Source organism: Myotis nattereri (assembly GCF_964212035.1).
Source record: "Myotis nattereri genome assembly, chromosome: 14".
In the NCBI taxonomy this organism is placed as follows: domain Eukaryota; kingdom Metazoa; phylum Chordata; class Mammalia; order Chiroptera; family Vespertilionidae; genus Myotis; species Myotis nattereri.
Genome location: NC_138089.1, coordinates 11,672,976 through 12,098,529, shown reverse-complemented (window position 1 = coordinate 12,098,529; position 425,554 = coordinate 11,672,976). Strand labels below are relative to the sequence as shown.

General features: G+C 47.8%; 1 protein-coding gene across 2 annotated transcripts; it reads right to left on the bottom strand.

Annotated features, from left to right (window-relative positions):
* Positions 1-48,593: 48,593 nt before the first annotated feature.
* PRICKLE2 (prickle planar cell polarity protein 2) lies at positions 48,594-364,800 on the bottom strand (the record flags this gene model as incomplete). Of its 2 annotated transcripts, none has more annotated exons than XM_081105628.1 (9): positions 48,594-49,468; positions 83,059-83,931; positions 88,825-89,011; positions 92,507-92,710; positions 95,827-95,964; positions 99,535-99,648; positions 136,974-137,157; positions 363,968-364,053; positions 364,642-364,800. In XM_081105628.1, 9 exons carry the CDS (start codon positions 364,798-364,800, stop codon positions 48,594-48,596), a joined length of 2,820 nt encoding a protein of 939 aa, XP_080961754.1. The 2 variants fall into 2 exon arrangements, with proteins under 2 accessions (XP_080961754.1, XP_080961755.1); XM_081105629.1 differs by having other exon boundaries at positions 364,759-364,800.
* Between the last annotated feature and the right edge of the window lie 60,754 nt (positions 364,801-425,554).

Genomic DNA, 425,554 nt, shown 5'->3' with positions numbered 1-425,554 from the left:
TCAGACATTGTCTTATGCACAGAGGGGGGCTCCTAGGCGAATCTAATTAAGCGTTTTCCTGGCTGCAAATATTTCACGTTCTATTTTTAAGATTAAAGAATGTTTCCCAAAATGTTCCTTTCAGAGGATTGGCTTCAGATAATTTTATCCCCAACACACCATCTTGTGGCACAGGCTAAATCGCATCATAGAAATTACTCCAACCTGAAGCTCGGCCACGTCAATAATATTGATTGATGAAGGCAGGAAGCCAGCGGCTGAGTCCAGGCTGCAGACCAGACCGCTGTCCTTTAACCTCGTCATCTCTGTGGCTAATGCACCTTCCCCTGACAGTTTCTCCCCCAAATAATAGATGTCAGAGAAAATGAAAACCGATCGTGTGTGCTCCCGCCGAATGAAGCCAGACGCAGCTGCGCTGGGGCCTGGTCCTCCCCTGGAATGCGCTGTCCCTGGGACCCGGCGGGTGTGCTCGGTCACCGTCGGTCACTGCGGGGCTGGCCGTGACAAGCAGGTCTAGCTGGGCTCTGTGCCGCCCATGGCTTCGGCCGGCAGCGTGGCCCGGAGCAAAGCAGACCTGCAGACTGCGGGATGCCGGGTTCCGGAAAGTGAACGCTGGAGTCAAAGAAAGACAGTTCCTGTGCTGTGAACCGGGCCGCCCGTGGGCCTGCGGCTACCTCATCAACCACCGGTCCCTCCAGACCTCAGGTCTCCTGCCTCTGCATCACCAAGAACCTACTCCTCACCCCTTAAAAGGGAGCAGAACAAGCCAGAGGTGCTACCTACCTATACATCTTCTTCCCAGTGACAAAAGCAAACAAGCAAATAGTAAAGGGAGGTTATAGTGTAAACTATTCTTTTCTTCCTCTGGAAAAAGAGAAAAGAAGAAGTTCAACCAATTCAGGGTGGAAGTCAGTTTATACACTCAGAGGGCGGTGGGATGGGGTGGGTCAGGGTGGGGGTGAGGGGTGAGGAGTGAGGGGTGGAGGTGAGGGGTGAGGGGTGGGGATAGGGTGGGGTAGAGGTGAGGGGTGGGAGAGGAGGTGAGGGGTGAGGGGTGGGGATAGGGTGGGGTAGAGGTGAGGGGTGGGAGAGGAGGTGAGGGGTGAGGGGTGGGGGTGGAGGTAAGTGGTGAGGGGTGGGTGGGTGGAGTGGAGGTGAGGGGTGGGGGTGGGAGAGGAGGTGAGGGGTGAGGGGTAAGGGTGGAGGTGAGGAGTGAGGGGTGGGGGTGGAGGTAAGTGGTGAGGGGTGGGGGTGGGAGAGGAGGTGAGGGGTGAGGGGTCAGGTGGAGGTGAGGAGTGAGGCTTGGGGGTGGAGGTAAGTGGTGAGGGGTCAGGGTGGAGGTAAGTGGTGAGGGGTGGGCGGGTGGAGTGGAGGTGAGGGGTTGGGGCTCAGGGCTGAGGTGGGGCTGGAGGTGGGGTGGGAAGCACCCAGAACTAGCAGGGGAAGAGCAGAATGGGCCACAGAGCCAGATACAACGAAGGGGAAATAGTAAAAGAGCCTGACATTCCTCAGGAATTCTTCCCTTGCTGAGTGGAGCCGATTTCCTGTAATTATCCAGTCCCGGGCTGGCCTGGATGTGAGTAGGGCTTCTCTTTAGACAAAGGAGACAGGGAGAAGGGCGTTGGGCTGTGGTGGGTCCTGCCTGGACAGTGAGATAATTTCACCGAATCTCACCTAGCCCCTCCCGGAAGCCCCTGGACAGCTCCCTGGGAGGCCAGGTGGAGGTGTCCTCAGAGGTAATCGCTGCAGATTCCTGTGGGTAAGACACGTTTCAGGACCCACCAGGCCCGCAGGAGAGAGCTCGCTGTGGGATGCTGAATGCCGGCTCTCCCCTGGGCACACGGCCGGGCAGTCTCAGCTTCCTTCTCTCTTCCGACTCCCTCTGCTTATCCGCGAGAAGGAGGGGGGCGCCATGGAGAAGTCCGAATGGAGAAAACCCTTTTTTTCAGGTATAATGGAAGCAGGGTCAGAACATAGGAAAGAAACCAAAGTGGGCCAAAGAGTAGGAGCTCCACCCAAACCCAGGACCCGCACGGCCCCGTCAGGATGAGGGTGGATGGAAAGGATAGTCGCCATGAAAACTAAAGACAGTGCCTCGTGGAGACAAGGGCGTGGCTGCTGGAACACTCGGGCCTGACGGCCTGTCATTGATGATTTGGCATCTTGAAGTCATGGCCAAACTAACAGCCAAAGTTGCTCACGTCGTACCGTCCCTGGGTTTTCCAAGCGCAGAGCTCACGTCGTAACCGCCCATACACCCAGCACCTGCTTCACCTCCTGCCCCACGAGGGGCACCCCACCCAGCTCCCCCACTTCCGTGATCAAGGCATCGCCCAGGCTCTCCCCTCGCTCCTGCTGCCTCCGGCCGGTCCCAGTGCTTCCCCGTGGGGCCTGCACGCGAGTGTCCTCTCCTCCTGGGGACAGTGAGTAACAAACTGTCGAGGGCAGCGTCTCCATGTCTTCCACGTGCCAGAGCCTCACCGAACGATCCGGGTCATTTTAAAGCAGCTACAAAGCACAGTGTGTGCCTCGTGGGTGGTGCGGGCCCCACAGTGGCGGTGAGACGCCTGTGCTCCGAGCCTGTTGGATTCTGAAGCCGACATCACAGCCCAGCTACCAACAGCCCAGCTACCAACAGCTGTCAACAGCCAATACTTGCAGAGAAGGAGCGCTTTACAGGATTGCTCTCACGCTCCTCCCAGCGCTACAGTGGGGTGGGTGCCACATCACCTCCGGCACACAGGAGGGAAGGGACTCGGAGGGTAAGGGGCGCCAGAGGGCTCGTGTGGACCACGGAGCTGGAAGCAGTCAGCCCAGGGGGTTTCTAACGCTGCGTTTATGTTACACGTATTCTTTCCTCACACCCTCGTGCTGCGCTTTTAACTCTGTCATTGTGACCTGCACAGGCTCATGAGCATCAGCAAAGGTGTAGTGAGGGCCAAAGGCCTGCGTCACAATATCCTGGGCACCCAGGGTACCCGACTGAAAGAAAGAGGAGCCCTAATCTTAAGGAATATAATGAAAAGATAACAGCTCAAGGTAGCTTCCACTAAGAACCCGTTGATAGACATCAGGCCCTCTCAAAGGTAAGAGGGGGGAAATCACAGGCTTTGGGACAGCTGTTAAAGTGTGTGTGTGTGTGTGTGTGTGTGTGTGTGTGTGTGTGTGTGTGACTAACCTGCACCTTCAAGGAAAGAGAAGGCTAGAAGCGGGGAGCTGAGGTGAGGTTATGGGGAGAAGGTGAGGGAGGGCAGGGAAAGGCAATCTAAGGAGATCGTATGGACTGTTCACAGTATGGCCTTAGTGCCTTTTGGTTTTTTTATTGGAGTGAGGGGTGAGGTTGAAATTGATGAGGTTGACATGAGGGTCTTAAGGAACCTGGTGCATTGTGGAACCTGTAAGTAGCCGAAGAGGGAATTACACCAAGAAAGACGGTGGGTGGGAGGGAGCAGGAGGGAGGTGGGAGGTTCAGAGAGGGTTCGCTGTGGTGACAGAGGCTGAAGGAAGACACGGGCAATACGGAAAGGCTGGAGCGACACAGCCCTTGGTTGGGGAGGGATCTCCGAGTCCAGGGTCCAAGAACGGACAGAGAAGGGTCTGTAGCGAGGATTGTTGGTGTTAGAGGAAAGGCGTGGGAACGCTAGGGAAGCTCTTGCCCTCTTTCCCTACTCCGAGTAAAGGCCTTTGAAAGCGGCATCTAGTGAGTTTTGACTTGGATTACTAACACTATGTGCTCACACAATTATTTGTCAGTAAAGTGTTTGCTTTAAGCAATTTTATTTTAATTTTTATGTTTTATTAGATGAATAAAAGTTTACTGAAGAAAATAGAACGTATAGGTATTAAAAAGGAACATTCTAAATGACATGTGATCCTACCATTGGAGACAATGACCATAATTCTTTTGCTATCACCTAAATTTCCAGGCATTATATATGTTTAGACACACACATGTTCAGACACACACTTACACAAGTGTGTATATAATACACATATGTAGTAAGTGTATTCATACACGTGTGTACTTATAGAAATTATACTAGAGGCTTGGTGCATGAAAATTCATGCACTGTAGGTAGGGGAGGGGGGGTCCCTTAACCCGGCCTGTCCCCTCTCAGAGTCTGGGAGCCCTCAGAGATGGGAGGTGACCTGGTGATCAGGGAAGGCGACACCCCATCACACCTCTGCTGCTGCCACTGCGGACAGTGCAAGCCTTGGCTGGCCCTGGTTACCTGAGCCTTGGGCGGCCCTGGGCAGCCGGGCAGCTGACATTCGAGGCTTGCCTGCGCCTTGGGCCAGCCCTGTGTGGCTGGGGGGCTGAGGTTGGGCCCGGTCTCACCACGCTCCTGCCACACCCTCCCTCCCAGTGGGGCTGAAAGGACTGGGGGACTCTGGCAGGGCTGAGGGGACTGGGCACAGCCAGCTTGTGACTATGGATGCCGCCATCTTTGTGATGGCATGATGGTCAATTGGCATATTCCCTCTTTATTAGATAGGATATATGTGTTCTTATATGTATACTATACTTAAATTGTATATAATTCATTCACCAGCATACCATTACTGTATTTCTATGCCAGTAATTCTCTATATAAAACAATGTTTTTGATTTAACAGTCATATGAATGTACCATGATTTGTTTGGATATTCTACTTGCTTTCTGTTTTTAAGTATGCGCAATGAGTCAATAAACATTTGGGGACATATTTCTGAGTACATGTCTAACTATTCAGGTAATTTCCCAAATAGATGAAAAGTTACCTCTCAGACTCATTTTCCTTTTTTGTTTTCAATACCTCCTCTTCCTCGCTACACATCTTGGAGCATAATTTTCTCTTCGGCCAATTTTCTTCAAAATAGTCTCACTTGAAAAATGACAATACAGATCTCCAGGTAGAAGAATTCCAATGGACTCCTGTAGCCACCCTGCCTGCAGGGAGGGTACCACAATGCCCATTCCTTAACGGGGGCTGTGTACTGTGACCTCCCTCCAAAGGACGCAGTGTGAGATGGCCAACAGAGGAACTTGACCGTGAAGGAGCCTGATGAACTACCTCCCCCTGGTGATCAAGGTCATTAATCATGTTGACAGTGTGTTCCCTTGATAGGATGTGATGAGAATGCACTTTACCTCTGTGGTCTTCCTCCCATTAACCCATAACTCCAGTCTCATTACAAGAAGAACATCAGACGAGTTGCAATAATGGGCCATCCTATGAAACACCTGGAAATCACTCTTCTAAACTGTCCTAAGCATCAAGGAGAGTCTGAGAAACTGCCACAGCCAAGAGGAACCTAAGGAGATATGACAACTGAGGGTACTGTGGGCTCCTGGGCTATTAAGTAAAATAAGGGCCATCTGATAAAGTATAGACGCTAGTTAATAATATTGTATCAACACCGGTTCATTGACTGTAATAGATGGCCCATACTTAGATGCTAATAATAGCGAGACTTGGCACTGGTATATGGGAACCGTCTGTGCTGTCTGCTCCATTTATCTGTAAATCTAAAGCTGTTATCAAGTCTAACAGTGAGGATGCAAGCACCTTATGCATGGCTGGAGACCCGGCTATTTCCTCAGAGCTGTCTGAGGACCCAAATATGGGAGTGGGGTGGGACTTCAGGCCACGGAAGACCTCCTCTGGCTCCCCTGTGTGTGGGTGGGAGGAAGGGTGGCCCACAGCTCGCTGGGGGCAGGTGCCCTAGAGAGACAGCTCAGGGAAGGGGAGCCACCATTATCATTTCTTTCTTCCTCCGCTTCAGCCATTACCCTTCTCTGAGTCTAGGTTTCTTTAAGGTTAGAGGTATGTGTTTACAAAGTTATCTCCCGATATTTCAGTTACCCCCTGGCACCAAACATGGTCACTACAACATTACTCACTATATCCCCTAAGCCAGTGGCTGGCAAACTCATTAGTCAACAGAGCCAAATATCAACAGTACAACGATTGAAATTTCTTTTGAGAGCCAAATTTTTTAAACTTAAACTATATAGGTAGGTACATTGTTATTAACTTAATTAGGGTGCTCCTAAGCTGGCCTTTGCTAAAAACGTCCTCAATCTGATTGAGGTACGTTCGCTGAGGTCGACCCCTCCCAACTCTCCCATCCACACTTGTCTTGTACACTTGTTTTGTCTATCTCCTTTCGTTCATCCTCCCTATATGTCCAAACCATCTCAACATACCTTTCTCAGTCCTCGACACTACATCTTCTTTCACTCCACAACATTCCCTAAAATTAACTGAATAAACTTTACTTAAAGTTTTAAGTCAACTTCGCATTGTACATGCGTGCCCTCACGTGGTATTTTGTGGAAGAGCCACACTCAAGGGGCCAAAGAGCCGCATGTGGTTCTCGAGCCGCGGTTTGCCGACCACTGCCCTAAGCTGTGCTTTACACCTCCATGCCTATTTTGAAACTACCAATGTGCACTTCTCAATCCCTTCACCTCTTTCACCCAGTCCCCCGACCTCCTCCCCTCTGGTATTCATCAGTCTGTTCTCTGTATCTATGATCCTGTTTCTATTGTGTTCGTTCATTTAGTTTGGTCTTGAAATTCTAAATGTAGGTGAAATCATATGGCATTTGTCTTTCTCTGTCTGGCTTATTTCACTTAGCATAATACCATCTAGATCCACCCATGCTGCTGAAAATGGTAATATTTTATTCTTTATTACGTCCGAGTAAACTTCTACTGTAGGTATGGACACACAATGAGGTAAAGACAGTCTATTCAATCAATGGTGTTGGGAAAATGGATAGATATGTGCAAAAAAAAAAAATGAAACTGGACCATCTTCTTACACCATAGACAAGAATAAATTTAAAATGGATTAAAGACTTAAATGTAAGACTAGAAGCCATAAAACTCCTAGAAGAAAACATAGGCAGTAAAATCTATGACATTTATCTTAACAATGTTTTTTCTGACGTATCTCCTCCGGCAAGTGAAACAAACAAACAAACAAACAACAACGACAACAACAACAAAATGGGACTACATCAAACTAAAGAAATTTTGCTCAGCAAAGGAAACCACCAATAAAATGAAAAGACAGCCTACTGAATGGGAAACATTTGCCAAGATACATCCCATAAGGGGTTAATATTCAAAATTTATCAAGAACTCAGACAACTCACCACCAAAAAACAATTAAAAAGTGGGCAGAAGACCTGAATAAACACTTCTCCAAAGAGAACATACAGATGGCGAATAGACATATGAAAAGATGCTCAACATCACTAGTCATCAGAGAATGCAAATTCAAACCACAATGAAGTATCACCTCACACCTGTCAGAATGGCTGTCATCAATCAGTCAACAAACAACATGTGTTGGAGAGGATGTGGAGAAAAGGGAACCCTTATGCACTGTTTGTGGGAATGCAGATTAGTGCAGCCACTGTGGAAAACAGTACGGAGGCTCCTCAAAATATTAAAAATGGAACTGCCTTATGACCCAGCGATTCCACTTCTGGGTGTATATCTGGAAAACCCAAAATGCTAATTTAAAAGAATGCATGTAAAAAATATATAAATAAAAGAATGCATGTACTCCTATGTTCGTTGCAGGAGCAAGCTATGGAAGCAACCCAAGTGCCCATCAGTAGATGAGTGGATAAAGAAGAATTTTTATAAGCGTGAAATGCCACACCAGGACCACCATGAATGCCCCAAAGCCACCACAACTGCAACAGCTTTCTCTGCATTGATTCACTTGCCCTCTCACGGGAAGGACTGTCCCCCTGAAGGTTAACTGTCAGGGCACACCTGGGACCCAGAGGCTGTGCAGTGAAAGGCCACCAGTATTCATGCTTTCCAGGGACAGCAGACAACAGCAACAACGCTCTTCCCATTACTAATTGGTAATGGCACATTGTAACGCACACCAATAACCTAAAGGTTTCTTGTTTGCTGGTGACTCCATTTTTTTAAAACATGGCTTCTTTGGACTACTTATAAAAATAGCTAAGAAGTGCTGAGCACTTACCATGTGTCTGTTGTAAGCACTAAATATTTATTAACTAATTTATTCATCACACAACACTATGAGGTAATTGTTTTTATTGTTCCCATTTTACAGATGAGGAAGCCGAGAAGCAGACAGGTTAAGTAATTTACACACAGGAGAGAGAATTCACATCATGACAGTTTGATTCCTGAATGCATACCCTTAACCTGTACACCATATAACACACATGTATCCTTACAGACATATATGTGTACATATGCATATATACATATAAGTGTACATGCACATATGTCTGTGTTCACACTGACATTCAAAAATGAATACACTGTTAAATTTTTCATAATAACAAGTTCTATTTCAACGGGAGCTCAAAACAGGAAATCATTGATGATTTATTTATTTATTTCCTCACTCCAGAGGATATACTTATTGATTTTAGAGAGAAGGGGAAGGGGATGGGGGAGAGAGGGAGAGAGAGAAAGAGAGAAAAAGAGAGAGAGAGAGCGCAATGTGAGAGACATTGATCAGTTGCCTCCAGCACATGCCCCGATTGTGCAAAAGGTTGTGGGGAATCAAACCCACAACCTTTTCGGTGTATGGGACAACTCGCCAACCAATGGAGCCATACTGGCCAGGGAGAAGTCATTGACTTTTTAAAGGTTCTGAACAATATTTGGAGATGACACTGTGTACAGATGGCGCAGTAAAAGAAATGGTTTGAGACTTAAAAATGAATGCTTAAGCAAAACGCCATTTCATCTCAGTGTTGGCAAACAGAAGCCGTTGAAGATCACGTGAATGGCATTGCAAGAAAGAAGCGCCCCCCCCCCCGCCCCCCCTGGGACAACTTTTGCCAATGGTACAATATTCAAGTGCGACCGGAAAATTTGACGTCCCCTGGGAGGTGGAGGGGAGTGGGTTTCTCTAATGAGTGCTGTTTCCAATTCTCTGAGGAAAGTAATAAAGGCCAGATCGATTTTCTTCTGGAAAGACCAAGCAGGCATTCCTTAAGCCTCGCCCACAGCAGCTGACCTCTGACGCGGCATTTCGAGTCTGTAGGTCACAGACATGTCATTTTCATGATGCCTATAGAACCCCAGAAAAGAATGCTGCTGGACTTTTGAAACTGTTTTAAAAAACATTTTTAAAATTATGTATAATTTCAAATCACTTTAAAGCATAGCAGAATTTTTGAAGTTACTTCTTATGTCCTCAAAGTGGGGAAAGGCCGTGTTCACAGCGGCCAAAAGAACCTTGCGGGGAGATATTTTCAGCAGGAGGACAGGATGGGCGCTGGAGTGCTGTGGTCCTGGGGAAGGCCGACTGAACAGCAGATGGAGAAAGATGAGAAGCGTCGGAGAGGAGCAGAGCCCGTGAGGTGATCCAGGCACCCTGTGCTGTGGGGTCCTCAGCGGCTCAAAGTCTCCCTGCGGGTGTGCATTGCAGAACCGATGGTTTCCCCATGTGATAGCAGCGCTGCTTCTGTTCCTGTTACCATGGTGACACCAAGACGACTAAAAGGGAGCTCTCTAAAGTACTTGTGTCTGTGTCTGTGTATTCTTCCGAGTGTGTCTATTGGGGTGACACCCACCCACAAACCCACACGTATGCATGCACGCACACACAAGCCAAATCCAATCACTGATGCTTTGTTGGGTAGGAACTTGATTCCAGTATTGAGTCGCTTTGAATTTTACATCTTATAAGTGGGTTATCAGTTGAAGGTAGGAAGACTGTTACACAGACATTTTTACTGCAACTATGGGCCTCCCTGTGGCAAAGGTTTCCCTTCTCAAATCCTATGGTGAAATCCAGGGTGGAGAGAGGTGCCCAGGGAAATGGAAACAGGAGGGCTGTCTTGAGGTTGTATTCTTTCTTTCTTTCTTGTATTCTTTTTCCTTCCGTTCCTCCTCCCTCCCTCTCTCCCTCTCTCCCTCCCTCCCTCCCTCCCTCCTTTCCTTCCTCCCTTCCTTCCTTCCTTCCTTCCTTCCTTCCTTCCTTCCTTCCTTCCTCCCTCTTTCTTGGTAAAATCCAATGGAACCTGGGCAAGTCAAGGGCAGCCTTGATTGTGTAGAGGGTGAAAAGGAGACATTATAAAGAGTTAAATTCACCCCCTCTTATTTTCTACTTTGGTTAATGGAATCATGTTGTTGTCCAAGTTACCCCTACCTTTCCCCTCCTTCCATCCCCAGCATCACCTGCCACCTGATGCTCAGGTAAGCCTGTGATTTTGCCTTCTGCCTTTATCTTTCCCTCAACATTCAGCCAGTCTCTAGATGCAGTTTCTTCTCATAGCCTCTAAATCACACGTTTCTCTTTACACCCTCACATGAGTGTTAGTTCAAGCCCTCTTTATCTTTACCAGGACTTCTGCAGTAGCCTGTAATCCAGCTGTTCCCTAAGCGAGCACCCACATTGCCGCCAAAAAGATTTTTCTAAAACATACAGTTCATCACTACTTACTCAACACCCTTGGCAGAGCATTCAAGGTCCTTCACAGTCACATTCCCAGGCACTTCTCCACCAAAAACCAGCCCCAGCTGAGGCCAGCGTGCCCCTCAAGACTTAACCAAAATGCAGGTTGAGGTCCTATCCTGGGTTCTGAGGAAGGTTTACCATTTTCCTCAAGATTTTTCCTAATTTCTAGGTTTCCTATTCATTTGGCCTAGACTCATAAAATTTGATGTGAGATTACTGTGCTGTATTGAGAGCTTTTTATATGGGAGGTACTATCTTCTACACATATTATTTCATTTAACACAGAGCCCAGAGAGGTTGCAATAGCTATTTATTCTATTTTATGGGTCAGGAAACTGAGGCTTAGGGAGGAACGTGCCCAGAGATACCCAGACAGTAAGTGGAGAGTGAGTGGGCAGTCAGGTCTATCTGACGGTACCAGGACTCTATGCCACCAAATTCCTCTTTTGCCATTTTTTTTTTACCTGTCATTCATTCATTCATTCATTCATTCATTCATTCGTCTATGAGTAAGTGCCCCTCTGTGTACCAGGTACTATAAATGGGGCTGATATTGGGGAGAATAGGAAATGATCTCTGATCCTAAAAGGGAACAGAAGCATTTAGTAGGTCATTATAGCCTCTCCAGAGCAAAGGTAGGCCCAGAGGCAAAGAGCTCCGAGCTACCCCGGCCCAGCTCGGGAGCCTAAAGCTCCTCATTGCTCTTTACCTGGTATCCAGGATCCCCCATAACTTGCCATTTTCTCTCCACCTTCTCTTCCAACACAGCGGCCTCTGTCCTCCACCCTGGATGGGCCGGTTTTCTCTGCAAATATTGGTTAAGTCAGTGGTTCTCAACCTTGGCTGCACATTAGAATCACCTGGGAATCTTTTTAAAATCCTGATTTCTGGGCCTCATCTTCCAGAAATTCTGTTTCTTTGTGGCTCCACCCCATAACATAGAAACAGAATTTCCGGAGGATGAGGCCCAGAAATCAGGATTTTAAAAAGATTCCCAGGTGATTCTAATGTGCAGCCAAGGTTGAGAACCACTGGGTTAAGTCATGGGCTCTGTTCATCGCATTTGGTTAAGTCTCAGGGGCACGCTGACCTCAGCTGGTCTGCTGAGTTTAATGGGAGAAGCGCCATGTCAAGTCCCATCTCCTCAAAGCCGCCTTCCCAGGCGGCCCCTGATGATAATAATCTCTTCTGCTCAAGTATTTATGTAACAGGTTGTTCTAATCACTTTGGCCCCCTGTTGTTGTGTCTTCGACCCCCAATCCATTGCTTCATTATTAGGCCTCTTGTCCTCCCTGTAGTGGGAAGGTGGCTCGGCACAGCACGTAGCAGTACAGGCTGTCCCGCTGAACAAGACACATTTGAACCCTGAGCCCCCTGTTTGTTACCTGTGTCTTGGGATATTTTGAAACTTCACCAGGTCTGTTTCTTCATCTGTAAAGTGATGTTAGTAACATGGTCTACCTCATGGAGTTGCCATGTGATTGAATCACGTAACACTTTAGATAGAAAAAGCCACACACACACACACACACACACACACACACACAGGTGCCATGTTATTAGATGATATTCACTAGGTATGTGTTTTAGATGAAGTTACGAAACATTAAGTCTGGCAACATCCCAGTCTGGAGAGAGGAAACTCTGAACATTCAAATAAAGGAAAATATGTGACCAAGAGCAACACTCCATGCTTAGAATTGATAATCATTTGATGAGATGAGCTATGCACATACTACAGATGCCAGCTGGGTCACCTTGTTGGAACTAGACCTGCTTCTCATGAACTTTGAGAAATCCAATGCCGTCCCCAAGATTTCTCTGAAGTCTGCTGAATTCATCCTCTCCTGTCTCAGTTCCCACACCTTGTCAGTTCTTTCTCCTTAATTTTTGTTAAATGAATCTCTCACACCACTAGAGCGCTTTACTGAAAGTCTACAGAAGGTTCATATAGGGACTTCTATCGCAGAAGTTCCAACTGCTAAGTCTAACGCTAGGAGGTCCTGTTCTGAGAGGACCCATGGTCCTTCCCTCCCGGTCACCTGGTCTTTCACTTCTCACCCCCACATCCACTGTCACATGGAATCCTTTCTAATGAACTGTTGTTTAGCCAAGTGCTGCCTTTACTCCTGCAACATTTAAACTCTTAGGGCCTTATCTTCTTGCTTGGAAACTCATCAAGGTATTTTTCCAAACGAGACAGTAATCTTTCTAAGAGGAATTCTGGTGCCAGCTACTAATCCAGATTTTAAACCCACCACATCTAAGCTATTAAAGTTACCCATCCCAATCAGACTGGCATCTCTGCCACTAAGTCTGTCATCTGGGACACAACTAGGCCACTTTTGACATCCCTATACAATGGGGAGACAATCAAGACGATTGCTTCTGCCTGCAAAACCATATGTGATAATTACATGGCTGAAAGATGTGAAGATAACTAATTCCGTCCCAAAGCAGTTCGGGAACATAGCCTACCTCAGGTACGTGAACATGAAGGTGCACAAATCTTCACAATAAGCCAGAACACAAGCCCAAGATTCAAATCTGTCATCTATGTGCTCAAGAGGAATGTATTATTATCAACTCTCAAGGGGAAAGGTGAAGAACTAACTGCTAAGTTATCAATTCCAGTATCTTAGCCATTTGATCAACACACATTTATGATGTCACAGTTTCTTAGGAAGAGGGACTGGCTGCGAGGGTGGCTCTGGCTCAGACTCTCTCCTGAGGACACAGCAAGGGCTGGGTCAGGGTTACAGTCACCTGACCCTTGACTGGGGCTGGAGCATCTGCTCCCAAGACAGCCCACTGTGTGGCTATGGGCAGTAGGTCTCAGTTGCTTGCAGGTTCCTGGTAGAAGTTTCTCACCACACAGGCTTGTCCACAGGATGGCTTGAGTGTCCTCACCACATGGCTGTGGGCTTCCCTGAGACTGAGTGATGAGAGAGAGACAGACAGAGAGAGAGACAGATGCAGGCTGTCACTTGTGCCATTTTTTAAATAGTTAGATCTAAGTTACTAAGTGCAACTCACACTCAAGCAAACAGGAATTACTAGTAAGCTGACTTTTCAAAGCGAATGGCAGAGAGAGTGGGCATTCTGAAAACCACTGTGAGAACTAGTCTCATAGAACCACCTATGGGTGACCTTCAGGTAGAAACTGAAACAAATATTGCAAAATTTAGGGAGGACTCATTTTCTCCGCCTCACTCTCACGGGTCCTTAGGGAACCCTGTCCCGGATCTACAGGGAAAACTGGACAGAGATGGATAGAGGGCAGGCGAGAGGAAGACTGAATGTGGGGCACACCGATTTTAGCATTCTGCGCCGTCCAGAGTCATGTCAGCAGCAGAGTGAGATTAATTGGGGAATTGAATTTCCTATTTTCTTGTTCTACTGCTTTCCCTCCCAAATCCTTCTCCTTAGCCACAGAGGTTATCAGACGACACGCAGGGTTTCTTCCTTCATTATTCTTAGCGCTAAGGACCCATTAAGCGGCATAGATGCTTCCAGGGATCAAACAATCAATCATTTCTTTCTCTGAAACTGGGCCAGAGTGATCACACCTTTCGCTCTGCTTTATAAAGGCTACGGCTGGGGAGCCAGCACACACACACACGATAAAAATACTTTCCAATTGATTCACAGCTATTATTAGAGCTGGTATTTACTTAAATGGGCTGTGTCACCATATTGCATTTACTGTATTGTGTAAAGAAGGAATATTTAGCACCATAAACAGATTTCTCTTTCTGATGCTGCTAAGCTGTGCCGATTTACATCTGCAGCGTGCAGTCACTGCTTCCTCCTCCTGGAAAAAATACTTCTTCTTTTTTAATAGTTTCAACAATAAAGATAAATTTTCAAAAATCTAAAGCAAAGAATTCTGGTTTTAAACCAAGCCCTAAATCCGGAACCTTTTTTATGTTAAAAAAAAAGAAAAAAGATCTGGCATATAGATAAATTCAAAGGTTTGCCAAAGATCTTTACTGGAGTGTTTAACATAACAAGGTCGCAAATTAGATGCACGGGCCTGAGCCATCAGCGAGGACCGCTGTGCAGGTCAGTCATCATTTCCCTGGTGAGCAGACAGGTGACGGCGGAATTAGGAAGGTGATGCTGACCTTCCCGTGTGAACTCCGTCATCAGGTTTCCTCTCTCACTGCCAACGACCACAGGTAAGACCATGTGAAAACAGGGTTAGACAGTGATGCTGAATCAGAGTCATGCTGTTGTCCCAGGTGCCGCATCTCGCCTATGGTAATAGACTGACCCCATCCAAACAGCTCCAGATGGGAGCGCAGTCAAAGAAAAAAAGAAGGAAACCCCACACAGGGGGAGCACTAAAGGACCCCTCTGATGATTATGGCCCTGAGACCAGCATCCAGAGAGGAAGTGGGGTGACTGTGGTTACCAGGGTAATTGGGGTGCTTCAGGGAAGGGCGACATCTGAAGATGGGTACAGGCTTCAAATGGCACCGAGCAGGATCTCGGGCCCCGAGCGGAGGCTCATGACTATTTTGTGACTGACGTTAAGCTTAATCCCTTTGAGAGAAATGAGGGCACTTTGGAACTAGATCCAGAAAGATAGATACCTTATTCTGCAAGTATGAGTTAGATATCTTGAAGAAATCTCAATTATTCCAGGAACTAGGGAATGTGGCATTACTAACAATAATAATAACATTTTGGAATTTAATAGAATTCACCCTTGCCCCTCCACACTCCTTATCAAAGGTTAAGCCTTTAAAAATGTGGTTTTTTTGGGTTTTTATTTTTATACTAGAGGCCCAGCGCACAAAATCGTGTGCAGGTAGGGTCCCTAGGCCTAGTTTGTGATCATGGCTGTCTTCCGCCCACTCAACAGTCTCCAGTCCGCCCCCAGCCACCACCCACCCAGTTCCCCATGGTTCCCTGTTTGCCATGCTGTGAACGGAGCCTGTGGGGCGGAGGGGTGCGGGGGGGGGGGGGGACGGGACCGAGAGGTGGTCAGTGCACCTCATAGTGACTGGTCGAGCGGTAGTTCCGGTCCTTATGGTCGCTGGCTTTTTATTATATAGGATTATAAATCCAACAGGGCCCTTAGGGAGAATGTGAAAAATATATAAAAATATAAAGAAAAAAATCAGTCATCCTGCTTTTACCTAGAAACAGACATGATAAACATTTAGGCTTATTTCTCCCCAGTAAGTTTTTTTTTCTTCATATTTTTTATTGATTTCAGAGAGGCAGGGAGAGGGAGAGAGAGATAGAAACATCAATGATGAGAGAGAATCATTGATCGTCTGACTCCAGCACGCCCCCCACTGGGGACTGAGCCTGCAACCCAGGCATGTGCCCTTGATTGGAATCGAACTTGGGACCCTTCAGTCCGCAGGCTGATGCTCTATCCACCGAGCCAAACCCGCTAGGGCTCCCCAGTAAGTTTTGAAGCGCATTGTCACACAGCTAGGATAGATAATACTGCAAGTAGACCCTGGCATGCTGCTTTTTGGAATTTAAAAAATAACATTTTATTTTGACTAAAAAGTGACTGCGCACTCATTGTAGAAAATCTGGGAAAAACTAGGGAAGTATAAAGCACGAAATATGAGCATCAGGAGTAAACCAGCCACTCACGTGGGCACTGGTCATATTTTGGTGACCTGCCCTTCCAGGACTTTGCTTCTGGTCTTTACCAAGTCCATAGACTCGTGTGAGAGCATCAGCCATTCCTTAAGGGTTCAATGACCATTTAAGCAAGATTGGAGTTGGAGACTCCTGGAAAGTCAGGTCCTTTCATCAAAATTACATGGATTTCTTTTTCCAGTTGATGTTTTATTGTGACCTTGGCGTGGAGGGGAGCACAGTGTTGCCTGGGAACGAGACGCTTCTGGAATCGCGGCCTCTGGGCTCCTGCAGGCAGGAGGCTGGCGTTCCTGCCGTAGAGAAGGGCTGAGCCGAGGACAGGGCAGACGAGATGTGTGAATGGACATCTAGGGGCTAAGAGGCAGCGTGGGATGCTGTGGAGCTGCGATCATCAACCCCCCTCAAAACGCCTCAGCTACCAAAAATTCTCCTGAGCGCATAAACTTCATATCGCACAATAACAACCAAAATCACAGCCGATGGCCCCTATTTTCCTCCGGGGAGTCCCTCCTTTTCTCTACGCTGGGATCACAGAGAATCTTGCCAAGAAGAGGTAAGCTCAAAGGTCTCACAAAAGCAGGAAAAACCCAAATGATTATTATTCTGGATCTCACATTTCACTGAATTTAAGCATAAACGCGGTGGTGCCATGTGCCTGTGCTCACCGGCATGTCGGTCAGTTTGTGGACATGCCGAGTGGTACAGAGACCTCCTCCTGAGCTCTGGGTTTATCATCCAGACCAGGGCTCATGCCGCCTGCTCTGCATAGGCATGGGGCTCAGGTTGCTGACGACGGGCAGGGCCTGGCACACACAGGGGTCACTGCTGGTGCCTCCCTTGCTTGAAATTCACCGGCTGCCTCTCACCAGAGCGGGTCTGATGGGTGGGGCACTGGCCAGGGGCGGCAGGGCCAAGGTGCTGCCCTGGACTCATGTTCTCAGGGAGGGTGACTGCCTCCCTTTTGCTTATGCAGGTCTGCAGACAGAGCAAAAGAGATTTCAGGTAGAGAAGATGTTTTAATTATTTATCTTTAGTAAAAGAAAATTTGATTCACATTGATGTGTCATTAGAAAGTCAGACAATATGGAAGAATATGAAATAAATAGTGAAGGGATCCCTACTCTGCATCTCCACAAAAGTAACCACTGCTACCAGTTGTGTGAACATGCTTCCAGAACTTTCTGTTCACCTCCTAATACATAAACACACGCGCTTGTGTTTTCACAATATCTGCACAGGATGGTGGCAAACAGCAGTTCTCCACATTCTATCGGAGCAACTGTGAGCAAACAAAATACATTTCCCTTTTGTAAGACTCAGTAACGTCATCTATAAAACGGGCAAAAGAATACCACCCCATGGCATTATTATGAAGAGCCAATGAGTTCATATACATCAAAGCCCTTCACAAACTATAAAGCAAAACGTGACGCTGCCTCTCACACCTGGAGGGGTGGGCTCAGCCATGGCCAAGGCCGACACCAGAACTGCACATTTGAAAGTTTACCTGCCCTGCCAGTGTGAAATGCCGCAGCTCTGGGCAATTCCCCGGTGAAACGTCATGCCAGTGCGTTTTATACCAAAGCCGGCTGCCCTAGTGTCCCATGTCAGGCAGTTCTGCACGGATGGAGCTCCAGGAACCCTCATTCTCCCGTTTTGAAGGGGAGCCCATGTTCACAGAGGCAGAAGCCATGGCTGCAGAGGGCTCTTCTCTCCTTATCAAGAGGAAATGGCAGAGGGTGCTTTCCTGTCTGCCTCGTGAAGATAAAACAGAACTGAGTGAGCTGGCCGTGGGTCTGGATTCCTTCATAAATGGTTAATGCCACTGACAGGAGGGGAGATAAGAGTCTGAAGGAGTCACCTGAGGTCAGGTTAATAAGGCTCCTTTCTGCTCCCTCTCTCTCTCAGAACTGGGGCATCTCACTCTTATTAAGACAAGGCTAGTGTGTCCTCTTGACAAGGTAGATTGGCCTGCACCCTCTGAGTGGCCGGCAGCCCGGCTCCAGTTCACTGGCCCACTTGCGCATGGCAGTCATGAAAAAGACCAGACACAAAATCAAGGCCTTTGCATTTCAGGAGGGAGAAAGGAAGCCGCCTACTTAAGTTCACTCTTCCCTGCAGCTGAGACGGAAGCGCTGTGAGACAGTGGATCAGCGCCCACCCTCCAGGACCTTAGCTGCAGGCCAAGTGGACTTCGAGTTGAGCAGAGGAACTGGTCACCAGACAGCCCGCTGGGTGTGAGGTCAGTTCTCCCTGCAGTTCACTAAGGAGCTTTTCAACTTCTTTGTTTGTACCCTGGATCATCAATCTTATGAAACAACTCATTGGCTTTTAACCAAACAAAACACTGCAGATGAGGAAGGGATAGTCATCCAAGCGAATACCCTAATGGAAGCCCCACGCTTGCAGGCTAATGAGTCTCTTCTACTTCTTACCAGATACTGACACCTGGGAAGCACTTCGAAAAATACATTGGGGCTTTCCCTTAGGAGAATGTTTCCAGGAGTCAAATTCTCAGCCCTTCTCAGCTTTTCAGGAACAAAGATCCAGGCCCCGGGAGCGAGGACCTTCTCTGGCTCCCTGTGGGCCTGGCTCTATTCCATGTTCTATTTTTTTAGACCCGGCAAGTTTTCCTTCACTGGGAAAGGACGCTGCTATCACCAGCTGCCATGCCTGCCTCACTCTCAGGCGCGGCCGGCCTGTGGGGCAGCGCTCGCAAACCATTGTTCAGGTGTCCTCAGCACGCAGAAGACAAACCATCCCATCAGAGGAACAACAATTGCCACTTAGAGGGAAGAAATGCGTGCTGCCAATTTCGGTCCCCATTGTCCCCAGCACGTCTGTAAAACTCTCTGCCCTAAATAATCTGTGATGCGGAGTCTAAAGTCAAAACCCCCACATGCAATGACTAACAGGCAGATGCGACACGGCTAACAATGAAAGCGAACACAGAAATAAAACAGCCCGTGCCAAGCCCATGTCAATCCTGAGAGACTGTTCCTCACACCTCATCGTCAGAGCCGAGGCCGGGTATTTAGGGAATGGAAAGAGGGCGTTCTTTAACCAACAACTGCAGTCAGGCGGGAGGCAGTGTGGTGGGCGTGGGGAAAGGAGTTTGGAGTCAGACTTGGGTACCATTTTTTCTTCAGAAGGAGCTGGGTCTCGGCGGTCTTCTAATGAGTTTCCCAGCCTCGTTTCCACATTCCGTGGATGGGGACATCCACGACAGCTCCACAGCCTCCTTGTCGGGAGCTGATGGACACGAAGTCACCACAGAGTGCTGTGTGAGTGCCCGCGTTTCTGAAAGGGAAGGTTTCCTTGGAAAGCACAGAGGTGGGACTGTGGCCTGTGGGAGCGGGGACTGCTCTGCACCTTCAGTCGCACCTCCCACAGCGCCTCCTCCCTGTGCCAGGAGGTCCCCACTGTCAGACCTTCCCAGTGGGTGCAGGAGAGATGCTGGGGTGGGCCGCTCAGCTGGGGCGCTCACCAAGGCCCTGGGATTTCCCTCTTGTTCAGACGAGAGCCCTCCTTCACTGTTTCAGGGGGAAGGCAGATGTGTCCACACTGGAAACAATGATTAGCGGAGTTGGCAGCAGTCTAGGTTACGGGCGGTTGGCGTGTTGATGAGGGAGGGCCATGCGACTGGCTTTGGATTCCCTGGGGCATGAATCAGGGCCTGGAGCGGAAAATAGTACCCTGACATGGTGTGGGCCCAGCTCGGCTGTGAACTCCGCTCAATTCCTTTTGGGCTTCAGACGGAGGCAGAGGAGAAGGAAGAAAGAAAAGGGAAAACCACAGAGGAAATGAGAGGAAAAGAAGGGGAGATCCCCGCAACGAGCAGCACATGCCCGTCCTGACTTGGCAAAGCAAGGGAGTGTCATAGCGCTGCTTCCCGCAACTTACATGCCCCATGCTCAGGCTCTCCGAGCCCCCATGGCCACGGCCGCAGGATGTGGGGTGGTAAGTGCATGGCCACGTGTGCCTCTGTCTGTCTTCCCCTCCAGGAGCCAAGGCCATTCCTGAGGGGGAAGCCAGAGGGACGGGAGGTCCGGGTCTGGGTTGCGAAGAAAAGCTTAAATTTAAGGATTTCCCCCAGTCACCTGACATCAGATCCCACTTCCCTCGGCTGTGATACTGGGGCTGAGCTTTGAGCACCGGGTTAGGTGTGGGGTGAAAAGGAAGATTCTAAGATTCGGGACTCAGCCAGGGCCCAGGCACCTGGGGGGGTGGGGGGTGGGGTGCACCCCTGCCCACTCACCTGAGGTCCTCGGGGGTGATCTGTGCAAACGCTCCCTGCTTTTCTGCATTTGATAACGCGCTCTCCTGGGAGTGTGTCATCCACACCTGTGGTTCCCAAACCTGCTGAGTCCAACAAGCACCTGGGGCCTTCATGTATCCTGTCTCCTCCGCCTTAACGGAGTCAGAGTCACTGGGACTTGGACCCAAGATCCTATTCGTTTTTCTTAATTATTTTAACATTAAAGTATCAGACATGTAAGCAAAAGAGTAGCCTTAAGTCCCAATCCAAGAACATATGATTTTTTTCTTCAGTTTTGCATGTTTACTTGTACCCTGTGCCTATGTGGTTATTTAGTGTTTTCTTATTTTTAGTAATATCAGATAGGATTTGGTGTTCACAACTTTCATCGACATTATCTGGTGAGTATTTTTCTATTTCACTCTAGTTTCTTTGTATTTTACCTCCCTGCTCACCTTCCGGATAGCCACTGTTAAAACTTATGTTTTCTTCCACACACATCTCTGTGCTTACATATAACATGCTAATACACACATGCTATTGCTTCCTTTACAACACGTATCTCCATAGATTGCTTTTGTCACTTAATGCATCATGGAATTCCCTCCAGATTTCTAGGTTAGACATAACTCATAGGTGCACAATATTCTGTGACAGGATGTGGGACTATCCAGTCAGCGTTATCCAGACAAACAAAACCAATAGGATGGATAGATAGAATGATTGATTGATTTAAAAATTAGCTTATGCGATAGTAGAGGCTTGGTAAATCTAAAATCTGCAGAGTAGCTGGCAGGCTGGAGACCCCGGGGAGAGTTGCAGTCTGAATTCAAAGGATGTCTGTTGGGCACAATTCCTCTTGCTATGGACATCCAGTTTTTGCTTTATTAATGCCTTCAACTGATTAGACGAGGCCCACCCACATTATGGAGGGTAATTTGTTTAATCAAAGTCCGCCTATTTAAATGTAAACCTCATTCAAAAAACACGCTTACAGCAACATCCAGAAGAATGTTTGACCAAATATCTGGGCACTGTGGCCTAGCCAAATTGATACATAGAATTAACCATCATACATCCCAATTCATTCATTTCCCAATTCGCTTCTTTATTCATAGACTTTCAATTCTCCCCCTATATTCTTCTTGTCTTTATAATGCTCATGTATCAAAATCCTTTTTATTTTCACAGAATAGAATCCCAGAAAAAAAAGATCATTGGGTCCAACAGTGAGCTTATTTGTAATTTTTAACAGGTGCCGTCGAATCACCTCCAAAAGGAGTTCTTATTGTTTGAAGCGACCTGTTAGGGTAATTGTGGCCCAACCAGGCCAGTTCTAATCAGTGAGAATTCAAACATTAAGCCCTTTCCTCTGATGACAATGTGGAAAGTTTGTAAGAAACTTTCTCCAGGGCTGAGAACGTAAAGCCTTTCTCCTTCAGGTGTGATGATGACTGAGGTCAGGGTCTCTAAGAACTGACATTGACAGCCTCCCATTGCCACGGGCCTGGAAGGCAGTGCTGTGGGAAGAGGGCAAGAAGGCGCATAGTCCCAGGTCGAGGAGGGAGGAGACGGTTTAATGTGGCCTCACTGGGCCCTTCGTGCCTGCTGGGTAATATTTTTTTTATTAATATATTTTATTGGGTTTTTTTTACATAGAGGAAGGGAGAGGGATAGAGAGTTAGAAACATCGATGAGAGAGAAACATGGATCAGCTGCCTCCTGCACACCCCCTACTGGGTATGTGCCCGCAACCAAGGTACATGTCCTTGACCGGAATTGAACCTGGGACCCTTGAGTCCGCAGGCCGACGCTCTATCCACTGAGCCAAACCAGTTAGGGCTGGGTAATATTTTGAGATGTTAATCTATGCTTTGCTTTTTCTCTCTCCTCTGTTCTATTCTTCCCCTCCCCTTTATTCAAGCAGGAGGTTAAGGGAAGTATGAGCCAGAGAAGAAAGTAGAAGTGGCCTGGAAGATGTCTTGTCCCATGAAGAAGGTAGGAGAGTTCTGCAGCGCTAGGAGGAAAAGGGGGCTTGCAAGAAGAGACCAGCTGGCTGAAGAAGCAGAGGGCAGCGGCTAGAGACCGAGGTATCCACCCAAGCGAGGGGCAGACGAGGGGAGGGCATGGCGGTTCCTGGAGCCACGGCGATCTCATTTAACACCCGGAAGAGGAGAGAGGAGCTTAGGAACAGGCTGAGCGTCTGGCTTAGGCAGATGGGAACTCTGGCTGTCTCCCCAAATATTCCCCACTCCAGGTATAGCACCCCTTACCCAACCTTGGCTCAGCCCAAGACCCCAGAACAATGGTACAGCCCTGGGTCAAAACCCCAATAATATCCGTTTTCAATAGTCTCAGCCGCAGGATGGGAGGCTTGGAGTAGAAAGTATGTTAATTTAAGGCAGGTTTCTGAACCTTGGCGCTCCTGATCTTCTGCGCTGGGTAACTGTTTGCTGTGGGTCTGTCCGGTGCATGTCGGGTGTTGAGCAGCATCCCTGGCCTCTACTCACTAGATATCAGCGGCACCCTCTCTGCTCCCAGTTTTGAGCACCAAAATGTCTGTAGACACCGCCAAATGTGCCTTGGGGAGCAACATCTCACTTGACTAAGATCATTGATGTAAGGGAAAGAAAAGAAAGGTTGTATCTCTTGAGTTTATGAACAGAGATTCTTGGGAACTATCTACAATGACATCGATTCTATTAGTTTCTTTCTTCTCCCAGGTTTGCCTCCCTGACAATGTTTGCTGAGTCTAATTACTGTATTAAACATTGGCTTTCATTCTCTAACTGACTGTCCACTAGTGGATGACATCCAGAGCTAGATGGACATGCGTCTTAATTATACCTGTGGCTGCTGATGGGTCAGTGAGGCATCCTGGTTCTCTGAGCCCTCCCGACCTTTCCCAAGCTGGGCCTGTCAGCTCCGAGGCTGAGCCAGACGAAAGCCGGTCCTGGAAACCCTGGCAGCCCTCAGGGCCTCTTAGTTCCACCGCCGTAGGCCTGACATAGGCTTTGCATTACGAAGCAGCGAGGGCTAGAGCGGATGTCCAAGGTCTTTCCCAGGCAAGCAAATGAACGTGTTCTTTTCTCCGCCTCCTCTCTTCTTGCTGAAAAGGTGATTCTTGGAGATAATCCACTTATCCATGGATGTGAGCATAATTCGAATGCAACAGTCATGCCAGATGGCCAGCTGATGCTGGGAGTCCTGAGCGGACCCCGAGCCAAACATCTCACTCCCTGGAGGAGCAGAGCGGAGGCTGTGTACTAGTAGAGGTGGGGAAGGCCAAGCTTTTCATTTCTAGAAAGGAAGGGAAGACAGGGAGGCCGCATGAATGGCCACTGCCCTCGCCAAATATGGATGGTGTGGCATGGGTGAAGGGTTGAGAAAACTTTCTGAGTGTCAGCTGGTGTGGGCAGACCCTGGGTCAGGATGCCTTTTCCTGAAGGTGAGACTGCCTGGGTGGGTCTGCCTCCTGTCTGACACAGCCAGCACTGCCATTGGGGGTGACCTCTCAAGCTGTGTCCCACCTCACAGACCCCTACACCTGTGTGTGGGCTCACGGGGGAGGGGGTGAGACAGGGAGCAGTAACATGGAGCCATGGCGGTTGGTAACCTCAATGAGCACGTTAGAAATGCTGACTAAACTTACATACTGCGTGCATCAGAGTTCAATGGAAGAAGAGGCTATGATAGAGAAGGAAAGTAAAGAAAAGGGAGAGTGGAAGCAAAGGAAAAATGGGTGGGAGGATCTTTGGAGAGTGACACACATGGGCAATGAAATAAAAGACAAATTAAAGGCCATTGAGATTGAGACAGTGCATTTAGATTTAACAAAATGAAAAGGAAGACAAGTAGGTTTCAGGATGAGGAATTATGCTCATTTCATTACATCAATTTTTAAAATACTTATTTCTTTTTGATTGCTAATATACTACCGAAATACATCAAAGTTTCTTCCTTTCTTCCTTTCTTTCTTTCTTTCTTTCTTTCTTTCTTTCTTTCTTTCTTTCTCTCTCTCTCTCTCTCTCTCTCTCTCTCTCTCTCTCTCTCTCTCTCTTTCTTTCTTTCCTTCTTTCTTTTGCACACACTAGGCCCTGGGGAGAAATTTCACCCGGGCTTTGGTGTTAGAAGTCACGGTTCTGTTACTTAGTGTGACTCTCGACAAATAAGATTTCCTCACTGAACCAGTTTCCTGATGTTTAAAGTAAATATACACAATGCCTGACCCCTGAAGTGTTATGAAAGTCAAATGGAAAAAGAAAGTACAAACTTGTAATCTATATACAAAATGGTAATTATACTCATTTACAACAAAAAACACAGTGCCCTCCCATTCCTTCTTCACCCAGCTTCCAAGTGAAAGTCTGAATCATACCTGCTGAAGGGGCTCTCCTGTCTAAAGCGCTCCAGGGCTCCCCATGGTTTTCCAGCAAATGTTTAGCCCTCGTGGCTTAGCCCACACAGCCTCCCCAGCCTGGGTTCTGCGCACCCCGCTGGCCTCATCCCCACCAGGCCACGCCTGAAGTCAGCAGGGCAGTGACCCTAATTTACCCACAGTGCATTCTCCTAATGCAAGGGAGTCTCAGTACAGGGCGCCTGGGTCCATGGCTGCAAACTCGGGTGCCCCCGGGGCCAGGCAGGGAACATCAGCAGAGAGCGAGCCAAGCGAAGGGGCCAGTGGGCAGTTACTGCTTGGACGCAGCTTACTATCCCCCCGGCAGCAACAGGGCCCCGATCTTGTTAAATCTTCAGGAGAATCCCCTCCAATCCAGATTTTCATATGAACTCTCCTAATTTTTTAAAGCTCAAAGTGTTGTCCAAATAGCATATATCACAGGACTAGACTTCACTGTGAGCTACCATTTTCAACCCCTGGCCTTATTCTTCATGTATATTGAAATGAGAACAAAAACTAGACATATAAACACAATAAGAAATGCTGTTAATCACTGTTCTGATATTTCTTTACTTGACCAAATCATTCTGGCCTTTCAAAATGCTACATCACACCTCCAATGGGAAGCCCTCCTAGACTTACCCTTCACTTCCCACTCCCCAGGACTCATCCCTCTGACACCCCCTGGGTCTAAGTCTGATGACTGTGAGACCCTACATGGTTGCTGAAGCTCCCGCCATCACGTCAGTACTGCAGATAGCAGGATGGGGGGAGGTGGGGCAGTGCAAAACGGCCTGCTCTCAGGTGAGTCGGCCCCTCTCTGAGGGCTTCAGCAGTCTTAGCCCCAAAGTTCACTTATTTTTCTTATATCTCATTGTCCGATTCCAGCTGAAGGGGTGAGGTGCAGGGGTGGGGACCCTTTTTTCTGCCAGGGGCCATTTGGATATTTATAACATCATTTGCCGGCCATACAAAATTATCAACTTAAAAATTAGCCCGCTGTGTTTGGTCAAACATGTAATTAACTCACCCCTAGTGCCTGGGCAGGGCCAGAACTAATGATTCTCGGGCCTTATTGGCTCTCGGGCCGGACGTTCCCCACCCCTGGGTTAGGGAGATGTAATAGTATCTCCAGCTAGGACACAATCAGGGCTCTGTAGTAGAAGGAATGATGGTTATGAAGCACACAATTAGCATTCTCTTTCATACCTACTGGCTTGTTTTCCTGCTTCTACTATCATCCCTACAATTTATTCTCCAAACAACCAGTTTTTAAATTGGATTATACCATCTTCCCCAATGTAAGCAATTCTAACGGCTTCCATCGTCCTGAGGACAAGGCCAGTGCTTTCCTACGGCCTGAAATGCCTGTGTGACTGGGCACCCCACCCCTTCTCTCCCCAAGTCTCCCCTCTACCCTCTCGCTCTCACTCTCCCTCCCCGGAGGCCACTGTGACTTTAGTCTCCTGGATGTGCCAGGCTCTTTCCCACCGTGCGCAGCTGCCCCTGCCTTGAGAGCTCTGCCCCACTGGTGCCTTCTCGCAGCAGCTGACATGTCCCATCCTCAAGAGGCCGTGCTCGCCGCGTCGCTCAGAGCACCTCTCCGTCCCCGTTGCTCTTGGGCCTACATTCTCACTCATGAGCTCCCCATAGGTGAGGACACCATTTTCTAAAAATAAAAATTGTTAATCCTCACCCAAGGACATGTTTTTATTGATTTTAGAGAGAAGGGAAGGGCGAGGGGTTGAGAGAAACATCAATCAGTTGCCTCCCATGTGCATCCCGACTGGGGATAAACCCGCAACTTGGCTATGTGACCTGTGACCCTTCGGTGCACGGACGACGCTCCAACCAACTGAGCACGGCCAGGGTGAGGACACTTTCATTGTTGTTCTTGCCATCTATTTTATCCCACCAATGACTGCACCAGTCCTTTCCCATAGGATAATGCAAACCAGAAACATATTCTGCCGAAACCGGTTTGGCTCAGTGGATAGAGCGTCGGCCTGCGGACTGAAAGGTCCCAGGTTCGATTCCGGTCAAGGGCATGTACCTGGGTTGCGGGCACATCTCCAGTGGGAGTGTGCAGGAGGCAGCTGATCGATGTTTCTCTCTCATCGATGTTTCTAACTCTCTATCTCTCTCCCTTCCTCTCTGTAAAAAATCAATAAAATATATTTAAAAAAAAAAAGAAAAAGAAACATATTCTAAAGGTAATTCAAGCAGTAAGAGGGACACTGGAAAACGGAAAAGCATAATGACTGAGCTCACCAGCAGAGCTGGGACACCAGTCTCCATCATGAGGCTCTGTCTGCAGTGAGGACCAGGGGCGTGTGGCCGGCTCCCTGTGCATGTGCCCCAGGGCCCCGTAGCGGCCCTCAGTAAATACTCATTTGCCTGAATCACTAACATAAGTCAGTGCATTCATTTGCCCTCCTGGATTTAAACAAGTAAGAGGTATGTGGGACTCATCCAAACACTTACAAGCCACCCTCCCCCCCACACCCATCACAAAAAGTTATGAATCTAGAAAGGTATCAAATCCTGCCCCACTAGTCATTTATCAATGCCGAAAAGCCCCCCGTTCTCTTTCCATCTCACATAGAAGAGCCTTTCTCAGCCTCCCCAGGTCAGCTATTCTGTGCTGAGTGATGGATGGGCAGTGGCTGCTCCCACATACCCAGTTCAGTTAAACCTATTCATCAAACATCAGTCATTAAGCATTCGCAGGGAGAGGATGCTGATGAGTTTACACGTTGGGAAACCAGCTCTATTTGCTTCAACCTAAAACAACACAGAAAGTAAACACAACTCGAGGAAACCATTTTCCTTGAAACCTCTGCCTCAAAAATGAAAACAAAATGAAACACGAACCAGGACGGGATTCTCTAGGTGTGCCCTGCGCCTTTCCCCGGGGATGGGAGGGTAGGTGAGTGGGGAACATGTGCACCGAGGGGCGGGGCCCATCACTGATGCTTTTCCTTCCCTGCAGGTGTGTGCCGGTTCCGCACTGGCTCTCACTCGCGCCAGGAAAGGGGAGAGAGGAATGTTAAGACTCTCTCACTGGCTGGAGTGCTGACATCTGTTTTCTGCTCCAATTAAAGCGAGACCCTGGGAGTTTAGGGTGACGCTCTGCCCGGATGAACTTTGGCAAAGTGCTGGAGGGGTGGCCCAGCTGCCTGGGCCCAGCGCAGACGTCAACGCGGGGACGGTCCAGGTGAATGCAAGTTTGCGTCTCTCCTTCTCTACGGAGACCTCAGGAGAGAGCGCCGCACAGCCAGATGCGACCAGATTCTGCCCAGATGCTCCATCAACGTGTGTCAGCAGTTGAAAAGGCTGCTTCTAATTGGGACAAAATTACTTTTTCCAACGTGTAGGTAAAATGCACAAGTGAAAATGTAACTCCGTGGCTGTTTAAAAGTACTCTGTATGCTTTATTTTCCTCAAGTGCAGAGAAAGTTCAGGCTGAGCAAATGTGTGCTTGCAGTAAGCCTCTAAGAGAGGAAAGAGTGGCAGACACAGGAACTGGGCACCGTCCAGCTCCCTTTGCTTACAAATGACATTGCTCGGTGGTTTAGGATCCCATCACCCGATTTGAAGACTGTCTAGGTCAGGGGTCCTCAAACTTTTTAAACAGGGGGCCAGTTCACTGTCCCTCAGACTTTTGGAAGGCTGGACTATAGTTTTTAAAAAAACTATGAACAAATTCCTATGCACACTGCACATATCTTATTTTGAAGTAAAAAAACAAAATGGGAACAAATACAATATTTGTATTTGCATGTGGCCCACGGGCCGTAGTTTGAGGACCCTTGGTCTAGGTTTTAGTAAATCCTTTCTTTCTTGCTGAGTGACGAGCTCCTAATGTTAACAAGCGTAACTTATTTCCTACTGAAGACACCGAAATGTTTTCTTGTGTTTAGTGTAAAACTTCTGTTTTCAACCAATGCTTCAACCTCCTTCGTTACGTGCCTGCCTCATGTCCTGGGCCGTGGACAGAGGGGAGACGGCAGTGAGCTGTGTGTGTGACATCAGTGACAGCTGTGAGCTTAAGGACCTCCTGGTGGAGCAGCAGAGACAGCCCAGTAAACAGGAAATTGCAGCACTCGTGGAAACACAGTGATAGAGGAAGATTAAGATGCCATGGGAGCACGAGGGCTCACCAGATTCGGCCTGGAGCCAGGGCTGGTCCGAGAAGGCTTCCAGGAGGAAGAGATGCGGGAGCTCTGGAGGAGACGGGGTGCAGGAACCAGGTGAGGTCAAGTGCCCCGCAGGCCGAGGCAGCGTGCCTGCCGTAACCATGTCAGCCGCTATACAGGGCGCACATTTCAGTTAGGAGGTAAATAACTAAAACTGTGCAAAAGCAGAAAGGGCTTCCCCAGGAAGTAGCAAGTTCCAAATTATTAGAAGAATGGATTACATTTGGGGGAATTATACAAACGGATTTCTCCACTGGGTGAGAGGATGTGTGGGTCTATGGCAGCCGTGGGAAACTACAGCCCGCGGGCTGGATCTGGCCCGTTTGAAATGAATAAAACTAAAAAAAAAAAAAAAAAAAAAAAAAGACCGTACCCTTGTATGTAATGATGTTTACTTTGAATTTATATTAGTTCACACAAACACTCCATCCATGCTTTTGTTCCGGCCCTCCGGTCCAGTTTAAGAACCCACTGTGGCCCTCGAGTCAAAAAGTTTGCCCACCCCTGGTCTATGGCCTGGTCCCAGAGCCAACCCAAGTCGCTGGGCAGAGCTCGGGAGGGCGCTTAGAGCTCCCTAGTGAGTCATTAGGCAAATCAAAACCACTGTAAGATACCACTTCTCACCCGTCAGGGTTAGGGAGTCATCAGGATAGCTACTATGGAGAAAAAAGAAAAAAAAGAAAACCAGCAAGCGTTGTCAAGGATGTGGAAGGACGGATCCCTTCTTACTTTGGGGGAGGAAAAAATGTAGCAGCTGCTGTGGAAACCCTGCTGCTTTCTCAGCACCCAAAAGAACTGAAACCAGGGACTCAGACAGACAGTTTAGTTCCCAGCATTGTTCACAAGAGCCAAAAGGCAGAAACAACCCAAATCTCCACCAACAGACGAATGAATAAGCAAAATGCGGTAGGTTATTCAGCCTGAAAAGGAATGTAATTCTGATACATGCTGCCACGTGCAGACATTATGTCAAGTGAAATAAACCAGGCACAAAAGGACAAATACCGTAGGATTCCACTTAGATGTGATACCTAGACTAGGCAGCAGGAAGCAGGCTCGAGCAGCGGTCACCAACCGGTGCTCTGCGGACCACTGGTGGTCACTGAGGTCCGAAAGGTTGGCGACCGCTGGTCTAGAGGTCACGGGGGCGAGGGCGGGGGAATGGGAGTTATTGCTTACTGGGTACAGAGATTCTATTTGGGGTAGAGAAAAAGGTTTGGAAATAGATGGTGGTGATGGTTGTACAGTAATGTGAATGTATTTAATGTCACTGGGTTATATACTTAAAAGTACTAGTTAAAATGGTTAAGTTTATGTTATGTGTATTTTACCACATTTTTTTTTTTTTAAAAAAAAGCTCCCCAGCTGACTCTGAAGAAGTTGGTCCATAGAGCAGTTTGGGAGGACACTGAGCTCAGATCTCGGAGTTTCAGAGGCTAAAACAGTCAGAGTCTGCATATCATTAAGTAAAAATAAACGGAGGGGTCCCCCAGGCCTGGCTGGCATCTGTCTGATCCAGTGGTTGGCAAACTCATTAGTCAACAGAGCCAAATACCAACAGTACAACGATTGAAATTTCTTTTGAGAGACAATTTTTTTAAACTTAAACTATATAGGTAGGTACATTGTTATTAACTTAATTAGGGTACTCCTAAGGCTTAGGAAGAGCCACACTCAAGGGGCCAAAGAGCCGCATGTGGCTCGTGAGCCGCAGTTTGCCGACCATGGGTCTGAGCCAGGAGAGGGCCTCCCTCCGATGAAAAGAGCAGCGAAGCCCAAGGTCTTTCTCCAGGGCAGGGCAGGCCGGAGCATTGTAGCTTTTCTTGTCCATGAATCACTTACGGGGAATTTCATTTGTCAGTGTCACAGCGACCTCATAGGAACCAACAACCCCTCACATTCCCTTTGGCGGGCACCCCACATTTCCTATGCACGTGTGTACTTTGAATCTTTGAACCTCATTTCCAAAAGGTGGGAAAGGAGGAAGGGGGTGCGGGTGAGCGTCTTAGCCTGGGCTCCCTAAAGAGCAGAATCTGGAATGAAGGCTCGAGTACCAGTAGGTTTTTTGGGAACTGGTCCCACGGCGCAGGAGTGAGGGATGGGGGGCTACACAGGAAGGAGCTAAAGTCTATTTTGGGAATCATTCTTCAGTTGGGACACCTCTGTGGGCAATAAATAATCCTGTAGGACATTGTGAGCAGCCGTATAAATGAGAAGTCACAACTGCCCACGTAGAAATTGAAAAGGGGAAATATTTCTCCACCAGCTCAGCTCCTTACTGTCGGGAAGGCCCTGAGGAGCATTAACGGCTTGCATTACACACAGGGGCTGAGTGTGCGAGGACTCCGAGAGGACCCAGGCCGGAAGCAAGCGGCAAGTGGCCCAGGGCCAAGGCCAAGAGGGAAGCAGTGCCAGGCCGTGTCTCCGGGAGCTCTCTGCCTGGGTGACCGCATGGAGCGCAGCAGGCGCAGTGCGCGCTGGGCTGAGGAGGAAGAGGTGTGTGTACAAGGGCAGTCCGGGGCAATACATGATCCTGCGGTTCTGACGAAGTGTGTGGCTGCCATATGGGTCCACGGTCTTCCTGGGACCCCCGAAGAGCTCCCCAAGAAACACTAGCTCAATCCACAGACTCGTCTATACGCGAAGAAAAATGGCAGGGTTGACTGGGGGAAGCGTCAATCCCACTCATAAGTGAATAGTATTTGTTTGTTTGAGTTATAACTTTGACCCCCTGTAAACCACAACAAATAAAATAATACACTTTATTCTTTCCATCAACCATGTATCCCAAGTGGGATGTTTTCCCCAGAATTTCCACTAGTTTCTAAATTTAGGGGCACCGCTTTGCCCCGGGGTAGCCACAGAACCCCTTTAGCCCAGGGTTCTCAAAATGTGATCCCGAACTAGGAGCATCAGTGTCGCCTGGAAACTTGTCAGAAATTCAAATTCTTGAGTCCCACCCCGGACTTCCTGGATCAGAAACCCTGGGGTTGGGCCCAGCAACCTGTCTTAACGAGCAGGTGATTCAGATTCACAGCCAAGGTTAGGAACTGCTGGCTTAGAGTGAACCAGTCACATGCTTTCAACCAGGTTCTTAGAATCTCCCATTAGAGCAGTGGTTCTCAACCTTGGCTGCACATTAGAATCACCTGGGAATCTTGTTAAAATCCTGATTTCTGGGCCTCATCCTCCAGAAATTCTGTTTCTTTGTTACTAATGTTGTGGCCTCACCCCATAACAAAGAAACAGAATTTCTGGAGGATGAGGCCCAGAAATCAGGATTTGAAAAGATTCCCAGGTGATTCTAATGTGCAGCCAAGGTTGAGAACCACTGCATTAGTGAAAAGGGCATAAAATCAAGACTCAGTCTTCATTTTATCCCAGCAAACACTGCTTATACCTGCGTTAGTTTCCTGTGGCTGCTGTAACAAATTACCACAAACCATGTGGAAAATTACCACAAACCGCGTGGCTTACAGCAACAGAGATTTCCTCTCTCACCGTTCTGGTAGCCAGATGTCCAAAATCCAGGAGCCAGGAGGGTGACACTCCCTTTGAGGGCGCTAAAGAAGAACACTTACCTCTTTCTGCTTCCGGTGGCTCCTGACTCCAGTCTCTGCCTCGCCCTCTCATGGCCTTCCCCTCTGTCTGCCCGTGTGCGTCTCTCTCCATCCTCTTATAACAACACCAGTCATTGGCTTTTCAGCGCCTGCTCCCAATCTCGTATGATCTCACCGGGAGATCTTTCAATTAATCACACCTGTGAAGACCCTCTATCAAGGTCGCATTTGCAGACTTGGACATATTTTTTAAGGGTCAAAATTCAACCCATGGCGATGTCCAACATACTAGAATCCAATATATTCATAAAACTCAACAGAGTTTTACAAGGAAGCAAACCTGAGATCCATAACCATTTGAACACTTTGTTCTTCTCCATGGACAATAATCCAACAGAATTATATATAACTGGGTGCTGATTCCCCAGTTAGGTGTACAGATGTTATCACCCACACTGATGCTCCAAGTACCTCCGGACGCCTTATCCCTGACTGCTCAAATGAGCCCATCTCGTTCCTTCACCCCCGATGTCCAAGAACTAGTCACACCCCAATGCCTGGCTGCTCCCGGGTGATATTTGTGCCCTGGAGCTGAAGGATGAATCACCGTTGTAAACACTCACTCCCCTGGCCACCTGCCATGTGTCCCAAACAAGAGCTTGATGGGTGCTGACCTGTGTCGCAGGCTCACTCCTCCTGCTGGCTCCAATGCCCTGCTCTCCATCTGCACAGCAGAGGGAGAAGTATGGTCTCTCCTGCACCGTGTCACCCCAGGCATGGTCCTCCCAGTGTATGCACAAGCCCAAACCTGTCCCAGGTTCTCCTACTGAACCAGGCTCTCATCTCTGTTTAGTTTAGGGTCACCTTATTGCGTAACTTCAGGGAACACATGCTATCCCTGAGAGTGGTGCCCTCATGGGCCATGCACACTACAGCCCGACACAGCCAGAGGCTGCATCCACTCTTAGGATCTCTTCAGGCCTCGGAATCTCTCAGCCCCACTGACCTCCATCCTGAGGGTGAAGGAAGTCCTCTCTTTAAAGTGACTTATGCCCAAGTCCATTGGCAATTGGGCCAATGACTCCTTGGGGCGGTGCCACCCCATCCCACTTCAGGGATGTGGCCTAAGCCCGTGGCTCAGGACGACAACTCCCCAAAGCTCTGACACTACAAAGTAAACATGAATTCAACCCTGTCCATACTCTCCTTGTTACAAGTACAATTGTGAAAAGACATTGGCAGGCATTAGACATTGCAGTGTCGGGAACAAAAATAGTTTTTAAGAAATAAAAGTAAATTCTCTCATGTACTTGTCAAGCGTCAATCAAAAGGTGCCTCCTGGAAATGGTATAAGTCTGGGCTGGCCTAGCACTGGCCAAATTGGATCTCCCTGGGGCTCTCAAACGGGACGCTGCTCAAATGACCTGAAGGCTTGATTGCGTGGTCCTCGTCCTTTGCTAGGGCGCCCTGTTGGAAGAGAGTGGGAGGAAACTGGGAGAATGGATGGAGGCTTGTCCTGTCTGCAGTTCAACCACCTCCGAAGAGACCTCCTCTTCTCCTTCCTCATCTCCTATACTTTCCCCAGTAGAGCTGGCTCCCAAGTGTGGAAGCTGGGTGATGATTTCACCTGAAAATACAGGGGTCGATAGGCCTGAGAACAGGAGGAGAATTAACCAGAGTCAATCGAGCTGCCCATTTCATTGCTTTCCTTGGCTCAGCCAACTTGGTCTTCACTTTTTAGTAAAGAAAGACTTTTCTTTGCCTCTCATATGTTGTATCTTTTTTCTATCTGGGCCATAGAGAAAGCAACAAACGTGTCCTAGGACTCACAGCTGGCAAGGGGCAGAGCCAAGATATTAAATGTGAGCCATCCAGATCTATGCATAGTTCCCATTTAAGGGATCCCTTGTCCGCAGAAAGCCACAGCGACTGAAGGAAGCATTCAAATACCAATAAGACACTCTATCTTCTGGTTGGTTCCAGATTAATCTGCTTATTGCCATCTTCAATGGCTTCACCACCCTGCCTCTTTTCACCAAACTTTCTAGCTTTTCTTCCCAATTTTCTTCCCTTCTTATGTCTACTGTTGAGGGCAAACTGGACAGTTCAGGATCTCAACTTCCCTTGCTTGCCCTAATGCAACAATCTCTCTGCCCGTAGGCCTCAATTTCCTTCCCACTCCAAAATCAGCCTGCATATTGTTACTGGAGTAAGCTTTCTGTAAAACCAGTGCAATCACTTCATGCCCCTACTTAAGAGCCTTAGAGGCTCCTCCCTGCCCAGAAAACGAAGCTCAGACTCTTTTTCATGGCACCCAAGGCCTTTTGCTGCCCACCCAGCTACCTCCCCAGACTTGTCCTCTGGCACCCAGGATCCTGGCCACGTTAAGGTGGTAATATTCCCCGAATACATCACACTGTTTCATGTTGCTGAGCTCTGCCTTTGTGGCTTCCTCTGCCTTTCCATCTGCATGTGTGGATTCCTACATATCCTTCAAAATCAATCTCAAATACTTCCTTTGGGAAGCTTTTGTCTATTCCTCTTCTTAGACCGCTGACCTTGAATTCCTCAGGGTCAGAAGCTATAGCCTTTTAAGTGTACCCAGCAGAAAGGCTGAACATAAGAGGCTCTTAATGAGATCGTAGGAAAGAATGTCTTTTTGAGCACTTACTGTGGGTCAGGCCCTCTGCTAGGCCCTAGAAATATAAACATTTAACAACAGACACTCTTAGGATGCTCTTTGGGGCTGAATGGGGAATGCTCTCTCTCATAACTCAGCGCCCTTACTCTGAAATTCACTTGCAATACCTAACATTTATAGCAGTGGTAACTAATTCATACATGTTCTAGTCACATGTGTCTCATTTTAGCAATGAGCTTGTTTCTAAGGAATAGTAGATAAGTTGTGTTTTTATAAAACTTTCATACAACAAGCCCTTAAATAAAAAATATCTTCGGTGGACTTATTACAATCCACCAAATCTGCATTGGCAGATATATACAATTCTGAAAAAAAAAAAAAAAAAAAAGATCCTTATACATGCACATACATGGGGGCATGTTAACATTTTCCATTGTACAGTGGGAAGACCCTGGGTCAAATTATGGTCCCAGGATCCCCTGCTGCTAAATGGAGAACCTTTATCATGCGCATGTTATCTTTGGCTATGTTATGTTAACCATAGTCCTTTGTGATGGAAAATGAGGGATAGAAGGAGAGAACCTCTATTTACAGCCCTATTTCTCCTGGCATAATCTCGGAAAAGGGAATGAGAGGAGAAAAATCAAGTATCCAATAGAAATAATAAAATAGAATAGTAAGGCCTTGGCTGCTGGGCTCAGTCGGTTATTGTCCTGTGCACCAAAAGGACCCTGGTTCGATTCCCAGTCAGGGCACCTGCTGGATCCCCTATAGGGGATGTGTGGGAAGCAGCTGATCGATGTTTCTCTCTCAGTCACTGTTTCTCTCTCCCTCTCCTTTCTTCTCTCTCTAAAATCAATTTAAAAAACATTAAAAAGAATTGGTAAGCATGCAAAAAATATAGATGATTCCCTTAATTTCACTCCATTGAATATGGCCCATACAAAAATTAACAATCACCTGAGAAGATTAAAGAACATACCTAGCCCAATATATGTAGAGATGAACTTTTCCTTTGATGCTGTCATCATTTTTGACAAAGACCCAGTCAGAGGATGCAGAGAGATACATCGATCCAGATTTCTGACTTGTCGAGCATTAGTGATGGGAACTGGAGGAGGCTGTGTCCCTCTCCTTTCCCTTCCCTGTAGGTCCAAGTCGACTCACATTCTTAGCTGAAATCTGGCTCTGCAGGTTCTGTAGGGGAGGCACAGTCTTGTCTTGGTGAAGGCAGCACAAAGGCTCCCTCTCCAGTGCTCTGCCGACATTTTGAATGGGGTCCCATTCGTTCTTATACCTGTGGTTTACCTGGGGGCCCAGCTAACACAAGGAGACTCTTGGGTCAATGGCGCCTGTTCAAGGCAGGAGGAAGCAGAGGCACCTCTGGGGGAGCAAAGACTTGGACACCTCCCATGCTCTGCTCTTAGGGCTTCTCTTCCTTCCCAGTCTTCTTCTGTAGCTTGTTCCTCCCAGGGCACTTCTTGCCCACTTGGAGGATTTTACTTTTGGCTGTCAGCACACGCGGTTGAAACCTTATTTGTGCCCCGGCTGGAATGATCTGCTCATTGAGCCCAGCTCCTGGCCTCAGTCTTTTTAAAAAAAGATTTATTTACAGGACTGTAGGGATGGCATTACTTTGCAAGACAAAGAGCTGGGAAGAGGAGGAGGAGCGTGACCTTGACTTCAGAGTTTTTTCAGGAGACAGGGTGACAGACAAATATCTCCTGAGTGAGGGTGGGTCTACTCAAAACAGGCTTCGGGCGGGGGGTGGGGGGTTGGGGGAGTGGGGGGGCACAAAGGCAGGGCTGGATGCTGGAGAACCTCCCCATCCCAGCTGCTGAGGGTGCTCAGCCGTGTATTTACTCCTGTTTGGGGACCCTGTGTGGGGTGGGGTCGGGGAGGAAGGCACTGGCAGGAGAGCCATCAGTCAGCACCTGTGTTGCTGCCCTCCTGAGCTCGGTTCCCGCTCTTTGTGGTGTCCAGCTGCTGGGAGCTGGTCCATCCTTGCTGTTTCAAGGGACCTGGCATATATGACATACTGTTCTTAATATGTTTGCTCACCTTCTTGGCACTATGTGTTTTAACCAAGGTCACCTCTCTGAGAAAGGTTGTTTCTCCAGGTAGGGATTTTCCCCTGAAGTTAGGGAGGGAATAAAACCTCTTAACTAAGTGCCAGGCGGGTAATTAATCACTTTAACTACGAACAATCATGCTTAAGCTACATAATCTTTACTCCCTGGAATGGAGATAAGAAACACCCTAACCTTTGGAATAGAGATTGATAGGATTGAATCAACTGGTATAAATACAGATGTAACAAGACAACAGGACACAGAACCTAGACACAGAACCTAGACACGAAGCCTACACAGAACCTAGAGACAGAAGAACTTCGCTGGAGAGAACATGGCAAAAGATCCTGGACAGAAACTGGCCACAGAACCTAGAGACAGAACCTAGCGAAAGAACATGGCAAAAGATCCTGTACAGAAACTGGCCACAGAACCTAGAGACAGAACCTGGCTACAGAACCTGGATAGAACATGGCAAGAGAACCTGACTAGAACCTGGTGACTGAACCTGGCTGGAGAACCTAGCGAGGGAACATGGCTACAGAACCTGGCTGGAGAATCTGGAGAACCTGGCTGGAGAACCTAGCAAGAGAACATGGACACAGAACCTGGCTGGAGATCCTAACCAGAACTTTGCTGGAGATCCTGACCAGAACTTGGCTAGAGATCCTGGCTAGGCTGCTGATCAACTTAACGCTGTCTCCGTGTCATTCCTTCTTCGCTGACTCCGTCCACACCTTTGGGGACCCCTGGACCTGCTGGGGTTGGACCCCAGCATCCAGCAACACCCTGAGGACCAGAGGGACGAAGCAAACGCTTTCCTTCAGCCCTTGGGCCAGCTCAGTGTACACTTCAGGTAGGCTTGTTGGGAGCATTTCTCTGGAGATGCAGTGGCCCTTTGAAAACACTCATAGTTCAGAGCCCATGGCTGGGTGGGGCCATCCACTCAGTTCAGATAAGAAATAGGAAGGCGGGACTCAAAGCAGCGGCCAGGAACGTACATGCATCTATGCATAACCCGCAGACGCAGACAATAGCGTGGTGAAGGTCTGGGAGGGCAGGTACAGGGTGAAGGGGGTCAATGGGAAAACACACACAAACAGACAAAGGGGACATCTTTAATACTTTCAACAATAAAGACAAATTTTTAAAAAAGTGACTGGTGAAACAAGGCAGGCTGATTAGTGATCAGTGGTTTGTGGAGTTAACATGTTGGGGCTGATGGGACCTTCTGCCATGCCTCAGATAACTAGAAACCTGAAGTCTGCACCGAATGGGCCCACGGGCTGAAGAAAAACATTTGCTTCTTCCCTCTGGTCCTCAGGGATCTCATCTGCTTCCATACGATGACTCAGCGTCTTACCCGCTGTGTCCAGGTCACCACCGCATGGGATGCGAGACTGTAAGCAAAGGCCTAGGGGCTGTTTACTGACTTGGCCTGGAAGCCACACTTTACTTCCCCTTGGTTCTGTGGTCAGTTCTAGTCACATGACCCTACCCACCTGTAAGGGGGCTGGGAAGTGGGAGGGAAGACATGGATATTTAGTGAGCATCAAATATCTCAGCCACATCCATTCTTTACACAAAACTCCCCGAGTCATTATCCCGCAGAGCTGAGAAACAGTTTCCACACAGTTGACAGATGAGACATAGAGGGTAGATTTTGCAGATGATGGGCTCTTTTTCTGGGCATGATTTTGAAATGAAAAGAATATAGTTAGTCCCCCTCTCTGTAGGTCAGAGGATTTCATTATGGACTTTGGGGCATGTCCATAATTCTTCCATCTCTTTTACAGCCCAGGAAAACGTCACCTCATACTGCAGGTGACAAGGTCTGCTTTTCCACTCTGGTAAAAACAGATGAAAGAAAACTCTAGATTGTAGAATAAGTAAGTTGGTTTTAACTCTCTAAAAATTTAATCTCTAGAATTCCCTGCTTTGTGAATGTATGCCTTTGTCCATGGGGATCCTGTTATAATAAATATAATTAATTGTGTCTAAAATGTTAGAAAACCATTTGCTTTCTCTAGATTTACTTTTCATTACTGGATAGCAAGCATCAAATTTTGTGTGTGTGTTTCTTCTACCATTGGAGCTTTTATTAAGTGTCGTACCATCTTATTTATTTCTAATTCAGCCGTAGGTTTCTATTGCCGGCTAAGTGTGCTCTGATTTTGTCCTGGCTTGCTCAGGCACATGCTCCAATAAACAACAGCAGTAAAATTAGCACTACACCCAGGAAAGAAGCATATTGAAATATGATAATTTATTCCACTTGCTAATAAAAAAAAAGTTTATTCCTGGGTATCATTTTCCAGATCAGCATTGCTTTTATTATTTCTAATCCTTTACTTCCTAGTGATGATTCATTCACTCTATCATAAATCATCTGATTATAATTCAGTGGCATGAACTCTTCACTTTGTTTTTGCATTTATAGGTAATAGTACTTGAAATGTTGGCAGCTTCATTATGGAGTCCAAGGGCATGATTACTTAAAATTGGAAAACACGATGCTTAGCTGGAGCTTCTGATAGAGCACCAATTTGGAGGACACGCAGTAATGCAAACTTGATCACAGGCACAGCCACTAATCGGGAGCTGGGAGGGAAATTCTGCCTGCAGCCACTCATCGTCCAGAGGAAAGAGCTTCCTGTTAGAAGGAAGGCTGCGTGTGCAGGGTGTGAAAGGCTAAGCCCACCCTCTCCCGTCACCCTTTCAATGCCCTGCACCAGGAGTTTTAGGACTCTCCCTGTTGACATTCCTTTAAGGTATTTTTGAACAGTGCTGAAAGACAGCCAGGATCCCGGCCCCCGTGGAGCACAGGCTGTAACGGGGAACAGGAGGAGACTCAGTTACAGGATGGTGACAGGGGGATGCAGAATCCCATGGAGCCCAAGGCAGAGGCACCTATTTCCCACTTGCTGAGAGCAGGCTTTTCCTACTGGAGGAAGCACGCAAAGCTGAGAGCTGAAGAATGAGAAACAGGCAGGTGGAACAGAGTAGACAGGAGGGTGAGTGTGTGAAGTGCATGGAACAGCAAGTACAAAGGTCTAGAGCAGTGGTCCTCAACCTTGGCTGCATTAGAATCATCTGGGAATCTTGTTAAAATCCTGATTTCTGGGCCTCATCCTCTGGAAATTCTGTTTCTTTGTTACTAATGTTGTGGGCCCACCCCATAACATAGAAACAGAATTTCTGGAGGATGAGGCCCAGAAATCAGGATTTTAAAAAGATTCCCAGGTGATTCTAATGTGCAGCCAAGGTTAAGAACCACTGGTCTAGATGCAAGGGCGAGACATGGACATGGTGAATGAACAGAAAAATCAATGTGGGTGGGTTCCATGCCATTCATTGTCATATGCCCGTCATGCAGTGGTTTCCTTTGATGTGGCTTGCACATTTCTGTCTGGATATGTCTGAGAAAAAGTTAGCAGAAGATAGATAGAAGGCACCGGACCTGAGGCCTGGTCCACCACGAAGGTCAGGGACCTTGACCAGGAGAACAGCCACGACGACTCTCCCAGAGGCATCCTCTTACCTGGAAGGAGGCTGCCAGGTGACGGAATTCACACAGGCTACAAAGTCAGAGGAAAGGCTTGGATGGCACCTGCAGCTTGGGAGACAAATTCATCCAGTGTTAGAAACAGCACAGTACAGTCCTGGCATTGGGTGAAGCGGATGTGAAAACTGAACCCCACAGACTAACTGATTTGATTTGCATAATAAAGAGCAGGTGACGGGGAAGGGAAAGTGGGGCAGAATTAGGTCTGTGCACTTGGTGTGTTTGGGGTGGAAGCTGAGAGTAGGAGAGAGTTTGAGGGAAAGCTGGCATCACGTGCAGAATAGTGGGACGGGCAGCAACGTTTGCTGTGTGTTAAAAATTCATCTTCCCCACCTTGGCCAGTGTGGCTCGGTTGGAGTATCGTCTAGACCAGGGGTGGGCAAACTTTTTGACTCTAGGGCCACAATGGGTTCTTAAACTGGACCGGAGGGCCGGAACAAAAGCATGGATGGAGTGTTTGTGTGAACTAATATAAATTCAAAGTAAACATCATTACATAAAAGGGTACGGTCTGTTTTTATTTTTTAGTTTTATTCATTTCAAACGGGCCGTATCCGGCCCGCGGGCCATAGTTTGCCCACGCCTGGTCTAGACACTGAAAGGTTGCAGGTTCAATCCCCAATTAGGGCACACGCCCAGGTTGCAGGTTCGATCCCTGGTCAGGGTGCATATTGGAGACAACCAATCAATGTTTCTCTCACATTGATGTTTCTCTCTACTTCTCCCTTCCCCTCTTTCTAAAAAAAAAAAAAAATTAATCTCCTCCTTTAGCATTTCCTTGGAGACAGTACAGATTTGAAATACTTAGTACATACAGATTTATAGCATTTTTGGTTCCCTAATGGTGTTTCTTTGAATATACTACTTGACTCAGACGAGGCCAATTGGAGTCATAGGTTTTGGGGGGTAGTGGAAACTTTCCTTTGAGATGCTAGCTCTAGGTAGAATGTAAACAACTCTATTTTTAAAAAAATTATCTTTATTTTTGAAAGTATTACAAATGTTCCTTTTATCCTCCCATTGACCCCCTCACGCTGCTCCTGACTCACCCCCCCCCCCCCCCCGCACACACAGGCCTTTACCACTGTTGTCTGTGTCCATGGGTTATGCATATATGCATGTAAGTTTTTTGGTTGATCTCTTCCCACCCCCTGCTTCCCTCTGAGATTCAGTCTGCTCCATGCTTCCATGCCTCTGGATCTATTCTGGTTGTCAGTTTATTGTGTTCATTAGATTCCACATATGAGTGAGATCATGTGATACTTGTCTTTCTCTGACTGGCTTATTTCACTTAGCGTAATACTCTCCAGGTCCCTCCATGCTGTCTCAAAGGTTAAGAGATCCTTCTTTTTTACAGTTGCATAGTATTCCACTATGTAAATGTGTGTTTTTTAATCCACTTATCTACTGATGGGCACTTGGGCTGTTTGCTCATCTTAGCTATTGCAAATAATGCTACTAGGGTTGCATATAAACTTTCTGATTGGTGTTTCAAGTTTCTTAGAATATATTCCTAGAAGTGGGATCACTGGGTCAAATGGTAGTTCCATTTTTTAATTTTTTGAGGAAACTCCATACTGTTTTCCATAATGGCTGCATCAGTCTGCATTCCCACCAGCAGTGCATGAGGGCTCCCTTTTCTCCACATCTTCACCAGCACATGTAGTCTGTTGATTTATTGATGGTAGCCATTCTGGCAGGTGTGAGGTGCTACCTCATTGATGTTTCTAGCTCTCTCTCCCTCTCCATTCCTCTCTCTGAAATCAATAAAAACATATTTAAAAATTAAGACAACATAAAATTTTATCATTTTAATGTACAGGTCAATAGTGTTAAGTACATTCACATTGTTGTGCACTCAATTTTCATAATTTTTATCTTGAAAAAAAATTCTATACCCATTACACAATTCCCCATTCGGCTCTCCCCCCACCCCTGGACAACCACCATTCAACCTCTCCTATGAATTTGGCTATTCTAGGTGCCTCATATAAACGAAATTATACAGTATTTGTCTCTTTGTGACTGGCTTAATTCATGTATCTTCAGGTCCTCAAGGTTCATCCATTGTATGTATATATCACATTTTATTTATCTATCCATCCACTGATGGCTATTAAGTTTGCTTCCATCTTTTTAGCTAATTGTGAATAACGCTGATATGAACATGGGTGTACAAATATCTTTTTGAGGCTGTGCTTTCAATTATTTGAATATATATCCAGAGGTAGAATTGCTGGATCATATGGTAATTCTATTTAAAGATGTTGAGGAACGCCGTGTTTTCTATAGAGGCTGTGCCACTTTATATTCCCACCCAAAGTGTGCGAGGGTTCCCATTTTGTTCACATCCTCGCCCACACTTGTTATTTTCTAGCTGTTGTCTCTTTAACTAGTCATCATCGTAACTGGTGTGATATATGGAGACACTTTGGTTCTCACAACTCAGGGGGAGGGGGGCTACTGGCATCTGCGGGTGGAGGTCAGAGACGTTATTAAACATCCCACAAAGCACAGGACAGTCCTCTGCCACAGAGAACTGGCCCCAAAGTCGAAAAGGCTGAAGAGGACACATTCTGATGTACACAGTCAGGCTCATCTTTCATAGTGAATCTCACCCGGACACGTGCAGTTTATCCCTTTTCTGTTGAGATGCTCAAAGGCAAAGTATTTCAAAAATCTGGAAAGCGAGGGAGAAATGGCAACATTTCTTTTATTCAAATTTTATTGGAAGTTTACAAATGTATTACAGACATCAGTAAAACAGCATATCCATTGTACAGGATCTCAAGCAAAGTGTTCACCACAGTCTCTGGCAGAGCCTGCACCTAAGGCCTTCCTAACAACAGTGCGACGCTCACGCACAGCACACGGGCCTGCCTCGCCTCCTCAGGCCCCCGGGGCTTCGTCTATACTTGGAATTAAAGCAGGAGATGGGCAAAGCGATCCTGTGCGGGAAAGAATGTTTTAGGAGAGGGAAGATGCCCAAGTCCTAATTTGCTAAGGAAAATGGAGGACTTGTAGGCCACAGAGTGTGAAGTCAGGGTCCATAAACGGAACCAAAATGCTTTATGGGAAAATATGGAAATCATCAGAAACAGACCCTACTGGTGGGTAACTCTGTCCGAAAAATGTATTAAAGCTCGGTCAGTGACCTACTGAACATCAATGGCCAAATACCCAATAGGGTGAAGGGATGTCTCAGAAAACTCTCAGGATAGGCAATTTTTTTTCCCTTTCTTATGGGTTCATCATATCAGAATCACAGAAATGTTTTCCCGACACTATGGGAGCTTCTCCCTCCTTTGTATTCCCCTGGAGGAAAGCTAGTTTTGTCAGCAGGAAGTCAGCCTATAAAACAGTATAGCTCCCAACAGTGAGTCATGTTTTATGAGTCTTGTGTTGACTGGGCTACTCTTATGAGAAAATGGAAAAAGAATCAAATCCTTTCTTGATCCTGACCATGGTGACTGCTTCCAAGTGGTCGGACAATCAAGTGTTCATATCTGCCAGGTCCCAGAGGGACCAACCACTGGGGACAAGGCAAAACTCCCTTCATTTCCACTTCTCTAGTGCTTAGAGAGGTATATATACCTCCAAAGGGGGCATGGGACTGCCTTCCAAATCGGCAGACGCGGCCTGGCTGAGCTACACCTGGAATGCTACGCTTCTGTAAGGCGCCCGGCTGCATGTGGGTGGGAAGACCTGCTGTCCAGAGCCCACGTCAAAGCCCTGAAGGTGCTAAACAGTTGCTAACAGCAACTCTTCTGGCATGAAATATTCAGATAGCTGGTTCCATCTCCTACTTCCCTTTTTATAGATTCTCCTTCTTAGGTGTTAGCATCTGGTTTCTGTTAGAAACACACAAAGAGCACTTCTCCTTGGAATTTAAATATTTGTGTTATCTCTTGTTAGAAGGTGGGTTAGATGAAGACAAGGATGAACTCTTATCTGACCTCTGCAGGAGGACCAAAGGGGGCTGACTATAATGCTTGTCCAAGAACACGAGAAGGGAAAAGAAAGCCAAAGAGATTTGTCTTCATTTCGCCTAAAGAAGTCAGCTCCTGTTAGCATCCACAATCTGAGGGCATGGGAATTGGACTCTCACAATTATTTATGAATGATGTCTCCTAAGTGGCTGTTTTTGCCTAATGATAAAGAAGCCCAGAGTAGAAAGACAGGAGTCAGTTCATAAATAAGTTTTGTTATCAGACAAATAAGATCAATTCTGACCAACTGGTTCTGGCTGTCTGGAGTGTCATGGATTTTTGAGGCTGTATCCATGTTCTCTAGAAAGTACACAGTGCACATTGGTTATAGCTGCCCAGGTGGCAGAGTATATGCTATGTATATGCCATCACTGCCCCACCTGAACTCCACCATGGCTAGTGGGACCCCAGAAGCAGGAAGCTGCTGCAGGAGAAGGAAGAGGAATCTTGATGCAGGGCAAGAGCTTCCTTCCTACCAAAAGGAGGATGAGAAAGAGCAGCCTCAGGTCCCACAGTCGATGTACAAAACTGCTTGGCCACTGAGCTGACTGCGGTGGAAAGGGAGGACTGGAGAAGACAAGATGAATACGGAGAGAAGCTGTGGAACTGACGGCACTGGGGATTCTCCATTTGTGAACATGTGCCAAACCAAGAAGCACAGTTCTGGTTTCCCTCAGCTCACCACCTCCACCCTTGGTGGAGATCCCAGAACTATATGCCAGAAGGAGGGGTACCTGAATGCCACGCTCAATGCCACCAGCCTGCTAAGAAGCCTGTCCACAGTATCACGGGTGGTGCATCGGCAGGGCCATCCAGGACACTGTCAGTGACTTCCACTTGGGAGGGAGCCAGTTCTGATGCTGCCGAATTGACCAGCAAGCAGGACATGACATGAACTGTATGTACCCTAATGCTGCCGTGTTAACGTAAAGACAAGAAGAGGACTAATATGGGGAGAGGTAGGAAAACAAACAAACAAAACCCTAAGGCATGAGAGCAGACGGGAAACTTGGAAAAGATTACTTTGATAGAAACAGTCTATTCAAGATGAAATGATCTAAAGAGGTGAGCGTAGGCCTCACTCACAGGGAAACTTGACCAAGAGATAGGAGTTATGATGGAGGAATCAGCTAAGAACCCTAAGCTCTTGCCTCAGAAAAGAATGCACTGAATTTTGGGGAGTGGGATTCTGGGATGTTGCATGTAAGTTGTCACCAACAGGTGGAACTCCCAGGACGACGACACCCTGCTCTCTCTGGGCCTTCAACATCATGGCGGGGATGTAGCCATCCTCCTCGGCATTCGCTGTAAGGCGCCCGCTGCATGTGCGTGGGAAGACCTCTGCCAGCTGGAACCGATGGAGGGGACCTCGCCTGCCGACAGTCTGACCCTGAGGCTTCTATCTATTACACATCAAGCTCTGAGCAGTTCTGCTGCCGGGTGCTCTCTGGGCAACTAGATGGCCAATTGCTCATTCCTTCAATTCCTCTGGTCACTAGTTATGTGTCAGTTTCTTCTTTCTGCTGACGGGGTAAAGCCTCATCTGGGAAATGCAAGAGGTGCTCTGAGGAGGACGGAGGTAGAAGGCAACATTTTCCAGGAGAATTTCCTTCCCTGGGTCCCGGGCCACAGAGGACAGACTTCGTGTCCAGCTTTCTGCTAGGTTAAGTCATCTCCTTTATCCCTTTTCCCAAAACGCCGTTTTATTCTCATCAATCAAGGAACTCGAAAATCCCAATTGGACTTGCCCAATTTCTACCAGAAACCTGCCACTTTAGTCATGTGATGTTGCACATTATTTCTTAAAATCAGTTTGCCAAGCAGTTTACAGACTTACTATACAAACGTAATAGAGTAATTCTCCGAGGCTCGGATACTGAAGGAAGCATTTAGATATGAAGATAGCATGCGGAAAACAGCCACAACCAACACTTGTATTGCTTTTTAAAAAAATCAGTGACAATGACGAATGTCATATTAATACCTGAAAAGCAAATTATTTTAATACATCCTGAATGGAGCGCCATTTCGACATCCCGTACAGCCTTCCTCTCCCCAGGCCCATGTGGCATGGGGTCTGAAAGCCGCGTTTCACATCCTCTCCATGAAAAATACTAGAAAATATTAACTACTGTATTGAAAAGAGACCACGCTCACCTCACCATGGCAGAGAGCCACTGAGATAAACCGTGTAGCACATGGACAGAACGTCTCACTAAAGTGGGTCCTGCGACGGGTTAGTTCAACCGCCACAATCCATTAAGGGGAGGAGGAGAATGGGGGGAAAAGCAAGCGCTTCATGTTTAACTGAAGCAAGGTAGGGAGTTTTATTGTACTATAAACAATACAACCGTGAAATGTCTTCTTGAAGCAAATTCACTTCTGAGCCCATTTTCAGTCTGACCAAGGGTCCCCTAAGTTCACAATGGAGATCCTCCTTTCAACAACATCTGCTTTTCAAGGCCTTTACACTGACGCCTCCTGAGCAGCTCAACCTTCCTGGGTGACCCAGAGACTCTGGATAGGGAGGGCGTTAAACGGAATTGCTTCCTCAAGCACTGGGGGCTCGTCAAGCTGGCCGTCACCGCTCCTCTACTTCATTTCCAGAAGTTCTTCTTCGCCTTGGCCTTCCTTCCTATTCTCAGTCAGTTCTACCACCCTGGCCCCGCTTTCTGTTTTCAAATCACCTCATTCCTTCTCCCCGCATGACGTACAACCTAGGACACACCGCCTCTCCCAGAGCCCCGTCGGAACCCGTCTGCCCCTACGTTCTAAGGCCCAAGTTCATTTGCACCGAGGACAACCGGTTGTCAGGCTAAGGCAGCTGTTCCATCTGCCTTGGCAAAGGAAAGCGGGTAATACAGTCCAGGAAACATGAGCACCGGAAAATAACGCCACGTTCAAAACAACATCATGCTGACGTCACACAACGGCACCACTCACAGTCACTGTGCCTTCCCCAAGAAAGAGATCAATCGTGAGCAGCTTCAAGCTTCCCGGCAGGGACGGCGCTTCTCGCGGAACTTGACTGACACGGATTGGTTTCTCTGATGGGCAAAGGTTATGTTTGCTATTAAATAAACGACTACCACTTCGTAGAGAATACATCCTACTGAGGGTGGGAGTGGACTTAAGGACGGCTCCTGAAGATGGACTAGAGCGTAAAATGCTTTGGATAGAATCATTGTTAGTTTTTCGCCACAAAAAGCCAAATTGAATAAACGCCTTTGAAAAAAGTCTCACTGACATGTAACAAATTTGTATAGAAAAAAGAAAAAGGGGGTGGTCCTGGCCACTGGGAATACTACACAAAGACGATGCGGATGGCATGCGGGTTGCGCTGAGTCCTACCATATAGAAATTCCTTTGATATTACAAAATACAAAAATATTTTATCAGAACTCTCATTTACATTGCATTTACAATGGACATGTAAATAACTTAGTCTTGGGTCCTGGCTAATAAACAAATTACTTACTGGAAAAGGGGTCCTAAAAGGAAGAGAACCAGAGAGGATACAAGCGAGCAAGGAAGCAATTTGCCATCTGATGAGTGGCAACTGCACACACCGAGGTGCCCAACCCCGGCCGCCACGCCATCTAGAGCGTTTCCAAAGTGAAATGTGCAAATCATAGTCAACATGCCGAGAACTGGGGCTACCAGCCGAGCCAACCTGTAACCTCGCCTTCCTCCACCCAGAGCACGCCCCATCTCCCCCCCCAGGAACCACCCCCAAAAGCGCTTTCAAAGAAAAAACAGTGCAAGTTTCTGAATTTACATTCTCAGCTCCCATCTTCCCCGACCCCCTGACCCCGACCGGGTTAAGAAATGATACAGTTCTTGCTCTTCTGTCTTTTCCTGCTGTGCAGCTGCCCGCGGCCGCCCAGCGTGGACGACTTGGGGAGGCCGTAGGAGCTGTACTTGTGCAGAAGCTCGTCGCTCGTGACATAGCGCAGGCGGGCGGGCTGGGGGATGGGCTCCCCCAGGAAGTAGCCCTCATTGTCAGACTCGGAGGAGGAGGAGCAGGTGGAGCACCAGTCGTACTCGGCGAAGTAGGGTCCCCAGCGCTCCCCAAAGGCGTTCTGCAAGGCCAGGTCCGACACCGTCCGGGGGCACTGGCCGTACAGGTCCCGGCGGGAGCCCGGGCCCAGGCTCTCCTGGAAGCTGCGCTGGCGCAGGAACTGGTCGTAGTCCTCGCGGGCCCGGAGCGGCGGCCGCTCCTTCAGGCGGGACACGGCCTCGCGCTCGCTGGCCAGGTGCAGGGCGTTGTCGGAGCGCGAGCGGCGCGACCGCCGCGACCGGTGCGGGCGGAAGTGGCGGGGGTCGTCGCGGGACGCGCTCCGCCTCCGCGTGCGCTCGCTCATGGGCTGGATCCGCGCGCCGTCCGGCCCCGGCAGCTGGCTGCCCGCCACGCCGGGCTCGAAGTCGAAGCTCTGATGCATCCGGCCGCGGGCGGGCCGGTCCCGGTAGCCGAGCGGGGCGCCGAGCTGGTGCAGGCCGCCCTCCATGTCCTGGTACTGCTGCGCCGACAGCAGGCTGCGCACCGACTCGGCGCTGCGGAACTGCACGGACGAGTTGAGCGTGCCCATGGTGCTCAGCTTCTCCGACACGTTCATGCCCGAGTCCTTGCTGAGGTCGGGCATGGAGAACCGCGACAGGTGCTCCTGGCGCTTGGCGCCGCCGTCCGCGGAGAGGCCTGCGGGGAGAGGACAGGGCCCTGGAGGTTAATACGGGCGGGAGAGGGGGCCACGGTGGCTGGGCGGGGGGGGGGGGGGGGGGCATCTGAGTGCTCATCACCCAGGGTCGCTGCGTGTGGCCGTGCAGAGGACACCTCTGTGCCGGGAAAGGGTGCAGGACTCTCTCCACCCGCCGAGGGCAAGGCCCGCCTAGGGGCCCCGGCTGAGGTGCATCCGCAGACACGCTTCACCCGTTGATTTCCTGCAGAGGCTCATCGAAGCTACCAGGAGCCCCTTGGGCATCTGGTGTGCGCTGCTGCTCCGTTTAGAATTTCACTCTCCATAGCGCTCCCAGGGCCTCTGTGAGTCCCGTGGTCAGACAGCCACCGAAGGCGGGTATTTTGGCCCAGGAACCCTTGGAGGCGGGCCATGCCCACGCACTTCCTGGCAGAAACCGAGCCTGGACTCTAGTCCCATGAGGCTGGGCCAGCTCAGTCCCCTGCCAGCTTCCAGCAGTTCCCTCATCTGCCTGATGTCCCTCTCATGTCTTGAAAATGAATGAATGCCTCCCTGGGTGTAGACAGAGGGACATGCACTTCCCCAGGCTGTTTGGTAAATGAGTGATCCAGGTTCTAAAGGGGCCCCCCTCAGCCTGAAGATGTGAGTGGGACTTGGGGACAGTTCTTCCCCCGGGAGGCCCTTTTAAAACAAAGCAGTGACCCTCAAGCTCTCTAACAGCAGGGGCTCCTAGCAGTGGACCTGCATCCCCTAAGTGCTGTCGCTGGTATTACTGACATAAAAACCGTTTTGAAGGTCACGGGAGATTCCTGACTCAGTCACTTCCATTCTGCCCATCATAAAGCAGCAATCTAAAGAGAAACTTAAGAATGGACCAGGTGGCAAAATCCCATCATATCTCACTCATTATCTATCTATCTATCTATCTATCTATCTATCTATCTATGTATCTATCTATTGACTTCAGAGAGAGAGAGAGATAGAAACATCAATGCTTACAGGAAATCATTGATTGGCTGCCTCCTGCACGCTCCCTACTGGGGATCAAGCCCACAACCTGGGCATGTGCCCTGACCAGGAATCGAACCGTGACCTCCTGGTTCATAGGTTGATGCTAAACCATTGAGCCACGCTGGCTGGGCTCATTATCTATCTACTGAAAGGATCAGCTCAGCAATTATGCCTTTTCTGGTCACAGACAACATGTCTTTGGATTGCTAAGGCCCATTATGACCCTATCATGATTACTCCTCCTCATCTACTGGGGCCAACAACTTGTTTCTGCTCCCTGATAAATGAATATTATGAGCACTTTGAAAAACTGCTTATCAGTATCTACTAAAGCTACACACACACACACACACACACACACACACACAGATTGTGAAAAGGCTGCTTTGAATGTGTCCTTTTTTATGGACTTACTCATTTCTGTTGGGTATATGAGATTCTATGACTTTCCATCACCACTTCTGATTACGTACCCAACAGAAATCCATTCATGGGTCCAAAAAAAGCACAAAGGTATTCAGAGAAGCTTTCTTTAGAAGAGCCCAGAACAAGAAACTACTCAATCTTTCATTAGCAGGAAAAGGATAAATAAATTGTGGTACTTTCTAGCCTTCCCACTAAAAGGGGCTAGAACTCTGGAGAAATGGCCAATTCTAGGGCAGGAGAAGGGAAGGGAAGAGATGAGTCTGGAACATCATGTTATGCCAAACAGTAAGGAAGTGTTAGAGATAAAAAGGGATGGGAGTTTGTCAGAAGGACACAGGGCCAACTAAAAGGGTTCCCACTAGCCAAAGCTGAGCAACTTGAGCATTATAACATTTAAAACAGTAATGACTTATAAACCACTGAACAAACAGGAACGCATGAGTCCATACTGACAACAGATAAAAGCATCAATGAAGGAAAGGGGGAAGGAGTGGGCTCTTGTATACAGAACGCTCCGAGGGAGTGCAGACAGGAGTGCTGGGTTTGTAACCATTCCCTGTAAAGATTGGTTCATGCAACAGAAAGTATGCTACGTTTCGGGGGTGAATTTGATGGGGGTGGCAGATTATTTCCGTGTTAGTAAGTGTCTCCCCGCCCCCGCCCCCCATATTGCTTATTACCTGTAAGGGGAACTTTAGTAACTATGCAGTGGAGATCAAACTTAATATCACTGACGAGGTGCAACTGGACTTCATGTGCCTCTGAATAGGATGTTCTAAGAGGCACACACTATGACTTACGCAGTGTTCCAGTCAGGAATACATATCCTGGATGAATTCAGAAGTACGATTAGACAAACATCCAAAGGAGGAATGTTCTAATAAGAAGAAAATAGATTGTATTCTTTACAAAATTCAGTATCAGAAAGACTAAGAAAGGTTTTCTAGGCCAAAGGATACTAAGGAACCATGGCAGACACTGCCTGAGCCTGGACTGGAAACTGTTCTGCAGCAAAGATATATGCTATAAAGGATGACTGCTGATCAACTGACAAAAACTGGGACATGGGCAATGATGTGTATTGTGGTACACTAATTGTGGTTAGTGGATAGTTATGATAGTGTTGGAGACGATCCCTATTCTTGGGAAATACACGTGGAAGTCACAGTGGCAAATGGCCAAGGTGAATGCAACTTGCTCTCAAACAGTCCAAAAATAAATTGCGTGTGGGCAAGAGAGAGAAAATGATGTTTAAAATGGGGCAAAATATTAACAATAGGTGACTCTAGGTAAAGAACACACTGTGTCTATTATTTGTTCAATTTCTGCAACTTTTCACTAAGTTCAAAATTATCTATGTATATATATAAAAGCCAAGCAACCTGAACAACCAGAATGACCCGTCACTCTGACGCACACTGCGGCCAGCCAACCGGCCCTATTGGGAGCAGGGACAGCTGTCCAACCTCCCACAGCCCCTTCCCCCGGCTGGCCCAGTCCCGATTGGGGCAGGTGGTCGGACCCTACCTGTGCACAAATTCGTGCTTTGGGCCTCTAGTTTACAAATAAAACGTTTCTTTAAAATTGTGGTATATTTATGTGACACAGTGTTTTTCAATTCCAGGGGAAATTACGGGGCTTGGGAGGTGCTACTTGCCCCTAGTGGGTAGACGCTAGAGAAATGCTGCTAAATACACTGCACAGGGCAGTCCCCACGAGAAAGAATTATCCAGCTCACAATGTCAATAATGCCACAGCTGAGAAACCATGACACGAGGGGATACTACACATCAATAGAATGAATGACTACACCCACCAATATTGATGAATCCCACAGGAATTGAGACAAAAAAAAAAAAAGAGGACACAGTGTATGATTCCATTTATATGAAGTTCAAGAACAGGCTAAGGCTATCTATGGTGACAGAGGTCAGAATAGTGGGCGGGGGAAATAAGGGGAATCCTAAGGGCACTGAAAATGTTCTGTATCTAGATCTGGATGGTGGTTATAAAAGGACAGGCATATGTAAAATTTTTTGAGGTGTAATTTCAACACTTGTTCGCTTTACCTTATGTAAGTTATACTTAAAGCAATGCTCTCACTAAAGAGCCACATTTAAATGTCGGATATGTCTGTTAAGAAAGTATTATGGCCCAGCCAGTGTGGCTCAGAGGTTGAGTGTCAGCCCAGGAACCAGGAGGTCACGGTTCCATTCCTGGTTAGAGCACATGCCCGGGTTGCAGGCTCAATCACACAGTAGGGGACAAGCAGGAGGCAGCTGATCCAAGTTTCTCTCTCATCACTGGTGTTTCTGTCTCTCTGTCTGAAATCAATAACATATTAAAACAAGAAAGTATTCTGACAAACACACCGTTCAGCCATCCATCTATTTTTTATTTCATTACTGGGGTAACTGTCAGGCAAGGGGAGTTGAGTCTGCCAGCTCCTGCTTCCCCAGATGCTTAGCTCTGACGTACACATCACCATCGCTCCCAGAACCTTCCCCATCTGAAGGCGGAGAGAAGAGGTAGAAACCTGAGATGATAATGAGTTCTGTGAGTGGATCAACTTCAGTAAGGAGGGAAAATCTTCAAAGATCGCATATAGGAGCAAAAGCTCTACAGGCAGGCGCACTGATCTTTGCGAAGCTGTCTACTCACGCCCTGGAGTGGAATTAGGCTCAGCATTAACAATCTAGCAAATACTACACATTCCCAGACATGCTGTTCTCCTGAACCCGTCTTCTATACACTCTGAAGTCAAGCACTTGTGAGAACGTCCTGCGGCTGCAGAGATTCAGGTCCCACTGAGGAGTTAACGGTGGAGACAGGCAGCGTCAGTTCCCCTGGAGGGTGCTGCCCTCCCCTCTATGGGCCTGTGTCCTGGGACTTGAGGATGCCCTTAGCCCACCAGCTCTGGAAGAACAGGGGGGGGGGCCGTGTGCAAGGCCAGGGCCCACTCAGTGTTACCTACACCTAAGCTCTTCCCCCAGCGGTTGTGTGGTGGGATTGGAAATGCTACCTGCTCTGTCTGTTCTCATTTATAAACTCAGAACTTTTTCCAGGGGCTTCTTGCACACAGGGAATGAATAAAATGGCCGATAGACGAGCAATAATTGTGTACTTGCTTCTCAACAGGGTGGCTCTGTGGCAAAACCCAGAGTCCTTATGCGGAACGCAAGGCCCTCTGTCTCCCCACAACCACTGGCTAAACGGTGCTCCTCGCTCCCCCTGTTCAGCCTCACTTACACTCTCCCTCCTCCTCCAGCGCACCTACAAGCCCATTCCAGCCCCTTTGGAAAACTCTCCCTTTTGCAAAGCTGACTTCCTCTAATGAAGGGCCTCAGGTAAATGTTACCTCTTCCATGGTGCCTGCCGAGCTCGCTCTTTCTAAAGTAGTGAGGTTGTTCCCCACCACCCAGTCTCGCTGCAGTACCTGACCTTCGGAAGGCCCCCGTCCTGACTTATTTTCCTCAGTGTGTGTGTATGTCTGTAGCTGAATGAATGCCCGCGGGAAAGGGGTCTTTTTCTCGTGCTCACTGCACTCTCCTGGCAGCAGCACTGACTGGCACCCCACTGGTGCTCAGGAAATATTTGTGGAGTTGAGATCCATGACTCCTCACACTACCCACCGCCAGGAAGAAGCCACCACCCCCTGACCTGGAGTGGACCAGACCTAAAGAGCCACGGATTGTGATTCAGATGGTGGGACGCCAACCGAGAGGAACAAAAACACCACCGCCACACCTGTCAATCTCACTGTCGCCAGCGGTTCATCGCACGGCCCACCATCTGGGGCTTCTCCAATTTTAAAGCTGAAGAACACGTGATTTATAATTAGCTCCTCCATCTACAAAGAATGTTTTGTCTCAGTAATCAAAGCTCTGGAGCTCTGTTTAAGTGAGCAGGTGCCACAGCCCCAAGATGGAACTGTAGTATCACAGTTTACCCCTCACTTTGATAAACACCCCCTTCCTCTCTCACTCTGAGCACAAGTGGAGAGAGAGCCACTTCCTGGCTGGGTCACTCAGGCAGCTTTTGAACCTCTTGAGATGCATCTGCAAAATGGGCACAACAGCAGCATTGGAGATTGAAAACGGTCGTGGTTATTAGATGAGGAGATGTGTACCTTTCCTTTTTGAGACCCATCACAGCTGTAATGTATTTGTACAGTTTTTATTTCCTTTCTGTCTACATGGCTAGGCCATAAGCTGCAAGGGAGCAGGGGCTGGCTCCTGCTTGCTAGCCCCCATTCCTGGATTCAATATGCAGGGAGGAAGTGTGCAGGGCCTAAAAGTCCTCGGTAAAAGACAGCATGTCCCAAAAATCTTACACCAAATACTTGATGAATGCACGATGACAGGGATGAATGAATCTGAGAAACACGACCCACACAGGCCCCCACACATGGCAATGTTCACCACGGATGAACCACTGTTAAAATAATTTGTGCCTCCAAACTGCAGTCGGGGATTATTCCTCCACCCAGATGAAACTCAACTCTTTATTCCATTTGTCAAAACGCTGCAAATCAATAGAGTGCAACCGAATGGGGCTCCCAAATGCCACTCTGTGGTCCTGTAATGAATGCACATTTCTTTCCCTGCTGCCTGAGCCACGATGGGTGTGTGCGAGCATGTACTAGTATGTGTGCAGGAGCACAGGGTTGGAGGGGACGTGGAGACCGCGAACCCAGTTCTCCAGAGAGCTCTGGCTGCAGCCCACAGTCTGGCCGCCTTATCGGGGTCCCCGCAGAAGATCCCCCGGCAGCATGAGCACAGATGCCAGGCCGCTCTCCTCTCAAGTGGAACTCTGTCCTATTAGTAGACAAAGAGGCTTTTTTTTCTCTCCAAATAATGCCAGGCTTTGTGCGAGGTGCTAGATGGAGACTGTGGAGGGAAGGCCTAGATTTGATTCATCCTTGTCCCAGGGGTCAGTGTGACCAAAAGCTACACAAATGTCCAGACACCCGTAGAGGCCACAGGCCTCGGCCAACAAGGAGAGGTCAGTATTGCACTCAGCCTGTGACCCTGTGGTTAAACTGTCAGCAGCCAGGGCGCTGTAGCAACAGCAGATTGCGGCCCAACAGTGTCCCCGCCCTGCACACAGGTCTCACAGAAGCCAGGACAGCAAGGAAAATCCAGGCTTTCAAAGGATGCTGTGGTCTGAGGGAAGGGAAAGGCAATCTGTGCCGTGTCCCTTCCCCCCATTTGTTCTAAGAGCAGAAGCCAGGAGCTCAAGGCTAGAGAGAAGAACACATGGACTTAAAGGTACACCTTTCTGTTTCTTATTTATTTATTCCACTTCCACTCCTCCAAAAACATTAAGAACAAAAAACAACTGGCATAGGAAGCCAGAGCTGATTTTCTGCCAACTTAAAAGACGCACTCACATTTCTGTGCCGTAAGAGAAATGGTACCTGCTCACCTCTGTCCTCTAGACATTAACCACTCACACCGAGGATTCTACTCCTTTCAGTAAGGGCTCCCTATGGGACTTTGTTTTTTGGGGACTGAAGCAGAGAGTGGATAAACAGGAACTGTTCGGAATAGGGTATTGTGAAATATGGCTCACGGGTCAAGTCCAGCTCCTTAATTGTTTTTGTAAATAAAGTTTTATTGGGACACAACTAAACTATATCCATTCATTTGCACACTGCCTGTGGCTGCCTCCCTGACACAGCGCAGAAGTGAGTAGCTGTGACCGAGATGGTCTGAGCTGCAAAGTGTCAGATATTTGCCATCTGGTCCCTTCTAGGAACAGCCAACCTCTGGTTTACAACAGGAATGTCTGTGAAGCGTGGGCATCCCCAGAGCCGTGACCTCCGCGCTGCGGGAGTGTCCCAGGCCAACCCAAACATGCCTTTGAGGGACTAGCTTTCTTAAGTGTGTGGGGGCACTTTGATCTTTCCAATTAAGTCAATTGATACGATCTGCACCCTGAATTCCAAATTGGCAACAGCTGGAGAGCAGCTGTCATCTGGGCAGTGGAGTTTAACCACCACATGTTGTTTGGTGACAGGGCATGGAATCGTTCAAACCGAGTATGACAGGGAAGGCTGGGGGTGGGGGTGGAAAGAGAAGGAGGGAGAAGGAAAGGAAGGGGGCGACTGTGACCACACGCTAACCCCTTGCTACTCAAAGCGCGGCCCGTGGACCAGCACAGTGACATCTTGCAGGATCCGAATCTGGGTCTGCACCACCCTGGGGGCGCAGTGCCCTTGGGGCTGGAGGAACCTGTGCTGATCACAGAGCTTCGAGGAAAATGTCCTTCGAGACTAAGGGTGCTTCTGCTCCGGGAGACCACAGCCTCATACCCTCAGACACTAACTCAGGTCTCTCAGCCTCAGCACCACTGGCATCGGGACAGGATAATTCTCTGTGGGGCTGCCCTCGGCTGTGTAGGATGCTTGGCATCCCTGGCCTCACCCACTTGTCATAGCAACACGCTCTGTAGTTGTGATAACTCAGCTGTCCCGGGGCATTGCCAAATGTCCTTGGGGGGCAAGAGCCACCAATGAGCATATCGACGCTGGGGCCGCTGCTGAGCCAGGCTGAGGGCTGTGCCCCACCCCATCCCGCAAACACCACCTGGCCTAATCCGGTCAGGGCGTGGCGCGCCTCCCTAGGGAAGGATGAGCGTGCTGTTGGGGGGGCTGTGTCTCCAAAATCGGGGGTTTTCTCCTCAACTCCCCTATAAACCCACCCACAGCCTGCTCTCCCCTTGGTGAGCTTGGAGAGCTCCCTGGTGGAGGCCTGCGCAGCCTGACTTCCCTGCCACAGCAAAGCTTTAAGTCTCTAGCCCTGGATGCATCTTCCCTACTTCCCTGCTCTAGTGTCCAGCCTGTCCAGGGTCCCGTGTGACCATGTGGTCGTACACGTAGTCACACATCTGCCCTCTGCTCCTGCGGTCCCAGCAAGAGCGCTGGCAGCAGCTTCCTTCAGTCAGTGGCCCCTGGGTGGGCTGGGAGGGCTGGGGAGTGTGGGTACTTCTGCTTGAGCCCCACCCCCAGGCTCCGCCCACCTCCCCCCCACACCCCCTTACCCTGCCCCACCCACCCCCTGCAGGAGACAGGCCTAAACTGAAGATCAGAATCTTGGAAAGGAGCTGGTTCCTAGGGCCACGGCTGATTCTGGGTTCCCCACCCTAAGGCGTTGTGTTCTAGCTGCACTCGGTCTAGGGACTCGCCTTTAAACCAGGACTAAAATCACTTCTCTACTGACCCCGTACAATCTCTCCAGGACGAACCTGGTCGAGGCCAAAACTTGGATCTATCTGGCGGTCTCCCACCTTCTATCACGGAATTGCTCATTCCATCAACTTCCTGGTACATGGTGACCCCAACAAAGACGCAGCGTGAAAGGGAGTGAAGGGACAAACCAGGACGCGAGGCTTGTAGAAACAGATGGGTCAATTTCAGCAACTGCTCCCTCTGAGGGCCTGTGGCTCTGGTGCCACACAGCCCACTGCTCACTGAAAGGATGCACAAACACTCGGGCCGCTGAAGCCTGTCCGCCCGGCTGTCCTGGGCGCACACCCACCCCACGCTGCTTTCCCGAGTCCACCAGCCGAGTCCACACAGCCGCCCGCGTCTTCACTCAGGAAACTTTGCTAAAAGGCTCCCCAGGGACGCAGAGGGGCAGACAGGCCCTGACACTGACTTGGCTTCTTCAAAGAGTTTGACGCAGCCCTGCCACGGCCAGGCTCTGCGGCCTCGGGGAACACCCCACAGGACGCAGCACTGCGCAGGGAAGACGTGGCCAGGTCAGCACAGACACACAGCGGTCGGGACAGTAGTCACGAGGTGGGGGAAACGCAGGGCTTGGAGAGAGTGTGAGACTGGCTCTCCCCTGGCACAGAGCTGGCAAAGAACCGCATTGCTGATCATCAGGGTGAGGCCTAGAGGATGCAGAGGGGCCCAGAGAAAGAGAAAGTTCCTGTGCTCTGAGAGTGAGCAGAGAGACGCAGGGAGGAGGGCCGGGAAGGGAGTGGGAGCCAGAGGGAAGTTGTCTAGGCTGAGTGGGTCTGAGAGTGTCCCTCAGGTGCTGGCGGGCAGGATGAATGAAGCAGCTGGGACAGCGCAGAGGTGAGGCTGTGCAGCTCACCCTCCAGCCCGGCCTGACAGCTGTGCCTCAGCACCCTCATCTGTAAAGCGGAGATGGTAGAACCTGCTCATTAGGTGCCGGTGACTGAGCATCCCTTGGGTGAACGCACAGAGTTCAGATGGTGCCCGCGCAGTGAGGTCAGGCGCCATGTCAGTGTCCTTCACCATATGCGTCACCTTTGAACACTTTTCTGTGTGGCGTCATATATGTTGCTAGGCATTCTGTGCAACTTTTAGAGGGGTGAGAGAGAGCGGGAAGGACTGCAAGGTCGCACAGCAGCTCTGTCAGCGCTCTGCTGCTCCTTCAGTGCTGTGAGCAGGAGGGAAAGGAGGTGGCAGGAGTGCTGGCAGTCAGGGACCAGAGGGCAGGGCAAAGGCCTCGGGGTGGGCCCGGCCTCTGCGTTTCTAACAGCTCCCAGGAGATGCTGATGTTGCTGCCCACAGACCACAAGGGAATGGGGTGCTTTCCTTTAGCTCCCAGATCTGGAGAGAACACCTGGCATCGCTTGTTCCTCATGACGGCATCCAGGAAGTTGTGATCACAGAGACCATCCAGGGGGCTGTATCTGAGCTGGCACCAGCCCCAGACCTCAGCCCAGGAGCCAGCAAACCTTAGAAAGAGAGAAGTAGGTGTGGCCCTGTCCATCCTGTTCTCTCCTTCTTGTCTCATCACCAGAACTGCCACCAACCGATCCCCTGCTTCTGACAAGGGACCAGCAAAGCCGGGACTTGGGTTCTTGGAAAGCTCAGGCATTGACCTGGCCATGGAAACTTGCTCCCAGCTCTGGCTCCTGCCCCAGCCGGCTGTGCCCTTCACCCGCCTTCCTGAGGCAGCGCGGGCTCGGCCAGGTGCACGGTCCGCACAGATGGAGGAGCAGCTGCTAGGCTGGGAGGAGCTGAGCATCCAGCATCCTCCAAAGGCGATCGCTTTCTCCTCCCACCCTGCACCCTATAGGAACCAGCCTGGGAGGTAAGGAAAGTCTCCAAATTTCCCCTCTGAGTCATGAGAAAATAATTCTGCAGGCCAGTAAGTTTGGCAGCTGCTGAAGGACATTCCAAAACCTTCCACTGCTTCGACACAGCAGGAATTTCCAGGAAGAGAACATGCGCTGTTTCCCATGTTTTGACAATAGAAGCCCATCCCCAACCAGATCCACCCTGACTCAAAAGGACACATTTTGGGGAATTGAATACTGGCTGAACATTGATTCCTATTAGAATCTGAACATATCTGCTTACCACATCTGACCTTGTCACTGTGCCAGGGCCACACCCAGTGAGGCTGGGGCCTTACACAAAAGGGGATAATCAATGAAACTGACCCTGACTTTTATTTACAAATTCGACATTTTGTTAAACATAGATGTTGGCATGAATTTTGCTTCTTAAAACACTGCATTGAAATATTGCTTATCTTGGCTAATGGGTTTTTCTTTCAATTATGTACCCACGGCGGTGGCCTGACCCTGGTCTTGGCCCCACCAGACAGGGCCCTCACCTGCCGGAAGCCAATGCCAGCATGTCATAATTGCAAGAGTTTCACCAAAAGGTTGATGGAACTTGGGGACTCAACAAGGGCTGAGTCACATATGTTATTACCTGTTGGGAATGGCTAAAGGCATTTCCCCAAACTTGAAAAGGGATGATTGCTTGCTGCCAGACAGCTCAGGGCATCTTAATCTACATGTTACTGCCTCCTACTGGCCAAACACCTGAACAGCCATAGGCTAATTGTCCCCATTCTGACAATGGATTCTGTATACGAAACCTGACCCTTTGAAGTGTTTACCTCTGCTCGCCTCAGGACAATTTGTGTTAATAAAAACCATGGGGTCCTGAGACGAGGAGATCTTAGTTTCTTTAACTAGGCTCCTCTGACCCCCAACTGCCTTTCAAAATTATATTTTGTCTTTGGACCCTCTCCTTAAGTTACACACAGCCCCTTTTCCAGATTGCTGAACACTTTTTAATGCTGGAACAAGAATCCTGGCATTAATGGCGTCACGAACAAGGGACTTCCTGAACCCTTGCAGATGCCGAGAAACACTCACCATTACTCACCTTTCACCTTAGTCCAATCTTTAATTTTCATTTGTGAAATTCCACGGATTGTATATTTCCTATAAACTGTGTTTACCATAGTAGTGGGAAAAGTACAGACAGCCCCTGACTTAAGATTCTGCGACTTTACAATGGTGCAAAAGCTATTTGCACTCAGTAGAAACCATACTCCAAACTCTGAGTTTAGCTCTTCCCCGGCCTGGTGGTATGCGGTGGGATGTTCTCATGATGCTGGGCAGCAGCTGCGGGCCCAACTCCCACTCCCGCACGTGATCCTGAGAGGAAACAACCGCACGCTACAGTGAGCTACTAAATGCATTTGGGTTTAACGATATTTTCTTTTTCTTTTTTTTTTTTAAAAAATATATTTTACTGATTTTTTACAGAGAGGAAAGGAGAGGGATAGAGAGTTAGAAACATCGATGAGAGAAAAACATCGATCAGCTGCCTCCAGCATACCCCCTACTGGGGATGTGCCCGCAACTAAGGTACATGCCCTCAAACAGAATCAAACCTGGGACCCTTCAGTCCGCAGGCCGACGCTCTATCCACTGAGCCAAACCGGTTAGGGCGATATTTTCAACTTATTATAGGTTTACTGGGATGTAACCCCATTGTAAGTCAAGGAGCATCTGTAATTGGCCTGGATAGCAAGAGACCTAGAGTCTCCACTCTCCTGCAAAAATCCCGAATAAATCTACTCTGCTCTGAGCCTCAGCTCCTCTCCCCTCCTGATTCTCCACCAAGCCTCTCCCAGCTTCTCCCAGCTGAGAGTCTACATTTTTTGGGGGGGTGGGGGGGGATAGAGGGTGGTCTCCCAAATTTTCTTTATTGAGACATACTCGACATATACCATTATATTAGTTTCAGGTTTATAAGACAAAGAGTTGCTATTTGCATATGTTGGAAAATGATCACCACAGCACGCCTACTCAGCATCCATCACCACACATGGTTGCAATATTTGTTCTCGTGATGCAAACTTCTAAGACCTATCTTCTTAGCCATGTTCAAATATACAATTCAGTGCCATTAACTATAGCCGCCAACTGTACCTGACATCCCCAGGATTTATTTATTTTATAGCTGCAAGTTTATACCTTTCTCACGTCCACTCACTTGTGTGAGAGTCTGTGACTTTGATTCTATGACCCAAGACAGACATCTCCCACTATCCGGTCAGTGTGGGATATTCACAGGCACCAGAGCAGAGCCAATCCGAGGCAATGGTGCCGGGGAGAGAGAGGAGAGGTACAGGGTGCTGCCAGAGTGGTCAGAAATGAAAACACTTGGGGGGTCCTCAGTCAGGGGACATTTAGGGGTACCGTTTGTTGATAGGAAGAAAAAGAGAGAAACCTAAACTCAAGATTTGTCTACTTGGTCATCTTTCATTCGTCCTGACCTGCTACTCTGTCGTTGCCCCAGGAAGTCATACCAGAACGGCCAAGGCTCAGTGTAGAATAGAGCTCAGGGCTTTTTCATTTCTTTTAATCTGTTTTTGTTGACTGATTTTTAGGGCGAGAAGAAGGGGGAGGGAGAGAGACACATCAATCAGCTGCCTCCTGCTTGCCCCCTAGCGGGGACTGAGCCTGCAACCTGGGCAAGTGCCCTGACCAGGAATGGAACCTGACACCCAACCACTGAGCCACACCGGCCAGGGCTTGTTTAAATGCAGGTTCCTGGTTCCTGTCCTAGACTCACTGCATCAGAACTTCTGGGAACGGGGCTCAAGAATTCGCACTTAAATTCTTCATTTGGTTTTGGTGCCTATAAAAATGAAAACCCACTGCTCTGAAGTCACGTGAAAGCGGATAAGGAAACAGGTCCCCAGCACCGGCTCCCTCACTCGCAGGCGACCTTGGAATTCGGAGTCTGAAAGCCGTGTGTTACGTCACCGTCTCACCAGCGCCAAGCCAGGTGCGAGGGCTCTGTGACCCGCCAAGCCCCGAGCCTCTGTCCCACGCAGGGTTTCCAGGACAGTTTGCTACCTTTCCCGCCAGACCTTGGCTGGTGAAGACTGATGACTTAATTCCCAGGCCCGTCACGCAGTGTGGTCCCTGTGCCAGGCCAGCCAGGGAGCATGGCAGCCGCGCTCCCCTGGAAACCGTCCAGATGGCTGGCACCTGAGGAACCCGCCAGGCTGCTGGAGCCTGGCAGAGAGACAGGCATTTGACTTGGTGTGGTTCCAGCTCGGAGGCCATCAGGGCTGTTCTCTGCTCTCTGAGCACTTCAAACCCTACGATATCAGCCGGTGGCTGTCCACACCGGGTAGGCTGTGCAGTCCCGGCCCGCAGCAGGACTTGCCCCTACCAAGTGCCCAGCTCAGAGCCCCCGTCTTCCGATGGAAGTACACAAATGTACAACCTGCAGGAGGCCATTGGGGAGCACCTATAGACACCTGCCATGTGCATATCCCGTCCCAGAAATCCCACCTCTAGGGATTTATGCTACAGAAAACCTCGAACAAGCACATAAACTCACATCAAAAGGTGCTCAACGAAACACAGGTTTCAACAGTGCAAACTCTGGGAAAAATCCAGTGTCCAGCAAGAGGCTGACGAAGCACCGTGCAGCGTCCGATGGACAGGAGGGATGTGCGCCAGCAGCGGGAGAAGGACAGGTGTGCTCTCAGCAAAAAAGGCAACTGCGAAACGGCAGGGTCACTGTTTGTAATTATAGACCTGTCCGTGTTTTAATTTTTTTATTTGCTCAGAGACAAACACCAAAGAAACAGTCACCTCACAGGGGATGGAAGGAAATTATGGGGCAATCTCAATTTGTACAGAAGGTTTTATAATTTGGCAATTTTTAAAAACGGTTTTGTAACTTTAGAGCTTTTTAATTTTTTAAGAACTATTTTTTGTTTGTAATTCCAGAAGACGATGGGACAAGTTGGGAGATTCCCCCTTTCCACCTTGGTCTACCACCCAGGAGAACTAAACATAAGACACTTTCTCTCGGGCTGAAACGGAGCCGGGGACAGGATATTAAGCACAAAGTCTATCATGTCGGGGACATTGGGAGGCGTGGCAAAGAACACCCACCCTCCCCTAATCTTGTACTAAGTTATTCTGAGCTGTTTCGTGGCTGAAATACCTGGAGCTCACAGGGGGGTCTGAGCACCCAGGGCAGCGGTCGCAGAGCTCAAGCCGTGCTCCCCAAGCTCCGAGCCCACACGGGCCCTGCTGCTGTCAGCTGGTGAGCTTGGGGGCCACGCGGACATTTCCCGTGGCCCCACTCCTGGCTGCCCGACCTGTGGGAGGCACTGTGCTGTCAGCAGCCACGTGGTCTTGGGCAAATCTCTTGATCTAAGATTCTGTTTTCTCATCTGTAAAAAGGAGTCTCATTCACTCAACAAATGTTTTATGAATGCCGACCCTGGGTCAGATTACCAAATACCTACTATGTGTCCAGCAGCACCAGCGGCTGGGGCAACGAGGGAGGGAGGGAAAAGGAAACAAAATAAGTACTAAATGTCCTGTGCCGCAGGGTGCTAAGTGCTACAGAGGAAGATGAGGCAGGGAAGAGGGAGGAAGGCTGTCAGGAGCAAGAACAGACCCACCCTACACCATGAGCTCAGGCACACACTGCCCTAGCCTAGCCCCAGGCACGCAAGTCACCTCATCAAAGCCTACTTCACCTCATCACTGTCCACCCTGTGCCCCCGCCGCCCCCCCCGCCCGCCCCAGACGCCACCACTGCGCCAAGTCCTGTCCTCTCTGAGCCTTCCCCATTGGTATTTCCCAAGAGGCACCCTTTTGAATATTTACCAGGGGCAGGGCAAGGTGCTGGCAGTTGCACATATCCGACTTCATCGGAGTCTCCTGAACCCCCTAAGAGTAGGTATAGTAATTCTCATTTTTCAAAGGAGGAATCTCAGGTTCAGAGAGGATGCCGGGGGACAGAGGATCCCCCAGACCACAGAGGGAGCCTTCAAATCCTGGTTAACCTGACAGACAGAAGGCAGAGGCCCTCTGCCTCCCAGGCCAGAAAGCAGGCTCCTGCCTGCCCAGCTGGGAGCAGGCCCTGTCCTTCCCCAGCACCTGGCCGCTGGGCCTGGGGCACCACCCCTGCCTGGCGAGCCACGCCTGGCCCGGTGCCGAAGACGCCGGCCACGCACCCTGGCATCCGGACCCGCTTTCTCTCTTGGTCCCGTGTGGTGATTTGGGTTTCCCATCCCACAGACTCGGGGAGAGGGCAGCGGGTGCCACCAGGGAACGGGGACGCGGGGAGCAGGTGAACCGAGCAGTTGACGTCATGACTCCCCCACACGTTATATGATTTTAAAAGTTCTTCTTCTTTCCTTTCACTGCAGCCTGCAGCGTGTCAGGCTGCTCCTGTGGAAGGAGCCTCCAGCTGCGGAGGAGGGAGGAGGGTGGAGGGCGCTGGCGGTGGGAGAGGAAGAGAGGGGAGAGGAGGAAGGAAGGGCTGGCATGGTCTGAGCGCCACCTGCCTCTCCACGTCCGTCCGGGGCCACTGAGGCCTGGCCTGGGACCGCACAGAAATGGGATTCACCACGAAAAGAGACCCGAGACCGACTCCACCTCTGCTGCTGAAGGGACGCAGTGATTGTGACAAAGTCACACCCAGGGATGGTCAAAGTGGGGCGTGGAGCGCTATGTGTCCCTGCTGGTGGGAGAGCTGTGGAGTGAGGGTGGGCACGGCGCTTTACCAAGCACTTCACCGTCCTGGTACCACAGTGACTACTGTGTTCACAGTACGAACAAAACAGGTAGCTCAGCACCCAGGCCTTCGGCAGAGATTCGCCACCTCGGCACTACTGACTGGGCGCAGGCATTCCGCTGTGGGGGTGGGCTCTGCCCTGTAGGATGCTCAGCAACACCCCTGCCCTCTCCCCCGAGATGCCAGGAGATCCCATACGCTCTTGTGACAACTCAAAATGTTCCAAGACATTGCCACATGCCCCGTGTGTGTGAGGATGAGTGTGTGTGAGTGTAAAACCACCCTGGCTGAGAACCATGGTGTTATGGTTAAAAGAACAGGACTCAAGCATTGAGACCCTGGGTCAAGCCACCTGCCCAGGTGTGATCCTGTGTTCTAAGTCTTGCATTCCTTATCTGGGAAACGGAGGTGATACGACACGTGTTCTGCAGGATTATTATAAAGATTAACTAAGAAGCATCTATGTCGTAGTTAACACAGTGTCCCACGTAGAACACTTCGAAGCTGTTAGCTCTCTTTATGATGTACATCAGGGGTCCTCAAACTACGGCCCACGGGCCACATGCAAATACAAATACTGTATTTGTTCCCGTTTTGTTTTTTTATTTCAAAATAAGATATGTGCAGTGTGCATAGGAATTTGTTCATAGTTTTTTTTTAAACCATAGTCTAGCCCTCCAACGGTCTGAGGGACAGTGAACTGGCCCCCTGTTTAAAAAGTTTGAGGACCCCTGACGTAGATCGTCGCTGCCTTGAGGATGCACAGAGGATAGTCTCTGGACAAAAACCTGGGAGCATAAGCCATCACAAACTGGCCAGGGAGGGGTGTGAGTCTCATGTTCGATTTAAAATAAAAGGCATGTCTTATTTAAAAAAAACACAAAAACCTTGAGAAACACTGAATCACTGCTGTTGAAAGGTGAGTTGCAGAGGTTCTTGGTTTATTAGGAGGAGGAAAAGCCATGAGGAGGAGGAGGAGAGGCCAGACTGCCTGTCTCAGCAGGGCGCCCGAGTCTTGCGATGGCAGCTGCCGGGCTGTGTGGGCTGAGGCTGGCTGTTGCCCTGGCTGCTGTGGGTGCCATCTGGGCAGGGCAGCTGGGACAAGGGAAGCAAACAATGTAAATGGGCAAAAGATGGGTTTTCAAGGTGCTTGTGGCAGTTGGCAGGCCCTGCCCATCTTGGCTTCATCTGCTGATGTCTCTCTGGAGGACCCTTCCCATCAGAGAAAGACCTGAGCTTTGTGTAAACTCCCTTTTCTCTGCCAAGATTAAGGGCTGATGATACCAAGAGCCCCTCCTCCTTCAAGAGCTTCTATTTTAGCCCTAGCCACTTTGGCTCAGTAGATAGAGCGTTGGCCTGCAGACTAAAGGGTCCCAGGTTCGATTCCAGCCAAGGGCACATGCCCAGGTTTCGGGCTCGATCCCCCCCAGTAGGGGGATATATATATATATTAAAAGAGCTTCTATTTTATGGAGGGGAATGCAGGGTAGTAGTTCCAGGTGCAGCTGGGCACACCCCACTCAGCCACTCATCAGCTACATGACCTCACACTCTTTGACCCTTAGTTCCTTCACCTACAAGGTGTGGGTAACAGCTGTCATTGTTGGTTACTACAGCTCACTTGACTTTCCACTTCAGTCTTAACTATACCAGGATCGATCCTTGAGGGTCCTGAGAATAGTCCACATCTCTGTTGATGATGAAAGCAACAAACATTTCTGAATGTTTTCTGTGATCTCGCCATTATATTAAGTGTTTTCTCATTAACCCTATAAAAGAGTGGTTATAGGTGAGAACATTCAGGCTCAGAGAGTTTAGGCATTTTGCTCAAGGTCACGGAGCTGGTAACAGACAGAGCGAGAGTTGAACAGGGGTCTATCTGACCCTGAGACTATCACCTTAATGGCAATTTCCAGGTGCTTCGGGCAGGATCAGGCAGAGCAATGACATGACTAAGAGCATTTGTGTGCTTGGAAATGAGCGCCCTTTCCCTGAGGGTGTGTGCTGCTTTGCAGTCAGGAAGGACAGACCAAACTGGGGCACTGGCACCCCCCATAAATTTTCCTGGAAGTTAGAAACATACGTGCCTGAGGAAGAATCTGGGCTTGCCTTCAATGTTGTCCGCTCTGTAGAATTACTGGGGGGCCTTAAAACATCCCCTTTCCCAGGCCAAACCCCAGGGCAGTTAAATTGGAATCTTGGGCTGGGGCCCAGGCTTCAGAATTTCTTTATGCTCCCGGGCAATTCCAAGTGTGACCACGACTAAGAACCAGTGTCTGAATATTCCAGCGTCTACCTTACATCTTCCCCATGGGTGCCCAAACAAACTCTCTCTTAAAAGAGATGGAGAAGGCCTGGCGACCATTTTCGTTAGACTAAGTGTGAAGTATTCACTCTCAGCCTTCTGAGTGTGAGGGTGGAATTCCCAGGAGACACCGGCTCCCTTATCCAGAGCCAAGCGGGTGGCCGCCAAGGGCCTCAAACATGTGACGGCTCCTGAGATTTGTGAGGGCCAGTCTTGGTCAGCAGTCGCTGAATTTGTCCTCACTGTGAACTCACTGGGTCTCATCTCCTGCCTCAAACACTGGGATGAGCTCCTAGCAGGACCAAGTGACATGACAAGCCCCGCCCCCCAACAATGGAAATCTTCCTGAACGCCCAGACCTCAGCCTCCGGATTCTGAGCTGAGGTGGGAGGACCCAGATCGTTGAAGGCCAGGCAAGAGCCTTGCAATTACAGCAATGCCCTCCTGGGACAATGACAGCTGCTCAATCTTTCTTCTAAGGACCGATGAACACAACCCGAGCCCAGGAGTCTGCTTGCCATGGCTACCCCTGGCTGGCTTGTGCAATGAAAAGAGAGGGGATTTGTGAATCATACTTCTGTTTAGCCATGTTTTCAAGGCTTACTCTTTACTTAAGGGAAGGCTTTTAATCAGATTCATATATTAGTTGTCTGGCTAAGCCAGGATAGCGGGGTAATATTCAAATGTACCACGTATATGAAATCCAGGAGATGACCAAGCCAGAAGTCAGCACTGAAGGGAAAAGTACGGTACAGCAAGAGAACGACCAACAGAAAGAGTTCACAGATTTAAAAAAAAAATCAAACATTTTGTCTTAAATGGCATGTTCTTCCCTCGCACTACCCAACACACGTGATATTTTTGCTTCATTGTGGATTAGCTTCCTAAACCCACTCTGCCATTCTTCTGACTTTTTCTGCTTTCAGTTAACACAGTGAAAAAGGGGACCAGGACAGCGCTCTCAGAGGGACTCCAGGAGGCTGAATTTGAGCCAGCAAACAAATGTGACAGCTTCCCAGCTCTAAATAAAGCTTTCTTCCCCCTTGACAACCACACTCCCATAACACTGGCCTGAGTGCAGTTCCTGCAACCACTGCCTCAGGGCCTTTGTATATGCTACTCCTACAGCCCATCATCTCCTTCCTTCTCCTCCTCCCCTCCTTTGCAAGGTTCAGTCCTTCTCAGCTGAAATATCACTTCAGAGAGCTTCCTTGACCATCCTTTTCATGTGCTTAACTCTCAGTGTTCTCTATTCCCCACCCTGCTCATTTCTTTCATAGCATTTATCACAATCCATCCTTACGTGTGTTAATAACCCATCTTCACCCTGTTCTCCTCTGAAAGCTGTGTCCATGGCTGGCTTTCTTACCCGCTGGCTTCTAGTTGGGTCTGCCTCCTTGGAGGAGAACAGAGGGCAGCAAGAGAGCTCCTCCGGGGTCTTACTACCCTGGCGCCCTCCGCAGCAGGCTGCAGGTTGGCTGTAGTTCTCCAGCTAAGGCCCCAGTCCCACCCAGTGGCCCTCCTCACTGATTACTCTTTGCATGTGCCATCTGCTTCCTGCTGGGGCCCTGACCCACACGGGGCCTGGGTCTGATTTATTCACCAATGCATACTTGGCAAGCAGCCGAGTGCCTGGCACATGGTAGACACTCAATAAATATTTGCGGAATAAATGAATATAAAACAACTCAGAATCAAGATTTTTCTCTTCCCCATTCTTTTTGTTTCCAAAAAAATTCCTATCCAACTCTTGTATGAAACACAAACAGGGTGCTGGGACTGTGGGCGGGTGTGGGAGGCACCCCAGCACAGCTCCCTTTTAAAGAGCAGCATATTAGAGAGCCATCTGGGGGGACAGCATAAGGGCGATGTGGCACCTTATGCAGTTTCTGCAATGGAGGCCCACTGTGTCAGGGGCCGCGCTGACAGTGAATGATATTTACATCTCAATGTTCCCAGGAGGATTTGGGGTTCAGCTGCTGGATGACAATGGGGGTGGAGGGTCAAGGAGGGGATGTCACTTCTGTGAACCCATAGAGTGTGTAAAATTTTCCTTTTGCAGTAATTCTGGGCTCAGAGGAAAGCCGGCATAAAAAATGTCCTCGGATCTGATGTGTCCATTGCCAGGTAAGGGTGTGTCTCAGATGCCCCTACCACCAGGTGTCCCACAATAAACAGCTGGAGGGCACAAGTGGCAGAGGAAGCCTGTGCTTCTGGGGCAGCCTAATCCTGAGCAGAACAAGAGCCACAAAGGACAAGGCCCAGGTGTCAGGAAGCCCCACATCTGCTGCTCATCCTTGGCTCAATCAAGGACGACTGGCTAGTGTAGCACCAAGCAGCGCTCCATGACAGCGGTTCTCAACCTAGGCTGCAGGTTAGAATCCCCTGGGAATCTTTTTAAAATCCTGATTTTTGGGCCTCATCCTCCAGAAATTCTGTTTCTTTGTTGTGGGGTGAGGCCACAACATTAGTAACAAAGAAACAGAATTTCTGGAGGATGAGGCCCAGAAATCACGATTTTAAGAAGATTCCCAGGGGATTCTAATGTGCAGCCAAGGTTGAGAACCACTGCTCTAGGAGCACCTGAGACCAGGTGGAATTCCTCTCCCTGCAGGGGCCCAGCTAGAAAGAGCTGGGCAGATGGGCGTGGCTGGCTCCCTCCTGGGGCTGATAAAGATCTCCATGGACAATTTCCATCTACCCCCCATTGTCCTCCAGCTCAGGGCCCAGGCTCCATGGGCCTTTTTCTCATCTACAGACTCAGGGAACAAATTAACTCCTCTAAACTGTGGCAAATGGGAATTATCTGAGAAGTTAATTCATACGGGGTGGGGTGGGGTGGGGGCAGGGAGAGAGGGAGTCAGGGAAGGAAAGGCAAGGCGGAGACCAGCAGCTTTCTCACTGGCAAGGCCCGGCTCCATTAGTGCTGACAGGTGCTGCGTGGGTATAACTAGGCCACAGATTCTGGCAGCCTCGCGGAGCTCAGACAAGGCTGGAAACCGAGACTCAGGGAGGAAGGGCTCATCTTTCTGTGGCCAGCGTGCCTGGAGCGTCCAGGCAGAGTTCCCAGAGGTGGGTGTGGACACTGACCCCTACAGAACCATCCACCTCAAGCCCGGTCACTGGCTCTGGCCTCCCCGTCCATCCCCTTCGGTTATAATGACCCTGAGTTCCAGTCAATCTTCCTTCTTTCTGGTAAGTGAGCAATGAATGGGCTGAGGCAGAATTAAAAGGAAGGCGGCAGGGGGCTGGCACTTTGGATATCTAATAATCAAAGTGATAGTAACACTCAGACACTGAGTTTGCCAAGTGCCAGGTGTGCCAGTAAGTGCTTGTGCACACTGCTCCACAGCAGCTGCCCGTGCAGGCGTTATATGGACTCTCAGAAGCCGAGGGCCTGAGAGCCTTAGGCGCTTGCTAGAGAGGTGGTGGCATTTCAGCTAGACGGTCTGACCCTTAAACACCAAACCCCTGTGTGCTGCAGCCGAGGTCAGAGCTGGACACAGAAAGTGTCCTTTCCGCTGCAGAGGGGCTCCCGCAATGCCCAGCCAGGCAGGCCCTCACCTGGCACCAGGCCCTCCTCCGCTGTGGCTCTGAGTGGCTTCAGTGGGCACTGTGGACCGCCAGCTCTCAGCCCTGTTCTCAACCTGGGCACTGAGGGCTTATGGGGCCGAGCAGTTCTTTGCTGGGAGGGAAGGTGCTGTCAGTCATTGTAGGATGTTGAGCAGCACCCTTGATCTCTATCCACCAGAAGTCAGTAGCACTCCAAGCGGTGACAACCAAAAATGTCTTTTAAACATTGCCAACTGTTGCATCAGTGGCAGAATCCGCAGCCCTCCCACCCCGCTGAGAACCAGTGAGCCAGACCACCCTCACACTGGGCAGTTTGTGAAGGAGTGAGCACCTCAGGTGAAGGGAGATGCACATGGATCTTTCTCCCTAAGACCCAGCATCCAAATATAAAGAAAGAAATAGCAAAGGTGGGTTATTCTAGACCAGTGATGGCGAACCTATGACACGCGTGTCAGAGATGACACGCGAACTCATTTTTTTGGTTGATTTTTCTTTGTTAAATGGCATTTAAATATATAAAATAAATATCAAAAATATAAGTCTTTGTTTTACTATGGTTGCAAATATCAAAAAATTTCTATATGTGACACGGCACCAGAGTTAAGTTAGGGTTTTTCAAAATGCTGACACGCCAAGCTCAAAAGGTTCGCCATCACTGTTCTAGACTGTTCTTCTTCTCTTCTCCGTCCTCCCCCTTCCAGCTCTGAGCTCTATCTCCTCCCAAAGACACAAGTAAACCTGAAATGGACTTCTGTGCCTTTGAAAAGCAGCACTTCTGATTTGAAAGGCAGCCATTGAAGTCGACGCCTGCTGGTACAAGATGCCCTGGCAGGATCCAGAGTGCTCGCTGCTGGGCAGGACAGAATCACGGCCAGGGACTCCCACCACACGCACAACGTCAGAACCGGAAGGAAGTCCCCACAGGAATCCTTGGACTGACGACACCCTCAGGGGGGCAGATGCATCTGGGAAGGACGATCGACTCCAAGAAGCAAGAATCCCTTAGACTGCGCGCAGCTGAGTCGAAGATTTGTTCCCAGAAAAGGCCCAGGGAACACATGCACAGAAGGACAGCTTCTCCTCCTCCGTGCAAGGAGCAAAATGAGCTTATTTTTGCCCTCATTTCTTGACAAGAAAAAAATAAGAGGGAAAAGAGAAGACAGGAGCTGGATAATCTGCAAAATGGAGCACCAAGCCCCTGGGTAGGAGTTTAGAAAGGCTGTTTTCTGGAACAGCGAGGAAGGATGGGGGATGTATGCCTGCTTCAGCTAAGTGGATGGGGAATTCAGCATATTTTTAAGCTGTTATAAGTTCTTATAGCAATGAAAACACTAGGCTTTTTCTGAGTGATTCTGTGTGTCAGACAAAGACTTTATCTTCTAGATGGTGTCCCGCCTGTTTGCACAGCCTGATGTGTGACAGCTGCCTCCCAGAAACATGTCAAGGTCTGTTTTGATTTGGGAAGGGCAGGCTGGAGGAGACGCCTGGCAGAACAGGGCTAGAACAAACACACACACACACACACACACACACACACACACACACACACAGCTACCTGTGCGCTCAAGGCGATGACAGTAAAAAATAGAGGAGGGCTGGTGAAAATTTATTTTAGGTTAAACAAGCAACACACCAGCCAACCTCCAATTCTTAGGAAACTTGGTTTCATGCCTTTTGAGTTTCACGTTGATGTAGGATGGAAATGTGCCTCCTCGAAGATTAAAGTGTTTTACTATCCACGTTTTCTAATGCATTCAGTGACAACACCAAAACCACTTAGCAAGTATTACCCTTTTTCATATTTAATCCACACTGTGTAATTACGGAATACACCATCCCTATGTTTCAGATAATGTGCTCTTCACTCATGAAGGTGCTACTGACTGAAGCAAGAGCCATGTGATGCCAGAGACGTCTCCAGAACAGCACGATCTAACTTTCCTTTTGTCTAAACAGGAGTGTGGACCCAGGGCAAGGAGAAAGGAAAGTTCTAACCACAGATGAGGTGGTGAGTATGGTTGATCACTCAGGTAAGGTGAGGAGCCCAGCTTTCTCTAGCTCAGTGGTCCTCAAACTTAGTGGGCCTACACGTTCTCTGGGGGCCCTTGTTAGAAATGCTAATTCCCAGGTCTGAGCCTTGAGTCTGTTTGTGAATCTGGGGTGGGGACCCAAGAATCTGCATTGTTGACGAACATCCCAGATGAATACAATGTATGTGGCCCGTGGATTCCTCTGATTGATGGAGGGATGGTTGACTATTCACGTAGGGAAAAGCACTCCGAAAAGCTGGCTCCAGGTGGCTCGTACCAGTGCCCTGGGAGACAGTTCAGGTGTGGGCTGAAGGGCAGTAAGACAGGGGGTGATGGTTGGCACAGAGCTGCTGACAGGCCTCGGGGCCACCAGGACGCGTGGAGGAGATGCTTTTCCAAGTGGCTGAGATGAGATGGTCAAGGACCCGATAGCCTCTAAGCCAAAATATTTAGAAGGTTTGATTATGTTTGCGAGGAAAGGGAGGGTAAAAAAATGACATTTTGTTGATGGAAGTAAAAGAAAATCACCATTTAAACACAAATAAATTTGGAAACTGCCTGCATGTCCAATTAAAGAGTTGTGGTGGTATCCATTCAACTGAGCATTACTGTAGCCATTAAAGTGACGATTACAAAAGCTATGAAAACAGGCTGATGGTAGAATGTAAGTGGAGAAATTCTAGACATGAAATATTCAGTATGTTCACAACTCAGGGGGAAAAAAAAAGAAAAGAAAAATAACTCACCAGGATATAGGGGGAAAACATGAAAATTCACCAAAATATTAACACTAGTCAAGTGGTGAGATCTTGGATATGTTTTCCCCATTCCTATCTGTTCTCTCAATTTTTCTCTTCTACATTGTCTTAACTACAAATATATTTTTAAAAACCACAAGAACCTGAGTTTCAAAGCCATTTTCAAGTGCTCAAGGGCTCCCTCATTTCCTTTTGTGAGATTCCCAAATTCAAAGGTTCTAAGAGAAACGTGTCCACATTCTTTAGTAACCTGCTCTCTCAGATCTCGCACTAGTCTGTCTAAACATCTCATCTCCCCCACCCTCCACCTGGCTCCGTTTCTCCAGTGCTGCCTTTTCAGTAATAAAATGAATACAATCAGCAATCTTTTCTCTCCTGTCAGCAACCATGGTTACTTACTCTGGGCACAGATGACTGCTCACGCCCAAGGAGGTTATAAATAAGCCTCCTGAACGGTTATTAAAAACCAGGACACTGGGAAAATGTCTCCGGACCCAGAAAATGCCAGCGAGACCGTGACGTGCGGCAGGAGTGCCCCAGCCACTTGGGGGTGGGCTCTGTCCCGTCTGCCCTCTGCTGCCCTCTCACACCTGCTGTCTCTGCTTCCCCACAGACAGGGAATGAACCTAAGAGAAATGAGAGACGAACAGCTTCTCCCATGACTCTCACGCTGCTGGGCCATCTAACCCCTGTGAGCCTGGTTCAGGGCCATGAAGTGTCCACCAGGGCATGGCTTCCTTGAGGAGCACAGAGGAAGTCACCCCACGGGGCCCGTCAGAAGGTTTCCCTGAATCACATCCTCAGCACTGAGTGGACAGGGTTGGGATCCATCCCACCTGCCCCTCCAAAACACCTCCTTGCTGGTCTGAAATCCCCCCATTAAAGTCACCACAGGAACATGCCCCAAAGACCCAAAAACCATGGGTACCATACATATTGGACATTTGATGTCAAATTCAAATGGTGGTGTTGGGGGGGGCGTGTTGCTGGAGAAAGGAACAGGCCAGGGAGTTAGCCACAAATGGGGGGACACCTACAGTTCAGCAGGAGATGTGTGGTTTTTACGCTCTTCCTTTGAAGATATTATCTCGGTTTCCTTTTGAGAAGTGCCCCCCATTCCCCACCTCTTCACCCCATTGCCATTCTCATTCCCTGCAATCTCTTTGGCCTTGAGCCCATTGCCTGGCTCCCAGGATGGGCATGTGACTCAGGCCTGGCCAAACAGAGCAACCGTCCTCCCTGGCCACAGGAGTTAGCTGAACAATTGTTAGGTGACCCAAGTCAGGCAAATGGACTTCATTCTGGGACTTTCGTGACACTTAAGAAAGCGCAGTCCCCACACCCCTTGACCTAAGCTCCTTAGCCAGGAGCTGCTGAGCCACCTCTGCTGCCCCGGGAAGAGCCTGCCTGAGAACGGAGCCAGCGGCCAGGCGGGGAAGCAAGGGCAGGGGAGAGAGAAGCAGAGGCTGGTGCCGTCAGTCCTGCTGACACCTGCACCCAGCTGGGCCTGGAACCAAAACCCTGTGAACTTTGCAGTCACTTGACTTAGAAGAGATCTCATTTGTTTACACAAGTTGGAGTTGGGATTCTGACACTTGCAGCTAAGAGTTCTGTAATTCCCGTGAACAGACAATCCCCAGGCATTTGCCAAGGAGTTCCCAGGCTGGCCCGGGAGCCACCGGACGGGGCTCAAGGTGAACGGGAGGCTCTCAAGTCTGTGCAACCAGCCTGGGCACATATCCTCCCCCGGGGAGGGTGTGAACAAGGGGGGCTGAGGGTGGCCGCGCAAGTGGCAAGTCCCGGGTGCCTGCTGCCCAGGAGGTTCAACCAACAGTTTAAAGAAAGAAACTGGGTTAGAGGATGGGTATCCAAATTATGCAGGGGAATAGGAGAAATGTTCTGCATTACAAGGAGGAAAACCATGTCAGGCCTTCTTGGTGCACCGAGCCTTTGCAGATCCCCACACTGCTGTTTTCTCGTTCTTTTCGATTGCCAGCAACGCCGAAAACTCCCGCACTGCCCCTGAGCAATCAGTGCATCTCCGTGTTGCACAACCAAGTTTTCTTGTCAAGGTGTGTAGGTGATGCGTGTTAAAGGCGTGGACGTGCCCCAACAATGCAACACGGTTCCAAGGCGGCCACAGGCCCTTTCAGACTTCTGTTTCTGCTGCGTCCCTGCACATGTTGCTCAAGGACACATGCACTTCCAGCGGGTGCTGGTCTGGGTCACAAATCACAGAGAAGCCCTGGCTGGTGTTGCTCAGTGGTTAGAGCGTTGGGCGGCACACCGAAGGGTATTGGGTTTGATTCCCGATCAAGGGTACATACCTGGGTTACAGGTTTGATCTCTGGCCCCAGTTGAGATATGTGTGGGAGGCAACTAACCAATGTGTTTCTCTCACATCAATGTTCCTCTCTCACTCTCTCTCTTGCTCTCCCCTTTCCACTCTCCCTCCCTTCCACTCTCTTTAAAAAAATCAATGGAAAAATAAAATATCCTTAAGTGAGAATTAACAACAACAACAAAATTAAATCACAGAATAGGCAAATTTATCCATTTCTGTTTTCAAATTCATCTTCTTTTTGCTCCCAGAAGTCTTCCCCCACGGGCACTGGGAACCTCTGCCAATTTCCTCTCCTAAGTCACCCTCATCCTCTTATTTCAGTCTCCACCCCGTTTTTTCACCTTGGCCGCTGCCATCGTCACCTCTTTCCTGGCTGCACAGTCTTGGACTGCCTCCTAATGGGCCTCCCTGCATCAGCTTTGGCCTCTTCTGATCAATGAATTCCTCACAGGGAAGACAAACCATCTTTAAAACATGCAAATCTGACCATGTTACTTCCCCTCCCCATTTGTCCCGAAATTTCCAGGGCTTTCCATTGTTCTTAGTGGAAAGGCTCAAACCCTTAAAATAAATATTCGGAATACTTCTCCACCATCTAACCTTTCCTTCTCTTAGTTCTTTATACTCACTACCACAGGGCCTTTGCATATGCTGCTCTTGCTACCTGGAGTGCTCCTCCCCTTATCCCTTAAGCATCTCTTTTTTAGGATGTCATCTCTGAACTCCTGACTCGGCCATATCCCTCTTTGTATATGCCTTCCTAGCCCCACATTTTCCACAGATGGAATTTCATATCACACAATTAGATTGTTACTATCTATTAAACTTCACTACACTGTGAGGTACAGGAGGGCAAGGCCCATGTCTACTTTGGCTCAGCAGTGCACCCATAGCACCTTGCACAGGGCATGGCATGGACCAATAGTAATAACAGCTAATATTCCCTGAACACTTGGAGGGTATTAGGCACTGTCCTAAATTCTTTATGCAGATTAACTCATTTAATTTCCACAAAAACCTTCAAAGCACTGTTGTCATTCCACTTCAAAGATTAGGACGCTGAGGCACAGAATAGATAAGCTAGCTGCCCAAGGTTACATAGGTATTAATCTGCAAAATCCAATTTCCAACTCATTCATTCTGCTGTAGCTCACAGGGCAGGCACTCAAGGCACATTTGCTGGCTGGCTGGCTGGCTGGCTGGCTGGCTGAATGAATGAGCAGAAACCATCTTTCTCTTTCCTCACTCCTATCCATACCTGCATTCCCTTCTCACAGGTGCCGGCTCTCCCTGACCCCACCACTCCTCACAGAATCGGCTGATCCCCAAAGGATAGCCACATTCCCGGCCTCTTCATTCCCGGGCCCTTCTCCAGGGACCAGCTGTCCTGTGGTGTGGCCTCTGCCTGCAGCAACCGCTCCCAATTCCAAGTCTACCGTACGCCTGGCCCCTGTGACATGAACCATGCCCCTGCCCTGCACCACTGCCTTAGTCTCCTCTGCCCTGCTGCCCCTGCGTGGGGCCAGACCTGCACGTGTCTCCTCTGTCTCTCTGGCCTCTGACCGGGCACACCGTCCGGAACTGCCACCTTTGCTTCCTGTCATTCAGCTCTCACTGGACACTTGTGCTCTCGAGTTTCCTTCTAGCCCTGCCAGAGCCACACAGACACTTCAGCAAACTGCTGCCACAGGAAAAGGAGTCCTGTCGCTTTCGATTGAGCCACGGTATAATTATCCTGAGTGGGCTCACGACCCTTCACGTGCGGATGCACGCCACAGAGGTGAAGAGCAAGGGTTTTGCAGACCTATCTAATAGATAGTAACAATCACCCAGGCTCAGGTCCTGGTCATCAGAGGTGACTGAGGGGAGGTGACAACTCTTTGAACTGTAGTGTACTCATCTGTAAAATGGGTGTAATAATCAGCCGTATCTCACAGGGCTGTTGGGAGGGTTATGTTACCGATGAAGTCATTAGCATGTCCGGTCACAGGCAGTGGTCTGTAGTGATTATCATCAGTTACTGTCACCGTTATCACTCACTGCTGCCATGGGGTCGTGGCTGAGGGCACAGGCTCTGGAGCTAGAGCACCCATGTTTGAGTCCTCCTCCTCCACGTACACCTGTGGCCTGTGTCTCACCTATTTCACCTGTAAAATGGGCCCCTAACAACTCTACCTACCTCACAGGGAGGTGGTGAGTTAGTCCACATACTGTAAGGTGCTTAGAACTATACCGAGAGCACAGTGAACACCCAGTCATATTAGCTGTCATGGATGTTATTACTGTTTCAAATACCGTGATCATGCAGGCTGCAGGCTACTTTGGAGTTGCATTCAGGGAATGGCTTCTGCGAGGCTCCCCCTGGCGCTGTGTAAGGGGTGACCGTGCCCGCTGACTCACTCCCTGTGAACGTAGGGATACACTGTGTTTTCCAAGGAGGGATGCACACTCCCAGTTCTGGCCAAACTGGGAGGTGCCACAGCCCACATCTGAGGCTGGCGCGCCACTGGGCCGATGTGTTTTTCCAGATCTGTTCTAAGGAAAAACGGTGCCCACAGAAAGATCATGCTTCATGCCAGATTAAACATTATAGACGTATTCAATAAGGTAAGTTGCTGACCATGGGGGAAAATCCATTATCCTGAAATCTAGCTTTCATCAAAGGATCAAGGTGTTGCCACTAAGCCCTTTGTGACACGTACGTGTTACTCACAGGCTGAGATTCTAGGGTTTAAAGATGCTCCGGCAGTTCAGACACTGCCTTCTCAAAAGACTGCCGAGTTTTCTGGCAAAACCCAAAAACAACAGTGCGAGCTGGCAACAAAGATGGACTCCCCACTAGTCCGCACCGCGGCCCTGGTGGCTGCTACGTACAGTGTAGGGTCTGCTCCAGTGACATGCGGTGAAGCAGTGTTTCGAATACGAGTGGCAATCTTTCTTCTAGGCTATGTCTGACAGATCCACGGAAACACGGGAGCGCAGAATGGGTTTCTCTCATCCCCTGTCTCCACGCTCCTCCCACGCTGGTTAGGAAGAGAGCCCACCGGAGCATCTGCACACCTGGACATACGTGCGGATGTGCACGGCTGGTGGACAAGGGAGCTGCGGCCGCTAAAACAGGTCTAGAGGCCAAATTATGCACTGGCATGTTTGAGACGAGAGAGAAACAACAGAAATAAAAAGGTACCAGGTAACCATTTAAAGGGTCAGATGTGTCAAGAACTATGTTAGCGATTTTAAATGCATTATCATTTAATTCTGACAAAAACCCCCGAGAGGAAGTATGATTATTCACTAACTGTCTTGGCCGAGGAGACGGAACCTAACAGACTTGCAGTGACTCACTCCAGGTCACAGAGCTCACACTGATGAAGCTGGATCTGGACCCCGAAGTGACTCTGTAACTGGTGCTCCAAACCCTTAATGAACCAGGACTCTGAAAAGCCAGCGCTCCTGTGAGCATGTCCACCCTCCCTCCTTCGCTGCTCACCTCCCTCGCCTGTGCTGTCCAACAGGATACCTGCTAGCTACAGGTGGCTATCGAAATTTAAACTGATTAAAAAGAAATGAGATTTGAAATTTAGTTCATTGCTATTGAGCAGTTAAAATATGGCCAGTGCAGCTGATGGCCTGAAATTATAATTTCATTTAATTTTCGTTAATTCAAATTTCAGTGGTCACATGTAGCTAGTGGTTACCATGCTGGGCAGCGCTGCTCTGAGGACTTTTTCTCGGCTGCATCAGACATGGCTCACGCTGCTTTCCAACGCTCAGAGACAGAGGGGCACGAGTTTCTATGCCCAAGGAGCCATAGAAAACCCCGGGTCTAAAGTCCCTGCCTCTTTCTTAAGATCAGAGACTATATGTTCTTCAAATGTACCTGCGTGGCCTTTCCAACGTTCCCCAACTCCCAGATCTGAGTGCCCCGTAAGTTCCAGGGTGAGGACAAGAAAATAAGAACAGACAAAACCCAGGAACAAGTGTTCTCAGCAGGGAACTGGTTAAATCGCAGGCTCCGGGGTCCCACCTCTGCAGGCTCTGCTGTGTGTGTGTGGGGGGGGGGGGGGCTGGGGGCCTGGAGTCCATGTTTGAATCAAGCAGCTAATGATTGGGATGCAGGTGGTGTCGCTTTGAGGCGCTGCTTTGGAGGCTGCCGCCTTACTTATCTCCTGGCCTCTTACACAATTATAGCACATCAATCTTCGGAGAACAGCCCAAGCCGGGCTGGAAGCCAGGCAGTCATCGCTCCGCACTAATTGCTCACTTCTACGACATTAGCAAGGTGCTTAGTCACCAAGGCCCGCGTTTTTCCATCTGAAACACGGGGGTGAGGATGTGTGCTATTTGTCCTCTAGGACAAGTGAGAACACAGGTGTGGAAGCATTCGAGGGGGACAGCAGCTAAAAACACACGCGTAGACATCCCGCAACTCAGAGACCCGTTCTGCCTGTTAGCAGAGAGTTTACCTAGATTTCACATTTTTTAAAAATGCAATTTTTTTTAAAGCTATCTCCACAAGAAGAGAACACTTGTTCTCTTGGTTTTTCTTTTTCTTTTGTTAATCCTCACCCAAGGATATGTTCTTATTGATTTTAGAGAGAGAGGAAGGGGAAGGGGGGGGGGAGAGAGAGAGAGAGAGAGAGAGAGAGAGAGGAGAGAGAGAGAGAGAGAGAGAGAGAGAGAGAGAGAGAGAAACATCTATGTGAGAGAGAAACATGGATTGGCTGCCTCCTGCACTCACCCTGAACTGGGATCGAACCCACAACCTAGGTATGTGCCCTGACTGGGAATCGAACCCACACCCCCTGGTGCACGGGATGATGCTCCAACTGACTGGGTCACCCAGCCAGGGCAAGTGCACAGCTTTACCTTGTCTGAGCAAGTGGGAGATTTGACAGCATGGGTTCATGTTAGGTTGCAGCCTGGTGGTTAGGAGTCACATGGGGTCATGTGCACAGGTTCAAGCCCTCCCCACCTTTGAAAAGCCGGGTCAAGTCCCTGAGCCTCTCTTTGCCTCAGTTTCTTCAACTCTCAAATGAGAATTTAATAGTCTTCCTCCCTCACTGGGTTGTGATAATTAACCGAGTGAATATTTATAAAGTGCTTAGAACAATGTTTGGCACATGGCAAGAGCTGTGTCACTAGCTGAGTGAATAAATAACTGCATGTGGCAACACGCAGCGGGAGCTCACCTGAGCGTTTACCGGTCTCCACCCAGAGTCCCTGGGCTGTGGGATCCGCTATACCCGGTAGATGTGGTGTCCCTCCTCTGGGCCAGGCCACCAGGAGCAGATACGCTCAGTGTATCTCAGAGCGGTACTTCTCAAGCGACGCGTGGTGACGGACCAGCTTATTCTGAATCCGCTGTGGACTGATGGGTGCCTTCCTGAACAGGACTGATGCACAGCAATGCCACATGCAACTCCCGCAACGCACCACGGGTTCTGCTACACCCTCGCTGGTGGGCAGCTGGGCCCATAATGAGCACAACAAACATGCACTTGGGTGTTGTCAGATTGCTCTTCGAGTCCCTAAACAGTGTCCTTTCAGTCCTTATCTCGCTGGGCACTGCGGCCAGCCTGGGCCTCAGGCCCTCGGAGTAGCGCCAGCCTAGGGAGCATCTCCACGTTGCCACACGCACACGAACCAGCCACTGGGGCTGGAGAGGGTGGGCATCGGGTTCCCCCTCTCTCTGTCCTCTCCACGTCTGCCCTTGGCAGCTCTGTCCATGCCTCTTTTGTTGTTGTCTGCACACTAAAACCAGCTCCCTAATGAGAGTCTGGGCAGCACAGCCTCCAGCTCACAGCTGTCCCTCCTCCTGGATGTCGCCTTTGACCAACAGGAGCTGCCTTGCCCCATGCCACAACCACAGCCTCGCGTCCCAGTCGCTTGCCAGGAGCCCAAACCCAATGACTGACTGACATGGTGGTGCCAACATCAGCCCCTTTTCTGCAAGAGGGAACCAACTGGGCGGCACCATCCCCAGCGCCCCGTGAGTCGGGCTGAAGCTGGCTCCTGTCCCCACAGCACCCTTCACTTGGCTCCTCCCCCTCCCTGTCCTGTGTCCCCCTCGCCCCCTCCTTGGAAGCACCCTCCGCACGTCACAGGCACCCGGATGTCTGCCTCAGCTCTGCTTCTCGGGAATCCAGTCACAGAAGCCATCTGAGACTTGGGTGCATCTTCCCCAGTGACCTGCTGGCGGGGGCGCACAGTGGGACAGCATGCACACCCTGAGGACCGGCATCAGGTCACCCCGAGGCCATCCAGGCCGTGTGCCTGCCGGGGAACAGAACCTACCTGTGGTGTTAGACAGGGCCAGCGACTCCATGGAGCCCCGAGGGGTCTGCTCCGTGGGCGTCATGTCCTCGGTGTATTTCAGGGAACTGAGTGGACGGCGGGTCCGGCACTGCTGAGCGGACATGCCCCCTTCCTCCTCCTCCTCCTCCTCGTATTTGGGGACCTGGATGCTGCCTCGGGCCTCGCCGAAGCTCTGGCTGGACATGTCGCTGTAGCTCTCCTGGGACCGCAGCCTTCCCGGGTAGTAGTCCTCTCGGCACTCCTGGATGAAGCTGCCGCCATGCCCCTTCAGGGCCAGGGACGAGCTCCTCTTGGGGTTGCTGAAGTGCGGGGCCCACATGTCGGGCGCGGCGCCCGCCCCCTGCGCCCCGGGGCTGTAGGAAGTTCTGATGTTGCACTGGCTGAGCAGCTGCAGGGGGCTCTGTGGCTGGCCCTGCTCCAGCTTGTTCCCATAATGGAAGGGCTCGTCCCGGCTCCTCCAGATGGGGTCCCGGTTGAGGCTGGGCGTCTGGCTGGCCAGGCTGAGCAGGTCCATCTGCAGCGACAGGGGGTCCACGTCGGCGGACAGCCGGTTGGAGCTCACCTGCAGCTGGCCGTGAGGGCTCAGCACGGGCTCCTCCGTCTTGCCCTTGTTCTTGCCGATTTTGGCGCTGCGCCGGGACTCCTTGGCCCTGGCATTCTGGAAGGCTGAATCGGACGAGTCCGAGCCATTGGGGTCCTCCCCGGCGCTGCAGGCCCGGGAGCAGAATATCTGGCCCTGCTTGGGGAGGAAGGGCCGCCCGAGGAGGGACTTCTTGCAGTGAGCGCAGCAGAAGCAGGTCTCGGTGGCGTGCCAGTGCTGGCCGTCGTAGGTCATCTGGCCCTGGTCGATCCCTGAGGAGAGAAGACACGGGAGAGGCTGACGAGCGGCTCAGACTGCTCGCTGCACTGTGAGGCGTACACATGCTGGTGTGGCCGGGGCTCCACCTGTGGCAGGATCCATGTGACTACACCCGTGGTCAGGCCCCTCGTAAATGGTACTCATGTCCTACCACCCGCGCCTCCTTCTAGTTCCAGGCGGCTCCTTGTAACTCATTTGCTCTGAGTAGAGAAACTAGGTCAGAATGGCCTGCCATGAATCCTGCCCGGGGCACACTTCTCCAGACAAACAGCATCATGATGCCAACGGAGGACAAATGCTTTGCATAGAGGTAAACTCATACAACCCCTCCAGGGCATGAGGAGGTGCCTCACATCATTTCCATTTTTTTTCAGATGAGAAAACAGGCACAGGAGGCTAGAGAACCAGCCGAATGTGAAACAGCTGGGGTCACAGATGGGATCTACCCAGGAAATCTGGCCCTTCCCACGACATGGGTACCGCCTCCTTCACTCTGCTTAGGGGTCTGCGCAAAGGTCAGCTCCTTGGGGAAGTCGTCCTGTCCACCCCACTGACACCTCTCCGTCACCGCCACCCACACCTGCTGCATTTCTCTTTATAGAATCATCCGCCTGCCATCGGGCTGCACACGCGCACCTGTTCCCTAGTTCTCCCTCCACAGCAGCGACGCTCTGGGACCATTATCCCGTTCCTCTGTTTCCCCCAGGAGCGTGGCCGGGGCGCCGAAGGGCTCTCCATACGCTGAACTGGTGGGCGAACTGAATCCCTCCGCCAGTGTATGCCACTCGGAAGGGTACCCACTTTGTCCTGGTCCCGGGCGGCGCTGGTACACACAGTCTCCTCACAACTGTGTGAGACCCGCCCACAGCCCCGCTGCCCTTGCTCTCAGCGCTCTGCCTTCTTCCTGTTATAGGACTTAGTCTCCCCATGGGGCCCCATCTCCCTGCCACCCTGGGGCCGCCCAAAGCTACACCTGGACCCAGTACTGGCCAGGAAAAGAACGTGTCTCCCAGCCCAGTGGCTGGCTCAGGGTGGGTAGGTGACTTGCACCCGGCCAAGAGGAGTCCTGGGGCTGGAGTATGACACTGGCTGCAGAATGAAAGCCAGAGCTGCGGGGGGCCCATCCTGTGGGGACAGCCTGCTGAGAACACAGCCCCACAATCGCTGTGGAAGGAAGGGGACCTCTGGGGTCTGACATGAAGGTCTTTTTGAAAGGCAGTACTGACATGATCCTTCCCCTTTGGTGGTTAAGAATCCTAAGCCTTTGCAGGAATAACTTTCAGAGCCTTGTCCAGAGAGGCGGCGAACAAAACCGAGAGACAAGAGAAGGCCAACACTGGGCAGCTCTCCTGCCCTGTTGGTGCACCCTCACTTCCCGGCCCCGGGCCCAGGAGAGTGAGGCGTAAGGCACAGGCTTCTCTGCTGGGCTCCTCCCCAAGACAAGGGTCTTGGTTTCTTTAGGAGTCAGCCCTAGGAACCCAGAGGGGACTGTTAGAGGGACAGGAGCCGCCACCAGGGCCACCCCAAGGGGAGTGGGACACTGGACAACTGGCTTCCACTCAGCACCGCGTTCCCCACAGGGGTGAGAACTGGCTGAGGCAGGACGCCGGGGTGGGCAGCACCCTGGCAGGTGAGCGAGACCCTGCCATTCCAGTGGCTGTGAAGATGCCGAGCTCCATCAGCTTGGGTTCAAATCCGATTCTGCCGCTGTCCGGCTGTGTGACCCTAGCCAGTCGTCGGCAAACTGCGGCTCGCGAGCCACATGCGGCTCTTTGGCCCCTTCAGTGTGGCTCTTCCACAAAATACCGACTTTTGCGCATGGGCCACGAAATTTCAATCGCACTGTAGGTGCGCCCACACATGGTATTTTGTGGAAGAGCCACACTCAAGGGGTCAAAGAGCCTCATGTGGCTCTCGAGCTGTGGTTTGCCGACCATGGCCCTAAGCAATGGCTCCATCTCTCTGTGCCTCCGTCTCTCCCTAAGGGAACAGGGGTGATTGTAGCACCTCCTTCATGGTTATTGTGGGGATTGACGGAGTTAATATGCAGAGAATGCTTAGACCCCTGCCTGTAACTATTCTCGTCTTGTATTTTTTTAGGTCTTAATGCCTGTCTCCCTCTTGGCTCTGATGGCCGCTGCCTGGACGCAGGCCAAGGGCGAACTCAGGCTGACTTGGTCTCTCCACCTCTCTCTCTCCTCTCCTCCAGGGACCCGAGCTGCCCTCCGGGCTGCCCTGGGTCCTCACTGTGGGCTCCTGCTCAGCACAGATCCCCGCAGCTGCAGCCTCCCCTCCGGTCACAGGCCTGTCCTCCACCCGCTTCTCCGTGCTTCTCTGTGCTTCTGTGAGGAAACATGCTCAGATAGGCAGCAGGGGCCTCCTTCTGGGGGTGCGGGCCTCGCAGAAGGCTGGGTCTCTGTGCGGAGGGGCCGGGAGGCGTGCTACAAAGTGGCCCAGCCGGCAGCCGAATGTGGTCCCTGATAACCATCAGCGACAGTCACATGGTGCCCTGAACTGCCCCTGAACTCTGAACATCTGGAAAGGGCTCTGCCGGTCCAGGGAAGTAAGCGCTCTTTTCTCTCCCCTCTAAGCCCTTTAAGTACTTCTCTGAGGGCGATGTGTCTACTGCTGCCACAGCCGCCGTCTGTTTATAGGACTGTTTGCTGTGCGCAGGCAAAAGTACCGTTGCCCTAGCAACGGCGGCCTGATGCAGGTCTGCTCTGAGCAGCTATATAAATACGGAATATTTGCAGAATGTGGTCAGAGTAAAGCACCAGGGACTGTGGTATGCATGATACACAGAGCATACCTTCACCGCCGCAGGAAATTACGTTTTACAGAAAAGTGGGCCTAGAACAAAAAAAACCAGGGGCAGCGTTTTAACGCAGCAGAGACAGTTCTGCAGGCCGCGGAGCTCTTTTCTGGTAAAACACGCACGCCTTTGTATGGATTTAGGAGGAAAGAAGAGGGAACACCAATCACCGTTCTTGAATAGCTAGAAGTGAAGAGAGAAGGCGGGGCCTTCTGAGGGGCGGCGGCTGTGGGCGCGGTCAGGTTTTCTCTCTTCGTGCCACTGAGCGCAATCCACTGAGCGCAATCCGCAGTGGCAGTGTCTGGAGCGGCTCTGACACCCCCCAGGAAAGGGACAGAAGACGCAGAAACACTGATGAGAAGGGGCATTGCTGCTGTGAGCACGCTTTCTGTACACTCAGCCCCTCTCACCTGAGCAAGCACCTACTTACAGACTCAGACTCACAGCGAGAATGTGGGGCAGGTAGGTGCTCTGTCTCCCCTGACAGCGTCCCACCCTCGCCCTTCCTCACGGGCCCAGACACTTGTCCAAACCAGGGTCTCCATTCCCTAACGCTTACCGTTTAAGGAAGCTTATCTCTGACTGCTCTGACCTCGTGAGAGTGAAAGCTGTGGGATTCTTGGTTGGCACCAGGCCCTGGAGAGTGAGGTGTTTAGGGCTGGGGAAGGAACCTGGGCGTCCCTCAGGCCCCAGGAGGGAATGCTGCTGGGCAGAGGTTAGCACAGCGGTGCTCAGCCCTGGGCCCGGAGAGGCCGCCAGCCCGGGAAGGCCTCCCAGCAGCAGGCCGTTTGGGACGGACACCCGACAACAAAGGACTGAGCACACGTAGGTGCCTTGTCCACAAAGCTGTGATTTCTGTCCACGCACGAAACCCTCCAAATGACTAGCTGATTTTATATTTGAATGCATCACTTCTGATGAACCAGGGAAGCATGTCAAACTCACGGCCCACGGGCAGCATGCCTCGTTTATTTGGCCCGTGTTAGCCTTTGAGTTTGACATGCTTGAACGGGGGAGACAAAGCCACTTCTCCCTGTCCCTGATGAAATCTCTGACTTCCTCCCCATCGACGCACCGCAGGTGAGACGCTGGCAGCGTCTGAGCACGTTGCCTGGAATGGCACAAACCACAGGAAGACCAGCTGCTGGCCTCACAGACCTTCATCCCCGGCCAGCTTTTCTTTCTTTTTAAAGGGCAGCTCTTTCTCAAGGTGCCAGAACAGGCAAGTTGAAGGAAGAAGCCACAGATGACCGGAATGGCGTTGGAGGGCGAACAAATTGGTTAGTATGTGCAGAGGGAAAATGACTTTCCCCATCTCAGAACTGCCACTTATTTGGGGAGTTTATAGCTTATGGGCTATTTGAGGTTTTCTTGCTTTGTATTTGGCTGGGTCAGCCTTTTTTTTTTTTTTTTTTCAGACATGCTTGCCAGAAGCCATTTGGTTTTCTTGACTATCCTACCAAGAAAGCTGCTTTGGTTCCTCCCTCTATGAACACTCGAGTTTTCCAGGGAGGCAGTGGAAGACATCTGTTTATATTTTCCTTCTGAGCCCCTCCCCTTCCCTTGGCAGCGGGGCTGTACATCACATGTCCCACCCAGGGGTGGGGCTATGACTCAGGCAGACCAATAGGAACCTCTTATTCTCTTGTTTCCAGAGCAGAACACATGACCAGACCAGGACCTATGGGGCTCCTATATAGAGAACCTGACTTGGGTACTGGAAGAGCACAGCCCCACTCCTCTACAGGATACAATTGCTAAGATGCACATAATTGGAGGGTCATCGTGGCCACCATGAGAAGGCAGCTTGCTCCCGAAGGATGCCAACAGAAGGCAAGCCAAGGAGAGACACAGAGGGAGAAAAAGAGTTTGTTTAAACCCTTGATCCATCTCTACCTGATGTCAGCATGCTCCTTGGCCTTTCTAGTAATGTACGCCGAGAGAGTCCCTTTATTCACTTACGCTAGTATGAGCTGGGTTTCTACCATTTGCACCCAAAGGGATTCTAATGACACCAGACACAGAGAAGGTCCAGTCCCAGGAGGACCGGGCTGAGCCCCGTGTGTTGCCTCACCTATGTGCTGGGCACAGGTGTCGCAGTATTCCGCATACAAGGACTCGAAGCAGTGGCAACAGTAGGGCCTTCCCTCCTTCATGATGTAGCGCTGGCCGCCCAGCACCGTCTCGCACTCGAAGCAGCAAAAGTGTTTCATGTGCCAGTGCCGCCCCTCGGCTTCGGTGCATTCGTCGGCGAAGATGATCTGGAGATGGGGAAGCCGGATGGTTAGGACCCGGCCAGGAGAATGCACGTTACATGAGGACAGGGAGGGGCCCAGACTAGAAGGGTGGGAAAGCTGTCCCCCCCGACAAGTTGTTAAACAGAAGTGGGTCAGAATATGCTCATTCTATACCTAATCAGCTCCCACATTTGGATTTGCCTGAAGTACAATTAAACACGGTTTTCAGTCTGGCCTTGTAATTAGTTTAACCACATTTTAATAAGAGAAAGAATGTTCTAAATATGAAGAATATAGAGCAGGACCCAAAACTGACAGCTCATGGGCATTTTGAACATACGTATCTGTTTTACCTGACCTACACTTTTAAAAAGTGGGAAATGCCATATAAACACCTGGAATCCTGGTTTATCTTTTGAGTATATCATATGTGGCAACACGCAGTGTATGTCCCCGTGTAGCCGAGTAGCTGGGGTGGGAAGAGGCGCTGCTGCTCCCAGGTGAGTGGTGAGTTCTCAGTTTGGTCCTACTCGTCACCACTCACTGTTGCCTTAACATGAGCCACCTTCATGTGCAATATCTGTTGCCGTCAGAGCATCTGTGTTTTGACCTTTAATGTAGAGTTTTTAAAAATCTAAAGCATAGATTTAAAAGCTTCCTACAAACTACAGTAATCAAGACAGTGGGTACTGGTATAAGAATAGACATATAGATCAACAGAACAGAATTGGAAGTACAGAAATAAACCCAAACATTTACGGCCAATTAATTATCAACAAGGGTGTCAAGGACATTCAATTGGGGAAGAATAGTCTCTTCAACAAATGGGGCTGGGACAAGTGGAGAGCCACATGCAAAAGAATGAATCAGAACCCCTACCTCACACTACACACTATAGGAACTCAAAAGGATTAAAGACCTAAGGAGCCAAAAACTATAAAATACCCAGAAGAAAACACAGGTATAAATGTTCATGACCTTGCATTAGGCAATGGTTTCTTAGGTATGATACACTAAAAACGAAAGCAACAAAAGAAAAAATATATAAATTGGACCTTATCCAAGTTAAATTGTTTTGTGTTTCAAAGGACATCTTCAGGAAAATGAAAATATAACCACAAAATGGGAGAAAATACTTGCAAATCATGTATCTGATAAGAAACTAGTATCAACAATATATAGTTACAATTCGACAGTGAAAAGAAAAATCATATAATCTAAAAAAATGGGCCAAGGATTTGAATAGACATTTCTTAAAAAAAGAAAAATACACAAATGGCCAATAAACACATGAAAAGATGCTCAACATTATTAGCTGTTAAAGATATTCGAGGCACAACCACTTTACGGCCACTCAGGTGACTATAATAAAAAAGATAGGCAATAAATGTTGAGAATGTGGAGAAATTGGAATCCTCATTTATTGACAGTGGGAATGTAAAATGGTGTAGCTGTTCTGGAAGAAAGTTTGGATTCCCTCAAAAAATTAAACAGAATTTTCATATGACCCAGCAATTCCATTCCTAGAGAACTAGAAATATGTGTCTGCACAAAAACTTGTACATGAATGTTCATAGCAGCATTGTTCATAATTGTTTAAAAGTGGGAACAACTTAAATGTCCATCAATTGAAAAATGGCTAAACAAAATGCGACATATGCATACGACTGAATATCATTCAGCCGTGGAAAGGAATACAGTACCGATATGGGCGACAGCCTGTATTAACCTTGAGCACATCCTGCTAAGTGAAAGAAGCCAGAGAAAAAAGGTCACACATTGTCTGGCTCCATTTATATAAAATGTCTAGAATATGTAAACCCAGAGAGACAGCGACTAGATTAGTGGTTTCCAGGGGCTGGGCGAAGGGGGAAAGGGAAGTTTGTGCAAATAGACAGAGTTCCTTTCAGAGAGGGGGAGGGTGGTGATACAAATGGTCTGGGATTGGATAGTAGTGGCGGTTGCACAACTCTGTGACTATATTAAAAATCACTGAATGTACACACGTGAAAGGGGTGAACCTTATGCTCTGTGAATTACATCTCAATAAACAAACATCTCAAAGCTCTTAAAGCAGTGGTTCTCAACCTTCCTAATGCCACGACCCTTTAATACAGTTCCTCATATTGTGGTGACCCCCAACCATAACATTATTTTCGTTGCTACCGCATAACTGTAATGTTGCTACTGTTATGAATCGTCATGTAAATATCTGATATGCAGGATGTATTTTCATTGTTACAGATTAAACATAATTAAAGCATAGTGATGAATCACAAAAACAATATGTAATTATATATGTTTTCCGATGGTCTTAGGCAACCCCTGTGAAAGGGTCCTTCGACCCCCAAAGGGGTCGCGACCCACAGGTTGAGAACCGCTGTGGTTCTATTTGCCATTAAGTAACATAATGCTGTGTTATGAGCATTCATTTCCAGATTTGGAAACTGAGGCATGAAGGTAAAGCGGCTGCCTAGAATCACCGAGCTGCACCTGAACTGTTTCCCGACTACTTGTCTAATGGGTCTCTCTAGAACATCACCATTAGCATCAGAATCCAAATTAGTTAAGGCTGATCAACTTCCTCCTAGAAGAGCAAATGTCTCCTGGACAATTTATAAGGAAGAATTGCCCAGGGGGTAGTGAACTCTGGCTAAAAAAGAGAGTACTGTTTATACAGTCCCACATTTCTGCTTACAGGGTAGAGAGAACCAAAAACCCACTCTGTGCAGGAGGAAACCCCTGTCCAAGACCTTTCCCCCGATGAATCCCATCATAGTGGTCAGCTTTCGAACATTCTCCTTTCTGCTCCAAACTCTTACAATTTTTTTTTTTTATTGAGCCTATAAGCTCCAAACCTTTAGAGCTAAACGAGGTGTTCTAGTCTTCCAGTTCACAGGTCATACCTGGGTGTGCTTCTGGTGGGAGGAAGCACAGGCCTGGCTTGTTCCTGTCTGCTGTCTTACTCCAGGTAGCAAATTCAAGTTCTCAGAGTGCAGGCAGAGGCATCTAAAGGCAGTATCCATCTGCCTCCTGGATCCTCATCAGAACTTTTATAAGTTGTGGGAAAATTAAATAATGCTACCAGCTTTCTTCTCAAACCAAACTGTCCCTCTGAAGCTCAGAAAACAGAGCTTTTAAAGATGTAAGTGGCACATCATTACTGATGATTACTCCCTGGGATTTGGACTGAAATATAAAGCTGCACGATACCATGGTTCTTTTCTTTAACATTCTGAATGGACCCAATGCCAGGAGTCACCTCAGCTACAGAAACCAACTGCCTTCCCACTGGGTCCATGAGGCTGTGCGTTCAGTGATGCAGGCCACGTCCGGGCAGGCCAGCCACCCGGGATGGGGGACTTCTCTCGGGAAAGGGTTAATATAGGAAGGCGGAGTGGCCTGTGGTTTTCCTCCCTGTAGAAAACCACAGCCCTTCCCCCCATCCCCCAACTCCCCTGTGTGGGTTATGCCACAGCGGGCTGAGGGCAGGGCTGCCAGCCCACGGAGCGCACTGACCTCGTCACAGGCGGCACAGCGCGGCTTCAGGCACTCGGCGTGGTGCCGGCCGCAGTAGATCTTGCCATCCTGGTAGAAGTAGATCAAGTCCACCAGGAGCTCGTTGCAGACGGTGCATATGAAGCAGGGCGGATGCCAGCAAACCCCGTGGCCGGCGCGCGACGCGAACACGGCGATGTCCCCGCCGTTAATCTGGCCTCCGCACTGTGAGGCAAAGGAAACGTGAGTGTGAACAGCGCTCCCGTCGCTCAGACCGCGCACAGGTGACAAACGGCCGCCACCTCCACCCGTAATCGACCATAAGCACTTATGTTCCCACGAGGCCCTGTGCGACCTGCTTTACATACGTGCTGCCTCCCCCTCTCTCCTTGTGTAGGGCCACCAAGGAAGATGAAGATTAAGTAACTGAGCAAATCAGGACTCACAAAGGCGGGAAAGAGGAAAACTCTGCATCAGGAGGCACACTTACACAAACTCCATCCGGAGGCACAGAGAGGGTTAGAGGAGGAGGCTGTGGGGGCTGAGGGCAGGAGAGGGGCCGTAAGGTGATAAGGGGAGCGGGTTCATTCAAATGTGCCCGCCTTTAACTATTTCTCCGACAGTCTTTCAGGCCTGCTCTTAGCCTGTCTCCGCTAGCATCCTTCTACATAATCCTGATGAAAAAGGCACCATTTCTAAGACCAGCCTGTGGAAAGGGCTTCTTCCCTTTCCCTCCGTCATCTTCCCACTCACGTCCCCAAGCTCCTTCCCCATCCAGAAAGGGGCAAGGCAGAGTCCCCGGTAGCCCGTGCTTAAGGCTGGGGTTAGGGTAAAACAGATATGGTCTGAGGGCCTTTGAGGGAGGAATCAAGTGTGAGGCAGTGGGTCTGGGGGCAGGATCTCTGCTGACCATGAGGTTCACAGCCTGAGGGTCCAGTAACAGGGCCCCACATGAGGGCCAGAGCTCTGGGGACAATGTCTGCAGAGTAGAAACACTACCTCCTAACCTTTCCTACATCACGGGCCACCCGTGGGTTGAACTGCTTTCTAGAAAAAGGAGTAAAGAGCTCATGGAACTGGCTCTGGGAGCCCGATCATGTGATCAGACAGAGGAAAGACTATGCTACAAAAAGCACTAACCCTTTCTCTTATAACATTAGTAGAACTGGGGTAGCACGCTGTTAACAGGTAAACTGAGGCACATTCAAAATTTCAAGAGTTTACTTGAGCAAATGCTGTATCGTGTTGGGCAGCACCAAACTGGAGGTGGTTGGAGCGCCCCATGGGTGGGAACTCGGGGGCAGGTTCTTACAGAAAAGAGGCGGAAGCAGAGAAAGCAGTGGTTTGAGTGGCTGCAACTTAAGTAGTCATCTTATTTGGGAAAGCCTGATTCGAATTTGTGATTGATTGTTCTTAAGTTTCATTTTCTTGGATTCTGGTACATTGATTCTGGCTTAGGTTTTGGTTTGCTACCGTACAAAGTACTAGAGCCACCTCAGTGTAATGGCCTCTTTGTTTAATTACCTTAATGATACAGAATCCCATTTTATCTCAACATCATTCTATGACACAGGCATTTGCTATCCCCATTCATGGCCAACGTCATTTGGGAGAAGCATGAGTCAAACTTACATCTCTCTGTCTCCACGCGCTTGTCACTATTCTGCCCTACTTTTGACATCTTCCCACAAATGCCCAACCTTCCTCTGTCTTAGGTGAGCCCCACTGGGCTGCCTCTGGGAGAGGCAGAGGTCCTGCATTGAGCTGAGTCCCACATCTTAACCGCTGATGACCTGCATCTCCAGGTGGGTCTTAAGGATGAAGACCCCACTGCCAAAAATCTGGTCCTTTGGCTCCCCTATGAAGTATTACCTTCATTCCATCCACCTGAATCTTCTTACTCTATCCCTCTGAAATCTCAAAAACAAAAAAAACCCCCAAATGTCACCCTGCCCCCTCAGGTATTATCTTGGTTTCTCGTCTCTGATCTGGCTCACGTATCTTCAGCACATGAACCAGCCCCTTTAGTCCAGGGGTAGGGAACCTTTTTTCTGCCAAGGGCTATCTGGGCATTTCTAGCATCATTCGCAGGCCATACAAAAATATCAACTTAAAGATTAGCCTCCTATATTTGGTCAAACACTTAATTAACTCACCCCTAATGCCTTGGCAGGGCCAGACCAAATGATTTCTTGGGCCTTATACGGCCCCGCGGGCTGGACATTCCCACCCCTGCTTCAGAGCTTAGGCAGTAAGACGGGCCTGTACAAAACGCACAGGGCTAAGCAAAGTGCTGAAAATGACAGCACAGAAGGCTTTTGGCAGGGTGAACACAGACAGGCTGCGTTCCCACCACCTTGCTTTCTTTTTCTTTTTTCAATTGATGAGAGAGAGAGAGAGAGAGAGAGAGAGAGAGAGAGAGAGAGAGAGAGAAAGGAAGAGAGAGAAAGGGGAAGAGAGAGAGAGAGAGAGCCTGGCTACCTCCTGCATGCACCCTGACAGGGAATTGACCCTGTCACCTTCCGGTGTACAGGATGACGCTCTGACCAACTGGGCCCCACTGGCCAGAGCAATCGCCACTGTCCTGCTTTCCTTAGAACCCTCCTCCGCCATCCCCTGAGAGCAGGAGAAAAACAAACCCAGACGCTTCAAGCAGTGAGGTCCCAGGGAGAATGCAGGAGGCTTCCTGCACTTTGCTCAAGAGCCCTCAAACCAAGCGGATGACCATTTACCACCCTGTAAATGTCATGGTCCTGGGAAAGAGGCTGGCCCGGTCTAGGCAAACTCCACTTTCTAAAGGACGCATTTAAAATATAAACCCAGCACATGTCAATCCTTGGCGCAACTCTTTCCTATGGGCACTTAACCCCCAGGCCCTGGCCCTCTGTCCGTTCTCCTCCTTCACGCCCTCTGCCCTGCCACACTGCGAACCAACAGGAATGTCCTGCCTCAGGGCCTGTGAGCCCTCTGTCCCCTCTGCCCCCGCTGCCCCTCCCCAAGGCCTACGTGCTTCCCTCTCTCAGTTCTGGCTTGTCTTTGCTCAGAAGCCACCTATTAAGGGGCCCAGCCACTTTATGAGAATGGCAACCCCACCCCCACTCCCAGCACTTCCTAACCCCTTCCCTGCTGTGTTTTTTTCTATCTTGCTTATTTATGTTATTGTCTGACTTTCCCCCCCTAGAACATAACTCCTCACAAGGGCAAGATGAAGCTTTTAAACGTTTGTCCGCTGCTGTATCCCCCTGCCCAGAACAGCGGCTGGCCCAAGCAGGCACTCAGAAAGTGAGCGTGAAGGGCGAGGCCGGGGAAAGCCAGCGGGGCAGTCCCACCTCCATGCTCACCTGTTCGCAAATGGCTCCCGTCATGGTGACTGGGAAGGGCCTGACATTCCCTCGGCCCAAGTTCTCGCGCTTCCTCTGGTTGCTGAAGAGCTTCAGCTCCCGCTTCTCCTCCTCATCCAGGGAGTTGCAGTATCGGACCTGAAGCGACACAGAGGTGGCAGGGAAGAGTCACTCTGCACTCGTCCCCTTAGGATTCCAAAGCTCAGGCCTCCGCTTTCTCAGCAAACGCGCTCCTGTTTGGTGTTAGGGTCCTGACCTGGACTTGAACACGGCCAGGCTTGGGGACATCTGAAATGAGTCTCTACCTAAAGGAGCTGACTAAAGGCACCAAACTCTGGAGCCCAAGGCTCGGGCAGGATGAAGGTCCGTAACTGTTCCTCATCCTCACTGCCCGACTGCTCCCCACACTGAGCCCCCACTCCCAGATCTGGGACTTTCTCCTTCTTTCAAATGGATTTGCATCTTCAAACTGATTGTGGGGTCCTGATACTTTCATGGCCGGTGCCCAGGTAAGTGGTCCCTGACACCAATGACGGCCCCCGGCCAGCGAGCCAGAACCATTGTCGGTGGGTTCATAGCTTCTCTTCTCCCAACTCATTGTTGGGAAAATGGGGAACCAAAGGCTTGAGACTGAAGAGTTAGCTCAAAAGCATCTGTGTTGCTTTATAAGAGTCCCTGCCTGCTTCTCTGTGAGTCGGAGGAAAAAGCCACCTGCTGGGCTTTGGTTAATGCATCAACTTGCATTAAGCTATGATCCTTCTTGTCAGACACAGACACACAAGGGAGGGACATCAAAGACATTCGATCCAGTATTTCCATCTCTTCCCTTACGTCTGCACACCTTGAGAATTTTGTCAGAGTCTTGAACTATTACCTACTTAATGGTACTGTTGTGATTAATAATAGGAAAATCTACACTAATAAAAGAGAAACATGCAAATTGGCATCACTCCGCTATGCCCACCAGCCAATCAGATGAGTATGCAAAGTAACCCAACAAAGATGGCGGTTAATTTGCATACACAGGTGTGGAGCGAAGACGGAAAACAAAGTAGAAGCCAGGTGCTGCAGAAGGGAGCAAAGCTATGGAGAAGCAAGCGGGACGGCGGAGGCGGGAGGGAAGCAAGCGGAGGGCTTTGGTCCCTTCTCTGCTTCGCTCTGGCCGCAGGAAGCCCTATTCTTGCAGGAATCTTCCTGCAACGGGCCTCTAGTTATTAATAACAGGAGAGGAGCAAAGGGAAGGCCAAATATTATGGGCATGTCTTTTGGGCAGTTTCACCAGAAGCTAAAACTTTACACTCCCCAGTGGTCCAGCAAAGGGGTGACAGGCAAATGCTCAGTAAAATTGGGGGGTGACTGCTGCAGATGCTTTCCTGTTAGTCACACCTGGGAGCAGGTCGCTGGCCAGGGTAGGCATAGCCACCACAAAAGCGTGACATTTGGGATATTTGGTCCCTGAACAAAGGAGTTTGCTCTCTTCATTCCTCTTGGCTCTCTTGTTTTCTCCAGCTCTTGGTGTGTTTGGTTGACTCCTGGCTTGTGGGGCTCCCCGGCATTCCCCTACATGGTCCACGGCCATGCGCTCCCCACACACAATGGACTAATGGACGACAGCTGGCCTGATGCTGAAGTGGACCCGGCTTCAACATGGAAGGAAAGCTAGACACTGGCTCTGGTTTTAGCTCTACTGACGCCCCACCTACACTTCTTCCAGGACTGGACTGAGGGAAAGGGGGCTTTGGAAACCCAGTAATTCCCCTGTAAAAATCAGAGGGCGAACATAAACTAAATAGAGTGAGAACGAAACCACATGGTTAGATTCTACCTGGATACCTTTGGCTGTGGGAGGTCCCGAAATGCGGATTCTTAATGCTGCAGCTTCCAAGCTACAGCTGCTGCCCCACCTGAACTGTCTCTCCCTTCACTATCCACGAGGAATGAAATACAACTTACGAGGAAGTGCTCTCTCATTACATGGTTCAGTTTTACACACTGCCTTGCCCGTGTCCCACCTCAAGTCCCGTGCCCACCACACTTTGGCAAACAGTGCCCTAACCCCACCGCCTGCCTCACTTCAGAATAATCTGAGCATCAGAAGGTTAACTGAGATGCTCAGATGCCTGTCAGCCAGATGGTTCCAGGGGGCCTTTGAACTAGGCTGGTGCGTCCTAATTTAAAAACCAGGGCGGCTGCAGATATCAAAACTGTCTTCTCTGGGTGAAAAAAAGAATGATCAAATGTTTACGTTAGGATCACCCTTTGTTCCCCACAGGGCCACGTCTAAATGGGTGAAACTGCCTCCGGGCCCCATGGAAGGAATTCTCACCAGCAGGAAGGAGGGATTTGAAAGGTCTCTTTTCATGAAACCACAGTTAACCTTACACAGAATAAACCATTAAAAGCAGAACAGAGCGGATCAGGTCCCTCTGTCACGTAAAAAGTTAACAGAAAAAGAAACCGTCTTCATGCGGATGCTTCTCTCCGGGAGAGAGCCCAGGGCCCCCAGCAGCCCGGACTATATGGTTACTGACACTTTATGGACAAGCTTTTAAAGACAGGCACACCCCTCCTGCTTGTAAAAACCCGCATTTTCACTTCCAAGTTAGTTAACTGGGCGTCAGGTTACAAGGTTTGCTTTCGGCTTTAAAGAGGAAGCATTATTTATACACTTTTTAAACGAAGTCTGAAATGAACACTAGGAAAGGGAATCACGGCCCTCTTTCTAGGAGCTGCCTCAGCGTGTGAGCTTTTGCTCCACTTATCACTTATTCAAATGTACTTTCGTGGCTCCTGATTTACCCTTTTCTTTCAGATGTGGGGCGGTAAAGACTAGAAGGCACTCAGTCATTTCCCTGGGATCCAGCTTGCGGGTGGGACAGTGGGTAGCTGGTGTCTCACCAAGGGGTTACCTCTCTTTTCAATCGAAAATCGTGTTTCTGTTTAAAATGTAATCCAGTTCAGTGGACAATTCAATTCTATGGGATTACAACTTTTACAAACCCGATACTTATCAATTAACGGTTAGTTTACAAATCTAAACCCCTCAAGCATGAGGAGCTTTTAAAAGTATATTTACAAATGTCCCTTTAGGATCAATTTATCTCCCAAGATAAATGCCTGCTCACAGCGCTGTGGGTGGGGGTTCAGAGAACAGGACAGCCTGCAAGCCAGACTTTCAAGGGTGCAAAGGGTGACCTCAGCAAGTTGGACTTTAAACGACAAAAACACAGATTTTCAGAGCTGCACATCTGAGCACGTAACGTCAGCTGCCATGGAGCGTGGGAAATGTGCGCACTCATTTAACGTGAGATGAGGCTGAAAATTCAAGAGAGTCACAAAGTCTTTGCAGGGTTTGAACTGCCCAGGGAATCTCAACCGTCCCAGATGCTCAGGAAACCAGCCTCGCCCGTTCTTCTTCAACTAAGAAAGCCTGAAATCTGCCTTCAAATGTTCGTGCTCCCTGGTTAACCTCAGAGCGCTAGAAGTGCCAGGAGAATCCAGCCCATACTGAGACTTTGCTTTTTGGTAATGCTCTCCAGAAGGTGTCTGAGAGCTGTGTTTGGCTCTAATTAAGGAAGCTAAAACCTAAACTAAACGGCCAGAATGTTTCTTTGGAGATCTTGATCACAGCATTCCAACTGTGGAAAGGTAGGTAGGTATTTGGGGAAGGTTCTAAGGAAGGCTCCCTAAGGCCCCCCAGCCCCTTACCTCATTGTCATGCGGCGGCAGCTGGTGTAATAGCTGCTTGATTCGCAGCTTCTCCCCGGGACTGTTGACATAAGGAACCTTCTCTTCTGGGAGACAGCTGTAGTACTGGTGAACCTGAGGGTGAAAAGCGCACAGGTGACCGGCCGTTCCGCTGTCTGAGATGATTCCCATGGCAGGACACAGGCTACGTCCCGCCGTCCCACCCTGCGAGGAGCACAGCGGCAGGCGTTTCTCACTGCCAGCAGAGAAACTCCTTCTTCAGGAAAGAGCCCAGCAAATCCCCCAGCTCTTGGGGGCTTTCCCTCTCTCTCCAAGGGAAAGACAAAAACCAGCGAACTCTCCTGGAAGAAGAGACATCGGCAACCATGCTGGCGAACCCGGAGGCTAGGGCTTTCTCCGGCTCCGGCTCCGGCTCCGGAGCTGACTTTACCATTTTCCCTGCTCGTCTCCAGCGTGTAACATGCCTCCGGAGCCAGCGGGATCTGCCAGTGCCTGTCCTGGCAGCGCTGGAGTCAGAGCCCGCTTCTGGCACTCACATCCCTCAGCCGCCTCCTACGTGCAAAGCCCTCCAGGCCCTGAGCCCTGTGAGAGGACAGGGAGCAGCTCCTATCTGTCAGAAAGAGTCCCTGAATCTGGATACAGAGCGTGTAGTGAAAAATCGTCAGTAATAGGAGTATTTCTGTCCATCCTAGAATGCTCCTGCTGATGACAGGGCAGATTCGTGCACTTTCTAAGCCAGGTTAACCCTAACGATGACTTTGGGAAGCACCAAGCACCTATTTTTGTCTGAGAAAAGAAAACATTCTGTCATCCAGCTGCATGCAAAACTAGGGAAAGGAAAAACTGACCCAAACCGGTGGTATGCTATTATATAGGAGAGACAAAAACAAACAAACAAACAAAAAACCACGCATGCTCAGATGACATCATGGAAAATACTTTCCAGCCATCTCTTAGGAGCATCATGACCAGCTCTTGAGAAACAAGGCATTCATTCAATAGCAGGGAAGAAAGAAGACTTGGGGCTCTAAGTTCCTCATGCTCGTCACAGTCCACAAACTTGGTCGAACTCCCGAGTTTAGGGAGTCTTGGATATGCACACCGTTTTGGGAATGCTGGGACGAAGAGTTAAGACAGCTCTGTCTACTCCGATCTCCAGAAAGGAAGTCGTAAGCAGTAGAAGAGAGGGGAGGAAAGGCTTTGCAATGACAAGGCCTTAAAAAATGTGAAAGCCATCTTTATTTTCCTAACAAATAATCGCAACCATTCACCATCATGTGCACATCATCCTCTTAATCAAATCCCAAAGGCAACCGTAAACAGACGTCTTGTCCTAGACCAGCTGGCTCGGGGAGGCCAGGCTTCTGCAAGGCTCCCGCAGGCACCTGGCGGGGAGCCACCTCCTGGGAGGGGAGGACTGCTCCAGGTTCTGTGCCGCCCACAGGTTCCCGGCACTCTCCAGAGAAGAAATAAAAGGCCAGATGACGAGTTCGTTTGGAATTAGAAGCTGGTGCTGAGCCCCTCGGAGGAGCGGCACCATATGGCTCCTCAGGTAAGTGCCAGGTATGAAAAGCAGACCCCGTCTCCGCGTCTTGGAGAAGGGCTTTGCCTCCCAAGCCAAATAATTGCTGGTGAAAGGCCTTGTTGCAACCTCACTTGGCAGTTCTCACAACACCCATGATGGTTCCGGAACGGTAGGGACAAATGCGGACATCGAGTGAATCGCTGTGGGTTTTTGATAGTGAACTCACTTGAGCTGTGCCCCCCTCATTATTCACACAGCCCCCTCTTCACTGCCCAGAACAAAGCCATCCCTGAGAGCCCTTCTGATCGAGCGCCTGAGGCAGGCCCTCTCTGCCACTGTCCACAGCTGGCTGAGGTTGGAGTCTTCCCTGCACCGTCTGCATCATGGCCAGGGAGACCCCCACCCCAGCCTGGCTCGAACATGCTCCATGCCTGTGTCCTCAGCAAGTTACATTAACCACGCAGAAGCCTCATTGGAAGATCGGGGCAATGCAGTGAGGGCGTAGGCAGAGCATTTGCCCCCGAATAGCAACACATGACATGAATGTACAGCAATCAGTATGTTATCTAGCCTGGCATACTCCACAAGGAACAATCCAGAGGCTTCCTGGACTTCCTTCCATTTGAAAATGCAGGGCAACACTGTCAGCTTGTAGAGTTAGACCGAACCCCGCCCCTCCCCACTCATCTCAGTCTAAGCAAGAGGGTGGCAAGGAATAAAATGCTATTTGAGCTAGTTTGATTGCAGAGATAAAATGGAAAATTATTATAAAGGTGTGATGCTTTCTCCAGAAACCCAGCAGTACCCCCGGGCCTCACGAGGAAACGGAGCCTGCCGCTGAAAGGTGATTGATCTGTCAGGGATGCTCATCGCTCCAAGCCCAGTGTCCTCTACGCGTCTCTTTCCGCATATTTGCTTCTTACCTTCTCACAGCTTAAGGTTTCCCATAAAACTTGAGTTTATACAACCTCGGTTCCTACACTGACTAGCTTTGCTCAAACCCAAATCCCCCAGAGAAAGACCTGACTGCCCATCTTGGGCAAGGTCCACACCTGGAAAGCAGTCCCCCACACCTGACGCTGGAGGGCATAGGAGTCCCCAACATGCAGAGACAGCACGCCAGGGGTTCTCGGGAGGTAAATAAACATCTTGGTATGCTGTGTGCCATCCTCAAGACTGCGAATTCTTTTTTTAATTATTTGATTTTTTAATTACAGTTTATATTCAATATTATTTTGTATTAGTTTCAGGTGTACAGCATAGAGATTAGGCAATCATATACTTCAAAAAGTGTTCCCCTGATAGTTCCAGTATCCACCTGGCATCATAGTTATTACAATATTATTGACTGTATTCCCTATGCTGTAATCTACATCTCGGTGACTACTGTGTAACTACCAATTTGTACTTCTTAATCCCTTCACCTTTTTCACCTGCCCCCCCCCCCCCATCACCCTGCTCTCTGTCAACCATCTGTCTGTTCTTTATATCTATGAGTCTGTTTCTCCTTTGTTTGTTCACTTATTTTGTTCTTTAGATTCCACATATAAGTGAAATCATATGGTGTTTGTCTTTCTCTGACTGACGTATTTCTCTTAGTGTAATGCCCTCTAGGTCAATCCATGTTGTCATAAATGATAAGATTTTGTTCTTATTTTTGGCTGAGTAATATTCCACTGTATATATGTTTTACCACTTTTTTTTATTCCCTCGTGTATTGATGAGTTCCTGGGTTGCTTCCATACCTTGGCTATGGTAAATTATGCTGCAGTGAACATAGGGGTGCCTATATTAGACTCTGAATTCTTAAATAAACAGAGGGAACATAGGCCTACTTTTCCTGGCCAGACATCTTGTGTTGTCTCTTATAATTCAAGCCCACTGATTACCACCACTGAAAAATGTCCGTTCTACCAGTATTCCAATAATGCCTCATACATGGAATGTGATAAAATATTTTCTCTCCCTTTGTAATACTTTAAGCAATAAAACAATTAAAAAAATATTTTCTCACAATAATTTGGTGGATGCTTTTAAAACTGACCTAATTAGTGGGATGCCCCTTTATTAAAACAGATCAGCTAATATTCATTAACATCCTACCGAATCACCCCTGTGTCCTATTGTAGGTGATCTGACTTACAATGAGTTGATCAAGCCGTCTGCAAGCCTGGTCCAGTCCAGGAGAAAAAGTTACCTTCTAATGTTGGCTTCTGTGTTTCCACCTGTATTGATCTGACTTTCCAAGCTCTTTATTGAGCATGGAGGACTAGATGATGGATGGGAATGAGGGAGAATCCACGCTCTTGAATTCCCAATCTGTCTGGCCGAACCCAGAAATGCTGCATGCGCTGCCCTCTGCCATCCTGTGTGAAAACAGGACTACATGCCCCAGAACACACCCCAGAGGAAAGACCCAGGATACTTTCTGGGGCTCCAAAAGTTAAATTGGACACCACCCCTGGGAACCCCGCAGATTGCTCATTTTAGCCCCAACATGTTTCACTTGTTAATTTTTACAAATAAATGAGCAAAGCCAACAGCATTTTGCCAGTGATGATCATTACCAAGCTATTACCTGGTATGTTGATCTCTGTTTTTCCTCGTGTGTGTACTGATGTACAGAGCATATTTCTCCAAAAGCAGGTCTATTGAATGTTCTAGAAACTTTGGTCCCTTTAAACATTCCCAGGTAGAGGTGCCTCGTGATTCTGGCCTGGGTGAAGCTGTACTAGGTACACCCAACCCCCGCCACCACCTCCCCGCCCCACAAAAGCATTTTGAATACAATAAACTGGCTTATGAAAACCAAGTAGCTGAAGGCCTTTATTTAAGGTGTCACTCCCAACAGGAAGGTTTGGCAGTACCTGCAGTCTGTCTGGCGGACTGTCAGACCTTAGTCAGTGTGCAAACAACGTCCACAGAGCCAGGCCTCGCCCAGTTCCAGAGACCTGGCTTGTTTGCACTTTTGACAGCATTTCTGCCGGGGCACAGACAGAAGGGAGGGAGTCAGGGACTCCTCGCTGGAGAGAAAAGTGTGCTAATTTTAAAAAGTGGGCACAGTGCTTTATATAAGGTGATGGGTCTCAAACTTTGGCTGCACCAGAACCCCAGACAGGTTTGTTGAAACACACATTGCTCTTTCAGTAAGCCTGGGGCGGGACTCACCATTTGCATTTCTAACCTCTCCTAAGGCAATGCCCCTGCCGTGGTCCAGGACCAGGATTTGAGAGGTTTAGACTTACCCTAGGGCAGGGGTCAGCTCTTTGGCCCCTTGAGTGTGGCTCTTCCTAAGCCTTAGGAGTATCCTAATTAAGTGTACCTACCTATATAGTTAAAGTTTAAAAAATTTGGCTCTCAAAAGAAATTTCAATGGTTGTACTGTTGATATTTGGCTCTGTTGACTAATGAGTTTGCCGACCACTGCCCTAGGGTCTCCCTCCCTCCAACCCCCGGAGGTTGCCAGGCAGATGGCGGGATTCCTGTTTGCTCCAAGAGACCCAGAAAGCCCAGAGGAGGGGAAGGCATGTGTCCAATCCCACTCAATTTTGCGGGTGTCTCCTTCCAACTTTGCACATACATTTTAGCCAGGGAGTTCCAGCAGCTCTGGCAAGAATGGAAACTCCGGGCCGAGGAAAACCAAGATGGCGGCATAGGTTAACGCCGGAGTTTGCTGCTTTGAACAACTACTTCAAAAGTGAAACTAAAAGACAGAACGGACATCACCCAAAACCACTGGAACGCTGGCTGAATGGAAGTCCTACAACTAGGAGGAAAGAGAAACGCATACGGACACTCAGAGGAGGCGCAGTGCTGAAGTCAAATTCTGAGGTGCGGAGTGCGCGCGCGGAGCGGGCTGGCGGCGGAGGGCGCGGTTGGCGTTTTCAATCGGGAGGGAGTCGCAGACTCTGAGCTCCAGATCCGGGCGAGTCTTTAGGGACCCAGACTCAAACGGGAGAAGCGGGACTGCCTGGCTTCGGTCAGAGCGAGTGCAGCTTTCTCTCCGAGCTTTGCAGCGGGTGCTGGGACTCAGAGAGGCAGAGCCCCTGGGGACAGGACTGAGAGCCGCCATAACTGCTCTCTCTGGCCCACCCTGTTGATCCTGTGCGACCCGCCCCGCCCCGCCCAAGCCCTGCACAGAGGCATTTGCCGGATAGCCTCAGGCAAACGCCAGATTAGCACCTCCCTAGAGGACAGAAGTTCTCTCACTGCTGACACAGCTGATTCTCATAGCCACTTGGCCTGGAGGTCAAACCCTCCCTGGAATTAGCTACAAGATTTAACTATAAGACTGCGCACAAAGACCACTAGGGGGTGCACCAAGGAAGCATAACAAAATGCGGAGACAAAGAAACAGGACAAAATTGTCAATGGAAGATCTAGAGTTCAGAACCACACTTTTAAGGTCTCTCAAGAACTGTTTGGAAGCCGCCGATAAACTTAATGAGATCTACAAGAAAACTAATGAGACCCTCGATGTTATATTGGGGAATCAACTAGAAATTAAGCATACACTGACTGAAATAAAGAATATTATACAGACTCCCGACAGCAGAACAGAGGAGCGCAAGAATCAAGTCAATGATTTGAAATGCGAGGAAGCAAAAAACACCCAACCGGAAAAGCAAAATGAAAAAAGAATCCAAAAGTGCGAGGATAGTGTAAGGAGCCTCTGGGACAGCTTCAGGCGTACCAACATCAGAATTATAGGGGTGCCAGAGGATGAGAGAGAGCAAGATATTAAAAACCTATTTGAAGAAATAATGACAGAAAACTTCCCTCACCTGGTGAAAGAAATGGACTTACAGGTCCAAGAAGCGCGGAGAACCCCAAACAAAAGGAATCCAAAGAGGACCACACCAAGACACATCATAATTAAAATGCCAAGAGCAAAAGACAAAGAGAGAATCTTAAAAGCAGCAAGAGAAAGAAACCCAGTTACCTATAAGGGAATACCCATACGACTGTCAGCTGATTTCTCAACAGAAACTTTGCAGGCCAGAAGGGAGTGGCAAGAAATATTCAAAGTGATGAATACCAAGAACCTACAACCAAGATTACTTTATCCAGCAAAGCTATCATTCAGAATTGAAGGTCAGATAAAGAGCTTCACAGATAAGGAAAAGCTAAAGGAGTTCATCACCACCAAATCAGGATTATATGAAATGCTGAAAGGTATCCTTTAAGAAGAGGAAGAGGAAGAAAAAGGTAAAGATACAAATTATGAACAACAAATATGCATCTATCAACAAGTGAATCTAAGAATCAAGTGAATAAATAATCCGATGAACAGAATGAACTGGTGATTATAATAGAATGAGGGACATAGAAAGGGAATGGACTGACTATTCTTGGGGGGGAAAGGGGTGTCGGAGATGCGGGAAGAGACTGGACAAAAATCGTGCACCTATGGATGAGGACAGTGGGTGGGGAGTGATTGCGGATGGTGGGGCGGGAACTGGGAGGAGGGGAGTTATGGGGGGAAAAAAGAGGAACAAATGTAATAATCTGAACAATAAAGATTTAATTAAAAAAAAAAAAAAAAAAAAAAAGAATGGAAACTCCTTAGGGAAAGGGCTCATAGGGGACATTTTCTGTATCAAAAGCATCCCTGGTTTCTTAAAGATGGAACACAACAAAGAAGTCAGACTTTCTCGGTTGATCTCAGATTCAACAACCCCTCATCGTCTTTGAAGAAGGGATCCATGAATGTATTTATTTATTGAATGTTTGCATGCCCAGAGTGTTTCTACACACATATCTTGTGAACCCCGCCCACATCCTGGAGGTTGGTATGCATACTCACCAGATTGAGCAGCACAGAGCTAAGACGTGGGAGAACCACCTTTGGCCTTGGCTTCCCCTCCTCTCCCTGTTTACGGAGGAGGTCTTAGCCTCCCTTATCAAGAAGAAAGACAAAGAGATAGTAGACTTCCAGGGCATTTGTATGACTGACTGCAGAAATGATGAACATTTTCCTTTGCTGTTCTCCATAAAATGACCAACACATGGTCCAAAATGAACTGACAGTGAGTAAAAAGCGATGCACTCCAAATGAAACAGCCTTCCCACAACACCACGGCCTGAGGGTGTAAGGGAGTTGTGATAGGTATGGCTGCCCTCCATCCATTTTCCTCTGCCTTAATAAGAACACCGTCATTTCACTCTGACCATCAATATGCCCAGCTAAGAACAATATTTCTGCACTTCGCTAGTAGCTATGAGTGACCCTGTGAATAAATTCTAGCCAATAATATGTAAGGATGTGACTTCTAGGATGGCTCTTTTAAAGGGTGCCAAACAGTTGGCAAAGGCCCATTTTAGCCCATTCCCCCTTCTTCCTGCTTCCTGTCTGGAATGTAAATACAATGGCTGGAGCTCCAGCAGCCACCCTGTACCATTAAGTAACCTTAAGCAGGGAAGGTTTTTTTTATATCTATATATATACTAGAGGCCCAGTGCACAAAAATTTGTGCACTGGCGTGGGAGGGGGGGTAAGGGGGTGTCCCTCAGCCCCACTTGTGCCCTCTCACAGTCTAGGACCCCTCGGGAGATAACCACCTGCTGGCTTAGGTCCACTCCCCGGGTGGCAGATAGCAGGCCTGATCCCTTGGTGCCTGCCCCGCCTCCCCGGGTCACGCACAGGGCAGGGCCGATCCAGGAGTTGGGGTGTAGCCCTGGGTTGGGTTGCACAAAGGATGCCCAGGCGGGCCGGTGGATCGCTGCTGCCCTGCCGCCCCGGGTCGGGTCGCACACGGATGCCCGCCGCCCCGGGTCGCAGATAGCAGGCCCGGATGGTGGCAGAGCAGGAGGGATGGCGCTGTCCCGCCCTGTCTGCAGTATGCATATTAGCCACCATCTTTGTTGGTGGTTAATTTGCATATTGCGCTGATTAGCCCATGGGAGGTGTAGCAAAGGTACAGTCAATTACCATGTTTGTCTATTATCAGATAGAATTTTATTGGTTTTTTACAGAGAGGAAGGGAGAGGGATAGAGAGTTAGAAACATCGATGAGAGAGAAACATCGATCAGCTGCCTCCTGCACACTCCCCACTGGGGATGTGCCCGCAAACAGGGTACATGCCCTTGACTGGAATCGAACCTGGGACCCTTGAGTACGCAGGCCGACTCTCTATCCACTGAGCCAAACCAGCTAGGGCAGGGAAGTATTACACCATGGATCCACCATACCAGCCCTGGATTGCTTATCTCTGAACGTCTTTTACCAATGAGAGAAATAAACTATTTCTTTATTTACAACCTCACTAGGAAATAAATGCAATTCCTAAGTGATACATCAATAGCTCTCAAATGCTAGCAAATTCCAGCATCATGTGAGGACCTCACTGAACATTTTCCTTCTTCTGGGTATGAAAAGGAGCCCAGAATTCTGCATTCTTTTTTTTATTTTTATTTTTTATAAGACACTGGGGGGTAGGGGAGGCCAGGGGATTGTCAAGGGCGGGGGGAAAAAAAGGAGACATATGTAATACTCTTTGTAATACCTTAAGCAATAAAAAAAAATGCATTCTTTTTTTTAAAAAAAATGTATTTTATTGATTTCAGAGAGGAAGGGAGAGGGAGAGAGAGTTAGAAACATCAATGATGAGAGAGAGTCATTGACTGGCTGCCTCCTGCACTCCCCCTACTGGGGAATGAGCCCGCAACCTGAGCATATGCCCTTGACCAGAATCGAACCAGGGACCCTCTGACCTGCAGGCTGATGCTCTATCTACTGAGCCAAACCAGGTAGGGCCAGAATTCTGCATTCTTAATAACACCTCATGCCACACTAGGAGAAACACTGCTTGGAGGGGAAAGAAAACATGACTCCACAGGGTTTAAAGGTAGAACTCCTGGAGAGTAATCCCCAGCGCAGGCTGGCACATTCAGAAGGTTTCAAAAGAGCCCATCTTAACCCAGACACCAACTAGAACAGTGGTTCTCAACCTTGACTGCACATTAGAATCACCAGGGAATCGTTTTTAAAATCCTGATTTCTGGGCCTCATCCTTCGGAAATTCTGTTTCTTTGTTATGGGGTGAGGCCACAACATTAGTAACAAAGAAACAGAATTTCCAGAGGATGAGGCCCAAAAATCAGGATTTTAAAAAGATTCCCAGGTGATTCTAATGTGCAGCCAAGGTTGAGAACCACTGAACTAGAAGATGGGCCTTTATTTCACAGTCTCCCTCTCCTGCACTTTGAGAAGTTCAGATACTCGGTTAATCTACTTCAATTAGGGGAGGCAATATCTAGAATTCGCCTGAGGTCTCAGAAGGCAGGTGCTGCAGAGAAAGGAGAGATGCTGCCTGAATTTGCAGCACGTGGTGGTTTTTATGAAATGTGCATATTGGTTCCCAAATGGGAACCTGGAGAACAATCAGGTAGCACTGCAGCTATGAGCCGTGGTGATGGGCTGCTCTGGGGGGCCCGTTTGCTCATTTTGCCCCTACTTGCCAGACTTTCGCTCCCCAAGCAATAGGAGAAAAGTGCTACTCAGTGGCATCTAAGCCGTAAAATCCTACCAAGTTTGGCTCCTTTCTGTTTCTCCAGGAGACCCACATTATAATTTTAATGGGTTTACTCAGGAAGTAATTTAGGATATAACAGTCTAAAATCTAGTGCCTCAACAATGTCTCCATCATGCTTAAACTCCCATAGGATTAGGAGAAAGAATCAGAAAGAAAAACTCATTTGGGGTGTTTTCAAAGAGGAGTGTTTCAAACACTCCCCACCCCCATGCACATACTTTTTTTGCTTGCATCCGACGACTAATTCAACAGAAAACTGTTAGATGTGGGTTCAAAATATATATCCAGATTCCAGTCACTGCCCTGCCACTTCACAACCCGTCTACCCATGACTAAGTGCTCGCGTTGCCATGGCTGCTCTGGATGTTGGCTTTCACCTTTGTGTCCCATAGCTGATTCTATATGCAGCAGCAAGAACAAGAACAACCCTATTTGACTACAACCCAAGTCATGTTGCTGTTCTCAAAACCCTTGATGACTTCCCATCCTCCTCTGATTCAAAGCCAAAGTCCTTCTCATGATCTCGCTCCCTTAAAACCTGGCTGACCATATCACCTTCTATCATCCTCTGGTCCAGTTCTGCTGACAATGGGCTCGCTACTGTCCTCTCACATCAGAGCCTTTGCACTAACATTCCCTTTGCTGGGAACATTCTTCCCCAGATATTTACATAATGCCCATGGTCACTGCGTCGAATCTTTGCTCAAAGGCCACCTTATCAGAGAGGTCTTCCCTAACTAATAAATTACACCCATCTCTTACTCTCTAGACCTGCGCTTCTCAACCAGGGGCTACTGTTGACCCCCAAGGGATATTTGAAAATGTATGAAGACATTTTTGGTTGTCACAACCGTGTGTGTGTGTGTGTGTGTGTGTGTGTGTGTCTATGCTGTTGGCATGTAGTGGGTCAAGGCCAAGGATGCTGTTAAACCTCCTACAATGCATAGTACAGCTCCCACAGTAAAGAGTGATCTGGACCAAAATGTCAATAGTGCTGATAAACCCTTAACCTGCTTTTCTTCAAAGCACTAAGCAGTTGCTGATGCATAATCTACTTGTTCATTGCCTCTTTCTTCTTTCTAGAATGTGAACGCCTGGGACTTTGTTCACCATATACTCCCAGAAGCGGGTCTCGCATGTAGTAGGCGCTCAACAGATGCTTGTTGAATGAATGCACGCTGTATTCAAATCTCATCTTTCCCACTTTCTGGTTTAACAAGGGACTTGGACAGGGACATGAAGCAAGAGAATACACAGGTGAGGTGTCAGGAGGAAATGAAGTAAAACCCATGGAATGTCCCTTTCAGTCCATCAAAGCACTTGCTTTTTCACCAAAGATTACTGGCGTGGGGGTGGATGGAGAAAATTCTAAGAGAAGGATGAATGGACTGAATAACTGACAATGTAGTTTCTTTAAGAGGAAGGGACACAAACAACACTCATTTGGTCCTGCCAGTGTGGCTCAGTGGTTGAGTGTCGACCCATGCACCAAGAGGTCAACAGTTCAATTTCTGGTTAGGGCACATGCAAGGTTGCGGGCTCAGTCCTCAGTAGGGGACATGCAGGAGGCAGCTGATCGATGTTGAGTCTCTTTCATCGATGTTTCTCTCTCTCTCTCTCCTGTTCCTTATACGTGCTCTCTTTCTCACATGCTGACTCTCTCCAAACCTTTTAGTTTTTAAAATTTTCATTTAGCTCTAACCGGTTTGGCTCAGTGGATAGAGCATCGGCTTGCGGACTCAAGGGTCCCAGGTTCGATTCCAGTCAAGGGCATGTACCTTGGTTGCGGGCACATCCCCAGTGGGGAGTGTGCAGGAGGCAGCTGATCAATGTTTCTCTCTCATTGATGTTTCTAACTCTCTATTCCTCTCCCTTCCTCTCTGTAAAAAATCAATAAAATATATTTTAAAAAAATAAAAAAATAAAATTTTCATTTAGAATATTAAAGCTCAAAGTTTAGTTAGAATGTATTTTCCATTAGTTTGGAGCATAATTTGACAGCTATTTATTTTATGCTGGCTTACAGAAAAGGCCCCAGAAATGGAAGATAGTGGAGTTTAAATATTTTTCTTTTAAGCTACAATTACATAAAGACTCCCCATTCCAATTTTACCAAAACATTCTTTGCAGAATGTCTGTATACTCACATATATGTCCTGCTAAAAATTCCCCAACAGTTGCTTACTCTTTTTGGTAACAGTTTCAATATTGTCATTAGACAAAATACACACATACATGTATGACAAAAGCAGGATGGCAATTTCCTACATTGGTTAATGTTTGGAGCCTGGAGTCACACTGTTTGGGGCTGAACACTGAATGGAACACTTACCATCTGCCCATAGTTGGGCAAGTTACTTTATCTCTTATAGAGTCAATATCTCCATCTGTAAATGGGGACAATAATACAGGGGTGGGCAAAAGTAGATTTACAGTTGTGAGTATGCAAAACACATTTTATTCTTGTAAACTAATATAATCATAACTTGCATGTCTTTTTCCATATGAATAACTATATGCCTACTCTTGCCAACCCCTATATGTACCTTGAAGCAATGCTAAGGCTCAGATGGCATCATGTAACTAGTACAGAGACAGGCACACAGTAAAGGCTCTGTATTTCTTTGCATTCAAGCATTCTAATGTATAATCATAAATGCCTATGTCATGGACTGAATTGTGTCCTCCTCTACTGAAAATTCGTACGTTAAAGCACTAACCCCCAATGTCATTGTATTTGGAGATAGAAACTTCTAGAAAGTAATTAAAGCTAAATGAGATGGTAAGGGTGGGGTTATAATTAGAAAGGACTAAACTCCTTGCAAGAAAAGGAAGAGACACCAGAAGTTCAATGCATAGTGAAGACGCAGTAAGAAGGTGGCTGTCTGCAAGCCAAGAAGAGAGTCCTCACCAGAAACCAACCCTGCTGGCACCTCAATCTTAGACTTCCAGCCTCCAGGGCTATGAGGAAAGAAAAGTCTGTTGTTTAAGCCACCAAGTCTATGCTATTTTGTTACTGCAGCCAGAGCAGATTAAAGCAGTCTACTATATGCAAGGAACTGTTGAGTGCTTATGGGGAAAGGACCCACAAATGAATAAGAAACTACCCCTGGTTGAAGGGGTTTATATTTCAGTAGAGTGTATAAGACAAGTAGGCAAATGACTATAATGCAAAGTTAATGCAAAAGCCACTAAAGGCAGACAAAAATACTACAAGGTTCAAGAAACAATAAATTCCTAAACCTGTAGCATTTGCCAATTTCAATGGTGTAAATAATCCTATCATGGCTGATTTCAAGCTACCAACATGACGTCACTGGATGTGGGGTTGGGAAGAGATGCACAGTAGCATGGCCCTACATAGTGGTTCCACCATAGGGATCGAACCGATGACATGACCTCAAGAGCATAGATAATAGTGAAACATGGGAAAGGGACTATAAAGTGGTGAGTTTTGATTATGTATTACCTTTGTTTTTAATATAATTTAATTATAAGTTTATATAACTAAGTTTTAAAAATGGCTGCATTTAACAACTGGCTGACAAAATTCCTAAAAACTGACCAAGTGGATCTTGTGATACTGTCTGACCCAGTTCCAGCACATCACTGGCAGAAACTTATAAAGTCAGTTTCTTTGGCAAACTCTCTTTACACAGGTAACAAGGAAAGAATAGAAGAGCTGTAAACACCTCAAGATTGTTGGCAAAGGGTATGATGACAACTATCTGTTGTCTACTCTGCCTCAGATGGTTCTTGCAAATAGAACTTCTTATAAGGAAGCCAAGTTATCTACCTCAGCTGACATGTACTTCAAAATATTTAGTTTTCTGTCTCCTAGTCTTTTCCATATCCCCTCCCTCTTTCTCCTCAGAATTTTGCCCTTTCTTTAATTTTTTTTTTGTGTGTGTGTGGGGGCATTAATCCTCACCCGAGGGTATTTTTTCCATTGCTTTTTCAGAGAGAGAGTAAAAAGGAGAAAGGGAGAAGAGAGACACAGAGGAGAAAGACAAACATCAATGTGAGAGAGACACATCGATTGGTTACCTCCCATATGTGCCCTGACCAGGGTCAAACCTGCAACCCAGGTACCTGCCCTAGACCAGGAATCGAACTGGAGACCCTTTGGTGCTCAGGCCAACGCTCTAACCACTGAGATACCCCAGCCAGGGCTGCCCTTTATTTATATATATTTTTCTTTCTTCCCTTCTTGTTTCCTTTTAAATCCCTAGGTATGAAACAGACTGAAAACAAAACAAAACCACATACATTTAAAACATGTCTGTATTGGTTGATTTGTCTTCTATTAAAAAGGATGTGAACTGAACATGCTGTAGGTCTCTATGAGGAATAAAAACAACAACAAACCCCCCACCTCAAACCTAAATAAGTAAAACCTTTTCTTTAAGCTTGCATGTGATCAGCCAACTGCATTCTGGTAGGTGAGTGGTTCTCTATTTAAAAAATGAGGAAAAATCCTCCATTTCTGAAATATTTACTCAAACATCAATTATGTTAATATTTGCCTACCATGTAGGAAAAAGAAGCTGCATTTGATGTTTAATGTTTGAATCTTGACGATGACAAATGCTCAGTCGGCAACGTTGGCCGAGTTACCTAACTTCTCTGGGCATCGGTGTCATCATCTCTAAGACTAGATAACTGCACTCATCTCACAGGACTGTGAAGGTCAAAGTGATGACAGAAGGAAAACACACTGTTAACTGCAAAGCTGTGTATACTAGTAATGGTCATAGCAGTATTATTGCTGAAAGTAACAACACTGGAGATTAGAATGCATTGGGCTGCTAGCAATAATAATCGTAGTGGTCTAGAGTTGATACAGCATATTGTAAAAATCATCAAGTATCTGAGCTCTTTCCATCACTCTGTACCCCTACCCCACGTGTTCGTGGCATCTATGTTCAAAAATCACAAGGTGGCTGCTGGAGCTCCAGCCATCACGTTCATATTCCAGGCAAGAAGATAGGTAGGGCAAGGGCAAAAGACCTATCTCCCAGTTGGATCAATAACAGTTAAAGAGATTTCCTGGAAGTACTATCCAACTTCTATTTATTAACACCTTGGCTAGACCTAGCTCCAAGAGAAGCTGGAAAATATAATCCTTAGTTGAGCATATTGCTGCCCAGAATAAAATCAGGTTTTGTCTGTAAGAAAGGAGGAGACACTAGTATTGGATGAACACCTAGCATTATGTGTCCCTAATAAATATCTGAGTTTTGGATTATCTCTTTCTTAGGTGAACTCCTTATGAATTTCCCATACAGTATCTTTCCTGTGTTAAATCATTATTTTTGATTCTATACTTCATATACAACATAAGTAGTCCATTTCCCCCCTCTATTATTAGTGAGTACAGACCCACAATGTCATGTAAACCCATTCTGAAGAAAGTTTAGAAAGCAGCAACAAAAGAAATCCTAGGACAAATTCAACTTTTTCACTGTCCAATGTGATGCATATTGACAGATATGCAATGATTCCAAGAAGAATTCTTTATTAAATAGACCTTGCTGATCACAGGACATTGTGGGAAACCCTTTTTAAAATACAGGCGATCTTTGTTCGGAATCAGTTCATTTAAGGCAGTTTCATTCTTTCACATAAAATAACTGAAGGTGAGAATCCATGGAAAAGTATGGAAACGAAGGAGCTCACTTATATTCTGAAGTAAGGATTTCTGGCCAGGTTACACTGCCTGCCCATTAAGTTGCAAATGTATCAAGAATACAATTGCAAGAATTTAGTCTTCCTGTTCTGAGAAGCCAACAGATCAGTGCAGGTAAGACCTTGGTCTGCAGGTTCAATGTTAGCTATGGCCATAAAGCTCTGAATGTCCTATATTATGCGATTCCAGAGAAACAGATAGGAAGGAAGGTTTCTGTAGGATGCCACAGAAACAAACACCACCAAAATGCTACCAGCTTTGCACTACGGTTTGTTTTTTTAAAGGCAGGATAGTTTTTTAAAAGTATATGTTTTTATTGATTTCAGAAAGGAAGAAAGGAGATAGAAACATCAATGATGAGAGAGAATCCTTGATGGCTGCCTCCTGCAACCTAGGCAGGTGCCCTGACTGGAATCAAATCTGACCTGCTGGTTCATACAGAAGTCGATACTCTACCACTGAGCCACACCGGCAGGGCTACAGTTGTTTTTTAATTAAAAAATAATAATTTTTTCTTATTGTGGTAAAACATATTTAAGATTTGCCACGTTAATCATTTCAAAGTGTGCAATTCAGTGGCATTGATTACATTCACAATGTTGTGCAACCATCACCACTCTCTATTTCCAACCTTCTCCATCACCCCAAACAGAAACTCTCTATTAAGCAGCAATTCCTCATTTCTCCTCCTCCCAGCCCCTGGGAATCTCTGATCTACTTCCTGTCCCTATGAATTAACTTAGTCAAGGTATTTCATCTAAGTGGAATCATACAAGTTTTTCCTTTGTTGTCAGCTTATTTCATTTAGCATAATGTTTTCAAGGCTCATTCCACTGCATCTGTCAGTATTTCATTCCATTTAAAGCTGAATAATGTTCCATTGCATGCACAGACCACACTGTGCTTATCCATACATCTGCTTATGGACACTTGGGTTGCTTTCACCTTTACTAATGTAATGCTTCAGTGAATACTGGTGTACAGGTATCTGTTGGAATCTTTGCTTCCAGTTCTTTTGGGTGTATATGTAGGAGCAGAATTGCTGGGTTATAAGGTAATTCTGTATTTAACCTTTTGAGGAGCAAGCCACACTGTTTCCCACAGTGGTAACAGTGCATCCCCATCAACAATGTACATGTGTGAGGGGTCCAATGTCTTCACATCCTTGCCAATACTTGTTATTTTCCATTAAAAAAATTATAACCACCCTAGTAGGCGTGAAGTGGTATCTCATTGTGGTTTTGATCTGTATTTCCCTAATGACTAGTGATGTTGAGCAACTTTTCATGTACTCATTGGCCATTTCTTCTTTGGAGAAATGTTTATTCAAGTCCTTTGCCCATTTAAAAATTGTGTTGGCTCTTATTCTGTTGTTGAGTTGTATCAATTCTTTATATATTCTGTATATTAAACCCTTATCTACACCACAGTTTTATTTCTCACTCACACTATATTTCTGATAAGGGTAGGCAGAGAGTCAGGTGATGGAAACTCTACAATGCCGTTTCCATATCAGCAGAGAAAAGTAAGGCTGGAGCAGAACATTAGCAAAGAAACACTTTTATCTCGATGTGATGCATGTGACTTCTGAGTACATTTCATTGGTTAAAGCAAGCCACATGGCCATGCCTAATGTGCATGGGGGTGAGAATGTCTAATCTCCCACCTGCCCCCTGTGCCTGGAAGAAGAGGGAGCCAATCATTTGTGAACAGCCCTACTTCTCACCACAGCAGGGAAAGAATGAAGTGATGTGTGAGCAAGAGGTTACCTTTTGGAAAGGGAAGTACAGCTGGTTCTTGTCATTCAGGGTAGATATGTTCTGCAAAGTCATGGTGAACACTGAATTAGTGACTACTAAGCCATTGACCTAAAGGACATATGGGAAGGGGTTCCCACCAGCCTCTGCTCACAACATTTTTGTCAATGGATGGGTCCATATCCCTGTTTGATGTGCGTTTCTATTTAAGAACACCTTACTTAATATATATTGTTGATTCGTTAACACTGAATTCACAGTCAACAGCACTACAACTCATGCTGACCGAAGACTGACTAACGTATTTTCTCTATAAGGCATCTCACAGGCTTCTGCCTTAGGAACACAAGGCAACACTTCAGCACTAAGTTTGGGGACCATTTTAAAAGCACCCCCCCAAAAAAAAGCACAAATGCAAAAAACATGGTACTACATAGGTGACAAAGGCACACTTGCTGATTGTATGAGAGATGAAACAAAAGTAGAACATCGCCTCGCTCCCCTCAGCAGGCAACATGCACATGGGGCCGTTCAAAGTCCCCCCTCCCCATACATACCTGGGAATGTATTTGAAAGTGCTGTGAATGCTGATTTTGGGGGTTACAAACAAATTTTGACAGATGGGTGAATGTGCTGATACTAGGATACTTGAAAAGTGAGGACTGGCTAGGTTACAGTGTATTTGCCCTGCTCGGGAGAAAGAGGCTGGGCCAGGACTTAAGTTTAGGTCTGATCTCAAAGCTCATGCTCTTTCCTGCTTCACTGCACCATCTCCATAAACCAGTCACAGGATTACCTCTGCCCTGAGCATTCCATGAATCAATGGCCAATGTAGTCACAGTTTATTCTTCAAGCTTGTGATTCCTGTTAAAGCCTTGAATAATAAACAGGCTAGAGTGGCTATTAATCATGAAAGACACATGGACTAGTTGCAATTCCAAAGAAGGTGGAAATCGCCCGCCTTATATGGAAGCCTGTGCACTTTGAATGTTCTGTGCATATGTTACGTAGCAAGGGCCATGCGAGCTGGCTCACGTGGACAATTTCTCTTTCTCAGAGGTCCATGCAAGAGAAGTGAATGTGCTCAGGTTCACGCCTAAGAAAGGCCATGTGGTTCTTGAAGTGACTGCTTTAATTCCTGAGACTACATTTTTAAATCTTATTACTTTATGTTATTCTATTTCGGGTATTTATTTACTTTGTGGTAAAATACACATAAGCGTAAATAAAATTTACCACTTTATTTTTAAATGGTACTAAGTACATTGTTGGGCGATCATCACCACCATCCACCTCTAGAACACCTTCATCTTCCCAAAGGAAAACTCTATAGCCCTTGAGCACTAACTCCCCATCCCTTCTTCCCTGTTCTCTTTCTGTCTCGGTGAATGTGACTAGCTGAGAGTGATTTTCATTATATGTTGGGACCAAATGTTCTCCTGCGGTAACACTTGTCTGAAACTATGGTGAAAATCAGTGGGAGAAAAATGAGTCAGACAATATACGTTCACTGACATTCGAGTCCTTTTATAAGCAACTTTCCTGAGATAATTAGGGAATGCTCTGGAGCAAACGAGAGGACCTGGGAACTCAGCCTTGGCCGTGTTTCCACGGAGAAGACCTGCGCGATAAATCGCCCCTGACAACGGGCAAGTTATTGCTCCTGCATTTTCAGCCTCGGGCATGCACTCAACATTTTACAGATCATACAATTCCCATTATGTAGCACCTCTTCCTAGCCCGTGACAGAGTCATCTGACTGCGTTTGAAGTGGCCTGAGACGCGACCAAATGTATTAGTGAGTAATTGGCAGAGAAGAGAACTCAATATCAGCTGGGCTCAGACCAAATAGCAGGTCTGGGCAGGCCCTGGGCAGCACTGGCATTTCTGACGTCTGGTTTAAAACAACGCTTACCCACGTGCTATGGGTCGCATCCCAGATGCAGCAGATACCATCACGTGCTCAGCCAGAGACCCTGCCCAGCTCTGCAGCGCCGTCAGTCCGGCCTCTGTGGGGGTGCGCTCCTTTCCCTTCGCTGCCCTCCGCAGTCCTTCCCCTTGTTTTACTTACTCCACCAAAAGCGCCTCTAAACCTTTTTTGGAAATATGCAAGAGATCTGTACTTAATTAAAGGAATTACTATTCAATACAACAAAATGGTTTGTTTTAAGTGTATGCATATTAACTAATGGCTCACAAGCACATTTTAGATATTGAAAATAGAAGAAAAGAAAATGCATCTTTAAACATCTTATGGAATCTCTGACCATACATACTTCGTTAGAGTATGTGTTGTAGGGTTGTTTTTGCATTGTATATGAATTCTTTTTAATGTGACAATTAAACACATCATTAAAGGCATAGCCAAAGAAAAAAGGAAAAAAAAAGGGAAAGAGTTTTAGTTTACATGTACATTTTTAGGAAATAGATATAAAAATTGAATGTTTCAGAATAATTTCTTATCTATGTTAAGTGAAGGATACAAAGACATGAAATTACCCTAAAATTATTACTATTGATATGATTTTGCTTTAAAGAGAAACTATTCAAAATTATATTTTACTTACGCCAGAGCAAATCTGAATTCAAAGTCAGGTAACATGGCTCAGAATTAGACTGAGCTGCAGGCTACTGAGGATGGGAGAGAAAACCTTTTATAAGCAATCTAAGAATTGGCACTAAAATCTAAGAAATGGTACATCACATCAGGTCCCTGTCATACTTAGAAGAAGACAGGAACAGCAAATAACTGGATGTTTGTAAATAATGAATGAAGTGGGAAGGAAGGATTAGGCCCGGCAGTGTGGGCGCCCTGAGGCTGGAGGGGGCCTGGGGTATTTGAAGAGGGGCAGGGGTCAGTGTGGCTGGATACTAGGAACTGGGGGTCACCCACTATAAGAATAGAAACATGTTCTAGCGCTTTCCAACAAGTAAAGGAAAATGAAGGAAACGTCACTAAAAAATAGCAGTCAAGAAAATAGAAAAAAGCAAAGGAGGAAAGATGGCAAACAATAAAACCAGAAAAAAGTGGTAGTAATAATCATTGAAGTTATCATAATAAAAGTATATATATCTACTCATCAATTAAGAGATAAATGATCAACTTGGATTAAAAAGGAAAACAATATCCATCAAATGCTGCTTACTTAAAGTAAATCTACAAGAAAAGGTTAAAATGAAGCAATAGAAAAGCGTATCTTGCAGCTACTCACCAAGGGAAAGCTAGTGTGCACTGTTAATATTGTACAAACCAGAATTTAAGGAAATACAATTAGGAGAGATAAAAAGGGAAGCTATAATTGGTTAATAGATCCTTGGTCATTTCAAAAATTACCAGTGATACAACTTGTTCATTACTTCGTAATAGCCGCCAGTTCACTACTTATGTTCCTGGGAAATGTTATGAATACAGCTGTTCAGAAACTTTTTAAGAACCATAAAAAAGATTTTCATGTTAAGTTAAATGTAAAAAAAAAAAAACCCCATAAAAAACAAAACCCATAAGAAGGGATGTTGAAAAAATGAAAGGAAAACTCTAAAAATATATTGTAATCATACACTTAAAGACATCCATAAATAAAGCCTCAAAAATATATAAGGCAGAAACAGAAGGAGAAACAAATCTATAAACAATTAGAGATGTTAAGATGTGTCTCAGGTATTGAAAGATCAAAAGGACAAAAATTTTGAAGGCTCTAGAGCAGTGGTTCCCAACGTGGGGCACATGCCCCACAGGGGAACACTTTGATTTTTAAGGGGGGGGGGGCAGTTCGAGAATGAGTTATTAACAGTGAATTTTTTGCATTTCTTATGGTTCTAGGGGCCTCATATACAGTATATAAATATATATTGTGACATATTTATACATTTCAGTTCCCTATTATATGTTTTGAAACTTTGCTATTTTTTCGTATCACTTCAGATTTTATTTTTTAAATAATTTCTTAGTGATTTCTTCCTCAGTACTTCAACTGTCCTTTCGTTCTTTCATTTTTCTCTTTCATGGATGCCATGTTCTTTGGAAGTTTGTTTAGACCAAGTTAATGGCCTTTTAGGCTTCCTCTCCGTGTATAGGAGTTCACTTTTTGAGTAATAAGAATTGTATGTCTCAGGGGGGGCATCAGGATTTTAGAGATGCTTAGGTGGGCGTGGCCAAATAAAGGTTGAAAACCACTGCTCTAGAGTCTGTGTATAGCAATTATTGTTCAGGAACTCTATCACCTTTTCCCTAACAATTTGGGAACATTACCATGTTTATTCTACTCTATACTGGGAAGAAAAGATTTCACAGCCTTATTTTCCAAACAGGGAACAGAGCTAGAAGGCGACAAGACACTTGGTCAAGGCCGCTCAGATACACAGCTGGCTAAAGGCGCTTTCTGACTCATGGCTCTTTCTGGACTTGGAAGCCCCCTTTTCTGTGATTCTCCAGACCGCGCCCTTGGGTATTTGCCTTGGATGGTCTAAGGCCGTGGTCGGCAAACTGCGGCTCGCGAGCCACATGCGGCTTTTTGGCCCCTTGAGTGTGGCTCTTCCACAAAATACCACATGCGGGCGCGGGTACAGTGTGATTGAAACTAGAATCCATGCACCAGTGAGGTGCCTAGGCCTGGCCTGCAGGATCAAGCCACAACAAGCTCTCTGACATCCCCCGAGGGGTCCTGGATTGTGAGAGGGTACAGGACAGGTCGAAGGACCCCACCGGTGCACAATTGGGGCTGGGGAGGGACACGGGACGTTGGCCAGCCAGGGAGGGACTGGGAGGGCTCCAGGGCATGCCTGGCCCATGTCACTCAGTCCCGATCGGCTGGACCCCAGCAGCAAGCTAACCTACCGGTCAGAGTGTCTGCCCCCTGGTGGTCAGTGCACATCATAGCGACTGGTCGGCTGTCTGCCCCCTGGTGGTCAGTGCACGTCATAGTGAGTGGTTGAGCGGCCTTAGCATGTCATTAGCATATTACACTTTGATTGGGTGTAATATGCAGGCTGACTGGACACTTAGCATATTGGGCTTTTATTATATAGGATGTTTTTAACATGCCAGGTTCTGTATTAGTTGCCCTGTAAGGGAAACCTTTGCATTACTATCTTTGTGCTATGGAAGAGGAAGAATGACTTCACCAGGTAAAATAACTTGCTCCAATCACACCCATGGCCAGAGTGTGGCAGACCTGTGTCTGGTCTCCAGTGGCCTGATAACACAGCAAGGCTTTTAATCACTATGCTTCGGAAAGACCACCACGGGCTGCATTTGAGCAGAGCTGTTTCTCATGTCCTACTCACCTCCAAGATGAATTCTTGCTTATCCACATTGGAATGGGGTCCAGGAGAGGATGGGTGCTTCAAAACCATGCACACCCTGCCAGTGTTTCTCAGTGGTTAGTGTGTTGGCCAGTCCACCAAAGGGTCTTGGGTTCAATTCCCGGTCAAGGGCATGTACCTCAATTGCAGATTTGATCCCCAGTTCCAAATGGGGTGCTTACGGGACACAACCAACCACTGTGTCTCTCTCACATCAATGTTTCCCTGTCTGTCTGTCTCTCCTATCATCTTCCCCAACTCCTCCCTTTCACTTTCTCTAAAAAATCAATGGAAAAAATATCAGTGGGTGAGGATTAACAACAACAAAAACGACATGCACAATACAACCTCAAGTTTACCCACAGAGCTTGACTTGACCCTCTCCCTCAAACAACATGAACATAGTTGCCCAGCAGTTGGCAAGATTAATTGGTTCGCCTTTCTGCCCCTTTCCCTGCCTGCCTCTCTATCACAGGTTATGATACTTGCAATGATTTGCTCAATGATGGAGGAGGAAGGAGAGAACAAAAAAGGACCCACTGTTCAGAATCCGGGCCATCGAAACCAGGGAAAGCATACCCTGTCCTCCTCCTCACACCAACCCCTCAAAACCAGTGAGGACGGGGACCCACCCTTCTCCAACACCCTTGCTCAAGAGTCAGAAAGCAGGTCTCCCAGAACCCCAGGATTAAGAAGTAAGAAGTGAAAAGCCATTGAGCTGGACTAATGTTTACAGTTGCTTCTTGGTAGCTGCTAGACTTTTTATTACCTTTGTGGAAATGAGAAAAAGACTTCCCCCAACTACAAATTAGAAAAAGCAAGCCCCCATCTGGGAAGAGTCCTGCATCCCAGTCAGGTAAGCTCTAAAGTGCCTTCTGGTGAACCAAACGTTCCCCTCCTTTGGGAGGCATCAGAGCCCAGGTGAATATCAGCCTCCAATCACCCCCTTGGCCAGGCACCTTTGTGTAATGACAAACCTTACAACTCTATGTGGCAGCCCTGGTCCCTCCCAAACTGAGAGCTTACGAACTTCTCTTATTGGTTCAGAAAATGCAGGTTCGGAAATTGTTCGGATAATTAGCTTCCCTTTGCGAGATCTGATCATTGAGTTTTAATCAATCTTTCTAATTGCTATAGCAGTAGCAACTGCCACCACTATTTATCGAGTGCCAACTACATGTTAGGCACATCCTAGGGAATTAAAAGAGATGATGAAAGAAGCCAGTTTGTGGAAATGGCTTTTTAGTGCCATCCATCTGGATGTTGATGAGTTTCTGTCCCAGATCTCCTTTTTATTATGCATAATTAGTACTGAGCAATTCTTTCTAACAGTGCTTCTTGGCCAAAGGCTCAGTTACATCCCGAGGCAACCATGGAACCTTAGGAAGACTCCATCACTGACATGAGAGAGAATGCCTGCCTTCCTTTTTGCTAAAGAGCATTTCATTCATTCATTCATTCATTCAATCAATCAATCAATCATTTTATTGAGGTAGTTAAAGATAAACCCCATGTTCAAAGTATACAATTTGATAAGTTTTGACATATACATATACAGTACTCACAAAACCATCTGCATCATCAAGATAGTGAAAACACCTATTGCCCTCAAAGGTTCCCTCTGCCCTTCTGAACTCCTCCCTCCCACTCTTCCCTACCTCCTCCACCCACAAGTCACCACTGATCTGCTTTCAGTTCTACAGATTAGTTTAAATCAGTGGTTCTCAACATTCCTAATGCCGCGACCCTTTAATACAGTTCCTCATTTTGTGGTGACCCCGAATTTCATTGTTACAAATTGAACATAATTAAAGAATAGTGATTAATCACAAAAACAATATGTAATTATATATGTGTTTTCCGATGGTCTTAGGCGACCCCTGTGAAAGGGTCGTTCAACCCCCAGGCTGGCGTCCCACAGGTTGAGAACCACTGGTTTAACTGTTCTGAAGTTTCATATAAATAGAATCCTACAGTAGATCACTTATTTGGGTCTGGCTTCTTTTGTTCAGAATTATGATTTTAAGATAAATTCATGTTGCTGGAAACAGCAAGAGTTCTCTCCTTTTTATTACAGAGTAGTAGTCTACTCTATGGATAAAATACAATTTGTTTATCCATTCAGCTGTTGATGGACATTTGGGCTGTTTCTGGCTATTTAAAGAAAAGCTGAATCTGCCATTTTTAAAGTCCCACGCTAAGGTATTATTTTATTTAATCCTCACAAACACACTGTAGTTAGGTAATAACATTCTTATTTTTCAAATGATGAAATGAAAGCTCATGGAGGTGGATTAACTTGTCCAATCTGAACACTGAGCTACTTAGTGCCAAAGCTCACACTCCTGAGCACTATGAGCTCAGAGGACAGGTACTGAGAAGCTCCGCGAGGCCAGCACCAAGCCTGGAGTCTGTGTGGGTCTTCCACAAAGAGACACGTTCTGCGTTTGCTATGAGCTACTCCCTGCCACACAAAGCACAATGTAACACAGGGGTTGGGAAACTCTGGTTTTATACCAAACCTGGACCACAGCCACACCAAAATCACAACAGAATAAGGGTACTTAATAAACAACCTTGGAATGAACAAATAGCTGAATACACAAGTGAATGAATAAACTGATGGACAGATAGATGGCTAGACGAAAGAAGGTAGTTATTAATTGACTTGGTGGTAGATTCATCCAACCATCTCCTGAAACTTCTCAAAACATCTCATGAGTCATAAGGCAGAGAAGATCCTCTTGATAGTAAATCAACTCTCACACCAGCCCACAGAGTAGGCTGCTCAGTCAGCAGAAAGGGTGTGCGGCTGTGAGCTCAGGCAGGAAGTCCAGCCTGAGGCCCACTCCCCATCTCAAGGATCCCAGAACGCATTTGCTATAAGGGTTGAGGCCATCTGTCTTGGAAGCTGGAAACTCCAATGCAGGTCTCCCTTTCCTGCATTTGCAAATGATCCTTGGCTTCCCTGGGCCTCACGCTCTGCACGCGAGCCTTGACAAGACCCTGCTGGTGGAATCTGGCAGAATCCCTCAGGCCTGAACCCAGGTTCTCGTCCCATCTCTGACGGCTCCGTTAAAAACAAGTTCATTAACAGGGGGTTTACTGAATGCTGTGCACACAGGCATGTTTCCCATTGCCATGCAATGACTCAGTGTATATCTGGAGCCAAGATAAACACAGGATCTTCTCCAAGATCTGTTCAGATGTTTGGGGGTCTCCTATCTCCTTACCTCCCTTCCCCACTCATCTCTGACACAGCCCTGAAAACCCTGTGTTGAGTGACAGTGACGGCGAACGCAGGAGAAGCACCTCAGAAGAAATGTAATCCACTGCAGGTGGAGAAGCATGCATCTCATGCAGCCGTGAAATTCCATTTGGAGCTCAGCACGAGCTGATGGAGTAATCAAATGAAGACGACACTGCAAATGGCTGGTGAGTCTAATAATGGTTTCTGTGCAGTTTTTAGAGGGGCTATTTGATTATGCATTCCCTCCCTACGAACCAGACCACCCAGCAGGCCTAGAGAGATGAACTACTTTGTCATTCACTCCTTCCCCCCACATCTGCCAGCTCCTGTCTTTCTTGGTATAAATAGCTTCTCACATAAAAAGCGCAAACTGTCAACTGCCAGAAAGTGAATGTAAAGCCGGGTGCCTGGTACGATGGCCCCAGCCCTGTGGTGAGTCACAGCTGTAGAATTCATGGTCTGGGAGCATCTTGTGGGTTAACAGGCCCAGGAGAGAGCCAAGGAAGCAGGACCAGTGAAAGGATTTAAATTCTCTTTTAACAAACAGCCTTGTATTCAGGCCACATTGAGGGGAAGCCAGTCAGGAGCAAGATGCTGGGAATGAAAGTTGCTTCATGTTACTTCCCAGGGCGAACCTGCTTCAGTGTCTGGAAGACCCAAACGATGCCGGTGGTGATGACAGCGGCTACCATTCGATAGGACCTATTATGTGTCAGCATCTCCTAGGCTCTTTGCAGAGTCATTCATCTCTTCTCACAGCTCCTTTACAGTTACAGCTCATTTTACACCGTAGCCAAGGTTACAGAGCTAGCAAGGGGAAGAGCCAAGATTTGGCCCCATCCCCGTCCAGCGCTGTGGTTTTCCAGGGCCCAACAGCAGTTCTGGACTTGGGCATGCCGCCAAAGCACCCAAAGGCCCTGCTCAGACAGACGCTGGCCCACCTCAGAGCTCAGGTTCAGGAGGTCGGGCCGGGACCCGAGAACCTTTGTTCTGAACGAGTTCCCACGTGATACCCGAGCTGCTGGTGCTCATGCACTCCAAAACCCTGACTGGGCTGAGGGCGGAACTTAACCATCACGCCATGCATCACCTCTCCAGAGAGGCTCTTTCCTTTTCAAGTAGATTCTCTAAATCAGGGACCAGCAAACTTCAGCCTGGGGATCAAATCAGGCCCGCTGCCTGTTTTTGTAAATAAAGTTTTATTGTCACAATGGCCATGCTCATTCATTTACATACTGTCTATGCTTTCACATGACCACATCACAGCTGGGTATTTGCAACAAGAGACTGTATGTCCTACAAAAGTCTAAAATATTTATTGCCTGGCTCTTTACAGAAACGTTTGCCACGCCTGGCTCTATACCACCACCCGTGTTCACTGCGCTCCCAGCACACCCCTCTCTGAGGGTCTGTTCATCAATCGCTAATCTGACTGCCCCACGAGACCGTCAGCTCCACAGGGGCAGGGCTACTTCTTTGATGGGTCCCAGTGTCCCCCAGGGCCTGGCTTCTAGCCAGCACTCCACAGGGATTTGCTGAAGGAATAAACGCCATTGCTGAAAGCCCAGGTCCGTGACGCTGGACCAGGAACCTGAGGGCCACGGAGCCAGCAGAGGAAATGCAGTTGGCGCCAGGTGGGCCCCGAGCCAGGATGAGGGAGTGAGAAGAGCCAGAACAGACAGAGGTTGCTGATGGCAGGAGCAGCCTCGGGAGGCAGGGCTGTGCCGCCTCCTGCAGCGATGGGGAAACTGCTGGAGGTGGGGAGAGGCCGGCCTTAGTCACCTGGGCCAACCTGAGATTAGGAGAATCTTCCTTCCCCAAGAATGAAAGAGCCTGTGTGACACACGCCAAGCCGGCTTCCTCAGATCTGATGTCCTGGGTGGATCTCCACGAAGAGGCGGGTGGAGGAGGAAGAGCCTGAGTGGGCGGCGGGTGGGACAGGCGGCTGGCGTGAGTCCTGGCTCTGCCTCTTTCTTACCAGCGGTGGCATCCGGTCTAGTTCCCGATCCTCCCTGAGCTGCAAGGCATTCACTGGAAAGGTGGGGGTTTTGTGCAAGGATGAAATGTGGTTGTGTAACATTTACTGAATGAGTAACATGTATTAGACGTCTTAGGCACCGAGCAATAGGGGTGAACAAGACAGTGTGCGTCTCGATCCAACAGGCTTGTGTCTTAGAAGGTAGGGCACGTGACAAAGGGGCAGACACCCGCACACGGACTGTCCGCTAGGCATGGGCATATGATCCTACGTGCACGGATTATCTGCGAGGCACAGGCATATGATCCTATGAGCATGGACTATCTGAGAGGCATGGGCATACGATCCTACGGGCACGGACTATCTGCCAGGCACTGGGCATATGATTCCTTGTTACCTTTTCAGCATCTAAAGGGGGATTCTGCTGCCTTACTTCTGCCTGTGGGCACAAACATGAAGGTGGTGGGCGATGGGCTCTGCGGAATCCGCAGGGGCGAGCATGGCCGGGGGACGTCCCGGCCCTCGGTCCATGATGCCTCGGCCAGGACTGGGCACTGCATGGACTCCATTCACTTCTCCTCAAACCGGCCAACAACACTCCCCAAATTCTTGGCATAGATACAAAGTTGGTGTTGATTTCATTTCGCTTCTGACCCGCACACAGGTGAGTAACTCCTGTAACAAGCCAGGCCTCGACATGCAGGCTTCATGCCATTCAGTAGCAGGTCAAACCCTCCTCCCCAGAGAAGCTGCCCCTGACCAATCCGTGTAAATGGGCAATCCCGCCAGCACCCAGCCCACGTGCGCCATCACAGAAGCTGCTGGATTTTCTTCACAGACTAGATTGGGTGGGACACGACTTGTAAAGCACCAAGGACAACAGCTGGCACAGGTAAGAGTCCACTAAACTTTCCACCACTACCATGAACACCACTTCTTTTTAAAATCACAGCCTCACCTTATCTCAATCATTTGTTTCCTAATTTACATGTCTCCAAAACCCTGCTTATAACTGCAATGTAGCAGAAATCTCAATTATCTTGTTAATTGTTTTACCACCAGTGCCTAGAACAGGGGTGGGCAAACTTTTTGACTCGAGGGCCACAATGGGTTCTTAAACTGGACCGGAGGGCCGGAACAAAAGCATGGATGGAGTGTTTGTGTGAACTAATATAAATTCAAAGTAAACATCATTACATAAAAGGGTACGGTCTTTTTTTTTTGTTTTATTCATTTCAAACGGGCCGCATCCGGCCCGCGGGCCGTAGTTTGCCCACGGCTGGCCTAGAAAGTGCCTGACACATAGTAGGTACACATTAGCTACCAGTTGAATAAGCGAATGCATAATTGAAAAAAGCCTAATCGCTCTTCCTTTTTCACAGACTTTCCCAGTATAGTCTGGTTCTCTCCTTACATCCTCACTGGGGGAATAAGATCCCTGGAAGGCTGCCAGGAGGCCATCAGCCCACATCAGAGACCCGCTGAAGAGGCCTGAGCGGTAAAGTCGGAGCCCGTGCCAGGGCCACCCCACCTGCTCTTCATCCCCAAGGGGAGGTGTGCAGCACCTTCTTCTTCATGGGAGGCTGTCTCTGCACTCTGAGGGCCTGCAGAGAATGCCCTGGGACGCAACCCTGGGACGCAGGCCTGGGATGGTGATGCTGCAGGATCCAGGCACCCAGCAAGGTGGGTGGCAGAGCCCGAAGCCGACTTGGCCATCAAAGAAGTCCGAGCTGCTCCGGCTCCACAGAGCCAGCACCTCATCTGAACGAAGTTGCCAGTTTACAGCAACCCTACAACCAAGTCCCTGGGGGGCAGGAAGGCTCCCTGCAGGTGGAATCCCAAATTACTTTATTAAAAGCCCTTGAGAAGGCTGAGAAGGAATCCAGGATTCCCGTTCAATCTATGCTTAACCCCTCTCCTCCATCCCCACCTAACCTTCCGCTGTCTTGGACAGCCCCAAGTTCCTTCTCCCCCTTCCTGCCACCAGGGCGACAGTGATCACAGTCACCTACTATGGCTTCTGGAAGGGCGGTCAGGAAACCACCGTCCTATGGAGCAGCTCTATGTGAAGCCCCACGGCAGGATCTTCACACAGGCACACGCTCTCCTTCCGGCCAGCCCAGCCCTGAGGTCCACAGTCTCAGAGTACGAGCTCCTGGGGCATCTGAGATTGAACCCATCACTGCTGCTCGTTAGCTGTGTGGTCTTGGGCAAGTGTTTAACTTCTCTGAGCCTCACTTTACTCACCTCTAAAACAGAGGCAGCAACAGCAATGACCAAATTCAGTTGTTAAAGGAGAATCAAGTAATGCACGCAGCTAAAATGCTGGTGGGCAGAAACGAGTGTGAAGAAAACGCAGTCACTTTCTCCATGGTTATCATCAAGACCAAGAGGCGACCGAGGCTCCTGGAAGTTGAGCAACTTTCCCGAGGTCAGAGAGGGCTGGAGCAGCAGCCAGATTTGCTGACTCCCAGCCAAGCCCTTCCCACTGGGCCCTGCTGCATCCTCCTCACCCAGCGACTCCCGCAGCTCCCCAGATGGGGATGGTGACATAAAGGGTCCCCTGGTGTGGAGACAGAAGGGGGCCTGCCAGACCCCCAGCTCCCCCACCCTGCTCCGGACCCAATCCTGGAGCTGAGGGCACTGAGCCTTTGCCAGATGCCACCCGGCTCCTGCCCTTTGCAACCCGAGACACTGAAGCAGCCAGCTGGGCAGGGCATCGCCTAGAACACAACTTTTTAAAAATGCAGAGAGGCAGGAATCATGGATACGGAGCAACTCTCTATGTAGAAAACCAGTTAAAAGTCTTATATCTTTTCCGTGTGATGCAACCCCGAATGTCTCCGGTCCTTCAGAGGACCTCGTCTCCTGCCTGCTCTTCCCAAATGTCCCCGGGGTGGCTGCCATGGGTCAGGCGCTGTGCCAGGCGCTGGGGCTTCCTGGATCATAAACTACAGTGGGGGAGCCAAATATTGAACAAGCAATCACACCAACAAGCACCTAATGACCAGTTTGATGAAGGCTAATGGGGGAGTTCCAGGGATTGCCGTGAGCACGTACTGGAGTCTGGGCAGTCAGAGAAGCTCTTGAGGAAACATTTACCTGACGCACGATGGATGAGCTATAAATAACGAAGGCTATGCACCCCGATAAAGATATTGGAGACTTTCACGGGGCTCAAAACCAACGAATGCACCCATCTCTTAGGCAGTCTTGGATGGCTCATTTTACCACTTCCAGAGAATACTCTGAAAGCCAAACACTGGACAGTTGCTCCTGGGGTCTGCTCTTCGTCTGTCCTGGGATGGTTTGAGTTCTGGACAAATAACCTAACCACCACTCTTCCTGTGCAAAAACGCAGTTAAGGTCAAGGTCAAGTTACCAATGTGTGGAGACCAAGGATTTGGGGGCATCTGCATTTGAGAACCCCCCGCAGACATTTGGGGTATCCGGAACATGGATGAGAAGGACTTCATCAGGAGAAACACTCTGATGGCCTCTTCAGACCCATGGCGCAGCGAGAAGAAGAACTCATAGGAAAACCACAAGCACATGCACCAATGAAGGCCGCCACCAGCCCACGCGGCGGAGGCCACCTCTGGAGGGCAGGGTCAAAGCCTTACGGAGCTTTACATGCGACCCTCCACCTACAGCAACTGCTCTTCCTGAGAGGAACCGGCGAGCGTACAAGAAGGTTGGCTGCTGTCACTGTATTTCATATCGAGGAAAGCAGCCCGAGATGCACATTTCAAAAATAAACTTTGGCTCAGAGTTGCTCAGGGGTGGTACTCTGGTGTCCAGAAGGGGTCAGTTCTCCTGGGTGCAGGATCATCTGCTGCTTTTCAGGACGTTTAGCATCCCAAGCTCCTACCCATTAAAACAGTAGCAGAGTCCTCCAGTCATTTCGACCATAACTACCTCCTCCCAAACACCCATATCCAAAGGCCCCCTAGTGGTGCTGGTACCGCTCCGGGTTAGAGACTACCCACAGAGAGCTGCACACCCATTCCAAAGGAGAATCTGGATCTAAGTACACGGATAGAGAAAAATCCTCACAATACATGAAGTGGGGGGAAAATCACAATAAGTGGGTAGCATCATCATATTTTTGTCCAAAAAACCCCCAAAAAACAAATAAACCCAGAAATGGACTCCTATATCCATTAGACACTTGTTATATACCCACGCAAAAAGGTTGGAACACACTTCTCTCTGCCAAACACCTGACCCCCTCACAGGGCAGCAGCCATTGTGCTGCAGTGAGAACATGGCAGGTGTTCGGTAAATGCTTGTTGAACTGAGGCATCCTTTTTTTGTCTTGATTAGAACAGAATTTTACTGCCAGATATTCCAGGTTTTAACATCACTTTCAGCCAGGGATACTCAATCCACATTCCTCCCCCTCCTCCCCAGGACATGGGGCAAGGTCTGGAGACATGATTAGCTGTCCCAGCAATGGGGGAAGGACGGCGTGTGTTACTGGCTTCTAGTGGGCAGAGGCCAGGGATGCTGCCAATCATCTTGCAAAGCCACAGGAAGCCCCAAGAGCAAAGACTATTGGCAGTTAGAGCTGCCAATAGTGCTGAGATTGAGAAACCCTGCTCACCATGGGCCCTTCTCATAAGCTTGTTGAACACCCCCAAATCCTTCCTGGCATATTATGTACTGTCAGTTGATCACCATGGCATCTCTGGGAGACAGAGCACATCATTAAGTGTTTGGGTTTGAAGAGAAACTGGCGCCGTCTAGCAGACTTCGATGGTCAATCAGGGCAAACTCCAGCTCTCTGTTAGCGACTGCAAGGCTCTCTGGGTGGCATCAGACATGTTTGGAGGAAGCAAAGGTGAGGACCTGAGCAATCTCCCGGTTACTGTCCAGGCCAGTCATCACACATCACAGGATCAACGCCTGTCCTTGCTGGCATCCTCTGTGATGCTGATTAGGTTTCAGACTGGGTTAAGAAAATTGGGTTTTACAGCTAGTAGATTTTTCTAAAATTAAGTGCTCACATTCAAGAACACCTCCCCAAGTGGGAGGTGACTTTCAGTTGCATTATATTTAATTGAAGGCATTTCTCAGAAGAAACGGAATAATAAAGAGTATCACCTGAAGGTCTACTAACCAAGCCCACAGCCAGGGGCTAAAATGAAAGGTTTCCAATGAAAAGGAAAGGAAGCACATTGCTCTCAACCCTGACTAGTCTTTAGTATTTTGCCTCCAGCACAAAGCATTTTACTGTTCATTATAATTTCTACGTAAGCAGGGAGCTGAAAACAGTTTAACTTGGTAGAAAAATGGTTTTTCTCAAACCAGAGACAACTAATATGATACTAAACATCAGAATTTTTATTAGTGAGAGGCATTTAGGAGTCCAACTTTTCTAATCTTAGAACATACAGGATAAGGTTTTAAAAATCTTTAAACCTATACAATTCAAGGTATCTCATAATTTTAAATTCAAAGTGCATTTCCTTCATGCAACAAATATCTTTATATAGACTTATATTTTATTAGGCAAATACAGAGCCCTTCAAACAGCTTGAAGAGACAGTCTCTCTCTGAAGACAATTTCCCTTTCTAAGCATCTGTGTCATGGAGGTCTGAGTAAGTGTAGAGAATAGAGAAAACTGTGCAAAGAGCAACAAAATTATAAGAGAGAGGAATATCTTTTCATCTGACATAATTCAAACCACTTGTTTAATAGCATTAATCATCTTCTTTCAAAACAAATCAAAGAACGTTGCTTTATACTTCCCAAAGACATTCGTTTTGGATGAGTCAAAGTGGCCTCCAAAATACCATAATCGCTCACTTTTCGAATTGGCGAATTTAACCAAGAACTAGCTTTTGTAATCGTCTATTCTTTTGGCTCAATGGAAAATTTTGTCTGAATCTGAACATCATAGACTGATGTTTAACCATCTTATAGAAGAATCTACGTAAGCAGGGAACTGAAAACAGTTTAACTTTGAAATTTCAGGGCCCAATTTAACAGGAAGTAAAGTGAACAAAAGAAAGATGGGTCTCTTAGAAGCTGCTGAAATTGAGGTTAGCACAGAAATGAAACAAGCTCACAGATGTATCGAGGTGTGAAAACTCATTGCTCAAGTACCAGGGGCAGAATGGTGATGTCAAACAAAGATCCTCAGTCACCCACCACCTCATCTGAGTTTTACAGACAAACTCAAATCCTCTAGTTCTTCTTAAACTTACACTTTAATAATACAATCCTTACTGAGACAGAGGAAAATATATAACTTCAACCTACTAACAGAGAGAAAACACTCATTTCTTGCTGTTAATATCCAACACAGAGTTCCCTGTGATTCTCATTATTTCCTGTGAATGTTTCTATTCTGAGATATTTTCTCCGTGGTAGCAACCAGAATAGAGATCACAAAACTGAAGTACCTGTAGGGTTTAGGAAGGTAACACAAAGGGGTAAAGTGGGCTTAGAGGAGACGAGGGTGACTTGTAGAGACCAAACTCTGTCTAGAAAGAATGCCAGCTCTCAACTCAATGGCCAAAACACTTTCCTGGCAGAAATGAGATTTCAGATCCTCAAATTTTCATGAGTTTTTTTTTAAAGAATATTTTATTGATTTTTAGAGAAACAATGATGTGAGAGCCCAACATCAGTCAGCTGCTTCCTACACCTTCCCCTCTACCCCCTCCCCCTCCCCCTGCCCGCACGCCCCGCCCCCCCCGCCCCCCCCCCCCCCACACACACACAACACTGGGGATTTGAGCCCACGATCTGGACATCCAACCAACAACCCTTTAATGCACAGGATGGCGCCCAACCAACTGAGCAACACCGGCCAGGACCATAAGCATAAACTCTTAACTAAAAAATTCCTAATTATTAAGTGTTAGTAATTAATTTAAAGTTTTTTTTCTCATGGCTCTAGAATTTTATTTTTTTTTATTGAATTTATTGGGGTGACATTGGTTAATGAAATTATACAGACTTTAGATGTACAGTTCTATAACAAATCATCTGTATATTGTATTGTGTGTTTACCACCTCCAAGTCAAGTCTCCTCCCATCACCATTTATCCCCCCAATGCCCACCTCTACCTCCCCCCATCTTATCCACTAAGTCAAAAGTGTAAACAATACTTTGCTGGCTAAAGAAATCTTGCTCTGTGTGGTTGATTTCATCAGCCAATTTGCAACCTCAGTATTGGAAGAAAAAAGTAAGAAATGGCCAATTAAAGGATGTTATCAGGGTCCCACCCTTAAGTTGTTGGTGAATTCTTGGGTCTTTCTTTTTTTAAAAAAATATGTTTTTATTTATTTTTAGAGAGAGGAAGGGAGAGGGAGAGATAGGTAGAAACTTCAATGAAAGAGAAACATCATTAATTGGGTACCTCCTGTACGCCTCCCACTGGGGATCTAGTCTGCAACCTGGGCATGTGCCCTGATTGGGAATCAGACCAGTGACCTTTTGCTTCCTACATGGACACTCAACCACTGAACTACACTGGCCGGGTTCTTGGGTCTTTCTTAATCATAAAGAACTTTTTCCACATATGTAATACTTTCAACAATAAAGAGTTATTTAAAAAAGAAAAGAACTTTTTCTAAAAGCACAACCACATCTAAAGTTCCTAACTTGAAATTTCAGGGCTTTTTAAGTTTCAAAACATTCTGTCAGACATAAAGAACTGCAGAGCAAGAAGCTTTCTGTGTCAGAGGAAGGGAACAGTGGTCAAACACTTAAGATTCTGGTAAACCTGCCTCTTAAAGATGTGTTACTGTCGTAACCAGCTAGCTAATATTAATAATAGTTAAGGAGCAAAGGGGAGGCCTGACATTATAAGCATGGCCATCTGGGCAGCTTCACCAGGAAGCTGCAACTTCACACTCCCCAGGGAACCACAGGTCCATGCCCTGCAGATCACTTGGGGGAGGGGTCCAACAAAGTGGGGATAGGCGCATGTGCAGTGAAGTCTGGGTCACATAGGAAGGATGCTTGCCTGTCAGTCTGACCTGGGAATAAAGATAATTGCCTAGGGGGTGGAGCCACTGCAAGTGTGCGATATCTTGAAAGGTCAAATCCCCCAGGCAAAGGAGTTCTTGCTCTCTTGTTCCTTTCGCTTTGCTCCTGTTTCCTTACACTCGCTGGTGCTCCCTCCATAGCCAGGTGGCTCTAGAACAGGGGTGGGCAAACTTTTTGACTCGAGGGCCACAATGGGTTCTTAAACTGGACTGGAGGGCTGGAACAAAAGCATGGATGGAGTGTTTGTGTGAACTAATATAAATTCAAAGTAAACATCATTACATAAAAGGGTATGGTCTTTTATTTCAATAGTTTTATTCATTTCAAACGGGCCGGATCCGGCCCATGGGCCGTAGTTTGCCCACGGGCCGTAGTTTACCCACGGCTGCTCTAGAAGCTACATGGCCCATGGCCATCTGGACCCCACATACAATGTACTGCAGCTGGGAACACAGGCTAACCTGACCAGATGCTGGACTGGACGCTGTAAAGGGCAGCAGAAACTCTGGGCACTGGCTTTGATCCTTGCCTGGCTGAAGACGAAATGGGACTTTCCCATGGTGGGACAGCGGGAGTTGGGACTTTGGAAACTCAGGGGTTTAATTCCACAGAAATAAAGCTTCCCATAGATACCTCATCCTCCCGTGGGGGCTTCAGGAAACTGTTACTCCAGCGGCACCCCAAGAAGCCCACTTCCACTGACAATATGTCGGGACACGGACAGCACCTCACTGATAACAGATGCAGAGAGAAGATCATGGAAATATCTATCCGAAAGCAGGGGCTTCTCAGCCAACACTGAGGCTGGTGGAAGAGAAAATTCCAAGGACCGAGAAATGCAAAGCAGAGGCTGTACGTCACTGGGAAAAATGCAGTGAACAGAAAAAACCAAGTTCATCTCATCGAGCCAATAATATTTACAGCCTGTGGGTACTGCCAAAATATTTCAGGAAATGCCAATGTCTTTCTTTGTAAAGCAAGGCCAAGAGTAATATTTAAACACAGCACAAATAAATCACCGGGGGGAACAGGCGAATGAATCCACATTTCCTCACTCTGCTTTACAAAGGATCTTAACTTCAAGATTCACGGTCAAGGTAGAACTCCCTTCCCTCTCCGAAATTAAAGATTCGCTATTTAATGTTCCAAAGCCAACATTTCTGAGAAGTGTTTGACCATTTTCTGTTAACAGGAATGGCAATACGGAATGAATGAAAGTGACAGCTCACACGAGGGTCAGTTTCATTTCCCATTGCGGCCTCAGCCATCTCCAGCCCATGGAGCCCCAACCACTTCCCTGAATCAGCCAAGCCAAGGCTTCCTTCAGAACTGGAATGAGGCAGGACGGGCAAGACAAAGGCAAAAGGCAAACCACACTTTCCCTCCTCGGAACGGTACCTGTTCAGGCTTCAGCCCAGGCGGGACCCAGGCGTACTCCTCCAAGGCGCAGCCCGAGTCGTCGTCCGAGGTCGAGTTCCTCTGGAAGTCAAACATGAGTTTGCTGACGGTCTTCTCCATCTCCAGGGGCATCACCGTCACCATGTGCTCCTCCTGAGGGCACTTGCAGTGCAGGCAGATCTTCCTGCAAGCAGCAAAGGCGGGAGGTGAGGGGAAGGCCAAAACCCCCATTTTTTTCCATTGGCCTGCCAGTCCCCAGCCCTTGGATCCCAAATTATATAAACACATTCCTTGGCAACTGTTCTTTGGCAAAAGCATCTAAGGGAGCAGAGCACAGCAAGCCTGACTCTGTAGATGGCACGCAGCGCGCATGTGCAGACACCATGGAAGGTCAGAGACCCCCACGTAAGCATGCTAAGGATGTTTAAACACGGACCCCAACCTTTCCTTCTAAATCAGTTCCCCAAGAGGAATGTCAAAATATTTTTTATTTTAGCAGGTATAACCCTGGAGAAAGACCATGACCACAATTTCCTTGACTGTAACAGTAATTAAATAGACATAATACATATGCTGACCAGAAATATTACCAGTAGACTTAACAAATGCGGACAACATACCATTTTTATAAAAGGTTCTTAGACCTTGGAAAATGAACGTGGTTTTAAAAAGAACTGCAGGTGAGATTTTCTTTAAGAAGAGAAAAATATTTTCCCCATTAAAACAAATCTGGGCCTACGATTTCACGAGAAAGGCATTTTCATTTCCACTAAAGATCCCTGTAGGTTTGAAATTTTAATTAGAAACCCAAATCTTCCCTAAATTGATTGTTTTTATAATATACAAAGGAATCATGCATGCGAATTCTTTCAAAAGGCAGCAGCCAATGATCAAAGTCTCTTCTCCAAATTGAGCATTCCTCTTTAAGGTTACATCTTTCCATTCTCCGTGGCTACACAAATGATGAAGCAATCAAAAGGTTCACTCAACAACACAAAAGCATGTCTAGCATCCATCATATAACAGAAGAAAACAGTGAAGGAGGAAATTTTAATGAAAATAAGCTGTTATATGTATACTCTTATCTTTATGAATAGTTCCAGTAGCACCTTATAAAGGCAACAAAGAGTCCATCATCCTAATCCCACATGTGCCTGATTTTTATTTATTTATTTGGTGCCTGAATTTTTTGATAACAGCTTTGTTAAGATATAATTCATATGCCACAAAACTCACCATTTTAAAGTGGCTTTGATCCCAGACACTTCTACTAATTTGGGGATTTCAGTTACTTTTTTTTTTTCAGGGTTACTTTATGGTAGAAAATATGTTGAAAAACAAGTAAGATGCCTTTTCTTGCTTTATTCATAGGATTAAATATCACCAATTAACTTCTTGCTGCAGAGAAATGGGAACCTTTATTTAATTAATTTATTTTACTTTATTTTAGAGAGAGGAAGACGGGGAGAGAAAGGAGAGAGAAACGTTGACCTGTCATTCGGCTTTTAGTATGTTCACAGAGTTGTGGAACTGTCACTACTGTCTAATTTTAGAACATTTTCATCACCCCCAAAGAAGCCCTGTGCACTTAGCAGTCACTTTCCACATCCTGTTCCCCCAGGTCCTGACAACCACTAACCTATTTTCTGTTTCTATGGTTTTGCCTATTCTGGAAATTTCACATAAATGGAATCATACAATATGAAGATTTTTGAAACTGGCTTCTTTAATATAACATGATGCTTTGAAGGGTCATCTATGTTGTAGCACGTGTCAATCCTTCCTTGCCGTTTTATTGAAATATTCCACTGTATATTTTGTTTACCCATTTATCAGTTGGTGGGCATTTGGATTGTTTCCACTTTTTGACCTTTGTGAATTAATGCTGCTCTGAATATCTATGCACACAATTGTGTGTGTGTGTGTGTACATATGTTTCTATTCTCTTGGGTAGATACCCAGGAGTAGAATTGCTGGGTCATATGGTAACTTTAAGCTTAACAATTTGAGGAACTGTTAAACTTTTTTTCAAAAAATACATGTACCATTTTATATTCTTACCATCAATGAATGAGCGTTTCATTTTCTCTGCTTCCTCCCTATACTTGTTATTCTTTCTTTTTGATTATTGCCATCCTAGTGGGTTTGAAGTGGTATCTTACTGTGCTTTAGATGTGCCCTCTTTTAATAGCTAATTATGTTGAGCATCTTTTTCTGTGCTTATTATATCTCTTCTTTGAAAAAATGTCTATTCAAATCCTTAGTCCATTTTAAAATTATTTGTCTTTTATTAAATTATAAACATTCTATATACATATTTTCTGGATACAAGTCTTTTATCAGATAGCATATGGTTTGCAAAATTTTTTCCTCATTATGTAGGTTTTCACTTTCTTGATGATGCCTGTTAAAGCACAATTTAAAAAAATTTTTGATGAAGTCCAATTTATATTTGTTTTCTGTTGTTGCTTGCGCTTTAAGTATCATATCTATGAAACCATTGCCTGACTTAGGGTCATAAAGATTTACTCCTATATTTGAGCTAAGAATTTTATGGTTTTAGCTCTTATATGTGGATCTATGTTCCATTTTTAGTTAATTTTCATATATGGCCTAAGGAAGGAGTCCAGATTCATACCCTTGAGGCTATCCAACTGTCCCAGCACCATTTGTTAAAAGTCTATTCTTTCCCCACTGAAGTGTCTTGGCATCCTTCTCAAAAATCAATTGATCATAAGTTTAAAGGTTTATTTCTGGTCTTTCCATTATCCCATTGATCTGTATGGCTATCCTTTTGCCAGTATTACACTGTCTTCATTACTGTCGCGTTGTAGTAAGTTTTGAAACTGCGAAGTGAGGGTCCTCCAACATTGTTCCCCTTTTCAAAGGTTGTTTTGATTCTTCTGCATCCCTGGCATTTGCATCATAAAATATAAATTTTAGGATAGTAGCTTGCCAATTTCTGCAAAATGGTCCTGCTGGGAGTTTGACAGGGGCTGCATTGAACCTGTACACCAATTTGGAAAATATTGCTATCTTAACAATAGGAAGTCTTCCAATCCATGAACAAAGGATGTCTTTCCATTTACTTCAGTGTACTTTAATTTCCTTCAATGCTATTTTGTGGCTTTCTGTTATGCCTTGCACTTCTTGTGTTAAGTTTATTTTTAAGTAATGTATTCCTATTGATACCATTGTAAATGAAATTGTTTGCTTAGTTTCATTTTCTAGATTGTGACTGTATAGAAACACAAATGGTATTTGTGCATTGATGTTACATCATACCATCTTGCTGAACTTGCTTGTTAATTCTAAGAGCGTGTGTGTCTCCTTAGGATTCCCTGTAGCCCAGATCTGTGAGCAGAGACGGTCTTGTTCCTTCCTTTCCAGTCCGAGGTCTTTCTCTGTCCTTGTCTTGCCTCATTGCCTTGAGCACAGGGCGACTGGAAGTGGCATGTGTGGGCATCCTGGTCGGCTCCTGATCTTCAGGGAAAGCAGCCAGTCTCTCACCATCAAGCATGACTTAGCTGTGGGCTTTCTGTAGACGCCCTTTATCAAATTGAAGAGTTTCCTGCTACGCTAGTTTGTTGATTGTTGTTTTTATTCACAAAGGGTGTTGGGTTTTGAATGTGTTTTTAGCATCCACCGAGGTGGCCAGTTGGTTCTTGTCCTTAATCTATTAATGTCGTGTGCCTGAATGTTGACACCCAAATGTTCCGAGGAAACAAAATCGGCTTAATCCAGCCGAATTAGGCTTGTCATGGTCTCCCACATCCTGCTTTTTGTCAGATGGAAAATACAGCAGACAGAATGCACACGCGGGTCTGGTTTGCATCTCCAAACTCAAAGATGTTTAATCCTCACCCTCGCTGTTCCTTTTAGAAACAGTCAGAGCTCATTTTAATAGAAACTCATTAATCAGCCACTTTAAAGAAGTCAGGGGTTTGGGGAAGTCGTCAGGTTTTTAATTTTTTTTTCCTCTTAAAATTTTTATGCCAGCTTATGACTTAAGAAAAAACGTTTCGTGTACTGGTATTTAAGCAAATTTAGAAAGTTCTTTGGCAACTAACAGTTTTTACTGGAAAGTCATACTTTTAAAACAAAAGGTAGAGGATTTTTTAAAAACCAAATTCAGGTTCTAGAATATTCCTCAGTGAAACTTATTCAGCAATGCAGGGAAGAGGACAATCTTTAATGCTGGACGGATGTGAGCTTCAGGAGAAGGGAAAAGATAAGGAGAGACAGGATTATGGAACCAGTTCCAGAGCGAGTCTCACTGAGGAGAAGCATGAGCACAAAAGGAAGGGGCGAGGCCGAGGCCCCAGTCTCTCATCAAATAACCGTCAAGCCCCTACCATGTGCCAGGCACTGCATTAGGCTCTCGGGATGCCAACCAAAACCCAGACCCCTGCCCTCGTAGACCCTACATTATTAGAAGCGACAAGCATACCATACGCAAGAAACATAACAGGCTGCACACCAAGAAAGACAAGCCCACCCCCACTTTCCAAAGGCTCAGAGGGGTTGAGCAATATGTTCAAAGTCAGCCCCAAACAGAGATTCACAGGAGGATCTGATTCCTGAACAAAAACAGTTCCTTATAGACAGCATCCCTGATTCCAAGAATACACTTTTTAAAAACAAACAAACACGTTTTTATTGATTTTTTTTAGAAAGAGCAAGAGAGAGGGAGAGATAGATAGAAACACCAATGGGAGAGAAACATGGATCGCTGCCTCCTGCACGCCCTCTACTGGAGATTGAGCCCATAACCCGGGCATGTGCCCTGAGTGGGAATCAAAACAGTGAACTCCTGGTTCATAGGTCAGTGCTCAACCACTGAGCCACACTAGCCAGGCCTGAATAGGCTTTTACTCCTGAACAAAAACATTCAGAAAAATCAAAACCAGGCCCTGGCTGGGTAGCTCAGTTGTTCGAGCATCGCCTGGATACACCAAGGTTGTGGTTTCGATGCCTGGTCAGGGCACATACAAGAAGCAAACAATGAATGCAGAAATAAGTGGAATAACAAACCAATCTCTCTCTCCCCCTTCTCTCTTTCTAAAAATCAATCAATCAATCAATCAATAAAAAGAAAAATCAAAACCAAAGAGAAGAAAAGTAGTAAAAAAGAGAAGTGGTAAATCGAAACCAGGCAGATGTGCATCTCCCTGCTAGCTGCCTGCCGTCCATCTTCATTTATAACTGGCAGGCACTCCTGCGGCACGGCATTTTTATTTGCAAAGAACCTCCACCTCAGAGTGGTCCCATCACAGCCTCTGGAGAGACTAATTTAATAACCACTGTTTACAGATGGGGACGCAAGGCCCAGAGGCTCGGAAAGGAGCCGAGGGTCAGAGGTAAAGCCAAGAGGGTTTCTCTGGACCCTCATGAGTCTCCCCATCTTGGGGCACAGCAACACCCAACAGCTCTCTGTGGACGCAGTGATTGAAGCTTTTGAGGAGTGTGTCGGGATATATATGATTTGGTCTTTTTTTTTTTTTTTTTTAATAGACATTATGAAAATAGAGCCTGCTAGTAAAGCAGGATTTCATTTTTTTTTAAAATCCAACCATATGAAGCGTGCATTGGTTTCATTCTGTCAGAGCTGACATTCTACCTGCACATAATTGGGTTTGTGAATGACAAGTTTCCAAGGAATGAGGCGTGATTCAGAGAGCAGAGATCCTGAATTCCCCCTTCTTCCTTCCCTCTACCCGGCAACAACCCCTGCACCCTCCAGACAAAAGTTGCAGCGATTAGTGGATTCGCTCCCACGTTCAGAAGCCACAATCCGCTCTTCCATGGAATACACACCCCTGCAGGTGGAGGCTCTCTTTTGAACCACTTCCAAGTTCTCTGGTCATCTGCACCGGTGACCACACTGGAGGGTAACTAACAGTTCATATCGATTAACTTATGCACCGTGATGTGGAAGGACTCATTACAAAAAGATGGGGTGTGTGTGAGGGGTCTCATCCTTGAGATGTTGACAGGTTATTTGCAACACTAAACTCTGAGCCATCATGTCTTGTTTTGCATGAGAAGTGATAAAATGAAGGCAAAAAAAATGGATCTTCTTTTATCACACGATTCTGACAAGTTCAAGTCATAAACTGCAACATTCTAGATTTGGAGGGGATTGTAATCATCATTAAGTCCCTTTAAAATTTTTCCTGCTCTCTCTCTTTCACTCCCACCTCCATTTTTTAATGAGAGGAAAATACCTTTTGCAGAAGGAAATACATTCAATATATAGCACAGAGCTGCCCAAGTTGATGTGAGGGAAGAAGACCCTGAACTCAGTTGCTCTCAGGCTCAACTTCCTTCCCTAACTCCAGACATTTCCATTGTCCTAGGGTCCCACAGACACCAGTGTGGGAGCCAGCATGCTACCCTGGACTCCTCAGGTCTTTTCTGCACTTACCCAAATGTGAAGGAGGTGCCCGATTCTTGGGTAGATGATGGAAAGACAGAGAGACAGAGACACAGATACACAGAGAGAGAGGAAGAGGGAGAGGGAGAGGGAGAGGGAGAGGGAGAGAGAGAGAGAGAGGGAGAGAGAGAGAGAGAGACAGACAGACAGACAGACAGACAGACAGACAGGTCTGTTCATGGCTTTTAAAAGACAATCCTGCCGGAACCGGCTTGGCTCAGTGGATAGAGCGTCGGCCTGCGGACTGAAGGGTCCCAGGTTCGATTCTGGTCAAGGGCATGTACCTGGGTTGCGGGCACATCCCCAGTAGGAGATGTGCAGGAGGCAGCTGATCGATGTTTCTCTCTCATCGATGTTTCTAACTCTCTATCTCTCTCCCTTCCTCTCTGTAAAAAATCAATAAAATATATTAAAAAAATAAAATAAAATAAAAGACAATCCTAATCATGAAGCTCTGCACATAAATAATGATTCTAGTTTCTAGTCATGGGAAAGTGTGTACCTGTTTGCTGAGACCTTCGGGAAGATGCTCTGGGAGCAGTGACGTGCCCCAGTGGCTCTGACTGGATAGTCCCACAGGCCCAGGAGCTGCATTTCTGCCAGCATCCCAGGTGACTCTGACTCACTTGGAGGACACTTTTCTGTAGCTCGCCTCCTAGTCAGGAGGCAGCTCCTGAGGCAGAGTACAGCCTGAGCACCGCTGTGTGTCCTACCAACAGAGCTGACAGTCTCAGCAACTCTGGGCAACATGCATTCATTCATTCATTCATCTTATTATTTTTAAAATATATTTTTATTGATTTCAGAGAGGAAGAGAGGGAGGGGGAGAGAGGGAGAGAGAGAAAGAAACATCAATGATGAGAGAGAATCATTCATGGGCTGCCTTCTGCACGCCCCCTACTGGGGATTGAGCCTGCAATCAGGGCACGTGCTCTTGACTGGAATCGAACCCAGGACTTATTGGTCCGCAGGCTGACGCTCTATCCATTGAGCCAAACCAGCTAGGGCTGGGCAACGTACATTTTAAAAAATCATTTTTTCCTGCACCAACTCCTCCTGCTCACCATGTCTTAGATGCTGACATCACTACGCCCACCTGTCACTCAGCTGGGTACCCCCTGGGGCATTGGCAAGAAGGTGCTGGTGAGAGGAAGGACTACACCAGCCACCAGCATGTGCCTCGTTGCCAGCCCTGCCATCTGTCCTCCTGCCTGCCACCTCCCCCGTGGCATGGGCTTCCCTGCCCAAGTCCATGGCCAGATCAGGTTCAGGCCACTTTCAGGTACAGGGTCAAGGGGCAGACTGCTTACAGCAAGCATGTCAAACTGGTGGCCCGTGGGCCGCATGCCTCCTTTACTTGGCTCAGGTTAGCCTTTGAGTTTGACATGCTTTGCTTACAGAGTGGCTCAGCCCCAACACAGACCAAGTGATTGATGGGCATGTGCGATGCCGGACTCAATGTGGCAATGCCTCAGGCAGCCGAGATCAGGTGTGGGAAAATGCACCTTCATCAAGACAAAGCACGGAAATAACCCTGAGGCCTCATAGCTTTTTGCTAAACAACAGATGTGCCCTAGGTATTCAGATTCTTCCATGACGCCAGCTCACCAAAGGCTCCTTTTATTCTTCCTGAGAGGAAATCTTTTTCTCCTTATAATTTAAAGTTACTGCTTCCTTATCCCTAAACAACAGCAACACACAGTTAATGTGGAAAAGGATCAGGAATTACATAAAAACCAGAAGAAGGAAAATATTTCAAAACACTCCCAGTCCCAGAGATAACCCTGTTAAACAGAAACAGCTGTGGTCCTCTTGGTCCCTCGTGGTAGGAAACGAGACCAGATTTCAGTCTGTTCCCCCTCCGTGAGCACCAGGAGCCACGCCTGGCCTGGGATGAGACCGAGCCGGAGCCACCCACGTCTGCGCACAATGCAAGGAGAGGTGCCTTATCCGACCCGATACGTGGACCTGTTCTGATCTGGTTCCCTGTAGCAGGATCAGAGAATTTATTTACACAGCCGGGAAGATGCCGGCAACGTGGGACTGCATATATATTTATGGGCATCTCAGAGTTAAGATAGGTCCCTCAGATAAAGAACATCTGAAAACCAGATTTCCACATCTATCGAATTTCAATTTTCTGTGCTGGTGGGGAGAGATGGGGCATGGCTAATTTAAAACCACCAAGCCTTGGCTCTGTATCGCGTCTCTGTACATCAGTCACATACTCTCGGTGCTGCAATAACTTACGTCAGCGCGAACCACTGAAGGACCTGCCCTGGCAGGCTGGGCTCAGCGCCGCTGGGCAGGACTCTGGCTTCCTCCATCTGCTCTGCTGCCCAGTCCCCTGGGGTTGCCAATGAGAGCATCGTCTTTTCACATGCCCTGCAAAGCACTAGCCCAAACGAGCCAGAAATTATTCTGAGTTTGGTGCCCTTTGAACACCTTTCCCAGGCTTTAGTAGGTAAATAAAAGTTTCTTGGGAAGAGAGTTTAACTGGGTTGCAGGCTGCCGGGAAGTGGACAGAGACAGTGGTTGTACTTAACAAGAAAGGCATTAAGTGAGCCGGTAAGGACGGGAGCAGCGCCCTCCTGCCCCAAGAGTCTGCTGAGACAATCCCGCCGTGAAGGAGTCGGAGTCTGAGCTATCCCAAGGGGACAAGCTAAACCGTCCCCTCCAAAACGGCACAGGTCACAGGGCGCCAGCGTCACCTTCCACATCCCCCAAAACATGTGGAGGATCCGAATGGCAGAGAGGGAGGCAGACAAAAAATATATGTGTGGGACACAGCTGGCGTGGCTCAGTGGTTGTCAACCCATGAACCTGAAAAGGAAAATGGGGGAGGGGGAAGCTAGTTCAGTATCTGGTTAAAACTATAGTCTTACTCCCCCACTCTGACTGACTTGGGCGGAGCTGCAGAGCCTAACCCCAGGGCCCCACCACAGCTGATTTGGGTGGAGCTGCAGGGACCCTCAGGGGCCTGCCACAGGAAGAGATATATAGGTCAGAGCCTTCCCATGAGTTCAGTTCAGGCCTTGGATCCGGAATTCCCCTGGACTAGCAGATCTGAGAAATAAAGGTTAAACTTTCCTCCCTCAGAGTGCTGGCTGATCATTCTCCCGTGCATTCTGCCACAACAAACCAAGAGGTCACTGGTTTGATTCCCAGTAAGGGCACATGCCCAGCTTGCTGGCTCAATCCCCGGTAGGGGGCATGCAGGATGCGATTGATGGTGTTTCTCTCTCATCAAAGCTTCTATCTCTCTATCCCTCTCCCTTACCCTCTCTCTAAAAATCAATAAAGACATATTTTAAAAATATGTGTGAGGGCTGGCCTGCAATGAAATGAGGGTGCTCCAAAAGGTGACAGCCTGCCCCAAAGGAGCAAGGACTCCACACAAGTGAGGCCTCCAGGGCCCTGCCTCTCGCCTCTCATTCCAACATGCGCTTCGGCACTGAGGGAGGGCAGGGCAGGCTGAGCACTGTGGCTGTATCTGTACTATTAACATCATTTCTTACATTTATGGAGGATTTATAATATTCATATTATTTTTACATAGTTTATCTCATTTATTCATTCCCACCGGTCCTGGAAAGTTGGCATTTTATGCATTTCACAGATTTAACAATTTGGGTTATGAACTCATAAGCCACCTGACTAGAGTCATACAAATTAGAACCTATGACTTCTGACTCCAGACTAGTGCTGTGTTTACCACCTTGTTTTAAGTAGTGTGGACAAATCTTCCTTCCTTCCTTTCTTCTGTGCATCTTTCCATCCGTCCTTCCATCCATATTCAACAATATCCATCCATTCATCATCCATCCATCCATCCATCCATATCCACCCACCCATCCATATCTATTGATACATTCAACCTATCAACCAACTATCCAAGCAGACAACAGTGGCTGAGCACCTACTGTGTGCCAGGCACTGTATGAAGACATCAGGCATAAAGCACAGGGGAGGCAAGTACAAAGGCTCTGAGGTGGGAAGAGCATGGCATGAGTCACTCTCAGGAGGTGGTGTGTGTCCTCCCCTCTCCCATCAGTGTCTGCATTGATGACAGTGACAGAACTGGCTGAGCCACTGGTGCCATCTTAGTGGGCGTAGGAAAGTTCTTCCGTTCTCCTGAATTCCCTTCTCCTGGGAATTCCTACCTCCCTCTTCTTGATACCCAGACATCAACATATTCTGCTACCTGCAGCCTTACTGGCTCCGTAACTCCCTCACTGAGCCACAATATTTTGTTTTCCTCCCTTTCTGGCAAACACTCCGTCTGAATGAGGGACCCAGGCATTAACCTTGACACCTGCCATGTCAGGAAGCAAGATTTCTATCTCTGTGAGAAAGGAAAAATGGTTTCCTAATAAACACGGAGGCTACAGGGCGGAGACCATGACAGGGCCAGCTGGGTACGAGGCTGGTGTGTGCTGGGAGCCAAAACCCTGCTGCCTGCCCTGTCCCGCTGCCTGCCCTCGCCCGGGCCCCGCGGTTCTGGCCATCTGTGCCACGAGGAGCTTCTCTCTCCCGGCGCTGCCATTCTCGGTGGCAGTTGTTTCCTCTCTTAATTCATATGTCAGCTCACACTTCAATTAAGAAATAGTGTCCTACTTGAGATGGATTATCTTGTAATTTTTTAGTAGTGGATACGCATTCTTTCTTAAAATAAGCCTCCTGGATGACTTTTCCTACTTTGGACATCTCTCACCACACTGTGATGTACAGGTATGATGTCTCAGCAACATGGGCAATGACTTAGACTGGGTATCCCCAGAGTCGGATCCTCGAAAGGCATGTGAGCATAATGAAGTTTGAGGGTAATCCCCAGAGTCCTGCAGGGAATTGGAGAAGGGGAGCAGGGGAGGGCAGGATGCCAACATGCAGCAAGGTGACGAGCAGGCCGGAGCTTTGCTCAGCTGTCACTCAGTTCAGTTGAGGAGGTACAGGATGGCACGGACGGTCCTCAGAGAGAGTCCCACTGGAGAGTCAAGGTCACAGGGGTACTTATGCACCATTCCCTACAGCCACGGGTGAGGACCACTCCTGGGGCCCCCTGGCCTACTCCACACACAAGACAGGTCGGCTCAACAAAAAGCTGCAGTTCCTACGGCGGCAGGAACCATGGGTCAAGTACTCTGGGATGGTGAGTGCCAAGGGGGAAGAAGGGAATGCCAAAAATATTCGCTGCAGGCGCTTTACTTATTAAACAGTAATTCCCTGAGCATCTACTATGCACTATGCATTCTGATAGGCGTTGCAAAGAATTAAAACAAACCAACAAACAAATAAAAAACAGTAAGGAGTCCCTGTCTCACTGGGACACAAAGATACAGCCACAGCTAGACCATACCTTTCAAAGTGAAGAGTACTTGTGGGGATGTCAAAGAGAATGTCCCTGTTCTGAGGACACAGATGCTGAAATATATATACAGGTACAGCATGGTATCTGCAACTTATTTCCAGATGGCTCGGCAATAATAATAATAATGTGTGGATGTGGGGTAGCAGGGGGAGAGAGGAGGAGGAGGAGAGAGAAGCACAAATGTGGCAAAATGTGAACAATGGAGAAATCTAAAAGGGTGCACGGAAACTCATTATATTATTCTTTTACGTCCTTCATATCACTGTGATTTTTCAAAATATTTTAAAACAAACAAAAGTGAAAAGTACTTAGACTTTGTTGTTGGGTCGATGACGGATAGAAAACCGAGCACTATGCTACAGGGAGACCCTCTGCATAGAAGGGAGGCCTCCCCGAGGAAGCTGCACCTGAAGGTGACTAGGCAAAAAGAGAAGAAAGGGGTATTTCCGACAGGTAAATAAAGGCGTGGACGTGGGAGAGAACATGGAGTCATCAGGTACTGAGAGGAGCCCTAGCCAGTTTGGCTCAGTGGATAGAGCATTGGCCTGTGGACTGAAGGGTCGAGGGCACATGCCCGGGTGCGGGCTCGATCCCCAGCAGGGCGTGTGCAGGAGGCAGCTGATCAATGATTCTCTGTCATCACTGATGTTTCAATCTCTCTCCCTCTCCCTTCCTCTCTGAAGTCAATAAAAATATATTTTACAAAAAGATATTGAGAGGAGTCTTAGACGGTGACAAGATGGCAGCTGGAGACGGACACATGCAATCCATGGGAAGGAGGTTTCCTTTACTGAAAACGTGTTCACAGCCAGGGAGGAATCTGCCCAGCAGACGCCAGCTAGCTAGTTCTGATGGTGAGGAGCAGACAGGGAGCCTGCAGAGCAGAAGAGCATGGCCACTGATGGTGTCTCCATAGCAACACTGCTACCTGCCCCCCTGCGTTTCTACCCAAGGCTGTGCGTATCTAGAGAAGCTCCGATTGCCTGAGCTGCTGGCAGACCCACTGCTCTGCTCAGAAAAAAGCCAGGTGGATGAGTGGCGGCTACCCCTCGTGGGTAGGTTCCTCCACTTCACTGTGCCCACAGGCTCCCCGTGACTTTACAGCATGTTCGTCTTTGCTTCACTAGACACAGCCTAGCAAGTTCCTAGAGCTCCTCCTTTGCAGACAGGCCCTGCTGAGAAAATGACTAACACCCCCACCTCCAAACTGCAAGGCAAGAACCGGGAGATACCACAACCGATCTTCGTTTGCCTTTCTCTCTTCCATGCCATCTGCTGACAGTCTCTACGTGCCTGTGGCAGAAGTTGGCTAACCTCATGTGGACAAGATCTGAGATCTTAAATATCCCCTAAGTACTTGACGGCAGTCTAAATAGTGCAACCTTCGATTCTGGAGGCACTGTGACTTGGGTTCGAATCCTAACTCTGCTACTTCATCGAGTTGCTGTTAGAATTAAATAACTTAATACATGCAGCATGCTTGGCACAGTGACACCTGATGATGCTGGCCGGGCCGCATGCTATGTGTAGGGATAGAAAGTCAAACAGGTAAATAAAAGTCGTCAAGGTGCTCGCTCTCTAGGAGTTGATCTAGGCCTTAGTACTGTATTCTAGTTAGAATGGAGACAAATCTAAATAGGTGATGAACAAGTCATTTTTATGTCGTTATGAAACACCTAGTATATATTAAAGGTGTGCTAGGCTGAGCAAAGTGATTTAATTACCATCCTTAGCAAAATATTACTAAACCATAACCATGCTTTCAATATTTCAAGGTTATACAAGTAACCTTCTTTTCTTACCAAGATACAGTTAGATTGACAGGTTGGCTATTAAATGAATGACCCTGGGACTAATTAAGCACTTTAGCGCTTACCACACACTTTTAATCCAGGCAAGTCTTTGAACTGCCAAAAGAGCAAGATGGTCGCTGCCATCGGATAGCTGGAGGGCGCCGGTGAAGCCCAGAGGGCCGCGGGCTGGGCTTGTTCTGGAGTGTCTACAGTTTCACATCGACATGGTTTCCTCCCAAGACATGGGAAGTAATGTCAGTTTGGTTCCACTTCTAGGGTATGATTTTCCCAATTTTCTTTGGAAGAAAACATTTCTGAGGGATCGGCGGCTTCGATGCTAAGCACTTTCCACATATTCTTTATTTAATCCTCAAAACGCAGCCCGAGATAGAAATGATTACCTTCCTCATTTTACAGATGGGAAAACCAAGGCTTACAGAGTTCCCGGAACTTACCCCAAGCTCTCGCAGCCAGATGACAAAAACGAAACGCAAACCCAAATCTGCTGGCCCCAGCGCTCTTCGCCAAACAGCTGAACGCCTTTCTGAGGCCCCTTCCGACTGGCTGCGCTGGTCCCTGAATCCACGTAAAGCAAGTTGTGCCTCTCTCTCTGTTCACAGAGAGGCCCCCAAATCACTGGCAAGTTGTAGGAGATTCTTAAGTGGCTGCTTATTAATAACATTTTCAGTTTATATTAGGCCGCCTTTCATCCAGGGGCACTCGGCCAGCCCCATACACAGAGACCCACTGAGATCCAGCCATCTCTGGGGTGGACGGGGGCCAGCTGGCAAGAGCATCCCTCAGGGGCTCGGCTTGTGGGGCATCTGGCGATGGTCACACCCTTCAAAACTGTCCGTGCTGAGGGCTTAAGGCAAAGCTTCCCAGAAATCCTCTGCGAAGGAGGCCAGAGGCTCAAGCTCGCCCCAGCGGACTTGGGAAACAAGGGCATCGAGACTGCGCTGACCAAACACTGATGCTGGCGGCGAGCCTCTCGGTTGATTCAGACCGAGTTAGACCGACAGGGAAAGACCTTGCTTTCAGGAGAGACCTGGCTGCTGTCAAGTCCAAGGGAAAAAACAGGTCTCTCAGGGCGGCTCACAGCAGGGACAGGCACAAAGGCAAGATGCTGGCTTCCCTTCTTCACGCTGGGTCTCTCTCTGGAGAGGATTTGGCAGTTCTGTTATGAGGCAGCACTAGCCTCCTCCTTCTGCATCGCGAGGAACAGAGGGAGGACACAGAGAAATGGCACTTCCTGGTTCCATGTGCTGTTGGAATGAAGCCCTTGGTGAACTGACTGGGCGTGGTCCACAGGAGTAAGGTTTTGAAATCATTTAACATTTGTTACGTTCAGATTTGACAAGGCGATGGCTGAAGGATGTTTGCCCCCTAGGAGGGTCTGCTTCCACAAAGTCTGTTTGGATGTAGCAATGCCCTCACACGCTCGGTTAGTTGGTACAGTGAACACCCCCAGCCCAGACTCTTGTGCATGGGGCAAGTCTCACCATTTCCATATCTTTACTCCCCTAGTCCATTGCACCGCTGCCTCCTGCCTGGGCCATGGCAGCAGCTACTTCTAATTCCCTGCTTTCCACCCTGCTCTTCTAGAACCTATTTTCCACCAGCTGTTTGTTTTTTCAACAATTGTGATAACACTCAACAATCTTGTTTCAAATGTGCACGGGCATGCCCCTGCAATTCAAATGAAGTACACGTTCCTTGACCCTGGCCCACCAGATCTGACAGAGTCTGGCCCCTTCCTCTCTCTCCCCTGCATTTTGTCCCCCTGCCCGTCTAGTCTCCCATGCTTCAGCCTCACTGACCTTTCCTTTGTGTTCTGAACTTGCCAAGGCCATCGCTCCCTTAGGTGCTTTGCAGGGGCTGTTCCTCTGCCCCGAGTATCTTCCCCTCTGCTCTTTGTGACCCGGCTGGTTTTCGTTACTCAGGCATCACTCAAAGGTCCCTCCAGCAAGGACCCTGTAAAAGATAGCCCACATCCCCTCCTCATTCACTATCTGTTCTATTATCCTTACATTTGTTCTCTGAACATTTTTCACTATCACAAACGATCTTACTTGTTGATGTGTCCGGTACGTTTTCCCCGCTGTAATGTAACTTCTGTGAGGTCAAGGAGCTTACCTTGCATCTATCTAGGACAGTGGTTCTCAACCTTGGCTGCACATTAGAATGACCTGGGAATCTTTTTAAAATCCTGATTTCTGGGCCTCATCCTCCGGAAATTCTGTTTCTTTGTTACTAATGTTGTGGCCCCACCCCATAGCAAAGAAACAGAATTTCCGGAGGATGAGGCCCAGAAATGAGGATTTTAAAAAAGCTTCTCAGGTGATTCTCAACCTTCTGGCCCTTTAAATACAGTTCCTCATGTTGTGACCCAACCATAAAATTATTTTCGTTGCTACTTCATAACTGTAATGTTGCTACTGTTATGAATCGTAATGTAAATATCTGATATGCACGATGGTCTTAGGCAACCCCTGTGAAGGGTCGTTCGACCGCCAAAGGGGTCACGACCCACAGGTTGAGAACTGCTGCTCCAGCCACTCTAGCAGTTCTTAACCTTTTGGGTGATTTCATGTCTTTAAGAATCTGATGAAAGCTTGGGCCCTCACCCTTAAAGAAATGAACATACACACAGCCACAGGAAATTTAGCATTTGATTTCAAAAAGTTCATCAGTCTTCCTTCTCTGGACCTTTGATACTCTTGGATTCCAAGTTAAAACCACCTCGTCAGAGAAGTGGATAAGTGTAAAAGGTCTCTCGTCTTCCCCATAGCGCCAGAGTCAGTGCCTGGTATCTTACTGCTGTTCTATTTCTCACGCTCTGCAATGTTCTTTTAAAAACTCAAAAGAGCACATTAGATATCAGAGTTACCATTGAGGATGTTGAATCTTAGCAATTCAATGGCACAGGGTTTAAAACAATTTTTATGCATAGCCAGGGCAAGCCACATTGATGTGTAGGCAGCCAAATTGACAACGTGAAGGAAAGACAAGTTCAAGCTCGTCTGACTGAATCAAGCCCAGTGATTAGGTTGCTTTCCACCCGTTCACCTTTCAGAAGCCACTCTAGCCAGGCCCAAGCTCCTGTTGCCGAGAGAGCAACACTGACTTCTTTGCTTTGTGTTTTCACTGTGCTTCCTACAAGGCAGGTGTCTCAAAGTGGCCCAACCTGCACAGGAAGCATGGGAGGCCAGTGGGCTGGGGGAGAGTGTACATTGCTCCAACGCAATGGCAAGCTCCTAGTCTTGACAGGCATTCTAAGCGATTTCTGAGATGTGAACTCAAAATGCAAGTAGTAATTTAAATGACCTCCTGAATCTTGACAGATAAGCTGTCAGGGGAGCTGCAGCCACCCCCTCTGCACTGACCACCCCGCCAATGGAATGGCTGAATTGCCCAGGGCAAGTGGTTGCCAACCGGTGGTCCACGGATCACTGGTGGTCCGTGAGGTCCGAAAGGTTGGCGGCCGCTGGCCCAGAGGATGCCTACCGAAAACAGTTCATTGTGAAGGTGTACACCTCTGGGAGCCTCACAGCAGGGATGCTACATAACCACAGGAAATGAAAAGCGATAGGAGCCTCAAGAATAGTAACCATATTAACCAGAACAACAGGATGTATATCCCAGAGAAAGAAAAAAAAAATCAATGACAACCTTAATTAAACAAAAAGTCAGCTAAAACTTTCAGTAAGTCTTCAGGTCATCCACTTTGGGGAGGAAGAATAAGTGGGAAGTAGAACTTCTTTTCAGCATGCCTATGCAATTCTCAGGCGTTTGATAAATATTTACTAGCTGAAAAGAGAACCCACTTCCAGGGAGTTTGCAAGGGCAGACATGGCATACAGGTTAAACCTCCCGGGTCAGCTCTAGCTGATGGGAGAGGCTGCCTGGAGTGTTGTGCTGAGAAGGATTCTGAGGTGGTGTTGGGTCTTGATAGGAAGAGTGTGGTGGTCATTAGTGAGGTCTGCACTGGACAGGACCTGGCGATGCAGGTGCCGATCTTCACCTTATTAATACCATGGTCCTGACATTCCCAAGAATGGAGTTAAAACATTATAAACTTTCAAATAAGAATAATTCTCCCCCCTGAAGGTCTTCCCTACCATCTATGTAGAAGCTTCTGGGAGAATAACAAGGAGTAAGGGAAGGAAGCAGGCATCTGTTGATCCTGCGAGGTCACAGGCTGCTGTCCAGTGAGGTGGGAGATACCAAACCAACATGATGCTCATGATCAACCACTTTTGACTTCCACTCACAAGGCAGGTTCACTGGGAAGTCAGGTTCAGGGTCATTATGTACATGGCTGTCATATCCGGAATTATAAGATACTCTCAGTTGGGTAACCCTGCTCTTTCTATTAAGGCAGAAAAGTGATCAGACATATCGTCCAAATTTACAAAAAAAAAAAAAAGATTGAAAACTAATGGGCTTTCATTATAAATAACCAGAAGCTCGGTTAATCATAACTTCCCATTCTTCTAAACATTCCTCTGAGCTAACATTTCCCCCTTGTTGAACTATCCCAGCCAACAGAGCAAGCACACCTGTGTTCTTCAAAGCTTCACAAAGCATTTGATTTTAATTTACATAAACCAAAGCATTTTTAGTGAAAAATCTCATTTAGCAAACAGTTATTTCTTATAATCTCAGGTGGCCCAAATTATGTATAAGCGCATAATATATCATATAAGCGAATATATGGATGTGTGTGCAATACACACCCAAGTAAGTTCCAAGATCCTTCACATCTATTGTCTCTGTAAGTTGTGGAGGCTCCAGAGCTACATGGGATGAATTCAAAGTCAGCTTGGTCACTTACCAACTTTGTGACCTGGGGCAAGTCATTTAGCCTCTTTGCTTAGTTTCTGATGAGCAGATGATATCATAAGGTTATCACGAGGAGTAAATAAGATACAGTACATAAAACAGTGAGCACTCTGCCTATCACAGTGTAAGCTGTCGGTAAATGTCAGTTATTAATTATTTGTATTACTTTTCAGAAGGAGAAACTGAGTCACAGAGCAACTAAGTGATTTCTCTGAGGTTTACTCAAGTAAGAAATGCTAACACTGGGACGAGAACCCGGGCCCTCTGAGCGGATTGGCATTCTCTTTCCTGTGGAACACTTTATTCCTATTGTGAAGGTGGCTGAGAAGGGTCAGCATCTGCATCACCAAGGAGCTTCTCAAACATCAGCATCTGCATCTCAGCGTCTCCCCCAGGTGTGCCATTAACCGGAGAAGCCCGGATCGCCAGCACTCTGCAGAATGCCTGCAGACATAGTGCAGCCCGGAGGGCTTCTCAGCGCAATGGCAGCACCAACACACCAAGGGACCGTCTCCCCTCCTCACGCCTCTGAAACATCCAAAGGTCAATGTTTCTTCAGGAAGCTTCAGGTCATTCTCTAGAGCAGCGGTCACCAACCGGTGGTCCGTGGGCCACTGGTAGTCTGTGAGGTCTGAAAGGTTGGCGAGCGCTGCTCTAGAGGGTTCCTGCTTCTCAGATTCCAACACAGTCAACACAGAGAGGGCAGGTCCTGATATAAAACCTGACCTTTTAGTTGTCCACCCAAGAGCAGCGCACCATCCAAATCACACACCTTCACCGACAGGGCTGCCTTCATTCTTCAAGTTCGCACATACCAAGGGCAGTGCCGGATGAGAACTTAACAGTTCATTTGATTCAAGGCCTTTATTTTAGGGAAGAAAGAGCTGAGGCTCAGACAGGTGAACCAAGAATTCTGGTTGGAACCTGATGTGCCTGGAACTAGAGATTAAGAGCCAACAAGCTCGGCCCCTGTCTCTAGACTCCGGCTGGTGCCCATGGCCACACCTTGGCCCAGCAGAACGTCCCATGTGCCCTTGCATCCAACCAAGGGCTGCTCCCGCTGGTCTGTGGCTTCTCATCCTCAACTCGGCGTGTCTTACTGACTCTCCAACCAACCTCACCCTTTCATTCTAAAAGCCACACTCAAAGCTGTGGGTGAAGAAGCCAGATGATCTTTTTATGACCGACATATTCCCTTGGATGTTTCCAATTTTACCAAAAGATCAGCCAAAGGGATTTCAACCCAGCAGCTAAATAATGAGGTCTTTCTCAAATGAGGGATCCATAGAAGGAAAAGCATTCACAGAGGATATTACAGTAGGTCCTGGGGTTACGTCGGAGATCCGTTCCTACGGCGCGACATAACGTGATCTTCACCGTAAGTTGGAGCCCACCTACACAAGTACCTACGTCACTCACATGGAGCACATATGCAGCAGTAATGAAGTAAAACAGTAAAAAAAAATTAAAAGATAATTCCTGGCCTTTACTTGTGGTAAATAAGTAATAAAAAACATAAAGCACATATGTACATATGTCGAAATGACGGAACTTTTTTTTATAAATGAATGGGAGATGGCGACATAACCACGAAACGATGCACACTGAGTCCGACGTAACCCGAGGACTGTCTGTATAGCGAAAAGCGTAAGGAGATCTAGAGTGGTGGACATTCAGGCTTGGGACTGCGGTTATGCCAGATTTGAACCCCAGCCTCACTCTTTCTTACTGTCTGTGTAACTGTGGCCATCTTACTTAACTTCTAGGAGTCTTGGTTTCTCCAGCTTTCATGTCAGCCAGCACACAGTAGGTGCTCAATCTGCAACAGTTATTATTTCTTCTATACATTTACATAAGCACTAACGCACAGACTATCTACAGACACAGAGACACCCAAAATACACACTTCTATATATACGAACAGCTGCCCTGAAAGCCAGCCGACCCGGCAAACACAGAAAGCAGGGCTGTTTTCAGCTGAGTCCTGGAATTTTCATGAACAAGCATCTCTGAGGACACACAACTGATGAATGGATGCCAAGAAAAGAGCTGGAAAAATGGCATCCTGCCCAACTGAAACAAAATGCTGAGAATTCCTGTCCCGGTTACTTTTAACCCCGGATGGGGCTGGGTAATACTTGCAAGGTTGGATTTAAAGGAGCCAAGGGGGGGCAATGCACTCCCAGTGCCAGAGGGGTGGAGGCAACTCAAGGCGGCCCCTGGTCACCCCATCTCTGTGCCACCCCAGGGGCAATGGTGCCTGGCCCTCCTGGGCCCCAGGACGGTTTCCATGCAGCAGCTTGGATGCAGGACCAGAAGCAGGAGATCATTATTGCTTCTTCCTCGCACAGGCTCATCCCGCGGCTCTAGGGGCTGACGCTGGAAGCGCTCTCCGACAGGCCAGCCCTGCCTTCCGCTGTCCTCCCTGGCCACTGTGACCTCGTCCCTGGACCTTCTGCCCCCAGTGTTGCTGCTCCTCTTCCGAGTCAGCTCTCAGAGAAACCGAGGCCTCGGTTCAGCCAGCTTGATGTTTACAGACCCAACAGCCAAATGGGTGTAGCCACCCATCAAGGAAAGGCAGGCTCATGCTGTACTGGAAAATGGGCCTTTTTTAATGAATGCACTTTTTAAAATGGTCCGTGGTACTCTGGGGGAAGACACCCTGTGTGCAGCCGCGAGTAGGGTCTAGGACAGGGGTGGGCAAACTTTTTGACTCAGGGGCCACAATGGGTTCTTAAACTGGACCGGAGGGCCGGAACCAAAGCATGGATGGAGTGTTTGTGTGAACTAATATAAATTCAAAGTAAACATCATTACATAAAAGGGTACGGTCTTTTTTTTTTTTTTTTTTTTTAGTTTTATTCATTTCAAACGGGCCGGATCCGGCCCGCGGGCCGTAGTTTGCCCACGGCTGGTCTAGGATCCGAATGGCTGCACCGGGGGTCTGCAGGACAGGTGGGGCGGGAGAGGGATTCCAGCAGGAGCAGAGGCTCTTGTCTTCTTCAGCGCTGCCCTCCCCGGGGCTCGGAGATGGCTCCGATAGTCTCCCAGCTGCTGCTTCATTCGGCCTCCCTCTCCCCTCCTCCAGCTCCTCCATCCAATCTCTCTTTCTCTGGCTCTCCTTGCTTCTTTTCTCCTCTCCCTCATCCCCAGGGAAATAACAGAACAAGCAAGCCTTCGGGTTTCAGACTCCAAACAAAGAACCGCTCCAACCACAGGCCAGAGGAAAAGGACCACGTCTCCAACCTCAACGGCCCGGTCCCCAGAGGAGATGCTGGAGATTTGTGCTGCTGGAAGCTCAGTGTGATCTCACCGCAACGTTTCTTCTTTGCTTCATTCACACACACACACACACACACACACACACACACACACACACACACGAGGGAAACAGATTCAGTCACTGCCTCGCCCCCCAACTTCTTAGTTTGTGACCATTCACAGTCACGAGCAGCTACTGGTTATAAACCGGAAGGAGAGGAGAGGGAAAGCTTCAGCGGGTCTTCACCCAAATGCCACCTAGAATTTCTGTCCGAGAGACAGAGCATTTTGACCCTTCTGTATCTGAAAACAGCAGAGAAGAGAGCAGACCATGGCTTGGGGCTTCTGAAGACCGAGGTTTCTGCTAATTCAAGGCAGTGGGGAGGGGTGGCAGTGGGGAGGGGTGGCGGGGCAGAGGGGTGGCAGTGGGGAGGGGTGGCGGGGCAGAGGGGTGGCAGTGGGGAGGGGTGGCGGGGCAGAGGGGTGGCAGTGGGGAGGGGTGGCGGGGCAGAGGGGTGGCGGGGCAGAGGGGTGGCGGGGCAGAGGGGTGGCGGGGCAGAGGGGTGGCAGTGGGGAGGGGTGGCGGGGCAGAGGGGTGGCAGTGGGGAGGGGTGGCGGGGCAGAGGGGTGGCAGTGGGGAGGGGTGGCGGGGCAGAGGGGTGGCGGGGCAGAGGGGTGGCGGGGCAGAGGGGTGGCGGGGCAGAGGGGTGGCAGTGGGGAGGGGTGGCGGGGCAGAGGGGTGGCGGGGCAGAGGGGTGGCAGTGGGGAGGGGTGGCGGGGCAGAGGGGTGGCAGTGGGGAGGGGTGGCGGGGCAGAGGGGTGGCGGGGCAGAGGGGTGGCGGGGCAGAGGGGTGGCGGGACAGAGGGGTGGCGGGGCAGAGGGGTGGCGTTGAGTCCTGCCCACTCGGCCTTCGCAGTCAATGCGTAGTTGGTGGGTAGAGATTTGTCACAGCTGTGTCATTTGGGCTAAGTCATGTTTGTGCTCCCTCCCTGGCCTTCGGTTTCCTGTAAAAATGAGCCTCATAACCACTGCCCCCTGGTGCTCATGGGAACAGGAAGGTCCTCAGCACCCAGAGGAAGGAAGCCAACACCTTGGAGGCACCGCGAGTCCAGGGGATTCGTTCCCAGTTTTCACATGAAGAAACCAAAGTCCAGAGAGGCGATCACAGGTACAACCGGGACACAAGGGCGGTGGGCTACTGTCAACGTAAAATACCATTCCCCACGCAAAACACAACTTTACTGAAAACCAATGGCAACCCAAAATGACCAAGTCTGAATTTCCCGAGAAAGAACTCTAAGCTAGACTCCTCTGGCTCCTTTACTTCACATTTAGTTTGTCCTTCAGACCCACCCCTGCATCGAAGTTCCATGTCACCTAACTTTAAAAGGAAGATGCTGGCAGGAAAGGAAGAAACAGCCATCAAATCATGTGACTCACGTGTGCTCGTGACAGAGGAGGAAGGGCACGGACGTGGCAAAGACATATCGTGTCAGGGGACAAAATCAGAGCAGAGGACTGGGTCATGGGCAGGTGGCAGGGAGGCCTGCTCCTTTCCCTGAAGAGTTGGCCCAGGAACAGAAGTCACCCACATGGTGGCATCAATTCCGAGGAGCCAACCAGCAGGTGCAGCACATATTCAAAGGCCTCCCTGGATGGAGAAGAACACGCTAAGTGTCTACACTGCAAAGGAAGGACAGAACCGCCTCTCACATGCAAAGTCGGAACAGAAGGGAAATGCAAACAGAAATCCAGAAGTGCCTCGATTTGGATCCTGCAGCTTTCGACGTGTGACTTGTCAGCTGCCCAGACAGGAGGGCTTCCTTAAGGGTGCCTGAGTTAAATGCTTTTCATTTTACCATCCAGTCACTTTTGATTCTGCAAAATACAGTAGCCCCGAATAATAGGCTTTATTCTGTCAATCAACAGGGTGCAAAGCTCCCTTGAGTGGGAATGGACATGACAGAGACTGGAGATGGCACCTTCTTTGCTAGCAAGACCTTTTTGCAGACAAATGGATGTGAACATAGCGCCTTTTCAGTGGACTATTTTGTTTTTAGTAACAGTGAGTATTATCATAATGCTAAAAAGGTAACAATGGCAACAACGATAATAGCTAACGTTTACTGAGCATTTACTATGTGGCTCTCACTGTCCTGGGCGCTTTTCCTGTGTCACCTCACTCAATCCTTACACCTATCACCCTGCCTAGAGGTTCCATTGTTCTCCGATCGTACAGACAGGAATTTGTGCTCAGATATGAAACTCTCAGTGTCTTTAGTGCTTTCTGCATCCATTCTGAGCGCTTAAAACCATCACCCCATCCTGCTAACCTCTAAGTTCCCTTCCCAGTCCCTAAGCTTCCATCTATGCGTCTTCCTCTATTTCTACACACACCCCCGCCCCCCCGCCCCCCCCCCCAACACACACACTGCATGGTGAACCTTTACAACCCTGCCATTTAAAACTATGCTGTTTTACAATTTCTGGCTGCCCCCACGACTGTTTACAGACAACAATGTCTAATGGATCCAATGTGTTTTAATTTTCACATAAAAAAAAAAAAGAATTCCCAGGGGTGGGAGGGTGGGGAGGAAATGTTTGATAGAAAGGCAAAATCTTTACAAGCAGTCAAGGAGGGATTAAAATCCAAATTTTCAAAATATGGCAATTCTGTCAAAGTTGTGACTTCCTCTGGAGCCCATGGGAACACTCATCTTGACCCCTCAGTGTCAGCCATCAGCAGCCAGGGGGCCCCGAGGCAGCAGGAGCAGAGCAGCTGGGGTGGCCTGGGAGGAGGCTGGGCTGCTTCATTTACTGTAGGTCTCACTGAGATGGTTTTAAAACACTCTTCGGGAAAAGATGTTCAAGAAAAGATGTCCAAGCCAAGCAAACTGCAGCCTGGCACGCGCAGCTCTGGTACACGGCAGTCTGTGACTGCGTGTGCACGGCACGCTGGAGCCCTCCCCGGCTGGGGTCATGGATGCACTGACTCGAGGCAGAACTCTCGCTGGGGAAACAGTCCTTGTGCCCAGGTTCCCCAAGAGCCGCGCTTGGCCGGGTGGATGGCATCACATCTGGCACAGACCACTTCCCCGGCGTGATTTGGCCCGGCCTAGATTATTTACGGTTCATAAAAGTCCTGCTGGACCTGAGCATATTCTAAGACCCCATAACAATCATGGGATTAAACACCTGTATTCATCGCAAGACCTCCTCCGCAGCTCAGTGATGCCATGATTGGTTTTCAGGAAACCAAGAGAGCGGAGACCTCACTCCTGCGAGAAACCCAGTGTGGAGAACACACTGAGTCATGTGTCTCGCCAGGCTGTGCAGTCATGTTCCGGAGCTATGTCACCATTCTCATCTGAACGCTCCGGCTAAAATTAACCCCAAACAGCTGGAGCGTCATGGCTTTACCTGGTCTCAGCCAAGTCCTCGTTCCCCGGCTCCTCGGATGGTTGCTGACTTCGGAGCTGAAATGCCTACTGTGCACTGTCCCAGGTGTTCGGTTTTTTAAGCCCTCTCCCCGTCTATTATTATTTTTATTATTTTTAGAAAGACAACTGCACTTCTGTTAGAGCGATGCTGCTTTAACGCAATGGGACTTAGCCCTATAGCTGTGACATGTCACTTTACAATTGAGCTTTCTACTGAGCACAGGAAAGGCAAAATGTGCCGAGCACGGGGCCACTCAACATGCCACCTCGCTAAGATAATGGAGGCCTCATGTCCTCCCCCAGTACCAAGCCTCCAGACCTAGCGCTCTCATCCTCGTCAGAAAACACTGCCGTGCCATGTGTGATTTAGAGCAAATTCCTTACCTACCTCCAAGGAAGACGAAATGCCCACTCTCGGGAGCTTCCGCCAGAGCCTCTGAGCTGGTCAGTTGCCCCAGTTCACTTTCGTCCCGAGCCTGGCTTCCAGGAATGCAAGCAGGACCGCAGGCAGCCAACGCATCTTCTTCTAGAAACCCTTCTGCAAATCTGGACCCTTCCTGGAGCCGGCAGCGGGCAGGAGCGAGCTGCTCGGCATCTCAGCACCCACTCGCGGCAAACAGCACCGCTGCCCCGATCCTGCTGGGGCGCCGCCAGGCAGGGGCGAGTGTGACTTCTCCCCTCCCCTCCCCTCCCCTCCTAGGGATCCGACCGCGGCTCCCACCGCCTCCCTGAGAACCTCGCAGCCCTCAGTCCTGCAGGAAGTCTCAGACCCCAGCCCGCGCGTCACCAGCTGATCCTGAGCCAGCCCGGGCACCCAGTCAGCCGGTCGCAGAGCTCAGGACGCGGAACCAGGAAATGAGCGGCTCGGCCAAAAAATAATAACCGGCGGCGGCGGAGCTGCTGGAGGTGCCAGCGAAGTCGCTGTTGCAGTGCTCGCATCCTCCGCATGCTAATGAGGCCGTGACGTCAGCAAGCCAGTCCCGGCATCTGGACATCCTGTCCCCGCTGCCCAGCGCTGAGATTTATTTACATGTAAATTAGCCCTGCCTTCCAAATCAATAATCCCCAAGCCAGGGAGACAGAAGAAAGCCCTGCTGGACGCAGAGGCCCTGGATATGCATCCTCCAATGGCGTACAAAAGTGTCACATACAAGAAGGGAAGCTTTAAAGATGCGCGTCTGGTTTTTCTTTTTCTTTTGAAAGTGGGGCTCTGATCTGCAGGGTATCAGATCTGGGCAGTTGTCACCGCGAGCGCCTGCTTCGGATTATGCGCTGCACCAGGAGTGAACGCAGCTCTCCTCCGACCCCCACCCCAAAAGCTGTTAAGCCTTCAAATACCTCTACTTTCTTTTCTCTTCAACTTTCACTTCAGGGTGTTGGTTAGCTTGAGAGGATGCTGCATTCCCGAAATAAAACGCATGGGGCTACTTTCCTCAGCCTGCTTGGGTGGTGAATTAGTCACCCCCTCTCCCCACCCCTGACCCCTGCTCGGAGTGAGCATGGGAGATGACAAAGCATTCATCTGCCTGGGCATTTGAGGACATTCAGAGCCTCACCCAGCACTGCTTCCTTCTCTCCATTTTACACATTTGGAAGCTGAGGCTTTGCATGGAGAAGGGCCTTTGCCGAGGTCTCACTGGGATTTCAGCAAGGATGGGCTAGAACCCACATTTCCTGGACTTCCGGCTGGAGCTTTGTTCCTTGTTAAACACCTTTGTGTCTCCCATCTCCATTTCTCTGCACCAACAAAGCGGCCTATCCGAGCAATCACGGAGAAAGAACTCCACAGAGCTAGGCAGCCCTGGGTTCAAATCTTGGTTTAGTTTTTTGCTAGTAATGTGACCTCAGATAAGTTTGGGGTCTTCAATCTCTTCGTCTGTACCATCCTTCATTCAATAAATATTTTCTGGGCACCTACTCTGTGCTATGCACAATGCTTGCTCTCCCGGAGCTCCTGTTTTAGTGAAATACAGTGAAAACCCTGAAGGGAACGGTGGTGAGGATGGACACAATGTCACATAATACATAAGTCATTTTTGACATTATGAACGAATTCAGAAAAACCGACCAAGGCTTTCCTTCCACTAGGATGGCCACTGTTTCTACCCTCTAAGTATTGCCATGGTCACCTTTCATAGTTTAAAATCAATTGTTCTTTCAATGCTGCCGATGCGGTACCCTGGGCCAGGTGAGAGGCGAGCACAAGCCAATAGTCTGGGCCCTGTGCCTATGATAAGCAGGTGGGGGTGGGTTCCTTAGGGGAAGGGAGGAGGGCGGGAGGCCGGGAGGGAGGTGTGTTCAGGGGCCCCGAGGAGGAAGCAGCCAGCTCAGGAGGCAGGAGCCGACACTCCTCCACCTGAATGAGGCGCTGGGCTGTGCTCAGCCCTTCCAACTGGAGCTCCCGAAGTTGCAAATGAATTTTTTGTTAGATGTGGGGAAGTTAAATGGTCTTTTGTTAGAGGTAATTGTGTTAATAATGCTTAATTACTTCTTTCAGATGATTCTCTCCAGTTCACAGACCTTTCGTGGTGGAAATCACAGGACCTGGAATAACTTTTCACCAACAGAAACAGAGTGCAATTAAAGGAGTAAAACTCTGCCTTAAGTCTCCGTCACACAGACCAGAGCATGTGGGGAAGCGGGCAGTGCCCCAGACCTCAATGCCCGTCAAGAAGTAGAACACCAAACGCAACAGTGTGAAGCCACCAGTGGCTGAGGTGGAAGAGTGACATCTGACCCCAGTGTGGCCATGGACAGATCACCTCAACTTTCTATGCTCCAGTTTCTCCATCTGCACCCACTGCCCTCTGACCTCCTGATGATCAGCGTGATCATAGAAGAATTATGAGCAGCGATTCACAGTGATTGACAGTGAAGCAATAAAGAGGAAAGCTGGCACACAAAGTGACCGATTAATCTTCCTCTGGAACAGACAGGACACATGACTCTCAACTTCATAAGAGGTGACACTACGACATGGGATCTGTGGATTGCCTGGGGACAGACCCCGGCTTGGACACTTGCTAACTCCACGATCTGGTTCTCTTCGGCAAAAGCAGGAACAGTGCGTACCCTTGCAGGGCTGTTTGAGGATCAAATGAGAATGAATGTGAAGCACTTCGCATGAGCGGAGCACACAGCAGACATTCAATAGAGGTGGTGGAAGTGACGGCGCTTTCCTGGGAACTTTTGGCACTAACCAGCTAAGTCACTAGACTCAGTGCAAAAGGTGGGAAGGAAGTGGGTACCTGGAGACTGCAGAATCACCCCCATTCCCAGGGCACAGCTCGAAAGCCCACCTCATGTGGGTGAGCTGCTGCCGGCACTTCCTACGGGAAACACCACAACCACTTGGACTGCCCTGAAACCGGAAAGCAGCAGCGAGAATGACCGGGCCTCCTGCTCTGCAGCTGCACTGCAGACAGGAGGGCTGTGTCTGGGAAGCATGGGTGCCTCGTCCACTCGCCCGTGTTTCCATTCGTGAACTCCTAAGATCTGTCAGTGACTGTGTCAGGCCCAGTGGACATCACGGTGACCAACACAAAGATGGGCCCTGCCTTAACAGAGCTTGGGAATGGGAGGGGAAGACAATTCAGCAAGCGACTAGAGGAGAGAGCGACTCGTGTTATGATAGCACCGGTGCAGGGTTCTCAAAGGTCTAATTACAGGCAGGAGGGGGATGGCGCAAAGCAAGCTGCTGAAGGCCTTCTGAGGGCCTGTTCTCTGTGACCGCCCTTGGAGGGAGGGGCGGCGGGCTGGGGATCCAAGCATCATCTTCACAGATCACTGAACTAACACAAGCCATGGATCGATCATTCCTGGTGATAATTATTTTCATCCTAGAGACCACTCAGGATGGATTTTTGGAAAATATGCTGTCAGGTATCAGACAAGGTGAGGCAATACCTACTTTGGAAATTTCAGAGATCTGGTAAACAGGGACAAAACTCACACTGTTTTTATAAAAAACAGATGAGCTTCCACATTCCTGACAGCAAACTTCTGGGGTAGAGGGTGGGGGAGAACAGGCAATACACAGGAGACACTTGGCATTGAATGGGCATCTGTGGCATGCAGGACACTTTGTTGGGAGACAAGGATGCAACTGCCAACCTTCAGAACTTTCTATTTAAATAGGATAATTAGGTGTTTGCATAAATGACCATAACTACTTATAGTATTTAGGAACAGGGACAAGGAGGACAAGACTGATTGTGGTTGAGGTGATCAGAAGTCAAGAAAAGTCTAATTTGAGTCAGGTAGACGGCCAAAAATAGTTTATTTTCATAGGTCAAACTGCAGTTGCTAGAGAGGGCATTGCACGCAGGAGAAAGAACATGATTATGAAAAACAGTGTTCCCACAAATGCAGAATGAAAAGCTCGTCTGTGTGGGCACCGTGCCAGCGCGACACGGGCAGGTCACGACTAAGCGCCGCTCCACACGTGCGGGAAAATCAAATCATCTCTCCCGCCTCGCCGGCGTTAGTCAAAATCTTGTTAGAGGATTAAGGGGACAGGGCTGATCACTGCTGGTTACTTCACAGAAGACAAGGATGTGTGACGACCAGGACTGTGGCTTTCAATGAGGACAGGCATGGGAACAATTAAAAACAAAAAGTGTTTATTGATTTCAGAGAGAGGAAGGGAGAGGCAGAGGGAGATAAAAACATTGATTAGCTGCCCCCTGCACACCCTCTATTGGGAATCGAGCCTGCAACCTGGGCATGTACCCTGCCCGGGGATCAAACCTTCTGGTGCATGGGATGACACTCAACCTCTGAACCACACCCTCTAGGCCAGCATGGAACAATTTTTAATCTCTATTTCCATACTTTTAAAATAAAAAGGAATTGATTTTAAATGAACTACAGAGGGATTTCCTAGAACCTTCGGAAGACGTTTGAATACTGAGATGATAGGACTGGCCTGGGTCACTTAGAGCCATGGTAATGTCTTGGTCTTATAAACACTTTAAAAAGATAAAGATAGACCCAGCCAGTTGCTCAGTGGTTAGAGAGTAGGACAGCGGACTGAAGGGTTCTGAGTTCGATTCCAATTAAGGGCATGTACCTCTGTTGCAGGCTTGATCCCTGGCCCTGGTTGGGGCACCTGTCGGAGGCAACCAATCGATATGTCTCCCTCACCTTGGTGCTTCTCTCTCTGTCTCTCCCGCTCCCTTTCAGTTTTAAAAAAAAATCAATGCAAAAAACATCCTTGGGTGAGGATTAACAGAAAATAAATAAGAAGATAAAGAGAGCACTAGTCCTAGCTGGTTCAGACCAGTACCTTCTGATCCTGCTATTGTAAAATACTAATTCCTATGAGGGATATTACCAAAGTCTCAAATCACACATCTAATAAAAGTCATAAATTCACTTAAGTTTATTTTATTAAAAAAAGTATGTGTTATTGTGTGTGTATTATAATGACATATAATTTTAAAGAACCATATTGTCTCTATATATAATGAGACAGAGAGAGAAAATAGTTCTTAAAAATTATACACACACACACACACACACACACAAATATATATTGGTTGGCAAAAGTAGTTTTACAGTTGTGAGTATGTGAAGCATAAAGTTTATTCTTGTATTATTATTTATTAATTAATGAGGAAATTCCATACAAATGTATATGTATATGTATATGTATATATGTGTATATATATATATATATATATATATATATATATATAGAGAGAGAGAGAGAGAGAGAGAGAGATATTATATAGTTTTAAGTAACCTACTCAAGTGTGGTTCTCAGACATCTAAATTTCAAAACCCAGTAAAAGTTTTTAAATGAGGGAGAGGAGGCTGACAAAGAATTGTTAAGTAAGTTGGGCTAGGCTAGGCTATTATGCAGTAGTAAATAATCATAGATATCAGGGATCTAACACAAGAAAAATTGATTTCTCACGCATACAAACTTGGCTGGAGGCCAGAGGCTCTTCTAGCACCTCCATTCCCAGCAGTGACTCAGGGACCGAGCCTGCTCCTTTCTTACGTGTCTGTGATCTTAACACATAATTCCCAGGCTACGGCAACAGAAGAAGAGAGAACCGGAGTTTTTAGGTGTTTCACCTTGAAGGTGAATGATATCACTTTGTTGGTCAAACTAGTCCCATGACCTCATCTACCTGCAAGGGGACAGGGAAGTATATGCCCAGGAAAAGGAGGAGAGCAAACTATGAGGAGCCTTGGTAATGTCTACAGCCGGCCATTTTTATATTTGTTACATACATTCATTTTTTAAAAAAATAGCACAATCTACTAAACCCTTAATATCTTAAAGCAAAGGGATGCTTATCATCAAGGAAGTAAGGATAGCCCTAAGTGAATACTGAAAGTCAAAATTGCATCTGTTTTGTCCTTAGAGGGAGAAACATTCCAGACTTTTAGCAACCTTTAAAATTAACCAACAACACCCACCCACATAGCCATGCAGAGGATGAGACTGCGATGCCGCTGCATGCAGGTGAGGTGAATAAGGCATCTCCGAAGCGGAGCTGCCCGCCGAGGAAAGGAGTAAGTGCTCAGGCGAGAGCCTCCTCAGTGGTTTCTAGCCACTTTCCCAACTCAGACTTATAATAATCTGCCCCCGACACAAGCAGGGTCTTGCCAGAGGAGGAGCCCAACACAAGGACCTAAATTCAGATCTGGATCTACTATCTGCCAGCCTCATGGCCCTGGCAATAACGGCCACCCCCTTCCCTGAGACTCGGTCTCTCCATCAAAAAATGAAGATGTCTGTCTACCACAGGTGTGGGTAAGGTCAGACGGCTGAGTGATAGGAGTGCAGTACCCAGCAGATTGGAGGTGTTACTGTTCCCCCCACTTGGTTTTCAAAGAGGGAGGAAGGAGGAGAGGTGCAACCAGAAATTGTTCATGATAAACATAAGGCTGACCCCGCCCCCCCGCCCCCCTAAACTCCCTCGCAGACCTCTTCTTTCTCGTCCATTTGTTTAAGATTCCATGAACAAAAATGCTTTTCAGGCCACGGGCACATTTCCATATCTTGTGAAAAATGATCTGGCATGCTTTAAATCCAGAAAAGAGGCCTTCCTTTCCTGTTTTCTACCATCTTAGGAATCAGCCACATTTCATGCATTTTCATTATTCTTGACCCCAATACCCAATCTAATGTACAAAATTTTAACACAGCCTGTTATCCTCTCTTAATTACATTATTTTAAAGGAGAAATATGAGCCAGTTAAACTGGGCAAATCAAAATGAAAGACTGCTGGAGATTTTGCTCCGTCCCTAGAAAAGATTAAAAGCTGCACCAAGGATTTAAACATGCTTACCACTGCACATTTCCATGAAAATATTGTTGAAATTGACACGATGTGCTAGCAAACATTACTTTTGTTTGAGATAATGAAAGCTGCACTTATAACAGCTTTGGGGAACTACTAATTTTCATTAAACAGCTGAAGAAAACACTGCATTTTCTCTCTGGAAAGGACCGGAGAAAAAGCAGGCATCGCATAGGCGTGCTCTGGTCTCCCAGCACTTCCTAATGCTGGCACGCCACCTCCTACACGCTCCTCTCGGGAGAGATGCTGACAAGGGGGAGATGCCCTGGAAAAAGACGAAAAAGCTTCTGGCCTCATAAAATCGCAAACTGGCAGCAAATACCCGTCTCAGGAAAATTATCCTGGAAGAAAAAATGTCACAGACGTACACACTGACATACTGTTTTTCTCCAGGAATGGGAAGAACCTCTATCCCAGGTGTGTTGTACATTTCCTCTCCTTTAGGCCTCACAATAATCAGAACCCGTGGCTTTTATTACTCCGTACTGTACAGGTGAGGACATGGGTCACAGAGAATACAAGAACGTCCCCAGGACCCACAGCTGAGACTTGGTCCTGCCTCTGATTACAAAGTCCATATTTCTCCCTCTAGTTCAAAGGTTCTCACTCAGCCTTTCAAAAACTAGGTATGTCCCCGTCAGGGTGCGGTGTGCAGGAAATGACATCATTAAAAACAGAGAAAAATGCAGAAGAGTCCCTGGTCCTCCAATGAGATCAGGCCTTTGTACTAAACTCATGCTTCTGCTGTCTTCAGACATCTCATCCTGTTTCACAGTTCTACAGCCTCGGTTAGCGGGTATGTGCCAATGACTATGCGGTCAACATCGTTCTCTCGCGCAATATGCTTTCTGAGAGCAGGACCTGAGCCTTTTTGGCTCACCATTCTATTCCAAGCACCCAGCACAGTGCCAATGCCTGGAGACCTGACAGTTAATGAACACCTGTCGGATGAATAAAAAGTTTGACAATGAGCCCTAACTGGTTTGGCTCAGTGGCTAGAGTGTCAGCCTGTGGACTCAAGGGTCCCAGGTTCGATTCTGGCTAAGGGCATGTACCTTGGTTGAGGGCACATCCCCAGCAGGGAGTGTGCAGTAGGCAGCTGATCGATGTTTCTCTCTCATCGATGTTTCTAACTCTCTATCCCTCTCCCTTCCTCTCTGTAAAAAATCAATAAAATATATATTTTTAAAAAAGTTTGACAATGATTTTTCTTATCTAGAAGTTAGAGGGAATTCAGAATTATTCCTGTAAGAACGTGGCTCTGCTCATTTGTATTCCAACATGATTTGTGAGTAGGAAAGGGAAGGGTAGAGGGAACTTCTCTGAAATACTTTCCCAGCTTCCAGGAGGCGCTTTTGCTGGCTCACCCTCATCTCCCTGACAGTTAAACTTGGGGCTCAGTCCTGGGACCTCTACTTTCCTCTCCATTTGCTTCTTTGATCTGGTCTAGGGTTTTAAATAGCACCTCTCTGCTGACGACTCCAGGCGGGGCTTTTTCCATGAACTCAAGGCTTCCATATCTCCCTGCCTCTGTCATGTCTACATTTCGATGTCAAAAAGGCTTCTCAAATTTATTAAGTCCAGATCACACACCCGCTCCCTCTGCAGGACTCACTCTTTCGGTTAATGGCAACTCCGTCTCTCCAGTGGTTAGGAACTAGCATCTTCAAGTCACTCTTTACCCTTTTCTTTCTCTGGCCCCCAATATCTAATCTCGGAGCTGGCAAACCACTCCCACTGGCCAAATCCGGTCTGCTTCGGGTTTTTGCAAATACAGCTTTGTTGGGACACAATTGTGCCCATTCATCAAGCACTGTCTATATTTATGCTTCAAGAGCAGAGCTGAGTAGTTGCAACAGAGGCTGCGAAGCCTAACTTATTATCTGACCATTAATCCTGAACATTTTTTAACCTTGTTCAGTCCTGTTGGCTCTGCCTTCAAAATGTATGCAGAATCTGACATCTCCCACCGCCTGCATTGCTCTCACCCTGCTCCAGGCCACCGCCAGCTCTGCTGGGTGGCGATGACAGCCACGTCAGCTCGGCTCCACCTGGCAACTGCACCGACTGGTTCTCTGAAAACCAACATGAGCGCCTGTCATGCTTCTGCTCCACGTCCCCCAGTGCTGCTCATCCCCGAGGAAGGCCGTTGAGATCTATGCCCCCCACACCTCCGCTGCTACTCTCTGCCCCGCTGGCCCTGGAACACTGGCCCCCAAACACACCAGGCACCTGCCTGCCTCCAGGTCTTTGCACTTCCCTTCCCTCTGAAATATTCCTCATGCAGATAGTAGCATAGCTTACTCTGTCACCTTTTCAAGTCTTAAAAAATGTCACCTATAGCCTTCCTGCCCTGAGATTGTCCTCCCTTCCACCTTCCTAATATTGCCAAAATTGTCCCTACTATATTTTTCTATTTAGAACTCCTTACATGTCATACAGTTCATCCAATTAAAGTGTATGGTTAAATAGGTTTTAGTATGTTTATAGAGTTAGGCAATCATTATCACAACTATTGGCCTGGTGTACAGGATTTGGGCACTGTGGGGTGTGTGTGGCCTGTGGGGATCAGCCCGCTGTGGGAGCACCTCTCATCCTGGTCAGACCAGCAACACTCCCACTGTGGGAGTGCACTGACCACCAGGGGGCAGCTCCTGCGTTGAGTATCCTCCCCCTGGTGGTCAGTGCGCGTCATAGTGACTGGTCTACCAGTTGTTCTGGTCGTTCCGCCTTTCAGTCGCTGGGCTTTTATTATATAGGATATCATTTTAGAACACTTTCACCAACCCCAAAGAAACCCCTTAGTAATCAATCCCCATTTGCCCCAATGTTTCCAGCCCTAGGCAAACACATGTACTTTTTGTCTCTATAAATGTGCCCATTCACAACACTTCATGTAAATGGAATCATATACTATGTGACTTTTTTTACAACTGGCTTCTTTCACTTCGTGTAATATTTTCAAGGTTCATTCATGTTGCAGCTTATACAGTGGCATTCTTTTTTATTGCTGAATAATATTCCATTGTATCTATACACTTGTTATTCATCCATTCATCAGCTGATGGACATTTGGGTTGTTTCTACTTTTTGACTATCATTAATAATGCTGCCATGGACATTTGTGTACAAATTTTTGTGAGGATGAATGTTTTTATTTTTCTTGGATATAATGATAGGAATGGAATTGTTGGGTCATATGGAAACTCTGTTTAACATTTTAAGGAACTACCAAATTCTTTGCCAAGACTGAATAATCAGCTGTTATTCCTACCGGATTATATGTGATGATTTGTTCTCTCTTAGTGCTTTAAAGATTTTCTCTTTGTCTTTCAACATTTTGCCTGTGGTTTGTCTCAGTTTACTTACTTGGAGTATAGACTAACATTTTTCATCAGACATGGAAAGTTTCTACCATTGTTTCTTCAGATACTTTTTTCTGGTCCTTTTTCTGTCTCTTCTCCTTTAGCTGGCCCCATTATGCATATGTTGGTATGCTTAATGACACCCCACATTTCTCATTCTGTTTTCCTTTTTCTCCCCATTCTTCAAATTGCATAATTGATCTACCTTCACATTTGCAGATTCTTTCTCCATCCAGATGAAATCTATTGTTTAGATCCTCTAGTGAATTTTTCATTTCAGTTATTAAATTTTACTGTAAAAATTTCACTTTTAATAATTTTTTTAAAAAATAATTTTTCTTTATCGATCTTCTCTATCTAATGAGATATTGTCATCATGCTTTCCTCAAATACTTTAGACAGTTTCTTACAGTGCTTTGAATGTATACTAGCTGCTTTGAAGTCTTTGGCAAATCTGACATGTAGGCACCCTCACAAGCTGTTTCTTTTGCCTACTTTTTCCCCTGTGTGTGGATCACACTCTTTGTTTCTTTGCATGACTCAGGATAGTTTGATGAAAACTGAACATTCTGGATAATGTATTACAGCATTAATTCTGAATACGGGTCCCCCTCTCTTTCCTGGGACGTCCTGTTTGCTTGTTTGTTTAATAGATGGCTAGACAAGCTGAGTGAGGTCTGTTTGCCCAGCAGTGTGCAGCTCTGCGTGCTCCTCAGAGGGCAGGCACAGCTTCCCTGAGCACTCACTTGGCTGGTCTATCTTTATTGCTAACACCCAGAAGTTAGCCGCCACTAATTGCCATCTGATTGTTCTATTGTTTCCAACAATAAATTACTCCACAGTCTGATCTGACTAAAGCAGGGCTCCTTTGCAGGGGCAGGGCGTTGCCGGTCTTTGAGGGGGCCCCTCCCTAGGTGAAACCATAGCCCTAGACTGAGAGCCGGGAGAGCAGGAGCCCCATCTTCCTGGCTGCATAATCCCGGAGTAGAGTTTCCATCACACCGATCTGTGTTGGAGGGAGGGGGAAGATGAGTGGTATGGCTCACAGGCCACAGGCTCACTGTTACCAAGATTTAGTAGGTCTTCTTGAATAGATGTTTCCCCATTAGCTACATAACCTTGGGACAGTTTTTAGAAACCATAAGTGTTTTTTAAAAAATAATTTCCAGCAGTCAAAGGGCTGTTTCCTCGTGAAAGGGTCTGCCGTGCCCCTCACACTGCCTTTGGGGAAGTTGATGCCCAGAGCTCAGCTGTCTTAGGTCACTATACTGTTACTTGTTTATGTTGCTAAATGGTCTGGCTCCCTGTGGAGCCCTAGGTTGTAAGCTCCATTTGGGGAGGAGAGGACAGAATTTTTGTCAGTTTCAAAAAAAAAAATCCTCAAAGCCTTGAACAGTGTCTGCACATAGTAGGCCTTAATAAATATGGGTTGAATGTGTGGACTGCTCATGACTCACAGCCTAGCTTATGTATGCCATGGCTGAGGATCCACTCATGGTTGTGACAATTATTAATAACTGCAGTTCTATATTTCCACAGAACATTTTTTGTTGTTGCAATTTCCTCAGAAACTGATCACAAGCCTGGGAGATTGTCATACCTGTGAATGTCATCAGGCAGCTGATGGATGCAGAAAAGAGAATGAAAAGTGTAGTTATGGCATACATGTCCCTCAGCCCACCATGCTGGATGCTGTCTTGGTGCCTTTTCATCTTAAATATTCTTTAACATGTATAAGTAGCTTGCTACGAAGGACATGCAAATTGTCTAACTGAGTCCTCCTATGATGGAACTAACCCTGGAATTGGAACCGGAAGTCTGTGTTTGATTCTGGGCTCTGGCTCATGCTGTGTGCCACTGAGCAAGTTACTTAACCTCTCTGTTCTTCAGAAGCCCCCCCTGAAAAATGTAAATAGTGGTGATAACTTTATGAGTTGAAATCATCTTCATGAAACATTCTGCACACAGTAACCACAGACCTGCTCATCCATCACACTGGGGTGACCTGTGCATCTAAGGAGAGGGGGCTATAAAAGAGTGTTCGTGTGATGTGTTTTGCAAAATTACCTCCTTAGAGCTACAGAACCGAGTCTTCCTGGCCACTGGGCTGAGGAAAAGCCCCCTTCATCTGTGTCTGTCTTAGCCCATCATTCTTCCCCTCAGGGCCTGTGTTCCAGCTCTTCAACCCCAGGCTTAGTCAGGCCCTGCGGGAGAACTGGGAATCCCGTCAAATACGCGTACCTTCCAAAGGCAGGACTTTCCGGGCAAGGCCGTCATTTTGAACACCACCTCCCAGCCACCAACTTGCTCAGCAGGGGACTAGGCCAAGGCAGGGTCCAAGCTACAAAAACCAGGTATCAGAACTTGAAACTCCAGCCAAAAGGAGCAGCGAAGAGCTTTATCGATGCACCATAACGTGCTTCCCTTCAGAGAAGCTGGTCGCGTTGGGCCTCACATGTGGGAGTCCGAACCACCAAGAGCCAGTGTCGGGAGGAGAGAGGAAATCCCCCGCTGGCCAGGGACAGCTGGGTGGCAGGCGCTGTGTCAGTGGGACGTGTCCAAGGGAGCATCCTGGCTCTGCCCCTTATTATGAGCTGTGGGAATTGGGACATCACTTTTCTTCTCGGAGCCTCACCTAACAGTGGACTTTCTGGACTATATGAGATAATACAGGTAAAATGGCCAAGTACACAGCAGGTTCTTTAAAAATGTGCACAGAAGCCCAGCCAGTGTGGCTCAGTGGTTGAGTGTCAACCCATGAACCATGGTTCCATTCCCGGCCAGGACACAGGTCTGCGGGCTCGATCCCCAGTTGGGGGCGTGCAGGAGGCAGACAATCGATGTTTCTCTCTCATTATTGATATTTCTATCTCTCCCTCTCCCTTCCTGTCTCAGAAAGAAAGAAAAATACATTAAAAAATAAAAATAAAAATGTGTATAGAGTCTACATACCACCAGTCACGCCTGGTGCCGTGAGGATGTCTGAAGCCCTCTGACGTGAGTGGCTGTCAGCACACACCCATCAGGCCACGCAGGATGCATTCTTCCCTGACCCTGGGGCCTGTGGAGCCCCTGACAGCCAGGGCGGGTTTCTGCTGCCTGATTTATTCTTCCTGCTCCCTGTGACGCCACAGCAAGCAGGAGCCCTGCTGATGCATCCGGGGTCACCAGGGGACAGGCCGGATGGATGTCAGAGCAGGCTGCCTTGGTGAATTATTTAGCGCCCCTCCTCTGAGGTGGCAGCCCCTGACTCATCCGGCAGGAGCCACATTTCTCTTCCCTTAAATGGCACGCACAGAGCCCTGCTGGGGCCGAGGCTGGCAGAGTCTTCGCTGCACAACTCGTCACAGCTGGGCGGCTGTGGAAGGCAGGGCTATTAGGAGCCCAGCCAGAAAGGAGATACACAGAGCGGGTTCGGCTAGCTGGGATGAGGGAGCCCTATCACTTGGCAACCAGAAACGCCAGGAATGAAAGGGTTAGAGTCAGCTAGTGACTGGAGTCAGCTGCCCAGGAAAAACCAGGATGCTTCTTCGGCAGCACCCAATCAGCCGCCAGGTGCCACCCACAGACACTGCAAAGGGGTCCTTTGGAGTCTCTAAGATGACTGCCTTCAGGAGCGCCGGGCCACAGAGAAACAGGTGGAGAGAAGGTTTATAGGCCAGATTTACAGGTGACAGTTACCACATACAGCATCTCCCACGACAACCCTTCAAGGTTACACCGACTGTCCCTACCATAGATAAGAAAACTGAGCCTCAGAAACATCAAAATAGCTTTGCACTGCAAGCATTCCTCTAATTCCAGAATGTACTTCCGTTTTCTTCTATTTATAACTGCCTTACACTTTTATTTAGCTCGCTGAATCTGTTCTTCCCAGTCCATCCTAGGTTTGGGTTAATCTTGATATAAGATTTCTTGGTTTGGGCCAGTTATGTGTGGAGATATCATACCCCCTCCCCCACACCCCCCAACCCCCCCACCCCCAGATAGGCAAGGGAAACAGCTGGGAGGACCAGGTACTCCAGGACTACTGGGTGGGGGAATACAGACTATTTACAGAGCGCCAGAGCCCCCGGCAGCCCATGCAGTTGGTCGTGGATGGATCCCAAGATATGTTCTGCAAACTGAGGAAACACAGCAACCCTGAAGGCCTGAGGACCCAGAATCCTTCACGGCCCCGTGGGGGTGTGCAGTGCCTCAGCGAGGCTGCCTAGGGCTTCCACAGGAGTCATTCCTCTCTCTGGGCCAACTGCGCCGCCCTCTTGATAGAGCAGGTGCTCTGACACCTCCCGAACAGCATGGCGTGTCTGAGTCCCTGGTTCCCAAAGTGTGACCCTGACCGGCAGCATCAGCTCCACCAGGGAACTTGCGGAAGGCGCAGGTTCTCGGGCCCCACCCAGACCCACTGAGCCTGGAGGTGGGGCCGGCTCAACCCCCTTTCCCAGGCCGCGGAGGGATTCCGCATCAGGTTCAAGCTTGAGGCCCCGTCCTCGCCTGCCACTGCTCCTGAGTGCCCGAGAGAGGCAGAGGGGCGAGCGGTGGATGAGGCCGGACGGCCTCTGACGGGTCTGGCTGGGAAGTGGACCCCACCCACGTGTGTCCATCGGGCCTAGAGGGCAGGGAACTGTGTAAAGGGCCCCGTGGGATATGTGCGAGCCCTGCAGGCCATGCGGTCACCCTGTCGCTACTCAACTCCCTGCTGTAGCCTGAAGACTGTCGGTCTATAAACAAATGGGAGTGGCTCTGTTGCAATAAAACTTTATCACAGCAGGCACAACAGCTTCTCTTGAAAAATAAAACAAAAATGAGGAAGGAGATCTGGCCTCTCTGAGTTCAAGTTCTCAAGAGGCAGCGACCAGCTGGAGTGGATGTCCCCTCTGTTCGCTGAGGACACTAGTTTTCCAGTCTCACCAACCTATTCTCTCTCTTATCCACGGCATACCACATTGATTATTCCGCCCATTCATCTACTTATGTTGACATAACTGTGATTTGTATATAGACGTGTGTGTATACCTGTGTGTGTGTGTGTGTGTGTGTGTTCACACTCACCAGCTTTCAGCACTTTATATGATGGAGACCCTGAATGACCTCTAAAGCTCTTCGATAGCACAATAGTTTGAAGCCTGGTTTACAATTCCAGGCCGGGGCTCCAGCCCTTGATCTGTACCTGATGCTGCAACTTGATTATGAGGGTGACCCTCAGAGGCTCTGTGTCCGAGTGCAGTGCCTCTGAGGGTCACCCTCTTAATCAAGTTGCAGCATCCCCTCCTCCCAGGCCTGCTGGGAGAGCAAGCCAGTAGTGTGGCTCGGAAAGGAGCTCAAAGCGGCCTGTCAGCATCCCAAGGTCCACCTTCAGGCTGGCTGAGCAGGGGAGCGGTATTTTCTCCTACATCAGGTATCTCAACTCAGAATGGATAATGTTCCACAGCACTGGCCCTCTTATCGCCGCCCCACACCCGGGAGCGCAGAGAATCCCTCTGTGTACAGATAGCGGAAGGGTCCTAGGGAAAGCTCAGAGTGCCAGGTGTGACTTCCAATAATCTCTCCTCTTTTCTGAAGCAGCTTAAGGGATCAGAGGTCTCGTCTGGAGCTTTCCACCTGCAGTCAGTTTTCTTTCCTCTCCTTCCCACACCCGCACTGACCCAAATAAATAAATAATGTGCTTACAGGTAATGATCTTTTCTTGCAGAGGGAAAGGGCATATGTAATGTCCCTCTCAGCAGTCTAGCTGGAACCTTGCACTGTAATCCAAGCTGCAAGAACCGTGCACAGCATTTGCAACTACACACTTTTCAGGAAGAGGGGGGCTTTTCACGAAGGAAGTCCCTCCCCTTTTCCCCTCCCTCTTTCTTCAACTTTTCCCACCCTGTCTACCCAAGGAAAGGTCCCTTGAAAGAAAATACATACATCTTCAGCTTATCTGGGTGGCATGGTTCACAAAGAATCTCAAAAGATTCTTTGATTGGTTGCACAAGTTAATTTTCCATTTACAGGATAGAGCAACAATTTATTCTACAACCAAACTAGCCAACCCTGAGAGTCCACTGCAGCGGGTGCCTTGGCCACGGGCCAACATTCCTGGATTCTTTTGCTTCTACCACCACCGCCTTCCCTTGCCCGGCCACCAATACTTTACAGCTGCCCCTCTTTAGTGCATTTCACCGACACCATCCTCTCTGTTTAAGTTTACAAATGACAGTCCGTGGCTCCTGCCAGCTAACGGGGGAGCCAAGAGCATACCTGGCCATCTGAAGAGGAGCAGAGGCTGACTGAGATGTGCATAAAAGGAAAGGGAGGCCATGACGAGAGATGGCTGTAATGATTAACTGAGCGATTACTATGCTCCAGTCATCCCAACATAGAGAGTGATCATCTCCATTTGAGGGATGAGAAACACGAAGCTTCCGGGTGTAAGTGTTGGCCCTAAGGAAACCAGAAAGTAACAGAACAGGGGTTTGAACTTAGATCTGTCTCCGACCAAAGCCCACAGATCTTAAATGCAGGGGTGTACTGAGCGGGTTGGACTGTGATGCACATGTGTACACAACTCTAAAGATAGGGATGTCCCCCCTGAGGACGGGCACTTTTTCTTGACCTTCTGTGGACAGTGGTGAAGAGGGCGTTTTGAGCCTTGACAATCAGTATAAACCACTGGTGCCAGGTGATTCTTTGTTGTGGCGTCTAGGCCACCTGTTGCACGCTGTTTATTCGCGTCCCTGGCTTCTTTCCATCACATGCCAGCTGTACCCCCCTTCCTAGCTGTGACAACTGAAAATGTCTCCAGATATTGCCAAATGTCCCCCAGGGGACAAAAATCACCCCACTGAGAAGCAGTGGTCTAGAAGTAGCTGAGAAAGTCTACCTTGCAACCAGTTATCCCAGCCTCTTTGGGGGCTATATAAGGTAGAGGTGAACAGCAGCAATCTGGTATTAAACAAACCTGAGTCAGAACCTCAGCCCTGCCACTACTAGCCTGTGGCCTGGGATGAATTATTCAACCGCTTTGAGCCTTTCAGTGTCAACTGGGCCAGATAACGCTATTCTGAAGATGAAAGGGAAAATGCAGATGCCGTCTTTAGTGGAGTGCCTGACACAGTAATAGCGCAAAAGTGTCAGTTATTGTGATTATGGAAAACAGAATTGGAAGGTGTCAAATTTAATCACTTTATCACATAGATGAGTAGGCGGTGGCTCAGAAATGGGAGGTATTAATTCTAATTAGGACTTTGTCGAATTCTCCAATAAATACACATCTTTGGAGACTGCTCCCAATGCCCTTGATCATTTCCGCTCTATAAAAAAAGGTCTCTCTGAGCTTCCTGATGTGTTATTTCTCTACTACCCCTGTTCCTTCCTCTCATCATTGTTAGTGTTCCAATTTGTGGCAGTCAAATTATGCAATGGGACAAGGTGAGTCTTTTCAGGAAGTACCTACCATCCTTTTGATGGAGCAATGAATCAACACAAAAACAAGAGAAAAGAAGTCTTAACTTGTGTGGAATCAGTATGGCTTACAAGGACCTTTCCAGCATTGCAGAAGTTACAGTAGTTTGACCTTGATATTCTACTGAAATCAACTCTGGTCATGGAATAGCTCATGCTGTTTGATTTTGCTCAATGAAAATGTTTGTGTCACCACTTGGTAACCACAGCTAGTAACCCTGGGTTCTCAGTTCATGTGAAAAAAATACCATCTCAATATGCAATTTGTATATTCATTTGTGCTAATGAGATGAGCTAGCTGGTGGAGGGAATCATGAAGTATGATGCAGTAATTACTTTCTCACTTGAAAATGTTGGGGGTAACTATCAAGTCATATTTAGGGGATCTCTTCCTCTCTTCCTGGCTGGAGTTGACATTCCGTTACCCTGGCTTAGTGAACGTGGCGTGTGTGTGTGTGTGTGTGTGTGTGTGTGTGTGTGTAAGAGAGATGATGGATATATATGTCTTCAACAAACCATACATTAGCATGATCTTGGCCTCATTTGGTCACCAGATATAGGAAAACTAAGACACAATTTTTGACTCAGGTGGATCACAGCTCAAAATAGAAGGATATACACAATTGCATACATAATACACATACATGATTACATTGAGGGTGTTAGTAGACCTAGATAGTTCTCAACCAGTATGTCATAGCATCCAAGTGTACCCTGAATCCTTCGAAATTGGACAGTCAAATTTTGATCAGCGTGTGTAAATTATTTTGTAATCAAAGATGTCACTATAATATCAATATCCTGCCTAATTAGGTTATTTAGCCACTTCATGTCAACGGGGTGAATTATTAGTAATAAGAGGTAAGAAGCATAGGACAATTTCAAGCCAATATTTCTCAGAGAAAAACTGTGTTCACTGCACAGATAACACTGGATTTTTTCCCTCAATTTTCCAAAGCTTACTTTAAAAAAAGGTTCAATTCTAATCTCCTAAAATGTCCTTCCAAAAATTCTAGTATTTTCAAGTGTTCCACAATAGAAAGGGTAGGACGGGCAGATGAGGAAGGTCAGGAAGCCACCTGGGGGCGGGGATACTGGGTTTCTCAATCTGGGGGAAATACTGGATTAGAAGTTCTTGTAGTCAAGGCTACATACATGTGGCCCTCACCTCCCACTAACATATTCCACCTCTGGAGCATCTGGAGTCCTCAGAAACCCGCGCCCTTCACGTTAGCTGCCGCTTCTATTTGGAGTCAGAGTCCATTCTAATAACAGAAGATCTTAAAGAAAAGGGAGGACCTTGTAGGGGATACAGGTGTTCCTCAGACTTAGAAGGATGCACTGAGCGATTCCGTGGTTTCCAACTGTGATATCACTGTCCTGCCAGGGGGTCATCACCCAAGTCTAGAGAGGCGTGGGGAGTTCCTCTTCCACTGCCACCACATGATTGCTGAGAGTTTCCAGCCCAGGGTAACTGGCAGCTGAGCATTCCCCAGCCGAAGACCCTGTGGTCAGAAAGCCAAGTTTGGCCTCAGAGCACTCGGGTGTAAAAGGAAGCAGGCTGAAAGGACTACGCGTCTGGATCAGCGCGTGCTCTCCATTTTGCCAATATCCCAGGCAGTTCTGTAGAAGATGAGGTTCTCACTTTTAAAGTAACAGTTCACCAAGACTTTTCCTATTAGTTTGGTTACTCCAGAATATCAGTAAAAAACAAATCCCTCCTGTATGCACCCTTTTTAGTTGTCATTTTAAAAGTTGGTGGCACTATTAAAACAGAACTCTGAAGTCGGAGAAGACTTAGTGATGGTCTCAGGTAACCTTGACCCAGCCCACAGCCACTCCCCCCACCTCTAACATCGGGATGAACTCTCTTTCCTCCCTTTCGGATCTTTGAGTCTCTCCACTTTGCAACGCTTGTGGTCTGGGTTCAGTTGTAACAGTAGTTCTAAAACAGTGGTTCTCAACCTTGGCTGCACATTAGAATCACCTGGGAATCTTTTTAAAATCCTGACTTCTGGGCCTCATCCTCTGGAAATTCTGTTTCTTTGTCATGGGGTGGGGCCACAACATTAGTAACAAAGAAACAGAATTTCTGGAGGATGAGGCCCAGAAATCAGGATTTTAAAAAGATTCCCAGGTGATTCTAATGTACAGCCAAGGTTGAGAACCACTGTTCTAAAAACTCAAGGTGCAGCAGAACCACCTGGAAGCCTTGTTCGACAGACTGCTGGCCCCACCCCAGAGTTTCTGCTTGCCAGTGGGTCTGAGGTGGGTGGGGCCTGGGAATGTGCTTCTCTAACAAGGTCCCAGGTGATGGTGAGGCTGATGCTGCTCATGGGCCACTTGGAGGACCACTAAATCCGAAGCTGCCATGGGAGAGTGAAGGCACTCCCAGAGAGTGCAGTCCAGCTCCCAGCCAAAGGTTTCACTCTCTCAGGCTGTGGCCCTGCCTCCATTTCAGTCAAGGTCCTGGTAGAAGGAGACCCAGAAAGTTCTCGGGTCTCCCTGAGCTGTCCTGCCCTAAACAGACCCTGAGCTGCCCTGCCCTAACCATCGAGGGATCACCAAGAAGAAGGGGCGTGGCCTACCCACATGGCTGAGCAATACTTATTCATGGGAAGGTCCTCCTGGGTCTATCTGGAGTCCATTCTGTGAGGATCGCATTTGGCATCGCATATCTGAACATCTCATTTTGTGAAAACACACAGGTCTTGTGACTTGTCCACAGTCACAGGGCCAGCGGGCTGCATGTCTGACCTCGGCCTCTGCACTGGTCAGTTCCCAGGACAGAATCCTTCCAGCAGCCAGGCTCCCTATCAGATGAGACATTTCCATGATCTATTGCACATTTTTTTCTGATTTGAACAGATAGCTCCTAAAATATCGTTTAATAATTGCAGCTATTCCTATGCATGCATTTCAGTGTGCACAGAAGATAGAATGAGGCAATGTTTTTTTCCGTGGCACCATCCTATTTATATTACCTGGGCCCGTATTTATAGGCTACGCATTACCTTTAAGCATTCTGATTTTAAAAGAGTAACGTTCCAAAATGACTATTATCCTCAGGGAATAAAGACGTTTTATTTTTGCAGTCTTTTTGTCTTGCATCATGTATAGCCTCCTGTTTCTTACCGAATCAGGCTTTAATTGTAGGTGGATTCTTTTGATTCATTGTTTTAGCTATGCAAAATTTTGCAGCAGTTCGGAGCAAAGCAAAAAGTTTTTCCCCTTACTTAATAAGACACCACTTTGAAAGGCGTGTGCAGATGTAAGTCCTGGGATAGGTGACTTAGATTGTGACCTACAGGACTTAAATCTGACATAGGCTACAATGGATGTTTTCCCTCTGAAGTCTCTTTAGCTTTGTGCTGAGATGTAGAGACTTCACGTCAGATAGGCCTACTGGTGCGAGACACCACTGAGCTGACAACGTAAATTGATTCTTAATGAAGACAATTAATTTAATTAGGAGTTACAGCACGGAATTCCATTTTCCAATGGGCCTAAAGTGGCTGTGTAAAATCATTTTGAGACCGAAGTGACTGTGAGTGTGGACTGGCTTTCACCAGCCTGTCACCAACTGAGGAACCAGCCATTCATTCCTTAGACGGGTCAGGAAACTGACAGCCTTCCGTGGCCTGTACACCCCGAGCCACAGAACTGCAACTCAACCATCCTCTATAGAACTTATGTAACTGAAACTTTACTCACTGAAAGTTTTTGCAACAGAAAGCTGAGCACATAATACTTCGTTTTTAAAAAGGCAGCCCACCATCTCACCAGATGAAAATTGAAATGCACATTAAAAATAATTCACTGAACATCAGTTAATTTCGTGAGTCATTCCCATTAAGCTCTTGCTAATGATCTGTCTTGGCAGAAAACTGTTTCACCTAACTCCTCTTCAATCTTCTGTATTCATTTCAAGCAAAGCATTTAACAATGGGCAAATGGCAAAAAATCCGGCAAAAAACCTCACAAAACTTGCCAGTCAACCCCAAAGGGAACTCGCCTTCCTTCCCCATTAAGTTCCCAACCAGGAAGGGCAGGGAGAAGGTAATTAATATGCACCAGGCAGATGGCTGCCGGGACCCCACCCAGTAAGGTGCAGGCGAATAATTAATGTCAGTCACATAATCAGTGAAAGGTCACCATTTGAGCTATCAGACAGGTGGTGACCTGAACCACACAGACCATCACCATTCCCATCCAAGGATCCAGAGGTGCAGCCAGAGACCAGGCCATCTGGAAAATCTTGTCCCTTCATTTATAATGTGTCACCTCTTCTTAAAAAACATGACCCCTCCCATGATTCCATTATGCAAAATGAGGCAAATCTTTGATCCTGATGGACTCTGCCAGAGAAGAGAATTAAACAATTACAGTGCCCTCCATAGAAACCATAACACACTACCTTGCTAATAACAGAATTTCAGTGAAGCTGAAAAATAAGTTGAGAATTTAACTCTTAAGGGAAATTCCTTTTTGAATCCTCACCCAGCCGCAATTTAAGGCTATGATTAAAAATAAATTCCTCCTATTTACAAATATATTAAATATTTCCTCGATATGATTTACTATCTCTAAAACTCTGACAATCTTTCTCCTTTCATAAAGTAAAATAAATACATTAACCATCCAAGGAAAAACAGTAGCTGCACTAACGGTAGTGACAGTCTTGTCACCTGGAGGCTCAGTGAGGAAGATTATTACTCGCCAATGAACCCCACGGCATGCTGCGCAGCGAACCCTATAGTGTGCTGTGCGCCACTGCACAGTAAACCCCACAGCTGCACAGTCCATGCCCTGAAGACGACCCAGCCCTCTTCCTGGAGCCCAACAGCTCCTCCATTCTGTTCCATTCTAGAACATTCTGCTGTGGAGGTCTGAATCCCTCCCACCTTTTGGGGGTACTTTTCTGCTTGCTGGCATGTAATACAAGTATGTTCACCCACACTGTACATCCAGTGGATGCTCCTGGAGGGCAGAGGCTGTGGAGGGAACACCAATGTGAAGCAAAGTGCCCTGCACATAACAGGTTGTTTACTAGGATGCGTGACTCGTGTAGCTTATCTATACTAATCCTATCTAATAAAAGACAAAAAGGGTAATTGACCGTACCTCCAGTACGCTTCCCATTGGCTAATCAGGGCGATATGCAAATTAACTGCCAACAAAGATGGCGGCCGGAAGCCATGCAGCTGAAGCGAGCAGGAGGCTTGCTTGCTCCAGTGATGGAGAAAGCCAAGGTTCTCCGCCTGCCGCGGCCTGGCTCTGAGCTCCAAAAGCAACAAAGTTTCAATTATAGAAGCTAAACAAACCCCAGATACCTGCTTTCAGCAGGCCGTGGCCTCAGAGCTGGAGCGAGCAGGAGCCAGCTCTTAGCTCCAGTGACGGCAACAAAGTTTCAATTATAGAAGGTAAATAAATCCCAGAATAAAAAAGAAAAAGAAAAAAAGGAGAGACTGGGAGCTTCAGTCACCGGCCAGCCTGAAAACGGCCCTCAGCCCCTCACCCAGACTGGCCAGGCACCCCAGTGGGGACCCCCACCCTAAAGGGGGTGTTGCCAGCCTAAAAAAAGCCATCAGCCCTTCATCCAGGCTGGCCAGGCACCCCAGTGAGGACCCCCACCCTGAAGGGGGTGTGACCAGCTGCAAACAGCCATCAGCCCCTCACCCAGGCTGGCCAGGCACCCCAGTGGGGACCCCCACACTGAAGGGGGTGTGACCAGATTCAAACAGCCATCAGCTCCTCACCCAGGCTGGCCAGGCACCCAAGCAGGACCCCCACCCTAATCCAGGACACCCTTCAGGGCAAACCAGCCAGCCCTCACCCGTGCACCAGGCCTCTATCCTATATAGTAAAAGGGCAATATGCAAACTGACCCTAACAGCAGAAAGACTGGGAATGACTGGTCACTATGACACACACTGACCACCAGGGGACAGATGCTCAATGCAGGAGCTGCCCTCTGGTGGTCAGTGCGCTCCCACATGGGGGAGGTCTGCTCAGCCACAAGCCAAGCTGATGGCTGCCAGTACAGCGGTGGTGATGGGAGCCTCTCCTGCCTCCTCAGCAGCGCTAAGGATGTCAGACTGCAGCTTAGGTCTGCTCCCTGTTGGCAAGTGGACATCCCCTGAGGGCTGTCGGGCTGCCAGAGGGATGTCTGATTGCCAGCTTAGGCCCAATTTCCTGGGGAGCCGGAATAAGCCAGCAGGTGGTCATCCCCCGAGGGGTCTCAGACTGCAAGAGGGCACAGGCTGGGCTGAGTGACACCCCCCACCCCCCCGCAGTACACAAATTTTTGTGCACCGGGCCTCTAGTTTATACTAATAAAAGGATAATATGCTAATTAGACAGGATAGACCGGATGTCTTCCAGATGGCGTTCCAAACATCCTTCCTGACAAACCCAGGAGTGTGGCTGCCCTGCAAACCACCTGTGGACCCTCGCCCAGGCTGGCCCTGCCCCCAAGTAGGGACCCCTACCCCAATCCAGGGCCCCCTTCAGGGCAGGCCAGCTGGCCCCCACCCATGCACCAGGCCTCTATCCTATATAATAAAAGGGTAATATGCAAACTGACCCTAATGGCAGAACAACCAGAACAACCACTGGACCAGTCACTATGAAGCTCACTGACCACTTCTTGGTTCCTTTCCCTGGCTGGCAGGCTCCGATTGCCTGATGGCCACTGGCAGCGGGGGTGGGTGTGGCGAGTGGGTGGGAACAGCCGACTTCTTGGTCCCTTTCCCTGGCCATCAGACACTGATCATCCGATGGCGAACAGGGAACCAAGGTTGGGTGGCGGCAGGGGGCAGGGCCGGCTGCAGGCAGCTGGGGAAGATGGCCCTTATCACAGGCCAGGCCTAGGGACCATACCTGAGCACAAATTTCATGCACCAGGCCTCTAGTCAGTTTTTAAGCTGCATGCACACGGAGCTTCAAATCCAATCCTCCCCACCACTGGTTGACGTGGGCCTTTTCCATCCACTTTCCTGAAGAGTAGACAGAAGCTTAATGACTTGGTCAAGGCCTGTTAACGCTTCAGGCACACAAGTAGATTGAACCTGGGATGGCAAATGCCACAACTGCTTCCCTTCCCTTTCTCTGTCACACACAGTGTCACCAAGTGGCAAGTTTTGTGGAAGCCAGACCATGACTGCATCTGCATCATAGCTGTCTTTGTGGGGTTACATTCTCATGGGGGTCTATCCAGTTTCTCAACTATTTGATGCTCTGAGCTGAATACTTCTTTATAGTGGGGCTGTCCTGTGCGCCAGAGGAAACCTGGCGGCATCCCTCGCCTCTATCCATGGAATGCCAGGAGCCCCCTCCCCCAGATTGTGAAAATCAAAAATGTCTCCCGAAGTTGACAAACGTCCCCTGGGGGAGAAGGAGGGTGGTCACACTGGTTGGGAATCACTGGGCTATAGAAAGACCAAGTGTACTTTGCCTGCAGGTGGGCATATGACCCAAATTAACCAAACAGAGTGTCCCCCTTGCCCGCCTCTGCCCTTAGTCAGTCCCCGAGTGTGTGTGTCATCAAGCAGAGCCAGTCAGCATTTTTTCGGTGGAAGGGTATTGATTAGGACACTGGGAGAGAGAGAAGGCCTCACTCCTGAGAGCATGGCTCTCTCAGGTCTAGAGAGGCCAATGTCATTGTTGACAGCAGATGGGAAGAAACGAAGCTAATACAAAGGAGCGTACATGCGAGAGCAGAGAGAACACCCCAGGATACTGTGTAAGAACCTTCCCCCAGTACCTGAAACCGGCTCCACCCCTCCGAATTCTCGTGGCCACGAGCCAGTCAATTCTGGTCTGACTTAGAATCTCAATGCTGCAACCAAGAGAGGCCTGACTTCCTGTGGTGTGTGAGGTGCCTTTAAAGCCAAGGTCCTTCCCCAGGACAGCGAGTCTAACGTGCCCTGGCATCCCTCCCTTCCCCTGCTCACCCACCCTGCTCCAGCACAGGCTCCTCCTCCTTGCTGTCCCTCACCACACCAGGCACGCTCTGCATGTGCAGGTCCCACTGCCTGGGACACTCCGCTGCAGCAGCAAGTCCATGCTCAGCATTCCTCTGGTGGGAGAAGCAGCCATGATAACGATGCATGGTGCAAGGTGGGCACTAGGCTTACCAGGGCAATCACTTTGTTAGTTACATAAACGTCTAATCTCTATGGTGTATAACTGAAACAATACTGTATGTCAACTGTACTTGAAAAGTAAAAAATAAAGGTCCCCTGTCAAGAGGCATCTAGCTCTTTTGCATACATGACAGAGAGGTGCAGCGAGCTGTCAGGTGGGGGACTTGCTCACATCTGCGTGTCTGCTACTCCTTGCTGCTCACCCTGATTTGCAAGTCTGAAGTGTTCAATTTCTGAGTCTGCGTCTAGACTCCGTCCCCCCAGATCCGGATTTTTTTTGCTGCATAGCAACTGGTTACACTTGGTGACTTAAACTAATCACATTTCACGTGTTGAATTCTAGTTCCCCCAGTGCTCCCCAAATATTTACTAAGCTCCCAGTGTGTGCCAGGCTCTGTGCTAGGCTGTGGGGACAATCAGTGAGCACCACAGACATATCCCCCTGCCCTGATGTACCGTCTATGGATGGGCTTTGCCTGCAGACAAGATGTATTGCCTGTCTGGTCAGACCTTCCTAGGGGTGAACTCACACTTTAAGGGAACACACTGGAGACATTAGAGCAAAGTCTTTAAGAATCCATTTGAATCAACCGGAGATGGTCTTTAAAAAGTAATAGACATATTCTACACCATGCCAACATCCCTCCCTCATCTCTCATATGTGCCTTCCTTTCTTTGGAATCTGACAGCTCTTGTCAGACCCCGGCTCCACCACTCACTGATCTTGTGACCATGAACAAGCTACCCAGGCACTCTGAGCCTCCATGTCCTTCTCTGTGAAATGAGGACAGCAACAGTTTCCTCCCTGATAAGGTTGTTGGGAAGATTACGTGACGTGCTTCAGCAGGAAATGAAAAATATGAGGCAATCATTGTGGGGCAATCCTCTGAAGCCATAAAGCTTTCTCTCCTAGGAAACGTCACCCTCGGTCACACTGAGCATGCCCTCCCAGGTCAACCACACACCAGAGGGGTCAGTTGGAAGTCCGCCCTGCCCCACCCATTGGTTGACTGGCTGGAGGACACTGAGCATGAGGCCGGAGTCCCTTCAGCAGACGGGGTAGCATCAGTGGCGGGCACGACCCTGCCTCATCCCCACGCTGGTCCTTTACTCTAAGAAGTGGGTTCCTCCAGGGCAGAATCGGTCTCCGTGCAGGTCGAGAGCACTTTGTGATGGTTCCCAGGGCACAGCAGCACCAGCCTTCCCTGTGCTTCACACGATCCTCTCTGCCCGAGGAGCCTGCGGGCACGCGCAGGGGGCTCTGGCACAGGAGTCGGGGAGTCTGCGAGAAAGACTCAGCTGTGCATCTTGGCAAGTCTTTGGCCTCCTCTGGGCCTTGGTTGTCTCAGGGGTAAAACCTCAGGGGCTGAGGTCAGGCGTTTTCTGAAAAGGGTCAGACAGTAGGTATTTCGGGCTTTGTGGCCATGCGGTTCGTGTAGTCTCTGTCACAACTACTCAACTCGGCTGTTCAGTGCAACAGCAGCCGTGGACCACCCATCACTCAGGGAGCAGGGATGCGTCCCAGCAGCACCTCTTACAGAAGTCCCGAGGCTGATTTGGTCACAGGGTCAAAGTCATGTAGCCCTGGGTTAGATGCTCTCTTCTTGGGAGCTTCCAGTTCGGAACGGCCATAATGCAATTCTCCAAGATTCACCTCCCATTGGCCTTAGAGCAGAGGTTCTCAACCTGTGGGTCGCGACCCCTTTGAGGGTTGAACGACCCTTTCACAGGGGTCGCCTAAGACCATCGGAAAACACATATATGATTACATATTGTTTTTGTGATTCATCACTATGCTTTAATTATGTTCAATTTGTAACAATGAAATTGGGGGTCACCACAACATGAGGAACTGTATTAAAGGGTCGCGACATTAGGAAGGTTGAGAACCACTGCCTTAGAGGAAGTCTCAAAGGCTAGAAAAATCCTCGGTTAAATGAAAAGTTCAGGAAATCATAACAGCAGCTACCATCGTTCCAGTGATTGCTATGAACCAAGTATTATGCTCATGGCTTTATGTGCCTTCTCTCATTGTGTCCTCACAGCAATTTCCTGAGGTAGACCATCATTAATCCATTTTTTAGGGAAAGAAACTGAGTTTCCAGCATCGAAGTATCCCACTCAACATCATCAAAATGGGAGGTGGCAGGGCTGGGATTTGGACTTTTGACTCTTTGACTCTAAAGCCCTTGCTCAAAACTCTTGACCTATGGGATGATCACAAAGCTGTTACCCCCGCCGGCTGCTCCACCCCTACCCTGGCTATTCTTCCATGCACCCTCCACAAGTTCACGTGAGAAACACTGCTCTCACATGCCACATGAATTAAAAGGTTGGCCTAAAAATAACACCCGAGTCCACTACTCCAGATGATGAATTGCTTTTGAATGTGGAATACTTGACCCCCGACCAGCTCATGACCTCGCTGTGGTGGCGGTACCTACAGCAGGCCTTATTTGGAAGGCGACCACAAGACCAGTGCCGGGTCTGCTGATGCAACCGGCACTCACCAGGCCCATGCAGCCCCGCTTAGAATTCCTTAAACCCAGAAGAAAGAGAAAAGAGAAGAACCAAGGACCTACATCTTACTGTGGTTTGTCAAGTTTAAACTAATCATGCACAAAACTCTCAAGAAACGGTGGCCTTGGGGAAAATGCAGGGCAGCCCGGAATGTGCATGGGACCTGCCGGCTGATCTCTGAGAGCATTTCATGGTGCGCGCCTGCTGGTGCCCCTCCACGCCTGCACTCCTGTCCACTCTTTTCAATGTCAACGAAGTCTCCTCGAGCCACTGGTGATTATTAACGCAGTCTCTTTGGGGCGCTGGGAAGGAGGGAGGGGGGTGAGAATAGAGGTGGATGTTTCTGCAGCCGCAGTTGTCTTCTCGCGCTGGGTGGAGAGCTGCTGCACTCTCCAGAGAGCCCCGGTCCGCAGCAGGCGCGGTGAAACGTGGCTGCAACAGTTCAATAAATATTTAATGGCCCTTTCCTTAGCTTACCGATGCGATTAAGCAGGAGCCTCATTACTCAAACCTACTTTCACCTCCTCTTTTATTTATGAGCGTTATTCCCTTACACTAACACACAGCTAGGTGTAGGCAAACTGCGCCAGGAATACAGTAGAAATGGGAATAAACTACTCGATTCCACCAGACCATCCAAACTGGATGCGAGTCATATTCTGGCACGAGGCTTGTCCTGTCCCTCAGTGGCAGACAAGAGGGAACCAGAGCCAGACCAGAAGCCAGCTCAGGAACAAGGACCAGCTCTTTTCACGGCCATGGTCAGGTTCAGAGGAAGGGAACAGAAGACGGGGCCCTGGATGCAGTGCTCGCCTCCTGACCAGCCAGGGCTAGTTAGTATTACAATAGTATCTTATACATCTGACCAACAATAATCTCCCAGTGTTCTCCGTTCTTCCCAACCACACGGCCCTTGCATTCTGAGTCCAGCTCCAAAGTCACCACGTCCTGGAAACTTTCCCCACCCCGCCCCCTGAGTCAAAATGTACATTCCTTCAGTTGCAATCCCTAGTGCTTCGCTGAAAGGTTATTACAGCTTTTCTCTCCCAGGTGGCTTAGCATGAGAGTCAGGAACAGCAGCGTTGAAGTGAAGACTCAAGTCCACTGCCCAGGCTCTCCACTTCTCAGCCGTGTGTTCTCAGGCAAGTTACCTAACCTCTCCACATCGTACTTGCTTATCTTCAAAATGGAGATGATGGTGCCCCAAAGGACTGCTGTGAGATTAATTATTTGCTCCTTAGCAAGCACTGAAGAGCTCTAATAGCTACATATCCATATCTATATCACACACATATACACACATGCACACATATATACATGCACATATCCATACATAGAGATATGAGGTTTCAGATTCCTTCTACATACACATGTAAATGTATGTAAAGTAGTCCATAGAAGGAAAACCTCATATCTACCTTCCCCCAGCTTCCCATTTTGGGATACAAAGCTGTGAACCTGGTTGGCTGAATTCTAAGCCATAGTAGTGAGCAGTTAAAGGCCTCACAGCCAGGCCTGTTTTCTAGCTCCCACGCCCTTCCTTTCATGCAGCTTGGTAGGTGTGTGGGCTGAGGACAAGGCTGCCAGCTTTCTCTCAGCACGCTCCTCTGAGCCTGGTGGCCACGCACTTGTTTCCTGTTCTTTGTGACTGAAGAGAAGGTTGGGTAGAAACTCAACATGTGCGTTAATGTTTAAGGAAAGCAGGAGGCCCCCTTTCAGCTTCAACTGCAGCCATGTGCCCTGGTCCAGCCTTCACGGGGCCTTCCACTGCTGGGTGATGGCTGTCCTCCTTCATTACAGGGACTTCGGGAACATCTTTGGAAGGAGCAAGGGTACAAGTCACCAGCAGCTCATCCCTAATATTATTCACACCTACCCTCCCCAGTGCTTGAGGACAGACACAGGACGGGGAGAGGAGACTTTGGAGTTGGAAAAACCTGGCCCAAATCACAGTCTGCTCCCACAAGGCCCTGGGGAAGACGGTCATCTCTGCAAGACTCACTTTCTGCCCTTGTGACCTGTGGCAGAGGACTCCAGTCACTTATGCCAACATCTGCCCTGCTCCCGCAGCAGGACTCCCGCTGAGGTCCAAGCACACCAACAGCCGGAGCAGGCAACTGCGTTTCCCAGCCTCTTCTGCAGATCTACGTGCAGTCACGGCAGTGGGCACGAGCTGGCCTAGGAGTCTGACCAAGGAGAAGGTGGTAGGATTCGGTGGGACTTCGAGATGCCTCCTACAAAAGAGTAGATGGGTGCTCCTTCCCCTTTCTCTTCTTGTTATATGAATGCAGTGCTGGTGGCAGCCACTGGGGCCATGAAACAGCTGAGAAAGGAAGCCACATGCTGAGATGGCAGGGCAGGAATAATGAAACCTGGGTCACTATGACAGAGTGAAGCTGCCGGAGCAACCCACACAGTCACCTCTAAACTTCTCCCGGGGAGAGGAATAAATCTAACTCATTTGTGCCACTGGCGAGTTCTTCTCTGTCCTGTGCAGCCCAGCTTAACAATGCACAAGCTCAGCGATAATGTAAGTAAACGATGGCCTGCAGGCCAAATCCGGCCCACCACCCGTTTTTAGAGATGAAGATTGGCAATCAATCTGATGGTAGGAAACTGAAACTCTCATCCTTACTCCCTAAAAAAGAACTCCCTTCTTATCAGTAGAACTGTATTACAAAATTGAGTTATACTTAATTATTATTATATTTTGATACAGTTTTGATAGTCAAAATTTTTTTGGGAAAATCTGCTTTTTGTTATAAATTACCATGCTGTCCTTGATTTTTGTCTCTTGACTCACAAAACCTGAAATGCTTCCTATCTGGCTCTGGACAGAAAACATCTGTTGACTTAGGATGCAGAAAAGTTCCAAATACAACTGGCCACACAGAACGAGAAGGAGAGCTTTCCTGTCATGGAATCTCCAAAAGAGTCTGGCCCTGAGGCTGCCTCGTTGTCTGTTCCTTTCCATGAAAACAGCATGGCTTCATTCTTTGTTGGCTTGAACAAATGAAAACTTCCAGAGTTAACCTCACTCCTCTGAAGCACCCCCACTTTCTTTCCTACTTCTTGGTCACCAGGCATCACAAATAAACAGGAGAACACAACAAAGACACTGACGATGCTTTGTTTCCCATGCTTCCCTCCCATTCCACCTGGCACAGATGTATTTTTCAGGTCACCGAACAAGAACAACAACAACAAAGGATAGATATCCATCCTGTGTTTCTCCAGCTAATTCCCGATTTAACATGTATAAATTGCTCATCTGGCACAAATTAATGGAATCCTGGGCAAAGTCATATGTATGATTCCACCATTCACCATATGGTAGTAATGCTTCATCCATGACCAAACTCAATGTGAAGAGTTCAACGAGGAGCAGTTCAAGCATGAGCCCCAACCTTCCAACTAAAGGAAAATTATATGACGGAGTGAAAGCAGCAGCTCGCAACCATTTTAGGCAAAGGTGCCAAGTTTCTAGTTCATGCCCACATCATTCTGCCAGTCTGTGCCAGCTCCTTCCTCCATCCTGTGCCCACAACCTTCAGGTCGGCACGTTCTAATCTGTAAAACCTTGGGTTGTCCAAACACCAGGCTTGGGATGATGGCATGGGGTGTAGGATTGGTTCAGTGGAGGCCCCAGAGGGAGCAGGAGAGGGACAGTTATGGCCCATCATGTCTCTCCTTAGGCAGTCAGGGAAGAAAGGGCTGACTTGGCACTGGTGGTGGGGCCCGAGTAGATGAATGAGGTGGCACCGAGTGGGATGTTGGGAGGTGGAGCCATGTTTCTGGCTGGGTGTTGACTCCTTTGAAACTACCATATCCAGTCCCAGCCTGCTGCAAGCAAGCCACGGGAAAAGTATTCTGGAAGGTGTGGTGGTTCAAAAGATTTCAACACATCGGGAAACATGGGCTTGGCAAATGGCTTAGGAGGGTGTCAGGTAGGCCAGGGAAGGGTACCAGTTTCTTTAAATTGGTCATGATCCTGATTATGAGAAATTCTTCATGCTGCAAAGCACTTGAAGCAGGCGATTGGGGTGATGGTGATGGGAGAGCCCTTGATTCAAAGTATCATGGATTTGCTCTCAGAATTATATGTTCCCTCCAAAGATACGCATCAAAAAGTCCACAACAGCTGTCCGTGTAAGAGTCTCTAACTAAAACTAACCAAAGGCCCAGGAACAATTGAAAGGATAAACTGTGATGTATTTAACACCGGAATACGTACTATACAACAAAATAAATGAATGATCTACAACTATATACAACTAAATGATTAAATTTCACGGACAGAATGTTGACCGAAAGAAGTTATGAAAGAGTGCATCTTGTGTGATTCCGTTTCTGTAAAGTATGAGAACAGGCAGCATCTCTGATACCAGAAGTGAGGGTGTGGTTAGATTTCAGAGGCTGGAAGAGACACAGAATGGCTTCTGGGCACTGGTGACATTTCACTCATAGTCTGTGTGCTGGCAACATAAATTTCAGTTTATAAAATTTCATTTCTGACAAACATCTACACCCATGAAACCTACATATCAAGATAGAAAGCATATCAGCGCCCAGGAGTGACTCTAAGCCCCTTCCGCTAAGCCCCTTCCCAGTCAGTCCTCCCTCTTCTCCCCGACACCCAACTTGGGATACGTTTTTGAGGACGTGTTCTCACTGGCTCGGACATGGGAGTGTGTGGGAAAGAGAAATATCAAAGAGGTCAAAAGTTCTTTGCTTGAGCCACAGGGTGGCTGCAGTGCCACTTGCTGACCGGCAAAGGCTGGGAAGAGAAATAGAGTTGGGCTTGTGACATGTTAAGTTCGAGAAGCCTGTTTACCCTCCCAGGAAGATGCTGAGGAGAGAGTCCTGTGCATGTCTGGAGCTTAGGAGAGACTCAGGCTGAAGATGTAAACCTGGTCGTCACCGCAGGCAGCTGACGCCCTGATGACGCCCACGAGGAGGCAAATGAGGCCGTGAAGGAGAGCCCAGGAGGGGAGGACGGGCAGCGAGGAGAAAGTGTCATAGAGGCGCCGAGGTGGGAGGAAGAGGTGGCAGGTGGGACACAGAAGCCATAGAAGGAAGAAGAGCCACAGGAGGGAGCCGCGCATTCAGACATGTGCTCCTGAGAGGTAGATGGTGACCTCTACGTCCCTCCCACTCTAGGGGAGGGGCCATTGTTGTACCCTTTTGCAGGGAAGGAAACCAGGGTTCAGGGATGTCAGTGACACACCTAAATAAGTGGTGGGAACAGCATCTGGAAGCGCAGCAGCTTCCCCAGGTGTGCTCTGCAGCACATGCACATGCGAGGCTGCAAAGAGCTCCTGGGTCACATGGCACGGGACATGCAACGTCAAGTCAAACAGCTGTCCCTACTCCAGGCCCCAGAGCGTCTAACCTGCCAGCATTTCCCAAATACGCATGGAACCATTTTTTTTTGCTTTCTTGTTTGGAAGAGCAATTCGCCAAGCAGGGGTTCCCGGGAACCCAGGGTGGGAACCGCTGCTAGAAGGCAACACGATCACGTCTTCAAAATGTGTTCGAACAAAGTCAAGGTGCTTCCACGGACACATGTCACTCACACCCACAGAAGGAAGGGCTGACACGCACATTCCATTTTACAGGTAATGGAGGCCACGCTCCTGAGGTTAAGTGGTTTGTTCTGCGTCCATCCTGCAGCAATTAAGCCAGATAAACCGGCCCCGGTCCATGTGCCAGGGCAAGAGGAATCAGGTCAGACCAAGGAGGACCAAGCAAGAGGCTTAAAGCAGACTGACTCCCTGTGGCCTCTGCTCACTCCTCCCACTGCCCCCGCCTTTGCTGCCTGCAGGGGCCCAGCCAGGGCGGGAGCAGCTCAGGCTGGAGCCAGAGGAGAAGGGACTGCAGGTGGCCTCAGTCATGGTGTCAGGAAAGGCCCCCACCTCTGGGCGTGGGCTCTGGGAAGGGTCTTGTGCAGCGGTTCTCAACCTGTGGGTCGCGACCCCTTTGGGGGTCGAACAACCCTTTCACAGGGGTCACCTAAGACCATATATAATTACATATTGTTTTTGTGATTCATCACTATGCTTTAATTATGTCCAATTTGTAACAATGAAATTGGGGGTCACCACAACATGAGGAACTGTGTTAAAGGGCGGCGGCATTAGGAAGGTTGAGAACCGCTGGTCTTGTGGGAGAATTCAGTGGGAAGAATGTGGCCAGGTGAAAGCAGGTGGCCCTGGGAGCTGGGAAGGACCCACGGAAGGGGCAGAGCTGCCTGAAGGATCCCGAAAGCTGAGGAATTGAAAGGATCTCACAAAGAAATCAACCTGACTGTGTCTCCGCTCATCAGCGAGAACCCCAGGCGATGAAACACTCGTGTATGAACTTCGGTGCCCGCACCTCTGAGCAGCTCCCTATGTTCTGCCACAGCGAACCCCATAACAGGGCCTCACGGACCGCCCTGCTGAATGCGGCATTGTGAAGACGGCCCTTTAGCAGCGGGACTTGAGTGAGGGGGCACTAGGTTCAAATTGTAATGAGAAGACACCCCCACCCTGCAACTACCCAGAGCATAAGCTTGAGCACATGGACTTTGGAGTCTGACCGTCACAGGTTCAGGCCCCGAGTGGCCACTTAGTAGCTGTGTGTCCCAGGGAAGTTACTGAGCCTCTCTGCGCCTACCCTTCCTCATCTGGGAAACAGGGATGATGATGGCACGCACTCCACAGGGTTAGCGTGAGGACTTTGAATTACAATGAACAAAAAGCAAAGTGTGTCTTAAGACAGAACCCAGGGTCCCACCTGGGATGGATCTTGAGATGCCAGTTCCAGACCCACTGAAACAGACCCTGAAGGACATTCTCAGGCACAGGAAAGGCTAAGGAAGATTCACAAGACAAGTCTATGCTTGGCAACAACTCGGTAAGTTAACAGCTATCATTCTTCTTGTTACTATACTAGTAAAAGGGTAATATGCTAATTAGACCGGGTCAACTGGACATCTTCTGGACGTCCAACTTCCTTCTGGACAAAGCCACGGTAGCGGGGGCCGAGGCAGAGGCAGTTAGGGGCGATCAGGCAGGCTGGCAGGGGAGCAGTTAGGGGGTGACCAGGCCGGCAAGCAGAGGCAGTTAGGGGCGATCAGGCAGGCCAGATGGGGAGCAGTTAGGGGGTGACAAAGCCAGCAGGCAGACTGGTTAGGGGTAATCAGGCAGGCAGGCAGGGGTTAGGGGGTGACCAGGCCGGCAAGCAGAGGCAGTTAGGGGCGATCAGGCAGGGGGAGCAGTTAGGGGGTGACCAGGCCAGCAGGTAGACTGGTTAGGGGTAATCAGGCAGGCAGGCAGGTGAGCAGTTAGGAGCCAGCAGTCCTGGATTGCGAGAGGAATGTCTGACTGTCGGTTTAGGCGCTATCCCGCAGGGATCGGGCCTAAACCAGCAGTCAGACATCCCCTGAGTGGTCCCAGATTGGAGAGGGTGCAGGCTGGGCTGAGGGCCCCCGCCCCTTCCCTTTGTACACAAATTTCATGCACCGGGCCTCTAGTTTATAATATGCAAATATAAGACCTCTTCTCCAGGCTGGACATCCTACCACTCAAAATTAGAATTTATCTGGAATCCAACTCAGTAGATATTTGCTCAGCCTCAGAAGCCTAAACCGAGTGCCCATCATTGGAAAAATGAAGAGAAAATCAGTAAGTAATCACAGCAGCCTAGGTGAATGCAAAGTCATCTTTTGCAAATGTTCCCAATAAATCAAATAGTCATACTTTTTACTTTCTTTTTAAACAAACAGGAGTACGAAGCAAACTTTCAGAGATGTGATAAGCAGTATCATGTACACTTGCCCCCCCCCCCCGCCCCCGTCCCCCCTGTGGGCTGGCATCCTGCCTGGGAAGGCGCATTGTGAAGGGGGAGGCCCTCATGACAGGGACAAGGATTTCCATGCACAGCCTGGCTGGTGAATGTCACTGTGGAGCAATTCTCAAAGGCCTCTGGGCTAAATGTGCAGGGAAATCATCCATGGATTTTCCCAGACATTGAGTCCCACAGTGCCTGTGTCTGCCTGTTCCCTCCGCCACCCCTACACCTGCCATTCTCCTGGAAGACGTCAGGTACAATGTTTGCTAAAAACGAGTCTTCCTCTGCTTGTCACACAGAGCATCAGGTTATGAAAGGACAGGGTCACCCCAAACATCTGCCAGGTAACCCAATGCTAAGTACCCTGAAAAAGAACCCCTTGCCAGGTAGTGTTTGAGAAAATAAAAAAAATAGCAACAACAACAAAAAAAACATTCTCTGGAGCATTACATTTAAACTCTCAATATGATTTCCATAAAGTTTCATTATATTCAATGAGGATTACCATTCTGTGTTCTGGCAGCTAAAAAGTTATTCCCTCTGCTTCCTCTCACTGACATCAAAACATCACACCGAGACTGTATTTGCCCAGAGCTCGCCGATTTGATTGTACAGGCAGGAAGTGCTTAAGGTGAGTGGGCACCTCTCAGGAGAGAGGAACCAACCAGCGTGGGGAGCACAGCATCTCTACGACTCCGTTTTCCACGTTGTTAAACACCGCAGACCCTGCAAGCGCAACCGCACAGAGCAGAGCTGTCCCCTGGTTGCCCCCAGAGTCCTTGCGTTGCCCATTCTCCACGTTGCTCATGCACGCTGGGGTCAACTCAACACAGCACCACTTCGCCTTCTCTGCAAACGGCTCTACAAGGACCACAAATGTCATCACCAAATTGGTGAGCACTCGTGCAAACCTCTGCAACGCTCCTTCCTCAGGACATCTGTGCCCCTGAGGATAACAATCCGGCTTAAAGGAAAACTTGGGAAAAGGAGCCAAGAGCTTTTCCTGCTGAGGCCAGTGGGAGGAGGCCAACGGGGAAGTAGGCTCGATAAAACTGTCTCCAAAATATGTTCCACCTTAAAAAGCTTCTGAAGGGAATGAGAGAGTTATTTTAGTTTCTTCAATGGGAGTCCAAAAATAAGAAATAAAAGGCTTGTTGATGGAGAACCCTGGGGGGTGAGAGAGGTTGAAGACATCCGTGCAGAGAGATGCCTAGTAACAGAGCTGGCTTGTACTACACCCAAAGCTGTGTACCATCTGAGGCTGATTCAGGAAAATGCTCGGATCTCTTGGTAATTTCCTGCAGACAGGACGTTTAATCATCTCCAAGCCTCTACCGCAAGAGAAAAAAATAAAAACCTAAACCAAATGATTCACACTCTCAGAACGAATCTGCCTTCAGAACAAGGGCTGTTTTCTGCTCTTGAAAAGCAGCCAGGATTTGTTGTTCTAACAAAGTGTTCTTTTCCTCCACGCAGAAAGAGAAGTCGCTCAAGGAGTGCTTGTACTGATTTCTGTTTTGCATTTCGGGAAACTTCCATCCAGTCAACAGTTTCTCCTGGCAGGTTCTCAGAAATCCAGGGGGGCTGGGGAGTCAGTGACTAAGAACACGGGATCATTTTTATAAGCCCATCCCCACTTTTCTGGTCCCATGGGACGAGGTTTTATTGTAGAATGAGCAGAATTAGCTGCACATATAAATTCCTCACTGCTAGGCTCACTTGACACCTTTATCTGAATTGCTCCACAGCTGGGAAGATCTGGCAGTTGATGGTTTGAGAAGGAAAGGCCCAAATCCTCCCGCGTGCTATCTGCTCTCTCTGTGCGTACAGGCCATGCTCATCTCGCTAATTACTCACCCAGTTGCACAGATAAAAACATCTGTTTGCAGAAAGCAGGGAACCCAAAGTATACAAATGATTCACACCATCTAAACAAGTGTAAATACAGGCCAGCCCAGCAAAAGGAGGGCCCCTAAGAGCCAAAATAATTTCATGGGGGTAGAAATGGAGTTTAGCAATCCGTGCATCAGACTTTGCTCCAATTTTGAAAGGTATTTCTTCCAGCTGCCTCATCTTAAAAACAACAAAACAAAAAACCACACAACTCTGACCCTCTGCATTGGGCTCTCAACTTCTGGCTTAGGTACACACACACACACACACACACACACACACACACACACACTGGAGTGGGGGCAGGAAGCTGAAACGACATAGTCTAATAAACCCCCCTCCATGCCCTATGGATTATTTTGGTTTTAAAATTTCCCAGGATCCAGCTGCCAGATACCCCAGATTTATAGGATCCCAGTCCTGACCTGGGAGAGCCAGGGCCCGGTTAAGGACACCCCAACAGATTTCTCCTCCTCTAGGCTCCCTCACATAGCGCCAGGAAGACCAGGAGAGGAGGGGGTCCCTCCCCAGCCTCCACCCCCTATTCAGAGAGAATAAATGAACAAACCCCGTTTCGTAATTATACAAATCCACCAACGAGAGCAGGAACGCAGTTGGAAAGCTATAGGAAGATAAGCAAAAAGGAGTGTGGGGAGATGTGAATAATTTTTTGAACTAGACCTTTCTGAAGACATTAAAATAGTTTGACCGTGCCAGAGAAATAAGTAGGTCATTAGCAACATACAATTTAAACTATTTGAGGAAAATGAATTGTCGGTGTATAAAAACTTTAGAAAAGCAAGTTCTGGGAAGTTTCAGTGTTTCCTCTGAAGTCGTCTTAATACAATAACATCATTATCCCCGCCTCCTGATTATATCATTATTGCTATTATTGGTTAGTAACGTGGCTGCGCAAAAGCTGGCAGAGCCAAAATGATGCCTCGGTCTAGGTCCCTTCCCCGGAGCACAGGACCGTCCAGTCTCTGTGGCAAGGAGCATCCCTCCCAGCAGCAGTTTCCCAGCTCAAGGCCCCCTTTCCCTGGGAGGGTGGTAAAAACCAGGAGCAGATGCGCCCCAGCGCCCTCCTCCGTGCGCCCGGGCCGCGGGCCACTTACCCGGCTCAGCCTCGCATTGCTCGCCGCTGCGGCGCCTCCACCGCCAGGGACCTGGGGGAGCCCGGAAGGGTCCGAAGACCCGGGGGCCGGGGTGCGGCTGAGGCTAAGAAGCCCAGCGGGGCGTGGGCCAACAACTGCCCGAAGCCAGGGGGGGCCCTTCAGGGGCTCTGTACAAGAGGGGTGACATTCCAGGGGCGGTGGCAGCTGCGCCCTGCACAGCTCCGGGTCCAGAAAAACCGTAGGTCCTGGGGAGAGGAGCTCCAAGCTCTCAGGCTGCCTCTGGGCTGCTTAAAGGGACGCCTCCCCACCTCCGGCTCTGCCTATTGGTGAAAGCTCTGAGCCACAGGCCAATCCTAGACCGGTTCCCAAATTGAGATTTCAATCAAGGGAGCTACTGCTTTAAAATTAGAAAGGGCTGATATGGGGGTGGGGTGGGTATTAGGCACTTTGCAGAAGCAGGGCACAGGCTCTCTGGCCCCTGCACACAGAGGTCCTGGGAGCTGGCAGGAGCTGAAGAGCAAGACTGTAAGGTGCAGAGCACGTGAGGAAGACAGGGACATGCGGAACCAAGGCCTCATCTCCCCACCCACCTCCCCACAACTCACTCATCCTTCAAGGCACATCCAATTCTTCACAGAGCTGGAGACCCTCTATGCCTGGGAAGAGCTCCAAGCTATGTGCTTCTAAACCCCCCTATTATTCCCCTTCCAGTTACTCATCACTTTCACTTTCTTGCAATAATTCTCTCTCCCTTTACACTGTAAATTCCACTAGAGCAGGGATGTTTTCATCCATCATCACTCCCTGCCTGAAACACTGTGAGCTCTCAGTAAATATATGTTGATGGATGGATGAATGGATGGATGGATGGAAGGAAGGAAGGAAGGAAGGAAGGAAGGAAGGAAAGGAGAGAGGAAGGAAGGGAGAAATATGTCCTGTGTTAGTTGTGACAATACCAATGTAAATTAACAGGCAGTATGCAAGAGGCTGGGTGTTCCTTTCCGACAAAACTGTGTTCAAATATGGCCTCCTTAACTTGTGCCTCAGTTTCCTTGTCTGTGGAGCATGATCGAGGAACCTCCCATCTCCCAGGGTTGTTGCAAAGACGGCACTAGCTCACCTCTGGACGAGAGGAGCTGCTCAGTCAGGAGCTGATGTTATGACTGGAATCAAACTATATTTGCTGGAGGTTGGGACTGTTCTGACTGCTGGCATGGCTTCTTGGTGAGTACACAGCCATTCATGAAACAGATATGAAATAAATGCCACCTCAGCGCCAGGACCCATGCAAGGTGGTGCAGTCACCAGTGAAAGACAAATGTCCTTGACCACAAGGAAATCATAGTAGGGGACCAGGGTGTGTTTTAGTCAAGATTTTCCAGAGAAACAGAACCAATAGAATATGTCTATATATCTATATCTCCACAGATATGTACATATAAAGATATAAAGATATAGATATACATTTATTATAGGAATTGATGTGCATGGTGATGGGGTATGGGGGCTGAGAAGTTCTATGGTGTGCAGTCTGTAAACTGGAGAACCAAGAAAGCTGGTGATAGAATTCAGCCCTAGTGCGAAGGTCTGAGAATCAGGGACCAGAGGTGTAAACCCCAGGTTCAGTCCAAAAGCCTGAAAACCAGGAGGGCCGATGCCCAGGGTAGGAGAATATGGATGTCTCAGCACAAGCAAACGGACCTTCCTCTGCCTTTTTGTTCAACTCGGGCCCCCCAAGGATTGCATGACGCCCACCCACATGGGCGAGGGTGGTCTTCTGTAGGAAATCTGATTCAATGCTAATCTCTTCCCGAGACCTCCTCACAGGCACACCCCAAAATAATGTTTACCAGCTCTCTAGGCCTTCCTTAGAGGAGTGAAGTTGACCCATAAAATTGACCATTACAAGGTGAGGGAGAAGAGAGAGAGTAGACAAAGAGAATTATGTTAAATGATACTCAAGCAAAGACATATTTATAGGAATGTCTGTGGTAGAATAGTTTATAATATTTAAGTCATGGAAAACAATGATCCAAATAAAAATAGGGGAAATGGTTAAATCGGGCGTCCTCAAACTTTTTAAACAGGGGGCCAGTTCACTGTCCCTCAGACCGTTGGAGGGACGGACTATAGTTTAAAAAAAAAACTATGAACAAATTCCTATGCACACTGCACATGTCTTATTTTGAAGTAAAAAAACAAAACGGGAACAAATACAATATTTGTATTTGCATGTGCCCGCGGGCAGTAGTTTGAGGACCCCTGGGTTAAATAAATGATGCTACATCCATGCCATGGCTTACGATACAGTCATGAGAAAAGAAAGAGCCAGAGCTCAGTGCACTGATAAACCATGAACTCCAAAGTACATTGCTAAATGCAGTGCAGAAGGTAATATGTATCCCTGGTTACATACACAAATCTTCACATACTGTGTACACATATGTATGCTGTATACATGTGTAAAACGTTTCTAGAACTATGCCTACGAAAAAGGTAAAGGTTATTATATCTGGCAAGGTGGTTTAAGAACTAGGCAGTCTAAGATGGGAAGGAGACTAATCTTTCATTATATATCCTTGTGTATTATTTGAGTGTTTTGCCATGATAAACACCTAGTTCTGGCAAGATGGCAAATGATGACAGCCTGAAAACTCCAACCCTCAAACACATAGATATGATAGATAAAATAAACCAAAAATTCTTTTAGTGCTTAGCTGACACGCAATAAAGAAAGGAAAAGTCCCAGGAGGTAGAACTAAAGAAGGAACTGAAAACAAGAATGGTAAGCATGTAACTTCACTATGGCTATGAGGGAGAGGGAAGGTGCTTGGCAGCAGGGGAAATGTTTGTCTTGGTTCCCTAGGGGCTAGGGTTTTAATGCCCATGCAGGAGAGAAGATAAGGCCTTACATGGGACAAGGAGAAGCAGAAAGTTGACAGGAGACATCTTCAGAAATCCAGGAACACTCACTGAGGGCTGTACTCTCAGTGAACAAATAGATTAGAAAAATTGTCAACTAGCCCAGCATGTCTTATCTGTCTGTACCTGTGTTCTATGGAGGAGGAAAAAGTTTAAGCTGAGAATTAGAAACCCTAGTCCTATGCCTTTCTCGAGAGTGGGATACTAATAACAAAAGTCAGAACCAGGCAGTTGTACCTGAAAATTTAATATAAAAATTGGTCTGGTCCTGTTCATGATATGGCAAGAATGCCTTACAGAAACCAGTGAAAGATTGCCCTGGAGAGCCGGTTCCATAACCCAACGCGTGGGCTGGCCAAGGAACAGCACCCAGGAAACTGACAAGTCACAAGTGAGGACCAGAGGCTAAGAGTTAGAGCCCATAAAACATTCTGGAAAAGAACATGAAATCAAGTTTAAAATGATTAAAAATCTTAAAGCTAGAACTGAACTTCTAAAAAAGAACAAGATATGACATCTATCTCTCCCCATAGATTCATTACAATTAAAAACTCGATGGCTAAGTTAAACAGAAGGTTAGTTACTGCTGAAGAGAGAAATGTGGATCTCAGAACATTACACAAAATGAAGCACAAAGGGACAAAGAGCTGAAAATTTTAAAAGAAAGGTTAATAGATATGGAGGCTGGAATGTGAAGGCCCAACATATGTCTCTTAGGAGTCCCAGGGGGAGAGAACAGAGGGAATGAGGAGAAGCATAACGGCTGAGAAATTTCTAGAATTTAAAATCCTCATAAATACTCAGATTCAAGAAGCACAAAGCATCTCGAGCAGGAGAAATAAACATAAGAACATCTGCATGTATTAATTATTCATAAAGATACAGTTAATAAAAAACTGAGGTGAGGGAAAATGAAACAGGGAAGCAGCGAGAGGGGCTCTGAGTGTGCAGAAGAGAGGCAACGCTCTGTCCCCACCAGGGCTGGGCTGGGCTGTATGTCTCCAAATCTTCCACCCCCAAATACAGGCGGAGGCAAAAGCAGGTGTACAGCGGTGAGTATGTGACACACAGAGTTTATACTTTTATTATCACTTATTAATCATTGTGTTCTTTTCCATAGGAACAACTGTAAACCTACTTCTGCCGTTCCCTGTATAATGAACTCTGAGCTACAGGAGGTCCTTGAAGGCCTAGCTGTACACTGTCGGTGGTGGCCACATACCCAGGCAAAGTGGCAGAGATCTCCTGGGAAAGATGTATTCATTCAGACATCAAACTAAAGTGGCAGAAAAATAAAAATAAAACGCAGCCCCTGTCCTCAAGAATCTTACTCGCGGGTGAAGGCAGCAGACAGACAGTCTGCCGCGGAATGCGGAGTCATAATAAGCGAGTGCAAACCGCTGTGAAACAGGAAGAACATCTCCACCAGCCTTGCAGGAGAGGTGGCACCGTGGGAAGGCTTCCCGGGGGAGGTGACATCAGCACGGAGGGAGCTGGGATCTTCGGGGAAGACGCTTTAAAGCCCAGGGCTGCCACTGACCGCCCTGACTTTGCCAAGTCATAACTTCTCTAAGTTTCATTCATCTCATCTGTAAAATGAACTTCATTCACCAGGCTGGGGTTGTTTTGAGGTTTAGGGATGACATATATGATGCATATAAAAAGCATTTAGCAGAAGGCCTGGCCCGTGAATTGATTTTCACTAAATGACTAAGTATTATTATTATTAGATGAAATGCAGCGCATTAATAAAAAAATATGCCTTTTGTTTTAAAAGTCAATTTTCTTCTAGAAGCTGAAGGAGACAGAAGCTTCAGCCTGTTTTCATAAAACCACCTTGAGGAGTATGGAATGTTTATTCAGTTATCCACCCCGAAAAGTACATTATCATGCTATCAAAACATAAAGAGATAACAGATCTGGTCCTTTTCATAAAGGAACTTAAACTACAGTTCCCCCCAAAATAACTAATGAAGGCTGCATATGTTAAGTGTCAAATGTGTGATTATCTCCACTTTTAAGTCCCCAAACTGTGACAAACTTCCTATCTGTATCATTGAACCTTCAGACTCCCAACCGAAAACCAAGTTGGAAGAATTCAGCCTAGCAGAGCAGGGATAGACGGGCCCTCTCACTGCTGCTCAATAGGTTTGTGAATGACTGAGGTGATGGATGGGGAAGAAATTCGTAAAGTCCAACCAACGATTCCAAGTTGCTGGGCTCTGCCAGTGCTCCCAGACGAGAACACGAAGCAATCGGGCCAATATGCAGGGATGGCCTGAATTAAAGTAGATGAAATTTAATAATGGCAAGGGTTGTCTGCCCTCTGGAAGAAACTCTGAACTGTGCAGTCGTAGGAAAGAATTGGCCAAGAACATGCTTTCCACGCATTCCTCCATGTAGCATTTAACAAACATTTACCTAATGTCTACTATGAAAAAGGGTTTGCCTTATAGGCGGGTTCAATATGAAAAAAAACAACAACAAAAAACATGAATAAAACACGGTGCCTGCCTTCAAGCAGCGTAAGAGGTAGTGATCAGAAATCCTCTGCACTTAATGCCCATGCCCCCCAACATTCTTATCTCACGAGGCAACGCTGCTCTAGCCTTTAAAAGCCATCTCAAGTTTGCTCTAGAGCAGTGATGGCGAACCTATGACACGCGTGTCAGAGGTGACATGCGAACTCATTTTTTGGGTTGATTTTTCTTTGTTAAATGGAATTTAAATATATAAAATAAATATCAAAAATATATGGCATTTAAATATATAAAATAAATATCAAAAATATAAGTCTTTGTTTTACTATGGTTGCAAATATCAAAAAATTTCTATATGTGACACGGCACCAGAGTTAGGGTTAGGGTTTTTCAAAATGCTGACACACTGAGCTCAAAAGGTTCGCCATCACTGCTCTAGAGATTCAACAGCATCGTTTTTTCAGAAGGACAAATAGATTCCATCTCTCGGGCGAACACTGATTGATTAGTAGTGGCTTCCTGGAGTGCTGACTTGACAAGAAGTCCCAGGTACATCGTGGCAGAAGGGATGCTGTGATTGATTAGTCATGTCTGTCAGGTGGATGGAGAAGGACTGGCAGCACTAGAGCCGGGAATCTGACATCTCCCCTGGAGCCCAGCCCCCTGCTTCCACAGATGAGGAAATAGAACAGGTCTTTCTTTCTCCCTGTGGCATTTTAAACTCAGCAACTCTAGCAGGGGCAACCGAGGAGAACCTCCAGATCTGAAATGTTGCTGAGAGAGAGAAAAAAACCTATAGCTTGGAATATTTCTGATGAGCTTTTAAGATATCCACTCAAATCCTTCAGCAGCCTTTGAATTCTGCAGCAAACTGGCTAAACAGCGAAAACCATGGATATTGGTCTGCCGTTTAGCTGCAAAGCGCACCCCCAGACGCACAGAAGATTATATTAAACGTGTATCATTCAGTATGCTCATGGATTTAAAACGTTTCGGGTGACGGGAATGTCTATAAAGTGAATACGTTTTGGAAACACAAAATGAATAAATACATAGAATAGTAACTAACACGTTATTTAAGAAAGGACAAAGATTTTTATCACTGTATTCTATTAAATGGTACAGATATCAGCAGCCAAAGAAAGAGAAAGAAAGGCCCTTATTTATTTTCATACAGACACTTTATATCCTGGGGACTGGGTAACAGTAACTAAGGAGATAGGGCTGTCCCTGTAAGTGCTTCCACACCCCATCTACACACACAACCATCACCCGGCCCAATCACAAAGAATCCGGGCTCACTCACTGCAAAGGACGAAATCAGTATAAACGGACAAGAGATAAGCAGGAAGCCCACCCCCAGCCTGATTCAGATACAAAGAACAAATTGTAGCATTTGACTGATATGCCAGCTCTTCTGTCATGCCAACTGCAAAGTGAATTTTATGGAAAACCAACTCCTTGAGAAATAGGTCTAATTAATTCAGTTACATAAATTCCAATGGCATATTCGGGAGGAGGGATGGGAGAGCAAGAAAGGGGAGCGAGAATATGAGGATGAGGATGAGGAGAAGGAAAGGAGTATGAGGAGGAGGGAGGGCAGAAATGAATGAATGACTCAATCTGAAAAGAATGTTCCAGAGAACACCAGGTTTTCTTTGATGCTCCAAAAGGTAAGTTCTGACTTAAGATGACAGGAAGCCTATTTATAGTTCAACCAAATACACTGTTGAAAATTTGGGTAGAAAAAAAAAATTAAAAGCTGACCCAATGCAAACAACTCTTCGATACATCAATTGGTCAGATTACTTTTTTCCTCCAAGACACACTCGTTTGCATACCGCTGTCAGGATTTCTAACAAATATGCTTTTACGAAATATCATGTTCATTATTTGTCATATGGAATACACCTTATATTATTATGTATAATGAATGGACAAATTGTGGTACAGTCACACAATGGAGTCCTACTCTGCAATGAAAAAGAATGAATATAAGCAGCAAGATGGATGAACCTCAAACATGTTATGCTAGGTGTAAGAAGCCAGGCTGAAAAGGCTGCCTAATGTATCATTCGAGTACCTGACTCCAGAAAAGGCAAAATTATAGCAACAGAAGGCAGACCAGTTGTTGGCAAGGGCTAAGCTGGGAGGTGCACTTGAGTAGCAGGAGAGAAACACAGACCGGTCCGTATCTTGATTGCGAGAGTGGTTACATGACAGTGTGCATTTGTAAAAACTCACGAACCTGTAACTTAAAGAGCAAATTTCACTGTAAGCAAATACAAAAAAACAACAACAGATTAAAATAAACAAAGTTAAAGCCATCTGTAGTACCACTGTGATTTTAATTTTTTCTGTATTAAATATTTTGTTAGCTTACTTATTTTTGTAAAGATGTTCAATAAATTACTCAAAAAATCGTTACTTAGGTCTGCAAACGACCACACCCATGAAGCAGCTCTTTCTTCACTAAAAAGGGAGAGGACCAAGTTTTGGAGAAGTGGCAACTCTAGCCCCCCATGAGCTCTTCTTTCTGTGCTTGCAAAGCATAGAAGACTGAAAAGATGATTTTTAAAAACTCTGTGTAACTCAGTGTGAGTTATGAACTCGGTACCACCCAAAACCATGTCTCGTTTTGGAAAACAGGGCTGTGGACAGGAAGATCCCCGAGCAAAGGGTGGCATCTGCCTTCCTCACAGCATCGGAAGCACCCACCATCGCCAGCACAGGATGAACGTTCCTACTGTGAGCAGAATACACCTTCCTGCTGTGTCCCACACCCACCCTTCCGGGAGGGAACATTCCTGGGCAGCTCCGTTCACCACCAGACAGCTGGCTCCAGGGAGCTGGCCGCCAACATGCCACTGGCATGGTCACCAAGAACCAGCCCAGCCAACTCTTCCACTCAACATCCTCCCAAGCCCAAGCCTTGTCTTCTGTCACCCTCCTGTTGTTAACTGCTCCTCATGGGACATGGCTTCCATGCCTGTGACATGCCAGCCACGCAAAAGCATGGTCAGTGAGACGTGGTCATGTAAAAACCTCCGTGCTTTTCAGAGAAGCAGGCACAGGAGGCTAGAGCCACATGATGTCTGAGATTCGCTGTAAAATACTTACAAGGAAAAAAGGAAAGAGAGAAGGAAGGTGGGAATAGGAGCGGGGGGGTGGGGGGGGGGAATTTAGGCAAAAGGAAAAAAAAAGATGAAGTGCATATAGCCAAATTTTGATAATTAAATCCATTATGTGGGGATTATTGTACTATTCTTCTACTTTTGAGTATGTTTGAAAATGTTCTTATGAATGAAAACCTTTCCGTGTGATTAACCAGGGCACACTGAGTTTATGCCCTTCTGTTTCTGTCACGGTGAGTCCAATGTCATTAATTTGATTCTCATGGAACTGTTGACCAAAACCTGTTTAAGTTTAGCGTGTTCCCCCTCCACAATCTCTCCTAGTCTATGGCTACTTTCTTCTCCACCTGGGTGCTTGGGTCTCTGGTTCCAAGTGCAGGTCTGTTCATTTCTTTATTTTTACTTTCAGCCGATTACCTCTATGCATGCAGAAATGTGGATCCTTATTCTGTTCCCTAATACTATGTAGCATCTAGTCTATTAGTTTCCATCGCTGGACTCTGTCTGTATAAGACCCACCTGGGAAGCTGTCAATTCTGCAGATTCCCGCGCCTCCACCAGGGCCATTCATCTTCATTATGTTTGGGACAGGGCCTCGAACTTGTATTTTCATGTTTTCCTAAAACCAAACTAATATATGATTTCTCCATTATATCAAGTTGTGTTTTTTTTTAAAGGATGAATGATACTTACAGATTGAATAGAATCTTTTCGTTACATCTGGGGAGGGGAAAAATATTAGTTATATTACCTCAGATTGGCCACTCCCAAATTGTAAAGGCAAGCTTTCCAGTTAGTTCACAAGGAAACCAACACCTCTCAAGCTCGTCAGTGCATTTCTAGACGAGGTAATTCGTATGGACATGAGAGGCTGGTATCAGCATTTCAATTTTCTGGGCTGACATGTTGGCATCTCTTTCCTTGGTGTGGTCCTGTGCCCTCACGCACATTGCTTTGGAGGGCGTGCCACCTCCAGCCTGCTGATCTGTGTCTCCGGGCTTTCTTGGGAAGTTCATGAGTCAAGCATTTGGAAAACAAGGAAGCATTATGGGAATTTCCCCCATTCTGCCTTGCTATGAACTCTCTGCATCTTTGCAGCAGCCCTTTGAAGTGGGACTATGATGTCCCCATTTTTCAGAGGAGGAAACCAAGGCCCAGAGAAATTAAATACCTGCCCCTAGGAACGCAGTGCAAGTGGCAGGGATGGGATTCAAACCCGGGCAGTTCAGCTTCCTTCTCACATGTACTGGTCACTCAGGCTAATATATAGAGCATATTTGACCCTAGTCATGAGAGATATTTAGAAGAAAGGCCAATTTGGCTCAGTGGATAGAACATCGGCCTGCAGACTGAAGGGTCCTGGGTTCCACTCCGGTCAAGTGCTCATGCCCGGGTTGTGGGCTCGATCCCCAATAGGGGTGTGCAGGAGGCAGCTGATCAATGATTCTCTCTCATCACTGATGTTTCTCTCTCTCTCTCTCTCTCTCTCTCTCTCTCTCTCTCCCCTTTCCTCGATGAAATCAATAAAAAAAATATATTTTTTAAAAAAGAAGAAAGGCAGAGAGGACACCAAGAACTAATCATAATGGATTCCTAGGAACTTTTCATGTGCTTATACATTTATCCACCCAACTGTCCACCGTACACTTACTGAGTAGCTACTATATACAAGGCATTATGGCAATAAGCTCTGGGTGCCCAGATATAAAAAGGACACAGTTCTCACTCAAGACACTTGCAGCCTGGTGGGAGAGGGATCTATGTGATACACACACGCATGAAACAAAGCCCTGGGTGCGTAGCCCAGGCCGGGGGAGCGCTCGGGAACAGTGGAGGGAGAGGACTGAGCCAGCACAAGAAAGGGGTGTTCGCAGCCCGTCTTAAGAACGAGCAGGAATCTGGGAGATGACAAGGAGAAAGGTACTGTCAGACAGATGCGACAGTGTGAGCAAAGTTATGGAAGCTTGCAAGAGACCCAAGAGGGGCAGGACAGACAGACATTTCATAGAGCTAATCAACCTTGGCACTGTAGGCACTGGGGTCCGGATAATTCTTTGCCGTGGGGCTGTCCTATGCATGTAGGGTATCAGCATCATTCCTGGCCTCTACCCCCTAGATGCCAGTAGCACCCGCCCTGGTCATGGCAACCAGAAGTATCTTCAGATAGTGCCGAACGCCCTGAGCAGCATGACCATCCTTTTGAGAACCTAGACCAGCCGTGGGCAAACTACGGCCCGCGGGCCGGATCCGGCCCGTTTGAAATGAATAAAACTAAAAAAAAAAAAAGACCGTACCCTTTTACGTAATGATGTTTACTTTGAATTTATATTAGTTCACACAAACACTCCATCCATGCTTTTGTTCCGGCCCTCCGGTCCAGTTTAAGAACCCATTGTGGCCCTCGAGTCAAAAAGTTTGCCCACCCATGTCCTAGGCTAACGGGAAAGCTTGAACGTGTGTGTAAAAGAAGAAAAGGACCAGGGGCTGAAAGGAGTACAGTGAGGTGGCTTGTCTCTGTATCCTGAAACCAGCCAGTCAGCCGGGCCCTGCAAACTCTAAATAAGCATCCGGCCACTCTGAAGCTCATTTCCTTTAAAAGGGCCTCCCGCCAATCCCTGCCTGCAGGCGCAATGCACATTAGAAGCCATTAGTTGGGTAATTAATTTGGGTGCCTTCTATCTCACCATGTGGCAGACAGAACTCTGCAATGACCCCCAAGATTCTTGGCCCTGGGGTTGCACACATGTTCTCCTAGCCCTTTAATCAAACACTAATGCACATGCTGCTGTGAAGGGATTTTTGTAGCTATAACGGAGGTCCCAAAACAGTTGACCTTAAAATAAGGAGATTATCCTCAGTGAGCCTGACCTAATCCCATTAGCCCTTAAAACAGTCTGGGCTCTTCCTGGAGACACAGATTCAAAGGGCCAGGGGCATTTGATGTGAGGGAGACTCAGTCACTGGCTTTGAAGATGGAGGGGCCACGTGGCAAGGACCTAAAAAGTGAGCATGGCCTCTAGTAGAGAACCAGCAGGGCAGGCAGGAACCGCAGTCCCACCACCACCATTCTGGCGATGACCTGAATGAGCCAGGAAGAGGAGCAGCTGAGAACACAGATGGCCGCCATGCTGACGCCAGCTTCCTAAGCACCTGAGCCGAGAAGCCAGCCACACCAGGCCTGGACTTCAAACCACAGAGGCTGTGGCCATTTGTTAAACAGCAATAGCAAACGAATACAACGTTGATCCCACAATCCTCCGAGGTCCAGCTAAACCCTCCTCCTCCATGAAGCCTCTCCCCACGGTGCCCAGAGACCAGGCCAGGCCATTGCAGGTTCCCTCCAATCACCACTCGCTCATGCTGATCCTGCGGACCAAAGCCCTCATCTTCTTGTGACATCTCGTGTTGATGAGGCACTGTCTTGCCTCCCATTGACTATTTCCTGAATGACTGCATGCTCTTTTGTCTGCTCCGCCCCTCGCTCCGCCCCGCCCCGCCCCCTGAAAACGTCAGCACTAAGAAGTCAGCGCATCTCTTCAAGGATCTGCTGAGTCTCTCACGGTGCCTACGCCAGTGTGCAGCCCAGTGTAGACACTTAGTAAATCATCACTGATTGTTGGCCATGGGCCCCACCCTAACTCACCCCCACACGAAGGGAGAAGAGGTGCTGCGTACCACTGCCAAACTTCACACTATGACCTGGAGCAACTTGCTAGCATTCAAAGAACCATTTTCATTTCAATCATTCTTTCCATGCCATCACTCTCACAGATGGTGATGACTCGCAAGTCACGGTGATGTCTCACTTAGCTCCTAGGGTCAAGTGACTAATCGGTTACTGTGAACCGCCAGCCAAAAACTGCATTCCGCTCTCTGGCTGCTCATCCCATCTGGACGTAAGCTTGAAGTTTCCAGCTACTGGGCTTGGAGTTGATTCTCCTAGTTAGGAGACCCAATTTGGGAGGTTGGCAAGAGGGAGCTTTGCATTAGCATTGTCCATTAGATATTCTATCCGCCTCTGGAGGGGCAGCAAGAGGACTTCAGACCTTCACTTTTCTCTGGGAAAATAATGAGCACAAGTAAAGGAGTACGTAGAAATGGTTAACTAAAAGAAGTTACATCCAACGGCATCACTTATCCCTTGCTCTTCACTGTGGAATTCAAATTTCAAAATAACTGAACACTTAAAAAATCTATTTGTTGTTTAAAGCATTCACCATCGGCCTTCTTTCCAGGGTGGATTCTAGAATTAGAGCTCCTGGGACCTACATTTACCCACCCAGCCTTGTGTAGTTGCCTCTCATTTTTGTCATTATCAGCAGCAAGTCAATTAATATGACTGATGATTGCAACGCTTGGGGTTGATTGTCTCAGAGTTATCTAGGCTAAGGAATAAATAATTATGGAAAACATTGAGAGCCTGAGCTTGTAAGCAATGGAATCACAGTTTCCCTGGGTGGCATAAAACTCAGGCTGAAAAGTCCACCTTCACTCTGGCCTCAGTGAGTTGTGCCAATGAAACCAGAGGCCCACACGTTACCAGGCCGAGTCCCAGGGTCTTGGGAAGGCAGGATGCACACTGGTAAATGCATGCTACGAGGGTGTCTCTGGGACGTTATTACTCATAGCACTGATTCTCTAGGTGAGGGCAGTCAATGTTCTCCAGCTCTGTTACCACCCAGCTCCAGCTGCCACAGCAAAGACCATGAAATAACCACAGTGCTCTCGCCAGCAGGGCCTGGAAGGGATTCAGATCCTTTCTCAACACAAGTCTGCTGGAACGGAAGCCCCTACCAAGTAGCCCCCATTGGCCTGCAAAATAAAATCAATTTGCCTCCAGTTGGATCAAATGCACTGACAGTGCTCCCTCTTCACCAGGCTTGCATTTGGCTGAATTAAAAAAAAGTTTTTTATTTACTGAATTTGAGAGAGAGAAAGAGAGAAACATTGATTTGTCGTTCCACTTATTTATGCATTCATTGGTTGAATTTTGTATGTGCCCTGACCAGAGGTCGAACCTGCAACCTTGGTGTTACAGGGGTGGGCAAAGTCCGGCCCATGGGCATATAAGGACCACAAAACCATTTGGTCTGGCCCTGCCAGGGCATTAGGGGTGAGTTAATTAAATGTTTGACCAAATACAGCGGGCTAAATTTTAAGTTGATAATCTTGTATGGGTTGTGAATCATGTTATAAATATCAAGGGGCCGTTGGCAGAAAAAAGGTTCCCCACCCCTGGATCAGGACGATGCTCTAAACCAACTGAGCTACTGGGGCAGGGCCTTGAATTTTTTTTTTTTAATGCAGGAAAGAAAAACGAAAAATAACAACAAAAGAAATGACAAAGAAACGGAAGCACATCTACTCAGCTCTATTCTCTCGCTGTTCCAGAAATCATCACCAACAGCCACTCTTCCTGGGAAGTTGAACTTTCCAAATGTTTTGCCATTGGAGCTTCAGAGCAAAGAAAGGAGGCATTGTCTCATGTTTCTATGGAGGCATCTTCTCTCCCTCCCTTCCTTGCAGTGCAGTCCTCCCAGATTCTGTCCTGGACGCTCTTCCACATCCTCCCAGGGGTTCTGACCCCGCTCTTTACCCCGTGGCATCCATCACCCCATCGGCGGGCTGATTCGCTCAGTACCAGGCACTGTTCTAGCTGCTGGGGATGTGACAGTGCACAAAACAGACACAGGATTTGCCCTTATGGAGCTTGTATCCCATTGTGGTGGAGAAAGACAATAAGCAAATGAGACGATAAGCATTGAGGGGCAAAATAAAGTCAAATGAGGAGAGAGAGGATGGGCAGGGCGCAGAGGTGCTAGTTTAGAGAGTGCTGGTGAACTCGGGCCTCCCTTCCGGCCCAGAGGCCTTCTGAGGTTCACACCCATGGGTCCTAACTCCCTTCTGGTTTCTCCACCTGGGAGTCCCACAGGCACATGTTCCCTGTGTCCACAGTGGCTGCATCATCCTCTTCCAAGCTTTCTTCTTCAGCAGAACCACCTACCCAACTCCTAAATCAGATGCCAGATGTCATCTTTAAATCCTTCCGTTCCCTCTACATCCAAAGCTTCTAAATGCCTCCGAACTGCGTTCATGTCTCCATTCCTGCCGCTACTCCCGGATCCAGGCGCTGTTCTCTCTCCTGGGCGGTGGTGCCAGTCTTACTCACTCCCAGCCCAGCCCAATCCCATTTATATTGGAACTGAAATGATCTTGCTAACAGTCCATCTGACCATGTCATTCATTCCCTGCTCAAAACTCTCTTACAGCTCCCTAGCCTAGTGCCTCCGGTAAAGGAACCGACTCACAAAGGCCTCAGGATGGACCCTTGTTAACTTTCAGCATCAAAGTTGCCCCCAGCTATAGCTACTGGTAACCTAGCCTGTGGCAGGGCCTCATTTCTTTCTCGGAACTACTCCCGTCACCCGGATCACAGCTCAGGCCTTCCCCTGAGCAATGCCTGCTCACCCTCCAGGCTGAATTCCCGACATCTCGGAAGCCTTCCTAGACCTCAGGAGAACTCCCAGCTGACCTGTCTATTGATTAACACAGCAATCAGCATGCTATCTGCACACAATCAATATTTCTTGACTAAACAAATGTCAACGTACAAAGTGCATTTCCTGTCATTGTAACCAGTTTCTTTTAGGTCTCAGGTATCCTCTTGACCCCAGGCTCCGGGGCAGGGATTCCCACGCCTGGGCAAGCATTTATTCTCTCTGAGCCTCAAGAGAATGATAATCCCTACCTTGGGCAGGTGTCATGATGAGAAACTGAAGTCGTGTACTGAGGGACCCAGCACATGGCTGGTACAAAGTACATGGATCTGCAAATGGTAGCTCTTATTATTTAAAAAATAATTCTGCCTGCAAAATGAGGAAAAATGGCTCCTCTTCATTAAATGCCCTGTTTTCTTTGAAGCTCTCTCTAACACGCTGGACTTGCGATTCTGTTTGGATTCTGAGTTCATTTAGCTTTAAGCTCACAGTCTTTATTTTAATATGCGTTGCATTTTAACAAGTAGGTCAAAGCCATTTTATACTTGCAATATGATTACCATAGTAATCGCTGTATTTTATAACCTGCAAAATGCTCCCAGGGAGATCAGTAGGGACAGCTACAGTTTGTAACAAAAATAATAATTTCAGCCCTGCGGAATAGGCTCCTCCTAAAAACTCTCTCGTTGCAAGCGTTAATTGTTGAGGCTCCAACAATATTTGGAAATGGCGCATGCTAATGGCTAACTGAAGACATGCTCAAGAGTTCTGAGTATGGGGTTACTTTCAGCAGCTTTGTGTTTGGAGAGTTCATATTAATCATAGTAGTAGTAGTAAGAGCAGTAGCTGATGCTTATAGAGCCGTTGAAGTAGACTGTCAGCAAAGATGGTCTGAATCATTTTCCATCTGCATCCATGCTCTTGAGTGGTCGGTCCAGTGTCCTACTGACTCTGGGCTTGGCCTCTGACTTGTTTCAGCCAATGAGATATTAGCAAATGTGATGGAAGCAGAGGCTTGAAAAGCAAGCGTGCGCCCAGGCTTTGCTCTCTTGCTGCTGTTGAGAACCCTGTGACCACAACCGTGTGAACAAGCCTGGCTGCTGCAGCCCCAGCTGCCATCATCCCAGCTGCCGTCACACTGAACAGGTAAGCAAAGCCATCCTGGACTACCCAGCCCAGCCACGGTGGCCCAGCTCTGGAGACCTGCCACAGCTCGAGTCATGAGAAGTAACAAATGAATGTTGTTCTAAGCTACTAAATTTTGGAATGTTTGTTATGTAGCATAAGCTAGCTGATACAGGTTTACACATGTCAGGCCTTCTTCCAAGCTTTACATAAATCAACTCATTTCCTCCCTACAACAAACCTCTGAGGCAATGCTGTTATTGACCTCACAGATGAGGAAATTAAGCACATGGAGACCTGATAACTAGCCCAAGGGCACACAGTTAGAATGTGATGGAGCCAAAACTGGAACCCAGTCAATTTGACCCCAGAGTACCAGCTCCCTAACTATACAGTATTGACTCTCAAGTCCTTTTATTTTCTTCTATAGAAATATTTATTCTGTACGATAGCTATGAAGAGCACTGTTTAGAGTGAACAACTGTGTCAATGATCAATATCACAAGAGACTATTGTGTCCTAAGGAAATACCATAGGAATACATTTTGGGCACTGAAAGCAGTAAATCAAAAGTACCCCCAGCCAGCTATGCACCACATTCCATTAAAAAATTCAGACAGGTACACTGTAACTGTTAGAATGTCTGAAAACCTATAGCAAATAATAATCTTCAATCACACATTACTTAAACATTTCTCAAATCCTCACATATTTTATTTTAGTCACTTAAATCACAAAAGCAGTACAAGCTTTTAAAATATAAAGTATACAAAGTCAGCGTCCCTCTCTTGCTGTCACCCTTGAACCTCACCTTGCTATATAACAAATTATTAATTTAATATCCATCTTTTAACACTTTTCTTTTAATTATGCAAACATAGTTACTAAAAGCCTATCAAGTTACTATGCCGTAAAATCAAAAATAAGAAAAGTATATTTTATAAAATATGCTAAAGAGCATATTTTATAAAAACCTCAGCTTATTACAATCAAGTATCTATGACATTAACTGTTCTTTAATACTCGAAGTGACAATTATCCCTTCACTTAACACAATCCACAGAAAGGTTACTTGTACAACTCATATATATTCAAGAAGCCAGTGTTCTGGTCTAAAATAGAATTCTCATATGAAAGACGCTACTATAACTTTTAGAATTAAAGTCAACTTTCAGAATGGCTATGTTGATGGCAGCCCAGGAGGTCTGAAACAAGCCATTACAATCTCTCACACAAACATATAAAAAACTCACATCAAATGCACAACACAAAAATGAGAGGGCATCCAGTCTGGGATAAGAATGAATGGAATAATTCTTTTAGAAACATGAATGTCGATATATATTGCAAGTAGATAAGAACCATGGGCAGTGAATTTCTATTAGATGATAGAATTATAGCAAAGCAATGCCATAAAAATAAAAAAAGCCCGATTGTATTTTTTTAAATCCAACTTAAAATACTTTTATTTGGATCAAAAGGTGTGTGCCCCAATGACAAATGACTTTTGTTATAGAATATATAAAAAGTGAACTCCAATATAGGACACATTATTTTTGTATCTGCTTTGCCCCATTTTCCTTCTTAACAATATGCTCATCTAGAGAATGTGTGGGTAAAGAATGTGATCAGATGGGGAAAGTTAAGATTCACTTTAGATTTCATAAGGACACCCTATTGAGACTGAGGGAGAGAGGTGCCTGACCCTTCTATTTGGATAAGATAAACATGAGGGCACTGTTCTATCCTATACAATAAAATGGTAATATGCAAATTGACCCTATCGGTGGAATGACCAGTTGCTAAGATGCGCACTGACCACCAGGGGGTAGATGCTCAATGCAGGAGCTGCCCTCTGGTGGTCAGTATGCTTCCACAGGTGGAGCACCGCTCAGCCAGAAGCCGTCTCATGGCTGGCCAGCACAGCAGCAGCGGCAGGAGCCTCTCCCCATCTCCGCGGCAGCACTAAGGATGTCCGACTAACGGGCTGCCAGAGGGATGTCTGACTGCCAGCTTGGGCCCGATCCCCAGGGAGTGAGCCTAAGCTGTCAGTTAGATATCCCCCAAGGGGTCCCATACTGCGAGAGGGCAAAAGTTGGGCTGAGGGACCCCCTGGAGTGCACAGATTTTTGTGCACCAGGCCTCTAGTTATTTCCATAATGGAGTAGACTCTGCATCTCAAAGGACCCTAAAGCCACATTAAAATTCAGAATAGTGCCGGTGAGCAATATATTAAAAAAGATATATCTATATAGATAAATAATTTTAAGTCTGTAATTAAGCCATGAGTCTATAATTTGAATGGGTAATTAAGGATGATGAAAGAAACATTAATTTAATGCAGGGACTACTACTGAGCCAGTTCACCTATTCTAGATGTCCTTATTGAGCATCTACTATATACCAGGTCAAGGGACAGGTCCTAGGGATGAGTGAATGAGATGTACAGTGAGAGAGAAGACTCACCCCACACGAGTGGACAAGAAGACTGCAAGTATAAAAAAGATTGTATAGCTGCTGAGACTTTTTCCTTCTGAAAAGTCTAATAGTAAATAAGTCAACAGGTAAACGGTCAAATAGTGAATATGTTAACCAAAAATGCTTATTAATTAGGATCACGCCATTTCACTGAATTCATTCATTCACTGAACACCCCTATGTGCCAAGCACTGTGTCAAGTGCTGAAATATAAAGGGTACATGTCTTCATAGGGCCCCTGAGGATAGGAAAGTTTGAGTAAGAACACAATGGGAAGGTACCACACAGAAAGAACAAACCTAACCTGGTCGTGGGAAGATCTCCCCAGAGAAGGTATTCCCAGGCCAACACCTCAAGGATGAGGTGCTATTTGGACTTTTAAAGTGAAATTCCGCTTAAAATATTTAATTTCTAGCCAATGACTCAAAAGCTTCTTGCACCGAGAGACTGAACCCGAGTTGGGTCCCCAGCACAATCACTCTCCAACTTTAATGTGCACCCAAGTCACCTGGGACCTTGTGCACACAGGTTCTGACCCAGTAGGTCCGGGTGGAGCTGAGAGTCTGTGTTTCGGACCAGCTCGCAGGTGAGGCTGAGGCTGCTGGTGTGGGGACCACACTTGGAGTGGGCAGGCCCCAGCACAAAAAGGACCCTGGCCAACAGATGTGTTATGCTTGGCTCATGTGGTGTTCCAAAAACTCTCCATTAGTTGGCAACGTGTAAAAATCAGGAGGTTTTACATAAAAAGCAGGATTTCCAGCTTCTTGGGGGAAATTTACATCAGACGAAGTGGATGTAAATTTCCTCAAGGCGCTGTGGGCTGCAGGTCCCTCCACAGTGGCCTCCACTGGCTTCCTCTTTTCACCTTCCTCCCCCGCGGGTGTCCAGCAGCTTGTAAGTGTTAACAACCCTCCTAACCACCCAACATGATTCAGGAGCAGCCCGCACACCTGGCAGGAGTCGGCGCCGTTCATTTACAGTAAGAAAGGCCGGGCAGCCTTTTAGGGAAACAGCACTGCTTTCTGCTGCCAAACGTACCCGGCTTGGCAAGTGCCTCGGCTGCTCCCAGGCGGCATTTCAGTACCCCCGTTACCGAGATAACGGCATGGGTGGGAGGGTGTGCATGGGCAGCGAGGGCTCAGGGCTCGGGGCACGCAATGCCAGTCTGGGGTGCAGCCCAGGAAACTCAACTGGCTGGGGATTCTCAGAGCCCAGTCTCACCCTTTAAGATGTTGGCACCTGAATGCAGCTGGAAACACTTCTCACCTGGAGCCTGGCAGCAGGGGGGCGGGGCTCCACCTGGGGAGAATGTGCCACCCCCGTGTGAGTGGCTGAGCACCGGCCACGGTCTCCTCAGTGCGGACAGTAGCTGCGCACTGGCCCTTCGCCACGCTTACTTTCGAACGATGCCCCTGCATTTGGATGGAATAGAAATGTTCTGCTTCGGGCTGAGGCGTCTACAATTGGCCAAGCCCCGGTGAGACGTGCCTGCCATCCACGTGTTAACAGACAGCGCGAAGTGCACTGGTAAAATTTTCAGTATCAATTGAGGAAAGTATACAGCAATCACTCATCCTCAGGCACTTCTGAGGCCTGATGTGTCCGTCACTTCCTATCACGAGGCAGGTTATGCGGCGATAGGACTGGGATCGGGCCTGTAAAAAACAATCAGAGAAGTGGCCTCTGTCTGCGGCTGTGCCATGCATCTTGCTCATCATCACTCTGCTTTCCTGGGGTCCTGTTTAGAGCCTTCCTTGGATGTGAACCCATCTTTATCTGTCACTGCTGAATCGTTAGATCAAAACGGAGCATTTTCATAGAGTCGGTGGAATGAGAGGGAGAAAATATTTTTTTTAAAAAAATCACTAACAAAGAATAAATGCTTAAAGCAAGCTGAGGGGAAATGCAGCTAGAGCACATGCATGTGAATGTATACACACGGTCACGCCACACACAGTCATATTAACTGTGATAATAATAAGAAGGAACCAGAAGAACCCACACCCTGGACACACATAGTTGGGGAACATTAAGATTACCCAGTTTTTCTGTTTGTTGGCTTAAGTATTAAAATCCTAGTTTTTAAAGCTTTCCAGACAATGGAGTTCGGCATAGAGAACATACACGTAAAAAACTGCTCTAAAAACACATTGGCCAACACTGCCGTGCAGCCTGAGCTGGGCTAGGTGCACCCTGGAAGTTCCTCTCCGATGATCACCAAACATTTTTAACCATATGGTCTGTGAGTGAATGTCACCATGTTAAACACAGTGTGGAACAGTACGCACGTGTTACAGTTGGGACTAAATGATCATGTGATCATCTGTTCCATGTTGGTCTTCCTGTCTAGAACATAAAAGCTCAGACAGCAAGGCCCATGTTTACCCATCACGATAATGACAGATTCAAACAGTACCCGGTACACAGCAGGCACTCAGACATTTACTGATTCATTGAATGAAGAGAGAATAAATGAGTGGATAAAACTGAGTGAGGAAACAGTTGACTGCCTTTACGGAAGTTGAACACAACATAGGAGCTCTGAGGAATGCAGACTTCCCAGTGCTCATCTTGGGAAGCACTGCCTCACGGACCGGGGTCAGCCTCGCGCAGCACTGAAGAGGGCGGGAGCAGATCAGGTAGGGCTTTTTTTTTTTTTTTTTTTTAATCAAAAAGGAATATTTTATTTTATCTTATCTTTAAATTCTTTTTTAAAATATATTTTATTGATTTTTTACAGAGAGGAAGGGAGAGGAATAGAGAGTTAGAAACATCGATGAGTGAGAAACATCGATCAACTGCCTCCTGCACACCTCCTACTGAGGATGTGCCTGCAACCAAGGTACATGTCCTTAACCGGAATCGAACCCGGGACCCTTTGGTCCGCAGGCCGATGCTCTATCCACTGAGCCAAACCAGTCAGGGCTTTAAATTCTTTATTAGTTAAGGAATTACAAATGTGTCATCATCCCCCCACTAACCCCCCCCCTCCCCGCCCGCCCCCCCCCTTCATGCTCTCATCCCCCTGTTGTCCATGTCCATTGGTTTGGCTTATATGCATGCATACAAGTCCTTTGGTTGATCTCTTCCCCTTATCCCCACGCTCCCCTACTTTCAGGTAGGGCTTTAGGAGCCCAGCCTCAGGAAGATGTCCCACCCGGAGTCGGGGGTACGAGAACCAGTGTCAGCTCCTAGTTCTCACCACCGTGCTTTCCCAGGGCCAAACGTGAACCTGGGAACTTGAATTTTCAACTCAAGTCAAAATGAAGAGGTTGGCCGTGTCCAACATTCACTGAATCAACGGTTTTCTTTTTTCAACGGAAATGTAATAGTTTTCAAAGCTCCCAGAACTATAGCACATTCAAATGTTCTGAGCAACAATGGGTATATCTGGAACCTTGATGGAAATTTTAAAGGCTGATTTGCCTCTCACATGCTTCAATGACGACGACAACGGGCCCAAGTGAGACTCTGCATGGGAGTGTGCAATTCCAACGCAATTCACATGCAGGTGGAGGGCTCCCTGACAAAGCGAGGAAGTCACGTGTTTGGGTGTGTTATGAAAATCTACATGTGCAAAAGCTGGTATGGCTATCAACTCTGCATCTATCATTTAAAACAATCCTTCATCGCTCAAACTGTCAAGTGCAGATAAACATATTTCAAGAGGTGATAAAGAGATGGCCTCACCACAGCCGTTTTATCCTGGCCGTGAGCAGGAAGTAATGATTTAATTTCTTTCAAGCCAGAAGGATCATATTTAATACATATAACACCATTAATGGGTTTCACTTCTGGGCCTCCAAGCCTAAAATGGCTAAAAATGTGCTTTTGCCCTTAAATAAAAAACGCACCCATCTCCAGTAGAGAAGGCCTGAGAGGCCTGCGTGTGAATTCCACACCTAAGGAGTAAACGCTGGTAGCAAAGATTAAGAAAAACCTTCCAGGGTGCATTGATCCACTCCCAGAAAAGCTTACTGTGGTGGAAACATCTAAATCAGGTACCCAACGCAGCCATGTATCAAATGGCGAGAGCTAGAAGTAATACTATCTTTTAAATGACTGTCTTTTAAATAAATTATGGTAATGTAATCCAAGACTTACTCACATTTTCAAATTTAAAAAATGCAGGCAAAAATTAATCTCTGGAGTCATTTCTCTCATACCAATTATGATAATCTTCCATGAAAAAGTTCCATTATTAAAAGAGGGGGCTGTGAATAGCATTGATCTCCCAAGCAAGACAACCATCTAATCTATCTAGCACACAGGGAGGCATATCTTAGAACTTCTGTCTGAATTTGAGCCTTCTCTTGAACATCTCTGTCTTTTCTCTTCCTTAAAATGAAACATTTGGACTACACAATCTAGACAGTCCTAACCAACTACAACTGTAATATCTTCCCCTATGATTAAACTAACTACTCAAAGACACAGCAAAGATAATATTTAACTGTTCTGATCATCTTCAGTACCAAAGAAGTTTAATGACCTGGGCCAACGCCCCTACCAGAATGAGCCTAGAAATTGTAACAACATGTCAATCAAGATATTCAAAATTAAGCAGCTTTTCATGTGAATATCTAGAAAAGCTGTAGCCCTAAGAAACAGGAAGTTTTTGAAAAGATGCCATTTTTTCAACAAGTTCAAAAGTCATTAAAGCTAGCTGGCAAGGTATTTGCATTCCTTAAGAGACAGCAAGCTTGGAGCAGCTTGGAGGGGTCTTCTATGCGTGTAACCTCTAACTTGCATCTAAGGGCCATGGGCTATCTGACCACCCACATTATTAATTTATGAACTCAATGACCCAGAAACTATAAACAGGACCCAGGTCTTCCAGTGGCATTAAAAATAAAAATCCAATCCACATCCCACCTGAAATTTCTGATTGTCATGCAATCATAAGGTGGCTGACAAGGTATTCCCCAAAACTGTTTTGGATGACAAATTGTCTCTGTAATGGGTAAGCCTCTTTTAACCTGTTAAGATTTATAATGAGATGCAAAATGTTTAAAAGAACTAAACGTATAATCTGTACACAGTTTGTGTTATGGGATCTGTACATATTTGGTACTTCAATCATTTTACCATTTATTTGTTTACTCATATAAACAAATTGTTGTTATAATTCCAATTTAAAATGTTTAACTGAGTAATTGGTATAACTTACAATTTTAAACTAAAATATATGACACACATCATTTTAGGATGTTTAAGTCAATTTAATGTTCAGCATATTTATACATTTAATTTGTGAGGGTTATAAACATTATTAAAAGGGAAGGAAAAGGTGTTGTTTTTCTTGGGGAAAGAGGTGTCAAAGTCAGATGACGTAAAAAGAAGCCAAATATTCTGCATTTATGAATGTATCTTAAATATAAAACATTATTTAAGTTTGTAAATGGAGATGGGAGATATATAAACATGATAACAGTAAGATCTGAATGCTGAACTTGAAAATATTAGGATTTTCAATTAATTAAATATTAAGTTTTAAAATCAAAGCAACCCAAGTAATCCTTCCTTTAAACAAAAATGGCCCTTCAGGGGCTCCAAAGCAACTCACATCGATCCCTGCCACCAAGGTGACCTCTGAAGGGGCAGAACAAGCCTCCCACAATGGGCCACTCTGGCAAGCAGACAGGTTTTGAGCTAAAGACAACCGTGGCCCAAAAGACTCAGAAGAGCTTACTGCCTCCCCTGCAAGTGCCCACAGAGTTAGACAGAGGCCTGGCCCAGGAGGAGACCAGCACCAGCAAGAACTACAAAGACAAAGGGCCAGGTGTGGGGGCTGGGAGGGCCCAGAGGGCCTGGAGAGCAGAGTCCCGTGTCCGCTGACTCTGCAGGGCAGGGCAAAGCAGACATTGGTCACCAAGCACTTGCCCCTCAACTTCCTGTGAATTGTCTTCCTTCCCTTTGAGGTCCCAGATCTGTCCTCCCTTCTCCATAATTCAGAACTGCACAGAAGCCATTTTCGCCTCCCTGCCTTTGGACCTCATATTTGTATGGGGTCCCATGCATTCCGTATTTAACTTGTTTTTCTCCTATCAATCTGCCTTCCGTTAATTTTACTATTAGGCAAGTCAACGAAACTAGAGGGGTAGAAGGAAAAATGTCCCTCCCCCACAATCGGTGTAGTTGGCAGGATAAAGTTCCCTGGCCGCACACTGTGCCCCCTGAGGCTGCTACAACGGGAGATCCTGGGACCTCTGACCAGAGCTGCTGAATCTAAGAATCCTCACCACCTCAGGCTCCTGGGTCTCTGCCTGCAGAACCTGGTGGAAGCGAGAGTGGTGAGTTTTTTCCCTTTCTCGATTTAGATGAGCTGGAGAAAATCTTTGTGGAACTAGTTCCTTGGGCACAGGGACTCTGGTAAAGCTTTGTTGTAAGTGCTCCTGGTTTTTATTGAGCCTTTTCTTTCCAGAGATTGTCACTGGTTTTTGTTTGTGTTTTTATTTTTATTTTTTGTCTTGGTGTCTGTGCCATTTGTCATAAGGAGGGGAAAGCACCAGGCAGAACGCACACATACGCCCTATAAGCCTGCTGTCCGAGCTGGCCTCACAGGCTGGGGACTTCATGGCTGTCGCCAGACCCATGTCTGGTCAGACAAACTTTGTGGTGGGTTAATGTGCACATGAGATAAAGGCTGTTGCTAAGAGACATCTTACAAGCCAAGGCCACAAAATTGGTGGTCATGGGTCAAATACTTAAGAGCTGTGAGAGCACTCATCACCTAACCCAATGGTCAGCTAACTGCGGCTTGTGAGCCACATGCGGCTCTTTGGCCCCTTGAGTGTGGCCACGAAGTTTCAATCGCACTGTCCGTGCGCGCCCGCATGTGGTATTTTGTGGAAGAGCCACACTCAAGGGGCTGCAGTGTGCCGACCACTGACCTAACCCAAGGCCTCCTGTGCTAGGCTAGGCTGGTCACAGAACACTTTAGATGGACCCTAGGTCACCTGCCAACCTTAAGAAAATCTTCATGCAACGAGGTGCTCTATAAAAACACCACACAGTCCCTCACTTACTGGCATATCCCTACTAAGTATCAGTTTGGCTCCAGGAGAACCAAGGCTTAGCTAAAGCAGTTAATAAGGTTTTCCTTTTGTCTTGTTCTGTCTTGAGAGCTTGGCTTTGAGGCCGGTGAGAATATTCTCTCCAGCTCTGCCTACAGAAGGCACAGGTACCGGCGTGCACTTGGCGGCTGGTGGAGGACAGGAGTCCTGAGCAGCCGCAGCGGGTTGGTCAAACCGTGTCTATAAAAGGCCAGATGAAAAGTAACGTGGGCTTTGCAGGCCGTACGGTCTCCACTGCAACCACTCAACTTTGTCACAGAACCGGCCAAGACGGTACACAAATGACTAGGCATGGCTGCGTTCTGAACATCTTTAGCTACAAACCGCTGTGGGCCCGATGTGGCCCATGGGCCGCAGTTCACCCGTCACGGTCTAGTGCAGTGATGGCGAACCTTTTGAGCTCGGCGTGTCAGCATTTTGAAAAACCCTAACTTAACTCTGGTGCCGTGTCACATACAGAAAATTTTTTGATATTTGCAACCATAGTAAAACAAAGATTTATATTTTTGATATTTATTTTATATATTTAAATGCCATTTAACAAAGAAAAATGAACCAAAAAAATGAGTTCGCGTGTCACCTCTGACACGCGTGTCATAGGTTCGCCATCACTGGTCTAGAGTACAGGGCACCCCGTCCAACAGGATTCACTCTCTGATTTGCTATTTGACAACTGAACACATTCTCGTCCCGGGAGGTGTGGTCTTCACCCAGCCCGACGTCTCACCCCCGGTGGTGGCAGCAGCGCAGTCACAGGTAACACTGCCAACACCTCAGCAGACGCACCCTTTTTCCTGAGGTCAGGTGGCTCTGTCTCAATTGGGAAATTTCCCCAATGCCTTTTCCTTTTGGCACAAAGGAATCAAATTGAAAGGGTTTAGAAGTGTTAAGTTCTTTGGGGATTAAAACAAATTGGCCTTGCTCTTCATAAACGCAGTTGCCTGAATGCGGCTGGCTTTAGCACGGGAACAGCCCAGGATGTATGTGCCCGATTCTGACTCCTGAGCCAGTGACCCCGCGATGAGCGCATGCCGGGCTGCAGTTCCCACCTGGACCCGCTCAGCAGACCACCTACCACTCAACTGGGAGTGTTGACGTCCCATTTCAAATCTCAATTTTTCCATCACATGTTCTCACAAAAACCCGATTATGGAGTTCAAATAAACAGGTATTGCTTTATTTTCTTCTCTTTCATCTTTCCTGTCACAAGCAGGAGGGAGGCCACCGGTGCTGGAGCCAAGCAGTTTTATGTCTTCTGCTCATTCAAGAAAATGTGGAGAAAATAAAAATGACGTAAACCAGGCAACTGAAAGAAAAGTGTTTATTATGGGCATTTATTGAGTGATTCCAGCCTGTGCAAGATCCTGTGGTCGAGCCTTCACAAGGATGATCTCCTTTAATTTCAACACAGGGTAGTAAACGGAGAACCAAATACTGAAATAAAGAAACTGAGGCACAGTGACGTCAAAGTTCATACAGCTGGTAGAGGGAGAATGTGGATTTAAACCCTTGGACTCAGAGCCTGCAGTCATAGCTAGTACTTTAACCTGAATTAGGCAGAACTCAAGGGCTGTGCCAGGAGGTCTGCCTCGCCCTCTCTAACCTTTGCTAAAGGCAAGAAGCCTGCGCTGTCTCTTCCTCCCACACGAGGAGGCTGTGCTGCCAAAACGCCCTCTCTGACCTCATCACACCGTCTGTATTATAAACTCTTCCCAACTAAAGTATAAACTGGGGTTCTTAACCTCGGCACCATGGACATTTGAGGCCACAGTTCTTGGTTGCCGGGGTCGGCCCTTGAGTTGTAGGATGTTTAACAACCTCCCCTCCCCACCAGATGCCAGTAACAAACCTCCGGGGGTGGGGAGGGGTGGGCACAATTGCTCCTGGTTGAGAACCACTGCTATCAAACCCCTTGAGGACAGATGTCTGTCCTTGTCACTGTTTGCCTCCTGCCTGACCCAGGGCCTGGCACGCAGTAGGTGATTAAGAAATACTTAAGTCACTGCATGATGTCTTTCTCCAGCTGTATAGCTAAGAACACTGCTACTGCTGGTCAGATGGCTCGAAGGACCCCAGAACGAAATCTAAGTCTACGTGCCCTGTGCCCTTCCATTTAGATGTTTGGTTTTCCTGACAGCTGCAGTCATCGCTTCCCCTCCAAATTTGTTAATTTTACCCCCTAAGTATTTCTCAGACCCGTGTACCTCCTCCTTCCCACTGCCACCATTCTAGCCCAACCAAGTGGCTTCTGCCTTTTGCATGGACTACAGACAAGCCTCCTGCCATCCCAGTGCCCTCTCTGGTGACCCTCTTTCCTCTATTCTGCCTGAGACACCATTCAAAACCCAAATCTAGTCATTCCAGGCTCTGAAAGGGCTTTTCATTGCTTGTAAGGCAGGACTCCTTCACATGCCCGTTGGAGCCCTCAGGGGTCTGCCCTGGCCAAGCTCTGCAGCCTCCTCCTCTCATCACTGGGGCTGCAGTTCTTTGAAACGGCCAGGATCCCGGTGCCCCCGGGCCTTGGCACACGCCTTTTCACATGTGTAGAACACCACTGTCCTTCCTGTAGACCAGCCTCAGTGTTGCTTCTTCCTGGCCTGGAGCAGGTACCTCCATCGAAGTTCTCTGTGGAGCAGAGTTCCACCCTTTCGCATTTGTCCACAAGATCATGTTCACAAGAGAGGGCAGGCGCCTTGTCTACTTTTGTTCACCATTATCATCCCTGTGCCTGGTGCTCGATGAATGCTTTCTGAATACACGTGCATAGTTAGTAACTCAGAGAGACACTACTGGTGAGTACAATGGTTTTGCAGACGAGATGCACTGAGGAAAGTGGTTAAGGGTATGAATCATGGAGGTAAAATTCCAGCTCTTGATAGCTGCGAGGCCTTGGATAAAATGCCTGATCTCTGTACCTCAGTTTCCTCATGAAGTGGGGAAAAGAGTTCCTCCATCATAGTGGCCTTGCTGGTAAAGTACATAAGCAAATATAAAGTCTCCGAATAGGGTCTGGACAGAAAAAGTGCTCTAGAAGAATCTGCTGCTACCGTCATTATTAATGTCTTAATTAGCAGGAGCATTTTTATTTCTGTTTGATGGCTGAGGACACGGAGACTTTGTTCTGATCTCAGCACAGGTGACACCAGCAGCCACACTGAGTCCCGGCTGAAGAGAGCCACTTCCTCACTCCACGGACCCCAGGCGCCCCCAGGTCCTCTTCAGGTGGCTGAGCGCAGCTTTGCAAATGGTCCTTCGACGGGTTCCACAGAAGCAGCCCCTGAGTTCATCACAGTAGCCCTGCTCCTTCCTTGGTGCTGCACCTGGGGCAGGCAGGGTGCTGGCCGCCCCAGCTCCTTGGCCCGGAGGCTCAGAGACTGGATTTGTTTGCAGTGCGATTAAAACCAGCCTCCCTGGCGAGCCTAAGTCACCCTGGGAAGCTTTTCCACTCAGACCACGGAAACACACATCCAAGTTGTTCCTCGTCCTCCTCATTCAACAGACACTTCGGAGGCGCCAGGGACCGCGTGCGGGCCAGGGGCTGGCAGCCGCCGCTTGTCACAGGAGCTGGGCTGCGGACCACATGGTGATGAGCAGCTTTGACTAACCTCCTGTACTTATGGGAATTCACCACGTATTATAGGGCCGCTCCGCTGACAGCCTATTTCAGGGAAAGGCAAACGAGGCCTTTTATTCCTTGCATTTGTGTGCAGCAGCAGCATTCCCAGAGCATAATTCTGATTCCCAGCATCACCACAGGTCAGATTCCATTATGAAGAACTCTGATGCCTGTGCAGGGCTGGGACGTTGCTGCCGGCGATGAGCGGGCCGTAGCTGGGCTGAGATTTGGAAACCCTGGTGCCATATAAAGGTCCTGTTGTGTTGGGTTTGTTGTAATGGGATTTGGCCTATAACATAATTGAGATTAGCGAAGGGCCACTTCCATTTCCTGAATCCTCATGCCGGAGGGTACCGGCACCGAGCAGCTCTCTCTAATGAGGCAATTATCCTGCCGCGTGGTCCGCCTAAAACACATTTTACTGCTTTGCTCATCAGAAGCTAGGGTGAGTAATAAAAAATCAAAGGGCAGCCAGACAAAGATGAAAGTCAAGGGGAGGGAGGCTGTCGACAAGAGATCACTTTTATTCTCCCTTCATGCAATGAAAAAGGGTCAATCACAGCTCAAAGATACTTTTTAAAAGGTGTTATACACACCCAGGCTCTCCTTGTCCTGTGCTGCTTTCAGTCATGCTCTCATCTAACTCAGCTGGAAGAACACATATGTTATAATGAACAAACCCAGGAAGGTAAGGCATCCTACTACACACACTTAAAAGAGAAAAACATTCCAAACAACCAGCTAACACTTTAGGCTTTGACATACCAAGAAGGGTTTTAGCCATTCAGGCTGGTGCCTGGTATAGATGCTATGCACTGAAATAAAATAAAACATCTACTTGCCAGGCTACAGGATGTCCAAAAGTTCGAACACCTGGGGGAAACAATGTACTCTGCCATCTTTTCAGGTTAACAGTTGGCCTCGTTGCCTTAAATTTAGAGGTATTTCATCAAAAAAGATGCCAAGAGGGTACAGAAAAATGTATTTGAAAATTTAATTAACATACAGTTTTAAATTAGTTTATCTTATTTCCCAATGTTTCAGACATTCTGTACAGAGTTAGGAACTTCAAACCAATAAAATAAAAGAAGGACAAAAAATGAACCATAAAAAATATTCCCAACACTAGCATGAGAAAGAAAATATGAACTCTAAAGATTTAAAAATGAATAAGCTACCCTAGCTATCAAGATTGTAAACACATATATCTTTTAAGCTAGTAAATTTGCTATAGTAAATCCACTGCACTGGATTTATCTGATCTACTGACTTATACACACAAAGATATGTGTCTGATAATATGCCCTGTATCATTCTTTGTAGCAGTGAAAACTTGGGAAAAACTTAAATGTTGATCAACAAGATTCATATAAAGGTAACACTACCCAGTCATAATCATTTAACTCACAGAAAAATGTTTCTTAAAGCATCTGTAGTACCTGCTGGCTATAAATATCCTCTTGATGATCTTGAACTGGTGAAAAATAAAATAAAATAAAATAAAATCACTTCTTGAGTTCTCCCGCACAAATGGCTTTCAGTCCTACAGACTTCCACTTCATTCTTAACTAGGTCTTCAGAGAACTTATTAAGGATCTTCTAAATTTTCTGTTCATAAATTACAACCGAGTGCCCAGAGAAGAAACTCCAGGATGACAGAGTAAGGACCTCCGAAAGTCTATTCCTGCATAAAAGCAACAAGAACACTGGTGAAAACTGTCAAAATTAATTTTTTCAGGACTCTGGAAATTAATCAAAGGCTTGCAACAACCAGGGGAGCATTTATTTGAGAAAAACAGCTGAACCTTGGCAAGAACAGAAAGGTTTATAGCATTTTAACTGGTAGTACTCCCATCTGCCTCCCCTCATTTGTGCAGTAGCCCTGAAAACAGCAGTCTTGCAAGAATGGTAACCGTAAACACCAGTACCCTGTCAGCCACTGGAGGGGCAGAAGGGGCTTGGAGCCCCCAGAGACTTGTCACTATTTGACCAGACTGGAAGTCCCGGGAAAAAACCCATTAACACGGCTTGTTTTCAGTTGACCTAAACCAGAGCCAGCTCCGAGGAAAAAGCCCTATTCTCAGGTTTGTTGAAAACATTTAGCAGCAATTGTCTAACATCACAGGCGTCTAGCAGTGGTCGGCAAACTGCAGCTCACAAGCCACATGTGGCTCTTTGGCCCCTTGAGTGTGGCTCTTCCTAAGCCTTAGCAGTACCCTAATTAAGTTAATAACAATGTACCTACCTATATAGTTTAAGCTTAAAAATGTTGGCTCTCAAAAGGAATTTCAATCGTTGTACTGTTGATATTTGGCTCTGTTGACTAATGAGTTTGCCCACTACTGGTAAGGCAATTATACCACTGGGGCGGGGGGGGGGGGGGGAGAGAGAGAGATCTAGAGAATGAGGTGAATATAGGGGGCGTTAAAAAGCTCTAGTATAACCCAGCCAGTGTGGCTTAGTGGTTAAGCATCGACCTATGAACCAGTAGGTCATGGTTTGATTCCTGGTCAGGGCACATGCCCTGGGTGTGGGCTCCATCCCCAGTAGGGGATGTGCAGGAGGCAGCCGATCAATGATTCTCTTTCATCATTGATGTTTCTCTCTCTCTCCCCCTCTCCTTTCCTCTCTGGGCTTTTTTAAGCTCTGGTATATTCCTGGGTCTCTAGAAAGTCACAGGCACGTAAAGGGCTGTGCACATGCCCATGAAAGACTTAAGAAGGCACTCTCACCTCTAGCTGACCTTGAATATCTGCACAAACAGGAAGTGAAAGCTAATGTAAAGTTATAAGCTGCGTGAATGATGAATATACATACAAAGCCTGCTGACAAGGGGGGAGTTACTTGGCCTATGTATTTAAGCATATGTCTGTCCAATTATTACCTGAACAGAGACCTCAGTGGACACAGGACACACATGACAGAGAATACAGATATTACAGAATTCATCCAAGAGTCATTTAACAGGCAACAGTAGAACAAAAACCCTTGGAGCGAGCGGGGAGGGGTGGGGTGTGAAGGGCAGGTTTTCAGAGTTGTTATGTTATTTCAAATGTCCAGATTCCATTTCAAATTATGAGATGTGAAAATAAACAGGAAGGTATGGCTCATGTACAGGGAAAAAAAACCATTCAGCATAAACTATACCCAAGGAAGCCCAAATACTGGATTTACTTGATGAAGTCTTTAAATCTACTATTATAAGCATGTTCAAGGAACTAATGGGAAACTTGTCTAAAAATGTATAAAGTATAAACAAATATGAAAACAATGTCTACTAAGTAGAAACTATCAATGAGTGATAAAAAATGTTTCAAACTAAACACCCAAATTGAAATTCTAGAGTTTAAAAGCACAATAACAAAAATTTCACTAGAGAGGTTAAACAACAAATTTGAGCTGGCTGAAGAAATAATCAGTAAGCCTGAAATGAGACCAATTGAGATTATCAAGTCTGAAGAAATAAGAAGAAAAAAAGAATGTGAAAAAATAACAAAAACCTCAGAGACCTGGAGGACACCATCAGCTGTACCATAATCTGGGTCCCAGAAGGAGAGGTGAGAAAGGATCAGAAAGAATATGTGAAAAATAATGGCCAAGAACTTCTCATATTTGATGGAGGATATGAATTTACACATCCAAGAAGCTTAAGAAATTCCAAGTAGGGTAAACTCAAAAGTATCTATTCATGGCCATGACATAATCAAACTGCCAAAAATCAAGGACAAAGAAATGTAAAAGCAGCAAGAAAAAAAGTGACTCCTTTTATACAAGTAATATTGAGCACGGAGTTCTCATCAGAAACCATGAAGGCCAGAGAACAGTGAAACGGCATATCCAAAGTGTTGGAAGATAAAGACTGTCAGCCAAGATCCATCAAAAACAGAGAAGAAATGAAGGCATTCTGAGACCAACAAGTAATGATAGCACTTGTTTCTAGCAGGCCTGCCCTGCCAGAAATACGAAAGGAACTCCTTCAGGCTGAAGGTCACATGGGAAAATTTTAATTTGGACCCTTTCGCCTGGCTGGTGTGGCTCCGTGGTTGAATGTTGACCTATGAACCAGGAGGTCACAGTTCAATTCCCGGTCAAGGTACATGCCCAGGTTGTGGGCTCAATCCCCCGTGTGGGGCATGCAGAAGGCGGCCGAGCAATGAGTCTCTCTCATCATTGGTATTTCTATCTCTCTCCCTCTCCCTTCCTCTATGAAATCAATAAAAATATGTACATTTTTTAAAAAGATAACAGAATGAGAGAACATATTAGTAAGCATATATCTGATAAAGGACTTGTATTCAGAATATATAAGGAACTCTTACAAGTCAACAATAAAAAGACAAATAACCCAAATTAAAAAGGGACAAGGATTTTACTAGCTTTTTCTGCCAAAAAGATGTATAAATGATCAATGAGCATATGGAAAGATGTTCAACATCATTAGTCATTAGGGAAACAAATCAAAACCACAATGAGATACCACGTCACATACACTAGGATGTCTAGAATAAAACAGGCACGTTATACAAGATATAGAACACTGGAACTCCTATATTCTTGGTGTGATTACAAAATAGTGCCGCTTCTTTGGAAAACATTGACAGTTCCTTAAAAAGTTAAACAAGATTATCACATGACACAGCAATTCCACTCCTCCACATACACCCAAGAGAAACGAAACGTATGTAATACACAAAACTTTGTGTGCAAATATTTACAGAAACGTATGCATAATGGTCAAAAAAGCGGAAGCAATCCAAGTGCCCATCAGCTGACACATGGAAAACAAACTGATAAATTCATACAGCGGAATATTATTCAGCAATAAGAGGGAATGAGATACTAAGACATGCTACCACACAGCTGGACCTTGGAAGCATTATGTGAAGTGAAATAAGCCAGCCATAAAAATCCCACAAACTGCATGACTCCATTTATGTGAAATGTCCAGAACAGGCGAATCTAGAGGCAGGAAGTAGATCAGTGATTAGCAGGGGCAGGGGGCAGTGGGAAATGGCTGCTAATGAGTTCAAGGTTTATTTTAGAAATTAGGAAGTGGTGTGGGTTGTACAACTCCATAAATATACCACAATCCACTAAAATGTTCATTTAAAAAAGGAAATTTTATGATGCGTGAGTCATAGGATCAACAAAGCTATCATTTTTTAAAAGCTGATCAGAATGAGGAACAAAATAGATAGCCAGGATTCTGGACACTCACATGACACTTGCTAACTGTGTGGCCCTCGCCCATTACTTCACCTCTCGGTGCCTCTGCATCCTCATCTAGAAAATGCCCATAATGATAGGAACTACTTAACGGGATTAAATGAATTCGCTATTGTTATTGGTGGTGGTGGTGGGGGGGGGGTGTTCAGGCATTTCCTGACCGTGTGAAGAAGAAAGGAGGCGAAGATGGTGGGCAGGTAGACCTAGAACTGGAGAAGCACAAAGCTGAGGATGTAACTCAGGAGCCTCTATTTTCTGTGCTGAGGGCAGTGAGTCAGGGAGGGCGAATAGGAAAGAAGAATCCCCTTGAAGTCACTCCCGCAAAGAGGACAAGCACAGGAGATGCTGCTGAGGCAGAAAACCACCTCTGTGCAGGGATGTCACACATGTGGCACCAGGACCAATGACAGGAAGCTGGAAGGCGGGGCTTTCCAGGGCTGCTGATGGGTGGGGCTGTGGGCAGCGATGGGGAGGCGGGAAAGGTAAGTTTCTCAGCAAGGCCGCTGAGAAACCAGCCAGGGCGTCTCAGCCAAGAAGAGGAAGGATGGGCTGCTACTGGAGGCAAGAATTCATTCCTGGGAATTTCTCAAAAGAGATGGCTGGTCTGTAACTAGGATTCTTTAACCTAGAAATGAGAGAAATCAATGATGACATGTGTTCATTTGTCTCATTGATTTTATTTCTTTCAACATTTTCTCCCTAAATGTTTTTTTCCTCCCAGACTTTACTACTGTCAGATTCTCTTGTTTAACCCAAACTGCCCCCAGTTTATTTGATCATGAACTCGTCTCTTTCCAGAGAAACTTTTCTAACCTGAGTCAAAAGTGGGGCCCTTTGGCGCACGCTCTGTGCACAGGCCACATTATCCATAGAGAACAGATGGGTAACCAGAACCCCAAAGGGTTCTGAGGAGCAAACGGCTCCCAGGACATCCTGTTCTGTCCCCTCTGCACTGCCAGCTGAGCGAACTCTTCCAGGCACCACTCGCATGAAATGTGCTCCTAGAGCGAACCACCAGACCAGGGACTCTGAAGGCATGTCCCTTGCCGACATCAAAGCAGGCACATGTAACAGATTAGCAAGGCATCCAGCCCCGAGGAGCTATAACCATGAGACGGAGTCACTTTAGCGACCTCAGTGCTCAGCTCTGCTGTGCCGAACGCCCCGTTCCTGTTGGTGGATGTCTCCCCGACAACTGTCTCATCCAAGTCTCTATAAATGTCCAGTCCTTTCAATGGAAGTGTCTCATTCTGGTGTCTAAAGCTAAGTAAGCCCTGTTCTTTGTAAAACTTCCATTTTGCATTTGAATCAATATTCTCTCCCCCATCCCACCAAAGCAGGCTGGTAAAAGCTTGCCGTGGGGGAGAATGTGGTCTGCCTTCAAGTCTAAAGCCTCATCTCACCTCCTCATCTCACTTTGTCCTCCAGCCCTGGCGCCGGCAGGCAGAGTGGGGCAATGTCTCAGGTTCTGCAGAACCAGGGGCCGCCTGCTAGCCCTGGCCACACCTCTCGGGGCTTTCTGCAAAGGTCACATCAGGGATGACCTACTGCAGCTCTGCAGCCTGCAGATCAGAGATTGCCAGCCCCGACTTGACTGGAGGGGAGAGAGCGGACAGCTGGCAGCTGGGAAACGTCCGGACTTCACACACAGCTCTCTAGGGTCAGCCTCTTTGGCCTTGGGAAGATGCGGTGCTATACCGACTGTACTTTACTTTAACATAAATCTGCACAACCAGGCCGGCATCACATATGTGCTAGTTTAGGGATGGTTGGCTAATGTGCTACCATGGACACACAGACTCAGGGGGCCAGTTAGCAGCACATCAGAAAGGGCCGTGATCCAGGGTCAGCTGCCATCTGCACCTCTCTTAGCTGAGCTTAATCAACAACTGGCTGTTATTAATTAGCATCAGAGACCCCAAAACAGGTTCTTATTAGTGAGATTAATGACTTGTTAATTTGCATGATGGTATTAGAGACAGGGAGTCACTGCTGAAGTCCAGAGGTGAGTGGCTAAAATAATCTATATATATAAAAGCCTAAGCAACTGGAACAACCGGTCAACCAATTGCTATGACGCACACTGACCACCAGGGGGCAGATGCTCAACACAGGAGCTGACCCCTGGTGGGCAGTGCACTCCCACAGTGAGAGTGCCGCTCAGCTGACCAACCCATCCCGGTGGCCCACCAGCCTTGTGGCAGCCAATCACTCCCTCAGGAGTCCTGCAAGTCCAATCTCCGGAGAACGGGCCAGGCACCGATGGACTGGCGCCTCTGGCAGAATCCCGACAGCCCTGCTGGCCTTCTGGAAGTCAGCCTCAGACACAGCGGCCATTTCCCCTCCCTAGATGCTCCGCAAGGAAGAAATGATATAAAAGTGGCTGCCAGGTGGCTCCTGACAACTGGTGCGAATGTCAGCGGGACAGATCCGGATCCTGGGCCAGCAAGGGCATCCTACCACCCGCCCAGAGGGCTGATTGTGTCCTAGCCCTTCCCCACCCCTCGGGACCCCACCTGTGCATGAATTCGTGCACTGAGCCTCTAGTCTGAATATATTTCTCATCTCTGCATGAACCGACACTAAGAATCAACTTGGGCACGTGCCCTGCCTGCATGCTTTATGCCTGATGCCCCTGTCCTCCGTACAGCCCTTGGCTTAGGAGATTTTCTAACTGAAGAGTCCAAACTAGAGAAGACACTCTACCTCTGTGATGACCCTGAACCTTTCATCCAGGGTGTGGTGGAAGCATCGAAAACAAGGTTCTCAGCCTTGGCTGAACATGGGAATTGCAAGGGGAGCTCTTAGACTCCCATGGCCAGGCCTCACCCAGACCAAGGATGTGGGAGTCTTGGGAGGGAGGACCGGTCCCACAGCTCAGGAAGGGCCCGGTGCCTCCAGCATGCAGCACTGTACAGCACAGCGTGCTGGGACTGCACCGGGCTTGCAGAATGCATTTGTGAGCTGTTCCGAGCCTGCTCTGCTCATGAATATTCATTTAGTAAATGTCTGTATATGTGGGAGAGTTTGGTCCCACGCCTGCTTTCATCAAAATCAAAGCAAGGTTACAGAATAGCTACCACTCACCAACTCTAACCTTTGGCAGCTTCCAAAGGAATCTGGAGAGATGGAGCTGGCTTTGGTCAGTTCATAAGGGGAAAAGCCCTCCCCCGCCCTCCTTTGCTCTTATAAGAAGAGGAAGGGGATGGTGGCTGTTGGTAAGCACTCTTCTCCCTAAAAAGACCTCCTTTCTCTCCTTCCAGTTTGCCTTAAATCAACTTGGGTTGGGGTGAAGCCAACAAGGCCCAGTGTAAACGCGTCTCTTCTTGTTCTCCTTTCCTGTAATGGAGCCTGTGCTGGCTGTAGCTGCCTGTCTATGTCACAGCCCGCCTCTGATGCAGGCCTGTCCCTCGCATGTGCCCCTCGCCCCCTGAACAGCCCTCTGACAGCCCTGATGGCTCCAACTTCTGAACTCAGCATGTGGGATACTTGCGTCCTGTCCCCACTCTGGGTCTTGGCCAAAATGCTGGGACAATAGGGGATAACTCTACCAGGCCCCAAACATCAGTCTATTATAAATATATCAGCACGTGGGCACCCAGTGGGCACAGGCAGGTATGAAATTGGGGTCTGAAGCCCATTGTCTGAGACGGTGCCTTCCCGCATTGCCACTCACTGTGAAGCCAGGAGACAGAAGTGCTCCCAGGTCTTTTCTCCCGGTCCCAAAAAGACAAGACTGCTGGCCACAGGGCTAATCTCCACACTCAGCAAGCCTCTCACCCTGGGAAATGGCTTCTGCTGTCACCGCTCACGGCCCTTTCCACGTTCACAGCAGGCCCCCATCAGAAGAGGGCCGTGAAATGAGGCAGTTACAGATAGTGCGGGCTACGTTACCAGGAAGGAGAGCAAGAAGAGATGACATTTTCTCTGCTTTTAATCCTGCACATCACTCTCACCACCTGAAATAGTTTACTGTGTCTTGTTTCCACCCACGGCGTGCTTGCTGAGTTCTAGTAGACAATGTGGTCCAATTAGAACAGTGGTTCTCAACCTTGGCTGCACATTAGAACCACCTGGGAATCTTGTTAAAATCCTGATTTCTGGGCCTCATCCCCCGGAAATTCTGTTTCTTTGTTACTCATGTTGTGGCCCCACCCCATAACAAAGAAACAGAATTTCTGGAGGATGAGGCCCAGAAATCAGGATTTTAAAAAGATTCCCAGGTGATTCTAATGTGCAGTCAAGGTTGAGAACCACTGAATTAGAAGCACACAACACACTCTTCTTGAAAGAAAAAAATACATTATGATTATTGGGACGGAATTGTGTCTCCCCGCCCCCACTCCCCTAAAGTCATATACTGACGCCCTAGCCCCCACTGGAACTGTATCTGGGGACAGGGCCTATGAGGAGATAATAAAGGTGAAGCAAGGTTAGGAGGGTAGGGCCTTGATCGCATAGGGCTGTGTCCTTAGAGGAGAAAGAGTTACCAGAGGTTTCTCCCCACCCTCAGAGAGGGTCAGGGGAGGACACAGCAAAAGGTGGCTGTCTGCAAGCCCAGAGGAGAGACCTCCCCAGAAATGGCCCCTGCTGTCACCTTGATCTTGAACTCTCACCGTCTGGAACTGTGAGAGGAGAAATGTGTGTTGTTTATGTCACCCAGTCAATGGCAGCCCGATCTGACAAAGTTAATGATTTTAAATTGCTTCTAAGTATGAAAGAGATGTGGGTCCCATTTCGTCAGGTGGGGTTCCACTAACTACAGCACAGAGACGTCCTGTCCAAATGGGGTGGGCTGGGTGGAGACGTACACGAGCACGTCGTGAATGGAAAGTGGAAGGCAGCTAGCTCCGTCCGCTGACCATTCAGGACGCGGAGTGAAAGCAGGGCTCAGGCCAATGCACGTAGCACAGTTTTAAGCATCAAACCAAAACCTGGGGATAAAAGCTTCCAACTGGTTGTAAAAATGCCAATTCCCTCCGCGTCTGCACTGGAGCAAGTGAGCAATGCAATGCCTGAGAGGGAAATGTCGATCCGTGCATGTCTGGGTTCGAAAAGGGAACTTTGGAGAAAACAATCCTTGAAAATTTCAAAGCAACATCATCAAATAAAGCCTAATTCAGAGTGAGCTGTTTTGACTCTTGAAATGAATGTAACGCAATCTGGATTCCTGAAGCTAGGTTAGCAGCGACGCAGGCTTCACTAAATACAAGTTACATTTCCCTTCTCTCTTGAAACAAAAGCATCACAGCACTTAATAATCGTGCTCAGTCACAGTGTACGAAGTGCTTGCGATACTTTCAAAATACCCTTTGAATAGAAGTCCTAAATTGCTAAATAACATCTTGGTTAAAGAGTTTTTTCTTAATATTACTTTTTTTTTTTTTTTTCAATTTCGCTGTAACCAGTCAGTAAGTGGAGGCCGTGGCCATCTATCAGTCCGAGGATTGTTCGGTTCTCTGACTGCAGCAGCAATCAGCCTTTCACTCTTCTGAATTACACCTCTTGCCAGTGAACATAACAGCCGCCACAGCAAACTGCTCCTGCTTGTCGCTCACCGGGGTGCAGGACCAGACAGTTGCCTGGACACCACCACTTGTTGGAAGTGTACATGCTCCATGTGTGAGGGCAGCAAAGTGGAAAGAGCAGGGACGTGTGCCTCTCCAGTTCTGCTTGGACGTGAAAACTTTGGCCAGAAAGCAAATACCATCATTGGCTGATGAAGGGAGGAGGAAGGGAGGTAGCTGATGGCCAGCTGGGACGCTTTCCCCTTCAACACACGGCTCCCAGGAAGACAGAAAAAGACTTCCTAGGACCCTCTGTTAGGAAAGAAAGGCCAGCGTGTGTCTGCCACCTTCCAGTTTATGCATCGAAGATGCTGCTCTGTCCCCAGTGTGTGCTGTTGTGATCATGGCAGGAGTGGGGAACCTTTTCTCTGCCCGGGGCCATTTGCATATGTAACATTATTCACCCGCCATACAGAATTATCCACTTAAAAATTAGCCGGCTTTTTTGGTCCAACATTTAATTAACTCACCCCTAATGCCTTGGCAGGGCCAGACCAAATGATTTTGCGGGTCTTATACGGCCCGAGGGCCGGACGTTCCCACCTCTGCAATGATTTCATTTTCATATACTACTTTGTTGCTTAATAACTATTTTTAGAGCATTTGATGTGTATGTCTGATATGTCTCCAGGACATTTTAATTTCCAAAGAACATTTTGATATGACTATAGCATCCCGTATAAGAAAATAGGGGAAAAATCAATAAGTTCCATTTATGCTGTGAGTTTAAATGGTATACATAGAAAAACAGGATCCAATCTGGACATCTGTGGGGTTTAGCCTACCCAGAATTCCTTCCCATTCTTCTGGTAAGAGCATCCAGCTTTAATGTGGGAGCTACCTGTCCAGCACTCTCAGGTGAGGTAACTGACACTAACACGGGAGTAGGTGGGTTTGCCCGCCTCTTCCTTAGGCTCCAGGGATCAGCAAACGGTTCTAATCCTGCCACCTCCTTGGTCCAGGGTTTGGTTTACAGACAGACTATTGGCCCAAGTGGCCCAATGAGAGTATGCCTGGGTATACTGCTGAAACTTTTGGGACAGTCTTATTTTCTTTTTGAAGAGACCGTCCAGCTGGTTAGATAAAGCCTCCATCTGCTAGGGTCAGATCCTGCCTGAGGAAGATGCCAACCGCGAGGGAAGCCAAGCCCCAGAGGAAGAGAGAGAATTTGAGGTCTGAGTTTGTTACTGATCTAGTCATGATGATGACAATCTGACACTTGCTTTTGCTGGTAATAAACGGCCCTTGTTTTTTGGTTGAAACTAGTTCGAGTTGAACTTTTGTCACTAATAACCCAAAGTTCTGATTCATCCCGGTCCCTAATTCAGCAATGGTCTGTACAACAGTGAAATATGTCCGCTACTTACAGGGAAAATGCAGAATGAGCAGGCTGCTTTGGACTCAGATGACGTGGGTTCAAACCCAAACTCTGCTGGGTGTCTTTAAGCGGATCTCAACCCCTCGGCCTCTGTTCTTAACTATAAAATGAACATTGAAAATACCCACTGGGCCAATCATGTAAATTAATGAGAAACAGGTAAAAGTAGGCTACTAACTATGCCGGCCATCTCTTGGTCATTTGGTGGTTTCAAAATAGCTCCTAATACCTCTCCCCTTTTTTATTCTAACTAAATCATAAAGTTCTTACTGGGAAAACAGGGAAAAGCAGACAATAGTTCTCTAAGTATTGTCTGGAAACTCCCAGGGACCCCCAAAATCTTTCCAGGGAGCCCAGGAGGTAACAAATATTTTCATACATTTGCTAAGATATGATTCATCACCTTCACTCTCATTCTCTAACGAATGTTCAGTGAAGTTTCCCAGTGGCTAATGATTTGTGGCATCACAAAAAACTGAGTGCAAAAGCAGATGTTATCCAGCTGTCTTCTCTGAAGTGAGATATTAAGATTTTGAGAAACGTCATTGTGCACACTAATTTTTTGGTGTCGTTTGGGAAATATGGTGTTTATGTTAACATGTAATACATTTCTTATTTTATAATTAAATAAATTAATAAGTGTTTTAATTCCCATCTTTAATTTTGATTATGGTAAATATAGATATAACTCACATAAACAAAAGCTCTTTTCAGAGACTAAAGGGGTCTTGAGAACAAAAACTTTGAAAACTCATGAAGTTTAAAGTATGGGCTTTGGCCAGACTAGGGGAGTTCAAATTTTGGTTGGCTACTTACTGACTTCCTGAGGGGGGAAAGTTACTTAACTTTCCTTTATTGGCCTTCACTTTGTCATCTGTAAAATGGATATAATTATAGTACCTACCTCCCAAGGTTATGGCAAGAATGAAAGGAGCTGATAAATGTAAAATGTACCTCGATGCCTAGTACACAGTCATTTCTCAAAGAAAAAAAATCTTCATTGCTATAGTCATTATTATAGTTTAAAATATAGCATAGGAACAAACTAATTACACAGAGCTCTATAATATGTACACTAGTTTTCTGTAACAATTCCTTTCAGCAGATTATTTATAATACTTACCATGTACCACTAAACAGTGCATTCAAAGATGAAAAGAAACAGACTGTGCTCTCAGGGAACTTATAATTTAATAACAGGAACAAATAACTAGTTAACTCAACTTTGAACCAGGCACTGGTCCTTGACTATTCAGTTCTATCCATGGAGGTGGGCACTCTTGATTTCTGCATGTTGCAGATGCAGTCCCTGTGGCTGGCATAGATGAAATAATTTGCCCCAAAAATGCAGTTAGTGAGTGGGCATATAGCAACTGAAACCACCTGTGCCAGACTACAGAGCCCTGGCTCTTACCAGAATCTCCATTTGGGTGACTGAATCCTGACAAGTTTTGAATCAAAGATTACCTTCAAAGGAGAATGGAAGTATGTGCTCGCTCCAAAAAAGCCTGGAGAAATCACAATATTGGGCCTCCTCCCAATATTGAAAGCTTTGGAGACATGAGGAATATAATTACTCTTGTTATGGATTGGGGTATAGGACAGTATTGTCAGTGTCGGAGGTAAGCTTATTAATCCCATTCTTTAAAAAGCACAGAAATGAGCCACATTATACATCTTTACAGAAGAGCGGTGCCTGATTTTGAGGGGCATTAACTACTTTCCAACAATGATAATGAAACAGCAGCTTTTCTTAGACAACAATAGAGATAAGAACCACCAAGTGAGATACGGAAATGTCGCACACAATTTGTAGCGTAAATTATAAGCTGTTTCCTTTGCTATACAGTCTTCCAGCGAAAAGGAAATGTATCCCAGGGGAATGAGCACCAGCTAAACCAGCCAACACTACGGCCTTTAGGAACAGAAACAATAAAGTGTCTGGTATTTTTAGAAATTTCTCATTATTTCTCTTGGGAAGGTGATTTTTTCTTTTTTGTCCCCCCCTTCTTTTTCTCAAAAGATTCATTTTCAGATTAGTCACAGAGGGCTGGCAGTGCTGGGAGCGGAGGGAGTTCCAGAGCTGTCCTCTGGGGTGATGCTCCAAGCTTTTCAGGGAAATGACACCCTCGCCTAGGCACCTGTGAGCTGCAGAGCGGAAGGGGGGCGGGGGCAGAGACCTTGGTAACCTGGTAACTGCCCCTGCGTCCCGCTGAGCTCAGAATAGGCTCTGCGCTAAGGGAGGAGCTGCCTAGACATGAGGCGGAAGCTGGCACAAGTTAAGTTCTGCAGGACCATACATACCTGGAAGAAGAAGGGAAGAAATTTAAAAAAAAGTAGAGAAAAAAATGTGTGTTAAGGATATGTTTCAGCAGCAGCGGGGGGGGGGGGGGGGGAGCACAGTTAAAAAAAAAGTCATAAAAGTGTGACTATCGGTTATAAAGAAATGAGATGTTATTGTGGTGTTACGGATTGTTAAGAACAGCTCCCTCTCTATGTAATGGTGCAGGTGCTGTGGAAACAGAAGCAGAGAATTACCGGATGACCCAGCCATTCCGCTTCGGGGTACGCACCCAGCAGAACTGGGAGAAGGAGTGGACCAGATAGTTGTACACGTGTTCATGGCAGCATCATTCACAGCAGCCAACAGGCGAAGCGACCCAGTGTCCACTGGAGGATGGACAGACAAACAAAATGCGGTGCATACACACAGGGGAGTACTATTCAACCCTAAAGGGGAAAGACTCTGATCCAGCTATAACACGGATGAACACTCAGGACATTACCCTAAGTGAACTAAGCCAGTCTGAGGACAAACACCGCAGCATTCCATGCAGATGAAGGGTCTGGATGGTTCTACCGAGTTCATAGAGACAGGGGCAGAATGGAGGTCAGCAGGGGCTGGAGGGAGGAGGGGAGAGGAACAGGGGTGCTGCTCCACGGGAGGCAGTTTCGGCTTGGGGACATGAGACAGGTCCTGGAGATGGATGGAGGAGATGGCTGCGTAACGGTGTGACTATACCGGCTAAAGCCACTAAACTGCCCACTGAAGATGGCTAAAATAGTACGTTTTATGTTTTACCACGATAAAAAAAGTAAACTGAAACAAACAAACAAACCCCAAATACAAACGCAGCCCCTTCCCCACCCATAAGCTCTCCACGATGTCGCATGGCTGCTCCTGCCACCAAGACACAGCGTCAGTGTCCGGCCCTGAAAGCAGGCTGGCTCCTCGGGGACAGGCCTTCCTGCAGAATGTGGGGGAGGGGGGGGGGAGGGGTCGCGTTCGGGAGGTGACAGGTGAGCTGCAGAGACTATGTGGCTTCCATGTTCCTCTGGGAGCCCAGCCACCTTGTAAGTCCGGACTACTTGGCTGGAGAGAGAGGCCCCCTGGCCAGAAAGCCCCTGAGCAGAGAGGCCATGGTCAGCACCCAGTCATGTGAGGGGGGCCATCTGGTTTCTTCAGAACCAGCTGAGCTCCCCCCCTACCCCCGACCCCGCCAGCACTACATGGAGCAGAGGCAGGTCACACAAGCTGAGCCCCGCCCACGTCCCTAACGCCAGGATGGCAAGCAGAGAGCTGCTGCATTTGAGGAGTTTGTTCCACAGCAATAAGGAACTGAAACATTCATGCAAACCTGTGCCGTCTTCTTAGAGAACTCCTGCGCCTCTCCTTCTACTACTAATTACACTCATCCCCTCATTAAACAAATATTGAGTAAGTGCCTGCTATGTGGCGGGACTCTTCCTGGCATTTCAGATCTGTCACAGGGTGAAAGCAAGGCCCCTGACCTCAAGGAGCTTACCTTTAAAAGGAGGAGACAGTCCGTGAGCACAATTAATCCTAAATTGGACAGAATGTTAGAAGGTGCAGTGAGAGGGGCGAGGAAGGGGCTGGGGACTGGCATCAGAGGGGGCGGGGAGAGCACAAACTCCTCTCTGTGAAAAGATAACGCATCCTCCCTATCCGATGCTTTTTGTTAGCTGACCTTTCTGACGATGCCTTGGTTTTAATTATATGTAATCACTGTGCTAATGGAAATAAATACAGGCAACTGAGTTCATTATCTTGATTACAGAAAAAAAATTATATGTTCTCTCATACTGCTATCATTATTAAAAAAAAAAATTCTTGATCTGCAGGCAAACTCTTGAGAAAAGACCTGGAAGTCCAAATTTCCTAATTCCCATCCAAATCTAAAACGACATCTGTGGGTTTTCTGTAGTCTTTATGCTGAACTTGCATATATTACAGCCCCTTCATAACGCTCAATGATAACCAGCAAAGCTTGCTCTGAAAGGGACTTTTACTGCTCACACTCTATCAGTGTCACATAAATTTGTGTTAAGACCATACATACACTTTGGTGTCAGGCAGACCTTGGTTCAAGTCCAAGTTTTACCACCTGCAACGTGGATGATCTGCTCCTTAAACCTCAGTTTCCTGGCCTACAGAATGTGGATAATTACACCAAAGCCTCACAGAAGGAATGATAAAATGAAAAATCATGCACAACCTAAAGTATTTAGCCAGCAGCTACAACATGATAAGCGTTAGATAAATGTTATCGATTGTCATATGGTTATTTTGAGGGGGTATTCTCAGGTATAAAAACCACAGAAACAGAAAAACAGTCAACTCTTGACTATCACCGTGGAATTACTTATTATTGGACGTGTCACTGGTCTCTGCATGTCCTACTAGAAGCACGAGGGCCAAGGAGCTCTGGGACTGGATTCGAAGACAGCGCATGTCACCTGGACCTCCCTGCTCTGATCCCGCTTTGAAGCTAGACGTAAGTGACTTGGTAATGATGCGGGACCTGCTGCAGAATCCGTCAGCAGGGGCCAAGCTGGAAGCATCAGAAGGAGAAAGACGGTCTCCTCAATGCACCCCTCCTACCTGAGTCATCCTGACACTGAACCCTCGGGCCTCCGTGTCCTCCTGCAAGAGTATTTCTGACCCTGGATCAGCAACCTAATGATGAATGTGGTAGTAGATTTTGCCTTTTGGGGGGTGGGGTAGGGGCGTGCTGTCTGGCATCTAAACTCCTTCCTATGTTTGCAGAATCCCTGTCCTGTAAATGGAAGACAGTCTAGCTCACAGCAGAGGGCGAAAGGCAACACCTCTCTCACCAGCTCTCCCAGAGGCTGGAGCGTGAGCACGAACCAGGCCTGACCAATCTGGGTACTTGTCCGAGTCTATCTTCTGGACCTATAGACACAAAGGAGCAGGAGGGAGGGTGGTGTGAGTCTTTCAAGGAGCTACGGAAGCTGCCACCTGGGCTTCTAGGGGGGCAGGGCGAGGTCAGCACACAGAGCCCTGGGAGCTGGGGCCTCCGTGTGCGGTGGTGGCAGCCGTGTCCATGGGGACCCATTTTGGGAGCTTCTGGTTGTCTGACTCCATAGAGAGCTTCCCTTTGATCTGTCTGTGCCCAGAGTCCGGCTCCCCAGCCTCTGGGAGAGTCAGTGAGCTTCCTGATAACCTGTGAACAGCCTCCCTGTTTCACTCGGCCTGAGCACATGGCCGTGACGTACAATCAGGGACCCTGACCGACAGAATTCTCATCCAGCTACCTCTGGGTAGAACTGACCAGGTGCTGGGCACTGGGCTCAGCATTTTATGCACATTTGCTATTAATTCTCACAAGCACGCTGCAGCAAAATCACTCTTATCTCCCTATTTGAGATGAGGAAACTGTTTAGCAGGAATGGAATTTGATTTCAGGCCCTTCTAGTACCAAAATGCAGTAAACACAGGCTGCTCTCTAACTTCTATCTCTTGTTATATAGAGCTTCAACTCAGAAATTTTTTTTGAGCATCTACTATGTGGCAGGCACTATTCCAGACACTGAGGATAGAAGAGTGATCAAAACAAACAAAAACCTGTGCCCTAATAGAAATTTCAACCCAGGTCTTTGCTATAGACCACATGTTTGTTTCTCCCCAAATTCATATGTTGGAACCCTAAACCCCAGAGTTATTTCCAGGGCTTTAGGGGGTGGGGCCTTTGGAAAGTGATTGGCCATGAGGGTGGAGCCCTCATGAATGGGATTATGTTATTATTTTTAAATATATATATATATTTTATTGATTTTTTACAGAGAGGAAGGGAGAGGGATAGAGAGTTAGAAACATCGATGAGAGAGAAACATCGATCAGCTGCCTCCTGCACAGCCCCTACTGGGGATATGCCCACAATCAAGGTACATGCCCTTGACTAGAATCAAACCTGGGACCCTTCAATCCTCAGGCTGACACTCTATCCACTGAGCCAAACCAGCTAGGGCAGGGGTGGGCAAACTTTTTGACTCAAGGGCCACAATGGGTTCTTAAACTGGAACAGAGGGCCAGAACAAAAGCATGGATGGAGTGTTTGTGTGAACTAATATAAATTCAAAGTAAAAATCATTACATAAAAGGGTACAGTCTTTTTTTTTTTTAGTTTTATTCATTTCAAACGGGCCGGATCTGGCCCGCGGGCCATAGTTTGCCCACGGCTGAGCTAGGGAGATGGTCATTATTCTTGAGTCTTCATTCTTATGTTGCTGGCTGGGTTTTTTTTAATGATTCTGTGTTCTCTGTTTCTTTCTCCAGCCTAACAACTTAATTAATTCCATCTAACCCTGTCATTCCAGTTCGGTGGCAGAGCCCAGACCAGCATGGCATGCATGTGGCCAACAGCCACGCTCAGCCACTGCCGGTCCTCACGAAGCCTGCACGCGGGCCCAGGACCCTTCCAACGCAGCTGGGAGGCAGGCCCAGCTCAGCGGCCAACCTGCCGTGACAGATAAATCCATTTGCCATCTGTATTAGTTTTCCACCGCTGCTATAAAAAACCCCGACAAACTTAGCAGCTTAAAACAACATTCATTATGTCACAGTCTGTAGGTCAGAAGTGCAGGGGGCTTTGCTGGGTCCTCAGGGGCTCATAACTCTGAAGTCAGGTGCTGGTGGGCGGGCTGGCCGCTTATCTGAGAGGCTCTGGGGAGGAACCGCTGCAAGCCTGTCCAGTTGCTGGCAGAATCTCCTTCCTTGTAGTTGCAGACCCAGGTGACCGCTCTTCTGCCAGATAACTTCACATCATCGTGGGAGTAGCATCAAGGGACCAAGACCATGGGAGCCACCTGACAATTCCTGCCTACCACACCGCCCTTAGCCGGGGCCTACTGTAGAGTTATAATTCTAATAGTGTGGACAGAGACAGTCCCACTGGGCAGGTGACATGAAGGACACAAGCAAATAAGCTACATGGATGTCTTGGGGACATCCCTGGCAGGAGTTATAAATGCAGAGAGGAGCGACCAAAGTCAGTCACATTCTACAGTTTTGGTCAAGGGGTTAACTGAGGGTGTGAGAAGCCAAAACCTGTGCCCTAACAGAAATGACAACCTAGGTCTTGGTTTGTTTCTCCCCAAATTCAAATGTTGAAACCCTAAACCCAATAGAAGAAACATCTACTAGTTAGAGCTTCTGGCCTGCAGTTTAAGAAACTGACTTTCCTGGTGGGGCTCCCCCTCTGGTTATAGGGTGCAGATCTAGCACAGAGGAACAGCTCGATAAATATTTGTTAAATAAAAACATTAATACACACTTAAGCCTCCAGGGTGGGGCTCTGCTCCGAGGTCTTTATTACCAACTTCCTCCGCCCAGACAGGGGGCTCCCACTCCCAATGCACAGGCGTGAAGAAACCAGGCGTCTTACTATGTGGCGGAGGTGCTAGGGTGCCTGTTCTTAACCCTTCCTTACCCATTCCTACCTGTGGCACTTGGGACAATTAACCCGAGCCTCAGTTTTGTCATTTGCATTTGCCCCTATGGCTAGTTACTGAGCGGATTAATGATCTAAGTAAAATGCCCAATAATAGTGCCCAGGCCTCGTAAGTAGCCAATAAATGATCAACTGTTATTATTATCCACACTAGAGGCCCGTTGCATGAAGATCCGTGCAATAGGCCTTCTTTCCCCTGGCTGCCAGCACCAGTTTTCCTCTGGCACACGGGACCCAGACCTTCACTCTGGCCACTGCCTTCCATCTTCACTCTGGACAGTCTTTGCTGCGGCTGGAGCCTTCAGTCTTTGCTCCTCGCTCTGGCGGGAGTCTTCAGTCTCCGACCAGAGCTGCTCCTGTAGCTCCTTCCACCCCCCACCTGCCTCCTCATAGCTCGAGCGCTGCTTCGCCTGCAGACCTCGCCGACGGGCTCCTGGGTTCCAGGGGGCTGCATTGCCTGTGGCCCAGCTTTCCGATCACAATCACAAGCCGCAGGCAAGGTGGCTCTTGGGTCCCAGGGTGCCAGGCTTTCCTATCACGATCACCGTCACAGGCCACAGGCAAGGCGGCTCCTGAGGTTGCACACAGGGGCCTGAATGGCGGCTCCCAATGTTCTGCACTGCCTGCAGTATGCAAATTAGCCGCCATCTTTGTTGGTGGTTAATTTGCATGTCGTGCTGATTAGCCAATGGGAGGCGTAGCGAAGATACAGTCAATTACCATATTTGTCTATTATTAGATAGGATTCCTGTTAATAGCCTCTGGGCGTGGGACCCAGGAGCTCCTCTCAGCTCTCTGTTTCCTCTTTTCCTCTCAGACACAGGCAAGGTCATAATGAGTACACAGAGCAGAGAAGGAACTTGAGAGGATGTTGGGGGGAGGCCATTTAACAGCACTGCTGTCCTGGAGTTTGACTTCTTGGCTTCTGGTGCCAAATATGCTAATTCTCTTTCTCTCCCCACCACACCCAGCAAGCAGACTCTCCAAAACTGACTGGGCCGAGGGACTCACACAGTTTGGGTGATGCATCTGGAGTTTCCCACAGTCCCGCCTTCTCCCAAATCTAAGCATATTTGTGTCATCAGCAAATTTCACCAACTTGCCCATGGGAAACATGACATTTACATACCCACAGCTCCAGGCACCAGTGACCAAGCTCGTGGATTTCTAATAAGAAACCGATTGGTCCCCCTGGAAATAAGTATTTGAAGACTGGAAAGTTCCAGAAGACAGTTAATCATTTTAACCCATTCTCAGCCATTTGCCTTCTTTGTCTGTTTCTCTCCTGCCTTCCACTCCTTTTGCTCCTAGATCTGAAAACAACTACGGAGGCAGAGGAAGTAAAAGAAAGCAGGCACGTGGATCATGTGGCCAGGCTTGCTACCAGATGGGTGGCTGTTTGCAGAGGGAAGGTGGCTGAATGCCTTGTTCTCCAGAGTATTGGACAGCACAGACGATAATTTACAAAGATGCGTGGTGCTGCGGGGTGGGGGACAGCGCTGTTCACATTTGCCCAGCCTCCTTTGCCTCTTCTGGGAAGAGCAGCCCAAGTTTCCCTTGGTAGCATGCTCCCTCCCCAGTTGAGAATGTCAATCAAATTCCATCCCCACCGCACCCCCTCCTGGGCACACACCCCCAGTCAAGCCCATTTAGTTTTCTCTACATGACACAGTTTTCAGCAGAGAAGCACGGACGGAACAAGTTGGACCAACAGACATCGGCTCTGCTCCCTTGATCCTCAGGTCCTATTCTCCCCAGGTCTGCTTTTTCTGCTTTGCCTGAGAATCTAGGAGATACTCTATATCCTTCTCTTTCCTTCCTTCCTTCCTTCCTTCCTTCCTTCCTTCCTTCCTTCCTTCCTTCCTTTTTCTTTTTTTTGAAGCTAGCACAATCACTTTCTGTTGCTTGCAATCAAAGAATGGAAATATCAGCTCTAAATGTAGGCTTCCCAGGAGAAAAGCACGGGTTCAGAAAAGCAATATATTGACATGCTTGTAGCTCCTGGGTGTGCCCTGTTGTTTGCTTCAGGCGAGGAGCTATTTTCAAGACAGCAATAAAATCGGCATTTAGGATATTTTAGGGTTAATAATCCCCATTTCTCCCGCCAGTTACTGGGGGAGAGTGAAGGGTGGGAGGCAGAGGGCACGGATGTAAATGGGGCCGACGCTCTAGTGGGATTAATTAGGCAAGGCTAGTGGGTCTTATCAGCCTAAGAAAAAGGAGAAGGGAAAAGGGATGTGTGTCAAAACTATCTAGAGATTAATTTGCAAGAAAAGACTAATAAAGACATCTTAGTCAGGGGTTAGGTATAAGGCAAAAAAAATAGAGAGTCACAAAGAACTTATCTCTTGAACTACCAATGAAGTACAATATAACTGATGATCCCATATAGAGAGATATTAATATAAATGTATTACATGAATAAAATGGACAGTGTGATAAGAGTGCATATGCAGAGTAAAACTTTACATGGTTAATTACATAAGAAAGTCAGACAAAATCTGAAACGTGAGCTCTCTGTGTGTGAGCTGCCCATCCTCGGAGAGGCAAGTGGGTTCTGCAAATCAGAGGTGTACCTCCTGCCCCACAGAACCTGGGCTCAGATGCACAGGATGGCGGCATAACCGCCTGGAGCACCTCAAGCACTATTTTTATTTTGGGAAGGGAGTTGATGGCCAAGTACTTAGTCAGTGCAAGTGTTCTAACCCAATGCCCGTGACCTTAAGAGGCCCTTGACTTTATCGAGGGGCCTTGGCTGCAATTGCTAAGCTGCTACCAGTTTGGACAGATGGGAAACCCTTGAACCTTCCCAGGTTGGACTCCCCCAGGCCTTGAACACTGAGACACAGACTATCCTGAAGTTCTTTCATTGTTTTTGCCTCCTTCAATAAATACAACTCTATAAAACATTTTGATTAGATACTAAGATAACATTAACAAGCAGGTGGAATTAAATACACAATTTAGAGGCAGAGAAAAATACAAAAATTCAGGTACAAGGATGTGACTTAATGGTCACAGAATCACAAAATAATTTGGGCCTGAAAGAGGCCTTTAAGTTAATCCTGTTTAATTTTTTAAACTATAATGCCTAGTGCATAGTAGGCATTAAGAAATGCCCGTTGAAAGGATAAGTAGCTTAATTTCTTTAATGAGGAAACAACAGTGATTAAAATGATTCTTGAGTTTATGGTGATATTCAAAAAAGAAAAAAGGAGAAAAAAGAAATAAATATTTTTTTAAAAGTATGAGACAATAAAAGGTAAAGTTCTTTCTTGACAAAATAATGCCAACTAAGAAATGGAGAATGAATAATACAATTTTAAAATCAGCACAGCCGGTGTGGCTCAGTGGTTGAGCATTGACCTATGAACCAGGAGGTCACAGTTTGATTCCCGGGTTTGCTGGCTCGATCCCCAGTATGGGGCTTGTAGGAGGCAGCCGATCAATGATTCTCCCTTATCATTGATGTTTCTATCTCTTTCTTCCTCTCCGAAATCAATAAAAATATATTTATATATTTAAAAAAATAAAATAAAATAGACATTTTGCAAATGTCAATGTAATAAGTGATGAAAGCAAGGAATTATACAATTGGGGGGTTAAGAAACAAGATATTCACACAGATTATTATGAACTATTATAGGGAAAACTTACCCCTGCAATGGAGAGATCTGGTAGACACCCTCTTGATCAAGTGATCAAACTAAGCATTGCCAATTACAGGCAATATTGACAGCACGTACCTCCAAATGTGATGCATGGGAAGTACACACACCACACATGCAATATTCTTGCCAAAAAAGTCTATCCTAATTCCAATCACAGGAAGCAATCAGACAAATTATAGTGTGGGTCATTCTACAAGATAATTAGCTTGGGCTCTTAAAAAAATATCAATGTCACAAAAGACAAAGAAAGGAAAATTTTTTTAGCTTATAGGAGATTAAAAGACAAGGACATGTAACATGTAAATCTTGAATGGATCTTGTTTATTCTAAAAAAAAATTTTATGAGAGAGAGAGAGAGAGAGAGAGAGAGAGAGAGAGAGAGAGAAAGGAGAGGGAGGGAAATATTGATGTGAGAGCTTCCTCCTGAATGCCCACTATTGGGGATCGAGCCCACAACCTGGGCATGTGCACTGACCTGGAATTGAATCAGCAGCCTTTTGGTGAATGGGATGATGCTCAATCAACTGAGCCACACCGGCCAGGGCAATCCTGGATTTTCTTTAAGGGAAGAAAGGACAGTGTGTGTGTGTGTGTGTGTGTGTGTGTGTGTGTGTGTGTGTGTGTGGTGGGGGGTATTACTAGAGAAATTTAAATATTGACTAGGTATTGGATATTATTAAGTTAATATAACATTTCTTGGGTATTATAAAATTCTGATGGCTAGGTAGGAGCATATCCTGGTTTATAGCCTATTTATGCTAAAGTTCTTGGAGGTGAAGGTCATTATATCTGCAAACTACTTTCAAAGGATTCAGCTCTGAGAAATTGTACACACACACACACACACACACACACAGACCAAGAATGCAAATGTGGTGCAAAATGTTAAGGATTGGTAAATCTAGAGGAAGGTATAGGGATATTCCATGTGCTGTTCTTTCATTTCAGTAATTTTTGACATTAAAGAAAAAGTTGGAAGGAACTGAGGAATCAGGTTCCCAGACATCTTTAAATGATCCACCCAGATCGCTGGAAATCCTACCAATTACAGCTTAGTCTATCCCTTGATTTCCCTTCAGGCTTGAATGAGATATTCTCATTCACCCAGAGGCTGTTAAAAGTCGAGGCTTCACAGATAGCCTATGTCCAAAATGTTTGCAGACAGAATATATGAAGAGCTCAATAAGAAAAAGGCAACCCAATCAGAGACTAGGCAAAAGCTAATGAAATATACAAATGGTCCGTGAGCACATGAAACGATACCCAGGATCATTAGCCACTAGGAAAATGCCAATCAAAATCATGAGACACCACTTTCCACCCAGTAGAATGGCAATAATAAAAAGACACAATAACAATGTTAAAGAAAAGATGGAGAAACTGGGACCCCACAACTGCTGGTGGACTATAAAATGATGCAGCTGCTTTGGAAAACAGATCAGCAATCCTCAAAGTTAAGCATAGTTGCCCTATGGCTCAGCAATTCCATTCCTCTCCTAGGCATATACCCGAGAGAAATGAGAATATTTATAGCACACAAATATTGCACACAAATGCTCATGGCAGCATTATTCATAACAGTCAAAAAGTGGAAGCAATCCAAATATCCATTGGCTGTGGTACATCCATACAACAGCAAATTACTCAGCAATAAAAGAATGACATACAATATATGCAACAATATGAATGAACCTTGAAAATGCTATGCTAAGTGTCAGAATCCAATCACAAACACTCCAGAATGTCCGGTTCCATTGACATGAAATGCTCAGATTATTCAAATATACAGGAAGAGAAAGTGGATTAGTGGTTGCTAGGGACTTGGATGAAGAGAAGAATGGAGAGGCACTGGAAATAGGTATGGGGTTTCTTTTAGGGAGGATGAAATGTTCTAAATTAGATTTTACTTTTGGTTTCATAGCCCTGAGACTATGCTAAAACACAAGAACTGTATACTTTAAATGAATAAATTGCATGGTATGTGAATTATATCTCAATAAAGCTCCCTTATATACACAAAATTATGACCCCCAAAAATGTTTACAGGCAGCTTTCCCCTCAATCTTTCATCTATCTAGCATGTGATTCCTTTGTGTCTGCTACAAGTCAAAGATAAATCCTTAGTTTCCCTTCTAAGTGCCCTACTGTAGACCCCTGGCTAAGTGGACAAAGCAAAGATACAGGACATGTACTAGTAACTTTCCCATTTCCCAGCATCAGTCAGTACTCAGCTACTCTGAGTTCCATCCTCCCACACCAGGAACAAAAGCACTGACTAATTAGCTGGTACCAAACTGTCCCTGGGCAATGATCACACGTACGGGATCAGGCTCCCAACTGCTCTCCGAGGCAGCCTGCTTCTGAAGCATCTGCTTCCTTAGATGAATTAGGAGTTTCAAAATTAGGGAAGAAAGAGCCAGGTTTTTAAAGGGACAGAAAGCAGTGTATGTGTGAGAAGAAGAAAGAAGGAGACGGGAAAGAGGAAAGCAATGGGCCGGCAGGGAGGAGGACAGAGTTGTGTGCAGAGGCAGGAGCAGTCATGTGATGTTTTAGCCCAGTGGTTCTCGACCTTCCTAATGCCACGACCCTTTAATACAGTTCCTCATGTTGTGGTGACCCCCAACCATAAAGTTATTTTCATTGCTACTTCATAACTGTAATCTTGCTACTGTTATGAATCGTAATGTAAATATCTGATATGCAGGATGTATTTTCATTGTTACAAATTGAACATAATTAAAGCATAGTGATTAATCACAAAAACTATGTAATTATATATTCAATATGTGTTTTCCGATGGTCTTAGGCGACCCCTGTGAAAGGGTCGTTCGACCCCCAAAGGGGTCACGACCTACAGGTTGAGAACCGTTGTTTTTGCCCCTCCAGCAACCTGTCCTCCTGGAAACAGCTATCAATTTCCCAGGCAGAGTTGCTCTTCTCTGTGCTCCAGTCCATTTGGCTTGGGTGGTGCTGAAGCTCAGTTCCAGAGGAGGCCCCATAACTGGTCTAGGCCAATCAGCACATTCATTGCCCTGGCCGCAGTAACTGGTTCCGGAATGAGCACATGACCTAACTGGGCCAATGAGATTCAGCCCCAGGATTTCTGTTGGGAGTTCTGAGAAGAAAAAGATTTTAAGCCCAGAGTAGCTGGCAGCAATCTAGCCACCACACGGGGATACTTGTATGAAAATGGGAGAGGTGCTCCTTCATAGGGGACCCTGATGTACGAGCTAGATGCCTGACAGTTCAAGCTACAGAGTCAGTGATTCCTCCCACCACCAGACTTTTGTCCTTGGAAACCAGTCTGAACTAGCATTCTGCCTCTCCTCCTGCACAGGATTCTGGGTATCATGAATGAACTCAGTGGAGTTCCACCAGGGATTCTCCCAACGGCCACCCAATGACAGGAAACCCTGTCTGTGCCCATTACGATTGTGTGTCACCTTGGCTAGGTCATGGTATGCAGATATTGAGTCAAACACGATCCTATATGTTTTTATAAGGGTATCTTAGACTTTAAGTTAAGCAAATTACCTCTACAATGTGGGTAGAGCTCATGTCATCAGTTGGAGGCCTTACTAGAAAGACTCACCTCCCTGGAAGAAAAGGGAATTCTGCCAGCAGATGCCTTCAGACCCCCCTGCCATTCTCCCTGGGTCTCCCGCCTGCCAGCCGGCCCTGCAGATTGTGGACTCGTCAGCCTCCACAACTGCCTGAACCAACTCCTCAAAATCAATCTATAAACCCAAATCAATCTCTCCATAGGCAGACAGACAGACATAGATATGTTTCTCTAGAGAAGCCTACTATACGACCAAATGGTGACCCAGGGCAACATGCTGGCTTCAGAACTTCAGGTGGGAAGGGCAAATGTTAGCACCTTTCACCCACTCTGCCTCCATTTCCCACAATAATAAGACCCACTGCACACCAGGTTCTATGAGACATCCTTTGCTCCCATCAACTTCCCAGATTATAGAGAGGTTAAAAGACTTGCTCAAAGTCAAAATGCTAGGAATTGGGAGACCCCGGAATCCAATTCAGGTCTCCTTGGTCCTTCCCAAAGACGCAGTTACCAGGCAAGCTGCCTGTCTTCTGGGAGGAAACTCCTGAGGTTGCTCTTTTCTTTCTCAGAGTTAGGCCAGCAGGCTTCAAGTTATAGCAGAAGCAAGACCACACCTGTACTCCACGCCCTCCCACCTTCCCCCGCACTGCTTCCCTGGCGGGATACACCGGGATCCCATTGTCAGTTTCAACACCCCCTGCAGGTGGTGCTGGTCTGAGTGAGTCACTGAGTCACACAGCACAGTCTCTGCCCAGGGCGAGTAGGACCCACGCTCCAATTCCCAAAGCACCGACTGCCTCCCAGCTGGGGCTAGCAGACTCCTGTCCCCCACCTTTCCTGGCCAGTCTCTCCTTTCCAGCAGGCCTGGTCTGTCAGCGGCAGCCCTAGGAGACCGGGAGGGCAGGCCGCCAGAACTGGCAACAGACCTTCTGGGGTGTAAGCAGAGGCCTAAGGGCTCTGTCGGCCAGAACCGGGCATCACAGGATGGCAGGAGAGTCCTTTCTCAATGTCTGTCATTTGTGCCCCACCACTGTGACAGACGCCAGATCCGGACCACCTTCAGTATTATTTATTCAACACAGCTTTCACTGCCTGCTTTTTCATTAAGTCTATTTGAAAAGGGAGTTTTATAACAATAATTACATATGGAAACTATTTTTACTTGTGCCATAAATAGAAAATACCTTCGAAAAAAATTTTAAACATATTCAATGGTACTAGACACACGTGCCCATGAAAGGCCATGAGCCTGTGGTGAACTGTCATTTTGTTTAAGAAAAAGAGGGAGATGATAAGAGATAGAGAGGTGCTACGAGCTGTTAGCTAGTGACCTTGAATCTTAGGGCCGCCTTCGTGCCGTGCCCTTCGAGAAAACTGGAGGGAACATGAAGCACCTTAGGTCAGCAAACCTGTACTGACATCTCCTTTGGCTCAGAACAGTGCTGGTTACCCTTGATAAACCATTTTAACAAGAGTTCCTTCAGAAATAAGTACATAAATAATTTGGCATTTAACTCAATTATGCTTCAAAAGATAAAGAAAAATGTATTTTCCAGATGCTCCTGTATTTAAGTGCCAATGTAAGTATAGGCTTTCCTTTCCTAGTTTGTTTATGCCAGCCTTCAAAATACATCTTCAATTAATTTAACTAAAACACTTACTCTTAGAGATGATTAAACTGGAATTTCATTGGGGGCTGGGCGGGGGGCGTGGGGGGGAGGGTGAGCGGGGGGGGGGACTTACCGGCACCAACCCAGACTTTTCCCTCAGGTTTGTGGGAGAACTAAAAATGTATTAACTTTCCACTACATTCTTTATTTTTGTCTCGTGCAGAATTTGTACAATAACCAAACCGTCTTCCTCACCACCTGAAACCATCTCAATGCCACGGAAAATCATTTGTCAACTGCTGTGGCCTGTGCCCCATTTTGAGGGGACACAGGAGAAGAGAATACAAATACCTGGGCTGGCCTCCTGCGTGCCCGTTATCAGCTGTGGGGCTTTAGGCAAATTTCTTCACTTCTCTGAATTGCCAGTTCTTCATCTGCAAAGCCAGTTTAACAAGAGCATAACAATATGGACTTTGTAGAGCTGTTGGGCAATAGAAGGGGGTAGCATATGCCAAGAGCCTAGCTTAGTGCTTGGTACACAGTAGGCACAACATACATATTGCAACTCTTTGATGGGAGGGTGTGGAGTCACTGCTGACGCTGAGAAAGCTGCTTCACGTCAGAGATGACAACCTAAGTGCCCACAGGGGCCAAGCAAGTCACATGACGGAGGACAGCACATTGGGTGGTGTCCTAATAAATAGACCCACCTAAGGTTGCACCTAGAACAGGCAGCTGTTTGCTCAGTCTCAGCAAGAAACATTTGTCAAACTATTACTCTAAGGTCTAAGGGCCTTCCATATACTAACTCATTTAACCCTCTGAACCCCAGGAGGAAGGTCACCCTCATCCGCAGGCTACGGTCACTCTCTGCACCTCTAAGGGCAGCCAGTGGCTGTCAAGCCTCTAAGGTGCGTTAGAATCTCCTGGAGGGCTTGTTAAAATAAAAACTGCAGCCCCGCCGGCGTGGCTCAGCCCCTGAACCAGGAGGTCATGATTAGATTCCCGGTGAGGGCACATGACCTGGTTGTGGGCTCGGTCCCCAGTGAGGGGCGTGCAGGAGGCAGCCGATCAATGGTTCTCTCTCGTCATTGATGTTTCTATCTCCCTCTCCCTCTCCTTTCCTCTCTGAAATCAATAAAAAATATTTAAAAAATAAATAAAATAAAAACTGCAGGTGACTGAGTAGGTCAGGAGAGAGGAAGGGCCAAGGGTCTGTATTTCTAATGATTCCTGAGTGATGCTGATTCTGCCGATTCAGGAGCCCACTTTGAGAACCACTGTTAGCTGTTTGTTGTTGTTTTTAATATATTTTTTATTGATTTCAGAGAGGAAGGGAGAGGGAGAGAGATAGAAACATCAATGATGAGAGAGAATCATTGATTGGCTGCCTCCCGCACTCCCCCTACTGGGGATCGAGTCCACAACCCAGGCATGTACCCTTGACTGGAATTGAACCTGGGACCTATCAGTCCACATGTCAACGCTCTATCCACTGAGCCAAACCAGCTAGGGCCACTGTTAGCTGTTCTTCCTCTCCTAAGGCTGCTCTAATGTTCCAGGTCTTCTGATTGAATTTTAAGAGAAGCCAGAAATGTGGTCTTCTGTATGAAGGCTCACCATATTTAAATCCTGGCCACTAATTCAATATTTTTAACAATACTGTACAAGCCAACAACAACAAAATAACAAGCTAGCAAGCCAAATCTGGCCTCCAGGCTGTTGCCTTGTGACTTCTGCTTTATGTACCCAACGCATTTTAACACATTTATGCAACAAATATGTATAGAGCACTTGCTGCGTGCCAGGGGCCATGGTGGGAGCTGAGCATGGAGGATACGCAAGACAAATGAAAGTGTCTCTCTTTGTGGAGGTTATAGTTGGGGTGAGGAGTGGAGGAGAGTGGAGAAGACAAAATAACTAAATAATCAAAAACATCTTTCCAGCTATGTTGAGCTCTCAGAAAAACAACAAAAACCAGCAGGGCAGGGTGATAGGCTGGGAGATCTCCTTGGTTATTTACAACTCTACAAGGAGGAAGGCAAGTGTAACGTGCTTCTATCACAGATGAGAAGCAGAAAAGAAAGAGCTGAATTTTGCACTGCGTCCAATGCCCCCAGGCTGTGGAGGTCAGCAGAACCACAGCGCTGCCTGACTTCCCTGCCAATGCCAACTCCATGACATCATCCCCTCCCACGATTATTTACCTCATTCCCAAGTATGGAAGGTCAGACTGCCAGTATTTTGCAGCCTGCCTCTGCAGGTGAAATTTAGCTTTAATTGTCTAATTGCTACTCTGGCAACGGCTGCCAGGGATTCATTTTAGAACCCGGCACAGGTGCGCCCTGTGGCTGATGCTGCTTTCAAGGACGAAAGGAATCAGGGAGCCTGATGTCTTCTGCTTCAAGAGTTAACATGAAGTTATTTCTTCCCCCCAATCAACTCTTGTTATCTCATTTCAATTTTCCAGAGTGTCTTCTCATCATAAATTAAACTGGGCTGCCAAATCCCAGAGCAACAGAAATGGAAAGGGAGTTGGGAGGAGGGGGAAAAAAGTTTTGGAGCTTATTAAAAAAAGCTGTTTCTGTGGCCTTGAAGCATGGTCATTATATAAGGAGCTGTGTGTGGTGATAATAACGAAAATGAAGAGGATGATGAAAGCCAGGACGGTGATGATGGTGATAAAAATAATAATGATGATGCGACACTGACTCTGTCCGGCCCTTACCAAACAGTCACTCACTAAAGCCCCAGGATTCTACTCTCGGTGGGTAAGCCCTACGTCTATCTTATATATTAAAAGACAGATTTTTGCCCCGGCTGGTGTGGCTCAGTGGGATGGGCAGTGTGCTGTGCATGGAAAGGCTGCTGGTTGGGTTCCTGGTCAGGGCACATGCCCAGGTTGTGGGGCTTGTTCCCTCATCCCCAGTCAGGGTGCCTGTGGGAGGCAGCTGGTTGAAGCTTTGCTCTCACATCAATGTTTCTCTCTCCAACCCTGTCCCTTCCGCTCTCTCTCTCTAAAAAAAAATCAATACAAAAAATAAATAAAAACCAGATTTTTAAAAAGCATAAGTGAATTCCTTAAAATAGTTACTGCATTCTTGATTCCAGAAGTAAATTCAATTTCAACACGACACCCATTCTCTAAAAACACCCTCACAAGACAGACATACTGACTTTACATGTGTTTAATTATTTTCAAGCCAGCACGAAGGAGATGAGCTGTAGCCGGTGGTATGTGCCTTTACAAACTTGACATGGAATGAAAATGCTAAGGCAGAGAGAGCTGACAAAGGAATGGCAGTGAATTCCAGAGCCCCTACTGCATCCTGGCCCGGCTCAGAGGTCTGCACAGGTCAGGCCTCGGCCCTGCAAACGGAGCCCGGAAAGGTGCTGGGAGTAAGACAAGCAGCCCATCAAAACCCTCAGCTGCACACCTGTCATTCCCGACAAGCTCTGCGTTCTCTGATTGCTTCGTGAGGAGGAAGAGGCAGAATTCAATTTGCGTACTAGCTGCAGCCATCAAGTCTGAAACCCTGGGGTCTCACCATCCTTATCTGTGGAGGGAGGTGATGAGCATAATCCTAACTGCCCTACCAACCCCCAGGCTGCCACAGGGTAAGATGTAAAACCACACTGGGAACCGCAGGGACAATCAAAGAAAAGCAAGGGTATTATTACCACTATCTTCTCCCCAGCTGGATTTGTGAGCTACTTCTGTATAAAAACAGACATCATCTTGTATTTCTTTGTGCCTCTCTCTTAACACACCTTCTTTGTACCTCTGACCACATTATAACCACATAATAATGTCAAACGCAGAGTGGAGGCTTTGAGGGGGTTGCCGGTTTTCACAAATCTTTGTCCCTTACAACAGAGTTCACCTAAGGTTTTCTTCAGTCAACACATTTGAAAAATGATCTGATTGCTCCAAAAGTAGAACAACAGTATGTCAGTTCTAGAATAGAAATAGTATCCCTTTCAACTGAGTTCTTTGTATTTATTTTCTCATTTCATCTTCCCAGTAGCCCTCAAGATGGATATAACTAGCATCATTTTTTTGGATGAGGAAACGGAGACTCAGAGAGTTTAAATAACGTCCAACTTCATACAACTGATAAGCAGCAGAGGCAACATTTTACCCCGGATCTGTCCGAGGCAAAGCCCCTCCATCCCTCTGCAAGTCGTGCAAAGCTTGGTGCTCGCTGGGCCGAGCTATGGTTCTGAATGCCCATTATCCTAGAAGTAACTCTCAATGCACCTGTATACATAATGAATGTATGGGAGTCCTTCCTACAAAGATGTCTGACAGTATTCCTCTACCAAAGAGAGATGATCACTCTTTTGGACAAGAACTCAATATATAAGTCTCAATCCTATAGCACACCTTTCCCATTCATTCTTCAAACCCAAGAACCTTATGTGCAGGGGTGTGGAAGGTGAAGGTCACTGTATGGTGGCATCTTCAGCCAGGACAATGAGTCTACAACTGTAGCTTCTAGCTTGCCTTAATGGGCATACACCTGAGAGAGCTTGATAAAATGCAGATTCCCGGGCCCCTTATGATTCAGCCTTAGTGAGGAGCCCAGGAATCTGAGTTCCCATAAACTCCCTGGTTCTTCGGACACAGGTGGACTCAGACCATACTCTGCGTTAAACGGGTCCAGAAGGGGTGGCACCTGGGAACCAAGATCCTAGCTCAGTGGCATGTTTGTCGTCAGGCCTTCAAGAACTCAAGCAACCTCTTTGCACCTCTGTGTATGAAAAGCAACTCTGTCTTTATCCCTGGCCCTCACCCTTTGGGGCTGACTGGGCCTCGTTTGCTTCAGAACTTCTCTAGTGGGCAATAAGTTCTTTGGGTACATGGTCACTGAGCCAGCGATGGCCTCTGGGGTGTCCAGTAAGCCCTTTCATTCTAAACAGCAGAACAAGCTCCAGATGGAAGGCTAAGGCCGAACTCCCACCCCAGCACCTGCAGGACGCTCCTGCCGCCACAGTCATCCTTGGAGGAGCACCAGCAAGGGCGACCTGCTTAGCTAACCCCCTTCCACGGGTGTCTAGGTGGCTGCAAGAGGCACTGTCCTTGGCAAATACATGTCACTAAGAAGGCAGTACAAAGGCTGCCTGCCAGAGGAGGTGCCTTAACACCTATCACACACACACCTACAATAAAAGCGTAATATGCTAATTAGACCGGATGTCCTTCCAGGTGACCTTCCGGACAAAGCCATGGTGGCAGGGGCTGAGGCAGAGGCAGCCGCAGCGGTGGCATGGGACAAGCCCCTTGCACGAATTTCATGCATCGGACCTCTAGTAAATACATAACACTTCAAGATTGGCAGTGGAAGGAAGATCTTCTCCTTGAGGCTGTAGTTTCCCAATCCTACCTATGCATTACAGCGGATGGTGAGCTGTAAAAACTACACACATTCTGTGCTCCCATCCAGAGACTTTATTTAAAGGGTGTGGGGTGGGACCTCCAGCACTGGTACCTTCGAAAATTCCCCAGGTGAACCTACTGTGCAACAAGAATTGACAGCTCTGCTTTCCAGGACCTTCAAGTGCCAATCCCCATCCTGGCATTAGGGCCCTTCCCTTAGCTGGAGCACAACTCACCACTAGAACCAGAACATTAGGCTCGTGGTGTCCACAGTGGATCAGGGACAATATTAGAGTTTATGTTGATTTTTACCTAAAACTCAGGGGAGTAAACTTTACCAATATTTACTGTATGGCTTGACACAGGGGCCCTGGCTTGATCTTGCTGTCAGATGACCATGTGACATGCCCCCTAGGTAGCATGGACAGTACCCGGAGAGAGGGTAGGACTGCCAACAGGGGACAGTTGACCTTGGGGATGCTGAGGATTCCATTTTAGCACAATGTGACCCATTACTGAGTTTGCCAGGTTAAGTGGATTTAGGAAATTGTCGATCTCCGGTATTACTTGAATTAACTTTTACAAATGGCCTAAACAGATTACTACAAAAAATCCACACAGTGTAATTGTCTAATGTAAGCACAAGAACTTGGGAAAATGACTGAGTTGGTGTCTCTCTTACTCCCGGAATGGGCCCCTTTGATGCCACAGTATAAGGTAAATACAACAACAAAGAGAAGGAACCTTAATTTGGTTTTTAAAAAGTCAAAATAGCCCTGGCTGGGTGATTCAGTTTGTTGGAGGGTCATTGGAGGGTCGCCCCATACACCAAAAGCCTATGGGTTCAATGCCTAGTTGCAGGGCATACAGGAGGCAACTGATCAATGCCTCTCTCTCTTTCTCCCCTCTCTCTAAAATCAACAAAAACATATTCTTGGGTGAGGATTTAAAAAAATCATGACGATCAAAATGGTTCTTTGAAGTATGGACTTTACATACTATTATTAAGTGTGAGCCTTGATTTATGTATAAGCCATGCTTGGAATACAGTCATCACTTTGCACAATTCCTTATGCACACATTTCAGCTACTCCAGTTTAGCGAAATAACACCAGTCCCTCATCATGGCTCACATTTCCGTTTCCATGGCAGAGCAACGATTTGCATAAAGCACAAATGCCACTGCTTCGGTCCACAATTCACTGTGCAGGTGACAGAGGCCCATCATGATCGGTGACCAATCACGTCACCTCTGTCAAAGCGTGAGGGACTGGTCACTGGGCATCGACGAGCAGTCCACGCAGGGGCAGCGCAGCCTGGGCTGTGCCGCCTTCCTGTCTCGCGGAGATGCTGCCATGTGACATTCTCCACAAACGCACGGGTTGGCCACGAACGTTGGAAATGCAGCAAAGAAACAAAAAGTGATCACGCCGGGAGTGAAACTCAAACGGAATCACAGAAGAAATCGCGGCACAGAGTCCGGATACGCACCCAGTGGGTTGACTGAGGGCGAACTGAACATAAATAGGAAAGTAGTTGTGACAAAAAAAAGGATGAAGATGTGTGTCCCAGAGGAAGAGACACATGACAAAAGTTCAATCAAAGGAGCTCTCAGAGACACTGCACAACCGCAAGCACACAACGGAAACGGATCCCCACGCAGCAGATGGCACCTCGCCACGTTCTGGAGAAGACTCGAGCTCTACATCACAGGTCTGAGAAAAGGAAGAATCACCATTCAAACCCCTCTGCATAACATTTTAATTCTCAGTGTTTCTAAGGTTTTAAGTCACAGTGGGCTAAATAAATATTAGTTTTATTTTTTCTTTTTTTAAAAAATATATTTTATTAATTTTTTACAGAGAGGAAGGGAGAGAGATAGAGAGTTAGAAACATCGATGAGAGAGAAACATTGATCAGCTGCCTCCTGCACATCTCCTACTGGGGATATGCCCGCAACCCAGGTACATGCCCTTGACCGGAATCGAACCTGGGACCTTTCAGTCCACAGGCCAACGCTCTATCCACTGAGCCAAACCGGTTTCGGAAGTTTTATTTTTTCTTATTTTCCTACGCATTTATAACCAACAGTAAGAGAGTTTTTACCGTTTTTGAAAAAAAAAAAGTTAAAGGTCACAGTACAATTGTAAATTCCCCCACTGCTGATTAAGATTGCTTCGTGAAGTTTCAGCTTGCGTGGTTATTTTTACAGTCCCATACTGCTGTGCAAAGCAAGAACTGCCTATTTTAGCTAATCACAGGAGTATATGTGTATAATTTATTGATAAGTTAATATACACACTTTGGCAGCCTGTGTTCAAACATTTTCTACCGAGAGAGTGTGCAATTAAAAGGGCTTGGAGACCTCTGCCTCAGACGAGGTTTATTGGAAGACGCAGCCTGGCGAAAGGAGACCCAACTGCAAAGGAACTAGACAAGCAAGTCTCACGGCACAGCTCCTCATCTGCAACTAGACGCAAGGCTTGCCTCCCAACCTCCGGCCTGTCCCCAAGTGTCGGAAGCCACCTTGAACGCCTTTTACCTGGGCATGCCCTCTAGGACTTCTACCCCCTTACTTCTCAGAGGTGGTCCCCAGAAAGACATCCGTCAGGAGCCCCCGGGCCTACTGACTCAGAACCTGCATTTTAATAATCCACAACAGATTCCTATATGCTAAGCTTTGAGACATATTACCTTGGACTTCCAGGGCCAGACTTCCCTATGTCCCAGATCTAAGGACCAAAGTCCGTCTATTCCTGAGGTCTGGGTTTTGTTTAAGGACGTACTGCTTGCTTCTCTAGGTGACTGATATCCCTCATGGAAACAACAGCAATAATAGCAGCAGCAGCAGCAGCAAACGTTTGTCAAGCAATCTCTGTGCTAGACGTGCGATAAACTCCCTACACCATCTCAGGTAATATTCACGTGATCTGTAAAATGGGAATCATTAGACTATTCCCAACACACATATTGTATCAAAGGAGCACAGAACCTAGTGATGGTGGAGGTAAGTGAGGATTGGAGCTGCCTGTATATATGAGCCTGGGGAGGGAGGGAGGGGTGTGTGTGTTACTACTTTAGTCACAGCTAGAAGTCAGCTGTTTTTCCTGAATCCCCCAATTTCTTTAGGCTCTCTTTGAACTATTTCCCTGACGTACTGCCTACAGCTAACAATTTAGGACCACCTCAAATTTGGGGCATAGGTCAACTGGCTGGTTTGAAGAAACAGACAAATTTCATTTGGAAATTCAAGGGGCCCAGAAGAGCTACAACAATCTTGAAACAAAAGAGCAAAGTTGGAAGACTTGGATTTCCCCATTTCACAACATACTATAAGGCTGCAATGATAAAGACAGTGTGGTAATGAATAAGCATAGATGTAGAGATAACTGGCACAGAACTGCAAGCCCAGAAATAAACTCATGTATCTACTATCAAGAGATTTTGGGAAAGGGTGTAAAGACAACTCAATAAGGGAAATAACAGTCTTTTCAACAAATGGTCCTGAGGCAATGGGATAGCTACATGCCAGATAAAGAAGTTGAACCCCTTCCTCACACCATACACGAAAATTAACCCAAAATGGATCACAGGCCTAAATGTAAGAGTTAAAACTATAAAATTCCTAGAAGAAAACATAAGAGTAAATCTTCATAACCTCGAGATAGGCAATGGTTTTTACATATGACCCCAAATCACAAGTGACAAAAGAAAAATATAGATAACTTCATCTTTGCCACTTTGTGCTACAAAAGATACCATGAAGAAAGTGAAAAGACAGTTGACATAATGAAAGAAAATATTTGCAACACATATGTCTGATAGGGGACTTGTATCTAGAATATAAAAAGAACACTTAAAACTCACCAATATAAAGATAAATAATGCAGTTGAAAATGGGTAGAGGATCTGAATAGACATTTCTCAATGGCCAATAAACACATGAAAAGATGCTCAATACCATTAGCCATCATGCAGATCAAAAGCACTTGAGCCACTACTCCACTCCCCCACCCCCTCCCAGGATGATTATAATCAAAAGACTGAAAATAACAAGTATGGATGAGGATGTGGAGAAATGGTAACCTTTACACCTTGCTAGTGGGAATGTAAAAAGGTGCTTCTACTTTGCCACAGTTTGACCATTTCTCAAAATATTACAGGTGGAGTTACTATCTGACTCAGCAATTTCACTCTTAGCTACTTACCCAAGAGAGAAGAAAACATATGTCCATACACAAACCTGTACTTGAATTCTTATAGGAGCATCAGTCATAATAGCTAAAAAGTGAAAATTATTCAAATGCCCATCGACATCTGAATAAAGAAAATGTGTGGTATATCCATACAGTGGAAGATTATGCAGCAATAAAAGGGTGTGAATTACTGATATTGCTATAACATAGATGATCCTTGAAACATTAAGCTACATGAAAGATGTCAGTCACAAAAGACCACATAGTATATGATTCCATTTGTATGAACTGTCAAGAATAAGCAACTCCATTGTGATGAAGAGTGGATCAGGGATTGCCTGGTGCTGGAGGGGAACCACGGAGTGACTGCTCATGGGGTAGGTCTTTTAATTCAGATGAAGAAAATGTTCTGGAATTAGATAGTGATAGCTGCACAAATCAGTGGCCGCACTAATGACCACCAACCTGTACACTCTATGTGGGTAAGTCATATAGTACATGGATTATCTATACATATAAAAGGCTAAGTGACTGTCCATCCGTCTGTCCAACCATCTGACCGACTGGCCGGTACATATGACACGCACTGGCAATTTAAAAATAAATGTTGACTCATGCACGCGCAATACATATACAGCTCTCGCTGGCAACAATCACACGTGTGTTTCGATCTGTCATTGTCGATCGTGAATTTTGTTGACACTTTTATTATAGAGAAAAGGCAAATAGCAATATTAAAATATTTCTTCTAATTAATTTCCTTTCAATGTGCATGAATCCATGCACTGGGCCACTAGTATCTCAATAAAGCTGTTGAAAAATCAGAGGCCTCAGGCCACTCCCATACCTGACCCACCCCAAGAGCAGCTCTGAAGAATCAGGTCAGTTGTGCCCTTAAGCCTGGCCCAGTCCTACTTTGGTATCCACCTGCAATAAAAAGAGAAATAACTTTATCTTCAAGGAATAATGAGTGAGGTGATGGGTAGCAAAGCAGTGAGCCCCCTCAACCCCAGGTCCTGGGTTATAATGAACATTGTCCCCAATGCACAAGGCAGCCCTGCTTGGCAATTTTCAATAGTCTCCGTGGAAAAGTCCTGTTTCTCTCAGAAGAGACAGGGCAGCCAGCTAGGGAACCAAGTTCAAGTCTTGGCCTCTAAGTAAGAATAACAGAGTCAAGGGAAGATGGTTGGGGGAGGTGCGAGTGCTAATTCCATTCTCTCCTTCTCCACTAATTAGATTTTCATTTTAATTAGGCTGACTCCATCTGCTGTCCCTTCTTAAATCCATAAACTAGCAGAACATGGAACTGCATCCCAGTCCGAACTTTCTACCCAGCCAGGTTTGAACAGGAAAGAATTTAGGGAAGTGCGAGTTTGAAAGGGGCTAATGTGTATCATTAATAATTCAATTAGCTGAGATATTATATATGCGATCTCCATCTTGATTATGGCAGCCCCCCTGAGTTGGCCTAGGAGAGGAGCACTTAGAAAAATGCTAGGAATGACATTTCCATATACCCCCCAAGGTCCCAGGGACATCGGCTCACCAGGAAAAGCCAGACAAATGTAAATGCATGACTCAGAGTGCGCAATTCCCACTGGTGGTTACTCATGTTGCTTAGGAGCAAAGAAGACTCAAATATCGAGTTTAACATAAATACGTCTGCTCCCCACATTCTTTCCAAACCTGAAATGCTGCACGTTCTTTCCAAACGTCTAGTTAAAGGGAAAGAAAGGTTAATTGCTCTGACCCCCGAAAGACCAGTGCAGACTAGTGAGTATGTACACACGCAAACATGCACACACAGGGCCCTGCTCTAATTGTCCTGCGTGTTTCGAATTTCTCATCAAGAGTCTGGCAAGCTCCCCCCCTGGGCCCTGTGGCCATTCCCAACCCACAGCCTCCCTCCCTCATACCTTCAGCTCATACGTCATTTAGACCTGCGCGAACTGGACGTGCAGTGGCCCATCTGTAAATGCCCAGGCCTCGGACAGGGTCACTAGTCCGAACAGGGACACTCCCCATAAACTATGAAAAAAGGGCCATCATTTGTTATACAATGTGCTTTTCTTCCCTCCCCTCCTCTCTCAGGACAGCTCTCAAGAGTTACATGAAGATAAAGACCTGAACACCAAGCCTAAAGGACAAAGAGGAAAAGTCTTCCTCCGCCCACTCCTGTTGGAGTTCCGAATCAACTTCCTAATCCCGCTGTTTCTGGGCCAACCACCCCCACCCTTCTCTATTCCTTCCTAAGAGCCAACTGCAGCGCAGCCTGTTCCTTCTCGGCTCTGCCAGAAGGGAGCCCTCCTGCCTGCCTGGGACCACCCACAGGCGCCGGCTCTGTTTGGGCAGGAGACCCAACTGCAAAGAGGGAACATCACGCCTGTTTCCAAAAGGGGTTGCGTCACCTTGGTTCACGCATTCAGATCTCGGCAACAGCTGCACCCCACCCCCACCCCCACCCGGCTCCCTTACATGGCCAGGGTTTGGGTGGCATCTCGCAGAGGGGTGTCCAAGCAGCAGATGTTGGCCAATGCTTGGCTGGCTACAGCATAACTATCTATAGAGGCTTATAACATACACAGATTTCCCGGGAATCCTGGCATAGTAACTGAGAACCTGCATTTTATGCTTTCTAGGGAGTGTAGACGGACAGCAGGTTTCAGGACCACTGCTCTGGAACCCAGACACTAAAGGCGAGGCCCTCAGAGAAGGGAGATGAGGGTGACATGGGGGCCAAGCACAGTGAACAGACGTGGCTCTAGCTCCACCCTTGTGACCACCAGACACGGCGTCCAGTCCCTGCTCTGTGACGTAAGAACTGGGAAACCCTGGACAAGCCCGAGCCTCCGGTTCCTCAGATGGGAACTGTGATCGCTGACAGGGACCCGGCGTGCACTTTGTGCTGGCGCTGTTGTCACGGCGCAGACCTCAGTCCGCCGGGGTTGTGAGAATGAAGTAAGGTGTCTCCTATACCGTTCAGCAGACCGCCTTCCGCATCGTCAGAGAGCAGCGGCTGTTACAGTCTTACGGCCTCACTTGGCCAGAAAGGTAACAGCCTTCGCTGCCACTTTAAGCAGGACCCCCAGCGTCCGGGCTGCTGCAACAGTGCTCGCTCGCCACCCTTCTGCAGACAGCAGGAGAGAGCCACTCCACGTTCCCCGGTGGTCCTGTCTTTAAAAGAACCTTTTAAATAATATACATGGCTGAAATCAGATGCCAGCCAAAGGCAGACGTGACATGATTCACCGTGGAAGACGGCTAGTTTCTCCTCCTTCCTCTGCTGGACCTGTCCTCTCCAACACGCAGGCACACCCCTGGCTGATGGCTGAATGGCGTGCGGGGGAGCTCTCCCGCTGGCGGGCCACTGCTGCCTGGCCTGCGTGCGTCCTGGCCTGGCCCACTCTCAGGGAGTGTGCAAGTCACTGCCACACCAGACGCAGAAATCACATCACTCACACCAGACACCCAGAAAGCACGTGATTCACACCAGACACAGAAATCACGTGATTCTCAGCCCAGCTCCCAACCCTCGCTCTTCCTCTCCCTCGGGATCTCTTCTTGATGTGAAATATCTTCCCGTTGAGGGGAGTGGGGTGGGGGTGGGGCTGAAGGAAGAAGTTTTCATCCAGAGAAAACCGTCAGCTCAGGACAATAACTTGAACTGAAGGCGCCTGGCCCCCAATGACCCCCAAACCACGCATGACAGGAAGAGCATGTCTAGTGTCTTTAGTCTGGGAGCCTCATGTCTACATCATAAAAGTTTAAACCCTGCCCTGATCTCACACTTGTAAATTCTTGAGTTCACTCAGTTTAAAAACATTCCAAGGGACAGGAGCACCGAAGAGCTTCAGAGTAAAGGCGGGGTGTTTCCATGGCACCCCCAGGCAGGCAGGGCAGCAGAACAATGCCCCCTTCTTGGGATCCTTTCCTTCAGCTCCACCCGCAAAGACAGGTTTGTGTGTCCTCCGAGCATTTACAACTGCTTGCTGACACTGCCAAGAGAAAGCGAAACGAAGCAGCCTTTTCCTAGATAAACATTTGGTTTTGATAAGGGGAGTTCTTTTCTTCGACTGAAACAAACCGCAATGCCACTATTAAATCTTGTCACTGCCGGTGAGTCAGAGAGCTGTCTCCCAGACACCCAGCCGGTGCTGCAGGCCCAGGAACTCAGCACAGGGAAGCCATGTTTGGTCTGTTCTTTGAGATCTGACTGAGTCTCCTAATTAGGAAGATGCCTGGAGAACGGCAAGAGGTCAAGTATTTATGAGGGAGGAGAGGCCAGGCTGGCCGGGGGTAGTGAGTCACTTCCAAAGGCAGCCAGACACAGGCTGCTGAGCTCACAGGTGGCTGCCAACCTCAGCAGATGGGCCCCCTCCCCTAAGCTGGCGCACCCGCCTGGGGGCTCAGCATGGCACGAGGCAGGACTCCTGCCGGTGAGAGGTTCACTCCGGTCATCGCGCTTCAGAAATCCTAGATCGCTTCTCTTCCCTGAGGTTCGTGCATCAGGCCAGTCAGCCTAGAAAGGTCATCGTGCTGAAGGGTGCGGGGACTGGAGAAGATAGATAATGGACCTACGGTGCTACATTTAAATCCGTTTTCCCTGGTTCCAGAACTGCATGCCGTCACTCACAGTCTCCTTTCCACTCTCTGCCTCTCTTTCCCCTCCTGCCCCACCCCACCTCTGCACCTTCACATCAACCCTCTAAGTTCCTCTGAATCAAGCGACACTGGTTTCCCTTCTTGGTCTTCAATCTGTCACTAATTGGGAGCAGTATTTTCCAGTTGCATAAGGAGTGCCTGTGTGGCTTTCTAACATATGCTGACAAATCATTTGGCAAACACTTTCTTTTGCTGCAACAAACAGCACCGTGAAGGACCGGAGCACTGGCAACCACACTGTACGCTCTTAATGAAGCAACAGAGATAAGAAATCCATCTCGATGCTGACTGCAGGCCCTGGGGAGCCAGGGCCATATTAAAAAGGGAAAGAGCGATCTATTATATTCGATGGCTGTCTGTTGGAATGGTTTCCAGATGGATGGAGGAGGCTCCAGAAGAGAGGTTCATGGGGGTGCTGCTAAGTCACAAACAATTTTAGAGGAATTTGCCCCAGTTTAATCAATGTACTAAGCCTTGCTGGGGTGTTCCCTAAAGCAGGACAGTGCTCCCGGTGAAATGGCGGTAAGAGATGAGAAGAGGCAGTGCTTCGTTGATCAACCAACAAGGATCACTGAGAATCCACTGTGTCAGACCCTGTTCTAGGCCCTTGGGATTCACCAGTGACTAAAACAAACATCCCTGTCCTTACATGTAGTGCAGTGGGGGGTGAGGGGGGAGGGAAGAAGGGCAGACAGACAAAAAATAGACCAAGTCCATAAGTCAGTTATATATTGTGTGAGCAGGTGTTTCAGTACTTTGCATAAAAGAAGAAGCTGTACAGTAGAGAGACTGGGAATCAAAGGGAGGAATGGAATAATTTTAAATAGCTTTCCAGGTAGATCAAGCACTCACTTGAAGGAAGTAATGGCTGTCCAAGCAAAAGAGGCATCGGATGCAAAGGTCCTGAGGCAGAAGCAGGAACAGCCAGCAGCCTGGTGTGGCTGAGTAGTGGTAAATGGAACTGGAGGTGGGGGTAGGGACTACTGACCATGTGGTGACACAAAGGACTTGGCTTTTAGACACATGAGTTTTGAATGGAGACCTGACTTAGGTTTTCCAGAGCTCCCTCTGGAGGCTGGGAGAGAAGGGATACTATGGCTGGAACCAGGTGTGAGATGACCGTTACTAGAATCGGGGGGGGGGGGGTAGGAAGAGTCTGCCTGTTTGAAGGAAGGGCCCATAGCACTGCCTGGTGCTCTGAGTGTGAGACGTAAGAGAAAGAGAAGAGTCCATGATGACCTCGACGCTTTTGGCCTGAGAAATGGGATGGATGTGAGATGGTAAAAGCTGCAGCTGACACGGGGAGAAGACCAGTACCCACTAGTCACCCAAGAAGCAGGGACACAGCCTGCCCTGTGCGGTGTGCGGTCTGGGCTGGAGGCACGAAGCTTCACGCCTGGGCACATGGAGTATTTACAGCCGAGAGAAGGGGGAGCCCAGCACCCTAACAGTCTTTCATGTACAACCCCCGCGTGCGGCACAGGGTTCTGATTCCCCTCCCGGACTGCTCTCAGTCAGAGGCCCTGTAAACAGACGCAGCCATGGACAGAGTGGAGAGGCAGCCGTTCACCCCAACTCTCAGCCTCGGTCAGCGGAGCTTCAGCGAGAGAGAGTGATGCTGAAGCTGGGGGGGTGACCTTTCAGAGACAGCAGAGTGCATGACTCTTGATTATTTTGAAAATTGTATGGTCCTTCTAGAGAAGAAAGATAATGGGATAAACAGCATGAGGCTGGGGACCCAGAATGCGAAATCACCAATTCGCTGAGCTAAACTCCCCCTCACTCATCTTGAATGAATTCCTACTTTCTGTGCCTAAGTGTCCAGGTATCCCCTGCAGAGGGTTCCCACCTCCGCTCCCCACGCCCAGGAGCTTACGGTGTCATCAGGAAATATCTGCCTCTCTCGTGCAAGAAGCACTTTATTTCTATCTCTCCAAGCGTTCTCTTCACATTTTTATAGTGAGCGATTTCTACCTTGTCTTGTTTCAGGGAGACTCTCAGGCAGCTTATGAGAAGACAGGAAAAGCAAGATGGCACAACTTAAAAATAGGAACAAAAGGCAGCGAGACATGAGGACAGACATGAAATGGACTCACGAGGAGGCTGATTGCACACCAAGCAGACGCACGGGCCACACATTTGGCTGTAAGTCCGCAGCAGCCAATGTGGAAAAGGGAAAGTTACAGAATTACACAACTCGCCGTGAACAAAGTAAAATCAGTTAAGTGCTCTGGAAAAATGAAATCACTCACATGTCCTGGGTGACATCCCTCCATCTATCCCTCCTCCCTCTAGGCGCTCGCCTCACATCCTGCCCACGGGAGATGACAACACAGGCCCATGGGTGCATGAATGAGCAAATAAGCAAAGAGACACATTCACCCATTCGTTTATCATTCATTCTTTTATCCTATGAGTATCTCCTGAGTGTAAACCACACAGTAGGCACGAAACTACGGCTGGGGGCCTGTTGGTGAATAAAACAAGCACGGTTGCTTCACAATGTGTTTTTTTACATTATAGTAAAAGTACAACAAACACAAATAAAATAACCACCAAGTGCCTCGTACCATGAAGGGAACAGTCAGGAGACTGAGATGAAAATAATGGGGAGAAGGCATGGACTTTGAATGGGTGTGGTCAGGGAAGGCCATCTGAGGAGGTGAGATGGATGAGACCTGGAGTTCGAAGGCGGTGGCTACATGAAGAGTCAGGGAAATTCCAAAGGAGCCTTGTGCAAAGGTCCTGGGGCAGAAAAGAATTTGGTATCGTTGAAGTACAGTCAAATGTGGCCAGAGATCACTGTGGCTCAAACACGGAGACAGGACAGAAGGTGGCATGAGGTGACAACTCAGTTTTCTGAGTAAATCTTGGAAAAAGTTGCGTGGTTTTTTTTCCTAAATGCAACGAAGAGTTTTAACTCAGGAAGTGATACCCAGTGTACATGTGAAAGGTCTCTCCAAGGGCACCTTGGAGAACAGACAAGAAGGCAGCAAGCAGGAAGATGAGCGAAGAGGCTGCTGTCCAGGCAAGGCATGAACTAGAGGGGTGAAACAGAAAAAAGGCAGGCAGCTTACAGATCATCTGGAGAGAATTTGGATTCAGCGGGATTTGGCAAGTAGTTCGGATAATTAGGAAGGAAATCAACAAAGGAAGGAGTCAAGAGCAGACCAAGGTTTCTAGGGCAGAAGTGATGATGATGACAATGACCACAGTGGCAACATCAGCTAACGAAATCTGAGGCCTTGTCTCTGCTGGGCTGTGCTAAGCCCTTGGTATGAATTATCTATGTTATCAACAACTATGTGAGGTTGGTATTATTATTACTAGAGGCCCAATGCATGAAATTTGTGCAAGAGTAGGCCTTCCTTCCCCCAGCTGCCAGCACTGGCTTTCCTCTGGCACTCAGGACCCGGGCCTCCCTCACAGCTCTGGCTTATCTGGAAGGTCGCCTGGAAGGACATCTGGTCTAATTAGCATATTATACTTTTATTATTATAGATCCCTTCTTTACAGATGAGGAAAAGAAACACATAGGAAACATCCACGATATAAAGTCATGCTTTTGAGAATCAAGACTGAGATGTGAAGTGTGTGTGTGTGTGTGTGTGTGTGTGTGTGTGTGTGTTTAATACAGTTGGCTGGTACCTCCCAAACTTCCTGAATTAGAACCCCAGGGGTGGGCCCAAGAACCCGTCTTTTTAAGAAGCTGGAAGGCTGTTTCCATGTGGTGGTAAATAGTTGTGCTCTGGCTGCTGAAGAGCCATACAACCATGTTCAAAGCACAAGTAACTGCTGACAAATTTCTTCATTTTGTTTTTGCCTTTATCGAGGTCATAGTGCTAAAATCAGCCAGCCGTGTCTCGGATTCTCCTTATACAGTGTGAAGAGAGCGGGGAAGCAGGGCAGCACCGCCAGGGAAGAGGGATGAAACCCACTTGCTGAGTTGTTCCAGAGCCTTTCTTAGACGCTCACACCCAGCGTGGAGCTTGCAGATTATCAAGGGCAAACGTGCAAGGGTTAGATGTTTTCCAAATTTAGGAGTCGTACTGCAGAGCGTTCCAGATCAATAGCTTTCTAGGTTTCATGTCACCTGCTCTGCCAATGGACTCCGACTGCTGGATGCCTTTGTCTGAAAGGTCCTTCTATCCCACTAAATCTCAGGAACTGGCATTTCAACTCATTTCCTCTCAACTGCCAGGGAACATTCAAGAGTTGGCCTTGGTCCTCTTTGAATCAAGCCCTCCTAAGGAATAACATAAAGTACTTTTCTGTATTAGTTAGGAAAAAAAGAAAGGAATGCATAAATGTAGGGGGGAAGCAAAAGGAGAAAGATTATGCTCCATTTTCATTCCCAAGAGTTGCCTTCCAGAGAAACAAAATTGATTTATCACATACATATGTGAGCATCTGGAGTGAAACTAAGAACTATAATTATGATTAGGATTGTTGAATTTTGGAGCTGGAAGGAAAAGAACAGGTTTTGTAAAAACCACATATGTATATTAACCATTCACTCTAATTTCATTGGGTTTTCTCACCCCAGCCTCCCAGTCACCCTATAGGAAGGGATTCGCATGCCCTTCTAAATACAGCCGAGGAAACTGAAGCTGAGAGGGGTTACAAGACACATCCATGGTCACACTGCCTTACTGTGCACAGGACAGAACTCAAATTGCAACAGTTCTAGTGGGAAATGAGAGCGGGCAGTTCTCAACCAAGCGCCATTTTGCTTCCCAGGGGACCTGTGGAATCATCTGCAGACATTTTTGTTTGTTCAACTGGGAAGGGAAGATGCTAGAAGCAGCAAGAGGGCCTTCTAGAAGCCACGGATGTGGCTAAACATCCTAAAATACACAGGACAGGCCCCACGACAAAGAATTATCTGACCCGAAATGCCAATAGTCCTGAGGCTGTGAAACTGCCCTAGAGAATTGGCCGGTGAAATCCTTCCCTCCTGACAGGTTGAGACATAGAGCACAAAGATTTAGATGCAGAAAGAAGCGTATACTTCTCAGCGGAATAACTCATTTAATTACTGTCTTGAGCTACCTGGAGAGAGCTTACCTTCCTACAAAAGAAAACATCTGATTCATTCTGTTTGGCATTTCATAGATCTAGTGAAGGTTTTTTAAGTATTCAAGGAATAAGTATGATTCATTTCCTGCCAAGGCCAGAGTGAAGCCTTGCTTTGAATGTGCTCAAATGTTACTGTCTAGTTCTTAAAGGAGCAGCTAGACTCAATTGTGAATATGCCCAGCAGTTGCTACCTGGGAAACGCTTCACGTGGCTGGGTAAGAGCCAGCGGTCCAGAACCAGGTGGTCTGCGAGGAATCCCAGCTCCACCACAGATTCAGGGCATGGCCTTGGGCCAGTTACTTAAACTCTTTGTGCCTCACTTTCCTAATTTGTAAAATGGGGATAACAAAAGTTCCAACTTCACAGGGTTATAGGCTTAGTGTGAGGACTACAGGACTAAAATGGCTGGTTTTGAGTATTGTTATTATTATAATGATGACTATTAATATTATTCTTACTCCCTTGGTGAAACAGAAGTCTGGCAGAAAGTTTTAAATGTAAGAAAAATATTTCAAGCCTAAGTGCCCATCAGCAGACGAGTGGATTAGAAAACGGTGATACAGCTACACAACGGAATACTACGCTGCTGTAAAAAGGAAGGAACTCCTACCATTTGCAACAGCATGGATGGAACTGGAGAGCATTATGCTAAGTGAAATAAGCCAGGCAGAGAAAGATAAATACCACATGATCTCACTCATTTGTGGATTATAATGAACAACATAAACAGATGAACAAAAACAGATGCAGAGACAGAGAAGCATCGATCAGACCATCAAACCTCAGAGGGAAGGTAGGGGAGGGTGGAGGTAAAGGGGAGAGATCAACCAAAGGACCTGTATGCATGCATATGAGCCTAACCAATGGGCACAGACACCAGGGGGGTGAGGGCATGGGGGGGGCGCGAAGTGGGGGGATAAAGACACATATGTAATACCTTAATCAATAAAAGAAAATTTATATATATATATTTCAAATAAATAAGCAATTTGAAAAGATGTATTCAACTCTGGGCATTATCGTTTCCTAAGCTTAGAAACAAACAATGCTCACATGCAGGGCCGGCACAAACAGGCCCTGCACATCTGCTCCATGGGCCACGTGTGCGGATGGATGTCTCAGTAGATGAAGGAGCTGCCCGAGAACCTACTGTGTATCGCACACCACGTGACACACCACAGCACGACGTCTCAGCTGCTGCTCCTAATGCCAGGATGCAGGTGCTCTCCTAAGCCTTCCTCTGACCGCGGAGGAAGGCCACGTCTCCTGCAGTTAAGAAACACGCCTGCGGGCACTCAGCCCCTTACCGCAGCACCAGGACCAGAGTGCGGGTGCGGGTGACGCCGAGCAGAGTTCTAATCACTGATCTACTTCACCTCTGCCTGCCTTCCACCCCGGGAACAAGAGCAGTGTGACCCGAGTGTGCACCATGGGGAATCAGTATCCCTGGAGTGGACTTGAACAACATGGCCTGTTGTTGATTGTGTTATTTTTGGCTGCCACAGTTTCTATCTAGGCTGTCCACTAAATGCTATAGCTTGAGAAAGCCTAAATAAAGCCCACACATCCAAGGACACCTGCTGAGATCCCTTCTGGAGAGCATTTGGTCCGGGCAGGCCCTGGAGAACAAAGGAGAAGCTGTATGAGCTACATTCATCCTGGAAGCTCCACACAGCACTGCTAATACCAAGGATGGCTCCTGGAGGCTGAGGGGTGGACTCCAGGGCAGAGCAAGGGGCTCCGGTAACTAGGCCCCCTCCTCCTGATCAGGCTCGTCCACCCGTGGGGAAAGCTGCTCCCTCAGGAAAGTCCACACCACCACCCGTCCCTGCCTCCATGTGACATCTCTGCAGATGAGCATCTGAAGTTCAAAGCCAAGGCTGCAGGGACGTCACAGTCCTGGCCATGAGCTCTAGAGCAGCGACTATCAACTGGGCACCACAAGAATGTTTAAAACACACAGTACCTAACTCCTTAATCAGGGCACTGACACCCTTCCCTCAGTGCCAAATTAGAAAATGACAACAGCCAACATGACAGTAGCCACCCAGTATGAATAAAATCAAAATTATACATTTTTTGTCAGATTGGAAAAACATATATTTTTTTTGGTGTGCCACAGAATTTCAGCAATCAGCTTGCGTACCAGGAGATGGCAAAGGTGGAAATCGCTGTCCAGGAGGGATGCTCTGAGAAAGCAGAGCTGGCCTGGGGCCATCTCACCTGTCCCCCGAGGGCATCTGCAGGACACTGGTGGGCACACAGGCACTCCGCAGTCAGGGGGTGGGGGGGTTCCAGGGAAGCCACGAATTCTAAGTGGAATCCCCAGAGCACACAGGTGATGCCAGGCTCAGGTGCCAGGTCTGGAAAGCATGGAAAGGACAGGGTGTTTCTGCTTCCAGGTGGCACACAGAACAATGAACTGGATCCCTCTTTGGCACAGAACCCCTGCTTCCTTTCAGCACAAAGTCACCCATTGTCACCTGGAGTTATTTCTGATCCATCCATCATGCATTCCTATTCTTCTACTTTTTAAAAATAACTTCAACTATGTGCTCAGTGCATACAACTCAAAAAGCAAACACCCAAAGGCACAGATAACATAAAAATCACCCATAATCTCACCACCCAGGATCACCTCTCTTAGGGTTTTATTTTATAGATATTTCTAGCAATTTTTCCAGGAGCATGTTAAAACAACAACAAAATAGTTTCAAATAGCACCTTTTATATAAGATTTTCTCAATAGCATATGAGAGTTTCTTATTTTTTTTAATACATTGTCATATACGTGGTTTGTTAGGTCTTTATATTTTTTTTATTTTTTTATATTGATGAGAGAGAGAGAGAGAGAGAGAGAGAGAGAGAGAGAGAGAGAAAGGGAGAGAAACAGGCAGGCAGATTTGTTGTTCCACTTCTTTATTCACTGGTTGCTTCTTGTATGTGCCCTGACTGGAGATCGAACCCCTTGGCATATGTGGACAACGCTCTTTCCAACCGAGTTAGCTACCCAGCCAGGGCCTGGTATCTTAGGTCTTTAAAAGAATCCTATGGCGTGTGCAGATTAGGGCACTGAGATGAAGTGGTAGGGTTACCTGGGTAGCAGTCATGGATGACACATAAGCAAAAGGGCATGCTGTGTTTGAACAAAACTTAATGGGTGCTCAAATTTGAATGTCACAATATACTATCCTTATTTTTCCCAACCATTTACAAATGTAAAAGCTGTTCTGAGCTCACAGGTCTTACAAAAATAGACAGCGAGACAGATTTGGCCTTAGACCAGTGGTTACTGAGCCCTGACCAAGAATATTGCTGTACATGGTTTTGTAAATGCATCTTGCCTCATAATCTTTTGGTTGTTCTATTCTTGAATTTCGGGGCCAAACTGGCCAGTGCCAGTGACATTTCTGTGTCTTAATGTAATGATAGCAAAAAACCGAAGAGATTTTTTTAAAAACTTAGCCGAACACTGGGGCCAGCAATTGAAAAACTAGAAGGTCAGGAGACAGATTACTACCTGCTGGGCATCACGCTAAGGGCTTTAGCCACATTAGGAAGGATAGGGGAGAGGTCATGCCACAATAACCAAGGACCCCAGTATCTCATTGGCTACAATCACAAAGGTTTCGTGTAGCCTCCTGCATACCCATTGGCTGTGGCTCTCGCCATGGTCTCCAGTCCTGAGTCCAGGTGGATGAAGCACCCTCTCTCTACCAGGGGCATTGCCAGTCTCATGGCTGGGAGAAAGCAAAACATGGCAAACTACACCAGGGGTGACACACGCCCCTCTGTTCACAATTCTTTAGCCAAAACGCATGAAATGATCATTCCCGAAGAGGCTTTTGGGGGTGAAGGGGAGACAAATGTTTGTGAAAATATTAGTCATTTTAAAACAATAACTTATTTTATCCTCATAATGATCCCTTGAGATATAAATTCTTTTCTCGTTTTATAAATATAGCAACTGAGGCCCAGAGAATTCAGCTTGCTGAGGTCACAGCTAATAAGCACAGCTGCCCTGTGAGCCCCGCTGGTCTAACTTCAGAATTTATATTCACCTGCCCGCACTCTCCTGCTTTCTGCAGGCATGGAGAAGTGTACTCCCTGAGAGGCATCCATCCATTGACCAAGCTAATGGGACCATGACCCCAATATGTCAGACATCATGGCAAAGGCTACCTGAGCTGCGTCTAAAACCAATGAGGAATGTGCTGGAGAGATAGGATCCTTCTTAAAAATTATTTAACTGACCCAAAAAGACAAAATTTAGAATACCATCATTTCAAAAAACAAAGTCAATGAGATAGAACTCAAGTGTGTTTGGAGTTATTTTATTTTAAAACATGAATACCCTGAGTTCTTACAGAATAAAAGAGCTTTCATACAATTCAATCTAATGGCATTTGGGGGAGGTTTGTATGATGCAAATATTGGACAAAAGAAGAAGAATCGCAGAAAAAGACCCACCCAGAGAGTTCCCACAGACCTGAACCAGGGCAGTTCATGCCTCCATCTGTCACAATTAGGACCAACACCCAAAAACCTACAGAAATGTAAGAATGCCATTTGGTTATACAGAAACCATCCCTGTATTCTTTGCTAAGGGTAGCTCCATCAGATATATGCATCTACTGAACATTTCTGTGCTAGGCAACTGGATAAGTGCTTTACCAAAATGCTCACAACTTCATGAGATAGTCATTATTACTGCACTTTACAGATGAGGAAAGTGAGGCTAAGAAAGGTTGGTTAATTTGCCGAAAGCCACCCAGTTGGTAAATTGCAGACCCAGAATTCAAATCCAGATTTCTCTGACTCCCCACTCTCCTGTAGTGCCTTGTGGATCAAGCCACGGAGAGTCACAGGCTCCCAGGATATATCAGTAGCAGTTTTGGGCCCCATGAGTTAAGAGTCTAGAAGGAATTCTAGACTCTGTGGTCAGGAAGGAATGGCATGGTGTGTGTGCACATGTGTGAGGATCCTAGATCGTTAGTCATCACATAAACCAATGCAACAGCAGCTGGAACAAGATAAAGTCTTTCTCTCTTGCCTAAGTCTGAGGACATGCAGACCAGGGCCTGTGTGAGAGCCCATGGTTCAGGGACCCAGCCTCCCTCCTCTCTACTGTAGTATGTGGACAACTACTGGGTGAGGACTGGGGGAAGCAAGCCGTTTCAGGGAGGACTGCCCTGGGGGCACCCAGCTTCTAGCCGCTGAGCTGAGCGCAGGGCTGAGCACCACTGGGCTCTGCCAGGCCCTGCAGGGGAGTCCACACCCCCCCACCCCCCGCCCCAGGCAACCTCACTGGGTCTGACCTTATTTCCAAACACCAGCCCCTGGGGAACTGCTCGCAAATGATTCCTTCTTTCTACACCCAGGAGATGACTCCAGCTCTTGCTCACACGAGAGGGAAAGCCACCTGCCATGTGGCCTGTTCTCTGGGATGTAACAAAGATTTTTAAGAAATATTAGGAATTACTCAGGTCAAGATCAGGAGGCATAAAAAAAGTTTCTCAGAGATTACCATACAGAGAAAAATAATAACAACTACAATAATACACTTTATTTAATGGCCAGGCACCAGATTTAAGTGACATAGAGAATAATATGTAAACATATAAATGAATAATGTATGTGTGTATATATGTTCTTATACACACACATCATTTCACTCGCAAAAAAGTCCATTTTACAAAAAAAGAAAGTGAGGCTCTGAGAGGTTAATTGGGTCCCACATGTGCACAGCCATGTGCTGTGAGAGCTTCTCAGGCTCCCAAAGCAATGAGCAATGCTAGGCCCTACACACGGCAACCACGCAGCCCGACACCGCCACAGCAGCTGTGGCGCCCGAGCAGATAAAAGCTAATTTTAGTGCAGGGGACATGGCTCTTTGTATCAGAGGCGTTTCGAGGCAGTTACACCAAATTCAAAGTCTTTATAAAAGTATCAGAATCTAAATGAGTCTATCATTTTAGGGAATATTCTGGTAAAGCCTTTTGTAAATACGAGACTCCTTCTGCACAGTGTGTACCTGATAGTTCATTGTTCCGCACATTTCATTTTCAGACATGCTATTCAATTACTTTTAAAGGGGAAAGGGGGAGGTATTTACATCTGTAGCGCTTTCAGCTCTATTGTAGCTGTGGTTGGATTCTAATCACTCAAGAACTAGCTGTTCCATTTTTGCATTTTCCAAAAGGTTGACTTTTTTTGCAACCTGAGAACTAATGTAAATAAGAGAGATAGGTCAGATGGGGTTAGCAGCAAACCGCACAGCAAATGCCCCACCTGAGAGGGGCACCCGTGAGTGAGTTCCAGCCAGCCTTGCAGTGCTGTGAGCCCAGTGGGAAACTGCCAATTTATGAATAGTAGCAACTGATCCCACTCTTCAGGGAAACCTATATGGGCCAAACACATCCTGGACATATTGCTGTCGATGCTGACCTTTTATATGATTGTTTTGTTACTTGAGGCTTGGGACGTTTTGTGAAAGAACAGTGAGAAGGAACATGAATGAGAATTAAGTACAAAGATCTTCAAGTCGGCAAGACAGACTCTACTCTGACTGACAGCGACCAGCTGTTTGGTTTTCCATTGCTCCTTAGCCTCTCTAGACCTCTGTAAAATGGGTATATAGTTGGCCCACAAACAACTCTGGGTGTAAGGGTACCAGCCTCCCACCCGGAACTGGAAATCTGCAAAGAACTTTTGACTCCCCCAAAACTTAACTACCCTATGTATTGTGAGGGATTGATTGCAAGAACCCCTACAGATACCAAAATCTGTGGATGGCTGGTCTCCTACATAAAATGATGTACATCAGTGCATATACTTGGCTCTCTGCATCTGTGGACTCCCAACTATGAATGAAAAAAGTACAGGTATGTATTGAAAAACCATGCATATAAGTGAACCCTCAGTCTGCCCCATGTTGTTGAGGGGTCAACTGTAGTAGGTAAACCCACCTCTCAGGGTAGTTGTGAGGATTAAGGGTGGCAAGGCATCACACTTAAGATATGACAGCCCTTTCATTTTCACCTCTAACTCTTTGTGGAGCTATCAAAACCTCTTCCTACATCTTAAGAAAGGTCCTCACGAGTTGACTCCGTTGCGCAGGCGCCCAACCACACTTCACGGAAGTCTTACCTAGGTCAGGAAAGCACGCTGACCCAGGGACACAAGAGAAGGCTTGGTTCCTTCTCTTGAAAGTTCGGAGACCTCAAGATAATTCCTTCTGAGGAACAAAATCACTGGAAGTTAAGGGACCTCAAAGATCATTTTGGAATCCCTAACTTACAGCTGAGGAAACTGAGGCGCAAGCAGTGAGGGTCATCCAAGCGTGGAGCTAAGCCCAGAGCCCAGATGAACATTCGCAAGAACAAGCTCTTTGAATGCCACCACGCTTTCTCCTCTGAACTACCAGGTCCCGCCGAGGTGACCTTCACAATCTACAGTGAGAACTACGATCATGGCCCCACTTAACTCCCTTTCAAAAGAAAACTTGGCCAGCAGGTCCACAACAGTCACCTAAAACCAAGGTGCATCCACCGGGAGCCCTAGCTGGTTTGGCTCAGTGGATAGAGTGTCGGCCTGCGGACTGAAGGGTCCCAGGTTCGATTCCGGTCAGGGCATATGCCCTAGTTGCTGGCTTGATCCCCAGTAGCGGGTGTGCAGGAGGCAGCCAATCAATGATTCTCTCTCATCATTGATGTTTCTATCTCTCTCTCCCTCTCCCTTCCTCTCTGAAATCAATATTTTTTTTTAAAGGATGCACCGGGAAAATTATTGTCCTCCCTCTGTCCCTTCTTTTCTTCCTTCCTTTTTCCTGTCCTTCTTTCCCTTCTTATTTTAAACATAAGTACCCCTCCCCGCAAACGATAAAAGTCACTCTGTGCAGCGCTTGGAATTTGATGCCCGTTGTTTATAGGTGTCCTTGGCCTTCGCGGCACTTCCACGGCATTGACTAGAGCCCTTTGACAGGCGTCACGGCCCCTGGTGTTCACGAGATCATGAAATGGTGCCCGAGGAGAGTGGTTTCCATCACGCTCCTTCCCGCAAGCAGCTCCTCCCGTGGAAAGGACAGGAGGGCTCACCAGTCCTCTTCCTTCAGCAGAAACTCCGTCTACTGACAGCCCCGAGAACGCAACTCTCGATACTGCAATATATTCATGGATGTGTAAACATAAAAATGCTTCCCAATGTAATTGACATTTAATCAATAGTAGTTGGTTAAATAAATGCTAAACAGAATTAACCAAGCTAAGGATACACAGAATATTTTTTTAAAGCAAGCTAAGTATACACAGAATATTTTTTTAAAGGAAAGAAAATACTAGTACTCAGACACAGCCATCATTAACATTTTGGTATATTTCCTTCCTGCCATTTTTCCTATGTGTATGTATTATTTTAAAAAATAATGAGAAACAAATTAAACACACACCTTTCACATCCATATGTTATAAGCGTATCCCATGTCATAAAAATCTTAGGAAATATCACTTTTAAAGGCTACATTATTTTAATATATTAATATTCCCGTCCCCTGTCATTAGAATGTTTCTCAACCTTATTGCTATGTATTCCCAATGATGAAAAAAACACCTGGTTACCAATAGCTAAGTGACAGAGTTTAAGCAAAATCATGTTCTTATTAAGATTCCTGGTAAAGACATCACTGAGTTGAAGGGCATGAATTTTTTTCAGACTTTTGATAATATTTTGCCAGAAAATGTGAACCAATGTTTGTTCCCAATAGCAGTTGAAGTGCCTATCACTTGCCAGCCTTCAACACGAAATAAATATTATCACTGGAAAGTAAAAGAAAAAAATTTTTTAATGCTTTGTCAGTTTGATAGTGAAAATGACATGGCTTTATGGTTTTCATTGCACTGCTGTCACTGCAGATGAGCTGGGCTTTTAGAATCCCCACCTGCCATGGGGCTTCGGCTTCTCCACACTTTCTGTTCCCATCACCTGCCCTCTGGATGGCACTCTAAAGGGGAACAGTCATCACCAGGTTCTGCCCCACCCGCTGGTCTCATTTCCCTTTACCTCACCCCCTTACTGCTGACCTAACACTACAAGTGAACGTTAACGCACAGTCCATTCCCACCCATAGAAATAGACCTGGTCAGAGCCCACTTCTGGCCGCACGGCCTGCCCTACGTGCTGTCCTCATGTCCTGGTAGCCAGAGTCCACGGTGGCGTATGCCAATGGGGAAGAAAGTCTTGCCCGGCTGGCGTGGCTAAGTGGTTCAGCATCAACCCCTGAATCAGGAGGTCACGGTTCGATTCCCGGTCAGGGCACATGCCTGGGTTGTGGGCTCGATCCCCAGTGTGGGGTGCACAGGAGGCAGCCAATCAATGATTCTCTCTCATCATTGATGCTCCTATATTTCTCCCCTTTCCCTTCCTCTCTGAAAATAAATTTAAAAATATTTTAAAAACAAAAGAAAGCATCAAGGGCTCAGAGGGGGATGGAGACTGAATTCCTACAAGAGGCACCACTAAGAACCACCGCCAACAACAGCTTTCAATGAGAAAAAGGATTAGAGATCTGTCAAAACTGATTTTGGCATCCATCACTTCCCCTAATCTGCTTCCCGAGGGGCATGGGAGTGGGAGCCGCTGGCGCACCCTGTGCTAGCTGCCCACTGAGCACCACGCCTTACGGAACGAGGTGGAAGTGAGCACGCAGGAGCCCTGCGGCCTGGGAGGAGAGGAGCACCTTGTGACAGGGCTGGGCATCAGTTCTTCGGAAACATTTCTGTTTGTGGGAAGTTAAGTGGGCAGAGAGGGAGCACTTGGGCGCTGCAAAGTCACAGAAATGTGGGTGTTCCAGAGAAAAAGAATAAAGGCCCAGTGTTACACATACAAGATCAAATTAGAGACTGGAACTGCACTTATAACCCATCCAGCTGCACCCTCCAAATAAACACCTTCACTGTGAGCAATAAACAAGGAGCTGGTGCTTCGCATAGCACGCCCAGGTCTAATGGCAGGCAGGCACCCCCAGGTCTAACTGCAGGCAGGGCACCCCCAGGTCTAACTGCAGGCAGGGCACCCCCAGGTCTAACTGCAGGCAGGGCACCCCCAGGTCTAACTGCAGGCAGGGCACCCCCAGGTCTAACTGCAGGCCTAGCACCCCCAGATCTAACTGCAGGCATGGCACCCCCAGATCTAACTGCAGGCAGGGCACCCCCAGGTCTAACTGCAGGCCTGGCACCCCCAGGTCTAACTGCAGGCCTAGCACCCCCAGATCTAACTGCAGGCATGGCACCCCCAGATCTAACTGCAGGCATGGCACCCCCAGGTCTAACTGCAGGCAGGGCACCCCCAGGTCTAACTGCAGGCATGGCACCCCCAGGTGTAACTGCAGGCCTAGCACCCCCAGATCTAACTGCAGGCCTAGCACCCCCAGGTCTAACTGCAGGCATGACACTCCCAGGTCTAACTGCAGGTCTGGAACCCCCAGGTCTAACTGCAGGCAGAGCACCCCCAGGTCTAACTGCAGGCCTAGCACCCCCAGATCTAACTGTAGGCCTAGCACCCCCAGGTCTAACTGCAGGCAGGGCACCCCCAGGTCTAACTGCAGGCATGGCACCCCCAGGTCTAACTGCAGGCCTAGCACCCCCAGATCTAACTGCAGGCCTAGCACCCCCAGGTCTAACTGCAGGCATGACACTCCCAGGTCTAACTGCAGGTCTGGAACCCCCAGGTCTAACTGCAGGGAGAGCACCCCCAGGTCTAACTGCAGGCCTAGCACCCCCAGATCTAACTGCAGGCCTAGCACCCCCAGGTCTAACTGCAGGCCTAGCACCCCCAGGTCTAACTGCAGGCAGAGCACCCCCAGGTCTAACTGCAGGCATGGCACCCCCAGGTATAACTGCAGGCCTAGCACCCCCAGATCTAACTGTAGGCCTAGCACCCCCAGGTCTAACTGCAGGCCTAGCACCCCCAGGTCTAACTGCAGGCCTAGAACCCCCAGGTCTAACTGCAGGCAGGGCACCCCCAGGTCTAACTGCAGGCCTGGCACCTCCAGGTCTAACTGCAGGCCTAGCACCCCCAGGTCTAACTGCAGGCCTGGCACCCCCAGATCTAACTGCAGGCATGGCACCCCCAGGTCTAACTGCAGGCAGGGCACCCCCAGGTGTAACTGCAGGCCTAGCACCCCCAGATCTAACTGCAGGCCTAGCACCCCCAGGTCTAACTGCAGGCATGACACTCCCAGGTCTAACTGCAGGTCTGGAACCCCCAGGTCTAACTGCAGGCAGGGCACCCCCAGGTCTAACTGCAGGCAGGGCGCTCCCAGGTCTAATTGCAGAAGCTCTGGGACAATGGAATCAAAGATAATTTGCCTTGAAGGGTCCACTCTTCCCTGATGTAAAAATGAACATCACCTTGGTGTCAGTGCTATGAAGAAAAGGCTGTTCTATTTGATGGTTTAGGGATCAGAGGCCACCATCCACCAGCGCTGCTGCTGTCCGTCTGTATAGGTGCTGCTCCACTGGCAGTGCGATCAGTGCCTGGTGAGATGGAAATGCGACAGCTCTGCCTGTGTCTCCTGCACTTGGATACTGACAGAGCTGACCCACCATCAGCCTTTAGGCAGGGGTGGGGAACCTTTTTCCTGCCAAGGGCCGTTTGGATATTTGTAACATCCCTCGTGGGCCATACAAAATTATCCACTTAAAAATTAACCTGCTGTGTTTGGTCAAACATTTAAGTAACTCACCCCTCATGCCTTGGCAGGGCCAGACCAAATGATTTCACGGGTCTTAAACAGCTCGAGGGCCAGACGATCCCACCCCTGCTTTAGGGGAAACAATCAAAAGCAACGCTCACCCAACTGGCCTGGGATTTCATTCCCAGCTCTGCGCTTGCTTATGGGTGTGCAACAATGGGCAAGTTACTTACCTGCTCCTTGATCAAAGTTAATAACAAATGAGTTCAAATAAGACTATTTGAACAGTGCGTGGGACATGGTAAGAATCGAATAAATTATTACTACATTGCCTCAAATTTCAAACTGGAGCTATCCTTTGAAGATTACATTGTGAGGATTAAATACACACTTGCAAAGTGCTCATCATGGTACCTGGCAAAGAGTAAGTGCTCAATAATGGCAGCTGTTATGCTTAATTAAAGAGCTTTGGAATTTAAAAAGAACTGTAACAGTGTGAGAATGCCTGGGTCTAGTCCTGAATTTATCAGCGCTCACTCTGTGACTTAACTTCATGCCAATATTCTTTAGGAACCTGGCATTTATGAACAAATGTTTAGGATGTCACACAAGTAATTCAAAACAGTGGTGTCAGGTGTGTAAAACAAAGTCAAAAACAGATTTTAAATGAAATAAGAGAGAAAAACAAACAAAAAAAAGAGCTGGTAGGGACACTACCCTGTGCTGACAGGGCTCCATCAGAAGAGGCTAACCCCCAAGGAGAGAGAAGCCGACGCCGCCCCCCCCCCCCCCCCCCCGCCCCATGATTTCCATCAACCCCAGGCCTGGCAGACCGTCATCATGACGGCCCCATGACCCTGTCAGCCCAGACCTAGAGAAACGTCGCGATGGGGGTTTCTCAGCTCAAGACCTTGTCCTCTGCCCTACGCCTGACCTCAGAGAGCAGGAAGGCAAATCTTCCTTTTGACCAGGCATCGCCCAGCTGTTCTCTAAACTGGGCACACTGCACAGCTGCGCATGAAGAGTCTGAGTTTCCATTTTCAGATCATCCTTATAACCCTAGGTAGGAGACACACTGTATCTCCACTACACAGATGAAGAAGCAAAGGCACAGAACTTGCCTTTTTAAATAAGCAGAATGTGGTAACACTCGAAAGCAATCTTAGGCTGCCTGCATGTGTGACCGCCTCTGAGTGCGAGCGTTTGTGTTGTTTAGGCCTAGAGGAGAGAAAGCAGCAGGAGTTTCTATGATCAACAGGAAGTAGTAAATACATGGGTTCTTCTTCATATACAGGAAAGCATGTCACACAGGCCATAGAAGCTTCTAGACCAATGGTTCTCAACCTTCGCCACACACTAGAATCTCTGGAGACCTTTAGAACATCCCCAGGCCCAGACCACAGCCGCACTTGTTAGATCAGAATCTCTGGGCTAGGACCCAGGTTTCAGTCTTTTTTTTTTCTTTAATTATATTTGTATTGATTTCAGAGAGGAAGGGACAGGGAGAGAGAGAGATAGAAACATCAATGATGAGAATCATTGATTGGCTGTCTCCTGCACGCCCCCTACTGGGGATCAAGCCCGCAACCCAGACATGTGCCCTTGACTGGAATCAAACCTGGGACCTATCAGTAGGCATGCCAACGCTCTAGCCACTGAGCCAAACCAGTGAGGGCCATCAGTATTTCTTAAAACCCGCTCGGTTGATCCAGTGTGCAGCCAAGCTCTGGGAACACTGGGCATGAAGATCCTTATTAGTGTATCCCTTAGTCAACCTGGAGAAACCCACACAGCCAGCTGCAGTACATGGGCTATTGTGTAGGTATTGAAAGGGGTACCTGTGATACTGGAAAGGTAGAAATGCTATGACACAGCATCAAGTGAAGTGGGCAAGGCTGGAGTTTTACTCCAGTGGGCAATAGAAAACAAATGCTGTCTTCTCCCAGGTCCTCCTATACGATCCTGAAATTCCCAGCTCCATTTTCCAGCCTCCTATCAGTCCTGTAAGTCACTGATATGCTTCCAAACATTTTTTCTTCTTTTTATAAAAAGTGAGAAATATATAACATTGTCCATGAACTATTATTTAAGTGCGTAAAAATAGGCATGCATGTGAAGAGACACAGGAGAAGAAAAATTTCCCTAAACATAGACTATCATGGCCTATGACCACATAGCATGACATCTGAGCCAGAGCACTAAGGAGAATTTATTACATTTTAGTCAAGCTCATTAGGCGAATGCCACTGTACTAACGGTTACAAGCAAAAATCGTCCCTGGAAGCTACAATCTAAAAAGGATCACCCTGTAAAATATGTATTAATTACAAAGAGAAAAATAGTAACATTATAGCCGAGAAACCTGGCAGACAGAACCTGAAAAAAATGGTCAAAATTAGCATCACCAGCACTAACACACCTCGCTGCCATGTCCCTCTGACATGAAGCTCTGAGACGAGAACAGCATCTGTGGTCTTCTCGTCGAAGAGCCATTCCTCAGTCTAAAAGGATGCAACGTATCGGACAAGCCCACACGGATGGACACGCTCTGAAATAAATGGCCAGTTCTAGTCAAATGTGTCACAGTCACGAGAGACAAAGACAGAACTGTCACGGGGAGGAGAGGGCTGCTGGGAGGCAGGGCAGCTAAGTGCAGCATGAGGTCCCGGAGCGGACCGGGAGGGAAAGGCCCTTAGTGGGAGAGCTGGCGACTTTCAATCAGGTCTATGGTTTAGTCAATGATATTGTTTAATTTCCTGGTTTTGATGACCACGCAATGACTTTGTAAAACAGCAACCTTAGGTGCAACTGGGAGAAGGGTATTCGGGAACTCCACGTTCTCGTTTTGCAACTCTCTGTGATTTTAGATTATTTAAAAATAAAAAGTCTTTCATGATTTCTGGAGTTTAGTTATTTAAACGTAAATACTTATTGAGTGTTAGTATTCTCTTCCTTCTCCCACTGGACCAGCACATGCACATACTTTGGAGATTAGGGCAGAGGGTCCAGGGTGGCTGAGGAAGACCTTGGGATCCCTCTGCGTAGAGGAGTTGAGCTGGGCCTCGAAACTGGGCGGTGCAGCTCTGATGCCTGCACGGACGGCCATATAAACAAACGCAACACTTTAAAACGGAGGAGGACTGTGGGGCAAGAAATTACAGGATGGTCAAAGCAGCCCTGAATTTTGAGTCACAGGAAAGAATACAAAAGCTCACGTGTTGGCCCCACTACAATACAGCTCTGTGATCTTGAGTCGTTCTCTGTAAAAATGGAGATGAACGAACTTTACTGCGCAGCATTATGAGCATAAAGTGAATGGATGTGCCTGAAAGCATTAGGTAGATGATAAAGCCCGCTATAAAATTGTTATTAAAATTACCAAGAGGAACAACAGTACCTACTGAGCGAAATAATGCACAGTTCCCCTCCTCCACCACAGCATCCTAGAATCTAGTGGTACTCATCCCATATGGAGGCTAATCTGTCCCGCCTTCTGCCGGAGTGTGGGGCCGGGCCACCAGCGCCCTGTGTGGTCAGTACTGAACGCCATCTGTCCTGAGTTAACACACTCCACCCGAGGTGAAGCGACGCACACGGGCGGCCCTGGCGGAGCCTAATGAATGCAGGATGAAGGAAGACTTTCCGCGCTGTTCACGGCTTCAGAGGGCGGCACTCACTTCCTAGCTGTTTACTCATCTAAATGGTGTGATAAATTTCTTTTGAACACTTTTACAAGCAATCAGATGCAATCAAGTTCTCTTCTTGCTTAATTCTCCTCAGCAAACAAGATACTAAAAAGCCAATAAGAAACTGGGCTTCATTTCAAATGTGTTTTTTTTCTACTGCACATATATTCCCTGAAGTCACCCTACCCTTTCCCTCCATAAAATGCCCCAACAGTTGTAAGCTCGTTACCGCTGGTGGGGGTCATTTCCCTCATGCTAACACGCAGGTGAAGACGCGGTGTGCGGGGCATCTGCTGTTTCAGCTGCTCCAGCTCCTTAAAACCTTCGGGAACGGAGCCACCGGCCCTCGCTCTCCGTTCCCGGGTCTGAGCAGGATGGGCAGCCCCGATCCCAGGACAGACCCGCCAGGCCGGGCCAATCAGCACAGCCCATCTTCAGGCCGGAGATGCAGGGACGGACAATCATGCGACTCCTGCAAGGAAGGACTGGGAAGAGCAATCCTGTTTCCCTGGGTACAGTGTTAATAAGATGTCCACCTGAGGCCGCCTGGGCCCTCCTGCTACCACAAGAAGAGGGTCTGTCTAGATAAGAGGAAAGCAGAGAGAGAAGACAGACAGACAGACTCCTGTTGAAATGATGACACCGCTCCTGTCCCAGCCTGAAGCCAGTGCTGCACACGCCTCCCCAACCACTGGTGGCCCAGTCACATGAGCCGACATTCTCTTTGGCATCGGCCTCTTTAAGTTAGCTTCCTGCCCCAAAGTGATCTGATTGAGAAACCAGGGAAATAAACAAGCACTCCCCTTTGTGAACAAAGATGCTGCCAGCAGAGGCCTGCAGATTCTCAGGGGCAGCGATGGTGGCCTAGATGGGCCACAAAGGTCTCACCCACCTCCCCTTCTGGTCATGGGAGGGTCACTGGCAAATGATCCTGCTGGCAGGTGCAAGGAAGGAGGCATGTGAACACGGAAGGGAGATTTTCTGTGCCGAGCTAGCTCGTACCACACACAGCGCCAAACACCCTGGCCAGCTCATCTTCTAGTTCCTTCCTCCCCGGGTCTCTGGCCTTTCGGGCACATAGAACGCCCTTCCCTTCCCTAGGCCACAGCAGTGCTTCATCCTGCCACATCCATGCACTGCACTCCTTAAGGCCCGACTCAGAGGCTGCCTCTGCGAGGTGTCTGTGACTTCTCCAGGCAGGGTTGCTGGCCCTCACTGTGGGTTCCCATGGTAACAACACACAGAGCATTGGGTGCAGGTGGCCATGTGACAAGACATACACTGATGCACAAGTGTTTCTAGCCTTCCTCCTGTGACACCACAAGCTCTGACTTCTTCTCCACCTTCCACCCCCACCCGAGGCCAGCGGCCCTCGCCCTCGGTCTTCCTCCCTAGGGGACCAGTTCAGGCCTTTGTGGAGCTGCACTGAGAAGTGGGGTCGGGAAGGAGAGCTGAAGGATGTGGGGGTCCGGGAAGAGGCTTTCTAGGGAAGTCTTGAAGAGAAAGATCGAGGGGACCAACCATGTGTGAGGGAAGTGGGTGAGTGGGGAAAACAGGCTTTTTAGGGACTGTTTGCAAGCATCCCTTCACCATGTCTGAGCAAAGGAAAGGCTAGAATTTTTTAAATTACCTTCAGTTGTCAAAACATCTTTCTTTGATGACAACACTTGCATTGAACACACTGGTCTCTGTACAGATACTCACACACTCACACACACTAGTGTGCACACCTGGCTTAGGCCCCTTTCTCCCTTTTGAATGTAATTTCAATAAAATCAGGGAGCATTTCTTGGATGATTTAAACGTGGCTCTTAGCACTGAGCACTCCACGTACGTTCTTTTTACAACCACTGTTTCATCTGCTCATCCTGGGAGGAGAGGATTTCATGAATGTGAGAATAAGGGTGCTTCCCTGAGGGACATTAAAGACTTGCAAAAGGCCAGGGGCCAGTAGCAGCAGAGACGACACACAAACCTACATCAGCTTCCCAGGACACCCTCTGCGACCTCCTGCAAATACACTGGAACCCTCATGGCACGAACACCGACATGCGCACACGGCTGGGTTTCTGTCCAAGGCCTGCTCCGGCACCGCAGCGGGGCAACCTTTCAGAGGCTAGCCGGTGGGTGGTTAACAGTTCTCTTCCTTTCTTTGTTTCAGACTAGAACCGTGTACCCCTTTTCAAGTGCAGGGTACATTCTCTTCCTCTGGTCCTCCGGGCAGCACATTAAGAGTACAGGTCAACAGCAGACCCAGAGCCTAACATAATTCCGGACACACAGTAGGCATTCAGCACAGACTGGACCATTCCAGTGTGGACCTACGTTCCAGTGCACAGGGAGTCTTCATTCTCCCAAGAGTTCCCCAGAGCTGCCTGGATGGCCCTCCTGGGGGGTCCTGCACCCACAGCAAAACTCAGGACAGAGGAGCCCCTGGCTTCCCTGGCGCAGAACTGCAAGATGGACCCAACGCAGGTCATGACACTCTCAGGACGAGAACCAGAGCCACCTGGGCCTGGCTGTCACTGCCATGTGGTTCTGACCAGCCTTTAATGGAAAGAGGAGCTGTAGCTGCTGGCTGCTGGTGAGCCTCCTTGCAAAACACACCCTCGGACCAAGGTCAAGGGAGGTGGCTGCATTTCTGAGAGCCAGAGCCACACAGACTGCCTTCCACTGTGATGCAGTTGGGTCCTTTGCCACAGAAGCAGCAGCCATGTCGGAGCATCATCCAGAGCCGGCTACAGGGCCCGCCCAGCCCCCACAGCGCATGCAGCGGCACTAGCTTTGCAGGGAGCAGACTCAGGACCCGTGGGGTTTCTGCCTAAGTCCCCCCAGTGTGTGCCCGTCACTACCAGGCCCAGACGGTGGCTGCCCAGCACGCAGGTGGTCAGCCATGCCACACCTGACAGCAGTAGGTCAGAACATGCTTTCTACAATGCAAAGGACTTAACAAGTTAAAGCAACCAAAATAGTTAATTTACCATATGGATCAGTCAGGGTTCTCCAGAGAAATGTAGTCAGTAATGGATCCTCTAACTGCTCTCTATCTATCTATATCTATCTAGAGAGAATATGTATTTTAAGGAATTGGCTCATGCAATTGTGAGGGCTGGCAAGTCTGGAATTCACAGGGCAGGCTGGCGAGGCAGATAAGAGTCAATATTGCTGTCGTGAGTCTGGAAACGTGCAGGGCAGGCCCGGAGTGGCTTCTATTCCGCAGTCTGGAGGCAGCATGCCTTCCTGCTCGGGGATCTCAGCCTTTCCTCCACCGCCCTCATCTGAGTTAATGAGGCCCGACCACATGAGACTGGAGGGCAATCTGCTTTACTCAGTCACCGGATTATAAACGTCTATCACATCTAAAACACACCTTCACAGCAATATCTAGACGAGTCTTCGGCCAAACAACTGGGCACTATAGCCTAGCCAAGCTGACACATTCAATTAACCACCACATCTTAATTCAACTCATGATTTAGTGGCTTTTAATCTTCCTTGGACTATGGAGGCCCCTCCCCTTTTTAAAGTCTACTGAGTAGTTTACATATCATAAATGTCACATTTTAAAGACACAAGTTGATGATTTTTAGTAAATTTATCAAGTTGGGCAACAATCACCATAATCCAGTTTTAGACTTTCATCACTCCATGAAGAATGCACACCTATGGGGATCCTTTTGAAAATCTGATGATTCCAGCCAGAACCAACAGGTGCAACTCAACAGGTTTTTCATGCCCAGCATCCCAATCTGACCACTGGAAACATGTTTTTAAATGTCTTGTCTGGTACAACCACTATGGGAAGCAGTCTGGAGATTCCTCAAAAAATTAAAGCTGCCATATGACCCAGCAGCCCCACTCCTGGGTGTATACCCAAAAACTTGAAATGGTGTATTTGCAAAGATATATGCACCTCTACGTTCACTGCAGCACTATTCATGGTGGCCATACATGGCAGCAACCGAAGTGCCCTGCGGGAGAGGACTGGATACAGAAGGTGTGGTACATACACACGATGGGATGCTACTCGGCCATAAGAGAGGGTGAAGTAGCGCCATTTGCGACAACTGGATGGACCTTGAGAACATTCTGCGAAGTGAAGTAAGTCAGACAGAAAAAGCCAAGAACCATATGATTTCACTCATATGTGGGATATAAAACTGAAACTTACGAACACAAACAGCAGTGTGGTGGTTGCCAGGGGGAAGGGGATGGGGGATGGGGGGGGGGTCCTAATATAAGGTGACAGGAGAAGATTTGACTCTGGGTGTTGGGCACATGGTGCAATGCACACATAGAAATCCACACATGAAACCTACATGTTCATGTTGACCAATGTCACCCCAATCAATTTAATAAATGAATGGTTTAAAAGCCTTGTATATCTGACACTTTTGGATGGAATTCCAGGGGCCACATAGTCCCATAAGCCAGGCTGCAGCTCTAACCTGAACCGTGTCCAGTCCAGCCTCCCGTTCTCCCTCTTCAACCACTGCATGCGTCCAGGCCCCGTGGCAATTCTCATCCAGAACGCTGCACCCTCCTTCCAACAGAGCTGTCAATCTCCAAACGTGTCTCCTTCCTGCACAACCGTCCTCTATCCCAGACCAGAAGGAATCTCCTAAAATGCACAGCGGCACCCTGAGAACCTTTCCAGGTTCCCCTCATCTCATCCAGCATCAAATCCAGAGGCTGGTCCTCACCTTCCCGGTCCTAATGCCACGCCTCTGTGCCAGGGTTCCTGGTTACTCCTCTGGCTCTGGCTCTGGCCACTCTGCCTGGTACATCTCGCTTTGTAAGCCCGAACTGCTCACCCTCCCGCCTTTCACACAGCCAACACCACGGAAACACCTGATGCCCTGGTGGAGTTCGGCAGGTACAACTTTCCTCTGACCTATATATGTCCTCTGAGCACATTTCTATTATTGAACTTACCACGTGTTATACTATAAAAGCAAGCTTCCTCTCTCTCTCCTACTGCATCGCTCCTTGCAAGCTGTAGGCAGCGAGCCAGCCTTCCAGCATTTACTAACCCAGGAAGCAGGCTCCAGGTGAAATGCTTAATCACACCAGCTGTAGTCTTTTAAGCTCTGGTTGTCTGTGGCCATGGAATTACCCTGAAATGTCCTTGTGGTAAGGAGTGGATACCACTCTAGGGGCTATCCTACAGAAGTAACTAGACAAGTTCAAAGAGACATATGTCCAAGACATCATAGCTTTAGCTTGGAACAGTGAAAGACTGTGGCACAAGAACCTTATTCTTGTCATCTGGGAGGAAGAGTGAATCGGTGAAATAAATTACATCATGCACGATGCACAGAATAGTGTGCTATTATTAAATGTGGGAAGTTACTATTTGCTATTTATTAGGAAAGTGGCAAATTATAATCACATTTATGGGCAGGTACATGCATTCAATATTTTCTCTAAACTGACAGACATACATACACATGTACAAATATACACACCCACTCAGAGTTTGAAAGCACAAAGTTAACAGTGGTTAGACTTATGAGTGGGTAGGTAGTGGAATTACATGTGATCCACGGGTATATTTTAAAAGTTCTTTTCCCTTTGCCTCTTTTATAACTACTTCCCATGAACTGAGACACCGTGAAGGAAGAGGCCATGGTTAAAGGTTCCGTGCAATCTCAGCTGCCTCCTGATGGTGTGACCCTAGCAAACAATCTCTCCCGGCATCAGGTTCCTCGGGGGACCGTGCCCGCCTCAGAGCCCTGTGCTGAGGTGTATGTGGATCAGCTTGATCCACAAGCTGGCACACAGTCAGCCCTCAAGGAAATTATACCTTTTAAACAGATGCAGATTTCAAGACATACATGTCAATGATCCAACATGCACGCCAGGTTCTTCTGGAAGACATTGCCAGACCAATGTTCAAAGCACTGGTCTCCACACTAGAGGTGTAAGACCACCGGCTGGGTTGGGTGAATGCGTGGGAGACAGGGTAACACGTACCAAAACACCCACCCTCCTGCGCAACCCAAACGGCAGGAAGGGCTCTGCCAAGCGCGTGACCCAGGAGCCATCGCTATCCTCGCTCCAAAGAGGATTTTGCTTCTCATGAATGTGCCCTGGAAGCTGACCACCCTGCAGGTCCAAGGCCCTCGTGTGGCTCTGGACCACGTGATGCTCATTCCTATCAGCTGAGGGGAAGAAACTCTGGGCGAGGAGAGAACTGAGCCTCCACTGCAGGCTGACAAAGAGAAACCAACTGGTGATTAAAGAATCGATGTGACCCGCCCTGTGCTAGTAAAGGAAGGGCAAGGAATCTGGTGTAAGGGCCGTTAGTATATTGTTTTTCAAGCCAAAATATAGGAAACCACACTGGCCAGGTGGCTCAGTTGGTTGGAGCCTTGTCCCATACACCAAAAAGGTTGTGAGTTCAATTCCATGTCAGGCATGTGTGGGAGGCAACTGATGATGTTTCTCTGTCACATCAATGTTTCTCTCTCTCCCTCTCTCTCTCTGTTCCTCTCCCTTCCTTTCTCTCTCTCAAATCAATAAAAAAAATATGCTTGGATGAAGATTTAAAAAAATCTATTTGGTTTCATCTTTGCTAAGGGATTCATATATTGATTTTAATCATCCAATCTAAGGTAGGTTTCCTACAACGATTATCTCTCTTTTAGACACTGTATGTTTGCCATACTTTTCTCCACTGTATTTATTAATTAACAACACATAAGTATTAGTTGGCTTCTTTATCCCTAACTCCAATGAACCAGGGGAATTAGAACTAGAACCGCCCAGGCCTACGGACCCACAGGCCTCAGGAGGATGTTCTTCCTCCCCGAATGACCATGTCACTCAAGGCACCAAAGTTTCCTTATAACCTTTCCAGTCATTCCCTTGACACATCTACCAACTGGCAGAAAAGGTGGTATCACAGACCCTCTGTCCGCATTTTGTCAGAGGTGAAATATGGTTTCCTATATTTTGGCATGAAAATGAAATCCTCTGATGGCCCTTAACCTCATTCTGGTGGCCAGCACCAGCAGTCGCCGCCATCTGCCTGTCTTTCTCCTGCCGACATCAGGTTGGATCAGGGGGATGACGGGGAAACGTGCGCTGAAATTCCGAACACTAGACTTTGAGAGTACTGTGACAGCCTTCCTGGCATGGACTTATCCCAGTTTCCTGTCCCACTACTATGAGAGTCTGTATCTGCACTCACTCCAAGTTGTACATCGAAATCCAACAGACCCTGAGGGAGTGCCTACTGTGTGCCAGGCACTGAGCCAGCAGGAGGTAGGGATGCAGCCCCCGCAGAGCTTACGTCCTAGTGGGGGAGATGGACTATCGACACGGAAACAAATAAATGAACAAGATCATTTCAGGAGATGGCAGGGGTGCAATGAAGGAAAGAAACAGTGAGACGATGGGCACCTGAGGTGGGGGCAGGGAGAGTAAGGAGAGGCCTGAAGGTTGATGAGGGGCTGCCACCTGAAGGGCTGGAGGAAGGCCAATGGCTCTGAGGTGGGGACAATGTTGATATAGATGTTCCAGAAACAGAGAGGAGGCCAGTTTGACAATGAAGTGTAATGAGACCAGCTATCAGAGTGCATTTTATATGGACCCAAAAGAGTCAAATTCTCCACTGCAGCCAGAAATGAGGCAAAACACTCCAATAGCAATTTCAGTAATGGCGGTGGGTTGGCTCTGTGCCAAGCATCATGCACAGAACTTCACCTGCAGTACTATCTTCCCTACGACAATCCTGGGAGGGGGGTGTTCTCGTCCCCGTGTCTCAGATGAAGCAACCGGAAGATGGAGGGTGAAGAGCCTGTCCTTTCCACATGGCTGTCAAGTGGAGGTAGAGCTGGATTAGAACCCAGACTGATTGAGTCCTGGGTCCGTCTGCCCCACCCAGTCCTCCCTCTACTGACACCCTGAACACCTGGAGCCTAGTTTAGGTCCTGCAGTAATGGTGACCAAGCTTCACCCAACCACAATCTGGGCAAAAATCAAACCATTTTAGATCAACAAGGCAAACGACAAAAGCCATTAGTAATGATTCTCTAGCAGCTCGGCAGCGGTTCAGCTGCCACCCACATGCTCGTCACGAAGCTATAATAAGCCTCCGATGAAAACTGTTGCCATAGGTGAAGCTTACGTTACATATGGTTGATCCAACTGAAGAAAAACATGTGAACATGCATTTTTAAAATCCTAGTTTACTTGTACGTGGTTTTTGAACGAACACTGGCATGTTTCAGGTCTGCTGGGCGCTCCACATGCCGGGCACAGGGACATGCTCGTGCCCGGGTCAGTTCCCAAGGTGATAACAGAAGCCCCGGGAATGCGGCTTTCGGCGTTGGGTTTGATGCAAAAAAAAAAAAAAAAAAGAGGTAACTTGTGCTTCTCTGACAACTTGGTTTAGGACACGTTTCTAGCTGGAAAGCTAGCTGGGCATCTCAGTAGGAGAACACAGCTTCTCAAATACCCTCCCTGCTTTTTCTTCGCTTGTAGAGAGGGGTCCTCTTCTAGCCAAATCTGCTTGGGAAGCATGGCGGCAGGGGCGGGAGGAGGCTGCGAAGGCAGGGACCACGTTGGGGCGGGGCAGGAGATGGGAGGACTCAGCTCCAGGCAGTGTGCTAAACGCTTTTCGCATGTCAATCATGGAGTCCTCACCTGCCCCTCTGATGTAAGTCTGACTTGACCCTTTTTTTACTGTTATGAAAAATTCTTTTTATTACATAACATTTAGTGGTTGTGCTCAGTTAACACGGCCAACAGAAACGTGTAATATTCTGCTAAATAATACACTATCCATATGTATATTTTTAAAGCGGTAACATTAAAATAATCTGTTTCTTTTATGCATGTAATTTTGCCAACAGGAGAATAAAGACACACACCCCTTTTCTAAAGCAGGTAAGACGAACAGAAGTTAACACTCTATGTACTAATACGTCCAAGACTGCCTCTTACCCGAGTAGCGCCAAACTCAAGGTAGCTCCTGGTCAGAAGTGTGGGAGGGTGGGGAGAGCGTCCATGCGAGGGGGTTTGGTAATGGCTGGATGAGCACACAGAGGCTCTGAGCAGTCACAGCTCCAGGGCAGTGCTCTTTGAGGACATGGAGTGTAGCAGGTACTCAGGCTCCCTCTGTCCTAGTGCGAAGACGGAGCGTTTCTGCTCTGTGACTAGAAAGTACTCAAAGCCATTGAATTACATTATGTACATGGGTGAATTGTGCAGGATGTCAATTATGCCTCGATAAAGGTGGCGGAAAAATTGAGTTTGAGGAGAGTCCTAAAGAAAATCCAGGGAGGAGCCTCGCCAAGCCCTGGGGGAAGGAGCTAAGGCTGAAGGGTCTGACGTGTCCAGGACCAGGAGGAAGGGTGGCAAGACCAGAGCAGAAAAAGCAGCAGGACAGTGGGAGGGGATGAGGCCCGGAAGGCAGGCATTTGGGGCCAACTGCCAGGTCATGAGATCTCGGGTTTTGCTGTCCGTGTGAAGGGAGCTATGAAGAAGGTTCTGAGGAGCGAGAGTGTGTGATCTGAGAAGGCCCCTGCCTGCGTTGTGAATGGATTATAAGAAGCAAGGATAGAAGCAAGGAGCCCAGAGAGTGGGCACCTGCTGCAAGACAGGTGAGAGAGGGAGGAAGCTTGACGGCATTGGTAGCAAAGGAGAGGGCCGGAGAGGCAGCGCTGGTCAAAACCTGCTGATCATTTGATGGAGCGTATGAGAAAAAAAACACAATAAAAAATGTCGTTTTTTGGCCTAAAGAAGAGAATCGGCATCGATGTATCTGCTTAGAAGAGGGCCTGGCCTGGAGGAAGGGCTGAAAATATATTAACTGCCATCACCTTACCAATTTCACTATAACCACCATTATCATTATCATGACAACTTCTAGCATCCCCACCGCCAGGGTCATGACAACAACCACCATCACCATCTTCCCACCACCAGAGCAGGGGGAAGTGCAGGCAGAGCAGAGGAGACCACACAGGGAACCAGTACAAGTCAAAGGAACCTGCATCCAAATCAAGCAGCCAGTCCTAGGTATGCACAGAGGAGACATTTACCCGTGTGGTACCCACATCCTTGGGCCTAATGTGTTTCCATCACCACTTTCCCCATCCCACCCCCACACATCTATATATATAAAACCCTAATATGCAAGCAGACCAAAGAGCAGAGCAACCAAACGGTGGAACAACCAAAAAACCAGTCGTTATGACATGCGCCGACCACCAGGGGACATGCACGGAACATGGCAGGAGTCAGCCATGGTGGGATGGTGGAGCAGGTGAGCGGGGGCACCAGACCAAGGTGTGGTGCCAGTCGCTGTCATGGGGGCAAGCCTCTGGTGGTTGCTAAAAATTCTTTACTCCCACACGCCGCAGTCCCGCCCCATGCTCACACCTACTGCCAGCACTGGCCCAGCTTGCACCCACTGCCGGTGCCCTGCGCCAGCCCCGATTGCTCGGCACTGTCAGCGGATGCGAGCAGCGGCTGCCGGCCCCGATCGCCCCTAGGGCTTCTGCACCTCCCCCTGCTCCTGAGGGGTGATCGGGATAGCAGCTGCCACTTGCACCTGCTGCTGGCGCCGGCCCCAATCGCTCCATGCCATGAGCGGGTGCGAGCAGGGCTGGTGCCGTCAGTGCATGGGAGCGGCGGCAGCAGGAATAGGGCTGTCAGCAGACAGGGGACCAGGGGTCAAGGCAAGAGGGGCTGGGTGGGGGCACGAAGGATGGGCCGAGACCCGTCCCTGTGCCCAATGTAGCCTCGTGGCCCACAGCGCCTTTCAAGGTGCACAAATTCGTGCACTGAGCCCCTAGTGGTTATATAAGCTTCTTCTGAGGGACTCCTTTCTTCACTCAGGCTTTTGCCTGGCCCCATCTTCATCCTGCCTCTGTGAAACATGCTCCCCTTCCCCCATCCCAAATGGCCTGCTGTGTCTTCCAAAACTCCTGACGTGTGCATATGGAACATTCATGGCTCAACTGAGCATTGCGGCATCTACAAAATGCAAGCCATGTGCTCAATGCCAGCACTGACCTACGGCTGGCACATTCTATAAATGGAACCTTCCAAAAGAGTGTTAATTGCACTGGCAAATGTCTAACCCCTAAGTCACCTTATGCCCAAAATAATCTCTCAGACTCTTTCTCCTCACTGCCACTTGACTTTACATCAGCTGCCTGTTTGAATGCCATCTCTCTAGGGTCAAGGAGAAGAATCTCCACTTTGGTACATGTCGACATGAAGGTCAATGCACAGATGGGACAGTAAGTTCAACAAGAGATAAGCATGTATGAGAAGGCCCCATGTTCTTTGGGGTGGATCCTGACTGTGAGGTACAACTGTTTGTTCACTACTCCAGCGAACCCTGTCAGCTCCTGGAGACCCACGGTTGAGCATTCTTCTCCAAACTCTCCACCATTAGGTAATGTGATGGATCTCAGAGTCCCCGTATAAAATCCTCTGGAGCACCCAGAGCCTGCCCATCCTCTCCTTCCAGACAAGACAGGGTGTGGCTACCTAACTGGTAGGATAGACCAGGAGCAAATTTCTTTGAACTTTACTTTAAAAATGCTAATCTGTTCTTGCTAAATGCTCACGATTTGTTTGCAGAGTAGAGGTGAGCTGCGGATGCTATCTCCTCGTGTCTGGCAGCTCCACTTGCTCTTTCCTGTGCTGGCTGGTCACTGCCCTGTAATCATTTTGCTCAAGGGAGCAAATCCCTTCATCCAGAGCCAAATCCATGCCAATATTTTGGGGACCTCGACGAGCGTGGGGAGGAAAAAGAAATGATGACTTTTATCCAGTGAACAAAACTCCTTATAATTAGGTTGGTGGTTTCTATGGTAACGAGGAGCCGACTCTTTTATTTGAAATAAAAAATAGCAACACTCCAGCTGTCCTTGCTGTCCGGACGCTCCAAAGCAAATGAGAGATTTGAGTGCATGTTTGCTATGACTGCTGGGGACGTGAAACCATGCATTTTACTTGTCGAGTTTTGGCAAGACAGTAGGTTCTATTCCCCTGAGAAAACAGGTGTGAAAAAACAAAAGAAAAAAAAGAAGAAGAAAAACAACCAAAATAATGCTCCCCCTTGGCAGCCAACATGCAATTCGTTTCCTTCTTCTTAATCATCATAGGAAAGCATCCAACCACTTCCCTGCAGAAAACTCTTGGTGGTGGTTCACCCTGAGAAACTACTGAGACCTCTGAGATGTATTTCTACATTTGAAATAATCGCGTCCATTATTACTGGGGACTCTACTAGGAGCTGGGCACTGTGTCCAGGGCTTTCCCTGCATCATCTCATAAAATGCTCACAGCAACCCTATGGGCCACATCCTGTGTGCTATTTCAGTGATAAGGGGGTTTAAGAGGTTAAATAACTTGCCCATGGCCAACAAGAGCTACAGTCCTAACTGATGGCCAAGTCTGTGTTGGTCTATTCCGCCTTTACAGTCATTTTATATCCGAGGCCAGAAACCATCAGTCCCCAGGTGGAGACCATGTTTTAAATACCCCATGGAGACTGTCAACCTTAGGCTTGTCTGTGGGAAGGGCCCCTTGCCTTCCCTCTCTCCATCCCATCTGTACCAGCCTGCCAGGGAACACGGGAAATCATCATTCCCTCTCAGGAGGCCCAGCCTGCCATCTACACGTGACAGACAGGAAGGCCAACGATCACAGCACCAGAAGGTTGGTTGTAATGTGGCGGCCTGCTCTGGCCCCAGGGGGAGAAGAGGGCTGTGTCATGGAGCTGGGAAGGCCTGTCAGGAAAGGCGGCACTTGAACTAAGTCTTGAAGGAAAAGTAGATGTTACTCAGGCTCCGGAGGAATAGAGAGAGCCTTTGGGACTGAGAAAAGGAGAATCCAAGGTGCGAAGGGAATGGCGCCATCGGGGAGTCTGGGCAGGAGGGCCTGGCTGGTGGGGCAGGAGAGGCCAGCGAGGACCAGTATGAAGAGACGGGCATGTCTCAGTGGGCAGAGGGTAGCTGAGGAACGAGGAAAAGGGAGAAAGACACGATTGGGCAGGAAATAGGCAACCCCTTCATGATATTCCAGAAATCTGAATCCATTTGAAATTACTCTTGGCTGTGCACAGCTCTGGGGACTGAATCACCCGTTTACATGACTGACTCCACCACGAAACCACAACTACCTTTAGAACAAGAATTTTAGTCAGCTGTAATTGAAAATTAAAAAAAAAATTTAAAGAATTTTATCTTAATCATCTTTATCCCATGTCTAGTACAGGACCTAGCATATAGCAAAAATTTAACAGATGCCAAATGAATGAATATAAATGGTCACCAAATACTTACTCTCTGAAATATTAATATTAACTACTATATTAATTTCCACATATTGGTCCTGACTCTGAGCCTGCTGCCATGCAAAGCACTCTATAGGCATCATCTAATTTAATCATCGCACTTGCTGTATCGGGGAGTAATGTGTCAGCCTCGTTTTATAAGTTCAGAAAGCGAGGCCTGGAGGGCTGGTGGCACGCCCACCTCCACCAGCTAGTCACCGAGGCAAAGGCAGAATTAGACCTGGAGCCCCATTCACATCACCTCAAAGCTCAGGCTTTTCGTCAGCAGGCTGTGGTGGAAAAACAAACCTGATTATTGCAAGAATAGACACTCAGCAATGTAATAGTGCTGGGCACACAGTCGGTGCACAATGAAATTATACCGATTGAAACTACTTCTTTAAAACCGGTTGTGTGCAATATACTAAGGTACCAAAGCTCAATGGGGGATTCTCTGCCTGCAGAAGCTGCCAGAACTCCTGCAACAGGAAGTGGGCAAGGACTATGGCTTCTTCGGAAAGAGTTGATCTCATAAAGAAACAGCAAAATAATCCCTCTGTAGATTTTTACAGTGGTCCTTTGATATATTTTGCCAACTCGGGGCCTTTTCTTCTTTCCAGTGATAAACTGACCTTGCATTAGCGTTGGGATCCCATGCCCTCTCTCTCTCATCACTCAAGCAGTCTCGGTGATGCTGGCCTCACCCCTGACCCCAGGGAGGTCCAGGTCTGGCAAAGCAGAGCATGTAATCTGTGCAGCTACAGGTCAAAGCCAAAAGAAGCCACTCCCCGGGATGTTCCCTGGAGCTCTCTGGAGAGCTGTGGTCTTGGAGGCAGGGTGGGGTTGGAGGAGAACTTGAACAATGCACTGCATCTGCCCACAAGGGCAGAGACAGTCAGACAGTGGATCCCGTGCGGAGGGAAGCAGAGCCAAGCGATGGAGAGACCGATGGCCTAATGATTGTGCCGGAGCCCGTGTACTTGGCCTTTCCTGAGTGTTCCATTACCTCAACCAGCCAATTCTCATTTTTGCCCCTCAACACTTTTGAGATTGGACTCTGCCACTTACAACCTGGAATCTGGATAAAGACAGTTCCACTCAAGGAAGAGATGGACAACGACTGGAGAATGGGTACCTGAGCTACACCAAGAGGAGTTGAAGAAAATGTGGAGGGGTCACGTGCAATTACTCCTGAGGTTCCTTTTTAACTACTGCACCAGGCGCATCCTACAACATGGCACTAAAGCCCACACTCAGCTCCTCCGGGCAGAGCACCTACCGAATCCTGCCTCTGTGCACTACACATTCGGCCCTCGGTGGCCAAGAGGAGTTGGCAGCTTCCAAGACAGATGAACAGGACAGAAATTCATTCATTAAGTATTTATGGAGCACCTTCTATTTGTCAAGCACTGAAGCTAACATTTGCTGAAGATTTAAATCTCATCTACTTCGAAGGAGATGTCAGATATATTTTAGGTTAAACTTCACTGATCCACAGACAATTAAAAGGAAATGAGAACACAGACCCACTCTCCCGCCCCCCTGCCCTCTGCACTAGGAGGGGTTGAGGGTAGCAGAGTAGCCAATATCTATCTGACAGTGAATCAGACTCCACAGTGTGTGCACAGGAAGGGGAATGCTTTCTGGAGAGAGATTTAGCCCCACACAGAGTGAGAGGGAGAGACTGAATACATTGCCTGCATGGAGGGCGGGGGCGGGGGGTGGGGGTAGGGAGTTGGAATAATACAGCTGGTGTGCTTGGTCCAGGGAGCATCTTCATTGGGGTCACCAGGTGACTATTCTGCAAACTGAAGGCTGAGGGCCAAGTTGCCTGACCCCAGGGCCAACTTTGAGGAAGAGGCAGCAGAACTCTGGATCTGGTAAACACGGGGAATTTGATCAATATTCAACGACTAAATGAGGACCGCAGCACTATTTAGAGTCAGATGAAATCATTCAAAGGCAGCTGCTCTGAAGACAGGTCCACTGTTCACAAGTGGAATGTCCATGCACACTGCAGCCCACCCAACGAATTCCCAGAGGCTGCAGGAGCCAAGAAAGGTGCCGTTTCCCCAGTGAAACTATCTATTGGTTAAAAGTCTTAAGCTCCAACAGTTTTCTTTCTTTCTCTGTTTTGGCAAATTCTACTTGCTCCTTACAATGGTTGCAAACCAAACAAAACACACCAACCTCTCGCTTCGCAAATGGACAGCTGAGAGGCAACAGAAATGAATGAGTCACATAGATGATCTTAAATTTTCGAGTAGCCACATTAGAAAAAGAAAATTAAGTAAAATTAATGAGAACAATATGTTTTATTTGAACAAACAGATCCAAAACATCACTGCCATATGTAATCAATATAAAATGCATCAATGAGACAGCTTCCACCTTCTCTGTCACAGTCGGTCTCGAACTCCAGTGAGTTTGCACTTGGAACACATCTCAGTCAGGATGGGCCATATTCCCAGTGTTCAACAGCCACGTGTGGTGAGTCGCTACCACAAAGCATAGGTCTACGGAACAGGGGTGGCAAAGTTGCAAGTCAAGACCTAAATCGCTTAACAAGAAGTCCATGATGTCTGTATTTGAGGAAAAAGAAAATGAAGGCAGTAAAACTATTCTACAATATCACTGAAGAACCAACTGCCATTTACCCAGATATAGTCTATATTACAGTTTTGTAAAAACTATTAAAACCGTTATTTTAAAACCCATCTACCCCTCTTCCATGGATTCACAGAAGCAAGAACGCCCGTAAACTTTATCATAGCTTATGCTTCAGGCTCTACTCAAATTTGATGTGTTATCTTCTGACAACACAGTTCCTCCATGGAAAACCAAGAGAATAGGGCAAAAAAGGGCTGTTCCCTTTGGAGGTAGCAGGTGAGGAGAAGAGACTCAAAGCCAGACACCCGGGGGCTGGAATCCCACTCTGCCTTTCCCAGCTGGGCCTGACTGCAGGGAACAGTCTCATTCCTCGGGGGCCCCGTTCCTTCATTTCTAGAACGGGAATAATCACTGTACCTGCTTCTTGAGTTAATGACTTTATGAATGAATGCTTGCAACTGTTCCCCATGGTGCCTGGCACAGACTCTGAGCTCAATATAGGTAAATGACATTATCCACATCACTATAACAATTTTCTGAAAAGCACTCATGTAGAACTTACTACCAGGGCCAGGACCAAGTGAGGCGCTCACGTGGGTGCAAAATTTAAAAGGGCATCAGAAGCAACAGACCAAAAAACTCAGCAATCAAGAAAAATGTTTTAATGGCTTACTTTTTAAGTCAAATTTAATAAAAAACTGGTGCCACTGAACAAAATATATCAATTTTTAATAAAAACAAGATCAGTATTACTGATTTTTTTTTTCTCCTTTGCCTTGTGGCTCGCCGGGCACTGTTAATGAGCAAAACGCAGTCTTTATTTCAAGTTAATATAATTTATCCAAATGTTTGATATTTTGTTCATGTGCCAGGAGGGTAGGGGTGATCCCCAGCCCCGGTCCTTGAACCCCTGGGAAAGTTGGCAGCAGTTGGTCACCCAGGGCCTCGTGTCGCCAGGAGGCAGGACAAAGGAGACCAGAGTCCCAGGACCGGGGACAAGAGCCCGTGGAACTGAATGGAAGGCCCGGCTGCGGGGAAACCATGAGTGCTGTGTATTTCACACACGATAAGGACGGTCCTGAAGGCGCAGGCACCCATCACCTCCACAAAGAATGAGAGGCACCGGGCAAGGTCTGAGTGACCGTGAATTTTACCATCTCCCTTCTTCCCTGGGGCCTCCGCACACACAGGCCTCGGTGCAAGGACCCGCCTCCCTTCGCCTTCCCTTAGTTCACAACAGCAGAGACCAGATGCTGGGGAAACTGAATCTCCGCCAGACAACGATGATTTAAGTGGCAAATACATCCAGTATGTGGGAGTAATCGAAGCCAGCGTGATGCAAGCCTCGCTCGGAGCCAGATGCTCTGAAAGCCTGAGCAGAACCGTCGATGAACTGTAGAAGAAAGCAGGGCGGAACAGCAACAACAGAAACCCACCCGGCCTGGCGTGGTCGGGATGGAAAGATACTTGACATTCTTTCTAACCGGAGCTGGATCTTCGACCGACAGTGAGGCGGCAGCCCTGCTTCCGTGGCCCTCCACGTGGCCTTCAATTTCAGCCACATAACTTTGCCACACTCAGAATTCAGAGGTCGAGTGTTGTCAAAAAGCTGCTAAGTACATAACCTCACGGAGGAGAAGCTCTATGTTCCTTCCACGCTTTTACAGCTCATTTCGGAAAGCTCTGCTACATTTTCCCATCCCACGTCAGGTCTTCTTTCCCCTGGCCCCACATCTGATGCCTCAAAAGAAAGGCAAGAAAGAGAGACCCACACAGCGTCCCCGGCTGTGCGTCTGCAATGGGGGTGCCTGACGTGACGTCTGATCTGGTTCGGGGTGTTTTCACCCACAGACTTCGGGGGGTGTGACCTCTGCTTGTCCTTCATCTAGTTGCCGCTCTCCAGCCGTTCTCACGTGGGCTTAAGTGTCGCCATGATCACTGAGTCGGAAGAACAAGACCTTAGGCCAGAGGACTCCAGCTCAGAGCCCCACCTCCCAATCCCAGCAGGGGAGCCAGCTGAAATCTACAAGTCGGACGGGGCAAGATTTGGTCATCTCAATCACCTCTTTAAAATGTTCTTTCCAATCCCCCAAACATGAAGAAAAACAATTGGCTTCAACAGTTGAGATGATAAACTCTTAGGTATTGAAAGAAAATTCAAATTCCCTCTCATGGGGCCATTGTTCAAGAATGACAGCACATGTTGATAACACTTTTCTGTATAAAATGCCTTCCCACCAGCTTAGTGACCACAATGAAATGTTTTAATGTTCACTTAACTATTCACAATAACTCCTCTCTGAAATACAGTACAGGACACACACTCCACGCTATGAGGCGCGGCTTTGGCAGGGGAGAGAGTTTACCCTGAATTTCGGGGTGTTGGCAGGACTGCGAGGTAGGGTGCCTCGATCCTTGGCCTCAAGTCATACATCTGCACTTCATCCCTGCTTCTCGGAAGGTGCTTCTTATATGTTTTTGCGAAGTTACTAGATATTCCCTCTATAAGAAAAAAGGGAGGCAGGGGGATGGGATGGCTAGTTTGTTCTGTGGCCAAGATTGAAAATATGCACCAGATCTCTTTCTAGCAAATTTGCGACACGTGTTCCTGTATTAAACGCTCTAAGTCTTGCACTAAAAAATAAAACAAAGTGAGCAGTTCTGACCTCTCTGACTTTGAATCATGCGAGCTTTTCAAACAGTGGAAGCCGGCTTCAGAGCATCTTCCACCTCTCTCAGGCTCCTAAAGACGGTTCATGGAGCAAGAAGCGCACACACAAACAACCCCCTTTTCCAATGTAGCGATCACTGCTTTCAACTTCGAGTTTCTAATTCTCTCTAAGCCTCTAATTCTCTCTCTAAGGAAAGCAAGGACAATAAATTCCGTCCTCGTGAGGGTGCTCTAAGGATTAAAGGGGATAATCCAACCCAAACACTTGGTATAATAAAATGGCAGAGTCACCACTCAATAAGAGTAGCTGCTCCCTCGACTACTACCACCATCATTCTGAGCATCTGCCCAGGCTCATCATAGCTAAAAGCACGTGGCTTCATTGTGCTTGGAGCTGTCCCCATACACTCAGCAGCAGGCACAGGACTGGTCCTGTTTCCACGTCTTCCTACCATCCCTCGCCCCTCACTGCGCACTCTGCCCTCCCCTGTCCGCCTGAATCGCATATCCTTTCCTTCCGACACCACTTCCCCAGGGCCCCTCTAGGGCCTAGGTCGGCAAACTGCGGCTCTTTCGCCCCTTCAGTGTGGCTCTTCCACAAAATACCGACTTCTGCGCATGGGCCACGAAGTTTCAATGGCACTGTACGTGCGCGCCCACACGTGGTATTTTGTGGAAGAGCCACACTGAAGGGGCCAAAGAGCCGCATGTGGTTCGCGAGCCACGGTTTGCCGACCACGGCTCTAGGGGCTTTGGAAAGAGAAATCAAGAAGAGGAAGAGCCAGGAGACGAGGAGGAAAGGGTCCAGAGGGCCTCTCCTCGCCCTCAGGAGGAACAAGTGCGCTGCCTCCCACATCAGAGGCAGCACCTCCACTGCGCTCAGCGACACTCTCCTCTCGCGGAGGCTTTGATGTGCGACTGCATAAATATCTGCTTAAAAGTTATTCCTGGGCAGAGTTTCAATAATGCAAGTCAATAAAGATCTGACTTGACTAAAATTACCAAGACTTAGTGGCACACATTTCTTTTCTGTAAGGCAGCTGACAAATTCGGTCCTTTCACCGAAAGCCATGGAGCAGATGACGGGGTGACTCACAGCTCAGCAATCCTGTTAAACAGTCCTTCCCAGTTCTGTCCCTTCAGGCAGTGTTCTCTCAGATGCTAATCCCCGTGGAGGGGTTATGGTTGGGATAAGTACCCCTTTCCGTGATCCTATTTGGGCTGCTGGTAATTATCAAAGGGAGTCAGAGGCATCTGTACTAAAAAGCCATCCTAAAATAAACCAGTGAACCGAAATCAAACACGTTCGTAGATTGCAGTATCCTCTGTGTGAACGCAGAGCACGGTGCAAGGCGTTCTCACCAGGAGGAGGGAGGTAAGAAGAACAGATATCAAAGCAATTTTCATATTAGACACACAAAGGCCAGCAGACATCTGATGCGGGCAGGTTTTCAAGACTGAAACGTGATCTGACCAAAGAAAATCTCGAAAGGTTGCAATTTGTAAAACAAGAATGCAACCAACTCCAGTAAGCTCTGTGCACACATGGATGGGACCACGAAACGCTACACTGGGCAAATGGTAGAGGTTTGTCTTGAAACCACAGGGACAGAAACACTAAGAATCAGGGCTTCACGAGGAGGCCCGGAGAGGGACAGAAACACTAAGAATCAGGGCTTCACGAGGAGGCCCGGAGAGCAGCTGGGGTGAGGGATCTGGTCCAAAGAAGGGAGGAGCCGCCTTGAAGAGATACCTCAAAGCCTGTTTGTATCAACAGAGAGAGCAGAACTGGTCCTTACTCCTTGGGGGAGAAACCACTTTACGTTTTGGCTTAAAAACATTATATCCTTATTAAATGTGTTTATAACGTCAGTCCTGGGGTAAATGAACACACTTTAAAAAAACAACAGTAGGTCCATCCTGCGCGGCACCAACAGTGCGTCTGAGGACACCTAGCTGGCAGGGCGAGAATGGCAAGCGACCTGGAGGCCGGGAGACTGGGCACTGGGCTCGGATCTCAGTGACCCGTGGATCTTCTCACGCCTGGATCTTCTCACGCCTGGAGGAGGGTCACGAGGATGGGCTGACCTTCGGGGGTGAACACGAACAGCCATCCTTATTGTCACAATATTAAAAGCTTGGCAAGTGGCCACTTCTCCAGCACCTTCCCGAGGCAGCTCACCACGCGAGCGAGTGACTCTCGGCACAGAGGGGACCGCCACTGGCGGTGCCGTGGCCAGTGCTGCTGTGAGTCCCCGCATCTGTCACAGCATTGATGAAATATGCTGCATAGCATTCTGTGTAGGTGGCATTTCCCATCTTACCCCGCGGGTGAAAAGAAGATGAACTAGGGCCTCAGAGGGGCAAACACTGCTCCACCAGAGCCCAGGTGAGTGAGGGAAGGATCTGCCCCTGGCAGAGCCGGGGGAGGGGGGGGGCGTGGGGGGGGGGGGCGCCTGCTCGCATTCCCAGCAAGCGCGCCTGCTGGGTGTCCGTCTGCTGAATGAAAGCTCAGGGCTGCTGCCTGCAGTCTTAGACAAAGGCAAGAGGTGGATTGAGTGGCAAGTTAAATGCTCATTAGCAATTTTATTAAGTGGGCTCTCTACATTTTCCTCTGCGATGCCGTTCACTAGTCCGTCTGGCTAATCACTCGGTGGTTCTCCATCACGGCATCGCTGCTGTACCCACACCCCCTCCACCGCCACCCTCCCACCAGGGACGTCTAGACCCACCCAGGCACTTTTTGGTGCTGTGTGTATGTACTGCGTGAAGGACAAGCATGTTATATGTGTGGGTTAGTCCCATGCTATGAAGAAGTGACCAACCCAGATGCCCAGAGCTCCCATGTTGAGAAACACAGATTCACTAACGAACTGTCGTCTCTCTCTCAAAAGTAAATATTCTAATGGGATCTGTCTCTCATTCTCTCGCACGGCTCCGGTGCCTGCACGTCTGAGCCCTTTGATCAGAGCCCAGGTGCTGCCAGACTGTAAGTGATAGTCCTCAGGGACGGGCATCAATGAGTCGCCTGCTAATCATCTGTCCTGCAAACCCATGACTGTGAAGGTGACAGTCAAGGGTGATGATCAAAATGTTCAGTCACTAGCACCAATCAATCCACCTGGAATCAGCTCTGGGTGTGGTCACCAGCTGGTGAAAGGCAGGATGTGGAATGTGGAGCCACGTGACAGCGGTAGGCGAGGGCCCAGGGCTGTGGTCGGCAAACTGCGGCTCGCGAGCCACATGCGGCTCTTTGGCCCCTTGAGTGTGGCTCTTCCTAAGCCTTAGGAGTACCCTAACTAAGTTAATAACAATGTACCTACCTATATGGTTTAAGTTTAAAAAATTTGGATCTCAAAAGAAATTTCAATCGTTGTACTATTGGTATTTGGCTCTGCTGACCAATGAGTTTGCCGACCACTGGACTAGGAGAACAGCATGCTCAAAGGTGATATCCATAAGGCTCTCCTGAGGCGTATGATGCAACCGACTCATGTCCCCAGGAGAGCCACTCAGCCTGAGAGGTGGCTGAGCCACAGGTAACGGTGAATCCCTCAGGACTTCTGTGTATAACCTGGTTTATCATCAGGGCCTGACACAGGGGAAAGGGTCCCTTACTCGGATGGCAGAGGAATGAAAACTGAATGATGATGGTCACCGGGATTTATCAGGGACCCTGAACTGAACCCTTAGCATATAGTGCCTTAAGGGACCCTCCACCCCCCAAGGTAGGAATCCTTTTCCCATCTTACCGATGGGAAAATCAAAACCCAGAAACCAAAATATCTTTCCTGATGTCACTCTATAAACAAGCATCAGCACTGGGATTAGAACCCAAGTCTGTATAATCCACAGTGCACGGCCTTTTCTCATAGTGGAAAGGTCCAGGGGGGACGGCAGGAGGAGAAACTAAAGATGCACTCCGCAGTGTGTTTAATTAAAGCGAGCCCAAGAACTAAATAAAGGCTTTCTCCTCTGTATTCGCTCCCAAGTAAATCCCGGCCCTTTTAGTGCAAGGCTGGGGCAGGTCCACTTTCGCCACCAGGCTCTCCCGATCCACACACCCAGGCAGATCGGCCCCTTCTCGGGATTCCCTGAAGGCTCCGCTGTCACATAAACTGTCAAGTCTCACCCGTCCCTCAAGGCCCTTCCGTGGGCGCCCCCGGCTCTGCCTGCTGTGCAGCAGCGTCACCACCGCCACTAGCTCACTAGTAACCCTGTGGACCAGGCACCATGCCAAGGCCTTTAGGCCTCACTGCTTATTTCTCATCCCACCTCCATGAAGCAGCGCTGTTTATTATTGTCTTTCATACCCGTGGAAACTGACGCTTCCAAAATTATGTCACTTGTCCAGTCTCACGCATGTCTTCTTTCTCTTTTTGCAAAATACATGTGTCCAACAAAGAAAAAATTCAGCATCTGGTACACACTGTACCTAATGGTACATCATTCATTCATTCATTCATTCATTCATTCATTCATTCACTCTTGGGGTCCAACTACATGCCAGACAGTTCATAAATGAAGAAAGAATAAGCCCCACTTGCTGCCCTGGGAGGAATCACAGGCTCATGGGCAATGGCTCTTCCCCCCACACAGACCCTCAGGTACACTGTGGGACGTGCGATGATCCCATAATTAACACTCAGGTTCCCAGATGCTCAGGAGACAGGCGTCAGAGGAGGGCGTGTGGTCATGAATACCTGCCCTGCCAGTCGCTGGACGGGGGCCCCTGGCGAATGTGTCTTGCCCTTTGGTGCCATCCTGCTGGCTCAGCAGCAGCACCCGCCGGCCAGGAGCACCTCTGGGGCCTCGCACAGGGGACCTGAGCACTGGGCTCTCCTACTCAGAGTCTCACCAGGACGGGAGGGAAACAAGGTCCCCTCCCAGCCCTTCCCTAGTTCACCCGTGACTGTGTGTGTCACAAGCAGCTTCAAAGGAGCGCACGGGTTTTAATAACGACATCCCGCCAGGGGCTGGAAATCTGGCTGGCACTCCTAGGGCCTGTTGGCCTCTCTCCCTGCCCTTCAAGGCAGCAAGCCAATGTGCAACATAAAATTTAAAAAGACAAAAATCCCAACATTTTCCTCGTGGAAAATTGGCTGCCAGGAGTTTCCTCCCTGCTGTGTATCAGGTATCTATTGCAGCAATAACGCCCAGGACCAGCCCTCTCAGCCTTTCTTCCCCCGGGGTCCGTGGAGCCCTGGAGGTTGCCCCCGTCCCCCCCCTCGCCCGCCCCTGTGTGCACCTGGGTAGCAGGTTGGGGTGAGCTTGGCAGGTCCATTCTGCTCTGCTCAATGCCTCTCATTCTCCTCCTGGCCAGGTGGGTTCAGCAGGCACTGCTTTCTCACCACGATGGCGGAGTGGAGGGGCAGGAGCAGAAACTCCCTTCCACCTTAACCCCCCCCCACTCCCCCCCTCCCACACACACACCCCTTCTCAGCCTCTGCACTCACCCTGGGGAACCGCCCATTGGCCAAAGCAGGCTCAGGGCCAGCGCAGCTGCCTAGGAGAGCACCGCAGACAGCATGGGTAGGGTGGATGCAGGAGGAAGGGGTGAGGGCCACGGATGGAGCCCGCCCCGCACGGGTCCTGCTCATTCAGAGGCAGCAGTAATATTTCCGAGCCCCGCACCAGGCGGGACTAGGATTTCTGTGCCCTGCCAAGTGAGAAACACATTCTGGGAAGGGTGGGCATTTCTGAGACGTTTTGATGGTGTATTCCAGGTAATACATGAACCACCTGGAGCAACAGTTCACCAACTGTTCTCAAAACAGAGGGACAGTCAGCAACAAATACCCAAACACCAAAGCACCTCACCAAAGGCACGCTTCCGACAAAGCCAAAGAGAGGTGACGAACTGCTGCCTGTAAACTTCCCGGGAATTGCGAACACCATTCAGTAATGACTACGTCTGGGCTGTGCTAGGAATTAGTCCTCTTAATTTTTACAGTAAACTTGTGATAGGTATTATTAAGCCAATTTTACAGATGTGGGGACTGAGGCCAGCAGTTAGTCAACCAGGCCAAGAACTCACAAAGAGTAAAAGGAAGAGCCAGGACTTGAACCTGAACCCAGGTCGATGTGGTTCCACAGGTCTGTTTCTTGCCACTCCCTTACGCCTTCCTCTAGTCTCATGAGCCTCAATGGCCCTGTCATACTTCCCCCTTTATTTATAAATAATACCCAGAGCTTCTGAATTTTCTTCTGTTTCTGACAGAAAGACTATTCCGTCTAACAATGACATTTTACTCAATGCGTGGCTAGCTGAGTTAGTGTTTCTCCATTTGTATATTCACTAAGACCATTTCTAGGGAGAACACAAGGCCGAAGACGCAGGTCTGGCTGAGAACTGCCCGTCTCTGAACACAGACTGTGTAGAGAAGGACCAAGGCAGCTCCAAGGAGCAGAGTGGAAGGAAAAAGCCCAGCCACTGGCAGAGACACGGTGGGTTTCTTTCTTGTAAAATGAGACTATTCAGTGATTATATTCAAACTTCATATAAACTGATACAAAAGTACATAATACAGAATTTTAAATTTAATCTCGACATAACATATATGTGTGCATAAAGGTAAAACGCTTGTCAGAAATGGCTAAGTGATACACGTTACACTACACCTTCTGTTTCAAATTGTTCTAAACTTTCCGAATCATCTGTGGAGTTTTAGTTCTGTGGGTAAACTCTCCTTTTGGTGCACTCGTCACTAGTAAAACAGTGCCCCTGTCTGAACGAGGACCCTCCCATTACATCAAGAGTCATCAGGACCCCTGGCCCCCGGCCTCCTTGCTAGTGCACCTTGGCCAATGAGTGCAAGTCAGCTCTTCCCACATATCCTGGACCTACTGGCCTTGAGCTTGGCCTCTGTTGACAATGTCACCACCACCTGCCCTTGCTTCCTTCTCAGTCACACAGAGAAGGGGCAGGTGCTGGGGGGCAGGTGCTACATGGCCCTGCCTCCCCCCGCGCGGCTGCCCCCAGCCCCCTGCTGCCCGGCCTGGCACCACTCCAGGCCGCCCTCACCACACCACTGGTTTGCTGCCAAAGTCAGTCACTAGTGTAACCACAGCGCAGCTATTTTGGTTCCTAGTGGCTAAACTGCAGCCCTGAGAAATACTTGTCTTTTGCTCCCCCTATAGATTCCCGTGATGCTTAAATGAGCTCATGTACGAGAATATGTCTTCCAAAACTAAGTCACTATTGCTTACAAATGCTTTAGGACACCATGCCAGCCACTCTATGTGCACTGCATGAAGCAGAGGAAAGCAAAGGCTTCCCTTGCTTTTAGCTCACCAATCCCAGGAAGCAGCCTGAAAAACATGTAGAAGAAATCAAGAAGGTCAGCAACTGCTGTGCTGGGCAGAGTCCAAAGGGTTCACAGAATGGTGTAAAGCAGTCCGCCCTGGGCAGTGCACCTCATAACCATCCAATATGGCAGCGCTCCCAGCACCATACTTCTCCGTGGGATGCACGCAGTTCTGAGGCCTCCGTCCCAGAACACACAGGCGCCCCACAGCACAATGTCCAGATGGCGCTGACCAGGCCTTTAGGCCAGCAAGTCCAAACCTGCAGGGTGACCCGGGGTGCGGGAGGCTCCGGGAGAGCCCAGGTCCGGTGTGAAGGTCATCAGGCAGGAAAGGCTCACATTGCAGAGGAAGGCCTAAGGAGTCCGCTGGAGAACCCTCTCTTGTTCAGGGGAGGGTCAGTCCTTTTGGTCTATCCAGGCCTTCAACTGGTTGGATGAGACCCACCCACGTTATAGAGGGCAATCGGCTTCACTCAAGTCCACTGATTTCAATGTTAATCTCATCCAAAAACCCTCAAGAAACATTGAGAATAACGTTTGACCAGCGCTCTAGGAACCCTGTGGGCCCAGCCCAGTTGACATGACATCCACCATCACAAGCATGCTCCTCGAGGAGTTAACCAAATTTCAGGCACCGAGCAGCAGGCACTGACTCTGGATTGGTTCTGGATTGCCACAGAAGGTCCCATGTGTCAAGAAAAATCGAGAAGACGTAAGAATTCTGGAGATTTCACGGAGATAAATTTCATAGCACCTGGAAAACGCCACTAACAGTGGTGGGGGCTGTGAGAAATAGAGGGAAACCACAGAGGGGACCATTAGCAGATAATGACTCATCATCTCAGCTTAGCAGCTCCTGCTGCTTCCTCAGACAAAATAACATGTTGGCCAGGTCAGGTTACATGGGAAGGAAGAACTCACTTATGAAAAGCAATGCTGGAACCAGGACTTTTAACAGTACTTATGTGCATATGCTCGGGTGTGTGTGTGCATGTGTGCACGTGTGTGCATGTGTGCGCGTGTGCGTGTGTGCGTGTGTGTGTGTGTGTGTTTATCCAAGGAGACATTTCCTTCTCTCATTCCTTTGCTGAGTCCTCCTCCTCTACAAATCCTCTGAACACTGCAGCCTGGGCTCCGCAGGTACTGCCCTCCACCCATTCTCTCCTGATGTGATCTCAGCCACAGATTTAAACCCCTCAATATGCTGATAACTCCTGAATTTATTTTTCCCAGCCCAGACCTTGCCTGCCGAACAGCAATTTCATATGCTATAGCTTAATATAGCCACCAATGAAAAGCCGCTAGCTCATACCAAACGTTTTTTCTCTCTGTTAAATGATTCTTGTCACATGATTTGTAAACCCAAAATAACACTTAAATAATCACCCCTGCCTTTCATAACATGCTTGGCCAGTTCGGATGCAACCAAGAAACAGCCACTGTTACCTAAGAGCCGCGTGGTGTGGCTTTTTCTCTCCTGCCTCCACCCCATCCCTGCTAAGCAGCACCCGGCATCCGGGGCCTGGGGAACGTGTATGAAAGAACATAAAACCATGAGAACAGACTCACAATAAGGCTTCTGACAGTTGGCTGATGCTTCAGAGAATAAAACTTCCATCTAAGAAGATCAGCCACCCCATTTTCTCTGTTTCCTTTTTGAGAACTCTTTTAGGAAGAGGGTCAAGTCAGGTTTTGGGTATATTTTTATCAGGGGAAACAAAATGAGATTCATCTCCTTTTTGTAATCAGTATGCTCACAATTTGCTTCTGTTTCTCGGAAGAGCAGCCACATGCTCCGTGGCCAAGCTCAGAACCACTGACGCAGCTCTCACTGCAACATTACCAGGGAACTGAGGCAGGCCACAGCGAAAACTGCACTCAGCATTTCAACATTTATCGATGGTAAATGCGGCGGCTTCCCAACGTGTTGTAGGCTCAGCTCGGGGAATGTTAAACCAAGGACAAAAGCACAGCCCTCGTTCCTGTCAATAACAGAACCCCCCACCCCACAATAAAGATCTCCCACTGTCGTGATAACTCTGACTTCAGTGCTTTTGATTTGATTTTTACTGGAACCTGCAGGGAATGGAGACCTTGAAAGCTATTCGATCTAATGCCTTTGTTTTACAGATGAGCAAGACAAAGCCCAGAGGAATACAGGGACTTGCTCAGGGTCACACAGCAAGTCCCGCAATCTCAGCGTCCCCATCTCCCCACTAGGAAAACAGCACTAACAAACATATCTACCTTGAGGTTTTGTGACTATTTAAGTACTTTATGAAGCAGACTCAGCAGAGTGCCTGACAGAAAGAAAAACAATGTTTGATAGCAAAAGTCCTCTCCAGGCTAATCCTTTGGGCAGGGCACTAAGACAGTATTCAGCCGGCCTGTGTGGCTCTGTGGTTTAGTGTCAGCCCCTGAACAAGGAGGTCTGCATTTGACTTGACCATCAGGGCATATGCCTGGGTTGTGAGCTTGATCCCCAGCAGGGGGCATACAGGAGGCAGCCAACTGATTCTCATCATTGATGCTTCTATCTTTCTCTCCCTCTCCCTTCCTCTCTCTGAAATCAATAAAAACACTTTTTTTACAAAGACAGTATTCAAACATCCCTACCACTTGTATATTTGGAAAAAAATACAAAAACAAAATTGAAAGGCTACTCTAAAATGAATCCCTCTGTCTTTGAATTTCACAAATTCGACCCAATAGTGTGGCTAAGAGGAAGAGGAAAACACCCCTTCAAGAGCAAAATGGTCCTTCCTACGGATAAAAGATGACCTCTCTCGAAGAGCAGAGGGTTTTTCTCCCCTTTATGAAGCCAGCCTAATTAAAGAAACTTTTCCATGGCTTTTTCAACTAAACAGACATCACCATAAAAAAGGAAGCCTTGATATGTGCACGCAAGCGCCCTCTGCTGTGGGTTTCCATTAGTGCACTGAGTGTTGGTCTTGGAGGGCTTGGGCCAGGCAGTGGACCAAACTCTAGGAATCCCAAAGGACCTGTGGGAGTGCAGGACACTGACTGCTTCAAATTCTGTCCCCTCCAGAATGGAAAGGGCAACCCTACAGAGTTCTCAGCCAAAATAATTCTAGGGGAGAGCCTGAGATCGAGGAGTGGGAAGAGGATGCTGCTACCAAATGCTGCAGCCCCATCCCTGATGACTTTACCTTGGTCCAGTTAAGGTCCCACAAGCAGAGGGAAGGCTACTTAACTTCTGAATCATCCCTAAGTGTCAGCCGGACAACACAGTGTTACAGAAGTCCAAGTGATGAGTATAAGCAATCAGCAATAGGCGGAGGAAAGGGAACTCCACTCCTCTGTCCGCACATAAAATGCTCCGTGAACTCCTGACGGTCTCTGTGCTGACTGGATGTCTCTTAGGTACCTCGAACGAGAGAAGGATTTCACAGTGAAAAGGGAAGAACGACCCACTGGTCACAGCTGACCAGTGATGGCCACTTTCCATCTCTGGAAGTCATCAGAGGCTGGATGACTCTTTAGCGGTGGGAAGAAACCTCAAGATTCCAACTTCGAATGGGAGGTTGGGGTACATCACTAGTTCTCATCATTTTACAAGTCAGAAAACCCTTCAAAATAACCTGGGGGAGCTACAGAGAGTTTAGGAACACAAAATAACTACTATTTAATGTCACCACGATTTCTTAAAAGAAATCATTCAAAACAAAGAAATCATTTTAAACAATCTTAAATCATTTAAAACAAACCTAAAAATCAAAGACGAACATTAGAAAAGAGTAGTCTTTGTTAAATTGCTGGATTTACATGGACTGGATTGAAGTTTAATGTGCTTCAAAGCCCTGATTCTTCACATTTTTCTGGGAAAGGATAAAAATATTACTATGCAACAATATTTGCTTACCCATTAGCTTTGGAGGAACTATTTTTACACTCAGAGAAGACTGATAAAGCTGTTTTAATTGTGAACAAATGAAAAAAAGATCCCATCCATTACTGAGTATTCACGTTCATGAACTTTTGAGCCTCTGGGGACAGCAGAAGGCAGGGTCTTGGGGAGGAGGCAGGAGCGGCACTGGGTTCTCGCTCTCCTGCCCTACAGGCTGCCTGAAGCTGGACTTAAGAGATGCCCTGAGCACTGAAAGCCCAAGAAGGTGTGTATTATATTTTCTTGGAGAGCATGTTCAAAACGTTTACCACGTTCAAAAAGGGGCCCACACATTGAAACATGTAAAGCCACTGATTTAAAGGACCAATTCCAAAGCCTGCTCTATTGGGAACTGCAATAGACTGAGATAGCCAACTTTCACTTTTGCTCATCGTGGAGTCTGTGTCCCCACTCCTCGCCTTTGACTTGGCCACCGGACTTGGCTTGGCCATTGGTAAATGAGTGGACGTGGCAATGGGCCAGTTCCAGGCTTAAGCCTTGAGAGGCCTGTGTGTGTTCAGCCTGCTCCTTCACCCTGACTCTGCCAGGAGCGGAGCATGCCCAGACTAGCAACGGGTCCCAGGAGGAGGATGAAGAACATGAGAGCCACTCCACAAACCCACAAACTCATGAGTAAGAAAAAAAATGCTTACTGCTGCATTCTGTGCTTATTCGTTACACAAAATTACTATGGCAATAGCTAACTGATAGAGGAAGTAAATTGTGTAATTTTTCCCGAGAAGAAAAAGAATAACCTGATCCATTAGGAATGAGTAGAAGAGGGTGATATGAGGCATAACACAGCTTCTTAATGTCATCCCCACCCGCTTCTGTCTAAACTCTTCACCCCACCCTCCTCCCTCGCTCTACAAGGAAGCGAAGTCTTCTGCTCAAAGAAGACCAATTAGCCAGGACCAAGGTGGGTCACCATATTCTGTTACTTTGGTCTTGTATCTTCAATGGTTGTATGTAATTCTCAGGTATTTGTAGATTGTCTTTTTAGAAACTCCAACTTTGACAATTTCACTAGCAATGGCTCCCTATCTTCTATAGACTGACCTACCTTCGCAAGCAGAGCCTACAGACCACAGTTTTAACTGTTATTAAAGCAGCTCATGGGGGCAGCCTTCTGGTTTACCACATGTCTGCAGGCTACAAAAGTGCTCTGAGGGAAGGGAGGAGGGCGTCGTGGAACACAGCATGTGGAACTACATCTCAACTCCTCAACTTAGTGATTTCTGACTTCCTGCAAGACACTTAACCTGTCTGATGCTGGTTTCTCATCTGTAAAATCTCGGACTGATTACCGAGTGTTGCAGAGAAGTGTTATGCATAGATTCCATGGCTATGGAAGGGGCCTGGTTCTCCCACATTGCCGCCTTGGCCCCATGAACTTCAGCTGCGGTGTGGGGAGACCGCCTGGGGCAGAGGCGGGAGCTCCTGTGTAAGTCAGAGCCTGACTCCCATCCTGGCTCCGTCACACCCACTCTGCCCAACAAGCCACGTCACCTCTGAGCCCTGGTCGCACCATCGGAAAAGGGTGATCATGAAAGCCAAAGCAAGAAAATATTCCAGAGAGCAAGTCTCACGAAAAAATACATGCGGAAGCTTCTGGAAACCATAAAAAGCCATGCAAATGCAGGTTATTCTTATTCATAAACAGAAGCACAGAACTCCTTCGGGGAGCACTCTCTTTCAAATGGCACTTAAGTCAAACCTGTCCAGTAGTACTTAGGCATTAAATATTATGGAAGACTACTTAGGAAAAACCACGTGAACTTAAATAAGATCCAATTACTGAGAACCAGCCAATAAAAAGTGAAAATGTAATTTAAGGAGCTTTCAAAGAGGGTGGAAACTGTATCATTCTATTTGCTCCCATGTTATGATTAATGTTGGGGTTTTTTTGGGTGTTTTGGGGGGGGTTTTTTGGTCTGAGGGGACGATGCTCATGGAACCACATCCTGAACTGGAAGAGCGAATGCAGGACTCAACTCAGCCTCATTCTGTGGGTCACACCTGGGCAGACAGCGCCTTCCAGGGAAACTCGCCTGGCAGATTCCTGCTGCTTCGGGGCCTTTCCTCTCTGAGCCCCTGGGACTGAACAATTGGAGAGGCAGTTCTTGGCAGGCCACCACCCACAGGGCACAGCACAGACCGCCTGAACACCCCCCAGTCTCCCTGTGAAAAAGGCTTATTTACCCTGGACCTTCGGTGGAGGGGCCAGCTCCTGGTTCACCGCCCATCTAGGGCAGAGGAAGTTCTCTCGGGGGCTAGACGGAGGGACGACACTTCTGCATTCTCCTTAGTCCTCACTGCAGCTCACCCGGACCTCCCGCTTCTAAAACCACTTGACAAGATCATCATTGCCCTGATAAGAAAATCCGACAAGGACACCACACAAACTGAAATGGCAGGCCAACATCCCTCGTGAACATGGATGCAAAAATCCTCACTAAACATTAGCAAACTGAATTCAGCATTCAAAGGATCACACCCCGTGATCAGGTGGGATTTATTCCAGGGATGAAGGTTGGTTCACCATCTTTGACTCCATCAACATGAAACACCCGATAAAGAAAGTGAAGGATAAATATCATCTCAAAAGATGCAGAGAACGCATTTAACAAAATTCAACATCCTTTTATGATAGAAACTGTCAACAAAGTGGGTATAGATGGAATGTACCTCAACATAGAGAGTATATATAACAAGCCGTCAGCTAGCAACAGACTCAAAGGTGAAAAACTAAAAGCGCTTCCTCTAAGATCAGGAACAAAACAAGGATGCCCACTGCCACCACTTCTATTCACTATAGTATTGCAATCCTAGCCCCAGAGAAATTAGGCAAGAAAAAGAAATAAAGGCCTACAGATTAGAAAGGAAGAAGTAAAACTGTCATTATAGGTAGGTGATGATTTTACATATAGATAGCCCTACAAACTCCACCCCAAAAAAACAACTGTTGGAACTAATAAATGAAATCAGTGAACATGCAGGTACAAAATCAATATACAAAAATTTGTTGTTTCTATACATTAGCAACAAACTATCAGAAAGTGAAATTAAGTAAATAATCTCATTTACAACTGCGTAAAAAAGAACAAGATACCTAGGGATAAATTTAACCAAGGAGGTGAAAGACATATACACTGAAAACTATAAGACACTGAAGGAAATTGAAGAAGACACAGATATATGGAAAGATATTCCATGCTCACACATTGGAAGAATTGACATGTTAAAAATGTCCCTATTGCCCAAAGCCATCTATAGATTCAACACAATCCCTACCAAAATTCCAACAGCATTGTTCACAGAAATAGAACAATTCTGAATTTTGTATAGAACCACAAAAGATCCTGAACAGCCAAAGCAATCTTGAGGGGGAAAAAGGACAAAACTGGAGTATCATGCTCCCTAATTTCTTTTTTCTTAATTTAATATTTTTATTTTTTTTAATCTTTCTTGTTGAAAGTATTACATATGTCCCCCTTTTTTCTCCATTGACCCCCTCCAGCCCATCCCTGCCCCCTACCCCAGACCTTCACCAGCCTATTGTCTGTATCCACAGGTAAAGCATATATGCATACAAGGTCTTTGGTTGACTATCTCTGATCCATCCACCCTCCCCTGCCTTCCCTCTGAGATTCCACACTCTGTTCCATGCTTCCAAGTCTCTGGATCCACTCTGTTCATCAGTTTATTTTGTTAATTAGATTCCACATATGAGTGAGATCATGTGATACTTGTCTTTCTCTGATTGACTTATTTCACTTAGCATGATACTCTCCAGGTCCCTCTATGCCAGTGGTTCTCAACCTTCCTAATGCCGCGACCCTTTAATACAGTTCCTCATGTTGTGGTGACCCCCAATTTCATTGTTACAAATTGAACATAATTAAAGCATAGTGATGAATCACAAAAACAATATGTAAATATATATGTGATTTCTGATGGTCTTAGGTGACCCCTGTGAAAGGGTCGTTTGACCCCCAAAGGGGTCGTGACCCACAGATTGAGAACTGCTGCTCTATGCTGTCTCAAAGGGTAAGAGATTCTTCTTTTTTACAGCTGCATAGTATTCCATGGTATAAACATACCACAGCTTTTTTATCTATTAGTCTACTGATGGGCACTTGGGCTGTTTCCAGATCTTAGCTATTATCAACTGAGGTGCTATGAACATAGGAATTCTTTCTGACTGGTGTTTCATATTTCTTAGGATATATTCCTAGAAGTCCATGCTCCCTAATTTCAAACTACATTACAAAGATGTAGTAATCAAAATAGTATGTTATTGGTATAAAAATTGACACATAGACCAGTGGAACAGAATAATGAGCCAAGAAATAAACCCACATATATATGGTCAATTAATTTATGACAAAGAAACCAAGAACATACAATGGGGAAAAGACAGTCTCTTCAATAAATGGTGTTGGGAAAACTGGATGGCTACCTGTAAAAGAATGAAACTGGACCATTACCTTACACCACACACAGAAATGAACTCAACATGGGTTAAAGCCTTGAATGTAAGACCTGAAACCATAAAGCTCCAGGAACACATAGCTGGTAAGCTCCTTGAAATTGGTCTTAGGTCATGATTTTTTTTTTTATCTTACTTTAAAAGCAAAAGTAACAAAAGAAAAAATAAACAAATGGAACTACGTCGAACTAAAAAGTATCTGTACAACAAAGGAAACCATAAACAAAATGAAAAGGCAACCTACTGGATAGGAAAAATATTTGCAAATCATATATACAATAAGAGATTAATATCCAAATTATATTAAAAACTCATATAACTCAATAGCAAAAAAAAAAAAAAAGTTCAAAAATATGAACAGAGAACCTGAGTAGACATTTTTCTAAAGAAGACACAGAGATGGCCAACAGGCACATGAAAATATGCTAAACATCATTACTCAAAACGACAGTGAGAGCCCTTGCCAGTGTCACTCAGTTGGTTGAGTGTCACCCCGCGCAAGGAGAGGTGGCCAGTTGATTTTGGGTCAGGGCATATGCCCGGGTTTCAGGCTTGATTCCCAATAGGAGCATGAAGGAGACAGCTGATCCATGTTTTTTCTCTCCTTTTCCCTTCCTCTCTTTCTCTAAAATCAATAAAAACATATTTTTTAAAACTATGAGACAACTAATAACAAGTATTGGTGAGGATGTGGAGAAAAGAAAAGCCCTATGCATTGTTGTACTATTAAATTGGTGCAGCCACTATGAGAAACAGTGGAAGGTTCTTCAAAAAATTAAAAATAGAATTAGCATATCACTCAGCAATTCTACTTCCGGGTATTTATCAGAAGAACCAAAAACACTAATTAGAAAGATGTAAGTATAGCTATGTTCACTGTAGCATTATTTACAGTAGCCAAGATTTAAAAAAAAAAAACAAGTGTCCATCGATGGATGAAAAAATGAAGATAATGGGGTGCACGTGGGTGCGAGTGTGTGTGTGTGTGTGTGTGTGTGTGTGTGTGTGTGTGTGTACACAATGGAACAGTACTAGGCCATAAAAAAGATGAAATCTTACCATCTGCAACAACATGGATGGGCCTTGAGGGTATTAATTGCTAAGTGAAATAAGTTAGAGAAAGACAAATACTGTGTGATTTCACTTACATGTGGAATCAAAAAACCAAACACAACAAAACTCACAGATACAGAGAACAGATTGGTGGGTTGGGGTGTGAGTGAAAGAAGTTGAGAAGTGCAAACTTCCAGTTATAAAATAGCTAACTCACAGGGATGGAATGAACAGCATGCTGACTGCAGTCAATAATATTGCAGCCCATATTTGAAAGTTGCTAAGAGAAAGGATCTTGAAGGGTCTCATTAAGAGAAAAGCATTCTTCTGTAACTCTGTGGTGATGGATGGCGACTGAACTGGTGATCATTCGCGGTGTATGCAAATGTTGAACCATTATGTTGTACACCTGGAGCTAATATAATGTTATCTGCCAATTATCCCTCAATTAAAAAAAAAGAATGGGGAAAAGAACCTAAGTGAGGCTTTTACGTGGCCTGTAACCAAACCTGACTTGGGTTCACATACTGAAATATATTAAACAGATGGGTCATCTTTCCGAAAAAAGTATGTTCAACTTCATTCTTTTTGCATCGCTCCAAGCTGATAGTGCGGCCTCTCTAACTGGGCATTGACAGAGGTGGGGTTCAAGCATCTGTACAGCGTGGGCTCGGGGTCCCTGCGCGGGAACTGGGCTCCGGGATGAATATCACAATTAGATCCATGTGTGAGAAAGGGGGAACTATTTACATCTCTGCATCGTTCAGCAAGACTTCTTGTTCTTTTCCTCGTCACGTAGTTTTAAATAGAACTTTTGTATCCCTGCTGTGGGACTCAGATTCCCAGGGCTAAGCCAAGGGGCTGGAAACAAAATACATAGATATGTTGGCTCTATCAGGACCCTGGTAATAAATAGCCTAAAATCAGAGGATTCATCTGAATATGGACACAGGAGACGAGAGGGGGGAAAGGTTAACACCCAACTAACAAATATCTTTTCCTGTTGGTAAGAATAGTCTGATTCAGTCAGGCTAAGAGATTCACCAAGAGAAAAAAGCAAAAAATTAAGGCAGGCATTTTCGATAACTTGTTCCTATTACAGGGACAGGGAGGGGCCTCTGTGGTTAGCATGAACTCAAGTTCGAGAGTAGAAACCAGCGGCTGATCTCACAGCTAATACGTTTTCAGCTATTGCTAAGCTGCGCTCAAGGCTTTACGTACACTGTACATCAAGTAACCTCACCACAATCTCATTAAAGAACTATCACGGACCTCATCGGGCTGAGGGAAAAATGGGGATTTCACAAGTTTCAGCATTTGCACACAGACTTAGATTTCAAAAGTGCCAGGAATTGTACCCGGGCCTGTCTAAATTCAAGCCCTCCCCAAGAAGCATTCGCAAAGAAGTTCAAAACATCAATCGTCTGATCTTATAGAATCAGATAGCTTCGGAACAAAATCATTTTTTGTTAAAAGAAAACTTTAAAAGGAAAATGGTCTCACAGAGCCCCCTCACCCCCCACACCCCTTCCATCCTCCACCTGCCAATCTGTATAGATTAGCGCTTAGTTTGAGAGAAACTTAAGCAACCAAAATCTGATTCAACTAATATGTTTACCCTCTTTGAATTATCCACAGTAAAAGAGAAATTTTTATAGTAATTATAACTAGTAAAATAAGTTTTAGATAAATATTAAAGCTATTTTTTTAAACTTTCACAGAACCTTAGTTTGAAAAACACCAGATGAGACCCAGGTTCCGGCCTTGGCTATGCCAGTAAATATGTTTGCTTCAGTGGAGTCGCTTTCTCTCCCTGTAAATTAGTTTCTCAAGCGGATATACCAGATAACCGCCAAGCAACTCCCCAGGCCTAAGATTCCTTAAGACCTAGAAAGGAAAGGTAGTTTACTCTGGGGTTAAGTAAAGTTTTCTCTTTATCTAGAAGTCTTGAATTTAGAAATTTCTCAAAGTACCATAGAAAGCTGGATACATACTGAAAATTTTCAGTGAGCCGAGCCATAGTCTAAGGACACAGAGGCTTTTCTTATTTAACAACGAATGGCTTCTCAACAGGAAGGACACATTAATCAGCAGATTTTGGTAAAGTGCGGTGTTTAGGCGTGGGTACCAGCACCTTAGGCGGTGACTGACCCATCTTGGTGGCAAGCTGTCCAGCGCCTCCCTCTGGAGAATGAGAGGACTGCTTTCAGGCTAGCCAGTCTTTCTTTTCTTTAATATATATTTTTATTGATTTCAGAGAGGAAGGGAGAGGGAGAGAGAGAAACATCAATGATGAGAGAAAGTCATTGATCAGCTGACTCCTGCACGCCCCGTACTGGGGATCGAGCCCGCAACCGAGGAATGTGCCCTTGACCGGAATAGAACTTTGGACCCTTCAGTCCGCAGGCCGATGCTCTATCCACTGAGCCAAACCAGCTAGGGCTAGGCTAGCCAGTCTTGACTGCAAGCAACAGAGACCAAAGGAACTGGCATCACCATTCCAGCCTCGCCATTCGATGATACACCACACGGGTCACGGAACGCTGAAGCCTGGACGGCGTCTCCACACGCCCACCCCGACGTGGCGCCGTCAGACAGGCTCACCGTCTTCCCTGCAGAGTGCACTCAGAGCAGTTGAATAAGAATTGACATTGTTGGAGCCTGCGCTAGGTAAGCTGCGTAGGTCGTCTTATTTAGCTTTTACCAGTATTCTTTAATTGGGCGCATGAAAGTCAATGGGAGCATTCTGCAAGGCCAGGCCACGCCCTTGAAGCAGGCAAATCTCTTAAATTCCTGCAGCACCATGCTGACTGCCTGCCTGGCCCTGAGTGCCTTGTTTGAAAACATGAACCTCAAAGTGCAACAAAAGACGGCCAGTGCAGCCCAGCAACAGTCGTCATTCCTCTTTATACAGTGAGTTCCTGCGGCAGAGGGACGCCGCCCTGGCAGGATGAGGATGAGCATGGAGGAAACTCCGTTTTCAAGGGCACGCACAGGGCGTGGAGGAGCCCCCGTATCCGCGGTGACCCAGGAGAGCCATGAGCACAAACGCTGAGCAGCTGGTTTAACTTAAGCAACGCCTTTCTCAATACGGTTTCCAAACATTTTGGAAATAAGAATGTACATAACGGACTTGCCTGAAGTTCGTATTTCCTTTCCCAACATTCTTCCTGCGCCTCTCCCAGTTGCCTGGCCCAGTTCCAAAAGCAAACCCTACGCTCATGCATCCCCGTCTCCTTGCTCACTCTGGCCACAGTAACTTCTGGTTCACTGTCATGCCTTCGTCTCCTTGAAATCTGTGCATCCACAGGAGTGACCAGCCCGTTTTTGCCCTGTGCCCATCCTAAAAAGAGGCACTGCACCAGAGATCAGCCCTGCCCCCCTCCAAAGTCCTGATTTTCATGACAGAAACTCTACAAAGGGGACTCTTCTTTCTCACAGAATTCCATGCCTCCCTCTGAAGTGACAAAAAAAAATGGCTAATTACCGAGAGCCTGTGACCAAAACGGAAGGGAACCTGATGCACACCACGTTCAGGTGTCCCACAGAGAAGAGAGAAAAGGGCTTGCTCCTGACACCTCTCCAAGAAGACGAACCTGAACTTGGCCCTATCGTGCCACCCGGGAGAAAACAAGCAACAGGAGAGGCAACACGAGACCTCAGCTCCTGAAACCACACTGAGTTTCTCTAGCTCGTGAACAAGTGTCTTCTTCATCGCAAGCATGCCAGCCTTTGATTCTCAGGCTGTGAGAAGATGTCGGTGGAAGGGAAAGGAACACTCTCATCCACATGGATTTTGACAAAAAAAGTAGAACACTCCAATGCAAGCCCTTATTTCTGGCCAACTAATAGCGCAGAGAGAAAGAGAGGAATGGGAGCTATTCTGAAGGTCTCCCATGGTTACAGCTGCCATGGAAATCATTTCCTCCTCTAGGGCTTGCAGATATCTGAGCCCAGCTTCGATCGCAGTTTAAAGAAGAACAAAGGGAGAACACGAACAGGAACTGCTCCTTTATTTAAAGTTTTAAAAGCTCCAATTGGGATGGTGGGAGGATGGGTGCAGGCACCAGGAATACGGATAACCTCAGAAGACTCCATCCGAGTCGCCCGGCACAGGGCAAGATCAATCCCTCATGCTTTCTGGACCTAGACAGATACAGACTGATCTTTTAAAGCACAAATCGAATCTTATCACTCCCCTGTGTAAAATCATTTAATGGCTTCCCACACTACCTAAGGAAAAACCCTAAATCTCCATGACAGTCTAGCACAGGCATTCCTCCACTTCATCTCTCTCTCTCTCTGCCTTATCTTCTGTGCATCAGCATCCCTGGTTTTCAGTCCATCACATACGTAATGTGTCTTCCTGCCTCAGGGCCTTGTACCTGCTGTTCCCTCCGCCTGGGATCCCCTCCTCCCCTGTCACCTGCTTATCTTTTGGATTAAATGACTATGACCTTCTCTCATCCCCTCAGCATGATGGGTCCACCCTGTTTTATTAGAGTACTTGTTGCGGGAGGCAACCAGCGGGGCGATGGGGGACGGGAGCTGCGCTGGCCCGCTCACTCACCTGCGGTCTCTGCCCCTCCCTTCTTCCCCTTTGGCTCACCGGCCACCTCCCTCTTCAGGGCGACCTGTGGGGTATGGTGGGGGGGGGGGCGGGGGGGCGCTGGCACCTGCCTTGGCTGACCTGGGGCCTGCAGGCTGGGAGCAGCTCCTGTGTTGAGCGTCTGCCCCCTGGTGGTCAGTGTGAGTCATAGCGACTGGTCATTCCACCCTTTGGTCCATTTGCATAGTAGGCTTTTATTATATGACTGTATCGCAATAAAGCTACCAAAAATATGCACTGAAGTCAGTACACAAGTTCAGGTCCAAAAAGCAGTAGTTCTCATTCAGCAGTGATTTGCCCCCCAGGGAACATGTGGCAATGTCCAAAGATATTTCTGGTTATCACAACCAGCATCTAATGGGTAGAGACCGGGATGCTGCTAACTAACTTATGATGCAGAAGACAGCCCTCCACAAAAGAGAATTCGCCATTCCAAAATGTCGACAGTGTGAGGTTGAGACGTAAAGGGAAACTGCTCTTCTCAACACATATGAGAAAGGGGCCATCTTGGAGAATGATGGGCATCCCTCCTGGCCTATCTGAGCCCGTTTTCCTCTGGTGTTGAAATAGACACTACTGCTTTAATCGACACTAGAGAACGTCACCAGCGAGCACCAAAGGGTCAAATGCATTAAGAATATGTATCTTTACTCACTAGCATCCCAATCACATGGCAAGAAGCCCACGCCACCAGAGGCATCGGAAGCTGAAACCAACAAGAACCGGGAGAGGCCTGCCCTCCCGCTCCTGCTGGGGAGGCACCACCGGTAGAATGACAGGGAAGCTGTCCACACTCATCAAAGTCATTTCCTTCTCTCTCACTCTGCTTTTCCCACAAGGATGGGAATTCAGCCACAATCTTCCCGATAGGGTCAGTTTTCTCTGCACTGGCATCCCTTGACTCACATCCCCCAAATGCTTCCCACTGTCATGCAGCAGGTGAAAATTCTACTCTTGAAAATGCACTTCTCATACAAAATGAGCCTGTTAAAACGTGAATTCTCTTAGGAAATGTAAATCCTAGATAAATCTTTAAAAGGTATGAAGCACTTTTCCTTTAAGCGGAGAGAAATTAATTTTAATTCAGGAAGTGAATTGGCATTAAAAAATTGGGCACCAAAAGGCAAGGGGCTTTGAAGAAGGTAGGATCTGAGTTGGGTAGGGAGTGCCAGAAAAGAAGTAGAGGGCACTGAAGAGTATCACTAGCTGTATGACACCAGGCAACGGACTTAACCTCTCTGTGCCCCAGTTTCTTTACCTGTTAAATGGACATAACAGTGCCAGCCTCAGAGAGTGTAAGTAAAGACCAAGTGCAATAATGGAAGTTCAGCACTTAGACCAGTAAGAAAGAAACCCATAGGGAGCTCTCTATGAACAGTTCATAATTCTACCCAGGGCAGTACATGATCTAACTAGAAGAAGGCTATAAAATAAAGAGAGGGAAGCCACTTGAGGAAGAATTCTAACATATTTCACACATGGCCAGTATTTAATAAATATTTGCTGAATGTTTAATTCGTTAATTTATTTATTCCTATGGCCCTAGTGCCTTGCTAAACAGAACCCCAATTTTATACTCAGGATGGCAATGAATCGACCTCAACAACTACATTTCCTAACTTCCCATGCAGGTGGGCATGGTCAGGTGACCGAGTTCCGGCCAATGAGATGTGCATAAAAGTCCTAGGGAGGCCGAAACCGGTTTGGCTCAGTGGATAGAGCGTCGGCCTGCGGACTGAAAGGTCCCAGGTTCGATTCCGGTCAAGGGCATGTACCTGGGTTGTGGCACATCCCCAGTAGGAGATGTGCAGGAGGCAGCTGATCGATGTTTCTCTCTCATCGATGTTTCTAACTCTCTCTCTCCCTTCCTCTCTGTAAAAAATCAATAAAATATATTAAAAAAAAAAAAAGTCCTAGGGAGATCTCCCATGAAAGGAAGATGATTCCGTTGAAACACTGACTTTCCCTCTCCTCATTCCTTTTTTTTCTGCCCTTAGTGATTGTTCAGGGTAAGGGGAGTGAGGGCAAGAACAGCCAGCTTATTCTCAAGAGCACATGCTGAGGTTGGATGAACTACAAAATAGAAGCACGGGTCTCAGATGATAGCCCTGAGCTCGCCTATCACCCCTGGATTTCCAAATTCTGTGTTCCTCATGATATATTAAAAATAAAACTCCCACCCTAACCAGTTTGGCTCAGTGGATAGAGCATTGGCCTGCAGACTGAAGGGTCCCAGGTTCGATTCCGGTCAAGGGCATGTACCTTGGTTGCGGGCATATCCCCAGTAGTAGGTGTGCAGGAGGCAGCTGATCGATGTTTCTCTCTCGTTGATGTTTCTAACTCTCTATCCCTCTCCCTTCATCTCTGTAAAAAAATCAATAAAATATATTTTTTAAAAAAATAAAAATAAAAATAAAACTCCCAACTCGCTTAAGCCATATTTTGTTTTGGGGAAGAGGTGGTCCAGACTACTTGCAGCCACATACGGTTCTTCAACAGGAGAGGGTGTCTGAACCCTCTCCTGGCCACACTGTTCCCGTGGCTTCAACTACCTTGTCTCAACCACCTAAACAGAATGACTGAGAATATCTTCATCTCAAGCCCCAACCACATTCTTGAGCCTTAATCTAAAATTAGGCCCAGAGAACATCTCCAGCGAAATGTTCTACAGGCTATTCAATCCCATCTCACCTGAACTGAATTCCTCCTTTCCTCCCCCATTCTGCTCTCCTTCTCTTCCCCACTTCCTGCTTCGGGCATTCAGTGCCCACCACCTCCTGATGCAGAAACCTTTTCTTCCTTGCAAACCCCCCATTTCAAGTCAGTCTCCGAGCCTTGAAGATGCTCGTTCTGAAGTGGCTCTCAGATCCAAGGCCACACGGTCCTCCTGGGGGCCCTGGCGGGGAGGGTCAGGGGAAAGGGCAGGTCCTCACAAAGGCCTCTTCATGCGTCAGCTTCCGACAAGAGTCCAGCACCATCACTTTTAGAGCCGACATGTGCCACAGGCAGGACTTGCACTGAAGAGCAATGCAACGGCCATGTTCCCAACGGTCAGGGTCAGCCTCCATGGTCACAGCACCGAATGTGATGAAGACCATTACCCGGTCCATTGAGCCTGATGTGTTCTGTATGCTGAGCCCTCAGGTAACTGAGGGTGGCTCTGAGGCCTGTGAGGGGAGCGTTTTGGAGACACCGCCTCACTCCCACTCCTCAGGCTTTCCTAGAGCTGAGCAATTAACTGTGTTTTGGAGATACAGGCGTGTTTTTGTTTGTTTGTTTCCAAATTCATGCTCCACTCTACCAGGATGAAATACAAATTCCAAAGGCCTATCACAGGCCCCCAGGATTAGGCACCGAGAGAACCACTGACCACGCAGCCTGCGGGGCCACGAGAGGGCTTTCCACGCGGGCGCCCTGCTCCCAGCACCTCTGCACGCCAGCAGCTCGGCCACTCCATGCGCCTGGGAACAACACCGGCTCATCTTGGCCGATTGCCTCTGGGATAACTTCATGACTATTTATGCGAAGCTTCAAAGGCTAAGAAATGCTAAACAAACAAGGAGATAAGTTGCCGAAATGTTAAACATCTGCCCTGGACAACCTCACAAGATTTTGCTTGGAATTCTAAGTCCATGTGAAGTTATCGCTGGAAACCAAATGCGGTGATAAGATCTTCAAAAAAAATAAAAAAATAAAACAACTCACCCTAGGCCAGACTGAGGAAGCTTACAAACCAATACAAGATTATTTTTAGAATGTCAGCTATTGAGAAGAAAAAAAAAGAGAGAGAGAGAGAGAGAGAATATGACTATAAAATGAGAAAAACGAAGCTTAGACCTCTTTTATTTCCGAAGCCATCTTTACCTTTTCCATTCTAACTTGGGAACTTTGGGAGCTAAAAAAACCTAATTAAACATCACTGCTGTTTCAGTTCAAGTGAAAGTAATATGTGTTTAAATCGCAGGGATGAACATGTATCATTTTTCAGAGATAATCTTTCATAACTATTCTAAATTGGCTGTCTTATGGGGAGTTTTTCCTTTTCTTTTTAAGTGGATGATGTTAAAATGATTTCCTCAAATATCATCTTTTTTCTTTTAGTTTTAAGTAGCTAGGACGGGTGTGAACACCAAGCCAAAAAAACAAAAAAACGTGGCACTCTTTAAGAAACAAAATAAGCAGGCCTCTTCTCGGATCTGCACCTACTGTGGCAGGAAACAAACATTACATGGCGCTCACTGCGCAGAGAAAGCGTGAGTGGGTGACAGAGTTCTGTGCTTACTGGGCCTGGTCCTAACGAAGCTTTCCCTGTGCAATTCGATGTTCCAGCCCTTAACATCGCCAGATAGTTAAGGACATAAACTCAATAATAAGATTGAACAAACCATTCTGAGCCTAGAGGCTTAACAACAGCAACAGTTAACATTTATTGAATACCTGGACTTGTCAGGTGCAGTAATTAACATGTACACCTCCGTTTAATTTAATATATGCCAGGCACCTTTCCTCCATAAATCTCACAGAATTCATCTCGGCAAAGCCCATCACGATTTTTTTGAGGTAAATTCCCACTGTCCTCATGTACAGGCAAAGCAATGGATCAGCTGCGTCAACCAACTTGCTCAGCTTTTCAGACCAGGCGGACCTGGCCTGGGATGCTGGTGCTGGTGTTCACCAGCAGCGTGAGCTGAGCCCTGAGGCTCAGTCTTCCCCTCTGTGAAATGGAGACCTGCCTGGGCAGGTTGCTGTGAGGGAAGGGACAGGGCCTAGTGAGCCCCTGGCACAGCAGCTGCCACACAGTAGGGACCCGGCAAACACTGGTTTCCTTCCCTGGCTTTTATATTTGGTGATTTGCATGTCTTTCTCTGCCTCATGGGGAAATGTTGGGAACATAATTGGTCAACTGTCCTCGCCTATTGCCAAATGCAACTGAGGAAAAGAATCTATGAGATCCCCTTGTTGTTGGGCTGTGTGTCCACACCTCATGGCCCACAGGCCTTCCCAGTAGATTCTTCAGAATGTCCCCCAAAGCCTGGTACACATCACTGTGGGAGCATCGAGTGCTGAAAGGCTAGCTATGCTGCTTATGCTTCTTTTATAAAAATCCTTACCTGAGGATGTTTTTATTGACTTTAGAGAGAGCGGGGGGGGGGGGGGGTATGGAAGGGAAGAGAGAGAGAAACATCAATGTGAGAGAGAAGCATCAATTGGCTGCCTCCTGTAGGCACCCCCACCAGGGATCGAACTCGCAACCTGTTGGCATATGGGACAATGCTTCAACTGAGCCACCCGCCAGGGAAGTAATGCTGCTTCTTGATCTAGGTCTTCCGTGTTCAGTTTGGGGAAATTTTTCAAGTTGCACACTTTCATTTATACATGTAATCCTATCTAATAAAAGACTAATATGCAAATTGTCCCCTCTATCAGGAGTTCGACTGCTCACTATGACGTGCGCTGACCACCAGGGGGCGGTGCACAACATGGTGGGTGTCGGCGATGCTGGCAACGGGCGGGCGGCTATTAAAATATTTGTTCTAATTATTTTCCTTTCAATGTGCACAAATTCGTGCACTGGGCCACTAGTATTTCAATAAAATGTTTGTACAAAGAATTTTCTTGCTTGCATTTCCCTTGGGAGAGTCTTTATTATATAACTTTGGATACCTCTACCCCAATCCAAACTCCACACCTTAAGCCTGCCCCACCCTTCATCTCAGCCCCAGCTACGCCTCCCCCAGCCTCCCCATTCCTTCAGTCTGTCCCTGTCATGGCCTGGTTCTTCCCACCACCCCTGTCACCCAGCTTCTATTCTCTCCCTCTCCCATCCAGGCCTCAGATTTGGATCCCTGTGGACAGTCTGATGCTCCAGGTCCTGCCAGCCCCCCTGTTCTCGCTTGTAAGGAGGCACCTGGCCTCCATCCCCAGGCCCACGCTTCCTCCCTGACTTGGGAATTTCCACTCCCTGCCCTTGGAGCTCAGCCCTCTGCTCTGAAATCCTGCCCCTTCCTATGTTAACACCAGTCCTTTTCCTTGCCCTGTTCTGTACTAGTTTCCTTTCTAAATTAAATTCCTTTTTATTTGTAAAAGCCAATTTTAAGAAAAGCATAAGTCAACATCACTACGTTGGTACCCAGCTCTTACTGAGTGCTTATCCTGTGTCACACTCTGTTCTTAGAACTGTGCGTGCACTGACTTCCATGCATGATCCCCCAGCAGCCCTATAAGGGAGTATTCGTCTGAGCCTCACTTTATAGATGAGGAAACAGGTGCTGAGGCCTAAAGAGGTTACATAAGTTGCCCAAAGACACACAGCTGCGAGTGGTGGCACTGAGCTAGGAGCCCAGGCCAGGCCTTGAAAGCCAAGCCACTGCCAGAAACTGCCTCTCAGCCAGAAGGAGACGCCTCCAACAGGCACAGCCACAGAGCACGTTGGAGGCTGGTTTGGGAAGTTCCCTCGAGGCAGCACTGCCTGGGAGACGGAGGGGAGCGACCAGGCCTGGTCCCTTTACAAGGAACGGTCAAGCTCACACAGTTTCTTAAGGGGTCTCAGGCGGGGCCTGGTGTGTGCTGGTCTTGCCACCTCCTTCTCCAAATGCTGGTCAGGGAGGGCTGGAGCGGGAGGAAGGCCAGAGGGTGTGTGTGTGTGTGTGTGTGTGGCTGTCAGTGAACTGAGGGATGGCAGAAACACACCTAGCTCCCACTCACCTCCGCAGATTCTCCTTTTGATGCCATCCTAAGGGAATCAATGAAAACAGTAAGGGGAACCCGTCTCTGAACAGCAAAACGGTTTTCTTTGTGAAAAGCAATATTGGACTTAAAAATAAGACTAAGTAGTATAGTTGAGAAAAGCCAGACTCACCCCAAACCATCGATTCTACTGTCCTCAGACGTCTAACAACAAAAACCGCCGAACTCACCTCCTGCCCGTCCTCTCCTCTCCTCCCTGCAGAGCCAGGCAGCAGTGCTCACCTCTCTGCACCCTCGCAAAGCAAGATGAGAAAACAGGGCAGCAGATGGGACAGGGAGCCAGCTCCATGAAAAGACAGCTGTGAGCCCTGGCCAGTTTTGCTCAGTGGATAGAGCACCGGCCTGTGGACTGAAGGGACCTGGGTTCAATTCCAGGCAAGGGCATGTACCTTGGTTGCAGGCTCCTCCCCAGCCCAGGCCCCTGGTCAGGGCACATGCAGGAGGCAACCAATCAATGTTTCTGTCACATCAATATTTCTCTCTGTCTTTCCCTCTCTCTTCCATTCTAAAAATCAGTGGAAAAATACCCTCAGGTGAAGATTTAAAAAAAAAAAAGACAGCTATGAAATATTTTTAAACTTCATGTAGAAACTTATGTCCTAATATGTTATAGATAGTGTATATGTTATATGTTATATAGTATATAAGTTATACATGTTCTCTAGTAATAAGTATAAGCTATATATTACGAATATAAATTTTATATTTAAGGTATAACTTATAACATATATGTGTACATATTGTACATATATTTATAGATAATATATGGTAATAATATATTTATGTAATATATAACAAACATACATCGTTTTACCAGCACGTCTGATAACTGCCATAATTTCTAAGCACTGTAATTTCTAAGTTAACAATATTTCAAGATGACTTCCATGACTTTCATGTGATGTGCAAACATCTGGAATTTTCACTAGTGACAAAGCCACAGGTATTGTTAATGCAATTACTGTGATTTGTCACCTTCATTCATAATTGAGGGAAATGCTAAAGTTCAAGTAGGGGTTAGTAGAAACAAGATTGTAAACTTTTTCTCAACTAAGTTCAGGGGCGCTGGAATTTTATCCAGGGGCTGCAGGGTGAGAAATGCTGTTCCAGAAGGAGGTCAGTGTCAGGTCAGGGACGGGTCAGGGATGGGTCAGGGATGGGTCAGGGAGGAGCAAGAGGCATCGGGGGTATTTTTCTGCTCTGCTCGGCCGCTAATTAGCACAAGTCAACCTCACCATCCTTTGCACACCAAACTGCCTTTTCACAAAAAGGCACTTCCACTGGGCCACAGGCTTAGAGGGCCTCCCACGTCCACACGCGAGCAAGGGCCACAGAGGCCTCCAGGCAGCTGGCCTTGCCTTCTGGAGGCTGACGTCTCCTTACTTCCTGCTTCTATTTAACAATCATCCAAGTCATGTGTACCTACCGCTGCTGCCAATGCTCAGACCTAATCCTCTGTGTTAAATTATTGACAAGAATGTGTTGAAGTAAAAAGAAAGGCCTGTGAAAGCTGTTCAAAGACAAGTTGCCCTTCGGAGCGCAGTTTAATTAAGCGAGGCTTAGGATGTGCACGACTGGGAGACGGCAGTGGGGCCAGAGAGCGGGGCGCAAACCCTGGATCCGGGTCCGGCCCCTTTCGCCCGCACACGCCAGCAAGACGACCTCCTGTGCACCCCTCACTCCCTCTGTATAAGACCAGGGTGACAGTTCTTCAAAAGGGAAAGGAAAATTCAAGACCTTGCCATGTCCCGAGTGTTTCTCCTCCATAATCTCGCTTTCTTACTGGAAATGTGGTGAAGAGGTGCTGAGTTACAGATGAGGAAACTGAGGCACGGTGACATGCCCGCGCTCACAGAGAACCGCCTGAGCGGGTCCCACCCCCCGGGGCGCCGCGCCGCTGGCATTTCCCAGGGACACGGGGCGCCGGCCGTTTCCTCCCGTTTCCATCTGATAAGAGTCGGCGTGAGAAGGGCTGGCAGTGACTGCGGAACAGACTTCGCTCTTTGTGGGGAGCAGTCGGGACCCCCCTGCCTTACTTTTCAGCACCAGTGCGCCAACCCCACCCAGTGCGCGGGGCCTGCAGCTGGGCCGCCCGGCCCCGAACACGCTCCGCTCAGGGGCAAAGTGCTACCACTCAGGGCTGATGGAGTCCAGTCCCCAGGAGCGCAGGCAGGAAACCACCCCCAAGCCAGTTCAGATGTCCGCTCTGGGAATCGGGGCTCAAGGAGAACGTCCCCAGGCCTCTGCCCCGGGATCACTTCCTTTGTGTGGTGTCCACCCAAGGTGGCTGGGAGGTATGTCCACCTGTCCCCACAGGAGCGCATCGCATCCACCGCCTTCCTTCCTTTGAAGGTGAGCAAGTTCACCACCCCACTCACTGTGCTCTGTGCTCCTTGCTTCCAGCAGACACCGTTTTGGGGTCACAAATGCTTTGGGGCCCAGGCAGCTGAGCACCGCACCCTTTCAATGGTGTCCTGGCACCATCCCCTCCACGGAACCGCCCTGAAGCCAGAGGCACACGGGTGGCATATTCTGATTTCATTTCCCTGGACCAGGGGGCTTCGGACCGGAGAGAACTTGGAAACTTGACTCACTGGACCAGTGGTTGGCAAACTGCGGCTCGCGAGCCACATGCGGCTCTTTGGCCCCTTAGTGTGGCTCTTCCACAAAATACCCCGTGCGGGTGCCCATGTACAGTGCAACTGAAACTTCGTGGCCCATGCGCAGAAGTCAGTATTTTGTGGAAGAGCCACGCTCAAGGGGCCAAAGAGCCGCATGTGGCTCGCGAGCCGCAGTTTGCCGACCACTGCACCGGACCATTTGCTTCCTGAGCCACCTACTGATTGAGCACCTACTATGCACCAGGCACTACACTAGGCCCTGGAGAATACAATGAACCAGCAGACATGGGCCCTGCGCTGGTGGCGCTTACGGTCCTGGGACAAGGGGCCACAGTCAGAGAGATGTTCTGAGACGGGACGTTTAGCCTAAGGCTGCAGGATGCAGGGAGAAGCAGCCAGTGCCGGGACAGATGGGAAATGACAGTCCAGGCAGAGGAAGCCACATGCACAGAGGATGAAGGGGAGATGTGACCAAAAGTGTGAGGGAGGATGGGAGCAAGCAGAATGCTACCTGCCCGTGGGAGTGTCAAGTGGCACAAGGCTCTCTGGAAAAGAGCGTAACCTCATCCAGTGAGGCCCCTGGCCTGGCGAGGCCCCCAGGAAAGCGGTCCAGAGGGGCTCTCGCGTCTGCATCCCAAACAAACAACTGCAGGAGCAAATGAGGCACTACTGGGGGGCACACTGGTGGCAAAACCGAAAGCCAAGCGGCAGTGTGGCCACCGTCGGCTTCACGAGCCTGGTCACCGCTGTGGCGATAACCACAGGCTCTCCGTCCTCAGGCCGAGGCGGGCTCGCTGCATCTCCATTGTTCACCCCTTACACGTGCATCCATGCTTCATAAGAACAGCTTCTTTGTATCCGAGTGGAAAATGGATTAGAGGGCTGAAAAGGTGGAGGTGGGACATCTGTTAGGAGCCAAGGACAGCTGCTGGGGCAAAAACAGTTGCGGCTTGGAGAGGCAGAGTGATAAGGAGGAGACGGAGAGAAGACAGGGCACTGTTAACCTGAGATTTTCCAACGGACTCAAGGTTTAATTTAAAGCACCTTTTCTGGAGGGAAGAACGAGGAAGAAGGGTTTTATTCCCTAATTTGCTGAAACCCTTGATTTTTACAGGTGTGTCACTCAAGACCCATGGATGAGATGACAAAACTTGGGGGCAGCACAGTCCAGACTATTACTCAGCCATAAAAGAATAAAATCTTACCATTTGTGACAGACAGCATGGATGGACCCAGAGGGTATTATGCTCAGTGAAATAAGTCAGTCAGAGAAAGGCAAATAGCATATGATTTCACTTACATGTGGAATCTAAAGAATAAGATAAATGAACACACAAAACTGGCACAGACTCATAGACACAGACAGCGAACTAGTTGTTGCCAGGGGAGAAGGGGGAGATTTGTGAATAAGGTGAAGGGATTAAGAAGTACAATTGGTATTTACAAAATAGTCACAAGGATATAGATTACAGCATAGAGAATGTAGTCAATAATCTATCTATCTATCTGTCCGTCTATCTATCTATCTATCTATCTATCTATCTATCTATATCAAAGCCTAATATGCAAAGTCTCCCCTCAGGAGTTCGACCAGGAGACCAGGAGTTCAATCACTCAGTATGGCATGTTCTGACCACCAGGGGGTGGCACAGAATGAAGGAAGGCCCCGATTGGCCCTGATCTCTGGCCAGGCCTAGGGACCCTACCCGTGCACGAATTTCGTGCACTGGGCCTCTAGTATTGTAATTACTGTGTATGGTGCCAGGTGGATACGGGAAAATAAGGGGAACACTTTGTAAACTATATGATTGTCTAATCACTATGCTGTACACCTGAAACTAATACAGAGGAAACAGAAACTGTAATTTAAAGAAAAAAAGATATATTGTTAAGTCACACAAAGAAAGTATCTAAGGCATGCCACCATTGCAGGACAGGTGGTGGGGGGGGGGGGGGTGGACAAAACAGATGCACAGAAGCACACAGATATTCATATGTATCCAACTTATTTAAAATATATAAATTTATATCATTTTTTACTGTCCTTCAAGGCATGTGAGACCATCATAGCCACACAATAAATTTTCTTAAATGAGTAAATTCCCCCTAAGTTTTTATAAATCCATTTCCCACTGTGTTCCTCTTGCTTGTGAAAATTTGACCCCAAAATGTCATCTAATTTTTTTTCTCAGACATTTATTATTATCATTCTTTCGGATAATTTGAGAAAGCTGGTCAAGAATAACCACCAGAAAGGTAAGTCCTGCTTAACGACTTCCACACAGAACTCTATCCTGGGGTATAACCAAGGAGGCAGATTTCCCAGCAGGGAAAGTGTTTGCTGGTGATTATTTAATTATGAGGTTAAACAGGCACATGCCGTTTTCCGTTCACACACGGGCGATCAGGTTTCAGGCACCGCCCACTCGCACATACAGTAGCGCTGTGGCATACCTACTCAGGCATGTAACATGAACCCAAGCCCTTGCTTCGTCTGCTGGTAAAACGATAGTGGCTATCAAAGGGATTAATCATATCCCTCCATTCTCTATGCTTTAATCCTAAAATAAGCAGCTCTAAATGCATTCCAGAACCATGCATGCTCTTCTGCAGAGGGTGAAATGGGCTACGCGATGACATTCCTGAAACGTTCCAGGTTATTCCTCGATAGATAATGGCGCAGATTCACAGAGAAGTCGAACAATGGGAAATTAACACCTACTATAACCACATGCGCTTCAATTTACTCTAATAATTTCTGAGGAGTCAAGGTCTTGGATGAAGTCATCCTGGCCTCGGGACAGTGTATTCTGGAATAGCACACTTGCAAGTACTCCTACAAGTAGAACTATTTTCAACCACTGAGAGCACGGTGGGCACCGTACTGCTGGAAATGACAGCCCTAGGAAATCTGTTCAAAGAGTCAAAATGAATTCTTGACCCTTGGGCAGTAGCCAGTATAACAGAGCCTCTCTTATTCAATAGGATCAACAACTGCAGCCCAGCTGGAAGAAACTTCGGCTGTAGATGACTGAGAATCCAAAATAACAGTAGCCTCAACAACACAGAAATTATTACTTTCTCGTGTAAATATAGTCTGGAGTTATGCGGTCCAAGGCACTGCCTGTCTTGTTTTGCCTTCTTCACACGGGGCTCCCACCTCATGGTCCAGTTTAGCTGCCAGAGCTCCAACCATCGCATCCACATTTCCACTGGACAGGCAGCAGGGAAACGAAGGTCCATGCTTTCCCTTGAGAAGCACTTTCCATAAGAGGTACTTACTGTTTTACCCATATGCCTTTGGCTAGAACTTAGCCAAATGACAACCCCTAAGAGCAAGGAGGCCTGGGAAATACTCTCTTAATTCTCAGGCTGTGAGCCGGACAATAGTTTGAAAGTTACACTTCTAAGGAAGAACTAGACAATAAATGTGGGGACAAGAGGTGTCTATTACATTGAGAAATCCTAAGATAATGATAAAGACATATTTTGATTTTTTCCTTGAAATACGTGCCCATACAGTCACGTAGAGTGGGAGAGGGGTTTGCACACGGGCTTGCAGATCTGAGTCCCTTTATTTCATGCATAAAACACACCTATGATGCCTCTTCAATTTCCAGTTATTTTTGTTTGTTTAGTTGGTTGTTTTTAGAGTGGTGTCAGAAATTAAAGTAATTGTCAAAAAATCTAGGACCTTCTACAATTTCTGCGTCATTCCCAATGTTTTATAATTGTTTTTCCCAGAACCTAATTAAACTGGTTTGCTTTTACTAGTCATTATTGGGGCATTTTCAAGCAGTTTTTTTGTTACTGATTTCAGAGAGGAAGGGAGAGGGAAAGTGAGATAGAAACATCAATGATGAGAAAGAATCATTGATTGGCTGCCTCCTGCATGCCTTTTACTAGGAACCAAGCCTGCAACCCACGCATGTGCCTTTGACCGAAATCGAACCTGGGTCTCTTCAGTCCACAGGCCGACGCTCTATCCATTGAGCCAAACCAGCTAAGGCTCAGCTTAGTTTTCCACAGAAATAACTCTTCGTTCTTTTCACATTACATTCATGGGTTTGTGAAGGTGTTTATGTAATTACAGTAGCAAGTATAACTGCATAGCAGGTTCAGGAACAAATGCACTCTCCCTACACACACAACAGCACAGCCGGAGGGGCCGGAAGAGGGAGGGCAACCTCCCGACTGGGTGTTTTACAGATGAGATGGAGAGCGGGGAGGACCGAGCGAAGAGCTCGTCTCTCAAATCCCTTCTTGCCCAAATCTCCGCGGTGGGCTATTCAAGCAGGGAAGCCCTGAATGGTGACCTCTCCTATGTCTATCACCCATCTCCCTCCATCACCCATCTCCCTCATCTATAGGTGAGGGAAACTGGGGTCAGAGGGTCACCATCCACTTCCCAGGGCATTTGCTGTTTGCAGCACTCCCACAGCTTCTCACTGGGTGGGAACACCCAGGGCACTGGGGGCAGGACTGCCTACGGGGTGATGCCACATCTCAGTCTGCAGAACGTCTCCCATCCCTGTCCCACGGCACCGTCTCACAGCCTAGAAGGTTCCCCATCCCTGTCCCAGCCCACTGAACGCCAGTGGCAACACTCCCAACTCACTGTGACAAGAAAACAGAAATGCAGCCATGAGTGGCCAAATGCCCACGTCCCTAGATATAGACGTTACTTTTTGACCTGGTAGATGTTATAGTTGATAGTGGTTGTTTTTCTGTCATCTTTTAAATCACACTATCATTTCTATGGGTCATGTTTACACCCATGGACAACTCCAAATCCTAAGGAATCTTAGGAGGTCTTTTAATCTTCCCGACAAAGCGAACAAAGCTTAGCCCAAATAGTATGCACACTGTTTTAATAATTCCTAGGAAAAGAGATGCTACAGCTCGGTGAACACAGGCTTCACCATTCTGCACAAATATATCTTCTCACAGCTATTTATATTCAACTCAAATACACAGAAACACTGGAAATGGTAGCACCATTAAGAAAACAAATGATACCTCCTCACGCATCTGCCTGATGAGATAGATCCTTGGCCCAGTTTTCTAATGAGCTGTTTCATGTTTTTGTATTAGAGCTGTTTTGCATATTTTAAAATATTAGATTTCTGTATATCATGTGTTCCAGATAATTTTCTCAATTTGTCATTTGACCACTTTAATTGTTATTCATGTCAAAATAGCCCATCTTCCTTTATGATGTATGAGTTCCCCATCATCCATTTATGTATTTATTCGTTTAACAAATTCTGTTGGGATTTTGCAGTGCACCAGGTATTCTGGGTGTTGAGGGACTGAACAAAAAAGATATGGGAAAAATATCCTCATGAAGTTTAAATTCCTGTGTAGACTAAAGTAATTAATTCTAGGGCAGAAGGAAAGCCAGGTAATCCACTGAAAGTATAATATGATGTCAAATAAAGATAAGTGCTCTGAAAAGACCGGGGGGGAGGGGGGGGCAGGTGGGAGAGTGGAGTAACTATAGTGCATTTGAGGACGGAGTGAACACTGCTCTAAGGAAATGACGTCAGGGGAGTGGCCAGGAGGGAAGTGAGGGAACAACCCTTGGGGACACCTGGGGAGCCAGTCCTGGGGAGGTGCCAGCAAAGGCTAATGCCATGAGGTGGGAATATGCCTGCTGAGTTTGGGGACCAGTACGGTGGCCAGTGTGGCTAGAGGGTAGAGCGTGAGGGAGAGAAAAAAACGGAAAACATTTGAATCTAGATATTCCTTTTACTTTCCAAATTTGTGGAAGCATTCATCCACAATAAAATTTATTTTCTTTTACTTAAAAGTTTTGTATTAATACCTTTTTATTCCAGTGAATGGTGTCCTGGCACCGTGCAGTGAGTGGTCCCCCCACTGCTTTGACATGTGACCGCCATCATACACCATGCGCCACAAGGACTTCGCTCTAGCTTTGGAGATGTCTGGTCTGTCAGCGATCTGCTCCTGTTCCAGCACCACACTGCTGTCATCTGTGCAGCCTTCCGCTGTATCCTACCTGGCAGGGCTAGGCATTGCATTCATCTTCAGTCATCTTCACAGACACCAGGCCTTGGCTGTTCTACTTTACAGTTGATAAAAGAATTTAAAAACCACTTTATTAAATTCCATGTCCTCTAAGTGACAGGAAAGCGGAGGAAGCCAAGAATACACTAAAGCCTGAGTTGGGGGTGGGAGGGCTTCTCTCCAATCTAATCTCCCTGCCCTCAACAGCCATGCGGACCCCTCAGCAGTAATCCGAGCTACTGTGTGGTAAGAAAGCTGTGACCTGCTGACCTGGGCGATCATGTTCATCTGGTCGCCCGGATGTCACTGTCAAGTCCTGGAGGGCTGGGCTTTGGTGTTGACCAGTGGTTCTCAAACTCTGTTCCCTGGACCAGCAGCAGCAGCACCTAATTCATCACATGTAAATTGTAAGCACCAACTGAGAGCTAGGGACTGGGAAACTCTGAGGGGGAGGTGATCAGCCTACAACTGGTTCAAGTGGAGATCTCTCCAGAGCCCGGCATAGTGTTTAAGAGCCCAGACTGCGGAGTCCTCAGCTCCAACCTCAGCCTTAATACCACAAGGGCAACTTCAATTTGCTGCATCTCAGTTTCTTCATGATACTGGTATCTACCTCATAAAGGATTTCAATAATTAAATAAAAGAATATAAGAAGGTGCTTAGAATCTAATATCCCTGGCACATTGTAAATGTTCAATTAATGATAGCTAACATGATGATGATAATGAAAAAAATCATAATTTGTTTTCATTTTATTTCAGATCATTTATTCTGAATAGCCTAGATGCATTCATGCTGGATTTAACAGAAATCAGGGAGTGAGGAAGTGCAATTAATGTTACACTTTTTCTGATTGTATTTGCAGAGAAGTGAGGAGTGGGGGGAGGGGGGGAATGAGTTAGCTCTGGCAGAATCTTGTGGAGATGGGACCTCATTTAGGACCATGAAGAATCTCCTTTCCTACAGAGGACTTTTTTGCCTTTGAAAGTTAATCAATTATATAACCTAGACATTAATTAAAAGGCCTTGGGCCAAAAGCTCTTCCCACAAGTAACTATCCACAGACTACCAGTTCATTTCCTATCCATCTCCCTGGCAAGGCCCAACAAAAGCTAAAAGAAGATGGATGGACTTCATAGGGTGACCTGGGGGTCAGCTGATTCAGACAGCGGAATTCATCAATACGGGCAGGAAATTCCAGCCGCTAATAGCAGCTCGTTACAGTCAGGTCCTGTGGCCAGCTTTTAACTGCGCCTTGGAAAGACAAGGCAAGCGTCTCCCCAAAGGGGCCCCAAGTCCAAGCCCCACCTCCCGTGCATGTGCTCGTTACCATCATGATGCTAATGGCTGAATGGCTGTTCCCCCAAAAGACACCTCCACCTGGAATCTCTGAATGTGATCTACTGGAAAAGGGGTCTTTGCAGACGTGATAAGTTAAAAATCTGGAAGTGAGGTCACGCTGGGCTGGGGAGAGCCCACATCCAAAAACAAGTCCTTACAAGAGGAGAGAGGGGCAGGGACACCGGGAGATGGGACTAGTGGGTGCTATTAGTGGGTGAGATTTCCTGCCCATACTGACGGATTCCGAGGACTGAATCAGGCACCAGGAGATGGCAGAGGTGGAGGTGGAGTGACACATCCACAAGCCAAAGTGCCAATGAGTCAAAGGGCCCCTAGCTGCGAGGACAGGCATGGACAGAGCCTGCGGAGGACACTACCGCGATGCCTTGATTTTGGACGTGCAGACCCCAGACTCTAGAGAACACATTTCTGTTGTTTGAAGCCACCCGGTGTGCCGGCGTTAGCTCCGGTAGCTCTAGAAAACTAACCAGACTGTGAAATTCTAAGTAAAGAAACCAAATGGAAACCACGCCCTGATGCTAAGAGAGTTCCTCTGTGGGTATTGGAATTAGGCTTTTTTGTCATCATTTGACTTTCCAAATCGAATTTTCCAAATTATCTACACTGCACATTTATCATCTGACAATTTGATCAAAAGTAATTTGAAGTAAGAAGTAAACCTTCCTCAAAATGCTGTTATCACCAGGATTTTGAAAAGCTAAGAGAAAAGAAAAATTATCTGAAACCCTCGCAGTTGGAAACATCTATTACATCGTTTCACGTCCCAGAACTCAGAGAAACATATGTATGTGTCCCTCCCGCTGCTCTGAATATTCTGGACCCACGATGATGGGGATACTCCCTGCTACCTACTGTTCCGTGTTTTTGGCTTCACAAAGATAAAAGGAGTCTGTCAGGATTTCCAAACAACTCAATCAGTTGTTAGAGAAGCTCCAAAGCAGAGGCACTGAGGATGTAGGCGACAGAAGCCTCCTGGTGCCTGATTGGGAACGAAAGACTTTGAGAAATTGTGTTATCAGAGTCATTTCAGAGTGTGCCGAGGAGAGGAAACACCTGCATTCTTCTAATAAGTCCCCGGGAGGCCTAATTCCTCAGCAGTTAAACTTGGAAGACCCACTCTGGGTGTTCCGCGTCCCCATAATGAGCGGCTTTTAAGAAGCGTGAAAGCCGTTTCTGCATCACCAAGTGGCTTACCAAACAGAAAATCAAATGGCGCTCTCATTAAATGCTTTCCAGCGGTCACATGTGCTTGCGTCTGTTTAGCAACATGGTGTCAGGCAGGCTCAGTAAAGCATTGGGGAGCAAAGCTGAAAGCATGGGTCCAAACACGGGTAATGACCCTCTTGTTCATTTTCAGTTTGTTGACTTTAAGTTGGTGGCGGAAGGATGGGCAGTAAACTCCCTGCCTTGACTGACCCCTTCTGTGGAGGTTTCCTCCAAGGATACATGCAAATGACCTTCCTGAGGACCACCCGCCCCTTCACAAACTGGCCGGACTGCTCAGTTTAACACCAAAGCTGTGAACAGGCTGAATGGGGCCCCTTCAGGGTGTGCAGGTGTGATTAGAAAACGGCCAGTCATCTCCTACTGGAAATCGCATTCTATCTGATTCAATTCCTCACCTTTCAGACACCCCAACAAACTCAGCTCCACGCCCTCTGATTTTAGAGGAGTTTCACCCACTCCCCTCAAATATACCAGACATGTCATTCCTTGTCAGATGTCATCCCCAGGCCACTAGGAATATAAGACTGTTTTCTCCAAGGCAGAGTTGTCTATTTAGACCAGGAGGGTCAAATGCCTGGTTAAAAAACGTGTAATCTCCATCCCTAAAGACTTGGTTTCAAATCCTAACTCCACTACTTGTTACTTGTGTGGCCTAGAGCATGTTACCTAACCATCCTGGACCTCAGTTTCCTCGTATTTAAAAAGTAGAAAGGAGCCCTAGCCAGCTTAGCTCAGTGGAGTGGATAGAGCATTGGCCTGGGGCCTGAAGGGTCCCAGGTTCGATTCTGGTCAGGATACATGCCCAGGTTGTCAGCTTGATCCCCAATAAGGGGCGTGCAGGAGGCAGCTGATCAATGATTCTCTCTCATTGTTGATGTTTCTCTCTCTCTCCTTCTCCCTTCTTCTCTGAAGTCAATAGAAATATATATTTTTTAAAAAGTTAAAGGTAAATACATGCTTCAAAGAATTGTTCTGGGGACATGGGGTGATGCAGGAAAGAACCAAGCACACAGCAGGTCCTCAATAATGTTGTCTCCTTCCTCCTCAAGGGCGTCTCCCAGATGGAAAGTCACCAGTTTGAGGATTTGCTCAGCACAGTTGTCCCTGCCGAGTGGCAACTTTATTGCCATTCATGTCATCCTTCCAGTCGTGTATATTCACTCACTTGCTTCTTCAAGTCAGATGCCTACCGCAGCCAGCCAGGCAGGTAGAGGGGTGCGGAGGCCGGTGTAAGCGATGGGCGGTGATGGGGGCTGGGATGAGCTGGACGCCTGCGCTATCTAAAGGGAAGGAAGGAACAGAAGCCCCGAGTTGCCAGCAACTTTGATGATTCCAGAGAAAACCCCAAGTCTGATTTTGTACACAAAATGTCGGCAGTTAACTAAACTTTGAAATTCTGTACACTGTGAACAAAATATAGGTACAGGTCAGATCTTATCTCAGGAGTCTCCAGGGTCAAATGAAGTTGGGTCAAATATTGTATAAATGTCCTTGTTTCTGGTGCCTCAGGAGAGGGACTCCAGTAAGGACTGGAGACCCAGTCAATGGCAGTGTTTTGAATGGCATGTGGAAGCCACAAAACTCACACTCACTAAGCAGCCAAGGTAAACTGGATGATAGATTGTCTTGATGATGTGTGGCTTTCATATTGGACATGAATATTCATGGTCCAGTTTAGTGGGCTTAAGGCATAAAATGGCCCCTTTTATATACTGACCCCAGGGTCAGAGTTTAAATGTCGTCTTCCTAATAGAATTTGCAAATTGTTTTTAGAAACATCATATGCACACTTCACTTAAGCAAAAAGATTGTGAAGGCACAGGGTCCAATTCTACTCAAGTCCGTTTCATCTGAAGTGTAGTTGGCCCCAGGTGCGTGTGTGGGGGAGCTGTACAAATCTGCTAGTCCAGTGGTTGGCAAACTGCGGCTCGGCAAACCGCGGCTCACGAGCCACATGAGGCTTTTTGGCCCCTTGAGTGTGGCTCTTCCACAAAATACCACGTGCGGGCGCATGTACAGTGCGATTGAAACTTCGTGGCCCATGCGCAGAAGTCGGTTTTCAGCCTGGGCGAGTCTATTTTGAAGAAGCACTGTTGATATTTGGCTCTGTTGACTAATGACTAATGAGTTTGCTGACCACTGTCTAGTCCAGGAGTGGGCAACCCCTGGCACGCGTGCCAAACATGGCACGCCAGTAACTTTTGCTGGCACGTGAAACCCTCTCTTATAATCTTCCATTTACAATTTTTTTCTTAATATCGACTTTTTTATTTTTCAGATAAATTCAGTGTAGGTGCATCTTAGATAAATAAATAATTTTACATAGCATGTATACATTAAAAAATAAATGTATTTTTCATCATCATACCCTGTGTTTTTGTTGCTCAAATGAATTTTATTATTTCTTCAAGGTTCTTCACATACGTATACCTTAAGAGATATCAAGTAGGCGTAACATGTTCTCAAAAAAATTAGGGTTGGCACACAGAAGAATTTTGAGTCAGAGATTTTGCTGGTTTTGGCACGCACTCACAAAAGGTTGCCCACCCCTGGTCTAGTCCATCAGTCTCATTCCTTTAGAACCCAAAACCCCACAGAGGAGGGGAGTCCACTAGCTCTTCTGAGCCAAGTCCCTAAGTCAAGAACCATCACCCCCATTTAACAAATGACGGGTTACGGCTCATGGTGGGAAAGGGACTCGATCCCTATCATAGAACCTGCAGTTCCGAGGGCCATGCACCGGTTTTACTCCTTATCCAGTCCTATTTCCATTAAGCCCACTTGCAACCACAAACATATATGAAGCCCTTGCTACACACCATGCACACAGAGGCACAGCCCACACATCGTCCCATTAATCCTCATAACAACCTCATAAGATAACCTCAGACTGTAAGTAACATTATTCCCATCTTTTCAGATGAAAAAAATAAGAAAGACTAGGAAAGGTTAGGTCACTTTCCCACAAATAGTCGGAGGCAAAAATGTCTTCCAAGCCTGTCCCTTTAACCACTCAGCTACAATGCTCCCACATAAGCCTTTACAAGCTTCCTAGAAGTTTTAAGTCACTGCCTGGAAATACACATTTCTCCCCAGAGATCCCTCCCCCCATCGCTCTCCCGCACACCAGGCAGGTTGAATCCTTTTGATCTCGCAATGCTCAGTGATCTGGAATCATTCTGTTGAGGGAATTCCCTCTGTCCACAGGAATTCCCTCTGGGTACTCATTAATCCCAGAGTTAAAGGATAACCTTCTAGTTTTTTGAGCCGAGGGACCACAAAAACAACAAATTTATGAGATTTCCCCTCATCCCACTAACCTTAAGCAACAGAAATGTAAGCTTGAATAACAACCATTCAATAGACTGTGGGTATCACTTTCAGAATCAAAGACAAATAAAGTGTATTCTGAGAAGATGACTGACAGAGATGCTCCGAGTTTTCTCACTATCCGTCAGGCACAAATTGTCAGGCAGGGTGATTAAACGGGAGTAATTACGAGGCTGCCATACAAGCTTGGATTTTCAAAGTTTCAGCCCAAAGAATGAAATATAAATACACACACACACACACACACACACACACTCAAACACAGAAATATAGTCAAACTTTTTAAGGAGTAAGAGTGAAAGCTGGCACCATCTTTTTCGAGGACAATTTACAAGAGCTCCACATAGACAGGTTGTGGCATAAGAAAAGCTATTGTCATATAGCATCTAATAAGGAACAATGGAAAACCACCAAAGTGGCCATGAATAGAAAAATTTTAATTAAATGATAATCCATACACTGGGTTCTAAAAGCTAATAAATGTGTGAGATCTTTTTGCCTGAAATGTAAAAACATCCAAAAAGTACTTCTACGTATGAAAACGTCAGTTACAAAAGGCTATATGCAGAAGGTGTACTCTCTGTAAAAGCTTGTCAGTAAGTCATAATCTGAATGACTGAGGAAATGCACGGCATCAGGTCTCTGCACAGGGCCAGGTGGTGAAACTTGCAGTTTTGTGGACCATGAGGACTAGCTCAGTGATTCCATTTTGCTGGAGCCAAAGCAGCCACATTTGATACTAAATAAATGGGCATGGCTGTGTTCCTTTAAAACTTTATTCATGGACTTAAATTTTTAATTTCATATAATTTTTATGTGCCATAAAATGTTACCCTTTTTTAACAAAATATATATGTTAATTGATTTCAGAGAGGAAAGGAGAGTGAGAGAGATAGAAGCAGCAATGATGAGATAGAATCATTGATCAGCTGCCTCCTGCATGCCCCCTACTGGGGTTATCTAGCCTGAAACCCAGGCATGTGCCCTGACCAGAATCCAATCATAACCTCTTCGTTTGATTTTTCTCCCCAACCATTTAAAAATGTGAAAACTGCCCACAGGTGTTGCTCAGTGGTTGAGCGTCGACCTATGAACCAGAAGGTTAGGGTTTGATTCCCTGTCAGGGCACATTCCCAAGGTTCCGGGCTTGTTCCCCAAGGCGGGGGCAGAGTATGAGGCAGCCGATAGATGATTCTCTCTCATCACTGATGTTTCTATCTGTCTCTCCCTCTCCCTTCCTCTCTGAAATCAATTTTAAATATTTATTTTTAATTTAAAAATGTGGAAACTATGCTAAGCTGGTAGGCTGTACAAAAACAAGCTGCCAGATGATTTTGTTCCACTGGTGTGGTTTGCTGACCTTAGTTTCAAAGTTATAGCTAAGGGTTTTTTCCTCTATGCTTTGTGTGTGTGTGTGTGTGTGAGAGAGAGATTTTTAAAATCCTATATAATAAAAGCCTAATATACTAAGTGTCCAGTTGTCCAATCATCCGTTCAACCAATCAAAGCATAATACGCTAAAGATATGCTAAGGCTGCTCAACCACTCGCTATGACGTGCACTGACCACCAGGGGGCAGATGCTCCGACAGGTAGGTTAGCTTGCTGCTGGGGTCCGACCAATTGGGACTGAGCGAGATTGGCCGGACATACCTGGAGCCCTCCTGTGGTCCCTCCCTAGCCTCGATTGTGCACTGGTGGGGTCCCTTGGCCTGGCCTGCGCCCTCTCGCAATCCGTGACCCCTGGGGGAATGTCAGAGAACCAGTTTCGGCCTGATCCCACAGGCCAGGCCCAGGGACCCTACTGGTTCACGAATTCATGCACCGGGCCTCTAGTCTTCTATAATAGCCATGTCTTATTTCAAAATGAGAGACAACAATATGAACATATTAGTACAGGGCAGGGCAAAAATAGCTTTACAGTTGTTTGTATGGAAAATAATACACTAATTAATAAATAATAATACCAGAATAAATTGTGTTTCACATACAACTGTGAACCTACTTCTACCCCACCCTGAAATGAACTGATATGTTTCCTCAAGAGAAAAACCTTATTAAAGTGTTTCAGCTTCCATCAGGCATTGCATCAAATGCCGATGACATCAGGTGAGTTAACCAGCAACCTTCTTAGCTGCTAAGTAGCCTTCCTTACCTTGAGGGTTCAGGCACATCCTAGATGCATGCACACCTTTCCACCCCCCCCCCCCCGCCCCCCTTTTCTTGGCACATCAGTGGACTGAGACAGAGTGTTTTTCTTTCCCAAGCAAAACAATCAGTGGGAATCCATTTCTTAGCCAAATTACAATCCACTAAAGGAAACCAGGCTGGCATCTCCCCAAATTACCACTCCAGTCATCAATCAACACAATTGCCCGGGCAACTAAGGAAAGACGCTTTTCAGGCGCAGCCTTGGCTGACCCAGCCAGCGGGGCCTCAGAGCGAATGCAGAGCATCCTGCCCAGAGAGGCAGCCGTTGTCCCGTTGTCCGGACACAAACTGCTCTGCATAATTAAGACGACCTCACAAAGCTACCACTGCTCTGGGCTTTCCAAGTCAGCTGCTTCTGAAAGTACAGCTCCTGGAGGCTTGTTCTGAAAGCCAGCCTTTTAATGCCAGAGTTGAATATGCATTTATCAGCAAAGCTGAACCCTTAAAGGGATTACAAGGAGCTTAGAATCCACTAGCAGTCCATTGATCTGGTCTTGCAAGCCTCATCTCCACATGCCCTTTAGAAATGGCTTTGGCCTGGGTCTTTGGTTGCCTTTGATTTTTATTTCAGCACCATTTTCATCCAAGGTGGAGGGATTGCTTCCTCTGGCCTTGATTCCAAAAGGTCCTCAGAGTCCTTTCTTCTAAAACTAAGGGAAGCTATTTGCATATTCCTCTAGATCAGTGGTTCTCAACCTTGGCTGCACATTAGAATTACCTGGGAATCTTTTTAAAATCCTGATTTCTGGGCCCCATCCTCCAGAAATTCTGTTTCTTTGTTACTAATGTTGTGGCCTCACCCCATAACAAAGAAACAGAATTTCCGGAGGATGGGGCCCAGAAATCGCGATTTTAAAAAGATTCCCAGGTGATTCTAATGTGCAGCCAAGGTTGAGAACCACTGCTCTAGATAGTGGTAGAGAGACCAGGGGTTGACCAGTATTTTCTGTAAAGAGTCAGACAGCAATGTTTTTGGCTTTGCTGGCCATACAATGGGTTGGGACTACTCAACTCCATTTATGGCTGTGGCATCAGGAAAACTGCCACAGACAACATGCAAACTAATGGGCGTGGCTTTGCTCAGATAATAATTTATTTATGGGCACTTTCATTTAAATTTCATGTAATTTTCATATGTCATGAAATATTATTTTTTTGCTTTCCCCCACCACCCGTTAAAAATGTAATGTGGCTCTAACCAGTTTGGCTCAGTGGAGAGAGAGTTGGCCTGTAGACTGAGGGGTCCCAGGTTCGATTCCAGTCAAGGACATGTACCTTGGTTGCGGGCACATCCCCAGTAAGGGGGTGTGCAGTAGGCAGCCGATCGATGTTTCTCACTCATCGATGTCTCTAACTCTCTATTCCTCTCCCTTCCTCTCTGTAGAAAATCAATAAAATATATATTTTTAAAAAAATGTACTGTGAGCCCTAGCCAGTTTTGCTCAGTGGATAGAGCATCGGCCCGCTGACTGAAGGGTCCTAGTTTGATTCCAGTCAAGAGCATGCACCTCAGTTGTGGGCTCAATCCCCACCCCTGGTTGGGGGGGCCGGAAAGGGGGCATGCGGGAGATAACCAATCCACGTGCCTCTCTCACATTGATGTTTCTTTCTCACTGTCTCTCCCCCTTCTCTCCCACTCTCTCTAAAAATTAATGGAAAATATTCTCGGGTGAGGATTTTTCTTTTTAAAGTAATGTGAGCCATACAAAACAGGAGAAGAGTTGAAGGATTGGATTTGGCCAGCGGAGTGTAGTTTGCCAACCCCTGGTCCAGGCCATTGCTATTCAACATGTGGTCCCTGGGCCAGCAGCATCAGTCACCTGGGGACTTGTGAGAGATGCAGGATTTCAGGCCCCTGTTGCATCAGAATCTGCATTTAAACAAGATCCCCTGGTAATTCACATGCAAGTCTGAGACGTCCTGGTGCAGAGCACAGAATCTGGAAGTCACAGGGACGGAAATACCACTGACCAGCTGGCTGTAGGACCTGAGGCAGCTGTTGAACCTCTCGGCCTCAGCTTCTTTATCTATGCAAATGGGTATGAGTAATTGCAACCATCTCCAAGGGCTGTAGTGAGTGAAAGACAGGAAGGAGGTAAAACCCTTGCCTGGCTCTGTTAGTGCTCTACTAGCTGATGGTACAGAAGCCTCTCTTTAAAATCACACGTGCAGAGATGAGAATGCCCACTCAGGATCTGCAAGTACCAGTCACTTCCAGGACCTGACAGATCACCTACATTTTGAAGAAGTGCTTGAGTGGAACTAGGATGGGCTAGGGATCGCTCTCGCCTGCCCGTTACTGTCACGAAGCAACAGCCCCCGCTGTTACCACACCTTTGGATTTTCCAATAGATGCTGGAACCTGGATTTTAAGGTTAGAAAAACGCCCCCTTGTCTAACACACTGTGCAGACCAAACAAAACCCATCTGCAGGCTGGATGTGGCCCGAGGGCCTTGGTTTGTGCCCTTTGCCTCAGAGTAGAGAAGTAACAAGAGGAGGTAAATCGAAGGAAATGAGTCTGCATTTTAAAGCCAAACTCCAGCAGCTCCCAGACTCAGTTTCCTCATCAAGAAAAGAATCGCATCTACCTCATCGGGTTTGGTGAGGATCAAAAAGAAATGTTAAGTAAAGCGTGGAGGCAGGCACAGCTCTGGACAGTCAGTACTCGTCCTTATTGCTGCTGATGTTGTTTTGCTGTTTTGTTTTGTTTTAAATTCGTCAGTGCCTAGGCATTCAAAGGACACATGTAAAAATGGCTGTATTTCTCTCCCGCTCAATCTGGTAACAAACAAGCAAGCCCAATTAACGCGGCTCAGAATGCTGTCTCACACCGGAGCACACTGAGTGCTCAGTTAGTAATGATTCTGCTCTGGCCGCAGTCCATGCAGATCCTTAATCTTCTCTTAATGAGAATGCCCTCTGGCCTGGCCACTGTGGGGTGTGCCCGCGGCTGCCCTGAGGTGCTTCCTCTCAGGGCTGGGTCCCCTGTGGGGGGCAGAGCCCACCATTGCTGCCCAGCTGCCCCAGGTCAGGTGAGGGCAGCTGACAATTGTGAGCCCTCTGCTCTCCAAGACACGGAAATCCTTGTGGGGTTTTAAAAATCCTTAAAAAATTCCCACATGTGCCACCTAAAGGCGTGGGTGACGATAAAATGGGGAGTGAGTGCAGAAAATCCCCGTGAACTAAAACAGACTTCCACAGGATCTCAGGCATCTGTCCCCGCAGACGGCGCCCCAGGGTGTGGAGCGCACCCAGCATGCACAGGGCCCGGACTCTAAGTCAGGCTCCTCTGGCTTTGAGGGCACACAAATCGAATCGAGGGGCCTTGTCAAAGCTGGGGAGGAAGCCTAGGGCCGGCCTGAGGCTTCCCATTTCTATCTGGCTTCCAGGGGATGGCGACACGGATGGTTGCTGCCTGGATTTGAGTCAGCAGGATCCTCCTCCCTGGCTTCAATTGGGTCTCTGCTCCCCTGTCACCTCCTCGGAGCCCTCCCTGGCCACCTTATCTAAACGTGACCATTGTGGAGGGCAGGGATCCTGTCTGTTTTGTTCCTTGTCTATCCCCGTGCCAGCACTCGGCAGGCACTCACATATCTGTTCAGTAGAGAAAGGCCAGTATGACCGCCGAGGAAAATGACAGGCAGGGAGCCCAAGTCATTTGCCCAAAGACATGGGGCTTGTAAAAGCCAGAGCAAGACACCAGCCCAGCCCCTGTCTGGACTTCAAGGTCCTCGATCCACACTAGAGGGCGAGGCAAAGTTTGTTCACAACACACTTCCTCCCTAGAACTCAATCCGGCTCTGCTTTGAGGAGATGCCTGCCGTGTAGACAGTGGACTTCGGGGGGCCAGTGTGGAAGCAGAGAGGCTCGCTGGGAGGCCGAGTGGTAATACTTAGGGTGCCCTGTGGTTGGGGGTCAGCGAGGCTCACCTCCGTGGGTCAGCCGCAGGCCAGCCTTTCCCTCCCATCCGGGCACAGCTGCCTCTCCAGTCAGAGGAGTGGATAGTGAGCACACTGTGGATTTCAAACGGCCAAAAAGAGCATTGTACTGTAGCCCTCTTCTCCAAAGGTCACCCAACGCATGACATGGGGGGCCGGGGGGCCGAGGGGGCAAAGCAAGGAGTCGCTTCCTGTCCAGCAAAGGGTGAGAACACCACAAACACCCCATTCATGGGGCCAACGTGAGGCCTTTCTGCTGCCCGTGAGGACACTGCTCCGCATGCAATCCCGTCTCAGCCCATGAAAGGGTCTCTCCCATAGAAAGGCCCACCAAGGCAGCAAGCAGACACTGTCCTCCCTCTGTCAGCGGGTGAAAGGGCTCCAGGCTCTCGGGGGCCGGAGGCTGTGGACCTGAGTCTCAGTGGCCAGGACGCCAGCAGCCTCCCCGCAGCTAAGTCCCCTCCCGAGAAGCACTTGACAGGAAGCTGACAATAATGAGCAAAAGTCGCCCTATTTATTCACTGTGCCTGGCCCTGGGAGGTAAGGTACTGTTCCCACTTACCAGTCAGGGAAACTGAGAAGTAGGGAGAGTGAGTGATTGACTACGAGTCAGAGGTCACACTGACCGAAGGCGGGGAGCCAGGGACACCCCACATGGTACCACGACCCCACAGGCTCCAGTCAGTTGAGCCCAAGGCTGCAGAATCGGGGGAAGCTGAAGATCGCTGTCCTGTTCATCACCACCCCACCACCCCCTCCGATTTGAGCACAAGATGGATGGGAGAGGACCCAATCCGTAGTCCTGGCCCCTGGACCTGGTTCCCAAAACAACACGCCTACACCTATTCCCATGAATCACCCACCTTCCCTGTTGGGACACACAGGGGTAGCCCAGAACACACCTATGGGGCCTCAACATCGGCAGGGCTGATGGATGCCTGCCGCCCATTACATATTTATAAGGTCCCGGCCCTGCCTCTGACACAGTTATTAAATGCTCAGGAGCCACAGGGCTGCGCTCTGTCCCTGAAACAAAGGCAAAGAGGCCGCCAGAGCCCACGGAGGCAGGAACAAAAGCGCTCATTTCTGAAAAAGCCAGGTGGGGTGAGTCTCCTTATGACGGGGTGCCAGCGCACACTGCTGACTGGGAGAAGGCAGAGAAGCGCAGACAAAAGGAGACAGAAAGAAGGACCAAAGCGGGCTTTCCTCCCTGGTGCCCAGAAGCAGCCCTCTCAACGGGCAGAGGAGCGGCAGGGAAGAGGCAATCACCAAAGAGAGACCAGGTTCTGATCCTGCAGAATTTTCTCCTGGCGGCTGGTTTTTCCTTTCCATGGAGTTGCCAAAAGGGATCCACCTCTTCTCTCCACATCGCCACAGGGAGAGCCCCGGCAGGCCTGCACCCCAACTTTTCCCAACCAGAGCCCCAGCAGCCAGATGCACTGGGAGGGCACGGCGATCCCTCGTCTCCCAAACACAATCATTCCAATGCAGGCTGGGGCTGCCTGGAAGTCAACATTCACGGCACAGTAATAAGAAACATCTGGCCACCGAAGAGGTTGACACAGCGCAGGCGGGCAGCGGCGGATTTGCGGTTGGGACCCAGAGCTACAGGGGCTGAATTAAAAACACAATTGGAAACACCAGCCAGTGGCTCTTGGACACAATTCCACGCCAAGTAGAATTGTTTGGGGCTGAGTGATTTAGGTACAGAGGGTGGGTCTGCGGGACACAGCGCTCCCACAGGGAACCGCTCCCCTGCATCCCCCCAGTGTCTGGCCACCACTTCCACCTTCAATATTTGTAGCAGATGTAGTCGCGCTCTTAAAGGAATAGACTTCGCATTCTTTCCATGTGGCTTACCAGTGAGATTTACAAAAGCAGAGACACAGACGTGTGTACATGTCTTTTTTCACATGCGCACCCACCTGCAGCCCCCACAGCCCCCATGTGTGGTGCCTTAGAAATCAGATCCAAGGGGTCCTACCTCCATTTATGCAAGGCCAAGCCGGGGCACTGGTCACCACAGGCGCTGCAGGGCTGGCCTCTCTCTATCCGCCCCAGTCCAGTCAACTTCAAAACAAAAAGATACACATGTTTCCACCACAGAGGCTCCCTCGGGCAGGAGCCCCACTCTTCCCACCCACCCATCTGACCGTCTCCAGTGTTCCCCTCAGAGGTGGGGGGCCCCAGAGGGTGCCCTGCATGGGGAAGTGCTCCCGCCCAGGCGGCTGCCTCTAGGGAAGGGCACCCAGCCACCAAGAAGTGGCCATGGCTGGGCTTTGTCTCCCTGCGACACCTTGGTCACCGGTTTCTAAGAAACAAAAGCAAGACCTTGCCCCAGAGCCCCCGGGAAGCAGCCACGGTGCACCCTCGCCCTGGAACAGGCTGGCGCTCCCGGGAAGGGGGCAGCACAGGACACCCCCAAAGACAGCCCCAAGTCAAGTCCGCGGCCGGAGCGCCCAGCCACTGGGCACAGGCGCTCTCCTGTGGGATTACCATCTGCCCTACAGGAAGGGGGCTCTCGGGGGAGCCCCAAATGTGACCTGGTGGGCCACAGATCTCAGGGTCCCTCCCGCCCGGACTGGGGATCAGGACTTAACCCCTTCCTCGCCCAGAGCCCGCGCGCTCCGCACGCACCCGCCCGCCGGGGCGGCTTACCTGGGGCCACAGGTGCGCGGCCGCCGGGCGCGGGGAGACCGGGGCGACCGGGCAGGGGCGCTCGCGGCGGCCCAGGGTCCCCCGGGCGCCCGCCCCGCTCGGGCGGGGGACACTCACCGAGCGGCTGGACAGTCTTTTCCGGGAGCTCCGGCTGAACATGGCCGGGCGCCTGCCGCTCGCAGCGGGTCCCTGGGTCTGTCCCACGCGGCGGGGAGGGCGGCTGCCTGGAGGGCGCGCGCGGCCAGTGGCCCGGCTGTCTCCGCCTCGCAGCCCCGCCGGCTCGGAGCGCTGCCTCCCTCCTCCTCCCCGTGCCTCCCGCTCTCCGCCCGCAGGTCCCTCCCTCTCTCCCGGCGTCCCCCGCCCTCCGCTTCGCCCCGCGTCCACCGGCCCTTCCCACCCTCCCGCGCCCGCGGCGCCCACTGCCCCCCTCTCCCCGAGCCCTGGAGGGCACCTGGGGCCAACGCCCCGCTGCACCTGGGCCCGTCCCGCCCCAGAGGCTTGCCCCTCACCCGGGCTCAAAAGTAAGGGGACAGCACCTTTTCAAGGCCCCCTGCTGCTGCAGCTGGAGCGGAGGGTGGAGGGTTAAGTATTTGTAAGTTTAGGTATAATTCACCTCCAGTAAAATGCACCCTTCTTAGTGTACCATTCTGCCAACTTTGATAAATTCCATACAGACCTGTAACCACCATCCCCACTGCTCAGTCAAGATCCAGAGCAGTCCCATCACCCCCCAGAGACAATTTGAACCGTTTGGCCAGGCCTGTGATCTACTTAGTACACACCCAGTGCTGGTAGCTGAGGGGGGCAGGAGGATGAAATAAGCCTCTAAGTGTAAGGTGCCTGGAATATAGTAGATGCTCATTAAGTACCTTTTGAATGCTTGAACACACGCTTTGAAGCCCCAATGTCTACCTGCCCATTCTTTTTCCACCACTCACTAGCCAGTGATCTTTCCAAATTCACTGACCTCTTTGTGCTTCCGTGTCCTTATCAATAAAGACGGCTATCACAGGCCCTTACTCACAGCGTTGCTGGGGAAGATGAGTTGGGACAGGTAAAGTTGTTCTACATGTTATAACAGGCACAAAGGCAAGGCTCATTAAAGATTAGCTGTCAGAAAAAGAAAGGTTGCAGGTCTGAGAGGCACAGGCCACGGTATCTACTTGTCATTGATGTTTCAGCTCAAATGTCACCTCCCCTGAGAGAACTTTCCTGACCCTTTATTGCACATCTCAGACACACACACACTCTCTCATATCTCGTAAAGCATGCCAGAAATTATCTTTTATTAATGTGCCCTCACCCAAATTTGTCTTGTTCACCTCAGTAGCTCTAGAGCCTATGATGGTATCAGCACACAGTAGGTACTCCATAAACGTTGGTCAAAGGAAGACATTGTAGAAAAAAATCACTTCCTGCTTAGCATTTTCCCCGAGGAGGCATTGAATTCAAGCTAAGAAAAGCTGTTTGCCCGGGTAGCACAGCAAATCAGCAGCAAGGCCAGTCTAGTTATATCCCAGGTTCCAAAGGACAGATGCTGCCGCTCACACACCCCTGCGCTCCGTGTTGGCTGTGGTGTCAATGCCTCCAAAGTAAGCACTGGTTTGAGTTCTAGGCCAGTGAGGTCTTCCCCTTGGGGCGCCAAAAGCTCAGTCATCAAGATAAACAGCATTTTTATGCAATATTTTAAAGAATCAAAATCAGTGCCAAATGGTTGGTGATGAACAGAATATCAATATTTTAAGTAAAGACAAGATCCTACCTTACATTTGCACTTCTCTTCCTCACTTGCCTCACCCTAATCCTAGTCCTGGTAAAAATGCTCCCAAACTCAGTGAAATAAAGGGCAGACTTCCCAATATTGCATTTCTCTGTTTACCGACCATCTGCCACCGCCAGTAGATGTTACACTTGCTCATCCCTTGATTTGCCGGGGCCTAGCACAGGGTCTGGCTCATTTCAAATGCTCAGCAAACGTTTGTTCAATGACTGAATAGAGGGCAGTAGCTTCCGCAGGGGTGGGGGGCAGGGGCGTCAGCCATGAGAACCCCAGGTTATCATCGGTGCTGGTGCAGGACGTCACCTGGCCTTCGGCAGAGCTACGGAATCCAGCTCTGTGCTGCCTACAGCCCAGTAAGGGGCAGAAGTGGGTCGGGAGGACAGTGTTCTCACTGCGGAGTGCCTACCTGTACTTTCATTGTGAAAAGTGTTAGCAAAGGGCAGTAGAAAACCAGCGCATGACAAGTTTCTGAGAGATGGGAGGGCTGTATCTTGAGGAAGCAGCATCTCCTTCAATCCCTGCCAGGGACAGCGGCCTGTCCGGCTTCTCACTGGGTACCTGTGGCTGGCGAAGGCTGCAGCCCCAGAATGGCCCTGGGGAACCTGGTTTGTGTGATCTGGACCTTTAACTTTTGTCTTTTGTCAAAGGGGAGATGCCAAGAAGATGTGACTGGTCTCCATGTGCACCGGCCCAATTCCCACAAACACCTGCCTCAAAGGGCAGGTCTTCCTGGGCGAGTCCCTTTGCTCTGTCTCCTCAGGGCAGGAGCCAGTTTTGAATGGGCTGGTCTTCACCCGAGGCTCCTTTCCTCCCTCCCTCCCATGCTCTCTGAAAAGGCAATGGAAACAGTATCCTCAGGTGAGGATTAGCAAACAAACAAAAATTTAAAATACACAAACTTCACTCTTGTTTAGATCAGTTAGCCTTCGGTGAAATTGGTTATTTATAATTTGTTTTGCTTAGTCACGAAATCTTGGATGGCTTTATCCCCGCACAGCCTCTCCCTGGTGCATATTTCTTTCCCTTACCTACGGGGAACAACTCTGAGGGTTGCAAAAGGGGCGAATCTCCCTAACAGCAGCCCAGGCTTACAAGCTCCATTAGAGCATCCTCCTAACCAGAATCCCACCAGTGGTGTTTTGAAAGAGTATGTGAAGCGGGGTAGTGACGGAGGTGGTGGGGTGACTGGAGAGATGATTCTCTCTCAGCGGTGGGCTTATGGAGGACTTCTCTCTTCCCAATGCTCGCTCCTCTGTAGTCCACAAACGTTCTAGTATGAGCATGAAACTCCATATACAATCAGGAAAAAATTAAATCAGGAGCGAACTGGAACACACAGTGTTTGTGGGCTAAATATTTCACAGGACATTATACTGTCTTACATGTATAAACATATTCAAATATATTTAAAGCAAAAATACTTGAAATGATCCAAAGTACTACACTAAGGAGCATATATATTTCTCTTTGAAAAAAACCTTAGAATTCTGCAGAGCCACTGGCCCCACTTATCCTAAAAATGAAATAACAAAAAAAGCACATATGTGTTTAAAGGATAGTTATGACAGCATCCTTTCTAAGAGGAAAAAGAAAAATTACAAATGATCTAACTACTTGACATTAGAGGGACTGTTAAATAATCTCATAGACTATGGGGAAATTTAAAAATAATCTCATAGACTATGGAGAAATTTAAAAATAATCTCATAGACTATGGAGAAATTTGTATGAATACTGTTCCATTTGGAAAGCAGATTACAAAATAGAAATATCAGTTCACATTTGGAAAAGATTTGGGGTATTTGTTATGCTTTCAAAAGTACACATATATTGAATATTAAAAAGTCCAGACTCTAATAAAAATACTGCAGATTGTGATCAATTGATTTGGGGTTTGAATTTCAAGTGGTTTAATAGTGTCCCTTTTGCTCATCTAATTTTTATTTTATTTTTAAAAAGTATATTTCTTGTATAATGAATAAAGGTAAAATATATAAATAATTATTTGACTTTTTAACGTTCTAAAAGACTTGCGAGGTCTTAAGTGATAGAATATATAGATGAATTTTTCTCTTTTTATCTATGCAGAATTTCTACAAGAAGTATGTATTATTTTTAATTTAAAAACTTTTAAAATTTAAAATATAAGTGGAATTTAAATTTGCATAAATAATTGTCTTATAAGACAAGTACTAGTATTCTTTTGGAAGGAGAAATTTAAGGTTTTATTTCTTTACAATTTTCTAAGTTCCCCTCCCCCACCCCCACCCCCTGTAATAACAGGAAAAAAAACTTTGTTTTCCCTTCTTCTGTCACTCCCATCAGCCACGCATTGGAAGGCTTTATAATACTGTGCTCCTCACTGTCCCAGTCCCCCCATAAAAGCACAGATGCAAAGGTGACTTTTTAATAATCCCTCACACTCGTGTCACAGTAGGTAACTCATTGGAACCCTGAGAGTCACTGGAAGGTCAGGAGGAAACAGCTCACTGAGGTGGTGGGATTTGCCTGACGTCCTGGGCTGTTAGAGATGATTCCAGAAGGAATGAAGCCAGCTTCGTAGGTCCAGGTCTCATGATCCCTTACTGCCTTTGGGGAGAGCTTTCTATTAAAGGGCATGCTCTCTCTCTGTCTCTCACACAGACACACACAGAAGTGTTCGGAGTACCCCATGTGCCTTGGGGTGGGAGCTAAGTGCAGCCAAGTGGGCACCTTTTAAAGCACCCACAGGTGGACTTACTTGCAGGGCCGGCTTAGGTCTGAGTGAACAGTGGGCATCCTTCCTCCTTAACCATCTTGTTTCCACATATTCCCCATATTCCCAGCCTCTCCTGCCCCTGCTCACCTCTCGAGGCTTCCTCTTTCCCTCAGCTCTCAAGTCTGTTGTATCATATTTTTTAAATCCTCACCCGAGAATATGTTTTTATTTTTTTAGAGAGAGAGGAAGGAAGAGAGAGAGAGGGAGAGAAACATAGATGTGAGTGAGAAATATCTATTGGTTGCCTACCATATGCACCTTCACGGGGGTATCGAACCCACAACCTTTTGGTGTATGGGACGACACTCCACCAATAAGCCACCCAGCCATGGCTGTTGTATCAGTTTGTTACCTAGCGAGGGTTTGCTGCTTAACACACATGGAAGCCAATGCTATGGCACCAGCTTTTGAGTAAAGAAAGAGCTTTTATTGCCGAGTCAACCTCCAGGAGACAGGAGGCACCACTCAAATCTGTCTCCCTGATTACGGTCCAGGGCAGGATTTTAAGGGGTTTCAGCACCAGATCTTCTAGACAATGGACCCTTTGCTTCTGAAAGGGTTTTGGTGTTCAGCTTCTACACATGTCCTGGTCCCATGGTTCCATGGAGGGGAACAGTTAAGGGCTCACAAGTGTTACTTGTGAGTGATGTAACTTTGGTTCTGGGTCTTTTAGAAGCCAGACAGAACAAGTTTGAACTGGGTCTGCAGTTAAAAAATCCCTAGGGGCAACGACCACTTTAGACAAAGTAAGTCAGGACTAGGACTGTACAAGCAAATATCACAACCAGGAAAGGAAAACATTGTTTAAACTCATCCAAGTTAAGACAGGTAACTCAGGTTTCTATAGGCTGGTCCAGATCCTGGGCGGAAGCAGTCCTCTTTTGAGATGTCTGTCTTCTCTTCTTGACCAGGTGGGGTCTGTTGTCCTGTTTCATTTGAAAGGGGATTAACTAGAGGGACTGCACAGGGTCCCTTCCACTTAGGCTGTAGCTGACCTCAATGTGGGTTTTCCCAAGTCTTGAGGGCCATAGAGACTGCACACATTTTAGTGTCGCATATTTTTACAACATGCTTAAGGGAGGGTCTCCCAGTAACGTTCCCTACGGGCTCCATTGGCGCTTGCTTCCAGGGGCTGCTCCCACCCGAAGCAGGGCAACGGATAAGACCTCATCCCAAGAGAAGCTGTTTTCATGACATATTTATCTTTTCAGTCTTTCCTGTAGACTGAGACCTCCATGAAGCAAGTTCTTTTCATTGTATTCCTAGGTCCCAAGCACTCCCATGTCACCTTGGCTGTGACTTCCTATATTTGATCTCAGCTGTTAAACAGTTTAAAAGCAATCTCCAGTTGAACACTGGCATCCCCAATCTCCCTTCCAGTTTTTGCAGTTTTTTTTCCTCATACCTGGATCACTGTGGTTGATAAAGCTCATATTGACCAGTCGTGTTATCTGATTGTCCCAGATCAATAGCATCTATTGTTGGAAAGCATGAAAAATGTTTTCAAGGGCCCAGCTGGAGTGGGTCAGCGGTTGAGCATTGACCCCTGAACCAGGAGGTCCCCAGTTCAATTCTGGGTCAGAGCACATGCCCGGGTTGAGCTTGATCCCCAATAGGGGGCATGCAGGAAGCAGTTGGTGGATGATTCTCTCTCATGGATGTTTCTGTATCTCTATCCCTCTCCCTTCCTCTCTCTCTTAAATCAATTCTTAAAAAATGCTTTCATGGAATGTAGGTGGGTTCTCCTTTGGACCTTGTGCTTCCTGGATCTTATTCAAACTCTTTGTTTTGGGGATTCCTTTGAAAGGCCCCACTATCAAAGATTCCTGATAGTGGTTTAGATTTGCCTGCTCTCCTGGATCACTAGGGTCCCACCCTGGTTCTGTTCCAGGGATGGCCTGCATGCTGGGGTCCTGATTGGATTGTTTGGTTGTAATTCATGCAGCCTGTTGGCTTCTTGGTGGTCCTTCTCTAATGCTATCCTACGTTCCTCCAGAGTGAGGAGGGTATTCACAGGGCCTAGGTGTCAGCCCCGTTAGGATGATGAGTTGCAAAAATAGAAGTAGAGAGCGTTTCCATGCCTTTAGGACCATCACAGTAGGATGGCATGTTATTCTACCAATTATGTAAATCAGGTAGACAAGGGGAGTGCACATAAACAAATCCGAAAGGTTGACCTTGGCCATCTAGACCTGCAGGGACTTGTCACAGCGGATACTGCCCTGCCTGAGGCAGAGTAATCCCAGGGCTAAATTTAGTCCTCCGGAGTGTACAGGGAGGGGGACCATCCCCTCTGACTATCTGGCAGGAAGGGTGGAGAGCTGGACCCCTGGCCTCGGAGGACTGTGGGTGGAAGCCTCAGCACTGCTCAGGGGAATTCCCACCTCACACAGCAGGGGTCTGGGAGGGCCTGAAGGAGAGCAGATGTAGTAAATCACTGGGCTCTAATTCAGGCAAGACAGGCTTTTTCTGAGGGTCTTCCTTCTGAACCACAATTTTACATCTCTTTTGTAAATTTCCATCCTGATATAAAGACATAAAAGATTGTGCATGTGGAATTTAATCTCATTTCCCCTCTCTTTTGCAAAGCAGGGCTAATTGTAAAATAATATTATTATAGGTTAAGACTCATTTTCAGGCCATTCCTCTGACTCCAACTGATATCAGAGACAGGCAGTGTTACAAAAGCAAACCATTTTCCTCTTATTTAGGCTCATAGCTAAATATTGACCAATTTTAAAGAATATATCTCAAAAGACTGCATCAGGTAAACCATTAGCATTCTTCATTTTGTAAGATTTCTCAGGATTATTGGAGCAAAAATGATGAGCAGATTCAATAAAGTGTTGCTATAGTCATTTGTTAACCCTTATTAACCAACTAGAAGCCAGGGGCACAAAATTCGTGCAAGGGTAGGGTCCCTAGGCCTGGCTTGTGATCAGGGCCGATCTTCCCTGGCTGCCGGCAGCCAGCCCTGCCCCTTGCCACTAGTACCTCTCTGTGTATGGGGCGACCAGCAGGGCGATCAGGGCCCTGGTGCCACCCAAATCCGCTGCCACCCACCCCCGGTTCCCAGTTCTTCATTGGGCGATTGGAGCCTGCTGTCCAGGGGAGGGACCAAGAGGTTGGCCATTCCACCCACTCACCGGCCCCGCCCCTTGGTGCCGCTGGTCGCTTTCTGTGTGTGGGGTGACTGGCGGGTTGATCAGGTTCTGTAGGCTGGGGGCAACTCCTGCATTGAGTGTCTGCCCCCCGGTGGTCAGTGAATGTCATAGCTGACTGGTCGATTTGTATATTATGCTTTTATATATATAGACTAGGGACCCAGTGCACGAAATTCGTGCACTGGGTGTGTGTGTGGGGGAGTGTCCCTCAGCCCAGCCTGCCCCCTCTCACATACTGGGAGACCTCAGACGTTGACCCCCATCACCCTCCAATCGCAGGATCAGCCCCTTGCCCAGGCCTGACGCCTCCGCCAGAGGTGTCAGGCTTGGACAGGGCACTCCCATCTCCCCCCCGATCACTGGCTCTGGCCCCTGCCCAGGCCTGAGGCCTCTGGCCCAGGAATCATGCCTGGGCAGGGGACCCCCATCTCCCTCTGATCGCTTGCTCCACCCCCCGCCCAAGCCTGACGCCTGTGACCCAGGCTTCAGGCCTGGGCAAGGGGACCATCATATCCCCCCAATCCCCGGCTCCGCCCCCCACCCAGGCCTGATGCCTCTGGCCCAGGCATCAGGCCTGGGCAGGGGACCCCCAGCTCCCGGCCCAGGCCTGATGCCTCGGCCAGAGGAGTTTACCCTCATCACCCTCCGATCACCAATCACCGGATCGGCCCCTTGACCAGGCCTGAGGCCTCCGGCAGAGGTGTCAGGCCTGGGCAGGGGATCCCCAGTTCCCCGCGGTTGCAGGCTCTGCCCCTGCCCTGGCCTAACGCCTCTGGCTGAGGCATCCGGCCCGGGCAGCAGGGACCCGCAGCTGCAGCGGCCCCGCGATCGTGGGCTTCGCTTCAGGCCCAGGCAAGGGACCCCTAGCTCTCGGGACTGCCAGCTTCGACCGTGCCCAGATCCCATCGCTGGCTCCACCCCTACTTCCTGCTATCACTGGCCAGGGCGGAAAAGGCACCTGATTCTCCGATCATGGCTGGGGGGCAGGGCAAAGGCGGCCCCGGGGCCTCCTTTGCCCTGCCCCCCAGCTCTTAGCTCCCTCCTGGGTTTCCAATCACTGTCAGTGGCAGGGGGCTTCTTCCTGCTTTCCCTTTCGCCTCCCTGCATTGTGCCTACATATGCAAATTAACCGCCATCTTGTTGGCAGTTAACTGCCAATCTTAGTTGGCAGTTAATTTGCATATAGCCCTGATTAGCCAATGAAAAGGGTAGCGTTGTACGCCAATTACCATTTTTCTCTTTTATTAGTGTAGATTCTTAACAGATAAAACAATCAGACATAGATAAACAGCATCCAAAACCACAGGACTCTAAACCAAGTTTGAAACTCTAACCTGATCCTTTGAATACCTTGGTGACTGTAACCTTTTATATTCTGTCTATTAGGGTGAAATTTTAACCCACAATCCCAGCCCAGGGACTCTGATCCAAGGTGCAGGACCCTAACCTGACAAAACCTCCCCAGAGTGGGGCTCTAACCCACAGTTCTGATGAGGTTATTAGACAGTTTAGGTAGAAGCCTGTTGTAATGAGGTTACTCACTCAAAAGACATTTGAGCCACATACTGTTTCTTTTCCCAAAAGTGAAATTGGTGCCAAAGAGCAGGGAACACCAGGGTGGATGGAGGAGCAGCCAAGGCTCAGACAAACCCCTCTAGGTGGCCCCTAAGGGTCAGCCCCCAAAGCCACGTCCCCCGGAGGCCACAGTGCCTCAGGCAGGTGGTCACAAGGTTGACGTCCCTTCATGGTTGCCAAAAGGGCTGCTGCCTGATGTGCATAGAAGCCAACAACACGGCACCAGCTTTGAGGAAAGGAAGAGCTTTCCTTGCTGAGTGAACTTACAGGGTTCTGGAGGCACCACTCAAATCCGGCTCCCTGACCAGGGCCCGGGGCAGGATTGAAGGGCTTCAGCACCAGATCTTCCTGGACAACAGGCCCTTTGCTTCTGAGGGGGTTTCGGTGTTCAGGTTCCAGACAGGTCCTGGGCCTTTGGTTCCCTGCAGGGAGCAGTGAAGGGTTCACAAGTGTTACTCATGAGTGGCATGATTTTGGTCCCAGGTCTTGTTAGATACAGGAGAGTGCCAGTTTGAGCTGGTTCTGTGGTTACAATCTTCATGCAATGCCTTCTGTGAAATGAACAGAAACCATGGAAAGGAGAGAGACACCCATCACCCTAATAATCCAGACTTAAGAAACATCCTATTAATAGGCTACTGATTTGGTACAAGGAGCCGATATTTCTTCTCACTCCTGGCTCAAAAATAAATATTCTCTCCCTCCCTCCCTCTTCTCCTTCTCTCTATCTCCTTCTCTCACCCCCTCCCTCCCTCCCTCTTCTCCTTCTATCTTCTTCTCTCACCCCCTCCCTCCCTCCCTCTTCTCCTTCTATCTCCTTCTCTGACCCCCTCCCTCCCTCTCTTTCTGCCATAATGGCCTCTTTATCTCACCAAGACATAATTACTCAGTAGTTCTCCGCTTTCCTATGCTTATAGAGTAACCCCCCACCCCATCCGAGGTTTCACTTCCCACGGTTTCAGTTAACTGCGGTCAACCTCAGGCCAAAAATATTACATGAAAAAAAAAGAAATAAACAATTCCTAAGACATGCCATTCTAAGCAATGCAATGAAATCTCACACTGTCCCAACCCAGGACATGAATCATCCCTTTGTCCAGCTACTCCACAACGGAAATGCCACCCGCCCAGTAGTCACTTAGTAGCCATCTTGATGATCAGGTTGGTTATCAGAGAGAGAGAGAGAGAGAGAGAGAGAGAGAGAGAGAGAGAGAGAGACCACATTCACATAACTTCTGTTACAGTGTGTTGTTATAATTGTTTTATTTTATTATTACTTATTGTGGTGAATCTCTTACTGTGCCTAATTTATAAATTAAACTTTAGTATAAGTATGTATGTATATATGAGAAAACATAGTCTATATAGGGTTTGGGTATTATCTGAGGCTTCAGGCATCCACTGGAGGTATTCCCTGTGGGCAAAAGGGGACGACTGTACTTTCTGATAGTAGAATTTTAGAGAGTTCTCTTGAAGGCATTAAAACACCCAGGACAAGACTAAATGGGTCAGCAATCAGTGCAACTCAATTGCTACTCTAATATAAGAATCATGTGTCCACTTCACTTGTCCTTTAGCATTAAGCAGTTTGAATAGAACAGTGTGTCTCAAATGTGGTGGCCATTCGGAATGATTAGGGGGACTTTTAAGAATCCCAGTGCCCAGGCCAATTAAGTCAGAGTCTCTGGGGAGGTGAGCAGGCATTAGCATTGTAAGAACTCCCCCTGTGATTTCAACATGCAGTCACGGAGCAAAACCATCGGCTGTGTGACTCTTTAGGCAAAGACTTCTCCTGACCAGCTTCTTGGGCTGTGATTTCTTCCTTCCAGAAGTTGTGCCCAGCTCTGCACACCCATCAGAATAAACTGCTCAGCATCCAGGTAACAGTTTGTAACATTGACCTAAGGAAGGTGGGTCTAAGTTTCTAGAGGGCATTGGGTTTACTAGGCCTGGGTCCAAGCAGCCAAATGTGGAGCAGCTAGGACACAGCCAGCCTCTGCTCCCAGGAAGTAAAGACTGGGGTGAGGACAGGGGTAGGAGGGTGGGGGGAGATGGTGATGGAGGAGAACCCCTTTGTTGGCTGGGGGCCCATAATATCTAATGGGGATTGCTCAATGAAATGTGCAGTGCCTCATGCGGCCCCCAGCCTAAGGCATAAGGAATCTTCCACAAAACCACGATAGTCACAGATGGTTGGCATGCCTAGACCCCAGAAGGGGGCTGAGCGTTGAGTCAAGGCTGGCAAAGGGCCAACTCTGAGCTAGCTTCTGGTGACAAGTGGCAGCCCACACCTGGGCTTCAAGAGTATAACTTCAATCGCAGCCAAACTAATTATGCTCATTGGTCGGAGCACCTGTGCTGGGCTCCCGGCAGCCTGATAGAGAGAGACCCAGTGGGTGGAGGCAATGCTGGTGGATGCCACCAGCCCAGACTGACTTCTGTGCTCCAGGACACATCACTCAGTATCTCTGTGAGCAGAGGGTACAATCCAGTCACAATGCGGATGAGAGAAAAGGAGCCTCTAACCCAGGGGTGGGCAAACTTTTTGATTCGAGGGCCACAATGGGTTCTTAAACTGGACCGGAGGGCCGGAACAAAAGCATGGATGGAGTGTTTGTGTGAACTAATATAAATTCAAAGTAAACATCATTACATAAAAGGGTACGGTCTTTTTTTTTTTAGTTTTATTCATTTCAAACGGGCTGGATCCAGCCCGCAGGCCCTAGTTTGCCCACGGCTGCTAATCCCAGTAAAGGGCATGGACGTCACATCTCCCATTTACCCTCAGCTTCTTAGCAGACACACATCACTGCAAAGACCCAGGCGAAGTTATCACTCAGGTAAGGCAGAGATTTCGGGTTTTTCACAGCTTGAGCAAACAGATCTGATTTTCCAAGGTTCTGACCAGCTGGCTTCTCACCTGCATTCCCTCGAGGCTTTCCCCCCCCAAACCAGCAGCCCCCCAAACCAGATCTGGTCTAATATCTTGATAAGACCCTGTCCCAATTCTTTCCAGCTGGGAAGTTGCCTCTTTTGTCTAGCCCAGCAGTGCTCAGCCTGGCTGCACACGAGAATAACCTGGGGAGTTACTGTCTTTAATATGTCATGTCTAGCCCCATCCCGATCAATTAAACCGGTACTCCTGGGGTGAGGCGTGACAATGAGTAGTTTTTAAAGCTCTCCAGGTGCCTGTAAAGTCCGATCAGAGTTGAAAAGCTCAAGTCCACCTCTTTTCCCACAATTCCTTTACGCATCTGCCTAGATTCCCCTTGTCTGACCTCTGCATGAGCCTCATCCTACATGGCCCCCGCCCTTCCCAGAGCCGACAGGGCCTCTCCTCCCCGTGGGAACAGCAGAGGGAACCACTGGTCAGGACCAGTCCTTGCTCTTCAGAGGTGGTGTCAGTGACCAGCAGCCTTGAAATGACCTGGAAACATTTAAAGTACATAATCCTGCTAACTCAGAGCCTGCATTTAAACATGAATGCGCACTGGAGTCTGAGAAGCACTGTTCACGCCTAGCCCACTCCCTCCCAGGCCCGCTCTAAAGCCCTCTGTGATGTGCCGGGGGTGGAACGATGTGCTCCAAACCGTCCGTCCCCCAAGGTCCTGACTCTTCAGAAGCCCTGCCCTACATGTCTCCTCGGACGCGGTTCTTTCATCCTTGCTGGCGCTCCGTGAGGTCGGTTAATTAACCCCTAAACGAAAGAAAACAAGGCTCAGAGCAGTGAAGTGACTCGTGCAAGCTGGCAAGTGATGGATTCAGGGTTTCGGCAGAGGTGTGTTTGATCCCAAAGTTGATTCTCTTGACAGAAAAACAGGTGTCACCGAAATGCGCGGGCACACAGAATAGGGCAGACGGCTCCTGCCATCTAGCCCTTCCTCCTTGGAACTGAAACTGTAAAGACTCTCTCTCTGCTGATATGAGAGAGACCAGCTGTCCTATTGCAGCAGCGAGTCACCATCTCACCTTGGAAATGACCGGGAAGAGCGCTGGAGTGCTGTTCACGCACCACCGTGAACCCCCGGGGCACGGTCTGCTTGGCCTCTTCTTGGCGGACCCTCCTGGACATGGAGCTCATTTCCTCTTCAGCAGAGAATCCAATCTCTTAAGTCTTCAAACGTATACTTCCCTTTCATGTTCTCTTCTCCGGAGCCCCAAATCATCAAACCAGGTGGGCCTTTCTCTGTCATGTATTGGACATGCACCGTTTTAAATGGTTGTAAACAAACAATTGGAAGTCTCATTGAATGGAACGAACCTTCCTACCGGTGTGCAGCTGCGGTCAGTACGGCCATGCCGCCAAGTGAGGCTCTTACCTCTGAACACAGACCTCCTCTTCGTTTTTAGACAGGACCCTCATGCTCGTCAAGTGGGTGAGTAGTAGACTGAGTTGTCCTATCTTCATAGAAGTGGTGGCCAGGACATGGGTCTGCATCAGGCAGCCTATCTAGTCACAAACAGCAGCTCCCTTTGCTTAGGCCCATCTGAAGACCTACTACTGTAATTTCTTGCTCACATCACAAGGGAGCGGGAGTGAGGGGTGCTCTGCTCCCTGCAGACATCCAGGCCTATAACGCGCCTGACTTCTGCGGCTGCCACCTTCCAGACCTGCACCAGCCAGTATGGCGGACACTGGTCATACGCAAGTACTTAGATTGATCAAAAATAAAAATTTACTTCCTAAGGCATGTGAGCCACATTGGCAATGCTCAGTAGCCACATGGGACTAGAAGCTACTGTATCAGAAAGTACAGAATAGAAGCTTTCCATTATTCCTGAAAATTCTACCAGGAAGATTGCTCTAAACTTCAGGGTCCTCCACTGGGTTGTCTGCATCTGGCCCAGAGGTCAGTGAGGAGTGTTCAGTCTGGTGTGGGAATGGTGACATATGTCCTCCAGTTCCACGGGCAAAAGTTCAAGGCGAGGCCCTCTTTACTGCAAGGAGCCTGGGAGTGTCAGCTGGCGTCGTGCCAGGAAGAGGACAGAGTGCAGACCTGGGTGAGCCCCTGGGCAGCCTCGTCCTAGTGCCTCATCAGTGAGCAATGCTCCATTCCTTGTAGTCCTCCTAGGACTTGCCAAGCTTCTAACCAACATTCCCTTGTTCTTGATCATCGTAGATGTTTGTTCTTGGTGGGGAAAAAAAGGGAGAAGGAAAGTATTGGTGAGGGTGGACTCTTAGGTGCACGGGATTTTTAACAATAGCCACTTCACTTGACAGAGAAATACAGCATTTATCTCATCAACAGCGGTCCATGTGGAAAAGTTGTTCTGTTTCTAGCTTCGAAATTGGGGCTGGCAAACTTTCTGCAGAGTCAGGATCAATATTTTAGGCTCTGTGGGTCACGCAGTCTTTAACACAGTGACTCAACTCTGCATTTGGAGTGCAAAAGCTGTCATAGATGGGTAAGCGTGACTGTTTCAATAAAGCTTTATTTACAAAAGCAGGTGAGGGTCGGATTTGGCCTGCGGGGCTTAGTTTGCCAACTTCTGCTCTAAGTTTTTTACCTCTTCACTTTGTAGCAAAATCACCCTTTCCTTCTTCCCATCCCCCCAAAAAAGAATGGTAAAAAGAAACACAGAAATGTTGGTGCATGCGTAGAACCAGCATGCTGCTGTGCTGAGCACTTTCCTTGAGTTAACTGAAGTTTATGCCTTTCTCACAACTCTTTAATTAGGTTTCGTGATAGTCCCCCATGTTACAGCGGGGGAGCTGAGGCACGGAGAGGGTAGTGACTTGCTGAGTGCCACGGAGCAGGCAAAGGGCGGAGCTGGGGTGGAAAGCCAGGTTTGGCTGATGCAGAGGCTGCCTGGCCTACGCCTCACTATGAGCCACTGGGGCACAGAGCATTATTGTTGAGTTTCCCCCAACAAGGTAATCAGGGAAGAAAAAGAAGGAGCAAAGTCCCGATGAAGTCACATCCTGCTTCTTTGGTGTCTGTTTGGATGATACTCTAGACACATTAAACTAGCCCACTTACTTATTTTAAGCGCCCTTTGTCCAGCTCTGTGGGGGCCTCCCTTTCTCTGAATTCACTCCAAAAACCCCTTTCAAGGAAAAAGAACATCAGCGGGACAAATAAAAGAGGGAGAGGTTCTTAGGCCGCCACAAAAACTATTTTGCGATCCAGGTAATCATAGCTGAGAGTTGTATCTGGAAAATGTCAAATAAATTAAATTTTGTAAATGCAGTCAGTCCTGTGTGAAAAGCTGTAAGGGGTTCTTTATGGAAAAGGCTGTTAGGTGAATCTTTCCGTAACAAGGTTTCAAGGTTTACATTTTTACATCTTTCCCTGTCAAGGTTTATATTTTTAATGTTTTTCTCCTGGTTGCAAAAATAATACATATTTATTGTAGAAAATATGAAACATTTAGAAAAACAGGAGAAAATGTTTTAAATGTGTATAACTTTACCACTGAGAGAGCTATTTTAAATATTTGAGGTTATATCTTTCCAGATAAACCAACACATACACACATGTCTGCATATACACATGTAATAAAAAGACTTTTCAAAAAATTGGAATCAAATTGTACGTACTTCTTTGCAACCTGCTTTGTTTCTCTTCACCTGGCATGAGGATTTTCTCACATTACAGTCATTTTTCCACAACATAGTTTCCAAAGGCTGCAAAGAATCCTATTGTTGAACATTGAGGTTGTTTCCGATTTCTGATAAAATAAGTAATGACACTTGTCCATATCAATATTATTTTAAATCAAGACACAGTGATGCTAAGTAAAACGATGACATTGCTCAATGCCTCATGTTTTATTCATGCTACACCACTGCGGCTATGCTTCAGGAATGGGGTACGTGGGTCAAGTGTGTGCACACACCAACCGCTCCTGGGGCTGGACCGCGGCTGCTGCCCTGCTGGGTCAGCCCTCCTGGGGTCGGGAGAGAAGCATTCCCTCAGGTGCTCTGATGACCTGACTTACACCTGGCTCCCAGACTCGGGGAGTGGGGGGCTTCTCTCAGTGCCTCCAATATGACTTCTACTATGAAAGGGGCAGGAGAGGAAAGGAAAATGGATGGCTTCTGTTATGGGCTGAATTGTATCTCTCCCCCAGACCCCCCCACCAAAAAAAAAAATCTGTATGTTGAAGCCCTAATTTTCAGTACCTCAGTATGTGACTGTATTTGGAGATAGGTGACTTAAAGAGGTTATTAGAGCAAAATGAGGTCATACAGTGGAGCTTAATCCAATCTGATTGCTGTCCTTATAAGAAGAGAAGATCAGGATGCAGACACACAGAGGGAAGACCAAGTGAGGACGTAGGAGAAGACAGTCGTCTACACGCCCAGGAGACAGACCTAAGAATCCAACCCATGGACACCTCCATCTCTGACTTCATGAGGTCTCCCCAGAATCATGAGTGAATAAATTTCTGTTGTTTAAGCCACCCAGTCTGTGATGCTTTGTTATGGCAGCCCAAGCAAACTAATATAGCTTCCTAACAGCTTCCTACCACTTCTTAAGAGGAATTCCTTCTCCTCCTCTCTCTCCTACCCCTCCTCCTCCTCCTTCTTCTAGCAGGCCCTTAACATTTCTTATAATACTGGTTTGATGGTAACTATCTTCTTTAGCTTTTTCTTATCTGGGATGCTCTTTATTTCTCCTTTAAATGATAACCTTATTGAGTAAAGTAGTCTCTGCTATAGGTCCTTGCTTTTTATCACTTTGAATATTTCATGCAGATCCCTTCTGGCCTGCAATGTTTCTGTTGAGAAATCAACTGAGAGTCTTATGAGAGTTTCATTTTAGGTAACTGTCTCTTGCTGCTTTTAAGATTCTCTCTTTGTCTTTAAACTTTGTCATTTCAATATGTGTCTTTGTGTAGGCCTCTGTGGATTCAACTTGTTTTGGACTCTGCACTTCCTAGACTTGTGTGTCATTTTTCTTCACCGGGTTATAAAAGTTTTTGGTCATTATTTCTTCAAATAGGTTCTCGATCCCTTACTCGTTTTCTTCTCCTTTTGGTATCTCTATGCTACATATGTTGATTTGCTTAATGTTATTCCAAATGTCCCTTAAATCATCCTCATTTAAAATCATTCTTTTTCTTTTTTCTGCTCAGATTGGGTGTTTTTTTCTACCTTTTCTTTGGAGAAGTGTCTATTCAGGTCCTTTGCCCATTTTTTAATTGGATTGTTTGTCTTTCCTTTTTTTAGTTGTATGAGTACTCTACATATTTTGGAAATTAATCCCTTATTAGATATATCAGTGGCAAATATGTTTTCCCATACAGTGGACTTTCCATTTTGATGGTGGTTTATTTTGCTGTGCAGAAGCTTTTTAGTTTGATATAGTCCCATTTATTTTTTCTATTGTTTCTCTTGCCCCAGGAGATGTATCAGTGAAAATTATGCTACAGGAGACATCTGAGATTTTACTATGTATTTTTTGAGGATTTTTATGGTTAATGTCTTACATTTAAGTCTTTTATCCATTTTGAGTTTATTCTTGTATATGGTGCACGTTGGTGGTCTAGTTTCATCTTTTTGCATGTGTATATACACTTTTCCCAACATCATTTGTTGAAGAGACTGTCTTTACTACATTGTGATCTGAGAAGATGCTTGGTATGATATCAATATTCTGCAATTTGTATAAACTTCTTTTGTGTCCTAACATGTGGTCTATATTTGAGAATGTTCCATTTGCACTTGAGAAGAATGTATATTTTGCTTCTTTGGGGTGAAATGTTCTGTAAATATCAGACCCATCTGATCTAGTGTGTCATTTAAGGCCACTGTTTCCTTGTTCATTTTTCATCTGTTAGGTCTATCTGGGGATGTCAGTGTGATGTTAAACTCCCGTACTATCACTGTATTGCTGCTGATCTTTCCCTTAAAGTCCATCAAGAATATTTTAAATATATTTGGGTGCTCCTGTATTAGGTGCATATATGTTTACAAGGGTTATATTTTCTTCTTGGATCCCTTTAGAACAGTGATGGCGAACCTTTTGAGCTCCGCGTGTCAGCATTTTGAAAAAACCTAACTTAACTCTGGTGCCGTGTCACATATAGAAATTTTTTGATCTTTGCAACCATAGTAAAACAAAGATTTATATTTTTGATATTTATTTTATATATTTAAATGCCATTTAACAAAGAAAAATCAACCAAAAAAATGAGTTCGCGTGTCACCTCTGACACACGTGTCATAGGTTCGCCATCACTGCTTTAGAATTATGTAGTGGCCTTCTTTGCCTCTTTTATGGTCTCTTTTTTGAAGTCTCTTTTATCATATATGAGTATTGCTACCCATGCTTTTTTCATTTCTATTTGCATAGAATTTTTTTTCCATCCCTTCACTTTCAGTCTGCGTGAATCTTTTGTTCTGAGGTGGGTCTCTTGTAAACAGCATATATATGGGTCATGGTTTCTTATCCATTCAGACACTCTATGTCTTTTGATTAGAGCATTTAATCCATTTACCTGTAAGGTTATTATTGAGAGGTACTTATTTATTGGCATTTTTCTTTTCTTTTTTTGCCATTTTTATTTTCTTTATGCCTATATTCCTCTCTCTCTGTTTTCAGTTTCTTTTTACAGCAGTTTCTTTAACATTTCTTGCAATGCTGGTTTGGTGACAATGCATTCCTTTAGCGTGTGTGTGTGTGTGTGTGTGTGTGTGTAACTATTTAACCTTCAATTTTAAATGATAACCTTGCTGGATACAGTAGTCTTGAATCAAGCACTTGCTTTTCATTACTTTGAGTATTTCATGCCGCTCCTCGGGCTGAAGTATTTCTGTTGAGAAATGAGCTCACATTCTAATAGGAACTCCTTTGTAGGTAATTGTCTTTTTCTTGCTTCCTTTAAGATGTTTTCTTCGTCATTAATCTTTGCCATTTTAATTATAAGATGTCTAAATGTGGGCCTCTTTGGGTTCATCTTGTTTGGGACTCTCTGTGCCTCCTGTATGTGTGTGACTTTTCCCTTCACCGGGTTAGGGAAGTTTTCTGTCATTATTTTTTCAAACAGGTTATCTGTTCCTTACTCACATTCTTCTCCTTCTGGTAACCCTATGATGCATATGTTGTTTTGTTTCACGTTGTCCCAGTCTCTTTGATACCCTGAGCTGGATGCTCTAGGAAGGCCCCTTGTGTGCATTATTTTGTCTCTTGCTGTAATTGGGATCTGATAGTTAATGTCCCATTCGTGTGTGGGATTTCCCCTCTGGCTTGCTGAATGTGAGGCCCAATCCCAACCTTGTCATGCAAACTGTAATACAGGTGATGACAGAACAGAACAAGACAAACAGGACTGAACCAAAAACATCATAAAAATCAAACTAAGCAAAACAACAACTACAAAAAAGACTAGAAGGAAAAAGAAAAGAAAGCAAAGAAAAGAAAAAATAAAAAGGATACTAAAAAACATGAGACCAAAGTCTTAGAACGGACATAAAGAAACAGGGAGAAAGAAGAAAAAGAAAACATGGAAGGAAGAAGGAAGCTAAAAAACTAGAATAAGAATAAAAAAGAAAATGAAACAGAGAATAAATGAAATAATAATATTGAATTTAGAATGTAATAATAATGGATATATTAAAATACAAATAGGAAAAATAAAATGGAAAAATTAATAATAACAATAAAAAAAGAGAGACAAAAAGAGAATAAAAGGAAAGAGTGAAATTAGAGATATACAAGAAAAAGAGAAGGAAGAAAAAAAGGGGAAAAAAGAGAAAAACACATAAAAAAGCCCTTTGGGTCTGGTATTTGTGCTGCTCTCTGGATTTTGCTGTGATGTTGAATCTGCTCCCTTGGTGTGTCTATCCTGGGCCTCCTGGGAGCTTCTCTGTTGCAGGCCAGTTTGAGTCACAGTCCCCGCCTGGCTCTGGGCAACCTGACTGAGGTCTGATAGGTTGGAGCCCCAAGGAGTCCAGTGGCAGAACCTCCTTAGCCCAGAGGCTGGCTCTACCTAGGGTCTCACATCTGGAGTGTCCCTGTTCTGAGCTGTTCTCTCCTCCCTCCCACCCCCCATGGAGCTGGGCTCTGCAAGGTCCAGAGGAGGACCTTGCAAGCCTTCTAAGATGGCATGGCCTCCAAGCTGGAGCTGGGAGAAGGGCTGGTTGAGTGGCTGTGGAGGCAGCGGTGGCTCCCAGGCCAGGAGAGCCGGAGCCACCCACCCCAAGTCCCCACATGATTGGATTCACTCTGACACACACACACACACACCCATGCACTCCTGCCCACTCGCCCTCTCTCAGTCACTCCCTCCCTCACACTCTCTGCAGTCCTGCCTGTCACATGTTTATTTCTCCTGTAATTGAGTCTTGATTGCTATTGGCTCATTCATGTGTGGGGTCGCCCTTCAGGCTGGCTGACTGTGAGAACCAGCCCTGACCATGGTGTCTGAGCCGCTGTGCAGGTACTGACCACGGAGCAGATGCACCCCAGAAGGTCTGGCCCCAGCCGAGTTCTCCCTTTGGATATGCTGCTTGCGGAACTTATTGGCGCCTGCTCTGATGTTGTCGGAAGCTGACCACTGGGGTGTTGTTTCTGGGGCCTCTTGGGGGGCACTCTGTGCAGGCCAATGTCAGACGCTGCCTGTGTCTGACCCTGGGCAACCTGTTTGGAGCTACAAAGCGATCCAAGTTTGTGGCTGCCTCTTGTGGGCCTCTTGTGTGCCTCTTGTGTACCAAGAGGCTTTTACCAGCACTGGGCCCAGGGGCAGGCCAGCAAACCTGAGACCCGCCTCTGCCTGCCTCCGCCTTTTGGCTGCCTGCTAGGCTCAGTCCCTGAAAGAGCCTGTGGAGATACTGAGTTGCATGAGAGAGGTTCTCAGTGAGTCGCCAGGTAGGGTGACACAAGGCTGATACAAGATCAAACTCGGTGGTATTGCTGGGGCTGAGACCACTCAGCATTCGCAGGGCCTGCCAAGTCCAGCTGCCGCCTGCTGGGGCTCGCATGCCTTTGTGGGGTGGGGTCTCGGGGGTCTTTAGGGTGAGGCCAGCAAGTTTATCAGGCCCTAACAGACCGTGACAGGGCCGTGCAAAGGGAAGGCTCTGCACCAGTTGGGCATGCGAGGGAAAAATTTCCCAGTCCTGGAGCCACACAACTCGGTCTGTCCCAAAGTCTGCCAGCTCCAACATGTAATTACCCAGTAATCCTCAGGTGTCGTGGGAATGCTCCCAGGTACTCCTGCAGCGGGTTTATCTCCCCCAGTCCTCTGAACCTCCGCATTGTCTCCTATTAGTTGCTAGGTAACAGAAGGAGATTTATGCACATCTATTTTTAATTTCTGAGACAGCTTCCAGCTCTGCCATAAACAGCACCAGAGGCAGACACCACACTGGCTTAAGAGAGTTTCCTCTCACCCTCTCTGCGATGAGGCCTCCCAGGGCACATCTATAATATAAAACATCAAATGTTCTGGTGAAAAACAAAACAAAACACCACCACCATAATGCTGGTAAATTCCCAACTTCCTGCAAAAACAGTTGAGCAAATTTGAGACACTTGGGCCCATATCCAGTGCCCTCTCGTGCCAAGTCTATTAGAATTTTTATTCTAAGAGCATTGTCTGCCCTCCTAATTTGCCTGCATGAAATCTAATCTCCCCCATCCTTCCCAGCAGCACCAAAATTCATCTTTGAGTGGAAAACTTGTATCTGAAAGGCATCTGCAAAATTATTTCTCAAGCCAGTGGTTTCATTACGCTTTTAAAGGCTCTTGTTAAGCACAAGTACCATTTATACTGGTTTGGACCAAACATCCACATTTTATTGCCACTGCCTGGGTATGTGATGAGGGAACCCAATTTATATCTTGGTCCCCAAACCAAAGTTTTATAGAGTGATCATAAGTATAACAGCTCTCTGCATTTGGGAAACAGTCATGTTTTACTGCAAACTTCCCTGGGCATCCGCCATCGGATTCTCACCACAACTCCCTTATGAGGCCTGGTGCAGGGCATTGTCGCTGCTGGCTCAGATGCCTTCATGACTTCCAGTCTGCCCACTGGTGGTCCAGCCTTCCCTCTTCCTAATCCATCTTCCACACAGGCTCCAGAGAGGCCTCTCTAACACAGAAACCGGGATACACTGCTCGGGTTTAAACCAGCAGCGTGTCTCATTTACAGGATCCGAGTTCACGTTGCTCAGCACGGAAGAGAAGACCGCCACCCACTAGCCTCTGCCCGCCTCTCCATCTCATCCACTGTCAGTGTCTCCTCACGCTTTGCATCCCACTGGCACCAGCCTTGGTGTGGCTCCCTGCCCACCATGCCATACCTTCCCCCTGAGCCTTTGGTCACACACACGATTTGCTCTGCTTCCAAAGCATGTACTCCCACCATCCAATCACTGCACCTCCTCCTCCAGGGAGCATGCTCTGACTGCGCCTTTCCCCCTCACCCTGCTGAGTTAGATGCCTCGCCTCTACGCTCCCAGAGTTCTCGATGCACATCTCTACCGGCGCATCTATGGAATTGCTTTAGAACCTTCTGGTCATCTGTGTCCCTCACTGTGTGTGTAAGCTTGCTCCAAGGCAGTGTCTATATGCCACCTTCCTCCTTTTGTTATTTCCAGAGCCTGGCCCAGGGCCTGGCCCATCATGAGTGCACGTTTATTGGAGGGAACTGAGAGAGCCTAAGGAGAGGCCAGTGGCACCACAGGCCTGACTCAGGGACGAGGCAACCCAGGCTCCCAGGGGTGCACAGGCCCAGGCAACACACTCAGAAAACAGAAGAGCCAGATGTGAACAGGCAGAAAGCTGCTTAGAAATCATCTAACCCATCCTTTCACATAGTGAAAAGAGCTTCTGCTCGCATAGCCCCAGGGGTGGGCGCTCACTGCCTTTCCACTGTCGGTCAGCTACTCTGGGAGACAGTTCTCTCTCAGGTGGTGCTGAAGCCAGTTTCCTATGATTCGCATCAGCCTGGCTCTACTGTTTTCTTCTGCTCTTAGACATTGCCTCTTGCAGAGCAGAAACCTCAGCCTTCCCATTCTGTGGGTAAATCACTCTCAAGTTGGACCCGCCTCCCTCAATCGTCATCAAAAATGCAAAATAACCAGACTCCCAGGCTGCATATATATGTTTTCCATACGCTGTCTAATTCTAACCTGCTGGAAACACGAGGTAAAAAACATGCCCAGGATCACACAGCTGGGGAGTCACAGATCAGGCCTAAACCCCAAGGGGTCTAACTCCAAGGTCATGGATTTAACCATCTCACAATACTCCTGCCTGTCTGAGCCCTTCAGCCAGTCGACAGTGAAAATCTAAGCAGATTAACGGTACATAATTCCTTCTCTCTCTCTCTCCCTTCCTCTAATACCAGCTTTATGGGGACTAGCAGGTCTCTCTTCTCTGAGGATTGTTTTAAAAAATGAGTTTCTTTCTCCTCCCTCCTCCCTCCAGCCCCACGAGAGAAAGAAAGATCACTGGGTTGCTGCCTCTGCAAATACCATGTTATTCGCCGGGTGCGGCCCTGGGACGAGCCAACTCATTAGTTTCAAAGCCTCAAATTAATCTGACATTACTGTTCCCGGAGGTGAAAGGTCATTTTTTATCTTCTCAGCATTCTCCACCAGCGACGGAAATTGAGTCGTTATGCAGGCAGAGACCCGCTCCACACCGCACCCCGTGGAGGCTTCTCTTCTTTGTTTTGAGTGAGCTTGAACAGAGCGGGGATGGTTTTAAAAGGCCAGAGGTGGCTGTTTTGTAAGTAGGAGAATTTTGTGAATCATTGGGGTAGAGGAAGGACTAAGAGTCTGGTACTGGAGTGTTGAGGAAAGCTGGAGACGGGAACAAACCGCGGTGCCAGGATGAAGCTGCCAGGAACTGGACCAGAAAGTCTTCCATCCTCCAGCGGGCGAGTTCCCTCTGGTGCCCCCCTAGTGGCAGAACCTGGCCTGGCACCGCTGACTGGAGAAGAGACCGTTAGAGCCGCAGCAACACAGAACAGTGGTGCCTTAGAGACAACAGTTTAATAACCGGCACCAACAATCATACCTATACCAAGGATGTGTGTTAAAAATTCAATAAGGCCAGTGTGTGGAGGCGCCCGTGGGTGGTAGTGGTCCACGCTCATGGAACGTTCCAAGCTGGGTCCCGATAACGCCCCAGGTCATGAGAGGAGCCACCCTGCAGAGCGAGGCATGGTTCCCAGTTCCCAGGCTGGGCTGCCCCAGTTAGACAGAGAGTCCTCCTGGGTAGCCCTGGCCCTGCCAGATCAAAGCTGCATTGAGGAGGGGAAGAAAGCTGCATTGAACCCTGCCTGCTTGTGTTCACAGAAGCTATTGTCTCGTCCATAACGGTGTAATCAGAGCGAATACATTCATCAGTGTTTGCTCCCCCATCCCTGCCCCCACCCCCCATGCCTCCTCCCAGCATTTCCCCCAGCTGCACAGGGAGGTTGGCATTGAAAGGAGGGCGGGGGATGGAGCGTGACCCAGGGAACAGAGAAAATACAGCCTTCTCTTTGCATCTCTAACGAGGCGTCCTGAGGAACGCATAGGTTGCCTGCAGCTTTGCGGTAGGACACTAAGAATGAGGTAGAAAGTTGCCCTTTTCCAGGGCACTGTCCATCAAAAAGGCCCCATTAACACCCTGGAGCCAAATGGCAGTCCTTACGGAAAGCAGCTGCTACACGGAACAGGGAAAAGGTCAAGGTCCAGAGGTGGGATTTGGAGCAAGAAAGCAAAATATAGTCATCACAGTGTCTAATTCACTTCATTTTAAACTATCTTCAGCAGAAAGTTTAGTGACCCCCTGGAACAGGGCAAAGAGGCTGCATTTATCACACACCATGCTTCCAATTCAGGTCTTTTCTCACTCAAAGATAGAGGTGGCGGGACACAAACCCCACTGGGAGTTAAACCCCTGAGTGCCATTGAGGACGAGCTGCGAGAGGGCCGCTCACAGTCAGTCCAGATGTGGGCCCAGCAATCGCTGCGGCCACTGGTGTTTGCCTCCAAGCTGAGCTGGCAATGGGGGAAGGAAGGCGAGGTGCCAAGTAGCCTGCCAGTCAGCCAAAGCCACCTTAACCCATTCTGGCTTGGACAGGGAGAGAAGTTAGGGGCAAGGTCTTTCTCATGTTGGTAGCCAGCAAACACTGTGCAAGGGGCCTCCCTACCTGCTCCACTGGGGACTGGTTCTTGGCTCCAGTTGAGTTCCAGCCTATGCCGAGGAGTGTAGACGTGAGCAAGGCTGGTTCCTGGCTTGCTATGGAGGCAGGAGACACAGGTTCCTCCATCCCCGTCAAGGACAGCGTAATGAGAGTCGGTCATTCTGCCTCCTTGGCGCGCTTCCCACTGTCTCCTGGTAACAGCACCATGATTTGCCTGTGGGGAGCCACTTCTTCACTTTCAGCACTTACAGTAGCTGTGGCTTCCAGATGCTTCTCTCTCCCCTTCACCCAGCACGAGGAGTAGACCTAAGTCTGGCCAATTGAAATCAACCTTGGGCTTTTGTTGGAATGATCAGAAGGGAAAGCCGTCTCATGGTGGCTGTTGGGAGAACAGCCTGTGCTTCATTCAACTACAGCTCAGTGCTTCACTCAACTGATAGGGGCAGAAACAGAATACTGGGGACCGGCTATCATTGTGAGAAATATTCATCATGCTCTGTTCACTGTGATTGTTTTGTTCTGATCAAAGAAGGTACATTCTAACCTGGCTGGGAGTTGCATGTGGGACCTGAGAGCTCACCTGGAAATGCAGTCCATCCTCTCCACCAGGGAGCTGCGTATTATCATGGAAAGACTGCAGAAATCAGAGCCCCCAGCTCTTTGCATATCACAGCTCTTTGAAACCCCCCAGCCCTTTGCATACCCACAGGCCTTTGCCAATCTCCAGCCTGCATTACCTGTAAACTGCCCATTTGGCACACCCTTTGGCTACTTCCCCATGTAATCTTTGTCCTTATATCCAATATAAGCAGCTGGCTTATGGTGGGGGGCAGAGCAGAACTCTGTGGATGGACTGCTGCTCTCTCATACTGTCCCAGTATTGAAATAAATGCTCATATATTATTCAACCTTATCTCTGCTTAATTGGCTCAAGCCCTGACAGGCAGTTCAGACCTATTGATTGTCCAGTTATAGAAAAGCTGCAAAGTCACTGTCAGAGGGCAGGCCTGCAGGAGGGGTGAAGAACTGGGGACATTCGGGCACTCAAGCGCATGGTACGAGCCGCCTGGGCTGGTGGCCGATTTGCCACCTGATGGGACAGGGAGAATGAAGCCAACAGCAAGGAGAGCCCAGGCAAGAGATGGAGGCCGAGACATGCTCCTGTCATTGGGGTCCCTGGGTCCTGCCATGCCCGACTTTTCACTTACATAATTGTTGAAGTCTGTTTCAGCTGCGTTTCTGTGGTTTGCAACAATGATACCTGACTGATCTGTATCAGCCTGGAGGCTCAGGAAGTGTGGCAGGATTCAAAGGGGAGGCCGGTAGAGAAACGGTGCTGGAGGCTGAGCCTAGAATGGTTGCCAGAGGCCACTGGCTAATTGAACCCAATCTTGGGGTTTTGTTGGAATGATCAGAAGGGAACGGGAGCCTTCTACAGGGAGCCCTTAGAAAGGCGATCGGTAGCCGGGAGCGTCGGAGGACACCGCCATTGAGCGCTCTGGGCCAAAGGAATACAAAAGCCCTTGTTTCTCCAGCATCTGACAGAAACAGGTGAGGAATGTCAGTGGGCCACAGCTACACCGCGAGCCACGTCACTCACCCCAAAGTAGGAACAACGCAAGGGCCACGAAGACTTCTAGGATCATAGGCACTAGAGAAAGTCTTTGATCTTATGATCTAAAAAAGTAACCAAAGATCGCAGACCAACAAATGAGACTTTTGGCCTAAGTCTCAAGGATGCTGGTATTTGAATTGCCTTAGCAAGGACATTAACTACAGTCATTACCATTTATTGAGAACCAGCTGTGTGCCAAGCCCTGGGCTGATTAGAACACCCAATCCTGTTCAGAAACCTGAGAGGTCAGTATTGTGTCACCTTTTACAAATGAGAAAGATGAAGTAAGAGCGGTTCCATCCCCCACCGAAGGTCCTGGGGCTGAACCTCTGTCCTGCCCCAGAGCCCCGCAGTTAACACCCGGCTGTGAGCCACCCTTTGCTCTTTCCGACCCCAGAGCCCACAAGGACCTTTTTATTAGTACTTCCTTCCCTTGCCCTTTTTATAGCCTCCTGTTCTTTGAAACTGAGGCCCCACATCAGACTGGAGAGAAAAGTCTGCTCTCTAAAACCCTTTGTACAGTCTTATTGCAGAGGGCAGTTGTGGCTGCCGCTGCCTGGCACCAAGTCTCTCTTCCCGTAGGAGCACCCAGGTTTCCTTTGGGGAATCACCTTCCCCCAACCCTCAGTCCAAGTGACTGAGGTGGAACACAGCTGATCCTGCACCATGGCCCTGCACTCCAGGCGTGGGCTTCGGAGCTGGGCTGCCCATCCCTGCAGTCCATGACCTTAGTCAGAGAGGCACACAGTCTAGTGGGGCCAGCCTACTGGGTGTGTGATGTTGAGCCACTTACCTAATCATTTCTGTGCCTCAGTCTTTCCATCTGTAAAATGGGATGATAATAATAGCGCCCCCCCCCCCCAGCTCTATAGAGGTATTATGAGGAAGAGTTAAGATAATGCATATGGAGAACACTGGAAATACCCCCAACAAAATACCACTGTGATCATCAATGGTCCAGGTATGGGCACCTGACAGAGCCAAACTGATGGGCATATTTGCTAGGCTTTTGTTGGAAGTAGCTGAGCAAGCAGTATTCTTGCGCTCTCTCTCTCCCCCTCCCTCCCTCTCGTTGTCTCTCTCTCTCTGTCTGTCTCTCTCTTCCCCTCTCCCACCTCCTTGTCTCCCAGGTGGAGTGTTAGCTGGGGCTGTGGGCCTGGAGCACTGGGGGAAAGGAGACCTGAGATGTCCGGAGAAGGACTTTATCACACACGGTCTGGCTGTGCCTGCGGGCACCGCTCCCGGGGCTTTTCAGTAGCGTGTGCCAATGATTTCCTTTTGTGGGGAAACCAGCATTCTATGAAGTCAGGGCAGGGGACAGGCAGCAGAGTGAAAGGGTAAGAATTGTTGGAGTATCTTCAGACTTCGGCATCTCCTGACAGTTCTCTCCTCTCTTGACCCATGAGACACGGAGCAGTAAAGTAGGACAGGGGGAGAGAGAGGCCAGAACCTTTATGGTATTTACACCCTCCCCGTCTCCCTCTCACCAGTCCGGCAAAAGCACACAGCCCCTTCGGTCCTTACCATGTGGGTGTGAATCTCTGGTTGGCTATTTCCCAATTACAAATCCTCTGATACAACCATATGAAAGGGTCATTTTCATAGGTCAAAAATGGTTCAATATTGATAATCTCACTTTGTTCAACCAATAGTTTCTACCTTATGGGGTTTTGATAAGATTGAGATGATACATGTGCCGTTCTTAGCACTATGCCTGGCACTGAGTTAATAGCTGATTAGTGTCAACTTCTAAAACAATGATGATGATGGTGGTGGTCATGGTGGTGATCACAGTAGTGGTGATGGTGGTGGTGGTCATGATGGTGGTGGTGGTGATGGTGGTGGTGGTCATGATGGTGGTGGTGGTCATGGTGGTGGTGGTCATGATGGTGGTGGTGGTGATGGTGGTGATGGTCCTGAGGCGAAGCAGAGATACACGCTTCAAGGATTAGGGTTTCGTACAGAGTCCATTGTCAGAATGGGGGAATTAGCCTACAGCTGTTCAGGTGTTTGGCCAGTAGGAGGCAATAACGTAGATTAAGATGGCTTTTAGCTGTTTGGCAGCCAAGAAATCAATTTAATGTATCCTATTCAGGTTTGGGGAAATGCCTTCAGCCATTCCCAGATGCAGCCCTGCTGTCATGCTGGAATTGGTCTCCGGCAATAGTCATGGTGGTGTAGGTGGTGGTGGTCATGGTGGTCACGATGGTGGTGGTGGTCCTGGTGGTGATGGTGTTGGTGGTGTAGGTGGTGGTGGTGGTCATGATGATGATGGTGGTGGTGTACGTGGTGGTGGTGGTGATGGTGGTCATGATGGTGGTCGTCATGGTGGTGGTGGTCATGGTGTTGGTCATGGTGGTGGTGGTGATGATGGTGGTGGTCATGGTGGCTGTGGTCATGGTGGTGGTGGTTGTGGTGTTGGTCATGGTGGTGATGGTGATGGTGGTAGTGTAGTTGGTAGTGGTGGTGGTCATGGTGGTCATGGTGATAGTTAAGAAACAGTCACAAGTCAAAGCAAAAGTAAAAGCAGTTTTTAGCACTGGTTTTTGGGCTCAACTGACAATTCTGTTTATTTTCCCCCAAGTCTGGCTCTTCAGGGTCTTCGGTGTTTTTTTGTCTCACAAACAGGGCCCCATGGTCCACAAAGGTAAACCAGGGTTTTTCAGGCCTCAGTGGCTCCTCCATACTGAAAAGGTCCTCTGGGACCTGAGGTTGTGTGACGTTCCCATGGCTGGTTTGGAGAAGAGGAGGTGGGGAGCAGGGAGGGGCTCATTTACATTGCCACTTATCTTTCTGTACCTCTTGGTGTCCATAAAACAGTTTCTAATTCTGTGGTAACTGAGGTATTGGTTTTAACTGAGGGTTTCTCACCCACCAGCCAGTTATTGCGGCCAAAGCAGAGAATTAGTTTTCTGAAAAGCAGCAATAAGATGCCTAGCTATTCTCATTTCCTTAGCCCTCCAGGTGTGGCCACCAAGGCCTTCAGGTTATTTCTCCTGCTCGGGACACATTCTTCCCTGCATCTAACGCTGTCCCCTCCTTCTTCGCTTGCTTCATTCCATCAGAGTTCTCAGCCTCAGGGTGCCTGTGAGGATTTCTTTTTAGACACCCCAAATCCACTGACCCTTCTGTAATATGCCCTCATATTACTTGGTGATCTTCTTTCACACCACATGCAACACTGCCAGTCGCCTCATTATCTGTGTAACTGCCTGTCGACCGTCATCTTCCCCACCGGACCAGCTCTGGAGGCAGGTACTGGCTGGGTCTATATATTCCCCACTGTGCCAGGACCTAGCCCACAGGATGGCACATGCTTGATAACTCAAAAAATGTGTTAAGTTATAATTTCATCATTTAATAAATCATAATAATCAATTAAAAATGCATTAGTAGGTGGCAGAGGCTTAGGCCGTCCCCCTGGGAAATAAGGTGGGTGTTGGAATTGGGGCACAGAAGGGACTGGCAGCAAGAAGGCCACCTGGACTGCCATATGAGGGGAGGGCAAGGGGAACAAAAACTCCTTGGACTTGGAACAGATTCCAACTCATTGTGCAATCTGGGATACAGGACTGAAAGGCATTCTAGAATTTTGCAAAAAAATCCTTCACATGCAAATAGAGATTATTGGGAACCAGTCTTGAACTATGGACATGACTAGCAGCCTGGAATGAACAAGAAGTGTCTGATTTATTTAAAGTGCACAGTGATGCCCTGACCAGTTTGGCTCAGCGGATAGAGCATCGGCCTGCAGACTGAAAGGTCCCAGGTTCGATTCCGGTCAAGGGCATGTACCTTGGTTGCGGGCACATCCCCAGTAGCAGGTGTGCAGGAGGCAGCTGATCGATGATTCTCTCTCATTGATGCTTCTAACTCTCTATCTCTCTCCCTTCCTCTCTGTAAAAAATCAATAAAATAGAATTAAAAAAATAAAGTGCACAGTGATAATGCACAGGGGAAGGGATGCTACACTAGCATCAGAGGGCGAGGGACACTTGCTCTATCTCCACAGGCTGCTCTTCGAGTCACAGATGTTGGGTGGACCTTGCTCATGTTCCCACCTGAGTTTGCCAGCCATTGGCATTTGCAAGAAGAAACAACGAGCGGAGCAGATGTGGGGAGGAGACATTTTGTTCAGGTTACACTAACCAGTCGAACTGTAATTTATCTGCTGTCCACGCTCTCTCTCCTGCAGGCAGAGAGCACTCTAGGCCAGACCCTGAGCCTCAGTATATGTTGCAATTTCTGTTATTCTAGAATAAATGTCTTTGATGAACAAATGAATGATTTCTATTATTGACAAATGGCCTCTCTCCCTCAAGAAAACGAAGTACAGTCCAAATCCACAGATCAAGATAATCTTACTCCATAAAATCTCTATTATCAAGAAACACATATTGATTGAATGCTTACAATGTGCTAGGCAGCATCGTATACTTGGAGGCACAAAGGGCCTGTGGCCTCCAAGAGTTTAATTACCTGGTTAGGAAGGATGTAGTAGACGCTCTTTGAGATCTGCATAACAGAAACCTCACTCAGTCTAGCTCAAGTAAGGAAAATAAAGAGAAAGCAAAAAGAAAGAAAGAAAAAGAAAAGAAAGGAAAAAACGGGGGAAAGAAAGAGAAAAAAAAGAAAAAGGTTGTGGAATCAAGAAAGGAAACAGTTCAGCCAGGAGCCGTGGGCCCTAGAACTCTAGAGCCAGGGATGGAGGCGACCTCGGTCTCATTTGGGCTTTTCCACCTGCTTACTGATGTTGCCTGTGACCCAGGAGGGCACCAGTCCCAGCACTACATTATGACCCTGAAGATCGAGCGCGCACCCTAACTGGTCCAGCATGGATGGGGAAGGTGTCGCGGTAGATCACGTGATCTGCTGCCTCCTTACTGGGGCTATGTGCAGGTTGCCCCCAGGAGGCGTGGCAAATGATGACTGACATTTCAAATTCAGGCAGAAAGGCTCCATAAACATGGAAAGATGCCTGAGGAAGAGGCAGCAGCCGAGGGCAGAGAAATGCCAGGAAGAAAGTAATACCTATAGGTTTGGTCTGTGCAAAAGGAAACGCCACGCGGGTGGGGAGTGGGGGAGGTTGCAAATTCCAAACCTCAGTAAGAATGAGGGGCTCCAAACCTTCTTTCCCAGAGTCAGGGCTGTGATTGTTCCACTGCCAGATGCAAAGAAAATACAAAGAAAACGGACAGGAACGATACACGCCCAAATGCATAGTAAAAGGTTGGGAACGACACCCTGAATTGTAACCTCCGGGCAAAAGAGTCAGGACCATAATGGGCAGGGGTGGCCCAGAGGAACTTCAGACTCTGGGACACATTAAGTTTTTTAAAAGGAGAGGGATTCATCTCTTACTTGGGTGATTACAGTTTAATTTTTAAATAGGAACCCTGGCAAAGAGCGTGCTGCAAGAAAGAGTTTAGCTGGCAGAGTTCCCTGAGGCCAGGGCAGGGTGCAGCCCCCATGGCGTGGTCCCAGGACGTAAGAGGCAGGTTGGCCAATTTAATGATTAACACAATTGAAAGAGTGGCTTTCTGCAGGCTGCGTCCTAATTTTGACATTGATGTCAACATGTAGATTTCTTTTTTAGAGAAAGCATCTGGGAGTGTTTTCCCAACCATTGTTAAAGCAAAACTAGATGGAAAGACAAATGCGCATAAATCACTATTTTGGGGGACTTTGATAGAATAAGAATAGGAAATATCAGAGCACCAAGAAAGTGTGTCCAGCTGCGGGCTGTTGTAATTGCATCCTGGCTTTCTTTGTGAATTTCACACACACACACCTCCTTCCTAACCCTGCCCCACAATTCTCAGGAGCTTAGAGGTGAAAAATCATACAATCAACACTTAAAAGTTGTCAACAGCTCAGAATACAACGGCGAATTTCTAGCCACAGATCTTCCTAAGTCTCCGAGCCTACCGTAGGTCTCAACTACTTCCTCTACAATCTCGATTAAATCCACTGCAAACCCCAAATGCTCATGTGGTCTTGTGGGTAAAGCGCATGCAGCTTCCCTTTCTGCCAGCTTCCTAGCCCTGGTGTCACATTCTCCCTCCGCCTGCCCATCTCCACTGGACACGGAGAGAGCCCTTGCCTCTTTATGCCTCCCTCCAGCGGTTCTCAACCTGTGGGTCGCGAACGCTTTTGGGGTCGAACGGCCCTTTCACAGGGGTCGCCTAAGACCATCGGAAAACACATATATAATGACATATTGTTTTTGTGATTAATCACTATGCTTTAATTACGTTCAATTTGTAACAATGAAATTGGGGGTCACCACAACATGAGGAACTGTATTAAATGGTCGCGGCATTAGGAAGGTTGAGAACCACTGGTCTAGGGGATACTAATAGCCCAGGCTTCACAGAAGATACGAAAAATAATTCAACTTAAAGCCCGTTTTTGCTATGCTTTACCAGTATCTGTGGGAATACGCAAACTAAGCTGTAAGAAGTAGGTAACTTTGTTCTCTGACTATATCAACCCAGGGAAATCAAGGATTTCTTTAAAGACCAGGAACCAAAAGGTCATCTCAGGGTGCCATCTCAGGGGAGAAGTCATCCACCGGCTGGGAAGGCAAGAGAGGCCTGAGACTGAAGGAATCGTAGTTACAGAGTAGCTGGGACTTAGAAATATCACAGTCCACAGAGATGGAGGAAGCTCAGGCTGTGCAGACACCATTTTAAGATCTCGTTTAATTCCCATGACAACCCAACTTTTATCCCCTTTTATGGGTGAGAGAGCTGACGGCTAGGAGAGGCCAGGTCACATAATTAGGTAGAGGAGCTGGGGGTTTAAGGAAGGCAGTGTGACTCTGGTGTTTACTCCCAATAGGGAGGCAGCATGGGGGCAGGAGGCGGGGACAGGGGAGGGAGAGAGGCTGGAAATGAGAAATTAATTGTTTTGGAACAATCACCACACATCTTGAGCAGAGGTAAATCTCCCAGTGAGGTTCAAAGAGCCACCAGGAATATAGACAGAAACCAGACTGCATCCACTGTGTGCAGAGGAAGGCGTGCCGTGCCATCGGGGCCATGGAAACAGGACCGCTGGGCTGGGACAATGGGAGGAAGGCGTGTTTAGAAAGCGACTGTTTACGGAGCAGCAGGTGCAGCGGAAGGTGAGGCGGGGCCATGACCCAGGGCAGGGGCAGCAGAGGGCGCGGCCCGCTCTGCAGGGCAGGGAGCTGAGCCTGACAGTTTCTCAGGAAGCAGCCTGAGAGGAGCACAGACCTTAGCGAGGGGCAGCCTAGCCAAGGTGACCCGGAAAGGAAGGGCCAAGGGAACCCTTGCCCTTCTCCCTCCGCCCACCTCCTGCCAGGGGTTCTGCTTTGGCTGAACCTCCTGGGGATGTTAACGTACAGAGGCTCCCTGTGGTGGGCCACAGGCACCGGGAAGGGGGTTCAGGGATGAACCCAAGCCGCCAGCTCAGAAGATAAGGCAGCACTTTTACCTGGAGTCTGGCACGGGCCTGCTGGAGGGGCAGGGGGAGCCCAGCTTGCAGACTCGGACACTAAGGAGTTGATGACTTAGCCTGGAATCCGTAGCCGGCCCCTGGGTGGAAACTGCCTGGGTGAATTGCTCCTGGTCCAGGCGGGTTCTGGAGCCCTGCAGAAGTGACCTGAGAGAGACCCCCAGACAGGCCCTTAGAGGGCGTGGATCAGCGGCTGCTTGTGTGGCCGGTGCTGGAAATGACGATTCGGAAGAAGGACGCCCAACCATTCGGGGAGCCAGGGGAAGATCGGGGAGTCAGAGCCAGGGATCCCACCACCCTCACTTCATGTAGTCCATGGGGGAGCCTCTTCATCATCTCTGGACCCCACCCCCCAAGGGACCTTGGGGATAGGGTTGTGAGTGATTATGTTCAGAAATAGTTAAGATGGAAGAAAAAAGATACAAGGGGAAAAATTTTGTGACTATGTATGGTGGCAGATGTTAACTAGACTTGGGGTGGTCATTTCACAATACACACAACTATCAACTCATTATGTTGTACCCCTGAAACGAATAGAAGGTTTTATGTCAGTTATACTTCAATCATTCTGGTAGAGGATTCTCTTTGTTTGTAGGGGGGTTTGACTTGTAGTGAAAAGAAAATTGAAAAAACAATGGCCCTTCCTTCCACTGGTCACTTGTTGCTAAAACGATAGGTTTCATTCAGAGAGCTGTGCCTCACCTGAGGGCCCAGAGAGAAGGCTGTCTTCAGGATGGTGAGGCTGTAGAAGGACCCCCCGCAGCTGAATACAGCAAAGGCAGCCTGTGAGCATGCCGGCCCGGAGGACGGACAGGGGCTTCGTGGTACACTGGGTCAGGGCAGAGGAGGGGGTGGCACAGCAGGCCAGGGTGCCAGTCTGCAAGGAGCACGAAACTCCTCTGGAACACACTGGAAATGAGGTGCCCATCAGCTCAGGTCTCCTTACACCACGGGCCGGGATGCAGATCGGTTCGGATACTGTCAGAGTAGGAACTGCCCTCAGGTGGAGACGACGGCAGCGTCCACCAGGGCAGACCTGGCTCTGGGGAAGGGTCGCCACCAGCCTCTCTGAGCTGCACCTTCACCCCGACCCCCAGGATGTGCCTCCTGGCTGCTGCTTAAAGGCCAAGTGTGAAGAGATGACGTTTTGGAATCAAGGAATGCATGATGTAGTGCTGTTTCCTGGAGACTCATTTTTTACTTAACATTTTGTCTTTAAAAAAACGTTCTAAAAGTTGTCAGGTTTATAAAATTGGAAGAGAAAATGGAAGAGAAGGGCATGGAAAAGGATGATGGATTTAGTGAGTGAATGAGTGAAGGGGATTGGTTCTGAACATCTATTCACTAGAACATGTTTGTTCTCTAGCGCCATTAAATACGTTGAAGAAATATTTAAAGAATTCCAGCTCGACTGGAAGATTTTCCTTGGGGTAGTCTGAGAGTCCAGCCCCACAAACTAACAAAACATGTCAAATGCAAAAAATGACGCTGCTTGTTAATTTTTCTTCCTCTTATATTTCTTTGCAACAAACTCACATTCATCATGCACTTTCTATAAATCAGGCTCTAAATGTTAAACGTTTTATTTACAATCCAAAGGGTTTTCACTGATACACCGACCTTGAACTCAGACACGGTTGAGACATATTCCAGTATGGTAGCCATTAGCCATGTGTTTATTTAAATTTAAATAGATTATAATGAGATAAAATTTAAAATTCAGTTCTAAATTTTAAATGAGCCACGTGCCTGTGTTGAGCGCTCAGTAGCCACATGTGGCAGAGACTACCATATGCACAGAGCAGACCCGCACTTCCATCATCACAGAAAGCATTGTTGAACAGCAAAGTTCTAGATCCTCCACAGCGGTTTCTACCTCCTGGGAACTCATTTATGCAGAAAGCTGCCATAATTGAGCGCCTCCTCAGGGCTGTTCGAGGTTCTGGGTCAGTTATATAAGACCATCTCACCACTGTCCCTCACCCCCCTCACACATCTCACCCCATTTCAGAGATGAAGAAACTTGAGCACAGAGAGGCTAAGTCACTTTCCCACCACCACACAGCAAGTGAGTGGCAGAACCATGGGCATTTGACTTCAGAGCTTTGCTCATTCCAAGGGCATCTCCCCCACAGTAAGAGTGAAAGCTTCGTCAGCGACAAGAAAGAGCTGCTGGGATTCTGGCCCTTCTGACAGAGAAGTGGCCACATACCGCTGGGGGCCAGAGGACCAAGCTCAATTTCACCATCAACTAGCCAGGTGACGTGAACAAGTCATTTAACCTCTCTGAGTATATATAAGGTGGGGATGCTCACAGCACCCACCTTGCAGAGCTGTGAGAATTAAATGAGACCGTGCATGTAAAGCACTTAGCACAGTATCTGGTACGTAGTAGCTGTTTAATAATGTAGATATTACCATTATTTCTGGAGTGTGATGCCTTTTCTGCTAGTTGAGTTGGGAAAAGCAAGAAAGATTCGCCTGGCCAACAATTCACATTTCCGAGTCTGGCGCGCCCCCTGCTGGTCCCTCCTGGATACATCACTTGGCTAGATGTTCTCTAAAGGAGCCCATCCTATTTGGGGGGCAACTTGGCTCTAAAACAGGAAGGTCACACTCGAGACATCAAGGAAGGGGGTGGGGGTGGGGTGTTCCTTTACACTGCAGCTCCTCTAAGCACTCAGGAGAAACTCGGAGCTTCCTCCCTTTGCTGCGATCCGCTGCACCGCCTTACCTGCCCGGCAGATAGAGATGTGCCTTTTCAGCTCCCCATTCTCAATGTCCAGGCCAGGAACCCGGGGCCTTCTAGCTGCAGTCCACCTACAAGCGTGGGGCAGGAAGTACCATGCTGGTGTTCCTTTCAGTCCCATGCTGCCCCCATCTCCTATCCATCTGACAGTCTTGTTGATTTTTTCCTCCTAAATATGTTTAAAATCTGTTCACTCCCCTGCCTTCTCTGTCACGACTCCAGTCTAAGCCACCAGCATGGCTCACCTGGACACTGCGTCAACCTCCTATTGGTCCTGTTGTGTGTTCTCCCTCCTCCCTCCAGCCCAGGCTCCACACAGAAGCCAGCGCTGAGATGCCAGCTGCTCGGGGCCTTTAACAAACTACCAGCAGCCACGCGCCAACCCCAAACTAATGAACTTAGTGCTGCTGGTGGTAATAGCTCAAAGTTCTGGATGATTCTTTTCTGCAGCCAGGATCCAGAGCCACTGGGCCTCCAGTCCGACCAGCAGTGGCAGTAGTGCCCGGAGGGCTTGTTAGAACAGAGTGCGGGTTGCACCTGGGGTGTCTGACTCAGGTCTGGGCTGGGCCTGGGACTTTGCATTTCTCACATGTTCCCAGGTGACGCTGACGCTGCTGGTTTGAGGACCACACTGTGAGAGCCACGGCCATAACAATATAACGTGGATCACAAGACTCTCTATTTCAATGGCTTCTCTTTGCACTTAAATACATTTTAAAAATTCACCTTCTGTGCCCGGGCCTGCCAGCAGGGTGTGCCCCTCCTCTCCCCGGGCTCTCAGGCCCCTGCACCAGCCGCCACCTCCCGCCTGCCTCCTGTCCACGCCCTCGGCCCAGGTGGCTCCTCCTTTAACTCAGCTCCTGTCTGGCTGCCTTTCGGTCTTCGGGTGCATGGAAATGCCACCTTCTCCCAGGGCCTTACCTGACCGTCCATTCAACGTGTCTCACTTGCCCTTTGCCCTTATTCTCGGCCTCAGCGCCTGCTTCTTTCCTTACGGCACTTCTCACCAGCGCAGTGGCTCCCCCCGGTGCGCACTCACATTGCCCGCAGGAGGCTGGAAGGCGGGCCGTGTGCAGGCGGGGACTTCGTCCTGTTCATGGCCCTGCAACTGCGGTGCTCAGGAAACGGTTACCGAGTGAAAACTGGAACGGAACACAGAATAGGAGAAGGTAAAATTTAGAAGGAACAGGGACAATATGAACAGGAGCCATTGCCCCCGAGGGTTCCCATGAGCTGGTCTTTTTACGTTCTATCTGTAATCTGAGCAGTGACCAGAAGAGCAAGTAGCTTTATCTTTAATTCACTGACGTGGAAATGAAGACCCACCAAGGCAGGGAGATGTGGCTGAGGGCACACAGCTAAAAGGGGCAGAGCCAGAGGGACTCTGGGCCGCCCGCTTCCACAGCTACTGTGGGACACAGACGGGATACAGGAGAGAAGGAAGGGAGGAAAGAGGGAGGGAGGGACGGAGGGATGGTAGGACAGAAGGACCAAGAGAAGGGCAGGAAAGGTGGAGCTTGAAGAACTCTTCCCTGGGGGACTTTTAACGGGAAACTCTTAACCACGGCAAAAATGAAAAACTGAGCTGTAATCAAAGAACCCTTGCCCTACTTTGCAGGTCTCTGATTCTCCCACCATCTCTTCAGAAAAGAATGACCAAGCAATGATGGCTACTCAACTTTTAAGGCTTTTCAGTAGCTTGCCCAGAACATTGGAAGAAAAGCCCAGAACGGGGATGGAGAAGGCAGGACCTGGACCCGGCCTGCCTCTGCGCAGCCCACCCTCGCTTCCGGGCTCAGTACAGTTGCTCGTTCAAGGTCCTTCTGCAGCCACTGCCCCAGGACTACATCAGGTAAGGAGGTACTAGACGCTATAGCAGATAACCCTGCCCTCCCCATCTTAACATACTAGTAAAAAGAATTTCTCTCTCCAATAAAGGCCAAAATCAGTGCTCCTGATTGGGGGCAGGGGGGCAAGAGAGGGAGGAGTACTCCCACCTTGGCTGGGGAGGGGGAAGGAGTGGAAGGTTGATGGGCCAGGCCTGAAAGCGAGGCACATCACTGACCCACATTCAGGGGCCACAACTCAATGCCATCGCTATACTTAGCTGCAAGGGAAGCTGGAAAGAGAGCCTGCTTCTCAGGTTAGGGGGCAGCGAGCCAGTTTCCACCTCATTCCCTGAGCTCGGTGAGGTGCGCTCCACCTGGTGTCCCCCTCTCTGTGGACAGAACTTCCTTGCTGCAGAGAAGGCTGTGAAAGCCACCATCCAAGGAGGGGTCATCTCGACCTTCCATTCCTATCTTGGAAGAAATGAGGTCTCCAGGGTTCCCTGGAGGAGGCTGGAGTTTGGGGAAGGAGGGAAAGAAGAGGAGGCTGAATGCACCACTTCGCTCCAGGCCAGTCTTGGCTGAAAGAGGGAGACAGCTTGTCACCATTTTAGTGTGAAAAGTCTACCTGAGGCCCATTCTAGATGTTTCAAAATTTTACTGAGCAAACACTGAGCATCGACAGTTCGGCATACATAGTCGTAGGCCTTTGGGACACCAATAAAGAATATGACATAAGCCTATTCTTTAGCTGTTTTTTTTTTCTTTTTTTAAAATATATTTTATTGACTTTTTACATAGAGGAAGGGTGAGGGATAGAGAGTTAGAAACATCGATGAGAGAAACATCGATCAGCTGCCTCCTGCACACCCCCTACTGAGGATGTGCCCGCAACCAAGGTACACGCCCTTGACTGGAATCGAACCTGGGACCCTTCAGTCCGCAGGCCAAAGCTCTATCCACTGAGACAAACTGGTTAGGGCTAACTGGTTGAGATTTTGAAAACATCTGTGATTAAAGTTTGAAATAATAATATTCAAGATTATATTCGGCGCGTAACATAGATGATCTCATTTAATCTTCACAATAACCCTAAGAGGTAAATACTATTATTATCCCCGTTTTACAGAGGAGGAAACCGAGACCTAAAGAGATGAGATAATTGTCCTAAGTCTCCCCATTCTTACAAGGCAGGAATGGGTCCTAACTGCATTACCCTGTCCCTATTGTTAAACTGCAGCTTTGTGTGCACCCATCACAGCACAGGCACAATGCAGGCAGCTGCGGAAGGCAGGAACCAGTGTGGAGCTCTGAATTGTTTGAATCCGAGAACAGGTGGAAGCTGATCTTGGAGCCAAGCAAACTGTGTGACCCTGGAGAGACAGTCCCTCTCCCAGCCCTTTAGTTTCCTTCTGTAAAGTGAGGGAGCTGGCCCAGATGACCTTAAACCCCCTGTTCTTACAGAAGCTGCAGGGCTAGTGGGAAGGGCAGAAGCTGGCACAGATTCCCGTTCTTTCCACCTATCTGAGCCTTTGTAGTCCCATCTGTGAAATGGGAATTAGGTCTGGTTTGCTAATTTTCCTTCTCCTGGTGTCTGACACAGGGAACATAACAGGAGCTCAATAAACCCCACTGCAGGTGGCAAGAATGTGTGAGTGGAAGGCAGACCTCTAAGCTTTAAGCTGCTTCTGAGAGTGCAGGGTACCTGACCCCGCCTCCTGGGAACCAGGGGCATCTGGGGAACATCCCTGGACTGAGTGTGACATCACACAAAGCCTCCCTGCCCTGCCAGCCCCCTGCCCCGCCAGCCTCCTGCCCCTGCCCTGCCCCATCCCTGCAGCTCCAGCCCCGGACAACCTGGGGCCCCAGCAATCTCTCAGAATCCCCAACAGGCGAGTTCAGGACTTCGGGCACAGGCTGGAGCTGTCCCGCAGCCTCTCCAGCCTTACTTCTTAGGATGGGTTTGGGATGCTCCCAGGAGCCCTGTAGCCTGGCAGACACTGAGGAAGGCAGAAGGGAGGCAGCGTCTTGGAACGGTTGCCTGGTTACAGTGTGGCCTGCACCACCTGGTCACCTCCCCTCCAGCGCCTGCTGAGGAGGGGGGGAGGGGAGAGGACACATGGCCCTGTGCAGGGGAGGAGAGGCAGTCCTAGACACTGTGCCTCCCTTCCCGCCCCCTGCCCAAGGCCAGGCCCTGCTCACTGGCTGACCAGCTGTAGAATTAGGGCAAGTTCACACAGCCAGGCATGCCTCCCCTTTAAAATCAGGCTCAGTGGTTGAGCATCAACCTATGAACCAGGAAGTCATGGTTCGATCCCGGTGAGGGCACATGCCCGGGTTGTGGGCTTGCTCCCCAGGGTGGGGCGTGCAGGAGGCAGCCAATCAATGATTCTCTCTCATCATTGATGTTTCTATCTCTTTCTCCCTCTCCCTTCCTCTCTGAAATCAATAAAAATATATTTAAAAAAACACACACACAAAAATGAGCCTAACAGTACACAGCTCATGGGGTTCTTGCAAGGCTCCCAACGAGCTCACACAGGAAGGCAGCGATGCCGGGGCCAGAACACAGGTGGCCGGACATCAGCAGCCAGTGCTGCCAGCCCGAGCCCGAGCCTGAGCCTGAGCCCGAGGGAGGCGCCGTCGGAAGGCCAGGTCAGGAGTGGCTGCCTAATTCGAGGTCCCAGGGCAAAAAGACAGGCAGGACCCCTTGTTCAGAAAGCAGAAAAGAGGCGCAGTTTACCCTGAACTGTGTCCTTGTGCAGCCCTGTCAGCAACGTGCCTCAGTGCCTGGTACTCGCTACTTAACACCCTGCCCCCGGGGCCCAGGGAGAGCGCAGACCTTCTCCGGAGCTGCCCACACCGGCATGTGGGCACGGCCTTTTGCTGCCAGGAGCCGGGAGCAGGGAAATGCAGCCAGGAATCCCGCTCCCACAGCGCTTTGCCCCAACCACACTGGACAGGCAACCAACCCCAACTACTGCGGCCTGGCCGCCAGGAGGCACTCGTGCCTGAGGGGGTGGGGAGAGGCTCACCCCTGCGGGGTTGCCCACTGAATACCCCCTCCCCATGCCCGGGCCCCGCACAGGTGTGGGGTGATGGGACCAGGAGAGCAGGGAGGGCAGATGGGGCCAGGCCTGCGACACCAGGGCGTGGGAAGCTGGCGGCTGAGAACCCACCTGGGGAGGCGGGGGGTCGGGGGCTTCACATGAACAGAGACCCCCACCCTGACAGCACGCTCCGAGGGCCAGCAAACACCAATGCGAAGATGCAGTTACTAAGAGGCCTCTCAGGCCTCGGTTTCCCCTTCTCTCCATGGGGGCAGGGCTGCCTGGGGCTTGCACCCTCTCCCGGCTTCCAGATTTTATGACCTCGGGCCCACTGACGGGCTGCGGTACGACAGGCCCCTCCCCCCTCCAGGCCTCAGTTTCCCCACCTGTAAGTCAGGGTCCCAGGGTCCTCACAGCCTCTCTAGGGGTGAAGCTTGAAGAGGCCCCTCCTGCTGCCCGCCCTGGTCTGAGGGGCCTTTTCCTTCTGTGGAAGGGCAGTTAAGTTCAAGCAGGCGCTGGGTGTGGGGTTGGCGGGGACATTCCTGGTGTCTTCCCTCTGCCCCCAGCAGTGAACTTGGGGGCCATGAGGACAGAAAGGAGGGGAGTGCCCCTGGGCTCTAACTGAGTGTCTGTGGCCCCTGAGAGGATGGAGGATATGTGCTGGCTCCGCCCCTCGTGCCTGGCCCACGGCTGTCAACCCCTCAGAGGTTCCTGTGTGACAAGGACACTGGGCTCACCTTTGTTCTAATACTTGGTCTTTGCCCCTGTTCCTGACACAGGGCTGAAATCCTGAAACCCTGTCATCGCTGGGTGACAGGAGTGTCTCCTGTTCTGTGAGGGGACTCTGGGTGGCCCATGGATGGGGCTGGTCACCAGGAAGACCAGGCCAACATCAGAAGCTTGGAATTCTCAGTCCTCCCCACTCTCCCCAGAAGGGAGAAGGGCTGAAAAGGAGCTAATGAGCCATCATGTCTACGCAATGAAGTCTTCCCACAAATCCACAAAGTACGGGGTCTGGAGAGCTTCCAGGCCTGTGGGCACCTCCCTGTACCGGGAGGGTGACACCCCAATTCCGCAGGGACAGGAACTCCTGCTGGGAACCCGCTCGGACCTTGCAGATGTGCACCAGGTACCTCCTCATCTGGCTGTTCATCTGCATCCTGTACTGCAACCTGTAATAACCTGGTAAACGTGTGTTTTCCTGAGGTCCGTGAGCTGTTCTAGCAAATTAATCGAACCCGAGGCAGGGGACACGGGGACCTCCAATTTGTAGCCAGGTGGAATGGAAGTTGTGGGGAACCCAGGGACCCACTGTGATTGGCATCTGAGGCAGGGCTGCTCTTGGAACCGAGGCCTCCCCTGTGGGATCTGACGCCGCCTCCAGGTTAATAGTGTCAGAATGCAGTTACACAGAACACCCACCGGGGGTCAGAGAACTGATTGGGGGGGTGCACATCAGAAGTGATCAGAGTACCAGAAGTGAGGTGTTCTGTGAGAGTAAAGGAGAGACACACAGGAGCAGAATTCTAGGTTTCCCCCCAAATCACACCCCCTCCCATAATTCTTACCTTAAAGCCTTAACCCCCAATGTGAGGGCCTCAGGGTTAGACGAGGCCGTGAGGGTGGAGGATCGGTGCCCTTGTGGGAAGAGATGCCAGAGCTTCCTCTGTCGCTGTGTGAGGACAGGGAGAACGCCCGTCTGCAGCCAGGAGCAGGGCCCTTGCCAAGAGCCGAGTCTGCTGGCGCCTTGAGCTCGGACTCCCCAGTCTAGAGCTGTGAGACATGAATGTCTATTGTCTAACCATCCAGCCTATGATGTGCTGATAAGGCAGCCACCAAAGCAACTAATGCAGCCTGCAGGGAAGGCGCCTGGGAACAGGAGGCAAAGATCAGATCATCAGAGTGAGAGAGCAGGCAGCACTGGGAGTTCGTTCGTTCATTCATTCATTCATTCATTCATTCATTCATTCGTTTGTTCGTTTACCTGGACGGTTGCAGTGGCTTCTGCCCCATCTCTCTGCTTCCATGCAGTTATTCCCCTTTAATCCATTCTCTTCACAGCAGAACAGCCTTCGAGAGCTCCTTACATGATAAACAACCGCGTCCTTCCCTCCCGAGGACCGCCACCTGTTAGGATTAAGTTCAGCTGTGACAGGTCACTAACTAACAGTCTCTCTCATAGAAGCCCTTGGCGCTGGGGTATCCAACACACGTGGTGCAGCAGCTCCGTGGGGTCAGAATCAGGCTCTCAGCTTGTGGCGCCTCCCTTCCTGGCCTCCATGTCCAAGGTCACTGCGAAGTTCGCGATGGTGCTGGGGTCCAGCCGTGTCGTCTGTGACCCGCGTAGCAGCAAGGGCAGGGTCACTCTTTCTTTCGAAGACACTTCTCGGGAGTGACATACACCACCCGGGCTTGCCTGCGAGGGCTGGAGCTTAAGCCCCATGCCCACACCTACAAAGGAGGCTGGACAAGGAGCCCACATTCCAGGCGGCCACTGCCCAGTTCAACCCTGGGTGCTCTCATGAGGAGGAAGGGGAAGGCGATATGGAAAGACTCAGCACAAATCCTTCCCTAGCTCCCTCGTGCACTTGGAATAAAACCCACACTCCCCTCTATGGCCACACAGCCAGTCTCATCTCTCACCACGCCGCACGCCCATGGCCTCCTTGGGTTTGTCCAGGGCCAAGGCTTTCTCACGCAGGGTGTCCCCCATGCTGCCCCTCGGCCTGGGACGGCCTGAGCCACTCTGCATGCTGGCCCTCCCCGTCCTTCAGGTCTTGGCTCTCTCTGCAACACGCATGGCATGGGAAGTATTTTATTAAGTTATCCGATAAAAAGCAAGACCGTGAGCACCTGCATCCTTTTTGGCTGATTCCCGCCTCAGAAAGGCAGGTCCAGGAGGGGAAGGTTAATGTCTAGTTTACAACTATATCCCCAGAGACTCTCTGGACAAATGCTATTGCTCACCCGCTGTGCACCGGGACTTTAAGATAGGAGCATGCTCCGTGCTCGGCTGCGGAGGCCGGCAGATGGGACTTGGGTTCTCCTGCTGGAGCCGGAGTAGGAGCCGGGCGCAAAACCAGGCAGAGGGGCCCAGCGAGGGGACTTTTGTCCCACTTTTAGCTTTTGTGGCCTGTTGTTGACTCTCAGTCTTAGGAGCTTTACATCCTTTCCGGAAGAGAGGCAGGTGAAAACAAATACAAGATTAAAGATGGAAGGGATTGGGGTGTGTCCCGTTGCCAGGAACAGAAACCTATTCTAACCAGCGGAGGCCTCTCTGAATGGCGGAGCCCCCGAAGCATCCGGCCGTCTATGGGGGTGTCTTAAAGGGCGGCAACCAGATGTGCTCCGAAAGCAACTCGGCCTCCTCAAACTGGTCTTAGGAAATTGCTTATTTTGTTTATAAGAATTTGGTGAGTTAGAATGAACAGTTTAGCCAAGTAACGAACATCCATTCAAAATACATAATTGAGTAATAACTGATCTGGATTTAGGATTTTAATTTAAAATCTTACTAAGTTTATAATATGTAGTTTTAGAACACTTTAGACACTAAGGATTACCATATTTGTTAATTTAATAGCTTTATAGAAATTATTTAAGCATCTAGAAAGATCTGTCAATAATACAAATGAGCTACTAAAAATGAAACTGAATACTCAGGCTTTATAAATGTAGGTTAATTAAGTTTGCAAATGCAATCAAACATTTTTCAAATGTCTCTTAGGAAGATGTATGGTTGAGCTTAAACCCTTGCTTTTTTAACATCTGACTTTTAATAAATTAATCATTAACTTCTAAAACCAAGATGCACTTCAGAATAGTATTTTCTATACCCTTAAACCACCGAGGACTTTAAACATTCTTTATCACGTTTATCCATCGTCAGAGCATAAGCCTCAGAAGAAGAATATTTTGCATGTTACTCACTGCTGCAGTCTCAGTCCTAGGGCTGTTCTAGCACATACTAAGAGCTCAGGAAAATGTCCAGTGAGTGAAGATGACTACTTTTTGCCTCTAGGTCCTAAATCAGGGGTGGGGAACCTCTGGCCCCAGGGCCATATAAGGCCATCAAAATCATTTGGTCTGGCCCTGCCAGGGCATAGGAGTGAGTTAATTAAATGTGTGAGCAACTGCAGCAGGCTAATTTTTAAGTTGATAATTTTGTATGGCCCGAGAATGATGTTACAAATATCCAAACGGCCCTTGGCAGAGAGAAGGTTCCCCACCCTGTATGATCTCAGCTCTTCATACACCCTGATGAGACAAAGGCTAGTGGGAGATGGCCAGGTCCTGGGACAGGGTGTGGGCCCTGCCTTCCTGGGCTGTCTGCTCTTCAGGGGCATCTATACTGGCTGCCTCCTCCATGAAGTCCCCCAGTGGCCTCCAGGAGGATGTGACTCTATTTACATGGCTCATCCTTGTGAGGCTAGTCTTGTGCTTAGTTCATCTCCTTTTCTGCTGGGCTTAAACGCTCTTCATTCTATACCACGCCGACATCTTCCTATGCCTTTCAAATGGATGGGTGGACGGACGGACAGATGGACAGATGGGTGGATGAATAAACAAACAAACAAACAAACAAACAAACAAACGGCGCTTGTGTGAAACACTGCCCACCGCCACCACCAAGGTTGATAGCCCGGACTGTGCTCTCAGCCTGCACGGACCCAGTCCTCCTGGCTTCAGCCCACGTTTAAGAAACATTGACAATCTTCAGGCTTTAAAAATAAATGCTAGCTTCAATCTGCTCACCAGTCAAGATGGAAGGAAAAGCTGGGTCCAGGACGCCAGTGGCAACATTTAAAGTTGTTTGCTTAAGATATGTCAATAGATACCTGCAGATGTAAAGACCTCCCAGTTCATGCAGGGCCTTGGGGGGAAGATTCAACATGGTTTACACATGACAAACAGGAGGAAATCCGGAGGGAAGGAGCCCGGGGGAGATAAGTCTTTAGGTAAATAGTTCGGGAGGCTCCGGAGCCGCTTCCTGGGGTGGGCCATGACAGCCTGACGGTGGGGGTGGCTGGGTGTACCTGGAGAGCAGGGTGGGCAGGAGACATGGAATCAACCAGGCTTCAGAGCCAGGCCTCTCAAATTTCAGTGCACGAGTGAGTCCCGGCATCTTGAGGAGGCAGCTGGGATTCAGCGGGCCTGGGTGGGCTGAGTCTGCGTCCCCACACGCTCCCAGGAGCAGGGGCTGCTGGCCTGCGGGTCGCTCTGAAGAGCACAGTCTGTGGTGTGAGACATACACGCCCTCCAGACACCTCAGTGCAACAAGTCAGCCCCAAACCCAGGAGTACTGGCAGCAGGGCCAGCGCTGCCTTTATCCTCGCCAGGCAGGTGTATCTGAGCATGAACCACCTTGAAACATTCTGCTGAGGCTCCTTGATTTGCTCAACAAAAAATGACCCAGCATCTACTGTTCTGGGTTTTGAGGATACGGTGGGAAGCAACCATGACAAGGTCCCTAACCTTGATGAGTTTACATCCAGTCTGGAGAATCAGACAATAAACCCATACACACATGTAGACATGCACAAGCAAAACAAGATAAAACTGCTTCAGTGTGTGATAAACGGCAAAAGAAAACGAAACCGGCCCTAACCAGTTTGGCTCAGTGGCTAGAGCGTCGGCCTGCGAACTGAAAGGTCCCAGGTTCGATTCCAGTCAAGGGCATGTACCTTGGTTGCGAGCACAACCTCAGTAGGAGGTGTGCAGGAGGCAGCTCATCAATGTTTCTCTCTCATCGATGTTTCTAACTCTCTATCTCTCTCCCTTCCTTTCTGTAAAATATCAATAAAATATATTTTAAATAAAAAAAGAAAAGAAAGAAAACGAAGGAGGGTTCTGGGTTAGAGAGGGTTTGGGAAGGAGAGCTCCCGGGAAGGGGTGAGCGTAACCAGCTGTGCAGAGTTCCCCGGCCAAGCATCCTAAGCAGCAAGTAAAGGCCCTCCGCTGAGAAAGAGGCTGGTGAACTTGAGAGGTGGTGTCTGGCTGCGTTGCAGTATCGTGACCAATGGGGAAAGAATTCATCTGGAGCCAGACTGTGGTAAGGAGCTGGGGCTTTATTCTCAGGGTGATGGTAGATAAAAGGTTTCCAACGGAAGAGTGACATGGACACTTTTAAAAGACCACTCTGACCAATCCTCAAATCACTAGCAGTGGCATGACCAGCCTTTACGTGCCTCCTGATAAAATAAAATGTGGGGGACACAGCATTGCTGGTAAATAGTCTTGCTGAATAAGTCTGTAAACCTAACACCTAGTTTATAGGAACTGCAGGAGGTAGAGGATCGAGTTCAAGGACATCTCCAGGAAGCACTCAGAAAAATGCAGGTGGGACCACTGGTGGCCTTACTTCTCAACGATCAGTGGCATGGAAAAGGGAGGGTGCTTCAGACTGAAAGGGAGTTTAAAGATATCACAACCAAACGTTTGCAAGGTGTGGGTCTTAATTGATTGTTGTTCCAATACACCACCTGTAAGAGGCATTTTGGGGACAACTGGAAGCATTTTAAGGGGGAAACAGGATCTTAGGTAATAATGAAGAACTATTGTAATTATTTTAGACGTCAGAAGACATTGTGGTTAAGGAAGAGAAAGTCCTTATTTTTTTAGAGGTGAATATTGAAGAATTTAGGAGTGAAATTTGCTGATGACTTGCTTCTAGTGAATAAAATATAAGTGAAGGAGTTGGATGCCCCCTCTGAGATTCGGTTATGGAAGCCCCTGACTTCCATTTTGCTGACACCGTTTGGCTCTTTCTTAGTGCTTGCTCGCTCGGATGAAGCAAGATGCCCTGTCATCAGCTCCCTGGGGAGAGCCGCTGAGCCAGGGACTGAGGACAGCCCCACCAACAGCCTGCGAGGAGCCAAATCCTGCCAACAACCCTGAGAATGAGCTGGGAGCAGATTCCTCCGCAGGCAGCCTAGCGATGACTGCAGCCGGGTCCCTGTCACCAAAGTGCCGCTAGGAGACACTGAAGGGGTCTCAGATCCAGCTAAGCCACACCTGGACCCCTGCTGCATAGACACTGCTGTGAGATAAAACAATTGTGGCTTTAAGCTGCTAAGCTTTAGGGTGGTTTGTTAGGTAGCAATAGATAACTATAGACAGAGAATTACTGATATAGATGAATAACTATCCTATCTAATAGAAGAGTAATATGCAAATTAACCATCACTCGGCAAGAAAGATGGTGGTGCCCATAGAGGCTGGGCAGGATGCTGGTGGCGTCGCCCTGGCAACATGAGCCCAGTAGGCAAGCAGGGCTGCAGGCAGCGACCTACAGACAGCACCCAGCAGGGCTTGCTGGGCAGTGGCAGTGGCAATCCCCGAGCAGGCAAGCAGCCTGCAGGCAGCACCCAGCAGGGCCTGCTGAGTGGTCGCCACGGAGACCAGGGAGCAGGCAATCGGGGCCGCAGGCAGCACCCAGCAGGGCCTTCTTGCCTATCCTGGTGGTGTGGAGCAGGCAGGCCCCGCAGAGAGCAGAGAACCACGGGGAGTGGGCCCAAGATGTCATCAGTAGCACATCCCCTGAGGGCTCCCAAATTGGAGAGGGTGTAGGTCGGGCTGAGGGACCTCTCCCCGCCCCCCTTCACCCCTCCCCCCCGTGCACAAATTTCGTGCATTGGGCTCTAGTATAATATAATACACCATTATATAAATTTATCATAATCCACTTTCCTAATCTATTATAAGGCACAATTAGGTTATTTCCCAGGCTTTTACTATTATAATACTAGTGGCCCAGTGCACAAAACTTGTGCACATTAAAGGGAATTAATCAGAGGAAATATTTTAATATTGCTATTTGCCTGTTACCAGGTTTGGGAATGCGAACCTCACGTCCCCAGGCAGTGCAAGTCCCTGCCCACCTACTCCTGCTGCACACGCAGCCTGCTGATTGGTCATTATGTGCAGCGTATTACCCTATTATTAGATAGATGGCAATACACACATATTAGTCCTGTCATACCCTTGAGAAAGTATTCTGTTTTCTTTGGTTAAGCCTTACTGGCGGATATTTTTTCCATTGATTTTTGTCTTAGAGAGAGTGGAAGGGGAGAGTGGAAGGGAAGAGGGAGGGTGTGGGAGGATATAGAGAGAGAAACATCTATGTGAGAGAGCCACATCAATTGGTTGCCTCCGCATGGCATGTATCCCAACCAGGTACATGCCCTTGACCAGAATCAAACCCTTGACCCTTGGGTTCACTGGCTGGCGCTCTAACTACTGAGCAATGCCTGCTGGGGCAGGAAAGTATTCATAAGGAACACTCTTAGCTTAGAGAATTACTGAAATGTCCTTCTGAAAGTCACCAATTTATACTCCTATCAACATGGCTTAAAAGCATTGCAGGGGGAGCCCTGGCCCCTGTGGCTCAGTAGCTGCAGGCTCAATTCCTGGTTAAGAGCATGTACCTGGGTTGCAGGTTCAATCCCCCATGCAGGAGGCAACCAATTGATGTGTCTCTCTCACATTCATGTTTCTCTCTCTCTCTCTCCCCCCACCCTCCCTTCCACTCTCTGTAAAAATCAAAGGAAAAATAGGATTAACAACAACAACAAACAAAAAGAAAGCAGTGCAGGGGAGAATACTTCTGTAAATATTGAATAGTGTCACTTTTTCTTCATTTGACAAATGAAAAAGATTCTCATTGATGTTTTAATTTATATATTATTGATTATGAAATAAATTGGGCATTCTCATTTGCTTGTCATTTATTTTAAATTTTCTAAAAACGACCTGTTTGTGCCTTTTCACCATTTTTCTTTCTAAGTTTTCCTTTTACTCTTATTCTTTTTTTCTTCATTATTTTGTTTTAAATTTTTTTTAGTAAGCACTTATTTCTTTAACAGGTTGTTCATATTTGTTAATGAAATAATGCCTTAATCTGGCAAATAGTTTTCTCCTAGTTTATCTTTAGTCCCTGTATATGGTTTTGCTTGTTTATTTGTTCACATATAAATTTTTTACTTTTATGTGATTAAATTAGTGATTTTTCTTTTTTAAAAAAATATATTTTTATTGATTTCAGAGAGGAAGGGAGAGAGAGATAGAAATATCAATGATGAGAGAGAATCATTGATCGGCTGTCTCCTGCATGCCCACTACTGGGGATCGAGCCAGTAACCTGGGCATGTGCCCTTGACCAGAATCGAACCTGGGACCCTTCAGTCCTTAGGACGACCCTCTATCCACTGAGCCAAACCAGATAGGGTGTGGTTTTTCTTCTTTTTATCTTCTGGGTTCATGTCGGCTCTAAAAAGATAATCTGACATAAGGATGTTGACGGTGGGAAGGATGATGATGGCGATGACATGAATCGAGGGAGGGAGGGATGATGGACATTCACTTCATTCACTGTGGGCTGGTCTGGGCCCGAGCCCTGTGCACATCGTGCCATGTCATCCTTGAACTTCCTTAGGAGATACATGCTGTGTGGACTCGGATTTACAAACGAGGAACTGGGTTCCAGGGAAGGAAGCTGCCTGTGCAGATTTTAGAAACCCACCCGCAACCACCGCGCACTTGCAAAGACCGATTCTGTGTCCTTCCCTGAGATTATGCCAACACTGAGCACTGGGTCGCTGTGACCGCAAAGCAACCTCTGATTAAAACGCTGTTTCATTGCCAAGGAAACTCCTACTGCCTAGAAAACGGAGCCACAGGTGACTCACACGCACCAGGAGGCAGACGTGGGAACAGTGCAGAGAACCAGCTCCTGGGCCTGGTGCAGAAGCGGCCTCTCAGGAGGGCTCGCATCCTGCACCAATTAAGTCTTCGGAGCGACAATGGCTTCCTGATGCGGAGATCACTTTGAAACGTGTGGCTGGTGGTTAAAGCCATTAGCCCCACTGGGGCTTCAAGGACAACTACAAAGAAAACATTTTGTAAATTGCACAAGAAGCATGGGTTTGCCAAGCCCTGGGTTAGCCCAAACTGGCCAAGCAATTGCTTTTACCACTGTTTCCTAAGAGGACTGATTCCTGGGGGAGATGGAAAACCAACTCCCTTCAGACAACCCTGGGCTTCTTAAGGTCTCTCTGTGAAGGGCAGCTGTTGTGCGAAGGGCTTGGCGCGTTCCTCCCACAAAGAGCTTCTATTTCAGGCCCAAGATCAAGGGGGTGCCAGTGAGTCCTGTGCCTCTGGCCCTTGCTTGGGAGCATGGCTGGCTGGCTGCTCAGGACACTGAGGAAGGCGTTCTGAACGCTTCCCAGTCAGAGTGAAAGTGGGGCCACAGAGAAACGGGATGGGAGGGGAGTCTAACCAATGGACACGACCTCATCCTGCCTCCCAGGGGCTGGGACTCAGCTGCCAGTCAGAATGTAGGTGAGCAACCCCCGGGAAGGGGCCTGCGATTCTGTCTTCCTCGGCTCGCTCAGGGGCAACAGGTTCTCATTCCTCCTCTTTCTGTGTGGAAGCTCCTGGTGCGGCCCGTCAGCGTGTCGGGAGTGAGGAGATATTGGCTTTAGCCTCGGCACTGCCCTTTCAATGATCTGATATTCCGGGCACAGCTGCTCACCTACATCTCACCTACACTGAGTGGTGAAGACTCTGGGTTTGGGAGTCAGGCTGTCAGACTCTCTTAACCCTCAGTTTCCTCCTCTTTAAAATGGAATAAACATAGTGGCTCCCCTCGACAGCTGTCATGAGGGGACACGTGCAAAGTATTTAGGGCTCCAAGCGAATGGTACCCTTCGGACTGGCTCTGGTCTTTCACACAGTGCACTAGTCAGGGTTCTCCAGAGAAACAGAACCATAGGAGTTTTCTATCTTTAGATAGGTGTATAGATATAGATATAGATATAGATATAGGTATAGGTACAGGTACAGGTACAGGTACAGGTATAGGTATAGGTATAGGTATAGACATAGATATAGATATAGAGATATAGATATAGGTATAGGTATAGGTATATAGATAGATATATAGGTATAGATATACTAGTATAGATATAGAGCTAGATATAGATATAGAGCTAGGTATAGATATAGAGATATAGGTATAGATATAGATATAGATATAGGTATAGATATAGACCTAGGTATAGGTATATAGAATTTACTATATTATATGTAGATATAGAATATGTAATAATATACCATTTATCTAACCATCTGGAAAGACTTATTTAAGGAAGAGACTCACTTTATGGCTCACACAACCATGGAGGCTGGCAAGTCTGAGAGGTGCAGGGCAGGCTGAAGACGGGCCCAAGAAGAGTGGATGGTGCTGTCTGAAGGCATCTGGAGGCAGAATTCCCTCTTCCTCAGAGGACAGAGTCTTTCCCCTTAAGGACTTCAACTGATTGGATGAGGCCCACCCACAGGGTGGAGGGTAATCTGCTTTACTCACAGCCTACTGATTAAAATGTTCATCACACCTAGGAAACACCTTCACAGCTACCTCTAGACTAGTGTTTGACTAAAACCATCTAGACCAGTGTTTGGTCAGCCTGGGTACCCTGGTCAGGCCAAGCTGACACACAGAATTAACCATTACACATAATAAAATGGTCAGTAAATACAATTTAATTATTCTGGTGATGAAGTTATTATTATTATTGACCTATACTAGTATACCCTTTCAGGTCCCTTCTAGTCATGACATAATCCTTGATCCACATGTTGGGAAAGAGAAAGAATTGCAGTGTTTTGTAAGCAGATGGAATCTGAGGAGGAATCTTACACAAACCCTAGTTTTCTCACCTCTAGGACATGGAGTCGAGGTAAAAGTTGGGGTCAATACCTTCATACCTTCATCACAACAGCCTTTCCCAAATCGAAGCATGCATGATGCATGCATTTACTCGTGCATTATGTGTACTTTCTAATAGCTGAGAGATACCGAGCACTCACTACACGCAGTGTTCTAAATGTAATAGCATGTTGGATCCTCACAGCACCCACATGACATGGGTGTCATTATCATCCCTCATTTCACTGAAAAGGAAGGTGAAGCCAGGAGTTAAGAGTCATGGCCAAGGTTACACAGCCAGGGAGTGGGGGAATGAAGACAAGCCATTCCATCTTGCTGCAGAGTCCGTGGGTTCTGACCGCACACCCTGGGCAAACGCTAAGTGCTGGAGTGGCAGGGTGAGGGGAACTGCCCCTGTCCAGAGACTCCCTGCTGAGTGGGAAGAAGTCGCCTCGGAAAGGCGGGTCTCCCTTTGTGCATAGGTCGCTTGAGAAGCCTGTCAGAAGGCAGATTCTCAGGCCCCATCCCTGCAGCCACTGACTGAGGAAGCTGGGGGTATGTCCAGGGACCACACAGGAACCCCCTGAGTCTCCTTCCTGGGCCCTGGCTGTGCTGGGCTCAGAGGCTCCCAGATGTGGCTCTGTTCAGCCCCTGTGAGGCTGAGCATGAAGCAGTGAAGAAGTATCCTGGCTTAACAAGAAAGACAAAGAAAGCACCTTCCTAAGTCTATCTAAGAAAGTTTCTGTACGTAACAGTGGCTCATGTCCTAAAAGACTGTCATGAGCTAAGAGAGGCCCCATTAGCTTTGAAGCAGGACAGAGACAAGAGAGATCCCAGACCACCACTCTAGCACCATAAGAATCCCATGTCCCAGGAAGTATATCTAAAAACAGAGTTCTTGTTAAGGCTTTGGACCAAGACAGGAAGATGTTTGTATATAAGAACAACATGCAAAATTCAATCAAGCAGTCTACCTGTTATGAACTTTGAGATGCAGGGGGTGGGGGTGGGGGAGCCTGGGGAGGGGCGTCAAGTAATATGTGGCATTTTAATCCAGGAACATGGGCTATGGAACGTCCTTCTTTTGAAGTTAAAGGTCATTGACCTACAGGCCAGTGTGGCCTATTAGGGATTTGGACAATCAGAGCAGCATCTGGCCAATATCTCTGGTCCTTAAATGTGTGGAGAAGGTGTAGTAGACAGAATGACCTCCCAGAGATGTCCACATCCCAATCTCCAAACCTGTGAGGATGCTGCCTGGCATTCCACAGGGCGTTTGCAGATGTGATTAAGTTAAGGCTCTTAATACAAGGAGGTGATCCTGGGCCATCTGGTGGGCCCTATGCAATCACACAGGTTCTTAGAAGGAGGCAAGTGAGTCAAACTGGGGATGGATGATGGAAGCAGAGGTCAGAGAGGGAGTAGAGATTTGAAGATGCTACCCTGCTGGCTTCGAAGATGGAGGAGGGGGCAACGAGCCAGGGAATGCAGGCGGCCTCCGGAAGCTGGGAACAGTGAGGAGGCAGATTCTGCCCTACAGCCTCCAGAGCAGTGGATCTCAACCTGTGGGTCGCGACCTCTTTGGGGGTTGAATGACCCTTTCACAGGGGTCGCCTAAGACCATCGGAAAACACCTATATAATTACATATTGTTTTTGTGAGTCGTCACTATGCTTTAATTATGTTCCATTTGTAACAATGAAAATACATCCTGCATATCGGATATTTACATTACAATTCATAACAGTAGCAAAATGACAGTTATGAAGTAGCAACGAAAATAATGTTGTGGTTGGGGGTCACCACCACATGAGGAACTGTATTAAAGGGTCGCGGCATTAGGAAGGTTGAGAACCACTGCTCCAGAGGGAACACAGCCCGCTCGCTGGTGCGTTTTAGAGGGCTGGGCGCCAGACCTGAAATGTAACATTTGGGTTGAGGTCACTTGTTGCAGAGCAACAGGAAATGAGTGAGTGCAGAGCTGGAGTGAGAAGAACCACTCTGGTGACCTGCTGCTCCCAGGCTTTACCTGACCGGCCCGCTGAGTCTACAGCGCTGAGTGAGCACACACACGACTTTCAGTCATGCCAAGAGCAAGAGCTAAGATCTAAAAATGCTTAAGGGAATCAGGACCCCGTATGAACATTTGTGTGCTGAGGAACATGTAAAAATTTGATAGCTAATAGTTTATATAATAGTCATGATTTTAAACATTCGAACTGTTAGAGTGGTAGTTTATAATGCCAATTTAAAATGTGTTTTAAGTTAAAACCATACTAAATTAATTTTCCACTTTGAAATATTTAAAAGAAACTTAAGTCTACTGATTCATATAATATTTATATTTTTGTATTTATAAAGATTAAATAGTTAGAAAAGACTTTCATCAGTTAGATAATTGAAGGATGTATGACAGGAATAAAATTCATGAAATGTATAAATACTGTATAAAATATTAGAATGCTTTTAATTGTCTAAGTCATGAATGGAGCAAACAGCATTCAGAAGTTTTTCAAAAAGTAATTGCTAAACACTAGGCTGATAAGTAAAATAATAGGATTTGTAAGCTGAACTCTGAAGTTCTTTTAAGAACTAGGTTTTTGTACTTGAAAATGTAATAAATTGAATGTTAGTTGTCATTTTTATGTACAAACACCATCCTCAACCACACGGACACTCCTATCAATAGCCTGTAAGGCCAGCATGTCAAACTCGCGACTCAGAGTCCTTACTGGGTATCACTGGGATTAATCATGTAAAACTAGCTGGTCACCTATTGAGCAGAGGAAACCTGTGTTCTGGCTGCAGCAAAGATGGTCTTCAGGTTTTTGGAGGAAATTGATATTTGATATTTTAAAAAAATTGTCTTCATGAAAAAACACACCCTAAATTCACGGTCTGGACTTGTTTTTAATTTTGAGGTATGTGTTTGAGGGGAATAACATAATCTTCTCAGGGCCTAGGACCTCAAAATGTCCTCACAAAATTACCTCTGAAATAAGCAGAAAAATCAGAGACAGAGACCAAACTGATGGTCTCCAGATGGGAGGGGGTTGGGGACAGGGTGAAAAAAGTGAAGGAACTAAGAAATACAAATTACCAGTCATAAAAATAGTCACAGGGATGTAAAATACAGCACAGGGAATATAGCCAATAACATTGTAATACTATGTGTGGTGTCAGATGAGTACCAGAATGATCAGGGTGATCACTTTGTAAGTTACATAATGTCTAATCATGGGGTGGTACACCTGAAACTAATATAACATTGTATGTCAATGGTAATTGAAAAATATTTTCTTAAAGGGAATTCTGAGCCATGCTACAACATGGATGTTATGCTCAGGGAAATAAGGTGAATAGTGTACGATTCCACTTACAGGAAGTGCCTAAAGCAATCACACTTACAGACACAAAGTAGAGTGGCAGCTGCCAGGGGGCGGGGTGGGGGACAGGATGGGGCGGGGGGGCGGGGGGGGGCAGAGGGGGGTGAGGGAGGGGAGGTGGGGTTGTTTAGGACACAGTTTCTGTTTTGTAAGAGGAAAGAGGTCCCACCATCTGGGGATGGCTGGTAGTAATGGTTGCACAACAATGTGAATGTCCTTAATGCCACCGAGCTGTGCACTTCAAAAACAGTTGAGATGTTAAATTTTGTTACGTGTATTTACCACAGTAAAAAACCTTAAAAAAAAGCTAGCAGCAAAACCCTGCAGGCTACCAGTGCAGTGGCCCACGCCAGACTGAAATGACAGGGCCGGACCTCTGCTGCCACCTGTTGGTGACAGGGAGAGCTTCCCAGGGCCACTGGCATGGAGGCGGGCTTTTATGGTGACCCAGGGCTGTTCCTGGCTATGGAAGCTCACCCAGAAGGAACTTCTTAGCAGCCAATTTACAACACGCTCCTCCAGGCGCTGGGCTTGCCCGACTCCTGGTCCTGCTCTGTTTCTTCCTCTAGGGCAGTGGTTCTCAACCTTCCTAATGCCGCGACCCTTTAATACAGGTCCTCATGTTGTGGTGACCCCCAATTCCATTGTTACAAATTGAACATAATTAAAGCATAGTGACTAATCACAAAAACAATATGTAATTATATATGTGTTTTCCGATGGTCTTAGGTGACCCCTGTGAAAGGGTCGTTCGACTCCCAAAGGGGTCGCGACCCACAGGTTGAGAACCGCTGCTCTAGTGCTTCTCTCCACCCACCACCCTAGGTTTTGCTCGCTATTCATGATTTTTGTATCCGCCCGCAGACGAAGGGAAATCAGCACGTGAGAGCAGAGGGAGGAACAGCATGTGTGGATGCTCTGGGAATGCGAGGCACTGGTGCTCAGGCAGTGACAGGACATGTCGCCATGGATAGGGACAGCCACAGTGGGAAACACGGTCAGAATTATTTCAAGAAAAGAATCGCAGTGTTTTACTTGCTTATTTTTCTCTTGTCTAAAATGGAAGCTCCAAAAGGCAGAGATTTCTGTAGGTTTTGTTCACTGCTGTGGCAGATACAGCTGCCCAATCTCCCCTCCTTCCTGTTAGTAACAGAAGCCCCACTGGGCAGTAGCTGGGTGTGCATTGCCAACTACAGAGTACACTTCCCAGCCTCTCTTGCAGCTACGTGAAGCTATGCATCTAGGCAATTGCCAATAAGTTGTGAATAAAAGTTAAAATGGCCGAAACCGGTTTGGCTCAGTGGATAGGGCGTCGGCTTGCGGACTGAAAGGTCCCAGGTTCGATTCCGGTCAAGGGCATGTACCTGGGTTGCGGGCACATCCCCAGTAGGAGATGTGCAGGAGGCAGCTAATCGATGTTTCTCTCTCATCGATGTTTCTGACTCTCTATCTCTCTCCCTTCCTCTCTGTAAAAAATCAATAAAATATATTTTTTTAAAAAAAAAAGTTAAAATGGTTGTCCCCTTCCTGCAGGCTAGAGACAGACACGGTGAGGATGAGCCTTGTGAGGATGATGCCTCAGAGAATGGCCCAGCCACAAAACAGGAGGAGCCTGAGTTCTTTCATGCCATGCAGACAGAGCCACCCACCAGGCCCCCGCCTGCCCATCTCTGCACAGCCAACGGAAGAGGGATAAATGCCCGTCTTATTTTGGGGTCTCCCTGGCATAGCCTCTGTTATGAAACGCATTGTCTTCCAAACTTTATATGTTGGAGCCCTAACTCCTAACGTGACTGTATTTGGAGCTAGGGCTTCTAAGAGGGTCATCAAGGTCAAATGAGGTCTTAAAGGTGGAGCCCTAATCCAAAAGGATGGGGGTCCTTATAAGAGGAAGAGACCAGATCTCTCTCTCTCTCTCTCTCTCTCTCTCTCTCTCTCTCTCTCTCTCTCTTTCTTGCTCTCGCTCTCTCTCCACACTGGGGAAAGCCCCTGTGGGGACATAGCAAGAACAAGAAGAGGGCTGTTTACAAGCCAGGAAGAGGAGCCTCACCAGAAACCAGCCCTAGTAGCACCTTGATCCTGCACTTCTAGCCTATGAGGAAATATATTTCTGTAACCTAAGCCACCCAATCTGTGGCATTTTGATATGGCAGCCCTAAAGGACAGCCTCTTGGTCTGTACCCTAATACATTGCTGAACCTCCAGTGTCCAGATCAGAGCTTGGAAATTAGCAGAGATGCAATAAATATTCTTTGGATCGATGAATAAGTGAGTAAAATAGCAAGACGGTATTTCATGTGCGCAGTGACATAAAAATGTAAAAGATTAATGGATTTCAGCAGATTGTATCTGTCCATTCACCCACCCAGTCACCTTCCCATCACCGTTTCTATCTGGAAGCAAAGGGGAACCTCATCTTGTCCTCATGCCAGTCAGCGCCTTCTCTCCCACAGCCCACCCTGCACTTAACCAGTCAGTGCTTGTTCATTCTACCACCGACATCACTGTAAATATAGAGCATTGCAATGGTCACAGCTCTAGCCCAGGCTCTGTGATCTCTTCTCACTTTGATAACTGCTTCCAAACCTTCACTCCTCCGTCTCTGTACCTGACCCTGGTGCAGAGACTTCTATTTGCCTCTTTCCAACCCATGTGCCTTCTTTCCTAGGAACAGACTCCTCGTTTCCTGCAGTGACCGTGCTCTCTGTGCAACTGCCCTATTTCCCCGTGCCCCGCAGCCCAGGGGCAGCGAGAGGGCGCAATCCAGGCCTACAGGTACAACCGGAATCTGTGGGTGAGGTTTCTGGAAATCCTCTTATGAAGAAGGACAGAGGTCTGGGACTAGGCCACCTCTTACACACCCACCGTTCCTTTTTCCTTGTTGCCTGGGATTTGGGAGCGACTGCTGGAGCTCTAGCAGCCACACTGAAATGTGTAAAATCGAGAAGTACACAGAGAAAGAAACTCCATCCCTGATGATTTTGTGGAACTGCCACACCCCAGGTTGCCTCTCTCCAGGTTTAATTGACACATCCGTGAAACACACCTTCCAGTGTATAAGCCGCTGCAGGCAGGCTCTGTGATTAGCAGCTGAACTCCGCTCCTAACTGGCCCCAAACCCATGCCTTCTCTGCCGTCAGCTTAACCTTGTCGATCAGGCCCATTCTGAGGGCTGCTCCTGGCTCAGAGGGGCTTCAGCAAACACCCAGTCCTGCAGGGCAGTGGGGAGGACTATCAACAGCCTCATTTCATAGGTGTAGAAACCAAGGCTCAAGATCATGCCGCCAGCAGATGTCAGGGGAGGGACGAGAAGCAAAGTTCAGATGGTGCTGGTGAATGACGGGGATGGGGCTGGGACTGTGGTGTGAGCTATGGGACTTGGAGACTTTACACTTGCATGTGCGTGCGTGCATACAAATGCTCACAACATGCACATATGTGTGTGCATAAAACACACACAATTGGAATCTAGTGTGGACACCTCCTGCTTTTGCCTGTCTTCATACCATCTGCCCTTCTCTGATAACAAAACTCTTCTGTTCTGGGAACTGTCCATGTTCCAACTGAAGCTGTCAATCACTGGACACATGACCCCAATGGGCATGTGGTCCCCGTCTCCACTGGACAATGTGAGGGCTCCAGAGGTGGCCTTGTGACTGACTCATCCAGTCAGAGCTCTTCAGGGACTGCCCCTTATTTGCTGTCTGTGACCAAGGGCCTATTTGCGTC